Raw genomic sequence first — 576,716 nt, forward strand, 5'->3', positions numbered from 1 at the left:
AATCATGGAATAGGCATGGGCCCAATTCTAGAAAAATCAAGAACAAGTGGAGGTTTATAGCTAAGGAGAGGAATGGAGTGGGAGTCATTGAATGGAAATGCACTAAGAGAAGATATGAAAGGTAGGAGGAGTTCTTGCCAAACTGTCCTAACACCATTTTTGCTAATGTCAGGCCAGGTTATTCAATTCAAGTGTGAGGGATGAGGAACTCCATAAAATATTGGGGAGATCTGATATCAAGAAAAGGGGATTCTCTCTAAACTGACTTTGCAGATTTCCTGTTCAAATATGTAGGCCTAGCGAGAAAGGGAACCATAGTGGAGATCTCATTGAGGAAAGGTTTCAGAGTAGCTTGACTAAGTTGTTTTTAAGGAGAAAATCTTTGTTAATTTGGATATTATCATTGCTATTATTATTATGCAGTTGAGCTCATGGGACCGGGCCTTCATGGTCTCTAATGAACTTTTGGGGTTGGGCCTTCATAGTCTGCAATGACCATAAGTGATTATAAGCTTTACCTGGGGAGAGCCGTGTCCTAGGTAACAAAGTTGCCTTTGGCAAAGGGCACAGATGCAGTCAGTTGAGAGTCAAGAGCGGTCATTCAGCTATGAGCAGTTGTTAAAATCAATGTTTTGTTATAAATAGGCAAACAATGCAGCATGAACTCTCTCTCTACATGTGTGTGTGTGTGTGTGTGTGTGTGTGTGTGTGTCCACACACATATATATCTCCACATTTGATTATGAATTGTATATATTTCACAAAGGAACATCTCATGTAGGCTGTGTTAAGATGTTAGAACTAAGCTATTTATGATCATAAACATTTCTCATTTAGTGAATTTTATATCATTTTTTACAATAAGAGCAAACAAGAATATAAAATAAAATCTTTGCTAGATAGCTAAACATCATGTTTTTAATACTCAATGCATAAATTTATAAAGCACTTTGATTCTTCAGACACTGGAGAAAATTATACCACTTGCGGCACAGAAAATAAGCCACACTGAAGTCTCCAACAATCAGATATTCAGACAGATTTCAACAAAACCGCACACACTTCTATAAACTATTTGACAGGTTCTTTGAGAAGGCTTTGCTTATCTTTCAGTTTGAAATTCACACCAATTCAAATACATATCAAGATCATGATAAGCATTTCCTCTAAAGCCAAAGAATGGTAGAACAAATATCAGATAGTGAAATTCATCCCCAAGACATTGAGTAAAGAAACTCATAAACTATTAAATTTTATTTTCCTTTGAAGAAAAAGTAGTTTGGAAGGCAAAGAAATAGTCCAGGTAGACTTATTACTGTATGAAGCACAAATTTTAGGTATTTTGAAAGTAGCCTGAATTTCTGAAGAATTTTCTAATTTTTATTTTGGACAAGCAAATAGTGTAGAGTTTATTTTCAAAGCTTTTCTAATTTCTATTAGAGGTGATTTAGAAGTTCTTTCTCTCAAAGCCACCTTGTCTAGAAATAGCTTCCTTATAATTTCATATGTGGTGAATCTCAGATGGTTTCTTAAAAGCGTGTAAAAAGTATTTTCCATGAAGAATGTCACTGGAACTTTAATGAGAATTACATTGAATCTGTATAGCAATTTTGATAGCAAATCCATTTTGACAATATTAATGCTGCCTATCCAAGAACATGGGAAGTCTTCCCATCTTCTAAGGTCTTCCACTATTCCTTTCTTTAGTCTTCTGTAGTTTCTATTGTAGAGCTCCTTCACCTCTTTTGTTGGATCCCTCAGTAATTTTTTTTCCTTTTTGAGGCTCTTGTGAATGGGATGGTTTTCATGTTTTGTTTCAACTGATTCGTCCTTGGAGTATAGGAATGCAATTGATTTCTGGATGTTAATTTTGTTTCCTGCTACTTTGTTGTATTCATTTAAAGTTCTGGAAGTGGAGTCTTTTGGGTCTTCTAAGAAGAGGATCATGTCCTCAGCAGAGATAGTTTGAGCTCTTCTTTTCCTATTTGTATCCTTTTAATATCCTTTCTTGCCTAATTGCTCTGGCTAGAACTTAAGGACTATGTTGAATAGAAGTGGTGAAAGTGGACCTCCCTGCCTTGTTCCAGTTTTTAAAGGGAATGCTTTCATTTTTTTCTCCTTTTAAAATGACTTGACCTTGTGTTTGTTTTCTATAGCCTTTGCAATGTTGAGGTATATTCCATCTATCCCTAGTTTTTACAACCAACATTTCCAACTGGGGATGAGGTGTCCATTGCAACAGAAGCTGAAGAAAAATGTGACATAAAAACACTATCTACCTATTCTATAACAAACAAATCAGCCAGTTATAAATAGGTCCAGCAAAGTATACTGTGAAAGAGTTAATCTATGTAGAGCCAGTTTTTATGCTTTATAATTATTTTTCCCCTTTGTATCTATGGGAAACTGATTCCAGGACCCTCCAGGATACTAAAATCTACAGATACTCAAGTCCCTTATCTAAGTGGTGCAGCACATACATCAGAACTGCACATGCCCTCCCATATTATATAAACCATCTCTGTTTTACTTATAATACCTAATACAAATGAATGCCATGTAAATGGCTGTTATACACTATCATTTATGGAATCATGACAGGTAAAGTTTACAGGGGTTCTATATAGCTGCATTTTTTTTCTGTAAATATTTGGATATATCCATGGGTATAGAACCTCTGCATAAAGAGGGCTGATTGTGGAGTTTTATCTTGCTTTGGAGATCCTAATCCTTTATTTCTGCATGAGAAAATATGAACATAGCCAAAGCAGGAGAGAGAGTAGGGAGGTGGAAGGAAGGAGACAAAGAAAGAAAAAGGAAAAATACAACAGTTGCAATCTCTAAGAAGTTGTATATGATTAAGTCCTGTAAATATATATGTATGCAATTCCATGTTTATGTAATACATATGCTATACAAACACACACTCACAATTTCATATATTTGGATTCTCAAACATGTTCCATGGCTACTTAGTTGTCTTGAAGATTATTGATATTGCTCACTTTTTCTCGTGTAATTGGGAATAAACATTTTATGTACCTTAAGTTGCTCCATCAAAGAGCTATATAAGATTTTTTCCTTCTTTTATGTGCCTGCCTCTTAAGATAACAAGTGCTCAGTAATTTCTTGGATTTGGAGATTTACCTAATACTGTGTATGTATTGCTAATATGTCTACAAAGAAATTTACCTTTATTGTGTTCTGTGCTTCATACCCCGATACCAGCCACATGTTAATTGAATTACTACATTAGAATTTAAAGTTAAGGCCAATTTAAAGTTAGGGATTCCTGGACAGTTGAAGCTACGGTGGTAGTAGGAATGGTAATGCAGTTTGACAGGGGTGTAAGCTACAAGGATTAGAAGGAGCACAAAATTGAGAATGAATAATTCTATGAGCTGGTCAAAACACTAAGAAGAAAATCCAAGTAAGATATGAAAATTCAATCAAAACTGAAAAGAAACTGAGTCATTCACTAAATGAAACTGAATAAGTTTTCTTGATTTACTCTGGTATTATAGCAGTAGATGTTAAAAATGGTATTGTTTCTGTGAAATAAACATGTTTAAGCCTTAATCATATTTCTTACTTTTTAAGTTTTTTAAGTTTCACTTAAATATGATATTACTAATAAAATATAAAATAATATTAACTGAAAGAAGCACATAAAATTACTTCTCCAAGGATATATTTTTTTATTTCCAAGGATGCAAATTATGTTAAAACTTGCAGATTCAATTGTACTCCTGATCCAAAGATAAATATATTGCTCTTTTAAGTACATAGAAAGACTGAATTTGGCATAGAAATAATTTTAAAAATGCAATGCTTATTGATGTCCAAAAGAGATTGTAATACCTATCAATCATTGAATCATAAATTCTTAGTATCAAATCTAAAGCAAAAAATAATGATAATGCTTTTAAGCAAAATATATTCCATTTGACTTTCCATCTCTTATATCCCAGAGCATTTATTAATTTACTTCTTCAAGAAATACTTAATAGATACATTCTCTGGCTAAATATTATTATATAGCTGGGACACTGAATGTGTATAAGACATGATCTTTTCCCTCATAGAGTTTAAAATCCAGGTGGTTGAAATATAAAAAGAAATTAAAGTATTATACTTTATATTTATTTATTCTTTCATTCCTTTACTTATTCCCTACATATCTATTGAAGTTCTATTTTCTGCCATACACTCTGTTGATTTTGAATTTGTAAACACATTTGTCCTTTCATGGAATTTTCATTCCTACAGAAGGGTTAGGAGCTAGACCTAAATCAAGTAGTGTATGTGCGTATATTAAATGAGGCATGTATGTAATTATATATTTGATATGTTATTCATGTACAATACAAATGCACACAATTACCTACTACGAAAAACTATGCTTTTTGGAGATTCAGGAAGGCATCACAGAGATCAAATGTAAAATGTCTCTTCTTGGCATCAAATAATTGGTTGATCAAATGCAAACAGAAGGAATTTCCAGAAGAAAATATGTGAAAGAACATGTTGTGAAGTCATTCTAAATACACCACGAGAGAACCTTGAGACACGTTAGGTCTGTGGTATATAAGGATGGAGCCCAGGGAGTTAGAAGTGGCTCAGTAGTTTTTTTGGGGGACAGTCTCATTGCTTGCTGGGGCAGTCTCATTGTGAGAGTCAGGTTATCTGTCACTACTTACTTATTTGAGCCTCTGGCAAGTAAACTTATGGTGAATAAAAAAATAATTTCTAGTATTAAATGTCTACTATACACCAGGCATTATTCTATGACTTCAATCTCATTTGATTTCTCATTTAGCCCTAATAAAAACTTTATGAAATATTATTTTTCACTAATTTATATGTGGGGAAATTGGTGCATAAAAAGTTTAAATAACTGTCCAAAGCACACAAATTTATAAGATTTTAAATCAACGTCCTTCGGTTTTGTTACCCAATGTAATAATTGAGAAGAGAGGCAAAATGCCCATATAGCAAAAATGAAAAGAAATGCACAAGCCAGGTGTGGTGGTGGAAGACTGTAATGCCAGTTCCGCAGGAGGCTGAGGCAGGAAGATGGCAATTTTGAGGGCAATTCAAGCAATTTAGTGAGACCCTGCCTCAAAATAGAAGATGCAAAGACCTGGGGTTGTAACTCAGAGCAGAGGTTCAGGTTCAATCCCAGTGCTGGAATAGAAGAAAGAAGAAGAAGAAAAAAAAGAGGAGGAAGGAGAAAGAAGAGGAGAAGGGGCAGGAAGAGGAGGAGGAGGAATAGGAAGAGGAGGAGGAGGAGGAGGAAGAGGAGGAGGAGGAGAAGGAGGTGGAGGAGGAGGAGGGAAGAAAGCACGCAAGCAAAATCCTTTCAGGTTACTTGTCTGCTTAGGTGAAAAGGGCAATTTAATTGACAATATTTTTATGGGAATCATTTATTATGCATAAGAAAGTATTAAAGAAATGTTTGTATTGGATAATTAAATACTTGAAGTAAAATTAAAAAGAAATAGAATAATAAATTGCAACAATAGAAAGTTTTTTTTTCACTTAGCATGATATTCTACAATTCCATCCATTTATCTGCAAATGCAATAATATTATTCTTCTTTATAGCTGGATAATATTCCAATGTGTATATATACAACAGTTTCTTTATCCTTTCATCTGTTGAAGGGCATCTAGGTTGGTTCCACAATCTAGCTATTGTGAACTGAGCTGTATAAACATTGATGTGGCTGTGTTACTGTAGTATGCTGATTTTAAGTTCTTTGGGTATAAACTGAGAAGTGGGATAACTGGGTCAAAAGGTGAGTCCACTGTAAGTTTTCTGAGGATTCTCCACACTGCTTTTCAGAGTGGCTGCACCAATTTTCAACTCCACCAGCAATGTACAAGTGTGCCTTTTTCCCCACATCCACATCAACATCTATTATTGTTTGTGTTCTTGATAATAGCCATTTTAATTGGAGTATCCCAGAAAACAAAGGTCAAATGTTTTCCCTGATAAGTGGATAATGATATATAATGGAGGTTAGGAGTTGGGACTGAGAGAAGAATGGGGGAAATTTAGATTGCATAGAGGGAAATGAGAGGGAGGCGGGGTATGAAAAATGGTGGAATGAGGCAGACAGCATTACCCTATGTATATGTATGATTACAGGAATGGTATGAATCTACATCGTATACAACCATAGAAATTAAAATGATGTACCCCATTTGTGTACAATGAATCAAAATGCAGTCTGTAAAAAATTTTTAAAAATAAAATTTTGTTTTTTTCTCCCCTAAAGACATAAAGTTTTATTTAGGAAAGCAGAGAAATTTTTAAGAAGGAATGCAAGTCAACTCCACAGGGAGAGACAACAAAAAGTTTTAAATGAAAAAGTATCTGAAGAAAAATAATAGGATTCATAATTATGAAAAATATCAGTAGCTATTTTATATAAAACAATGTGTTCTAGTGGAAAGTATTTTTCAGTACATTAGGGTTTGCCCATGACATTGTACATTCTATGGGCTTTCACAAACCTATCATGACAAATGATCCACTATTATGGTATCGCTGTCATAAAAATCCTCTGGGCTATGCCTATTAATCATATCATCTCCTTTAATGCCTGGCAGTTCAAATATGTAAGAAAATATAATTATAATTAATGAACAATAAGAATCTCATCAGAAAAAGACCAAATGGATTGAGAATATTTCTGATTTTAAAAACCTTTTGCATATTCATAACAGAAAAGGGATGATATAAATCTGATAAACACTGTAAAACACCTCTTTCTTAAGAAAACTATCCACTGATAGCAGGAGTGGGGTCAAGATTCCTAGTCTTACCTTGTCTATTAAACATTGAAGTGAATCTGTAGCCCTCAGTTAAATAACATTTGTCAAGAAAATATTAAATTGGTTATTTTTTTAAATGACCTAATTATCTACCTAAGCAAGTTAGAGAGTTTCTAAATGTATTTTGATCATTAGGCAAAAGATAAGTTTAGTGCACACAATCATATTTTACTAACAAGTAAAGGTTTACTAACAAGGTTTGAAATAGAAATTTAGAGGTGAAATTACTTACAATTAAATGCAAACACAACTAAAAATAAATCTAAATAAAGTACATATGAGACTTGCACAAATAAAATATAACGTTTATTATTGAGTGGAGATAAAGTTTATAAAAATATGAGATTTTACAATGTTTATAAATTTGACTAACACTGACATAATTTTTCCCTAAATTCCCCAATATATTCAAAGTGAATCAATATTACAAATGACACTTTTGGAATTTGAAAAGTTACTTTTATTTAAAATTTATATAAACATATGAGGAACCAAGAATAGCAAATAAAATATTCAATAGCTGGATGATTGGAATTATGTGATAATCAAGATTTACTATAAAGTTACAATGAATTAAGAAACTTTGGTTTGGGCAAGAATTAGAAAATGAGATCATTGAAACAGAACACTGTCCAGAAACAGATATACACACATGTAGATACTTGATCTATGACAAATCAATGTGAAGCCAAGAAACAGTGTTTTCAATCATTGATTCTGGATCAACTATATGTTTATTTGAAGAAAACATGTGTCCTAATCTAATCCTTATAAATATCAAACTCTGATGGATTGCAGTACTGTTATGAAATGAAGAACAATGGACTTTTTGAACAATGACACTAGGGATTCTCTTTGTGACACTGTGATAGGCAAACAATTTATAAACAAATTTCTCAATGTTGCAAATATGAGGAAAGAAATTGATACCCTTATCTCTATTAAAGTTTAGTACTTCCATTCAAAAGAGAGTTAACGGGCCGAAGAGCCATGAAACACATTTAAAACATAAATCATGTGGTCAAGTCTATGCCCCAATTGCTCAACACAGACCTGGATCCATATACCTTCTTTTCCACAGTAAGTGTTAATGGTTCTACATATTTTTCCTAAATATGTGCTATTTTGGAACAGTAATTATATTGTCAAATTACAAATATTTTAACCTTCAAACTGTTGGGAACTCCAGAAATTAATGTGAAAAAGACAAATAACTGAATAAAATCATGGATTAAAAAACACATAAACTGGAACTGGGATATAGCTCAGTGGATAGAGCCCTTGTCTAGCATGTAGGAGTTCCTGGGTTCAATTCCTAGCACAATTAAATATATAAACCATAAAGCAATACCTTCCAAAGAGCATATCCAAATGGTGGCCAAACATATGAAAATATGCTCAAATTATTAGGCAACTTATAAGTAGACATTCATGAAAAGACTGATTATATCAAGTTTTGAAGTTCTGCTAAAAATGTGAATCCAAAAACACTTATACAAAATTAGTAGTAGACCAAGTTGGTTCCACCTCTTTGAATAAATGGCACTAGTTCCTCCAAAGTAAGTTGAGCAGCTGATTATGAAGATGTGCTGTGAAGCTGTAATAAACACACATATACACAATACACATATACATACTATATATATACATACATATATACATACAATATATACACATACTATATATATACAAATTTATTATATATAATGTCTATATTTTTGAAACAAGTTAAGAATGGAGGTGTGTATGCTTATTTGTCTGTATACATATAGAAATATATTTAAAACATGGAGGTTGTGTATACATATGTATATACCTTGTGTGTATATGTATACATATATGTGTGTGTGTGAGTGTATATATACACATATACACTTCAGTGTTACCTAAAACACATCCATAAATATTTGATTAAAAAATAAATGTTTTAAGCCAGGTGCAGTGGTGTATGCTGGTAATTCCAGCAACTTGTGAGGCTCAGGCAAAAGGATCACAATTTGAAGGCCAGCCTCAAGGATTTAGCAAGACCCTAAGCAACTAGCTGAGACTCTGTCTCAAAATAAAAAAAAAAAAAAAAGTGAAAAGGGTTTGGAATGTTGCTCAGTGGTTAATCACCTCTAGGTTCAATCCCCAGAACCAAAACAAGCCAAGCAAACAAACAAAAACATGTCAAATCTATACAATGGTGTACTAAGCATGATCACATTCCTACTTAATTGACAGTGGCTATGGACTGAAGTAGCAGGTTGAGTTCCCTTCTATTGTTTCTTTTCCAAAATTCAGGTCTAGTTTTGTTTTGACTTCTTTGAATCTTGACTTTAAGAATCAAAATGTGGAAGCTATCACTATGTGCATTACTACGTGCCACCCCACTTTTTTCCCTCGCTACAGATGATGTGTAACGATCCCCAAAGGCCCAAGTGCTAAAGACTTCGTCCTCAGCTTGCAACTTCTGGAAAGCAGTAGAAACCTTAAGGGGTGGGGCCTACCAAAGAGTTTTAGGTCTTTGGGGTCGTGCCCTCAAGGGGAACTGCGGAACACTCATCTCAGCATCTTTTCATTTCCCAGATGTTGAGTTATAGCTTCCTTTGCCACACATTCCCTATCATGATGTGCTTCATCAGAGACCCAGAAGCAGTGGACCAATTGATCACAGACTGAAACCTCCAAAACTATGAGCCAAAGTAAACCTATCTTCTCCTTATTATCTTAGGTAATTTATTATAGTAACAAAAAGCTAACACATCCTTTTAGCCAGAATTTTCATGCTTAGTTATTAACACAAATATGGAAATAATGTATCACTAGCATCCCTTACAGATATGAGGAAACTGGGAATGATAGATGCTAAGTAATGTACCTAATGTGCATAGTTAGAATGAGCCATATTTAGGATCTACAAATAATTTGGTCCACTTGAATCATTTGGATCTAAGAACTAGCAGCTTTATGTGATGGGACAAATAACAAAAATATTATCGCTGGCTTTCAAAATTAAATCTACTTAACATATTTCAGAACAATATAACTATATCTATTTTGACAATATTCTCAATTCAAAATTTCAGGATCTTGTTTACTTGGTAAAATCGACACAAAAACAAAAGTTTAAAATTTGCATGTATATTTTAGTTTAGGAGGTAATTATATGTTTTAAAGCAGTATGAGACAATGAATTGCTTTTTAGTATTCATACTTTTTGTGGTTGAATATGCAATATTTGATTCAATTAGGAGTATGCTCTTTGAAAATGGCTTTCAATCTTTGTGGTATGGTCTATTTCTGGTACATCTGCAGTCCATGTGTGTGTTGGGAAAGCTTGAAAATATTATGCCATTTTTAGGACACCTACTGGTGGCTCTGAAGTCCAATTTTGGATCTTCCAATTTATGAGACTGATTGAAACTTTGTCTAAGGATGGGGTCTCTCAGCTTCTACTTCTAGCTTATCTTCTCTGTCACTTGAGTATATGGAATATTGGTAGGACAGAAAAATGTATTAGGTTTATGTCTCTGAGACTGTATTCTTTCCTGGATTTTGAATCCTCTGATTCTGCCATCTATGGTACTTTTCTGAAGACAAAATAGGTGCATTTTCACATGTGTTTATCAATATTTCTAGCCCCTAACTTTGGGGCTAGTCTCTAATCACTAGAAACCAATCTACTATTGCCAATGCATTGGCATTTTTAATAAAATTGAAACTATAAAAACAATAAAATAGCTTGAGAATAGAGTATTTACAAAGTGATATCAAGATGTCCTTAAAAAAGAAACCTTAATGTGAGAAAAGAAAAATGAAACTTTATATGGAGATAAAGGTTCATAATTTAATTCTTATCCTACTTTAAAAATATTAGCATCTTAGAAATTATGTCATACTTATATTTGAAGTTATTTTTAATGAGAATGAAAAAAGTCTCATACATTTGCATTTTCAATGCACAATGACAACACTTTGCTTCTATTTGACCAATTGAAGATACAATTTTTTTTTTTTTTTTCCTGAGATTCATGTTGCTTTTCAGTTGCATTTCAGGGCTAAACAAAAAAAATCTGGAAAGGAAAAAAAAAACTAATACATGAGTTTTTACAGGCAATGTAGTCCTAGTGGAAATTGCTTTAGCCTGAGGAAACACTGCAGAATTAAAGAGAAACCTAAGAACTCATGCTGTCTTTTAAGTAGGTATTTCCCACTTGAACTTGGTTATGAAAAACAACCATGGAGGGTTTTGGGGTTTTGACTGGAGTTAGCTATGAGTGAGGGAGACAGGTGGGGAGAGATTAAGGAAAGCTCAGACATGTTTACTAGCTATCTTTTTCAGAAACACTCTGTCTAAATTGTGCAACAATTTCCTTATACAGGGAGGTATTATTTTAGAGTACTTCAGACGGGGATTCCATACTGGAATTTAAGAACAGACACACATTTATAGTGTTTCTGTAATCATTCTGTGCCATTCACTGCACTAAGCATTTTAAATGCCATACATCATACAGACCTCCATAAGGAAGCATCTGTACATACTTATATTAGCCCCATAGTGAAGAAGAGACAAGTATGACAAAGAAAAATACCTTTAGCAGGTATACAAATACAGTCAAATCTGAATATAGACCAATGTTTAAAATCAGAAATTCCTTGTCTCTAAAATGCACACTGCTCATAGCTATATTTTTTGCCTTTTAAATTACATTATTCCATAAAATAAGTTAAAAATAAGGAAATCAATAAGTTCCTTATCAATTTAAAAGTATCACTTTTATTACCTTAAAGTACAAATTACTTTGGTTGGTAAAATAAAAGGATAACGTATTCTGTGGAAGCAGCACACTATAAGAGTTCAGGGAGGATTGTAGTTCTAAGCTATTCCATTGGAGGGAGTTTGATTTATTCAAATCCTGCTATAATTGTTTCAAAACCTAAATGAAAATGGAATCATCTATTATCATATAGAAGGATTAAGTACTAAATTGGATTTCTGAGTTTAAGATGACAAAAGTAAGCTAACCTCCAAAATGGCTTAAAATTGAACTTTATCTTTTGGTATGGAACAATAGCTTTAAGAGATTTAGAGAAGAATGAGACCTATAAAAGAGTATTTTAAATGGTATAGTAATAAAAATGATGGTTTTATAAGAAAATTAGGCCAAATATTCTGTTTTGCTTTTTGACCTAATATTACCATGAACTATGAGGCATTGCAAAATCATTCAGTAAAACGTCCTTTTCCACATGATAATTTCTTATAGTTAAATAGAGTTCTAGTACAAATGCTAAAATCAAATGCACACATACAACACACATAACTTATGACTCTCTTACTTCCTAAAAGCAAAAAGATGATCATAGAATTCTTTGTTTTAAAAAACAGGTATATTTCCACTAATTCATGGAACCAAAAGCAAACTTATTATTCTAAAAGTAACATCACAAACAATTTTGCCTGCCCTATGACAGGGACACGTTTTGGGGGGTTCTGGTTTTTGCAGTCACTTGACAATGGTAATCAATAAAATTTAAAAAGATTTCAAAAAAATCCATGAAAGTTGGGCTGCCTATATGGGTATGAAAAACGGGTAAGGTCAAAGGCAATTTCCCAGGCCCCAACCCCTGAGTACATGTGAAATGGAGACATTTTTTTAGTTGGCAAAAGTGTGAAGAAACACTGCTGAAATCTAGTGGATAAGAGGACAGGGATGGTGCTGAACATCCTACAATGCACAGGGCAGCTCCTCACAACAAATAACTACATGTATCTACAGATTTTTTGCCTCTGTGGTTTACACTGGTTAATATTTGTGAATTCTGACTTTTGATACAGGGTTCCAAAACAGGCAGACTACAGCAGTATTGGTGTCAAAACTTCTGTACCTGAGCATTTACATAAGGTAAATGCTTTTTACTTCAGTAGGAAAATGAAAGTAGCACCTGACTCCATGTACATTTGCATTAGAAAATAAATAATCTTTTAAATTTATATTTCTATTTCATGATTAGGGAGGAATTTACAATGTAAATTAAGTCAATCCTTCCTAGAATAAAATGTTTGAAAAATGCAATGTGTCTTCAAAATATCTTTGTATAAGAATCACCTGGTATGCTTTGGGAAAATGCAGGTGTTCAAACCCTACACAAGAGGTTTTTGATTTATTAAATGTGGTGGGGCCAAAAAATCTGTATTTAAACAAGAATCCCACAAGATTCTGATGTAGTTGGTTCATTTGGAGGAAATGGAATGAAATCTCTTTGGAACAGCTCTAGTTGCAAATTAAACAGTAATTTATAAGTTTGTACCTGAATATCTTTGATACAGTAATTCAATGTAAATGAAGGAGTATGAGTTAGGGCCTGAAATGCACAAATAAATCATGTTAAAATGAATCCTGTAGCTATAGATCAACATTTATGCAAATATTGCCACCTCAAGCATATCAAAACTTAACCTCATATTTGACATATAGTAAAGTCTCAAAAATATTTTTTGAATGAAGGAGCAAATAAGTGAATGATAGATAGATAAAATAGAGTACATATAAAAGGTTATATTTTCTTGCATTTAGACAAAATGCAATCAACCAAGTATAAGGCAAACATATCAATAGAAGGATTTAATTAACAAACCAAAAAGCCTAGAAATGCAAATACCTCTGGTCTTTAGTGATAGCTTTAGTCATTGCCTAGTTTTCTAGTCAAACTCAAATAAAGAAAGTCTTGATTTGAAATATTTGTTATTATTTACAGAAGCTCTTATGAGAGCATACACTTCTCAACAACAGATTGAGAAACAAAATAATGAGCAAACATCCATGAATCTCCATGTTTGGAGAACTGTTGAAAAGAATTGATATAGAAAGGTGAAAACAAGAGCCAAAAATTCTGGAGGATCCTAGAAAATGTACCAGAACGTGGTTTTCTGTGTTTTTCATGCCCTTTGCCTAGTTCCATAATCACTTCTGGTTAAGATACAATGTGTCTGAGATCCAAGTTATGTTATGAGAGAGAATTAATATTAGTAAGCTAAATTTTGCTTCATAAATTATCTACAATATAGAATCTGAAAATCCAAGGAAAATGAGATTTTTTTTTTGAAAAACAAAAATAATAAAAGCAAATATAGTAAAGGTGGTTGCAATAACTGGCACTATCAATAGTAAAGAAATAGTGGTAGCATTCTTTGAAAACTGTTCTGAATTAGCTGCAAATATTACTGATTTCTTTCTAATCATGCACTAAGGCTATCAGGGTCACTCCATTTACAAATTATAATGAAAACTAAAATAAAATATGTGTGGGACACACATGTGCACACATATGCACATAAGAAGCATGCACTTATGCACTTGCTGAAATTGATGTGTATGTCAACATGTGAATACCTCTTTGCATATGGCCTTATCATATTATGAACATTCATTGACCCTTTCTCCATGGTTAGATGTCTTTGTTGTCCTCTTCCCTTATGTCTGCCTCAGCTCAGGGACTGCCTAACCAAAATAATATAACGGAAATGATATTGTGACTGTTTCTAGGCATTGACTTTAAGAAATTTGCAGCTTCCATTCCTGTTTCTTGGAACACTCATTTCTGGAATTAATGAGCCACAGTGTAACAAGTACAACTATATCCAGAGACTGCATGCTGAGAAAGTCCTTACAGCCATGCCTTCTGGTCACTTCTACGAACTAACAGATGAAAGTGAACCCCCTGTTTCCATGTTGGACATGCAGATATGCAGATTCATCTTGTCTGCTAGTTGAATACCACCACAAAACAAAATAGAAACATCTATTCCCACAAGTTGCACAAAGGCAGCTCCCAGCTGGAGCAAAATATTTCCCTAAATTAACAACACACAAATAGAGTAAGATAGAATAAATTAGTTGTTTTAAGCTTTCATGTATTCCATTAATCTGTTACACAGAATTAGGTAACTGGAATAGAAGTGTTTCTTCACTATCTGTTCCTGTTGCCCAGTTACTCACTATCCACTTAGTGTGATACTTTTTTTTGTATAACATTTATCAGTATATAACATTTCATTAGTCATTTATTTTCTCTTTTGCCTTACAGAATATAAACTTAATTTAAAAAATCTGAAACTCAAAATGATATGTTTTCTCTTTGGATACCAGCTCCTAGAATAGTGTTTGATACACTATTCTAAAATATTTATCACAGTATTGAAATAAGTAAATGATATCATATTTTGGCAAATATCATCAGATACCACATATGGATTCAGTGAAATATTCCCAAAAATTAACTAATGAATATCTCTTACATATGTTCTTAAAAGCATTAAGATCAACTAAAAATGAACATGCTAACCTGTGCATTGCATTTATTTGTAATTTTCTATAGCTAGAAAACTTAGGGATACAACAAATGAGGTGTGAGGCAAAATGGCTTTGAATGGTGTTATAAAATGTACTCCTATCATCAACAATAAATGTTGCAAAGTTGACATCAATGTGATGTAAGATATTCTTTTAAAGAAACTTTTGCATATAGCTGAAACGACATTTTTTTTTGGTTTGTTCAGAAAGGCAATAATATCTATTATTTTGCTAGTAAATGCTTCAAAGAAATCCAAATTTAGGAAAAATGACTAATAACACAAACAGAAAAATAATAGGAAATATGATTCATGCTTTCTTTGAAAATCAGACAGGATTTCTTTCAATATAAAAATACCTATGATTAACTACCTGAAACTCTTAGAACTTAGTAATCTTACAGAGAATCTTCAAACTGAACTCCATCCTCATAAAAATAAGTTTTACTGGTATGTTGATTCTGTAAAATATATAGTGAAAATATTTCCTTAATTGTTATCTAAATCCTCAAGGGAATTATTGTAAAATATGCACTTTAAGAAGCTCTTCAGATTTAATACAGAAAAATAAAATAATCTTTGTCAAAATAACAAAAGGAACACAAAAAAATCTGAATGTACATACCAGAATTAAATTTCAGTAGGAAAGTGATTTAAAGCTAATCCTTTGGATAAAATAACAGTTAAAATTCTTGCCACATGAGATGCAATTAGAAATGTTGGTTAACACAATTATTATAAAGGCCAAAAATAAGAAAGATATATGAAATTACTTCACATTTATGCACTTGCTATTTGATAATTCAAAACCAATTCCAAATGAGGGATGGGGATGTGGCTCAGTGGTGGAGAACTTGCCTAGCATGTGTGAGGCCAGGGCTTAGATTCCCAGCACCTCCAAACGAAAACAAAACAAACTCAAACCAAAAACATTAAAAAAAAAAAAAAAAATTCAGTAATGAAAACAAAGAGTAAAACATATTTATTGATGGTTTTAAGATATACCAATTAAGCTGCTAACCAGTTGTTAGGCTACATACTGAACTGAAAACAAATTAGCATTCAAGTTTATGTCTACCTAAATTCAAATTTCTTATTAGTCAAATAATATGTGTTTTTTTCAAACAGTAATATTAACATTTGTTTTAATACATAGCTTTTGATTTAGAAAATCAGAGGTCATGACATTTACTTATGACATGTATACATGATAATATTTTGTTTCTTTTAAAAATATTTATTACATCATGTACAACTAGAAGAATGGGAAGTTATACTTCATATATGTATAATATGTCAAAATACATTCCACTGTCATGTATAACAAATAAGAACATATAAAAATATTTATTAGTTTTAATTCCCTAGTTTTAACAGATATTTCATAAAATTTTATAAAAGAAATTTAGAAGATCATTCTTCAACTGTCCTTTATATTTTCAGCTAATTTTCATGAGTCTGATTGGTTAGGGTCTATTTGCTGTTGCTAATCAGTGATTTCATACTGAGTTTTGCCAACCAGATCTTCATGGCAGGCTTAGTGATCTCAATTATTATACTGATTATTATGTGTGACATCTCACTATGAACCTGCAGTTTTGGATGTCCATATATTCTAACTTTTCTTTATTAGGAAATGTCATTCATGGCATATTTATTAAGGTTAAAGATGATAATATTGCTGTTAAATATATATCTCTATCTGTAAGTATATATAAATCTGTCAAACCTAAAATCTAAGTTGTAATTGTAAGATAGTATGTGCATTTATTCCTGATTTAGTTTCATGGTCATTTTAGTGAATGCTGCTAAAATAAATGATTCCAGAAATTAACTAATACTTTTTCTAAAGAATCATGACAATGGAAATAAGAATACTATCTGACATGCACTAAGGTTGTACATTAAGTATTGACACTATTTTTATGTGTACCTTTTACATAAACCACCTGCCCAAGAGTACACAGCTCTTTGTACAGAGTTGAAAATTTCCTTAAATATATAGATTGCATCTCAGCAAACAGGCAATTAACTAATAGTTCTTCAGTATAATCACTATTCTTCATGCACCTTCAGCATATTTATTCCTTTCTTTTCCCTAATTATCTGGTCAATGCTCTTCTACATAAAATTGGCACACAAGAACTGATAGTTAATGGAGGAAAAAAACACAACTATATTGTTCATTCTTGGCTTGAATTTTGACTCTGAATCAGAAGTGAGCCCACAGCATACTGTCTCTACCATTAAATTTATTTTTTTCTCTCAGACCGTATTGCACTCTCTTCTTTCTTGAAAGCTCCAACACTCCTCTTCTGCTCACGCTCAGATGTTTAATACCATTTGTCTACTAAATGACAAAAATATCAAACCACTTTCTCTTGTGCCTATTACTGTACCTTCCTCCTTTGTTTCTAAAATTTGATATTTTATATCCTGTTTATGCTCCTCTCTGAGGATAACTAGTAACTTTTGCTCTGGATGCTTTTTAGTCTTCCTAAACAAAGAGAGTAATTAGTATGTTTTATTCCTTCCATTCAGCACCAATATCTTCTACTTTATTAGATTATTCAATTTATTATAAAAACATAGTATCTCATTTATAAGAAGAAAAATCCTTTTGATTTCCCATTCTCCTATATAAGTAGTTTTCTTATTTTCTTTAAAACAGATTTACCTGTTTTTGCTCCTATTCTGATGTTGCTTCACATTACCACCATTTTTTTTTCCTTTTCTTTTTTAGTCTACTTCAATTCTCTGAAACTAATGGTCAAGGTGACGAAAACCTCCAGCTCTATTAATGCAACAGTCAATTCTCAGGCCTCTCATGGTAATTCTGCATAATTCACACAAATTATTTTTTACTTTTGCTCAAAACATTTCCTGATTTGGATTTGGAGAAACTATGCTGTCCAGTTTTCTTCCCACTTCCTCTTCCTTTCCATGTTCATTGCAGGCTCTGCAATTCCTAAATGAAATTGTTGAAATGCCTTGAATCACAGCAACCTCTCTCATTATCATTGCTTTTCTGTGTATCTAAAATCATCATGAAATTCCATAGGTTTCAATATCCTTTATGAAGATTCCACTCACAGGTTCATACCCAAGCATTAACACCTTCACTGAGGTCATGATTTGTAATTAAGAACCTCCTTGGTGTCTCCATTAGGATGTCCAGAAGAACTCTTAGAATTCACACATTGTAAAGAGAAAGGCCTCTTGTTTTCCAGTTATAATTACTTCACTATCCATCCAAATGTACATGGAAAGCCTTGAGTCCTTTCCTCCTGTCTATTGTTCATCAGTCTCTACAATTTTTTGCCTGCAGTAGAACAAACTCTCATTCCCTCAGCCACTGCCGCTCTGAAACTTAGTAACTGTAATCTTTAGTCTCACGACTATATCAACTTACTACCCAATCTCCTAACAGGTGTCATTGATTCCTCTCTTTTCTCTGTCCCCATCATACACAGAATATATTCGTAATTTCGGCTGTAAGGCGTATTTTAGTCTGGTATTCATCTAAGTCTTCCATGTCTTCTACTACATCTTTTCTCCATACCCCACACTTGTGGTCCTAGCCAACCAATACTTCCTGCTGCTTCTGAAATATTCTGATAGTTCTGAGGCAGTTCTGCCTGTAGTACTGCCTCTGCCTTGAAGTACCTTGCTTCAAACATCACATAACTTGCACCTTCCCATCGTTCTGGTGTCTGTTCAAATGTTACTTGCTTAGAGTGATTTTGCCTTGCCACCCCCTTCCTATTCTCTGCTCCACTTTATAGTTGCTTCACTTATTACATCATGTCCTTATTTGTTTGCTGCTATCTACCACCACGCAAAGTATGTTCCACAAAATCGGGGATTTTGTCTTGTTCAATATTTTATTGTTAGTAGCTGAAATAGCCTCTGAAAAACAGTAATGCTAATAAAGGTATGGTAAATGAATTCATTAAAGTTAATCATCATTCCAGCATTCTTTAATGGTGAAATGAAATAGCAGAATAAACCTGTATGAAGTTCAGATATCTGTCAAAAATGTCATTATAAAACAGAATCATAGAAACGGGATTCAGACTCTCATTAGCAAACATATATCTAAAGGTAAATAGGTGTATGTATACTAAAATTGACTACTGGATAACCCTAAATAGAGTATTTGAAACATAAGTTAATGAAGCCAAATTAAAAAAATTAGAATACATGAATTTTTCTATGTCAAGACCTTTTTAGAGTATTTAAAATGAAGATGAAATTAATTCAAAATATGTGCTTTCTAATTACTAGATGGCATATATACTCATCCCATTTTCAAACTACATTCATCCCGCATTATAGATTTTTCTTATATAAGCTGTTCCAAAGTCTATTTTATTAATCTTTAATGTTCAATGAGACATTTCTCTTCTGAGCTTACCTTACACTCTGAAATATGAGATTTTTAAACTAATACATATTCTTTTACTCCTGCAAGTTAACCTCTTAGATAATAAAAAGATGGTAGGTTGTAGAGAAACAACTCTTCAACCTGAACTGTATCATTTACTTTGTTTGCTGATGAGATATGTCAACACTTACACGGTGAAGTGTGCCTAAATGTGTATTTCTATTTAAATCAAATTCATCTTCTTCAGAGCTTATGTGTATATTCAAGGAACAAAATTGGATTCTCTTAGAGAACTAAAATCAGTTACCATTTATTTCAGGCAAAGAGGTAATCAACATGCTTGACTGGAGAAACTATTCAAGACTTGAGATTTCCTAAACCGTTTTTGCACAAACATTCTAAAACATAAAATATCAGGACATCTACTAAAGTAATTTTGGAGGCAATGTATATCATGCACAATTTACGACTGTGGGTCTCGCATGCTCTATGAAAGCCTATTAAGAAAAGGACCCTAGAGCACCATAAAGAATGGGATGTAGATAAAACTCAGAGAAGAGTGAGTTCATCAACCCATAAATTTAATCTTTTTAATTTTCCAGCATTCTCACCTTAGAAAATGGAGAGTGACTGCACTACTCTAGAGAAACGTAGTCAAAATTACATTGCTACATGCTCTTTAATTGGCCAACCTCTGCAAAACCAGAATTTTTTCCTTACCCACAAGCACATGTTGTGTTAGCAGTCTCTCTAGAGAAATACTTTGTTCCAGGGAAATAAAAATGCTAAAACAAAATCAGACTTACACTACTCTCCACTCTAATTCCTAGTAGAGTGTATCTTCAATTGATTGCTGATGTTACTTGAACATTTCTCAAAATCCCTAATGCATTGTATGAACTTCTATGCCAAGTTCCTTCAGGACTTTATATATAAATTCCTGGCTCAATATAACCTTATTCTAAAATGCATATGATAGTGTTTTGCCAAAATTCTTAATTCCCAACTTGACCATATATAAAGAAAAATTATATGCAAAATCAGTTGTATAATTTGACTAGGGATATCTAGTTTAGTTCTTGGAAAAGATTCCTAAGAACATAAGATGGTTCTCTTCTTTCCAAGTTCTTAACTACATTTTTATCTCTTAATGCATCCAACATATAGTCTGCAAGTACCCAGTAACTTCTTATCTCTCTGTGATTTCTCAGAATCCCACACTGTACATTTACCCTGATGACTTCAGCTTACAGATTAACATCTACATCTGCCTACTATGTATTGAACATCTGCCATTTACAGAAACTGCTAGGCATTCACACATTTATTTACTATTGACAGGAATGATAGATATTCCACCTTAAATTTACAGATGAAGAAATTAAAACTCAATAAGGTTTGTATAAGCAAAATCAAGGTTTTCTTCATCAAAAGGAAAAGTAATATTCAATCAATACGTTATTATTTAATGTAGTATGTCCCTAGTGTTTGGGAAGAGTATCTACTTTATATAGCAGAGACTCTATATGACATAAATAAGCATGAAGAAAATTATAAAATAATGTCTGTATTACCACCAGATAATACTCTCAAATTTTTAATAGTCCAATCAAATCTTTATGCACACATACATGCATGTGATGTAGTTCCACTTTAAGAGTTTAGACATTATCTCTATAAATTAAACATCTAGGCATATTTTAATAAGTTTTCTTAATAGTTCCATTCTAAAAATTTCCAACTACCTACCAAATACCTCTTTACGATTGTTGGATTGATAGACAAGTTAAACATGTCTATAACTGGTTTCATGATCTAATCATCCTCTAAATTTATTCTTTTTACTGACTTCCTTAGAGCATACTCTGAAACATCAGGGCTCTGAACTTTGTCATCAACTCTGGATTCTCTAGTTCTTCATCAAAATCTGTTTTCATTTGCCATTTGACACCTCTCCACATTATCCTATTGGTTTTGTTATTTGCAAAGTTGCAGTAAATCAAAATGATCTTGTTCTTTTTTCACCCAGGAGTCCATCATGAATCAAGAGCTTCCAAGAATTGCATATGCATGTGAAATAAAACCAAAGACCTCTGTTGAAATGAATGACTTTACAAATCACAATGCTCTGATTAGTTTATTTTAAATAACATTAGCAAAATAACAACTTCTCCAGACACTTTACAAAGCATTTAGGTTATGGTGGTGAACAAGAAAACCGGATTCCCATTTCAATGGTGATTGACCAAGTGAGGCATACTGAAGAGTAAACGTGTATCCATGAAAGTAAGAAGTGAGTTCTCATGGAACAATAAAAAAGAAAAATTATTCAGGGAATAAGAGAATACTTCTAGTGAATGATTCTATTTAAATTTTATATCAGTAAAAGTTGTGTTTATATTTACATATGTATATCCGCCTCTAGTTTATCACTGTCTATCTAGAATGAGAAAAGAGGAGGGAAACACCTTATCCTACACAATTTAGGAAACAGGTGAAACATTCTCTAAAGTTCTGACTTCGTGTCTAATTCTGATTTGGATGATGGAACCTGAGGTCCACAGAGTAGATAACTATGGAGGAAAACAACATATGAAGTATGAAAGAGCAAAAAAATTCAGGAATTCACCAGCATGAGCCCCTGGGGAAGCACTGGGAAATGTGCCAGTTCTCTTTGCCTCTGGCTTGATGATATGGGCATTCTGCAGAATGGTGCAGCCACATAATACATGACAATCTACAAAAAATAAAAAACAATGAGGCAGTATGCATTTACCCAGAAGATAGTTTATGACATATAATGTAAAACTTAAATTTTGAGTGCATTAGTAGAGCTATTATTTTTAATGGAAAAATAAGTAATACAAAGTAGAAAAATTATTTTTTAAAAAAGTTAGAAATAGATAAGTAAAAAGAAGGAAGAAAGAAAGAAAGAAAAATATACCACATAAAACTAAAATAGTCTTTGGTTATCTTTGAAGAGTACATGGAGTGGGAAAATGATATTATATATTATATATGAATATATATAAATATAGTACATAATATAACATATAATATGTATAGTATGTATATATACATGTGATATCACATATATGCATTTTATAGCATCATCTTGCTTTTCTTATAAAGTTATGATAACAAATACTTTAAAATTTGCTAAAACGATTAGATTGTGTTACAGACTTCAAACCAGCACAAGGTAACTTATCACTATATCAAAACTCTAAAAATATCCTGCTAAAAACAGGATAAAAAGTCAAAACAAAAATAGAAGGATTCAAAATACAAGTCCTCTAAAATACACAAAAGAAATTTATATGTGTGAAGAACATGTAAAATTAGTACATTTGTTGAGCTGGAAAATATTATTCCGATATCAGTTTCACAGTTAATTTAGATTTAGGTTTTTGAGTCATTTTGTTTGAAATTCATTTTATTTTGGTCTCAAACTTAAACTAAAAGAGTTTATTTTACTATGTTGAGCTAAAAACTCTTTAAGTCTTTAAAAATTTATCAAATTTTCATGTTAACATCCCCATTTATTTCGATGATAAATTTGATAGGCTACATAATTTCCTCAGAAAATCATGAAAAAAGTCCATGAACAAAACTCATATATTTTAAGTCAATGAATTAACATTTTTTAAAACAAATTCAAACATTAGAAATTTCTTCATTACTTTTTTTCACAAAAATGGACTTTCTATTTATCTTAAGAAATTTAAGAACTTGTTCCTGAAAAGCCTTTTTTTTTTTTTTTTTTTTTTTGTACTACAGATAGAACTCAGGGGCACTCAACCACTGAGCCACATCCCCAGCTTTATGTTGTATTTTATTTAGAGACAGGGTCTCACTGAGTTGCTTAGCACTTCACCATTGCTGAGGCTGGCTTTGAGAACTTGAGATCCTCCTGCCTCAACCTCCCCAGCTGCTAGGGTTACAGGTGTGTACCACTGCACCTGGCCTGAAAAGCCTTTCTTCTTTTTGAATATGAGGCATTACAATTTAAGTGGAGTTTTCCAGTTTTTCAAATGAAGAAGTTAAAATAAAATTACACAAATGTTTGAGAGCTTCCATTGTTATAAATTTCATAGTTAAAACCACTGGGCATAAATTGAATGAATTCAATTATTTATACCAATTTTGTCAAAGAATGAAAAGTAGAAGTAAAAGTCTACTACAGGAAATTACAAATTAGATGATACCTGATAGGCTGTAAGTCAGCAGGTGGTGTGATAATTCTAAGCAAAGGCAAAGCTTGTTAGAAGATTTTAATGAGGGAAGGACACGACATTTTGAAAAATTGGCAAAATAAATATATCAAGGATCAGAGTGTCCTGGAGTGAGGGTGAAGAGTAATAAGAAACCTGATCATATAGTCTTAAAAGTCACATTAACTAGTTTAGACTTCAGAAGCTTTTAACAAATGGCAACAGTTAAAAACTTAGGGGCAAGATGTGATTTTCATTTCAAATAATTTCTCCTGCTATTGGAAAGAATAATATTCTACAGAAAGGAAGTGTGGCTGCAGGTGTATGATATGGAAGGTTATTATAACATTGCTGTCGGGGGAGAATGAAGGCTTGGATTTGGATGGAGGTATTGGAATAGTAGAGAAATAAAAAGAATTTTAAAATATATTGGAGTCTGAAATTCCTAGAAGGTAGTGGACTAGGTTTGAGTACTAGGTTTGAATGTTGAAAATAGTTCTTGGTCACTTGATATGTTTCACTTACTGGACACAATACTAAACAGATTAGGAATAACATTCAATACTATGAGAGTAGTCTATTTCTCAAATAAAATCATGGTACTCTCTGTACCTATTAAAACAACATTTACTGGTTACCTAAAATCAGTCATTTCAGAAGATGTGCAAGACATTTCTGTATAAAATTATTCCAGTATGGAAGCAAGTAATATAAATAAACCATAATCCCATTTATTAAATGTATAGCACATTTATTAAATGTAAACAATATACTTTTGGAAGAGTGAAAAGCCATACATATTATTATTAGCTGGACTAGAAATATACTTAATATTTAATGATGCAACACATGAAAGATATTAGGATATGAGCATCAAAATCTTCCAAAAAATCATATCCCTAAAATGTATGTATATAAGATGAAAATTCTGTGTTAACAATAATACCACTCTCATTACTCTGATTTTATGGGTAAATGTACTTATTATTTAGCAACTTTAAAGGAGAGGAACAACTGAAGACTTGCCTCTATTCTAATTGAAATGAATTGGCATTATGAGATGGTAAATGTTCTATTTTATAGTCTGATGTTGGTATAGTTACATCACCCTGTCTGAAATTCAGATATCATCTGATGGGCTTTTGGATTTCATTTAGAGTAGAGAAAGCCGGAAGGAATAGCACTCACATCCTAACAAGAAAATTAGGTAATATGTATAAGCAAGCATCTTTTAAAACCATCAAGAAGCAGAGGTCACAGTGCCAATGACCAAGATGAGAACTGAGGAAAGATATCCCCAGGCCGAGAAGTGATGGGAAATGGGTGCTGAGTCACCAAAGGCAGAACATGGAAGAAAAGGGTAAGAGCTTCAGCTAAAATGCTCATCTAAAGGCAAGTGGCCAAGTATTAGTTGGCACCAGAGTAGAAAACTCATAGAAAACTTCTCATGCGAGAAGCTTTTGCACTTAATCCATTCTCTTTTCCCAGAGATTTGTTCCAGCAGTTGACTAGAAAAATTGGAGGTACATCAGGAGACTAGAGAAAGCTTGTTGGTAAATGGAAGGATGGATAGCCAGTTTTGCCAGAAATACAAGAGTATTTGCCTTGATAATTCTTTCCTGCATAAATTAAACATTAAATTGATGAGGAAGTATAGCAAAGTATATCACCATCCAACCATGATTAAAGACCCACTAAGGCTGGGCCTTTATTATGAAAAATCAAGAACAAAAACAAAAACTTGCACTTATAAGGGAAGGGCAGGAAATTATCCTGGGCCAAGATTATTAGAGGTCTCTTACCATTAGGATCAGTGAGAAAGTCCCTGTCCTTGGATACAAGGGCACAGGACATGTCTAAGACTGAGAAGAGATCAAAATATTAGTGAATAAACTCAGCCCTCCATCATTAGTTTTGTAACCTGTATGAATCAGGGTTCCCCAAAGAAAAGGAACAAATCAAAGATCTATATGTAGATACATGATGAGGGAGTGGGAGAGATTTTGGCTCATGGGTTTATGTGAAGTAAGAACTGCATGAGAATCCGGAGACCCAGTGGAATAAGTTCTCCTCTGAGTCTGGAGGTTGAGGAAGGCTGAAGTCCCAGCTTAAGCCCATTAACCAGAGACAGCAATTTTTTTTCTTGGTCGGTTTTTTGTTCTCTTTAGGTCCTCAATGGATTAGATGAGGTCAGTCAACACTAAGGAGAGTGACCTGTTGGCTTCTGTCTACTGATGCTAATGTTAATCTTATCCACAAAACCTCTCACAGGCACACCCAGAATAATGGTTACACCCATATCTGAGCACCCATGACCCACTCAAGTTGAAAGAAAACATTAACCATTACACAAGCCCAGAGCAACAGTCAATGTTACCACTGAAGAAGAAGCAAAAGTAAGGAGAGAGACAAGATGAAGAGAAGGTGTGATATTGAGAATAAAGCAGAAGTTCTGAGAAAACCTTTTAGAAAATCAACCCCGCTTTCAGAGTAAAGTAAAACTAGAGGAACTTGTCCCTGGTTATATTAAAAGTGTAACTGATATTACTACCAACTTTATGTTCATTAAAGTAACAATCCAAATAAAATGGATATTATTTTCAAAGTATACTTTTCTCAAGTGTTTCTGCATTTGTGGATTCAACCAATTACAGATCAAATTATTCAGAAACAAAAAATTGCCTCTGGTACTAGATGTGTAGGTTAGTGGCAAGCACCTGTCTAGCATGAACAAGGCTTTGGGTACAATCCCCAGTACTGATAAACAAATGACATTTGTACTAAACATTTACAAACTTTTGTTCTTGCCACTATTCCCTAAAAAATACAGTATATATAACAACTATGTGCATATCATTTACATTGTATTAGGTATTATAAGAAATGTAGAATTGATTTAAAATGTACAGGAGGATGTGCATAGGTTATATGCAAATGCTATGCCATTTTGTACAAGTGACATGGACATTCCCAGATTTTGATATACAAGTGGGTTCCTGCAACCAATTCACATGCATCTTAAGGGCTGACAATGGTTCTGTATAGATTGAAGACAGTACAAATTAATACTTCTGGAAAATATTAAATGAAAAATAATAACAATTTCAAAAAGCTTTTAGAATATATCTATATATTACATAGATAAAGGAATATTTTTAAGCTTAATTTATATGTGAATGGTCTTTTCTAGAAATGATGGTAGAACTTGGATATCCTAATGGGAAATAATTTTCATTTCATACTTTGAATCCTAAAAACATTAATTTAAAAGTGATAAATTTGAGTTCATATACATGGAAACTTACTGTTATTTGAAAAAGATAGCATAAATTAAGAGAAAATATTAATCTGGTACAAATTCTGTATATAGAATATCAATATATCCTCAAAATTAGATAATAAGGGAATTGAAAACTCAAGCAAAAACTGGTTAAAATTTTTGATAAATACTTTACCAAAGAAAGCATATAGATGGAAAATAAGATTATGATAATAACTGCAAATGCATTATTCAATAGGAAATTTCAAATGAAACTACAAGGAGATATTACTACTTATTTAGAGAAACTGAAAGCAAACACATACATAAAATAGACAAAACAAAACAAAAGCACACAGAACTGATGATAATCCAAACACAGGATTTTCCTTCAATACTGTTGTAATGCAAATTTGTACAATCACTTTGGGAAACAGTGTGCTGTTTTCCAAGTCAAATATACATAAGCCATGTTAACTAGTAATTCCACTCCTCTGAGTGTTTATTTATGGCAAAGAGAGAAAACTTTATGTTCATATGAAAAATTTAATGAGTGTTTATTGTTGATTCATAACCAACAAGGAATTAATCCAAATAATCATCAGTGATGAACACTAAATGAACCATCATAAGTTGATACAGTGGAATATTATATATTGATATATATGATAACATGGAATAATCAAAAGTGCAACATGTTAAGTGAGAGAAAGCCTCCCTTTATTGCTACATGATCATATTTATATAACAGTCTTGAAAATGAAAACTACAAATTTGAAATAATGTCAGTTCTTGCCAGAGATCAATAGTGTTAGCGAGTTTGAGTTTAAAAGAGCATTAAGGAATTTTCCATGGAGATAAAACCATTTTATATTTTAATATGGTACTGGAATTATTAATATATTAATTTGGAAATATTTTACATATTAATGTTACATGACATTGAATTCATAGAACAACATGGTGAAATAAGAAAAATTTTACTCTATTTTGAAATTATATCTCAAAAAATCAGACTAGCTGGTCTCAGTGGTGCAGGCCTGTAATCCCAGTGGATTAGGAGGCTAAGGCAGGAGGATTGGAAGTTCAAAGCCCGCCTCAAATAGTGAGGTCTTAATCCCTTAGCAAGACACTGTCTCAAAATAAAAAATAAAAAGCCTGGGGCTGCGGCTCAGTGGCTACATGCCCTTGGGTTCAATCCCCAGTACAAAAAAGAAAAAGAGTTAATTCATTAGTGGAATACATACTTGTATTAATTTGTTTTTATTATGTAGTCCCTTTACTTTCTTCTAATTCTATTAATTTATAACAATATATTTCTTTATTTAATTTCCTTTTCAAATTTTATCAGCTTCATCTGTTTTCATGTCCTTCTGAATGATAGACATAGAAATCAATCATTTTATATTCTGGAGTTCTGAAAGGCTATTTTGCTCTGAAATATAGAGCATAGTGGCTAAGAAGAAGTCACTCCTGTCTTCATAGAAGTGATTTTTAAATAGACTTTTTGATAACTCAAGATTTTTGAATTACATTTTTTGGGTTAATATGGTTTCCCTGTCCTTCAACCAAGTGTTCCCAACAGACAATAACATGAGATATGAAGCTAATTTTGAGTAACTTTTCACTTGCTGACATACAGTAGATAATTTTGACATCTCTTTCTGATTCACTTGCCATAGTCACTTAGGCAGTCAGAGTTATTTATTTCTATTTTTTTAAATCAGTGTTTCATGTGGGATGGTCACAGTCCTGACTATGAAGTGCCTGATTTTTAAACAAAGGGGGATAACTAGACAGAAACTTCATTTTCCAGACATAGGAAAAAAATACTTTTTTATCATGTAGAGTACATTTCTGTTCTTTTTCATGGTATTTTGGAACCACATTTATAATCAATGTGCACACATACACAACAAGAGCCAGGGTTGTGTATTCTTCTATTATAATGCACTTTCATTTTAACCTACTTCACTTGTCACCAACATAATGAAATCTGACGATGATGAACATGCTTAACAAGAAAACAAAAATTCAGTGAACAGAATCTAGCAAGCAACAATATGTTTAAGCCTATAGCAACACAATTTATCCACTACCTCTTTGACATTTGATTGGAGCTATTCACAGAAGCACACTTCATTCCCTTTATCAAGACCTCCAGGTTTGGATTTATTCTCTGAGAGGATAATCCTGCTGTATGTTCAGTAATTCTGCAGTTGAAGTATTTAGTCACTGATCTGTTGCAATAAAATGATAGGAATAAAACAGGTACTCCTTGAAGGAATGAATTTTGCATTATAAATATATAGTCATAGGCAAATAAAGGAGACACTGAGTAAACATTTCAACATCCTAGAATTAAATATGTGTTTTATATTGAAGATTTGAAGTGCATTTAACATGCCCTTTAGGTGAAATGCCCATAAGAGTGGAAGGATGCCAATGTAAGACATATTTCTGAGAAAATTCAAGGAAAGAACTAGTTTTAGACTAAGAATCCAGAAAATTAAATCATTCTAATTATGGAAAATGCTTTCATAAAGCTATGATAGCCTTCTATTTTTATATTTTATTTTTTACCTTATCTGGATTTCATTGCTATCATCTTCCCTAATCACTTTCTCAGGTGGTATTCTACATTGCTTGACATATTTTATGTATGACACTCTGCTGTCATAATAATTCCCTTTATTAGTTTGACCACACACCCACCTGTGACTCTTTGGTGCATGATATCCATACTCAAAATGCTTAGAGGTGATTTGAATGGTTTTAAGAACTGCATTATGCCCCCTTCCCAAATTCCTAAGTCAAGGTCATAAGCCCTAATGGGACTGTATGTGAAGATAGTGCTTTAAAGAGATGATAGGCAAAAATGAGGTCCTAAGGATAGGATCAGAATTTAATAGGACTGGTGTCTTCCTAAGATGTGGGAGAAACACAGGATCTCCATGCACAAAAGACCATGTAAGGACTCAGCAAGAAGGCTGACAACTCTAAGCCAAGGAGAGACCCCAGAAGACAGCAACCCTGGTGCATTTTGATATGGAACTTCCAGACTTCAGAACTGTGAGTTAACAAGTTTTCGTGGCCGAAGCTCAATGACAGTTTGTGTGTTTTGTTGTGTCAGCCCTCGTAAGCAAATATAAATGGGATCTATTGTCCTATGTGTCCCTGGCATGCTATGGGGATTATGTAAGTTAATGGCAGTTTCTATGTCTCTGTACTTTTCATGTATTTTGTAAGAGCAATTCCCTCATAGTCTTAAAAGTTCTTGAGTCTCAAAATGCTTGCCTGAGGATACATGCTGGAAAGATCTGAGCTGCTGACAGAACTGGTGATGTAATAGAAACAGTGGCTGCTGCTTCTGTGATTCATGCTGTCATCTGCTCTCACACTCAGTCTCTGGCTCTCTTTTTCAGTTTGTTTGCTTGAGCTCTGAAATTCTATACCTGACTCCACCCTTTACGGCTCAGAACTTTAAAAAGTCAGGCCCTCTAGCATTTATAAAGACATTTCTTGATAGAATTTTTGGAAAATTTTACCAACAGAGATTCCTGCTCTTTAACTTTGGAATACTCCTTCTCCTGTTTGGAGCTACATAGCAAATTTCAAAGGTGGGAGGATTACAAGGACAGCATTAGGAAGGAAGAAAAAAATGCAGTCTGTAAAAATTTTAAAATATGTATATATATACATATGTATACATGTATACACATATGTATGGATATATATATATGCATACATATATGAAATAAAAAACATTTGTGGATACACAAAGAAAATATGCACTGAATTATCTTTAGATGTTTTCAAATATGTGGGTAAACTGTCCACAGTTCATTTGTTCAGCAATGATTGATATATGTGCAATTATATACATTATGTACCAGGAGGGCAGTACAAGAGGAGATGGAAAATGATTACTACATATGGAGCATTTATATCGTGCCAAAGAATATGTTAACTGCTTCACAGATATTAATGTATTTTATCTGCACCACAACTTTATGGACTCTGCAACTATGGTTATTTAATAGATGAGAAAACTGATATAATAAGATATCCACAAGGTCATAAGGCAAGACTATGCTCTGATTCTTAAAACCATACTAATTTTATGAACTGAAAATAAATATTTCCTCCAATGTCTTATTGATAAGAAGTACTTTGGTCTTTGCGCCAACATAGGACAAAGAGTGAAGAAAATTTGGGAAATGAAGAGATGAAGAAATCATTTCCAATGCTTTTAATTACCCAGATTCCAGACATATTTTGGTCTTAGGTGAGAAAAGTAACTCTCAAATTTTTTCTTTCTTTTATAATCAAGAAGTCCAGTTCATTTAAAATTCTTGTTTTAAATTCCTATCATGGGGTAGGAAAAAGAAGAGAACTAGTTACTGAATATGTAAGAATAGAAAAATCCCCTTTCATAGGGAGATACTAGTATAAAGTTTGGGCTTTATATTCTGAGATCCTTTAATCATTTTTTATTGTAACAGTAAGTAAAAATAAGTGATGATAACAAGATTCCTAATATATAGTTTTACTATAGCCTTTCAAATTATTTTATGTGGATAAATGTGAATTTTGACCCCTACAGTTATTGCTACTTAATTCAAGAAAGTAGAACTGTTCAAATATATTTTAAAAAACATTCAAATTCTAAGCACTTGAAACAAGTTTGTGTTCACTGTATATAATAAATACGATTGAACTTGTGTGGGGAGCAGCTTTCTTTCAAAAGTGCATAGCATTCAAATTTACGCTGCCCTTTGAATGTTAAAAAAAACAAGGAATTACATCGATACTATATCATATAGCAGAAATTTTACAAGCAATTTTTATTTATTGAAATCTCCTTTTATTTTGCACAGTATTCTACCAAAATATGCAAATTTTTTAAAAAATTTTCAACGATTCAGATACTGAATTTATATGTGATATCTTTTGCTAAAACAGATGTGAAGGCTGAAAAATCCTATCATACTATTTAACTCTAGATTCATTTGTCTACTCAGAATAGTAGCCAAATGAATATTTTATATTGCCTTAATTGCATTTCTGTAAAATTTACACACTTTGTCATATTCCCTAGAGTCTAAACTTCTTCATCTGGTGCTCAAATACTTCTTCATAGTTTTTTCCATTTATTTAACCAACATATTATCCTGTTTACTCTAGACATTACTCTTTTATTAGCCTCATAATCCATATATGAACTTGGTGTTGCAGTTTGCATATTTAAGGAATTTTTTTCATTGGTATTCAATTATGCATTCATTCAACAGCTGTTTATTCATTCTACAAACATCTATTGTTCATCAGCTTTGACTAGGATTACATTCCTTCATGAATGGAACTGATATTTATAATCACCAAACCTTAATTAAAATTCTTAATTTTCACTCTGTATGAAGCTGTATATGGAAACCATGAACAGAAAGACCAGCTACTTGAACAATCTCATGCTATATTGTTATAGTGTAGGAAGGATAAACAGACTTATAATGTCAATATGGTGACACACTGTATTTTATGGCAGAGAGAGGTATAATTATCTGTGTAAGGAGCACTAGATAATGTAGATAAAACAGCACATGAACCAGAATACAAAGTAAAGACATAGGCACTGAAGGGTATTGGTGAGGTGCTCTTAAACTTTTATTTAGATTCTGAACTTTAGATAACTGGGCAGACCATTCTGTTCTTCATCAGAGTTTAAACAATAGCTATTTTGGAGGTGAAAGTGGTCTTTTCACTTTTGAACATTCAGAATTCAATGTCATTGTCTCCTGTAGCCAGTAACTAGCTGTGTGACTTTAGTCACGCTGCTTCCTCCTAGAATCCCTCATTGCCTTCTCCAAGGAGGACACAATAATAGGATCAATTTCTAAGGGCTGCGTGGAGGTAAATGGAGAAAATTTATGTCAAGCCCTTAATTAGCACAGTACCTGAAATCCATTTGTCTGTGACCTCACACATAACTCCTCAAATGACCATTTCTTTATCAACTAAAATCCTTTCAAAGTCTTGTTTCATCTCTCAAAAATCTATTTATTCCTTTTAAAACAGCGTTTGAGACTTTTACTCAAATTATATGTATCAATTACGTTCCATTACTCTACAAATAATTATACTGTAGATATTTGATGGATCAGGATACCCAACCCTCTAATGATTTCAATTCTTTGATTTTCAATTTCATTTTATTATGCATAAGACCCATATCTTTGTAGTGTTACACTAGAAAATATTGAAAATATGTTGATGGATTTTACAACTTCACATGTCACTCAAAATCACAGATATATGACTTTCCCAGAAAAATAAAACCAAAAAAATTCTTAAAATTATTTAACCACAAGACCTCTTTATTATTAGTATGCCTCTTTTACACTAAATTATCTTTTTCCCCTTTTTTACGAGGTAATGAAGATTGCTCTTTTTCTTTGTTTCAATTTCTTTAATCAAATTGAAAGAAATAAAGCATACATGGTTTTCAGAATCTCCATTGGCCAAGTTTATTAGGATTTATACTTACCTACTCAAATCGTTATTAACCAATTTGTCTTCTGCCTTTGTGCACTCAGAAATATCATTATTGAAAGTACAACCACTGGGGGGAGCCATCCTTATCTAGCAGAATCAGATGAGGTGGAGCCATAGGACTCAGAGGCCTGAATTCTAGGAACTGGCAACCTCTAAGGACTGTCCCAGATCACGGAGGAGTATGTGGCCATGTGTGGGAGTGGTTCCCTGTCTGGTTCTAGGATATTTTCCCTGAGAAAATGTCTCCCTTAACTCCACCCTATCCTGTTTATCACAGAAGCAGCCCCTCCCAGTCAGGGCCCCCTTTACCTGTGAGACTATTAATAAAAGGGTGGTGGGCTACTCCATGTTGTTAGAAGCCAGAGCTGGTATGGCCAGACCTGTCACTCCCCCTCTCATTTAAAAAGCATATTGGCTCTTGTGTGTTTATTGGTTAGATAAGTGTATTGGGTAATTTACTGGTTGATAGCCAACACTGTCCTCCAGCAGTTAACCCTTTTCTCATTCATGCAGGACAAGGCTGAGAAACTCCCACAAACCACTTTGCTTGCTTTTCATTCATTGTTTTATATTACATCCTAGTTTTAGGCTTGTTTTGCCTTTTCATGGACTCCTCTGGTCCTCGCTACTATTTGCATTTTTTTTTTCACTTTGCTTCATAAAATCCACTTGTAACCCCATATTGCAGTAATTTTTTTTAAATTGCTTGGCATTCACATCTTAACATATTGTCTCTTACATACAATTTCATCTGGCTTTCCTATGCTTGAAGCCTGAATAAATAGCAAGTCTTTGGCTCACTGGACAACTTGTTTTCTTCTACCCAAGATGATGAATGATTACTAAATCTCCACATTTTTTTTTTTTTTTTTGTAAATTGTCTTCTCTTTTGAAAATAATGTCTATTAAAAACTGAAAACCAGATATCAACTATTGTATTCACCTACTTAATGGCATTTTTATTGAATTTCAAGGCTGATGCATCGTCAAATGCCATCTGCTAGCAATGTCAAATGTTAGTTTTATATTAAATATAAACTTATTGAATGAAAGAACATTTTTTAAATAAAATGCATGTGCCACAAATCATCCATTATTATTATCATACATAATAATAGCAGCTAACAGTGAAATAATGATCATGAAGGAAATACAGCTTAACTATGTGTTGCTGAATATTTGATCTACTTTGGTTGCTCTGGATTAACTAGGAAGTCACTATTTTTCTTTACCAATTAAAAAAATATTATAGAAGCTTCATGGATTCCAAAAAAGACTGAAATTTCCAGAGGTAAGTAGACTACTCTTAGTATTTCCAATGAATCAACATTTTTTAGAACTCAAAAAGAACATTTTTCAATTTCTTAATTCATTTTCCTACTCTAAAGACAAATAATAATCATTTCATTAATCAATAAAATGGAAAGAGACCTTTTCTTAGGCATTTCCTTGGAGGCATTGCATCAAAATTTTTACACCAACTTTTAGATTATAGATAAGTATTTGTACTGATTAAACCCATTCTCTGGTTTTTACAATGTGGAGATATGGCAGAAACCTCTAGATACATAAATATACTTTTACAATTAGTTCAGAATTATCTCTCAAGAAAGAAACAGGAAACTGTCATGGGGTTTAGCTTATTGTCTCTGGAGATAAGAATTCATTGTTCGTTCTGCTTTGCTGTAAAAAGTGTGTGAGGGTTAATCTTAACTTCATAGTCATTGCTCTAATTTACATGCCTGTAAATCTGCTCCTGTTACTCAATAACAAATTTTATTCTGTTTCTCCTAAATATTAGGGAAATGTCTATTGTGGACTGGTCATTCTATTTCTTCAACACTACTTCTTTGTAATACCATGGGCATGCCATCAATTTGTAATTTTAGTATAGAAACAAAATTACCTTTGAGGTCATAAAAGAATATTATTTGAAAAAGAAAGTCACATCATATTCTTTTTTTATTATTATTATTTTATTTAGCTTTTAATTTTTTACAGACTGCATTTTGATTCATTGTACACAAATGGGGTACATAATTTCATTTCTATGGTTGTACACAATGTAGATTCATACCATTCATGTAATCATACATGTACATAGGGTAATGATGTCTGTCTCAGTCCACCATTTTTCATACCCCCCTTCCTCTCATTTTCTTGTACATATTCTATTATTGAACAGTTTTAGCATCATAAAGACAACAATTTTAGCTAAGTTCCTTAGAACAAGCCTGCAATCCCAGCAAACCTGGAAACTGAGGCAGGAGAACAGCAAGTCTGAGGCCAGGCTCAGCAAATTAGTGAGATCCTGTCTCAAAATAAAGATTTAAAAATGGGGTGGAAGTATAACTCAGTTGTAAAGCACCCCTGAGCTCGATCCCCAGTACCACATGAACATATACACACAAAACGAAGAAGAAAAAGAAAATAAAAAAAGTAAAAAACAAAAGAACAATTTTATGTAAATCTATATAGTCATATAGTTAACATGTTCTCAATGACAAACCTATGTTATGCTTTGATTTGCTTTTATATAATTACAGAAGTTAAAGTTTATGTGGAAAATAAAACACCCATGGATATAAAGATAAATTCTAGGTATAAAAAGAGTAATTAAGATAGTAGGTCACCATATATTAGAAGACATTATAATTTCTTAATGAAGTGTGCACTTGGCCCAGGAATAAACAGCGCAAACAAAAAGGCTACAAAATTTACAAATGACCCAGATACATCAGATAATTTAATATATAAATGTAGTAGGTGAAAAATGAATTATACATTACATGGTTTTGACAACTGAAGTGTCTATGAAACAAAACAAAGTTGAATTCATATCTCACAATTTATACGAAGAGTTATCAGTATAGAAGCATAAGGAATTTAAATAGTAACAAAAACAAATAAATAGGAGACATCCACAAAAGCCTCTTTAAATTTTCTGGTATACATCTAATTGTTGACATAAAGCTCAGAAGCTATAATATAAAAAAAATCATAATTGTGATTTCATAAAAATATGAAAATATTTCTCCCTTTGTAACCCCATAACCATTTTTCAGGAAATCTAAACCCTAAAGTTTCAGATGTCAAAAGAAACTTCAAATTAGCTATATTCCTTATTTCAACTCATTCTTAAAAACCTGGCTTAGTTTTTAAACAAAATACTTTTAACATGTTTGTCAAATTAATACCACAATCTGTTTTTAAGGAAAAGGTGCCCTTATTCTATTCCCATGTAGAATCTCTGAAGTAACTTGCTCTAATAGCATTGTTATTTTTTTGTCTCTGGTACACATACTGCATCTATATATGATTCTTAAAATAGCATTTTCACTATTTATAGAGTTAATTGTAGAAAGATATACATATATTTGTTATTATATTTTTACATTACAAAGCCATGCAGAACATACCCTAAAGCTTAACAAAAAATTTTTAATTACTTCCAATATGTTACATAGGCCTAATTATACAAAACAACAAGACTTGAAATATTACTATAAATTTGATGAGTTTTCCTTTTCATTGTTGCTAAACTCTAATAAAACTAACATTCAAAACTCTTGAAAGGGAAAAACAATGTATTTAACAAACTGTTACTTCTGCAGAAGCAATTCATTGATTAGGAAAAAAAACTGCTCATCAATTATTGTACCCACAGGAAACAAAGAATTGAGAAATGAACTCACTTATGAAATGTAAGCAGATATTCAGGACCTTATTAAACATCTGTCAGTATTAACTAGGAATAGCTAATAAACTTTAGTGCCTGGGTCTGATTCTATTCCTTGAAGAGATTCTGGGTTAGCTGTCAATTAAATCATGCACTGTACAGCTACATTGACGTGTAATTTTCACTATCCCACACTTAAACTCAATTAAAGTGTTTCAGGGAAGGCTGGGATTTTTTTTTTAATTTTATATCCACAAGACAGGAGAAAACAAAGTATTCTAAATCTGTGTTACCTGTAGAGATAAAATAAAATTTAGGAGAATTTTATTTTGTAGTATGTTGCTGGATTTGCTCATGGATTGATAAGTGTGATATAAAGGTATTCATGATTTAAAGTCAATCCAGCATAAAAATATGTACCAAATTATTTTTATTCACAGAATCTATACAAAATAGAAGTGAATTGAAAGCAGTAGATGAACTTTATGTGAAGTATGAAAAATGTACATGAATATTACTTGGATAAGTTCAATTTATTGCAGAGAACATTCCTGTTAAGGTATATGTTCCAGACTGCGCTTGGGTGATTTTTGACTAAATAGGCCAAATCCATTGTTTTTCCAGTTTGGAAGTTCTTAGTATAAAATTGAAACCAAAGTTATGTGACCTATAATTGTATTTCCAGGTTGGTTCATCTACCCATCAACAATTCATGCTTTTTCATTTACCTACTAGTTATCCATAATACTAATTTTCTGTTAATTTATTTTGACTTTCAAATGCAGATGTTGGAAAAAAAAACTCTAGAGCATATGATGAAGGAAGAAAAATTCCTACTACTCCAACATCTCTCCTTCTTTCAAGTTAAAACTCCCCACAAGGAAAAATAAATTTAAATCATATTATTCAATGCCATACTGCCAATCAGTTCAATTTTGGTAACGTATCCCTGTTGAAGTTTCTGTACTTGTGTCCCCCTTTTTTCTACTTCCCTCCTTATAGTGCTAAGCTCACATTTGTAAAATGTACAGTTATAATGCAAAAACAATAACTAACATTCATGTACCAGTCATTATTCTAAATTCTTAGAAGTACTATTTACATCTCACAATACATTTATAACATAGTTGCTTATATTATTCCATTTTGTAGATGAAGGGAACAAGACACACAAAGTTCATGTAAATATCATAAAATCACACAAATCATGAAGCAAACAACAAATAATGTTAGCATGAATATTATTTGTGATTACTACTTATTTTTGAGGCATCATAACACAATACATTAGTAATGTTTCAGAGTTCAGTGTTATACTAAAGAGAAACAGAATTTGAATTGTTAGAACACATTTAATAGATTCAGAGATGATAAGTCTCAGGCAGAAATGTGATGGTGATTAATAGACAGTATCCTTGGATTCTTACAGCATTAAACCATTTCAGAGTCATTAATGTTTTTCTGCCCTAAGCCATGAAATCACCTATCTTCCAAAGAACGTGGTGCCTTTTATTGGAGAAGAATGATATTAGGATTTAAAATCCTAATAGCAGCAGGAGTGCACATAGTACTGTTCCACTTGACTACAATCAAGAAAAGTTGTTCAGGCTATACAATCAGCAAAGAAAACGAATCTTCTTTGTATCTCACATGATAATCTATTAATCTACTTTCTCCCATATAATGAGCTACATATTTTAATCTCTGTCACTGAATTTAACATAGCAAGTTATATTTATGGTATATGTCAAAATCTTGACTCCAGATTTATATGCTTTCCTATGGTTTCCTTCTTCTGGAGTCTAGTATACTGCCATCAAGGAAATTACTCAAAATTGCCCACTAATATATTACAGTATAATAGCAACATTAGAAGAAACTTAAAAAAAATAAAGAAATTGGAGATCACACTTTATCAATATAAATGGAAAAGAAGGATGTGAAAAGATACTCAATTTCATTAGCCATTAGGGAAGTGAAATTGAAACCTTATTTGATACCTCCTGCTACCAACTACAAAGCTTAACATTAAAAAAAACTTATCATATAGTATGGACAAGAATATGAATCAGTGTTGGGATTGTGGCTCAGTGCCTAGCATGTCTGAGGTTCTGGGTTCGTCCTCAGCAACACATAAAAATATTTTGTGTCCACCAACAACTAAAACAAAATATTAAAAAAAAAATGTGAAACAGCTGAAAATGTTGTATACTGCTAGTGTAAAAAACAGTTTGCTAGTGTCTTTAAAAAATTGAACATATACTTTACATATGACCCAGCCATTCCTTAATAATTACCCTAAAATACATAAATGAATAAAACTAGTGTCCACATAAAGACTTATACATAGATGTTTATAACAAGTTTATTTGTAGTACCTTAGGTGTGGAAACCTAAGTGTCCATCAACACATGAATAAATAAACAATTGTGATATATGTACATGTACATAATGGATTATTTTTGTTATTACAAACAATTAAATTATACACATAGCAACATGAAAGAATATTGCAAGTGACAAAGGCCAAGCAAAAGAATACATTCTAATTATTCCACTTATATAAAACCTGGAAAATGAAACTAATTTATAGTAAGAGAAAGAAGATTGGCGGTTGCCTTAAGAAGGTAAGAGAGATGGATCACAAATGGTTGTGAGAAAAACCTATCTGTGGGGTTAAAGACATGTTTACTCGCTTTTCTGCACTTACCCAGTCCTTCACTAAAGACTAAAAGTTGCGCAAAATATAATAATTCCATAGCTACAGTTAGAAATTGAATGTTATAAAACACAAATTACTATTCAGAGGATTTATAATGACTAATGTTTAGAATCTATTTCAACGTATTGAATGTTGTCCTCAGTGAGATAGAATTAATAAAAATTAAAACAGAATATTTCAATTAAGAATTCATATTTACACTGCAAATAATTTCAAGAGCTGTTTAATTTTTTTTCTATCATACCATGTTGAAGGTGTTTCTGAAAATATGACCTAACATGCATATCAACATGAAAAAATTAATATGATTATACAATAAAAATATGCAATATGAAACAAGTTTATCACTAACAACCTTCATGCCATTAAAGTAAATGGAATTATAGATTGTAAATTAATATAAATCCTATATAATGGATCTTAGATTAAGGAGACATGCATTGTTAATCTAATAGTCAAATATTAGTGAATCATAAAAAATAAATTTTAGGAATTGTTTTAGAAAAAAACATTGAAGCTGATATGTAATTGATATTTGAAAAAAAGTAAAATCAATTCTTGATTTGAAAACTAAAGGTAAGAGAAGTTGGAAGGGAGGGTGGGCATGATCAATGCATTGATATATGCATGCATGGAAAATGTCACAATGAAGCCCATTGTTTTGTACAATCATATGTGTCAATAAAACACCAACATAACAGTAGAATATTTTTAAATATTTAATGCAAGACCATTTTTTGAGAATGACCTCAATCAAAAGTATAACATTTCAGTGTATGTTTCACATAGTGATCACCTACTTTCCTAATATTCAGATCAAGAGACAGCAACCGGATCCCTGTAACTGTGTAACTGTTTAACTGTGTCCCTTGAATTGCTCTCCACCCCATGAAGAATGATGATGCTCCTGTTTACTTGGCATAGACTAAAATGTAAGCTTCACATAAATAGTCATAACAGATGTATTTGTTGTGTGTTGCTTTTTTGTGAATATGATTTTAGGAACTCCATTTATAATGATGCATATAGTTGTACATTGTGTTCATTCCCATTGATACAGAATATTTTGCTGTATGTGTGTACCACATTGTATATTTCCTGTTTTTGCTCAATTGTACTGTATGTGAACAATGAAACATTTTCAGTTTTACATTTAAATTAGTCATACTGCTGTGAAGATACTAGTTCATTTTTGTTATATAGACTTAGGAGTAAAATTGATAGATCACCAAGGTATTGGACTTAGCTGGAGTAAGTGTTCACAGTTTTCAAGGTACTCATAATGATGTCAGATTCTGTCAGCAGTATTTATGATAGTCCCATTTGTTTCACATCATACCCAGTACATTGTATTCTAGCTTTGTTGGGTGTACCCCTTCAGGTAGCTGTGAAATATAATTGCTCACGATATTATCTGGTATTTTCCTGAAATCTAATGTGTTTTATGGGCTAAATTGTGCCTGCCCCCTTTTTTACTTGAAGTCTTAGCCTTTAGTACATAAGAATGTGACTTTATTTTGATGTAGGATATTTAAAGAGGTAAAATGAGTCATTAGAGTTGGTCCTAATCCAATGAGTGGTGTCCTTTTAAGAAGAGTAGAATAAGAAACAAGAAAAGACATGCAAAGATAGGGTGAAGAAGGTCATCTGCAAGCCAAAGACAGAGCCCTTAGGAGAAAACAGCCCTTCCCTGCTGACATCTTGATCTTGAATTTCTAGCCTTCTGAACCATGAGGAAATAAATTTCTCTTGTTCAAGTCACTCACTTGAACTCCCATGTTCAAGTCACTGTGTACTTTGTTATGACAGTCATAACAAACTAATACAATATATTTATTGGCAATTCACCTATTTCATTGAAGTGATGTCTAGTATTTGTACATTAAAAGAAATAGCTTATGTCCCTTTTATGAATTTATGGAAATTCTTAATATACATTGGATATATTTGTCTACAAATACATGTATTGTAAAAATCTTCCCAAATCTCTGAACTATTTATTCATTCTCCTATTTAGGTATATTTTAAAGTTGAACAGATAATATGTTTAATGATTTTCTATATGGTTAGCATAAATGGGTAAACATTTTAAAATTATTAACATTTAATGTTCTTAATACACTGTCTTAGTGTAATAGATTTTTTGCTTAATTCTTCGGTTTTCCTTTGTTAACACTTCATGATTTTCAATGTATGAGTTTTACAAACTTTCAACTTATATCTAGAGACTACAATAACCATGAATGGAATTATCACATGCTTTATTTTTACTCTTTTCTATAGAAAACGAGTCGAGATTTTAGGGATTTGATTGACTTAGTATCTGCTTGATAGCAAATCCTGTATTACAGGTGGACTTCCTTGTTATTCATTTTTTCTTTGAATAAACATTCTTTCAGTGAACATAAGAAATTCATTTCCTAACAATTCTCCTCATAATCTTTTTTAAAAAAAATTATAATAAAGTTTCAGAATTTTTGAAAACATTTTTATGAAAAATCAAATAACTTATAAAATAATTGAAATGCTAAATAATATCATAAGAATTGTTAAATATCCTAATCTTATTATTTAACTTAAAGGAAGAAAATAACAATAAACTAGAAGCTCAGGAAGTCTGTCTTTAAATTCAGACTTACTGAGGAAAATTATTTAGCATTTTATTTGAATGATGCCTTTCCTCTCAAAATGAGCATTTTTACAACCCCTCCTCCCTTTTTGGCTTGAAACTCTCACTTATCTTTAACATTCCATCCTAGTTTGAAGAGTGACATAAGATATTTTCACAATGTGCAACAAAAGAAATACAATACTTTATGATTTTCCAGCTAAGGAAGCAGAAGTGAAGTACAAAATCATGCTTTAAGGCATATTTTGTCAGATCTGTTGTGAAGAATTGAAGGTTTTGGATGTTAATCCATAATGTAGATTGGCACCTTAGAGTACAGATAAACAAGCATATAGTGTGTTCTGAAAAGAACTTGTATCACTGCAGCTCATGATAACTGAGTTAGAGAGGGAAAGAAATACCTTCTGCTTTATCCTCAATAATTCATCATGATTTTATAGTGGAAAGGGGTATGGACATTGCAAGGCGGGACCCAAGCCATGTGCTTACTGGATCACAGGAAAAGGGAATATGTTTTCAAACTCCTTTCTATATCTAAATTTTCAACTATTTAATGTTCAGATCTAACACAGGTGGACAAAAATATTAATTAATTTTCCAAATATTGTAATGGGCACCTACTGTGTAGCAGGTCTTTTGTAAATCTATAATTATTTCAAAGTAGACAGTTTTATAAACAAATCATTCTAAATGTGGTGTAAATATTAAAGGGATATTTTTACATAGGTTAAATATACATTGGAGAACACTAAATATATAGTAGACTCACCAAATATTCTATCTAGGATCTAGAAAGATTATAGGAATCACATACATACTTAGAATTTCTCTCTCTTTCTCTCTTTCTTTCTCTCTCTCTCTCTCTCTCTCTCTCTCTCTCTCTCTCTCTCTCTCTTTTCCGGCCTCTCTCTCATTATTTGTCCTGTTTCATTGTCTTTGTCCTACTTCAATCTTGCCCATTCATGTCTACTCGATCCTAAATATACATGATCTTACAAGTGAACATCTCCCATTTGTGATTGATGGACTTATCTACTCCCAAAAGCCCTACTTCTTAACACTGCTACACTGAAGACCAACTCTTCTACATGTGAACATTTTGGGAACATTCAGGAACATTACAGATCTTATAGGCCTCATGGGCAGTCTCTGGGTCACTGGGGACATGCCCTTGAAGAGGATATGGGAAGTCAATCCCTTTTTTCTTCCTGCCTGTGTTAATCACATCCTGACCACGAAGGGTACAGTTTTGCATTATCATACACAACCTCCATCAAAGGCTGTCTTCCAACCCCTGTACCGAGGCCTAAAAGCATGATGTTGATCATGAATTGGAACCTCTACAACTATGAACCAAAATAAATCCTAGCCAAAAATGCCATAGATGCCTTGGCCTCAGGATTCAACAGTCACTGAGCACATACCAGTAAATAGCCCTACCCTCATCATCAATGGCAGCCCTTACTGATGCACATGTCTTTGCTTATGGCTTCCAACTGTCACTGTGTATACACTTGCAGCTGAACATATCACCCTGGCTATACAAACATACTTCTTCATGAGTCCAGAGGTACTACCAGGCATGCCAACACCATTCCAAACTTCTGCAGGAGTCCCCCCACCTTTTGCTGCCAGGTTCCCAATATTGCAGACTCTTTCTGCCTGAGTTGCCAAGACAACTGATCTCAAATCTCCTGCATACCACTGAAGTCGGTGCACCACATATCACTATAGCAGATACCACAGTGTACTCCTTCAACCATAAGGTCGGTGCCACTTCAATGCCCCTTATTGAACTCAGCCCAAAAAGCTGGGAAGGGGTAACGTACTCCTTCAAATGTGTAGACACAAATGTACAAATAAAATGAACATAAAACAAAGAATACCACCAAAATAAGAGGGTAAACTTCTAGTAATTGATCCCTAAGAAATGGAGTTCCATGCATTGCCAAACAAAAAATTCAAAATAATTATTCTAAAGAAGCACAGTGCACCATAAGAGAATAAAAGATAAGTAATTTAATAAAATTGTTAAAACAAGAACAAATGAGTTCAATAAAGAACTGAAACCATAAAAAATAAATAAACTCTAGCATGGAGGAATAAAATGATTGATCTAAAGAATGCAAAGAAAGCTTCAACAGCAGACTTGTCTGAAGAGGAAGAATCAGCAAAATGGAAGACCCATAATTTAAAATTATACAGTGTAAGGGAAAAAATAGAATAAGATAATGCAAATGTGTGAAGAAGTCCTATAGGATTTTAAACCAATGTTTGCAAGATGGGAGTTTCAGAAGAAGAGCAATATGCCAGAATATAAATGACAAAAAGAAGCCGTGGTCACCAGTGGGTAAATTAAGCCAAAGGACTGCTGAAGTCAAGAAATATGGGAGAGAAAGAAAGAAAGCAAAACAGTGAGACAGAAACAAGGGGAAGTTATTGGTAAATATATGCTCAGTTGTTCCTACATGTCCTTGTTATGCTTTTGTTCTCTAAAAGACAGTTCCAAAATGTGTCCCTGATTTCCATGATTCTCTTGTGATTTCTAATATAGTTACATGTTTTACCTAAGTTAATTTGAAGGCAATTTTTCTTGCAATAAAATTATATTATCCAAGTAAATTGGTAAAACCAAAGGTCAATACTAATAGAATGATTTATATAAAATGATCAGAATTTGAAAATTAACTTAGGGTATTGTTTCTTAAACACTCTATATAAGTCAGCATTAATTCAGATAAACAGAGTAGGGTATATATGAGTATATTATACTCATAGATTAGTAAGCTCCATATATATATTTTGCATATATATGTGAGTATTGATAATTACAAAGGAAGGAAAGAAAGCAGGTAGGGAGAGAGGGTAGGAGGAAGGCAGAAAGAGATGGATTTTTAAAATAACTAATAGAGTTACCCAATTATGCAGATTGTCCTAAGATCTTCAAGGGGCAAGCTAGAAACCTAGGCTAGAAGATGGCATAAGTTTTAGTGATGGTCCTAGTTCAAAGTTAAAAAAACCATTCGTTTCTCAGATCCCAGACTGTCCAAAAGGGAAAGTGAATTCTAGTGCTCAGTCTTTGATTCTATTTAGTCCTTCAATGGATGGGGTCCACTCACACTAGGGAGAGCAGTATACTTTACTTGGTCTACTGATTTGAATGATAATCCAGAAATATCCACACTTACATATCCAAAATAATGTTTGACCAAATATATGGGCCTACAAATCAGTTAAGATAACACATAAGATTGATCTTATTCTAACTGTAAGTTTTTAACCTTTTTAGTTCCCTGTATGAGTGTGAATGTTAAATGTTTTCTCTCATTAGAGGAAAGAGCTGACAACAATATATGATAAATTTGCTTATCTAACAGTTATGCTTACCTATCTTTAGTGCACCTTGCTTTGCAATTCTAAGATTGATAAACATCACCCACTAGTTCATGGTCCTAATTGTCTCTTTCAAATCTACAACTGACCATAATATTCCCTCTCTTATTCTCCAAAGTAGGTGCCTAGTATTTCAATCCTATTTGGACACAACCCAGAGTTAGAATCAGATGCCAGAGATTTAAAGTCTCATCCTCAAATGAAAGCCTCATGTTAGATACCACTTACAAATCCAGGATCACCAGGCTACCCACATTCCAGTTCAACTTGAATATACATTCAGGATTGAACCCACTCTTAGTTTTGAAAATTTACTAAAACAACTCACAAAATCAGGAAATGATATATTTATTGTCAGCTTATTTTGCTGCTGTGACCAAAAGAACTGATATGAACAGTTAGAAGAGGAAAAGTTTATTTTGGGAGGCTCATCATGTCAAAGGTCTCAATCTATGAAAGGCCAGCTCTATTCCTTTGGGCTCTAGGTAAGACAGAAATTCTGGCAAAAGTGTGTGGCAGGGAAAGAGGCTCAGACATCACATCAGGAAGCAGGAAGGGTGAGAACTCTGCCCCAAAAGTACAAAATACATAAGCCCCCCCAACACATGCCCCCAGGGACTCACCTCCTCTAGTCACACCCTATCTGCCTATAGTTACCACCAAGTTAATTCCTATCAGGGGATTAATGCGCTGATCAGGTTAAACCTGTTGTAACGCAATCATTTCATCTTTAAATTTTATTGCATTTTCACACGTGAGCTTTTGGGGGACTCCTAATATCTAAACAGTAACACTTTCTAATACATTTTTAATAGAAAATACAAATGAACAGTGAGATAAAGAAGTATATATACGGTGAGTTCCTACAGAATTCTGAATGTAGGTGCCTCTTTCACTTAGGGTTGAAGTGTGCTCCCCCTCCTGGCGCAGGGATGCATCCAGCAATTCAGAACTCTCTCAAAACTACCACTTAGGGTTTGCTTTTGTTTTTGTTTTTGTTTTGTTTTGTTTTGTATTTATGGAAGTTTCATTACTTAGGCATGATAAATTAAATCATTGGCCATAGGTAATTAAACTCAATCTTCAGACCCTTTAGTTTCCATGGAAGTTGGGGAGGGTCTAAAAATTTCAGTCCTGTAATCACACAGATGATTCCTCTGTGGCCAGCAAACATCCTAAATCTAAAGGCTCACCAACAGTCATCTGTTTGGCATAAATTTAGGTATGGTGAAAATGGAATTCTTGTAAATATTGAAAGAAGGTCCTAGCATCACTGCTACTCAGAAAATACCAAGGATTTTATCAACTTTTTCCATGTACTAAGGATAAAAATTCATATTTTTATGCCACATTCCTTCCTTCTAAATTCCTCTCTATTTGAGGATGTTTTCTAATAATTGTAAGAGAGTTAGTTTGCTCTTAAATTGCTACGTTCCCAATGTATTCCTTAAAGTGGTATAAAATATACACCCTATAGAATTATGAATAATTTAGTAGTATGTTTTAGGGATAATAGGGATTGGCGGTGGAATGGAGGACAGGTCTCTTGAAGGACAGGACATTTCTGCATAGCAAGTGTGAATGGGAGTGAGAAGAACCAGAGGAAAGATCAGGTGAGAATGATTTTGCATTTCAGTTTTGGTGACAAAAATTTGGACAGATGAACATCATGTTCAAAAGTGAATGGAAAAACAGAGTTTGGGCTTATCAAGAAAGAAAATGACACTATGTTTTTTTTTTTTCCTCTACATTTCCATCATTCAGCAGAAAAAGATGTATGTGACAATGTACATATCTTTATGAAATCAGGATATGTCTGCCATAATTAAAATTTGCACATTTATCCATTAGATTTTAAGTTATAATAAGCCATCTAAACTATATATTTAGTCTGTGATTTACAAACCAGCTAGATCTGCTATTCTGATAGTCTAAGCCAATGGAGTTAGCTATCTTTAGTCAGCTGGTGTCTTCTACCTGTTCCTGTCTGGTGATGAAGGATTTTGCTTGACTACCTGTAAATGAAGACTTCCCCATATATGCAATTTCTCATCCTCCAGGAAACTGACAAGGTCTATGCATATGGTGGTACAATTTCAAGAACAGGAAGAGAGGACCATCCCAGACAAACAAGCTCTTTTCAAAGTTCTCCTTTTATTATACTTACTACTATTTATTAGCCAAACGAGGCAGGTGACCTGCCTGAATTCAAAGACAGGAAAGACTGTACCCCTTAGCAGGTGGAATGTCAAATTAATAGTGAGCTACAGGGAAGAAAAGTTTTTGTGGCCAGTTTTGCAGTCTACCACAACATAATACAGAGATATCTGTTTAAAAGTGGGTGAGGAATTAAATTTGACCTGATTTCTTTCTTTAAATACAGTGTATAAATCTAAACTTACTTATCTCAAAGATCAGCTTTATTTGAATATATCTTTAGGAACATGAAAAGTTAGTTCAATCCTAGAAAATTTTCCATCACTGCTTATTTCTTTATTGAAAGTAAAATCATCTCAATCCATAATTAGATAAAATGATGAACATAAAATAGAAGTAAATGGAAGTTGGAAAAGTCAATATCTTAATGTCATTCCAAATTAATTAATGCTTTTAGTGCAGTTCAAGCAAAATTGTAATGGCTTGGCAAAGTTTTTAAGAGAATCATCACAAAGGAAACTTGCAGGAAATCATAAAGACAATTTTGAAAACAGAAAATGTTAGTTTCCAGACTGATTTTCCACTTGGTAGAGGCACATAAAAAAAAATAAGAAAAATAATATAACAGGTAAAAAGAAAGAAAGGAAAAAAAGAAAAAAAGCTCACACAAAAAGTTCTCTTGAACTATACCCTTATTTTACTGGAAATGTTAAGCTAACTGACCTGCTAAGCTAATAAATTCACTGCTTTTACCTTTCTGTTCACAGTCTCAGAACTCAGGAGGCAAAGAGTTCACATTTTGGCTTTTTTAACAAGTTCAAAATAAGAGCACTCTTCCATTCTGATTCTGTAAATCTCCTGATCTTGTAATCAAAGCAGAAGTAGAAATAGTTTTAAAACTGGAATATCATCAATATATAATAAATATTTTGTGTACATCGATCAGTAACCTGTAAGACTAAATAGAATCAAAGTCATGTAATTTGACTAATTATTGGCCATAAGTTTAAGTACTCTAATTGCTTGAAAGGAGTATATTATTCATCCCAAATACTGTTGGTTTAAGTTTTGATGTTATCAACTGCAGATGGTCTATATGAACTAAACTTTGGAAAATTCAACTGAGAGTTGACATATAAATATTCTGTTTTCTATAGACATTATCCTCTGAGCACTGGGTTTGATGGGACTTCATTTAGAGCTTTTTGGACAATTTTCTTTCAGACAGAATATTAGGAGAAAGACCTGACTACTTTGCATCTCAAGGAAAATTTTAAAGTAAGGGGAAATACTTCTTTTAAGGAATAAATAAGAGATTCTAGAAGATGTTTATATTTTACTGATTGTAACTAAGTTGTTTTATAACTTAGTCTATGTCTTTAGAAGTTGGCCATATTAAATGTATCTCTGCGCATTGTACATTGTCACATCATTAAAGTAAGAATTTGAGAACCAGATGGCAAACTACACAATTTTCACTGGCACAGGTAATGCCTTCTGTACTGTTCTGAAAAACACCCAGGAATTAGGGAGACAAAGAGCCCCACAGATTTCCCAACAGACTGATAAATACAGTACTCTCTCATCCTCCATATACATCTATGTGAAAAAATGTAAACATTGGGTCTGGTGCTATTTTACTCCTTTTTACAATCTCATTAGAAAAGCCTTCCAGAGTCTTGTGAAACTAGTGTTTCCAAAAGCATTAGATATGATATCCTGAGGTTATGAGGGTATTATATTGAAAAATAAACTTATTTTTCTCGAATATATTTGAGGAAGTTTTTTTATTACAAAATTTCTCAGTAAAATAATTTAATATATGCATATATATATATATTTCTTCAGTCTAAATAGCGCTTTTACACATTCTCTTTCTTTTTTAGTTTCAATTTAGTTTTCTTCCTTTTCTATTAAGGTAAAATATACATAAAATTTGTTATTTTAACCATTGAATTAAAACTTATGTGAAGTAACTTCATACTACTCTGTAACCATCGATATTCATCTCCATAACTTTTTATCTAACAAAACTGAAATTATATATACATTAAACAATAGCTTGTGCAACTTCATTCTTTTGCATTTGGATATATGGTTTTCCTAACACCGTTGGGTGAAAAGGCTATTTTTTCTTTGTTGAGTGGTCTTAGTATGCTTGATGAAAATAATTTGACCATATAATTCAGGGCTTGCTTCTTGACTTCTTATGCTACTTTATTGGCCTGTAAGATGGTTTCTATGCCACAACCACACTGTTTTGATTTCTATAACTTTCTAGTAGGTTTGAAATTAGGGAGTGTGACTCTTCTTGCCTTGTTCTTCTTTTTCAGTCTTGACTAGTCTTGGCTAGTCAGATTCACTTCAGATTCCTGAAGAATTTTAGGGAAGTTTTTATATATTACTATTATTAGCAGTACTACTGTAAATAAAAATGTTTTCTTAATTTCCTTTTCATATTGTATATTTTTACTGTGAATATATGTAACTAATTGCTGTGTGTTGACTTTGTATTCTGCCAGTTTGTGAAATTCTAACAGCTTTTGGTATAGTCTTTAAATTTCTGTAAAGTTATATCATCTCCAAACACAGATATTTTTTACATCTTCACTTCAAATTTGGATAAAGGAAAATATTTCAGTTTTTCACCATTAAGTATGAAATTGACTGTAGGTTCTTCATATGCAGCTTTTATTATAGGAGTTTCCTTCTATTCCTGGTTTGTTGAGTATTTGAACCAATGTTTAAATTTGTTGAATACTTTTCTCGATCATTTGAGGGGATCATGTGATTTTCTCCCTTCATTTTGTTAATGTGATGTATTTGAAAGATTGATTTACGCAGGGTTAGCCATCCTTATATTCCAGAAATATCATACTTGGTCATGGGTCATGCAGTTCTTGCATGTATAATACTTTTAATATGATGCTGAATTGAAGTAGGTGATAATTTATTGAGGAACTTTACATTTTTGTTCATAAGATATATTACTTTGTAGATTTCTCTTGTTGTGTCTCTGATTATAGTATCAGGGTAATACAGCCTCATGGAATAAATTAAAGAATATTACCTTCTCTAAAATGATTTTGGAAAAGTTTGAGAGGAATACTTTTTTAAATGTTTAGAACTAGTCACTTGTAAAAGCCATCAGGTACAGCACTATTCTTTAATGGGATATTACTGATTCATTCTTTTTGATAATTATAACTCTATTAAGATTTTCTATTTATTTTTTATTTAGTCTTGACAGGTTTTGTGTTTCTAGGAATTAGACCATTGCATCAAGTTTATTGATTTTATTAGTATACATTTTTTCCATACAAATGTCAGGTGCTTCTTATTCATGTAAGAAAGGTAGTAACGCTTCCACTTTTATTTTTTATTTGATTTGTCTTATTTCTTTCTTTCTTTTTTGGGTGGTACCATGATTGAACTCAGGGGCACTTGACCACTAAACTACATCCCCAGCCCTATTTCATATTTTATATAGAGAATTGCTTAGTGCTTTGCTTTTGCTGAGGTTGGCTTTGAATTCACTGTCCTCCTGCCTCAGCTGCTGGGGATTACAAGTGTGTGCTACCAGGCCCAGCTCTCTTCTTTCTTTCTTAATGCATCCAGTTAAAGCCTTGTGAAATTTGCTGAACTTTATAAAAAATTCACTTTTGGTTTTCTTCATTTTATCTATATTTTTCTATTTTTATTTTATTTATTTCTTCTCTGGTCTTCATTGTTTCATTTCTTCTGGTAGGTTTAGAATTATTTTTTTTTTCAATTTCTTAATTTGTAAAGTTTTTTTTAAATTTTGAGTTAATTATTTTTAGTGTCAGCATGTGTAGTATATTTTTCCCATAGTGCTACTTCTGCTGTATCTCATAAGTTTGTTGTGCCTGTTTTTTTCATTCATCTTGAAGTATTCTCCATTTTTCCTTGTGCATTCTTTTTAATCCATTGATTATTGAAGAGTATGTCATTTGATTTCTATCAATTTGTGATAATAGTTTTACTTTTTTATTAATATCTAATATCATCCTATTGTCATAGAATATACTTTCCAAGTTATATCTTTTTTATATCTACTGAGATTTAATTTGTATATTAATATGTGCTCTATCCTTGAAAATGTCTGAGCACATTTGGGAAGAATGTGTGTGCTACTGCTTTTGGGTAGTTTGTTCTGTCTGTGTCTGTCAGATCCAGTTGTTCTGTTGTGCTCTTCAAGTCATATGTATCCTTACTTGTATTCTCTATTTTTCCTACCCGTTATTAAAAGTGAAATATTTAAGTAGAATTCTGTCAGTTTTGCTTTATATATTTGGTGGTCTTCATAGATACACAAATGTTTATGATATATTTCTAGCTGTATTAAACCTTTCATTAATGTATAAAGTTTATTATTTCTCTTGTAAACTTTTTGGCATGAAGTCTGATATTAGTACCTATCTCTTTGTTTATATTTGCATAGAATGTTCCTGCCCTTTACCTTTACCAAATTATGTCTTCAGATCTAAAGTTGATTTCTGGCTTGTAATGTGTTAACATGTTTTCAATCCATTTGGCCAATTTCAGTTTTTGATTGGAAACTTTAACCTATATGTATTAAAAGTAATTCCTGACAAGAAGAGCTCACTTCTTTTATTTTGCTATTTGTTTTCTGTGTGTCTGACAGCTTTTTTGTTTCTCATTTCCTGTATTAATGTCTTCCTTTGTGTTAATTTTGAAATATTTATATTCATTTCTAATTTCCATTTTTGTATACTCTATTTTCTTTGTGGTTACTCTGTGATTATATTTAATATCTTAAAATTATAAAACTAATTTGAATTTATGCCAGTTTAGTTTTAATAACGTAAACAATTCTCTGCTTCTTTATGGATCTGTCTCCCTTTTAGTTTTTGATTCTCAAAATTACCTTTATAAGCTGTCCAAAAATTTAAAATTATTTTTAAATCATTAGTTTATATATATGTATAAAAAGTGAAATCATAAAATAATAGTTTATTTTATACCAATAATTTTTACATTGTTGGTCTCTTAAATTGTGTAGCAAATTAAAAGTGGGTTTACACATTACTGCTACACTAATACTAGCTTTTGAAACTGCCCATTTAGTTATCTTTACTGATATCTCCATTTCTTTCTTTTCTTTAGATTTTCATTAATGCATTATAGCTATACATAATATTGGGGATTATTTTGACACAGTCACATATTCATGGTATATAACTTGTTACATTTCAGTTCCAATTTCTTTAAGCTATTTTAAGTTACTCTCTAGGACCCTTTCATTTCTTTCTGCAAGTTATTCTTTAGTATTTCTTGTATATTATGTCTGTGGCAATGAACTCCCTCAGTTTTTATTTACCTTAAAATGTGTTAACCTCTCTCTTGGTTTTGCAAGATATGGTATTTTGTTGTAGTTTTTGTTGATATCTGAATTTCCTTTCAGCCCTTTGCTGACTGGCTTCTAGTGTTTCTGATGAACAGTCTGCTTATAGATTCATGAACAGTCACTTGCATGTGACAGGTTGACTCTCCTGATGCTTTCAATATTCTGTCTTTTAAAAGATTGATTATAATATGCTCAGTATTGATCTTCTTGAATTTGCATTGATTTGTGTTGAAACTTTCTCAATGTTTATATTCATATTTTCATCAAATTTAGGAAGACTTCAGTCACTATTTTTTCAAATATTCTCTCTTTTCTCTCTGAGATTTCTATAATGCATACATTGATCCACCTGATGGCGTCCCACAATTTCACAGTGTCTTAAAGTCATGCTCACTTTTCCTTTTTTCTTTTTTCTGTTTTTCCTTGCTTAGGATCAAACCCAGGGCCTTGGTACATGCTATGTAAGAGTTCTATTGTAGATCTACACCAAAGCTCAATGCTCATACTTTTTTCAGTCTAACTTCTTTCTGTTTTTTAGATTTGATAACTTCCACTGTCCTATTTTGAGGTTTGCTGATTCTTTCTTCTACCAGTGCAAATCTATCTTTGAATTCATCTAGCAAACTTTTGTTTTGATTATTTTAATTTTCATCTCCAGAATTTTGGTTTCTTTATAGGTTTTCTGTTCATTCATATTTTCTTTATGTTCATGCATCAGTTTCTGACTTTTTCACATCTTCCTTTAGGATTTTTAAACATCTTTATATTTTAAAGCATTTGTCCAGTACATATGCCATCAGTTCTCTCACATGGACAGTTTCTGTTGGTTTATTTTCTTCCTTTGACTGTACCATATTTTTCTGTTTCTTTGTGAAATTTTTGATTTTTAATGGAAACTAGACATTTGGGTCTATTAAACCCTTCCCCTGTGTTTGCCTTTCTTGTTTATATTTATTGTTATAGACTTTCTCCTTGACATGAATCAGGCTGTGGTATAACACTGATGTATTTTCAGGTCTATCCTGAACCTAGGCATTTCCCTGGACAGTGATTTGTTAAGTTTCTTTTATATGCAATTGCTTTGGAATGTTCAAGTCTTCAACAAATTGATTCCAAAAGGGAGGAAAGAGAAAAATAAAAGGGAAAAAAAAAAAGGAATTGGTCCTTTAAGTCCCCTTAAATCTACTTATTTGGTGTTTTTATTTCATTTTCTTATGCATCATTAAAAATATGTGCATAACTTATATATTAATATATTTTGTGGAGGTAAATTTACACTATTATCCAAAAATACTTTATTTTATAAATGTAATCAATGATTTTCAACACTTGGAAGATTTTTTATTTAAGCCTTAGAACAATATTTTCTACTGATAAAACAATAAATTTACAAACCTGTTAGAGGGCCAGGGTTTGCAATAATGGACATAGGTACAAAAATCAGGTGAACTGATAGTAATTTAACTATATATATATATTCATCAAATATTTACAATGACTCTGTAGGACCTAACGCTCAATCTGCCTTTAAAAATCATATTTGATTATCCTTCTTAAAATTTGATCTTTATTTATGTTTACATGATAAACTATTATCATATAAATTTATACTTACATAAACAATTTAAAATATCAGCCTTTTGAACCTGTCTACATGTTTAGCTCTTTTAAGGAAGCTACATTTTATGAACATACTATTTCTGCACACCAGGATGGAGTTTTATATTTAGGTAGTATTCTATGAAGATTTTCCTCTTTATCTAATGTCCATTAAGACATAAGTTTTCGTAGAATATCTATATTGTCATTTTGGCAGTGATTTCTGAATGGATAAGGAGAGAGATAGAAATTATTAATTATACCAGATAAACAACAGCTGGTACTGTTTACCCACATTTCCAACTGCAAGATTAGGGATCTCCACAGTTGTTAGATAAACTCAGTTTCAGTCTATTAAATGTACACTAACATTGCAACAACCTCAATTAATATCTAAGCAAAAAATTGGAATAATTTTTTCTCAGTATTTTTATCTATGAAATTGATACATAATAGGTTGTTATACAAAAATTCACTAGTAAGTGATATCATTGCCTCTAATAATCCTGATTAATTCATGAAGATTATTTGGTGGTGTCATTTCTTTTTATTGTATGTCATCAAGATATGTGCATATCATGTAATATTTGTCAATATTTTTGTAGGAGAATAATTTCATTATCCTAAATGATTTTATTTTGTAAAAGTAATCGATTATTTTAAACATTTGGAAGATTTTTAATTTAAGCCTTAGAACAATATTTTCTACTGATATAAAATAAATTTACAAACCTTAACCAATAATATCCTAAACATATTAGCATAGATTTATAAGGATATATTTCAGTAAAATTGATGCTATTGACATTGTGTATTAAAAAACAGCAAATTATTGTGCTAAAATAAAAACATAAACTATACATGTATAACAAATTATTAATTCCTCAATGTGATATAATAAATAAAACCTATTGTTTCTTAACTACATATATGCCTTAATCCTTATTTATAATACTAAAATTTAAAATATGAATGGAAAATGTGGGAGTTTTAACAGAAGGAATGCTTCAATCTCTAAGGCATTGGAAACTATACCCATTTAGTGATTCAATATGATCTAAATCTGATCATTAGATTTGTAAGCAATAGCACTAAATTTTTCAATAAAACAATCCATTTGTATCCTTATTACTTGTAGACAATGTAGAGTTAAATGTGCCTGGGGAGAATACAAATAGTATATTTTTTAAAAAAATTAAAGGCCATCACTTCTCACTACCACCTTGGCCACTTTCTTGGTGCATCTTCTCTCATTTGGCTCAGAAAAAAGTCCCCTTTGTGTCCTAGTCTCGTCTGTCATCAACCAAATCTAAAAGTCATGACCAGAATATTTCTTTTAAAATGTAAGTCAGATCATGATGTCTGTTGTGGTTTAGATATTAGATGTCCCCCAAAGCTCATGTGTAAGACAATGCAAGAAGGTTACAGATGGAATGATTGGATTATGAGGGCCTTAGCCTAAACGGTGTTTTAATTCTCTAATAGGAATTAACTGAGTGGCAACTGCAGGCATGTAGGATGTGGTTGCAGGAAATGTGCCATTGGGGATGTGCCTTTGGGTTTATATTTTGTCTCTGCAGAGTGGAGTCATCTGTTTCTACTTCTTGGTGGCCATGTTCTGTTTTCCTCTTCCACCATGACTTTCTGTCTCATCTTAGGCTCAGAGCAATCAAGTCAGCTGTCTGTGAACTGAGATATCTGAAACCCTGAGTGCCAAATAAACTTTACCTCCTGTAAATTGTTCTTGTCAGATATTTTGGTACCAATGGCAAAAAAAAACAAAACAAAACAAACAAAAAAAAAAAACAAAAAAAAAAAAACTGACTAAAACACTGTCTTTCTATTAAATGCAGGCTTCTGGTCATTAGAAATATGCAGGAGAAGCAAACTTTGAATGGAAAGCTTATTCAACTCAGTTTGGAGGCTGAAAGTCCAAACTGCTTGACACAGGCTTTGGTAAATGCTCCTCCTTGGCTACATCACTTCAAGACAGACTGGCATGAGGGAGCATGTGCAGGAACAAGCGGACTCATCACGAGAGAGAAAGTTAGAGAGCTGCATGGGGCTGGGATAATATTTTTAAAACAACACACTCTCCTGAGAAGGACCTTAATTCCTTCTGAGGTCAGGGTTCATAACCTATGGGTCTCCCACCAGGCCTTGTGCATTAAAAGTTCTGCTACCTCCTAATATCACTGCTCTGAAGACTAAGCCTCCAAAGTTGACTCTTGGGGGACTCTTAAACCATCTCATCTTCATAGCAATATTATGGCAAAATCCTGTTTTCCAACTCACTCAAAATCAGAATTATCACAGAGACCAATAATACTCAGAATAAATTGGTTCTTTGTTATCTGTTACCTTTTATCTTGTTATTCCTGTTTTCTCCATATTTGTTTTGTCATCTATGGCTTCTCTGCTTTTTCTATAACATATCAAAAGTGCTTTCACCCACCTCAAGGGCATTTCTCCCACTTCAGGAGTGCGTTTGTTCATTTGTGATTCTTCTCTGTTTATGTCTATCTTGGCACATCTCACTTCCTTCAAGTCTTTCATAGGTCAGATATTCTCACTGAGCTTTCCTGTACTCCTCTCTAAAATACAACCTCCCTCCCTTGTAAGTCAATATTCCTTCCCCAGTGCAGTTCTCCAAAACAGTCACTGCAGTTTAATTTAATCTAAACTTATTTGTTTATATATTGTCTATCTTCTTCAACTAAAATGCAAACCTTAGAAAAGCAGATATTTTATTTTTCTTTTACTCATAAGTGAACTCTTTGTATCTAGAACAATGCCTGGTACGTAGTAGGAACTCAAAACTGTATGTCAAAGGACTGAATACTTTATTAATTTACATCTTGAAAATATCTCCAGTTAAAATTTAAAATATACCAAAGAGTTTATTAATCTTAAATAGATCTTACCATTTAAATTTTCTGAAATAGGATAAGTACCTTTAATCTCTGTGATCTACTTCAGATATATCCTATGTATCCTAAAATAGGAGCTCCCCTGGAATCTTTAATTATTGGCCAGGGACATAATATGTCAATCTCTACTCTTTTCAAAACTAACCAGGAATAGACTCCTCATACCCTTCTTTCAATGTACTTTCTTATTTTCAGTTTCAGATGACAAACTAGACATGGAAATATTATACTTGGCTATTGTTTCTAGGTATGTGCTCCAGGCCAGACTAAGACATATTGGTTGTGAAGGTAATACTACTTTAGCTACAGTGGTATTTGTTTTAGAGATAATTAGTTTTCCATCTGGCATTTGAGGGAGTGTATTACATTTGCTTTAGGGGTAAAACAGAGAAATGATCACAATTGTGTAACCAAGCAAATTCTTCCAATGTGCACAGTGTAGAAATGACATATAGCACTGTATAGTGCCTCAGCAGTTAAAGTGATAAATTGGTAAACTAACTCTGTTTATATGTGCAAAGATCTGTGCAGAAAAATATCAGTAAACAACTAGTACTATAATTGACAACCTGCTTCATTGTGCATTAATTTACCATGCTTATCAATTGAGTGATTTCTGAATTCCGTTTGAAAACTAATTTAGCACATGTGAATTTATAATGAACAGCTTAAAAAGTGATAAGATGCTTACCTATTTAGGCAGAAGTAAGAGCTCTAGAAAATTAAAGGCATAAATTCCCATCACATCTTTCAAATATAAAATGCAGTATGCCTTGCAAAGTCATTAAGCTACACATATGTAAATTCCCAACAAATGTATGCAAGAAGGCTGTGACACTCGTGATGTTCTTGTTAAAAAATAAAGCTGTTAATAATTATGTATGAAAAATGCATCTAGGGTAGAATAGTAATAATGTTATAAAGTTATTGAGAATCCCTTGTGTGAGGAAAAGGCCAGATAACAAAGGCTGTCAGTGTTGGCACATGCAACATTATTATATGCTGTAATAAGTTTATCTTTCTTCCCCGTTCCATCATGTGGCATTTCAATAACTCAAGATTAAGAGTAAGCTTTACTATGTATTTCTTCAGTGAGACATTCTCATAATGACTGGAGCAATAAGCAGGCAGTCTAATATAGAATCGAGTTTGTTATAGCTGAATTTGGAAAACAGGTTCTTAGACATCCACACAGAGACAAACAAGAAAAGGTAACACATCAACAAGTATTGTTTCTGTTTGCAAATTCATGGTAATTTTTTTAGAACCATTTTTTCAGGAATACAAGACAGAAAAGTTTCAATCTAACAACTTTGTTTTTTTTTTTTAAATAGGCATATCTTTTTAATGGAAATATTTTCATTGCATAATCTATAATGGTTTACACTTAGAGTTAATTTTTTCTTTACTGCCTTTACTTTTCATAGACATTAAAAATATTTAGTCCTTTAGTCTTATTTCCAGTTACCTATGAAATGAACCTTGCAAACATATTTGTATTTATCGATTATAAAATTCCTTGGAGTTAATTTGTCCACAGTATTTAAATGGAATTATTTAAATTTTACCAATTAGAAGTGGAGAGCTAGACAGAAAAATTCATGTAATTTTTAGCTAAACTAGAGAAATTCACATATCCTCAAATCCTTTTTTTAATTATTTATTTGTTTTCTAATTTTTTACAGACTGCATTTTGATTCATTTTACACAAATGGGGTACATCATTTCGTTTCTATGGTTTTACACGTTGTATATTCATACCATTCGTGTAATCATACAGGTACATACGGTGATGATGTCTGTCTCATTCCACCATTTTTCATATCCTCCTCCATCTCATCTCCTGCTACATAATCTAAAGTTCTTCCATTCTTCTCTCACTCCCCATGCCCCACCCCCATTATATATCATCATCCACTTATCGGGAAAACATTCGACCTTTGGTTTTCTTGGGATTGACTTATTTCACTTAGCGTGATATTCTCCAATTCCATCCATTTATCTGCAAATACCATAATATTATTCTTCTTTATGACTGAATAATATTCTATTATGTATATATACCAAAGTTTCTTTACCCATTCATCTGTTGAAGGGCATCTAGGTTGGTTCCACAATTTAGCTATTGTGAATTGTTGTGAAATGAACCTCTATCTCTCACCCTGCACAAAACTCAACTCAAAATGGATCAAGGACTTAGGAATTAGATCAGAGACCCTGCACCAAATAGAAGACAAAGTAGGCCCGAATCTTCATCACCTTGGTTTAGGATCAGACTTCCTTAACAAGACTCCCAAAGCACAAGAAATTAAAGTAAGAATCACTAAATAGGATGGATTCAACTAAAAAGCTTTTACTCAGCAAAGGCTACAATCAAGAATGTGAAGAGAGAGCCTACAGAGTGGAAGAAAATCTTTTCCCACATGCACTTCAGATAGAGCACTAATCTCCAAAATTTACAAAGAACTTACAAAATTTTATACCAAAAATACAAAGAACTCAATCAATAAATGGGCCAAGGAACTGGACAGACACTTTACAGAAGAAGACATACAGGTGATTAATAAATATATGAAAAAGTGTTCAATATCTCTAGCAATTGAGAAATGCAAATTAAAACAACTCTAAGATTTCGTCTTACTTCAATTAGAATGGCTATTATCAAACAATAATAGATGTTGGCATGGATGAGGGGAAAAAGGCACATTCATACATTGCTGGTGGAGTTGCCAATTGGTGGGACCACTCTGGAAAGCAGTGTGGAGGAACCTCAGAAAACTTGGAATGGATCCACCTTTTGACCCAGTTATGCCACTCCTCATTTTATACATGACTTTGTTTTCAATGATGATACAAATTTAGTTTTCTGTTCTGAATTAGAGTCAATCATACTTCAAAGTATTGTTCGGCAAGCCCTAAGGTTGTGAAATGAAAAACAGGTAAAAATGAGTACAGGACAACAGCAGAGTAATACAAAAAGACGATGACTGTGTTCCATTGCTCATTCATTTGGAGGTAATACTGAACTCTTCCACAGCTGTAAAATTTCATAAACTTTCTTTGCAAAAGATAGGTCTCAGTCTCACTAAAACACTAATGTAATGGCAAAAACATCAATTAATATGACAGCTCCAAAAAATATTTTAGTCTAATAAGTATTGAAGTTTTGGTGCTTTCATATAAATATATTAATGCAATGTTTCCAGGGCTATACTTTTATTGTCATGTATTTCAAACAATAATTAACCTTGTGATTCAGAATTTAATAAATACCTTCAAATTTAAAGAGGTCAATGAGGGAATATCAAGGGGTGGGTGCAAATTAAGGCTTTCATATATTTGATGAGCACTATTAAAATATATTACCATTCACTCCACTACATGGTTAGTAGTTTTCATGTTTCTAAACTCTTTTGAACTAGAAACTGTGGCCTTGCAAAGTGAAAAGAGCAAATCAGAGAATCAATGACATGTGTTTCCCTCTGGTTCAATTATTAAGGGCAAATGAGGACAAGATCAGCATCTTGCATAATGTCAGATTACTGGAGAGCTATTAAGGAGAAAAACACATTTAAAACTTCAACACAAATTATTACATTATTTTAATAAGAAAGATATTCCATAATCATAATACATTTTCTTAAATTACCTGAATTTCATTTAAAAACATCCTATTCATTCAGTAACACAAGAGGATTTGGGTTTGTCTGATTTTGCTCAATTTTGCCCCTTGACACTTTTTTTGAAGTTGAGAGACTATTCTCTCCTATCAGTTAACACTAAGTTCGGGAGATGGGAAGATTTTTGTCCTGATTTAACAAATCTAATCATGAGCTATTGCAAGCTGTATCGACTCTGTGGAATGCAGCAGCAGCAGCATATGTTACGTGCAGGAGAAAGGACACTACACATCCATGTATTTAAGAAGTGGTGAGGTTTAGATGATTGCATAGTCTATCTTAAACTCAATATGCCCAAAAAGGAATTCACCATTACCCTCCCTCATTGTCAATGCAATGAAATATTTCCCTCATCATTTTTTGCTACCCCAAATCACTCACTTGTCAAAATCAGGAGTCCTACTTCAACCTCTTATACATGCTGAAATCACCTGTTGCACTTCGATTTGCCTATTGTCCACTTTTCATCATTGATACTCTTCCTACTTTAGTTCAGACAATTGACTCATCATTTCTTCCATAGAACGTTCTGACAGCCTACTAATTGTCTGCTTTCAGTTAGCAAAAAAGTTGCATTCCTACACTAATTAAAAATCTTTAATGGCTTTCTACCCAACATCAGAATAATATCAGACATTCTGAGGGTCACACACAACCAAAACCTATTGTCTTTTAGATCTCTATCCTTATCTGTTAGTGCCTCTGTCTAACACTCCATCTTCTAGTGAGGCTGAATTATTTGCAGTTGCCCAAGTAGTTAGCCTCTTTTTATTCTGGGGTGGTACCTCTGTGGCTCTGTCTTCCAGGAAGATTCATATTTTCATTTACTTAACACTTATTCTTTGTGCTTCAGCAGGTTTTCCAGGTTGTAGTTCTGTTGTCCCTTTCCTCAAAATGATTAAATTACCTTTATAAAATTTAAATGCCTTATCTTGTACATAACTTATCATATTGTTCTTGTCTTTTCAGATTGTACTTTTGTCTTTTCCTATATGATTTTTCTCTTAAATTCTTAACTCAATAAATGAGTTAGTTCTGTGCCATTCCATTATCTAGTATGCTCCAGTTTCTTAATGCCTATTTACTGACAAATATGGTGTAGTTTCATCTACTAATATTGGCCAGCATGTGTTTATGTTTATTATGTATACTGTATCTAGCATTTTTATTGGTGCATTATAGTAACACATAATAGTGGATTCATTTTGACATTTTCATAAGTGAATGTAACACAACTTCATTTCAATCTCTAATACTTCCTCTTTCCTTCCCTTCCTCCCAACATTTTAAAACTGGTATTAAAGTTTGCATTATAATTTGGCATCCTTTATTTTTTGTTAATTATGACTCTTAAATATTAAAGTTCTTCCCTTTGTTATCCTGACAGGTGCATGAAATAGTTTAGAAAGTTTTAGAGTGTGTAATATGTTGAAAGTAGAAAACAGTGCAAAATTAAAAGCTCCACGGGTCATTTTAAACAGTAAGAAATTTTTCATGTTCTCTCTCTCATCTTCTTCATAGTTTATTACTAATTTTGCCATGTAGAAGGTTTAGATTGTTAAATAATTGAATATTTTGAGTATGGTAAAACATGTAATTGGGGGAATGAATGAGAAAAGTCAAAGCATCTAAGCTGTCATGTTCTGTTATTATGGTTTTGACATGAGGTGTACCTCAAGAGGCTCATGTTAGGCAATGAAGCAATGTTCGAGGGTGAAATGATTAGCTTATGGGAGCTGTAACCTCATTGGTGGACTAATGCAGTTGATGAATTAATAACTTGAGATGATTAGTGTATTGAGTGATAAAACATAGGAAGGTAGGGTGTGGCTGGAGGAAGCAGGTCACAGGGGGTTATGCCCTTGGAAATTATATTTTTCCCCTTGCTCCTCTGTGTGTCTCTCTGTCTTTGCTTCCTGGTTGTTTTCCTCCTCTACATCTTTCTGCCTTGATATTCTACCTCACCTCAAGCCCAGAACAATGGAAATGGCCAACCATGGACTGAACTTCCGAAGTTGTGAATCAAAATAAACTTGATCTCCTTTCAATTGTTCTTTTAAGGTATTTTGGTCACATTGAAGAAAAACTGACTAAATCAACTGCTCATTTATTTTATCATTTTATCACCTTTAAGTGAGATGATTCTAAACATAGTTTCAGAATTTCTTTATCTTACCATCTAAAACAGTAACTACTACTAGAATAAAAATGATTACCAACATCAACCAAGGATTTCCATGTCAAGATATTAACAAATTACAAATTCTCATGGGAAAATCAAATGTTTTATTTTGTTACAATTGTAAGTTAAATGCAGAAGTTGTTTAGAAAAAAGGTAATGATATTTTTGAAAATAGAAAACTAGATTAAATATAAGCATGTGTATGTTTACTATATTTCCACATTGCTATAAAATATATTCATAGCTATATTTTATGTGTTCATATCTGCTTAAATATAATGTCTAATTTCACTTTTAACTTTTCCATATAAATGTTAAATTTAATGTAATTCAAGTGTGCAATTGCATAATGTAACTAAACAAATGATACTGAACTAAAACAGTTCACATGAAATGCACTTCATGTGAAATCACTGCAGAGTAAAATCACCACCTTATAGTCAAAAGGTTCCTAAAAATAAGGCTTACCTGTTTAAGGCATCTGAGTGATATTCTTTCTTCCAATTCTAAGTATGCTCGTAAAATTGAAAATGCTGCATAATTGTCAAAAAGCACAGAGCCTGAAAATTAATTTAAACAAGTAAATGGATAAGTGATAAAAATCTAACACAGAGGTAGTTTGTTAAGGAGTAAGAAACTAAACACACACAGAAAAGTAGAACTATACTGAAGTTATGTGTTAGCTGTGTTAACCTCTAAGAAATTGTATTCCTTTGTATATCTCTACCATAAAGCACAAAAGCACATTATAAAATATTCCCTTATTTGAATAAATAATACAAAGAGGTTAGGGACCATGTCTTCTGAGTCACCTTAAACTATTGTAGATGTTCTGATATGCATTGCAAAGTTTTCAATAAGATTTTCAAAGAATGATTGAGAATTCAATAATACTTCAAAATGTCTTAGACTGAGGCAATCTTAATAGAATAAAAGTACTAGAAAAATTAGGTCCTTTAGAGATTTATATATTCATGTTTGTTCAATAAAGATTTAAGTGGTGATTTACTTTGGAAAAGACACTGTATTTGCTGATTTCTGCAGGTCTCTGCTGGGTCTCATGAATCTTTTTTTAGATAAGCACCCTGTCACACATTTTTAAAAATACATTTGAATATGCACATCAAATTATTCTGATTTTATTTTTTAAAAGGGTCACATTATTTTACTACATCAAATAGAGCCAACTAGACTCACAAATAAGGGAGAAATAAATGTATGTGAATTCGAAAGGATATGTAGGAATCAGAAAATGAAGTGTCAACAAAGCAAGAAGAGAGTATTCCTTTAATTTCATAGTTATGATATATATATGTACATATGTGTGTATATATACATATAATTGTCATATGTTTAATTTTTGATTTAGTGTTTCAGTAAATATGTTGAAGGGTAGGGTCACCTACTGAATGTAAAAGCAGTAAAAATAACAAAAATATTTAACTTACCATTTCTTACTGATAGGAATACCAGTGCAAATAAGGAGTTGATGGGGGGTGGGACTGTATACGGTGTAATTTTTTTTGGCCATGTTTTCTCTTTTTTTTTTTTTTTTTTTTTTTTATAAAAAGGGCTGGAATGTCTCTCAGTGGTTAAGTGCCCCTGGGTTCAATCCCCAGTAAAAAAACCAAACAAACAAAAACAAAACAGTTTCATAAATAAGGATAAGCTTTTAGGAACTTCCATAGCATTAGTATTTGGGCATGGCCTGGCACCTAGCACAGGAAACTTTTTGTTGTGGTTTTCATTTCATTTTTTTATTTTAATTTATTGTTATTGTAAATGAACGGGATATATGCTGTTTCTGTTTGTACATGGAGTAACAGCATACCATTTGCATATTCATATATTTACATAGAGAAATGATGTTTGATTCATTCCGTTATTTTTTCCTTCCCCCCCACCCCTCCCACCTCTCTTTTCCCTCTATACAGTACCTCCTTCATCCATTCTTGTCCCCCTCCCACCTCCCATTATGTGTCATCATCCGCTTATCAGTGAGATCTTTCGTCGTTTGGTTTTTTGAGATTGGCTTATCTCACTTAGCATGATATTCTTCAATTTCATCCATTTGCCTGCAAATGCCATAATTTTAATTTATTATTCTTTATGGTGGAGTAATGTTCCATTGTGTGTGTGTGTGTGTGTGTAGATATATATATATATATATATATATCTCACAGTTTCTTTATCCATTCATCAATTGAAGGACCTCTATGTTGGTTCCACAGTATGGCTATTGTGAATTGAGCAGCTATGAACATTGATGTGGCTGTATCTCTGTAGTGTACTGATTTTAAGACCTTTGGGTATAGGCCAAGGAGTGGGATAGCTGGGTCAAATGGTGGGTCCATTCCAAGTTTTCTAAGAAATCTCCACACTGCTTTCCAGAGTGGCTGCACTAATTTGCAGCCCCACCAGCAATGTATGAGTGTACCTTTTTCCCCACATCCTCTCCAACACCTATTGTTGCTTGTGTTCTTGAAAATCACCATTCTAATTAGGGTGAGATGGAATCTAAGTGTAGTTTTGATTTACATTTCTCTTATAACTAAAGATGTTGAACATTTTTTCATATGTTTGTTGATTGCTTGTAGATCTTCTTCTGTGAAGTGTCTGTTCATATCCTTATCCCATTTGTTGATTGGGTTATTTGCATTCTTTGTGTAGAGTTTTTTGAGTTCTTTATATATTCTGGAAATTAGTGCTTTATCTGAAGTATGAGTGGCAAAGATATTCTCCCACTCTGTAGGCTCTTTCTTCACTTTGCTGATAGTTTCCTTTGCTGAGAGAAAATCTATCTTTGAATCTATCACAGTTATTGATTCTTGCTTTAGTTTCTTGTGATATGGGAGTCCTGTTAAGGAAGTCTGATCCTAAGTTGACGTGTTGAAGGTTTGGACCTACTTTTTCTTCTATAAGATGCAGGATCTCTGGTCTGATTCCGAGGTCCTTGATCCATTTTGAGTTGAGTTTTGTGCAGGGTGAGAGATAGGGGTTTAATTTCATTCTGTTGTATATGGATTTCCAGTTTTCCCAGCACCATTTGTTGAAGAGACTATCTTTTCTCCATTGCTTATTTTGGTACCTTTGTCTAGTATGAGAAAATTGTTTTTATTTGGGTTTGCGTCCATGTCCTCTATTCTGTGCCATTGACCTACCTGTCTATTTTGGTGCTAATACCATGCTGTTTTGTTACTATTGTTTTGTAGTAGAGTTGAAGTTCTGATATTGCAACTGCTTCACTCTTCCTGCTAAGGATTGCTTTAGCTATTCTGGGTTTCTTATTTTTCCAGATGAATTTCATGATTGCTTGTTCTATTTCTGTAAGGTACATCATTGGGATTTTAATTGGAATTACATTGAATCTGTATAGCACTTTTGGTAGTATGGCCATTTTGACAATATTAATTCTGCCTATCCAAGAACATGGGAGATCTTTCCATCTTCTAAGATCTTCCTCAATTTCTTTCTTCAATGTTTTGAAGTTTTCATTGTAGAGATCTTTTACCTCTTTGGTTAGATTGATTCCCTAGTATTTTATTTTATTTTCTTGAGGCTATTGCAAATGGAGTTGTTTTCCTCATTTCCCTTACAGATGTTTCCTAGCTTGCATATAAAAATGCTTTAGATTTATGCGTGTTGATTTTATAGCCTGCTATTTTGCTGAATTCATTGATGGAGTCTAGAAGTTTTGTGGAGGAGTTTTTTGGATCCTCTAAATATAGAATCATGTCTTCAGCAAATACTGATACCTTAAGTTCCTCTTTTCCTATTCGTATCCCTTTCATTTCTTTGGTCTGTCTAATTGCTCTGGCTAGAGTTTCGAGGACAATGTTGAATAAAAGTGGTGAAAGAGGACAACCCTGTCTTGTTCCCATTTCTAAAGGGAATGGTTTCAGTTTTTCTCCATTAAGAATGATGTTGGCCATGGGCTTAGCATAAATAGCCTTTACAATGTTCAGGTATGTTCCTACTATCTCTATTTATTCTAGTGTTTTGAGCATGAAGGGGTGTTGTATTTTGTCAAACGCTTTTTCTGCGTCAATTGAAATAACCATATGATTCTTATCCTTAAGTCAATTGACATGATGAATTACATTTATTGATTTACGGATGTTAAACCATCCTTGCATTCCAGGGATGAACCCCACTTGATCGTGGTGCATGATTTTCTTAATATGTTTTTGGATACGGTTTGCCAATATTTTGTTAAGAATCTTTGCATCTATATTCATCAAGATATTGGTCTAAAATTTTCTTTCCTTGATGTGTCTTTTCCTGGTTTGGGTATGAGGGTGATATTAGCTTCATAGAATGAGTTTGGTAGGGTACCCTCCTTTTCTAATTCCTGTAATACTTTGAGAAGTATTGGAATGAGTTCTTCTTTGAAGGTCTTGTAGAACTCAGCTGAGAATTCATCTGGTCCTGGGCTTTTCTTGGATGGTAAGTTTTTAATGGTGTCTTCTCTTTCATTGCTTGATATTGATCTGTTTAAATTGTGTATTTCCTCCTGGTTCAGTTTGGGAGGAACATATATCTCTAGAAATTTTTCAATGTCTTCGGTAGATTCTATTTTGTTGGAATACAGATTTTCAAAGTAGCTTCTCATTATGTTATGTATCTCAGTGGTGTCTGTCATGATATTCCCTTTTTCATCATGAATTTTAGTAATTTGAGTTTTCTCTCTCCTTCTCTTTGTTCGTGTGGCTAAGGGTTTGTCTATTTTGTTTACTTTCTCAAAGAACCAACTTTTTGTTTTGTCAATTTTTTGAATTGTTTCTTTTGTTTCAATTTCATTGATTTCAGCTCTGATTTTAATTATTTCCTGTCTTCTACTACTTTCGCTGTTATTCTGTTCTTCTTTTTCAAGGGCTTTGAGCTGTAATGTTAGGTCATTTAGATGTTGACTTTTCATTCTATTCTGGAATGCACTCCATACAATGAATTTTCCTCTTAGTACCGCTTTCATAGTGTCCCAGAGATTTTGATATGTTGTATTGTCGTTCTCATTGACCCCTAAGAATTTTTTTTAACTCCTCCCTGATGTTTTCTGTTATCCATGTTTCATTCAAGAGCATGTTATTTAGTCTCCAGGTGTTGGATAATTTCTGTTTTTTATTTTGTCACTGATTTCTATTCTCAGTCCATTATGACCTGATAGAACACAAGACAGTATCTCTATGTTTTTGCATTTCCTAAGGGCTGCTTTGTGGCATAACATATGGTCTATTTTCGAGAAGGTCCCATGTGCTGCTGAGAAGAAAGTGAATCCGCTTGTTGATGGATGGAATATTCTATATATGTCTATTAAGTCTAGGTTATTGATTGTGTTATTGAGTTCTATGGTTTCTTTGGTTGGTTTTTGTTTGGAAGGTCTATCTAGGGTGACAGTGGTGTGTTAAAGTCACCCAGAATTATTGTATTGTGGTCTATTTGATTCCTGAAATTGAGAAGCATTTGTTTGATGTACAGAGATGCACCATTGTTTGGGGCTTAAATATTTACTATTGTTATGTTTTCCTGATTGATGATTCCCTTAAGCAGTATGAAATATTCTTCTTTACCCCTTCTGACTAACTTTGGCTTGAAGTCCACTTTATCTGATATAAGGATGGAAACCCCTGCTTTTTTACTGAGTCCATGTGCATGGTAGTTTTTTTCTGATCCTTTCACCTTTGGTCTGTGGATGTCTTTTTCTATGAGATGAGTCTCTTGCAGTCAGCATATTGTTGGGTATTTCTTTTTAATCCATTCTGCCAGTCTATGTCTTTTGATTGATGAGTTTAGGCCATTAACATTCAGGGTTATTATTGAAATATGATTTGTATTCCCAGTCAATTGGGCTTATTTTTGATTTTTAGTTTGGCTTGGTTTCTCCTTTAAGTGGTTTTTCTCTAAAGTACTTCCTCCTTTTGCTGACCTACATTTTTGTTTCCATTTCCTCCTCATTGAATATTTTGTTGAGAACATTCTATAGTGCAGGCTTTCTATTTGTAAATTCTTTTAACTTTTGATTATCATGGAAAGATTTTATTTCGTCTTCAAATCTGAAGGTTAGTTTACCTGGGTATAGGATTCTTGGTTGGCAACGATGTTCTTTCAGAGCTTGAAATATGTTGTCCCAGGTCCTTCTAGCTTTTAGAGTCTGGGTCGAGAAGTCGGATGTTATTCGTATTGGTCTCCCCCTATATGTAATCTGATGCTTTTCTCTTGTGGCCTTCAAAATTCTATCTTTATTTTGAATGTTAGACATTTTCATTATACTGTGCTTTGGTGTGGATCTGTTGTGATTTTGTGCATTTGGTGTTCTGTAAGCCTCTTGTATTTGATTATCCATTTCATTCTTCAGGTTTGGGAAATTTTCTGATATTATTTCATTGAATAGGATGTTCATTCCTTTGGTTTGTATCTCTGTGCCTTCCTCAATCTCAATAATTCTTAAATTTGGTCTTGTCATGATGTCCCATAGTTTTTGGAGATTCTGTTCATGATTTCTTACCATCTTCTCTGTTTGGGCAACTTTATTTTCAGGATTAAATATTTTGTCTTCATTGTCTGAGGTTCTGTCTTCCAAGTGGTCTAGTCTTTTGGTGATGCTTTCCATTGAGTTTTTTATTGGTTTATTTTTTTCCTTCATTTCAAGGATTTCCTTTTTTATTTATTTATTTATTTATTTATTTATTTAGAATCTCTATCTCTTTGTTGAAGTGATCTTTTCTTCCTGCAGTTGCTCTTTCAGCTTATTGGTATTGTCATTCATTGCCTGCATTTGCTCTCTGATCTCATCCTTTGCTTCGGGAATCATCTTAATCATGTATAATCTGAAGTCCTTTTCTGACATTTCTTCTAACATACTGTTATTGGATTCTATTAATATAGAATCTGGATTTTTTTGGATCATTTTCTTCCCTTGTTTTTTCATGTTGTTCATGTATCTTCCCCTCCAGCAGTGCAGATCTGGGGTATTGCAGATTTCCCCCTCTAGGCTTATAGTGGCCCTATAAGTTTCAAAACCTTTCTTTAATGGGTGATCAATATTAGCAGTGCCCAATTCATACACTATGCAATCCTAGAGCAAATAGCCCCTATGAAGACAATAACAAAATTGTCATAATGAACAGAATGAGTTAAAATATTATTTTCAATAAAACAAACAGATTTGCAATAAGGTCTGCAATTTCTAATGGAGGACAAAGAGGATGCAAAGGGATGTAGAATGTGGCTGTTAATGGGATTAGAAAAGAATATACAGAAGTTCTAGATAATAGAATGGGTGAGAGTGTAATCAAAAGAAATTGATGTTAGCATGCAAAAAAGGAAGAAAGAGTCTCTGAGGGAACAGGTAAACAAAAGGAAAAGAGAGCAAGAAAAGTAAAGAAATAAAAACTTAATTTTATTCAATAAGGAGAAAAAAGAAAATCTACAGTATAACAGTCTTATAGTAATGAAACCTCCCAGTCTTCAGTAGCCTGATGCATGAGAGGTACCTGACAATCCATGTTTACTCTTTAGTAGTCTATTTAGCTGATTGGTTAGCATGGGGAAACCATGGCATGTTTACGTAGAGAAGAAAAAGGAGCATGTTGAAAAAGCCTGAATATGCAAGGAAAAAGAAAAGAATTTGATGAAATGGAGTGTATCCAATGACTCAAGGAGAATTTAGTCTGAAGAATGAGTTGAAAATACAGGAAACTTTATTTTTTTGAGGAAACTTTAATAATAGTCAATGTTATTGTTCAATATTGTTAAATAGTCTCAATGCTATGAGTAAAAAGGAAAGTCATTTCAATTAGGAGTGACGCTATTTGGGTCACATGAAAGATGTTTAGAAAAGTTACCAGAGAGAACATGAAAAGAAGTAAATTAACAAAAAGCTTGAACTAAACTTTCTGCCATTGTGAAAGCCTACGTAAGACCAGATGACAGATATTTTTTTGTAGCATGTTTTATAAGCTGTGCTGTGAATGCCTGTTTACGACAGCATTATTTTCAATAGTCACCAAGTAGAAAAACACTAAAGTGTCCCTGGATAGATGTAAGGATAAACAAATCATGGTGAGTATAAACAGTGCAATATTATTTGACCTTCAAAAGGAAGGAGATTTGGCACATGCTACCACATGAATGAACATTATGTTAAGTGAAACAAGGCAGACAAAGAAAGATGAATATTGTATATCTTACATATGAAGCTCCTGAATAGTCACATTCATATAGATAGATTGTACAATGGAAGTTGCTAGCAGATGGAAAGAGGAGGGAGTTGGGTGTTCCGGTTTAATGCAGATAGACTTTCTGTTTGGGTTGATGGAAAAGTTCTGGAATTGATAGCAGTGATGATCACATAGCTCTGTGAATGTCCTCAATTCTAGTGAATGGTGCAGTTAACATGAATTAAATATCGTGTTTACATATATTTTACTGGTAGAAAGTGTCTTTGGAATAATATTAGTTTATTTTAATATAATTTCAGACCACATTTTCTGCAAAATATGAGATGATTCCTTAGAGAAAGTGATTATGTCTACAATACTAGATACAATACAGCTCCTGATAGCATGACTTTTACAAAAGTCTAGGTTATAAATTCCTGGTCTTATTCCAATAACATATGTGAAAAGGGGAAGTTTCAAGATGGCAGAATAGAAAAGGTCATCTTCCTGGCTGTTCTGTGATTTGAAACCAAGAAAGCAGATAGCTTCTCAGCAAGGTGGGTGAATTAAAAAAAAAGAGTAGCGGTAATTTACTGGAATTTAATACTGCACATTCCAAAGCAGATCTGGGACACAGGAGGTTGGATATACTAAAATAAGGAAGAAATCCTCAGAGCCATAGCCAGTTCTGCAGCCAGAGGCACCAACGATAGCAGTCCCTCTGCAAGCACAGTGGAGGGATAAGGGAATTAAAGGAACCTGCATTTTTAGGAAGCCTAAGGCTTGTCTGGGTATGGAAAGTTTAGAGATCAAAGACATGACCTGACTAAGGTGAAGGGCTGCACACAGTATCCTAGAGCAAGAAAGAAGCCCCATCTCTCCCAGCTGTGAGTGGAGAACAGAGGAAGGAATCATTCTGCAGCTGTGGACTGGGTGAACCAATTCCTGGAAAACTCAAGATTAACCCAAAATACTGGCCTGGCAAACCCACCCTGCACAACATAAAGCTTGCCTAAATGGCCAGGATAAAATCAAACTTGGAAAGAGGTTTGCACAGAAGGCTACTGGTCGTGGAAACCCACCAGACTCCCCCCTCTCCCTCCAATCCAGCTGCTTGCAGAACCTTCTGGGTGAGATGTGCCTGGCCTGGAACTTCAAAGGGTGGAGGTGGGAGAAATTGAGTTTGGAGACTGAACCTGAGAACAGGAAACATGGGGTCTCCAGGAGACGCAGAAGACAAAGCATTGTCTCCTCCACCATATGAGTGGAACCCAGGGAAGATTCCCAGGGTTCAGTCTTGCAGTTTGAATCTTGTTGGACCTTGGAGTTGCACGGACTTAAAATCTCCAGACCAACTGATATTCAGCAAAGAACCTGGAGCATATCCAAGCCTCCATATTGCCTCTAGGAGTTTTACCTACAGAATTACCTCTCTTACTCCAGCTATCCCACCCTGAGGATGGAGAAAATATCATGCCCCAGAAGAACCCACCTAAAACAGTTGAGAAGGAAGCTGAGAATCTTTAAAATTCCAGTGGAAATGATTCTTTAACTTTTCATCAAGATCTTTTATTTACTACATTTAATTATATTTAATTTACTATGTTTTATTTGCTATGTTTAACTTAATGGTTCATGTACATTTACACATATTCATATTTGTTTTTTTCTCATTTCTAGTGTTTTCTAAGTCAGTTATTTTTCATGGATCAGTATTTTGAGGACTAGGAGCTTTGATTAGTATTTTTGAGATTCATTTTGTATTCTTTGATTTTTTAATTTTTAATTGTGTGTGTGTGTGTGTGTGTGTGTGTGTGTGTGTGTGGTGCTGGGGATCGAACCCAGGGCCTCGTGCTTGCAAGGCAAGCACTCTACCAACTGAGCTATCTCCGTAGCCCCTTAATTTTTAATTTTTAAAAATTTACTTTATATTTTTTTCTCTCACTCACCTGTTTCCCTTGATTCTCTTTTGATTTTCTTCTGCTAACAGCTAATCTCTATTGTCCACTCTTTCAGACTTCCTTTAAATTCTTACTTTGATCTTCTCTCCTCCTCCCTCAAAATACTCACATCTTATGTCAATTTTGTTCTCCCTGTTCATAATTCAAAATTGTAAATGCTAATCCAAACTTATTGTTTTTTATTATAGACAATAACTGATTGGATCATTTATGTTTATTGGAACAATTAATTCTGTAGACATCATAGCAGTATTTATTTGGTTTGATGCTGCATATTGCTTGTTATTATTTGACTCCGCCTAAACAGTGAGGTAGTGAAAACCATCAGGGACATGATAAGTCCACAAGGTAGAATCTCTACTGCCTCAGATCCATATTGTTAGATGGATAGTCACACAAACAACATGGTATAACAAGGGAACAAAGTCACACCAAACAAACCAAGATACTTCAATAACAGTATCTAATGACACCATTGTGGAAAAGATGTCAAAGAAGGAATTTAGAATGTACATAAACTAATCTGTGAGGTAAAGGATGATGTAAGGAATGATATCAGAGAGAAGATACAGGAAGTGAAAGATCACTTCAATAAAGAGAGATTCTGAAAAAAAAAAAAAAACAAGTAGAAATCCTGAATATGAAGGAATCAGTAAATAAAATTAAAAGTTCAGTGAAAAGCATCACCAACACACTAGACCACTTAGAATACAGAGTTTCAGGTCATGAAAATGAAATGTATAAACTCAAAAATAAAGTCGACCTTGGAAAAAGGGTGTTAAGAGAACATGAACAAAACTTCCATGAAATATCGGATAACCTGAAAAGATCAAATTTAAAATTTATCAGGATAAATGAAGATGGGGACATAAAAACCAAAGGAATGTGCAATCCTTTCAATGAGGTACTGTAAAAAAAAAAAAATATCATATGTAAATAATGAAATGGAAAATAAAATATGGGAGTTTTGTTTTGTTTTTTGGTATTGAGGATTGAATTCAGGGGCACTTAACCAATAAGCCACATCCCTAGTCCTATTTTATATTTTATTTAGAGACAGTGTCTCACTGAGTCGCTTAGTGCCTCACATTTGCTGAGGCTAGCTTTGAATTTGAGATCCTCCTGCCTCAGCCTCCCCAGTCACTGGGATTACAAAAGTGCACCACCACACCTGGCCTTTACAGGACACCAAATATACATAATTACAACAGATCCGTCATCAAGGCACATTATTATGTAGATGCTTAACCTATAAAATGAGGATAGAATTACAAAGACTGACAGAGACAAAGGACAGGTTACATTTAGAGGAAAACCAATCTGGACCTCAGGTGATTTCTCAACCCTTATCCTCAAAACTAGGTGGTCCTGGCTTAATGTATACCAAATTATGAGAGAAAATGGATTCCAGCCAAGAATACCATACCCAGCAAAATTAAGTTTCAGATTTGACAGTGAAATAAAAACCTTCCATGATGAACAAATATTAAATGATCCACAACTAGAAAGCCTGTAATACAGAATACAGAATTTTTCATTCATCAATGACCGAACATACTTTCTTCTCAGCAGCACATGGATCATTCTCTAAAATAGACCACAAAACAACACTTAACAAACACAAAAAATAGCGGTAATACCCTGCATCAGAAGATAACTGAATGAAGTTAATCAATGATAAAATTAATTAAAAAAATAGAAGCTACTATAACAGTTGGAGACTAAATAATATACAACTGAATGATCAATAGATAGCAGAAGAAATCAGAGATAAAAAATTTCTTAGAGGCAAATGAGAGTAGTGATACAACATGTCAAAATCACTGGGACACTATGAAGTAATTTCTAAGGAAAATTCATTGCATCGAGCTAATTCTTGAAAATAATAGAAAGTCACCAAATAAATAACCTAAATTTACATCTAAATGTCTTAGAAAAAGAAGAAAAAAAAAAAAACACCAAAAGCAATGGAAATCAGGAAAAAATTAAAATTAGAGCTGAAATTAATAAATCAAAAGAAAAAAATTCAAAAATTGATGGAAGAAAAAGTAATTGTTTTGAAAAAATAAAAAGAAATTGATAAACCCTTTGCCAAGCTAATGAAGAGAAAGAAAGAAAAATCAAATTATTAAACTTCCTGATGGAAAAGGAAACATCACAATGGAAACTACTGAAATACAAATGATAGAAGCTATTCTGAAAATTTATACTCTAAAAAAATAAAAAATCTTGAAGATGTTGACAAATTTTTAGATACATATGATCTATTCAAATTGAATCAGGAGAGAATAGAAAATTTAAACAGATCAAATTCAAGCTATGTGATTAAAGATACCATCAAAAAACTACCAAAAAAGAAAAGCCCAGAACCAGACAGATGTGCAGTCAAGTTCTACTGCACCTTCAGAGAAGAACTAACACCAATTCTCCTCAAATTATTCCATTAAATAGAAAAGGAGGGACCCTTCCAAGTGATTCTATGAAGCAAGTATCACCTGATAAAAACAAACAAACAAAAAACAAAACAGACAGGGCTGGAGATATAGCTCAGTTTGTGGAGTGCTTGCCTTTCAAGCACAAGGTGCAGAGTTCAATACTTAGCACTGCAAACACACACACACACACACACATACACACACATAACAACAACAACAGCAACAAAAAAGAACAGACAGACATATCAAGTAGAGAAAACTTCAGACCCATATCTCTCATGAACATAGAATAAAAATTCTTAACGCAAACACTGGCAAATTGCATACAAAAACATATTAAAAAGATAGTGCACCATAAACAAGAAGGAATAATCCCAGGAATCCAAGCATAGATCAGTATATGGAAATAATAAATGTAATTTATTGCATCAATAAAGACATGAATCACATGATTTTCTCAACAGATGTAGAAAAAACATTCAACAAAATATAGCATCCATTCTTGTTCAAAACACTAGAAAAACAAGGGATAGTAAGAACATACTTCAACATTGTAAGAGCTATATATGTTAAACACAAGGCCAAGTAATTCATAATAGAGAAAAATTAGAAGCATTTCCTCTAAAACCTGAAACAAGACAGGGAGGGGCCTCTTTTACCACTTCTATTCAACATAGTCCTTAAAACTCTAGATAGAAAAAGTAGAAGAAATTAAAAGGTATGAGTAGGAAAAGAAGAACTCAAATTATCCCTATTTGCCAATATGATTCTATGTTTAGAAGACCCAAAAATATCATTAGAAAGCTCCTAGAACTCATAAATGCATTCAGCAAAGTAATAGGATATAAAATTAACACACATAAATTAATAGCATTTCTATACATCAATGATGAGTCAACTGAAGAAGAAATTAGAAAATCTATCCCATTCACAATAGTCTCAAAAAAATAAAATGTTTGTGATTCAAGCTAACAAAAGAGGTGAAAGACCTCTACAATGAAAACTACTGAACACTAAATAAAGAAATTGAAGAAGGCCTTAGAATACGGAAAGATCTCCCATGCTCTTGAATAGGCAGAATTAATACTGTTAAAATGACCATAGTACCAAAAGTGCTATACAGATTTAGTACAATTCCTATTAAAATTCTAATAAATTTCTTCAGAAAAATAGAAAAAACAGTCATGAAATTCCTTTGGAAATAAAAGAGACCCAGAATAGCCAAAGACATCATTAGCTTGAGGAATGAAGCTGAGGCATCACAATACCTGATCTTTAACTACATTACAGAGCCATGGTAACAAAAATGGCATGGTATTGGCAGCAAAGCAGATATGTAGACCAATGGTACAGAATAGAAGACACTGAGACAAACCCACATAAATACAGTTATCTCATACTAAATTAAGATGCCAAAAACATACATTGGAGAATGACCTTTTCAACAAATGGTGCTGGGAAAACTGGAACTCCATATATAGTAGAATGAAATTGAACCTCTATATCTCACCCTGCAAAAAACTCAAAGTGGATGAGGACCTAGACATTAGACCAGAGACCCTGTGCATAATAGAAGAAAAATTAGGCCCAAGTCTCCATCATGTTGACTTAGAAACCAAATTCCTCAATAAGACTCTTAAAGTGCAAGAAGTAAAATCAAGAATCAGTAAATGGATGGTATCAAACTGAAAATCTTCTTCACAGCAAGCAAATAATCAGTAATGTGATGAGAGAGCCTACAGAATGGGAGAAAAATCTATGCCACCTGCATCTCAGATAGAGCATTGATTTCCAGGATATATAAAGATATCAAAATTTTAGCACCAAAAAAACAAACAACCCAATCAATAAATGGGCAAAGGAACGGAAGAGACACTTCACAGAAAAAATATGATCAGTCAACAAATATATGAAAAAGTGTTGAACTCACAATTAGATAAATGCAAATTAAGGTTACACTAGGATTCCATATCACTGCAGTCAGAATGGCAATTATCAAGAATACAAGTAACAATAAATGTTGTCAAGGAAGCAGGGAAAAAGGTCCACTCATACATTGCTGATGGGACTGCAAATTGGTGCAACCACTATAGAAAGCAGTATGGAGAATCCTCAGAAACCTCGGAATAGAATCATCATTTGACCCACTTATTTCACTCCTTGGCATATACCCAAATGACTCAAAATCAGCATACTATGGTGACATGGCCATATCAATATTTATAGCAGCTCAATTTACAATACCTAAACTATGGAACCAACCTAGATGGCCTTCAACAGACGAATGGATAAAGAAAATGTTGTATATATACACAATATTACTCAACCATAAAGAAGAATAACTTGTGACATTTGCCAGTAAATGGATGGAACTGGAATCTATCATTCTAAGTGAAATGAGCCAATCCCAGCAAACCAAAGGTTGAAAGTTCTCTAATATGTGGATGCTGACACACAATGAGGGGTTGGGGAGGGAAAAATAGAAGTTCTTTGGATTAGACAAAGGGGAATGAAGGGAAAAGAGGGGCAAATTGGAATAAAAAAGACGATAGAATGAATCAGATATAACTTTCCTATGTTCTTACATGAATACATAACCAGTATAACTCCAAATCATGTACAACCATAAGAAAAGGAAGGTACCATGTATGTATATGTCAAAATACACTCTACTGTCACGTATAATTAAAAAGAACAAATAAAAAATCAAAAAAAGAAAGAAAAAGAAAGAGCTCAGAACATACAAAGGCTCACTTTTGCCAACTCCAGACAGAGAAAAGAATTGTAGAGAACAATACTTCTCTACTTTGACTCTCTACCTTGATGGCAGAATTACCTTGGGTGCTTTTAAATAATATCATACCTGAACTCCATTCCATATTAAATTAGAATTTCTAAGAGTGAGACCCAAGTATACAAATTAAAATAGTTTTCCAGGTGATTGTAATGGGTTGTCATAATTGTGATCCACTGAGTACGTAGTCTTGTATGTTATTTGTGATGCTCCCCGTGAAAAGAGTCAGGCAGGAAGTGCACATCAAGTCATAAAATGCCTCAAGACTAAATACATGCTATTGTGAGCTCAGCTGCATAACATATCAACCCCAGATGCAGCATTAAGTCAGCCCATGTATGAAATGATTTCTTTTGATGTTTATGGAACTTATAGGTCCCACGATGCTATTTTCTGATGAGGTTGTGCTTAATGACCTGAATCCATCTATGAGCCAGGATAATATCCTGATTATACTTCTCTCTTTTCAAGTTTATCAGCTGAGGAGCACATTAATATTTTTTTGCCATTTAACAAATGGCATGCAAGTTGGACTTCATAAGGAAGTGTAAGTTCCATACCATTTCAGGGATGACCCTTTCATCCAGAGCTGACACCTAAGTTCTATAGAGAAGAAAACACTGAATTTATATGTTACACCAGAAATTCTGAACTCTGCAACCAACTGGATCACATTAAGAATCGAAGCGGGAGACATATTTGTAGTCAATGTCACCACATAAGGAATTTTTTGTTACATAACTTTTCTCTTGAGGATGATAGAATGAGGTCCACTTTAATTAAATGCACAGGGAACACTAATCTCCTTTGAAAGGCACTGCTAATTCACTTACTGCTAGTCATGTTATGTAGTACTAGTAGATATTTCAAGGGAAACAGCATAAGACAGAGACCATTTCCTGGACATATCCAAAGGAACAGGCCCTTTCTTGTATATATCCCTCAGGACCAGTGGCTACCAACATCTCTGAACTATTCCATCATTACCCAACTCATGACTATACTTCATCAGGAGTTATGAACATAATATAATCAGCATGTGCCAAGCAAAAGAAAGTAAGAAATTATGGATATATTTACAATTTGGCCCTATAATCAATTGTACATTAGTTTGATCTCCTATTAATAATTTTTTTGTGTGTTAAAAAAAATAGAAGTGTATGTAAAAGAGGCTGAGTAGGTTGAGGCAGCTGAGAGGCAATGTGAGATGGATACCACCTGAGTGCTATGCTGTAGTTCTCAAAGGCTGGTGTGCAGACCAGCAGCCTCAGCAACACTGAGCACAACTTAAAAAGCATTACAAATGCTCAGGTCCCATATTGAACCTCCTTAAGAAGAAAGTCCTAGAGTGGGACTCAGGGATCAGGGATTTGTGATTCAGATGCACACCAGTGGGTGAAAACCACTGTTCCACATCCCACAATACTGAAGCCATATGGAGACTGATAAAGATCACCTGGACCAGATAAGTTGTGCTTACGTTTACCTATGATCCAGATCTACAGGGTAAGAGAGTTGCAGAATTCTTGATGCTCTGATGAGTCATTCAAAGGTCATCATTTGCTACTGCTCATCTACTGGTGAGGCATGGGAGAAGCACTCTTTTATGTGCATCTCCAGCCAGGAAGTGAACCAGCAATTTGGTAGGCCCCACTCACTTCTTCATCCTTTCAACTGTGAATACAATCCAGTTTACTATAGTGTATTTTTATTCGTCCAACTAAACTTATTGTATTTTTTCTAGGACTGCAAGTATACTAAATAGTATTAGTTACTGGTTCTTGACACACAATAATTTTTTGGTTCATGTTTGATTCTTGGTCATTGTATTCATTCATTTATTGTTTTTATTATTTTTTTTATTTTTACAGAACTGTATTTTGATTCATTGTACACAAATGGGGTATGATTTTCTTTTCTACGGTTGTGCACAATGTACATTCATACCACATGTGTAGTCATACATGTAAATAGGGTAATGATGTCTGCCTCATTTCATCATCTTTCATACTCCAGCTCCTCCTTCCTTTCATTTCCCTCTATGTAACCTAAAGTTTCTCTATTTTTCTCTAAACCCCAACACCATTATGTATCATCAGTCACTTATCAAAGAAAACATTCAGTCTTTGGTTTTTTGGTTGTTTGGGATTGGTTTATTTCACTTAGCATGATATTCTGCAATTCCATCCATTTATCAGTAAATGCCACAATATTATTTTTCTTTATGGCTGAATAATATTCCATTGTGTATATATACCACAGTTTCTTTATCCATTCATCTGTTGAAGGGCATCTAGGTTGGTTCCACAATTGAGCTATTGTGAATCTAGTTGCTATAAACATTGATGTGGCTGTGTTACTGTAGCATGCTAATTTTAAATCCTTTGGGTATAAACCAAGGAGTGGGATAAATGGGTCAAAAGGTGGGTCCATTCCAAGTTTTTTGAAGAATCTCCACATTGCTTTCCAGAGTGACTGCACCAATTTGCAACTCCACCAGCAATGTAAAGGTGTGCTTTTTTCCCCATATTCTCTCCAACACTATTATTACTTGTGTTCTTGATAATAGCCATTCTAATTAGAGTCAGACAGACCAAAGAAATTAAAGGGATATGAACAGGAAAAGAAGAACTAAAGCTGTCACTATTTGCCAATGACATGATTCTATATTTAGAGGATCCAAAAAACTCCAGCAGAAAATTTCTAGAACTAATAAATGAATTCAGAAAAGTGGCAGGGTTCAAAATCAATATGCATAAATCTAATGCATTTCTATTCATAAGTGATGAATCCTCTGAAACAGAAATTAGGAAATTCACAATATCCTAATTCACAATATCCTCAAAAAATAAAATAAAATACTTGGAAATCAATCTAACAAAAGAGGTGAAAGACCTCTACAATGAAAACTACAGAATACTAAAGAGAGAAATTATAGAAAACCTTAGAGGACGGAAAGATCTCCCATGCTCTCATATAGGCAGAATTAATATTGTCAAAATGGTCATTCTACTAAAGGTTCTATACAGATTCAATGCAATTCCAATTAAAATCCCAATGACGTTCCTCATAGAAATAGAGAAAGCCATCATAAACTTCATCTGGAAGAATAAGAGACCTGGAAGAGCCAAAACAATCCTGCGCAGGAAAACAGAAGCAGTAGGTATCACAATACCAGACATTAAACTATACTACAGAGCAATAGTAACAAAAATGTCATGGTATTGGCACCAAAATAGACAGGCAGACCAATGGTACAGAGTAGAAGACACAGAGATGAACCCACATAAATACAGTCACCTCATACTAGACAAAGGAGCCAAAAACATACAATGGAGAAAAGATAGTCTGTTCAACAAATGGTTCTGGGAAAACTGGAAATTCATATGCAGTAAAATGAAATTAAATCTCTATCTCTCACTCTGCACAAAACTCAACTCAAAATGGATCAAGGACTTAGGAATTAGACTAGAGACCCTGCACAAAATAGAAAAAAAAAGGCAGGCCAGAATTTTCATCACCAGAATTCCTTAAAAGACTTCCAAAGCACAAGAAATCAAAGCAAGAATCAATAAATGAGATGGATTCAAATTAAAAGCTTTTTTTCAGCAAAGGATTACAATCAATAAATGTGAAAAGAGAGCCTACAGAGTGTGAGAAAACCTTTTGTACATGCACTTCAGATAGAGCGCTAATCTCCAAGAACTTACAAAATGTTACACCAAAAATACACAGAACCCAATCAATAAATGGATCAAGGAACTGGACATACACTTTACAGCGAAAGATATACAGGTGATTAGTAAATACATGAAAAAGCATTCAAAATCTCTAGTAATTAAAGAAATGCAAATTAAAACAACTCTAAGATTTCATCTTACTTCAATTAGAATGGCTATTATGAAGAACACATTGTATTCATTTATTTGCATTTTATTTAGTAATATTTGAACTGCTTGCACAATTAACAACCCACACAAGAACTTCAAGTAAGTAAATAAGTAATTGCTTCTTTGTGTTTTATCTCTCTGACATGTCCCTCCAGAAGTATACTGAACTGGATGTTGATTTCCAGTAACATATGGTAGCAGATGGTACTTGTGTATGAGAGCCGATTGGGTGTGTCTGTTACTATTCATTGGTTCTGCCTTATCATTTGGTAGGTTGAGATCACCAATGTATGAGATTTATATCACAGAAATTTATACATTTTAAGAATCAGTAAGAGGTAGTTAAATTTGGCACGTACACCAGCGATCATGTTAGGTTATTTTTGACGATTATTTAAATGTATAGATTGATATTTAAAACAATTTATGCTATTTTATAAACCACAGTTTGTATTCAGTATTCTTTAATATTCCATTATGTGAATAACCACAATTAATTTCTGTTATCTAATCTATAATGTTTGTTTTCAGTTTTCCTCTGCAGTTTTCAGTTTACCAGTACTGTTGTAGATTTTTGTGCCTATATCTTTGGATGGAAAACATTTTCTCTTATATTTTTAGAGGTAAATGACTCTAATAGTTCCCTTTTTTGTGTAATGCCTATTTCTATCAAAAACATTCTAAAAATTTACATACCACCAGGAAAAAAAGACACATAATTCTTCATTGTTGACTTTCTATCCTTTAATTAGTCATAGTTCTTATTATTTCCAGTCACATGGGTAGAAAGTCTCATTTTGATAGTTCTTTGTATTTTTATGACTAATGATCAGAGCTTATTGTGTGCATGTGTGTGCGTGTGTGTGTGTGTGTGTGTGTGTGTATGTACGTTATTTTCGTGAACATCAAACCCAAGTCATTTACCATCTTTTTATAAATAGTCTCATTTTCTTGACAGTTGGTAGGGGTTTTATACACATTCTTGATACTGATCCTTTGTTGGTTTCATGCAGGCCAATATTCAGCTGTAGAGAAATATATACACATGGATTATTTACAAATGGCTTCCACATTTATCGATTTGTGTCAGTCCTTTAATGGTTCCTAAACATGTAAATGTTATTTTTAGTGTGTGTATTGAAATATCCTTTTCCAGGTTATAACATTGTTATTTCTCTTAAAATTGCTTTTTGATCACAGAATTCATAAATGTTAATTCATTCAAATTCACATACATATATATCCATGCTTACACATATTGATTAAATTACATTGACTTTTAGGATAAGCAGGTTAAGAAATATCCCCAGGATCAAGACTGTAAAATGTTTACAGATATTTTTCCAAGACATTTGGAAATATTCTCTTCTTCCCCTTCTCTCTCCTTCTCCCTCATTTCCTTTTTTCCTTTTTCCTTCTCTCAAAAGAATAAACGTTGTCTAACTATGTAATTAACCCCCATGTTTTATTCCAGTGACCTGTGTTATCATTTCTGTCAGATATCAAAGTTTCTTCTATGTCTGTTTAAAAATTTTGTTACTTATTGCTTTTAGTCAACTACCCTTCCCTATACCATAACAACTGAATTTATAATAAATCTTGACACATTTTAGAGCAATTCTTCTCCTTTTCTTCAGTCTTTAATATTCTTTAAATTTTTCTCTCCTATGTACAGTTTAGAATCAAAAGAACTAGATTATAAACCTCTATTTTGAATTTTATTAAAATAGCATTACATTTTGAGAACAATTTTAGGAGAGTGATATCATTAAGGTATTATTATGTTCTTTGATGTACGAAGTCTATCAGACTAATTACCTAGGCTTTAACGATCTTCAGTATAGTATTCTAAGATTCAGTGTTTACTTTTTCACAAAAGTTTTATTAGATTTTTTTCTCAATTAATTTGCAGTTTGGTTTACAATTTGAATAGTGTTTCAAATTATTTCTTGATATATACAGAAGCCAAGATATCCTACTTATATTGATCTTTTTACAACCCTTTTTATGAAACTTTCAAAGTAATTTTATTAATTTATCAATATTTTAATTAGATATTCTGTAGAGACAATTCTATCATCTAATAAGAGTTTAATTTCCTCTTTCCCAATGTTTATATAACCTCCTGTTAAGATTTGTTTAGTGGATGTCTCAGCAATTTCAAAAATCTTGAGTGGAGAGTCGTGGAATTCCTTAAAAATATAGATTTTACAGTTTATTTTTTTAAAACATTAGTGTGCATTAGCACCACCTGAGAGCTTGTAAGAAATAACAATTGATCAACAAATATAAGAAAAAATGTTCAACATCTTTAGTAATTAGAGAAATGTAAATCAAAACTACTCAAAGATTCCATTCCACTCCAGTCAAAAAGGCAATTATCAAGAATATAAAGAACAATAAATGTTGGCAAGGAAGCAGGGGAAAAGGTCCACTCATACATTACTGATGGGACTGCAAATTGATGCAATCACTATGGAAAGTTGTATGGAGATTCCTCAAACAACTTAGACCATTTGACCTAGCTATCCAACCTCTCAGTTTATACTCAAAGGACTTAAAATCATCATATTACAGTGATGCAGTACATCTGTGTTTATAGCAGTTCAACTCATGATAGCTAAACTATGGATCCACCCTTTAACAGGTGAATGGATTAAGAAAATGTGAGATTATATATATATCCTTAAACCTTAAAGAGGAATGAAATTATGACATTTGCAGGTAAATTGATGCAGCTAGAGAATATCATGCTAGGTGAAATAAGACAATCCCAAAAAACCAAAAGTTGAATGTTTTCTCTGTTCACAATAAATGGGGGAGGGTTGGGAGCTGGGAAGATTAGAGTTACTTTAGATAGGTAAAAGGGAATGAAGGGAGGAGAGGAGATAAGCTGGGAAGAAGGAGAGTAGAATGAATCAAACATTATTATCCCATGTACACATATAGCTATATAACTGGTGAAACTCTACATCAATATAACCAGGAGAACTGAAATTATATTCATTATATATGATGTATCATAGTGCATTCTACTGTCAGGTATGACTAATTAAAACAAATTTTAAAAAGTTTTAAAAAATAAATAAATAAATACATTGCATAGGGCAATGATTTTTTTTGAAAATACAGATGTGTGTATTCTGCTACCCTTAATGTTTCTGAGTCTGATATGTTAGACCTGCAGTGGTTCCTGAGACTTTGCATTTCCTGTTAACAAATGCTAACACTTCTGACAAATTTCCAGGTGAGGCTAATTATTGTGACCTAGAAAACTTGAGAAACACTGATTTAAATATCTCTGATTGAAATAAAAAATACAATAATATTTAGTTGTATAGTTTGTTGGATTAATTTCACATACTGGACAGTTGCCCATGCTATAAAATAAGGACAATATTCTCTATCTTATGGAAGCTCATAAATATTAAATATTGGAGTATTACAAAATACTTAACTTAGCATTTTAATACAAAATGTATCAAAATCTTGTTGCTGGGCTGAGGTTGTGGCTCAGTGGTAAAGTGCTTGCCTCACATGTATGAGGCACTGGGTTTGAACCTCAGCACCACAGAAAAATAAAGAAAAAAAAAAAAGGAATTGTGTCCATCTACAACTAAATATATATATATATATATATATATATATATAAATATATATATATATTTCTTGCTTTTGTCTATTTTGTGTCTACAAGGACCACCAAATAGATTAAATGAATGACCAAAATGTTCTTGCAGAGCACCAAGAGATTCTAGATCAGGCTCAGGGCTGTGACAGTTGGCATAACAATGCAATACAACATTTTATCAGTAAAAGCAAAGTTCTTCAATAACATTTTGAGCATGAGTAAAAGCAAAGTTCTTCAATAACATTTTGAGCATGGATGAAAATAAGATTTAATCTGATCTTTCATATGCAATATTAGTAATAATACAAGCATGTAGAGTAATTCTAAATAATATTAATTTGAAAACTGAGTCACAGTTACCTGTTTAAAAAAAATAGGATCATAGAATCTTAAATGGACCAATTTAAGAACATGGTTTACAAATGGTCTTGCCACAATTCATTTTATTGTGTTTCATCAACCCTGAAATTCATTAAAAACACATTGAATACAGCCTATAGGTTGCACTCAGGCTGCTACAAGTTTTCCAATAAGAATCGCCAGGTTTAAAATGATGTAAAGCATGAGTTTTGCCTAATTTTCCCCTTGTGATTGGATAGTGTAATTGGCAATTTATCACAAACATCAAGAGGCTCAATTGACTAAAACAAATATATCTGGCACCCTATTTCTTTCTAAAAGAGATGGAAAGGGATTCATTTTTATGTCATCAAAGTCTGTGTGTGTGTAGATAGACAGACTAGAATCACTTTGTTCTTTTATAAAACTGGTCTAATAAATTTTTAGTCCTCTCACTTGAGGATAGAAGTTAATTTGTGGGTTGCTCATTCTGCCTACATATGTAGTAAATCATCAAGTGAGCAGAATAGCAAACCATTGGAAAAAAGCAATTCTAGTCTATTTACAGGATTAGAGAGAATGTGCTGTAAACTTAATTAAATTGCTGTATGTTTCAGGAACTATTAATTATAAAGATAATAAAAATAATGCCACTATCATGGTATTTCATGTGTATATAGTGATTTATTTCTTGAGAAAATATTATGCTTTTATTGGGGTGGATCAACAGGATCAGTGACCTGAGAATATTCACTGACTAAATGAAACAAACTCTTGTCTGTAGGAACACCAGTATGAGTTTCTTCAGTCTCCTTCGAAACCCATCTCACACTTCCTTATATATTACAGTTATTGTATGCATATACACATTCAATGGTAAGACATAATAGCATGTAACAAAGTATCATTCAGCATGCCTTCAGGACCTAGTTCTCTCCTTAGTTCCAAATTGAGCAAGTAGAAATGTGTAGTAACTTCTCCAACTATAGGTTATTGTAGCACACCTCTCTCAATCATAGTGTGGGGAGTCTATAATCATTTGCTTCCCCATTCATAAAATCATATGCTATTATATTAAAATGAAAAGAAATACATTTCTCAAAATTTCCAGTGTATCAAACACAACTATTCACAAACCAAAATCTGATGAATTAGTCTACAGATTTTGCATTAAATGTGTATTTAACAATTTAGGACTGAATTACAATTTTAAAAGTTCTCACATAAAGGTGCAAAAAGTTAAAGCACCTAGAATTGAAACTCAATGCTGGTAGTGAAATTCATCTGATCTTACACATAGAATAATAATTGATTAGAAAACTACTACAGGAGCCGGAGTGGTGGTGCATGCCTGTAATCCCAGTGACTCAGGAGGCTGAGGCAGAAGGATGGCGAGTTCAAAGCCAGCCCCAGCAACAGCAAGGGTCTAAGCAACTCAGTAAGACCCTGTCTCTAAATAAATTACAAAATAGGACTGGGGATGTGGCTCAGTGTTTGAGTGCCTCTGAGTTCAATCCCCAGTACCCTACCCCCCATCAAAAAAGAAAGTTACTATGGGTTTGTAGTCACAGACTTTTCAAACATTATTTATAAGATCTGGAAAGCTTCAATTAGAAAATAAGAAGCTGGATGATTTCTTTGACTATTTCTTTTTAAACTTTGAATCTTTGATCTACTTATACTAAAAGCAGCTGAGTATTACATCTTTGTTTACTATTTCACTTGAAAAATAATCAATGAATTTAGAAAAAGAAATATATCTTATTAGATATTAAAAACACAGGAAAATGATTTTGCATACACAAAATATAGATTTAAATCTAAGGTCCTTAGATTAGATTGCTTGGTCAACAGTGTTATCTAACAATCTAATTAGAAACAAATATGATATGAATGTCTACCAATGACTTTGATTTGGTAAAAATAAGTACCTATTTGCTATTTTTTATTATGTTCACTTTCAAAATAAAGATGCATGTCATTATTGATGATAATATTTTCTGTTCTTTAAGAAAATCAAGTGATTTTTATAGTACTAGTCTTATAGTATGCTTAATGTACAAACCAATTTTCTAAGGTGTATTATATTTAAATATTTTAGAAGAATGGTTATTTAGACAAATACTAAGGTGATTCTGTTTTCTGAGATATGTTGGTCTTACATGAGTAAATTATTTTAAAAATTTGAATGCATAGATTTTATATTTTAAAAAATAGCTGCTAAATATTTTAATAATGTTTATATACTCTTAGCTATGATATGGTGATAACTTTCTGTGAGGCAAACTCCCAAAAGATGATGTATTCAGGCATCATCTAATTTTGGTTACCTTTTAGGCATCAGTTCTGTATCTGTTGTTAGAGTAAAAAGTTGATGCTTATACCCAAAGAACTGGAACATTATAAGAAACAATTTAGACAACTTAGTTCTTTAAGGGATACATAAGGAATGCATTTTTCTTCTTTTTATGGGGGACAAGGTGGGTAAGGGGGATTGATGCCAGAGGTACTTAACTACTGAGCCTCAAGGGATCCATTCACTTTTAAACAACCTATTTTACATAAAATTAATGAGAACAAGAACATCCTGAGGTTCAATAAGATTTATAAAATAGACATGTCAGTATGATTTTCTTTCTGACACAAGTACAAAGATGTCAGCAGAAGCAATAGATGCCTGAGCTAATACACTTGCCCAAATTTGATAATGTCACTGCTTTTTTTTGACATAAGAGGTGAGAGAGGGACTCTAATGACTAGAGTCTGGCCTAGAGCCATCCATCGGATGGGTGCTCCCTTTCTGAGATCCAGGTATCATGAGGAAACTAGGCCAGAATGTTGAGTGCACATTCTTTTCTGGGGGTGGTGGAGAATAGGGGCAGGGAATTTCAATACACATAAAGGATATGAGTTAATCGGTCATATGCTCATCTCAGAGTGGCCTAATCAGAAGAAATGATCAGCTCAAAAGCCCTAAAGAGGAAGCCTGCTACTCTTTTAAGAATGCTAGGAAAGCAAGAAAGCCAAAATGGCAGAGGTGGTGAAGGTCTAAGGAAAGGAAGCCAGACAGGAAATAATGTTAGGAAAGTGAAGGATGAGGTAGATCACCTTCAAACTTGCAGACCATGATAAGCACTTCAATTTTTACTATGGAATGAATTGAGGGTCATTGGAGATGAGGTGTGTGTGTGTGTGTGTGTGTGTGTGTGTGTGTGTGTGTGTGTGTGTGTGAGTTCTTAGGCCTCTTTGATAGAAAACTGGAAAGAATACCTGCAAAAGCACATCCTCTTCATTCCCCCCGTTCCACAACTCAGAGGCTTAAATCCTATCTTCAGATCATCACTGAGATTGAGTATAGGACAGTGAACCCCACAGCTGAATAAAGCTACCTGGAAATAGCTAAAATTGTGCACATTTCCCCAGAAAACTTGCTTTTCTTTCACTATCCTTTGACCATTTATGTTACAAGAATATTGCTAAGGCAATGAGCCTGAAAAGAGTAGAGGAAACATGGAAGAATGCAGTGTTCAGAAAACATTATGTAGATTCATTTTAAATGGGGTGAAATTAGAAACCATAGGTTGTCATTTTGTCTGATGTGTTTCCTCTGCCATATTTCCAAAATTCTTTCCACTGAAGTGCTTCTAATTTTAGGACAAGCTATGCCTACAAATGAGGAGAAGTACAAATTGGCTGTTGTCAAATTTTTATTTGACTGTCAATTCTTTCTATCTACAGATCACTTTCCCACAAATTTGTTCCCCACTTGGGAAGTCAACTCAGGTGGAAAAATTAGGCAGGGAGTTGGTTCATTCCTTTTACTTTCCTATGTAGGCTTTTGTTGGTCTTATATTTTCCAAAGTATATTAAATATAAATTACAATGACTAAATTAGTTTGAGATCAATGAGACAATGGGGCTCAATAAAACCCACAGTAAAGCTGTGGTCATCCAGGTCAATATGTGCAAAGTCTTAATTGAGCTCTGCACCATCCCTTGAGAATAAGTAATTCAAGTGTTCTTCCTGGGTTTTAGGCTATTTGAAATGCTCCATATGTGAGATTGCCTTGACTGAAAGGGAAAAGTGATCCTTTCAATTAGTTCTTTTAAAAGTTCTCTAATTTAAACTGAAAGTTAATTAATACTACATTATTCAATGTTCTAATTTTTTAGTACACTGACTATAGGTGATGGAAATAAAAATCTTTTCTTATTTTTTGTAAAAAGAACTGTCCCTTTTTGTAAAAAAGAATTTAATACATAATTTAGTATGCTTCTTACCCATGGTATGTCTTAATATTTTCATGAGAATTTACCTATAATATGAATAGATGGAAAATGTGATATCTTCTATTTCATTTTCTTAAGTTTAAATCACTGCTTTTATTGAATGTTTAACAGCATTTACTATTTTTCTAACATAAATATCTCTGAAAAGTTTTTCTAACTTTTTAAAAATTTTCTGTACTGAGGATTGAACCAGGAGTCTCTACCACTGAGCTGTATTTCCAGACATTTTATTTTGAGACAGATTCTTATTAAATTGATTAGATTGTCTTGGATCTTCAGTTATTATTTCCACTGAATAAGCAGTTCTTGTTTCCATTGATTAAAATTTAAAATTTAAAAAATTGTATATCATATTTAGTCATATGTGTCATGTCTCCATCTCTACCTGGTTCTGAAGAATTATTACAACATATTGATCTGAGACAACCATAACATATAACATTGTTAATATAGGCAATGCACAGAATACAAACATGTTAGCTCCTTAGAATTTGCTAATTATTCAACTTAATTCTGAGTTGTATTTATGGATCATTGGGTGTTCTCTGGTGGAAAATAATGTGTAGCCCATTAGAAAACACTTCACCTGATCTCATTAATATTACTCTGATACAATTTCCCTGAATCCCCCACTCAATGGACAGGGTCTCTCTAAGTTGCCAGGTTTGCCTCAAACTTATGAACCTCCTGCCTCAACCTCCAGATAGCTGCCCCTTTTAGCACTGTGAATTTCTTTACTGGAAAATCTCTCTTGGTTTAATTTTCTGTGATAATGTTCTTCCCTTCTACTTCTCTTACTCCCCTCCCAGTCATTTCTGCTGGATTGATCATTTATCTCTGGCATTTGTCTTATATTAATTTTTTTTTACTTTATAGACTTACTGGCATTGCTCAGATCTTTCTGAATATAACAATTCTATTGCTAGCCATTTCTCTAAGGTGTGCCTTGGTATTTCTAAGATTAAAATTCAGTGTCATTGGTTAACTCTCTAATTTATTTTATTCTCCATTTCCATTTTATTTTTATTTCTCTGATACCTTCATCTATACTATTATGTTTAACCTTTGTATCGCTGAGATATTATTTCTAAAAGACTCTTCAGCATTGTGAAACTCTACCTACTTACCTTTTTTGTTGACTTGCCTACAAAGCCCTCAAATGCAAATGCCTTATGCTGATGCTCCAGTTGTATATACTGTTATTCTGACCTAACTCTCTCTGCTTCCCAGTCAGACCCCAGTTTTGACTCATCCTTTTATGCTGGACGCTTTCAGCCTTTCATTTGTCTGGAATGTATCTGTAACTCATCTACCCTGGGAAGCATCCTTTTCAATGTGAAATGAATGAGTTAAATCATTACTGTGCATTTCTAAAAGCACCTGGTACGTCACATGTGCTTATTAATGCCAGTGCTGATTGCCCTTCTTGCTCATCGTGGTGGTGATCATAGTCATCACAGTTACAATATTCAGTGTTCACTTTGCTGAGGATCGCTTCAGTCAGAGCTTACTTATCTTCTTTCTTCTGCTTTCTTCTTCCCTCCGAATAGAATCATTTGGTTTGTTTAGACACAGCCACATCATTGCTATTTTCACTGAGATTTGTCTATATTACTATGACTTTTCTAAATATTATATATGTGAATGTGGATATATATCATATATATGACCAGATATATATGCGCATGTTTTATTTTGAAATTATTTCTTTTTAGATGATGTCTGTTTATTTTTTCTTAGATGATGCATAACACTTTTGAAAAGGAAGAAGGAAAGTAAATAAATACTCTTCTTCCTGAGGTTCTCTGATCCTGGGTCAGTCTTAAATAATATTAATTTAAACATGAAGAAATACTGGGCTATGTGTGCCTATGGTTGTATAAATTTGTAAGCGTAATAAAATAACCTGGTTCCTAATCACATAGACACAGAAGTCCTTTAGACCAAAATATACTCATTTTTTGAAAAATCTTCTCGTGATCTGACTTACATAAAATAAAGGACTTCTGATAGTTAAATAAAATAAAGGTGTAAAAATTCCATGTTTGGTATTTCAAGTCAAGTGGAGGTTGAGAAAATAAGTTACATCTGAGTTTATTCCACATTTTGAGTTAGAACAGAGAGTCCTTTTGGAGTTATCACAGGAAGGACTAGGGGCTAAAATTTCTCCTCACTCAGTTCTGAGTGAATAAAACCAGACCACATGTACAAACACCAATGAGTCAAGGATGAAGAGGCAAGATTACAGAAAACCTCCTTCTCCCATCTGAAAGGACCAAAATTACACTCCAGAAGTGGGTTCAGTTCCTGGCAAGTCTTAACGTCTTCCAGAAAGACAAAATTGGCAGCAACATAAAAAAATACAGTTCAACTTTGCATGATTATGGATAGATACTATGATTAGCAGGGAATGTTTCACTTAAAATTAGTGGTAAAAGCAATGGTGAGATATAGATTTGCCAACAAGAAAATTTTCATAAAATCAAAGAAACCGAAGAGCATGGGTCCTAACTGAAATAAAAGATCAGAGTGCATAGAAAGTAGTTTCTCTCATGCAAGATAATGTTCTTAAAAATACATGCTAATATTAATGATTAATAATTAATTCACAATAATATTAATAATGAACACTTCTTATAATAGGCACTATCAGGCCTGATTAATGAACACTTCTTATAATGGGCACTATCGGGCCTGATGGTAACTCACTTAACTATGTCATAATCAGTAAGTATTATTATGATGTGAGTATTGTTCAAATCTACACAAGTAGTTCATCTAGTAAATTTGGCTCCACATTCACTCCAGGGCCAACATCACTGGTAAACACCCAGATGGGTGAAAATAGGTTAAAAAAAAAAAAAAGGATGTTGTGTTCAACAATATTATAATTAAAATTTTCTCAGTTATGTTGATTTCCATCCCTCTGCCCTGTAAAACTATTTCCTGAATTTAATTTGTTACATTTATTATCCAAAAATTGTATATCTTTAAAAAGACACTTGGGAATTTAGAAGAATTGAAAGTTGGAACACCACTGAACAAACTGAGTTCTCCTTTATCCCCAAAATCATTTTTGATGATCCCATAACTAATAAGAAATGAATGTGTATCACTTAAAATTTTCATCACACTTCTTTGCATATTTAACTGTCAATCTGCATATGCAGATACAGTTACAGATATGTTTATATCCACTATATTCATTTTTTGAATGCATCATAAGAACTCATCATACTTTTGATGTCTTAAAAGAACACAAATTTCTTATCTTACAGTTCTTTCTGTGAGAAACAAGGCATGAGTCTCATTGGGCTAATGCCAATATGTCTTCAGGTCCCTTCCTTTTTAGAAGTTCTAAAGGAGAATTCAATTTCTAACCTTTCCAGTCTGCCCTCATTCCATTACAAAACCAGCAACACTCCATCTGTCTGACAATTCTCCAGTAGTCATATTTGACTGGTTGAAAAAAATTCTCCATTTTCAAGGACAAACATAATGGATTGGGCCTACCTGCATAATCCAGGATAACATCTCTGTTACAAATTGCTTAGCTGACTTTTTTCTGCAAAGTCCATTTTGCCATATAATGTAATGTGTTCCAAGCTTCCAGGGATTTGTAAGTGTACATCTCATTGAAATCGTTTTCCTACCTCTGCATACTCAAACATATCACAGTTGGTTAATTAGGTGACAGGAAGTCTTATTGTACTTCTCATAGCTTTTATTTTATATTTTTCTGTGAAGTAGAAGTACATGTCATCTGCTCAGTGTCCAAGGTAGAGCAATAATAGGGGCTAATGGAGTGTTAAGTGTGTGTGTACCCAGAAGATGGGAGATCTGCCAGGAGGTATAAATATGCAGGGCTTAGGAAAATGGGTTAAGATGGGGAGGAGGAGGATGTTTGGAAAGACAGTTTAGTATTCTTCTGAAAAATAGGAATATGAGGGTGAATAATTCAGATAATGTTTGAAGACAGGCAAAATTCTTTTGGTGAACTAAGGTTATTGTGATTTTAATAAGCAGGGTGTTCTTCAAACATTACTGTTTTAAAAAATCATTTAATTGACAGACATGAATCAGACATATTGTTAGACTGCTGATAGCTGCTACTCAGGCATTTTATAGATGGCATTAGAACCAAGATTAAGTCTTTCTTCCAAAATCATGTACAAATTGCTTTTCTTTCAATCATCTTTTTTGAACAAAAAAAAAAAAATTAGTTAGAAAAGATGAAGAAAGTCCTATGCTTAATTACAACAGGGAAAAATCCTTTGAGAGCCTACAAAATTATCTTCTATATATAACTTTTAATAGACTTTTTCAGATTAAATCATATTATTAATTTTGTAAAGACAGAAATTCCTAGGATTTTATTTTCTTATGTGTGATTAGGAAAAATGATAATATTGGAACACTTTGATCACTTGTGTCATAAAGCATAAGCTCTGTCTTTTCCAATGATTGTGCTTACCATGATGTTGACTCATTTTTGAAAGTTATGACTTACAGTATATTGGAATCAGTAGCACTGAAAATATTAATGATTATACAATGTAACTAAATATCTAACCAAGGATACAGGCAGCTTCTTTAATAGATATGGATTATAGCTAATTTCAAGAAATGTGTTTCAAGATTGCAAGACCTAAGAAATATGACTAAATTGGCTGTCAATGAATTTTATCTGTGTGGTTAGTGCTTAATTTGATTTTATAAACCAGAAGTGATGGGCTGTGTTACTTTGTAAGACATTTTTCAAATAATACCCATTTTTTTAACCTTTAGAATTGTTTACTTATAATGTTTTGCCTCATATTCTCTGTTATCATATTAGACTGCATTTTATTTTTGCAAAGTAAATAAGTTTGTCGCTAATCTGTCAGAGCATCTTAAGACACAGTTTTTATAAGATAAATAGAAATAATTGATTTCTAAGTTGTCTCAGCTTTATTAAGCTACTTTATAAGAAGCTTATGCCAGTGAAAGACAATAAACAATTATAATAGATCATTTAGTATCACACCCGTTCCACTTTTTGAGGCCAAGTCATCTTTACTGTGTGATTACACTGTTACACTCTGTGGTTAAAGTTGGGTGCCCTATCTAACAGAATGTGGCACCACATACTACAGAGAGATATGCAGAGTAGTGACAGGAAAATTAGTAAGACAAGATAATTTTCCTCTCTGGATTTTTGGGTACAAAACAGTCTTGCACATTTTACATTTGCTTCTTTTGGTTTATGACTCTTTCCATTTTCTTTTGTTCCCATGCCATCTTTATCAAACTACTGAAATACATTTTACTGAATAATCCAGATGGAGCAGTGGCAGACTTTCCTGGATAGAAACCAGAAAAATTGCCAAGCTTCTATTCTCTTTATAGCTCCACATTTTGAACATATTGTATAATTCTAGTACTGAGCATAACTGTCTTGTTTTTACTAATTGTTTATGTGTTCACGTCTGAAATTCCCAATCCCTTAATTGAGTTATGTCCCATGCATGGTAGAACAGTAGATAAATACAAAAGAAAAGCTCAATGATAAATATTTTATCATGGCTACTTTTAATGTATCCAAAAAAGATACTTTGTTTCAATCTGGAAAATACAAAAAATACACACTATGTGTATTTGATATATTCAGAGGGAAAATAAACTCAAAAGGAGCATTTTGCTTTCAGCATTCTATTAGTTAATCAAACAATATAGAATTTCAATAAATATTTAAAGAATAAAAGGATGTGTGCCAGCTGTTTAACTAGTTGCATTATTTTAGGACTGAGGGAAGCTGACTATAGGGCAATTCTTAACATCTCAGTTTTAATTTGTTGTAAAATTGTTAGAGATAGGATGCACAGACTCTCTACCCAGAACATCTAGAATATACTGAAAAAGTATCAATGTAAATCACTACCCAACAAAAATCTAGAATATAAAAACGATAAGATAATTCAAGAGAGAACACTTAATAGAAAAGAGGGTAAATAATACTTGAGACAGTTTTGCAGAGTATGGAGTTTAAAGGGGTGAGTATACAGGTGAAAGGGGTGAGGAGGGGAAGGATTTACTGATAAAGCGTGTACATTTTAGTCGGGACATGTGAAATGCTACAATGAAAAATGAAGTGAATTAGGAGAAAATTTCACTTATCTTCTTAGGTGGAAGATAAAAAGATATAAAAATTGCACTCTGGTATCATGGATTAGTTTCTGAATCAGAAATATTAATGGAAAAAATTAAAGTAATCTTTAATATATAATTAAATAAATAGTGGTATACTAATTTAAATTCTTCATTGATAACTGTGTCATAATTATATAAAATATTATTTTGGGAACCTGACTAAATGGTATGAACTAAACTACCATTGGAATCATTAAACAAGATGTAGTGTATATACATATGTATGTTCACACTATACACAGAAAATCTACATGAAAATGTAATACTCTAACTAAAGAATAGTATTTCATAATGACCAATGATTCAGTTCTCCAGAAGTTCATAACGATTCTCAATTTGAATCCACATACTAATATTGTCTGAGGGTTATGGAAAATAATATTCCTATAGACAGCTCCCCAGGAAAATGGAGACTGTGTGACTTGGAAGGTAGGAGGGGAAATTGACCAAACATTAAACCTCTCCCAGTGCATTCCTGGTAACAATGGGCCCTAAAGGAAAGGGACGGATATGGAATGCCAGTCCTAAACCATGACATTCCCCATGTCACATTAGTCCTGAATGACAATGGGCAAGATTTGAGTACGCATCCCTGTGGTGTGGTTTTAAGGTGTACAACTAGCCCCTGAAGGTCAAAACTGCAAGTGACTGGTTTCCAATGATTACACCATCCTCCTTGTACCCTATAAAACCAGAACCCCATTTGTAACTGATGGCCTTTTTCTCCCATCCAGAAAATGGGCCCCAACAGCATCCCAACAGTCCACAAAGGAATAAAGGCTTCTCTGAATTCATGGAGGTCTACTTCTGGTCCTTTTACATTTACATTGTCTAGTGATATCTTACAAAGAAAAACATGGGAGATCTACAAGGAAAACTGGAAAAACAAGTTATGTCTACTGATGTTGAAAAGAACCACAAAGACAAGAAGACCTGGGAGCTATAAAACTAAATACAATACAGAGGATCAACAAAAAAAATGTTTATTTGAATAATGTAATGCAATTTATAAACACTCAAGGTTTGCCCAGAAGACAGTACCAGGTTGCCAAGCATATAAGTGAGTTAATTTGAAAGTAGATCATGTAGTTTGGCAAAAAACTGAGCCCAGGGGAGAGAGGACAGTCAGTGTAGGTAATGAATGATGAGGTTGTGGAGATAGAAGCTGATTCAAAGAGAATGGAATGTTAATACCTTCCAGACACCTCCCCCTCCTTCTCCACCTGTTGCCAAGGTTACCTGCCTCCAGGAGATTGTTCTTCCCTGCAAGCAATTGTTAATGACGACCCCATGGGCTGCTTCCTTCTGCTTGTACCCCTGGATGGCTTCATTCTAGCCCTTGGATCACTTGTCTTTTGGTCACTAGTCAAGTAGGCAGGATGGGGGAAGGAGAGAGCATGAGAACCCAGGAAAGCTAAAATGTATAAAAGGGGCAGGCAGGACACCCCACTTCCTCAGACTCCCCAGCTCTGGGGCCCCTCTCTTCAGAGAAGTCTATCTCTGTCCTATCCTTTAAATAAAACTTGCTATTTATGCTTGTCTTGAAGTTTCTCAGGTGTTCAATCTTCAACACGGGGGAAATGGGACTTGGCCCTGATTCTCATCACCAGTATCAAAACTACCCAAGAAAGATGAACATCCACTGAGCTCTGCTCAGGGTGAAGATTTCTGGGCCAAAGAAACATCCAGAAAGTAAAAGGCTAAGCCTAAAATGACAATGCCAGAAACTGATAAGGGATATCAGTACAGAATATAGAGATAATGAAATAAAAGAAGATATAATTAATATCCTCAAAATGTTCCCATTTACTTGACAACAAATGATTGACAAAATTTAAGGACAGATTCCTAAAACTGAAAATAACTTGCCAGAATTTACACAGGGTAAAGGAGAAAAGTTGGAATATTGTATAATTATTAAATGAATCTAACCTACAATAACACTACTTACAATTAAATCCATGCCCAAATGATTTCACAATGTGTTTTTTAGTTAAAATATTTTTTTACCAAAAAATTATAGAGAATAGAAAAGAAGGAGGGTTCATATCATGAATTATTTTATGAGAGAATCATTTGATACCATTGAATGAAAATGATATCTTAAGAAAGGGGAATTATAATCTATATCATAGATTCATAGCTCAACATTCAGTGCCTAAAAGCAATAAAATCTTTTAGTGATGAAAATTTGGTGACAGAATTTCTGGATCCGCAAGAGTTGCAATAAATAGTCATAGAATATAATATTATACTTAGAGGTAAAATAGTAAGTTTTCCTTTTGAATTAGAAAATAAGGAACATATGCTTACTTCCCATATTTCTATTTCACAGGTATTAGTCACCATATCATAATAGAGCAGAAGGTGTTTATCAAAGAGGGCTGATTTTCTCGTGGTCTGGGGATCTTTAACCCTTTATGATGTGGGTCTTTGTTCCCTCTCTTCAAACTAATGGGACTTTTAGGTACCATAGTCAATAGAATATGGTGAAAGTGAAGTTCGGATATCGCAAGCTTCATTCTCAAAAATGCCATGTATTTTTTTTATTTTCACTGTTTTTTGTATGTTTTTTGGATCCCAGTCACTATGCTGCGAGTAAATTCAAATAATCCATGAAGATTACATAAGGCCGCCAATCTTTAGCTTCCCCAGAGACCTTGCCCAAAAGCCATCATCAAGTTGCAAAGTATACAAATGAGCTAATCTGAAAGAGGTGTAGCCTGGCCTCAAATTACATTAGCCTAGTATACATGGACAAAAGAAAAGCCACATTGACCTAACTCAGCTCACACTGAAGATTTCTGGGCCAAAACACAATGTTGTTTTAATCTATCAGCGTTTGTTTGTCGGTTTATGCAGTAATAGATAAATAGTATAATATAAATGGAAAGTCATAAATTTTGGAGAAGGAAATAATTGCTATTAATTACAAATGAATTGATTGTATTTGTAGAAAATTCAAAAGAATCATTAGAATTGTTACTAGAAGTAATAATACCCAGTAATGAGATTGCCAGATATAAGTTCAATAAAAATACCAATATTCTTTCCATTTGTTAACTACAAAGAGTTAGACAATGAAGTAAGAGTTACCATTCAAGTTATAACATATAAAAGAACTACATATATATAAGTGTAAGGAAAATAACTGTCTCAATTTTTAAAAAGATGAGTATGATTTCTATTCAGGAAATCAGAACATTTTGAGAGAAATTAAAAAAGAAATGAAGTTAAAAAAAAACTACATACACAATATTTATGCATAGTTGGGCTCCGTGGTTTTCTGCATACTGGTGCAGAATTTCATGAAATATCAACCATAATCCAATAAGCTATGTGTGCATATAAATTTGTTAGCTTACTGTAAATTCCATGGAAATTTTCTACTTGAAAAAAGAAAAGGTAGGAGGATGCATGAAGCATATCTTAGGTGCCTTCTATTTATGATACTTATTCACTGCCATGAAAAATTCAGTTCTTCCTTTCCCCAGGCACCATCTCAGAGATGGACTTATACATGTAAAATCCTACGGTGCCAACCTTGTGACAAATGTTGTACTTGTCATCTTTTGCCAAGAGATTAATTTTTCTCTTGAAGTCTGAGAAACTGGGATACATTTTGTGTCAGTACAATTGCAAACTAGAACAGGGGAAATGAAAATTACCTTCTTATGGAACAATGTTATGTCCAGTGGTAATAGACACTAGCAGACAAATGCCTCTCTTCTAGTCCTCCACACCCTGATATGAGATGTAGTAGTTTATTTGGTTTCTTTCAAGATAGGGTCTGTCTGGTCAAGCTTTTCCACTAATAGCCTGGAATAAATTAAATCTAAATTTCATAACAAATCTCCATAATTAATCTCTTTACTGCACTGAAAATTCTCAACATTTTGTCTATGAATCAGTGAACTTTGTGATTACCAGTTTTTAGGACATATTAAAGTACTAGTATGTGATGCACTGAAAATACTTAGTCTTCATATAGTTAATGTGGATTTTTTTTTAATTTTTACTTTTTCATGATTAAGTTAAACTTGCTTTAGAGCATTGTGAAAGAGTATAATAAGCACCAATTCTGATGTCAAACAAGTTTAAAATCAAATTCCTGATCTTCAAAGTATACTAATTTTTCATTTATTCATTCAGACAAGAACAACATTTGAGTTAATTATACTTCTTCCTTCACTGAGCATTTTTAGCAGTTGTGCAAACACCTCTTACACCTTCCTTACTGATTTATTTCCTTGCCTTCCTATTCTTCACTGTTACTCTCCCCCATTCTTTGTAGACAACAACTATAGGCTGCTTCATGTGGATTCTTGAGTTTGCACTTAGTTTTTAAAAATAAGTTATTTTGCATATGCATTTACTGTGAATTTATCTAAATTAAAAATGACAAAAATGGCAATTCTATAGATCTATTTTTCTCTAATGTTTTTACTCATCACTACGTTTTAGTACCTATGTGACCTATTGTGAATATCTAGGTTTCTGTCTCCAAGTTTTTTCATTGTATATATCTACCACATCATATTTGTCCCTGAGAAATTGAAATTGCTTCTAATAACACAATACTATGCTATTCAATCAATACCCATGATGAATGTATTTTTTTTGCTTTCTTTATTTTTTTCTTTCTTTTTTTTATTGTAAACAAATGGGATACATCTTTGATTCTCTGTTTGTACATGGAGTAAAGGCATACCATTTGTGTAATCATAAATTTACATAGGGTAATGTTGTTTGATTCATTCTGTTATTTTTTCCCTTTCCCCCACCCCTCCCACCCGTCTTTTTCCTCTATTCAGTCCTTCCTTCCTCCATTCTTGCCACCCTCCCTAGCCCTAACCCTAAACTTAACCCTAACCCTAACACTAACCCCTCCCACCCCCCATTATGTGTCATCATCTGCTTATCAGCGAGACCATACGTCCTTTGGTTTTTTGAGATTGGCTTATCTCACTTAGCATGATATTCTCCAATTTCATCCATTTGCCTGCAAATGCCATAATTTTATCATTGTTTATGGCTGAGTAATATTTCAGTGTGTGTGTGTGTGTGTGTGTGTGTGTGTGTGTGTGTATCACAATTTCTTTATCCATTCATCAATTGAAGGACATCTAGGTTGGTTCCACAATCTGGCTATTGTGAATTGGGCAGCTATGAACATTGATGGGGCTGTATCTCTGTAGTATGCTGATTTTAAGTCCTTTGGGAATAGGCCAAGGAGTGGGATAGCTGGGTCAAATGGTGGGTCTATTCCAAGCTTTCTGAGGAATCTCCACACTGCTTTCCAGAGTGGCTGAACTAATTTGCAACCCCACCAGCAATGTATGAGTGTATCTTTTTCCCCACATCCTCGCCAACACCTATTGTTGCTTGTGTTCTTGATAATCACCATTCTAATTGGGGTGAGATGGAATCTTGGGGTAGTTTTGATTTGCATTTCTCTTATTACTAGAGATGTTGAACATTTTTTCATATATCTGTTGATTGCTTGTACATCTTCTTCTGTGAAGTGTCTGCTCATTTCCTTAGCCCATTTGTTGATTGGGTTATTTGTATTTTTGGTGTAGAGATTTTTGAGTTCTTTATAGATTCTGGAAATTAGGCTCTATCTGAAGTATGAGTGGCAAAGATATTTTCCCACTCTGTAGGCTCTCTGTTCACATTACTGATAGTTTCCTTTGCTGAGAGAAAGCTTTTTAGTTTGAATCTATCCCAGTTGTTGATTCTTGTTTTTATTTCTTGTGCTATGGGAGTCCTGTTAAGGATGTCTGATCCTAAGCCGACATGTTGAAGATTTGGACCTACTTTTTCTTCTATAAGATGCAGGGTCTCTGGTCTGACTCCGAGGTCCTTGATCCATTTTGAGTTGAGTTTTGTGCAGGGTGAGAGTTAGGGGTTTAATTTCATGAATGTATCTGCAAGTGTCGTTGATTCTTATGAGAATTCCTATATAGATATCCTCAAGAATTTAAATTCAGAAATTGCTATTGGTTTAAATGATATATGCAAATTTAATTCAATGTATTGATAAATCGACCTCAGAAATAAATGTAGGTACTGAATTTTTCCTATAATGCATGGAGAACTTGATTTCTTCTCCTTCCCATCAATTTGACATTATGGTAGCAAATGCTGTAATTTGGTATTTGTAATAAAATATATACAAATTGGCTGTTGTACTCAAATGTTCAATATTTGGCTATAATCAAGGGAGCAATCAATATGATCCAAAATTCTATATTTTTCATACCTAAATTCTAAGCTATAGCAGTAGAAGCTAAATACTATGAATAAATTACCACCAAACAGTTAAAAGTTTTTTCTATTAATGAAATTAAAGAAATATTTCCAGTCTCTCAATAAGAAATATATTCTTCAGTCAACCAAGCCCATAATTTAAGATTAATCCCTATTACAAATCTTTCACTTGTAAATGTAAGAATACATGATGGATACTGGTTTTACAAAATGGAGAATTATTTCTTCATTTAACTGAAAAGGCCACAGATAGAATGAAGTTCAGTGAACTTCATCTAATAATTCGTAATATCAGCAAAGACCCAATTTCTATGTGTCTTCCTCTACCTACAGTGGAGTATAATTTTTCTGAAACTCATATGTTCTATGTATCTCATTTGCTCTGGTTGGGTACGTTCCACCACCCCAAACCAAAGAAATTAAGGCCGAATCCTAAAGTTAACACTGTGGCTCACTTCTCTGAAGCTACCTATGCTGAGTAAAGGTGGTGAACATAGAACTGATAACAAAGTAGGGAAGTGGATGTTGGACAACAAAAAGAACAAATACCTTCATAAACCAGAATAACTGTTCTCTAGTCCAATAAAATCCTACTTCATTTTAAAATAATTCTAATTGCTAAAAAAAAAAACTTTTCAAAATATTGAATAATTATATCAATGTTTTCACTTTTAAGATGACTTTTAAAAGAAAAATGTGTGCTTTATTATGTTAAATCATTTTGAGATGACTATAGGTTATCCTTATACCAATATGCCATCTTATTACCAGATCTGTATTTATATAAATATGTTTCATTACATACATAGATTTTATGCAAATGAAGTTTATTCAAACAGAATTTTGTAGTTTCACAAAGTAAAACATTTATCACTCTCTAAAATGTTTTCATTTTCATGGAATGATATTTTATGATCTCTTCTCCATATTAATTTAGAATATGAATTTAGAATATTAATTTAAAAAGATGCATGACTATATTTCAATAACAAGGGACTTGAAATATATATTTTAGAAGGAACAATTTGGCAAAGTAAATTAAATGTTTAAAAAGTACAGTATGAGATTGTGCAAAGAAGAATGAAGACCTCTTTGCCTTTCCAGAAACCAATACATTCCCTAATCACAGTTTACTCCCATCACTTTGCTTAATCCCAAATTATCTATGAGTCTTGAACCGAAAGCTGCTTTACACTTCACAACTGTGTGCTTGTGTTTTCCAGTGGAGAATAATGACTTCTTCTTCTCTTTTGTCTGTAAAATTTAAAGAAATGCCTATCATTGTGGAATTCAAATGAGAACTCTGGTTCTAAGAGCATAGGGGAAATACTGTTCATTCCTGGAGACACAGTTAAAAGTTGACAAAAATGGAGGCAGAAATGAGTACTGATATATAGTAACCAGTTTAATAAAGCCCCCGAGTAATGTAGTATGATAATTTTGCCACCCATTCATCCACTAAAGGACATTCAAATTATGGTTTTCTCCTACTAACACTATATTCATAGTAGGCATTAATTTAAATGTCATTAATTGTATTGGTTCAAATAATATTAGTTTTCTTCTCTAATCTGTATTTCTTATAACATAGAGATATAGAATAAGAAAATCATTATGTAAATAACCCTATATAATTATTTTCTAATTTAAAATTACTTCTCTCAATGAATTTCAATAAAATAGCATCTTTAAAAACTGTTACAGGAATACCACATTTATTTGACATCATGTTATATTTTTCCTATCAAGGAACATTTAATTTAAAAAAGTATAGAGTGCTGGGCACAGTAACATATGCCTGTAATCCCAGCGGCTCTGGAGGCTAAGGTAGGAGGATTGTGAATTCAAAGCCAGCCTCAACAAGTTAGCAAGGCCCTAAAAAACTTAGTGAGACCCTGTCTCAAAATAAAATACAACAAAGGCTGGAGATGTGGCTCAGTGGGTGAATGTCCCTGGGTTCCTCCTCAGCACCAAAAAAAAAAAAAAAAAATGTATAGAAATATTTTAAGGATGAGTGCATAAACCTTTACTTTCCTTATTAGGTAATGTTGGACTAATTTAATATCATTTTACATAAAATATATATATATAAATATATAAAAGAATATAAAAATATAGAAAATATATCTTATTAGCATTCATTTTTATAACTGCTTGAAAATCTGTCCATATTTTCTTTGCTCTTTATAAATTGTCACAATTATTCTTTTCATTGAGTCTATCTCTAATAATCTATATTCTTTATTTGACATATTACTTGTTTATTTCCTACCACACGTTTGCTAGAAAACCACATCAAAACCAAATGAACAGTAGAATACAAAGAAGCAAAAAAAAAAAAAAAAAAAAAAAAAAAAACCTAAATTCTAAAAAAGTAAATAGCATTCCAATTGCAAACAAGAAGAAGTTCAATGTCAAAATTTAGAGACATAATTTTTCCTCTTGGGGTTCAGAGGACTGATAAAACTATTAAATATACAGTTTTCCATTGTTTACTCATTTATTTTTGTTGTTGCTGTTTTGTTTTTGCAGTGCTGAGTATTGAACCAGGGGCACTTTGCCAATTGTAACATTGAGCCACATCCCCAAATTAAAAAAAAAAAAAATTCTTTTTAGTTTTATATAAATTTTGACATAATCTCAAAAGCATGGGATATAATTTGCTCTAATTTAGTCCCCAACATTTCTGCCCTCTTCCTCTTCCTCCCTCCCCCTATTTCCTCTTCTATTCTACTGGTATTTCTGCAATTTACTCATAATTTGTATTAAATTAGTGTCTTGTGGATATACTTGAGATGTGAGATTCACTGTGGTATATTCATGTCAAAGTTCAGTCAGATTCATTCCACTGTTCTTCCCTTATCCTGTCCCCACTTCCTTCCTTCAATCCCTGTGTGTACTCTACTAATCTTGTCTCTATTTTGATGCAATTCTCTCTCCCCTTTTTCCCTCCCTCCCTCCCTTCCTTCCTTCCTTCATTCTTCCTTCCTTTCTTCCTTCCCACTCTCCTTCCTTCCTTCCTTCCCTGCATCCTTCCTTCTTTCTTCCTTGCATCCTTCCTTCTTTCTTCCTACTGCCCATAATTTGGAATCAGCTTCCACATATCACAGAAAACATTTGACCCTTTGACTTTTGGGGGCTTGCTTATTTCACTTGCATGATAGTCTCCATTTCCATCCATTTACCAGTAAATGCTGGTATGTGTGGGTTGGATGTGTGTGCGTGGAGGGTGTATCACATTTTCTTTATCTATTTATCTGTTGAATGGGACACAGGTTGGTTCCATAGCTTGACTATTGTGAATTGTGCTGCTATAAACATTGATGTGGCTATGTTACCATAGTATGTTGATTTTAAGTTCTTTGAGTATACAATGAGGTGTAGGGTAGCTAGATCATATGGTGGTTCCATTCCTCGGTTTTTAAGGAATATCCATAATGCTTTCGAGAGTTTTCGCACAAATTTGTAGTCCTACCAACAATGAATGAGTGTATCTTTTTTCCCACATTCTCACCAACACTTATTATTTGTATTCCTGATAAATGTCATTCTGACTAAAGTGAGATTAAATCTGTATATAGTTTTGATTTGCATTTCCCTGATTGCAGAGATATTGAACATTTTTTTTCAAATGTTTGTTGATTATTTGTATTTCTTTAAAGTGGGTCTGCTGTGTTCCTTTGCCCATTTATTGATTGGATTATTTTTGTTAGTTTTGGTGTGCTTGCCTTCTTTATATATTCTGGATATTCATACCTGCTCGTGAATGTGTGAATGAGCAGGAGTTGGCAAAGATCTCCCATTCTTTTTTTTTTTTTTTTTTTTTTTTACTCTTTTCTTTTTATTATTCGAATGTCAAATGTTATTTTTAAATTGTCCATCCTCAATTTTGATTTAATGTACTTCTCCCATTCTTTAGGCTCTCTCTTCATACTCCTAAATGTTTCTCTTGCTAGACAATAGGTTTTCAATTTGATGCCATCAGACTTACTGATTTTTGTACCTTGCACTTTAAAAGTTATGTTAAGGAATTCAGTCTTCAATCCACTTTGATTTGACTTTAGAACAGGGTGTGAGAAAGGGTTAAATTTTATTTTACATATGGATTCCTGGTTGTCCCAGCATCGTCTGTTAAAAATGCTATAGTTTCTTCAACATGTTTTCATAAATTATTATATGGGTTTGTCTTTGTGTCTTCTATTTCATTCTATTAGTCTTCATGTCTGTTTTGGTGCCAGTACCAAGCTGTTTTTTTACTACAGCTCTGTAGGATTATTTGAGACCTGGTACTTGCCTCCAGCATGATTATTATTATTATTATTTTTTTTTTTTTGCTAAGGATTCCATTGGCTATTCTAGGGTTTTTATTTTTCCAAATGAATTTCAGAACTGCTTTATTTAGTTCTGTGAAGAATTTCATTGACATATTGATGGGGAATGCATTGAATCTGTACAGTGCAGTGGTAATACAGCCATTTTGACAATATTTAGTCCTCCCGAGAACATGGGAGGTTTTGCCAATTTCTAAGGTGTTCTATAATTTCTTTATTTAATATTCTATAGTTTTCATTATAGAGGTCCTTCTGCTCTTTTATTAGATCAATTCCCAAGTATTTTATTTTATTTTGTGTGAGGTTATCATGAATGGGGTAGATTTCCTTATTTCTTTGTCAGCAGATTCATCATAGGAGTAGGAGTACAATTGTTCTATGTGCTGATCGTGTATCCTGCTACTTTTCTGAATTCCTTTATCAGAAGGAATTCAGATAATTCCTTCTGATGAATTCTTCTGATGAGGTCTTCTGGTGAAATATTTAGGGTCTTCAAAATAAAGGATCATGTCACCAGCAAAAGAGAGATTTTGAATCTTCTTTGCCTATTTGTCTTCCTTTGATTTCCTTCTCTTGCCTGATTGCTGTGGCTAGATTTTCAAGGACTATATTGAATGGGAATGGTGAAATTGAGCATCCCTCTTTTGTTCCCGTTTGTTTAGGAAATGCTTTCTTTTTTTCCCATTCCATGTAACATTGACCTTGGGTTTGTCATATATAGTCATTACAATGTTGACATAAGTTACTTATTTCCCTAAATCTTATACTGCTTTAAACATGAATGAATACTGTACTTGATGAAATGCTGATTTTGCTTCTATTGAGAAAATCATGTGATTCTTGTACTTAAGTTTATTTATGTGGTGAATTACATTTATTGACTTCCATATGTTGAACCAACCTTGCATACCGGGAATGAAACCCACTAATCATGGTGTACTATCATTTTATTATGTGTTTGTATGTGGTTTGCCAATGTCTTATTAAGAATTTTTGCATCTATGTTCATAAAGCACATTGACCTGAAGTTTTCTTTTCTTAATATGTCTTTGGTTTTTGAAGTGATACCAGCTTCATGGAATGAATTTGACTGTCTCTGCTTTCCTATTTCATGGAATAATCTGAGAAGGAATGTTGTTAATTCTCCTTTAAAGGTATGGTAGAACTCAGTTGAAAATCCATCTGTTTCTGAGATTTTCTTTGTTGGAAGGTTTTTGATAACTTCTTTAATTTCATTACTTGAAATTGATCTGTTTAAGTATCCTATGTACTCATGATTCAACTTAGATCAGTCATAGGTTTCTAGGAATTTGCCAGTATCTTGAAGGTTTTCCAGCTTATTGGAGTGTAATTTTCAAAATAGTTTCTGATGATCCTCTGGATTTCTATAATGTCTGTGGTGATATTTTCTTTTTCACCTCTAATTTTGTTAATTTTAATGTTCACTTTCTTTTGGTTACTTTGACTAGAGGTTTACAACCTTATTTATCCTTTCAAAAAAACCAACTTTTTTTTCCCCTTGATCTTTTATAGTTTTTTTTTTTTTTTTTAATTCTCAATTTCATTGATTTGGTCTCTCATTTTAACTAATTACTCTCCTCTGATTATTTTGGTGTTCATTTGTTCTTCTTTTCTAGGGCCTTGAGGTGTAATGTTGGGTTATTTATTTGGTTTCTTTTTTCTTTTCTTTTTTTTTTTTTTTTTTTGTGTGTGTAAACTCAGTGCTATAAACTTTCCTCTTAGAAATGCCTTCACACCGTCCCAGAGATTTTGATGTTTTGTCACTATTCTCATTCATTAATCAGAATATTTTTTTTTCTCCCCTGATTTCTTCTGTTATTCATCATTCAAAAGTGTATTATTTGCTGGTGCACACCTGTAATCTCAGCAGCTCAGGAAGCTGAAGTAGGAGACATGAGCTCAAAATCAGCCTCAATCACTTGGTGAGGCTCTAAGAAACAACAAGACCCTGTCTCTAATGAAAAATAATAATAAAAAAAAAGACTGAGGATTGACTGATTTCACTTAGCATGATAGTCTCCAGATCCATTCATTTGCTGCCAAATGTTATAAAGTCATCATTTTTAATGGCTGAGTAATATTCCATTGTCTGTATGTATGTGTGATAATTTCTTTATCCATTCATCTCTTTAAGAGCACCTATGGCCAGACACAGTGGCACACCCCTGTAATCCCAGTAGCTGGAGAAGACAACACAGAAGGTTTGTGAGTTCAAAGCCAACCTCAGTAAAAGCAAGCCTCTATCCAACTTAGTGAGACCCTGTCTCTAAATAAAAAGTGCAAATTAGGACTGGGGGTGTGGCTCAGTGATCAAGTACCTCTGAGTTCAATACCCAGAACCCTCCAACAATAACAACAAAAGCACCTATGTTGGCTTCATAACTTAGCTATTGTGAATTGCACTGATATAAACATTGAGGTGGCTGGGTCACTCTAGTATGCTTACTTAAAATCCTTTGGGTTTATGCTGAGGAATGGGATAACTGGGTCAAATGGTGCTTACATTTCTTGTTTTTTAAGGATTCTTTATATTACTTTCCAGAGTGGTCACACCAATTTTGCAGTTGCACCATGAATGTATGAGTGTACCCTTTGCCTTATATCCTTGCCAACATTTATTGTTACCTATATTCTTGGTAGTTGCCATTCTCACTAGAGTAAGAGGAAATCTCATTGTAGTTTTAATTTCCATTTCTCTAATTGCTACAGATGTTGAACATTTTAAAAATGTATTTGTAGACTATTTGTATTTCTTTGAACTTGTATTTCCATGGAACTTTTTTTTTGAGAATGAACTGTTCAGTTCCTTTGCCCATTTATTGAGTTATTTGTTGTTCTGGTTTTAAGTGTCTTGAGTTCTTTGTATATCCTGGGAATTATCTGAGATACAGGTAGCAAAGATTTTCTTATCATGGGAGGCTTTTACTTCATCTTCAATTCTGAATTTTAATTTTGCTGGGCATAGTATTCTTGATTGACATCCATTTTCATTCAGAGCTTGGTGTATATGATTCTACACTATCCAGGCTTTTAGGGTGTGGGTTGAGGAATCAATCAAAATTTGAACTGGCTTACCTCTAAATGCAGCTAGTCATTTTTCTCTTGCAGCTTTTAAAATTCTATCCTTATTCATTATGCTAGGCATTTTCATTATCATGTGTGTTAGAGTGGATCTAATTGTAATTTTGTAAATTCCAAGTCCTATATCCTTCTTGTATTTGAATTTCCATCTCATTCCTTAGATTCAGAAATTTTTCTAATATTATTTCATTGAAGTTTGCGCATTCCTTCAGTTTTTTATTTCAAATCCTTTATCTACCCCAACGATTGATTTGTTCTTTTGATGTTATCCTAGATTTCTTGAATACTCTGGTTGTGATCTTTAAATATTTTTCTTTATGGTCAACTTTATTTTAGGATCATATACTTTGTCTACATGGTCTGAAAATCTATCCTCAAAGTGGTCCAATTTATTGGTGATATTTTCCATTGAACTTTTAACTTGATCTATTGATTCTTTCATTTCTAGGATTTTGTTTTGTTCTTCAGAATCAATCTCTCTCTCTCTCTCTCTCTCTCTCTCTCTCTCTCTCTCTCTCTCTCTCTCTCTCTTTCTGTATCTTTTTACTTTTAAAATTTTTAGAGGTTTATAATTATACATAGTAGATTCATCTCAACATATTCATACATTCATAGAATTCAGTTTCAGTTCATATAGGTTCTCTTTAATTTTGCTCCTTACATCTTTTAGTCCACTGAACATATTAACTATGAACTTTCCAAATTCTCCCTTTGATATTTATTTTACTGTAGTGTCAATGGAGTCAGTTTTTGAGGCATTATTGACTGTTTGAGTGGTTTGTTCACTTGCTTTTTCATTTTTTTTATGCCTAGCCATCTGTTTTCTATGTCTACCATCTATATGAACTGGAATTGAACTCTATGCATGTATAAGTATGTTGAGATGAATCTACTATGGAATTGCTTCTTCTTTGCAGCAAGAGACTATTTTGTGAACTTCTTTCTCTTAAAAACCCTGTGTCAGGAAAATATCCAGATATTGATATTTCAACTCAATGTGTGACCTCTGCTGATTTCAGTATTAGCATCACTTTAAGTGATGCTACTGAATTCCTTTTACTACAATCATTTCAGAGCCAAGCCTCATACTATTCAACATTATGAAAAATAAAAAAACCTGTTATTCTTCTGCAAAGTTCCTGAAATACAGGTATAAACTTGTTGTAAGGTTCTGGAAGAGATTGAAAATTGGTTTTAATTAATTTAGTAAAATTGTTGTAACATTAAATAAGGGCCAAAGGAGGATAAGAAGAAATATTGGCAAAAAGAGAGAGAAAAAGGAAGAAATAATAGAAAATGATAATATACACCAAGGTAGAAATAAGAAAAAGATGGATGGTAAGTATATGACATAGTAGCAGATAATGTAAGAGGGAGAATAGGGAGTATGAGGAGCAAGTATAAATTAGAGCCAGAAAAACAAAGACAGAATTATTCTAATTAATGCTTTAAATCATTGGAAGAAATACATTCAAATGGGTTGAAGATACAATGTTGTCTATTAGAGTAGCAACTGTCAATCAGGTTAAACCATGACATATATGATCAAAGTTGACGTTATAGATATTTATATTAAACCTTGCCAAGTGAGGAAAATTTTTGTTGAATCTTGGTTTGGATTTTATTTAGCATTTGAGACATTTAGCAGATGTCCATCATTCTTTGGCTGCAGACCCTCCAGAGTTTTGGGGGCACGAGAGACACTTCTTTTTCTGCTCTGGACCTCTTGACAGCTGGTCCTGATTTGTCAGCTCAGAGGCCTGCAGCTAGTAGCTCAGCAGGTTCCGTGTTGTGCTTGGTTGTTTATATTGTGTGGAGGAGTTCTGAAGTGATGCAGGGCTCTGGAGTGTCCCCGTGATTGCTGTGGGTCACTGTATACCTGTTACCCTCTACAGAATTTTTTTCATGGTGTTCCCTTAGAGACTGGCTGTCTATTAGCACAGGTCCTCTTGTTGTGGATTTTCTGTGGCTGTTCTATGTTGCAGAAGCATTCCCCCAAGCAATGCCATTCTCTGGGGTACTGTAGTAAACGGGCTTAGGTGGTTCACTTGGGTTATAATTTTCACTGCCTCAGGTTGTGAAAGACAGGCGCTGATTCCCTCTGCTGACTAGAACTGATGCAGAGTCCAGTCAGTATAAAAAAAATTCTCTTTCACTTGTCAATTATAACCATGGACCTGGCTGGGAGCCAGGTTGGGCTTGGAGCCACCACTGCCTTGAACCAGGCAATTTCCACCTTGGCCCATCTCCCTCTGGCTATGGTAGTAATCTGGGTGTCTCTTCATTAAGCTTTCTGGGGTGCTCAGACAACTTCTGGCAGGTTTCTGCCTGCTTCTGCCACTGTCCAGAAATAGGACCTCTATGTCACTTGATATTTAGTCAGGCTCCCTCTTGTAGGGACCCCACTCAGACTGTGGGTGTGGTCAAGGGGTCAGTCCCTCTAGGCTTCTAGGCAACTTCCCATGGTGCTGCCCCAGAATGTCAGTAGTCAGGACCAGTGCAGTCCTGATGGATCAGCTTTCTTCTCCTTGGGGATAAAGCTACCTTATCAGTTATCTCTGCCTGGGCCCCATAGAGGATGTGAAGCACTTTCCACCTCTGCCTGGGTCACAAAGAGGCTAAGCTGAGATCTGCATTTGATGCACTTCCCCACACAGGTCTGTTTCACCCCCTCCCCTTGTTCCTAGTGGGTGGGAAGGGCTTTCAGCTTCCAGCTAGTAGCAATCCCTGTAGAAGTCCTTCCTAGCCAAATTCTTAAGAGATTTCACTGCAGAGGACTTCCTTCTGGTTTAATCTCCAGCTCTCTGGACATGGAAGGATGCCCTGCTGATTTAAGGGGATGACTAGTTTGCCCAGGGCTCCACAAAAGGGTTGAGGAGCCCAGAACAGCTTTCTATTCACAATTTGGTTTTAAACTGTTTTTATCTGTTTTAAGGACACTTCTGCTTGTGTCATGTTTTAATCTTGTTTACTTTTCCAAATGTTTTTAAATGGGTGAGCCTAAGAGATTTTCTTAGGCTCCCTCTCTTACTCTCTGTTGCCCTCCTCACTATGCCTAAGCTCGTTCGGATTCTAGGTTGGGAAACTCCGTGCTTATTTTCTACTCTGGTATCCTATCTTTAAGTGTCTCCAGATTTCAAACTTTGTAGTATTGAGTCTTGGAGTATTTGTTTGGTCACCCATATTTTATTTATGCATTTTCTTCACTGCCTCCTTTCTAGGTTGTGATGAGATCTGGAATTGCTTGTCAACTCCCTTCCACCATCTTCTTAAACTCTCCCTCAAGCCCCAGCCTATTTTATCTGGAGACAGGTCTGAGTTATGGAGGCTGGCCTCAAATTTACAATCTTTCTGCCTCAGTCTCTGAACTGCTGGGATTATAGACATATACTGCCACCTTTGCAGTTGGCAATTATTTCTTAGTTGCCTGTAGAGTAACAGCAGAGGCTCATACTACAGTTATATACAGAGACCCTGGAAAGAGCCATTCTATGTTATTAATATAGGTAGAATCGACTATAATATACTGATGCTCATGAGACATGGGGACCCTGAAAACACAAATTTTCAGATGGATACATTTTTTTTTCAAACAATTGAAAATTACCATGAATCAGAAAAAAAAATCTGGAATTTTAATTTGTGTTTCTAATTTTATTTAATATGAACATTTTGACATGTGTCTAATTTTAAAATTATATCAACAAGCAAAAGAAATGAGAGAATACCTCCTGTCATATTTGCTTTTATTGTGCAAATGGTGCAAACGCATTTAGTTCCTTATGTGAAAATAACAATGACAACTTGGTAATAAACATGAAATAGTTGTGAAAATGCTACAGATTCTGTAATTTGCATGTTTTACGTTCACAGGTTATTCAAATAACCAGATGCTCAAGTCACACACTTCATGTTCTCGTGTTACTCAAATCACCAGAATGATTTTGCAGTGTTTTTTTGTTTGTTTTTTTCCATTCAGGTTTGGAATTTAATCCCTTTGATCTTTCAACTTTTGGTATCTGTGAAATTTGAATCATAGTATTTACACAAAATCCTGTGGGAGTACAAATGACATATAATTAGTGAAAAGTAGTCATGGACTGTAGTAGACAGTGTCAGGCATTCATCATATCATAAGTATATTTTGTAAAATTCATGCTATAGTTTTTGTCATGGTTTGGATATGAGATGTCCTCTGAAAGCTTCTGTGCTACTGTGGGAATATTCAGAGTGAAATGATTGGATTATTAGACCTGTGACCTAATCCGTCCATCCAGGTTTGAATGGAGTAACTATGTGCTAACTATGGGCAGGTGGGACCCGGCTGAAGGAGATGGGGTGGTGGGGGCTGAAATGGTTCATCTTTCCCAAGGCCCCTTCTCCTTTCCTTTCTCCGCTCTCCTGTCACCGTGAGTTAACCTGTGTTTCTCCACCGACTTTCCACCAGGAAGGCCATGAATCTGTGAGCCCCCAAATAAACTTTTTCTCCTCTAAGTTGTTCTTCTCAGGTATTTTGGTCACAGTGACAAAAGCTGACTAACACAGTTCTTGACAATCTTCTAAATTCAGAGCAACTTTTATAAGAAATGATGTGATTTTAAAGTACATTAAAATATAATTTAATGGAAAATGACAAAGTAAGACATACCAGGGGATTCAGTCCCTCTGAATAATAGCTAGAAAAATAACAATGATAATAAGCTACTTTACAATTTGGAAACTAATCATTTACTTAAAACCACCAAGGCTAGTGCTAGTTGCTGACCTTTGATAAGAGATGGGCTTGCATAACATCTACTTTCTTCCATTCCTCACCACTACTGAGACTGTTGGGGCTGGGGAGTCTGCATAAGTCTAAGGCACATGATTGATGCTACTTAAGACAATAAAGGTTTTGTACTGCACTAGTTTGGGTTTGTGTTTATTTACTCATTCCTGTGGTTCCTGAGGAAATAACACTGATGCTCACCTTTGATTTGTCTCCCTAACGATGCAGCAGCTTCCCCAGAAACATCTTTTGGAAGCACACCTTTGTTCATTTTAAATCAAGACATTAAAAAAAAAAAAATCTATTTTGTATCACAGGCTGACCATGGGAATAACAGAACAAAAACTTTAGTGACTACTCAACAGGGAACATGGACTTTGGAAAAGTGGATTGCAAAAGTGGCTATAAAACTAGGTGAGAGCAGAACTCAATAAGTGAGAGAAGAAATATTTCAGGAGGAAAATCAGATTGTCACAATTGCATTTTAATACACAAAATTTTCCCTTTCAACCAAATATTGCAATGCATGCAAAGAAACAAGAAAATGTGACTCATTTACACTTAAAAAATTGGAGAAAAAAAAAAAAAAAAAAAACTACTAGCTTGGGGAACTCAAACATAAGGACTACCAGTAAAGAACTTTAAACAGTCTTAAATATGCTTAGCTAGTTAAGGGAAACCATATGCAAACAATGAAAAGAAATCAGAAAAATCAATTAGTAAATGGGGAAAGTTGATAAAGAGAGAAATTGTAAAAAAAAATCAGATAGAAATTCTGGAGCTGCAAAGTATAATAGTTTAGATTTTAAAAGATACAGGATCAACAGCAAATTTGAGCAGTCATATGAAAAAAAAAATAGCAAAGTTAAAGAGAAGGTAATTAAAATTATTCCAACTGCGAAACAAAAAATAAAAAAAAAAAATAATGAATGAAAAAAAAAAAGTGAAGAGAAACTGAAGAACAATACTAACCACCCAGCAAAGAACATGGGAATGCCAGGAGGAAATTAAAGAGAAAGAAAAGTATTCCAAGGTGTAATGGCAAAAATCTCCCCAACTTTTATTAGATTCATGAATTTAAATATCCAAGAAGTTTAACAAACTCCAAGAAGATAAAATTGAAGAGATCTGTATTGAGATACATTACAAATCATTGAAAGAAAAAAAAGTAGCCCCAAATGAAATCTTGAAAGTAGCAACCTAGAAGGCATGCATTATCTAAAATGGATTTTTAATATGATTAACAGCTGTATCCTAATCAGAAACCATGAGATCAGTATGAAGTGATATGATCTGTTTAAAATGATGGGGGTGGGGAATATCTGTCACCCAAGAATATTCTCAATGGCAAAACTGTCCTTCAAAATGAAGAAGGAGGAATAAGGTATTTGGACCTGCGTAAAAACTCATGGAGTTTGATATTGGTAGGTCTGTCTTGCAAGAAATACTAAAAGGTAGCCAGGTGCAGTGGAGCATGCTTGAATGTGGGAGGCTGAGGCAAGAGAATTGCAAGTTTGAGACCAGCCTCAGCAGGTCAACAAGTCTCTGTCTCAGAATGAAACAAAGAAACAAACAAATAAAATGGACTGGGGATGTAGTTCAGTAGTAAAGCACCCAGGGTTCAGGTTCAATACCCATTACTGAAAAAAAAAAAGCAAATGCTAAAAGGTATCTTTTAGAGAGAAACAAAAGGACACCACACAGTAACTCAAGTGAAAAACACTAGTGAGAATAACTACATAGGTAAGTATAAAGAGACTGTATCACTCTTCTTTTGGTTTGTAATTCCTCTCTTTACTCCAAAATTATTTTAAACACAAATGCACAAATAGTAATAAATCTTTATTGTTATATTGTATAAAGATATAATCTTTGAGAATAGCAATTCAAAGAGGGAAAGAGATTGAAGTATAGGAGAAAAGGGTCTGTATGGTATTGAAAATAAGTTGATATTATTCAACCTAGATTTTTATAAGTTTAATACCTTCATTGTTTTTCTCCAGGAAATAGAAAAGCAAATAACTAAAAGAATACAGGAAAAGAAAGTAAATAGTATGCTTCAAAAAAAAAAAAAAAAAAAAGTGAATATGAAAAAGGAATTGATATGGAGAATCAAAAAGCTACAACCTATAACATTTAGAAAATAAGCAGTTAAATGGCACAAAAAAGGTTCACAACATTAATTACTTCAAGTATAAGTGGATTAAAATAGCCAATTAAAACACAGAGTTTGACACAATGCATTAAAGAACACAATCTCTATATGTCCTGATTATAAATACCTACTCTAGACAGAAGTACACAGAACTGTTGATTGTAAAGGGTGAACATATATACACCATGCAAATAGTAATTATAATACAGGTGAAGTGGTTTTATTACTCTGAAAGAGTATTTTGACAAATAATAACAACAGACATAGGATATTCTATATGGATAGAAAATTTACTCTGTAGAATATATAGCAATTATAAATATATACATACCCAACAAAAAGACCTCAAAATATATGAAGAAAAAATGGTAGAACTGAAATGAGAAACAGTTCTATGAAAGTAGTTTGTGTTATTAGTCAGCTCTCCATTGCTCAGACAAAATACCTGAGAAAAGTAAATTCAAAGAAGGAAAGGTTTATTTATCTCATTGTTTCATAAGTTTCATTCCATGGTTTGTTGGATCTTTGGTTTGGGGGCCCTGTGGTAAAGGAGGACATCATGGAGAGTGGGAGGAAAGTTGCTAACCTCATGGTGGATGAGAAACGAAGAGAGAGAACTTGGAAGGGGCTGGATCCCAAAATCCCTTTCAAGGGCACATTCCCAGTGATCTAACTTAATTCTAGTAGGCCCCACCTCCTAAAGTTTCCACCACCTTGCAGGAGTGCCGCAGACTAAAGAACAGATGAGCCTTTAGGGGTCAATTAAGGTGTAGACCATAACAGCTGAAGCCAGGAATACTTCATTTTCAATATAGGCTATAACAACCAGACAGAAGACTTGAATAATATACAAACCATTTATACCTAAGTGACAAATATTAAGAACATTTTGTCCAACAGTGCAGAGTGAGTATTATTCTAAGGTGTGCATAGAACATTCTCTAGGGTGGGCCATATCTTAAGTCACAAAATAAGTCTTAACAAATTTGAATAGATGATTTTATGCAAGGTATCTTTTCTGACCATAATGGAAAGACTAAAAATCAGAACACAAAGAAAACTAGAAAATCTTCAAATATGTCTAAACAATACAATTTTAACAATAAACATGTTACAGAAGGAATCATGCAGAAAATGTAAAATACCTTGAGGCAAATGAAAATTAAAACATAATCTACAATTATGGTGTGCAGTGAAAATAGTGATCAGAATGGAATTTATAGCTAGCTATAACTGCATTAAAGAATACTGATCTAAGGTCAAGAACATACCTGTATAATTTAACTATTTAGAAAAATAATAGCACACAATACTCAAAGTAAAAGACAGAAAATCATAAAGAAAATGGCATCCTAATTAAATACTGGAGTATAAATATGAAAAATAAAGATAGACAAATGGCAGAGAAAAATCAAAGAAATCAAAAGTCAACTATTAAAAGATTGACTAATAAAATGGCAAAAATACTCAAGTGAAGTCAGACATGAGAAGGGGAATATTTTACTGACATTTCAGAAAGGAAGGATCATAAGAGAATGCTATGTATGTGCAACTGTATGCAAATAAATTGTAGACCCCAGATGAACTGGTTAAATTCTGATGAACACACAGACTCTAGAATGTCACAAGAAGCAGAAAATCTGATCAGAATTCTAAAACATCAGTAAATGGAATCAGTTAAAACAAGTCACCTCCCAAAAAAGTCCAGGATCACTGGTGACTTTTTGCTAGATTTATACCAATCTTCTTTGTCAGGGTCTTAAGCCCCCCGGCTCTTCTCCACCTGTGGCAAGAGAAGGGAACACTCCCCAACAAGGCCAGACCAGGAAAGGTGGAGCCAACTGACTGCCCGCACCCAGCCCTCCAGTCTTAAATGTGTTAAGACTTATTTTGTGACTTAAGATATGGCCCACCCTAGAGAATGTTCTATGCACACCTTAGAATAATATGCACTCTGCACTGTTGGACAAAATGTTCTTAATATTTGTCACTTAGGTATAAATGGTTTGTATATTATTCAAGTCTTCTGTCTGGTTGTTATAGCCTATATTGAAAATGAAGTATTCCTGGCTTCAGCTGTTATGGTCTACACCTTAATTGACCCCTAAAGGCTCATCTGTTCTTTAGTCTGCGGCACTCCTGCAAGGTGGTGGAGACTGGCGGGGAGACCAGTCACAGCAGGAACTCCTTTATTGAGGAAATCACACAGCTTTTATGTAGGGTGAAGGTTGGGCGGGAACCAATCAGCTTAAAGATCAGCAAGGCACAGGGGGTTCACGCAGGCGAGAGTCCCATAGGACTACATGGTAAGCAGGAGCTGATCACGTTCGCAGAACTGTTGTCAACCAATCCCTGACAGTGGCCTGATTTATCATCATTAACTTTGAAACTGCCTTTGAGGTCTTGATCTTGCTCACTAGCCAGGGAGTAAGGAGTCAGCCTGAGTTAGTTAACGTGTCATTAGTCCCAGAACTTCTTAAACACTTGTAAAAAGTATTTGAGAAGATAAACACTTCCTAACTCACTGTATGATGTCAAAATTCTCTTGAAATTGGAGCCAGGTTGAAGACATTGCAATAAAGAAAACTACACCAGTATTTATCAATATAGATGTAAAAACTGTCAACAAAATACTAGTAGATTAAATTTGGACACCCACTGCATGAACCATAATCCAGGATCATGTGAAATTAATGCCATGAAGTCAGGAAAAATACAGCATATTATAAACTGCATTAACATAGTGTTGGAAAAAACCCATGATCATCTTAATGGATGTGGGAAAAATCATTTGAATACATACACCATGCTTTCATGATAAAAGCACTTATAACCCTAGAATCAGAGGGACACATTCTCAACATAATAAACACCATATATGGAAAAACTCGAATTTATCCTCAGTCTCAATATTGCATGCCTGCAAACTTTTCTATTATAATAAAGAAGAAGACAAGAATACTGTGCTTACCTTTAGTATTTAACATAGTGTTGAATGCTCTTGCCAGAGTGACAAGTCAAGAGGTATAAACAAATCTCATTCCAATTGAAAAGAAATAAAATTTCCTTTATTCATGATGATGTGATTATATTTTTAGGTAGAAAATCCTGGAGAAATTCAAAGTATTGTTAGAGCTATTAAATTCAGAAAATATGAAAGATGAAAAATCAGCTTGAATCATCAGCTATATTTCTACATACTAGCCATGTACTGTATGAAAAGACTACTAGAAAACAATTCCATTATCAATAATATTTAAAAACACAACTGAATTTAATGAAGGAGGCACAAACCCTTAATAGTATTAATGTGGTAGTGCTATTCAAGTACAGATTCCATGGCTATCTGAAATTTTAATTACCATCAAAATCCCAGTGATACCATCAACAGAAAAGAAAAAAAAAAGCATGCTAAATTTTATATGAAATTTTAAATCTGAATAATCAAAAATGTCTTGCAAAAGAAATATAAACTTAACGAACATGTCACAATATAAAATTTACTGCAAAGCTAAAGTAATCAAAATAAAATCCTACTGACCTAAGGACCAACCAACAAAAGATCAGTGGAATGGACTTAAAAGCCCAGAAATAAGCCCTCATATATGGGGTCAATTGACATTCAAAAAAAGTGCAAGACCTGCTGGTGGGAGCATTTGCTAGGAAAGCTAGAAATGTGCATGCAAAGAATGAAGTTGGCCCTTGACTTCACCCCACATTAAAAAAAATTAATCAAAATGAATTTTTAAAAATTTTGATAGCTCAATTTTTTCAATAACTAAATTTAATTACCAATTCTATTAAACTCAAAGAAAACAGAAATAAATCTTCATGGTTTTAAACTTAGCAATGACTTCTTAAATATGAAACAAAAAAGCTGAGGCAAACAGAAAAAGTGAATAAATTTGACTTTATTTAAATTAACATTTGCATATTAAAATATACCATCAGGAGAATGGAAAGACACAGAATAGGAAAATTATGTGATATCATATGTAGGGGTTTGGCATCCAGAATATATGAAGAACTGCTACTCAATAATAAAAAAAAACCCACATTTATAAAAATACACATTTATCAAATACACATTTATCTAAATATATGCAAATGGCCAGTAAATTGCTCAGTTTTATTAAACATTAGATATATGCAAATAATACCCCAACAAGATGTCACTTTACACATACTAGGATGGCTGTCATTAAAAATAAATGGAAAGTAGGAAGTAATGATCAGGAGCAGAGAAATTAGAACCCTAGTAATTCCTGCAGAGAAGGTGGGATGACACAATCACTATGGAAAAGAGTGTCAGCTCCTCAGATGGACATAGGATTGCAAAATGACTGAAAAATTTTACTCCTAGGCATATAACGAACATTGAAGTTAGGGCCTCAAACAGATACTTACATACAAATGATGATGGCAGCATTATTTGTAATAGCCAAAATGTGAGCCATAAAAATGAAACAAATTCTCACACATGCTACCACTTGGAGAGATCTTAAAAAATAGTACGATAAGTGAAATAAGCCCAACCCCAAAAGAGAGATAGTATATCATCCCAGTTATGAAAAATTTAAAATAGAAAAACTCAGAGGTAGAAAGTAGATGAGATAGTACCTGTGGAGGAAAAAAGAGTTCTTGCTTCCTGGGTACAGAGTTTCTGTTTGGAGTAGGGAACACGTTTTGGAAAGTGGTAATGGTGTTGATTGTACAGCATGGTAAATGCAATGCCTGTCACTCTGTTTTACAAATAAAATGGTTAATATTGCAAAAGTGATCTATTTCAGAGCAAAACATATAAAATACATAACTATACTTTCTTTTTTTAAAACTTGGTAACAGAATTGAACCCCAGGGGGCTTAACCATTAAACCACATCTCCAAGAGTTTAAACAAAAAATTTCTTTTATTTATTTGTTTGTTTGTTTATTTATTTATTTATTTATGTGGTGCTACAGATCAAATCCAGTGCCTCATACATGGTAGGTAAGTGCTATGCCAATGAGCTACAGCCCCAGTCTCTTTTATTAATACTTTATTTAAAGAGAGGGTCTCGCTAATTTGCTTCAGGCCTCACTGAATTGCTGAGGCTGGCTTTGAACTTGTGATTCTTCTGCCTTAGCCTTCCAAGCCCTTGGGATTACAGGTATGTTGCCATCAGCACTCAACATATCTATATTTTCTTTAAGTGTAAAAAGTTAGTTTTCTCAAGTTTTTTAAATGTAGGCATGGTAATTGTTTTTTTTACCTTTGCTTTGTATTCCCAGTGGTATAAAAATCATTATTATGTTTAGCAATTCATTTATAAAACCTATCTTAAGATTACTTTAACTTTTTATAATTACCTTTACTTCTAAGGTCTTGTTTAAGTTTTAACACACCAATGTGTGGTAGAATATGAAGGGCTGTTTTAGAAACACTTTTAAAGACACAACTTTACTGCTGCCCTTGAAGTAGGAAATGTGATGCATTGAGTTCTATAATAACCAAGATAAGTTTTCAATTTCAAAACCAATAGCATCTAAAGGGTCACTTTTTCCATTCAGTTTCATACCCTCATATTGTTGATTTGAAAAGGGAGTTTCCATTGATTTCAAAAGGGCTCTTTATAGAGATAGACCGTAAAAGGGCCTGGAGCTCCAAATGAAACCAGAATAGAGATTTGGGACAATCTGAAGTCTGGTGGACTCACTCAATTGGAATATGGTTATGACAATACATAAAATCCAGTTTATATTTCTCAAATAAAAATTGTACCAATGATTTCCTGCAAAATAGTAAAACTGTTTAAAATATATTTTCTTAAGAGAAAGCTGGTTACACCTAGCAGTCATTATATTATTCAGCTGCTTTGACCAAAATCTATTAATTAAAATTAATTTCAGTATATGTACTTGGTTTGTACAGTATGCCTTTACTTCATTCACTAAGACACCTAATGAAGTAAATACTATATGAACAGCATATTTGCATATTATTTTTATCTGTTAAAATACTATTAATAAAAGTTACTATAATTCACTTTACACTTTCTATTCACCTTAAGCTTTTAATAGTAGTTACTTTGATTTAAATTTCATCATCATTTCTCATTATTTTTGTCAGATAGTTGCTTAAAAGAATAAAGATTCAAATGCATGTGTGGTTCATTCTGTACTTACAACAGAAATCTTCAATATGCAAATATATTATTGAAATACAATGAGACGTGCATTACAAATATGGCACTAAAATATTGGTTGTGTGTTTTCTTACTCTGTTTTGAGAGTTCTATATACATTCTGGCTAGAAATTATGACAAGAAATACAACTTGGAAATATTTTTCCCAGGTCATGTTTTTAACATTTTTTTTTCATTTTCTTAAAGTGTTTTTTAAAGGAGTAGAAACTTTTAAGAGTGGTGAAATTCATTTTATTGATTTGTCCTTTTTTATGTTTGGTGTTAAATCAGAAATCTTTACCTAACCTATGATCACAAATATTTTCTCTTTGTTTTTTTATAAAACTTTTACATTTTTGATATTACATTTATTATTAATTTTTATTTACTTTTATATGTTATGAGGCTTAGAAAATATTTTCTTTTGTGTATAAATATACAATTATTATATCAACATTGGTTGAAAAGATTGTCCTCTTTCCCCAATATTGTTAAATATTACTTGAAAAGCAATTGACCATTTATTTATGGTCTGTTTTTGAAATCTCTACTCTGTTCCATTAAACTAATTGTCTATCATCATGCCAGTAGCATATCATTTTGATAACTGTAACGTTCAAATAAATTTTGAAATGAACTACTTTTAGTCTTCTTTCTTATTTTTGTGTAGTTTTATATAGATTGTGCCCCATGTGTTTGCATTTGAGTTTGGTTCTGGGTTGGAAATTTCTACCATGATACCACTTGTGATTTTATTAACCGTGTGATATTTTTAACCCATATGTCTGTTTGGGGAACATTGACATCCTAACAGTGTTGACCATTTCAACCTATGAAAGCAGTAGACTTTCTAATTTATTTAGAACTTTAATTAGCTCTTTAGTTATTCTCAACAATGTTTTGAAAAATTGTTTGTACAAATCTTCAACGTATTTGTTAAAGAGACCCATCTCATAATTCTGATGCTCTTAAAAATGGCATGTTGTTTTTACTATGCATTTCTTGGTGTTCAGTGATATTATATTAAAAATAATATTTTGAGATCAATAATACTGACAAAACGCTAACCATAATAATAAAAATAAATGAAAGAATATTCAAATGACCATGATAAAGGAAATGATAGTAGGCATTTCTGCTGAATCTATAGTTATCATTTAGATAACACAGTGATATTATAAGTAAATGTAAACCAATCAATTGGGAAACTTAGATAAAATAGACAAATTCCTTGAAGGACATAAATAATTAAAACTCAACCATAAAATTTATATGACTGTTTATATCTTAAATTTAATTTGATCATTAAGAGTTTTCAAATTTAAATATATCATTTTTCCAGTTACTACCTCATGTATTCTTTTTATGTTTCCTTTTTTGGTCTTCCTTTATATCACTCCACTTTATATCATTTGTTGGCTCTTACGCAAAAAATGATTTCTGATTGTTATGTTTGAAGGTTCACTCTTGCTATTCAGGGAAGATGGTTATGGGGGAAAAGTTGAAGAAATTGTTCAGTTAATCTTGTGAGCAGGTTTAGGCGGGCAGGTGACCTATTTTGTTTTGTTTTTGTTTTTGGCTTCTTTTTCAGGAACAGAAGAATTGTATTCTGTCCATTGAGATATGAGATAACGGCCATGTAGTCAAAAGATAATATCAATTGATAATCCTATCTAATAATGGAGGTCAATAAGCCAGTCAGTACTGGAGTCTTAAATTTTGTAATCAATGCAATAAGGATAGCAATGAGTCCATTTTAAAACCTCAGCCTGATTAATTAATCTAGGTATGAATAAACAAACAAGAGAGGGCCTCTGGCCTAATCCAAGGAATTATAGAATTTATGTTGAAATAAAGAGATTAAGGAGGAGTAACTAGTGAGTAAAAGAACAAGCAGGTATATGATGTCATCAGGTCAAGGAGAAACTATTTTTAAAAGGGGGAGGATATGTTCAAAGGTGAAAATTTCTGTCTACAGGTCAAGTAAGGTGAAGACAGAAAAGTTTATGGGGAATGGACATGAAAACATTGGAGACCTTGATAAAATTATGTGATTTGATCAAAATCAATTTGTGATGGAATGAGTACATTGAAAATTGAAGTCTTATAAGAATTTTTCTGTGAAGAGTTTAAGGGAAATAGAATGTTGGTTGGAGAAGAAGGTAGAATCAATTAAAGTTTTATTCTCAGTGCTTGCTTAGTTTACACAGGGATTCATTCCATCACACTTTGTCCTCTCCATCCCCTAGTGGATACAAAACCTGAGGATGTTCAAGTCCCTTATAAAAGTGGCATAGTATCATAAAGTCTACCTACCTCATTCCTAATGATTACTTGTAATACCTAATACAATTTCTATACATAATTTTATTTGTGTGGATTTGGCATAGTACTCACTGTGAGTCAAATTCAAGTTTTATTTTTCTCACCTTTCTGGAGATTTTTTCCCATGAATATTTTCAATCCACAGATGCAGAACAAAACCTACAAACTTGGAGGGCCAAGTGTATTTGTTTTTAATGAGTGAAGAATAAAGCATGGTTGCATTCATAGTAGAGAGGAATAAATTAATAATAATGAGAAAAGAATGCTACCAGAAGCAGATGCTTGAGAAGCTACAAGAGAATGGGATTCAGGGCCCTAGTAGAAAAGCTGATTTTAATAGGAAGTGATCCACCTTGATTTCCCTCTTTGGAGAAAATGCAGAAAGAATGGTGTTGAGTTAGACAGAGAGGGGATGTATTGGGAAGAAAATGAAGGAGTTACTGATTGTTTTGACTCATACAACAAAGTTTGAGCCAAAGTTGTAGATTCTTGCAAGTGAAGAGTCCCCAAATATAGATCTGGACATTTGAGGTACCAGGAAAAGATATGAACAAGATTCTGTATAGATGTATAGAAAAATCATATTAGGAAAGTAAGGGAAAACTTCCAAGCAGTGTTGAGGGTTGAATAAAAAAAAAAAAAAAAAAAAAGACAAGTCAGGAAATATGTTTGATTTTTCTAGACAACGTTTAATTGTCTATGTTTAATTAGGTACAGGCAACAAATAGTAAACAACTTAAATGGAAACAGATTGGTTATATTGTTATTATTACATACCCTTAAAAGAACAAGGCTTTAAGGGAAATTGTGATAGAGTAGTTATCCTAATGGACCAAAGTATTTGCAGTCCCTATTATGCACAGAAAGAATTACTAGACATACTATCTGTCTAGTGACACTCTTTGATTTATGTTTTGATGATGGGTATTTATATGTACATAGTGATTGGGGAGCCACTACTTGACATCTGAGTTTAACAATCAAGTCTAGTGGAAAATGTACTATATCAGGAACCATAATATTAATAGAAGAAAATACAATGAAATAATACATAATATTTATTAAACATTTATCTATGTGAAGAATTACATTAAATTTTTAATTTGTAAATGTGTTAATCTTACCAAATTTTTATTAATGAGATACATTAATAATAATGTATCTTATGAAACATTATTATTATCACTCTTGGTTTTCTATTTTCTTGCTGTTTTTCTTTTTCTTTCCTTTTTAGTGCGAAAATCAAGGCTAGGGGAGAGTAAATGATTTGATAAAGGTTAAAAAATTCATATAATATGGATTAAGATTAGAAAAGGCTGTTGTGTCTATGATCCACTAGTAGTTTGTTGGGCTGCCAGAGAAGTAAATTAAAACCTGAGTTCTCTGTTTAACTGGTTTTGTGATTGAGAAAATCACTTATTCCCACAAATTTGCCTTTCTTCATCTGTTATAATTAATGTTGCCATATCACTTTGTCTCTAGTTTTTTCTTTAATTTCCCAGTAAGTGTTCCTAAAATTTTTGCAATTAAGATTGTGGGAAAAAATCCATGAAACTACGTTGAAGTGTATAGATGGCATGTTAGTTAATGTTCTGAGATTGCACATGAATGTTCAACATTAGATTTTATTTTCCACTATAATTCTTGATAGTACAAATTTGGTAACTGTCTTAAGCTGTTTTGTTATAAATGTAATTTTCTAATTTTCACAATGTGCTATATGTAGTTCTTTGACATGAAAGTAATTTGTAATCATTACAAATAATGAGCTATTTAAGCTTCAGTGGCTAAACTTGCACTCAAATTTTTAGTAATTCCAATACATACAATTCCTCTAATATTAGTCAAAATAATGTTTTCAAAATACAAGAGGTTTGTGCCAAAAGGTCTTGTATTAAATATGCAAGATGATATCTAATTGGTTGCATGAAATATCAAAATACTAGATTCTAGACTGAGAATTCAATTACAAATGACAAACAATTATTGAGGCAGGGGAATTATTTATCCTTGAAAAAGTATCACATATAAAACAAATCACATACATTCCCAGTTTTCTTATAACATTTTAGTTGTGAATTTTAGGGACAGTTCTAATATACATAAATAAATGTACAATATATTAATAAAAATATAGTAAACATATTTTATATTCAATAGTTTTATATAGAAACAAATATTCTAAGATTGTTATTGTATACTAATATGGCAAATTTGTGTGTATATATATGTATAGACATATATATACATACACACACTACATGTATTTTTTTTTCTATTCTGTTTAGATTTTACTAAACATTCTCAGCTCATATTGCCTTTTGACTTTGTAAAGTAATAATAGAATGTACATAAACTTAAATTATTGTATTTATTCCCAGTGTGGTTACCCAGAAATTGCCATAATACCATGTGTGAAGGAATAAATGTCTTTCCTCTCAATTGCAATATTTCCTGATTTGAGGTTATAAATTACTAGCTTGGTATATCTAGTAGCTTATAAAATGGAGTCATGAAGACCAGAGTCTCTACAAATTATGTGGTACTAGTGTCCTTCAAACGATAATGTGCTTGGAAGGATAAATATGTTTACCTTGGTTGGAAATTTCCAATAAATATTGTTTGTAGTATATCAGGGCAACATATCCAAGTAAAATGCTTGTGTCAAGTGGAACATAGGTGAGTGAAGCAGAGCTTGGGTTCTACAAAGTCCTCCATTTCTACTTACATCGTTTGATTAAATGTGCTTGTATACAAATCATATGAAGTATTCAGATGGACAAATGATAGGTACAGACTAAACAAATATTTGGAAAGGCATGGTTATTCCAAATTGATCTGAGTAAATGTTAAGACATTACATTCTTAACCATCTTATTAACATCTGAATAACCCTCAGAATCATTTTCTCAGTTACAAAATATATATTACTGCCATGAAAGTGCCCAAGAAAACCTAGTATGCTCATTTAAATACAAAAATATAAACTATTAATGAACACAGTTGTATGTAATATTTTATGATAAAAAGACTGTGAATGATCCCAGAATCATAATGGTGTCTCATATAATGATATGTTATACTAGAAAACAAAACTTTGAGAAAAATATGATTTATAATTTTCTGACTATTCTAATTAAGAGGAAAATTTTTCAAAATGATTTATGAGTATGCTTCATGATAGACCAAGTCTATACATTTATGTACGTCTAGATTTCAAAAAGGTAACTTGTGTTAAATAGCAATGGAAAATTCTACTAGAAGGAAAAGATCAAATGTTTGATCTTTTTTTCTTCTTTCTTAAACCTCTGTAACTAAGTGATATTATAATTTTACTCATTGAAGTAAAGTTAAAACAGTATTTGTAAATTAAAAGTCTATCAATAGTGAATGCAGCAGTATAAATATAACATTGGGAATATAATTTTGAAAATTATAGAAAAGATATCTTGAGAAATTGTTTTGTTCCAACTTTTGAAAATTATTTATCATTAAAACACTCCTAATTTACCTGTACCTACTTTTTTTAGAATTGTTCCCAAGATATTCTAAAATTTACTGAATGTAATACTTCTCACATTTCCTATACCATATCTGTAATATTATAATCATTTTAAACAACCATATAAAGAATTTTAAAAGGAAATATATCTAATGTATTTCATTAATGAATATAAAAGAAACTTTGGTACTAAAAATTGTACTATTTATATACAAACTAAGTTGTGGCATAAAATCTCCCTGTAGTCCATCAGTACATTCTTTAAAAAATTTTAATGGAAAATTACAAAGTATGAAAAGTTCAATTTAGTCACAGACACCGTGAGCTATTATTTATTTAGTTTTACATTTCTTCAAATGTAAAAAGCAAAACAAACAAAATGAAATTAGAACTGTGATCAGTTTGAGAAAATACGGTGACTAAAGACGTTTTAATTTCTAGGAGACAACATATTTAGCAAAGAATGTATATTTCAAAAAATGCCCATCTCTGATATACAGTAAAACAAAAATAAGGAATAAACAATATTGATTAGACCTCATTGCAGCTTAGGAAAAAAAATAATCCACATCAAAACCTAGGAAATATTGACCAAATATATTACAATCTGCGTAAATCTAAGCGAGTATGCTGTTCTTACACTGGGACTAGGGGAAAATGCTGCCAGGTGATCTCAGCTTGGAGAAGGCCACTGAGAGTCACTCTACCACTGAAGCTGAAGAATAAGGCAGCCATGGAAATAATGAGCCACAGCAAGGGAAGTAGAGCAAAGGAAAATGGTCTAGCCACAGTGAACTCTAGTTTTTTTCTTCCTTGCTTTCTTTCATGGGAAAGTCGATAATTTAATAAATCTAATAATTTATATAATAAATTTAATAAATTTACTTGATAACTACATCCACCCTCCCTTAATAATTCAAATTCTTCCTGTACTTGCACAGGACACTCTCCCATCATAATGAAATTCTTCCAGATTTAGAAGCTTCAGACATTATACAGAAGACACTAGCAGAGGAAAACTGCAGGATAATGTCTTCACTGATTCCATTTCCTCTTCTAGTTCCTTTTTTTTTTTTTTTCCTCCTGCAGAGAACTGAATATGTAAAGCATTAACTATTCCTATAACTAATGCAAATTAGGCTCACACAAGGTGACTAGGATAGGTAGTGCAGGAGATCATGAGACTATTTCCACATGATTTCTTTGAAAATGAGCTGCACTGGGTGGGAGGCAGGAAAAATATCATTACATTTTAATTTTAAAAATCTATAGCAAAAAAAGCAAGGCAATTAAAACAGCAGACAAATATCAGAAAAAGAAAATATAATGAAGGCTTAGTATTAGGGTGGGGGAAAAAGGAAATTTATCAACAACCTATACACATTTGTTGGAAATTAGGAAAATTGAGGATTATTTTTTGGGGACTGGGGTACTGAAAATTGAACTCAGGGGCACTCAGCCACTGAGTCACATTCTGGGCTCTATTTTTGTATTTTATTTAGAGACAGTGTCTCACTGAGTTGATTAGTGCCTCACTTTTGCTGAAGCTGGCTTTGAACTCTGTATTCTCCTGCTTCAGCCTCCAGAGTCACAGGGATTACAGGCATGTGCCACTGTGCCCAGCAAATTGAGGACTTTTTAAAAAATTTTTTTATAATTTTTTTATTTTATTAAAATATTATTTTTACAGACACATTTCAATTTATTAAAAAATTGAGGATTTTTTAAAGTGACACTAAAATAAAATAAATAAGCTTACAGAATTAAGAAAATAAAATTAGAACAATGAAGTTAAAGACAAAATAATAAGATTTGGAAGCAGAATTTATAATACTACAATGTAAGCAATAACTTGGAATAAAGTAAAGATTCTAAAAGCTTCCAGAGAAATAGAGAAAAATATTTCCCTAAAAAAAATTAAAAGCAGAATACAGTATCTGAATTCCAATATCTGTACTATTAACAAACAAAGGAAAAGACCCTCAAATTATGAGGGGAATTATCAAATAGTCATTCTTTTTTTAAATATGTTTTTTAGCTGTTGGTGGACACAATATCTTTATTTATTTTTATGTAGTACAGAGAATTGAACCCAGTGCCCTGCATGTCGGAGGAAAGCGCTCTACCACTGAGCCACAGCCCCAGCCCCCAAATATTCATTCTTATCTTTAAAATTTGTCTCTCATATGACAAATTTCTTTGACAGAGTTCTTAACTTTCCAGTTTTACTTGTTGTTACATAGTCTTGTTTTCAGATTTAGGAAGTCCAATCCAATCTAAAATCAAGATCTCAGTTTCTCATTGCTATGGTTTGGATTTGGAATGTCCCCAAAAGCTCATGTGTTGACAGCATGGTCCCCAATATGGCAATGGTTAGGTGTCTTGTTTTTATGAGGTGATTGGATTGTGAGGACTGTAATCTAATCAGAGGGTTAATCCATTTATTAATAATTTATTAATAATTATTAATTTATTAATAATTTGAATGAAGTACTGGGTGGTAACTCCAGGCAGGTGGGCAGCTAGAGGAAATCACTAGGATATGGTCTTGGGGGCTGTATTTGTCCCTGGTTCCTTCTTCTTCCCCCAACCCCTTCTGTTTCCCAGCTGCAATAAGCCGAGCAGCTTTATTTCTGCCATGAGAGTTCTGCTGTGAAGATGGTTGACCATGAACTCAATCTTTTGAAACCATGAGCCAAAATAAATCTTTCTTCCTCTCAGTTGTTCTTGTCAGATATTATGGTCACAATGATGAAAAGCTGACAATCAACTTAGCGTGCTCCTCAGTTTGTTAAGTTCCCACCCAGCCCTCAACTACCTCCCAGCCCAGGCCTGATGTAGGCTCTGAAATTTGCAGGAAGAAATGTGTCCACTGATGCTTTCAGTTCTCTTCTTCATTCTACCTCCTCATCTACTTACTAGGTACTATTGCAGTCCCGTAGGATCAGGCTTAGAGGGGACAGGCAATAGGTAGAATAGGATAAACTGTTATGTGGCTGGTGCTGTAATAATTGTGCATCAAGATCCTGGCAATACAACCTCTAGCTACCTTCTTAAATCTCCCCCAAGCATTCCTTGGACACCACAAACAGTCTTCCTAATGGGAAAGGAAATCTGACATTTATTCCCTTTGGCAGGCAGAAGTCCTTTAAATTTCTTGAAATGCCTGGTGAATGGCACCTGGTTTGGGTGTCCACATTGCCCTTCCGAAAAAGTTTATATCTTTGGCTAACCAGAAACTTGACAGTGCAAGCTGCATCTTCTTCAGAACCTGATTTCTTTTATTCAGACACAGTGGGTCTTCCTAACTACCTCTTATTTTTCATTGTAATATCAGGCAAGAAAACTAGCAGTCTGTGTGGCAAGGCCAGGGCATAGGAAGCCAGAAGTGTGCTCAGCTTCACTTAGATGAAGGTTAGGAGAGGGATAGGTGTGGGAGTCTCCAGCTCACAGTCTTCAAAGAAACTTTCACTCATTCATCATCTCTATTTAATGTTAGTATATTTATATTTAAGATAAAACTTAGAGTTGGGCTGAAGGGGTTTCCAACTCTCTTTTGAGCTACTCCTTTGAATTTTGTAGCAAAGATAATATAATATCATTCTTTCAAACTTTTTAATTTCAATTTTAAATCCTACTCAGGTAGAAAAAGTCAATATTTTCGTATTTTAGTAACCATTTAGCATTGATTAATTTACTAATGGACATTTTATTTTCCTTTGACTTAATTACAAATTGGCTCAACATTATTAAAGTCTAGTTTGGCTTAATTATAAGTAGATTTAGTTTTATTAAGAATAGTTTGGTAATGTGTATGAAAATGTTACATGATAATTTTCTCTGTATATGTGTGTATTTGGAAATATTCATTATAATATATTTAGGAGAGAAGGAGAAAAACGTTAAAATTTAAATTGAATAAAGGGATGGTTGAATACAGTATGAAATGTAACAAAGTGGAACACAATTCAACTATTCAAAATAATTATATTTACTTGCTTATTTGAATATTTATGTATATTTAAATATCTGGGCCTTCATCCAAAATAAATAATGATGACATTTTTATGTTCTCAGATTGTTTCCTTTATACTTTGTTTCCATTTCTTATAGTATATTTGTAAATATATGCTTTTAAAAATAAATGACTCATTGATATTTTATTTAAAAATTAAAGAAATATACCTAAAAAAATTTGACTTATCCAGATGTTAATAATTATAACACTGTGCCATTAGTTATAATGATACTATGAATCATGCTAATAATAGTAACTCAATGGTATTGGAGTACTTTATATGTCAAGTCTAACAGTTAAGTAATGTGAAAACTTCAAATAAAATTATCTATTCTTAGATTATCAAGTGGCTCTATTACACTGCCCTGTATGTTCTGCTTCCTTTTTTGTGTGTGAGTGAAACTAAAATTCATTGCAACCATGATATCCTACTAAGGTTCTCAAGCCAAGCAGGAACTCTGTAAATGCACAATTCCAGGCAATATTATTCACATGGATTATAATCGAAACAGGGTTCCAAGATTTCTGCAGCATGGCAGTCTTACTGAAAAGTAACAAGTCTGAAAATTGATCTAACACATACTGGAAATCTGTAAGAATTCTAAGTGAAGATGTAAAACCACTGCTTGATAAAAACAGGACACCTACTTGCAACTCCAAGAGAGAATGCAACAGAATCATCATTAAGAAATCCCCAAATTCAAAGGGCAAGTTTGCCCCTTTGAAGGGAAATGGGAGCAACTCTTATATGACTCCTGTCAGGTTACTTTTCCATTCTGGTCTCTGAATTTTGGGTGAGTCAAAAATAAATACGTAGATTAATTACTAAAGTAGTTTCAAGAAGAGAGTAGTTCTACCATACCTGGTTCATAGGAACCAGAGATTAAGGATCCCAAGCCTGCTTTTCAGGTTATTGTTTCCTTCTTCATGGAATATGCAGGGGATTTTCACCCTATAAAAATTCCAAAAATGAGAAAAATGATCTCAAATTCCTTTATGATAAGAATAGACTTTAAATCATAAGACATAATAAAACATTATAGAGGTGCTGCATGTGGGTTAGTGCCACATCCTGAGGCTGTGGTGGGTGCTGCTTTTCTCTGCCAGGTCCTTGTGCCCTGCTGCCTCCTGCTCTGCGGACTTGGAGGCAATGAGCTCTGCTCTACTGTGTTGCCTGCCAGACTTTGCCAAGCTACTTTTCCAGGATGCAGACTGTGAGGGGGCAGGTGGTGTTGAGATTGCCTTTTGATGAAGGCATAAGCAAAAGAGAATTATCAATGCCATGGTGCTGATTTAGCAGCATCTAAGAGTATTATACTCATTTTCAAGTCTGTGCTTTAAACAACCCCATTTGTTCATGTAGGGAGAGTAATAATTAAAAGCAGAGCCCACTGCCTTGTCCAGATTTTGGCTTCACCATTATCAATGTACATAACTGGGTATATTATCCAATGTCTCTCATGAATGAGTTATTCGACCTTTCTCATCTGTAATGAAGAAGACACAAAATAACAATTATCAAGAAGAAGACCAATGATAACAATAACCAGCATTTATTGAACATTTATTCAGCACAGTTCTATGCTAAACACTTTTTATTTATCTCACAAATAGCTGTCTTGAGTAGGTGTTGTATTCCTCCTATTTTTCAGGTGGATACACTTACATCATTATTTATTACTCTTCCAAACCTCAAGATAAATAAATATGGAGTCAGAATTCATTTTTAATCATCAACAAACACAGAGCGACTCTGTTTTTTAAATTTTTAATGTTTGAGCATTGGTGGGCAACATAACTTAGAACAGCCTTGGTTAGAACACAAAAATTCTATAGGCTTAGATAGAAATAAAATCCACATATTTTAAACACCTCTACCTGCAAATTGGCATTTGACATTTTAGTTGTAGATAAGTAGATACATGAGTATTAACAGTACCCATAATTTTGTAATGGGTAAAAACTATAGATTGCCAATTTATACCTAGCATTACCTCAAAATTATATTAGTTGCTAAATCTACATTTCAGCACTGTTACTTGAGGTATTAGTAAAGAAAGTTATGTATTTAATATCACACATTTTATTGGGTATATATATTTAAATAGTATTTTTTAATATAATTATTGCTTTCCTTGTAACTTTGTGTATTTTAAAACATTGTCTTGATAAGGAATACCTATTTCTCATGAAATTAGTCCAAGGCACTAAAAAGTATAGGATCTTTGCTATAGCAACAATATTCTATTTTGCATCATATAGAAATGCCAGAAGGTTCAGAAATTTCATGTGTTGGCATCACTGTGTCTTCTGCTTTGTTCACAATTGTTTCAGCATGTTCCTTAGCACATTCAACAGTTTATACTTAAGCATAGAGACTCATCCATATACATATCTTAGAAAACACATATGCTCTCACGCCCACGTACACATCTACACATTTCCTTCTTCTTGTCAGTGAATACGTGGTATGTTTAGCTGAAGAAACTCTGAGGGTGATAAATGTGATTTTAAATATCTTAATTGATTTCCTACTATTAAGATGAGAAAATTTTTTCATTGTTAAAAAATCTGATATGATGTGTTAGATTTGGTTGTCAACTGAACCATGTCCCCCAACAATGTATATATTGATGTGCTAAACCCCAGTAACACATAGTGTGAATGTAGTTGGTGATAAGATGATTAAGTTAAAAGGAAGATTTATAGTGAGCCCTAATCCAGCATGATTGGTATATGTGTGATAGTTAATTGCAAGTACCTATTTGGGCCACAGGATGTGCAGACACTTGGTCAGACATTATTTTGGGTATATCTGTGATGCCATTTCTGGGAAATATTAATATTTGAATGCATAGACTAAATAAAGGAAATTTTTCTTCCTAGTGTGGTTAGGACTTAGCTGATAAACTGAAGCTCTGAATAGAAGAAAATCTGTTCTCTCTGCCTTACAGTTTGGAGTGGAGACATCTCTCCTCCAGACTTGATTCAGACTTGAACTTGCACTATTAGCTCTCTGTGTTCTCTTCATTTGGACTCATACTACAGCTACATCATTGGCTTTCGTGGGCACCAGCTTGCCAAATGTAGGTTTTGGCATTTACCAATATCCATACTCTTGTAAAATTATTTCATATAATACCCCCCCCCCCCCCGTCTGTCTCTCTCTCCTTGTAGATCTGTCTGAAAAACCCTGACTAATGCACCATATAAGAAGAGAAATTTTGGACACATAAAGAAGAATCAGGGATCATCTTCTCACAGGAAAGACCATGTAAAGATACAAATCAGCCATCTCCAACACAAGGAGAGAAGCCTCAAAGGATATCTAACCTGCTGATGGCTTCACCTGGGATTTCTGGTCTCCAGTACTTTGAGAAATACATTTTTGTTGTGTAAGCCATCTAGTCAGTGGCACTTTGTTATGGTAGTCCTAGAAAATGAATATGTTTTCTAATTATTAACAAATTATATACTCAATGTGAAAAGAATAACCACAAAGAATTAAAGGTCTAAAGAATTGCTGAAGCACAGCACTTCCAAAGTAAAAGCTAAAGTTCTAAACTCTCACATTCTGGGAGAAAAATTAAGACCAAAAGTTGGTATCTAAGAGTGGTCTGATAAAGCAGAAGAACTTTCCCAACATATTCTTCATTTTTTTCTTGTGGGGTGGACATGTGAGGAGAAGAAAAATCTGTGTGTTGAAATTCTAAAGTCCACTGGGACAGTATTTGTAGGTGGGCACTCTGGGAGATAATTGGATCACCAGAATGAGGTCTTCATGAGTAAGATTAGGGCCCCAGGAGAAAGAGCAGACTTGCTTCCCCTCCTGTGTTCTCACCAGCAAAACTGAGAATACAAATTAGTGGCAATGGGATATGCACCATTACTAACTTCCCTGTGAGAAGAGTTATTTCTCACAGCTCAAGAAAAAGTCCTGAGAAGAAAATGCCCCCACCTAATGAAGATGATGTTGGTTCAAATCTGAGACTGAATTTGAGCTTTTAAGAAACTGTATGCCACACCCCAAGTGAAATCAGAGAGGATCTGTGGGATATATCAGGTGGTACAAAACAATAATGTGTATGTGTGCTTGTGCACATGCGCAGTACTGAAAATTGAAGCCAGGGGTGCTCTATCTCTGAGCTACATCACCAACCCTTTTTATTTTTAAATTTTAGAAAAAGTCTTGCTAAGTTACCAAAACTGGCCTGAACCTTTCAATCCTCCTGCCTCAGCCTGCAAAACAATATCTGTAAGCACTATGTTGTAGACCTTGAATCTTTGGAAAGGGGAGTGCTCTTTGGAAACATGTGAGCCTAATAGGTGGACCCCCTTCATCAAAGAAAAAAGTCTTTGGTGTCTTTGCACATGGGTCATGATAGATTTGTTGGAGACATCAAAACTACTGCATGAGCATTTGCACTTTTAAGAAGATTTAAAAAAATATTTTTTTTAGTAAATGTAACTGTCTCACTAATGGCAAGTAGGATTACCCTTTCTTCCTTTATTCTATTTACATTCAGAAATACATAATTAGTTGTGTACAACATTATATTTCAATAATAGGTGTAAAAGACTTTGGATTTAAGACTATCAAAAATAAGCATTTTAGGCAGATGCCGGGTTCTACTGTTCCTTAGTTTTACTTTTGTTTGAAAAAAAAATACAATGAAAAACAAATTTGAGTGTAATTTGAACTCTGAACACAGCACTGTTGCCCAATTAGACCATCATAATTTTGACTTCAGAAGCTCAGATGGTTGATATGGGATAAAATTTATAATAGCACAGTTTATAGAGAAAACTATTTAAGAGCGAATCATATTTTTGGATGAATTAAAATTTGACCCAGTTTTTAAACTTAAAGTCTTGCATTTATATACTTTGAATTTGAACATTAGATAACAAAGGGAAATGGCATTACAAACTCAAATAAACCCAAACAATGCAAAAATATACTCAAATGGGTTTTGACTTTAACTCAATGAAAGAAAGAGAAGGAAAAGAAAAATAAAGATTTTAGTGATCAAGCTAAACAGAAAAGAAATGAAAATGGAAGTATTAACATATCTAAGTTTTCTAATGGTTAAATTAGGAAAGAAAGTGAATTACTTTTGTAATTACAGGAACATAAAAGTTGACTAGGGATCAAGTAAATCTAAAGCAAAAAGAAAGGAATGCACTATGAATCTCTGAGGGAGCTTGGATTAAAACAATCGAGTAAAACATCCCCACAGCAGCCAATGCAAAAATTAAAAAAAATATTCTTGCACTCTTGATGATTGAGAAATGACATACGGTGGTTGGTTACACAGTAATTTAGACAGAAGAGAGAAGAGGTTACTTTAAATCAAATAAAACACTCTAGGCAGTGTTGGATGACTTTCAAGATGACAACGGTACTGTTGGAAGAACATGGCATATTCCCTCAGGAAACATGTCGAAGAAATTTAGTGACTGTACAGGAAGTTATAGCTGAGACAACCTAAAGAGGGGATAGGCAAGGTAACAGTAAATACAGTCCAGGAGGCCTGCGTTTGTTCTTGGAGTTATAGAATGCAATCTACTCTGTTTAAGGATACCATTCAGATAGGTGAAGAGGGAGAGGAATCATAGATTATTTCTAAACAACCTATTATTAACTGAATTATAGAGTTTTAGAAAATGATCTATTATTTAATTAGATAATGTTTAAGTATGTTATTTTTTCAGAACCAGAAATTACTGTCTTCTTATTGCACACTCTGATCATTTATTACCCACATAGATCCAATGTAATCATATGAACTCTTGGAAGGAAAGCTTTCTCTTGACTATAAGCAGAGAGAAAGATAAAGAGATATGTGGAGAATGGAAGTCAAAAACTCACCACACACTCCTGGCTTCAAAGTTGGACAGGGTCATATGCCAATGGATATGGAAGATCTCAAGAAGCTGAGAATGACCCTTAATAACTGCTCATTTCCTAAAGAAGGACTTCAATCCTATAACCTCATGGTATTAAATTCTGCTGAAAAGTGAGCCCAGAAGAAAAATTTCCCCCAAACCTCCAACTAAGAGACCTGTTCAGCCAATATTTTGATTCTAGCTTCCTGAGACTTTTAGCAGGGTACCCAGCTGAGCCTTTCTGGACTTCTGGCCTAAAAAAATCAGTGAAATGGATACTGTTTTATCCATGGTAATGCGCTTTGGCAACAATAGCAATTGAAAACACAATTTAATATAATTTTACTAAAATAAAAAGTAATAGGGAAATTAATTTTATGTTTTAATATGGTAGTATAGAGAAAAAGAAAACTTTTCTTCCGGAATGAACTTGGCTCTTACTTTAGAGATTTGGATAATTTTTGACCTGAGTCCATACATTAAATTAAAGCATAAATTTTAGGTTAACACCTTTGTTTAATTGTATTTGCAATAATTGATATTTTCATTGTGTGTGAGAAAAATAACATCCTCCTACTTTGTACATTACAATGACATGGTTAATATATAATGATGAATATGATAATACCCTGCAGAGATCACAAATATGTCTATTGAAAAGCATTTTACAAATTTGATATTCAATAGTCACTCAATATATTTTTCCCTGTGAAAAATAATGCCCATGAAATGTTCATCAGGAAGTAAAAATGTTTCAGACAAATAAAACAAATGAGATATTAAATAAGATATTATGTAATATATTTTGAAACTTATGTTAACTAGTATGGTACACACTAGATGAACCAAATGTTTGTGAACAATGAATGGTCATAATATTGCTATTGAAAGATTAAAAATAGTCCTTCCAAAGCAGTTGCCTTGAGATGCTATTCAAGGAAGACAAAGAAAGAGAGAGAGTGATTGTGACTTTTCTCCTGCCCTGTCATTTGGAGCTCGTTGTGTTCTGCTGGAAGTCAGTTGACAGTACAACTTGGAAACTACAGACAGCAGGAACCAGTCAACTCATCTCCTGATAGAAAGCAGAGCCTGCATAGGCAAGAAAGGTATGTCAGAGGATATAGGCCATGCTGGGAACAACTGAAAATCAGTCATTTTAGGAAATCAGTTAATTCATATTTTAAGCAAAATATTAACCATAAAATAGCAACAGATATATTTCCTGAGCAATAGTATATGCACAGTTTGAAACATAAAACTATATCTTGCAATTTTTAAATGTTATAATTATTTAATTAAATTACACATTACCTTAGAATTTTAGATGTTTTTTAAAGATCACCCAATGTGCCATTTAATAGATAAGAAATTTGAAAATTAAAAAATTTGAGATACCAGACCCTCATCTTCTAACCTCCAGTCTTACCCCATTTTGTTATTCTGCATACTGCCTTTCAAAAGTTCTGAGAAAATTCTTGCTTACTTTATAACAAATGAAACACACATATATTACACATAAGATTATAGCAATGACTGTGACAAACTTACACACAATTGCAACTTAAGAGAATCACAATGAAGACCTAATCTATGTGCTTTCTTCAAAATTTTTAAACTACGCAGTACTCCTTCATTAAATTATTTTTTCCTCTTTTAATTGCCTAAGATTTCTTTTGATTTCAGCTAAGTGCCCTGAGTATATAATACATATCAAGAAAATATGTAGAAAATGACAGTTACACATCTTAAATGGTATGCCATTGTTAGCTCTGCTAACCCCTTATCCTTATAATTATCAATCTTAAGAAAACCTGGGGTTTTAGCTCAATGGTAGAGTTCTTGCCTAGCACATGTGAGGCACTGGGTTTGAATCCCAGCACTACAAAAAAAAAAAAAAAAAAAAAAAAAAAAAAACCATAAAAAAAAGGTATTATGTAAAAAAAGAAGGAAAACCTATCAATTATTTTTATTAACAATATTTTATCAATTATAAAGAGTAAAAATTACTAGATTTATAATATTTAGTCACTAAATTCATAATATTTAGTCCCTTTTTCAAAAGGAAAGAGGAAATTAAAAGAGAAAAAAATAATTAAGTGAAGGAGCACTATGTAGAATTTTGACAAAAACTCCAGAACTATTTTTGAAAAATGAAAGAATCACAAAAGGAATTAAAAAAAGAAAAGAAAAGAAAAAAGAGGTAGAAAAGCTGGCATCATGGCAACTCATGCTTAAGTAGGCATGTACTCTTAGATCGGCAAGAACTCTACTGGCTCTGAAGCTGCAGATGAACCCAAAGACTTGCTTTGGGACTCTCAGCTCTGCATCTCCACTTGACCAGAAGTGTGGAGCTTAAAAGAGAATTTTAAAAGTGTGTTGCTACTGCTCCACCCAGAAAAGTCTCCGTTAACCTGATAGTTCTGATAATTTGTGTCACTTGATTATGCCTACAGGGCACTTGGTGCAATCTGATTGACTGCACCTACGTTAGTAACCAGGGTGTAAAAACACCTACCCACTAAACTACCTCTGGCAGGATATTTTGAATTAAAGGAACTGGAAAGCTAAAAGTACATTTCTGATATCTCCTTTGTAGAAATGGACAATGAGATTCATTTCTGCAAGAATTAGATTCACACTCAAGTTGCTTGGAATGTGAAGAATTCTCTGTGCTGTCATACATCTTGTGTCAATGGGGTTTGGGAAAGAAGAACTTGATTCAGCAGTCTTCTGACAGTGTAAGGTGGGAGCTCTCCTTATCTCTGGTGTGGTTTGTGAAATCATTCCTAGAAGTTTAGCCTAGAAACACCGTCTATACTCATGGTGATACTTTGAGCCACATATGCCTCAATAAATTTCTTCATTCTTAAATCTGGTAGATATAATTGTGTGTCCTATATAACAATAATGCTTACTAATTCAATGATGTAATCTGCACTGATTCTTTATTACAGACCTCAGGAAAACAAACATTTGCAAAAGATTATTTTTTTCTGGTTTATTTGAAGAGTGTGAAAATCCATTAAACTTAGTACAAAGGACCCTCTACATGTAAGACACTCAGCAACAAAAGAGTTAAATTAACTCCTATGGCTTCATACATGGATTATATTGAAAATAAGATTTGACAGATAAAGTGGTTAGTGTCATAAAGCATTATGGGTCATCAAAGAATATAAGAACTGAGGAGTGGGATGTTTACTTAAGAAGCAAAAAATGTTATGCTCAGAATGTTAAATTTCAGCTAAATTGAATCATAAAACTATGGAATTTCTAATGGTGTGTACCTTTATCCTTGTTTCTCCAGGGTTTATATACCTGAAACTTGATACATCAAGATTTCATATGATTCCAAAATTTGTATTGATGATTTTGCTTTCATATTCAAAATTTGATATCTCATTTTATAGTGAGAGCAAATCATATCTCATTGATTAAAAGTGAAAACATTCTCTAACATTAATTTTCTGGAAAAATGTGTGTATAATGTTGTATTGAATTGTACCATTGCTTCCTTAAAATTTTGGTAGGATTTATCAATGAACCCATCTGGACATGAAATTTTATTCATAGATATGCCCTAATAATCTAATTTTTCAATGGATATATAGATATAAAGTTACCTATTTCTTTTAAAGATCATTTTATTAATAATAACTATACAAAAAAATGAAGGCTGCAATTGAATAACTTGGTGATACACTTATGTATACATTTTTGAAACAGTTAACACAGTAGTGAAAATATTATCACTCTGAAAAGTTTCTTCATGCTGACTTTGTGCCTTTTGACCTTGTTCCTCTGCTAGTAAGTTACATAAATCTTACCTAAAGTGTTTCACACCTTGCTGTTCTTACCTTTATTATATTATATAGATCTTTTGTTATCATTTCCACTAGAAATAAAGAAATACTGAAAGACACCTTTATAGAATCCTGGAGGTTGCATGAATTTTCTTCCCTATTCCCTATCCCTGTACAACAACCTTATTTTCTCTTGATATTCCACTTTCACCAACCCAATGAACTGACTCTTTGGCCTATTGGTGCAGAGTTCAGTGGACAATATTGTCAAATGCCAGTCTCAAATCCCAGTTCAGTGTAACTCTTTTCTTGCTCTCTTGAGGCAAGCATTGGAGTTGAGAAATTGATACATAAACACAACAATATGGGCAATTTATTATACTTCCACCTATTGATTCCTCTTACTACAGAAGAAACAATATGATATTCCGTCCATTGATTCAGAGCCTATGTCTCATGATGTTAGAAAAGAACCCAATCTCTCAAGGTGTTTTCTCCTAGTTGGTACTAAGTTCTCAGTAAATTACAACTTTCAATATGAACAGTTCTTTCTCTGTTTATATAGGGCACACCTTTTGTTATAAAATGAGTTCCTGACTTAGAAACAATGTTATATGAAATGGCATTACAGTAGCATTACCTCACTATTGTGTATTTTTCAAAATTAATGAACTAATATTGATATATCATTATCAACTTAAGTTCACACTTCATAAGATTTCCTTAGTTTTTACCTAGGTTTTTTTGTTTTTGTTTTTGTTTTTTTTTTCTGTTCCAACATCCATCAAATACACTACATTCTATTTAGTTGTCATCAATCCTTATTCTCTTCTTGGAATTACTTTAGTATTTACAGTAATTTAGGAATTACTAAAGTAGTTCCAAGGATATTGACACTACTCAATGTTTATCAATGTCATTATTAAGAGGATTCTTCTGACCACTTTAGTGGCCATAATGAGTGGGTTAATGAATTGCCTCTCCCTAAGTTCTACATAAAGTATGAGTTTATGATTAATCAGCAAATAAAGCAAATAATTTGAATCATTCCCCATTAATCAAGATAAAACACAATACATTGAATTTAATTTATAAGAGATCTCATATTGATAAATGCAATTCCATTTTAAGTTCTTCAGAGTTTCATGTATTATCCACAGAATCGATTCCTACATCTACTCTTCAGGGATTGGTCAATATAAATGTGACATTTTTGACTATTTGGATGCTAACAAAAATTTCCTCTGTGATTGACTGTATATAATCCATGAGAGATAGTGGGGTCTGGACAGATAATGAGGATTTGTCAAGGTGAGACCTGAGGAAAGTTGATATTCTCTTGCAATATATGTCACTGAAGTTTTAGTCAGGGAAGCCAGATCACTATGAGTATTTTAGAGCATGAATTTCTTATAGGAATGAGATCTTGCACTACTGTGGAAGAAGCTGTCCAAAAAAGGAAAAATAAAGGATGAAAGGGAGCTCACTCATCATCCCTCCTATTGCACAAGTATGTCAGACAGGGATTCTGGAAGACCCATGTACATGTCTGGGGAGTTACTTTTGCACAGTAGGCATGAGAGTGAAATAGGAAAATCGAATGTGGAGTGTTAGGACAAAAGTCAATTTACGCAATTGTCCAAATCTGTCTCCAGGTAAATAACAAAGACAAACTGGAGTCTGCTACTGTTTCCACTTCTGTCCCATATCATCTCTATTTATGACCTGAGAGTAATGACTTCTGTTACTCGCTTTGCTTTCCAAACTGCTTATTAATTTATTTTGTGACCAACTCTAACATGGAACCATACTATAAAAAAGATGTTTTAGTCCATTTTCTGCTTCTATAATGGAATACATCTGACTGAATAATGTATAAAGACTAGGAATAGACTGTTCACTGTTCAAGTGGCTGAGAAGTCCAAGACCAAGAAACTGGCAGGATGAATGTATGGAAAAAGGCCTTGTGTCCTCTTCCAGGATGGTTCTTCGGGCACTGCATCTTCCAGAGGGAAGCAGCTCTATTCCTCCAAGGCAGAACATCAGAAGAGAGCAAATGTGCAAGCCTATTCTGTAGTGTCCTTAATCCATTCATGAGAGTGGAGCCCACGTTGCCTAAATACTTTCCCTCGGGTTTTAGCTTCTAATATGGTCACATTGTGAATTAATCTCAACATAAATCTTGGAGGAAATAAAACATTTCAAACCCTAGCAATGGGATGTTGGCTCAATTTCATCAAATGTCTTCCAAATTTAAATATTATATATATATATATAAAACATATGTATACATATACACATATATGTTCACATATATACATATATCAATATATAAGTATATATATACATGTACATATGTATATATATCTGTATATATACACATATACATAAATATATATGTATATATATGCTTTCTTTTCTTCAGTCAATGAATGTTATTACAATGATTAGTTTTAAAATGTCAAAAATTTCTCTGCATTTCTAGCATAAATTTCCAATGAAAATTCTCAATAATTAGAAGGAATATTCCTTGATCTGATTAAGAGCATTTACAAAGAACTTAATAATTGTCATCATATTCAAATAAGAAAGATGTAATGCTTCTTCCAAATCAGGAACAAGCCAAGGTTTATAGTTCTCAGTACTTATCATCAGCGGTGTACTAAAGATCTAATCAGTTGAATGAAGAATAAATGAACAAAATTTTAAAATTAATAAAACAAAAATTTGAAATGTCATCCAGATTTCTAAGAAAGAGTTAAACTTTTTGTTTCTATTGTGAGTTTTTTAGGATCACCCAGTAGTCCTTAAAGAATAGTCTGCGGAGTCTATAAAAACTCAATTTGAAATAATAAGTGAATGTATCAAGTTAGTAGATTATAAAACCAATAGATAAAAATCAATTGTGTGAATAAAATTATCTTATGTTGAAATTCTTTTTAAACACTATCATTTTTTAAAATTTAAAACATTGTCTTTTTTGTTCTACCCTTTAATTTTCACATATTAAAATAGAACAAATAAATGCATTTTAACAGAAGAAAGAGATTTCACTATCAAAGACAGATATAGGAAATAAAAGGAAGAGTACTTGAATGAATCCTGGGGTCATGCAGTAGTCAGTTATATTTGTGTAGTTAGTATTGATTTAAGAACACACACAAAAGAATAGCTACAGAAATGAATATTGATTTTTATGTATACATAGCTAGTGTTAATGTATTTATTCCCAGTCATAACTTCTGGAAAGACTTAGAGACAGTCGAATCTTTGTCACAGTAAGCATGCTGACACCTGTGTCTTGTTTTTAAAATATAGTTCTTCACAAGAGAGAATTGGGACTCCTTGAAGAAATGCCTGGCTTCAAGGCAGGCACAAAAAACACAAGATAAACCTGGATAGCAAGGCAGTGAAACAAAAGGAGGACATGCCAGAAGGACACAGGAGGCAATTTAAGTGACCTTCCCATGTCCTGATCTATAACCAAGTTAGTGGCAATAGTACTGGAGTATATTACAAAAATAACAAAAGTGAGTATTTGGGAGTCCCTTCTGATGTAAATAAGTGATAGGATAATGGGTTAGGAAGTGGGTAAGAAGTAATGAGTTTGACTCTTACAACATAACAATAAACTGCTTATGTAAACTGAGCATATGTGCCATACTATTATTAATGTTTAATGTCTACAGACTAATCATATTCCATGTATATCTGGATACATTCATATTACATTATATATACATACATACATATCTGTATTATATATGCATACACATATATACATATATAATTCATACATATACTATTACAATTATAAACTAAGGAAGAAGAAAAATAATAAAATAGGAGAGTACCTTTAAAAGCACTATGATTAAAATGGGTCATGAATTGAGATGTGTCAAACACTCATGAAATAAAACATGAAGAATTAAATAAACAGAAATTTGACCTGGAAAGATAGTAGAATAAATTGGACATCACTATCCCATGTGCATATTTACACAGCCAATGTATTTCTACATCACGTACAACCAGAAGAATGAGAAGTTATACTCCATGTATGTGTAATACTATCATTTATAACTAGTAAGAATAAATTTAAGAATTTAGAAAATTTATAAAAAAGATATAAAAAAGATTTACCTTATTGCTCAAGCAATTAACAACTTTGCAATCTATCTCATTTGATTATGAGTTTAAATATTTTCTTAATAAAAGCCAAATTCCAATGATTTATTAAGAATTTTTAAAATTTTTTAAAAATAATTCATTTCAAATTGTAACCCAGGTAAACAAAAGGCTAGGAGAAATACTACTTCCTACAGGACCTCTAATGTACATAGTATCTAGTTGAATTCTTACAATACTGTGGAGGAAGGTAACATATTTTCATTTTATAGTTGAGGTAATAGAGTTTCAGGGATGTTGTGTAATTGGCCTAAAGTTACACAACTAGTTTGTAAAAGAGCAAACATAGCAATTAGTGTCGGTCGAATTTTAAAAATAACCCTTCACTCAATTTTTGTGAATATTCTTTACGTGATGATCAAATGTGGAAAGTAAACATAATGTTCAAAAGAAAAAATAATTCCTTTATATACCACAAGAGCAGCTACATGTAGTTTTCCAAGTAAGGACTGGAATTCTGTGTTCAAGTAATTAAATTTTCTATTTCCACATATTCAGTCAGGGTGATCTACAGTATCTGTGCACAATACTCATCAGATGCTGCTGACATTGGGTGACCTGAGTATTGGCTGCCTGCTGACTTTTAGATTAAAGACATTCACAGGAGTGTGTCCTTAAGAGAGTATTTGTGCTGTTCATGTTTTCCTAGCCAGAAAATAAAGTATTTCTTTTTTATTGCTACCAATTTCATTATTCTATGAAATGTTCTATTAAATTCAAAACATTGAAAGTGACTATATGCATTTATATGTCATTAACAATTTTCCATTTTTAGTTACCTGGAACTACATTAAAAAAGTTTTATTTACTATACATATTTATGTTTGTTTCATAAAAAAACAGAAACTATAATTTGACATAAAACTGCACTTAATGATTTCTTCCCTCAAAAGACTAGTATATTACATTGTATAATAGATGATAATCTAAAATCCCTACTATCAAATATCAAAAGGTTTTAAAAAACAAGTATTATTTAAGAAACTTCAATTATTCCTCAAATAATTTTGGCAGTGGTATATACTGATTCCATTTTGCTAACAGTATGAAATTTCAGGTTATTCTGAGTCCCCAGAGATTTAGACTATGAGGCAGAAGAAACATCCACCAACCAATTCATTTGTATCCCCATTATTTTCAGTATATTTAATGGTAGACTAAAGCACATTTCAGTAATACTGAATAACAGGAAAATGAGAAGAAAATCTGTATGCTCGTTGTTAGGCAAGGAGATACAAACAACTCACAGAAAAGTGTATGTTTACTGTTTTACATGACTTTAAGTAGCTTATAAATTTTCTGTTCAAAGTTGTTTTTTTTTTTTTTTTTTGTCTTACCTCAGGCTAAATAAAGTCATTTTATTTTTAGTTTATGTTTTATAACTTTGTTTTGGAAATCATTACATATAAATTATTCATAACATAATTCTATTACTCAGTCCTACTGTAAAGCTATCTATAATATGTTATGAATGCAATGTCTGTTCACAAGCAGTTTAAAAGCAGAGCTTTTATAAATTAAAAAGTGAGGAATGGAATCTATAAGATACTTTTTGGAAGAATTTTACAGTGAACACTAGAAGATTAAAATGAAATGGTAACTATATTAATGACATACACAGATTCTTTTGTTATTTTTAATGTTTTCTATTATTAAGCTCTGACTGTATAAATTACATTAATAAATCACACTAAGTTCTCAAAATAATTTTGTGTGTTTAACAAAAAAATGTGGATAACTCAAAATACATGTTAGAAAACTTGGAAGAAATTTGTACTAATTACATGACATTTCACTTTTCTTCAGTTAATCAGAGAGAGAGAGTGAGAGAGAGAGAAAGAGAGAGAAATTTTACTTAGATAATTTTTAAAAAATCAGTAATCAAAGACCTGTAACTGAATTCCAAATGCCAAATAAGTTTCTACATTCTGATTAAGTTGGTTCTCTTGTATACATTTATATTTTTCTCTCATATTCTTAAATTATTTTTGAGAATTTTTATTCCTTCTCTTAAAATATGTATGGTTTATCCTTAAGTCCACCTTTACCTTGAACTAGAATAAAAAATGTATTTCTTCAAGGTAGTCATTGTCTAGCATTACAAGCTATAGATAGGTAGATTCTTCTTTTTCCCATGCATATAGCAAGAGTGTATTTAAGATTTGAGGTCGCTTATGAAATAAACTCATAATTTTGGAGTTGCCTTTGCCAGTAGTATACGCCTCCTACCTCTCCCTCCTTCTTCTGACATCTAAAGAGTTGTCCTTATTGACTTCAGTCTCCATTTCATTGTGGATCTCTCTGTTACACAATTTCCTAGTGGATTTTTTCAAAATACTGAATCAAAGACTTCTCTAAATATCTTTTCCCCCAACTCACTATACCACTTCCTCCAACCATCTTTGACCCACCAATAAACTTAGAATCCCTTAAAAACCTAAACACCACACACCCTTGTATCATTTTTTAAAGTCATTTACCTTCTAGCTACCTCCATCAACCTAACTGTTGATATTTTTCAACACCAACTGGATTTTCCAGGAGCACCAATTATTCGCTCTGTCTGATGACTCACCCCTTCCCTCTTTATTTAGGATATATTCTACTGTTCATGATTATAATTAGGTATTCCCATTAAAAGTAAAATGTAAGATAATGTTAACAGTTTGGATAATATAATATATACTTAATAAAATCAATGTTAGAACAAATGGATAAATGATAATTTTAGTTCTGAAACTCCTTTAGTTTTATGTATTTGTATTCCATCTTCCTGATGTTTTTATATATATATATATATATATATATATTTAATTTGTCCATTTATTTATTTATTTACCTATTTATTTTGCAGTACTGGAGGTCCAACCTAAGGCCTTGTGGGTACAAGGCAAGTATCAGACCACTGATGTACACCCCCAGCCCCTGATCCTCCTGATATTTTAAAACATATTTTTTTCTTATTTAGATCTGACTTGACTGCCCTCACAGTGGTCTTATAATTTCCGGTGCAGAAATCATGTCATACCACTGTGTATGAAGAATCTCAACCTGAATCAAGTCTCATAGCCATTATCTAGCCAGGTCACCCTAAGCCTTTGCAAGGTGCAACTAGTTTAAAATACAGTCACATCTTTAATATTTTTAATCTCAGATGGTGATATTACATAAAGGGAGTGACTTACTTTTGTTTTAAATTGAATTTATTTGTCAATTGCTCCATCAAGGGCTCATTCCACATATTTTTTCGGATGGATTTGGTTTAAAAGTTTGTGAATATCAAAGTTTTCTGTGTCTTAGTCCAAATGAAGTCTGACCCCTAATCTATATGAAAAAATATCATGACAATAAAACCACCATTGCTAAATGTACATATTATAAAATTTAGTGCTAGCATTTTAATATTATTTAAAATTTAATAACTTTTGTGTAAAGTTCCTGAAATATTCATAATTTTTTTAAAATTCTGAAAAAAAATCCAAATTTAAAAACAGGTATGTTTACATTTTTGGCATATAATCATATGTGATTTCTATACAACCTTGAAAAAGGACAATTAAAATAGAATGATGCTAATATGTCACAAATAACATGCTTATAGGCAGCATTTCAATTCAGATGAATAGGATTCATTCATAAGTGATACTGAATTGATCTTCTGTTTAGAATGCCTAAAGATTTAATTTTTGAATTCAGAACATAAATTATCAGAAAATGTTCTTACAACCTATGGACAGGTATTCTAGATTTCTTAAAGATTTAAATATAGAACCATAAGAATGTGATAAAAATTAAGATTGAAAATTCTATCACACATCTATATTTATTAACAAAGTAGCTCAAATTATGGTGTCTTTAAAAAAATTATTACCATTCATGATTCAGTTGCCATCTGATAGATCTGCTTGTCTCAGCCAGGCTTAATTGATTTTGAGCAAACTTGCTTCTGTGTCTTTCGTCAAATACTGGATGTCCTGGACCTGCCTCAACTTACTAACCCCATTCAAGTATTGACTGAAGCAACAGTGTTATCTGGGCTGCTGATTTTCTTCATTCCTTAGGGTGGTTGCGGCTTGCTCACATAATAGTAGCAGGTTGCTAGAAGAATAAGCAGTAGTGTGGCACACCATTCTTCCTAAGGAAATGCGTTGGTCAAAAGAAGGTACCAAGTGAACCCAGATGTAAGCATGGGGAAATATACTTCCCATTAATGGAAAAAGTGCAAGCCAGATTGCAAGGAGTATGGCTAGAAAATGGGTGAAGAATCAGGGACATTTTTGCAGGCAATTTGCCACAACAATTTGTGCAGTTTATATAACATATAAAACTTTAATATCCCCAATATATATGAAATTCTTAAGTTAGAAAAAGAAAAATGTTTTAATTAGAGAATACTAATTTTCTAGAATATTTGTAGAAAAAGAAATACAGGTGAGAACAAATGGAAATATTTTTCACCTTTATTAGAAGTTGCTGAAATTCAAATTGAGGAAATGGTATGTCAAATTTCAAATAAAAAACTAAATAATATCCTAATGAATGTAGGGATATTGTAAAAATAGAGATCTAATACACATTCTTACTATATTAATGGAAATATAAATTCCTAAAAAAAAAAAAAAAACTCTTCTAAAAGAAGTTCTATACATTTTAAAATTCGAACTAGGATTTTTATCTAAGAATCTTATTCTATAAATTTATCGTATAGACAGACATCATCTCATAGGTTACTACATATTTACAAAACATTAGTTTTGATGGTGTATTCAAAATATACTATTCAAATCATTGCCAAGAAGTGAATGAGGTAATAAATAATGATACTAAAATAAAATGTAAAATTTTGTGACCCTTTAAAAATAATGAGACATTTACATACATCAAGATATAAAGATAACAAAGTTGGATCTGAAGGAGAGTGGAAAAATGAGTGAATAATTGAGAATAAGCTAATTCCCAACTAAAGAAAGGGAATACATGTATCCTTTAGCTCATACCACATAAAAATCAAGTCCAGGTGAACTGTACTTCTAAATATAAAAAAATTAAAATTGTACTTTTAGAAATAATAGAGAAAAATATCTCATGTCTGTGCACCAAAATCTTTTAAAGAAGTTAAAAAAATTGTTCTTGAAGGAGGATAGCAAAAATGAACACAATTGTAGAGAGTGGTGACAAAGGATGGGAGAGCAGTGACTGAGACTGAGGGAGGTCTCCGATGATCTCCTGGCTGTGGCACCCCTGGTGCCTGGGAACGTTCCTGTGCAAGGACACAGGATTCTTATCTGCTATCAGCTCTGACCTTGATTTCAGGCATATAATTCTGGTTCTTATGCTACACAACCACAATGTTTCACCAGTTTAGCTGTTCCTGAGTCTGCCTACTTAACAGTAATTTTAAACAGTGGATTTTCTTGAGAGCTACACAAAGCTCACACTTGGCAACTGTGAATTGCAACTGTGGAAAAGTTACATAGATGTTTCTACTTTCTTCAACTTTTCTGAATATAAAGAATAATATTTGCTTAGTCTTTAACCTGATAATGAGACATATATAAATAAAGATTGCTAGCATAACTTTTTTACAATGTTTTTTTAAATATTTTTTTAGTCATCAATGGATTTATCTATCTATTTATTTATTTATTTATTTATTTATTTATTTATTTATTTATTTATATGGCGTGCTGAGGATTGAACCCAGGGCCTCATACATGTCAAGCAAGTGCTCTACCACTGAACCACAACTTAATTCTTTAGATCTGCATCTCCATCAGAGAGCAGCACTCCACCTGAACCCAGCTGTTTATCTCCAAAATCTGTGTTTGAGAGTCTTTATTTTCTAATCTTCCATCACACCTCCCAGGAACCAGCAAGTTTGGCCGTGCGGGACACGGCAGCATTACTTATAATCAATTCCAGGTCATTGTACAGTGAGCTCATTTATCTCTGAAGTTACAATTACAAAAACAAAAAAGGGAAAATAGAACACCCAAAATTGTTTAAATCATGCTCTTTTCTTATTAAATTTTTTGAACTGGTATGCTGAAGGTCGCACTGCAACTGAGCAACATATGGCTCACGCAACAGTAGGCTGGACAGGTGGTCTGGTGGAAAGACTTAAAAACAGGACAATGGAATGAACCAGATCCAATGATTATGTGGAATAGAGGTCATGCTTGGATCTTTCCAGAAAATGCAGGTCATCCTGTTTGGGTACTTGAATGTGCTATTTGCCATCATCATGGAAGATCTTGAACCACATTTCAAATGATTGAAGTTCACACGGGAAGTGTTGATCCCCACACCCACCAAGAACAAGATGTTGGGAAAAAGATGAAGAGAACTGGAGAACCCAGAAGGCTGGTCTGTCGACATGTGAACAATTGAAGAATCTGATGCACCAGATTGAACAGATGGTAAATCAACAGGGAAATATTGAATCTCCTGCCACAATGCTTGTGGCCATGCTGGCTTTATTAAGCTATCAGGTAAGCTGTGTTCATTGGAAAATTTACTGGACTTACTTTCCGGATACACCTGTAACACCCAGTTATGTGGACTGGAGAATCTATTCCAATATTTATTAATGATACACACATGATGGAAGACTTTTCAGACAAACATATGACACCTGTCAGTTCAGGTGGATTTAATTATACTGGATACAGTGGGAGTCTAACCTGTATGTTGTTCCCACAATGACAACACCAGGTGTTTAAAAGTGACCCCAGAAAATAAGACAGCTTATGGGGAGCCAAGGTAGCCAAACTCACAGCCCCTTGGGATGCAACTAAATATATTCAGACAGTTATAAAAATGGGACTGCCCAATGACATAACCATGTTTCCCATGGAACATCCACCAATACCTTACTGTCCTAATCATACTACTCAGAATTATGTGCCTTTCCTAAATGGTTAGAGTGAGCCAACACTTGTACTAGTATATAATATCGATAAATATATTTTGAATTGGTCTCACAAAGTTGATGAGAGGCACATATGTCAAAAATCTATGACCCTGGCAGATTCATAAGTAATATTCTGACCTTCAGTGGTGGTGGTATGCAAAGAGATCTTTGGCATTTGATAACCACTCTAGATTTCATTAACTTTACTAGCACTCCCCTACCTGAACTTGTGAATAAGGATTGTAAAGTGGCTCCTTGTTATGCTTTGTAAGCCTGTGTACAATCCCTTTATGTTTTAATTACTGAAAATAGAAAAGTAAACAGAATAAGAGGAAAGTATCATGTAACTTGTTATAACTGTAATTTGACTAATTGCATTACTAAATATAATAGAGAACAAGGAACGCTTGTGTTAAGACAATCTTCTTTTATTATGACTCCAGTTACTATTTCAGAGCCCTGGTATTCCAACACTGGAGTTCAAGTTCTACAACAGATTCATACCCAGTTGGATAGACACCATCATGCTCTTGGTCTTGTTATAATTGGAGTAGTTGCCTTGATAATCTGCTTTAGTTTCTATCAAGACTGCTGCTATAGCTTTATCCAAAGGTATACAAAATGCTTAATTTGTAAATCACTTGGCCCAGAATACTTCTAAAGCTTGCACAACCAGGCAAATATTAATGATAAGTTAGAGGCAAAATTAAGTACTTTAGAAGCTACAGTTATTAATATTGGGAATGAACTTGTCACCCTTAACTTAGACAAAAGCTTCAGTGCCATACTATCTACAGATACATACATGTCACAGCAGCAAAGTATAATGATTCTCATTGGGATTGGGAGAAAGTTAAAAATCATTTAATGGGCATTTGACAGAGATTTAATGATAGCCTGGATCTTATGGAGTTACATCATCATTGACATTCAAGAAGGTCAAATTAACTTTGTGGATTCCACATAGCTTCCTAAACAAATACTTAAAGAGTTAAATGTCTTTAATCCATGGAATATATTAAAACATACAGTATGATATATTTTTGGAATTATATCTTTGCTACTAATTCTCTCTTGTGTTGTAACAATAGGATACCAAATCTTCTGAGGAGAAATCCAATCCAGGTCTTAACTGATCACTTGCATTTAAAAAATAAAAAAGGGAGACACAATAAAAGGAAGAATTTCTGTTCATCAAATAATGTTATTGAAAGGGTATATACTGAAAAGTAAAAGAGCATATAGTGAGAAAATATTTGTCACAAAAATAATAGAAAACCTTATATTTAAGATTTTTTAAAAATTCTACAAATCTATAATAAGATGGACACAAAAATAGAAAAGAAATATTTGAAAACCTTAAATAGGCATGTTGAAAAATAAGATATCTGAAGATAATCCACAATAAAGGGGGAAAGGAGGAAGAATAGATAGTAAATTGGGCAAATGAGAAGGGAGAGCAGGGGTTAGGTAAAGGAAAGACAGTAGAATGAATGCAAAAAAATTTTCCTGTGTACCTGTGTGAATACACAATAGTGAATCCCACCATCAGGTACATCCATAAGAATGTGGTCCCAACTAGAATAAGATATATTCCATGCTTGTATAATTATATCAAAATGAATTCTACCGTCATGTATAACAAAAAAAGGAAAATAAAAAATATAATATCTGTTTTAGTCAGCTCTTTCACTGCTGTGACTATAAGGACCCAGTCAGCACAATTATAAAGGACAAAGAGTTTCTTTGAGGGCTCATGGTTTCAGAGGTCTCAGTTCATAGAAGTGGCCTCCACTCCTCAGAGCTCAAGGTGAGGCTGAACACCATGGTGGAAGAGTGAGGCAGAGGGAAGTAGTTCACATCATAAGGAAGCAGAAAGAGAGACTCCACTCTCCAGATACAAAATATATAGTCCATAGACATGCCTCCAATGAACCTCTCCCTCTAGCAACTCTCCACCAGCCTCCAGTCACCACTCAGTTAATCCCATTAAGGATTAGTTCACCGATTAGTTTAATACTCTTGCAACACGATCATTTCTCCTCTGAACCTTCTTGTACTGTCTCACACATGAGCTTTTGCGGGACACCTCACATCCAAGCCATAACAATATCTGAGTAGATACTTATCATTATTTATTAGAAAAATAAAAATTAAATGCTGTGGTTTGATACCAATCCCCATTTCCATTCCTCAGTATTGAAAAAAGAAAAGAAGGAAATGATGAAGCAGGGAAGGAAAGGAGTAGTGAAAGAAGAAAGAAAAGAATAGAAAGAATGAATGAAAGAGGAAGCAAGAGGAGAAAATGTGAGGGAGTTTTCGAGTAGTTAGTAATGTTCCTTGGTTTAATTAATGCTAACCCAGGTGTTTGCATTGTGATAAAACATAAATCTCTTTTGCTCCACTCTTATGAATATAAACTACTTTCCACATTACAAAGGATATAAAGTTCAGCTTGACTTTTTATTCTCATAATCTGATTTACAGAAAAGGCAAGCAGTAACACTCTAGGATTAAATAAATCACAACCTAAAACAATTAATAATATTATCTTTATTAAATAATAGCTTACTAATTCACCTTTTTAAAAAAAAATCTTTGTTATCATAGTTTCATCTACACAAACACTATGACAAGGAATAAGTTGGCATACGATGTTGAAGGGAGATGTGCTGGATTCTGCATTTATAAAAGAGAAAATTGAACTTTAGTTTTATTAAGTGAGATGTCTCAGGATATAGAGGTAAGAAGCAGTAGAGGCAGCAAAGGATTAAAATTCCAAAGTCAGTCCTCTTACTAACAAACAAGGTTTCTGTAATATAGCCATATAGTTTAGACATGAGTCATCCCGCAAAAGCTCATGTGTGAGACAATGCAAGAAAGTTTAGAAGTGAAATGACTGATTTATGAACCTAACAGTTCATTAATTCACTACTGAATTAAATGGGTGGTAAATGTAGGCAAGTAGGGTGTGGTTAGAGGAGGTGAGTCATTGGTTTGCCTTTGGGGTATATATTTTGGTCTTGGTGAGTGAAGCTTTCTCCCTGCTTCCTGATGCTTTCCTCTGCCTGCTCTTCCACCATGATATTCCTCTTCATTTTATTGCTCCCAGAACAATAGTTGGTCATCTATGAACTGAGACCTCTGAAACTGTGAGCACCAAACAGACTTTTCCTCTCGTAAAATTGTTCTTGTCAAATCTTTTGGTCATAGTAGTGAAAAGTTGACCAAAATATGAATATATATCCAAATATGTAAGCCCTACATTTTTACTTTCTGCCTTTATAAAATCATGAATTGCAGTGAAATTCTTCTTGGTTTTTAGGGATTTCCTTATCTAACAAGATTTGAGTGGGAAAGAAAAATATAGTCTCTAACTGGTTCATTTGCCCTCTCCCACCTCCCTAGCAGTCTTCAGAAGATTAATTGCTATTTGCAATTCATTTTGATATAGTTCAAAGAAATACAACTACAGACTATATAAATACTAAGGTGAAATACTGAATTCCTATAATTCAAGAAAAATTATGTTTCTTAAATACAGTGATCATTTAATTTATCACCAAAATCTGAACAATTTTGAGAATAAAAAGGAGGCACTGAACATAAAAAAAGAAAAGAAAAAGTATAGATTCTAAAGGTTTGGAAATATCTAGAAGATTAATATCTGAGGCAATAAGAACAGCTTTGATGAATAATAAAAAGAAAATTCTGGCTGCTCCCAGAGCCATCTGAAGCTATGAAGATTCTAGAAGGAATTAATTTTCTTGGCCAGAACACTAATTAGTGTGAATATGAAGGACCTGCTTGACTCAGCCATGGAATTGTCTTTGGGTTTGCACATTTTCCTTCTGTAGGGAGGAAACTTTGTAATTCCAGAATATCTGGCAATCTGAGTTTCCTATATGATTTGCCACAAGACGGGTCATTGAAAATAAAGGATAGACAATATTGAAAAACACACACACTCTTGCATGTGATAGAATTAACAATATATTCAAATTTGTATTAGTAATGATTGATACAGTGGAATATTGAAAATTTTAAATAAAATTCACTTCCTACTATTCTTAAAAATAATTTATTTGATGTGTACTTCTTTGTAAATATTACCCTCCTGTGTATTTCACATCTCACCCAAGATTTTTTAAAACATACCCTAGTATTTTCATCTCTAATCCCTCAGCTTTCATTCTCTAATTCCTTTCATTCAAAGAGCTGCTTCAAAGTAAAGGTGCTAATTAATATCATCATTTTTCTTTCCAGTTTCTAATTCCAATGGAATATTTCAGTCATCATATTCAACTTCCTGGACAATTATTTTTCTAATTCATGTAAAGTAATAATAAAGCATTAGGTGCGAAATTTTTATATACTAAAAATTTTCTAAATATGCAGAACAATTGGAATACTTAAATATTTTTAGATTTTTTATTATAGTAAAAACAATTAGTTTAAAATGTACTATTTTAAGAAATGTGTAAGTGTACAATATTGCCAAAAGAAAGGCATGATGTCGTACAACAGATCTCTAGAACTTGCAAAACTGAAACTTTATACCCCTAGAATAGAACTTCTCTGCCTCCTTCTTTCGGTCCCTGGTGGCCAAGAGTCTATACTCTACTTTTATGAATTTTACTATTTAGATACTTCATATTAGTGTAAACATATAGTATTTGATACTCTGTGACTGGCATATCTTACCTAGCATAATGTCCTCAGAGTTCATCCATGTGGTTTTGTTTTACAGAATTTTCTTAGTTGTAACAACTGAGTAATATTTGGTTTTATGCACATGCCACATGCTTTTATCCATCATTTATCTATATAATTTAAATTTTCGTACCATGTCTTGGCAATTGCAAATTAAGTTGCAATGAAAATGAAAGAGCAAAATATTTTTTTGAGATCCTGATTTTAATTCTTTTAAATACCCAGAAGTGTAACTGCTGGATCCTATGGTGATTCTATATTTTAATTTTTTGAGGATACTTTATATTGTTTTCCATATAGGCAGCATTGTTTTTCATTCTCATCAAAATAAGAGTTGGCTATTTTTCCACAGCTTGAGAAACACTTTTCTTATTTTCCTTCTCCTGCTTTTCCTCTTCCTTCCTCTCTTCATTCTCTTCCTCTTCTTCCTTGTCTCCTTTATTTTTTTCTTCTTCTTGTTTTTTTTTTTTTTTTTTTGTTTTGTTTTTTTGAAACTATCTATCAGGTATGAAGGATATCTCATTGTGAGTTTGGTTTGCATTGTCCCCATATTTAGTGATTATGAACATCTTTTCATGCTGGCTCTTTTTGTGTCATCTTTAGAGAAATATCTGTTCAAGTCTTGGGTCCATTTCTAATTGGGTTACTTATAGTTGTGGTGGTGGTAGTTGTTTTGATTTCCCAATTGAGTTGTATTTCCTTCTGTATTTTGGGTATTAAACCCTGACCAGTTATTGACTTGCAAATATTTTCTCCCATTCTGCAAATTGCCTTTTCACACTACTAATTGTTTTCTTTGCTGTGCAGAAGCTTTTTAATTGGTGCAATCTCACTGGTAAAGCTTTGCTTTTGTTGCCTCTGCTTTTGGTGTCACAGCCAGGAAACCATTGCCAAAAACAGTGTCACAAAGCTTTTCCTTTGTTTCTTATAGAAAGTGTATAGTTTCAGATCTTGTATTTAAGTCTTTAATACGTTTTTACTTGATTTTTGTGTATGGAGTAAGAAAATAGATAAATCACAAGTAAAGAAACTATAGGGCAGTATCCCTAATTGACATAGTGCAAAAATCCTCCACAAAATACTAGTCAGTTGAACTCAACAGCACATTTAAAAGATCACACAGGAATCGTACATTAATGAAAACCAATTAATGTGATAGACCACATAAACAGAATGAATAATAAGAAAAAACATCCTTTCAATATGTTCAGAAAAAGTATTTGACAAATTTAATACATTTTCATGATAAAAACTACCCCAAAAACTAGGCATGGAAAGAAATTATGCCAACATAATAAAGGTCATACATGAAACTTTCATAGTACCATCACACTCAGCTGTGGAAAACTGAAATTGCCCCTCTAAGACAGGGAACAAGGAAAGGCTGCTGACTCCCACCACTTTTGCTCACATGGTACTGAAAGCTTTAGATACACCAATTGCAAGAGAAAGACATTAAAGGCACCCAAACTGGAAAGGAAAACTAACTTATCTCTGGTTACAAAAAACAAAACCTTACATGAGCAAAGACATACATAAACACATATGTGGAAAAGTAATATCTGATGCAATAAGAGCTTTGATGAACAATAAAAAGACAATCCTGGCTGCTCCCGGATTATATGAATACATAAAGCTGTCAGAACTAGTAAATGAATTCAGTTACAGGATACAAAACCAACATACAAAAATCTGTTTTGTTTTCAGTTTTGTTTTCATCCTCTAATAAGTAACTATAAAGGCAATTATTAAAATATATAACTCATAAAAATAAAAGGGTAAAAAACTTACCAAACCATAATAAAAAATTAGAAATAAATTAAAAAAAATAAATGACATAAAATAAAATTGTAAAATATGATTGGAAGAAATGAAAGGATACACAAATACATAGAAAAACATCCAAAATTCATGGATTGGAAGACTTAAAACCATTAAGGTATTCATACTACCCAGAGCAACCTGCAGATTGAATAAAATCTCAAACAAAACTATCCCAATAATATTTTTTATAGATATAGAAAACAGGAATCCTAAAATTCATATGGATTCACAAAGGACCCAAAATAGCTAAATCATTCTTGAGAAAGAAAAAAATAAAACAAAACAAAACTGGAGACATCACATTTCCTAATTTAAAACTATGCAAAACTAACATAAATCAAACAGTATGGTATTGGTATAAAGAAAGACATATTAACCATCAGAAGAGATTAGACAGCCCAAAAATATGGTCAGAAATGATCATGTGATCTTTGACAAGGGTGCCAAGTATACACAATAAGAAAAGATAGTCTCTTCAAAAAATACTATTGGGAAAACTGAATATCTACATGCAAATTAATCAATCATTAAATTATTCTTAATATAAGTACCATACTGAGTTCTATGTTTTCCTATACATCCTGTAGTTTTCCTGTTGCTAGGCTCTATTGATTGTTCTGGAATATGTAGTACTTATCTTACTGTCTTCTCACCATCTTCACTGATCTGGTTTGGCCACATTTTTTTTCTGATCAATGATTTTACAGTGGTATTTCTTCTTTTATTCCTCTTGCCTGTTCTTTTCCACAGGGTCCTCCTCCCTTCCTATCTTTTCTGGAAGAAATTGCAGATAGTATGAATAGTTTTTTGTTTTTTTTTTTTTTTAATCAGGACCATTACCAAATGAAATATTTTTTGAAGGTGTTCCTTCTTTTAATTCTGCATATGATGAGAATCATTAACTGCTGCTAAATTCAAAGGAGATTGGTGACCTGGGCTCTAATTTTATTTCTCTCAACTGTTAACAATTCTTATTTTTCTTTTATTTGTTATACTTAGTTATACTTGACAATAGAATGCATTTTTTACACATCATACATAAGTGGAGTATAACTTCTCATCCTCCTGGTTGTACATGATGTAGGATCACACCAGTCATGTAGTCATATACGCACTTGGGATGTTATAATTCTTACATATATATATATTTTTTTCCAATACCAGGGATTGAACTCAGGGGCACTCAACCACTGAGTCATTTCCCCAGCCCTATTTTGTATTTTATTTAGAGACAGGGACTCACTGAGTTTCTTAGTGCCTTGCTTTTGCTGAGGCTGGCTTTGAACTAGTGATCCTCCTGCCTCAGCCTCCCTAGGTGCTGGGATTACAGCCAAGTGCCACCATGCCTGGCAGGTCTTATTTCTTTATGGGATTAATCTTTTAGTCAAAACATAATTCTCAAGTTTCAGGAACTTTTCAATGATTACATATTCCTTTGCTTGTTTGTATAAAGTTGACTCTATCTTGAAATCTTCCCCTCAACATCTTTTGTCATTATAGAGTCCTATTTATAGTTCTAGTTTTAGCCCATAGGTTATAAATTTTGGAACCTTTAAGTTTTACCCTCATGGAAACAGACTTTTACTATTTTGTATCTTATGTAGTAATTAATAACTTTATGATAACTTAATTTTATTTTATATACAAGAATAATTAATTCATTTTTCTTATCATCCACAAAATAAATATCTCTGAAAATATAATTTGTCTAGGTATTGAAGTACATATTTTATTTTTGAATCCTCACAGTTAGGTTAATTATGTTTTCCAAAAACTACTTGTTATGTGGGTGACAGAAAATCAATTAATTAATCTAATATATTTAATCCTGACCAGCATCTTGTGAATTATTTCTTTTGTCACCACTTGGAATTAATACTTAAGAAAAATTGCAAATTACTTTACAATAACCTTAATTTGACCCACATCTATATATCATCTGATATTTTCAGTAGTTAACGGTTTCCAGATAATTTTACTGCTTGTTACAGAAAGAAAAATTATATATTTTACTTTCAAATTTCTAAATATAAGTTTAAGAAACAGCTAAGTAAATTCTACTAATACTTGTCATGATTCAGTGAATATGTAAATGTAAAAAATACTAAGAAAAAATGTTTAATTAGGAAAATGTAATCAGTCTTCATGTACCAAAAATAATTAGCACAGCATGCTTCTATTCAGTTGTTGATTAAAAGTATATATTAATATATTTGTAATAATTATATTTTCTACCAAGCTTCAATGTGCAATGGAACCAGGAGATATTTTTGTGTGCTTTCACACCACTGTTTGATGGTGAAGGCTAAAATACAGCATTCAAAGTCATCTATTAGAGCAAATCAGTAAGAGTAGTAAAACGGAACAAAATCATTGTTTTATTGAATAATTTTTTAGTGAGGGAAACACAAATATAAAAGTTTATTGTTGGATGTGATATTTTTAATGACACAAAAATATTTAGGGAAAAATTAGTAGAACCATAAAAAAATCAAAATGCTGGTATAATGGACAATACTTCCAGAATTCAAAAGGAAGTAATGAATGTCCATTAATTATAACATAATTGGTATTATATCAGAGTAAATCATGTCTAGAAATTCACTACAGAAGATTATTTTATAGAAAACATTTGCAAAATTGTATCTTATTATTCCCTGATCTCTATCTGAAAGTCATAATTCCTACAAAATAATGATATTAGTATGTGCATCTTTTCTATGCCCCAGATATTATTTGAATAGTTTTTCCTAGCATCTGTTATGTCCACTAAAAACAAAAATGGGTTATTTCAGAGATTTTGGAGGAAAGGTACTAAGAATTACTACTCTATATGTTAAATAATAGGAATAGAGAAAATATGGAATTCAAGATTCAAAAGAGGAAAAATAAACCATAGTAGGAGAATTAGTTGGATGTTAGGAAAATAGAAAAAAAAAAGCTGTAAAAGAAATGATTCTAAAACTTTGAAATAAGCTGGTTTGTATTATAAGTACTTTCAGTTATAGATTTGAGAAATTTATTTCAAACTATAACAGAGAAATATCCCAAGTACAGTGTACAGAGTTACATGTATGTGCACACACACTTGCATGACAACTGGCAAAAACAGAGATAGTATGATGTGTTTTGTGGAAAGATATTTAAATTAGAAAAAGTAACAAAGAAATAGTATTCTATCAAATAGCCAGAGGACTGGATTAAGAGAATGTTAAGGTCTTGAAGATTCTTCAAATTCACGTGCACTGAATTCTTTGCCCATTTTTAAATTGAGATTTTCTTTTGCTGTGTTTTACTATTTTGTTGTTGTTGTTGCTCTTGTTGTAGGTGTTCTTGTTATATTTTAGGAATCAGTCCCTTGTCAGATACATGTTTTACATTTATATGCTTCTCATTCCATAGGCTGCCTTTTCATTCTGTTGATTGTCTCCGATGTGTGAAAGCTTCTTACTTTCATGCAGTTCACTTGCCTTTTTGTGCCAGTGTATAGGATTTCACAGTCAAGAAACCTTTGCCAAGATGAATGTCAAGAAGCTTTTCCTTTTGTTTTCTAAAATAAAAACTAATTATAAAAACACTCATAGAAGCAGAGAATCAGAGAATATACTAGTAAATGTCAGGGGTTGGGAGTGGGTTAATACAAATGAGGAGTTGAATAACTCCATGAGGAGTTAAATAACTCCTCATGGGTAGAAAATCTTAATTAAAGAAGATAAATAAATTCTAGAGATTTGTTGTACAACAATACTGGATTGTGCACTTCAAAATTTGTTAAGAGAGTACAACATGTGTTAAGGATTCTTACCACACATAAGCACTCATATGTATGTATGCGCACGTGCGCATACACACACACACACACACACACATATTCACAGACACAAGAAAACTTTGGGAAGAGTTTAATATGTGTATTACCTTGACCATGGTGATGGTATCACAGGTGCAAGCTCATGTTCAAATTTATTCATTATAAATATTAACTATATGCAGTTCTTTTTTTTTCTTTATAGATCAATAATAGTTTAATGAAGCTGTTGGAAAATTATATTGAAAAATGTATCTAACTCTAAGGATCAAAAGAACAGTGTTAGAAACTCAAGTGGTACCTCAGTACAATATCAAAAACTAAATGCTATCAGACAACAATCTGGATCTGGAATAAAAACATCCAGAAAAGGATATGTACGAAGAGAAGTAAAATAAATAAATTTTCAAAGAAAATATCAAAAGAGTTAAAAATAAAATATACAGGAAGCTGTAAGTGGTAAAAAAAGGCAGTACTATAAATCAAGAAAATGATTACGAAACCAAAATTTGGATAAAAAACACAAGACCAAAGGAAAATTATATGTAAATTAAAGTGTCAAGGAAGAAATGTGTATATGTGGAGAAAGAAAATAGAGATAAAAACTGTATTATATTTTCCTTAAATAATTGTCTAGAAGTCACCACAATAAGTAGTTGTCAAAAGAAATGGGAGAAAAATGGAAAAATGAGAAAAAAAATTGGAAAATATAATTGAAGTTCAAGAGTAGAGGAGACCTGGGTAGTTCAATTGGTAGAGCACTTGTCCAGCATGTCCTAAGCCCTGTTTCTAATCCATAGTTCAAAAAAGTAAGGAAGAATCCCAAGGACACAGTTCCAACAGGGATATATCCCTTAAAGGTCTGGGGTGACAGAGATTTCATTAAAAAATAAAGTTAAAAAATTATTGATTTAAACAATATACAAATGAAAAACTTGTCAAAAATTTCACATAAGCACATCATGTACAGAGAAAGCCTAACCTATTGATTTAAAAGAAAGAAATGCTCTGAATAGCTTTTCATATCAATGCCAGGTAGCTAGAGAGATAATAAAATCGAGAGGTTATTTTCTAAAATTTACAAAAAGAAAATACCTGTAAGAAATTAATGGAACCAGAATGTACAAAAGAGATTTCAAGTGATGACAATGAGCATCATATGGTCAGCAGAGAAAAGCTGATAAATTGATAGAACTTGCGGTCTGGAATCACGTACAGGATATTTGTGTCTCAAATGTCCATAAACACTTAAGAGGGAGCTTTCCTACAACCAATTTACAATGAAAAACAAAAACAAAAACAATAAAAAACAAGTACTGAGTATACAAGTTTAATCAGAATAAATCAGTACCTGTCAAGCTACTCACTACATTAAAGAGCAATCAGCTAGTGAAAGATAAAATAATTGTATCAATAATAGGCCTATCAATAAAATATTCAAACAATTTTGAACATACTTTAAAAAAATTGTCTAAAATTTTGACTAAATATGCAAATATCCATATTTTAAATTATATGCAAATACCCATGTTTTAAATTAATGTACCTTATGGAGTTAACTAGCTGCACAGGGAGCAAGAATGCAGATAAAAGATATGGCATGCTAGAATTAAATATGGTCAACATAATATAAGGAAACATGGGCTTAACCATGATGGAGGATCACTATGCCTCTGGTAAACCTCAAAGAGCAGATGAAGAATCCAGATGGTTGCTTGTGGGCAAGTTTCAAGGTAACAGAGAAAGAAAAGGAAGGTTCTGACTGAAAATTGACAATTAGGAGAACAAGATGCTCAGTGGTACATTGGGGAGATATTTTTAAATGTCCTCTGTTTAGAGACATTTCAGCTGGACCTTGAAAATAGTGTATTAGCCTCATGTTTTCAGGAAGATTCATGAAAGGGATAATAGATGGAGAGGATTAGAAGGAGAGTTTTGGGAAAGAAGGGTTCATTATAATTAGGACCAGAGAAGGTGACAGGGAAGAGAGATGGATCAGGGGAAGGTGGTAGAGGGAGGCCACAGGGGACAGGAGGGACTGGCAGTCAGCCAGTGGTGAGTGCAGGATGTGCTGTGCAGCAAAGCCCCGTCCCTAACCATCTGGCTGGTTCTTGAGTTCTCACTCACTGATCTCTGATCAACCAGGCTTGGCAGTTCAGAAAACCCAAGAACAACTTCCAATACTCTTATGATGAATTGTGGCCTCCCCAGGCTGGGATTAACTTCCTCCAGGCTCTGTGGGCATAAAAGAGTCAAGAATTGCTAGGGCAAACCCCATGCCACCTTGATCACATAAGTGATAATCCCCTGCACATACACACAAGCTCAATTCTACTCAGGACTGGAGTGGGGCAGAGATTAATAGATGCCACAGCTCAGCTGAGGTGGAAGCTCTGAGACAGCAGACAGATGAAGCACCTGAACTTTAAAAACAGAAAGTGGGCATTCTTGTTTCTCTTTTTATAGGAAATGATTTCAGTTTTTCTCCATTCAGCATCATGTTGGCCTTGGGTTTGTCATTCACAGCCTTTGCAATGTCGAGGCAAGTTCTTTCTATTCCTAAATTTTGCTAGTATTTTCAACATGAATGGATACTAGAATTTGTCAAATACTTTTTCTACATCTATTGAAATAATCATGTGATTCTTCCCCTTAAGTTTATTTATGTGATGAATTACATTTATTGATTCTGTATGTTGAACCAATCTTGCATTCCTAGGATGAAATCCACTTAATCATGGTACACTGTCTTTTTAATCTGTTTGTATGCATTTGCCAGTATTTTGTTAAGAATTTTTGCATCTATGTTCATCAAGGATATCAGTCTGAAGTTATTTTTTTCCCCTAATGTGTCTTTGGTTTTGGTGTCAGGGTGACACTGACTTCATAGAATGAGTTTGGCAGAGTTCCCTCCTTTTCTATTTCATGGGCTGTTTGAAGATGATTGGTAAAATGTTTACTCTAAAAATAGAAAAAAGACAAGGATGCTCACTTTCACCATTCCTATTCAATATAGGCTTTGAAACTCTATTAAGAGCAATCAGGCAAGAGAAGGAAATTAAAGGGATACAAATAGGAAGAGTTCAGATTAACTTTATTTGCTGGTCACATGTTTCTACATTTTGAAGACCCTAAAAACTCCACCAGAAGACATCTAGAGTTCATAAATAAACTCAACAAAGTATCAGGATATGGAATCAACACTCAAATTATTGCATTCCTATACTTCAATGATTAATCTACTATAAAATAAATTAGGAAAACTATCCCATTTTCAGTAAACTAAAAACACCAAAAACTTGAGAATTAATCTAAGAAAAGGGAAGAAGGATGTCTACAAAACTATAGGACATTAAAGAAGGAAATTGCAGAAGACCTCAGAAGATGGAAGACTTCCCATGTTCTTGGATAAGTGGAATAAATATTGTCAAAATGGCCATACTACCAGAAGCACTACACAGATTCAATGCAATTCCCATCAAAATCCCAGTAATGTTCTTCACAGAACTTGAAGAGGCAATTATGAAATCCATTTGGAAAAATAAAAGGCCCAGAACAGACAAACCAAATATTATAAGCTAAGCAAAGCAAAGTGCATTACAATACAGGACCTCAATTATACCATAGAGCTATAGTAACAAAAACAGCATAATACTGGCACCAAAAAAGGCATAAAGACTAATGGAACAGAATAGAAGACACAGAGATGAACTCACACAAATACAGTTATCTAATACTAGAAAAAGGTGCCAAAAACTTTCATTGGAGAAAAGATAGTACTTTTAAGAAATGGTGTTGGGAAAATTGCAAATCCATATGCAGCCGAATGAAATTTAATCACTATCACCCTGGAAAAAAACTCAGAGTGCATCAGAGATCTAAGTATTAAACCAGAAACTCTGCAATTTCTAGAAGAAAATGTAGGCCCCAAACATGTGTCAGCTTAGGAACCAACTTTCTCAACAAGATTTCTAAAATACGAGAAGTAAAATAAAAACTAATGGAGGTCTGACCCTTGCACCCAGGACAGGCACCATTACTGGTCGTTGGCAGTTGTGCAGCAAACTGGCGGATGAGTCAGGCCACCTGCATCGCAGAGATAACCAGTGGGCACCCAACCCACCTGCCTTGAGGAGCTAGGCGGTGGGCAGCCAACCTGTCCAACCACCAGGCTGAAGACAGACACCATCACTGAGTGACCTCGCCTGACCCCTGCACTGAGGACAGGCGCCATCACTGGTCGGCCACAGTCACGGAGCGAAGTGGCAGATGAGTCAGGCCACCTGCGTGGGGAGGTAACCAATGGGCACCCAACCCGCCTGCCTTGCAAAACTAGGCGGCAGGCAGCCAACCCGCCCAACCACCAGGCCAAAGACAGACACCATCACTGAGCGACCCCACCCCACCACCACGCCAAGGTCTGTCGCCATTGTGGAGCAAGCCAGAAGACAAGCCAGCACACCTGCATCGCAGAGCTAGCCAGAGGCTTCTTTATAGGCTGGTGCAGGCATTTTGAATTATTCCTGCGGGTGTGGCCATCATCATTGGTAGGGCAGATCCCTTCCTGAGACATGTACAGGAGGCTAGAGGACTTAGACAAGACCCAGGAGTCAAGAAGCGGAGGTATTGAGAGACTCGGGACCAACTCAGAGCCACCGGGTGAGTCTCTCCCACTGGTCTGGCTCCTCAGATGGGGCAGTAGTCCCCAAATGCAGGGAACTTCCTGGAGTACAGTGGCCCAGTGAGACTCCCTTGCTGGAGCCGAGAACCCAGTCAACCAGGAGCATTGTAGAGGAGGGCTGCACAGCGAGAGGCTTCCACACAAAGCGAGGGTCCGAGGCCCAGGCGGTAGCTCCAGTCCCCAGGGAGCATAGCAGAGGAGGGCTGCTGAGAGGGAGTACTTTGCAAGGACAGGCTCCTCAGCCCAGGCGGTAGGTCAAGACCCCTAGGAACATCGCAGAGGAGGGCCTCCCAGTCCAGGTGGTAGTTCTGGACCAAAGGGAACTTCTTGGAGGAGAGCTGCCCAGCAAAACCCCACCAGGCAAGTCTTCACTGCTGGGCGAGGCTTTCCCACCAGGGCAGCAGAACCGTACACAGGCCCAGATCAGACATAACCCAGTCTTCAGTCCAGTCCCCCATTGGCTGACCATCAGTCAACTAGTGGAGGCACCTCTGACTACTGACAGGGAATATACCCCACCTGAAGGCCACCACTCCGAGAGGGGCAGGTTCCTAGTGGAGCACTGCATTATCAAGTTTCTCCAAGACTTCAGGCTACTGAAGGCTAAGAGGTGAGTTATTGGAAATCTAAAGAGATAATATTATTAATAGAAGAAATCTGCAATATCCCATAGTTTCACTACTACAGGGGTAGACACCTGAGCAATATGAGAAAACAAGGGAAGAAAATGCCCCAAACAAAACTAGATGGTATAGCAATAATATCCAATGACAGCATGGCAGAAGAAATGTCAGAAAGGGAGTTCAGAATGTACATAATCAAAATGATCAGGCAAGCAAACGAGGAGATGAAAGAGCAAATGCAGGCATTGAATGATTGCACCAATCGACAGTGAAAAGAGCAAATACAGGAAGCAAAAGATCATTTCAATAAAGAGTTAGATATTGAAAAAAAAAAAAAAACAAACAGAAATCCTTGAAATGAAGGAAACAATAAACCAAGTTAAAAACTCCATAGAAAGCATAACCAATAGGATAGAACACCTGGAAGACAGAACCTCAGATGTCAAACACAAAATATTTAATCTTGAAAACAAAGTTGACCAAACAGAGAAAATAGTAAGAAATCATGAACAGAATCTACAAGAATTATGGGATATCATGAAAGGGCCAAATTTAAGAATTATTAGGATTGAGGAAGGCTTAGAGAAACAAACCAAAGGAATGAACAATCTATCCAATGAAATAATATCAGAAAATTTCCCAAATCTGAAGAATGAAATGGAAAATCAAGTACAAGAGGCTTATAGGACTTCAAATACACAAAATTACAATAGACCCACACCAAGACACATTATAATGAAAAATAGCTAACATACAAAATAAAGACAGAATTTTAAAGACTGCTAGAGAAAAGAATCAAATTATATTCAAGGGAAAACCCATAAGGATATCAGCAGATTTTTCAATCCAGACCCTAAAAGCTAGAAGGGCCTGGAACAACATTTATCAAGCCCTGAAAGAAAATGGATGCCAACCAAGTTTTACCCAGCAAAACTTACCTTCAGATTTGACGAAAAAATAAAATCCTTCCATGATAAACAAAAGCTACAAAATTTACAAAAAGAAAGCAAGCATTACAGAATATTCTCAGCAAAACATTCCATGAGAAAGAGATGAAAAACAATGATGTAAATCAACAATGTCCCTAAAGGAATAGCCCAATAAAGGACAAACCAAGTCATGTCAAAAAACAAAAATGAGCCAAATGACCAGGGAATACAAATCATATCTCAATAAAACCCTGAATGTTAATGGCCTGAACTCATTAATCAAAAGACATAGACTGGCAGATTGGATTAAAACGAAAGATCAAACAATTTGCTTCCTGTAAGAGACTCATCTCATAGAAAGAGATACACATAGACTAAAGGTGAAAAGATGGGAAAAAACATACCATGCACATGGACACAGCAAAAAAGCCACAGTATCCATCCTCATTTCAGATAATGTGGACTTCAAGCCAAAGTAGTCAGAAGGGATAAAGAAGGACATTTCATACTGCTTAAGGGAAGCATAAATCTGCAAAAAATAACAATCATAAATCTCTATGCCCCAAACATTGGCTCATCCATATATGCCAAACAAAATCTTCTCAATTCCAGAAATCAAATACACCACAACACAATAATACTAGGTGATTTTAACACCCCTCTCTCACCACTGGACAGATCCTCCAAACAAAAATTGAACAAAGAAACCATAGATCTCAATAACACAATCAATAATTTAGACTTAAAGGACATTTATAGAATATAGCATCCAACAAAGAGGGAATACACTTTCTTCTCATCAGCACATGGATCCTTCTCTAAAATAGACCATATTTTACACCACAAAACTAATGTTAGCAAGTACAAGAAGAAAGAGATACTGCCTTGTATTCTATCAGATCATAATGGATTGAAATTAGAAATAAATGACAGAATAAAAAACAGAAACTACTACAGCACCTGGAGATTAAATAATACACTATTGTATGATGAATGGATATAACAGAAGACATCAGGAAGGAAATTTAAAAATTCTTAGAGGTAAATGAGAACAAAGAAACATCATATCAAAATCTCTCGGACACTATGAAGGCAGTACTTAGAGGAAAATTTATTTCAAGGAGTACATTCAATACAAAAGAAGAAAAAATCAACAAATTAATGACCTAACACTACAGTTCAAAGCCCTAGGAAAAGAAGAACAGAGCAACACCAAAAGTAGTAGAAGAGAGGAAATAGTTAAAATCAGAGCTGAAGTAAATGAAATTGAAACAAAAGACACAATCAAAAAAATTGACAAAATAAATAGTTGGTTCTTCGAAAAAATTAGCAAAATGGATAAACCCTTAGCCACACTAACAAAGAGAAGGAGAGAGAAAACTCAATTACAAAATAGAAAATCTTGAAGACATCAACAGGTTTTTAGAGACATATGAATTACCTAAACTGAACCAGGAGGACATACACAATTTAAATAAATCAATTTCAAGTAATGAAATAGAAGAAGTCATCAAAAACCTACCAACAAAGAAAAGTCTGGGACCAGATGGGTTCTCAGCCGAGTTCTACAAAACCTTTAAAGAAGAGCTCATTCCAATACTTCTCAAAATATTTCATGAAATAGAAGAGGAGGGAACCCTCCCAAACTCATTCTATGAAGTAATATCATTCTGATACCTAAACCAGACAAAGACACATTGAGGAAAGAAAATTTAAGACCAATATCCTTAATGAACATTGATGCAAAAATTCTCAACAAAATTTTAGGAAATCACATACAAAAATATATTAAAAAGATAGGGCACCACGATCAAGTAGGTTTTATCCCAGGGATGCAAGGTTGGTTCAACATCTAGAAACCAATAAATGTAATTCACCATATCAATAGAATTAAAGACAAGAATCACATGATTATTTCAATAGATGCAGAAAAAGCATTTGATGAAAACAGCATCCCTTCATGCTCAAAACACTGGAAAAAAATAGGGATAGTGGGAACATTCCTTAACATTGTAAAGGCCATCTATGCTAAGCCCACGGCCAATATCATTCTAAATGGTGAAAAATTGAAAGCATTCTTCTAAAAACTGGGACAAGGCAGGGATGCCCTCTTCCACCACTTCTATTTAACATTGTCCTTGAAACTCTAGCCAGAGCAATTAGATAGACCAAGGAAATTAAAGGGATACAAATAGGAAAAGAAGAACTCAAACTATCCCTATTTGCAGATTTTCTGATTATATATTTAGAGGAACCAGGAAATTCCACCAGTAAACTCTTAGAACTCATAAGTGAATTCAGTAAAGTAGCAGGATATAAGATCAATGCTCATAAATCCAATGAATTTTTTACATAAGTTATGAATCTTCAGAAAGAGAAGTTAGGAAAACTACCCCATTCATAATAGCTTTGAAAAAAATAAAATACTTGGGAGTCAATCTAACAAAAGAGGTAAAAGACCTCTACAATGAGAACTACAGAACACTAAAGAAAGAAATTATAGAAAACCTTAGAATATGGAAAGATTTCTCATGTTCTTGGATATGCAGAATTAATATTGTCAAAATGGACATACTACCAAAAGTGCTATACAGATTGAATGCAATTCCAATTAAACTCCCAATGAGGTACCTTACAGAAATAGAGCAAGCAATTATGAAATTCATCTGGAAGAATAAGAAAACCAGAATAGCTAAAGCAATCCTTAGCAGGAAGGGTGAAGCAGTTGCAATATCAGACCTTCAACTATACTGCAAAGCAATAGTAACAAAAATGGCATGGTATTGGCACCAAAATAGACAGGTAGATCAATGGTACAGAATAGAGGACATGGACACAAACCCAAATAAATACAATTTTCTCACACTAGACAGAGGTGCCAAAAACATGCAATGGAGAGAACATAACCTCTTCAACAAATGGTGCTGGGAAAACTAAAAATCCATAAGCAACAGAATGAAACTAAACCCCTATCTCTCACCCTGCCCAAAACTCAACTCAAAATGGATCAAGGACCTTGGAATCAGACCAGAGACCCTTCATCTTATACAAGAAAAAGCAGGTCCAAATTTTCAACATGTCAGCTTAGGATCAGACTTCCTTAACAGGACTCCATAGCACAAGAAATAAAAGCAAGAATCAATAAGTGGGATAGATTCAGACTAAAAAGTTTTCTCTCAGCAAAGGAACCAATCAACAATGTGAAAAGAGAACCTACATAGTGGGAGAAAATCTTTGCCATTCATACTTCAGATAGAGCACTAATTTCCAGAATATATAAAGAACTCAAAAAACTCTACACCAAGAATACAAATAACCCAATCAACAAATGGGTTAAGGAAATGAACATACACTTCACAGAAGATCTACGAGCAATCAACAGATAATGAAAAAATGTTCAACATCTCTAGTAATAAGAGAAATGTAAATCAAAACTACACTAAGATTCCATCTCACACCAATTAGAATGGCGATTATCAAGAATACAAGCAACAATAGGTGTTGGCGAGGATGTGGGGAAAAAGGTACACTCATACATTGTTGGTGGGGCTGCAAATTATTGCAACCACTCTGGAAAGCAGTATGGAGACTCCTCAGAAATCTTGGAATGGAACCACCATTTGACCCAGCTATCCCACTCCTTGGCCTATACCCAAAGGACTTAAAATGAGCATACTACAGAGATACAGCCCCATCAATGTTCATAGCTGCTCAATTCACTATAGCCAGATTGTGGAACCAACCTAGATGCCTTTCAGTTGATGAATGGATAAAGAAACTTTGGTATATATATATATATATATATATATATATATATATATATATATATATATACAATGGAATATTACTCAGCCATAAAGAATGATAAAATTATGGCATTTGCAAGCAAATGGATGAAATTGGAGAATATCATGCTAAGTGAGATAAGTCAATCTCAAGAAACCAAAGGACGAACGATCTCCCTGATAAGTGGATGATGACACATAATGAGGAGTGGGAGGGGGCCAAGAATGGAGGAAGGAGGGACTGTATAGAGGGAAAAGAGGGGTGGGAGGGGTGGGGGCAAGGAAAAAAAGTACAGAATATATCAAAAACTATTATCCTAGGTAAATGTATGATTACACAAATGGTATGCCTCTACTTCATGTGCAAACAGAGAAACAAAATGCATCCCATTTGTTTACAATAAAATAAATTTAAAAAAAACTAATTGAACGGAATGGCATCAAATTAAAAACTTTTTCTCAGCAAAGGAAACATGAAAGGAAAAATAAAACCCACAGAATGGGAGAAAATCTTTGTCAACTGTTCCTCAAACAGAACATTAATAACTAAGATATAGAAACAACTCAAAAAACCTAACACCAAAAACAAATAAATAATCCAATCAATAAATGATAAAGGAACTAAAAGCACATTTCTTAAAAGAAGAAATACAAACTTTAAAAATAAATGTGAAAAAATGATCAATATCTCTAGTAATAGAGAAATGCAAATTAAAGCTACATTGGGATTTCCTCCTTTTCCAGTAAGAATAACAATTATCAATATAAGTAGCAATAAATATTGTCAAGGATATGGTGAAAGGTTACACTCATACTTTGTTGATGGTACTGTAAATTAGTGTAACCACACTCTGCAACCTAGGATAGTGATTCCTTAGAAACCTAGGAATAAATGACCATATGACCCTACTCCCTAATCCTCAGTGTATATCCACAGGATTTAAAATCAGCATGCTACTGTGATGCCACCATATCAACATTTATATAAGCACAATTCACAATAGCCAAGCTATGGAACCAAACTAAATGCTTTTCACAGATGAAGAGATTAAAAAAATGTTGTATATATACATAATGGAGTATTACTCAATCATAAAGAAGAAGTACTTTATGGCATTTGCTGATAAATAGATGGAATCGGTTATCATGGTAAGAGAAATGAGCTGGTCCCCAAAAGACAAAGGTTGAATGTTTTCTCCCATGTGCAGAAACTGCTCCAAAATGGTGGGGGATAATAAATGGAATAAAGATTAGTGGTGTAGACAAAGAGGAAGGAAGAGAAGGGAAGGGAGAAGGAATGGGAGAAGGAAGAACAGTGGAATTAACCTGACCTAGCTTTCCTGTGTATATGTACGAAACTACACAGTCAATCTCACCATCGTGTACATCCACAAGACACTAACTAAAAAAATTTTTTAAAAAAGAAACTATTACTAAATAGCAGAAAGATCAACAGAGTAGAGGGAAGGGAACAGGGGACGAGGTTGGAGAGGGAAAGGGGAAGTAGTAGATACTGAATTAGACAAATTATATTCCATGCTTTTTTAAATAGGTCAAAATGAATCCTAATGTTTTATGTAACTAAAAAGAACCAATAAAAAGTATTAAAAAGTCACCCAGAAAAGAGAGGGGAGAGAGAGAATAGAGGCGAGAAAGAAAGAGAGAATAGATATGAAATGTTTTACTTTTAGATTTATAGGTGTCATAAATCTAACACCTACAAATGTTAGATTCATACCATTTATTTGTTTTCAGTGATCATCTTTCTAGGGACCTCTTCAGTAGATCATAATACAATAGACCATTTTTTTCTCTAAGAGCCATATTTTGGAATCCAGGTTTTTAAATTTATTTAGAAATTCTCATATTGTACCTACCTTCCTCCTTAAAATTTTACTTTTCCCTAAGATTGCTTATTCCTTACCCATCCCTCCTCAACAGGAATTTTTGAACACAAGCTAGATATTTTCATCAGTACCAGTGACTTAATTCTACTAACCTGTATGCTCCACTAGCTAATTTATGTGCATTTTCTCATTTAATTCTAACAAATGAGAGGTTTCTATTGCAATTTCACTTTTAAAAATAAGAAGTCTAAGTCTCAAATAGTTTTGATAGTGATCTTTGTAGTAGGTAATTAGCAGAAACTGAATTTGAATGCAGTACTTATGAACATAAGGACCGTCAATCTTGTAGTCAATTAAATATAAGATACTTAAATTTGTCTAAATAGTTACTACTTTATATTTGTGTCAGCATTTGGGACAATTCTGCTGAGTAAAAATGGTGGTGAATTAGAAGACTCTTTGGCCTTTGGCAATTACAAGTTTCTGATACATGATATTATTTATATAGTATAAAATTATATTTGATGAAATATTTTTGTTTGTTTTTTGGTGTAGGGATCAAACCCAAGTCCTAAGCTTACCAGGTAACTGCTCTACCACTGAGCTATACTCTCATCCCCAAATGCATGTTTCTCTATGAATTTGCTCCCTGGTTTTTTTTGTTTGGTTATTTATTTTTAGTATTATTTACAATTTGCTTTATTTCCACCTCCTGACCTAGGAGGAAATACAACACACTTATTAGCAAAAAGTTTAGTTAATACTTAGTTTAGTTTTAGCTAATGTTTAATAGTTATTTCTGATCAAATATTAGCATTTGTAATATTTACTCTTTCCAGATATCTATTATTCTATTGTTTAGAAACTAAAATGTGAATTTATTTATACAAATGTCTTATGACAAACACTTTTATTTTTTATAATATGCAAAATTTCTGGAATTATATGTGAAATCCATCCTACCTCAGTCAGTTTCATTAAGTATCAGTATCAGTGTTGCTATATCAGTGCACGGAACTATTATCAATATGGAAAAAAAGTTCATTCTAAAAAAAATGTGTGAAATCAGCTTATGACCCCAAATAATGCTGAATTATCTTAGAGTAAAAATGTCATTTTTATGAGTTTGATTCACTTTGTCTTTACTGTAACTTTCTACAACTTCTAATTTTTTATTTTTTTTTTTATTTTGCCTTCACAAAAGAATAGGAAAAATATATATTTCATTTCAGATATAAAATATTCACTCGAGTTGTCAAAATGGTCTGTTGTTTATTAGGCTGTTGCAACTATGCTTGGTTATTTTAAATTTTTTGCTCTTAAGCACTAAAACCACCTTCCTCATCAAGAATAGATAGATTCTTCCATATTAATAATGCATAAGATAAATTTCATTACATTTTTGGACAAATGATAAAACTAATATTAAAGAACATTATAGAACATTACAGAGGCAACAGAGAGTTAAGAATGAATAAGTGCAAGTACTAGTGCATGTCCAGATAAAAAATACAAGCACAGCATCATGAAGGTGTGGTGCTCATGAAAGAAGAAACACTTGATCAATGGCACAGAATAAAGAGCCCTGAAAAGAACCCACATAAATAGCGTCAACGTGTCTGTGACAGAGGAGCAAACTGCATGCCACAGAGAGAAAAGTGGCCTTTTCAACAAATGAAACAATTAGACATGTACATGCAAAAAATGAATCTAGACACAGATCTTAAATTCTTTTTTTTTCTATGCAAAAATACTGGTGAAAAAGTTTGATTTATTAATTAGGCCCAGTAAGAGATTAACAATTACTTATAATAAAACAGCACAATTGCAACAATATACTATACAAAAATAAACTAACTGTAGAATTGTGAAATGCAAAGCCACACAATGTTTAAAGATAAGCCAGGAGAACACATAGATCATTATGGGTTTTGCAGTGACTTTTTAGGATTTACACCAAAAATACAATCCATGAAAGGCAAAACTGGTAAACTGAATTTCATTAAAATGGAATATTTTTGCTCTGTGCAAAACACTGGCAAAGGAATGAAAAGCCACAGGTTGAGAGAAAATATTTGTAGGCATAGCAGATAGAAGACCATTCTCCAAAATACATGAAGAAATCATATATATATGATTGAAAATATGCATGAGAATTCTTCATGTCATATGTCATCATATGTCATAAAATAAGACACCTCTATATAACTATTAAAATGTCCCAAATATCACAAACCCAGAATGCTAGGGACACCAAGTACTTTAAAGGACTTGGAGCAGCAAGAACTCCCATTCATTATTCATGGAATTTAAAATGATATAGCCACTTTGGAACATGGTTAATTTGGCAGTTTCTTAAAAAAAAAAAAAGAAAGGAAAAACAAATTTAATTGCTAAAGCTAAAACCTAATATGAAGATGTAACAGTTGTTAGTAGTTACAAACAAACACAGCAACCAACTTTATAAAACTAAAGGAGATTTAAGCAGATAATGACCTAAGCACACTGTTAAAAAAAAAGTCTTTAACATATCATTATCAGCACAAGACAGACAAATGAACAAAAAATAATTGAGAAGATAAAGGATTTAATCAATATAATACATAGGGTGGGTCTTACAAAATACATCAAATTCCAAGTCTTTTTAGTAGGAAAAAAAAAATGTCAATCTAAAGGGTCAACAGAATTTTCACAGTAAATGGATTGCGGAACTCAAAATAAGTTGACCATGTATGTCACAAAAAATCAGTAATCTTCATAAAGTTATAAAAAATGCTCAGTGAATACAGTACAATAAATGTAGTATTTGCAAGCAGAAACAAAGAAGAAAGCCCTATTCTCTTAGAGTTTAAAAGACATAGCAAATGATAAGAATGCTTTTATTAAACTACTTTTTTATGAAAAGATAGAAACAACATAAAATTAAACAACTTTTTGTAAATAATGACAGCAAAATCCCTATATATCAGCATCAATGAGATTAATTTAAAGCAGTTCTCAGAGGAAAATTTATAGCATTAAGTAATTTTATAATGAAAGATGAAAAAATATATCAGTAAAATTTCTAGTAAAATAATAAAAGTAGCTTTAATATAGAAATAATATAAATAAATAAAATAACAAATATTAGTAATAGATCTAATTAAAAATCAAAATCATAATTTTGGAAAAAGTTAACATAAATAAAACTACAAAGTTACTTGCCTGGAGATGAGAAGAAAGCTTGATGATACAAAATAAGGAATGACAAAGAAGAGTAATCATTGAAACAGAAGAAATGTGTACTAAAGCACAAGAGAAGACTGTGCAGACCTCTGTTAAATAAGTTTGAAAACTTCAATAAAATGACTGATTTTTTAAGGAAAAGAAAAAGATTACCAAAACTTATCCAAATGGTAAGGAAGGATAAACAAGAACTGAATAAGATTAGTTACCCACCGGGAGCAAGTGAGACAAAGGTGGGAAAAAGAGTGGACAAAGTTAGTGTGTCAGGAATATAAAGAGACTGAACATCTCTAGGTACATCTTTTCTTATATAGTCATGACTCTTCCAATATGATAATGTTTCATTTACTCTTCACATATCAACCAAATAAACAAAGTTCAACAATAATGACCATACCCAGCAATCAATCTTAATTTTTAAAAACTAAAGATATTCAATAAAAGGAACATGGGTACCTGGAAGAGTTAGTGAATCTGAGAGAAAGGACATGATTCTGACATGTTTTGTCACAAGGAAGTATCTGACAAATGCAAGTCGATGGTCATCCTAAAATCAGTATTCTTCTGACATGTCAGGATCATAAAAGACAAGGAAAGAATGAAAAAAAGTGCTCTAATCTAGAAGAGGTTAGGTAGAATAGAATTCTAGAACAAATAAAAACTAAAAAAAAAAAAATCAAATTTAAACAATCTACCAATGTTAATATCCTATTCTTAATAATACAGTATTATCAAATAGGTTGTTAGTATTAGGGAAGGTGGTGAGGAATATATGAAAACTGTTATTGCAAATTTTAATGAAAATTGGTTTAAAATAAAATGTTTTGGAAAAATAAGATCAATTTACTATTATTAATTAACAACACATTAATATTACTATTATTAGATTTCCACTTAGGGACTCATAATTTTACAATTTGCTCTTGTTTTTAATGTTGAATATGATTTGAGCCCTCAAAATTTCCTTATCACTTTTAATACCTCTTTTCTGCATAGAAAAATGACTCCATTTATAAAATAATCTATTTCAGACTTATTTATAAATACTAACTTTTCATATTAAAGTCAATGATACATTCAGAACAGGTGAAAGAAAAATTTAGAAAACATTTTTGTAAAATATTTTATTCCCAAATAACCAATTAAGCTAACAATTTCAATTGTGATTTTATAACCTAACTTTAATTAATTTTGACTTGGAGCTCTGGGTATTCTGGAGATCTGAGAACTACACATAAAATAAATTTGCTGAAGATGTCAATGAAAATGCCTAATTAAAAAGTTTAAATTATGATCACTCAATTAGCTTATTTGTCTCAAAATATGCATGATCAATGTCTTGTGAGAATTATAAATGTTTGAACCATTTTTCATTTAAATACCTTTAGAATTTATGTAACTTCCCACAGATGCACTTAAAATAGATACTTTCTGATATAAATACTGCTATACTCATGAATATATTCAACAAGGTATGAGAAAAAAAATTATTGTATTTCATTCATGTTCATAACCACTTGAAAAAAGCATCCAGTTAAGAGTCTTGTATCTTAATAGATGTAAGCTATTATTTATTTTTAAATACCTCTTGAGTATACATAACACCAGTGGTCCAGCTTTTTACAATAGATATTTTAAAACAATGTCATTTTCATTTATTTTACACGAATTATTGGATTTATTATATAACTGGCAAGGCTGACTTCAATTTTCTTTATGTTTAATTGTTTGATACTTAATACTATACCTACAGATTGATATTCAACAAAAATAAAAAGGAGAAATTATTAAAACTCATTTCAGAATTTCTAAAATGAGTTCATTTCTACAACTCATTAGAAGTTTTCTTTTTCAATTTGAATTTGCATTAGTGATTCAAGAACTCATTTAGTGCATTAAAGATCATTTAATGCATTTTAATCACCACAGGATTAATCAGAATCAATAGGTTAGCAGTGATTGAGCTTCACTACTTAATGCAAGATTTAAACACTCTGATAGCAACATATCTTTCCCTAAAATTTTAGAAAATTAATCAAATGAATCAGACTAACAGCAAGGGAAAATTCTATGTTCTATAATTTGCTTAGTAAAATAATGCCTTTAAAAGCCATTTTCAACTGAGAAATGTTCTGTGATGAGCTTTAATACCTAACATTTTATACTTATTTTTAAATCTACTATCTACTGATAAGACTAGTTATTTAAATTTTATATATTGTTGTGGGGCACAACTTAAGAACAGACAGATCACCACTGAGAAATCCAAATTTGAGAGTCTTTATTAGCCAGCCAGCTGACTGTCTCAAACAACGCCCCAAAAAATGGCTAAGGGAGAACAGCCCCGAGCATAAGGTTGCAGGGGGTTTTATACCATAAATCAGTACATCAATCATAAGTGTCTGTTGCTGTGATTTAAAATTACAAACTAACATTATGAGATCTAAAATCATTAGCAGAGGGTGAAGTGGGTCCAAAAGGCTTTACTTAAGTACAAATTGATAAAGGCTACTAACATCTAGACAATCACTGTTGACATCACTGTTGACATGGTGCATTGCTTAGGAAAAATAAGAATAAAAAAGAGAACAATTTTTCATTACATAAGAATTGTCATTTTGTGTTGCCAAATGTCATGCTAAGCAATCGTTGACGGGTACAGAGGCAGGGTGTTCCCATGGGAAAAGCATTTCCTACATAACATGGAGTCTCAGAGGAAAATGGAGTCTGTTTAGCCCATATATCCTGGCCTATAATATTTCCATGGAGTCAAACCTGTCAGTCAATCACAATATTCTGAAAATTATACAAAGATTCTTAAATATTACTTTGTGACTATTTCCCTGTCCTGCTGTGCTGTTATTTCTGCTACATTTTCTTTTCCTGCTTATAGCCAACACAGAATTAAGCAAAGTGATCCCAGGTTTTTTCTTTATTTGTTTGTTTTGTTTCTTTGCTGTTACCAGTTGCTTTTGGTTTAGCCCTTTTAAGTACAATTATCTAATTAAATCCCTTTCCATGGAAAGGAAATAGGAAGGTCCACTTATGAGGCTTAGAAATTACCACTTAAGAAAAATAAGAAGAAAACTGATGCTTCAAAAATGCTTATCCTTGGAAAGTGTTCAACATAATGCTGGCTTTCTCCCCATACCTATGTTGTCTTTGCTCCAGGATCCTCATCTCTCTGTATACAAAGTGAATTCACAAACAAAACAGATTGTTTCTTGTGGAATTTTCTCTCTCACTTCATTCACTGCTGAAATGCCACCAGTTTAATATGCCTACAATGGCCTCCTTATTTTAAGTTGAAAATCTTTCCACAGTTGCTGACACTTTGGTACACACACACACACACACACAAACACACTTTTTCCAGTTCATCATACACACATGTTCAAATGTTCATTGTTCATCATTCATCAATGTAGTCCTTGAGTCTTTACATCAATAACAACGTCAGGTTTCAGGTATTTTGCTTTACTACTTTTAAGTAGTAAAATTCTATTCTACTAGCACAGTTGTTCTTCTCCATCCCTATTCGCATAAAAAAAAAAAAAAAAGTAATCTTCCTCAATATCTAATGATTTGAGGCCACAGGCTATCTGTTCAATACCTGACATTGCAGCTCACCATTTACTACTTTGGCATCATATTATATAATTAGGGTCCTGGCTGTGGCTCTTAATTTAATCCAATCCATAAGGCAACTTCAGCATTTATATAACATTTGAATTGATGGGAGAGAAGACTACATACTTATTTTCAGGTACACTTACATCAAAGTCACAACATTAATAGGAGTACCATTAACAGAACTACTATTTCTAGCACTGGTAGATTATGTGCAACGTATTTTGGTAATACTTTTTCTTGTCTTACCTTATATCTCTAATGCAGTGCTCATGGGTTGGTGACACTTCTTAAATTGATAGAATCTTGTAAGAACTTTAAAATGAATAAGGTTTGACTATGATATTGCCCTCTTACCATATAGACTACACTCTCAAGTTCATAAGACATTAAACTTCCATTCTTGCTGCGTCTATTTCCTGCCACTCCAACACTTGACATGGTCTGTTGGAATAAAGGACTCAACACTTGACAGGGTTCTGTTGATCGTCCTCCCTCTTGGGGGCCATAGGCATGGCATGTCTTCATGTGTAGTTGTTTTTTTTAATATTGATAATCAATATACCATTAGAAACTTATTGGAAAGACATTGGGAAGGTTTTACTGTATTGGGACACAAAATAGTGCACTATAAAAATTTGGCAGTAGAACATAGATAAAATATATGAAAATAAACAATTGTAGCTGTGCTCAAGTTAAAAGGAGGCTGTGATTGCTTTAGTATAATAATAGATAAAGAGGCATTCCTCTGAGCTTGCATGTGGTGTTTAGTCTTTGTTGCTCTCTTAGTTTCAATAGTTGATTCTAGAGATACTTTACATAATAAAAACATTTAGGTTAGTCATAAATATAATTTGTGCTTTTCCTATGTTTAGTCTAATTCTTTAAGAATCAGAATAATATTGTAGTCTGCCATTATATGAAATTAGAATAGACTGAATATTAAGGATAAGTTGATTTCTTTGCCCTTTAATAATAGTAAAAGTTTCTCACTGTTAAACACTGGAGTTCTTGGTGGGGATAGTTTCTCAGAAAATCTAGTGATGTGTTTGTTCTGAAGGTTGAAGGCTAGCAGATCATGGTGCCCTCAGTTTAGCTGGGAGACAAGGTTATTTCAGTTTAGCTGGGAGACAAGGTTGTTTTAATAATCTAGCTGGGAAATAAGGTTGTTTGGGTCTGGACTGTCATACAGAGAGAATGTGTACTTTGAGAAGAAGCATAGATTGTACTTGTGAAGGTTTTTCTTGTTTTAAACTAACCATAAAATGATATGATCATTAGTAAAAATATCTATAAAAAGGCTGGCAGAAAAAATAAAGACAGAGTCAGCCTCAGAACGTTTGGTGTCTCTGTGTGCTGTTTCTCCACTGTGTCCATGCATCCCATCCACCTAGGACCTCCAACCATGCTAGGGCTGGACCCTGGCACATTCTATGATGTTTATATGAATATTTTTAAAGTACATATTTAAAATGCTTACATTTTTATTGCTTAGTTAAATTTAGTACCCCAAATTACATATCATCAACAAACTAGAAAGAAGAGTCAATAATATCCAAAACCCTTTGAGTAAGAATGTTTGACTTCAGAAGACATAACACTTACTTAGGGTTAAAACAAGGCAGAGGTTATTAAAATAATTTGGTACTATAATACAAAATATAGGCCCTACAGTAGGATGTACCTTTGCTTTCAAATATCATAGTTTATAAACAAATTGCCAAGTGGGTGGGTTCTTCTCTAACTAAGCTGAATTTCTGATAGGTTTTGGGGATTTTCTATGTAATACTAAGATCACCTGCATGGAATAGTCAGGCCTTTGGTATTTGTTGAAGCCCAGTGGTAAACCAGAAGGTGTTTACAAAGGAATAGATATCTGAAGAAGGGGGCATAGATTTGCTCCAAAATTACAGAAGTCTGTGATTCTTGAGTTAGTGCTTGCTAGTGTCCAGACAGAGCACCAATATTTGTAACAGGTCTTTCAAGTATCATGAGACCTACCAAATCATAAATTCCAAGTGGTCATGCAGTAGTCTGAAATTGCTACAGAATCTTTTCTTGTTTTCACACCTACCTGAAAGTGGGAAATTCTGCAAATGGTTTCAAAGAGCACACTCAAGTGTTGTCTGCTGCCTCTGAAATTGCAAAGGACTCAACAAATTGTTACCTTTTAGTGATAGTGCAAATTGCAGCAACTCAATTTTCTCCTTGAGCTGTCACTGATATTATGGCCTCTGATTTTTTTTGGGGGGGTGGTATTTGTCTTCTACCTCCTCATTTCCAAATGTCTTAGTAAGGAACATATCCATTTTTCTAGCTTATCTGCTCTAGTCATTATAATGTCAATATAGTGGACAGATATGAAATTTTATGGAATGATAAAATGATTAAATATTTGGAGGACTACATTGTAGCAGAGAACAGGAGAAATTATATAGTGTTTAGGTAACAATATGAGTTCGTACAGTGACCCTTGAATGTGAAACAAATTGCTTCAGGTACTGTGTGAAAATTGGTATTTAAAAAAGACATTAGGTAAATAGCAGGATACCAAATATCAAGGGTTATAGCAAAAACACTACATAAGACACAGAACTGCAATTGGAGTCAACACCTGATGATGTTCATAGTAGTCTACACTTATTTTCCAACATCCACCTGTCTTTAGCATCCATCCGGATTTTAGGATGGGTTAAGTGGAAATATGATGGACTGATGCCATCAACACACTTTTTCTTTTAAATGTTCCATGCCTAATTAATCTCTGTGGTATTCCTTCTGATTTACTTCCATGGTAGAGTGGGAAAATTTTAGGAGATTTCAGTTAGCTCTTACTTTTAGAATGAGTAATGAAGCTAATGTGAGAAATCCTACAGTTACTAAATATGGCTAATCAAAGCATAGATTCAGAAACTGGAGTGGAGGGACACAGGATGAAACTACAAATTCCTGAACCCACTGGCAATTTGATCTTAGAACTCATCTATCTATCACCTGATCACTGTGAGTCCCCACTCTGGTGGATCACTGTGAAGTTTTGAGTCCCCAAGAATTAGGTAAATTTGAAGCCAGGGTCTTATAATAATCTCCAAGAGGATTTGGTATTTTATTTTCCCCTGTGCAGTCACTCTTGTAAATGGTCTTAGCCCTTTGGGGAAGGCTAGATGGAAGATTTATTGTGTGTACATATGGCAGTGGTCCATTATTGCAGAACAGGTAGTAAAGAGTAAATTCAGAGCTGAGAGGCAATAAATTGATAACTGGCACAAAGTGTGAAGAGAATACAGAGCATTTCCAAATGAAGAGCTTAGACAATTACAATAAAATGTGGCAATTTTATATCAAAGACAATTTCATCTCTAAGGAGAATAAATGTCAAATAAGAGGAACGTTTCTTCTGAGGAGCAGAGATTTGACACTGTATTGTAAAACATAAGAAGAAGGTATTCACCCCTACTTGACTATATAATAAGGTTAATAATATCAAGGAATGTGTCCTAGGAATATTATCCATCCCACCAGATCTGAGAATATACTTGACACATAATAAGATTGTGCTGAATGCTTTCTCATTTCAATGCACTTAGAATATATAAATATTTTTAATGACTAAACTGTCTGAAAGCACTTGTTCGGTAATGGAATAAAAGTTTCAGCAATGGATGTATCATACAAAATACATTAGTATTACATTTTAAGCACTTCAATCCTGACTTTCATCTGCCATCTTAACAAGTCTTTCTACCAGCATCAAATTCTATATATTTATCAATTGTCCTCAAACACATAAAACTTAAGGACTATATTGACATAGCTGACATTGTCATCTTAATGACAAATTGAAATATTGATGAATCTTAAGTTGTAATCTTTATATTGATGGAGGACAGATGAAAATAAAGGAATAAGGATGAGAAAAAACTAATTACACTGGTTCTATTTAAAAATGTATGTCAAAGACAATATAAATATTTGTTATGAATGACAGCATGAGTTATTTATATCAATATGAACACAAAACTATCATAAATATTTTTTCTTTGATTATAACTAAGTTATTGGGTATTATTAGAAAGGTATGAGAATTGTATGAGTTCTTTTAGTTGATTTAATGCAGCTGTCTTTTATTAGATAAATTAAGCAATTTTTCAACTCCATGACAAGATGTTTCATTGCATAAAATCTATTACACTTAATAAGTAGGGATAATACAAATGCTAGACCTTGTGTTTTACCAGAGATGGTTGATAAATTCAACTTTTTATGAATAGCACACATGTGAGCTATTCCAGAAAGTCATGTAGGCATATATCCATAATAAACAGAAGGGGTCAGTTGTAGGGAACACTCCTCAAGCTTATCTGACAGTAGTCACTGACACCATGGTCTAAGTAAGCCAAACAGTCTGGACAGAGAAACTGAGGAAATGGTAAAGACTCGCCATGGACTGAAGGTCTTTGCAGTTGCTGGGGCTGAGCTAGGAGTTAAGGGGAAGCTATGTTCCTCATGCATCCCAGCAAGCTGTGATGTGAGCTCACCCATGCTGCCCTTCCTCATGCTGCGTGCTGGTGTTTACTATCCCCCCAGTCCTTTGTCTCAGACTAGTTGCTGGGCAGAATCACTTAGGCATACTTGGTTTGTTTACATTATCTTGACGTGTAACTCACCTATAGGTTGATTCTGTTATGCTTTAACAAGTGTGTTAACCTGATTGGATAATGTACTTATGTATGTTTTGTACAATCCTAAGTAAAATTAGATCTGTGCCTTCCAAGCCCAGTCTCTGGTGTCTAAATGAACTGACTTAGACACCGACATCCTCACTCTCAGGGGGACCCCTTGTCTCCAAACATCTACAGTCAGTGAGCATAGATTCCTGATAGAGAACACATGAAATTAAACACATGAAAACCCTGTGAACCTTTTATCACTGAACTTACAAAAATATGGCAAATTTTCTGTATGCTAATCATCATTAATAAATTTTAATTGATTATAGTTATTAAAATCACTTGATATTTTGGGTTATTCTATATGCTTATAGTGAAATTAAATAATATGCAGAGTAGGTAACAGTAATTTTAATAGGCTTTTCATAAGTTTGTATTTTAAGGCTATGTTACATAGCATGATTTATCTTATAGATTTATCATGGCAAATTAGATATAACTGAATATTTTAGTCCAGGTATGCTCATACATATCTTTATCCTGTAGATAAAAGCAGCTCTGAAATGTTGATATAGATAACTAACTTTATTTAAAGAAGCCATACAACTGGGAATTAGCAGGAAATCTTGAGGGAATTATGTTATTTCCTCCAAACCTTTTAAATTTAGTTCTTTGTTACAGGATTCAAATAAAGTCTTTGAGAGGAAGACCTCAGAAGAAAACTTTTTTTATGTTTAATTTGTTCAAAATAGTCTACATGACATGGAATTTCTAGAAAATTGGAATATTCACTACCAAAATTGTCTCACCATTTTTGCAAATGTTATCAAATGCTGATACTTTCTATTGCCTCAATTTTCATCTTCTGTGTCACCTGCAATATAGAATGCAGACCATTTTTCACTAACTCTATTAATTTACCAGGTTTCCTGAGTTAAAATAAGAGACTATGAATTCACGTGACTTCAGCATCTCACTGCACAGAGATAACTCTTATATTTATGAGAAGAAATATTCCACTTTCTGCACAGCTTCCTCTAACAAAATCTTTGCTGACTAAACTATTTAAATGGTATTTCTTTAAAATCTGTTTAGCAATGCATTATTCAAGAAACTTAAAGTCTTTACTGGCCTTATTGTGGGGAGACTAATAATGTTAAAATGGTAATTAATCTTCTTGGAAAAAATAAAGTTTCATGCATTTTTGTTAAATCTAAAAATGATTTTAAATTCACACAAGTATAATTGTATCATGGATGTCCTGAAATAAAATCACAATAAATAGGAATAATAAGTCAGTAGTTTTAGGATGTAATAAAATGTCATGAAAACACATTTTGAAAGTCTATTATTGCACCACTATATTCTTATCCTAGATTTTTTTTTTTTTTTTTTTTTTTTGCTGCAATTTGTATTTTTACTTTGAAAAAAATGTTTTAAAGTTAAGGTAACATTGTTTCATTATATACACTATTTTTATATTTTCTAATTTATTACATGGTAACTAGGGTCAACTAATATGGCAAAATGTAACATGAATTTTATGGAGGAAAATTCTAAATTGGAAGATAAAATATTATCAATGTTAATTGATATATTATTACAATGTTTCAGAAATTTGAGCAAAATATTTTAATAATGCATGTTAATTTTTATATAAAAAATTACAAATCTTAACCCATGAAAGGGATAATATAATTTTAGTTTATAGTAAAAAGAGTGGAAATTAGAAATAATTCTTTAGAAATAATTACTTCTTGCAAATACCTTCTTGAAATATCAGGTACTCTCACCACACGGTATGACCTCATCTAGTAAGTACTACAATAAGGAAAGCTAAGATTCTGTCTGTGTGTTGCAATTGGCACACAGAAAACATAAAACATCAATTTCTGACGGAGCCTAATGGGAAAACTAGTAGTCTCTGATAAAAATTGAAAGGGAAATAAGATATTTACCAGGTAAACAAAGTAAAAATTAACAGTAAATGCTTATTTTTAATCAATATTTGAGGCTTCCATTTTGTCAATTTAATTCTCAAAAAAATATTTTGTAAATCAATGATGACTTTATGAATATTGTCTGTCTGCATAGTATCAGATTTTAAAGAAATATACTAAACTAAATTACTCCAAGAACTCATGTGATTAATGTCCATTATCCCTCTCCTAGGTAAATTAAATCTCGAAAGACCCAAAATGTACAAGCATAGTTAGATAAGAATCATTCAAAAAATGGAGATGCTAAATTATCTACATATTGAATGATGATACATCCCTCTCACCTCTCCGGTTTTCAAATGAAGCTAACAGGAATGTTTGTTAGATCTGATATTCATGAATCTCCAGATTGAGAATGCCATACTCACATAGCAAAATGAATTAAAAAAAAAAAGAACTAATGACTAATGCTCATAATTATCTGATTTTATAATGTTTCACATAATAAGATTCTAACATGTCTCAGAAACAAAGCCAGTCACATTACAAGAGTGAAAAAAATAAAAATAAAAGATAACCAACTTTTCATTCCCTGGGATTCTGAAGACAATAGTTGTAGTTAATTTTACGTGTTAACTTTACTGGATCATGGAATATCCAGATATCTGGTTAAACATAATTTGTGGGTATGTCTTTGAGGGAGTTTCTGGAAGAGATCAACATTTACATCGGTAGACTACATTACCTTCCCTAATGTAGGTGTGTTGCATCCAGTTCAATCAGGAACTAAACAGAACAGAAAGGTGAAGGAAGGGATTAATTACTGGCTCTCTGCCTTACAGATTGAGAGAAGCATTGATCTTCTCTTGTCCTAGAACTCTTAGTTCTCAAGCATTTAGGGCTGGAATGGAATCTGTACTATTAGTTCTTAGTCTGGGGCCCTTCTAAATGTATTCAATGACCCTCCTCAGTCTCAAGTTTGCAGGTGGCAGATTGTGGAAATTCCTAACTTTCATAATTTTCTGAGCCAATGCCCTATCACATGCACACATATAAAATTTCCTGTTGCTTGTTTCTGTGGGGTTTCCCTAGAGAACTCTGATTAATGTAATGATCATTCTGAGTAGAAACGGTTTTCAAACAACACTCATAGAGCTGGCCAGATCATTAACTAAACAGGATAGTATCTGTAAAAATGTGTCATTTCAAATAGGAGTAACTAAAGAAAGAGAGAAGGGGGAACATGAAATCTCAAATACATAGAATTCGTATCAAATGTTAGGAAAGGAAATTCCTAGAAGGATGACAAGTTCTTGGAGGACAGAGAGTGAAACATTGGAATTGAAGCAGAACATCAGAGGGTTCAAGTGGAGGCTACATAATAAAGGTATTTTTTCCTACTTTGAAGCTTATGGGACATCAGTTCACAAATATTTCATAGAGCTGGGATGAATTCAAAAGTTAGCATAAAATATAAAAGACACAAAAGGAAAAAATAATGTCTAACTCCAGCAAAAATAAAAGTTATCCAAGAAAGAGAATATAATCATACTGAGCACTCAGACATATACTGAGTAATATTTATATAGTTGCAAAAACCAAAACACTAAAGGTAAATTAATTACAACTGAAGATGTAATTTTATATGGAGAATGGATAAAGGAAAAGCAAAGGTTTGAAAGCAAGCTAAAATATTCACCCCCATAAGCAAAGTTACTTAAAACTTGAAGAATAAGAATCTGTACAAATATTAATTTTTCAATACATAGAGATATATATCAAACATACTCACACAAACACACATACACAACGCACATACACACTTCTAATTTTCTCTTTATTTGTTATTTCATTATTATGCCATATTTTGTCTAGTATTTTAAAATAATATGAAAAGGCTATATGTCATAATTACACAAAAATAAAAATTAACATTTACGAAATTTAATGAATTATTTAATATTTCCCCCAAATCATAAAAGCAATAACTCAAGAACAGTTAATCCTGATTCCTTATGCTGCCTGGAAATAACAGCAGTGAGTTTAATATTATCCATTAATTTATAAGATACCCTCAACTCTTGATTTTTCATTAATTATTCTCAGCAAATTATTGTCCCAGTTTCAAATTCCTTAGGCACTACCATGCTTAAGGCCTCTTCTTTCCACTACTAGTTGGTAAATTCTCTTGGAATGTAAATTGATTTTAATATTAATATTACAAAAATATAATTAGGAAGTTGACCCTGGAGCACTACCATCAACCTTTGCATAAAATCCCATAATTTTATAGGTGTCTTACACTCTGTAATGAGAATTTCTAAAAAGATGTATTTTTACTCATTTCATCTCTACTGGAGTTATTTTTAATGATTTATTGGGTTTTTAATGACATTATTAATATTACATGATGCTCATCCCTGGTAAAGCCCTGAAAAATTTGTATTAAAATGCTTAAAAATATTACATTAGAAATAAAGTTAAACACAAGGCATGAATATGTCACAAAATGCAATTAAACATGCAATGAATTATTTACCTTTGAATTCATCTGTAGGAAAATAATATACTTCAGTGCCAAAAACTTTTTTCAAAAGAGCATTTAATAACTGATGGATATAAATAATGAAAGAATTTTGGTTGTCAAATTTACAGAATATAGAAATTATAACCATGCTGTAATGTCCATGAGTGTATTATGTACTCACAAACCTAAAAAACAATATTTGGTGAACAAACATAAGATACAAAGAAAACTATATGAAATATGTCAAATGGATGACTATTCATTTAAATAATATTTTTTATTATCTTCTCTCTACCTCTTTCTTCTTTCTCTTCCTCCTTCTTTTCCTCCCTCCCTCCTTCATACTTTCCTTCTATCTTTTCTTTCTTTGAAAAATAAAAAGACTAGCATTTAATAAGCATTATGCTATATACTTTGGAATACAAATAATGGGCATGCTTTCTACCCCAATCTAGCTCTCATACTATTTAAGCCTTCATTCAAGAAAATAATGATTTTATAAAAAATTATATAGGCGCTACAGAAGATGATCATTTTCTCTTTGAGATTGGAAACTTATTCTTGTTTCCAAGTGGTATGTTTCAGATATGAGTTGTTCCTTAAAAACTTAGGCGACACAATGCAGAAATGTTCATAGGTAAAGTTATTAGATTATAAAAACTATATACCAGTCTGCAAATTAATCCATTTATTGGATTAATAATTTGAAAAAAGCTACCTTAGTGGGTGGTAACAGATTCCAGGTACAGCACGGATGGAGGAAGTAGGTCATTGAGGAATGTGCCCTTAAGGATTGTTTTGTCCCTAGATCCTTCAGTGGGTGTATGCCCTCTCTCTCTCTCTCTTTCTCTCTCTCTCTCTCTCTCTCTCTCTGGTTCCCAACTGGCATGAGCTGAACAGTTTGAACAGTTTTTCTCCCCCATGTCCTTCCACTATGATTTCTCACCCATGTTCCAGAGCAATGGACTCAGCTGAACATGGAAGAAGATCTCTGAAACCAAACTAAATTTTCCTCCTTTAATTTGTTCTGGTCAGGTATTTTGATCCAACCATGGTAGCCTGTTTAACAAAACACGTATATGTTAATGTGTAAAACAAGGATTTCCAATGTTTTCTTAAAGGGTCAGGTAGCAAATTAATTAAGCTTTCCTTGTTGTGCAGTCTCTATGGCAACTGCACATGCATCAGGATATGAAAACACAGGGACTCAAATGTTTTGTAGCTAGGCTGTTGATTCACTCCTGGTATAGAAAAATGCCTGGCTCATTTTAGTTTCTGAGTAGAAGCAAGTTATCGACACATATCTATTCAGCATATACCATCCTGGAACATCTTACTATGCTATGTGTGTATAACATTGCTTTATACATAAAGAAAAATTTTAAGTAAAAACAAATGCAGACTTTAAAAGGTAATTTATTCAGGAAGAATATTGCAATAGAATATTCTGGTCTCATAAATCTGTTAGTGTCTCAAAATCAAATAGTTAGGTTTTTATTTTATAGGGAAGGATGCCCAATTCCTAGCAGAAACTTTTACAGGGAAGTTAGATACCCATAAGGGAGAATGATCATGATTTGATAGGAAATCTGTCTCCTATCCTTAGCAGATACATGACAGAAACTGACAAGGGAATGTGTCCCCTGTTCAGTCTTAGAGTTTAGTGAACTGTGGGGCAGAGAGATGCTTGACTAAAGTATGATCAAGATAAAGAAGAGGGTAAAAAGTGTGCAACTGTGAGAGCTTGCTGACAGGCTATAATTATTATTCAAACTCTTCTAGATTCTTCAATTCCATACTCACCTGAATTTTATGTTTTATCATTGGCTGCTCTTTCCCATCTCCTTTCTAATATGCTCTACTTTAGTGAATATAACACTGGAGAAATTTCTGAATCATGTAACACTCTTCCATAGAGGCTGAAAGAATTGGATAAGAGTTGTGCATGTCCTTATTTAAGGTCACTGCTACATCTGCCTCCTTGATGCTACATATAATTTGTTTGTCAGTAACTTGGGAGTAAAGAGTGGAATCTCTCCCAAAATATAGATCATTTGTGAAATACCTGTTAATAAATATCTCTAGTGTGGTTTGATTTTGGTTTGAAGCTTACTTGTATAGTAACAGGTTATTTGGTTACTGGAACTGTTGAGGTAGGCATTTATAACATAAATTTGCCTTTATTCATAGAAAGTGAACACAGTTTATAAAAAAGAAGTTGTTACTCTATGAAGCCAGTACCACACTCATAACAAAATCATATTAGGATTTTGGTATGAAAGGAAAAGAAAGAAAAGTATAGATGAATATCCCTGAGGAACTTAGATACAAAAATATTTAATAAAATATTAGCAAACTACGCTCAACAACATATTAAGAAGATTGTACATCATGACAAGTTCATTTTATGCCAGAGATGCAAGGATGTTTTGATATACACAAATAAATAACCAATTCATCACGTAAGTAGAATTAAGAACAAAAATAAATCAGTTATCGACATAGCCAGAGAAGGCCTTTGACATTCAGCACCTGATCAAGATAAAAACACCTATTCAAGATAAAATTTTGACATTTAGCACCTATTCAAGACAGAAACACTGAAGAAACTAGGAATAGAAGTAACCTACCTCAACATCATAAAGTCTATAAAGGAAAAACCCGAAACCAACATCATTGTAAATGGGGAAAATTTGAAAGCATTTTCTTTAAATTCTGGGACAAAACAAGGATGTCCATTTTCACCACTTCTAATTATAGTGCTAGAAATTCTAGCTGGAGCAATGAGGCAAGATAAGGAAATAAAATGGATAAAAACAAGAAAGGAAGAAGTCAAATTGTCACTGTTTAGAGATGATATGATCCTATATCTAGAATATCCAAAAAGCTCCACCAGAAGACTACTAGGGCTAATAAACAAATTTAGCAAAATAGCAGGTTACAAAATCAACATACAAAAATAAACAACTTTCCTATATGCCAACAATGAGTCTGCTGAGAAAGAAATCAGAAAAATAATAGGTTTGGTGATGCGTGCCTATAATTCCAGCAGGAGATTCGTGAGTTCAAAGTCAGCTTCAGCAATTTAGCGAGGCCCTAACCAACTTAATGAAAACCTGCCTCAAAAAAAAAAAAAAAAAAAAAAAAAAAAAAAAGTCAAGAAAACAACTCCATTTATAATAGTCTCAAAAATAAATAAATACATACATGCATACCTAGGAATAAATCTAATCAAGGAGTTGAAAGACCTCTATGATGAAAACTATAACATTGAAAAAAGAAACTGAAGAACTCTAAAAATGAAAAGACCTCCCAAGATCTCGACTAGATAGAATTAAAATTGTTAAAATTGTCATACTACCAAAACCAATATTCAGATTCAATGAAATCCCCTGCAAAATACCAATAACATTCTTCACAGTACTATTAAAAAAAAAAAAAAAAAAACCCTAGAATTCATTTGGAAGAATAAAAGACCTGAATAGCCAAAGAACTTCTAAGTCAAAAAAGCAGTGCTGGAGGAATCACAATACCTGACTTTAAATTATACTATAGAGCTATAAAAAAAAAAAAAAAAAAAAAAAAACAACAACTCCATGGTACTGGCATAAAAACCAGACAAGTAGACTGATGGTACAGAATAAAAGACACAGAGACAAACCCATATGCCTACAGTCATCAGATCCTTGACAAAGGTGCCAACAACATACATTTTCAACAAATGGGGTTGGGAAAACTTGATATCCATATGTAGAAGAATAAAACCAGACCTTTATCTCTCGCCCTGCACAAAAATCAACCCAAAAGACCTAGGAGTTAGACCAGAAGCTATGCAACTCCCAGAAGCAAACATAGCATCAACACTCCAGCTTAAGACCCAGGCAATGACTTTCTCAATAGGACCCCTAAAGCTTGGGAAATAATGACAAGAGTAAATAAAGGTGATGACATCAAATTAAAAAGTTTCTAGACAGCAAAGGAAACATTTAGGAATGTGAAGAGAGAACCTATATAATGGGAGAAAATCTTTACCAGTTATTCTTCTGACAGATGATTAATATCTAGAATATATAAGGAACTCAAAAACAAACACTCAAAAAATAAAAAATTAAATAACCCAGTTAATAAATGGGCAAATGAATTAAACAGGTACTTCTCAAAAGAAGAAATACAAATGGTCAACAAATATGTAAAAGAATGTTCAACATCTCTAGCAATGAGGGAAATGGCAAATCAAAACTTCACTCAGATTTCATCTCACACCAGTCAGAATGGCAGTTATCAAGAATACAAATGGCAATTCATGGTGGAGAGGATATGGAGAAAAAGCAACACTTTTACATTGTTGATGGAATTGTATATTAGTACAAATACAATAAAAATCTGTATGGCATTTTGTCATAAGACTAGGCATGGATCCACCATATGATCCAGCACTACCACTCCTTGGTATCTATCCTAAAGAATCAAAGTCATACTACAGAGATCCATACCTATTCATGCTTATAGCAGCATAATTCACAGATGCCAAATCTTAGAACCAGCCTAAGTATCCAACAATGGATGAATGGATAAAGAAATTGTGGTATATGTACACAATGGATTTTTACTCAGCCATATATAAAAATTAAATTATGTCATTGCAGGAAAATGGATGGAACTAGAGACCATCACATTAAATGAAATAAATCAAACTCAGAAAGTTAAGGATCCTACATTTTCTCTCATATGTGGAAGCTAGAGAGGAAAAAGGAAAAGAAAGATGGGGGTCTTAGGAAAACCAAAAGGAGATCAGTAGAGGAAAGGGACCAAGGGGTGAGAAGTGGGGATGGAGGGGAAAAGTACTAGGGAATGACATTGGCCAAATTATATTGTTATATTGTGTATTGTGCACAAGTACAAATATGTAACAACAAATTCTATTAGTATGTAGAACTCTAAGGCAACAAAAAAATGTGGGCGAAACAGAAAATGGAAAGACAAGCTATTAAAAATATGTTATTTTAGAATGACTTTAGAATGTCCTAGTTTTAAACAATGTATTCCTATATAAATAAACAATTTAACCATTAGAGTTGGTAGTAGGTATAGAAAAATAAAGAATTTCAGTTTTTATAGAAATGAAATTTTTAAAAATGAATGTAATTCTACTTACAACTATGGTGAAACAATAGGAACTAGACTAATCTTAGAAATTAAACAACTAGGAAAAAAGAAAAAGTGTTGCACACTGGAAAATAGTACAGGAGTATAAATCAAAGAAGCAGAGGAATAAATAACAGGAACCCTGTGAATACCCCAGCTTCCTGAACATGGCTAATTTCTGGACAGCAGTGTGGGTATGAGAGGAGTTTAAGCAGATCAGGATGTTTTCTTGAGTCTAGAAAATAGAGGCCAAAACAGAATACATGGAGAAAATTAACCAGAGAAAGAGAGAGAAATAATACTCTGGAAATATGTACATGGTTCTACCTCAGTATTTAGTGGAGTATTGATCAGCAGATGTGTGTGAGAAATGTTTTAAGAGAAGGGAAACCATCTCTAGAATCAGTCCTAACATTTCCAGGAAGAATTTGCAATCCCAACATCTACAGTAGAAAAAGGTGAGTCACAGTAAATTTCTGAAAGACAGTGATGGAGGCAAGCAGAGAAAAAGAGCTCAGTATGTAATGAGAAAGTAAATTAGAATAACAGCCAACCTATCAGCAGAAGCCATTCAAAGAGGAACAGTGAAGCTCGCTCTCAAAAGTTATAATTCAAAATGAAGAGTAAATTTGCCACAAAGATTGACTTAAAAAGTGAAATAAAACATTCTCATGCATAGAAAAGTTGAATGAATATATGGTAACTGAACAGCACTACAAAGAAAAAGAGAGGAAGAAATAAAATAGGAAAGGAAGGAAGGAAGGAATAACTTCAGGTAGATGAAAAGTTGATATGAGTAGAATTAACATCTACATTTTTAAAAAGAAAAAGCAAAGAAAAAGGACAATACTTGGGTTAATGCTTTAAAAGCTTTTAAAACTTAAAAACCTTTAAAAAGTTGCACTATGTGCAGTTAAGAAATCATCTGAAGTATGAGTTACAAATTCTCACTTATTGCTCTTTACCAACATCTTTCCTTACTTTATTTTTCTAACAAAAAAGTAAATACATTTCAAAACAAACAGGGATGGCTACAGATGATATTCCTCGGTGGTCTAAATTGGAGAAATGGTTACTTTTTTCTTACTTCTCTTTAAAGAGAATATAATTTAGTAATTAAAAGTGTAGGGGTTAATTGAGAGATGCAAATATAAAATAAAGAAGGTAATAGAAAAAATAATAAATAAATAGGAAAGGTATGAAGATATGTCATGTTTTCATGCTGTACACCTGAAGAGATATAAATTTGACAAAATCAGTTACTCTTCAGATACATATACTGTGAGTAGGTTGAAATTAAGAACCCTACCACTACTTGGACCAGGCTATACAGAAAGGAAGGTTTTTTGTTATTGTTGTTGTTTCTTTTTTTTGTTTTGTTTTGTTTCATTTTAAAATTTTTCTTCTAGGCTTTCTTTTATCTTTTCTGTCCATTGCTTATGTTGCATGCCAAATAGAAACTATCTCCTTTGTTCATTTGTGAATAATGCTCATGAAGTTAGAGCCCCAAAATTGCACTGTTTTGTTACAGAGGGCCAGAATATGAAAGGACAGAATATAAAACCTGCATATATTAGGTGCAAGTCAAGATACAATTTTTTTTTTTAAAGTGATGCATTGGAAGAGACTGGGAATATGAGCAAGGTTTGCCTATTATGTATTTTTGAATTTACCATAAGTTCTGTTTTGCCCTTTTTTCCAAAACGCCATGTCTGAGGCTATTTTAAGGAAAGGGGATTCATTACATGTAATGCTATATATAGCAACAAAGTCATCTTTTTGAAACAATTGTACTTAAATTGCTCTCAGTCTTCACAACAGCTTCTTATATCCACAAAAGAAAGATGAAGAGTGTTTCAATCAGCTACCTCACCGCTGTGACTAAAAGATCCTAACAGCACATTTGTAGAGGAAGAAACATTTATTTAAGGGCTCACTGCTTCAGAGGTCTCAAACAATAGACAGCAAACTACCTTCCTTGGGACTTGAGGTAAGGTAGAAGAGTGTGGCAGAAGGAAGCAGCTCACATGATGATCAGAAGCAGAGAGAGAGACTTCACTCTACAGATACAATGAACCACCCCCAATGAACTACTTCCTCCAGCCACACCCCAGCTGCCTCCAGTTACCACTCAGTTAATCCCATCAGGGATTAATTCACTGATTGGGTTAAGGCTAAAACCCAATCATTTCTCCTCCAAATCTTCTTGCATTGTCTCACACATGAGTTTTTTGGGGTCACCCCATCTAAACCATAACAGAGTAAGCCAAATGGAGTAAGTGAAATCAATATTGTATGTAGGAGTGGTAAAGAGGCATAGAACCAGTACTTCAGGAGGCTGAGATAGGAGGTTCTCTATTTCAAAGCCAGCCTCAGTAATGTTGAGGCTCTAAGCAACTCAGTGAGACCCTGTCAAAAATAAAATACAAAAATACAAAATAGGCCTAGGTCCCTGAGCTCAATCCCTGGTACCAAAAAAAAAAAAAAAAAAAAGTATAAGTTTAAATTTTATTTCATTTGTTCATTTGAAGAAGTTGGGTTTTGATTTTTGTCATCTGTTCAATATGAGTAAATCACTGTTTTCCTTTAGTTAGTAGTACTTTTTAATTAGGGAAAAGTTTGAATCTTTTCTAAAAATGAATTATTTTTCTTCTAAGCAAATAACAGTTACTTGATATTCTATTACATTGAGAGATTTATATGGTAGCATATTTCTTTGGATAAACATGTAGTGATCATAAAGAATGTTAAGTGGAATACTAGTGTTGGACAAGACATCTAATTTCTCCTCTATGTGTAAAAATTTTCATGTTGGCTGAGTTTCTGCATAAGAATTTGAAAGACGAAATAAATATGTCTTTTCAACTTCTGGCCAAAAATGTCAAAAGGATGGCATTTCTCTTTATTTATCTTCTTGGTTTTAAGGGCAATAACCTAAAATTTATGATAAATCTAAAGAGGAAGATCAAGCATTTTGTACATTCTGAATGTTCGGAATACAAGCACATGTAAAGTAAAATAAGAGGAGACATTCAATATGGAGTGTATGTGTTTACATTAATTATGTAATATGAAAAATTCCCTATATGAGCTCTTAAACATTACACATAAAATTTGTATTCAATAAGTAATTGAAGACATATAAAAAGGATGTGAGGCCAATAATTAAACCTGATAAAATTAAAAACAATATTAAACTGTACATGTATTATCTCAATATTTTCATCTATTTTATGTGACTTTGATGTTATTAGGGGCTTAAATATGAAATGATTGAGTGAATATTTTCACATTCCAAGGCTTTTTTCAAGGATTGATTATTCTGATTTCCTATTCGAAATAGTGTTAAAATGGTTTATAAAATCCTTATATAATTCAAAGAATCTTTGATACTCATCAATGTAAAGTTTTAAATATTTAATAATATCTAAACTGCCAAAACACTTGGCCCATTTCTAAAAGTTGCAAATGAATATGCCATTCATAATCTACCAATCTCAATTTCTTGATCATATTTTTACTAAGATAGCAAAATTCTCAAATCTCTCAAGGTTTTTCATAAAGTTATGTATCAAGTTTTACAAGAAGAAAATAACATACATAAAAGGAAATATAAAATAGCATGAAGCTTTACACTTCAGTGTATGCTTGGGTTCTCACAGAGAGCAAGTAAATGTTTTAAAAAATCACATCAAGATAAATGTAATAAACTTCCTCATGGATACATAGTTGGTGTGTTCCAGTTCTAAGAAACAAAACTAATTGGAGAGACAGAGAAATGGAGACAGAGACAGAGGGTAAAGACTAGGCTTGTGCAATTAAAGAGGCTGAAAAACTTCAAGATGTGCAGTCAGGAAACTGGATACTCAGGAGAACTGGTAGTCCAGAGGCAGAAAACCATGTTCCAGCTGGAAGACTACAAGGAAAAGAGTGGATTCTCGCATACTCCCTTGTTTTGTTCAGGCTTTCTGTGCATAGGATGAACCCCACACATCGGGGAGAACATCTGCTTTACCACTCTACCAAGGAAATGTGAATCTCATCCCAAACACTTTTACAAACATTCCCAGAATAATATTTAACCAATTACTGAATATGTGGTACTGATTAGAAAAATTAAGAGCAGAGCAAACATATGAGTAAAATGGAATTGAGAGAAACACAGAATGAAAGGGCAATAAAAGTACCTTTTTAAAACATTTTACAAAGGTAGAGCTAGGTAATTAAGATTCAATAAAAAGTACTTAAAATAACTCAGTGAATATTCAAACAATTCCAATAATCAAAAATAATGCAAGTATTTTTTTCTAATTTTAGAAGTGAACTGAAATAACTTGCTGAATGCTACAGTGAAAATGTTGGTTTTTTAAATTCTTACATATATACATACATATATATTTTTCAATCTGTCTAATATTAATATCCAAATCATTTTCAAAGTATTCACTTGTTAGTTGAAAAAATGGAGCCCCAATTTCTAAAAAAAACAACAACAAAGTAATATAAAATCATAGATTCATTAGATTGAAAGATTCACTCTGCCAGTTACCAATTAATAGCAAATAGCTTTAAACTTCACCAAGAAGACAGACTATCGTGCTTCATAGCTCTATGCTTAGATAGAAAAGGAACACTATTCAGATAAATGAGCAGACAGAGACAATGACCTAAGTTTTGGAATGGTGGAAATGATATACTTCAGAGAGGATTATTTGTGTACTGATGGCAATAGATGATGCAGAAATAATTACAATCCTCAAAATGTAACTGTGTAAGAATCAATTATGGAAGTCTCGGATTCACCAAATTATTATTTCTAAAATAATAAATCTTTTCAAAGCAATTTTTGGTTACAGAATATTAAGCACATAATATGGAGAATTTCCAAGTATTTCCTTTTTCCCTCTTACACTGTTTTCTTTTTGCATTAGTATGATATATTGGCTACAATTGATGAACTGATATTGGCACGTTATTAATAAAGGACATAGTTCACCTTAGGTTTCACTTTTTGTTTAGTACACTTCCATGAATTTTGGCAAATACATAATATCTTATGTGTGACATTATATTATCATGTAGAATATTTTCACTGTTCTAAAAATCCCACTATTTCTCTCTCCACTATTAATTCTTCCCTCCTTTCTAATTCCCGGTAACCAATGAACCTTTTACTGTCTCTTTAATTTTGCCTTTTGGGGGTGTTATGGAGTTGGGATTCAGCAGCAAGAAGCCTTTCAGATTGGTCTCTTTCACAGAGCGGTATGTATTTAAAGTCCCTTCCTGTCTTCTTGTGGCATGACAGCTCCTTAATTTAATGTGTGATCAAATTAAGTATAAAATCTCAGGTTTTTATGTGTCTTTTCTTTAATCATATTTCTTCATTCATGAATACCAAAATGTTGTAAGTTAAATGTGATTTAACTGACAATTACAGAAATAAAATGATTCACTTATAACTTATTTCTGTAACCTTATCTGAGAGAAACCACTATATGGCAGTGTATCATTTGGGTGGTTCCTGTCTTGTAACAGAATCAGATTCTTAGAGAGCAAGTTTTGGGGACATTCTTGTTACTTTTCTCTTAGTCTAGCACACTTCAGTGATCTTTCAGGTGTCAGCTCAAAGACTTCTTTTGCCTGTCAATACATGATTATTTACTTTGTTTCAGCAGTATCAAAGAAACTCTGTGTTTCTTTTCCTGTTTGCCTGTGTTCTCCTGAAGAGGCTATAGTAAGGGTTACTTGTTTGTAAGAGACTAAAGGAGTCTCTTGAAATGTAAGAAGAAAATACAAGAACTCGTATGCCTATTTTCATCTTCTGAAATTCAACCTATATTTCTTACACTCAATTTGTTTATTAGTGAAGTATACATACAGCAAGTGTCATAGGCATTAATATCCATAGATTTCCAGTTCACCACTTGGAAGAGTGCGTTCCTTATTGTGTCACAGCTGGGAAGGACTATCTGACTCCTTCTGACCCAAATATTGAAGTAGAAATTATACATCACTTGCTTCTAAGCTAACATTTGGTTAAATCAATGAATAATTGCCTGCTTGCTACATTCCTGTGAATCTGCAATCATTAAGAACTTGCATTGAAATGAGGGAACCAAAAAGTTAAAAAATGTCTACAGGTTATATGGAGTTTCAAGAGTCAATGAACTGTATCAACCTAACTAGTTTATTCTAATTTAATACATACTTAAGAGCTATTATAATCTACATATGTGCCAAATTAATGATTTATAGATTATATGCCTTATTGAACAAATATTTGTGATAATTTATAATGAGAAATTACCATAATAGTCTATTTTTTTTTAACTCTACACAAAATTTTAGCATTTATCCTATGGCATATCATGATAAAAGGTTTCAATAAGACTCCTGATTTCCACTCAAAGATAAGGAAGAGTTTTATTTCCATTATTACAAAACAAAAAAAAATACAACAAACTTTAAGTTGACAAGTTTACTTGAATTCATTGGACAGCTGATATTAAAGGGAAAAATTAAATTCCTATTTAAGGACAGGAAGACCAAGATGGAACATAAAGAAGAACACTTGGTTATTAAAGCAGACACATCTAGACTCTAATAAAGAAAAAAATCATCCAGTATTGTTAATGACTTGCTAGCAACCAAATGTGTGTTGCTAGGAATGGAGAGTGGGAAGACAGGGTATTGATAAGAGAGTGGGGTAAACACCCTCTTGCTTGTTTGTTATTTAAATAAATAAAGCCATAATCTGTAAAAGAGGAGCAAAATAAGACTAACGCCCCTTGGCTATTTTCTTTTTTTTTTGTTTTTTTTTTGTGGTGCTGGGGATCAAATCCAGGGCCTCCTGCTTTCAAGGCAAGCACTCTACCGACTGAGCTATCTCCCCAGCCCTCCCTTGGCCATTTTTGACAACCTAATTGTAATTAGGAGAAAGGGATATTTTAAGAAAACTAAACAAACTTCAACTCTGAGAAGCAGGAATATACCATTTAAAGCCCAGAACTACTCCTAACAGAACAAGATCACGGAGTTACATAATCCACAGGAAGAGATGAAATACTTTCCACAGGTTTATCAGTAGATTCAGCACACGTTCAGCTGAGCAAAACATCAGTATGTTCAAAATGGGTGAACAGAAATATCCTACACAAAAAATGATAGTAAACATGCCTTTCTTTATTCTTCCTATTAACTATTTAACTAAAAATTCTGTATGTTGCATATGGAATAAATTTAAGAAAAACAAGAAGCTGGGCATGGTGGTATATGTCTATAATCCCAGCAACTGGAAAGACTAAGGCAGGAGGCTTACATGTTCAAAGCCAGCATCAGCAATTTTGTGAGACCCTGTCTCAAAATATGTGTCTCAGTGGTAAAGTGCCCCTGGGATTAATCCCTAGTACAAACAAAATAAAACAACAACAAAATACATGAAAAGTATAAAATAGGGATATTACACAATAAAAATAATTAATCCTCCCAAAGATATAGCAATATTAAATGCCAATACACAAAACAAAAGATTTTCAAAATGCTTAAAACAGTGTATTGATCTTAATGGAGAAATAAGAAAATCCACAAAATTAGTCAGAAATATCTAAGCACAATTTCAATTAGTAGTTATAAAAAGTAGAGATAAAATCAAGAAGGATATAGAATATCTGAATAACACTGTACAAAACACTTTACCTGCCTGATATTTATAGGACACTATTAAAGAACAGTTGACTATGTGTATTATTTTCAATATATTCAATGAATTGAATATTTTAGGGGGATATTTATTAATACAGACTATATTCTGCTTTCTCTGAAAAATGTTATTGCACCAAATAGAAGTCACACAAAGTCCTGAAGACAGCTAAGACAAAAATCCCCAAATATCTGAAAATTAAGTAGCAGTTATAAATAACCCAAAATGAAAAGCAATTCATAAATAAGCCAAAATGAAAAGCTATTCATAAACCTAATTCTATTATAAATGAGTAATGTAACTACATGACAGAGAGTAAGAAAAATAATAACCAACTCAAGCCACATTGAAAAGCAGTATTCAAAAATAATATTCAGTTAGTTTTAATCCCTTCTAAGTAAGAAAAAATAATTATTCACAGATATTATATTATAGTTGAAAATTTGTGAGAAATCGCAAAACTACATTTATGTATATACAAATTAATTTGTATCTTAATTCAATCATCAATAAATTATAAATAATGAAAGGCAAAGTTCTTACATATGGAAAATGATTTTACAAATGTGCAGAAGAGAACAGTGGAATGAAATATGTGGTATTGCAATGGAATTGGAAATATTAGTATTAATTCATGGTTTTTAAGATAGAGTCAATGCTAAGGATGAGGAAGAAAATTGTGACCAAGGCAGAGATTGAGAGATGGAGATATTACGGGTTGGGTTTTTTATTTATTTGTTTTTGGTACCAGGGATTAAACTCAGGGGCACTGGATCACTAAGCCACATCCCCAGCCCTATTTTGCATTTTACTTAAAGACAGGGTCTCACTGAGTTGCTTAGAGCCTCGCTGTTTCTAAGGCTGGCTTTGAATTCACCAACCTCCTGTCTCAGCCTCCTGAGTCACTGGGATTACAAGCTTGTGCCACTGCACCCAGCATTTTGTGTTGATAGTATATATAATATTTGTATGTCATAGAATTTAACAACTGTGACACCCTAGTAGCAAAGAGCACATCTGTTGTTGTGGATCCTGGTTTCTAATTACCATTTCTCAGGAAAAGGAAACAAGATTCCTTGATAAACTGGTTGATCCCAATATTGTGAATCCAAAAATCCAAAAATACAAAGTTAGCTTGAAATTTCCTATTGTTGAAAAAGACAAGAAGTTTGGGAGCATATATTGAAAGGGCATATGTGCTGACCAGAAAGAGCTTCCAAAAGTCAAAACTAAAGCAATTTAAACAAAAAATTAAATTATGATTGCATTTAATATAACCCAGCCATAAAATAAACATGTTGAAAAAAATAATTGGATAAATTATATAAATAGAAAAGACAGTTGATCCATATAGAACATTTCAATTAAAGAAAGTATATTAGAATAAGGAATAAAATAAGGAGAATAAAATCATGATCAAATATCAGCTATAACTTTTTATAGACAACATGCACCTGAAGGAAGTTAACATTATTATGCAGATATTTGAAGGACAATCTCAAAATATATCTTGCTGTTTGTTAATTAAAAATTTTTAAATAGTGAATTGAAATTCAGAAACCAGCAGACATCACCTTAAGAAAATGATCAAAGTAATAATCTGTAAGATGTATTTATATTATATGATCACTATCACATCCTTTTTGTGACTCTCTTGCCAAAATCAGAGGACTTCAACCCAAATCATGGGAAAACATTAGACAAATCCAATTGAGGAGCACTGTGCACAATAACTGCTATGACTTCTTAAAAATGTCAAGGTCATAAAAGACAAAGACTGAAAATGTCACAAAAGGGTGTTGGGAAGATAGACAACCAATTGCAATGTGGGTTTGTGGACTTATCCTGGATTTTAAAACAGACTAAGTGGAAAAACTGGTGAAATCTAAATAAAACTTATCATTTCACTAATAGTATTTGTACTAGTGACAATTTCTTAGTTTTATAATTTGCAATGGTTATATAAGATGCTAACATTGGGGAGATTAAGGGTATTAAGGAACTCTGCTATTTTGAACAGTTTTTTTAAGTCTAATATTGCATCAAAATAAGCATTCTAATTTGAAATTGTTTTGAATTCTATGACAGATTATTCATGTGTATGTGTACTGAAAAAGAAATATTTCAAATTATCTACTTATCCGTAATGACAAATAGCTGCCAATATTGTGTTACATAAAAAGTCCAAAATATATCCTTTCCAGCCAAGTGTAGTTTGAACAGACATTTTAAAAAGTAATTGCATTGGGGGAATAAAAAAAATGATAACACTTGGGGAAAAGTGATATTTGCAAATGTTTTTGTTATTGTGTGATTTAGTTCCCCAAAATGATACAAGGGTGCCATCTGTGACAAACTATCACACTGGCATATTAAAAAAGTAAACTGGGAAATTGTGTGTGATTGCATAGAAAGAAATGTTAAAGTAAGATAATTCAAACAAAAGGAGGTACAGAGATTGATTTCTTTTAATTCTTCATATTGTGTCTTTATAAATGGGGCTAAGAATTTACAATCATTGTGAGAAAGAATACTTGGGCACTTTCTTTTGGTGCACAATGGATGGAATATGAAGAAATTCATTTATATGAAACCCAGCTGCTACTATAATAAAATATCTAAAGCTGAGTTGACATTAAGAACAGGCATAATGTGCTATTATCTGAGCATTAGCAAAATTCCATCAACAATTTCAATAGCTTCCTATCAAGGTGAAGATATAGTAGTTACATTTTGTAGATATACATAAATCATAATAATATATTATGAAATTATACGTAAATTCATTTTTGGACTCTCATGTTTTTCAGAAGTTTACAGATTTTAATATTTGTCAATTACAGCCTTTTTCATATACTTTTTTGATCATTAAAATGTGATTACTAAATTAATTATCCAGTGTCTCATAAACAGTACATTTAGAGAAAATATGAGGCCTCTGAAATTTGCCTTATATAATTTCAATGGTCCAGATCATCAATCCTTTAACCTAGCAAAATACTCACTCTTTTGTGCATGTCTGTTAGTAAGTCTCAAAGTAACATGTAGGAGAAAGATTGAATAAACCTTGATGAATAAAGTTAGGATGAAGGAATATGTCAAAGCATATCAGGTAACTTATAAACTATCTCAAAAGCAGCATACCATAAGCTTGATTTTAAATAAACTGCTGTTATTAGTAATCCTTTGATGTGGCTGGATTCCTTTCTCTATGAATAAATTGACACCTATTGGTAAAAAACAATGTTCTTTCCCATTTTTAACTCTTTTAATTGGATTGAAGATATGCATGACATCAAGTCAATATAAACTTCCAGGTCATTTTATAAAGAATAAAAAAGGGTAATATATCATAGACACCCAAGTTTGTTTTGTTACATTAATCCTATGGAAAACAATTTGTCTGAGAACACAAGAGTTCACTAGCGAACAGTGATTTTAGTTTTCTTTAGGGGTTCCAGTCAATGCCTAAGAAGCAATTTACTAAGTTGTACCTTGGGGCATTGTAATTCACCACACATGGGTGAACATTTTGCTTTGGGAAGGTAGTTACTCATGGCAAGATCAAATCTATTCAGTTCTATTTTGCACTGGCAAAACAGTAACTCATGAGAGTAACAATTATATGTACAGTCTACCTCTCTTTTGTAGCAATTTTTCAGTCCCTTAAAATTTTATTCAGCATTCTATAATCTTCTTAATTGATTTGCTTTGTGTAATCTTATAATCTTAACAATGTGACATAAGGTTAAAACAAAAAAATCACTAAAGGATCACTATGCATTTTGTGTAAATGTGTATGTGATATCTACCTTTTCAATACAAGCTTTGTCTCAATTCCAGATGAATACACTGATTTCCCTTTTTTACTGTAAGCAAAAATAGTGTCTTTTATTAAGTGTACATTTAATCAAGTAGTGATTCTCTATTTTATGCATATATGTACCTTTGCATATATGTACCTTAGTCTTCTAAAGAACAAGAAAAGACAACTATTATTTTTTCACATCAAGATATTAAGGTTAGTGCTCTATCTGAAGTATGAGTGGCAAAGATTTTCTCCCACTCTGTAATTTCCAGAATCTATAAAGAGCTCAAAAAATCTACACCAAGAACACAAATAATCCAATCAACAAATGGGCTAAGGAAATGAACAGACACTTCACAGAAGAACATGTACAAGCAATCAACAGATATATGAAAAAATGTTCAACATCTCTAGTAATAAGAGAAATGCAAATCAAAACTACACTAAGATTCCATCTCACCCCAATTAGATAATTGGCGATTATCAAGAATACAAGCAACAATAGGTGTTGGTGAGGATGTGGGGGAAAAGGTACACTCATACATTGCTGGTGAGGCTGCAAATGAGTGCAGCCACTCTGGAAAGCAGTATGGAGATTCCTCAGAAAGCTTTGAATGGACCCACCATTTGACCCAGCTATCCCACTCCTTGGCCTATACCCCAAGGACTTAAAATCAGCTACAGAGATGCAGCCACATCAATGTCCATAACTACTCAATTCACAAGAGATTGTGGAACCAACCTAGATGTCCTTCAATTGATGTATGGAAAAAGAAACTGTGATGTGTATATACATATATATATATATATATATATATATATACATATATATATATAATGGAATATTACTCAGTCATAAAGAATAATAAAATTATGGCTATAAAAAATAAAATGGATGAAATTGGAGAATATCTTGCTAAGTGAGATAAGCCAATCTCAAAAAACCAAAGGACGAATGATCTCACTGATAAGCGGATGATGACACATAATGGGGGTTGGGAGGGGGCAAGAATGGAGGAAGGAGGGACTGTATAGAGGGGAAAAAGGGGTGGGAGGGGTGGGGGGGAAGGAAAAAATAACAGAATGAATCAAACACCATTACCCCATGTAAATGTATGATTACACAAATGGTATGCTTCTACTTCATGTACAGAGAAACAACATGTATCCCATTTGTTTACAATAAAAATAAATTAAAAAAAGAAATTAAGGTTATTAATGATTAATATTTCCATGATCATATTGCTAATAAGTGACATAATATGGGTTCAAAACATTTCCATCCATTTTGAACGTCAATTCTTAATTCCATTTATCATGTTAATCAGAACTGAACTAATGTATCCTAATGCACTTGGTTTTTATCCACACTGGGCATTCAACAAAGTCAACACTGAATGGTATACACTTCAATTTTAGACTTCTTTAAATCTCAAGAGCCACTCAACTACATTATCATAAAAGAGATGTGTCATTTGTTAGAATAGGCTGCTATGAAGACAAATAATTAGCTAGTAGGTATCCTTAAATTACATCTTCAAGTAATAAACCATTTCCAGAGTTTCTGAGTTCATTGTCGATGAAGTTACACGTGGTTGCTCTCTCAAAGCTCAAGTATTCAGAAAGTGATATGAATTCCTGTCAAACACTCTAGTGCCTGTAATTGAAGACTCTTATTTGGATTCTTCCTCCCACAGGACCATTGTGTACTTACATTCTGATATGTTATTGTAACTATGAATTACCAGATACCATTTCACTCTTGACTGCATCATTGCTTTGAAGCCTCTCTATGAGGCAAAAGCAAAAAGCAAAGCATGTTTAATGCGACTAAAACTGCCTTATCTTTTGAAAGCTGATTATTACATGGAGAAGATGAGGGGTGCATGAGGAGTCAATTCCCTCCCACTATTTTTCTTTTCTTTTATAGTTCTTTTTTGTCTTTGATTTCGTATGATGAGTTTGTTCTGTGAATGGTTCTGTTCCTTCAGAATCAAATCCAAACCCCTTAGTGTGACATGCCAGCCCCTTTATAGTCTGCTTGGTGATTAGTTCTCCAGTCTCATAATTTGGCAGTGTCCCCTCACACCTGTGCTCCAGGCACACTGAACAATTTGCTGTACCTTGGCAGTGCTGTGTTCTTTCATGCCTCAGTGCCTCCCCACATTCGGCCCAATGAGTGCTTCCGCTCATTTTCCTACTTAGCTAAATCCTACTCATCTCTCAAAGCTCAGTTCACATACTGCCTGGGAATATTTCCCACTTGATTGTAGCTTGGATAAGATAAATACACAGATACAAATTCAGATATAGATATAGATAGAAAGAGTGTCACATGCACATCCAAATGTATTCAAGTTTCAGAATTTACCTTAAAAGGAAATATCATCAATTTATGTTGTCCATATGAAAACAAAAGTATTTAGTTATGTAAAGTTTAATATGATTTAATATTAAAATCGAATGTGTTAATTGCTTAAGACTAGGATTGGATTTAGAATATCCACCGATTTTTCATAGCTTTCTAAGAGTTCTGCAGTTGTTCAAAATGGAAATGAGATGAATATCTAGAATATGCTATGACACATTTCTCTTGTTCCTTCCTTTGTTCTATCTCAAACACTATTGAGTGTACACTGATATTCACACAAAACCATGTATAAAGTGTTCTGTGAAGTGTTTAGGAAATTTTTAATGGTAAAGTTGACATTACCCATCTTAAAGATAGCTATTCACTTTGGAACTCAGGCCTGATTTAAAATGTGATTCAATTATTTTACAAATTTACATAATCCCTGAACACCTATGATTTTTTATTCTGTTGGAACTTTTATCAAGTTGAATTAAATTATAAATATGTGTGCATATATATGTTTATATATGCAGGTATATAATATGTATGTATATATCATTCTTCTAGTCAAAGGTAAGATCTTTAGAATTAGGATTTATATTTACATATAGATTATATATAGAATTTTTCAAAGCAGTACCTCAATTTGGATATAGAGGCTATATCCAAGTTATAATAACTTGGATAATTGAGTGATTAAATGAATGTATACATATCTTATTAGGTACATTTTCTTAGCTCAGAAGCAAACTTCTTTACTCCATCATTAAAAAAAGAAAAGTTGCTTACATGATTTGATACTTCAATTGTTTCTCTCACCACCTATTTCTATTGTCTTAACTTCATCAAAGGAGATGTTTAAATAAGAACCATAAGAACAAAAATCCTTTACATTTTAAAGAAGATATTCCTACAAGCTTATCAGAGACAACATTCCGAGGATTAAAATATACTAGTCAGCATAAAATGAAGTAATGAATAATAATCACCAGTTTAAAATAGTGCTTTGAAAAATGTAGTAGGCCCAAATATGATTTTAATATTCTGATGACGAGCACCAATCCTGCTCTGGCACCATTGCTGAACACTGTCAGGCAGCAAAAGCTGCTTGGAGATTTAAATGATTACCCGTTCTGACATAAGACACTGTCCATTACCTTGAATCAAAGATGGAGATGTAAGATATGACTTTGATTCATCTTTTCACTAGCAGGGAAAGATGCTATTTATCTTTATCAACCTGATTACATCTAATATAGCCACCAGAGACCAGTCAGTTTGATTTGAATTATTTTGAAGATATAGACACTTCAAAGACTTTGAAGTTTTTTTTCTTTTTTCCAGAGGACATTGAAGCAGATTATTCTTTTCCAATTAGAAATGTGTTTTATGCCATCAACTCTTTTAATTTATAAATTTCTTATTATTTTTGTGGAATCAATGTTTGCTCCCCAGTTTCAATGGATCTACTTTGATAGGATAAATCTGTAAAATACTGCTAGTTTGTGCTGTTAGGAGGTTTTTCAAGGCAATAAGATACTTGACATACAAATGCCAATGAAGAGAAAATCTTGCTGAACATATTGGCAATTCTGTATTTTTTTTTTTTTTTTTAGTGTTCAAAAAGAATTCAATTTAATACATTGAGTTTTACATGATCTAAATATCAAATTTGGTTTTAAAAATATGTTCAATCTTCCCAGCTAAACGTTTTGTTTCTCCTTACTGACCTTCCAACAACAGAATTGTACCCTCTTTTAAAAATCACTCTTTAAATGCTGTCCTCTAAGTTATCTGGTATTTTGTTTTGTTTTGTTTGGGTTTGGTTTGGTTTGGTTTGTTTGTGTGTGTCTGTGTCTGTAATAAATTCAGTTACAATTTAGGGGCTTAAAACAACAAATGACTAACGCACTTCATGATTTTGTTTTTGGGAATCTGAGCAGTACTCATCTTTGGGATCTTTCAGTTTCAGCTGGCAGAAGCCCTGTGATGGAAGTTCCAAATGGTTTCATTCACATGCTGGTAATTTTAGCAGGATGGCAGGAAGGCTGATCTCTGAGGAGACTGTGTAGCAAAGCACCTAGGTAGGTCTTTCCATTCGCAACCTCAGGGTCCTTAGAATCCCTACATAGTATTTGGTTTCTCAATTAAAATGAATATTCCAAGAAGTTGAAGCAGAAAGGAGAGACTTCTTTTAACCCAGCCTTGGAAGTTCTCAAAGATTATCTGTACTGCATTCTGTCAACAAATTGGTGAACGAGAGCAGAGGAAATTAGGTTTGTCCTCTTTGTGGCCATTTTTAAGTTTAACTAATTCCTCCCTTCTGTCACATATTACCTATTATCCCCACATTTGAAATGTGTGACTTTCTCCCAGAAATCCTTAGGTTTTACCTCATTGTGTTGTTATAACTTGCTCTGGAGTCTCATTATTAGATCAGGTTTGGGTGTAGTCAAGGAGCCAAGAGTGCAGTTCCTCTTAAGTGTTGTTATTAATAGGAAGACATCTAAACCAAAGAGTTGAGTTTTAGGTTCTATACAAATAAATGCATGATTCCATGATGATGCAGGGAAGTTAATGCACTAAATTGTTTCCAAAGGCCATTTTGTATAGAGAAGGGTTAGAAGCGTGTAAGAGTCAATGGAACATAGCATTTCTTAAATCCAGTCAGGCACATATTACCACTTTCTTGATTAGGGTTTATTTTTCCTGCCAAGAAATATTTCTCTATTGCATTTGACTCTGCAGCCTTGGATGTTAATTCTGCTGCTGAGTCGTTCTACATTTTCCATGTAAGAAGTCTTATATTTATAGTGAAGCAGTATTTCTCATTCTGATACCGTCCATAAAAATTTGGTATCCCAAGGCTTTTGACATCTTGTATTATATCCAATCTGGCAAATTATTTGCTGACAACATCTCTAAAAACTCTATGAGTGTGCTACAAACTTTACTGAGGTTTTTCCACTATGGAAAATCCAAATACCTTATTCTTCATTCTAAGTAGAAAAGGATCATTGTATGCTAAAAATGGCTACAACTTATTTGTGATGCTATCCCTTGAGAGATGAGATCTGCTTCCCTTTCTCTTGTATGTAGGTGGGTTTTAAGGACATCTTAATGAATACCAAGCACTATTCATTGCAGCTGCTGTTGGGGCCTCTTGGTATGCACACTCTGGTAAAACCTAGTAACCTCAGAAGTCTGAAAAGTCTCAGACTGTCATGGAAGGCAAGCCACATGTCGGTGCCCTGATGGCCAAATTTAGCTGAGCCCAGCTTCCCAGCCTTTCCATCCTGGTGTTTCATAGACCCATAGGTGAGTGAGCTCCTTTGCCCTTGGAATACCATCAATTCAAATCAACTGACCCCATGTGGACTAAAGGAATCCTCTGTCTGAAATCTGCCAAATTCCTGCCCCACAGAACTGTGAAGTATCATATAACTATGGTTGATGTTTAAAATGCTAAGTTTTGAGGGGTAGGAGGGGTGGAGGGAAGGAAAAATAACAGAATGAGTCAAACATCATTGCCCTATGTAAATGTATGATTACACAAATAGTAGGCTCTACTTCATGTACAACCAGAGAAACAAGTTGTACCCACTTGTTTACAATGAATCAAAATAAATATTTTTTTTTAAAAATCCAGAAACACATCCTTAAAAAAAATACTGTTTTGGGCTATAATTTGTTATGAAATGATTGAAATTGATATAGGAGTCTTTATTTATCAATTAGTTTTAACATGGTAACTAAAAGTGCTGCTGTTTTATGATAACAGAAATGTTAGCAGAGGGCATTAGCTTTGGCAAAAAATATTGAGTGAAAACTATAAATGCCTTGAGGGGTCTATTAGTGAATGTGAAAGGACCTTGAGACTGTTTGGTGAGGATTTGAAGAACAAGACATCACAGGAGAGGGGAGAGAGGGTGTTTTGGCCACACTACTTTGTGAAGTAATTTTAGAGGCCAAAAAAACGTTTGAAACTGATTGGGGAGATTTCCAGGCAGAATATAGAAAGTATGAACTGCCTTTGTCTGATTGTCTGTGATAAAACTTGAATTCTGAATGATGAATTATAGAAGAAACTATTGTTTCTTTAGAATTGAGGAGACCACACTGGGAATAAAAACTGAAAAATTTGTTTTTGAGGTAAAGATCTTACTCTAACTTAGGTTGTAAATCCTGTTATAAATTATTAGAAGTATCTTTTTTAGTGTATTCTTGAATCTTTCAGAAGGGATTCTAAAGGTCAAGAGGATAGTGCTTCTAGTTACACATAGTTAAAGAATTATGATTTCAAGAAACTTAGAGCTATGGCTCCATAGATTTCTCATGGTATAAGGTATATATCATATATATGGTATATATCATAATCACATAGGATATATATGATTCATATATCAATCATTGAGTAACAAATTATAGCTCAAAAATTAGCATTTTAAACATCAACCATAGTTATATGATACTTCACAGTTCTGTGGGGCAGGAATTTGGCAGATTTCAGACAGAGGATTCCTTTAGTCCACATGGGGTCAGTTGATTTGAATTGATGGTATTCCAAGGGCAAAGGAGTTCACTCACCTATGGGTCTATGAAACACCAGGATGGAAAGGCTGGGAAGCTGGGCTCAGCTAAATTTGGCCATCAGGGCACCGACATGTGGCTTGCCTTACATGACAGTCTGAGACTCTTCAGACTTCTGAGGTTACTAGGTTTTACCAGAGTGTGCATACCAAGAGGCCCCAACAGCAGCTGCAATGAATAGTGCTTGGTATTCATTAAGATGTCCTTAAAACCCACCTACATACAAGAGAAAGGGAAGCAGATCTCATCTCTCAAGGGATAGCATCACAAATAAGTTGTAGCCATTTTTATATACAATGATGATTAATGACTATACATTTTTCTCACAATTTTTCTTTTCTGGTCCCTCAATACATTGTTGATTTTATACATAGATATACAGGTTAAACTTAGTAGTCCATAGATTTGACCATTTGTCAACATTTAATGGCTCCATTTTTCTTAATAAAATTAGACTTAATTTCTAAGTCCTTCATTATCGTGTTTCAAACTATTATGATTTGGATATGAGGTGTCCCCAAAAAACTCACGTGTGAGACAATGAAAGAATGTTCAGAGGTGGAATGATTAGATTATGACCTAATCTAATTTACCTAAGGGGTAGATTAATGCACATAAATGAATTAACTGGGTGGTTACTATAGGTAGGTAGCATGTGGTTGGAGAAAGTATGTCACTGGCAGCTCTCTTCCTCTCCTTTCTGATTTCCAGTTGCCATGTCCTGAGAGGTTTTTTGCTGTCCCATCTTTCTGCCATAATGTTCTTCTGCTTCACTTTGGGACCAGAGATGTGGGGTGAGCCAATCATGAAAATATGAGTCAAAATAAACCTTTCCTCCTCTAATTTGTTCTTGTCAGGTCTTCTAGTCACAGTAAGCAAATGGTGACTAAAACATCAGTCTTTACATTCTTGCTTCCCTTTACATTCACTCTATATTCTCTTATCTCCTACTTTCATATCATCTGCATTGTTCTCTTTTCCTATACTATTATCTTTTTAATCTTTCCCTGACTTACAAGCCAAGTATTTGCCTTAAGTCTCAAACCAGACTTATTTTTCATATTACTAAATATCTATCATCTTCTCTAGATCTTATTTGATAGTTAATTATGTATTAATATCATCTGCTGCCTACTAAATTGAAATATGATTACAGATAAAGTCCCTGTCTTTATTACTGGTTACATACAATTAAAGAAACTTTATTGCACCTTGTAACTCAAATTATTTTTGTAAACAAACAACTTAATATCTACATGAGTATGAATAGCTTTGGATTAATATTAATTTGGTATTTATACATGATGTTTTAGGTATATAAATCATGCGAAATGCAAATTCTAAAAAATACTGTGATTTTTTTTACAACAATTTTCTGAATGTAATAAACTCTAGATAAAGTAAATATTTCTCAGACTATGTACAATATATATTTAGAAATAAATAAGCTTGTGATTGTTTCAGAATAGCACTTTGATACACATCAGTTTTTAAGGTGCTTATTGGATCTCAGTAGCCAAAGTTTAGGTGTTTTTCAATAATCTCACATGATGAAGATATATTAAATATTTGCAATCATTTGTAATAAGTTTAGTTCCATTTTTTCAGTTGAACTCAATATGCTTCTCTACTTCGAAGCTCTTTATTTCTGTTATAGTATTTCTGTTATATGTATTTATGTTGTGAACTAAAAACATTCTAAAATATGTGTCAAAAATTTGTATGTAGACCAGAAATCCACATTTAAAAATATGAGAGCATGTTTTGACAATATTTCTTCATATACTTAAAACTGTGGTTTTTGGGGAGTTTTTAAGAAAATTATGATAATGAATATTTAATAGGTCAAGAGAAATTTACTAATAGTCCAAGCTCTATAAATAATTATGTGTATGCTTTTCTTATAAGAATATCATTTTCATACCTTCAATTTCCTTATCTACAAAATGAATGAGTTTTAATAGTTTACATCTTAAATATTATAACACAATTTTCTTAATTGTCAAAATGAACCTGAATCTGGAATTTTATCTCTATTATTCATACTTATTCTTCACTGTAGCATCTCTTGTACAATGTCAAGGTAGTTTGACAAGACCAAAGACCAGCATGGAATAGTTACATATCATCTCTGCCTCATCATTACAGTTTGCATATCAATTATAAAAGAAATAAAATATTCCTTCAGAGTTGAAAAAATATACACAGAATAATAAGGAGAAAAGAATGCGGAGTAAATAACTGATGTTTAAAGTTAAAAATGTGGTCACACATATAAGGAGTATAATATGTAGTTAAAAGAAAAGCTTTTATGCATATCTGTTTTCCTATACTATTCATTCAATTCATTATTCTCTCAGCAAATAGTTTCTAAATGTCTTATACTTTCTGTGTTTAATGGAGATTTTTGAGAAGGCATATAAAACCATACTAGCATAAATTTCAATAAGGCAAATAGCAGTACAACAAAAATAAAAAACTTTAATGAAACCAAATGTTTTCAAGCCGCTCACTTTAGAGTGGAGAGGATTGTCCTTGATCATCTGGATAAGCCAGTCTCATAAGTCCTTAAAAGTGCAAGATAAATATGCAGAAGAGGAGGACCAGGGTTGTGGAAGGGGCTCAGATGGAGTAGGTACCACATGCCAAGGATTGTGTCAGCCTTTAGAAAATGAAAAATACCAGGAAATGGATTTTTTCCAGTGCTTCACTTGTCACTGGTGAGGCCTTTATCTTAGTCCAGTGAGACTCTCTTAGACCTGTGTTATGTTCACAACCCTTAACGTGTTGATAATTTGTTAAAGCAGTAATAGAAATCAAAGGCAAGAATTATGCATTCAGATCTTCATGGCTCTGGTCAATATGCGGGGGAGAAAGAAATTTTTTTCTGAGTTAATGCAATGCCTTATAAATAAGATTGAGAATAGGTGATAGAAATACTACAGCCAGTTCGATTTCTTAATATTTATTATTTTTCGTGAATACAGGAGTACTTTAACAGTAAGCTACATCCTCACCCCTTCTGATTTTTTATTTTGAGACACGGTCTTGCTAAGTCACTGATGTTCTTGCTAAATTCCCGGGCCTGGCCTTGAATTTGCAATCCGAGTGCTTCAGTTTCCTGAGTCTCTGGATTCTGGGCTTGCACCACCAAGCCAGCAGGTTTTTATCTGGATATTATTACTGACCATCATTCTGTTCCAGACCTTATATGAATTTGTTTCCATTTCTGATGTTTCTTTGGATTATGGTCACATCAACTTGTCTGTTCATATGTCTGATTATTTTAAGGTACTGTAAGTTAAATGTTAAAAATGATTGAGGTAATCTGAGGATCATGTCGTTGTTACTTTATTCCACATTTTTCTTATCTATTTCAACCACTGCAAACTGGTAATTCCTTTGCTTTTGACAAGCATCTGGCATGTGGGGTGCAGTAATCCATTTTTTAATTTTAATCTAATCAGAACTTTATCAGATTCAAATCTGAGTTTTAATTTGTGAGGCCTGGCTTCCGTATAACTCTTCTTGGATATAGACTAATTTGGGAAGTGTTCCAGATACCTTCAATTCTTGGTGGATACTGTACTGAGCTTTGAATTTCCTTCTCCTTGAGGGACCGCAGTAAACTCTGCTCATTTTCTTTCACCTCAGAGGCCATCAGTGTGCATCTCTTGGAAGTAAAAGAGATTTTGGAGGCTGGATTTCTTCTATCTATGTCCTATAATCCTATACTGACTTCCTGTCCTCATGTTTTCAGTTAGAGCTTTTGGTTGTTGTTTTTCTACTTTCTGGCTGTGTTCAGGGGCATTGTCCCTCCAAATCATCAATATATATTAATGGATGCTTGATTATTCTAGATCTTTATAGTCAATAGAAGGGAAAATTTGACATCTGTGTTTTCTGGTCCAAGGTAATGAATTGCCTTTGGATAGCTATGTAGAGAAACATAGAGACTATGTTTTACAGTTATATCCTGTTCTCACTTAAAACATTTATTATAAAAATCCAAATACAATGCTTTTCTATTTTCATTTGGAAACAAATTCCTTCATTTTTTAAATGAGCCAAGATTGCTTTTGTGAATACAAAACATGTTTTTTACTTCAGTTTTAGATTTATTGTTATGTTTTCAATAAAATTTAGTGGGGAAAGATATTCAATTGCACTAAGGACATAGATTCAAACATGGATTTGAGAACATCCTTCAAAATAGAACCACTACAACACAATTGTTCTTTATCTCCAGAGTTATAACAAGATTACATTATTTTTTATAATAAGAGAGGTGATCCAGAGCAACTTGGTAGAAAATGGGAATAAAATTCTCTAAAATTAAAAATAAAATAACAAAGAAAACTAAGTCAAGGACAGTTGCAAGGATGATTAGAGTTTGCATTTGCTTTTTTTCTTTTTTTTTTTTTTTTCTGAAAAGGCATCTACATTTACACAGATGGTCTTTTCCTTTAGAAAGAATTTAGTTGTCCCTGGGTGGGGTGGTGCATACCTGTTAACCCAGTGGCTCCAGAGGCTGAAGCAGGAAGATTACAAGTTCAAAGCCAGCCTCAGCAAAAGTGAGGCACTCAGCAACCCAGTAAGACCCTGTCTCTAAATAAAATACAAAATAGGACTGAGGATGTGACTCAGTGGTAGAGTGCCCTTCAGTTCAATCCCCAGTACTCAAAAAAAGCAAACAAACAAAAAACCCAAGAATTTAGTTGTCAGTCATAATACATTTAATAGATTTTGGAATGGATCAAATATGATTTTTCTTCCTATGTCTAGGGGATCAAGTCTTATAAACATTGGCCATACCCACTGTAACCTGTTTTCACCAAAATAAGTGCACCGGATGTATTTTAGTCATGTTTTCCTTGGAAAATAGTATGATATTCTTTGCTGGTCCTTCTGTGTTACAGACAATGTTAGAGTATACATTTGAAGCATTTTATTTTATCCTTTGGCTTTCGTTAAGAAACAATTGTTTCATTATTTGAAACACACAGATTTCAATAACTTTGTATTTCTTAGTAATATTTGGAAAGACAGGAAGAAAAAAATTAAATGATATTTTTTTCTTTAGAATATGTCTTAATCTAAGAGTTTGAAAGACAACAGAAGTCATTATTTCAACCACATAGACTAAGCAATAGTTTGCACTCTAACCCAGACAAGTTGTCTGAACATACCTGAATGCTTTCCCATTCTGAGATATCACCTCCTTATGTAGAGTCACTGGGGATTTCTTCTCCTCCACGTTTATTTCACCCATTGTAAACTAGTGCATGGTTTGTTCTGTGGATATGATAGAAGCAAACATTTATTGAGATAATTAGGGTTTCTGACTTTTAACATTGTACCACTCCATCACAAATAATAGTTCAATGTATGTTATTTAATCACAACTACAAGGTATTTTATTTGTGTTTGTTTTTGCCTTTATACATACTTTTTAATTCATCTCGAAGATTATTGAAAATCTTACTCTCTTCTCCCTTGAGGTTGTAGTCCTCTTGGCACTGCTCCTTATAAATTCATATCAATCTATGCTGTGTGCCCTCCTCTTTAATATAAATCCATTTTCAAATTAAAGCTGATTAAAGATTTCCCTGTGCAACCGAAGATGATTTAGTGGGCATGTACCATTTTTACCTAACTCATAAGAAGCACTTGTTATTATAAAGTCATAATCATTGTTTGAGAGCTCTTTGAATCGTTGAGTACTTTTTACTGCAGAATGTTATTCATAATTGATTCGACAACTACAAGTAGGACAATAGTTCCCATCCACTGTCTTCTCACTCACTTGGTTTTCCATTTTTCCTCATTCTGATGCAGTGGAAGGATACTTTTAAACACTCTTTTTTCTCCTCTGTTTATAGGTTTTGCTCATACATATGAGTGCTCAAGAAAGGCAGCAAGTAAAGGAAAGAAGTGTGGGGTCGGTGGAATGACATCTTCATACTCGATGTGATCTATTCCTCCAAGGAAGCACAAAGTCCTTTCACCACCACTAAAGATTCTTTAGGAAACTGATCTGTGATGCACAAAGTAAACATGGCACTAAAATTAAGGGGTGTTACTCAGGGTAGAATTCACAAAGAATATTGGAGATTTTTGTCCCTTGAACTCTGATCCCAGTATAATAGGAGTACAACAGACACTTGATATAATATGCAGATTAAGAAAATGGGTTTCACAGCACATTCATGAGTAATGTTTTAGGGAAAAGATATGTTTTACATACTTCCTGAAACCTAGAATGTCTAAGTGCCTTCCTACCTGAATGTTTTCAGAACTCAGCTGAGCGTACAGTTCCTTAATCTCAGTTCTGTCTGTTTCCGAAGTTTCATAGCAATGCTATGACATAGACTAAAGTACTATAGATTAGATATTTCATAGCTTGTTCACTCACTCTCTCTGTCTCTGTCTCTGTCTCTTTCCCTCTCATGATGATTTCTTACTGGCTTTCTTGCTGAGTGTGCTTTAGCCTGTAAGGGAAGCCATGCTTTCAAGCTCACTTGATCTGGGTCTGCCTGATTCGATTGCAGGTAGAGGCACAGATTATGCAAAGAACAAGTTTCACTCTAAGTGTCTGGCACACTCTTGACACCAGCTGTTGAAAACATAAAATAGGATAATCTTACCCTGTATCTTATTTCTGCTGACACACCTTTGAGCTGCCAGAAGACCAGCTTCTGAACAAAGAAATCTTGTTGTTATTCTGAACAAAGAAATCTTGATATTTGCATCTTAAGAAACAGTCTCTGTCCATGTATGCAGAGTTTTCTCTTGAGTTTCTGAGTTCCCCATGTAGACAGAAGGGTGGTCGTAACTTTCAGAAAAGGAACATTCCATGGAACATTGAACCATGAGGAAAGTTTGTTGAAGGACTTTGCTCAACTTCTCTCTCCAACCATGGGTGCTTCTTGCTTGAGAAAATGTTTGATCCAATTGGTTAAAACTGAGTAGCTCTTGACCTCTTTTTCATATTCCTACCAATGAAACTTATGACTGGAGTCACTGATTTTCTTCTCAAGCAGTTGTCCTCATTTGTCTTCTTTAAAGATTTGATTAATTCTGTCTTATATTCAGAAGTTTATATTCAGTGATAGGTCTTACAAGGAAGAATAATTTGAGAAAAATTTCAATCACCTATTTCTGTTTACCTATAATATAAACAAAAGCAAAGATTCTGATTTTTCATCTTTCTGTTTCCTATATGTATTTCACAGTTATTAAACAGTGTATGAAGGATAGAAATTCTTACTGAATCTCCAAAGTATGGTATATTCAATAGAATTCAGAAAATGTAGCATTCTTTATCTAAAACATGTGGTTTTGTTGGAGCATGAAAATATATAAAATGGATTAAGATTTTTGGATTCTTGATTCTTTATTTCTGATGTATATATGGTTTTATTTGGTATCCTAACAAATGAGATTCCAATGACTGAAAGGATCAAGGGGGAGCAAGTAAGAAAAAGGGAATTGATTCAGTCCTGTAATTTTGTATAGATTCTGTTCCTATCTGAATAGTAACCTTTAAAAAGCATTCATGTATAACTTCCGTACATTAAAATATACCATTTCAGATAAGCTGTTGAATAAGATTCAGCAGATATATTTGTCTATGTTACCTCTTTAAAGCAGATTCTCTGTGCACAGTCTATCAACTCATCTGAGTCAACTGAGAACACATTCAAATTCAACAATTTCCATGAAGAGAATCTATTACTTACAGATTTGTAGCAGAAGACAAAAAAACCAGGGATTCATTATGAACTCATTTCTCAAGGCTCAAGAACATTTCCCAAGATTAATGGAATCCACACGACACCTGAGGCACCCTTCCTAGCCTGCCCCGGACTATACTCCTCACAGGCAATGTGGGCCTTTGGCAAAAAGATTTGGAGGACATCCTGATTCTAGGGAAGAGAGGAACACAGCCTAGCCTGCTTGGGTTGCTTCCTCAGTAACTCTAGAGGTTATATTCCAAAGGAATGGAAGGACAAAGGACTGGGCTATTTTAGGCAATTGAACTATCTCAGAATATTGCATCCTATTATATTCTGCAGTTAATCTTGAGAATTGCAATCAAGAAGGGGAGGGGGAATCAAGTACATCCAGGGCCATTCACTGAACTGTCCTGCAAACACCAGCTGTCAACATACAGAATAATGACTTTCCTTGATTCTCCTCCAACTCAATTCTTGCACCCAGGGAACCACTGCACTGCTTTCTGACACCCTGTCTTGTTGAACTTTTCCAGAATGTCATATTGAACAAATCTCATCATGAGGACTCTGGTATTTGACTTATTTTGTCCTACATAACGTTTTTCACAATCATCCATGTTTGTGCATGTATAGTAATTCATTCCTTTTTATTACTGAGTAGTATTCTACCATGTAGATGTACCACATTTGTTTTGTCATTTTCTTTTCTCTATTATAGAAATTTGTTGAAATATCACCTCCAATTAGTATAATAGGATACAGAATTTTGTAATTCTAGAAAACAAATGAAGGAGCATTTTCTTCTGTTCTTTCATCACAATTTATCTTATAGACATTATTTCCAAATTATAGACTTGTAGTTTTCCAAGAATTCTGAATATAGACACAGAGTTTATCACATGCAAACCAGCAGGAACAAAAATGATCTCTGGTGAAAACACTCCATTCCTTATAGTGCCAGAAATGTTGTTTTGAAACTGCTGTGCATGAAACTGTAATACTGGAATAATAGAACCCTAATGAATGTAAGTCACTATTTAAAATAGAAGCTAATCAGTGGGATAGTGCTGCAAATGTTTAAAGATGGCTATTACTGCTGTGTAATAACATCAGTTATATTTTTAAAGCACTTTATGCATATGTTTGTCTTAAATATATTTCCATCATTTGATTCCAAGAGATTGTCATTTAGACTGCAATAACTCCAAAATAACCAATAAAAGGAAGAGCAATTTCAAAAGTTTCCTGGTGTTTTCTAACTCCTGCTTTGTTCCTCTCTGTTGCAAGTTCTCCTCACTTCAGTATCATCTTTAGACACAGGTAAAAGGGAGCCAAGCACAGGAACCTGCTTTTGATGCATCTTGAACTTTAAGGGAATTTGTCTTAAAAGGCCGTGAGCCTGCTTCTCATTTCTATGCTGGCCTCTATCCTAGCACCTTCTTTTCAAAAGCAGACCATTCTGAGGAGTAGTCAGAGTGTCTATTTGAAAGGGATGGGGCATGGGCAGAGTGAATGCTTTGAGTCTGGGTTGTTCACATGCACATTAGGGATGGCTAAAGAAGTGTGGCCCATGTACTATTGACTAGGAGGCAGCAGACAGTTCTGCTTTTGCTCTCATCTATGATTGCATATAGGAGGAACAGAGACCTCTCAATGTGAGCTTAGTCTTCTAAGTCAACGTGAAGATAATTTGTCATGATAGGAAAACTGGCTATATATGGTGTAAAAGTCAGAAAACTTCATTTAATTTTGAGACTATTTCTATATATGCTATGTGAGTTTCCATTGGTATTCCTGCCTTGCTTCTGAAAATTTTAGACATAGACCTTAAAGTAATTCATTTAATCTTGAAAAAGTATTGAAGGATTATAAGCAAAAGTGACAATTCAGGCAAAACCAGGGAATTTATAGAAAAGTACAAAATGTAAACTGTAGAAATGAAAAATGCTATTTATGGCATAGGAGTTCAATTCAACTGATGAGTTCAATAGGAGATGTTAAGCAGCTAAAGAGATAATAGTAAATGAAAATAGATCATAAACAAATATCCATACTAGAACAGAGAGAGTGAAGCTGAAATATCTAAAATGACATGCAATTAAATGGTTGTGCCAAATGCCTCTAATATACTTGTGGTTTAAATTTCAGAAAAATGGAAAAAATAAAATGGAGCAGAAGAACAATATTCAAAGAGATAATGATGGATGACTGACATTTTTCTATGATCGACCAAATATGTCAAGCTATAGATCTAAGAATCACTCAAACTCCAAAACAATAAATATAAAATAAAGTGTACCTACACATCAATATCTGAGAATCAAGACCAAGAGACAAATCTTGTAAGAATTCAGAGAAAAACATAAAACTGACATTTTAGCAAAAATGATAGAAATCAGAAGACATTTCCTTTGAAACATCTGCAGAAATATTTAGGAGTCTGAGATAAAATTGGATTTCTCTCAGGAAATACAGGTATTTGTTTCTATGAAATATCTGTGTACTATGGCGTACATGGAAACTTAAATTACATTCTTAATTTGAGTTTTTAGGGCCATTCAGAAAATGTGAATACGAAAAAATGAATGTATTCCTGAAAGCCAGCTATACTTAAAATGATAAAAAAATGTGTTTCTATGATTTATTTGTTTTTCAAACCAGCCATGATTATCAGTACTACTTTATAGGTAACTCAGATTTACCAGTTTTTAAACATGTTAAACATGTATATATAATATTAATCTAATTTATCTCATAATTTTATTTTGGCAAACCTCACACCTACACATTAGTTGTGGTTCTTCCTTATAGGGGTATGAAGCTTTGTTGACTTGTTTTAAATTTTGGAGTGTGCCCTTCTGTTTAAATGCAATTGGTCTAAGCAGTGCTTGAAACACTTATTCAAATTTTTATAGAGAGAATGTGGATTGTTTTTCTTGCTACATATGAGCCACATTATTTTTTTAGCTTCACCTGTGGGCTTTTGGATTATGTTGCTATTAATTCTTCTTCACAATGCTAGGTAAGAACAAAACTAGAATTACTAGAATTATATTTCTTAGCCTATAATTTTTTCAAAGTAAATTTTCTTCATTTTCCTTGATTTTTTAAAATACCTATCTTCATCTTTCTACCTCATTTGGAATCAAGTTTTATCTCTGATCCCTCAATGTATCTCTCACATCTTAAAAGTGAATGCATGTTTTTTTCCAAAGTTATCCAAGTCCCTTTATATCATAATTGTTAGAGCTTCAGTGCAAAAGTCTGATTTTCCATTTCATATTTTCTTCTGGCTTCTGGATGTTCTCTTTATTCCTTACTTTATTGTTTTGCTTTGTTTTATTTTGTTTTGTTTTCTTTTTCAGTACTAGAAATGAGGAAATAATGAAACTCAGGGTCTCACACATGCTAAGCAAGCGCTCTATCACTAAGCCACCAGCCCAACTCTATCCTTATTTTCTTATTTGTTTACTTAATATTTAAAACATTTAAAGTTTGTTTTGCATTTATCCAATACTTTTTAATATTTTTCTTTTAGATAACACAAAGTTTTTCGGGGATTGAACTCAGGGGCACTAGGCCACTGAGCCACATCCCCAACCCTATTTTATATTTTATTTAGAGACAGGGTCTCACTGAGTTGCTTAACACCTCACCATTGCTGAGACTGGCTTTGAACTCCAGATCCTCCTGCCTCAGCCTCTTGAGCTCCTGGAATTACAGGTATGTGCCATTGCCCACAGCTGGATGACAAAACTAGGTAAGAACAAAACTAGAATTATATTTCTTAGTCTTTAATTTTTGTCAAGGTGGATTTACAGGGCATCTTATCTATTATGTCTAAGAACATACACACATTTGTCTCTTATAGAAAATTTCAAATTTAAACTTCATTTTATGAAAAGGGAACTTTTATCAATAGAAAAAAAGCATACATAAATATTCCTCTACTCTGCTAAATATAACATTTAGTAACTTAATATTGGATATATAAATATTGCTATTTAGTATAAAATTAATAGTATAAAAGAAACAACTTGTAGAGTTGTCTTGAAAAATATAGTACACATTGAATTGTTTTGTGGAAATCAGTGACAGTTTCTAAAAGTACTCATATCTTAATACTTAGGAATGAAGTATTTCGTATGAAATAGAAGGTTGTTCTGAATTTAATATCAGAAACTTTGAATATTATATCACTTTTTATTTATATGTCGGTTTTGTTTAATAATAGCACTTTCATCTTGTCTATAGTAAAGGAATTATTTTCAGAAAAATTTAAGAGAGACTCATTTGTACAAAAGATATATACTTCAATTAAAAGAGGGATCCTTGAAGTATATAGTAAGTAAAGATTGATTAATTTTTCAGAAGTGGACAAAATTGAATTTGGAAATAAAAAGCATTTGAGAGAATTAAAGAAAGAGAACAACACCAGCAGCATCTTCTTTTATAAAGGCTTTATTCTATAAATGGTAGCAACATTTTTCAAATTTAGATTGTTTCACTCCTCTCTCCATTTTCTTGATTTCTCAATTGCACCTTGTGCTGTGCTGTTTGCAGTGATATGATTTTTATGTGTTCAGTGTTACTTTTAACTTCTGCAGCACAAATAAACAATTTAAGAAGTGAACAAAAAGACCAAAGGTGCACTGATTCAGAAAATGATTTACTTACCAATAACAAACACAGCATGCTATGAGCTTGAGAAGTAGACTGAGTCATTCAAAACTTCAATTTTAAATTTGGAAGGAATATACAAGCAATAAGGATATATAGACTGCTAATTGTATATTCAACTACTGGAGGAAAAAAAATATTGAAGAACTTAATATTGAAGAAAGAAATGGTTATCATCCAGGATTAGGTAATCAAAAAGCTGATGGGTTGTAAGTCTGGGACACATTGAACAAAGGACTGTTGGCTTCCAATGAGTCATCCTAGTCATGAACTTGGGAATTCAGGACAAATTTCACTAAATAAGGGTAAACTCTTCCCTATAAGGCATATTCTGGGGTCTAAGAAATTCAAATATAGAGGCAAAAATAGCAGTTATTGTAACTGTGTTCAATACTGTGTTCAAAACTGTGTTTGGGATTCTGTTGAGGTCTTAAACACACCAAGACAAAAGAGGTAGAAAAATAAATGAAAACCAAAACTATTCAATTTAATTTTGATGAATTACCTATTTTAAATATTGACAGACTTGTTCAAAAGAAGTATCCATTCTGTATTATAATTGAAAGGCATACCAAAGGCAGCATTGGAGGGCCAAGAATATTTGCAGAAAAAAAAAATAGAGAAGCTTTTAAATGTAAGAATGGCAACAATTGAGAATATAAGCAACAAAAAATGTAGGTGAGGATGTAGAGAATAGAGTATACTCATTCAGGTGTGAGACTGTAAATTGATTCAACCACACTGGAAAGCAGTATGGAGATTCCTTTAAAAACTGGAATGGAACAACCATTTGACCAGGTTACACCACTTTTTTGTGTATATCCCAAGGAATTAAAATCAGCATACTACAGTGACACAGACACATCAATGTTTATAGCAGCTCAACCCACAATAACTAAATTATGGAACCAACCTAGGTGTCCTTCAATAGATAAATGGATAAAGAAAATGTAATATATATACATATATTTGTGTGTGTGTATGTGTGTGTGTGTGTATACATTCATACCCAATGAAATATTATTCATCCATTAAAAAGAATAGCCCTATAAGTTTTGCTGGTAAATGGATGGCTCTGGAGATTATCATGCTAAGTGAAGTAAGTCAATCCCTGAAAAACAAAGGTCAAATGTTCTCCCTGATATGCAGATGTTAACATACTGTAAGGGTGGGGGGGAGGGAAGAATAGAAGAGAAGTTCAGTGGATTAGACAAAGGGGAAGGAAGAGAAGGGAGGGTTATAGAAATAGGAAAGATGATGGAATGAATCTGACATAACTTTCCTATGTTCACATATGAATACAACACCAGTATAACTCTACATCATGGACAACCATAAGAATGGTATCCTAATTAGAATAAGTTATATGCCATGTATGTATGATTTGCCAAAATACACTTTACTGATATGTATATCTATAAAGAACAAATAAATAAATATATAGGATAATCATGGAAGGAAGAAACAAATGGAGATTCTGACAGGTTTCCATCATACATTCCAAGTGTTTCCAGATGTTAGGCACATGGGGAATATCACAACCTAACCTCACATGGACACAAGCTCATATGCATGTAGGTGTTGTTGTTTCAGAATGTAAGAGGCATAATGACACATTAAACTCTCCAGGCATGTATTCCAATTGTATTTGAAGTCGCAGGTGAAGTAAAGTCAACAAGACATCCTGGTTGGCTTGTAAAACTGAATCCATGAAGATTTCTTCTGTTTTTCTTTTCACTTTCTCTTCTTATGCCTATTCTCCAGATAGTAACTTGTGACATAATTGTCAGAACTCCACTTTTATTGGATTTATCATTCAGTGTATAATCAGCAGAGGTGGGAGGTAGGAGAAAAACAAACGTCTAACAATGTGTGTAAATAAGAGGGTTGTGTTGTGCTAGTTTATATGACCCCACTGTTTTGTAGGTTGGAAAATAAAATATGAAAGAGATCTGGGAGGCTTAGGATTGGACTAAAACATATTTTGAGAACGAGAACAAGTCTATAAAGGGTAGCATTGATGGAATTGCTGAATAAAAATATACAGTTTTAAGGCATGGAGTCTGATACTGTACATATAATTAAAAGTGAGAAAAATAAAAATAAATGAATGAATAAATTAGAGAACAGTTTTGGAATTTAATCCCTCAAGATGAATAAGTTTGATACACTTGGTAATGGAAAGGGGCTTATATTGGTGAAACTGTCTTTCAATGCTGCATTGTATTAACCGGACTATGGTACCTAATTTTATATCTACACTGAAATTCTCTACATTATATTACATGAATTGTAAAAGGTTAAATACATTAAAATGAATCATTTTTTTAATTGAACTATTTCTCTCTTTTGCCAATGTTTGTTCAAGCTGCTACTTTTTATGAATCTAGTAGTCTCTGTTACTTTTAAAACATCTGTATTTATTAATCAAATTTATATATCTATTTCAAAAATTAAAATGTTCTCAGACTCTTGAAAGTGATTTTGATATGCTCAGAACTATACTATAGTTTTCCAAAATTATAGTAAATTTAGAGTTGTGGCTAAGAACACAGATCACGGTGTGACCTTTTATGGCTGTATTATTTAACTTAGTTTCTGATTTCTTAAATGAGTAAGTACCAACCAACCCAGTGAAGAAACCTAAATCTTTCTTTCATAAATACTTGAAAATATATGAAAAGCAACCACAAAACCATTGGTTACATTTTTTATTAAGTGGAAAGAATGACAGAAAATAGCATTTTATCTATTTTTTCAAGTTAACTTATTTATAAATAGCAATGCTGATATTGAATTAGGCATCTAGATTTTTGAGTTAATGCATCATTTCCTTGATGACCCCTTTTATGTGCATTCTGTGGGACTGAAAGATAACAATAGCAAAGAACAACAGCCCGTACTTAACACTGTGGTGTAGTAGTACAGGAAGAAAGTCAGCCCTCTTTTGGCTCTATTTTAAACTATCTACAAAAATACCACAGTGATTTTATAATATGCAAGTTTTAATTTTTTTAATCTCTGTTTTCTTTCTTACTGGACAAATTGGAAACCCTATATTCAACCACAGTCATGGTTGGGGGTGGGGAGGAGGTTTAGAGAAAATAAGAAATGAAGATACTGATAAAGGAAATGAAAAACATTCTAATTATATCATGCAGTATGCAGAGAATTTTTCCGAAACTGCTTCACTTCTAAGGAGAAGAATTTTTGTGTTAATGAGGAGTTTCCTTCATTATATATGCTGTAACTTACTTAAATTCCTTCCAACTCAATACTCAGCAGGCATGGTGGTGCATGCCTACAATCCCAGGGACTTGGGAGAAAAAGGCAGGAGGATCGCAAGTTTGAGGACAGCCTGAGCAACTTAGTGAGACCCTGTCTCATAATTTAAAAATAAATAAAAAGGGTTGGCAAACTCAGTAGTTAAATGACACCAAGTTCAATCCCCATTACCACACACACACACAAAATATCATGATACAGATGAACCAAAGTTATTGGAAATATGGTTTCAAATCTTTTATGAAATTTGTAAAAAAAAAAAATGTTTATTTGGTTTGGGGAAAATACTTGTGTAGAGCATTTTTATCCTTTAGAGTCATTTATGAATCGACTTTGAGAAAGTGAAGATAAGATTTTTGAAAATAGTATTTTTGAAAAAATTATTTGCTGCATTATTTGGGAGCAGCAAATAGAAAGATGACTCTTAAATCATTTAAATGCAAAAAGATATGTTTGATCCCAAAATTCAAGAGCACATAATCATGGTACTCAGTTTATCAAAAAGGCTATGAGTGAAACAGACATTATTACCTCATGTACATATGTTACTATACGACTGATGTGATCCTACAATATGTGTAATCGGAAAAAATGAGAAATTACACTCCATTTGTGTATGATTTATCAAAATGAATAAATGTGTCCTACTGTCACGTATAACTAATTAGAACAAATAAAAAAAAATAAAAGGGTACATTTGGAATTTATTTATTTACTTATTTTGCAGTGCTGGGGATTGAACCCAGGGCCTTGTGCTTGTGAGGCAAGTACTCTACCAACTGAGCCATGTCCCCAACCCTATTTAGTTATGTAAGTAGAAATATAATTCTAATAGAAAACTTAAGCACTCTTCAAAAGTATGCCAAAACAAATTTTCACATTTTCCTTTAAAGAACCAAGAAACACTATTTAAATTCACCAGGCAAAATTCTCCATTTAACTCTAATAAATTTCAAGATTATTGGACTGAAAATTTCCTTAGGTATTATTAAAAATATCAACTTTTTTAGTGATTAAACTTGGTGTCACTGAACAAATCTTTAAAGATGGTTTTATTGATGTTAAATTATTTAAAAGGAGTATTCTATATATAGCTGTATGGAAAAATAAAGCTATAGAGAGGCAGATATTGAAGGAGAATGAAAGAAAAGACTTTCATATATAATCATTTTAAAGTCCTAGTGAAGTTTTTAAAGATTAATAAGTATGTGCAAGGAAAAGAATAGACACCTAAAGTATTGGAAATAAGTCCTAAGAAATTTATAATTCTAATATTTAAAATGTTTAACTTAAATATACTTGCATATTTTTTCATGAATGTATGCATTCAGTTATATTGGGTATAAATGTCGGAATCTAGTTTTAGTTAACATTGCCAAAAAAGTTTCCAGAGTAGTTAAAACAATCATTTAATAAGAATGAGTAAATATATTGTGATATTTTCACCGAGTACTTCACTGGAAGTACTCTAAAGCAATAAAAAGTAACAAATTCTGATAAGTACAACTATGTGAATGAATCCCAAGAAGATAATGTACAATGAAAGAAGACAGACATAAAACCATTCACAATGTATGATTTCATTTATATGAAGCTCAAGTTCAGTCAAATCTAGGCTAGAATGATAGAAGTCCCAATTATCATGCTGGGAAGGGCAGATATTAACTGCTCAGTAGAAACTAGAATAATGCTGGAAGAATGTTGGAATAATGGCAATGTTTTCATGTTGACCTGGATAGTGATTACACATGAGTGTAGAAATAAAAGCAATTTATCATGTTGCAAAAAAATAATGTTTATCTTATTATCAATACACCAGAAAATGCTCATAATAGTGAAGCAGAAGGTGAAGACATCACAAACAGAAAACACCATTAAGGTAATAAATAAAACACATGAACTGTGAGCACTTGATGTATGCCAAAGACATTAAGTTAATCATGTGTTCCTACCAGCCATCTAAAGTGAGGTGTGGACCTGATACAGCCCATGAACTGCTACTTATTAATCATTTCAGATTAGTCTTATAAGAGTAACATTGTTACTAGCAACATTGGCAGCTTTTTAAATTAATAGACTATTTCTTACAGCACCTCTAGGATTACAGAAAAAAGAAATGAAAGTACAAAGAATTCTCATATACTCACCTCTCCCCACCCCATAGCTTTCTCTACTATTAAAATTTTGTGCTGGCATATATGTTGGTTACAATTAATGAACTGATTTGATGCATTCATTTTAACGGAAGTCCATAGTTTGTATTAAGGTTCTCTATTAATGTTGTAATATTTTATTGATTTTGACAAATCCAGAATACCATGTGTCATCATTACAGGATCATACAGAATAGTTTCATCAGAGTTCTAAAAACATCAGTCTCCTTTTTTCTTTAACACCTAAACCCAGGCCAACTCATCATTTTACTATATCCATAATTTTATCCTTTTACAGAATGTCTTATAGTTGGAATCATATAGAAGCCTTTCAGATTCTGCTTCTTTCACTTCGCAGTATGCACATAAATTTCCTTCTTGTCTTTTATTGTTGATAGCTCATTACTTTTTATTGCTGAATAATATTCTAATGGATGGATATACCCTTATTTGTTTATTCATTCACCTATTGAAAGATATCTTAGATGTTTCAGTTTTAGAAACTGTAGATAAAGCTGCTATAGACATCGTGCAGATTTTTATATAGACATAATTTTTGATCAATTTGAATGAATAAGGAGGAGCATAATTGCTGGACTGAATATGTTTAACTTTGTTAGGAACTACCGAACAGTTATGCAAAGGGACTCTATGATTTTGCATCCTCACCGGCATTGAACGAGAGTTCTTTTTGCTCCACATTTTCACAAGCACTTGGTATTCTCAGTGTTCTGGATTTTGGCCATTCTCATGGGTTATAGTGATATTTCACAGTTTTATTTACAATTCTCAGTGTCATTGGATGTTGGGTGACTTTTTGTATGCTTATTCACCATCTGTATATTTGCTCTGGTGAACTGTCTATTCAGGTCTTTTTCTTACTTTTTAGCTGAGTTGTCTGTGTTCTTAATATTTTTTTTTTTTAGAATTAGCTTTAATATTCTTATTAACAATCTTTTATGTGAAAGGTGGGGTTTTTTTGCAATATCTTCTCTCCCTTTGTGGTTTGTGTTTGATTAGCTTAACAATGTTTTTCAGAGAAGAGAGTGAGAGAGAGAGAGAGAGAGAGAGAGACAGAGACAGAGACAGAGACAGAGAGACAGAGAGAGAGAGAGATCTGTTGAACATATTGACCAGCTTTTTCATGAATGGTGCTTTTGGTATTATATCAAAAAAGTCATCACATGCAACTAATTAGGACAAATAAAAAAATTCATTAAAAAAAATCATCACTGGGTATGGTGGTGTACGCCTGTAATCCCAGCTCCTCTGAAGACTGAAGCGGGAAGATCTCAAGTTTAATGCCAGTCTTGTCAATTTAGCTAGGCCGTAAGCAACTTAGTAACACCCTGTCTTGAAGTACAGTATTTAAAAAAAAAAAAAAAAAAAAAACATAGGCTGGAGATGTGGCTCAGTGGTTACACCTCTGGGTTCAATCCCTAACACTAAAATTAAAAAAGTAAAAAAGGTCATTACTAACCTAAATTAACATAATTTATTATTTCCTAGGTGTTTTATAGCTTTGCATTTTACATTTAGGTCTGCCATTCACTTCAAGTTAATTTTTGAGAATGCTGTGATTATCTACATGGTTTCTTACTATGCCTTATTTTATTTGTTTTGTTTTGAATGTAGATGTCCAGTTGTTCCAGTATCATTTGTTGACAAGACAATTTTTTCTTAAATAATCTTAGCACCTTTTTAAAAAAATCAGTTCAAAAGTCTATTTTTGATCTCTTTTTTATTCTACCGATTTATTCACTCATTCTTTTGAGTGGACCACTCCATCTCGATTTCTATAGCATCATAGAAAGTCTTGAACAGGGCACTGTTAGCTCTCCTACTTTGTTCACCTTCAATATTACATCAGATCTTCTGGGGGTTTTTACACCTTTCAAAATAAGCTTAAAAATATGTATTTCAGTGTTCACAATTTAAGGGATTTTAATTGGAGTTGCATTGGCTTTATGGATTATGTTGGAAAGAACTGACATTTTAGCAAAATTGAATCTTTCTATTCATGAAAATGTAATCTCTTTCCATTTGCTTAGATATTATTTGATTTCTTTCAGCACAGTTGTGTAGATTTCATCATGTGGAAATATTTATATGTGCATATATTACTGTATTTATACCTGAGCAGTCTTTATGTATGTTTGTGTATGTGTGTGTATATGTGTGTTAATATCATGGTAGTGTGTGTCAATTTCAAATTTCAACTGCTCATTATTACTATATATAGGAAAGCAATTTACTTTATATATTAACCATGAATTCAGCAATATTGATATATTTACTTATATTTCCAGACATTTATGTAGGTTTTTTCTTTTTTTCTTTGATTATCTTCTACATAGAAAAAGTATGATCAAAGATAAGCCATTCCTTTTTTAATCCTTCCTCCCCAATCTCTATACTTCTCCTCACTACCGGTTCCTACCTGTTTTGTTTTCCTGTTACATTAGCTAGGATTTCTAGTGCAATGTTGAGTAGGAACAGTAGGGAGAACATCCTTAATTGTTCCAAGTCAGAGGTGGAAATTATTTAGTTTCTCAGCATTAAGCATGATATTAGCTGTAGATATTTTGCACATATACTTTATAAAATTGTAGATGCTTTTCTCTATTACTAATTACTATATTTTTAAAAAATCATAAATGACTGATGAACTGTCAACTGATTTTTTTGCATTAACTTGTAAGATTATACAATGTTTGCAGTTTGTATTAAAGTCCCTTTATGCATATTGCAATGACCGAAGTGAAAAAAATAATATGCAAATGAAGATGACAGTCTGATCTCTGTCCCTGACTTTAAACTTTGACCCATGGAAACTGTACTATATATGTAGTCTATGTTCTTAGGCATACAGAAACTACAAAAGTAAGAAGTATCCTTGAGAATATATTTTGAATTATGAAACAAATTTGTTTAATGAAAATAAGTTGACATGTCAGTTCATGAATCCAAAAACTTCTCAAACTAGTATTAAATAGCATTTAAACACATATTTCTTCCAACTGATGCATTCATTTAGCAATCAAATTAAGCTAAGTCAATAATTATTTCACAGAGACAGTAAGTAGTCACTATGGTAAGCAAAATGTAGATACATAGAAACATAAAATGTGGCCATTATCTTCAAGAACCTTGCACTCCATTTAGAGAAGTAAAATGCAAATCAATCCATTACTGTTTAAATAATAAGTGATTTTAATATCAGTAAACTAAAAATGTAGAATAAATTATATGTCCTATGGCAAAAACTAAAATAAATCAGAAAGGCAATAATTATTTTAACTTTTCAATGGAAAAAAAGATCACTCGTATTGAAATTGATATTACTTGCATCAATTAGTTTCAAACAACGGATTTAACTATTTCATTCTCTGATGTTTATTTGCCATTCTCTCTCTACCCCCAATAAATTATGTATTACCTAATGCTAACTGAAGATTCTTCATATGTGACATTAAGACAACCTTTTAATCTTCACCATTCAGTTTATTCCCTGACCTGCTGCTTCTACAGAATATCCTAACTGGACTAGTGATTTTTACCTAAAAATTTTAGACAACTTCACATATTAGTCGCTACTGTGAGGATGACATAGCCCAAACTGCCAACAATAATTTTAAGAATTTACTTGAGAACAAAGTTAATATTCACACCCACAAATAATATAGAATGTTTAAAAAATGAGTTAAAATTGGCTAGAAAATACTTTATGAAAATCATGACTTGACACCTGAATTTAACCATGCCTAAAACCCAACACTCCATAATTTCAGATTTCTGATTTTTCTTGAGAAAAATTTAAGAATGGGAGGACATTTTTGTACTTTAATTTCCTGAATGCCATCAGGTGGATTAGAGTGAATTATGATTCGAAAGTATACTAGACCAGTGTCAATATTCAGTCTGTCTTTTAAAATGAGATGCCTATTGTTTTATATCCTTGTTTTCTCTGAATTCATCTTCTCTTTATTACTACTGCTCAAGATCATTTGACAAAGTATTACTTCTAAATACTTGAGAGACTAAAACACATTAGAATAGTAATCTTTGCAAATCATTGTATTTATTTTTCAATTTTCATTCAGTTCTTAAACTATTTTGCTTATATACCACATTTGTGCAGCTGTTGTCTCCTTGGTCTGTTAGGTAGGAAGAATAGTTATGACAGAATTTTCTTGTAGATTTTCTTTTAGAGGTTCTAGGAAATTCTTTAAAAGCTTTAAAATGGTATATCGTGAATATTGTATTTTCTGTGAAGAAAAAATTAAGCAATGGAACCAAAATCTGACTCAAAATAATAAAGACATAAAATAGCAGTGGACTCTCAATCATTTTTCTTTGCTTTGCTCATGCACAACCTAAATATGAATTCTTAAATAGAAGTTAAAAAATCAATTTAATGCCAGCAAATGAAATAAATTCAGTATCACTATCAGGTATAAATAAGAAAAAAAAATCAAATGAGAATTTATTTTAAGGTAGTCCTTAGATTTGCTGACCAAAGTTAGTCAATTTCAGGGCAAAAGATTCTAATAGTCTCTCCCTATAACAGAGATAATTAATCGAGAATTAGGAAAAGTCTTATATTTTCAACTCCATGATTTGTGGTATTAGATTTCCTTCTTTCTTACTGATGCATGTTCTCTTACAGAAGTGTATCATGTGGTTGGATTTTTTTAATATTTTAAAAATATTCACATTAGTTTACGTATCATAAACCAAGTTTCCTCAAAAGATATGTTATTCCTCATTATACGCAGTTTTGCTATTGTAGTCTGGTGAACCTACCTCTTAATCTCCAAGATTTCTAGCTGGATTGTAGTACATATTCAGGTGAAATGTCAAGTCAGGATATAAATTATGAGAAAATTGATCGTCTAATATTAACTTTTAAAGAAATATTGTCCATCATTTCATTATTTTGACCTTCAAATTTGTTGATAACGGCCATTATTCCTTCAAATAACACAAAATGACATAGTATGTTATATATAATTGAAGAGATAATAAAAATAACTGTAAAACTATAGCCAAATTTTATCCTTATTTAAACAAATAGTATTTATAATATGGTTATTCCATTTTCAACTTCCCTGCTGGAAATCATTACCACCCTTTTGGATTATGAACAATATCTCTGAGTACAAATACTTTTGCCTTCTCTAATTAAGCCTGTCCTACAATTCTTTAAATTCCCAATCATTTCTTACCCTATTATAAATGGTGCTAGTTTTGTAAATCCTGCAAAATCTGAACTCCTTTACATGTGACATTCTGCTATTTGCTTACTTAACTCCAAGTGTGTTTGGCTTGTGTCTAACTCCAGAGATTAAGTGGTACTATTGAATACATGGTAATCTGATTCCAAGCCAGTCCTGAAAACAGTATTTCCCTTTGGAAGAAAATAATTTAGGGGTGAAAAGTCTATTTCATTGTAGTTGATAAAGCTTCAGGAGAAATCTGCTGAAGAAAATAGTGAAAAGAAATACATTTATTATATGCCAGTCGTTGTTCCAATCATTTAACATATATTAACATACCAATTCTAACAGCTCTGTGAGTTAAGATTATCATCTCCACTAAACAGATCAGAAATATGAGGCATAGAAATTTTATATAACTTTCCCAGCATGACCCAGCTACAAAGTAGGGAACCTCTGACTTTTAGCTCCAGAGTTAATCTTCTCAAAGGCTGCAACAAAGTAGCCCTTGGTCACAAATGAGGAACAGACCACCACCCACTTTGGGCTTGTGACCCTTCTGTAAGCATGTGCTGTCTGGACAAACACAGACTCTCCCAACCATGAGCAGAGACTTCATCAACACATTCAAGATGACTACTGGGCAAAGGGGTCCTGGATTACACTGTCGAGACACTGAGCCAATTCCAGAATACACTGTGATAGACATTTTATTTATTGAGATAAAGTTTTTTTGTTGCAGTTCAAAGCACCAAATTAATATAATCTCCATTGCAAGCTGACCTTACTATCCTAACATTCCACTTTCTCTTGCCATGTATTCCAGCCACAATCTTCTTGCCACCTAAATTACCCCATATTACAGCAAACAATTACTTCACTGGGGCATCTAGTTAAAATGACACTTGTTCTTTGAAAGCTTCCCTAATGAGGAAGTCACTCTTTCCTCTATGTTTTCATACATCTGTATGACTATTTCAGCTCTTATCAAAATAAATTGTTAATACCTCATTATAGATTAGGTATAACATAATGGCCAGGTCTTTGAGTTATTAATTATTATACTTCCAAACATCAGGACCAGAGCTTAGAGTATAGTAAATGTTCAATAACTGCATGCAGAATAAATTAAATTTAAATAGATAAAAATTCAATTAAAGTTATTTAAAACTCTGAGTTTCTTTGGAATTTAAACTCTAATACAGCTAGGAAAACATCTACCAAATAGTCTACTGGTCGATTTTAACAGTTTTAAACAATGGTTGTTCTGCCTTTCAGGAAAATTCAATGAACTACATTTATTCCTTTGAAAATTATTTTAAAGTAACAATTAGGAATACAAAAAGAAAGTTTTATATTCTTGCAAAAAGCCTAATTGACACTGGTTAGTTTATATAGTCGCAATCATGTTAAATTAAGATTAAAATAATATTAAATATTAAACATGAATAATGTATTTGGAAGAAGTGTGGAAACTGGAACTGGTATTTTTGTCTAATTAAGATGATATGCATGAATAACAGTAAAGAACAAATTAAGAAACAAAAGGAGACTAATTTAGAGTAGTGGGTAACATTTTTAAAAGCCCACTATTTTCCCTGAAACAGTTTGAAATATAGTTTGTCTAATTTTTTAAGGAATCTCCATACTGGTTTCAATAGTTGCTGCACCAATTTACATTCCAATTTCTCCTTGAACTCTCTGAAAATTATGTTTTTTTAATCATAGGCATCTTTAGAGATATAAGGTGATAATTAATTGCAGTTTTGATGTGCATTTTCTTGATAGTAATGATGAGCTTCTTTTCATAAGCTCTGGGCCTTTTTTTTTTTTTTTTTTTTTTTTTTTACATCTTCTTCAGATAAATATCTACTGAATAGTTTACTCGGGTTGCTTGTTTGTTTTGGCAATGTTTGAGATAAAACTCCGGCCTCACAGCCTCACATGTTTGTCTAGCAATGACTTTACCACTAAGCTAAACCTCCACTTCTATTTGCTAATTTTTCATCAAGTTATTTGTTGTGGTAGTTTGCCATTGAATTGTTGGAGTTCCTTAAATATTTCAAAAATTAACCTATTATCAGGTCCATGGTCTGCAGATATTTTCACCTATTCTTTAGTTTTATTTTTTGTTCTGTTTCTCTTCTTTTCTTATAGAAAATACAGTGGAATTCACACTTTTAAATAACTTTGAATTCTTATCTATGTAAATTTAATTTGTCCCTAGAGAAACCAGCAATCCCACTTCTTATCAAGAACTGAAATCAGGATCTCCAAGATACATCTGCACAACCCACATTCATCACAAGACTATTCAAAATAGCCAAGATATGAAATCAGCTTAAGTTCAATAACCAAATGAATAAAGAAAATGTGGTATAAAAATATAAAACGGAATATCACTTACTCTTAAAAAAGAAAGAAATTCCGTTATGTGGGTCTACATGGATGGACCAGGAGTATATTATACTAGGGGAAATAAGCAAACCACAGAAGAATAAATATTACATGTTTCTACTAATATGAAGTTTTTATAATAGTCAGATTCATAGGACCAGGGAATAAATAGAGGTCTCCTGGGCTGAAGAAAGGTGGACATGGGGAGTTGCTTTATAACTGGTGTTTTCAGTCAAACAAGATGAATGTTTTCTTGAAATCTTTTGCACAATATGATGCCTGTGGTTAACAACACAGTATTTTACACTTCAAAATTCGTTAAGAGCAGTTTCATGTTTAGTGATCTTATCACAAAACAAACAAGCAAGCCAAAAAGCAAAACACAACAAAGGAATCCAAGGAAACACCTCTGGAGGAATTGCCTGTGTCCCTTTTGATTGTGGTGATGGTATCACAGGTGCTTGGATGTGTCTAAACTCACCAGATTGTGCACATTAATATGTACAGTCCTTTGCGTATTGATTATACCTCAATAAAGTTTAAAGGCATAAAAGAAATAAGCTTATCTGCTGACATCTGAAAACTGGCTGCGGTTACAAAAAAAAAAAAAAGGCAGACTTTTGGTGGATCAGTGGGAATTTGTTTTAACTGGTTTATGTAAAGAGAAGAAATTGTCTTTAGAAGATCCAAATATAGTAGAGAAATGGTTTGACTATTGAAGCTTTTATATGAATGGGTAAAAGAGATTCTGCATTGAGAATGCACAAAAGGTGAATGAACAGAGAAGATAATCTGAAATCCAAATGAATTGATTGGGTGTACTTTCATGAGATCTTGAATATCCCCCAAATGTCCATGTGTTGAAGGCTTGGTCTCCAGCTAGTGACATTAATCGGAGGTGTTGGCACCTTAAGGGGCTTAGTGGAAGTATACTAATCCATCAGCAGTGTGACCTTGAAAGGGATATTGGGCTCCAGCTCCTTTGTCTCCTTCTCTTCTCTTTGCTTCCTGGTTGAGAATGTGAGGTGAACAAAAGTTCTCTGTCACACACTTCTGCCATGTTGTACCGTGCCACCAAATGCCAAAAGTGACCATTGAATTAAATCTTTGAAACTATGAGCCAAAATAAATCTTTTCTCCTTTTAAAATGATTATCTCCAGTATTTCATCAAAGCAATATAAAGTTGATTTACACATGGGAGATAGATTGTCAGGTCACATCAAGAGGCCTATGACTTAGGTTTGTGAAAATATAAGAAGAAATGAGCTTCAAATTTGTTTTTATCTACCTCATAGTCACTAATTACTGAGTTCCTTTTTTTCTTTTTTTAATGTTTTTATTAGTGCTTTATAGTTTGTATAACTATAATAGTGGGGTCTATTGTGACATATTCATAAATGCAAATAACAATTTGTTCCATTACATTCCCCAGTACTTTCCCATTCTCTCTCCTCTTCACTTCTCCTAACCCTTTACCTCTTCTCTGCTGATCTTCCTTCTATTGGTTTAATGTTTATAGTTTTACATAAGTGGAATCCATTGTGATATGTTTATACATGCACATAGCATAATTTATTAATTTTCATTCCAGAGCTCCTTCCTTTTCCCATACCTCTCCTTCCCCCTCAATCATTTTCCTCTACCCCATTGTTTTCCATTCTATTTTCATTAGATATCCCTTCATTTTAGCCCTTATTTCCCTCTAGATTTCACATACAAGAACAAACATTTGAACCTTGACTTTCTCAGTCTGGCTTACTTCACTTAGGGTGATGTTCTCCAGTTCTGTCCATTCATCAGCAGATGAAATTTCATTCTTTGTGACTGAGTAAAACTCCTTCCTCTTTAGTATCTCTTTTCCTTCTTGCATTACCTGCTCCTGTGTCAAACAACCTTTTATTTCTTTATATCTTAGTTTGTATATTTTATTTTTTCTGTCTTTCCTTTCCTTTTCTTTATTCATTCATTCTTTTCTAGTCCTATAGAGTTTAATAGCAATTTTATTATCTATAGTACCTAATTTCTGAGCCTTTTCATGAACAGTTACTCCCATTTTATACTTTAGAGGAAGTATGGAAAACATTTCCAACAAGTTGTTTTTTAAGGTTTGTTAGTACATGGTTTCATTCTGAAGTGATTACCATTAATGGGGCATTAGCATCTTTTCTCAAACTGGTCCTGGATCCTGGGGATAGCAGCCTGTGTACATTAAATGGAACTCATTGATGGCAATCATCAAAAATACAAATAATAATAAATGCTGGTGGGATGTGGAGAGCAAGGTACCCTCATGCATTGTTGGTGGGACTGCAAATTAGCACAAGCACTCTGGAAAGGAGTACAGAAATTTATCAAAAGACTATTAAGGTGAACATGGTAAACAGAAAGCAGGCCACAAAAATCTTCCCTTGTGTAAGAATAGAAGACATAATCATCTCAGTGCATGGGTCAAAATACAAGCAATATGGAAAACCAAGAGAATGTGTCTCCCCAACTAACTTACAACACTCAACAACTGACCCCACCGACACCACAATGGAGAAATACCAGATAAATAGTTTAGAAAGTTGACAGTTCAAAGATCTAAGAATGAACTAATAAGGAAAAACAGGAAGTGAGAGAAGATGTCAATAAAGAGTCTAAAAAAGAGCTAAACAGAAATCCTGCAAATGACTCAACAAATGAAATTAAAAATTCAGTTGAAAGATAAGTAGAAATATACTACATAGAAGACAGATTTCCAGGCCTCAAAGACAAGGTATAAAATCTTGAAAACAGAGACAGAAATAAAGAAAAGATGATAAGAATTGTGTCTGGAATATTCAAGAAATTTTGACAAACCTTAAGAAATCAAATGTAGGCATCATTGACATAGAGAACAGCTATGAAACACAAACTAGGATAATGCACAACTTTCCAGTGAAATAATTACTGAATTCTATTTACATGTTATTCATCATTTCTTTGCTTCTTCGGATTTCATTTTCCTTCCTTGATTTGTCTTTAAGAAAATAGTCCTCGTTATCACAATATTAATTCTTGGTTAAGAATTACGCTTAATTCTTAATTCTGCTTTTAAGCCTCTTTAGATGGGATACTTTGGTAAAATAAATAGAGGCAGTAGGGTTGTATATCTTTTGAAATAAAACTTAAGAAAGATAAATAAGATAAGATGTAAATTAATTAAAATTAGATTAATTGGAATTAGTTCATCTCTTCTAGGTCTGCAATGCATTATCATGCAGAATAGGTAAAGCTTATAACATTTTTACATCAATATTATAATTTGATTTTCTTTCTTTCTGAAAAAAAAAAAAAAAAAAAAAAACAGAATGTTCCCATTGAACGAGAACATTTAGCATACTGTAATCCTGAATGTCCATCCCCTCTAATCTTAGCAGCTGAACTCTTCAGGAATATTTTCTGTCCAAATGCTTTTCCTTACAGTTAGGGTAGATATAAAATTCTAAAACCTAGTGAGAATCGGTTACACTCATTGTGCAATACTCAAAGACAATTTGATTCATGGTTTTAATGAATGATGCTTTAATTAAGTCTCAAAAAAAATTGGTTGCTCTAGTTGTCTTTTACTCTTCAGGGATTCCACTCATTTTCAAGATTGTATCTTGAATGCTGATGCAAGAGTTCGGTTAACAAGACTGTTTCATTGTTTGAGATAGGAAATTTATAGTAACTTTTTTTCCAATTATATTTTCACTAAATTTATTTGTGAGTCTTTTTTCTGTCATTTCAAGTGTAGAGTAACAATATTTTTTCACTCATTATTTTAATTACCTTTCCTGATTTTCTAAAGGATGAGTTGAAAATGAATTTTTATCTCATCCTGCCTAAAACTAATGCTCTATCTCAAATTGATAATCCCAGCTCTTTCCAAGCTTGAAGTGGCTTTGCAAAGCATTATAGCAATTGGGATTCAATTCAATTCAGCAAATAGGGGACTAAAGTCTCTCAGCTGCTGGGACACACAATGAAATGCTCTGGAGAATGTATTAGTCTGCTCTCAGCACTTCTTTTTTTTTTTTCCACTTTTAAGACCATTCCATTTTCATGTGACTTGAGAGGCTTCTAAGATCAGGACAAAAGTCACTTGTGTGTTAAGAAACAGTACATTTACACCTCTCTCCACAGACCAACAAAATTACTCGTCCACAGAAAAGGATGCTTGGTGGTACAAATGCTATTATAATCCAAGAATTCTTGTCTTTATAGACTTTATCATCAATTTGAGCAGAACACTGATAATATAATGATATTATCAATAACAATACTCTTCTAAAAAATGTGCTAAGCCAACTCTGTTTTTCCAAGGGCAGAAAATTGTTGCTGATTGACAACGTATTGCACACTACCCACCATAGAGCCCGACTCTAAATTTATACTTAACTCATTTTGTCCCATAGATTCAGATATGAAACACCTATATGAAAAAACTTAAATATAATATGAAGCATGATAGCATTATAATCATATGAATATAATTATAAATTAATAATATTAATTAATGCCAATTCATATAATCATACATAAGATAATACATACATTCTCAATAATAATAGCCAGGCTATTTTAATGCACCAGTGTCAATTTTGTTGAATAATTGCAGAATCAAAATCTTGGGGTTGAATGGGTTAATATCTTCAGGTGGATAAAGAAAAGAAGGGAACAAATGAATGAAGGAAAAGTCCTTGTGAAAGATGCTCCTCTGTAGAACCCTATGAATACGTTCTGCAAAGTTAATAAAATGCAGTCTTACCACAGTCTTGAAAACACTTGACACTCTCTCCTGTATTGCCCCTCCAGGATCACATTCCTCTGCCTCACCATGTATTTTATGTTAGTCACACTGCCTTGCAAATGTACAAACTATTCACTCTTTCCCAAGAACTTCAAATGATTCACTCCGTCCCCTGGAATTAATTTCCTCATGTTCCTCAGCCTCTCTATCCCTTGTCTGAAATCCCTATTTTTCATGCCTCATATGAGTATCAAAATCTCAGAATGGCCTTCCCTGGACATTAAAACTTCAGTTGCTTCCTGCTTCCAACTTAATTATTCACATAGCGCTCTTATTTTTGGTAATAATACTTATCACAATCTGCAATATTTTGTATATTTTCTTGATTTGGCTCTGCCTTCCTCCCTTGCCTATAGCTCTCTGGGAGCATTCTCTGTTTCTTTCATCAGTGTCCAGCAGTTATCTAGCACATAGTCTCAGACATGGTATGTATTTAAATATTTTTTGCCTGAATAGACTAATGCATTAAAAATCAATAGTCTAATTTAAATATATTAAAATTTACAGGCTTAGGAATAATTTATCAAGTGGTGACTATAGAGGAGAGTTGGAGTGCATAATGAGTCAATTTCCAATAACTCTCTCATCACTGAACATAGACTCTGGGCAGACATATGCTTTCAGATGAAGCCAACATCAAGAGAGATGGATGATCTAAGGTCAAATGACACCTCAGACAAAAGAGAAAATGATGAACAAAGCTGCCTTAAACAAACAACAGCTGAGACAAGGTATTGTATTAGAGAAGAAACAAGAAGAGAGCAGGTAATTAAGACTCTAAGTGATAAGATACCACTCTGGTTTTGAACCTAAGAATCATCAAATATCAAGATTATAAAATATTTTGGAATTACCCATTTAGTCCTCAAAGTTAAAATATACCAAATTACCCTAAGCACTTTGTATAACTTATACAAATGATGACTAGAAAAAGTAGTTTGAGCATAGATAGTAAATACCAAAGGACCCCATTTACAAAATAAAAATAATAGAAAACACCACTATGATTTATAAACTAAAAGAGAAAAAGAAAGATAATTGATAGAATTGTGACCTACTTTAATATTCCTTTTTTTAAATCTTTGTTTCTCAAATATCTCAAACATAAGTTATTTGTCATTTAAAAAACAATTGTGAGGAATTTTGTCACTTTTGATTGCAGTGTGTCACTTATTAAATAATACACTAAGTCATAACATAAGAGTACACAAACAGTATAAACTGAAAGTGAAAATCAAGGTACTTGTTTATAAAATCTATTCAAATGACAGTGACAATATGACTCTATCACCTTTATATAGTCCTAATGCCATGGATTCTCAAAATAATGTGTGGATTTTCCAATTTGCTTTACTGAGTACTCGCTGCTATAGTAAATTTTTTTGAGCTTTAAAACAGTGCTTAGTACATAGTAGTCATGCCATACAGATTGCTTTCATGAATGAAAATGAAAAATGGGCTTGGAAAATAATAAATGTAAAAAAATAGGAAAGCTAGAATGTGATAAGAAGTATGCATGACGAAAGGTCTGTATAAACAAATTTAAAGCTGGAAATTGAGTATATTCAGCTGCCCACTTGTGACACCAACATTTAATTAAATACAGTTGTCTCATAATACACTCAGTGGTTGAGCTTCCTTACAGCTGAACTAAAACTGTTTAAGTAAAATGAGACTCATTAACTTTTCTAATTGTTGCTCAAGTGAAGACTTGAACTTTGCTTTTAAAAAGAAACTGCTCCATCTGCAGCTAGTATAAAGTATCAGCTGGCAATGTTTAACCCTCATGAATCATCCATTTATTTTTTTTCCCAAGCCAGTGAGCATTAGACAGAGGAGATGCTGGAAGAAAAATTCAAAGAGTGTTTCAGAAACTTTATTTTGTGTCTGTCTCCTGAGCTTATGCATACTAAAAGGAATGGTTAGCTTGGTTTCTATAAAGGTAAAAGTACATGCATCATGGGAATGGAACAGCTGCACAACTTTAGCCTTTCTTAGTTGTCAATAGAGAGGAAACAGATCATCAAAACGTGAATGCTTCATTTTATAATACTGCTGTATATTGTGCAGCTCTAAAATGGCAAGTGTCTCTTGACAAAGAAAATGTTCCATTGCCACTAGCTGATAACAAATATATGTTTTCCTTAACAGAAGTAAAGTACGTGAAGTTCCAACTTGATTTCCAGCATTTTAAGGTTAATACAACCTATAATAAAAGCATAGAGGAAATATTTCCTTTTTGCTGAAATTCTACAGAAAAGAGTTCAATGTGTCCCAATTATTTTGCATATAATGCTACTTTTATGTATTAAAACAGTTTTATAATTATTTTTGAAAATAGATGTCTGCCAATTTTTATTTGATAATGACCTTTTCTTAATTTAGCATAAAATAAAAACTATGGTTCATTTGTTTCCAACTCTACTTATAAAGAGTTTCATTTAATGAGTTCAGATACTATTTACAAAAAAATTCATTGATGTAAAGTTGAAGACATAAATAAAAAATAGGGATTCTGAAAACACCCATCAGGCCTGATGAACATCCCCCTGCAGTCATATCCCCATGGATTCCCATTCTCATGATTGGGTTATCTCACCTTTAACCACTTCTTTTTGGTTATTGGTAGATGTACTGATGCCGTTAGAGTAATAAATAACTTGGAGAGAATTTGATTCTCCTTATCATAATTCTATCTTGGAGTGTATAGCATAAGTGACCAACAACAAATCATCCTGTTACACCTATTGACCAATGCAATTGCCAACAACTGGTTTGCTGTAATCTCCTTCCTGTTCTTTATTATTTTTTGATTTATGAAACCAGACCCCTTAGATGCCATTTTGGAAGCACTTATTCTGGGCAAATAGAATTTGTGCTATTTCCCCAGGAGGCCTTGCACATTTTGGCTCAGATAGACTCTATTCTTACACATGAAGTGTCTCAATTTACCTTTTTGCATGCCAGACACATAGAACATTGAAACATGGTCAAGGATTTATTGTAACACTCAAAAGAAGACTGGAGTAGCTGGGCAGGCTGGTGGAGCAGCTCTAGCATCATCTGAGGTCCAGGCTCCATCTATTTTCGTTTGTTTTTGTGTGTTTGTGTGTTTTGTTTTGTTTTTGTTTTTTGTTTAGCTCCACCATTCTCATTGGGAAGCTTCTATCCAAAATTACTTTATAGTTCAGTATCTGATGAGGATCTGGACATCATATTCAAAGTTCAGGAAGGAATAAGGAAAGGTAGATGAAAGGCTAACCCTTTTTAATAGGGAACTTCTTGGAATTTCTGTATCATATTTCTACTAATTACTTATTAGTAACTATAGAACTTTTCATTCAGAGAAAACACAAAAACACAGGACTTTTGTTTTCTGGTTGTTTTAAAGCACTAGGCTTAGTGTTTGGGTATAAACGAAAATGCAATGAAATATTGGGGAGGCAACTAAGTCACAAACACACAGAAAAATATCGATTGTATTTTTATATCTCAACAACGAAACAGTTAAAACTTACTATGAAATTTAAATTTAAAGTAGAAAGAGAAAATGAGCTGCTTAGGAACAACTTGTATTAAATTGTAAAAAAACTTATTTTCTTTCCAAAGAGAGGATTTAGGAAATATCATTAAAGGCACTAAAATATAGAGAAATATACCATGTTCATTATATGTTATGTCTTAAAAGATCCATTATCAATAAACTCATTTTATATTAATATAGTTCTAACAAGTTCTTGGAGGGTTGCTGAGGAATATCACAAGTTAACTCATGTTTCATATGAAAATTAAAAAGGCCAAGAACAATCAAGATATTATTTTTAGGAATATAAACATAGAATCATAGCTTATAATAAGAATGATTACAGTTACAGCAATAGTGTGCTCCTGACACAAACATAAACATGTAGCAAATGTAATGCGAAAAAAGTAAGGCCTAAATTTTGAAAAATTGGAATAGAGTAGCTCTTACATTGGGAAATAATGAATAAAAGGACTATCTAATATGTGGTGCTGGATAACTGTACCATATGGGGGAATAAAAAAAGCCTGGAATGTCTACTCCAACACAATGTACACAAGTCCACTAAGAGATTATAAGCTTAAATGTGAAAAGCAATAGCATAAAAACTTTCAGAAAGCCATAGAAGATAATATTCTTAAAATTTGAAGAAAAGTTTCCTTTTTACCTAAAACAGCAATAATGAAAATATTGGTAAGTTAAACCAAAACTCATAAACAGTACTTTATTCAATGGTGCCCGATAGAATCTAAAAAGACAAACTATATTCTTGGAAAAGGTATTTTCAGCACATAATCACAAAGTATTAGTATTTACATTTCATTAAATACTTTGAAAGTCACACAAAAAGACAACTTATAGAAAATTAGGCAAAAGATACAAATATGCATTTTAAAGAAAGGGAAACAAATTTTCAATAAATAGAAGAAAACATATTCAGCTTCATATTTTCAGATGAAATTAAATTAAAATCATTCTTAAATAATCTTCCACTCCCATCAGTCTGGCAAAAATAAAATGACATTATTAAAGCTTAGGAATGAAATGCAACCTCAGGACTTTCTATATTTCATGTGTTGGGGTATAAATTGATGTGAGCAGCATAGAAAACATTTTGACTCTATTTATTTGCCTTGAAGATACACATACTATATGTCCCAAAATTTCTACTCCACTTTAATATTCCCGAGGTACTGGTGTATGTTTATGCAAGGAAATATGTTCAAGAACATTCACAGCAACATTTTAATACTGAAAAACAAGAATAAGTCCAAAGTCTTCATCAGATGTCACATAGATGAATAAAGTCCTTATGTATCTGAAAACTAGGATGCTAAAAACTTTGTGAAATATCAAACTAAGTTGCATGAATGAATCTCAAAAATGCCCCCAAAGTAGAATTTTCATGCTGTGATAAAAATCATTATAGGTAACAATAAACAATATATACAATTTACATATGCGTGTGATAAAACTGTAAAAATAGGTAGAGTGTTTCTCTAAGGACTGAAGAGTAGGTTTGAAGGACTTTATTAAAGAAAGGCACAGAGGAAGGTTCAAAAAGTTAAATTTTATTTCTTAGCATGTGGGGTAGGAGTGTGGGTGTTCATTTTATTTGGAAATAATAAGCATTTATTATTTCACCATGTAAATGATGTGTTTTATAATAAAATAACACTTTTAGTTATTTTGTTATACTAAACTTATCTGATGGAGCTTTCAGGAAAGCAATATAAGTAGGTGTAAAAGGTTATTTCTACAATATAGTCATACTGATACCAGAATAATTCTCAATGGCATGAGGAACTAAGGAATGCCGATATGCTATTTATAGTCTAGATCCAAAGAACTTGATTACATTGTTTTGTAGAATTCACCACTTGCCAACACCTGGAGGAATTTCTTCAAATTCACACTATATATTATTCAGGAGTCTTTCATTGCAAGTGATAGAAATCCAGTTGAACTTAGGCAAAAAGGAAAATGTATAGGCTAACATAATTTTGCCAAAACAAGAAGAGTAGTATCACAACTTACAGGTGTTTTAATGTTTTTAACTTCTGCATCTCTGTTTCCTTCTTGCAACTGGCCTTTGAAACTAGCAGACTAGACATTGATTGCTAGCAACTTGGTCCTTATATTTTCTCAGCTTTGCTACAGAAATGTACATTCAACTGGCCTTTTTTTTAAAGTTTTTAATTTTTAATTTTTTTCTTTTAGATATACATGACAGTAGAGTATATTTTGACATATTAAACATACATGGAGTATAATCAATTGGCATTTTTTAATGGGCAAAAATAGTGTGTGTCTTTCTGGTATCACTTTCTTAAACCCGTTAGCATTTCAGTTATTTAATTCCTTTAAGAAACAATGCATCCTGAATGCCATATTTTGTGAACAGAGATGAAACTCTTTTAATAAGTTTTATTACTAAAAGAAAACATAAAAAGTACACTTTAATAGCTATAAAATTGAGAATCGTAAATAGCACTGATATTGTAGAAAACTGAAGATTTTTTAATTTCAGAAGAAAGTGTAATATTCAACTCAGGGATATTTAGCTATAAAGGGTTATACTTGGGTATTTGGAGGCTAAAGAAAAGACTGGGTAAAGAAATAATCCATTTATTTCATTTAATCATACTAACTGCCCATACCATATTGTAAAATAATCATCTTTATAAAGAGATCTTATAGTAAAAATAAAACTATTAATAGTTTAAAAATTCATGCCTACATGTATATCCATAGGAAGCATAAAAATCAGTTGTGGTTATATGATAAATGACAGAAAAAAATTGTATTCAGTTTGCTTTTCCATATGACATTTAATATTAGAACAGTCTTATTGGAGAGTAAACTTGCACTTGCACCATTCATTTTGTTATGTCTTTTTAAAGAATGTACTTTAAAAGTTATTTACATCTATTTGCAACTCCTCATGCAATAGTTTCATCTCTACCCTGCCACTTGCTTTGTACTTTCTGCTTTATAACTAGAAAAGCAGATCTCTAACATCCCAGTAACATCTGTGGAGCCCCTCCTTCTGGTCCCCCTAAAGACACTAAAACTCATTTCATTATTTTAACTACTGTCCTGTTAGCATACTGTAGCCCCCTTGTGTCTTTAGCACTATTTATACTGGGTAATATTTTAAATCTTTATACTGGGTAATATTTATACTGGGTAATATTTTAAATCTTTATCACACATATTTTCATAGAAAATTTCCAACTTTTATCCTTAGCATTTTATTCTCATTTCTGAGGCAGTTTCTTTTATTCTTTTCTTTTCTTTCTTTCTACCGCCCCCGGCCCCCCAGGCTATGAACTTTTCCTTAACATTCCAATCCAGCTTTCCTTTTCACTGTTCATTGGAGGCTCTGATTGCCTCACCTATATCCACATAATCCTCCTTCCAACTTGCAATCCCTCAGCTTTTTACCCATCCTGTATACCCTTTAGGTTATCGGCCTTGGAGATACTTTATTCTTCAAATGCTCCAGTCATTGTGTCAGAGAAGTAGGTATTTTATGAGATGAATAAACTTATTCAGAAATTGATCAATTTTTAGGTCAAAGATTATTTAAGCAATGTTAAATACTATTTGGATTACATTTGAATTAACTCTATGTCTCAAACCCTGACACAAAGGAAACCCTTGATTCTAATTGGGATCAGTCCTTTGTTCCTTACACAGCACCCTTTCTGGCCTCACAGTGATGATTGACACATAATCTTAGGTTATGATAATACGGTAAAAATGCTTTAAAAATTCTAATGCTCCCTGAATGTCAACAGAGTCCACCTTTTGTGGACTGATGAGACATGAAGAACTCTGAACATCCTTACTGTTTTGAAAAAAATCATTACCTAACAACTCAAGTCATGTTAGGTTTCTGTAACAAGTTCATGAAAGTAAAAGGGAGATAAAGTGGATTTCTTCAAGCATGGCTGAACTTATTTGTTAGTTTGACCATCGTGCCAGAGACAGGATCACAGTTTTACAAAGCAAATTATATTGTTGCATTATACCTTATCTATTCCTTAGAAATTCCTATAGAGTGTGTTCTGACTGAAGTATACAAATTCATTACCTCAATCAAATATTCACATATTACAATATGAATTTTCCTGTATTCTGAAGACCAATCATGATCCATTTACAATTTTTCAAACATGTTTTAATTATTTATGTTTTGCTTGTTCATTATTCATGCGTGAGATGGGTAATTTGCTTTGGGAGAAAAAACAACCAACCATGTGAGTTCTGTTTGCTGAATTGTTAGGGTGGGTTATGAAGAAATTTATAATGGACTGGATAGACACTCTTTCACTCTATACTGAAGAAATTAAGGCTATTGGTAAAAATAATTTCTAAGTAAGTCCTTACCTTTTATGGAATTAGAATATAATTTACCTCAAGGAATCCACAGAGAACTTTAAAATCATTATTGCAATAGAAAAGCATGTATTCCCCACACATTAAATATCATACACTACCAACATAGTATATTGTAAAATGAAAGTACAGTAATAAACAATCCTAGAAACTGAATAGATATAATCTGAGCTATGAGACTGGATCAGGCACTGTATCAGAGGAAAATAAAATGTTGATAGAAAAACTTTTCTTCTTTTTCAAAATTTAAGCATGTAGAGTTAACAACCTTAAATGACTCTTCCACAAATGACTCATAATTTCTGTATCTTAAGTACTCACAGTCTAGTATTATCTGCTATTCCCATTAAAACTACAGAAATATGAAATATTTATTTACAATGATAATAAAATTATATTTTCTTTACTCATTATTTTCCTAAATAACAATTATGTCACAGTGTATTTCCTCTTTCTTTAAAACAATTATGTCAAGGTGTATTTCCCTTTCTTTAAAAACAGCAATGATTCAACAGTCTCTTTCAGAGAAAATATTCCCTCCTATTGCATTAATTCTCTTTATTCTTCCCCATACACTTGTTCTTTTCCTCTAATTTAGCAAGATGAGAAGACGAAAACAAAAATAAACTGAAAAAGAATATATGACTCCAGGAAAGAGAAAAGTAGAAAAATATAAAGTAAGTAACATATATAAAAATTAAGTATTTAAAACCAATTTGGTAAAAAATTAGGACAGATATTTAAATTTTACAAAATAAGTCAGCAAATAGTCACAAGTTTCAAATATGAACATTTTCTCTGTCAAAGTTAAATTATGCATTAGAAAATGTAAATTAATTACACAACCTGTGTCCAGAGACTAATTGCAACACTGTTACTTAATAGTCAACATCACAATCACTTGAAGAGAAAAAGACAGGAAATATGCTGAGGATATTTACTATAAAGTTACAAACTTACCTATAGTCCCTATCTCCTTTAAAAGAGGATGTATTTGATATTGAAGACCTTTTCATTGTAACACCAGAAAATATCAATGTAAGACTGGAAATAATTATGTTGTGACAAAAGTGAATGAAGACAAGGCTTAACTAAGTTAAATTTTCATATACTACTTCAAGGAGATAATATAAAATATGCAAAGATGATAAACCAAGAATAAAATAGATTATTGGAAACTGTTGAGCCATCTATGTGACACTTGGAAATAAAATCAATAGTTGAAAATTGTGTGGGAAGTTAAATTTAGGTAAGTAAAGATGACAAAAGAAAAATCTTCCATATTATAGATCTATTGAGTCCTTTTGACTTTATGGATGTTTTGCTAAGATAAAACACAAAATAATTTAAAATTAACACAATATATTAACAATTGTTTTCTTTTTTTAATTAAAGCATTATAATTATACATAGTATCTGGGTTCATCCTGATAAATTTATATATGCATGGAAACTGGCTGACTTCATCAGCCCATGCCCCCCACCCCAGCACTCCACTGATCCTCCCCTTGGTCATTCTTTCAGCCATCCTTGATTGGTAGATTGGTGTTTTTCATATACAGCCACAGGCAAAATTCCCTGTGGTATATTTATGTATGCAGTTAATGTGATTTTGTTAAATTAATTCCATATTTCCTCCCATTTGCTGTCCCTTCTTCCTTTCTCTTGAACTTCTTCTGCTCTACTGATCTTTGCTATAGTTCTGTGATGTCCAATCCTCCCCATACCCACCTTCTTTCCCTTATGTTGCTCTAGCTTCCACAAATGAGGGAAAATGTTCAACCCTTGATTTTCTGAGCCTGGCTTATATAACTTAGCATCATTTTCTCAATTTCTACCAATTTACTGACAAATGCCATAATTTCATTCTTCTTTTTGACTGAGTGAAACCCCCTTGTTAACACTTATTTTCTTAAAAGATGGTTAAATGGATCTAAAGATAATATTTACTAACATTATAACAAAATTTAGAATTTTGAAAGATAAAGCATTACATGTTCTTCACATGCAAATATGTTTAAGCTACCAAAGAGTATTTGAATCTTATCTAAAAGATCCTGTAACCAAGTTGAAATGGTATCCATTGCCTCTTTCAATGAAAAGAATAATTATAAATATGCATGAATCCATAAGTTTGAGGTACCAATGAAATTCATTTGCCACATATGTGTGACATCATAGGATCCCTTCATTTTTCTCATTTATAAACACACAAAAAAGAATTATAAACATTTACCCTGCCTAGTGTTTAATCATAGGATGGCCAAGTATTTCATTCGGGAAAGTTCTTATTTCCAGACAAATTTCATGTAACAAATGAAGAAATTTGATAAAATTAAACCATTAAAAATTTTGCAGCATTTATTCCAGTGATGAATCTAACCAATCTAGAAAAATTCAGTGATAATTAGATGGAAATTTTCGAGTGAATATATAAAAATGACAGCACTGGAACACATTACCCTCAATATCACAAAAAAGAAAATTGTATCTCTTTCACTTTAATTACTACATGTAAGGTGTAAAATGTATAGGAATTGCTAGCTCCCTGATTTCAGCAATCTATATAGAAAAGCTTCATTCAATCAGAGAAATTGAACACTAAAGTGATTTTGGTGGTATTGAGATGTTTATTTTATTGTAAGTATTAATATATTTAAATAAAATTCCCCTCATTTTTTAGAAAAAGAATATTAATATTTTTAGAAAATTAGTGATTTCTACAGTTGACTCCAAAATGATTTGTTGATCTGAGTCAACAATTGTGGCAGGGAAGGGATGGGATAGTGGAGGGTAAAGGATACACATAGGGAAAACAAGATGGGACAAGGCTCAAGGCTGAAATAAATGAAGGGCATGTGGGGTTTGCTATATTTACCTTCCTAATATTCATTGAAATATTTTCAAAAGAATATCATCACTGCTGAAAATGTAAACAACAGAAGGAAAAGGGGAAATCAAATAAAATCTCATAATTTTGAGCATGAAACTATGTTTTTTCACAATGAGATTATTATACTTTGTCTTGATTTTTTAAAATTGACACCAGTGAACATTATTCTATTACTCCAGTGTATCAACAACATATTTAAATTATTTTGTACAAAATAAGGATAAAGCAAACCTAATAGAGATACACCAAAATAATAAATACTAGAAACAAAATAATTCTATATGACTATATAAAGTAATTAAGTATAAATACAAAAATAAATTATAAGTTTAGTCATACCAAAAGATCATCATACTTGATTTAAGGATACTTATAAAGCAATAATGAATTTGAAAAATTTCAATTTATTTGTATCTGGGTCTTGTATTTAATTTTTAAATATGGTTTAATTATGAAAAACATTTAAAATAATAGCACATTATTTATTAAAGAATATTCTCTTAATATTAAGGAATGAGACTTCTGATCTCTTGTGAGTGATTATAACACTAAATTAATATTTATATTTGAAGTGTTATAGAGTAAAAATATTATTTTAAAAATCAATAAAATCACATTTGTCTTTTCTTTAATGCTTAATTTTTGAAATTTCAGTATGAGAAAGTAGAGTACTGAGTAGAGAATGTTGTAATTCTGACAACATATAAACCCGTTACCAGCCTGCACAATAGAGAAAATAAACTATAATAGGAATTGTGGGTCAACAGTAAATATATATTGGTGTTGAAACTGTGAAGGTGTCAGAGCAGAGCCAAAGAGGTCCTTCCCTATTGAACTTTTTGAATGCAGAAGAAATTTATACTCAGACAAATCCATAAAGGTTATCTGATTCAGCTTCTGAACTTTTCCAGAAAAGCCATGCTTAACTTACACTCAGTCACAACAATGCACTGTGATCAATGTCAATTCTGTGATCCTTTCTTATTTTGATCTTTCAAGGAGAAACTTACGAATTTGAAAACCTGGGCTACTTAGTGTGTCACCTGTAGAGTTAACTCAAAAAGGAAATGCATGTTCAGTTAGGAAATAATCATTTAGTTCCCAAAGAACGGTAGGACTGTGAAAATTAGCTAGCAAGAAAATTTACTGAGCCCCATAGAATTACAATTATTCCAATAAGATTCAAATGGGTATGGGTAATGATTGGTTTTTATGAAATAGATACCTCTAAGAAGTGACATTGGAAGCTTCTCTATGGAATTTTAAGAATAACTTAATTGTCAAAAAGTGCATCCTTTACAAAGATGTTACAGATATGAAGTGCTTCTAATTCACCCTTTGAACAAGATGAAAGATGTTCATAGAAAATGGGAGGTTTTAGGTATCAGAGAGATCTGTATACAAAATCTGACTTTCTCCCTTCGTAAGTTTGGTACTGTAGCCAATCTCCTAGAACCTTGGTACCTCTCCTATTAAGTTGGAGGGATGTTTTTGGGTTGTTTGTGCTGTTTCATTTATTTCTTTGGAAGAATCCTTTCCCTTACCTGAAATAATTTCCTCACATGATCAGTACTCTGCAGAATACTGGGGGTGCACCACGCATATCTCTGAAGTTCACTCTGTGTACATATTTCTCTGCTTTGACACTCTGCTCTGTGAACTGTAACTGTCTTTCTTTCCCTAGACCCTAAGTTCCAATTTTTTTTTTTTTTTTTTCCAGCTCAGGGCTTCCACTGGAATTTGTCTGGGTTTTCTTTCACTGGGATACAGCCCAGAAAGTCTCTCCAGAGTGTGAGCTGCAATATCACAGGGCCAATCTCATTTGATTCCCATCTCAGGGACCTGTTTTCTGAAGCCTAATATCCAGTGTTTTAAATTTGCTACATCATATATTGTGTGCTGTTTTTGTTTGTCCATGCAGAAAGGCAAATTTGATCTCCATTATTCCACACCTTGATTGTTTTCTGAATCCTTTGAGCAAGGTAGAGGGAAATGTTTTCCTGGAAAATCCTCCACATAAGTGAACCTCATTTTTCCCACTGGTAAAGCACATTGCTATTTATAGGGTACTCTATTTGAAGGATTATTGTCATCCTCATTCCAACATCTCCATCAAAAGAAGTCTTTTACAATTGCCATGTAGATTCTTGATGAAGGTGGGTGGAGAGGTAGCATTTGCCTGAAAGATAGATTCCTAGACCCAACCAGCTCACCACTATAAGAATGGAGGGTTGGAAGTTCAATAAAAACTTTGGTAAAATATATAAAACATAAAATTTCTCATCTTAACCATTTTGTGTTCTGTTTATGAGTATTAAATGCAATCACACCATTATGCCATGAATTGCTACAACCCTTTTCATATTATAAACCTGAACTCTATACCCATTAAACAATATTCCATTCATCCTCCATCAGCCATTTTACTACTTTCTGGCACCAAGAATCTGTAGACATTAGGTACCACATATAAGTGGATTTGAACATTATTTGCCTTGACTTGTCTGACGTTTCACTGAGCATAATAATATCAAGGTTCATCCACATTGTAACTTGTGTGTATACACTTTGTTTTTCCATTTAGCCATACCTGGACACTAGCATTTACACATTTTAACTATTGTGAATACAACTACTATGCACTTGCATACACCTTTGAGAATCTTCTTTTGTCTGTATGTGTAGGGGTGCCTAAATATGGAATTGCTAAATCATATGCCAGTTTTATTTTGAACTTTTTAAAGAACTGCCTTACTATTTTCCATAGAGGCTGCACCACTTTGTTACCACCAAAAAAAGAACACGAGGTTGTGATTTCTCCAAATCTTTGCCAATAGTTGTTGGGCATCAAACATAGGGATTCTCCCAGACTAGTGAGTAATCTATCACTGAACTATACTTCTATTCCTATATTATGGTTTTAATTGGTATTTCTCAAATTATTAGATATGTTGACCACCTTTTTATGTATGTGTTGGCCATGTACATATCTTCTTCAGAGAAATGCCACTCCTGTCCTTTACCCAATACTAATTGGGTTGTTTGTTTTTTGGTTGTCAAGTTGTAAAAGTTTACATATTTTAGATATTAAACTCTTATCAGATACGTGTGTGTGTGTGTGTGTGTGTAATTTACAAATATTTTTTCCCATTCCATGAATTTCCAATCTGTTGATTATATCCAATATTTTCAACTGAAAATACAAACTGATTTTGATAAAATGAGAGGAATTAATCTTAACCTGATTAAATCCAGCATAAGTTACAGAAAGGTGAATTGTAGCATCTAATGCAAAGGATGATAGAATTGGACTGGGAGGTTACTTTCTCTTCTCACATCTCATTTACTCATCTCATTATTGTCTCATTTCCTTTGATTAAAGGGCATGCACTTCATGAGAGGGAAATCTCTGATTCCATGCCCAAGTGCCTTCATTATTGACGTTCTTCAGGAAATACAGTTTAAAACTTAACCAATCAAGTAATTTATCCAAAATAAGCTTTCCCACCATCACCCAGATTTTACTAAATGGAGGAATTCAATGGGGAAAATGGAGCCACATAAAGAATTTTCGTACGGAAATTGGTCACAAGTCTTGAAGTAAAGTAGGAAAGAGCACTTAACTATCAAACATATGACACTTTATGCCTTCCTCTTATACACATGCACACACAAACAAGCACACACATTTCCAGTGACCCTGTAAAATAGGGCAGGATTTTAATCTCTTACAATGATACACAAATGTCCCCAAGTAACTTTCCAAACTCTTGTGTATTATTCACCATGGAAGAAAACTTTCTCAAAAATGAAGCCCTTTCCTGCACTAGTATAAGGCAGAGAGATAAAAGAACACTGCTGCTTGACATAGTTGAACTCCATACCTGAGAGCATTATAGGAGGAAGGCTGGACCTTATGCATGTCTCTGAGCTTCATGGAAATTAAGCTAAAATTGACTCTTAAGGTTCCTATTTGTTTTTCTCAGATTCATCTTGAAAGACCTCTGTTGCCCCAGGATATTAATACCTGCCACTTATCTAATGTAATCCATTGGTCAGATTTTTAAATAATTATTTAAATCTCAACAGTACTGCAAGATGTAATTAACATGCCATTATAAAAGACAAGGAAATTAAGTTGATTTCCTAATCACTGTTCTGTGAGTTAAACATGTTTTTGCTTCATTCTAAAACTCTATTTTTTTCGTTTCTCTGTAATATAAACAGAGAGAATGCAGGTATAGCTCAGTGTTAGAGCACTGGCCTTACATGGACAAGGCTCTGGGTTTGATCCCTAGTACAGAAAAAAGAAATAAGTAGATACAGGAATGAATAGAGAAATATAAACAGACATTCACCACTTAGAATAAAATCTGTGAAAAAGCAAATATACATAGGGGTTAGGATCTGCCTGACAAAAATGAGAGCTTTTTTTAAGCTCTTACTGACCATGAGAAGTTAGGTTGCCTGTGACTTTGGACATTCTTTTCAAAGTTTGCTATAGATGAAACGGTTTTCTTTGTTGTGTTACTATATATATCCCCCATCACAGACACAGTTCAAATCCCCCTGCTTGCTTACTATTTTTTTAATGACAGGACTTGATTCTCACTTTAATTAAATGATTTAATAAGCCATATTTTTTGTTTGTCATATGTGAATCATTTTATGGGACATATTAAGAGAAAGAGAGAGAGAGAGAGAAAGAGAGAGAGAATTAGTGCTTTGGAAGTGATAGAATAGTAGTCCAACACTCCTCTTCCTATTCCAAATTATAACAAGTCCATGAATTCATCTCTGATGATGTGAATGGAGATGTAACTTAAAACAGATTAGTACATGAAATCAGCTACATAGAATAAAAGACATTGAATGGATACATGATTTTGTAGTTACAAATTTGTTCAAAAGGCATGGAGAATAGAGGGATTTCATCATGGATTCATAGCATCTGTCAAAATGTAAAATTATGTTTTGAGAAGAATGAGGCTACAACAGAATATCTTGGATATCTGAGTTACTTCAGTTGGTGATAAGAATGATCAAATGGTTGGGAATAATGTCATGGCAGTCTGCAAGATGTTTAAATTTTAACTTGAAGGTGACAAATAGCAAATAAAAAACAAGAACTGGCTTTTATTTTCTATTTTTAAAAATTGTTACTACAAATTACATGGCTCGAATCTGATGGGAAGGAGAATGGAAAGCAATGAGTCTAGTTTGAATGGGAGGCAAGGTAAAGAATGCAGGTAAACAAGAGGACATGAATACATGATAACGTGGTTGGGTAAACTATGTAAATCATGTTAATTAGTCATTCTATCACTCTACATTTTCCAGTTGAAAAACATTGCTGAGGAGAGACATTTTAGAAAAGAGTATGAAGTGTTTAGTCTGTTGAAATGAAGAATAATATTAACAATAATTCACATAGAATCAGAATTTCAGTCTGTAGATAAAAGAATCAAGACCCTGAGGAAACCTAGGGTTTTTGATTTTAAGTTCAAACTCTTCTTAATTTGTATTATTGAGCAACTATTTAGAGGAGGCAGGCACTGTGCTGGGCAGTGATATCTACAGGTGAGTAAAATAGACTTAGCCCTGGACTTCATACAGCTTCCATTCTTGTTGAGAACTGAGAATTTTGAAAAAGTAAATAAATCTATTATTATGAAATGAAAAGTTTTGAAAGAAACAGAATGAAAGTTATTCCAGAGAATGAGTTACAGAAAATTACTTAGAATGATCACCAAACTCTTCAATAAGGACAATAACTGGGAGGGAAGGCTGAAGGATGAGAAGTGAAAAACCTAAGAAAAACAGTGCGATAATTATTCCATGTGGAAGACAGAGAGTGAACTATAGCCCCGATATTGAAAACATCTTGGAAATTGCTTTAAAAACATAAAGAAAGAATCCATATGTATAGCACACAACAGGCCATTTCAAATTTAGGCTGAGTCTTTATAAGACAGACCAGGACTGGATATATTTTAGGATAAAAAGGAATAGAAATGATCAAAGCACAAGGGAATATTAAATTGCATATATGGGACAAGTTGTATAAAATGTGAAAGAAGGGTTTCAGAAATTTGAGGGAGGCTTTTCTTTTATAAAATTATGGAGTGATAGAAATAATTATAGTTATATAAGTTTGATGACTGAAGGCATAAAGGCACACACATAAACAGAAAACAAAGTAGAAGTTTCAGAAAGTAGAGAATAAACCAGGTAAATGTCATTCACCGAAACATAAAATTAGGATGGAGATGGTCATTGTGTTTTCCACGGGAAATCTTCAGAAAATAGTTTAAAATATCTGGGCAGGGGATGTTTAGGGACTCAGGTGTCATATACATCATTTTCATTTGATGGCAAGTTAAGATCCAAGAATAAAATCTTGGTAAAAATTAACTTCGTTGGAACTCTAGAAATTAATTGAATGAGTCCAAAAAATATGAGGTTTTTCTTTAAAGAAAGGTGATTGATTCCTAGTAAAAACAGCAAGGTTTGTGGAGTTTTGATTTGTCTTGTTCCCCTTTTCTTCTCCTGGCTCTACAGGAACTTTAAAAACTAGCAGTCTAGCAACCATGGAGACTTCAAAAACCAGCAGTCTAGCAGACAAAGAAAGAAGTACATGAATTTGTAGTTTTCACAAAAGCCTGATCCCAAAGAATTGTCACTAGATGTCTTACAGTTTTTTGGAAAATTCCTATTCATAAGGCTTGCCTCCATTTAACCTGATAGATTGTCCACTGAGAAACTTTCTCCCTTAGACATTTTTCAAAAAAGTCAGCCAGGGTTGTTCATCATTGTGGCTGCCTGAGACAGACTCAGCAGTTGGAGCAAACAAGAGGCTGGCCAAGTATCTTAAAAGGATGTCTATATGACATCCATAAAGAACTTTGAAAGGCTCCAACATATTCCTCTGGAGTTAGAAAGAAGACACTCACATGTACAAGGTTATGATAGCCCAGAAAAGACACAGAAGTTTTAATTGACCATTTCTGAATAAACTTAAACTTCCAAAAAATCATAATAGGATGAATAAGTCAGAGGAATAAATTATGTGAGTGTCAAAGGAATGCACCAACACATGCACGCGCGCACACACACGCACACCCTTGTTAAAACTATGAGACATTATTTCAAAGCATTTAAAGAAATCGTTTTCTAATTGTTGAGTGGGAACTAAACTAATCAAGTACAGACTTCAGTAACCTCAAACAACAGAGAACATACATGTTTTAGTCAACTTTTTTCACTGCCATGACTAAAGGATCTGACAAGCACAATTATAGAGGAAGAAAAGTTTATTTGAAGGCTCACGGTTTCAGACGTCTTAGTCTATAGAAGGCCGGCTCCATTCCTTGGGGCTTGAGGTGAAACTGAACATCATGGTGGAGTGCACAGCAGAGGGAAGCAGCTCACATGAGATCAGGAAGCAGAGAAAGAATCCACTCTCCAGATACAAAATATATACCCCACAACCACGTCCCAATTCCCTCCTCCTCCAGCCACACCCTACCACTTCAATTAATCCCATCAGGGATTAATTCACTGATTGGGTTAAGACTCTTACAACCCAATTATTTCTCCTCTGAACCTTCCTGCATTATCTTACATGTGAGCTTTTTGGGGACATGTCACATCCAAACCATAGCAATACACTTCATAGAATGAGTCCAAGAAACATCAAATAGCAACAAGAGACAAAAATACCAACAATACCTAATCTTAGCGAGGAAGCTATTTTCCAGTATTTCTATAACAAATTGATTAAAATGTCAAGTTCTCTTAAAAAAAAAAAATAACAGATAAGTATGCCCAGTATATAAAAAGGAAGCAAATGAATAAGTAGTCAGTAGATATTGCTTCTGAGGAAACCCAATAGTTAGACTTAATAGACAAAGACTTTATATCAGTTATTTTTATGTATATATATAGATATATATAATATATATTAAAAAATTAAATAATGGCCAAAGGATGAAAATAATGTCTAACCAAAGAAAAAATACTAATAAAATATATAAATCATATTTTAAAATAAATTAAAATTATAAATTTCCAAAGTTGCAATCATGGGGTGTGTTATAATTTAAAAATAACTAGAGTAGCTAAACAATTAAGATTTAACAAACAGCAAATTTGAAGGTAAGATTAACTGAGATTGTCTAGTCAGAGAAATAGAAAAAAAATCAGATATCATTAGACAAATGAGACATCATGAGTCACCAGCATTAACAAAATTTGATTTCTAGGAGAAAATGAGAGAAAGAATAGGGAGAAGAACCATGTTTGAAGAAATAATGTTCACAAAATTCAAGAACTTGATGAAAAAGTTTAATCTGTGCATCACCAAAACTTAATGGACTTCAACTCTGATAAACTAAAAGACACTCACATCTAGACAAAACAAACTACTGACAAAGAAGGACAGAAAGAATCATGAAAGCAGCAAGAGAATGTGATTAATCACATACAAGGATTTCTGAACAAGATCAATTGCTGACTTTTCATTAGAAACAATGAAGACCAGCAGAATTATATTCAAAATATTGAAATAAAAAGGCTATCATCAAACAATCTATACGTAGGAAAACCATCCTCCAAAATGAAGAAGTGATGATATTCCAGTAAAATTAAAATCAAGAGAATTTATTCTTACCAGACTCCCAATAGAAGAAATACTAAATAGTCAATAAAATTGAAATAAAAAGAAAACAGCACTTACTAGAATCCACACATAGATATGAGGTGAGCTAGTAGGTATAAAACATAGTGTTAAAAGTATTACAAGTTTGATTTGTAATTCCTTCTTTCTTCTATCTGGTTTAAAGGACAATTGCATAGAGTAATGATTATAAAATGTGTTTACCACCTTACAACACAAAAAGAAGGTGAGAGAGAAGAAATCTACATGGGAAGAAAGATTGTTAAACTATGAAAATTAAGTTGGCATTATTTAATCCAACTTGTTTTAATTTGTTTACTTTCAGTGTTCACAGCATTTACTAAGACAGTAGTTCAACAGATAAAGAAATTGTGGTATATATACACAATGAAATATTATTCAACCTTAAAGAAGAATTAAATTATGGCATTTGCAAGTAAATGGATGGAACTAGAGAATATCATGCTAAGGGAAATCAGCGAATCCCAAAGAACCAAAGACTAAATGTTTTCTCTGCTAATTCATAATAAAGAGGCGGGGACTAGGGAAGAATAGAGTCACCTTGGATTAGACAGAGGACAGTGAAGATGAGGAGGGGGTAGGAATCAAAGTAGAATGGATCAGAATTATTACCCTATGTGAATATATGACTACATGGCCTACATAACTCTACATCATGTACAACTAAAAGAAAAAGAAGTTATACTCCATTTATGTATGATGTGGAAATGCATTCTACTGTCATGTATAACTAATTAGAACAAATTTTAAAAGTAATAAAAAAGAAAGTAATTAAAAATATAATACAGAAATCAAAATGGGAAGCAAACTAGAGCTCTAGAAAATACCAATTTCAAGCAAAAAAGCAACAATGGAGGAAAGGGGAAACAAAAATATGTGATATATATAGAAATAAGGCAGAAAGCAACATACAATTCTTACGTATTAGTTATTGCAGTAAATATAAGTGAATTAAGTTCACCATTCAAAGGCAGAGGCAACAGTTATCTTTAAAAATATACATATAAGTTGAAAGTAAAAGTATGCCACTTAAATGACAAAAGAGAGATGGAGTGGATATACTTCACCAAACGAACTAGACATTAAGGCAAAAAACTTACTCGAGGCAAAGAACATTTTATACTGATAAAAATTTCAATCTATCAGGAAAAAATAACAATTACAAACACATACTCACTTGACAACATAGCACCAAAAATATGTTAAAACAAACAGAAAGGGATTAAAAATTTAAGTATTAATTATAGATAATGAACCCAATTTTCAATAATGAAAATAACAAGTAGATTTAATATCAGTAAGGAAATAGAAGACTTTTATAGCAGTATAAATCAACTAAAGTTAAAAACTATCTATAAAACAGTCCACCGCAAAATGGATACACATTATTCTGAAGTATACATACAACATTTTTATTTTCATCGATAAACCGTATATGTCAAGGCATCAAAATGCCTCAAAGTTTAAAAACATGGACACAGAGAAAGTATCTTTTCCTACTACAATAGAAATTAAAAATCAATTATGAATGAAATTTAAAAAATATACAAATATATGGAAATTGTACAAGATATGTCTAAATAACAAAAGAACCCAAAAGAAATAAAAGGGAAAATATTAACATGCTTCAAGTTAAAAAGGACAATACAACATATCAAATATATATAGAATGTAATTAAGCAGTGTCTAGGGAAAAATTTAACCTGCTAACAATTATTTAAAAACACAAATTTCTAAAATCCAAAAATTCATTTTGTATCTTAAGTCGGAAAAAGATGAAATTACAAAACTAGAGGCAACAGAAGAAAGGAATGTAGATTAGAATATAAACATATGAAACAAAAATGGTAATAAAGAAAATCAATTAAGCCAAAAGTTTTTTCTTCAAAAAGATCAACTTAATGAGCACAGAAAAAAATATCAGAGGAAAATCCACCACCTCTTGATAACAACACTGGATCAACTAGGAACAGAAAACTTTTTAACATGATAAAGGACATCTATGAAAAATCCAGGATAATATGATGCTTAATGGGGAAAACTTAATGCTTTTTCTATAACCTAACATGATAAAAATATCTGATTTTCTATTGCATATTATACTCTACTCTAGGTTTTATCCAGTGAAATTGGGAAAACAGCAATAACAACAAAACTGAAAGTTTTACCTAGATTGGAAATGAAGAAATAAATCTATTTCCTTTTGTATAAAACACGGTCTGGTCTTGTAATTAGCAATTCTTCAGAAATTCTCTCTCTCTCTCTCTCTCTCTCTCTCTCTCTCTCTCTCTCTCTCTCACACACACACACACACACACACACACACAGTGTAAAACCAGACACATTTTATGAGACAGAAAAATTCTTGGTGGTTCCAAGAACTGAGAGGAGAAGGAAATAGAAAATGATTGTTAATGATTGACGTTTCCTTTGAGGAGGATGAAATATTCTGAAATTAGAGAGTGTTGATGTTTGCACAACATTTTGAATATACTAAAACACATTGAGTGGTATAGTGTGTGAAGGTAAATTTTATAATTTAATCATACCTGAACAGACTTGCTATTTGAAAATAGAAACAGTCCGAATTAATAACAATAGTTGTGATTCAGAAATATCTGGAGAAAAATTGGGTTATTTTTATCATATGAGGTTAGTGTGGTGAAAGTGCTGTTCTTATTAATGTGACACTGTGCTTTGAACACATACTGGTTCCTGAAGGGAAGACGCTGAGGTAGAGTTAAAATGAGAGCTTCCTGCTCTCAAACAAATGCTGTCTACATCCCTAAGTGCCTACGCAGAATAAACTAAGAGACCAGAATCTGACTTTGTATCAGGTAATATTCTACATAGAACACTCAGTTTCCGAGTATATTACAAAAAGAATGCAGGCTAAGTTTTGTTCCCAAAGCTGTTAGACATTAGTGCTAATGTTCTGACAAAATTAAATTTGACTTCTTTTCTTTTATGCTTTATAGCAATGTTTTACTTATTTTCTCTTCTATAATTTATCTACTTGACATTTATATACCAAACACATAATATATGCCAGGAGTTGTTTTGGGCACTTGCTAAAAATAAAGTATTTTGCTTCTGTTTTCTTTTCATCAAGTATTTTTAGAAGCCAGTTAGTACTTATGAACCCTGCAAGTTTTTCATAATTGAAAGCACTAGAGTTGTCTTCCTATTGTTAAGAAAATTTACATATTTTCAGTGTTTTGTCCATCCATGAATACAATGTGGAAAAATGCAAAAAATTAAAACCATGAGAGATTTCCGTATTCATTTTGAAAAGATTTTAAATATAAGTGAATAAAATTAGCATACATATACGTGGTGTACATACACAAAAGTACACACACATGAATAAAACCTAAAATCAATTGTAAAACATTTATTTCATCAAATGCAGTTCTCAAATCTGGCACCATCACTTTGTTGATAAATTATTGAGGAAGGAAACCATACTCTCCTGGTTTCTTCATTACTCAATCTTGATTCAGCTTCATTTCCATTTAAGGTTCATTGGGATTAATGATGCACTCCATTTAGCACAACAAAAGAATTCTAACTCTTTGTAGAGTTTGTTCTCTTGTGAATTTGCACTTCTCTGGTAACTAAGGAACCTGGAAATATGCTAGCTTTGTTTGAGGGCATAAGGGCCAGAAGGAAAGGTCATAGTAGGACCACTTTAATGAATTATTAAATTAATACATTTTTAGGTAGTTTAATCTCATCATTATATTTCAGACGGCTTTAAGAAAAGTCTTCAAATATTTGTGTCTGTTCTCAATTTTCTATGTTAATGAAGAGGTGCAGCACTGTGCATAATGCAAAATGGACAAAAATACACACATATTTGACTTTCAAGACACTGATGTCATATGCTTTTAGGATGTGTAAAATTTAAATCAAGCATATTCCACAGTTCAGCTAAACTCTCCCCATATTCTCCATTGTATTCTAATGCTGAACATGATTATTTTTTCAGATCTAAATAAAAGTACTAGCACAAATAAAGAACTATGTATTTTTTTGAGTTTTTATCCAAAGAGCTTATGCTTTTTCTTTGAGTAGAATGTGAGTAATATTGTGTTCTAAGAGGCCTTGCATTGTGTTTTCTGGGCAGATTATAAGGAGTAAAGACATTCAGAAAATCAAGATAGATAAAAGTTAAGTATTTAACATTATATTAAGGATCGACTTACCCTAACTTATGGTAATGAATAATTAATTCTAAAAACTGGATTAGATTCTCACTACATGCAAGTTAAAGTGCTAAGAGCTGTAGAGTCTAAGATGAATTTGATGTGTCATAGGAAACATCCATATTTTAAAAAAGCAACCATAAGTACATTACAGAAAGGCAGGTGTGTTAGACATGTGTTCTTGACTGTGACAAAAATATCTGACAAGGAGGAAGAGTTTATTTTGAGCTCATAGTTTTAGAAGTTCATTTCATACTGAGGCTTCTCCATTGTTCTGGGCCTACTACGAGGCAGAATCATGGCAAAAAGGCAAGGCAGAGGAGAACTTAGTTCATGGCAGTCAGGAAGCAATGAGGGAGAGCAAGTGAGGCACTAGGGACAAAATATAAACCCCATAGGCAAGTGCTCAGTGCCCCACTTCTTCCAGCTGTTAAGGGGCGCAACCAAAGAACAGACTGATCACCACTGAGAAGTCCAACTTTCAGAGTCTTTATTAAGCCAGCCAGCTGACTATCTCACACAATGCCCCAAAAAATAGCTCTTGGGAGAAGAGCCCCAACCATAGGGTTGTAGGGGTTCTTACACTAAAAATCACATCAATCATAAGTGTCTGTTGCTATGATTCAAAATTACAAACGAGCATCATGAGATCATCAACAAAGGGGGAAGTGGGTCAAAAAGACCTTTACCAAGGTACAAACTAAAGAATCGTTTCTAACATCCACACAATCACTGTTCACATGGTACATTGTTTAGGAGCAATAGGAATCAAAAGAGAGCAATTTTTCATTACATAAGAATTGTCATTTTGTATTACTAAACATGTCATACTAAGTAATTGTTGATGGATACAGAAGTGGGGTGTTCCCATGGGAGAAGCTTATTTCCTACATAACATGGAGTCTCAGAGCAAAATGGAGTCTGTTTAGTCATTTCCCTTATAGTCATGAAGTCTCATGGAGCCAGATCTGTCAGCCCATCACACAGCCACTTCCTACCTGTCCACAGACACCACTCAGTACAGTAGTCTTTCGAATTATTAATCCATCAAATGAATGAATCAACTGACAGGTTATAGTTCTTATAATTTAATCATCACTTGTGGGCATGCCTGCATTGCCTCACACATGAACTTTCAGGAGACACCTCATATCAAAATCATAATAGCAGGGTCCAGAGTTATGGAAATAAATGGAAAGAATGTTTACCTAGTATAAAAAGGAAGGTCAGAGATCATCTCTGATTAAATAATACTTTACTTGTGAACAGAAAAACCTGACAAAATCAAAACAAAATAGAACACAGGACCAACCAGGTGTGGTGGAGCACGCTTGTAATACAAGCAGCTCAGGAGGCTGAGGAGGAGGAGCTCAGATTCGAAGGAGCCTCAGCAACTTAGCAAGGCTGCAAGGAATCTAGTGAGATCCTGTCTCAAAATAAAATGAATAAATAAATTAAAAAGGGCTGGGGATGTTGTTCAGTGGTTAAGTACCCCTGGATTGAATCCCTGGGACAAAAAGTAAAACAAATAAACAAAAACTTAAGACCATATTAAAAAAGTGACAACCTAGAGCCAAGATTGTGGAAAAAAAAGGAAACCAGTGATGTCAAGGTTCCTGTAATTTGCTATTATATCTTTTTCCAACTGATACTTATTTTCTTTAGCAGCTGTTATGGTTTAGATATAAGGTATCCCCCAAAAGCTCATGTGGGAGACGATGCAAGGATATTCGGAGGTGAAATGATTGGGTTATAAGAGCCTTAACCTAATCAGTGAATTAATCCATTGATGGAATTAACTGAGTGGTGACTAAAGGCTAGTAGAGTATGGCTGGGGGAGGTGGGTCATTGGAAGCATGCTTTGGGGGTATATATTTTGTATGTGGTAAGTGAAATCTTTCCGCCTGCTTTCTGATTATCATGTGAGCTGCTTCCCTCCGCCACACTCTTCCACCATGATGTCCTGACTCACCTTGAGACCCCAAGAATGGAGCCAGTCTTGTTGGTTTTCTATGAACTGAGACCTTTGAAATCCGGAGCCCTAAATAAACTTTTCTCCCCTAAAATTGTTCTTGTCAGGTCTTTTAGTCACAGAAGTGAAAAGGCTGGCTAAAACAGCAGTCATAATTAGCATTTATGTAGCTTTTATTACAGAGAATTTCTGAAATTAGTCACCACAAGCCCTGGCTATTAGTAGGCAAATGAATGTTGAGCACAAGTTGGGGTGAGAATCAGTGTGGTGCCTCCATTTCAGTATTTCCAAATTTTAAGATTACTAAAGACGAGCACTTTTAGCTTTTCTCTACAGTATGAATTATTGTAATCTGTGTTGATATCTCAAAGATGAACAGACATCACTAATAATAATCACAATTTAAAGATAAATGTGGTTCCATTTACTTGAAGAGAACATCAGGATTCAAAAATGGACTTCTCTCTTTGGGAAGACTATTTATTATGCAAAATGCTTCGGAATCCTGCGAATTCAGGTGCATAAAGAGATTATTCATAAATGATCATTGGGCTCTCAAATGGCAATTAAACAATAGTGAGTATTACACAAAAGAAACAGGAAGCTTGACTCTATTTTGGGATTTCTTTGTTTTATCTTGTGAAAAACTGAACAGAAAAAAGATGAAATATTATAGCTATGGATGTAAGCAAAGCATCCTTGAGCAGTCTTTTCTTCCTCAAATCTCTTTCAATGTTTTTCTTCTTGTCTTTTTCAAGATAACTTTATGCTGCACATATCAATAAGAAAAGCACGAGAATCAAACAGAAGTATGGAAAATGGACCTTTGGAGTAGAGGAAAACCATGGAATGTAATGGCTAGTAGCATAGACTTCGGTGCTGGGTCCAGCTGTGCAACCTGGAACAATTTACCTGATCCAGTTTACAAGTATCTAAAATAGGGTTAATAACAGTGGCTGCCCAAAACAACTGTTGAGAGAACTGAGAGAATTTTGTGAAATTTATACACTTAGTAAGTAATAAATATCCCATGAAAGCAGAAGCTGTTTGCAGAACAGCTTCATTATTAATGATCAATGAAATGTAAGTTAAAATAACGGAAAGGTAACATTTTTTTCCATCATTTAACAATTTTACATTGTTTACATTTTTTTTACATTGTTTACAATTTTTCCATTAGCCTGATCATAAATTGGTGTGTTATTTTTAAAGAACGATTTTATAATAACTAGTTAAATTAAATTTATATTTTTACCCTAACTCAATACTTTCTAAAAAGAAATAATTTAAATGAAAAGAGTATACTGTGTACACTTGTACCAATTTTTAAAAAGAAAAATTAGACATAATTTAATAAGATATTCATTAAATGTGTATTAAATCAAATTATTCATATGCAACTTTAAAATATTTAGCAATTTGGGCATTTATAAAAATACAATGACTAGTCACATTTATTATATGAAGTTCATGTAATATCAAAGTCATATTTGTATAGCTCTATAAATTTTTTAAGAGTCATTTAGATAAATCATTTAAGCAGAGGTAAAAGAACATAGAAACGGTATGTGTGCATATACATTTTCAACTTACAAAACAAGACATTGTCCATTTAGAATATAATTGCAAGTATTGAATGATCGAACATACTGGATTAGTTAAATGAAAATAAAATTAATTAATTTAGACTACTTTTCTTCAATTTGAGTTATCACCAATATTGAATTTCCTATAGAATAATAACACATGCCCAAAACATTAGTAATCTGTATAGCACAAAAAAAATCTTGTATTAGGAAAAATAAATGTCTGTCTATTGGTACACTGATGTCAGTGTTATTTTCATTAATTTATTTATCAAAACCGGGGTACTATGTTCCACATTCTACTATCACTCAAAGCAATCTGGACAATGATTTTTCTCTATGTAGCCTTGCTAGAGACAAAAGAATGGAATTAAACAGAGTACATTAATAAATGTTTACTGGGTGGAGTGAGACAGATAGAGATGTCACTTTTGGGTTCCCTTGGAAACAGAGTCTGAGATAAGGATCTGGGGGTATAGTTTATTTATGAGGATATGTAAGGAATGAAGGACAATAAAGTAGACAAAATTTGAAATGGGAGGAAAAGCCAAAAAAGGGTAGATTATTGAGATTATTTGCATAGACAAAAGATGCTTGACTCTATAAGTACCTCTCCAAAGTCAGGCTCCCAGAAATACCCACTGAAAAGCAGAAGCTGGGTCATTTATTCATTCTCTTCCCCATTGTTTGAGGAGTTTCGGGAAGACACATGAGACAGATTTATCATGGAAGTGGGTCGAGGAAGGATACCAGAGTATGAACGCAATAGCCAATTGATTTGAGCACCATTTCCTTGCTCAGCTTAGCAGAGATTCAACTTACTACAGAGCTGGCATGTCTGGATTAGCTCAAGGAAGAACACGACAGAGAAGTACCCCATTACTTACCACATTGTGGCCATTGCTAACCTGGTAAGAGCAAGTTGAATGTTATGGGTGAAGTCATGATTAGGGGAGTTCAATATGAATGTGAGAAGGAAAAGAGACAGTTGTCATTGGCAATCTGATTTAGGAGTTTTCCTGAAAAGGGAAAATAAAAATAGGGCATTTAAAAGAGGAGCTTTTTATTTGTGTTTCTTAAAGTCTCAGGGATAGCTCTCCCTCCATGTTGATGGAAACCATCTACATGAAGAAGAGACACAGCAGATACAGAGATCAAAGTGAGGTTGATAAAGCATATTTCCCACACTGGTAACACTCATTTGTTGCTAAGTGAAGGTCATGAAATTTAATGATTTACCAGATAGACATCACAACATTATAAGAAGAGGTTTCATAGAAGAGGCTTATATTGTATTGATGTAGCACACATACCATCTTCCATAATTTTCCATGGTGCCTGGTAAAAAAAATGTAGACAATTTTTTCCATAGACTATAACTTCACTGAATAGAAAATTAGTTTTGAAGACACATCTTTACTCTAAATCACCAGAAATATTAATTTTCTAATTCTATTAGTCAATAACATCTAAAGATATACCAAATTGAATTCTTTTCTGGATGTGTTATGAATTGAAATTTAGATGTCTCCCAAAAGCTCATATGTGAAACAATGCAAGAAAGTTCAGAAGTGAAAATGATTGGTTTTTACATGAGAGATTTAATCTAATTGGTGCATTAATCCACTGATAGGGATTAACTGGGTTGTAACTATAGGCAGGTAGGGTGTGTCTGCCCAACGTGGGTAGCTGGAGCATAGGTTGGGGGTACATATTTTGTGAGTTGAGCTTAGTCTCTCTCTCTCTGCTTCCTGGTATCCTGTCCTGAACTGCCTTCCTCCACCACACTCATTCACCATGATGTCCTGCCTAACCTCTGGTCCTGAGAAATGGAGACAGCCATCTATGGACTGAGACCTCTGTCACCATGAGCACTGAATAAACTTTTCCTCCTTTAAAATTGTTCTTGTCAGGTGTCTGGTCCCAGCACTGAAAAAGCTGACTAAAACATGATGTGCACAAACTTAAGGTTTTCTACTTTATGATAGTATATGCTGTTTAATGAAACATACACTGTTTAGTACGGGAAAGAGTAACTATGAAACTACATGGATAATATATCTGCATCTTCTTATGAGATAGGTGATTTGCATTTTTATAAAATAACTTTCTTGTTAAACCAAATAAAAGACAGTCATCTTAAGAGAAAGATACTTTAGGTGAATTCATTTTCATTTCTTCTTAATTATCTTCATTTCAGCTCCTTTTTCACATTTTTATTTTAGCACAATCATTAAAACTTAATAACAAATGTTTTTAAAAGTCAGGTTTTTAAAAAATCACAATAAAGAAATACGGAAATGTTCACAACACTCCCTGGCTCACAGTACATCATGAAACAGTTATTAAAAATATGAGTCTGCTTATTCGCATCTGACATAACCGTATATTCCACAAACATATTTTTAGAGCACGGTGTGTGACAGATATTGCAGTTAGTCCCAAAATTCCAAGATTCAGTCTTATATCTTAATAACTTTAAAATCTAAATGTGTGTTGAAAACGTCTAGATTTAGACAATTTGAAGCGTTTAAATTCAAGTCGAAGAATCTAGAAAAGAAAGTAAAATGGAATTCTGTGTCTACTGACCTATGATCTGTTAGTTTGATTATATTTTAAATAGAGTTTTGGTATCTACTTAATGTTTTCACCTGTTTCTTTATCCTCATAGAAATATTAAGCTATAACAACAATACAGAAAAGAATGCAGAGAAAAGTTTGTATAAGTCAGATACTACTGATATATCAGAGAACTTGCAGAACTGATATAATAATGAATGTGGCAAACTTCAATATGCTATCTTTCTTTAAAAAACAAACCCATATTTATCACTATACCACTATCTAATCATATACATATTTTTAGTTGGCAACAGAGATGAATGTAGAGCTTAAACTGATAAAATGCCACAGGTAACTAGATATATTATAGGACCATAAAATTTATTTCTGCTTATAAGCATCTATGTGGAATAATATTAAAATTTATTTACATAAGTTCACTATAAAAATTTCTCCTATGATATTATCTACTGCTTTAGATTGTCACATAGATTATATTTGAAAATGTATTTTAATAACAAAATTTTGTTCTTATTTTTAAATTAATATGAAAAATATTTTCCAATCTTATTTTAAAATTATAATAATTTGCATATTACTTTAGGTTATTCTTCCAATTCTTAACTGTTTGACCCTACCTGATTCCACTGTAATGAGCGCAAAAATAACCGTTTCTCTTTCCTAAGAGACACAATTGCCAAAAAAGGTCAATATGACCAAGGCTTGTTTTTTCTTAAGATTAAATTCTACTCATAAAGATATGAGTGAATACAATGCAGAAAAAGGTATTACATGTCAAGGAGTAGGGAGGAACCCATTGTTTTAGGAAACATTAACCAACAATGCTTTAAAATTTGAAGCAGGGAAAAATGCACCAAACCAGGCACTATTGTTCTTCCAAGACTTGGAAGAAACAACACAGTACATGAATAGTTATGTGTTTTTGAGGTTTAATTATTTAAAAAGTGGCAGCTAAGATGTTTAAAAATCTAGATTGACCCTTCTTTTCCTCTGTATTCTAATTTTGTCTATCAAGGAAACTTAGTAACCCAAAGTGGTCATCGTATGCATCATGATTCTAGCATGTTTCTAGTTGGTTTCTCTTGAATCTCAAAGGCTGTGTGTTGTCTACACATTTACAAAGTTACCTAAAACCCAGTACACACTTGTTATAGACCACAAGTTCCCTACCTCAACCCTTGTCTTTTAAATGGAATAGTAAGAGCCCTCAGCTAGATGTATGCCTCATGATTAAAACTGATTTCTGGTGCATAGTTTATGTCCAAACCGTGCAGACTGAAATACTGTTCTGGGTTTGAAACTGGATCAAGAGTTAGTGTTAGCATCCAAATTATTACATCTCTCTTTGGGTCCTTTGGATTAACATTTTCCAGCTTAATAGTAAAATATATCCACCTAAATAAAAAAGAATAAATGTACATGAAAAAGACTCATGCCCATGTAATATTTGGAACACTTCAAGGCAGAATTAATCATCTACAGCTTTTTGTTCCTAGCTTTCCAGAGTTCTCTCTCTCTCTCTCTTTAGGAAAACAATTGATATATTATGGTACCATTTTTCTTTGGAAGAGAATCAGCAAGATGAAACTCACATACTATCATCTTAAGGTAAATTCCCAATTTAATAAGGCAAGGATAAAGAAATTTAGCAGAGTGAGGTGACCATACAGGGAAAGAACCTGATTAATACTGATTGGCTTTTATGTTTCTGTTATCGTCAGAATTAAGGTGCTTATTTTTTCTCCTGGTGCTTTGGTGGACTCATTAGGGTTTATGTAACACATAGTTTTCCAAATCAAGTGATATGTACGTTGGCTTTGAAATTTACTGAGCCTTGGTTTCCAGCAACCAACTGCCTCTTATAAGCCTTCATTAAGAAATCATCAACCAGGCTCCTATTTGTGTAAAACACTGGGAACTCAAGCCTTCTGCTCATGACAAAAGTGTGATGTCCAGGCTCCGAGTGACAAATACTGAGTTCTCACAAAAATCCTCATTATACTCTGCTGTATTATATCAGGCAAAAATCTAAACATTTTTAACTTAATTTTTCTTCTTTTTAGTCACATTGATCTCTATATATTTTTCACCACAGATTTCTCACTTCGTTTGCGGTGGGTGGAGGTATTAGAGGAAACTCTCTAAGCTAGTAACAGAGTTGGAAAAGCCCTTATTTCATTTCTTTTGAGGATCTTCTTGTATTTAATTTTTATATGTATACTGGGTAGGGAATAAGTTATGTTTTAGTTATGAAGTCTTTATTGCCTATTGTCTTTAACTATGAATTCCTACTGTATTTCTCAAACAATGAACATAACATTTAAAATCCTGTTATAAACACAATCCCAATTTTTGTGTGGTTGTTCAGTTCATTTTCAGTCTTGCTCTCAGTCTGTAATTCCATAACCATCAACAAGTAGGCCTTTACCTAGTGATCTTGTGATTCATTCCACTGGCTTCCTCCTCCTCTGATTATTTCTGGTATTAGGAAAGTTTGTAGGACAGGCAAAACTCATCTATCTCATTGATTACATCTTCCTTAATATTGGCATCAGATCTGCTATTTTGCTGCTGCCATTATTCTCCCTCCCCCACACCACTTTACAACCCAGATTGTTGTTAGCCAGTAATTGGTCCAGATTGTTGACCCACGAACCTCCCGGCCAGCCATCGGTCCATTGTTATTAGCGGCAAAATTCTACTACTTCAGAATAGCTCCCCCACCATTCTCTCTCTCTCTCTTGCTCTCGCTTTTGTGTGTGCTCTCCCGATCTCTCTCTCACTTTTTCTCTCTCTCTCTCTATCCTCCTCACTCTCTCTCCCTCTCTCTCTCTTTCTCTCACCCTGCGGGCAGACATTCCGCCTGTCCGCTTAATAAAATCTCTTGCGTGAGTTTCAGCGTCTGGAGTGGTTTCTGGGTGCTTTCACTTAGCATTCCTTTTCTGCTACCTTGCAAACTCTAGGACAAATGCATGTATTTCTATTGATATTAATATTTTTCAGACCGATAGCTATAGGAATGATCCCTTTGTCACAGCCTCTGAAGAAGAATGAAGTCAAGATCTTGGTAATGTTTCTCTACCATCACTAACTTTAATTATCAAGAATCATCGGACACACTTCATAGCCCCAGCCCACCAGTTATCTTTTGTCTAGACCTTCCTAACACTTAAGTCATCACTGCATGTATGCTAATTTTCCTCTTTCATTCCTTCATAGCATAAGGGATTCATGATTTCCTGTAGAATGTGGATGTGGTGCCTCTACCTATATTTATACTGTATTTAAACTCCCTCATTCTACTTGTGTACCACCCAACAATAATTCTTCTTACCCGTTCCTGTTCAACTTATCTTTTTTACTGCTTTATTCACCAACCTTTAAATATTCTGGAATTGGAGAGCAAGAAGAAAGTTTTCAACCTAGAACAACCAATTTCAAACTTAAGGCAATCTCTGGAAACCACAAAACTTCTACTGTTTTTAAAAAGAGAGTTTCTTCTATTGCAGTGCCGTAGCACAATGTCAAATCTCAGATCTAGGACCTAGTTATGAAATTTAAATGAATTTAAAGGAGAATAGGTTCTTAGTCTTAAAAATAATTATCAGGACAAAACTAGGGTCCTGAAAAGGAAACTGTCAGTTTCAGAGACTTGGGGTAAAATTCATATATTCAAAATTATCTTAAAACTACCTTGACTATCAATACAGTTCCTTCTTCCAGGAAAGTGCAGAATCTCCCCAGCTTAAGAGGCATGTAATGACTTCATCCAAAGCAAGTGTTTCACCTGGTATGTCTTATCTATCTCAAGATTCAGCTTCTACACTTCTTCTTGCCTCTAAGCTAATCACCGGAGTCAGATATCATAGTCAGATCTCAGTGTTGTTTGAGTGGAAAAGTACAGTCCCTAATCTATGAAGATACAGTCTTCACTTCAAAGAAAGCACAGGAATTGGTGGCTAATATCTACTGGTAGTAATGAAGTAAACAGACTAGGGAATGAATTTTGTGCACGTTCGACTAGAAGTTGTAGAACGTAAAGGTAGATATGTAAAAATCAATTGACAAATGAGAATAACTTATGGCATGTGATTTAATTAATTATAATAGAATAACACTTGGTCTCACTCACATTGATTCTTTAATATTAGATATAGTAAAGGCCTATCATAAATTTGGTAGTAATATCACAACATATTTTGCATAGTTTTGAAGAAAAGTTCAGGAGGATCAGGGAGGTGGAGCTGTTATTATAGATTTATCTGTAGGACCTGAAACACATTATTTGGTTTTTCTCTAGGAAAACTTGGAACACAATCATTTCCCTAGATTATTAAAGAGTGTAGTGGTGAAGGGGCATTGACACCTTTGTAAAGCCCGTTGATGTCTGTCCTGAGTGAGCTGGAGAAAATGGAAGTGGCTGCTATAAAATTGTACATGGCATACCACAGTGAAGGAAGCTACATGACATTAGTTAAGTAGAAGGTAGATATGCTGACATCAAGGAAGAGTGGAAATTTTAGCAATTTAGCATGATAGCAAATAGATCAGTGTTAGTAGGGGCGAGATAACATGTCAGTCTGTCAGTTACTCAGTTTACATCACCATCATCGTCATCATCATTATTATCATCATTATCAAATTTCTGGTAAACACAAAGAGATGAGTTATAAATTCTAGAGAAGTATTATTTTCTAATTTCAAAGAGATCTTGTATTTTTGGGATCCAGTAGACACAATTTGTGAGTCATAGAAACCAATGGAGATTCTCACCATGTTTTAGGACTGTGTAAGTATAGAAAACAATATATGTTTTCTTGTAAAGGATGTATTCAGGATTAACCTCTAGCTGATCTAAAAGGCAAGAATAAAAACTTTGAGAGGAATAGAGATATACATGTCATCTCTCTATATTGCTCTGAAATGTGCGATTCATTTTAAGTAAATGTTGGAGAAGGAAAGAACTTGAGTTCAATTCAGAGATATACCATTACACTGTATTCATAATAGCTGGAAGGAGACTGCTACCCTATTACACTACTTGGCCTGACCCTAATACTAATACTTCAATTACAGAGTGATTATTGAAGTTATAGAAGTGATTTAAATATTTCCTAATTCCCTGAAAATTAGTGTTGAAGATATATCTCTCATTGATATTACAAGAAGTTATCACGATCATCCAAAAGTCTGGTTTGATGTATGAATATGTGCTGCTTTCTGGGCAGTGCCAAATGGTTTGACCAATTTGATTAGGGCTCTGAGAAAAACAAACAAAAAACAAAAACAAAAAAACAAAAATCCTGGAAGAATAAGAACAAGCAAGAGAAATGAGATGGGTGTAAGAAAATGGGCCTAAGAAGCTGGGCCACTGGAGGACATTCTTAATAACCAGGTGGGTAGTGTGATTCATAGTACATATGTCATCCATCCTCTCTCCTTGGGTGATTCAGTGGTCATAAGAAAGATACATGAAAAATTTGCATGGTACAGGAATGACAAGAAAGGATACTATTTTCAAGATGGTTTCATAGGAAAGGTTTGGAATAAAATTTGCACCTTAGTTTTAGGTTGAGATTGAGGGGGTCATGCAGGTTCCCATGCAGCACTTGGGAGAAGAGGACAGCTATGAATTGTCATCAGATACAAATATATCTGATTAGAGCAAAGTGCAAAGATAAAATAATAAGTTTATGTCAAACTATTATCATGACTTTTCATTTTGATACCTATCACAATCAAAAAGGAAGTTAAAAAAATCAAAACAATTATACAGGTCAAAGAAAACCCCATAAGTATGAAAGACAATAAACTTTTAAACTACTCTCCTACAAAGGAGACTTTTCAATCATCCTTTGGTTGTTCCTGTTGCTTTGTTTGTCTTTTTTGACCAGAATACATTTTTTTTAAAGAACAATTATCAATCTTACATTGTATGTTTACTTTGTTAAAATTTTAAAATTCACTATGGAGTTATGAAAATTCATTTTACATTGAAATTTTATTTTATATTAAACAGAATTAAATGAAAATAGTATGAACTTGGAGTTGATTCATGGAAATGATGTTTATTAGTAAAATTGTATTTATTTTCTTATAATGAACTAATTGTCTACTCTTGTCATATGACAAATCTGTTTTCTCCAGAATACATCTTAGATATTTGCTTTGCTCACTGAAGGTTATAGAACCAATTCCTCTTCACTCTGCAGTAAATGCAGTTATATGGTGAACTCTGAAATTCACATTATTTGTGGGGACCTCCAACTACTTGCTAAAAATCATTTAATATGAACACAGTAGTCAAAATATATGCTTTGACTACTTCAGATAATAAATTTCAAACAAACTTTCTGACTCTCACATGACAATGTACACATTTGCAGCAACCAGAGAGGTAGGTGAGCAATGGGAGTGGGGGATGAGTTACAAGCTTGTAGTCTGTCATGCAGATGTAACTTGGCCTATGGTCACTATCACAAGGCCCAACACTGTGGCATCCTGCCTAATATGATGTGATCGACACTAAAGACAACATGGTGGCTCTCAGAATTCTACAACAATTTTCAAGGACCCACCCCAAACTTTTCATTCATGGAAATCTTCCTTTCTTAAAAAAATTTTTAAATTCCTGTATTTGTAATTACTGTATATAAAAGTGAATACAATAACCTAGATTCAATATTGAATATTTTTTACTATTCATTAACTAATTTTTCTTATGCATTTAAAAATTAAAATCATAATATTTTCATGGGTTCTTAGAACTATATTGGGCCCTTGTTATTGTATTCAGCGGGCCTAATAGATAAGTTGATCCTGGTGAAACCACTACACCAACAAATATAAATCATTTTCTCTTTTTTATGTAATCCTGTTTTACTATAATGTACAGCATTGAAAATGCCTGTTGGCGATATCCTCAAAAAATTTTCATCTTAATGGAAGAAAATTTGTAATGCAAAAATACATAATGTATTGAAAAATTGCACGGGACGGGGGAGAAACTGAGATTAAGTTCTCATCGGGAAGAAATTTTTTAAAAATACTAGAGAAACCTTTTATATATGTGACACTATCTTGTTTTATTTTAAACTCATGTCCAGGACATGAAGATGCTCTTTGATGCTAAATCAATTGGATTTTAAGACCAACTGGCTGCCTTATGAAAAGACGTTTTTGATACATTTGGAAGGTGATAACTTATCTCTTACTTTTCCCAATCACCTTAAACAAAATTTCAAGGTAATATCTTTCATTGTGGACTTGTCATGACAGCAGTACTTGGCCACAGGGCTGATAATTTGAGCAAACTTTTGTTCCTCCTGCCTCAGCCTCCTGAGTTGCTAGCATACAGGTGAGTCTCACTGTGCCTGGCAGCTAAGCCTATTTCTTATTCCATCACATTTCTCTATTACTAGCTGAGTTTTCCTATTCAGACACCAAATCTCTGGCATCTAGTTCATTTTAGTATCCCTTAGACATTTGAAATGCCCTCAAGAGTATCCTGCGTATATTTGGTACCACACCACACTACCATGTCACAAATCAAAATGATCTCAGATGGGCTTCATTCTTATTCTTCATATTTATGGTGGGCAGTATTATCCCCTACTGAGCTAAGTTTTAATTAAATGAACTCTAGTATATATCCTGGCTCTATCTCAGGTAGAAATCAATGGTACCACATCAGTACATGCAAAAACATGGAAGCTCCAGTAGTTCTTTCTCAACTCCTACTGAATCGTCTTTTCTTCAACAAAGCTGACTTTGAGTCCATGCTTCTTAGTAACTTATGTATATAAAGCCATAGATAGGAAATTTGGCACAACTACTGCTAAGGTGCATGGAGTTTCTCACACTTAGAATTATGACTTTAGATATATGTGTGTGTGTGTGTGTGTGTGTGTGTGTGTGTGTGTATGAACTTCTTAGACCTCATATCCAATGTTCTGCACATAAGCAGCACAGCATTCCAAGATTGGCTCTTTAGGAAGGGCCTTTAATTATATTCCCATTGATTTGAGATTATTTAAATAAACTTTTCATATACTCATTATAGATAACTTTACCTTTGAAAAGAGAAATTAGTGTTAAAACAATACTAGTAAGTTTCAGCTCCTCAGAGGAAATGATACATATAAATTGAAGGTATTCTTATGAACATTATATGTCCAATATAAATGCATAGAGTTAAGCAGTGAAATCCTGGAAAATCCCTGCTTTTAGCTTAGATTGAGCAACAAACAATCAATAATTATATGCAAATGAGCCTTTTATTCAATATAACCAACCTGCATAACATTTGCAGTGCAAATAAGCAAGTACTATAGAATTAAAAACCCTTAGGGTAGCTAGTGGCCAGAACATTTCTTGTATGCATGATGTCTCAAGAAAGTGTATTTAGCCTGGTTACACCAACAATTGCTTTTTTCTATCAACTGCCAAAAGAAAAAAAAAAAAAAAAAAAAACACAACCAATTGCAGTTCACTTAATTTTGCTTAATTTTAATCACAGTATACTTGCATGGACAGGTTTCTTTTAAATACTGATTTATTCTCTAAATCGAGAGGCATGGTTGTTATTTAAGATCTAATGTTCCCCGCTGGTCACATTTGGGAGGCTTTCCAACAGCCGGGCAGGATTGTTATTTAAGAACTAACGTGCCTCACCGGTCACATTTGGGAGCTGTTTCTGGCTGTATTGATGCTCTCACCTAACTGGCAAATTATATGCCAGCACTAGAAAGTTGCATAAATCCTTTGATCTCTCTGTGGACTCTTCCAGAATTAACCTACACTCTTTTGTTCATTCCTGTTACTAATTAAAATGCTGAAAGAACATACATGCATATGTACATATATGTATGTATACAAATGTATGTTTATATGCATATGTGTGTGTTCTATAAGCCCTTTTTAGCTACTTAGGCATAACTGAAAAATTAATAGAATACTGAACAGAAAAATCAAACAAACCATGGATGTGGATTAACTGAGTAAAGTTGTACTTGAGCTCTAATTTTGCCTATGAATGAAAAAAGAAAACAAGCAGTTTTCAGGGTGCTCTTGAGTGGATGATGTGCATCTGGGCAAGCGCATAGTGCCAATATTTATCATGCTTTATCTGTTTTGATAAAGTTACCCCTTTGCAGCAAAGTGTCCAAGGATATAATTATTTTTACCTCTCTTCTAGGACTATTAAATCATGCTCTGGACTCCTGTATAGCATTAATACAAAAACATGAAAGAAGGATTTTGCTCTTCCAATTGATTTTTTTAAACTGAATTACAATTTTAGGCAATAAAAGGCACAGATTTTAAGTCGTGCAACTTGATGGTCTTTCTCAATTCCATAAGCGCGTGTAACTAGCATCCAATAAAAGATGCATATACAATTTTCATCACCTAGAAAGTTCCCTTGTGCATCTTTTTCGTCACTGATATACTTCTAACCCAAGAGACAACCACTTCATGATTTCTACCACATGGAATAATTGTTGTTGTTGGTTTTAGTATTGAAATGGAGTTGGACAGGATACATTTTTTTCTGACTTCTTTCACCCAATATACTTTTGAAATTAATTCATGTTGCTGCCCTATAGCAGTATTTCATTCTCTGATAATATTATCATTTGAATTTGCCAAAATAGGCGTTTATTTAATTTTCCCTGGATGGCTGGTTGTTTTTTGTACCATTATAAAAAAAAATAAGGCTTCTACAAACATTTTTATTGGAATAGTTTCATTTCTCCTGGCAAAATATTTAAAATAGAACTGCTGATTATTGGCCAGATGTATGTTTGGCTTTTTAATAAATGCCAAAAATTTCTCTAAGGTGACTTTATTATTTTATGTACCCATGAGCAATATATAAGCATTGTTGCTTCAATCTTGGCCAACATTTTTAATTTTAAATATTCTAGAGTATATCAAATAATATCCATCCTACTTTTGTTTTTTATTTCACTAATGAACAATGGTATTGAACACATCTGCATGTGCTTATTGACCATTTCTGTATCTGCTTTTATGAATGTGTAATGAAGTTTGTAACCCTTTGGAAAATAAAATGTAAAGAACTATGTTCAACATAACATTTTCAATTGAATATGCATACTCTCATACACATTTGACGAGAATGGAGCAATTGAGAATTTGAAATTATTAATGTTTGAAAAAGACATAGATTAGTGCCACATAAAAGGTCAATTTATATAAACACTTTAGAATCTCAAGAGGGAATAATCCTGAATTAGTTTTAGTAAAAAGCTAGAATTATTGTTTTGAAGTGTTTTTGTTCAGTTAATTGTTATTTTCATTTTTGGAATATGTGTCAAAAATTCAATTTGAACATTTCTAAGCTACAAGGACATAACAGTGGAAATGAATTATTTTAATAATGTATTTTCAGGGTAGAATGCAAAGCAAGGTAAAAATGAAGATCAATCTTGCCCTTGAACCATACATAATTGATAAGTGCAAATGAATCAGAAGATGATTTGGGGGGAATAATTAGCCAGTCATGGTAAAACTGCTTTCCTAAAATGCAAGAGGCTAAGCATGGAATCATGGGTTCTTTAAATCTAGAAAAAAGACAAATCTAAAATATTAAGTATTTAAAGTTTTTGTTTAGGTTTTAATAGAGCATAATTCATACTTTGGCATTTGTACTTTGATCTCAATGAAGATGATGAATTCAAGAACAATTGCATTGGGAAGTTCTGAGTCATATTGTTTGAAACAAAAATCTGCACTGGTTAGCACAAGTGTTGCATAGACAGTGACCACGTGCATATGCTGAAGTGTGGAAGGCCATCTGCTACTTCTCCTTCAACCACATGCTGCTTTTAGGTGTCATGGCAGGATTCTTTCATGGGTATCTGGTTTCTATCCATAGGTACACTATTGTTAAGTATTGTAAAATTTGCCAGAATATTATCAGGAGATAGAAGTGTTTTCAAACACAAAGGTGTATGCTGGGACATATGCTGAAGATCAAGAGCAGCAAATGGGAGCACATGTTCTCTAGTCTAAAGCCTTTGCATATGATTGCAAGGTTACATTTACCAATGATTCTAACACATTTAATAAGTGAACTGCTAGCTCTACTTAGTCTTACCGAGTAAGATTTTTAGACTAGTTTTATAGTTTTGAAGAGGAGCAGACACTATGCAACTATTTTGATATGATAAATTCTCCATCAGAACCCAAAGATATTAAATAGAATTCCAAAGTATACAACTGTTTTCAACAAGTTGACTGTCAATCCATTCTAGATCCCCTAACATGCTTTAGTCCTTGGCTCTCTGTGGAAAGCTGTCAGTTACCATGATAAACAAGCTAACTTCACCCCTGAGGTGAAGGTAGGGGCTGTGCATCTGCATCTTTTTCTTCCAAGTTTTGTTAAAGGGAAAAGAGAGGGTCTGGCCTCCCTAGCAGCCACACAACCACTGAGAAAGTAGATAGATGTTAGAAAACTGGTCCCTGGGCTCATTCCCATCTCTCTCCAGGTGAGCTGGAAGAGAGCCAGTGATGGCAGGAGGGCACTGAAACAGTGAGCAATGACTTGTGACACAGGTCTACAAACACTGCCTGTTGACAAGCTGTCAAGACACATTATGTATCCTCCTTTAGAACGGTTCCCATACATTCTGTACAATCTGTCCAATTTTCTTTAGGTCTATGTGCTAGATCATAATGGAAGCTACCGTGAGAGAAAGACTACCAGGATTGCTGGAATTTCATGGGGAAAAGTGTCCCAGATTATCCATGAACAGCATAACAATCTTTCAAGTCACTATAGGGAAAACATTGTAGGCACCGAACACCATTCTTCCACAGGGCTTTGGGCCAATCATCAAAGAACCCCATGGTCCATTCTCTCCTCCAGTGGCCTCCTAGCTTTCAGAAAAAATCTAAGTGATGGATAGTATGAGGTTGAGTATCACACAGCCTATCACACAGTAAACAGTGGTCACTAGTCACCTAACAGTTCTGTTTTCCTGCAAACTTCATTGGCCATCTCCAGGAGACCTATGGCTCCAGTCTGAGCGCCTAGGTACCAGCAGATGGGTAGATCAGGTAGGACCTGATTAGTTCTATACAATTTTTAATTTTTTGTTGTTTTTTGTGTTATTAGAATTAAGAATTCCACTGTGTATTCAGGATCTGAGTCAGTCAGATATGCAATGCAAAAAGTCTTATTACATTTCTGGACTAGTCTATTCATTTGCTAAAGTGACATCAGCAGATAATTTAAGTTTGATGTTTTCCAGTTTATCAGGTTTCAGTTTGTGAGACTTTTGTGAGGCTAAGAAAGCTGTGTTGACTTAAAGGCCACAAGCATGTTTTCTTGTAGAAGTTCTACAGTTTTATTCTTAATTTCGAGGTTCATGGTTCACCATAAATTAATTTTTGCCTTTGAAGTGATTTAGAGTATAACATTCTTTTTCTTTGTATTTAGATACCCAGGTGTTCCAAAACTTTTTCTTTAAAATATGCTTCTTTTACTGGTGAATTACGTTCACAAATTTTATGAAAATTTCTTGTGTGTTTGAGCCTATTATTACATTTCCATATTCAATTCTATTGATCTGTTTCTTTCTTTATCCCAAGACACAATATTTTTACTACTCCAGCTTTATAGGAAGTCTTGAAAGTAAGTAGTTTGAGTTGCTCAACTTTGTTTAAGATTATTTTGGCTCCAAGGTCATTTGCATTTTTAGACAACTTTCAAAATCAACAGGCCAAAGAAGTTTATTAGGTTTTTAATGAGATTATCTTGAATCATTTTGAGGAAATAGAAAACAATATTATAAATTTCAGGCAATGATAATTGTATGCATTTACATTCTTCATTATTTTATCTTAATACTTTTTATTTTTTGCCTTGTTGCACTTGTTAGTGCAATAGTAGTACAATGTGGTAGGAGGGGGGCTTATTGCTTATTTCAAATTTTATAAGAAAAAAATATTCAGTTTTATACTACAGAATAGAAAGCATTGTTATAGAGTTCACCTTGGCCCAAAATAAGAAATGTAGGACAATTCTATTTCCATGACAAACCCTGTCAGATATCTCCTTTCTCTGTGTCAAAGTTCACCAAGAGTTGCTTGCAGTCAATTATACATACATAAATAAATAAGTAAATAAATAAATAAGCAATTTATAGTTTAAAAGTTTGAATCATGCCAATAGCAGGACCAACAATTGTGCCATATTTACAACAAAGTCTGGCTGGGCAGAGTTCTGTGCTAGGAACTGAGTATAAATATAAAAAGAAAACAAGCTATCTTTTATCTGGAAAAGTTCTTAACATTTCTAATTAAAATTGTATGTAGGTATACCTAAAAAGAGTTCAGCAAAAATATCCAAAACCGAAAGTTTATTTCTTAAACTAAATTGTGTATTTATCTTCTGGACAACATCAGAATAAGTACAGGTTTTTAAAAAGCCTCAAAGCCTTTATCTAGACCTTTGCTCATATTTAAATTAGCCTACCTCTTGGAAGGTTACTCTTATCCATTCTTTATCACATTTTTCTTCCCTTGTTTCTTGCACATCAGGATGTATGTTGGTTTTCTGTGATTGGCAAAAAAAAAAAAAAAAAAGTACTGTGAACTTGATTGGAACAGAAATTCATTATGTCACTGTTATAGATTCCAGGACTATACTTGCCAGGGCATTTCTTGCTTCTGGTATTTTCTGTAAATCCTTACTTACATGTGGGTGCACTGCTCCATCTTCTACCTCAGCTGCCAATGGCTGTTCTCTCCCTGTGTGTTTCTGTGTCTGTGCTGCTGCTTCTTTTCTTACTAAGGACTAATTGGATTAAAGGCCCCCCACTCCACTGCAACTCTGGGATTTCAGCATGTATTTTCAGGAAACTTAATTCTACCCATAAAAATAACATCCAAAAATATTCAGATATAAAAGAACATCATAACTGAGATCTTTTAAGAATAAATTATGTGGTAGCACACAGCAGACTCCAGCCTCGATTCTGGGACTGGGATTGTGTCTCAGTGGTAGAGTCCTGGCCTTGGGTGTGAGGCAATGGATTCTATTCTCAGCACCACATAAAAATAAATACAATAAAGGTTTAGTGTCTACCTACAACTAAAAAGAATGATTTTAAAAATGCTTCAGTTCATACAAAACTGTCAAGTAATTGCTACATTCCTTTGAAAGGTCACTTTTAAGGTCTCTCACTTGTTCATCTCCCCATTTATGAGAGGTGATAGTAACATTATCAACTAGGTCACAGGACTGTTGCGAAGAAAAAAATTAGTTAATGTATGTAAAACCTTACAGAGCGATGCCTGCCATATAATAAATGCTAGAGTATTATCTATGTATTAATTGTTATTATTATCAGTGCATATTATTTACACAGACTGTTGGGTTTCATTTTAGCATATTCATATGTACATAAAAATGTAATTTGATCAATTTTATTTAAATTTGTAGAATTCGTTTTCTTGTTTCTTATCTCTGCCTTCCAAACTTGCTCCTGAGTATTTCTTAACAATGAAGATTAAAATAAGTTAAAATAAACACTTATTAACAAATTAAAACTAAAAATATAGACTTGCGCTGACTATACAAATATTTTATTTATTAAATCCAATGCATTTTTCATGTAGAGATTGTATCTTTGTTAGCAAAATTCAAGATGCTATGTATTCAAGGCTAATGAAATGTTTTATTTGCTACATATGTCACAATGTTTTTATTTTCCCATTTTTTTATGAATTCACTAGTTTAAATATGTTCAATTGAATATAGATTTGTTTTCACAATGTCAAGAAAATGACAAACTATACATGATTTTCTAAGGTCAATACAAGAAATATCTGTGGAATTATGGATTTAAAATAATACCTTCTATTTCTCATAAAGTGACAACTTGTCAGATGGTAACACAATTGTTACTATTCTACCACTTCTATCTCAAAGAATGAGTTGCTATTGAGAATTTAGAATTGGCAGTCACAGAAAACGTTGCCTAATATCTATGCTCTTTAACTTCCCACACTGAAATTTTGTCTTTACATGACTCTAAGTGTTGGTAAATTTCAGTAAAATTGAAACAGGATAAAATGGAAGGAATTGGGATAATCTATTGCTAGTCACATTGCTGTATTTTATCAGTGATGATAGATGACTCCAAATTTTGAAAGCTAGAGGAAAGTGAGTATCTATTTTTGTTTTGTTTTGTTTTCCTCTTAAGCTTTAAAATCTTTGAGAAAACTTTTCTAGGTAACATGAAGACCACTCATATATTTCTGCCTTCACACCAAACTCAGTTCTACATTTTTCAACACAGAAGAATAAAGGGAATTCCCTATCTTATACATTTGCGAAGTCACTTTTAACTCTTAAATCTAAAATACCTGAGGATTTGTTAGTGATCATATTTATATGTAATTCGGAAATCCATTTAGAGGTTTTGAAAAATGTGGTATTAGGATTTTAACTATAACAATATGCAGTTGAATACATATCTAAGTTAGGACCTGAAAATTCCAGTGAACTTACCATAACAATGCCTTAATTCAGTAGTATTCACAAATCTCAAAGAAGAACCTGAAGAAAGAAGTAGCTGGCTCATGCAAACAAAACTGTAAGGTGTGAGTTATCATGAATATGGTATAGGCAAATGCTCAGGAAAATCTGAAGACAAAATATAAACTGCAAATCAAGAAACTCTGATAGACCTCAAAACATTAAGAAGCTCTAAAGTGTTCTCAGAACCATGACAACTCTCAGAAATGCAGTAAACTCCCACGAAATTAAGCAACATAGTCATAGGAGGAGCATCCAACAAAATCAACTCTGAGAATTGGGGAATATCCATTCTGCTTTGCTATTACCTGTTATGGGTTCTTGGGGTAGCCCATCTGTTTGAAACAGATGCCTAATCCCATCACAGATAATGGTATGTTCTACAGTCATCTGCAATGGGATCAAGGGAACCAAACAGTGACCTGGCTCTTTGGAAGTGGATTATTGTTCAAATAAAATGTTGGAATGGGAAGACAACCCTATCTTGTCTTTTAAAGAGTATTTTAGAGCATGACTAAGACCACTTTCCCCATCTTCCCTGAAATTACATGGACCCAGCATTCAGGTAGCATCTTTATAAGGTACATACTAACCAATTTTATCTTCATTCAATAGGTATGGGGAATAGTGAGGTAATTTTGGGTGTGCCAGATCTGAAATTACTGGTGAAACACTCCAGCTGTGTTTGACATGAAGAATCAATATTCTACATAAGCTCATTCTGTTCATGGTAAAAATGCTTTCGTGACTCTCTTGACTGTGTAAGGTGCTTTTATGAAAATTACTAATATTGACTCAGTAGAAAAGGATACGAAAAGCTATTTACTTAAGTATTTTGGCAATATGCCCATGAAACATTTTGAAGAATACCATTAAATCCTTCTATTCTACTTCTTAGTGCATTACAATTCAAAAATATATACATATGCTCCCTGCTGGTTTATCAAGAATATGTGTTTATAACCATTTTACAGATGGTTGTTTAAAAGTCTAAATAGAACACCTAGGGAGGGATTACCATTCAAAATATTTCAAACTTTTTCATTAAATTATCTTGTACTTTAAAATTGTCCTCAAAAGAGACAGGATAAATAGGCCAAAGTTAACTGTGTCTGGAAACATGAGGATGGCTTGTGTTTGAATTGAAAATATAGCTGACAAATAACAAGATTAAATACTAAGAGAATAAGAAGCTTTGAAAGTTTAAAGATCTACACTAAAATGCTATTTCTTCAACAACAACAACAAATATCTTATACCCCTACTATGTGTGTAAATGACCTGGAAACTTGGTAAAAACACACACAGGTTTATTTGTCCTGCATTCCTACAGCTTCCAGTCTAGCTAATCATGTATGAAGTAAGGCTGTGAGTGTAACTTATTATGCATTATAGCTGAGGAAACAAAAATTAATTTCAAATTTTATAAAAGAAATTTTATTGACTATGGAGCTATTTTTGAAAACTTTGATTTCATTTAACATTTCTTAAATACATGGATATGGTAGAAATATATCAGAATTACATATATCCATGGGAATTTTAACCCTTTATTGAAAAGGGTTAAAATTAAAAACATAATTATTTTTAATTCAAATTCCCAGCATGACTCTTTTTTATTGTTTTATTTCCCTTTCTGTACTGCAACTATGACTGGTGCTCAGTACATACCACAGGTAATTTCCAATGAATTTATAATTTTCATATTCTACTAAATAAAAATAGTGGTACAATAAAATTATCAAACTGACCCATCTTACCATAAAACATCAAAATAGCATTATTCCCCCATTGCATTGCAATCTCACTTTGTTTTCATATTTGAATTAGTTTTTTTCTATAATCCTCTTTGTTGACTTTGTAGCAGTAACATTCTGTTTTAGTTATATTCATATATATCTTGTAAACTATTTCTGATATCTAGTGTAATTCATAACTTTTGTTCTTTTTCAAATTTATTTTGACATTTTTGCTTCTTTTGCATAAACATGTTTATAACTATTGGAAATTTTCTTCTAAAAATTATAGAAATTTTAATGAGAATTAAATTTATCAAGGCTCTAATTATTTTCTTGCTATTTATATACCCTAGTAGATTATATAAACTGACTTAAAATGACTATAAATACATGTCTTCTAACTAGGAAGTGAAAAATAAATTTTCCCAGAATATGCATTCTAATAAAAGAGCCTTACCATCTTATATAAGATTCTGTGTCACAAGTAGTAGTTGAAATGTAAGAGAAAATCATATTTTTTCAGTGTGTTTGTTTGTGTGATATAAATGAAAGTACACTCTTGAATATTTTGTTTATATATTCAATAAGTGAATATCTTAATATTTAATTATAAATTATATTCTTAATCTACTAACTTAAATTATTAGCAGTCTTTACCTGGTCACTTACCTTAGTTGATGACTGATATAATTACTAATTTGAAGAAACAAACAATAAATAAATTTGTAATTGATTGCCTTTTTAATTTTTGAGAGAGTATTATTTCCTGTTTAAGTAAGAGAGTAATTGTTAGCTGAATAAATAGTCAAAAAAATAGTACATATTATGCAGGATCATCAGAATATTAAATGAAAGTGGTTAGTTGAAGCTCAGACCCTAACATAATATTGCTACCAAATAAACCTCTTTGAAAAATTGATCAGGTGTTTGATGGATATACATAGACTATGTATGAGTCAGCATTATTATTATACTAAAATAATGTATTTAATTTGGATTATACAAATGTATTACCAGGCATGGTGGCATATGCCTATAGTCCTAGAATGATGAGGTAGGAGTATCACAAGTTCAAGGCCAGCCTGGAGAGATTAGCAAGATCCTGTCTCAAAATAAAAATTTAAGTGAGGCTTTAGCTTAGTAGTATAGCATCCTAGGTTCAATATCTAATGACAAATGCACACAAATGCACACATGAACAAGTACACACACGACAGAAAAAGGAAAAGAAAAATTAAATCTATGACTATTAATTCTAATAGAGGAATAAAATAATCTTGAATAGTTGTATAATTAAATCTATAGGTTTGTCCTTAAGTAGATTTGCTTTGCTATTTTTACGAGGGCCAAATAGCTGTATAATTGGAAAGAAAAAAACTTGAAGATAGAATGAAAAACACAAAATCAAGACAAACAAGAAACTTGTCAAAAGTGACATGTATGTTGCAATAGTAATTTACTCTTTAAAGTCCAATATAATGATCCACAGGGCTTACCACACATAAAATGCAAAACAGTTTTAAATAGAGGAAGATTCTTAATATGTAGATTTTATACTGTTGCTAGGAGTTCATGTGCATGAAAAGAGAACCCCAAATCTTCTTTTATACTCGTGTTGAAGTTTGAACCTAAAGTTCTGTTAAACCTTTGCAGTTTTAGGTACTCGTAATTTCTTTCTTAATCATTTCATTTAAAGAATATAAAATCAAGAAAACTGGTTTTAGTTACCAATAAATACATCAATTTTCCTTCCCTCCTTCCCTCCTTCCTTCCCTCCTTCCTTCCTTCCTTCCTTCCTTCCTTCCTTCCTTCCTTCCTTCCTTCCTTCCTTCCTTCCTTCCTTCCTTCTCTCCTTCCCTCCTTCCTTCCCTCCCTGCCTCTCTCTCTCTCTCTCTCTCTCTCTCTCTTTCTTCCCTATTGGATAAGTCAGAACTGGTGGGAAAAGGACAATAGTGTATTAATTCATGTATCTATGCCAACCACAGAGAAGCCAGAATTGAAACAGACTTTAATACATTAAAGCATTTTTGCATTCTTGGTGTGACTGAGCCCACATCACTGCTGGTAAGCAGTCAAATGATCATCTTTTGAAAACTTTACTCTATTATTTGGGAAAGAAAATACCACAGGTTTTGAAATTTGCCTTAGGTGACCATAAATATCAATTTTGTTGCTTACTAACTGAAAAATATAGGGTAAATTTCTTTACCTTTATATCTCTTATCTATTTTCTCAATGAAGTAGGAATTACACTCCTTATGATCAAGAGTATTGAGAAGACCAAATAATTAAAGTGTAGAATGTAGTGTGACAGCATTTTGGCAAAATAGAAATTTCACAAAATAGAAATTTCACAAAATAGAAATTTCACAAATTAGATGTGTTATATAATCCATTTATTTATAATTGAATAAAAAAATCTTCTAAACTGGAAGCTCATTAATAGACATAATTTTATTGTGAACTACCTTAATATTTCTTGAATTAAGAATATTAATAGTGATGAAATTATTATAGAAATATTGAAAAAATGTTATGAATATACTCTTGCATTCATCTTGTACTAACTTTGAGTTTGCATATTTGTTATAATAATTTGCTATTTAGTAGAAAAATAATTTGCTTTCATAATATATTGTTCTGACAATATATGAGGACTTAATGCTCATTTTAATCTACTAACATTTTTTCCTAAGCATTGTTACAATCCCCAAATGGTTATATCTTTAAAAATTATCATTCCAATAGCCCATGGATATACTATGAATATTTAATAAATTTCTGAATCAATTTTATTTTTCAATTTTAATTAGATAAGTTGATTGGTGAAAAACAAAGTCTTGAACAAACAAAGACTTCTTAAGATATTTAAATAATGGGAAATATTGGGACAAATCTATTTCAATGTAAAGTTTTTCCACAGAATCATTTATTCTGCCCCTCATTGAACCTGAATCATATACTGAGATTCAAACAAATTTGCATATTCTTACAGAATTGGCAGTTTTGACTGCTTTATGATTTCTTCCTTGTGTGATAATGAAAGGGACATTAAGACAAAGTATTGTGAAAAGGATAGTGTTGGTACCACTGAGTTTTTTTAAGGAGAAGCAAGATCTCTGACATTATTACTGGTTCTTATACATATTGAGAAACAGTTCTGCTGTTGTCTGCCTTGAATAGTTCACTAAATGTGCAGTAGGATATCAGCTGTAATACTCTACCTAAAAGGTATCATGAAAGGTTTTCAGCACTCAGGAATACAGCAGAAGATTCAAGTTCATTACTGGTAAACTGATGTTTATAAACCTGAGTGTCATGGTTCTAGACTGTCTTGATGTAGAATCTAAGAATTTTTAGATTGTAAATTTGGAATCGCATTATGAACTAAAGAAAGTAAAATAATACTAGTAAAGGAGGGGATTAAAATGTATGATCTATCAAAATATGTAAATGCATTCTATGGTTGTATACAACAAATTAGAACAAAAAAAACTAGCATTTATTAAAAAAAAGAAAGAAGAATAATTTGAGTGCTCAAATTTTTTTCTGAAATTTATCTTCTTTATAGATATGGCAGATATGACTTTCGTAGGTCTTAATATGAATTAGTTGATATGTTGCAAGAAACTTAGAGATGTAAGTAACCATTTCAAAACATGACAAAAAATAGTTTTAAAAGTATGAATTGCAGTCAAGGCCATCTTTCTTTTGTATTTTCTTGCTTTTCACTTGTGTTCTGAATATGAGTCCTTTGTCACATGTAAGCATTCCAGGTGATTTCTCCAACTTAAAAATCTTCTTTCAATATCTTAATGGTCTGTTTGGATGAAAAAAATATTCTTAGTTTTAATGTAATCTAATTTATCTAAGTTTTCTCTACATGGAAAACATTTTATGCCCTGTTTATGAAATCATTGCTTACTACAAGTTGTGAAAATACTCACCAATGTTTTATTATAAAAGTTTTATTATTTTAAACTTCATGTTTATATCTACATTGATTTGGAACAAATTTTTTTCCATATGTTATAGTTCAGAGGTTAAAATTCATCTTTAAATATGGATATAATTACTAGTACAATTTACTAAAATGATCATTCTCTCCTAACTGAATATAAAAATACAGGAAAGAATGTACATATATATGTGTACATATTTTGAATGCAATGCATATATTTATTTATATATATAATAACATAACTGTTATGGGGCACAACTTAAGAACAGACCAATCACCACTGAGAAGTCCAAATTTGAGAGTCTTTATTAAGCTGGCCAGCTGTCTCACACAATGCCCCAAACAGCCCCGAACACAGGGTTGTAGGGGTTCTGATACTAAAAATCACATCAATCATAAGTGTCTGTTGCTATGATCCAAAATTACACATTAACATCATGAGATCATCGACAGAGGGGGAAGTGGGTCAGAATGACCCTTACCTAGGTACAAACTAAAGAATGGTTGCTAACATCCACACAATCACTGTTCACATGGTACATTGTTTAGGAGCAATAGGAATCAAAAGAGAGCAATTCTCACTACAATATAGGAGTTGCCATTGTATATTATTAAACATGTCACACCAAGTAACTGATGATGGGCACAGGGCGGGGTGTTCCCATGGGAGAAGCTTATTTCCTACATAACATGGAGTCTCAGAGCAAAATGGAGTCTGTTTAGTCATTTCCCTTAGAGTCTGGCCGGTAACATTCTCATGGAGTCAGATCTGTCAGTCCATCACAATAACATTTGTTCACTGAATTATATTGAATTATAATCAAAAATAGGTCCTGAATAAAAATTTGAGCATGAGTGATTTGTTTGAGACATGATCCCAAGAAGCCCTTGAGAGAAGTAGGAAAATGAGAAAAAAAAAAAAATGGAAGGTAAACCTATACTGGTATGATGTTAATAAAGTTATCATTGTGGGCCTTTAGGCACCTCTGAGAGACAGTATGTAATATGTTTTAGTTATATTTGAAGGTCAGAGAAATGGGGGCTTATGTAGTTTCACTCCCTTCACTATCATTGAGAGAACTGAGGGTTCTTGAGGGTGTTAGCTGGACCTAGTGCAGGACTGGCAAAGAAAGTGCTGTCAGTAGGCGCCATCTGCAGGTATTAGGATCTGGGAGGGACACTGACAGTATCAGAAGAAATGTCATAGTGTGGGAGGCAGTATTCTAAATTGGCCACGGCCTGATATGATCCCCTCTCTACAGTGCAACCAGACACTTGTGAAGGTAATGGATTTAATTTGATGGTTGTGTTATGTTATATGGCAAAAGGGGATTTTGTATGTCATCGAGATGACAAATCAGTTAACATGGATTTAATCAAAAGAGACGTCATCTGGATGCACCTGACTAACCCAGGTGGCATCGCTTATCAATGAAGGAATTCAATACTGAGATTTTTCTCTTGATAATTTTGAAGGAAATGAAGGCTTCCATGATTTCTATAGTGGCATGACACTGAGTTCTGCTAACTGCCTGATGAGATCACTAAGACTGTAGTCTTGGCCAACCTTCATTCAAGGCTTTTGAGAGCTCGAGCAGAAAACCTGAGCTGAGCATGGTATCCAGAACAACAAAGAGTATGAGAAAAAAATGTGTGCCCCTTTAGGTTCCTAAGTTTGTGGTAATTTGTTATGCGTTACATTTATCCATGTAGGTGTATAACACATACACTAAAAAAAAAATTGAGGTTATTTAGTTTAAAATCCACACTTGTCATTTACTTCTCTTTTCACTGAATCAGACAGTTAATCACCCCATTCACTGATTCTTAAAATATTCATTTCACCTGTAATGTCTTTTTACTGAACACATGCACATACCTCACCCAACCTTGATGTTTGCCCAAGCTCTACTTTTACGCACTCAATCCTTTATTTATGGTGACTCACTAGTCTTGCCATTTTGCTTTGTGTATTACTCTGTTTTGACTGCCAGAATAAGGTTTCACATGTGTCTGTCTTATGCAAAAGAAATTATTTTCTCACAGTCTGGAGATCACAAGTTCAAGGTCAAGGTGCTGGGAAGTTTGGTTTCTAATAAGACCTCTCTTCCTAGTTTGCAGAGAGCAGCCACTCACTGTGTCCTCATGTAGCTTTTCCTCCATGCACAGGCAGAGGGAATGCTGGATTCTCTTCTTCTTATAAGATGGATTAGGATGCCCCCTTTTATGACTACATTTAATTATTTCCTTAAAACCCTTTTCTCCAAAAGCAGTCACACTGGTGTTTAGGACCTAAGATGTCAATTTTGGGGAACGGCAATTCAGTCTACACCATTTTGATTGCTAGTATCTTGTAAACTTCTTTATACATCACTGAAGTTTCAGACACCATCCTTTCTTCTTCATGATTTAGTATCCTCCTTCACTTCTTAATAGCCATGTTCACTTTCTTTATTCTTTTCCACATTTACCCAGTACTCCAGATGTATAATTACCCTCTTTATATCTGTTGCCAAGTGGCCTTTTGTGTCTAAACTGCATGCTACATGTGACACAGACATATACTCCTAAACACATACTACCCAGAAGACAATTTATTGATTTATTTAATTAATGACTCCACTTATTAACATATTGATTTATGAATATATAAAGGAATGATTTCCTAAGAAGAAAATAACCTATCTAAGCACACAAAGTAGTAATCCCAGCTACTTGGGAGGTTGAGACAGGAGAATTGCAAATTTACCACCAGCCTGGGCAACTTAGTGAAACCATGTCTCAACATAAATACAAAAAACACTAGAATGTAGATCAGTGGTAGAGTATCCCTGAGTTCAATTCCCAGTACTGGAAAACAGAAACATAAAGGAAAGAAAGAAGAAAGGAGGGGAAGGAACAAGGGAGGGGAGAAAGAAAGAAAAGAAAGAAGAAACACAAGAAAGTAAGCCAGCAGGCAGGCAAGAAAGAAAGAGGAAGAAGTAAAAGAAAACCAACTCACTTATCTCAGCATTCCATTCATCTACTTGGACCTCCAAATTCAGCCCAAAGAGGTTAATGTTCTGTTTCTGGTCCTTTGAAGAATTACTAGAGAGAATTCTCTCAGATTAGAAAGTGATAGAGGGAAGTAATTGGAACATGACACAGAAGCTTTCTTTAAAATAGAGTTTTTCAAGGAGACAGCAAAAACTTGGAATCATTCACAAAACTTCTGGTAGCTTTTGAACTTACAACCTAGGGCTCTAGTTTTCAGAAAAAAAAAAAAATATTCTCAATTCTCTGAACTCAATGGATTGGGTTGTTTGCCTTTTACAATCATGTAGGCTCTGAAAGCATATCAATGGTGAGTGCTTAAAACAAGATAAAGAGAGCCCTATGCGAATATTTCCCAGTGACATATACCTCAAGGAAGTTCCCATGGCTATAAGATCAGCTCCATAATGAATGAAACAGGCCTTTATCATTATAACATGATCCAAAAAATAAATTCTATAATATGTTTTGCTTATATTTTCATGATTGAGTGAAATACACACCAAAATGCCTATACCTAGAAAGAGAGTTTGGTAGATGAATCACTTACAATTTAAAGTGGTAAACATATCAGTGGATAGAAAAGAGGTTAACTTAACAGGAAATTTAGGTAGATGGGTAGAGTGATAAATTGATAAGCAGATATAGAAAAAGCAGTTAGATAAGTTTCCTAATTACAGTCATAAAAATCTATGTAATGACTACAAGAATAAAGATATCAGCTCTGTGGATCAATTCACCTATCGTTGAGTAGTGATTACAGAAATGCCTATTTAATAGACCTTAAGGGAAAGTCAGAAAGCACATTTAATCAACCAAAGCTTAAGGCTATATTTGGGCAGTGAGTTTATAATTACATGAATTAAAAGAAGTCATGTGATGAAGTTAATGTTTCTTCCAAGTGGAAAAAATAAAGTTAGTAAACTACCATGAAACTAGAAAATAGTTAAGCTGATAATTAACAATAGTCCTCAAATGCCTTTAATGTTGAAGATTTTAATTAAATATACTGTTACTGAGTAATTCTTAAGTATGTCAAGTCATTTTTACAGATGCAGGGGAAAAGTTACCATTAAGACATGATTTCTACCCTCATCAACTGCACAGTCTAAAAGAATAGAAAGTGCATGTCTACATACAGTTTGATTATAAGACACAGTATAATCAAGAATTATTCCTCCCTTATATTCACTTCTATTCCAGATGTAGAAAAGCAGTAGTATTGGGAGAACTATGTCTGAGAAGACATAGTTGCAACAATGTTTTTAGACTGATGCCATAATTTAGAGAATATCCCAATATAGGAATATTTACACAAGACTTCAGTTTGTATTCCTACCAGACTTGGGTTCATGGAAATGAATACAAAGGTTATGATTCAAAATTAAGGGAATATGATGGATGACAGAAACACAATGCCAAAATAACTGCAGTCTGCATAAATCATTCAATCTATCTAGATATGGTACAATACGGACAAATGAGAATTTGTATTACTAAGGCATTTATATGCAGAAAAGCAGTATGAGTATAAAATATTATGATTTTTCAGTTGAACTTATAATTACATGTGAGTCAGTGATATTAAAGCATCTGAATCCTTTAAACAGCTGTTCTCACTTAGCATGATATTCTCCAATTTCATCCATTTGCCTGCAAATGCCATAATTTTATCATTCTTTATGGCTGAGTAATATTCCATTGTATATATATATGCCACAGTTTCTTTATCCATTCATCAATTGAAGGGCATCTAGGTTGGTTCCACAGTCTGGCTATTGTGAATTGAGCAGCTATGAACATTGATGTGGCTGTATCTTTGTAGTATGCTGATTTTAAGTCCTTTGGGTATAGGCCAAGGAGTGGGATAGCTGGGTCAAATGGTGGTTCCATTCCAAGCTTTCTGAGGAATCTCCATACTGCTTTCCAGAGTGGCTGCACTCATTTGCAACCCCACCAGCAATGTATGAGTGTACCTTTTTCCCCACATCCTCTCCAACACCTATTGTTGCTTGTGTTCTTGATAATAGCCATTCTAATTAGGGTGAGATGGAATCTTAGGGTAGTTTGATTTGCATTTCTCTTATTACTAGAGGTGATGAACATTTTTTCATATATCTGTTGATTGCTTGTACATCTTCTTCTGTGAAGTGTCTGTTCATTTCCTTAGCCCATTTGTTGATTGGGTTATTTGTATTTTTGGTGTAGAGTTTTTTGAGTTCTTTATAGATCCTGGAAATTAGCGCTCTATCTGAAGTATGAGTGGCAAAGATATTCTCCCACTCTGTAGGCTCTCTGTTCACATTACTGATAGTTTCCTTTGCTGAGAGAAAGCTTTTTAGTTTGAATCTATCCTAGTGGTTGATTCTAGCTTTTATTTCTTGTGCTATGGGAGTCCTGTTAAGGAAGTCTGATCCTAAGCCAACAAGTTGAAGGTTTGGACCTACTTTTTCTTCTATAAGATGCAGGATCTCTGGTCTGATTCCGAGGTCCTTGATCCATTTTGAGTTGAGTTTTGTGCAGGTGAGAGATAGGGGTTTAATTTCATTCTGTTGCATATGATTTTCCAGTTTTCCCAGCACCATTTGTTGAAGAGGCTATCTTTTCTCCATTGCATATTTTTGGCACCTTTGTCTAGTATGAGAAAATTGTATTTATTTGGGTTTGTGTCCGTGTCCTCTATTTTGTACCATTGATCTACCTGTCTATTTTGGTACCAATACCATGCCGTTTTTGTTACTATTGCTTTGTAATAGAGTTGAAGATCTGGTATGTGATACCCCCTGCTTTGCTTTTTCTACTGAGGATTGCTTTAGCTATTCTGGGTTTCTGATTCTTCCACATGAATTTCATAATTGCTTGCTCTATTTCTGTAAGGTACATCATTGGGATTTTAATTGGAATTGCATTGAATCTGTATAGCACTTTAGGTAGTATAGCCATTTTGACAATATTAATTCTGCCTATCCAAGAACTTGGGAGACCTTTCCATCTTCTAAGGTTTTCTTCAATTTCTTTCTTTAGTGTTCTGTAGTTCTCATTGTAGAGACAAATTTTTAAGGAACAATAACACTTGAACAAGCAGAAGTTGAGAGATAAAACCATTGACTTAAAATATTTAATGCCATGTTCCAAATATAATTTTAGGCAATGTACCAAAGAGGGAAACAATTAAAAGAACTAAACTTTACATATTTTGTAAGTTTTCTGATTTTTGTGTTTTTGCATCTCCTTGAGAAAGGCTTATATTTCCTTTCCCATTTACTTCACTATTAGACACTTGGCTCTGAAAGTGACCTGTGCAAATGCAAGTGCTAACCTCAACAGAGACTTTTTCAGTTCATGTGACTCCAATATTTTTTTCTTTTAGCCATGCTGTGCTTAGTCAGTTCTTTCCATGAACACTCGTCCATCTGAGCCACTACCATCCTGCAGTCAAGCTAACAGATACCATTTGGGAGAGATAAATATTTATGGTTGCAAACAATGAGATTTGGGAGCAGAGGTGTTGGCAATGGCAATGTATCCTAGTTCATTTTTTACTAATATTTTAAGATTGCTTATCTAGAAAACATGATATTAGAGAAATAATTGTTACCAATTATCTGAATGGGCCTGTCATGTTTATTGCCCAGTTGTGCTAAGGCAGTTGACAGGTTGCCAGAAGAAAAGGAAGACGACTGGAGATTTGATATGAAGGATAGGGTTAATTGAGAATGCTTAGTGGGGCGGTCCAGTGGCAACCAGCTCACGATGTGCTTCACAGAATGTCCAGTGGTGAACAGGCATTTGTTTCGCCAGTTGGTTCAGAAAGCAACAGGCTGGACAGGTACACTTCTGCTCCATGAAATACCTTTGGTATTTCCCCAGAAAGTAGCATCTCCTATTCCTTCCCACCTAATATCCAGGGACTGCTGCCTGGATGAATACTTTCTCTCCACGGTACCCAAATCCACTCCAGTTACTATAGGGAATGGGATTTTATAGATTAGGATGCAGAGCAGCACCAGTTCAGCTTGCATTGTCCTACTCAATAAATCAGTATTCCAAAGAACTGGCATACATGTAAGAATGAAACTCAACAGATATCACTAAATTGCCCTAATGCCCAGCATGCCTGAGAGAAAGTCAGTATTCTTCAGAATAACATATCTCTGGACTGACCCAGACTGGCTCTCTTTGCTCCCTTGACTTGGCAAAGTATTTGGGAACAATAAAGGGCATCCATGGTATGTTATTATCCTCTTTTTCTTTAAGGATAACACAGGATATGACATGGAAAAATTGTTAGACTTCCTTTGGGGATTTTTTAGTAAATGCCCAACAAGAAGTTCATTTGATAGGCTAGCACATACTCCAGTAACAAAAAGTCTTAAAAATCTCATTAGCTTAATTGAATAGCACAATTATGCAAAGCTCAAAATACATGTCCATGTGTACCTGTGAAAGCTCTGTTAACATGACATCATTGAGATCATTCAGAGACTCCTGCTGATGGTGGCTCCTCTATCATTTGTAAATGCCCCATTTGAAACACTGACATCTTGGTCATTAGAAGAGGAAGAGACAGTTGTAGGGAATTTTGAGCTTCTATGCATTAGCCAAAATATGCCATGCTTCACTTCTGTCTACAGCTCATTAGCTCTAGTAGTTCTATGGCCACATCAAGTTATCAGTAGGATAGAAAGTATTAATCAGGGAGTGCAGCACTGGGTAAGCACTATGTTTCCATTACAGGTGTGAATGGAATTAAAATTGTTGATATAAGTGTGTGTATAGCATACGTACACTTTATCATAATTATATGCAACAATGAAGTAGAGATTACCTTATTGATATAAATTCCCCACAGGGGTAACAAATAGAGGTTTTAAGCCATAACCCTCTATTATGGCTTAAAATTTCTTGCAAATTTAAGATTATGTAACTCTAAATGTTAGAATTTTGTACATTTAAATGAGATTATCACAATATAAACAACCTGAGTTGATTTTTAAGTGAGAATTTAGCTGTGTAGAAAAAATTTTCACAGGATTCTATATAATTATAATTACATCTTACCTCATTTTTTTCAATTCTTGGGACTCTTTCTCATCTCCATTTTTTTATTTTACATGTAAGCATTATTCTAGTCTTATATTTCCACATGGATTCTGTTATAAACAAATATTATCTGGATTTCTTATCTTCAGGGAGGATGATTTTTAGAATCAAACATCTTCAAGGTATTTTTATGAGGTGAATTCTGTTTGTATCATTGGGTCTTGAATGCTGTTGCTTGATATTAGATATAAGAGTTAAAATTTCCTAACCAATTAAATACTGAAATAGAAAGACTATTTTGAGGCAGAATATATACTCCTTATAAATCCAAAAGGATTTAAATTAATTTAAAATGTCAGAGAAATATTTAGTGAAGTAGATATATTTTTATTTTAAATAAAGAGTTATTCTGGAGTTTTAGATAACAAAATATATTTTTCTTAGGTAACAGTGAGACTATTTATCTCAAGAGCAACAAGACTAAACTTAAAATATTTACTTTATTCCATTCTTCATGGAGTATACATATCAGTGTAATAAAAAGAAACATTATCACCTTTACATGAAATATTTATTTAAATTTCAATTAACCTCAAATGTTTAAATATAAATTATGATTACAGAGAAGGACCAAAATTATTAAGACAGGTAATGTATAAAATATGAATTTGGAAATTTTGCACATACTAATAATGTTTCCAATAATATTGAGTATGTAATACCATTTAAAAATTAGTTATTGCAAAATGTTATTAAAAATTGCTTTCATATTTAAAGAAGGCTTACATTAGAAGCCCTAAATGATAATAAGCCTAGATTTACTGTACCAAATTAAACTGGAAGGTGAGGCAAATACTAGATGAAAATTTGAATTATTATCATCAAGTTTGTTAAAATTCTGTTTTATTTAGCTGTCCAGAGTACACATATTAGACGGTATTCTAATTTACTTACTTTTGTGCCGGCAGTTGAACCTAGATGGTTTTGACCTGAGATAAATCCCCAGTCCTTTTTATTTATTTATTTATTTATTTTTTATTTTGAGAAAGGGTCTTGTTAAACTGCTGATGCTGGCCTTGAACTTGCAATTCTTTTGTCTCAGCCTCCCTAATCACTGGTACTGCGCTCCCACACCCAGCTAAAACGATTCTAATTTACCTATAGTCACTGCAGTGTTAGAAAATACCTAGAACTCTAATTTGCTTCCTCACTTGTCACAGATCAATGTTTTGTAATAATGGCATAAGAGAGAATCTTTTCTCACTAGGAATCACACAGTTTATCAAGGAAAACCTTAATTGATAGTATTTAAAAATACTGTTTTACAAAGAATATTCATATAGTCTGTATGAAATTATTTGTAAAATAAGTCATTAAATGGTTGAGCAATATTCTGAGAATCATGGCCTGTCAGAAATTTATGAGACTTCAATGGACTTTCTATGGTCACTGTAAAACAAAAGCAAATGAGTCTCACTTTAGCTAATCGTTAACATTTTATTCATCAATGTGACAGAAAAGCTTAAGGTTTTATGGACTTTGTTTTCAGACTTCTAACCTCTGAAAAACCTCTGCAGCTACAGAGACAAAGATCAACTACACATTCATTTGCTTATTAACATTGTTGAATTAATTTATTATTAAACATCCAAACTATGGTGATCACTGCATTAAACATACAGATTTAAAAAAAAAATTACAATGATGAGAAAAACAAAAAAGTATATGAAAAGGATTTTAAGTAAAAAAAATGAATTAATTATGCAAAATTATGGCAATTAATTTTAAAAAAATTTTTACCAAACAAGAAACCCAAACTTTCCATCAATTTAATCTATTTTATTCTCTTGTGTTATCATGAAAAATGGTGAGTTTATTTGAATTTGAGAAAAATGTAAGGTAGTATTTGAAGAGAATATTTTCTTCATGTGTTATCACATTGAGTAAAATTCTATTTTAATTATAGCCAAGACACAAAAACATATTGAGAAAAACGTGTTGAACTGAGACACTTTTTAAAAATATATTTTATATTTCTAGGACATATAATGAAATAATCTGATTTCTTATACTCTTGGAATTAAAACATAGAAATCTATAACTGCAAAGTGTTGAAAATATCTTCACAACTAGATTACTGCTTAGTTGCAAAATTATTTCTAGTTCAAATATTTGTGTGCTTGGAAGCACAAGTGACAGGCTATGTTTTTTTAACACCATCTAGAATGCTGATAAAATTCACAAAGTAGAAAACAAAAGTGGAAATATTAGATCATAGGTATCGAAGCCAAACTTGCTCTAGACAGAGTTATAGGGAAGGAAGAGTTTACTCCAGGTCACTACCACAGAGGAGGAGGGACCAGGCAGTCTGAAATGAATTCTGATGAAACAAAAGACTGGAGAGATTTTAAACTCTGGAACAGGACACAGATCATAGACCATCTCTTTTTGCTAATTGGCTTGACCCAAAGGAAAAGTGAACATCCTCCTATTGTGATGTCAGGAGATAGTTTTACAACTTGGAGCAAGTTGATTCCTATCCCCACACAGAAACTTGGAAATAGGAACATTATTTTCCTTGGTGATTACATTTCAAAAGGATAGCTCCCAAGTCCTTGAGGAAGACATCCGGGGTTATAAAACTGGCAAGAGGCTTTTAGAAAGATTTACATTTCGAAGTTGCAGAGAAAGCATTGACAAGATTCCTGAGATAAATGTTCTAAGAAAAGACAGATCAGGGTCCTAGAATTAGGTAGAAACTTGTCAGAGGTTTAGTAACTCTGAGAGGAACTTTAAGGTACTCTTGGGCAAAAGACAGATTAAAATCTGAATAGCATTGATAATTAAATGTCTTCTCACAGTGAGAAGACAATGATCATCACAATTCCAATATTTATTCTCCATATAATTACTATTGCATCCTGTTAAGATTATCACTCCTGCTTTGAATTTATTATTCATCAATACATCTACAGTTTGCCAATAATTTGGTTGCTTTAAAGGAATAAATATTTTCCCAAACTGTCTTTGTAGATTTACTCTTCATTTTAAATTATTTTACTTGATCATTTCTTTATAACGTTTTAAAAAGTTACTGATGCTTCACTGAATTCTATTTTATATGGTATTATTTTTACAGGAAATCAATTCAGTGCCAAAATGAAAATTAGAAAATAATGTACTTAAAAAATAGAATTTTTAAATTGTAGGATTACTAATGCAGGTCTATTAAATCATATCAATAAAATGGATCTAAGTGGCATCTACACAATTGTGTACCTAATGTAACCATAATTTAAAATAGTTTCTACAAAATGTGTATTCATGTAGTGCTGAGGAATCAGTGATTCTGCTTACCAGTCTGTTTTTCTTACTTCAGGATGCAATATATGATTGAGTTCTCTACACCTTTAAAAGTCGGCATGTCCATTTGACTTGCTTTGACCCATGAAATGTGTAAAACATGAGTATATGTAAAATTAGTCAGTTCTGAAGGGAGGCTTGTAAGAGATGCACGTTCCATCTTATTCCTTTGCTGAGGATATCCTTGCAGTTTGTGTTGATGTACAGCATTTTACTCCCTAATTCTTAAGCAGTAAATACAAGTACATTTCCCTGCCAAGTTGCATTGGCCATGTAGATACACACAAAGGTGTTTTCAGCTACTGAGATGCTACCATTATTTGTTTCTGCATGATCAATTAGTTTCATAAAAGTCATTTGCAAGATTTCTGAGACGAGTGTTGTAGGGAAAGGGGGATTAGGGTCTTATCACAAGTTAGTTTTATACATTTTGCTTAAGTTTGCTTTCTCCCAAACCAGATATAATGTCACAGTGTCTGTGTTCTGTGTCCTGTGTGGAATAAGCTACTAAAATCCTCCAGTTACTACCCGATTAATCCTATCAGGATTAACTCACCAATTGGATTAAGGCTCCTGTAACCCAATCATTTACTCTCTGAACCTCCTGCATTGTCTCATATGTGAGTTTTTGTGGAACATCTCACATCCAAACCATAACGTATAACTAGGATAAAACATTCCTCTAGCTACAGATATTATCAACTTTGTTTTAGAAGAACTTTGACACTATACTACCCAGAAATATTCCAGAAAATAATCACCGTGACATGACAATTGGTAACAAATAGAATGCAACTGCACTAATTTTTTATTTTAAATTCTTCCCTAAAATCTTATAATTGAGTGATCTCATGGCATAAATCTTACTTCTGCAGAAGACTTTAACAAAAAAAAATTTAGCTTTATGGTTTTTGTTTTTGTTTTGTTATTGTTGTTAAGGAGACTCCCCATATAGCACCTGATTCTGTACATGCATAGTCCTACTCATTGTTAAGATCTCTCATCAGAATGCTACATGTATTATGGTTGATGGACCTACCTTGACTTTTCATAATCACCCAAAATTCATAGATTGCATTAGGGTTCACTCTTGTCGTTTTATACCCTGTGGGTTTGGACACATGTATGCTCCATGATACAGCATACAAAATAGTTTTCACTGACTCAAAAATTCTGTCCTGTGCCTGTTCATCCTGCCCCTTCTCCTAACCCCTGGTAACCACAACCTTTTTACTCTCTGTAGTTTTGCCTTTCCTAGAATATTAAGTAGTTAGAATTATACAGTATGTAGCCCTTTCAAATAGGTTTCTTTCACTTACTAACACATATCTTGAATTTTCTCTGTGTCTTTTCATGGCTACTTAGCTGATTTTACTTTAGTAGTAAATAATATTTCATTGTCTGGAAGTATAACAGTTTATTTATCCATTCATTCATGAAGGAATATTATGGTTGCTTCCAAGTTCTTGCAACTAGGAATAAAGCTACTGTAAACATTTATGTAAAGGGTTTTGTATGGATATAAGTTTCAAATCCTCTGAGCAAATACCAAGTAGTGCAATTGTGAGATCAAATTGTAACACTATGCCTAGTTTTGTAAGAAACTGCACATTGATGCCCCAAATAGCAATAACATTTATATTCCCTTATATTCAGCAAGGAATGAGTTTCTGTTGCTCCACATCATCACTAGCATTGGGTATAGTCAGTGTTCTTGATTTGGGTCATTCTAATAGGTGTTTAGTGATATCTCAGTATTGTTTAAATTGCATTTTCCTCATGACCCATGATATGGCGCATCTGTTCCAATGTTGCATTTTCGTCTGTGTATCTCCTTTGGTTATATGTCAGTTAAGAACTTTGGTTCAGCTTTTAATGAACTCTTTTGATTTCTTATTTTTCACCTTAAATTTTTCTTTGTACATTTGTATAACATTTATCTGATATGCATTTTGCAAATATCTCCTCCTTTATTCGTGGTTTGTCTTTTCATTCTTTTGACAGTATCTTTCACAGAGTTACAAAACACTTAATTTTAATGAAGTCTAGGTTATTAATTCCTTCACAGATCATGCCTTTGATGTTATATCTAGAAAGTCATTGTCAAATTCAATATCGTGTAGGTTTTCTTTTGTATTACCTTTTAAAAGTTTTGTAGTATTGTGTTTTACATAAAGGTTTGAAATTATGTGAGTTAATTACTGTGAATGGTGTAAAGTTTGTGGCTAGATTTAATTTGTGAGTGCAGATGAGCAAAGTTGCACCCCACTGTTGTTAAGACTGTCTTTGCTGGAGTCCTATGATTAAAACTCATTTTTTCAGTTGGCCTATACCTGTACTGAGAGCTTCAGTTGGGCTTCTCCATCCTCCCTGCACACACTCCCCTGCCTAGGGTAAGAACAGGATGGTTATTGTGGGCTGGGGTTGGATATTTCCTTTCCTTACATGGAAGACTAGACCTACTTAGTGTTGGATATTCCCCTTTCCCCACATCAGGTTCTCATAAAATCCAAGTATTAGGCTTTAGCTAACTAATCTCTTTTTGAGAGTCAACCTTGTTAAGAAGAACAGAGTGTCTGCGAGCATGTCAAAATGGTTTCTTTTCCACTCTCCCTGTTAGAAGTACAAATGGATTTTTCTGACACTTTTTATGGAAATCCATTGAGGTCCAGGAGGTAAAACTCATAAACATGTGAGGACATTCCAAAACTGTCTGTTTCTGGAATTTAAAATTCTCAGACTTCCACAGTGAGTTCAAGAAATCCACCAAATACAGTTCACATTTTCCTACCCAGACACCATTCTTTTAAAGGTTTCTGCGAGTGGGTAACTGCTTTGGCAAGCTATTATTCTCTGTATCCACTTGTCTTTCCAATTTACTGGGCAGTGATTTGTCCTGTGACTTAAATTCTCTGAAGGATCTTAAAAAGAGTTGATTGTCATATTTGTTCAGCTTTCTATTTGTTGTTAAGATTGAGTGATGACTTCCAAGTTTCTAGGAAATCACAAATCAATCCAATTTTTTTTGATTTTAAAGCTTTATTTTTAAACACTTCAGATGGTTTAGTTAGAATAACACTAATCAATAAACAATAAAGAACAACAGAAGCAGGAATTCTCATTGTTAACACACTATACACAACTGTCAGTTCTAAAAAATACCATATATGGACATTTATATAGACTTGAAAGTCTAGTATTGCTTGGTAAACTCAAAAAGAATTGCAGACTATTCAAATATATTTGAATAAGGAAAAAATGTGATCATTCCCTATAATCATGCAATGTTTATAGATCATGCATTGAAAGGTATTCCAAATGGATTGATCAAATATGTGAATTGTATTCTTGCATTCAATATAGGAATTTAAAATGAAAAAGACTGAAAACAAATTCTCCTCTTGAATAATCTTACACAATTTGTCTCCTGCAGACACTCAAAAAACATGCAAATTTCTTCAGAAAAGCAGAATTTGAAGCTCATCAGGGAAAAGGGATCCATAACGTTTCATCAGTTTCAGAAGTAATAATACAATTGCACTGAAAACAGAAATATTTCCAAGAATATTTATAACATATAAGCCAGATAAGGTGGAGCAAAAGTCAACTTAATTATGCAGTCATGACTTAAAATGAAGATGAAAGGACGTTAGCATAAACTCAGAGAGATCTTAGAAGACAGAATAAAGGGGGAAATATTAGCAAAAGTATTTGTAAGACAAATGAAACATGAAAAGTAATAACACATAAAAAATATGGATATTAGCAACTCAACACATGAACAAAATGTTCCAATTATGTTGTACATTATTCCTTTCCATTTTTTGACCAAACTTTTCCAATAATGCTAGTGACAATTTTAGAAATGATTGAGTCAAAAGAAAAAATAGGGAAAGAAGAAAAATGTGAGAATATTTAAAATGAGCAAATTTCTCATTTGCTTATGTGAAAAGACAAAATAAAAGAAGAAACTTCTGCTATAGTGAGACTTAAATATTGAATATGTTAATTATGAGAAAAGCACAACCATGAAAATGACATTGTAGAAGCTAAATAGTCAAGATAATAAGAACTATGTGAAAAAATACTAAATAAGTATCTTTCTAAGTTATATTTTAAAAATTGGAATTGATTCACTAGAGAAGGAAGATATCAAAGTCATTTTAATGTTACTAAATACTAGAATCAAACTATAAACTATTTAAAAAAAATGACTAAATCTTAAGGTCAAATATTTGTTGCCTATACAAGAAAAGTGTATAGAGATGAAGAGAAAAATAACAATGTCTGAGATTTGAAATTACAGAACTTTTTTGAAAAGGAGTCTAAAAGAAAAGATAGTAAAGAGCAGTTTAAAAATATTGAGCTGTGTGTGGCACCAACACCTGTAATCATAGCTATCCAGGAGGCTGAGACAGGAAAATCAAGGCCACTCTGAGTAACTTAGGTGTGGGCTGGCAGGGAGCCAAAGGGCATGCTTGGTATGCCTGGAGAAAAACAGGAAGCTGTTACAATTGGCTACATGTATGCTTGAGCTCATGATTGCTTGACCTTTAACAGGATTGGGTGGACATATCTGATCGAAATTGCTTATGCATGAGACTGCTTATATACTGAGGGTGAGACTGCTTTTTGGGTTGTTGTTGGGATCCGAATAAAGAAGAAGCTGCTTCATGACAATCTGAGGTGTATGTGTCTTTATGTCCCGCTGGACGCCAACACTTAGGGACACTGTCTAAAAATAATAAAAAGGTGTGGGGATCTACTTCAGTGGTAGAACAGACCTAGGTTTAATCCCTTTCACTGATAAGAAAAGAGAAAGGAAAGAAGGGAGGGAGGGAGGGAAGGAAGGAAGGAAACTGATTCTAAAGTTATCAAAAGATAAGAAGGAAGAAAAAAAAAAAAAAACCTAAACACAATGTTTTCCTAAAAAACCAAAACTGTTGAAGTACTGATATGTAGTTTTAAAAGTTCAGAAAACTAGTCTACATGTTAATATAAATTTTTAAAATGAGAGAAATGAAAAAATGGAATTGAAAGTTAGTGACTATTGAAGACTCTTGTATTAGAATTGAGTTGAGGAAGAAACATTATAAAACAAAATATTTCATTATAAAGATGTGAAGATACAATATTTAATAGATATGGAAATGCTTTCAAAGTTATAAAATCCTGTTAAAATGTATTTATTTTTATTGTCACAAGAGGATTTCTTTTAAATTATAGTTATAACTCTTTAGATGTCAAATATTTGGGGGAATAAAAATGAGCAATAAATCAAGCTGAAATTTTTAAGGAATGAATAACATTACAAACAAGATTTGTTTGATATTAGTTGGCATATAACAAACTAAAAAATTGTTGAAATATTAAACTACCCAAATATATTGCCAAAAAATAATAAATGAATGGAATCTTACATATTTGTGGAAATGTTTTAGTGACAGAGTAATTCTCATATTATAAGCAAGCCCCTTGAAAATGAAAATGTATTGACATTTTCCACATGTAAACATATTTACCCTCTTCTGATTCTGTACTACTTTCACCATTAATTTAAAAAAAATCTTAATATCCTTCAACCCTCATATTACTAGGGAGGGAGGGGGGAGAGAGGAAGGGAAGGAAGGAAGGAAGGAAATTGATTCTAAAGTTATCAAAAGATAAGAAGGAAGAAAAAAAAAAAAAAAGCCCTAAACACAAAGTTTTCCTAAAAAACCAAAACTTTTGAAGTACTGATATGTAGTGTATGGAGGACTTTTGTAAATCACAAGACTAACATTCTAGGTTAGTTCACTTTCAAGATACAAATAAATTGACTTCATTGGATCCAGAAAAATATGATAATAACATTATTTCATGACACAGGCTATTTTTGGCTTTCTGAATTTATATCTATGGCAAGTTATAATTATGAGAGGTTAATCTAAGACTGTGATAATACCTAAGACAGACTCAAGATTTTAACTCAGGTTTGGTATTCCCCCTTCATTGTTCTGTCCTTCTCATTCATGTCTTGGTTTCCAGTGATAACCACCTACAGATTTAATAACTTCTGAGTAAGCCAAAATATTTGTAAGTGGATTTGAGAATGAGATATCATAATATACCAACTGGTAAAATAAGCTTGAGTGACCTACATATTACCCTTGTATAGAAAAAGAAGAAGCATTTAAATCAAAGGTATTCCATACTTTGATGTACTCACTGATAGATTAATTTACTGAATTCTTTTTTATATAATTTTTTAGTTGTTGATGGATCTTTATTTTGTTTATTTATTTATAAGCCATACTGAGAATTGAATCCAGTGCCTCACACAATCTAGGCAGGTGCTCTTACTGTTGAGCCACAACCCAAGCCCCTCAATTCTTAATAATGTTGTCATTTATTAAAATCAAACTGTATTCCTTTAGCACTACCACTGCAAAATTGGGTAAATTATAAAATGCACAAATAACATATTTTACTTCATAGATTCTTAAGCTAACACAACACACATAATTTTTAAAGAAAGGAGAGTGAAATACACATAGTCCTTCAAATCTTGAATGAAGAATTGTAGCAGCAGGCTGAGTACACTAATAAGACATTGCTTTGATAAGGCAGCTGTGTTAGTTGGTTTTACATCTCTGTGACCAAAATACCTGAGAACAACTTAGATAAGGAAAAGCCTATTTTGGGTTCAAGATTTTAAAGGCTTGGTCCATGATCAGCTAACTCCTTTGCCCTGGGCCTGAGGGGAGGCCAACCATCAGGGCAGAATGGTATTGTGGCCAAAAGCTGCTCAGTTCTTGGCATCCAGGAAGCAGAGAGAGTGAAAGAGGAGCCAGGGATAAGATATAGTCCAAGGTCACCAACCTCAGTGACATACTTCCTTAAGCCACACCCCAATTATCACCAAGTAATCTATTCAAGTTATTTATCAAATGGATTAATCCACTGATGAGGTTACAGCTATCATAATCTAATAATCTCACCTCTGATCACGCTTGTATTTCCTAACACATGAGTTTTGGGGGAGACATTACAGAACCAAACTACAACATCAGCCTTTGTACACAGCTGTCTTTGAATGTGAGTTCTCATTATTGTGTTATCTCTTTGCCTAATCTGAATAGCAGAGGGTTGATAGCTTTCTATTGCTACAATATTACTTCTTTTGGATTACCTCCATTTTACCTAAACTTGTATAAATCATACTTTTATTAAATCCTTCTGAAAATAACCATTTTGTTCATACATCAGCCAGGACCCTGCTATACAGTAGAAGAAAGAAGAAAACTATTCTAGGCACTTCAGTAGTCTATAAATTCCTTAAGAGTAGTTAAGAATGCACATTTTATCTTTAAGGTCTAGTTTTCAGTAAAGTATGTAATATGCAATAAAAATCAACATAATTTTCTTTTTATTTCATGTCACACCTTTAATTGGTATCTGATTTTAAAATAGATGGGATGCTTATAAGCTCAATTGCTAAAGTAAACCCACTGAAGGAACTCCTTTAAGCACAGGGCAACATTATAAATATTATACAAATACAAAATGGACATGTTACACATATAGATATCAAGATTCAAAAGAACTTATTTAAACATCTTAACATTACAGTTGAATCATAGCAAATGTATTCTCTAATTTTTAGTTAGATAACTAAAAAACATTGTAAGATATTTAAAAAAAATTAATTGGGAGACTACCAAACTGAGGCAGCTCCAATGTTCTAGGACTCTATTGTAAGAAAATCACAACTTGCTTTCCTGGTGCAGTTACCCTGATTAAGGCCCCTCTCCTGAGTTTTACCATTATATTTCCCATTTGGTTTTGAGAGCAAGTGGCCAAGCCTGATTGTTAGGACCCCAAGATCAGGTCTTTTGACCTAGGACTCCAGTAACACTATTCACCTTCTATCTTTTTCTGTATCCTCATCTGCCTAATTACTCTGGATTATTTAATCTTTTTTTTTTTTTAATCATCCATATTCTTGCTCCAAATATAAAATGAAAATTATACAAATGCCTTATAAAGTTAGGCCATAGAATCAATCAGTCCTACCTTTTTTTGGCTTTTATGCCTTGGTCAATATCTGATCCCAAAGCAACAGTGAAAGTTTCCATGTGCCCAAGGAAATGTCCCAGAATTTTGCTGAGGAATTTAGAATTTTCAATGGAACATGGTGATCTAGGACTCATGGATATTTGCCAGCTCATTGACCAGTCTGTTACCAAGCAAGAATTAGCTGCCCAGGGTACACAAAAGGAAATACTATAGCATTGGTGTGTGCAAAAACAAAAACAAAGCAAAACAAAAAAAAGGATTTATTATGACATCAATCAACAACAAGTACAGGGTCACAGCTCAAATTTGACTCCCTTAACTGTTGGTACTGAGGGAATTTAAAGGAAGAAAGGGAGAAGCTTTTCGGTTATTGGATGGTGAGAAGTAGAAATTTTGGGGTTCTTTTGCATAGGTCTGTATGATTATCATGCTTCTTTCCAGGTTGCATGTATCTTTCAGGGAGTAGTTATCATCCTCTGAATGGAAGATTCTGAGATTGTGGTCTTAAAATATTATTGAACAGATAAGATGTCTTCCTTTGTGCATGTTAGTTATGGTTTGGATATGAGGTGGTCCCCAAAAGTTCATGTATAAGACAATGTAGGAATGTTCAGAGGTGAAATAATTAGACCATAAGAACAATAATATAATCAGTGGCTTAATCTGTTTGATGGATTAATAATTTGAAAGAACTACTGTACTGTGTTGTAATTGCAGGCAGGTAGGGTGTTACTGGAGGAAGTAGGTAACCGGCAGTTTGTCCTTGGGAATTCTCTCTCTCTCTCCATCCTCCTTGGCTGTCATGAGTTGAGCAGCTTTTCTCCACTACTTAATTCTTTGTGATTTTCCACCATCACCTTAGGCCCAGAGCAATAGAGTCTGCTGATCATGAACTGAGCCTCTGAAACCATAAGCCAAAATAAACTTTTCCTTCTCTAGGATGTTCTTGTCAGGTATTTTGGTCACAGTGATGAAAAACGTACTTACACAATGTCTATTCTTGAGAAACCAATTTCAAACTGTCCTTGAGTGGATCTGGCTGCACTTTCTGAAAAACAACCTAAGCACTTCGTTATTTAAAGAATTTACACCCTGATGTTTTCGGGCCTTAGGCAGTTTAAATACTGGATCCTTGAAAAACCCATAAATGGATGTCTGAAACTAGATGTGGAAAACTTGAGAAAGATGATCAAGGATCTAACAGTCTTCCAGGGATAGACCAAAGACGGATAAGAAAATAGCAAACAATCTTGTTAAAATATCCCCCCAAAGTATTTTCTCAACATTACTGATTATTTTGTTATTTTATCTTTAAACAGAATAAAGATGAGCCAGCCTCTAACTAAAATCAAGATTAGAAATGCCCATGCTGAGTCCAGGTATAGCTTATGCTTGCCTTCTTCTTCATTGGGCTTTTCCTGATACTAGTTTATAAACATTTGCTGACTTGGGAAGCCACCTATCTAGATAAATTAGTCTCCAAAATATACCTGTCAGACATTAGGATGTTTCTTTGGAATATTTTGACACCCTTTCAAATGGGAAAGTTATAAAATTTGTGTCTTTAAAATAATCTCAATTTGTAAGGATGTCTTTTTTGTATGAGAAAAACAAGGAGGATCGGGTCTCTAGAGAATGGAGAAGGCACTGATGTAAATCTACATTGAAATCTTACCTTTGTTTAATGAGCCATTTTGGCTTACTTCTTGACTATTGGTTATAACTTAGTTTTACCTACTGGTTCTTTCTTTGTTTTAGCCAATGATAGTATTTAGGACTGATCTTTAAGCCCTTTGTCTTTCTGATGAAAATTTTCTACCTGTCTTCCCTAATAGGATCGAACAGCCACTTCTAAAAAAACACAAATTTAGTGGAAACAACTTATCCAAAGAAAAAAAATTTAAAAAGGTATTTTTAAATTTGACAAACATGAATCAACATATTTAATCAATGTAATCTGAAATTTTCAAGAAAGAATGTCAAAACTGACATAAGTCACCATTGGTTGTACCTAAGAGTTATCTATACTGTTAAAAAGAAATAACAGACAAGTGCTGCTTCCTAAGATGTGTTAATAATGATCAGATCTAGCCATCTGTCTGAAACAACCAAAGCCCAAGATATATGAAATAATACATTGCAAGACATTGAATTTAAGTCAGTGAAAATTAGTGATCCCTGGAATATGAGAAAAAAAAATGATGTAATCCTTATAATTGTCCCAGCTTACTAGCCTTCAGGGAGTTTCTAGGTCAGGAATTAGGACAAACTAAGCAGAGCCTTCCAGACTTCCTGAGTTGAAGAAACAGATTAGAAAGTCTGGGGAGACATCTGGGACTCAGACAAACAAACCCCAAAGTGTGATGCTTCGATATGCTGAGTATTTTTATTTATTTATTTTTAGATACTGAGGATTGAACCCAGGGCTTTATGGATGCTAAGCATGCATTCTACCATTGAGCAATAAGCCCCAGACTCTGAGAATTTTGAATAAAATGAAATTGCAAGACTTAAAAACTGCCTTAGAATCAGGTTTCCCCTAATCTTTGATTTCTCTATCCCTGTTTCAAGCACAGGAAGGTCACTGTCTTAATTTCCCTTACCTGGACTGAAGGACATCCTTTCAAAAGAAATGCAATTGTTTTGGTCTTTATTTCTAAACATTTCATATATCAGAGAAAATTGTTCACTAGAGAAGAGATGAATAGTTTTCACCATGGCTAGACAAAATTTGTTCTTCTGAGAGCAATAAGGAGGGGCTACAGGAAAGAGTATATACATAAGACAATCATTGTTCATAGTACAATTCACCCCTCATCTTTCTTTAACTTGATTCCACTGACACCTTGATTCCATATATTGATGAATGGGAAGAAATAATGATGTGCATTGCAGGTTCCTGAGAGAGGCAATGAGGCTGTGCAGTCCTAGAGACCAGACACTTGTGGGCATCAAATTGTGTTGAACTACTTGTTTAGAACAAGAGTCATGTCCCCCATTTTCTCATAAGCACTAGCTCCTCTTTTATACTGCCAAACAGTTGCAATTCTGTCCCAGAAGAACTTGTCTTAAGTTGTCACTTCTTCACTGCCCATTAATTTCTTCTAAAAACCCTTTACCACCCTTCTAAATTGCTTATGCCCTCATTCATCTCTCCCCTTTGTGAAAGAATATAAAAGTTTCTGAATCCCATTGAGTTATTGGGTAATCTCCTTCGATTCCCCATGTACATACTAAACTTCCTTTTGGTCCTGTTAATCTGTTGACAGTTCATTTTAGCCTACTTGAGCCTTTAGAGTGAGGAAAACCTATTGTCATCCCTATGGGACAAAACTGGCAAGAGTATACAGATTATATTATGTGTTGACAAAGAAGTGAACAGAAAGAAAACTCTGAAGCTTCTGCAAAGCTTCTCGAGTTTCCATAGTGTAGCTGGTTATTAATGATGGGAGGAAACTATATAGAAGACTGGTACAATCTATCTGGTGTTACATAGTGCTCACTCAGGTCTGTGAAATATGCCTGTTCCTATCATCTGTAACCAGACCCAAGTATGCCTACTCACCACTTGAAAGCCAATACTCAGAAAACAAGATTTGGTGGAAAGAAAATTAGACTTATTCAAGGGCTGACACCTTGAGATGATGTGTTACTATTGTCCACCAATCAAAGATCACTGGAGAAAATTCATGTACAGAAAAGAACTTTCATGAGGAGAAAGGGAGGTGTGGAGGTAATGGGTATGAGACTGTGAAACATGTGTTTTCTTTTTTATTTTCTCTGCCCAGAACATTGAAATTGACCTTGACCTCTTGAGGCCAGACCATAATGCTCGTTAGACAAACATGCGACTTTCTTGCAAGTTAAACGTCACAACAGTTTGTGTTAGTTGATGTCAAGAACCAAAAAATAAGATGGGACAATACACATTGTGATAATATCTGAGGGTCCCTGGGTGTTCTGCATTCCATAAACCTAAAGAAAGACTACTAAGCAGTTAACTTATTAATCACTTAGGTGTGGCTATTCATTAGAATGTGGAATGCTTGGCAAAGAGCCTGGAAACAGCTCTGTAAGGGATTACTCCCAAATAAGCAGCCACCGTTAACCATTCAGACTTGAGAATTTCATGATCCACAGGGCATTCCTTGAACACACAGAAAGAAAATGGGCCCTCAGTTGCGCACAGCACTAGTCCTGCCTCAGATTCCCAAACCCACCCCTGCCCAAGAAATTTAAAAGCACAACATAAAAAGATTTCCTAGTAACTTAAAAGAATTCTAGAACAAAGCTCAAGACTATTGGAATAAAATAGATTTAGTACCAAGAAAGGTACAACTCAGAAACTTTATAATCAAGTAAAAACTTATTATATGTGCAAACAAATAAAAAAAAACAAGGCTTAAAATGAAGAGGAAAATGCTTATCAATCAAAAACAAATGAAGAATTGATGCAGAATTTAGAATTAACAGGAAAAAACACAAAAATAAATGTTATAATTGTATTCTATATGTTCAAAAATTGTACTTGAGGCAGGGAATATACATGGTCCAATGAAATATGAGAGATGAAAATTGCTGTGTGTATGATAAAGCATACAATGGATGCCATTATCAGTAGGTTACACATTTTAAATATAAGTACACCTTGGGAATGAAGAGAATCATGTAGAATACTTAAATGTCATGAATCATTGACCTTTGAGAAACTCTAATTGTCTTTGTTTTGATAAGACCATGTTTGTCCAGGAAAGGGCAATCCTCTAGAAAAAATGTCTGTTGTGATGTCCTGATTCCACACGTGGATTACTGGGAGGAAATAATGATGCCATCGTAGATCCACGCAGGAGGCCACTCTGCTGTGTAGGTGTAAGAGTCCAGACACTTGTAGGTCCCAAATTGTTTTTAAATATTTGTTAAAATAAGAATCATGTCTCCCATTAGTTCTTAAGCACTAGCTTCTGTTTCATACAGCCAAATATTTGCAACTTTGTTCTATGTTGGGCTTTCTGCTGCAAAACAATAGAACAGTATATGGAAAAAAATGTCAGTGACCTTGAATACATTTCTAAACAATTCACAGATCAAAAAAGAGAAATCAAAGCAGGAATTAGAAACATTTGAACTAGAGGAAAATGAAACACATAAAATTTATAATATCAACTCAAATATGTATTAGGAAGGAAAATATTTAAAAATCTTCCAATAGATATATTAGAAAAGAAAAAAGGTCTCAAATCAACAATCAAAGTTTCACCCATCAAAACGTATTAAGACAAAAGTAGACTCAAAGCAAACAAACCAAAGTAAAAAATAAAAATCAGGGGAAAAGATTCTAGTGGACTGAAAACAGAAAAATGATCTAAAGAAGATAACCACAAAAATTAAACTAAAACTTGATTCTTAGAAGGAATCAATGGTTAAGGAAAAACAAAAGGAATGAATAACATATATTAACAATGTGAGGAATGAAAGGGAGAATATCTCCACCTACTCTAAAGTAATCAAAATTATTATGAGGACTTATTATGAACAATTTTATAGCAAAATATTAGAATATCTAACCAAAAATTTAAAAAATGACTATCAAGACACAAATTATTAAAATAATTCAAAATAGAAAATGTAATAAGGTTTATGGAAAGAAATAAAATTAAATTGATATTTAGAACCTTCACGAAATAAAAGATTGGGTTCAGTAACTTCACTGTGAATTTATTAAATAAATATTATGATAGTACAGAAATTCATTCAGAAAATGCAGGAACTGTAAACACTTTGTATCTTATTTTATAAAGCTAGTATTACTCTGATAGCAAAGCTGGATCAAGACATTTTAAAGAAATTGTGTCAATAACACAAAGATAATAAAATAATAATAATAATCCTTAACAAAATGATAATCCTTAACAAAATGTTTGTAAATTGAATATATAAACATATAGAAATATCACATACTTCTTACAGAAGAATTTCCAATATGTACGTTGATATACTCTAATCCCAATTGGGGAGCTAGACTTAATTCCACACTCCTCCTCATTTGGGGATTAGGAAGACCTTGATTTTGAGACTCCCTTTCAAAGAACAGAATAGGAAAAAATTATAAGTTTACAGTGGAACAATCTGGTAAACATTACACTTATTACATAATGAAGATTCAGATTAGTGACTTCACATGTATAACGTGGACCTTCTGATATGATGTGACAGGAAGAGCACTTTACATTGCATAGGAAAATGGATTCTCATCAACTTTTAAATTATTTTATCTGGCTTATTACTTTAGTGATAAGTGACTTATTAGTCACTACAAATTAACTTCTGCTGCCATAACAACTCCAAAACTTGGAGGATGTTAATTTACACTCAAGAAAAGTCTGATATAATTAAAAAGTACTCTCCATAACTATCATCTATGTAGGAACCCAATTTTCATTGATCTTGTGATTCTGCCATCCATTCTGACTCCTTTCTGAGTTTTGCAGAAGTGAAGGTAAAAATAAGAATAATGATAGCAAGTAAGAATTTAGTAAAAAGCAAAAAAAATTTAAAAAGAAAGAAAGAAAAGAAAAGACAAACTTCTCCTCACAACCTATTGGCTCCAGATATTGTCAGAAATATCCATAAAAGGATAATACCTTATCAGGTGTGGTAGCATGTATATTAAATCCCAGGCCCTTAGAGGGTAAGGCAGGTGGTTAGCAAGTTTGAGGCCAGTCTGGCCAATTTAACAAGAATTTTGTCTCAAAACAAAATTTACTATACTACAGAGCAATCATAACAAAAACAGCATGGTATTGGCACCAAAATAGACAGGCAGACCAATGATACAGAATAGAAGACACAGAGACAAAAACCACATAAATATAGTCACCTCATACTAGACAAAGGAGCCAAAAATATACAATGGAGAAAAGATAGCCAGTTCAACAAGTGGTGCTGGCAAAACTGGAAATTCATATGCAGTAAAATGAAATTAAACTTCTATCTCTCACCCTGCACAAAACTCAACTCAAAATGGATCAAAGACATAGGAATTAGACCAGAGACCCTGCACCTAATAGAAGACAAAGTGGGCCCAAATCTTCATCATGTTGGTTTAGGATCAGACTTCCTCAATAAGACTCCCGAAGCACAAGAAATCAAAGCAAGAATCAATAAATGGGATGAACTCAAACTAAAAAGCTTTTTCTCAACAAAGGATACAATCAAGAATGTGAAGAGAAAGCCTACAGTGTGGAGAAAATCTTTTCCACATGCATCAGATAGAGCACTTATCTCCAAAATTTATAAAGAACTTACAAAACTTTACAACAAAAATACAAAGAACCCAATCAATAAATGGGCCAAGGTCCTGGACAGACACTTTACAGAAGAAGACACACAGGCAATTAATAAATATATGAAAAAGTGTTCAACATCTCCAGTAATTAGAGAAATGCAAATTGAAGCAACTTTAAGATTTCATCTTACTCCAATTAGAATGGCTTTTATCGAGAACGCAAACAATAATAGATGTTGGCAGATGTGGGGAAAAAGGCACACTTTTACATTGCTGATGGAGTTGCAAATTGTTGCAGCCACAATGGAAAGCAGTATGGAGAATCCTAAGAAAACTTGGAATGGACCCACCTTCTGACCCAGTTATCCCACTCCTTGGTTTATACCCAAAGGACCTAAAATCAGAAAACTACAGTAACACAGCCATATCAATGTTTATACCAGCTCAGTTCACAATAGCTAGATTGTGGAACCAACCTAGATGCCCTTCGAAAGATGAATGGATAAAGAAACTCTGGTATATATACACAATGGAATATTTTCAGCCATAAAGAAGAATAATATTATGGCATTTGCAAATAAATGGATGGAATTGGAGAATATCATACTAAGTAAAATAAGCCAAGCCCAAAAACCAAAGGCCGAATGTTTTCCCTAATAAGTGGAGGATGATATATAATGGGGGAGGGGGTGGGGAATGAGAGAATAATGGGGGAACTTTAGAATATACAGAAGGAAATGAGAGGGAGGGGGGTATGAAAAATGGTGGAATGAGACAGACATCATTGCCCTATGTACATGAATGTTTACATGGATAGTATGACTCTATATCACACACAACCATAGAAACGAAAAGATGTACCCTATTTGTGTACAACGAATCAAAGTGCAGTCTGTAAAAAATTAAAAGCTAAATAAAAATTTTTTTAAAAAGGCAAGGGATTCAGCTCAGTGTAGTGTGCTTGGCTGGCATACTTGAGACACTGGGTTCAATCCCAGCACTGCAATAAAAAAAAAAAAAAAAAAAAAAAAAAAAAAAAAGGACACCTCTTTATGTGGGTGAGCATGACAAGTCTCCTCTGCAAGTATTCTTTTAAATTTTGTAAGGATTAAAACAAATGTATAAATAAAATGTTTGTTAACTCTTTTTCACAGAAACTTTTTCTTTCCAATATTCCAAAGGCTTCTTCTCCACAGTTTAAGCACTACCCATTGGTTAGTTAGTCCCTAGGGTTATTCTGGTACTTATATGGAATTACTTGGCACCTTGACCCAATGTCCTTGGGATTCTATATCAAATCCATTTGCTTGTTTATATAAACCTGACTTCATCTTGTCATTACACCCACTGTGGGAGAATTACATTAATAGCCTAAGTTTTGCATTTATCATTATCATTGTATCTATACTCTTGGGTAATAGTCTTCCACATTTATACTGCAATAGAATGTGTGATTTGATAAATGGAAGTGTAACACAATAGACAAAAGATGGAGGGTTTTAAGAAGCACTTGTGAGTGTCTGCTTCCTTTTTGAACCTCTCATCAACAGGAAAATGACCTGGGATACTTGTTGAAAGGATCTGAGAAAATTTCACACAAAAAATTTAAATTATCCTGGCTAGGCCATTCCTGAACAATTAACCCTAGCCTGTCTGCCAATTGCGCACATATATGAGAGAACCTAGTTAAAATCATTTGAGACAGATCAGATCAGTAGAATTCACTTTCAACAAATTAATATGGCAATAATAATAAATTGTTATTGTTTTCAGCTCCTAAGTTTTAGGCCTGGCTTATTATATACAAAGTAGCTTATTAGTACATTTAGTTACTACTTGTATCTCAGTGTTAACACATTAAGTTCCATATTTTCAATTCTTTGAATATTTCAACAAAATTGACCCAAGGGCATTAAAATAGGCTAGAAATAATAATTTAGAGCTTAAATATTTTTATATTAATATTATATTATAATCATGTTATAATTATATTCTAATATACTTATATAATTTATCATTATATATTATATACTATATTTATGTTTTTATATATCTGAGACAATGGGAAAAATATGTTAATAATAGAGACTGTCCCTGGATTGCTAAGTTTTGGTATACAGGTTTCTCCGTATAGAAAGTTTCAGTATGATTTTGCTCTGTCTCTGTTCTCCTTGACCTTTCTTAGGAGCTTGTCTTCTTTTACCTTAAATTAAATGACTACAAATTGCACTTTATTATAATTTCCTGATATCTGTTATTACCATTTGGAAGAGTCCCCCAAAAGACCGTGTGTTAAAGTCTTGGTCACCAGCTTATGTTGTCATTTAGAAGTAGTACAATGTTTAAGAGGTGGAGTGTAGTTGGAGAAAGTTAAGCCACTGAGGGGCATGCTCCTGAGGAGTATCCTGGGACCCAAGCCCCTTTCTGTCCTTTTTGCTTCCCAGCTGTGATGAGGTGAACAGGCCTCCTCCAACAAGTGCTCCCACCATGATGTACTATGTTTCCATAGGCCCAAAGCAACAGGGCTAATTGGCTATGATGCTCTGAAACTGTGAGCTAAAATAAACCTTTCCTTGTTTTAAGTAAATTTTCTCAGCTATTTTGCAACAGTGACAGAAAGCTAACAACTGTCTAACCAAATTTCTCTGTATTTAGGTTACTTTTTCATCTATCAGTTTTGGGGATATCTAATTACTCCCACATTCTTAGTATTATGATCTCTGTCACAATCCTCCTTAGACATACCTACAATGAATGAACTTCTACAGGATAATTTTAGTAATGGTCTAACTCATTTTCTTAAAGTAGTCTCATTCTATAAATATTTGGACCATATCAATTATACTTACATATTCAGTAGAAAATGAACTTGATAAAATATAGCACAAAGGAAAACCAACTGGTGACTCAGTCTCAACACAGTGTCAATTCAAAGAAATACCATTCCATAACCTAAACTAACATAATCTAAATTCTTGCAAAATACTTCCTAAAAATCAAAGTATGATATTATATCATAACACAAAAAGCAATTGATTAATATATTTTCTCTCATGTTTTACCCTTATTATAAATAGCCCCATGAGAAGATAAATCAAGATTTTTCATTAATTCAATGATTATGAATATAAGTCCTAAGTGAACTATGACCCTTATTGTATGGAAGCATCTTATTACATTGAATATAATTCTGGTGGTGAAAAAAGTGGTATTATTCACGCAATTTAGCATTACAGAAATCTTGTACACATATGAAGAATCATTTTTTCTTCTACTACTGGAGAAAAAAATCAGTGTGCACTGCATGTGAGAAATAACCCATTATCTTCTTATATTACATTTTAACAAAATATTTAGGGTTTGACTATGCATAATGCAGCATTGTGACCTGGTTTCTGCCATGTAAGAGGTAATGCTTTATGTGGATGCATATGTATGACAATTGTTATAAAATACAGTTTTCCCCCTACTTAAATAGTCCTAAACTCTAAAACATTTTTCTCATCTATCATTTGTTTTAAAAATAAAACTGTGATCTAGTTAGTTTCTGATTGTCTTATTTTTTTTTTCTGCACAAGAGTGCTATTTTCCTTTATAAAAATTGAAGGGTTTTATTTTCAGAACCAGAATTCCATGTATTTACAGAAACAGAGAAAAGAACATTACCAGTTATTTGTAGCATATTACTAATTTAGAAATTGAAGTTTCTTAGCCAGGCATGGTGGCACATACCTATAATCCCAGTTACTGTAATTCCAGGAGGATTACAAGTTTGAGGCTAGCCTAGACAATTCAGAAAGATCTTATTTCAAAATTAAATTAAAAAGGAGTTGGGGGATATTGCTCAGTGGGAGCATGCTTGCCTAGCATGAATGAAGTCCTGAGTTTAATCCCTAGTTCTGAAGAAAGAAAGAAAGAAAGAAAGAAAGAAAGAGAGAGAGAGAGAGAGAGAGGGAGAGAGGGAGGGAGGGAGGGAGGGAGGGAGGGAGGGAGGAAGGAAGGAAGGAAGGAAGGAAGGAAGGAAGGAAGGAAGGAAGGAAGGAAGGAAGGAAGGAAGGAAGGAAGAAAGGGAAGAAAGATTCTTCTCTCTTTTTTCCCCCCAAATCTTTGGTTCTTTTTAGTTAGTTATATAAAACATTAGGATACATTTTGACAAAAAGCATGGAATATAATTTGTTCTAGTTCAGTCCCAAACACTTCTCCAGCCCCTTTCCTGTTCCCTGCCCTGTACTCTACTGATCTTTCTGCAAGTGATTTATGATTTTTTCTTTTTTAAATTTGTTTCTCCTAGATATACCTGATGTTGGGATTCACTGTGATATATTCTTAATTGACCTGATTTGCAACTTTAGAATCAGGCAACAGGCTAGACCCAAAATGATTGTTCAGAATCCTCTACCCTAACACATGAATGTAGAAAGGCAAGTGACATTGAGAAAATGTTGTAGAAAAATAATCCAATCAGTTGCAACTTGAGTTGCCTTCTACAATCCTGGTTTGGACAGCTGGCTGCCTGTGATTTGCTGAGAAAAAGTTCAAAGCTTTTGGTGACCTTTATTCTGCGCTTATCCAGCCTAACCAAATCACCAGTTTCCATTTTTTTTTAAAGTCTGATCATGTGTTCACCAATAGTTTTAGTGTATAATTTTTTTAAGAATTGACTATTTTCTCATAGTGTGTAGTTCATCAAATTAAGTATATAACTTAAAAGACATTAAGAAAATTTTGATAGTCAATATTGAAGACATACATCACATATAACTATCTCATTTTTACTTCTATTATTCGATCTATTATGTTCTATTTTTATTTCATTTGAGTAAACAAATACTCTGAAACTAAAATCTACATTCTTCAAGGATTTCACAAACAGAACTACATTCTGTGAATAAAATGACATATTTATCTTGTTTTTATTTCTTATGTAAGAGGTTGTGAACAGTTTGTCAAACCAGGTTGATGTTTTCAGTAATTATAGGTAATGGGTGAACTGAATTGATCACTGAAGACAATAATGACAAAATTTTGATGGCCTAAATGATAATCAACATCACTGAATGGATGAAGGCATGTCATCATAATCATAGGTTCAAAGGATTCTCACTTCTTACTGAGGCAGGAAAAAGTAAGGATGGTAGGGAAGGTTTGTTGGTAATGATATTAGAAAAATAACACTGCTCATCTTTTAGTGTTCCTTTGTGTATATATTTATGCTGTATGAATTAATATACATACATGTGTATGCACACATACAAGTGTGTATAAATATATATAAAACATTTATGTAATATACCCATTTATAAATTATATATTTATACATATAGGAAGTACATGTATAAGTAAAATATAGTCATATATTTTTATATATATGTATAGATAATACTGTTACATATGTTCATAAAAATGTTTCAAAGTAACAGAAGCAACCATAGACAGCATTAGTAAATTCTAAATCACCTTTGTGCAGCTTCACAGATTCTGTTATTCAGACAGAATGTATTTATTTTCCAGATGATGAATCTCTTCCATAAGCACATGGGACCTCAAACTCATAGAAAACAAAGCTCAAAGTACTGAGGGATCACTTATCCCTCAAACCAGGCTTGGGACCAAATATAATTACCCTAAATGGGTCAAACCATCAATCTCAATATTGTTAATAAGCTGGTGCAGGACACCTCCTGGGAAGTTTCCATTTAAATGAAATATTGTTAATCACTAACTAGTACTTCACTTTTTCTCTGCTGAAGTTTCTGTCTCATGGCTACAGTCATTGCTGAAGACTTAAACTGATCTCCCACAAAGCAAGGAACCACATCCTTAACCACAAGCTGACTTTTTTGAAGGTAATCATCACCTCTACTCTTTACTCTCTCTCAGAGAGTGAGAGAGAAGGAGAGAGAGAAAGAGATTAGAAAGTCTGTTTAAGCTGTATTACAAGAACCCAATGAGCCATGCTAAGACTTGAATTTATTTTGCAGTAAAGAGGCAAATATTAAAATATTTAAAAACTAAAATAATATGAATAAAATATACTTTAGAAACTAATTCCAAAACCAATGTGAATAATAGATACAAATAATGAGACAGAACACAAAAGAGAAACCCTCAAAAATGTAGATATCTGTTTTTAGTTTTGAGCACTTTCTACTTGCACAAAAATCAATAATAAAAATAGCCATGGATATGAGAATTATATATGCTAAAAACACAAGGTGTTTAAATATTCTACACAATTATTCTAAAGTTAGTATAAAAAGATTCAGGATCTTATATATTGGTATTTAAATATTATACCAAATTTGATTCTGAAAACACAACAATAGACCTTATGTTTTATGTTTTAAATCTAAAAAAGTGAACCAAATAACTTGATATAAAATGCTGCATATACAAAAACATGGGCAAGCAGGAATTTGGGGCAGATGCAGAGATAGAATTCTTTTTGGAGTAAGAATAGCTTAACTTATATTTGGAAGTCTTCACTTTGTTTAGTGTGTGGTCTTGCACAGTTTGTTTTACCTCTTTACATCTCACATTCTGCAAGTAAAATTTTGGGATGATAATTTTATCTAAGAGAATTAGAAGAGATAATCCATGTAAAGCTAATAGATCCAGAAAAAAGAAATTCTTGATAAATATGAAGACTGCATCAGTTAGGATCTTTGGTAATAGGTTACTTAAATTTTGATTAAAAACAGCCTGAAAAGTTTTATTTAATTTATTCCATTAATGATAAGAAATTAAAAATCCAGAAGTAATGTTGATGAAATATGGTTAGTATTGTGGCAGGAAAGAACTATTAATATCCCACCCTTACCAGTTTTCTGTGTTGTCACCTTGTCACCTTTAGGGGATTTTTTCTTGTCCTGAAATAACTGCAATATCTCTAACTAACTTATCCTCCTCAGACTATAAAAAAAAAAAAAAAAAAGCAAAGCCCCTACATTTTTCCATCCTCAAAGTGTATAAGAAAAAGAAAGCTTAGTGGACTTTTCCTAACAAATTTTAACTAGAATAGAGACAAATCCATGCCTAGAGAAATCATTAACGAAAGTAGTGGATATATCATGAATGAGATATTGCAACTAGTTTATGCTCACCAATATTCAACCATTAGGGGGAGGGCAGAACTATCTTCCATGAGTATCAACAAGTGAGCCCTGATCAAAACTGAGTTTCCATAGACAAGAGAAGGGAGGTGGTCAAGCAGTAGATCTGTGGTATGGTTAACCATCAATTAACTGTTTTTGATGATAACAATTATGATAATGAGGATGCTGACATCCATATCAGTATTAAGTCTCCAGAAGTATTGCCAAGGAATCTTAGTCGGTTAAGAAGGTACACAGAGCCAGGGGTGGTGGTGCACACCTGCATTCCCAATGAGGCAGGGAGATCACAAGATCAAAGTCAGCTTCAACAAATTAGTAAGGCCTTAAGCAATTTAGTGAGAACTTGTCTCAAAATTAAAAATAAAAAAAAGTATGGGGGATTGTCTCAGTACTTAACCTACCCTGGGTTGGTTCAATTCTGGGTATCACTACAAAAAGGTGTACAGATATGTAGCAGTATCTCATAGTATCCTTTAAGATCTTTATTGAATGCATTTTGTAATTTTCTTTATTAAAGTTATAGTTGTATCTGTCCTTCCATGTTAGATTATAGGGCTAGTTTAATATCAGAATGCACATATTATATACATTCATTTACTTGTAATAAGCATTGATATTACAAGATTAAGGTTGCTAGTTTGCTTTAGTGTTACAAAATCCTGAAATAGCTTTAATTTCTAATCTCACACAATGATCCTATACTTACCTGATGGTTACAGTTTTAGCTATATGGCAAGTGTCTAATGACTATAATAATTATGCATGAGTAATTATAGTTTTAATAGTAAGACAAATAAAACCCATTATTTGACATTGTGCTTACTTTTGAAATAATGAGATAAAAATTGATTCTAGGATAATATAATAAAAATTCATATTTTAATCTCAGGCATGCTGTCTCCCTCCCATTTAACACTTACTGCACTCTTGTAATGATTTTTGCAATACTAATCACATGTTAATTGAATATTTTCCATCAGTCCTACGCCATGAGGGGGAAGACCAATTTTAACTTATTCAGTGTTCTCTCCTCAGTAACAAACAGGAAGGCATGATAGAAGGAAAATTGGTGAGAAAAAAAATTCTGATTAATAAAAGAATAATCACAACATAACTGTGTCCTCAAAAATTCTATGGAAAACCAATATAATCTTCAGATTTTATTCCTGGAAATAATATGCCAGTGGAAAATTCAAACTTGAAAGAGGCTCACTGGCAAAACAATCAATTTACAAAGAGTTTAGCCATAGCTCAAAGTCATTTGACTACTCAAAGATGTACTCATCAGAATATGTAGACTTGAACGCACTACAAAAGGATAGTATTCATCTTAAGATTCATTGAATATCATTTTTTTTTTTTTTTTTTTTTGTATTTGCTATAGTTTGAATCTAGAATCTTCTCCAGAGGCTCATGTGTCAAGGGCTTGGTCTCCAATGCAGCAGTATTCAGAGGTGGGACTCTTGGGAAATGATTGAATTATAAGGGTTCTAACCTTATCAGTGGATTAATCCATTGCTGAATTGATAATATGTTGGCATTATTGGGAGTTGCTAGAAACTGGAGGACTTGGAACAACTTGGAGGAAGTAGGTCACTGGGCCGGCCCTGGAAGTGTACATCTTATCCAAGTTCCTGATCCCTTTCTCTGTTTTCTGGCTGCCAAAAGGTGAGCAGCTTTTCTCTGCCATGCCTCTCCACCATGATGTTCTGCCTCATCTGGGGTCCAAATCAACGGAACCATCTGACCATAAACTCAAACCTCCAAAATTGTGGGCCACAATAAGTCTTTCTTCCTCCTAAGTTATTTTTCTCAGATATTCATCACAGTAACTAAAAGCTGACTTAACACTGTAGAAAAAATTTATCCTGTATGTGGTAGGGACCCCTTTCCTTTAGTTTCTAGTCCCCACTTTAAACATTTAGTTTAAACCATAAGGACTATGATTCAGTGTTCTACTCTCCTCCCTATGGTCAAATTAATCTGTCTGGGGATTGATAAATGACACAAGCTGGTCTAGAGACTTCTTTTGTGATTTCAGAAATCAGAACTAAAGTAAGAAGGATAGTGTTTCTCTGCTGGTGGAGGTGCAAGATGTGAAACTGTGGATGTATTGACTCCCTGCAGGATGAAGGAATTTGGCCTGAGAGAATGATGCTGACGTGCAGAGAAAAACATAAAAGAAAGATGAAGAGTGATGGAAGGTGTTAAGCTTATTTGGTTCTAGTTGGTGGGACTTTAGTCTTCTTGTTAGAGGAGGCACTCCAGCATCCTTCCAGTAATTTATTTTTAGACATAAGAAAACTTATGCTAAATCTGTCACTTGAATCAATAGTCCATAAATCATAATATTGTTTCCAAAAATATCTTTCAATTTTCTGACTATTAATACAAGCTGGAATTTGCTATTTCCTATACATGCAAGACATGGTTCTGCTCCAGGGCTTTGTACCTGCTAGCTCTTTCTGTCTTATCGTTTTTTTATTCTGTACTGTACTATTAGAAATCACAAAATCATTAGCTGGAGAAAAGAAAAGGATACCATCATAAATAACAGAACAATTCTTATAGGAGACTAATTATTAAATTCTAACAAACTATATTACTATATTTCAAAAAGCTAAGTGAAAAGGAATTTGTATATTTTCATAATAAAGAATGATAAATGTTTGACAAGATAGGTATGTTGATCATAATTTAAACATTACATAGTGCATACATAAATTGAAACATCATAGGGTACTCCATAAATATCTACTATTTTTATGTTTTGTGTGTCAGTTAAAAATAAATTCAAATTATGTATGTATATAAATGTATATATTTGTCCATACACACATATATAGACACACCTACAATATCAACTGGAGGAACATTATTAGATAAAATATTCAAAATAAATATTTTCAAAAGCATGAAGAACAAAGGGTAAAATTGATTATGGAGCATGAAATAATTTGGAGAATGGGAAGCTTTAAATCTCTAATGAAGAAAATTAAATAAAACGTGAATAAATACAAAACACATCAAGTTCTTTAATCTTTTGGATAAACAGTACAAAATAATAACTTCTTACATTTATTAATATATTTCTGACAAGGTTTTTCTGTCAATATAGTGGTTTACACTCTGGGGTGGTGACACATACCATTAATCCCAGAAAATCAGGAGGTTAAAGGAGAAGCATTGCAAGTTCAAAGCCAGTTTGGGCAAGATATTATTTCAAAATAAAATTTGGGAAAAGGGTTGGGGTTGAAGCTTAGTGTTAGAGGTCTTGTGTAACACATGTAAGGCTCTGGGTCATGTTTAATCTCCAGGATTGAAAAAAAATAAAAGATGCTGATTTATCATTCACTGATGTCTCTCTTCTCCAAATCCAAGTCAAGGGAAATAATGGAAAAATGGAAACAAAAGGATTGTTGGAAATCAGAAAATTACTTTGGTTATGGTTTGGATGTGAGGTGTCCCCCAAAAGTTCACATGTGAGACAATGCAGGAAGGTTCAGAGAATGATAGGGTTGTAATAGCCTTAAACCAATCAGTGAATCGATTAATCCCTGATGGGATTAATTGAAGTGGTAGGGTGTGACTGGAGGAGGCAGGAATTGTGTCATGGATACGAGGTATATATTTTGTATCTGGAGAGTAGAGTCTCACTCTGCTTTCTAATGATTCAACTGCTTCCCCCTGCTACACTCTTTCACCATGATGTTCTACCTCACCTCGATCCCTAAGGAATGGAGCCAGCCTTCTATGAACTAATACAGTTTCTATGAAACCGTGAGCCCACAAATAAACTTTTCCTCTTCTATAATTGTGCTGGTCAGATCATTTAGTCACAGCAGCAAAATAGCTGACTAAAACAACTTTGAAACTATGAAAAACACTAAAGAGACAGAAATGGTTGATTTCCAATGTGATAGAGGAATAACAATCTAGATCAGAAGAGGAATGGGTACTTTTGAATGAACAGGTTTTGTTTGCCTCTGGGTAAAGAAAATGGAAGAGCTGTGTCAGAGAGAAAGGTTTTCTGCTTTGTTGTACTGTGTGTGTCCTGGTCAATTATTGTTAAAAACTATGTGTGTATTGCTTTTTCCACAGCAAATAAAATATAGGTTAAAATTCCAAAAGAGTTTTGTGATCCTTATTATTTTGCAGAAATCTAGCTATTTCTTGTATTTTGGTGACAGATTCCAGTCACTCCTTACATTTTAATCTCTGCTAACCATCTTTCCTCCAACTTTTGAACATTCCATTAAAAATTAGAAGTTTCTCAGTGTGTGATATTCTTTTGCTTAAGAGAGAATATATTTTCTTTCTCATTGTATATATCTAAAAAACTAGATTTTAAATTTTCTTATCTGTCTTCAGGCAACCAACTAATAAGCAATATAACTTGTCTAAAATCAAAATCAGAAGTCTGATATTAATTTTCTTCATCTAAGGAACTTAGTCTGTTTTACACCTCAGAAGATAGTAAACCAGACAAGAGCTTTACCTAGATTATCTAGAAGTTCCTTAAGGAAAGAAGAAGACATTCTGCAGAGTAGCTCTAATTACAGATATTTTCATGAAAATAGTGTTTTCCTCTAAGAAATAGCCTTAGGAAAGAGTCTTAGGGACATTCATAAATTAACTTGTAAAGAAAATGGCATCATCTATGACAAGTGGTTGAACAGAATGGCAAGCCACAGTCTAACCTTGAGACATCCGACTGCACTGGTCTGAGGCTATTTTGCTTATACTCCAAGTTCTTACAGGTCCTGCATTATTTAAAAAAAAAATGTTGGGTGCATTGTCTTTCAAGTTCTGCAAAAAGTCTTTGTTAACATAGTGACACAGTTCATTGTTACTGTCAAGTTTGTATTATTAAGCCAAAAATTTGAAATTGCAGCTGTCAGAAACACTACTAATGACAGCAAAAGAGAAGCTACGACTTCATATAGTACATTGTTTTCTATGTAGCCAGTTGTAAAAGATTAAAGCAAAGCTTTTTCTTTTTTTTAAAATTCAGCTTTTGTCTTTCTGTACAACTAGCTAGAGCCTTGATATTTCTTAACATGAAATAAATGACAATCGTTACTACAGGGCAACTCTTTTTCTTTTTCTTCCTAATATTAATCAGTCATGCTGTTGGATTGGGGTGTAGCTCAGTCATAGATAATTTGCCTCACATGCATGAGGCCCGAGTTTGATTCCAACTAGGGCAACAAATATAAATAAATAAACGAGAAACGAATAAAATGTAGTTATACTGTAAACTTTCAATGACACATATTCAGATCAGATCAAATAATTACAGATCAAATATTAGCCACTTTATTCTAATTAAAATATTTCATAGCTTATTACTTACCATATCACTAGTGCACTCTCATATTTACATATAAGATCACTTGTATATGCTAGCTGTATATATCTACATATCTGTGAAGCAATTTTGAATTATATTCTTTCTGAGGCATTATTTCTTTATATATATTCAATTATGTTAGCACATTTAAGGAGTTTTCTATTCCGACGTAAGAGAAAATGAATAATGGAAAAGAGAAGTAGATTCATATTTGTTGTCATCATTTGATTTACATTCAGGGAAAGGATATATTCTCTTTCAGTTTTTGCTTTCTAAAAACTGTAATGGAGATGGACTAAACACATAATACTCAAAGATAATTTATAAACTGTCTAAATTTGTATACAAATGGAACAATTTAAAAGATGTTCTTCACAACTTAGGCCCAATTATTGTTATTTTAATCATATTTAAAACACTTAACAGGAGATCTACCTTCTCAAAATTTTTAAGTGCACAAAACAGAGTTGTTCACTGTAGGTCCAATGCACAGATTATCTCTAGAATTTACACCATTACATAGCAACATCCCATTTTCCTCTTCCACAGCTCATGGCATCCCTCCTTATGTGTCTCTGGGTATTTTAGATGCTTCATGTAAGTGAAATCATGCATTGTTGTTCTTTGATGCCATCTCACATACATAATTTCTTTTGCTTTGGTCCATATGACCGCCTTCCCTTCTTTTTTAGATTGAATAATATTCCATCCTATGTAAATATCTTATTTTCTTTATTTCTTTATGTTTTGATGAACACTTAGGTTGTTTCCATGTGATGACTATAATGAATAATGCTATAATGTCCATGGAAACGTAGATATCTCTGAGGTATTTTATTCTATATCTAAGAAATGAAGTCATTAAAATAAACATCAGCTAAATGCTTGTTTTACTTTTGTACGACATGTTTCTGGGTTATAAAGCCAAATAATAGCATATTGATTGCCCTGTTATGAGTTTATCAATTTTAATATTTTAATTTACTCCTGTTTTAAGTGACTCTATTCAACTAAAATAGAAACCACGTTGTGTTCCACTTAACAAGAAGAGTCTTATCCATTTGCAATTTTATTGTTCAGGTTCCTATTTCATGATCAAAGCCCTGATCAAATTTCAAAATTCATGCTACTGGGAATAATCTAAAAATTTGGAAGAGTCTTTAGAAAAGTTAGAAGATAAACCAATTTCTGAAATTTATGATCAGGAGAAATTGGGATTACCCAATTTTCCATAATGCTTTTGAAATTGAGATGTTATTTGAGTGCACTTATCCTAAGTAAAGTCATGATTTCATGAATGCTAGAGATGGAGGAGCATGTTCTTTTACTCTCACTACCAACAAAATGGATGAAAAGATTAAAAATCTCAACTAAATTCTAGGTAATTCAATAACATAGAAGTTCTGACTAGTATCTCAGATATTAGATTATTGAATTTAAATTTATGCATTATGCCATGAATAAAGCATAAGTGTAACCACTATATTGTGTGATATATAGATTCAAAGATTTAGCAAGAAATTGACTATAGAAGTATAGAAAGTAAAAGTTACCTCATGTGATGAGTCTCTAAGTGCAAATGTGACCCCCCATGACCCGGTGTTATGGAAGATGATGCACCCACAATCGTGGCCACCATGGCCTTGAGGTCATCTCACTCCACATTGACCCTACTGTTTCCTAGTCTGTGGCTGGCTATGGATCATTAAAACAGTATCCGTATTAAAATTGGCTTTTGCTCACATGCTTACTTTTTCTCTTGAGTATGTGCTTTATGTAGCTTATTTCTTCATGATTTACAGGTAAGAAAAAGTAAAAAAAACAATCAATTTTGAGTCAACACTCCAAGTCAATTCTAATTCAGACTTGTGGTTTTGGTATGGCCAATCTGACAGATGAATTCTTTTTTCTTCTTTTCATATTTCTCAATTTTTCTTCACTTTGTGTTTCCTTTAAAATGAGATAAAATTTTATTTTTATAACATGTAATTAAGCAATAGTTATTTCAATGTTCATAAACCTAAATTGTAGAGTAAAAATAGAAAGGGGGCCATGATTTTTTTCACTTCTATAAAGAAATGGATAATGTCAAGAAGTTATATAACACTTTGTGTATGCTATTTATGTTTCTGTGCATGCTCTCTCTCTCGTTACAAACTTTCTATGATTCAGCTACACTATTACAATATTCTTTTCACAGATGACAAAATTGAAGCACAGAGAGGTTGAATAAATTGCAACAGCTAAAAAGTGATAGAGGTGGGAGCTAGAGCCAGTCACCGCCATCCAGGGTTCATATTCTTAAATTCTATCATTTGTGCCTAATCAAAGGGACTGAGGGCTAGGGAATATTGATGGCTATTATTATAGAACAGTTGCAGAATTATTCAGAAATAGAAAGATTTGTCCCTTTGTATTTTCTTCCTTCATTCTTTGAAACAATTAATCACCTTTCCCACCAATCTCAGTTTCTACTTTGACCTCACCACCTTAAAACGGAGGCCAGATCACTGATCTCTCTTCCCAGTAATGTATTTCTCCCCGTGATTACCAATTAGATGCTGAGGGTCATACTGACCAATTTCCAGACTAAGACCTTAGTACTATGGCCTGAATAGCACTTATCCATTTGGTTTTATTCCCTGAGTCAATGGCTACTTTATGTCCTGATGTATGGCTCCTGGTATCATATACTCCCCCCAAACTGGCACCCCACATGCCATAAAACCTACAGTTAAGAGAGTCACATTATATACTGGCACTGTTTTCAAGATGGGGTCTTTGGGATCTAGTGCATAGAATTCACCAATACCTTACAATCTTTTGCCTTGTTAACATGGTCCACATAATGCTACATACTAACATACAATAGTTAAATAGTCTTAATTTTGATTTTAAATATTTGTATGTGGTCAGAACATGTATCTGTCCATATGTTTAATTTTGAAAATGTCATATATTAAATATGGTCCTATAAATAGTCATGATTAAGGATAAGTTTGCTCATAGAACATCTTTTAAGGCTTTCATTTTATGTGTATGTTATTTGGTATTAAAAGAACAACTGTGAACTTTCAGCTTTATTATGCTTTTAAATTGGTCTGGGTACTTATTCTTTGGTTTGCATCCTTTCTTTCTTATACATATTGTGAAGTAGAAAAAACCTTGTTATTTCTACAAAATGCATGATTAAAGTTCATTTTTGATACACAGAAAGCAGCTCACACACACACTGAAAATGCTTTGTGAAGCACATTGGAATATTTTATCATAATTATATTAAGTGATGAAAAAGAGAATTGTGAGATTCACTAGATTGATTTATTTTGTTTGTTGATAATGACATCAATTATCAGTTCCAGATTACTTTATTAGAATAGGAATTATTAGAAAGCATTGACTCACTCAGCATGCACACTGCATGTGAAAATGAAAATTCTATTAGGAACATGTAAAAGCTTAATATTCTGAACATGCACATCAATCACTGAAAGAAGATTAAAATTCACTGTACATTTTGTAAATCTGAATCTTTAAATTACTAATTGAACTTTAATTGGATTTCATTTCTAATTTAATTGTTAACACAAATCAAAAAACTGTTTACTTAAATATAAGTATTTGAGAGATTTGATGGTCAAGTAATAGAGTCTACTTAAGTCTATTAATTAGGCATAAGTCCCTGGTTTCCAGGGACTACAGTTCCTCTCAGAATACAATACCATTGAATAAATTTGGAAAATGTTTCCTTGGTCTGATGGTTGTAATAATTTTGTTCATTAAAATAGAGCTTGTTCAATAAAAAATAACCACAGGAAAATTTAAATTTGCACTACTATGCTTTATGCAACTATTTCCAGACAATTAGGATTTGAAACAAAATAATTTAGTCATTTAATTCCTAACTCCATTATATTTTTGGAAAAGAATATTTGATTTTGTTCAAGTGACTATAAATTTTTTTTCTAGCTTTTCCCTTTTAGCCTGAGATTATATTTATGCAATCTGAATAAAACAAGTTCTTAGTAGCTAATAGGCAAATGTATGTTCTGTCTAATCAAGTCAATTTATTTAAAAACAATATATAATGATAACATATATTTAGAGCTCATCCCTTAACCATTTCCTTATTTTCCAGAATTTATTCAGCTTCATTTATGGTTGAGAAATTTATTCAAGAGGTTCATAGTATAAGTTATTTCATTTGTAAAAACATATTCCTCTAAGCATACTTCTTTGGAAAAATTAAAACTTCACTGGAAATGTTCACCTCAAATTTCATGCATGATACATGTTTACTAGGAAACAATAATAATATAATTAAGGGCAATTATAATTTCAATATTATAATTCTGAAGTAGCATTTTCTTAGTTTAAACAAGAGAAATCTAAGGCTAAAAATTGTTAAATAAAATGTCTAAGATTATGAACCTAATACAAACAACTCCTCCATAGGTTTCTGGCCTTATGGTCTAGTGTAAGTTTTTTTTTTTTTTTTTATTGTATGGAACAAGTAAGCAAGAATGTTCCTTATGAATTATGAACTATCCCACATAAGTAACAGAAACTACCAATAAACTCTATCATAAACTGACACTCTGTAATGGTAGGCAGTATTGCTGTTTCAGCAGTTTGGATTTTTTCTTTCCTTTTAGTAACTTCCAGTCTCCTGATGCATTATTCAGGTATGTACTGCTGACAGTTTTTATGATCTGTGCCATTTGGGAAGAAAGTGTCTAAGCACAGCAGAAAGGTAGTGGAAGAGTGCAGAATGCACTTGGCATTTCACTCCTGGGTTTGTTGTGACATCAAGGTTATCTGGTCCTCTCCTAACTGTGAGTCCTATCAATCTGCATTATTCTCCCACTAACAAGTAGGAGCATATATATTCCTAGTCCCCACATGTTATCTGTTCACTGAAAACATGATACATGAAATGTTTTTCTGCTTCCTCAGATAGTATTTTTACATCTTTCATCATTGTTTGTTTAACAAAGTCTAGATGTTCAGAAACTATAAAAATGGTAGATATTTCCTGCAAAGTAGGGAGTTTGAAACTTTTCCTATTTTAAGTTTTATTGCCATGGTAGTAATTCAATTCCCCTATTGTAGAAAAAAACAGAAACTATTATGATTAATAAAGTACAACCCCACTACAGATAACACACATATTCTAATTAGTGGTTTTAAAAATTTTTTTTGTAGCAGATCAAAATTTATAGTCATACAATTTATGCCTATATGAACCATAGCATATTTTTTAAGTCTATTTTTTATCTGTTTTTTGGTTCAATCTTTCTTGAAGTTCCAGTTCTGTTTAATGGTGAATTGCTTGATCCAGTGTCTTGAAAGGAAAATGCATCCATGAATTTTTAGTCATTTTCCTCATGTGAAGATTTCCTGCTACTGTTCACTGGAAAAGCATGTGCTCCATAGTCATCTCCTGCTGCCGACATTGAATCTTATGCTCCACTGGCTGCAAGGTCTTCCTTTTACAATCATGGTTCACCCTTCATTGCTAAGTTCCTTGCCTTTATTTGTGGCATAGAGAAAATAGCTGACCAATGGCTTCAGAGAAGAAATTGTGAGGAGCTCTCAAGCTTCTCTAACTTCATACCTTTTCCGGGTATGTGAGTGCCCAAACCATGGGTTCCTCAGTGGGGCTTGTGTTCCCTGGATCTCCATTAAGAAAATAGGCCCAAATTCTCCCCAGTCTAAATTTTCCTCAGAGTGACTGGGAGTTTTAATCCCATCCGTGGAGCAACTGAAAGACTCCCTTCTCAGACTTGATAAATCATGAGTTCTTCTAGAGACTTTTTGGTCTCCCTCTCTGGACCACAGAAAACCAGGAATGGAGTATTATTTATTTTCCACTTTTCTTGTTTAGACTAAGTCTTCCCTCATGGATATTCACAAAGTACTTTCCCTCATCACTAGTTGTTATGGATCGAACTGTGTTCCCTCAAAATTGATATGTTGTAGACTTAACCCCAGCACCTCAGTATTTGAAGATATGGCCCTCAAAGCAGTAACAGAAATTAAATGAGGTCATATGAGTGGGTCCTATTCTGATCTAACTAGTGTACCCTTAAGGAAAGACTGTGTGAAGACACAGAGAGGAGGTCATCTGCAATCAACAAGCCAGCCTCAGGAGAAATAAAACCCGAAGACAGTTTGACCCTGGACTTTCAACCTTCAGGAAGGTGAGAAAATAAGTTCATGTTGTTTAAATCTGTGCTGCTTTTTATGTTCTGCTGTATCATTTCTAATCCTCCAGGTATCAGTGACTTCTTTAAAATAAAGAGGGGCTAGATCACGTACCAGGAAGCAGGGAAATAAGCAAAGCTCTCATTTATTATTCTGATAATAGAGTTGTTATAAGTAAGGATTTGCAATTGAATTAAATATCACTCTGTAACTAAAAGGAGTATTCATTTTACATGGTTAAATGTCTAATTCAATCAGAAATTCAACAGGATTTAAATTAACAGTAAAAAGGTTTAGCTCCTGAAAAAATTACTAATAATCTAACCAACTCTGCTTCATTCGTATAAAAAAACATAATATACAGAGAAAGAAATGATTTTCTCAGGTGAAAAGAACTGGTTTATGGAATAAAGATGCATGTTGGATGTAGGTCACTTTATACTTACCTTCCTACTTTTATTGAACCCCAACCAACATATAAACTACGCTAAGGAATGAGAAAGAGCATTCCTATGTAGTAGAATAAAAGAGAAAGATGCATCTGTGAAGACCAAATTTTAGGGAAACAGACCATGAAGAGAGATATCCAGAAGATTTTAGAAGGAGGCTTCATACATTATAATATTTTCCCAGAATTTTTCTGTATTTCCCTGCTTTCTGACTTTAGTTCTTCTGTCCCATGGCATGAACCTCATCTCAGCAAGCTGTATCTAGCAGCTTCAGCAAACTATATCTGGTCTGTCTCTCTCGTTCATGGTCTAATGATCGTCAAATGTGCATGCTGATTCACGTGACCTGGCATTATGCACTGAATAATGGCTTTGGCATTCAAACTAGGTTTTTGATTTTTTAACTTGGAGGCATGGGATAATGTACTCTTATAAGGCAAGTTAAGTATAAAATAGGCCTTTTAACTTGAAAAGGAATCCCAGCCATTAAGTAATGACAGATATTAGCTTTATAGTTAAGTGTATTGAAAAGCAGACTTTAAAATTTCATGTATCATTCACATGGAGGCAAAGTCTATTGTGTCAAAGAGAAGCATTTATAGAGAACACAGAACCATTGATCAAAACCAAGAAAAATATTTCAAATGAAAGATTTTATTTTTAAATGTTTTCCAGAGAGAAATGCTTTTCTTTTATCTCATGTTTGATTTAATTATACTCTGAAATGCAGTTATCTCAAAGGAAAATGCACCAGCAAATCACTGTCAGTCTAACTGGGTAACAATGACTAATACAGAGAGACAGTAGTTGTGTGTGTGTGAGAGAGTGTGTGTGTGTAATAGGGACAAGAGGTACTTAGTTTCAAATTGAAGAATAAAAGGGATGGATTTTAATGATCAAATTGTCTAAGAAATTTGAATAATTTTGTATTACTAAAAGTAAAACAATTTAGAAATTGATCACTATTTGGCATACTATTTTACTCCAGAAAGAGTATTTGATATAGGAATAATGTGATGACATTTTAGGTAAAGTCTTGATTTGTAGCTATTATGAGAGAACTATAAGTACAAAAAATCATGTGTATGATAATATAGCTTCATTGTTATAATTTAAAGAATATTAAAACAGTCAAAATTTTTCTACGAATGTAAAATTTAAAAAAAAAGTTTACTATGAAAGAGCCTTTACATTTTTAGTAGCTAACTGTTTACTGATTTTGAAGTTTATCGAAACCTTAGGAAAAAAAAATAAGAAAAAGATAGAGGCCCCTGGAGAAAAATTCTAGAAAGAACTCGACTGAATAGGCCTAGCTCTTTTTCATAAACTCAGAAATCAAGGACGTTAATGTGGTATAAAAAGACAATTCTCTTCAGTCCTTAGGATGTGTAATTTCACCTCATATGCCAAAGTAGGAAAGATATTAAAAAAAAAAAAAAAAAAAAAAAAATGATGCTCCCTACTAATGAAACAAATCAAACTGGCATGGCCAACTCCAACAAGAGAAATGAGACGTCTACTCCATTTGTGTACAATGAATCAAAATGCATTCTGCTGTCAAGTATAACTAATTAGAAAAAATTAAGAAAAAATGTGATTCCAACTCTTTGAAAGGCTGAGTCAGGAGGATCTCAAGTTCCAGGTCAACCTCAGCAACATATTGGGAAACTGTACCCCCCACACACAATTATTTTTTAAATGAGTTGAAGAGTAGCTTAGAATTAGAGCACATGCCAGCACATATGAGGCCCTGAGGATCTGACCATCAGGGGAAAAAAAGAAAAAAAAAAAAAAGGTCTTTGACTTTTGGGAATAAAATGTGAATTCACATACACATACACATACAGACACACATAAAATGAAATCTAGCTTTGATTGAGGTTTTTGGGTTTTTTTTGTTTTTGTTTTTGTTTTTGGTACCAGGCATTAAACCCAGAGGTGATACATCCCCAGTCCTTGTTGTATTTTATTTAGAGAGAGCGAGTCTCTCTAAGTTGCTTAGGGCCTCACCAAGTTACTGAGGCTAGTCTCCTGCCTCAGCCTCCTGAGTTACTGGGATTACAGGCATGTGCTACCACACCCGGCTGATGGAGTTGTTTTTAATTAGGGTTGTTCAACGGAGAATACAAAAACATATACCTCGTACATTTGGAGATCAGTGAACAGCAAATAAATTTGTAAGAATAAATATAGGGTACAATACTTGGGAAATATATTTATGATAGTTAATCTTGGTTGTCAACTTGCCCAGACATATCACTTCTGGCTGTGTCTGTGGGGGTGTTTCCAGAGATGATTGGCACATGGATCAGTGAGGGGAAAAAAACCTGAATTTGGGTGTCATCATCCAATAGGCTGTGGACCTAATGAAACAAATAGCTGAAGAACAGGATAGCATGTGTGACAGGTTGACATGTTTGACTCCATGGAAAAGATTTAGGCCAGGCTGTATGGGCAATGACCAAACAGACTCCATTTTACCCTGAGACTCTCCGTTATGTCAGAAATGCTTCTCCTGTGGGAACACGCTGCCTCTGTACCCATCAACAGTTGCTTAGCATAACATGTTTGGCAACACAAAATAGCAATTCTTATATAAAGTACAATTGTTCTCTTTTTGGTTCTTATTGTTCTTGTACAATGTACCATGTCAGCTAAGATCGTCTAGATGTTAGTAACCATTATTTAACTTGTACCCAACTAAGGTCGTTTGACCCATTTCCCCTTCTGCTTATGAATTTAGATTTCATGATGTTAGTTTTAAATCATAGCAACAGACACTTATGATTGATGTACTGACCTATGGTATAAAAAAACCCTACAACCCTATGGTGGGGGCCGTTCTCCCAATAGCCATCTTGTCCATTGTGTGAGACAGTCAGTTGGCCGATAATAAAGACTCCCAAATTTGGACATGTCATTGGTGATCAGTCTATTCTTAAGTTGCTCCCCACAAGAGCATGCATATGCTTGAGCTTGATTCTTCTTGAGAGGAATGTGTTTCCTGTGCTGCCATTGCCTGTGGACATCAGACTTCAGATTCTTGAGCCTCCAAATATTGAATTTATACCAGTGACTCTCCATGGAGCTTCCAGGTCTTCAGCCTCAAATTGGAGCAGCGTCATTGGTCTGTCTTACTGAGACTTCCGATTTCTAAGATTTAGCAGTTAAAGATTTTCTCAGCTCTCCCTTTGGCAGACAGCCATTATGGAACTATCCTGCCTCTTATCCTGGAAACAGATCTAACCTATTCCTCAAAAATTTATATATACATTCTATTGGTTCTGTTCCTCCAGAGAATCCTGATATAATAGTTTTAAAGAATGTTTAGCCTAAAATTCATATTTAACAGGGTGGTCCATATTTTACCTGGAAAACCTAGATCAAGGTATAGATGATCATAAAGAAATGCGGTATTTGATAGGCATCAAATATAACATGCAGTTGCAATCAAGTTTGAGACTTACTTTGACTTGATACTTTCTGCAGTTGGGTAGGTTTTCTGTCTCAGAACATTCTTAAGGATGGCATTTATGTTCTCCAGGACAGGATCTGTTAAGGGGCCCTGGACAAAAAAGAAAACCTCAGTAAACTGACCCTCTAGGGAGTCACCTGTATTTATAAAAATAAATACTAGAATCCCCCAAGAAATTGACAAGGTGATGGTTAATGGTAGTATTTCCACTATGGTATGAAAGGGAATTCATACAGCTGTTTTGCAAGGGTGTTATGAATGTTGGAGTATAAAATCTCTAATATTCTTTCTAAATCTCAACAATCTATGATGCAAACACGGGAGGCAATGCCACTGTTTCACTTTAAAATAGGTACTTTTGTTAAGAATAGGTTATCTCGACAAATTACTTTTAAAAAGCAGACCTAGGGACATTAAAACTTTCTGGTCCTCATTCTGTGAGTGTGTAATGAATGCTCTTTTCCTCAAGTACTTTTTCCTCAGGATATTGTCAGTATGTGTTCTGTTTCTCTTTTTAAATTATGACCCATAATTCAATTTTATTCATTATGTCCTATTCTCATCCCCTTAATTTGGGGGTTTCCCATTTTTTATTCCTAGAATTGTTGGTTCTCTCATTTTAATGTTTTCTTCTTTAGAAACATGCATGATCTGTTTCTATTTTTAAAATTCATTTCATAAAAATGTTTATTATAATATAATTTAGCTTGGTACATCAGTACTTATAAAAGGAACATAATGGAATTAAATTTTTAGTATAAGCCCTCTAGAAGATTAGGAAAAGTGAGACACTGTCAGGATACCTATGGAATTTTGAAGAGATTTGCAGAGAGAGGCAGCTGAGAGTTACAAGGAACATATTAATAAAGAGGTAGTATATATTGATTATAAAATATGGTCAATTAGAGTTAACTATTTTACAGGAATATGTAGCCAAAATAAATGCATTAAACCAAAATAATTGAATCATATGTTCTCATAATTAAATTATTATATCCATACCAAACATTTACAGTAGTTAGGTCTTAAAAATAAATAGATCAGTGTGAGCTATGCTTCTGCTTCAGTCATAACAATGTGGAGGAACAGGGCCTATAAAATCCAGGGACCGCTCTGATGCACGTGAACCTGACATGGGAAGAGGAATAAACCACGCTGCAGTAAGCACGTCACATTCATCCTCGTTTTAAGATGCACTGAGTCTCAAAACTACTACTTCAACTCTGGCAGGGAAGGAACATTGGAGCATTTGCAGTGATACACAACAGTCGTGAACTCCATTTGGGCCAGCATTGGCTAGAAAGATGCTGTGACTTCTGTGTTGAAAGGGGTGGGTTGATCTGGGTAGCTGGTGTCACTTTCCATTTCTGTCTGCACACCTTCAAAATTGCCTTCTTTCTTTCTTTTTTCTTTATGTGTGCTTGGTAATACATGCTTAGTTTTATCTCATATATCATGTTTGCATTGATGAACATCAAAATTTCCCCTTTTCTTAAATATTAGACTTTTAAAATCAAAAGGTATTTTGAACATGCTTGCAGTCATTTGATCCAAGTATTTTATTTCCAGATGCATTGAGTGTTTTCCCAGGTATCCACTATGCCATACGCAAACTGTCCTATTTCATTCTTGAAGGGGAAAAAAAAAAATCACTCCAGTCTTTGCCAATTATTACCCCCTGCACGCTAAAATTCTAATCAATTCTTCAAGTCTCCCCAATGCCATTTTTTCAGGTAACCTAGTTTTGAAGACCCCAGTGTGAAGTGAGCTTTTCTTTCTCAGAAAGTCAATAATGATATGGCAGATAAATTTATGAGATACTTAATCATAAACTGAAATGTGATAGCTATTTGGAAAATTTCCTTTAGAAGTGTTATGTTGACTTGTGCTCTGTAAAAAGAGAATGAAAGTTTTGCTGAATATGGATTATGGTGGAAATATTTTATACCAACCTTTCATATAATCTATTTTGTTTTTAGTGGTGGTTAAAGTATTCTCCAGAGATGTTTGGATTTTTGCTTCAGTGGTTTCTGCCTCCCTCAGAGATGATAGCATTTGAGCCAGTAATGAGGGAGCCTCTGTGGCTCTGCTGCCACCTTTCAGTTTTCTCACATGCTGTACCACACTCAATTCCTTTCTGTCCCTTAAATATCTCAAGCTTGTTTATCTTTCTGGGTCTTATTCCTTCCCTCTCCCTTCTCTTACTCCTTTCTTTCTTCTGTGTTTTTCTGTTTTATTTTTAATGTACTAAAAATTATTAGAAAAAGGGAATCTGTCCTAGTTAACCATTTTATACTTTGTGTCTAGAACAGTGCCTAGTATGTGATAAATATATAAAATATTTTCTGGTGAACTAATGGAGTGAATAATGTCAACCAAAGGAGCCAGTAATAAGAAAGACCCATTTCTGATAGGCTTTGGGGAGACCATGCCACTCTTTTCTTATAGACTTACGGTTTAAGCCATTAGGTTGGCATCTGGGAACTCTATACTAGGACTGAGGTAGGGGAATTAGAAAAAGAAATACATCAATGAATTTATTACATGTAGAGATGATATGCTGAAACTTCATTCAACTTCTTTGATTTCCCTTAGAGCAGAATTGTAAGGCTGCTATGAGCCATGACAAAAAATGGGCAGAATATAACTGATTTTGTTAGTAATTTATAGCTATTCTTTATTGAGTAGTCTGTTATTTACATGTCTAAATGATAAAATAAATGTTTTTAATATCTCTAGATAAACCTTATGGCATTTGATATGAAGTTTTGTTTACTTAGTGTTTAGTTGCAACTTTGTCTTTGTCTTATAGTCAAGTATCTAATTTATCTAACTCAAGGATTAGCAGGTAAAAGTCCAAGTAGTAAATAGCAGACATGATAAATAATCAAAACCTCTTTTGCATATTGCTTTTTGGTGTGCATATGTGTGCTAATATACATGAGTTATGCATGTGTGTATGTATGTGTTTGTGTGAATAGGATCTTTCACAAAATTTTTAAAGTCACTCTAATATTGGGAAAATACAAAAACCAGTTAAAAACCAGATTTGATCCAAAAGCAATACTATACCTACTTCTGTTATCGCTTATCCTTTATTTGTTGAAATATGATTGATTACTCTCTGGGAGGATTTGGGGGGGGTTATTGAATCTTAAATCTTTTATATCTTACTTCTTGAATTTATATCCTCTATAGAGCACCAATACTTCTTTAATTGCTTATCTGCATTACTCTTATTGTAGACTCTCTTTATTTCCCAACAAATTTCTCATTCTTTATTTTCTTCTCTTCACATCCTCTGTTCTCTAGCAAATAAATTTCTAAAGTTAAAGTAGTAAGCAATGCCTCTCAAAACTCAAGGCCTTTTCTACAGTTGATGGTCTCTTCCAGAGTTCTGTTGCCTATTGAAATCGCTTTATATAATTAGCTTCTAAATTCCAATCACCAATTTTTAATTATCTGGGAGAACATGCTGATTATTCATATTGAACCTATCAGATGCCTATGGCTGTGGAAGACTTGCTCACTGTTTTCACATTGTTTTGCTGTCAAGGGTTCCCCATTTGACTTCTTCTAAATAAATGCAAACAAGCCTGTTACTTCGTTAACTGACGTCTCTTCTCACTGTTGGTGACTTTAGTTCCAGAGAATTTTCTCTTTCTGACTTGCCATCTCATTTTATTCTTCTGTGTTTTTCCAGTATGTGTCAAGACATTTGATCTTCACCTTTCCATATTTAATACTGATCTATTCTTGATATCCTGTTATTTCCCTAATAATAACATTTTCTTGTGTCTTCATCTTCATTATTATGACTGATGCTTTCATGTCTATTATAGAAATATATTCAGGTCTTTTTTATAGAAAAACAATTAACCATACATTGTTTGCTGGTCAGTTTTCTATTGCTATAGGAATATCTGAGGTAATCCACTTATAAAGATAAAAGGTACATTTTGAATCTTGAATTTAGAGCATCCAGGCCATGCTATTTTGACCCTGTTGCCTTTGGGTGTGTGGAGAGGCAGCACATAATGATAGGAACATGTGGTCAAGCTGAACTGCTCACCTCCTGCTAGGAAGCGGAAGAAAGGAAGAGGAAAGGTCATGGTCCCACAGTCCCCTTCAAGGGCACAATCCCAATGAACTAAAGATCTCCCACTAGGCTATAAACCTAAACATTTCCACAATCTCTCAATAGTACAGCCCTGGGGACCAGACTTTCACACACATGCCTTTAGGAGACTGTCAACTGCCAAACTATATTGCAATGTAGCTTTCCTGTACAAAGCAATACTCTGAAGTTCCCAGTTTCTTCCAATTCTAGCCAAAGTTCCCAAAAATATCAAATTCAAGTTAATTAATTTATTTTTATCATTCCATCCCACCCACCAATACATTAACTTCATGAAGATTACAATTACATTCTCTTTCCCATCCTACTCTTCACTCTAAAAACTAATGTTTTCCCTCTAAACTTTGAAATATTAGACAAAGGTGCATGTATGTAAATGTGTGTATGTATATACACATATATACATCCTTTAAATTATTTTGAATATTTAAAATATATTTTCTAAAATTTTCAAACAAAAACCAAGTTTTGTTACCAGAAACATTTGCAGTGCAGAATAGAATATTTTATTTTAATTTATTAAAATGGATACATTAAAAATTATCTCCTGTAAGAACCGTGTTAAGTAGTCTCAAAATCTTTATTTAAATCTCATGCAGCCTATGGTTTCATTCAATTAGCAAATACTAACCAATGCCTATCAAATTATAAATTTATATAACAGCACTCTTGAACTCTCTTTCACATGCCAAATTCAAACATACATCAAAAAATCTGGTCAACATATTGAGATGTCAGAAGGTAATAATAATTTCCAAATAATATTTGAATTCATTTTATTTATTTTGGATTTTATAAGCTATTTACATGTTATTTCATGTTTTGACTTATTCATTTTATGATAACAAAATTTAAAAAGGAAAGACATAAGTTGCATCAACTTCATTATATTATAAAAATTAAGGCAGCAGTTGCTAATCATCATATGTGCCAAAAATTAGTGAGATTTTAGCCAAAAGCAGATGGCCATTTGGCCTTAAGCAAATTTGCCTGGCATCCTATTTTGCAGTAAAATAAAAAATACTGAATATCATGTCAAAATACTAGAGCCACATACTGAATATTAAATCTAAAGGTGAAGCACAACATAGAATAATAGTTTTAGATTTTTGAGACTAGATTAAAATTTCCTCTTAAAATACATGTTATAAGAAAACATATAATTTTCCTTTCAGTTTTATATGCAAAAATCAAGAAGTTTTTAAATAAATTTAATATCATTATGTGAAAATATTGCATAGTATAATCATCAACATTATGAATATAATGGTTGCTACTAAAAAAAATTCTACTTATGGTGAAATAAATGGTTTGATTTTATTTTATATTTCAAGATTTAATACACAGAAAATTTAACTTATTAATAACTACTTTGTTTTGATGCGTAAAGGCACCAAGTTAGTTATATGTAATGCCCTGATTCTTAAAACCATGCATATTTTAGGAAGGGTAAGAAATAATTCGTTTATCTTAATTTTTTTTCAAATTATATTGTGGATTATCTCAAAATACCATCTGAAGCAGATCAGGTTTTTGAAATTTTTTCAACCAAATCCCTAAAATGGGAAAAGGGCTGTACAAAGATCTTCCATTAATCTTTCCTTTTGTTTGCAAAAGGATCAGTTCCACAATACCAATATAACTCAAATTTAATCAGATTATCATAGAGTTGGAAGAATAGTATGGTAATGAAATTACTAAATATTACATTTGATTACATATTTTCAGATATCAAACTTATTAACAATTGAAACTCATAGAACTGAAATGCAATTTCATATTCTCACAGGCTTTTTGAAAAGCATAAATGAAGTAATGCTTGAGCAGTTGCTTTGTAAACCATAAAATGCTGTAATAATAAAAAAACATAATTAGTAGTCACTGGAAATGAATAACTACAACTGAACTGCTAGAATGGTTTTGAAAGTTTTGCATTTGACTTGAATTACAGACAACTATTATTATTTAATTTGTCTTGGGAGATTTTTAATACATTAGAATTAAAAGGTGTATATTTTCTATGTAATTTGATATTCTGCCATACGGTAGTAGAACACTGCAAATACAAAACCACACATACACAGTTTGGAAAACATATATGATGAACTGTTTTCACAGAACGTTGTATAGACAGCAAAGTAACCATATGATTTAAAATTGTAATAAATAATTTTTCTCATATATACTAATAATTTGCCTATACAAACTGTACATGCATCTATCGAGTGTATATAAAATACTTTTTCAGGGCTGGGGATATAGCTCAGTTAGAGTGTTTGCCTCACAAGCACAAGGCCCTGGATTCAATCCCCAGTACCAAAAAAAAAAAAAAAAAAAAACTTTTTCATCACAATTAGCTGAAGTTTAGGTAAAATTAACTATTTATACCTTTATTATTAAGGTTAAGTCCCTAATTGTACTACTATCCTAGCCAAAGTTTATGGTTCCAATATGTTCACCTATTAATGTTTAAGAAATTTAATCCCCAATACAATGATGTTGCAAAGTGGGAAATTTAAGAAGTAATTATGTCATAAGGGTTCTGCCCTCATGACTGGATTAACTTTCACTGGGATTATGTTAATTATCATTAGAATGGTTTGTTATAAAAGAAAGATTGAGCTGGGTGCAGTGGCATATGCCTGTAATCCAGATGCTCAGGAGGCTGAGGCAGGAGGATTGTGAGTTCAAAGTCAGTCTCCACAACTTAGTGAGACCTGAAGCAATTTAGCAAGACTGAGTCTCTCAATAAATCATAAAAAGGGCTGGAGATGTGGTTCACTGGTTAAGTTCCCCTGGGTTCAATCCCCAGTATAAATATAAAAATAATAAATAAATAAATTTAAAAATAATAAAGCAAGATTGGCATGGTCTGGTGCTCATCCTCTGCACTCCTACTCTTTCTCTCCTGCACTCTTGCCTATGTGATACTTTCCTCGAAGTTATAGTGAAGCAAGAAGGCCCTAACCAGATGTGGCTCCTTGATCTTGAACTTTCCAGTTTTCAGAACATTAAGAAATAAACCTCGGTTTTTTCTTATTTTATCCAGTTTCAGGTGTTTTGTTATAGTGGTACAAAACCAACTAAGATACCAAATAAGCCATGAATATCTACACAGTTGAGTATAATTACAGTTAATGCGTTTATGATAAATTTAGCTGATAATATTATTAATAAACAGATGATCATGAAGCATATATAATCAGTTCATCATGAATTAGATAGAGTTAGTGGTAATTTAAATAAATGCTCTAGAAACTCGTACATTATTATTTCTTATTTATAATGCTTCTCTCAGATCTAGCTCCAGGCTATTTACCATATTTTAACTAACAGTCATAAATTCCAAAGCTTATTCCCCAAAGACAGCCTGCACTAAAGCAGACAATAATAGCAACTTTGTGTCATGACAACCAAATTACTTTTGGGTTCCCTTAATCCCTATGCTTTCTCATAAAACATTTTACACTCATACACACACACACACACACACACACACACACACACACACGATTAGTTGGGCATTCAAAGTAAAGTTGATTTAAATGCAACACAGATTTAAATTGCCTGTGTACAATTACAAAAATGTTTTTCTTTGAGATTTGTTACAACTTGGAAAAACAGATGAACTGTGTAGCCTAGGACTATCAAGAAAATTAAGAAAAATAATGCCATGAATACATAAGATATATGTAGATAATAGTCTGTTTTATCATATACTACAATAAAACATACACAGATCTATTATAAAAACTTAAAATTCATCAAGACTTATGCATACATTACAGACCTTATATGAATACATTCACTGTGGAGATGAATGCAATCAAATGTCAAGATATAATATTAAATCATTACCACATAAAATTAACTATACTATAGTCTGTACTATTGTAATAATTTTTTAACCCTTCTTGTTGCTATTGTAGTGAGCTCAGATGTTACCAGAATCCCTTAAAATGTCATGTACCTCAACCTGAACAAGTCTTTCTTGAATATCATAGTAAAAAATTAAACTCTTCTGGTTCTTATAATATTTTTACTGTACATAATACATAAAATTTACAAAAAATGTGTTAACAAACTATTCATGTTATCTATTCCACTACTTATTTTTAGTTACACATTTTGGGAGAGAAAAGTTATAGGCAGATTTTGGACTGTTCTGGTAGGGTGTCTTCAAACTCTGCTTAAATCATTCCCTGGGATAAGATATTTTTGGTAATTTGATTTCCTGGTTACTAACTATGCAAATACAAAATCTATTTATTCAAGTTCTATTTTCTTACAACACATATAAAATGTATAATTAATGAATGATAATTATCTCCATTTTCAAGAAAAAATTTAGGATGTCGAAAAAGCTTCTTTATAGGCATTGAATCTTTGATTCTTTAATCCCGCTTTGGGCAACTTAGTTTAAAAATGCAGTTCTCAGCATATGAGAAACATATATACAGATTAATAATTGTCAAATTATTTGAAAGAAGTGAAATATTGAAAACTCATGAATGTCTTATTCACAGGGACTGATTAACAACCAAACCAAATGAATGACATGCCTACTAAACAATGTTCCATGTAATAGTCAAATTTAGGAAGACATGAATGGCCTGATAAGTGGATTTACAGAACATGCAAATGGTTAAGGAAAAATGAAATGTAATATTGATAGGTAGCTATATGGCTAACTTTGCAGAAGGCAATACCAAAGGGATTAAAGTGGAAACACGAGTGGAGTTATCTAAAGTTATCATTTTACAATGGGGTATGAAAGTCAGATGTTGCTCTAGTGCTTGTCTGTTTATACCATATATATTTTTTTCACAGTTGCTTCTTAGTATATCCTAAGGGCAAAAGATCTGCTGCATGGGAATCTTGACATATCCTTAGTAGACTTTTTTATTGTAGTGTTGTTTTACAATTTCCAGTGTTGCATACATTTGTTATTGAATGGTCCTAGAGGCAAGAGACAATATAGCATTAGGGTTTTTGTTTTTGAATGCCAGTTGTTCCTAAAAGGAAGCTAGAATCTTTAGACAAAGAATCAACCCCAGGTCTGGGAAAAGAAAGTGAAAAGAATATTTTAATGTGCCAAACAGCGAAAAAGTCGTTAAGAACAAGAGAAATAGAGACAAAGAAGAAGTACAGGAGACAGAAGGAATGAAAAAAGGAGGGAAGGAAAGGAGGGAGGGAATAAAGAAAAAAGAAGTGACGTTTTTGAAAGACCCACAGGACAACTTGAATGTGTTTCCAGTCAACAAATTGGAGAAATCTGAGAATCTAAATGAATCATGGGAGTACATTACACCACATTCTATCATTGGGATACAATATTCCATGAGTCACTCATATTTTTGCACATCCTCTGAATAAAGGCATTGGCAATTTTGTTCAGGACTATCTATTTAAGGATATTTGTATACAAAATTGCTTTGTCAGAGATAGATAATTGGTCAAGTCTTCCCACCCAGCCACCAAGTCCCTGGAATAAGAGATTTATTTCCTGACCAGAGTAAAAACAAAACAAAAACAAAACAAAACAAAAAAAAACTATGTTGTTTTATACTACATAGGCTTGCCAGCAGCCCCCTTATATATTGGGCTTGACTTTTTTCCTTTCTTAAAAAAGTAAAACATGATACAACATGAATGATAAACTGCACCGATTTTAAATATAATATTAGATAACTTTTGATTTATACTCCTGCCCAAATATCATGAAGTCATCACAACCTAGATAATGAATATTTGATCTCCTGCAAACGTTACCTTTTTCTTCACCTTATTAATTCTTCATGAATCTTCCAATTCCTGGGTTACAATTGATCTTCTCTCTGCCTCTTTATATTTGTTTGCCTTTTCTAGAATCTTATAGACATGAACCATGTAGTATGTGTTCATTTTTACCTGACTTCGTTCTCTAATCATAATTATTTTCAGAATCATCTGGTATCTGGTAGGTTTTATACACTGTCATCCACTTATCAGAGAAACACTCAGCCTTTGGGTTTTGGGCTTGACCTATTTCATTTAGCATGATATTATCCAGTTTCATCCATTTACCAGCAAATGCCATAATCATATTCTTTTTTATGGCTAATATTCCATTGTGTTTATATACTACAGTTTCTTTGTCCATTCATCAGTTGAATGTCATCTCGGTTGGTTCCACAATCTAGATACTATGAATTGAGCTGCTATTAACATTGATGTGGCCACATCACTGTAGTATGCTGATTTTAAGTCCTTTGGGTATAAACGGAGGAGTGGGATAGCTGGATCCATTCCAAGTTTTCTGAGGAATCTCCATACTGCTTTCCAGAGTGGTTCTACCAATTTGCAACTCCACCAGCAATGTATGAGTGTGCCTTTTTCCCCACATCCACGAAAACACTTATTATTGCTTTTGTTCTTGATAATAGCCATTCTAATTGGAGTTAGATGAAATCTTAGGGTGGTTTTAATTTGCATTTAATTACTAGGGATGATGAGCACTTTTTCATATATTTGTTGATCACCTACATATCTTCTGTGAAGGGGCTGCCCAGTTCCTTAGTTTATTTTTTATTACTGAATGTTTTCCACTGAATAGGTTATAACAATTTGCCTGTTTATCTGTTAATGGGCATTGGAGTTGTTTCCAGATTTTAGTTATTACAATTAAAGCTGTGTCAATATTCATAAAAAAAGCTTTGTGTGGACATATATTTTCATTCATCTTTTTTTCTTTTTTTTTATTGTAAACAAATGGGATAGATGCTGTTTCTCTGTTTGCACATGGTGTAAAGGCATACCATTTGTGTAATCATAAATTTACATAGAGTAATGTTGTTTGATTCATTCTGTTATTTTTTCCCTTTCCCCACCCCCACCACCCCTCTTTTCCCTCTATACAGTCCTTCCTTCCTCCATTCTTGCCCCCCCCCTAACCCTAACTCTAACCCTAATCCCTCTCTCCCCCCATTATGTGTCATCATCCACTTATTAGCGATATCATTCGTCCTTTGGTTTTTTGAGATTGGCTTATCTCACTTAGCATGATATTCTCAATTTCATTCATTTGCCTGCAAATGCCATAATTTTGTCATTCTTTTTACTGAGTAATATTCCATTGTATATATATACCACAGTTTCTTTATCCATTCATCAATTGAAGGACATCTAGGTGGGTTCCACAATCTGGCTATGGTGAATTGAGCAGCTATGAACATTGATGTGGCTGTATCTCTGTAGTGTGCTGATTTTAAGTCCTTTGGGTATGGGCCAAGGAGTGGGATAGCTAGGACAAATGGTGGTTCCATTCCAAGTTTTCTAAGGAATCTCCACACTGCTTTCCAGAGTGGCTCCACTAATTTGCAGCCCCACCAGCAATGTATGAGTGTACCTTTCTCCCCACATCCTCGCCAACACCTGTTGTTGCTTGTATTCTTGATAATCGCCATTCTAATTGGGGTGAGATGGAATCTTAAGGTGGTTTTGATTTGCATTTCTCTTATTACTAGAGATGTTGAACATTTTTCCATGTTTGTTGATTGCTTGTAGATCTTCTTCTGTGAAGTGTCTATTCATTTCCTTAGCCCACTTGTCGATTGGATTATTTGCATTCTTGGTGTAGAGTTTTTTGAGTTCTTTATAGATTCTGGAGATTAGTGCTCTATCTGAAGTATGATTGGCAAAGATTTTCTCCCACTCTGTAGGCTCTTTCTTCGCATTGCTGATAGTTTCCTTTGCTGAGAGAAAGCTTTGAGTTTGAATCTATCCCAGTTATTGATTCTTGTTTTTATTTCTTGTGCTATGGGAGTCCTGTTGAGGAAGTCTGGTCCTAAGCCAACATGTTGAAGATCTGGACCTACTTTTTCTTCTATAATCTGCAGGGTTTCTGGTCTGATTCCGAGGTCCTTAATCATTTTGAGTTTAGTTTCGTGCATGGTGAGAGATATGGGTTTAGTTTCATTCTGTTGCATATGGATTTCCAATTCTCCCAGCACCATTTGTTGAAGAGGCTATCTTTTCTCCATTGCATATTCTTGGCCTCTTTGTCTAGTATGAGAAAATTGTATTTATTTGGGTTTGTGTCCGTGTCCTCTGTTCTGTACCATTGATCTACCTTTCTGTTTTGGTACCAATACCATGCCGTTTTTGTTACTATTTCTTTGTAGTAGAGTTGAAGATCTGGTATTGCAATACCCCCTGCTTCATTTTTCCTGCTAGGATTGCTTTAGCTATTCTGGGTTTCTTATTCTTCCAGATGTATTTCATAATTGCTTGCTCTATTTCTGTAAGGTACGTCATTGGGATTTTAATTGGGATTGCATTGAATCTGTATAGCACTTTAGGTAGTATGGCCATTTTGACACTGAGCTATCTTCCCAGCTCATTCATCTTGAGTAAATGCCTGGGGGTTGAATGGCTAGGTTACATAGTAAACACACATTTAACTTATAAAGAAAACAGTTTTGAAGAATTCTCAACAGGATTTCAAAGAAATAATAAATACATAATGATATTCAAAATGTGAGAGACTGGTACTACCTTGCTTAAGAAAGTTTGTATAATAAATCTAAAAATAATGATCTAACCATAAAATCAGTATTTTGCAACAACTAAAGTGATCATTGTTTCTGGCAAGGGTAGTCAATGGATGTTATCTGTATTCTTTGAGTTAAAATTTGTGAGGTAAAAGATATTCACATGCTCCTTAAACCCAAGGAGAAATCACAAAAAAAAAAAAAAAATTTCCTCATCTTTTAAATACAATTAAAAAGGGGGAAATTTCAAATAGAGAAATAGTGCAGATGCTACTTTATCCAAGTGATCAAACTTAGACTCACTGATAATGGAATGAAGTCATGAATCTTCTGATGAGATAATAGAAAGTTCACAAATCACCTACTTTGTATTGTTTCTGAAAATGTTTAACCTGAATCATATTATGATCTAGCTCACAATCAGAGAAATAAAAATTTGACAACTGTCAACTGACTCAGGTCCTTTAAAACTGTCAATGTGATAAAAACCAAACCAAAATAAAAATTGTGACGATTCTTCCACATTATAGGAGATTAATAGTATACAGCTAACGAATGTCATTGGTGAACTTTTTGCATCCTCAGTCAAAACACTCCTGAAAACACCTTTGGAGATGTTTCAGTAAGTTAAAATTATGACATTTAAAGTAGAGTATCATCATTTATTAATGCTGAATTTCTGAGTTGCAATAATAATATTGTGGTTAAAGAGATAAAGCAAATGAGACACACTATTAGCCATTTGTCAATCAATGTTAAAAGTATGTGGATATTCCTAGTGCTAGTCTTACTTGTAATAATTTCATTATAGAACACAGGGTACCTTTTCTTGTTTTAGTGCTTTCATAATATTTTTATAACTTTTCAACTATTAAATTAAGTATTTTCCTGGATCAATTTACATATATACTGTGAAATGAATTCTGATATGTATAAGATATATAAAAACAAATAATAAACCTTAATCATAACAATTTGTTCAACATACAAATGCAACATAAAAATTCTCTGTTGCCATGGAAACTATTCAGCCAAAGGGTAGGGCATCACCAGACAACCAGAACCAGTTTCAGACCCTGTAATACAAAGACATACGTTCTACTTCAGATGTCCCTGGCTGGATTGATCCCTAAGTGAGATCAATCATGAGAAACCTGCTCATTAAATACAAAACACAAGTTCTTTAATCTTTTGGATAAACAGTACAAAATAATAACTTCTTACATTTATTAATATATTTCTGACAAGGTTTTTCTGTCAATATAGTGGTTTACACTCTGGGGTGGTGACACATACCATTAATCCCAGAAAATCAGGAGGTTAAAGGAGAAGCATTGCAAGTTCAAAGCCAGTTTGGGCAAGATATTATTTCAAAATAAAATTTGGGAAAAGGGTTGGGGTTGAAGCTTAGTGTTAGAGGTCTTGTGTAACACATGTAAGGCTCTGTCATGTTTAATCTCCAGGATTGAAAAAAAATAAAAGATGCTGATTTATCATTCACTGATGTCTCTCTTCTCCAAATCCAAGTCAAGGGAAATAATGGAAAAATGGAAACAAAAGGATTGTTGGAAATCAGAAAATTACTTTGGTTATGGTTTGGATGTGAGGTGTCCCCCAAAAGTTCACATGTGAGACAATGCAGGAAGGTTCAGAGAATGATAGGGTTGTAATAGCCTTAAACCAATCAGTGAATCGATTAATTCCTGATGGGATTAATTGAAGTGGTAGGGTGTGACTGGAGGAGGCAGGAATTGTGTCATGGATACGAGGTATATTTTGTATCTGGAGAGTAGAGTCTCACTCTGCTTTCTAATGATTCAACTGCTTCCCCCTGCCACACTCTTTCACCATGATGTTCTACCTCACCTCGATCCCTAAGGAATGGAGCCAGCCTTCTATGAACTAATACAGTTTCTATGAAACCGTGAGCCCACAAATAAACTTTTCCTCTTCTATAATTGTGCTGGTCAGATCATTTAGTCACAGCAGCAAAATAGCTGACTAAAACAACTTTGAAACTATGAAAAACACTAAAGAGACAGAAATGGTTGATTTCCAATGTGATAGAGGAATAACAATCTAGATCAGAAGAGGAATGGGTACTTTTGAATGAACAGGTTTGTTTGCCTCTGGGTAAAGAAAATGGAAGAGCTGTGTCAGAGAGAAAGGTTTTCTGCTTTGTTGTACTGTGTGTGTCCTGGTCAATTATTGTTAAAAACTATGTGTGTATTGCTTTTTCCACAGCAAATAAAATATAGGTTAAAATTCCAAAAGAGTTTTGTGATCCTTATTATTTTGCAGAAATCTAGCTATTTCTTGTATTTTGGTGACAGATTCCAGTCACTCCTTACATTTTAATCTCTGCTAACCATCTTTCCTCCAACTTTTGAACATTTCATTAAAAATTAGAAGTTTCTCAGTGTGTGATATTTTGCTTAAGAGAGAATATATTTTTTTTCTCATTGTATATATCTAAAAAACTAGATTTTAAATTTTCTTATCTGTCTTCAGGCAACCAACTAATAAGCAATAAACTTGTCTAAAATCAAAATCAGAAGTCTGATATTAATTTTCTTCATCTAAGGAACTTAGTCTGTTTTACACCTCAGAAGATAGTAAACCAGACAAGAGCTTTACCTAGATTATCTAGAAGTTCCTTAAGGAAAGAAGAAGACATTCTGCAGAGTAGCTCTAATTACAGATATTTTCATGAAAATAGTGTTTTCCTCTAAGAAATAGCCTTAGGAAAGAGTCTTAGGGACATTCATAAATTAACTTGTAAAGAAAATGGCATCATCTATGACAAGTGGTTGAACAGAATGGCAAGCCACAGTCTAACCTTGAGACATCCGACTGCACTGGTCTGAGGCTATTTTGCTTATACTCCAAGTTCTTACAGGTCCTGCATTATTAAAAAAAAAATGTTGGGTGCATTGTCTTTCAAGTTCTGCAAAAAGTCTTTGTTAACATAGTGACACAGTTCATTGTTACTGTCAAGTTTGTATTATTAAGCCAAAAATTTGAAATTGCAGCTGTCAGAAACACTACTAATGACAGCAAAAGAGAAGCTACGACTTCATATAGTACATTGTTTTCTATGTAGCCAGTTGTAAAAGATTAAAGCAAAGCTTTTTCTTTTTTTTAAAATTCAGCTTTTGTCTTTCTGTACAACTAGCTAGAGCCTTGATATTTCTTAACATGAAATAAATGACAATCGTTACTACAGGGCAACTCTTTTTCTTTTTCTTCCTAATATTAATCAGTCATGCTGTTGGATTGGGGTGTAGCTCAGTCATAGATAATTTGCCTCACATGCATGAGGCCCGAGTTTGATTCCAACTAGGGCAACAAATATAAATAAATAAACGAGAACGAATAAAATGTAGTTATACTGTAAACTTTCAATGACACATATTCAGATCAGATCAAATAATTACAGATCAAATATTAGCCACTTTATTCTAATTAAAATATTTCATAGCTTATTACTTACCATATCACTAGTGCACTCTCATATTTACATATAAGATCACTTGTATATGCTAGCTGTATATATCTACATATCTGTGAAGCAATTTTGAATTATATTCTTTCTGAGGCATTATTTCTTTATATATTCAACTATGTTAGCACATTTAAGGAGTTTTCTATTCCGACGTAAGAGAAAATGAATAATGGAAAAGAGAAGTAGATTCATATTTGTTGTCATCATTTGATTTACATTCAGGGAAAGGATATATTCTCTTTCAGTTTTTGCTTTCTAAAAACTGTAATGGAGATGGACTAAACACATAATACTCAAAGATAATTTATAAACTGTCTAAATTTGTATACAAATGGAACAATTTAAAAGATGTTCTTCACAACTTAGGCCCAATTATTGTTATTTTAATCATATTTAAAACACTTAACAGGAGATCTACCTTCTCAAAATTTTTAAGTGCACAAAACAGAGTTGTTCACTGTAGGTCCAATGCACAGATTATCTCTAGAATTTACACCATTACATAGCAACATCCCATTTTCCTCTTCCACAGCTCATGGCATCCCTCCTTATGTGTCTCTGGGTATTTTAGATGCTTCATGTAAGTGAAATCATGCATTGTTGTTCTTTGATGCCATCTCACATACATAATTTCTTTTGCTTTGGTCCATATGACCGCCTTCCCTTCTTTTTTAGATTGAATAATATTCCATCCTATGTAAATATCTTATTTTCTTTATTTCTTTATGTTTTGATGAACACTTAGGTTGTTTCCATGTGATGACTATAATGAATAATGCTATAATGTCCATGGAAACGTAGATATCTCTGAGGTATTTTATTCTATATCTAAGAAATGAAGTCATTAAAATAAACATCAGCTAAATGCTTGTTTTACTTTTGTACGACATGTTTCTGGGTTATAAAGCCAAATAATAGCATATTGATTGCCCTGTTATGAGTTTATCAATTTTAATATTTTAATTTACTCCTGTTTTAAGTGACTCTATTCAACTAAAATAGAAACCACGTTGTGTTCCACTTAACAAGAAGAGTCTTATCCATTTGCAATTTTATTGTTCAGGTTCCTATTTCATGATCAAAGCCCTGATCAAATTTCAAAATTCATGCTACTGGGAATAATCTAAAAATTTGGAAGAGTCTTTAGAAAAGTTAGAAGATAAACCAATTTCTGAAATTTATGATCAGGAGAAATTGGGATTACCCAATTTTCCATAATGCTTTTGAAATTGAGATGTTATTTGAGTGCACTTATCCTAAGTAAAGTCATGATTTCATGAATGCTAGAGATGGAGGAGCATGTTCTTTTACTCTCACTACCAAAAAATGGATGAAAAGATTAAAAATCTCAACTAAATTCTAGGTAATTCAATAACATAGAAGTTCTGACTAGTATCTCAGATATTAGATTATTGAATTTAAATTTATGCATTATGCCATGAATAAAGCATAAGTGTAACCACTATATTGTGTGATATATAGATTCAAAGATTTAGCAAGAAATTGACTATAGAAGTATAGAAAGTAAAAGTTACCTCATGTGATGAGTCTCTAAGTGCAAATGTGACCCCCATGACCCGGTGTTATGGAAGATGATGCACCCACAATCGTGGCCACATGGCCTTGAGGTCATCTCACTCCACATTGACCCTACTGTTTCCTAGTCTGTGGCTGGCTATGGATCATTAAAACAGTATCCGTATTAAAATTGGCTTTTGCTCACATGCTTACTTTTTCTCTTGAGTATGTGCTTTATGTAGCTTATTTCTTCATGATTTACAGGTAAGAAAAAGTAAAAAAAACAATCAATTTTGAGTCAACACTCCAAGTCAATTCTAATTCAGACTTGTGGTTTTGGTATGGCCAATCTGACAGATGAATTCTTTTTTCTTCTTTTCATATTTCTCAATTTTTCTTCACTTTGTGTTTCCTTTAAAATGAGATAAAATTTTATTTTTATAACATGTAATTAAGCAATAGTTATTTCAATGTTCATAAACCTAAATTGTAGAGTAAAAATAGAAAGGGGGCCATGATTTTTTTCACTTCTATAAAGAAATGGATAATGTCAAGAAGTTATATAACACTTTGTGTATGCTATTTATGTTTCTGTGCATGCTCTCTCTCTCGTTACAATCTTTCTATGATTCAGCTACACTATTACAATATTCTTTTCACAGATGACAAAATTGAAGCACAGAGAGGTTGAATAAATTGCAACAGCTAAAAAGTGATAGAGGTGGGAGCTAGAGCCAGTCACCGCCATCCAGGGTTCATATTCTTAAATTCTATCATTTGTGCCTAATCAAAGGGACTGAGGGCTAGGGAATATTGATGGCTATTATTATAGAACAGTTGCAGAATTATTCAGAAATAGAAAGATTTGTCCCTTTGTATTTCTTCCTTCATTCTTTGAAACAATTAATCACCTTTCCCACCAATCTCAGTTTCTAGTTTTACCTCACCACCTTAAAACGGAGGCCAGATCACTGATCTCTCTTCCCAGTAATGTATTTCTCCCCGTGATTACCAATTAGATGCTGAGGGTCATACTGACCAATTTCCAGACTAAGACCTTAGTACTATGGCCTGAATAGCACTTATCCATTTGGTTTTATTCCCTGAGTCAATGGCTACTTTATGTCCTGATGTATGGCTCCTGGTATCATATACTCCCCCCAAACTGGCACCCCACATGCCATAAAACCTACAGTTAAGAGAGTCACATTATATACTGGCACTGTTTTCAAGATGGGGTCTTTGGGATCTAGTGCATAGAATTCACCAATACCTTACAATCTTTTGCCTTGTTAACATGGTCCACATAATGCTACATACTAACATACAATAGTTAAATAGTCTTAATTTTGATTTTAAATATTTGTATGTGGTCAGAACATGTATCTGTCCATATGTTTTTTTGAAAATGTCATATATTAAATATGGTCCTATAAATAGTCATGATTAAGGATAAGTTTGCTCATAGAACATCTTTTAAGGCTTTCATTTTATGTGTATGTTATTTGGTATTAAAAGAACAACTGTGAACTTTCAGCTTTATTATGCTTTTAAATTGGTCTGGGTACTTATTCTTTGGTTTGCATCCTTTCTTTCTTATACATATTGTGAAGTAGAAAAAACCTTGTTATTTCTACAAAATGCATGATTAAAGTTCATTTTTGATACACAGAAAGCAGCTCACACACACACTGAAAATGCTTTGTGAAGCACATTGGAATATTTTATCATAATTATATTAAGTGATGAAAAAGAGAATTGTGAGATTCACTAGATTGATTTATTTTGTTTGTTGATAATGACATCAATTATCAGTTCCAGATTACTTTATTAGAATAGGAATTATTAGAAAGCATTGATTCACTCAGCATGCACACTGCATGTGAAAATGAAAATTCTATTAGGAACATGTAAAAGCTTAATATTCTGAACATGCACATCAATCACTGAAAGAAGATTAAAATTCACTGTACATTTTGTAAATCTGAATCTTTAAATTACTAATTGAACTTTAATTGGATTTCATTTCTAATTTAATTGTTAACACAAATCAAAAAACTGTTTACTTAAATATAAGTATTTGAGAGATTTGATGGTCAAGTAATAGAGTCTACTTAAGTCTATTAATTAGGCATAAGTCCCTGGTTTCCAGGGACTACAGTTCCTCTCAGAATACAATACCATTGAATAAATTTGGAAAATGTTTCCTTGGTCTGATGGTTGTAATAATTTTGTTCATTAAAATAGAGCTTGTTCAATAAAAAATAACCACAGGAAAATTTAAATTTGCACTACTATGCTTTATGCAACTATTTCCAGACAATTAGGATTTGAAACAAAATAATTTAGTCATTTAATTCCTAACTCCATTATATTTTTGGAAAAGAATATTTGATTTTGTTCAAGTGACTATAAATTTTTTTTCTAGCTTTTCCCTTTTAGCCTGAGATTATATTTATGCAATCTGAATAAAACAAGTTCTTAGTAGCTAATAGGCAAATGTATGTTCTGTCTAATCAAGTCAATTTATTTAAAAACAATAATAATGATAACATATATTTAGAGCTCATCCCTTAACCATTTCCTTATTTTCCAGAATTTATTCAGCTTCATTTATGGTTGAGAAATTTATTCAAGAGGTTCATAGTATAAGTTATTTCATTTGTAAAAACATATTCCTCTAAGCATACTTCTTTGGAAAAATTAAAACTTCACTGGAAATGTTCACCTCAAATTTCATGCATGATACATGTTTACTAGGAAACAATAATAATATAATTAAGGGCAATTATAATTTCAATATTATAATTCTGAAGTAGCATTTTCTTAGTTTAAACAAGAGAAATCTAAGGCTAAAAATTGTTAAATAAAATGTCTAAGATTATGAACCTAATACAAACAACTCCTCCATAGGTTTCTGGCCTTATGGTCTAGTGTAAGTTTTTTTTTTTTTTTTTTATTGTATGGAACAAGTAAGCAAGAATGTTTCCTTATGAATTATGAACTATCCCACATAAGTAACAGAAACTACCAATAAACTCTATCATAAACTGACACTCTGTAATGGTAGGCAGTATTGCTGTTTCAGCAGTTTGGATTTTTTCTTTCCTTTTAGTAACTTCCAGTCTCCTGATGCATTATTCAGGTATGTACTGCTGACAGTTTTTATGATCTGTGCCATTTGGGAAGAAAGTGTCTAAGCACAGCAGAAAGGTAGTGGAAGAGTGCAGAATGCACTTGGCATTTCACTCCTGGGTTTGTTGTGACATCAAGGTTATCTGGTCCTCTCCTAACTGTGAGTCCTATCAATCTGCATTATTCTCCCACTAACAAGTAGGAGCATATATATTCCTAGTCCCCACATGTTATCTGTTCACTGAAAACATGATACATGAAATGTTTTTCTGCTTCCTCAGATAGTATTTTTACATCTTTCATCATTGTTTGTTTAACAAAGTCTAGATGTTCAGAAACTATAAAAATGGTAGATATTTCCTGCAAAGTAGGGAGTTTGAAACTTTTCCTATTTTAAGTTTTATTACCATGGTAGTAATTCAATTCCCCTATTGTAGAAAAAAACAGAAACTATTATGATTAATAAAGTACAACCCCACTACAGATAACACACATATTCTAATTAGTGGTTTTAAAAATTTTTTTTGTAGCAGATCAAAATTTATAGTCATACAATTTATGCCTATATGAACCATAGCATATTTTTTAAGTATTTTTTATCTGTTTTTTGGTTCAATCTTTCTTGAAGTTCCAGTTCTGTTTAATGGTGAATTGCTTGATCTAGTGTCTTGAAAGGAAAATGCATCCATGAATTTTTAGTCATTTTCCTCATGTGAAGATTTCCTGCTACTGTTCACTGGAAAAGCGTGCTCCATAGTCATCTCCTGCTGCCGACATTGAATCTTATGCTCCATTGGCTGCAAGGTCTTCCTTTTACAATCATGGTTCACCCTTCATTGCTAAGTTCCTTGCCTTTATTTGTGGCATAGAGAAAATAGCTGACCAATGGCTTCAGAGAAGAAATTGTGAGGAGCTCTCAAGCTTCTCTAACTTCATACCTTTTCCGGGTATGTGAGTGCCCAAACCATGGTTTCCTCAGTGGGGCTTGTGTTCCCTGGATCTCCATTAAGAAAATAGGCCCAAATTCTCCCCAGTCTAAATTTTCCTCAGAGTGACTGGGAGTTTTAATCCCATCCGTGGAGCAACTGAAAGACTCCCTTCTCAGACTTGATAAATCATGAGTTCTTCTAGAGACTTTTTGGTCTCCCTCTCTGGACCACAGAAAACCAGGAATGGAGTATTATTTATTTTCCACTTTTCTTGTTTAGACTAAGTCTTCCCTCATGGATATTCACAAAGTACTTTCCCTCATCACTAGTTGTTATGGATCGAACTGTGTTCCCTCAAAATTGATATGTTGTAGACTTAACCCCAGCACCTCAGTATTTGAAGATATGGCCCTCAAAGCAGTAACAGAAATTAAATGAGGTCATATGAGTGGGTCCTATTCTGATCTAACTAGTGTACCCTTAAGGAAAGACTGTGTGAAGACACAGAGAGGAGGTCATCTGCAATCAACAAGCCAGCCTCAGGAGAAATAAAACCCGAAGACAGTTTGACCCTGGACTTTCAACCTTCAGGAAGGTGAGAAAATAAGTTCATGTTGTTTAAATCTGTGCTTTTTATGTTCTGCTGTATCATTTCTAATCCTCCAGGTACCAGTGACTTCTTTAAAATAAAGAGGGGCTAGATCACGTACCAGGAAGCAGGGAAATAAGCAAAGCTCTCATTTATTATTCTGATAATAGAGTTGTTATAAGTAAGGATTTGCAATTGAATTAAATATCACTCTGTAACTAAAAGGAGTATTCATTTTACATGGTTAAATGTCTAATTCAATCAGAAATTCAACAGGATTTAAATTAACAGTAAAAAGGTTTAGCTCCTGAAAAAATTACTAATAATCTAACCAACTCTGCTTCATTCGTATAAAAAAACATAATATACAGAGAAAGAAATGATTTTCTCAGGTGAAAAGAACTGGTTTATGGAATAAAGATGCATGTTGGATGTAGGTCACTTTATACTTACCTTCCTACTTTTATTGAACCCCAACCAACATATAAACTACGCTAAGGAATGAGAAAGAGCATTCCTATGTAGTAGAATAAAAGAGAAAGATGCATCTGTGAAGACCAAATTTTAGGGAAACAGACCATGAAGAGAGATATCCAGAAGATTTTAGAAGGAGGCTTCATACATTATAATATTTCCCAGAATTTTTCTGTATTTCCCTGCTTTCTGACTTTAGTTCTTCTGTCCCATGGCATGAACCTCATCTCAGCAAGCTGTATCTAGCAGCTTCAGCAAACTATATCTGGTCTGTCTCTCTCGTCATGGTCTAATGATCGTCAAATGTGCATGCTGATTCACGTGACCTGGCATTATGCACTGAATAATGGCTTTGGCATTCAAACTAGGTTTTTGATTTTTTAACTTGGAGGCATGGATAATGTACTCTTATAAGGCAAGTTAAGTATAAAATTGGCCTTTTAACTTGAAAAGGAATCCCAGCCATTAAGTAATGACAGATATTAGCTTTATAGTTAAGTGTATTGAAAAGCAGACTTTAAAATTTCATGTATCATTCACATGGAGGCAAAGTCTATTGTGTCAAAGAGAAGCATTTATAGAGAACACAGAACCATTGATCAAAACCAAGAAAAATATTTCAAATGAAAGATTTTATTTTTAAATGTTTTCCAGAGAGAAATGCTTTTCTTTTATCTCATGTTTGATTTAATTATACTCTGAAATGCAGCTATCTCAAAGGAAAATGCACCAGCAAATCACTGTCAGTCTAACTGGGTAACAATGACTAATACAGAGAGACAGTAGTTGTGTGTGTGTGAGAGAGTGTGTGTGTAATAGGGACAAGAGGTACTTAGTTTCAAATTGAAGAATAAAAGGGATGGATTTTAATGATCAAATTGTCTAAGAAATTTGAATAATTTTGTATTACTAAAAGTAAAACAATTTAGAAATTGATCACTATTTGGCATACTATTTTACTCCAGAAAGAGTATTTGATATAGGAATAATGTGATGACATTTTAGGTAAAGTCTTGATTTGTAGCTATTATGAGAGAACTATAAGTACAAAAAATCATGTGTATGATAATATAGCTTCATTGTTATAATTTAAAGAATATTAAAACAGTCAAAATTTTTCTATGAATGTAAAATTTAAAAAAAGTTTACTATGAAAGAGCCTTTACATTTTAGTAGCTAACTGTTTACTGATTTTGAAGTTTATCGAAACCTTAGGAAAAAAAAATAAGAAAAAGATAGAGGCCCCTGGAGAAAAATTCTAGAAAGAACTCGACTGAATAGGCCTAGCTCTTTTCATAAACTCAGAAATCAAGGACGTTAATGTGGTATAAAAAGACAATTCTCTTCAGTCCTTAGGATGTGTAATTTCACCTCATATGCCAAGTAGGAAAGATATTAAAAAAAAAAAAAAAAAAAAAATGATGCTCCCTACTAGAGCTACCATACTAATGAAACAAATCAAACTGGCATGGCCAACTCCAACAGAGAAATGAGACGTCTACTCCATTTGTGTACAATGAATCAAAATGCATTCTGCTGTCAAGTATAACTAATTAGAAAAAATGAAGAAAAAATGTGATTCCAACTCTTTGAAAGCTGAGTCAGGAGGATCTCAAGTTCCAGGTCAACCTCAGCAACATATTGGGAAACTGTACCCCCACACACAATTTTTTAAATGAGTTGAAGAGTAGCTTAGAATTAGAGCACATGCCAGCACATATGAGGCCCTGAGATCTGACCATCAGGGGAAAAAAAGAAAAAAAAAAAAGGTCTTTGACTTTTGGGAATAAAATGTGAATTCACATACACATACACATACAGACACACATAAAATGAAATCTAGCTTTGATTGAGGTTTTTGGGTTTTTTTTTGTTTTTGTTTTTGTTTTTGGTACCAGGCATTAAACCCAGAGGTGATACATCCCCAGTCCTTGTTGTATTTTATTTAGAGAGAGCGAGTCTCTCTAAGTTGCTTAGGGCCTCACCAAGTTACTGAGGCTAGTCTCCTGCATCAGCCTCCTGAGTTACGGGATTACAGGCATGTGCTACCACACCCGGCTATGGAGTTGTTTTTTAATTAGGGTGTTCAACGGAGAGAATACAAAAACCTATACCTCGTACATTTGGAGATCAGTGAACAGCAAATAAATTTGTAAGAATAATATAGGGTACAATACTTGGGAATATATTTATGATAGTTAATCTTGGTTGTCAACTGCCCAGGACATATCACTTCTGGCTGTGTATGTGGGGGTGTGTTCCAGAGATGATTGGCACATGGATCAGTGAGGGGAAAAAAACCTGAATTTGGGTGTCATCATCCCAATAGGCTGTGGACCTAATGAAACAAATAGCTGAAGAACGGATAGCATGTGTGACAGGTTGACATGTTTGACTCCATGGAAAAGATTTAGGCCAGGCTGTATGGGCAATGACAAAACAGGACTCCATTTTACCCTGAGACTCTCCGTTATGTCAGAAATGCTTCTCCTGTGGAACACCGCTGCCTCTGTACCCATCACACAGTTGCTTAGCATAACATGTTTGGCAACACAAAATAGCAATTCTTTATATAAAGTACAATTGTTCTCTTTTGGTTCTTATTGTTCTTGTACAATGTACCATGTCAGCTAAGATCGTCTAGATGTTAGTAACCATTATTTAACTTGTACCCAACTAAGGTCGTTGACCCATTTCCCCTTTGCTTATGAATTTAGATTTCATGATGTTAGTTTTTAAATCATAGCAACAGACACTTATGATTGATGTACTGACCTATGGTATAAAAAACCTCCAACCCTATGGTGGGGGCCGTTCTCCCAATAGCCATCTTGTCCATTGTGTGAGACAGTCAGTTGGCCGATAATAAAGACTCCCAAATTTGGACATGTCATTGGTGATCAGTCTATTCTTAAGTTGCTCCCCACAAGAGCATGCATATGCTTGAGCTTGATTCTTCTTGAGAGGAATGTGTTTCCTGTGCTGCCATTGCCTGTGGACATCAGACTTCAGATTCTTGAGCCTCCAAATATGAATTTTATACCAGGACTCTCCATGGAGCTTCCAGGTCTTCAGCCCTCAAATTGGAGCAGCGTCATTGGTCTGTCTTACTGAGACTTCCGATTTCTAAGATTTAGCAGTTAAAGATTTTCTCAGCTCTCCCTTTGGCAGACAGCCATTATGGAAATATCCTGCCTCTTATCCTGGAAACAGATCTAACCTATTCCTCAAAATTTATATATACATTCTATTGGTTCTGTTCCTCCAGAGAATCCTGATATAATAGTTTTAAAGAATGTTTAGCCTAAAATTTCATATTTAACAGGGTGGTCCATATTTTACCTGGAAAACCTAGATCAAGGTATAGATGATCATAAAGAAATGCGGTATTTGATAGGCATCAAATATAACATGCAGTTGCAATCAAGTTTGAGACTTACTTTGACTTGATACTTTCTGCAGTTGGGTAGGTTTTCTGTCTCAGAACATTCTTAAGGATGGCATTTATGTTCTCCAGGACAGGATCTGTTAAGGGGCCCTGGACAAAAAGAAAACCTCAGTAAACTGACCCTCTAGGGAGTCACCTGTATTTATAAAAATAAATACTAGAATCCCCCAAGAAATTGACAAGGTGATGGTTAATGGTAGTATTTCCACTATGGTATGAAAGGGAATTCATACAGCTGTTTTGCAAGGGTGTTATGAATGTTGGAGTATAAATCTCTAATATTCTTCTAAATCTCAACAATCTATGATGCAAACACGGGAGGCAATGCCACTGTTTCACTTTAAAATAGGTACTTTTGTTAAGAATAGGTTATCTCGACAAATTACTTTTAAAAAGCAGACCTAGGGACATTAAAAACTTTCTGGTCCTCATTCTGTGAGTGTGTAATGAATGCTCTTTTCCTCAAGTACTTTTTCCTCAGGATATTGTCAGTATGTGTTCTGTTTCTCTTTTTAAATTATGACCCATAATTCAATTTTATTCATTATGTCCTATTCTCATCCCCTTAATTTGGGGGTTTCCCATTTTTTATTCCTAGAATTGTTGGTTCTCTCATTTTAATGTTTTCTTCTTTAGAAACATGCATGATCTGTTTCTATTTTTAAAATTCATTTCATAAAAATGTTTATTATAATATAATTTAGCTTGGTACATCAGTACTTATAAAAGGAACATAATGGAATTAAATTTTTAGTATAAGCCCTCTAGAAGATTAGGAAAAGTGAGACACTGTCAGGATACCTATGGAATTTTGAAGAGATTTGCAGAGAGAGGCAGCTGAGAGTTACAAGGAACATATTAATAAAGAGGTAGTATATATTGATTATAAAATATGGTCAATTAGAGTTAACTATTTTACAGGAATATGTAGCCAAAATAAATGCATTAAACCAAAATAATTGAATCATATGTTCTCATAATTAAATTATTATATCCATACCAAACATTTACAGTAGTTAGGTCTTAAAAATAAATAGATCAGTGTGAGCTATGCTTCTGCTTCAGTCATAACAATGTGGAGGAACAGGGCCTATAAAATCCAGGGACCGCTCTGATGCACGTGAACCTGACATGGGAAGAGGAATAAACCACGCTGCAGTAAGCACGTCACATTCATCCTCGTTTTAAGATGCACTGAGTCTCAAACTACTACTTCAACTCTGGCAGGGAAGGAACATTGGAGCATTTGCAGTGATACACAACAGTCGTGAACTCCATTTGGGCCAGCATTGGCTAGAAAGATGCTGTGACTTCTGTGTTGAAAGGGGTGGGTTGATCTGGGTAGCTGGTTGTCACTTTCCATTTCTGTCTGCACACCTTCAAAATTGCCTTCTTTCTTCTTTTTTCTTTATGTGTGCTTGGTAATACATGCTTAGTTTTATCTCATATATCATGTTTGCATTGATGAACATCAAAATTTCCCCTTTTCTTAAATATTAGACTTTTAAAATCAAAAGGTATTTTGAACATGCTTGCAGTCATTTGATCCAAGTATTTTATTTCCAGATGCATTGAGTGTTTTCCCAGGTATCCACTATGCCATACGCAAACTGTCCTATTTCATTCTTGAAGGGGAAAAAAAAAATCACTCCAGTCTTTGCCAATTATTACCCCCTGCACGCTAAAATTCTAATCAATTCTTCAAGTCTCCCCAATGCCATTTTTTCAGGTAACCTAGTTTTGAAGACCCCAGTGTGAAGTGAGCTTTTCTTTCTCAGAAAGTCAATAATGATATGGCAGATAAATTTATGAGATACTTAATCATAAACTGAAATGTGATAGCTATTTGGAAAATTTCCTTTAGAAGTGTTATGTTGACTTGTGCTCTGTAAAAAGAGAATGAAAGTTTTGCTGAATATGGATTATGGTGGAAATATTTTATACCAACCTTTCATATAATCTATTTTGTTTTTAGTGGTGGTTAAAGTATTCTCCAGAGATGTTTGGATTTTTGCTTCAGTGGGTTTCTGCCTCCCTCAGAGATGATAGCATTTGAGCCAGTAATGAGGGAGCCTCTGTGGCTCTGCTGCCACTTTCAGTTTTCTCACATGCTGTACCACACTCAATTCCTTTCTGTCCCTTAAATATCTCAAGCTTGTTTATCTTTCTGGGTCTTATTCCTTCCCTCTCCCTTCTCTTACTCCTTTCTTTCTTCTGTGTTTTTCTGTTTTATTTTTAATGTACTAAAAATTATTAGAAAAAGGGAATCTGTCCTAGTTAACCATTTTATACTTTGTGTCTAGAACAGTGCCTAGTATGTGATAAATATATAAAATATTTTCTGGTGAACTAATGGAGTGAATAATGTCAACCAAAGGAGCCAGTAATAAGAAAGACCCATTTCTGATAGGCTTTGGGGAGACCATGCCACTCTTTTCTTATAGACTTACGGTTTTAAGCCATTAGGTTGGCATCTGGGAACTCTATACTAGGACTGAGGTAGGGGAATTAGAAAAAGAAATACATCAATGAATTATTACATGTAGAGATGATATGCTGAAACTTCATTCAACTTCTTTTGATTTCCCTTAGAGCAGAATTGTCAGGCTGCTATGAGCCATGACAAAAATGGGCAGAATATAACTGATTTTGTTAGTAATTTATAGCTATTCTTTATTGAGTAGTCTGTTATTTTACATGTCTAAATGATAAAATAAATGTTTTTAATATCTCTAGATAAACCTTATGGCATTTGATATGAAGTTTTGTTTACTTAGTGTTTAGTTGCAACTTTGTCTTTGTCTTATAGTCAAGTATCTAATTTATCTAACTCAAGGATTAGCAGGTAAAAGTCCAAGTAGTAAATAGCAGACATGATAAATAATCAAAACCTCTTTTGCATATTGCTTTTTGGTGTGCATATGTGTGCTAATATACATGAGTTATGCATGTGTGTATGTATGTGTTTGTGTGAATAGGATCTTTCACAAAATTTTTAAAGTCACTCTAATATTGGGAAAATACAAAAACCAGTTAAAAACCAGATTTGATCCAAAAGCAATACTATACCTACTTCTGTTATCGCTTATCCTTTATTTGTTGAAATATGATTGATTACTCTCTGGGAGGATTTGGGGGGGTTATTGAATCTTAAATCTTTTATATCTTACTTCTTGAATTTATATCCTCTATAGAGCACCAATACTTCTTTAATTGCTTATCTGCATTACTCTTATTGTAGACTCTCTTTATTTCCCAACAAATTTCTCATTCTTTATTTTCTTCTCTTCACATCCTCTGTTCTCTAGCAAATAAATTTCTAAAGTTAAAGTAGTAAGCAATGCCTCTCAAAACTCAAGGCCTTTTCTACAGTTGATGGTCTCTTCCAGAGTTCTGTTGCCTATTGAAATCGCTTTATATAATTAGCTTCTAAATTCCAATCACCAATTTTTAATTATCTGGGAGAACATGCTGATTATTCATATTGAACCTATCAGATGCCTATGGCTGTGGAAGACTTGCTCACTGTTTTCACATTGTTTTGCTGTCAAGGGTTCCCCCATTTGACTTCTTCTAAATAAATGCAAACAAGCCTGTTACTTCGTTAACTGACGTCTCTTCTCACTGTTGGTGACTTTAGTTCCAGAGAATTTTCTCTTTCTGACTTGCCATCTCATTTTATTCTTCTGTGTTTTTCCAGTATGTGTCAAGACATTTGATCTTCACCTTTCCATATTTAATACTGATCTATTCTTGATATCCTGTTATTTCCCTAATAATAACATTTTCTTGTGTCTTCATCTTCATTATTATGACTGATGCTTTCATGTCTATTATAGAAATATATTCAGGTCTTTTTTATAGAAAAACAATTAACCATACATTGTTTGCTGGTCAGTTTTTCTATTGCTATAGGAATATCTGAGGTAATCCACTTATAAAGATAAAAGGTACATTTTGAATCTTGAATTTAGAGCATCCAGGCCATGCTATTTTGACCCTGTTGCCTTTGGGTGTGTGGAGAGGCAGCACATAATGATAGGAACATGTGGTCAAGCTGAACTGCTCACCTCCTGCTAGGAAGCGGAAGAAAGGAAGAGGAAAGGTCATGGTCCCACAGTCCCCTTCAAGGGCACAATCCCAATGAACTAAAGATCTCCCACTAGGCTATAAACCTAAACATTTCCACAATCTCTCAATAGTACAGCCCTGGGGACCAGACTTTCACACACATGCCTTTAGGAGACTGTCAACTGCCAAACTATATTGCAATGTAGCTTTCCTGTACAAAGCAATACTCTGAAGTTCCCAGTTTCTTCCAATTCTAGCCAAAGTTCCCAAAAATATCAAATTCAAGTTAATTAATTTATTTTTATCATTCCATCCCACCCACCAATACATTAACTTCATGAAGATTACAATTACATTCTCTTTCCCATCCTACTCTTCACTCTAAAAACTAATGTTTTCCCTCTAAACTTTGAAATATTAGACAAAGGTGCATGTATGTAAATGTGTGTATGTATATACACATATATACATCCTTTAAATTATTTTGAATATTTAAAATATATTTTCTAAAATTTTCAAACAAAAACCAAGTTTTGTTACCAGAAACATTTGCAGTGCAGAATAGAATATTTTATTTTAATTTATTAAAATGGATACATTAAAAATTATCTCCTGTAAGAACCGTGTTAAGTAGTCTCAAAATCTTTATTTAAATCTCATGCAGCCTATGGTTTCATTCAATTAGCAAATACTAACCAATGCCTATCAAATTATAAATTTATATAACAGCACTCTTGAACTCTCTTTCACATGCCAAATTCAAACATACATCAAAAAATCTGGTCAACATATTGAGATGTCAGAAGGTAATAATAATTTCCAAATAATATTTGAATTCATTTTATTTATTTTGGATTTTATAAGCTATTTACATGTTATTTCATGTTTTGACTTATTCATTTATGATAACAAAATTTAAAAAGGAAAGACATAAGTTGCATCAACTTCATTATATTATAAAAATTAAGGCAGCAGTTGCTAATCATCATATGTGCCAAAAATTAGTGAGATTTTAGCCAAAAGCAGATGGCCATTTGGCCTTAAGCAAATTTGCCTGGCATCCTATTTTGCAGTAAAATAAAAAATACTGAATATCATGTCAAAATACTAGAGCCACATACTGAATATTAAATCTAAAGGTGAAGCACAACATAGAATAATAGTTTTAGATTTTTGAGACTAGATTAAAATTTCCTCTTAAAATACATGTTATAAGAAAACATATAATTTTCCTTTCAGTTTTATATGCAAAAATCAAGAAGTTTTTAAATAAATTTAATATCATTATGTGAAAATATTGCATAGTATAATCATCAACATTATGAATATAATGGTTGCTACTAAAAAAATTCTACTTATGGTGAAATAAATGGTTTGATTTTATTTATATTTCAAGATTTAATACACAGAAAATTTAACTTATTAATAACTACTTTGTTTTGATGCGTAAAGGCACCAAGTTAGTTATATGTAATGCCCTGATTCTTAAAACCATGCCATATTTTAGGAAGGGTAAGAAATAATTCGTTTATCTTAATTTTTTTTCAAATTATATTGTGGATTATCTCAAAATACCATCTGAAGCAGATCAGGTTTTTGAAATTTTTTCAACCAAATCCCTAAAATGGGAAAAGGGCTGTACAAAGATCTTCCATTAATCTTTCCTTTTGTTTGCAAAAGGATCAGTTCCACAATACCAATATAACTCAAATTTAATCAGATTATCATAGAGTTGGAAGAATAGTATGGTAATGAAATTACTAAATATTACATTTTGATTACATATTTTCAGATATCAAACTTATTAACAATTGAAACTCATAGAACTGAAATGCAATTTCATATTCTCACAGGCTTTTTGAAAAGCATAAATGAAGTAATGCTTGAGCAGTTGCTTTGTAAACCATAAAATGCTGTAATAATAAAAAAACATAATTAGTAGTCACTGGAAATGAATAACTACAACTGAACTGCTAGAATGGTTTTGAAAGTTTTGCATTTGACTTGAATTACAGACAACTATTATTATTTAATTTGTCTTGGGAGATTTTTAATACATTAGAATTAAAAGGTGTATATTTTCTATGTAATTTGATATTCTGCCATACGGTAGTAGAACACTGCAAATACAAAACCACACATACACAGTTTGGAAAAACATATATGATGAACTGTTTTCACAGAACGTTGTATAGACAGCAAAGTAACCATATGATTTAAAATTGTAATAAATAATTTTTCTCATATATACTAATAATTTGCCTATACAAACTGTACATGCATCTATCGAGTGTATATAAAATACTTTTTCAGGGCTGGGGATATAGCTCAGTTAGAGTGTTTGCCTCACAAGCACAAGGCCCTGGATTCAATCCCCAGTACCAAAAAAAAAAAAAAAAAAAACTTTTTCATCACAATTAGCTGAAGTTTAGGTAAAATTAACTATTTATACCTTTATTATTAAGGTTAAGTCCCTAATTGTACTACTATCCTAGCCAAAGTTTATGGTTCCAATATGTTCACCTATTAATGTTTAAGAAATTTAATCCCCAATACAATGATGTTGCAAAGTGGGAAATTTAAGAAGTAATTATGTCATAAGGGTTCTGCCCTCATGACTGGATTAACTTTCACTGGGATTATGTAATTATCATTAGAATGGTTTGTTATAAAGAAAGATTGAGCTGGGTGCAGTGGCATATGCCTGTAATCCAGATGCTCAGGAGGCTGAGGCAGGAGGATTGTGAGTTCAAAGTCAGTCTCCACAACTTAGTGAGACCTGAAGCAATTTAGCAAGACTGAGTCTCTAAATAAATCATAAAAAAGGGCTGGAGATGTGGTTCACTGGTTAAGTTCCCCTGGGTTCAATCCCCAGTATAAATATAAAAAATAAATAAATAAATAAATTTAAAAATAAATAAAAGCAAGATTGGCATGGTCTGGTGCTCATCCTCTGCACTCCTACTCTTTCTCTCCTGCACTCTTGCCTATGTGATACTTTCCTCGAAGTTATAGTGAAGCAAGAAGGCCCTAACCAGATGTGGCTCCTTGATCTTGAACTTTCCAGTTTTCAGAACATTAAGAAATAAACCTCGGTTTTTCTTATTTTATCCAGTTTCAGGTGTTTTGTTATAGTGGTACAAAACCAACTAAGATACCAAATAAGCCATGAATATCTACACAGTTGAGTATAATTACAGTTAATGCGTTTATGATAAATTTAGCTGATAATATTATTAATAAACAGATGATCATGAAGCATATATAATCAGTTCATCATGAATTAGATAGAGTTTAGTGGTAATTTAAATAAATGCTCTAGAAACTCGTACATTATTATTTCTTATTTATAATGCATTCTCTCAGATCTAGCTCCAGGCTATTTACCATATTTTAACTAACAGTCATAAATTCCAAAGCTTAATTCCCCAAAGACAGCCTGCACTAAAGCAGACAATAATAGCAACTTTGTGTCATGACAACCAAATTACTTTTGGGTTCCCTTAATCCCTATGCTTTCTCATAAAACATTTTACACTCATACACACACACACACACACACACACACACACACACACACGATTAGTTGGGCATTCAAAGTAAAGTTGATTTAAATGCAACACAGATTTAAATTGCATGTGTACAATTACAAAAAATGTTTTTCTTTGAGATTTGTTACAACTTGGAAAAACAGATGAACTGTGTAGCCTAGGACTATCAAGAAAATTAAGAAAAATAATGCCATGAATACATAAGATATATGTAGATAATAGTCTGTTTTATCATATACTACAATAAAACATACACAGATCTATTATAAAAACTTAAAATTCATCAAGACTTATGCATACATTTACAGACCTTATATGAATACATTCACTGTGGAGATGAATGCAATCAAATGTCAAGATATAATATTAAATCATTACCACATAAAATTAACTATACTATATTCTGTACTATTGTAATAATTTTTTAACCCTTCTTGTTGCTATTGTAGTGAGCTCAGATGTTACCAGAATCCCCTTAAAATGTCATGTACCTCAACCTGAACAAGTCTTCTCTTGAATATCATAGTAAAAATTAAACTCTTCTGGTTCTTATAATATTTTTACTGTACATAATACATAAAATTTACAAAAAATGTGTTAACAAACTATTCATGTTATCTATTCCACTACTTATTTTTAGTTACACATTTTTGGGAGAGAAAAGTTATAGGCAGATTTTGGACTGTTCTGGTAGGGTGTCTTCAAACTCTGCTTAATCATTCCCTGGGATAAGATATTTTTGGTAATTTGATTTCCTGGTTACTAACTATGCAAATACAAAATCTATTTATTCAAGTTCTATTTTCTTACAACACATATAAAATGTATAATTAATGAATGATAATTATCTCCATTTTCAAGAAAAAATTTAGGATGTCTGAAAAAGCTTCTTTATAGGCATTGAATCTTTGATTCTTTAATCCCGCTTTGGGCAACTTAGTTTAAAAATGCAGTTCTCAGCATATGAGAAAACATATATACAGATTAATAATTGTCAAATTATTTGAAAGAGTGAAATATTGAAAACTCATGAATGTCTTATTCACAGGGACTGATTAACAAACCAAACCAAATGAATGACATGCCTACTAAACAATGTTCCATGTAATAGTCAAAATTTAGGAAGACATGAATGGCCTGATAAGTGGATTTACAGAACATGCAAATGGTTAAGGAAAAATGAAATGTAATATTGATAGGTAGCTATATGGCTAACTTTGCAGAAGGCAATACCAAAGGGATTAAAGTGGAAACACGAGTGAGTTATCTAAAGTTATCATTTTACAATGGGGTATGAAAGTCAGATGTTGCTCTAGTGCTTGTCTGTTTATACCATATATATTTTTTTCACAGTTGCTTCTTAGTATATCCTAAGGGCAAAAGATCTGCTGCATGGGAATCTTGACATATCCTTAGTAGACTTTTTTATTGTAGTGTTGTTTTACAATTTCCAGTGTTGCATACATTTGTTATTGAATGGTCCTAGAGGCAAGAGACAATATAGCATTAGGGTTTTTGTTTTTGAATGCCAGTTGTTCCTAAAAGGAAGCTAGAATCTTTAGACAAAGAATCAACCCCAGGTCTGGGAAAAGAAAGTGAAAAGAATATTTTAATGTGCCAAACAGCGAAAAGTCGTTAAGAACAAGAGAAATAGAGACAAAGAAAGAAGTACAGGAGACAGAAGGAATGAAAAAAGGAGGGAAGGAAAGGAGGGAGGGAATAAAGAAAAAGAAAGTGACGTTTTTGAAAGACCCACAGGACAACTTGAATGTGTTTCCAGTCAACAAATTGGAGAAATCTGAGAATCTAAATGAATCATGGGAGTACATTACACCACATTCTATCATTGGGATACAATATTCCATGAGTCACTCATATTTTTGCACATCCTCTGAATAAAGGCATTGGCAATTTTGTTCAGGACTATCTATTTAAGGATATTTGTATACAAAATTGCTTTGTCAGAGATAGATAATTGGTCAAGTCTTCCCACCCAGCCACCAAGTCCCTGGAATAAGAGATTTATTTCCTGACCAGAGTAAAAACAAAACAAAACAAAACAAAACAAAAAAAAACTATGTTGTTTTATACTACATAGGCTTGCCAGCAGCCCCCTTATAATATTTGGGCTTGACTTTTTTCCTTTCTTAAAAAAGTAAAACATGATACAACATGAATGATAAACTGCACAGATTTTAAATATAATATTAGATAACTTTTGATTTATACTCCTGCCCAAATATCATGAAGTCATCACAACCTAGATAATGAATATTTGATCTCCTGCAAACGTTACCTTTTTCTTCACCTTATTAATTCTTCATGAATCTTCCAATTCCTGGGTTACAATTGATCTTCTCTCTGCCTCTTTATATTTGTTTGCCTTTTCTAGAATCTTATAGACATGAACCATGTAGTATGTGTTCATTTTTACCTGACTTCGTTCTCTAATCATAATTATTTTCAGAATCATCTGGTATCTGGTAGGTTTTATACACTGTCATCCACTTATCAGAGAAAACACTCAGCCTTTGGGTTTTGGGCTTGACCTATTTCATTTAGCATGATATTATCCAGTTTCATCCATTTACCAGCAAATGCCATAATCATATTCTTTTTTATGGCTAATATTCCATTGTGTTTATATACTACAGTTTCTTTGTCCATTCATCAGTTGAATGTCATCTCGGTTGGTTCCACAATCTAGATACTATGAATTGAGCTGCTATTAACATTGATGTGGCCACATCACTGTAGTATGCTGATTTTAAGTCCTTTGGGTATAAACGGAGGAGTGGGATAGCTGGATCCATTCCAAGTTTTCTGAGGAATCTCCATACTGCTTTCCAGAGTGGTTCTACCAATTTGCAACTCCACCAGCAATGTATGAGTGTGCCTTTTTCCCCACATCCACGAAAACACTTATTATTGCTTTTGTTCTTGATAATAGCCATTCTAATTGGAGTTAGATGAAATCTTAGGGTGGTTTTAATTTGCATTTAATTACTAGGGATGATGAGCACTTTTTCATATATTTGTTGATCACCTACATATCTTCTGTGAAGGGGCTGCCCAGTTCCTTAGTTTATTTTTTATTACTGAATGTTTTCCACTGAATAGGTTATATAACAATTTGCCTGTTTATCTGTTAATGGGCATTGGAGTTGTTTCCAGATTTTAGTTATTACAATTAAAGCTGTGTCGAATATTCATAAAAAAAGCTTTGTGTGGACATATATTTTCATTCATCTTTTTTTCTTTTTTTTTATTGTAAACAAATGGGATAGATGCTGTTTCTCTGTTTGCACATGGTGTAAAGGCATACCATTTGTGTAATCATAAATTTACATAGAGTAATGTTGTTTGATTCATTCTGTTATTTTTTCCCTTTTCCCCACCCCTACCACCCCTCTTTTCCCTCTATACAGTCCTTTCTTCCTCCATTCTTGCCCCCCTCCCTAACCCTAACTCTAACCCTAATCCCTCTCTCCCCCCATTATGTGTCATCATCTACTTATTAGCGATATCATTCGTCCTTTGGTTTTTTGAGATTGGCTTATCTCACTTAGCATGATATTCTCCAATTTCATTCATTTGCCTGCAAATGCCATAATTTTGTCATTCTTTTTAACTGAGTAATATTCCATTGTATATATATACCACAGTTTCTTTATCCATTCATCAATTGAAGGACATCTAGGTGGGTTCCACAATCTGGCTATGGTGAATTGAGCAGCTATGAACATTGATGTGGCTGTATCTCTGTAGTGTGCTGATTTTAAGTCCTTTGGGTATGGGCCAAGGAGTGGGATAGCTAGGACAAATGGTGGTTCCATTCCAAGTTTTCTAAGGAATCTCCACACTGCTTTCCAGAGTGGCTCCACTAATTTGCAGCCCCACCAGCAATGTATGAGTGTACCTTTCTCCCCACATCCTCGCCAACACCTGTTGTTGCTTGTATTCTTGATAATCGCCATTCTAATTGGGGTGAGATGGAATCTTAAGGTGGTTTTGATTTGCATTTCTCTTATTACTAGAGATGTTGAACATTTTTCCATGTTTGTTGATTGCTTGTAGATCTTCTTCTGTGAAGTGTCTATTCATTTCCTTAGCCCACTTGTCGATTGGATTATTTGCATTCTTGGTGTAGAGTTTTTTGAGTTCTTTATAGATTCTGGAGATTAGTGCTCTATCTGAAGTATGATTGGCAAAGATTTTCTCCCACTCTGTAGGCTCTTTCTTCGCATTGCTGATAGTTTCCTTTGCTGAGAGAAAGCTTTTTAGTTTGAATCTATCCCAGTTATTGATTCTTGTTTTTATTTCTTGTGCTATGGGAGTCCTGTTGAGGAAGTCTGGTCCTAAGCCAACATGTTGAAGATCTGGACCTACTTTTTCTTCTATAATCTGCAGGGTTTCTGGTCTGATTCCGAGGTCCTTAATCATTTTGAGTTTAGTTTCGTGCATGGTGAGAGATATGGGTTTAGTTTCATTCTGTTGCATATGGATTTCCAATTCTCCCAGCACCATTTGTTGAAGAGGCTATCTTTTCTCCATTGCATATTCTTGGCCTCTTTGTCTAGTATGAGAAAATTGTATTTATTTGGGTTTGTGTCCGTGTCCTCTGTTCTGTACCATTGATCTACCTTTCTGTTTTGGTACCAATACCATGCCGTTTTTGTTACTATTTCTTTGTAGTAGAGTTGAAGATCTGGTATTGCAATACCCCCTGCTTCATTTTTCCTGCTAGGATTGCTTTAGCTATTCTGGGTTTCTTATTCTTCCAGATGTATTTCATAATTGCTTGCTCTATTTCTGTAAGGTACGTCATTGGGATTTTAATTGGGATTGCATTGAATCTGTATAGCACTTTAGGTAGTATGGCCATTTTGACACTGAGCTATCTTCCCAGCTCATTCATCTTGAGTAAATGCCTGGGGGTTGAATGGCTAGGTTACATAGTAAACACACATTTAACTTATAAAGAAAACAGTTTTGAAGAATTCTCAACAGGATTTCAAAGAAATAATAAATACATAATGATATTCAAAATGTGAGAGACTGGTACTACCTTGCTTAAGAAAGTTTGTATAATAAATCTAAAAATAATGATCTAACCATAAAATCAGTATTTTGCAACAACTAAAGTGATCATTGTTTCTGGCAAGGGTAGTCAATGGATGTTATCTGTATTCTTTGAGTTAAAATTTGTGAGGTAAAAGATATTCACATGCTCCTTAAACCCAAGGAGAAATCACAAAAAAAAAAAAAAATTTCCTCATCTTTTAAATACAATTAAAAAGGGGGAAATTTCAAATAGAGAAATAGTGCAGATGCTACTTTATCCAAGTGATCAAACTTAGACTCACTGATAATGGAATGAAGTCATGAATCTTCTGATGAGATAATAGAAAGTTCACAAATCACCTACTTTGTATTGTTTCTGAAAATGTTTAACCTGAATCATATTATGATCTAGCTCACAATCAGAGAAATAAAAATTTGACAACTGTCAACTGACTCAGGTCCTTTAAAACTGTCAATGTGATAAAAACCAAACCAAAATAAAAATTGTGACGATTCTTCCACATTATAGGAGATTAATAGTATACAGCTAACGAATGTCATTGGTGAACTTTTATTGCATCCTCAGTCAAAACACTCCTGAAAACACCTTTGGAGATGTTTCAGTAAGTTAAAATTATGACATTTAAAGTAGAGTATCATCACTTTTATTAATGCTGAATTTCTGAGTTGCAATAATAATATTGTGGTTAAAGAGATAAAGCAAATGAGACACACTATTAGCCATTTGTCAATCAATGTTAAAAGTATGTGGATATTCCTAGTGCTAGTCTTACTTGTAATAATTTCATTATAGAACACAGGGTACCTTTTCTTGTTTTAGTGCTTTCATAATATTTTTATAACTTTTCAACTATTAAATTAAGTATTTTCCTGGATCAATTTACATATATACTGTGAAATGAATTCTGATATGTATAAGATATATAAAAACAAATAATAAACCTTAATCATAACAATTTGTTCAACATACAAATGCAACATAAAAATTCTCTGTTGCCATGGAAACTATTCAGCCAAAGGGTAGGGCATCACCAGACAACCAGAACCAGTTTCAGACCCTGTAATACAAAGACATACGTTCTACTTCAGATGTCCCTGGCTGGATTGATCCCTAAGTGAGATCAATCATGAGAAACCTGCTCATGAATGTTCATTGTTGGTCCTTCCCCATTTCCAGTCTCCTTTGTCCTTTTTCCTCACTGGTGATTGCTGGGATCAGCTCCTTGATAAATTACTGACACCTGGTTCTTGCATCGTCATCTGCTTTTAGGGCTATTCAAGCCAAGACCAACTGATAAAACACCAGGAAATTTTAATGGTTTGTATTGTGTTGCTATTTTAATTCAATAATACGGATAATGTGCTGTTATAAATGAAATGATGATGTGACAAACTTTGCCTTAGCCCAAGTCAAATCCTATACAGGTACAAGTTCTTATGGAATTCCTGAGTGTAAATTAAAGTACTCCTTTGTGCATGTTTACCAGGAAGTCAGTGACAAGGTTGCACTCATGTTAACGGAGGTGAAATAGTGATTAACACTTGAAAGAAATTTGATTTTAACTTTTATAATTCTCAACAATTATCTTATTTTTCCTTTTAAATTATCCACTTCAATTCTCCACTTTTTCTGAAATATAGTTTACATATTAACCCTACATTTTCTATAGCACAAAGTCAGGAAGATATTTCTAAGCAAGCACTTTATCAAAACACACTTTACTTAGTAAGAAAAGTAATTTGTATTTTAAAGTCAATTATTTGCCACTGATAAAGGATACTTGTCTTTTTTGAACACATTGACCCTTATTATTTTCAGATATTTACTTTTATTAATGTATGCATGTCGAATAACAAAAAAATTAACACAGAATGTACTGGTGGGTAAGTTTTAATCAAAAGGGCAGAGTAAGAACTACAGTAAATATGATAATAGTTTCTTCAGTTTAGTATGGAAAATGTGGGTGAATTTCTAAGGACTTCTTAGTCCGTGTTCCCTCAGACCCATGAAAGATTGGCTCAAAGATCTCCTAAGGATACTAAAATCTGCAGATACTCAAGTCCCTTATGTAAAATAACTTAAAATTATTTACAACAACTATACATCTTGTTATTACTTCAAATCATCTCTAGATCACTTGTAATACTTAATACAGTACAAATGCTATGTAAATACTATATTGTATTGCTTAGAGAATAATGTCAAGGGGAAAATTCTGTACATTTTAAGTATACAAAATTTTTTAAAAATATTTTTTATCTTAATTTTCAAATATGGAATCTTCAGATACAGAAGGCCATCTGTATAAGAATCATGGAAGGATGAATAAACTGAAGTCTCGTTTAATTCAAAGTTAAGCATGTACTTTCAACATTATTTATTCTAATGCAATTCCAAATTCATTATAATAGTTCTTAAGCGCTAAAATAGTAAATATCTAAATGCTTAAAATTTATTACTGTCGGTTAAGGATAATAAATATGAATGTAGAAATGGGAAAAGTTTTTTTTTTCTTTTGCCAGACATTAATGTGCTTAAAATCTATGAAATTTTAAACTCTTCTTTCAAAGGAAGTGAGGGAGGAGAAAAGGTTCAAGTCAGTAATAATCTTTTCCACCAATCCTGGTGATCTTTGTCAGAAATACTTGTGAAGAACTAGAGTTGGACAATATAAAAACTGTTGCCTATCCAGGGAAAAGGAAATGTTGATATTATAGTAATCAAAATTTTCACTTCTATGGACCAAAATATTAGCACTTCACAAGTTTCCTTTTTTATTGTCCTTCATAGATCAAGTAAAGAAATAGAGAATGTGAGAGTATTAAAACTTAATGTACCAGTTAATTCATGTAAATAACCTTTAGTGCAAAATATTGTTGTTTCCACTGCCATGGATCCTCCACTCATTTTCTTTGATAGAATTTCAATTTTAATGCCAGCTTTGAAGTAAATTATAATTATACATGAATGAAAACATTTTTAGTTCCACTATAAATACAACAAAAGATTTTACAATGCATTTTGGCTATCTAGAGAGAAACTGAAAATGTGTTTTCTCAGAGTTACATATTTTACAAAAAATTCAACTTTCATAGTTTTTTTAAAAAATATTTCTCCAGATGAATGAAATTGAAATTTTCTACGTATTACAGAATAAGTAATATTAATCAATTTTTTTAAAAAAATAATGACTACACAACATGCCAATATTAGAAGAATGTTATGGTTTAGATATGAGGTGTCTCCCCAAAAGCTCATGATTGAAGTAATGCAAGTAGGTTCATAGTTAATTAAGTCAGTGAATTTATCCCATGATGGGATTAACTGAGTGAAAACTGAAGGCACTCAAAGGCTTGGCTAAAGGAAGTGGGTCCCTGGGGGGCACCTATTTGGGAAATATATTTTGTATCCAGTGAGTGGAGTTTCCCTCTCTGATTCTTGATCATGGCGTGAGCCACTTCCCCCTGCCTTACTCATCTGCCATGTTTTTCTGCCAGGAGGAACGGCACTGTCTATCTATGGACTGGGACCTCTGAAAACCATGAGTCCCCAAATAAACTTTTCCTCCCACACTACAATTGTTCTTGTGAGGTCTTTTAGTCATAGCAGCAAAAACTGACGGAAACAAAGAATTTTTTTTCCAAAACAAATTTTCCATCTTCAGTCGATACTTGCTTATTCACCTTTTATCATACTAAAGTTAAGATAAACCTAAAGAATTATACCTCTATAAAAATAGAACAAAATATACAGATATAAATTTTATATATGCATCAGACTTCACTATTACCATTCCAAGCCTTCATTCTTTAGATTCCCTGGTCAATTAAAATCTCATACTTGAGAAATGGAATAGCTAAAGTTTTGAAATGTCACCTAAACAGACAACTACTTTAAAAAAATATTTTTGAAATATTTTGAAAAGCTGCTAAAATTTCCACTTTTCTATATAATTGTAGATTTTCTCCCAAATTTAGGAAAGGCTACCATAACCCTTGAAGGTTATGCTACAAAAGATTGGAAGCATTGGTAGGATTTCAGCTAATGATTCACCTTCTTGGTACAATCTGAATCCTGTCTGCTGCTCTCTTATAAAATGATTTGACAGTGTAGAAAGAAGCACTGGAAAATTAAGGGGAAAACCTACTGCCATTCTTCAACTCCTGACACCTAGGTGGAAAAGGAAAATAGTGGTTTTAGCCACCAGTGAGTTTGAAAAATACACTTAGCCATGACTGAGAACTGATGTTATTGTGATAAAGAGTAAATAATGGAGAGATAAAATGGGATTTGGTAGAAAGGCTACTAAAAGATACTCAGTCACTAAAAGGAAAAGTCATTTCTTAGAATCTGATGTCAACAGAAATTGCACTGAAGCTAGCAAAGTGAAAAATACAAGCTAATTTGTAGTAATTTAATTTCTCATGGGTCATACAAAATCTAATCATAAACACTATTATTTCTAATTTTTGTCTGAAGCTTAAAACATTTCTTTTTTTCAATTTAAAATTTGTTCTAAATAGGTATGCATGACAATAAAATGCATTTTAACACATCATACATAAAGTAGATATTCTCGTACTATCTTTAAAATTTCTTATAATGGGATTAAAAATTCACATCATCTTGCTACATCTAACTAATTTGTAACACTTGACAAAATTGTTTTCACTTCATTGAATTTCTCATGGGTCATACAAAATTTTATTAAAATTTTAATAAATATTTTCTCTTTATACCTCATAACTTTTATCACAGTTGCTTACACCCACTCCCAAATCTTTTTCATCCTGCACTGCCTATATTGAAACTTATTCACCAATTCCTATAATACATGATGCACAGTGATAAGCATTATGTAATTGTATTTGCTAGTAGGAAAACTTACATTGTGTCTTAAAGATATTCCACTAATGGGAACAACTATCAATAGTGAAGTTACTCCTCACCCACAGTGTGGTCTCCTGGTCTCTAGGTCTCTGTCAAAGAATCGTTTTTTTCCCACCTCTTTTTTTCTTATGTCTTTTATATTAGAACTCAGACTCAATAAAAGCAGGTATAGCACATTTCTTTTTTTTTCAAATCTGAATAGCAGATGTTTTTGAAATTCTTTGTCAAATCAAACCTGATGTTTGGTACATAGACAGCAGAATAATTAGTTGTCATTATATCAAGTCTATGAGTTATATACTTACCAGAAAAAGTACAAATTGCAGAAAAATACAAATCAGTTAGTAATATTGTAAATGGAAGGAATCTAGTCAATATATATCTAACAGGAGGATGTATAAATGTCTTCAGCCTAAAGAAACATGAAATCAAATCATGTGCCATAGCCACCTTTATGGGGATAAATGCTGGTAATCTGCCATGAAAATCTACTATCTTTAATTACGTGTATATATACAAATACATATATGTACTAAAGTACAGTAAGTGAAAAGCAATGTGTGTGTGTTTCTTCCTTTTGGCACCTTTGGCACAATAAGGCAATCTAAATGTCAGCTCTCCTCCCCAAGTTCCTTTACCAAAGTTACTCATGAAAGTGCTGCAGTGCTTATCCTACGGGAAACCTCACCTTTCAGGGTTGGCAGTTTTTAAAAACCCAGAGAGTTCCCTGAAACAATTTGAAATATAGTTTGTCCAATTTTCTGAGGAATCTCCATACTGGTTTACATAGTTGCTGTACCAATTTACCTTCCATTTTCTCCTTGACCTCTCTGAAGGTTATGTTTTCTAATCACAGTCATCTCAAGAGATGTGAGGTGATACTTAAGTGTAGTTTTGATTCACATTTTCCTGATAATAATGATGAGTTTCTTCTCATAATCTCTTGGCTGTTCTTACACCTTCTTCAGAGAAATGCCTTCTAAATGGTTTAATCATTTTTTGTTGTTGTTTTGGTTTTTTTGGTTTTGGTTTTTGTTTTGGGTTTTCATTAAACTGCTGAGATTTCAGTTTTCTCTCTATCTCTTGGTCTTTCAAGCTTCCTTCATTTTCACTCTTTGTTTTTCTTTGGTTTTGCTTGGTGTCTCACAATGTATACAGCAGTGTATTTGAATAGATTTAAGTGTCTAATAATAGAACAGTGGAACACAATATTTAGAATGTTTAGAATATTTAGTCCCCACAAAAGATTTGTTGAAGTTCTACTTCCAGTACTATGAATTTTTTACTTTATTTGGAAATATGAGGGCCCCTAATTCAGTATGTCTGATGCCCTTAGAAGAGACATAGGGACACAGAACATGTAAAGGTGGAGGCAAGAATGCCAATGATTTCTGGCAACACCAGAAGCTAAAAGAAAGATGTGGAAAATATTCTGTCATAGGGTCTTCAGTGAGATCATGGTAGTCATCATCAAGAAATTTTGATATTTTAGTCTTTTGGTCTCTAGGAATATAAAAGAATAAATGCTGTTTAAGACATCCAAATTGTTGTACTTTTTTTTTCACAGACCTAAAAAACATACAATTGGTCTCCTATATCTAAGTGACAACATAAAAATTGGGAAATCCAGGTGTCTCTCCACTCATGTATACCAAGTTTTCAATTCTGCAAATACTTCAACAAAATTGACACAAGTACATGAGAATAGATTGTAATACAAATTTGGAGCTTATATGCTATATTAATATTAACATTATATTTATTATATTATAATACATTTTTATGAGCACATTATTATATTTCATAGTTATACTATGTAAGTTTTTATAGGTGGTCCATATCTGGGATGATGGGACAAATTGGGTTAGTCTAAAATTTGTGGGAATACAAAAAGGAGTTAACCTATGAGGTCTGAGGCTACTATCAAGATAAGAGTTTGCTTCCACAATTGGACGTAGATTTGGGAACTTGGCTAAGGGTTACCAAGAAACATTTAACTGGAAAGGTTGACTCACTATTTCTAGATTGTTTGTAAAACAATGATGAACACAGGGAGCATGCCAAATACCTGCTTTCCCTGTGGGAGTCAAATTTTGGTAGGTACTAGGCAAAAAGTGTTTATGTGAATAGGTCCAAATAAAACCTTTGAGAACGAATCACTAATTGGATCCCTATGGAAATGAAGCACATGCCCTGTTGAATTTCTCCTCCTGGAAGAAAATGTTTCATTTGACTTACCATGGGAGGGACAGAGCATAAGAAAGCCTTCAAATAGATTTCCCCAGACTTCACTGGTATCCTTTTTTCTTAGGATGAGGATACATATCCTTACAACATTATTGGACTAAAACTTAAATGTACATACATTTATATTTCAAAACCCTTGAGTTCTTGTAGCAAATCTCTGAACACAGAGATAGTTATGTGGATCCTGGAAACAATGGAACATGAAAAACCTATAAGATTCACTTTATCTCCGGAAGAAGTCATTAGTTTCTATCACTACTTCTCAAAATACATAGTAAATGGCTGTAAGTTTGAATGAACACTTAGTTTTCTTGAAACTAAGCTTGCTTTTGATGAACTTCTTCTCAGTCTCTGAGCTGTCTGCACAATATACTTTTCCACTTTCAATACAACCCGAATAAAGCTCAAGTACAAGCAAAACAATTGTTAATACTAACTGCTAATGAATGCATTAAAAATTCTGGTAATATGTAATTAAACAAGAATAGAAATATAGGCATAAAGTAATAAATTATATTCAATAATAAAGTTACTTTTCAAAGAAAATTGTTTAAAAACTAGTAGAAAAATATATACCCTTTCAAGTCCCACAAGTAAGAGACACTTAAAACCTATCGCACTGAGAATCTGTTAGATAACAAAGTCACCCATCACTCATTTAATTCATGACCATCAGATTTAGATACGATACCAGCTATGCTTCGGCAGGATGAAGGCTTTCAGTGCATTAAATCTCCTTGTTATTTGCTAAAATCAAAACCCTGCATATTCCTTTGCTCTCTGTTGTCTTCTTTCCCATTCTATCTTCTGTTCTATAAACAACATATACTATACTGTATCCTGACTACTTTAAAACTGGATTCATTCATCCATTACTCACTTCAAAAATGATAATGATAATTTTATGGTTTACTCAGCCAGCAGTTAATTTTCACTTCCAAGATATCAGATGTTTTTAATCAATGTAGGGCAACATTACTTCTTTGGTTATCAATTGTTGGGGATGGAAGAAAACAATCAACTTCAAATCATAAAACATAATTTTTGTTCTGTGCATAATTAAAGTCTGGTGTGATCTCTCAAGAGCAATATTACACATACTGTTCCCTTAATGATTGAGAAGTACAGGGAAAATCTACCATAGCTATGAGTAGACCTTATACTCCATGGCTATTTACTTTTCAAACATTTGAGGAAAGGTAAAATGAATGTAACAGGACTACAAAACTCACTGAAGGCAGACATTGTTTCACAGATTTTCATGGGTTATATAATTAAACTCTGTTACCTCAATCAAAAGTGCACTCTTAACACTTATTTTGTAGGTATTGTCTGTAGGTAAATAAATGTAATAATTTCTGTGCATAACATAGCAGAGATGAATTAGCAGAAACTATATAAGATAAATTTCAATTTTTTTCATCTCCATTTTTATTTTATAGGAAGTTATATTTAAAAATGTAACAGATGGTAAATATATCTGATTTAAGTTTTTTAAAAACATAACTACATTTATGATTTATAATTTTAAACAAACGAACTTATTTTATCTCCAAATGATTTTTACTTCATCTCTAGAAACCTATGTATAGTTATGTAATATCAGTTTTGAGTGATAAAAAAGAACTTTTCAAAAAATATTCTGTCTATATTTCCTCATCATATTTATGTACTTCAATATGTATTTTTTCAATGTTTTACATCTTAGCAATCTGTCTAAATTTTGGGGATCTGATTTCTTTTTCAAGGTAGATAATCTAGAAGTGATATACAGAACAAGCCTCTTAATTTGAATAATTGATCAATTGCCATTTTATTTTGCACAATATGTACATTATAAAATATTTCCAAATAGAATATTGTGTTTTAAAAAAGTTAATATATTGACAGTTAATATATTAATACTTTGCCTGACTGAATCTAGGTTGTGAGAATATAATATTAGGATATACAATCTGTTTTCTATATTCATCAACATTATTTTTTGAAGTGCTGTTTGATGAATGCAGTTGCATTCAGAGCCTATAAAAGGACTTTGAAAGTAGACAAAACCACTGAATAGATTTCAGCACATAGTTTTAGAATCCAGTGATTCATTGCCTTGTATTATGCTATCACATATTTAGAATTTTTTGCAAGGCCATAGATGTGAGTAATGGATTTTTTTATTGATCTGTTCCATTGAAAAATCATGGTGATGACATCTTGAATTTTATAAAGAGCAATCAAACAAAAGTGCTTCTGTGGATTGAATAGTTCGATTTAAATTTTAAACTTATTGATGCATACTATGCATTATACAAAAGAGGCTGAGTAATATATGCATAAATATATAAATGTGGTAAGATATTGAAATGATGAAGAGATAGTTCTCTGAGATTTAAAGAATCTTGGGGTCATTGACTACACACACAATTAATTGCCAAATAAAATTTGTCTTTAAGGAAGTGGAAATTTAATAAAGAATATGGTAGTAATGAACTGCTAACTTTGTAAATAAAAATGACTATTTTAAATATTACCAATGTGTTGAGAGTATGCTACATTAGGATCCTTAAACTATTTCTTGTATAAGGTAATATGGAATATAACCCAATTTGGTCAATGCAATATAAAAACAAAAGTAGTAATAAACATCATTTAGGACCTTTGATTGTTTTAACCTTGTAAAATTCTCCTTTGAGGTTCAAAAAGCAACATTCTCCTTATTGTCTTGAGCTTGAATTGACATTGTAAACCACATACTGAGAGTACATTTTGTCTGTTATTTTCTAACTCATATTTAATATGTAAATTGGCTCATGGCTATTGAATTAACATACAATTTTATATATTTTGCTAAATTGTGTTATAATTAAACAACATAAACAATAACTCTAAAATCCTGGTTAAATTACTAATTCTGCTTCAATCTAATATAAGGAATTTGAATAATTTTCCATGTTTTTGAATACCTTCAAAATATCAGTGATTTTTCTCAAACCTATTTTTAGATTTGATATTATATAAAATTCTTAAAATGGTTGATACCCACAAATTTTTATAACTTTATATCCTATTGCACTCACCCTTTAAGAAAGTTTGCCTTTGTTTCTAAATGTCATTCCTTTAACTAGATAGTAAACTAATGTAGCTGGGAGCTCATTTTTATCTTTGTTTACCTATCTCCTACTCAAATGCAAATCTTATAATAAGCAACTAAGATTTTTTGAATGAGGTACTAGGCTTAGTACTTTTTAATGCTTCTATTTTGTTAATTTACTCATGTTTTTCCAAATGAACATTGTTTGAACGCTTCTGATCCTTATACTATTTTATGTGCTATCTTACATACTTTAAAAAGCATAACTTTTTTTTTGAGCTGTGTCTCCTGTATGCTCAAGTATACACCCATGAGCTACAACACCCATCCACATGTTATGAAGCTTTGTGTTTTAAAATGAATATTTTATGTTTTAATGAAACCAAATTTTAAAAAGTTTTTTTTTTTAATTTAAAAATATTGGGGGAAAAAATGAAGATAGAGGAGAAGAGTGGCTAAAGGACACTATTATTACCCCAATGATTTTTCAAAGATTTTTAGAGAGTTATGAGTTGTAAAATTCATTTTTACACTGAATTTTGTCAATCTTAACTATCAAAGTGCACCCAAATGAGAGAGGGTCTGTAAAACAATGTTCAAGAATTTAACTTCTAAGTTTTATGATTACTTTTCTTAGAACAATCTTTTTTGGGGGAATACAGTAATTATCAACAGTGAGTGAAAGACAAGTCAAATATCTGAGAGATGTGGTGAAAAGAATGTTCTCTGTGACTCTCTGTGACCTGGAAAAAACCACTCAGCCTCTTTGAATTTCATTTCCCATGTAAATAAGACAAAATAATAGTCTTTGTTAAGGCTAAAAAAGGTGTTATTTGTGATAATGCTGTTAACAAAAAAGGAATGCACACACACATACATGTGCATACTTACACGCGTGATTTTAAAAATATCATGACCCTATTATATTCTATCTGCATTCTGTAGTTTTAGAGAAGGGAGATGAATGTCTTCAGTTGTCTTGATGGTTTTAAGTCACCATTTAAGGAAATTGGTAGGGATCTATTATTTGTCTTCTTCTTCTTTGTCTTCTGCTCTATAATCCTTATAGAGACAAGAAGGTTTCCTTTCTCTTGTTGGCAAAGAACATTCCTAGTGGTGAATTAAGACATCATGCACCAGGTCTAGTGTAGAATAAATACCCAACTTGCCTGAGCTTAGTGCCTTACTCTATCCACTTTCCTTTCTCATAGAGTACTGTACTCTACCTGACTGATACACCTGCTTCTACAGTTATTATTAATATTGATAGTTCATGATATTATTGATGGAACTTGTGGTCCCCAGAAGCTGTCATGAACCATGAACTCTCAATCTCTCTCTCTCTCTTCCTCTCTCTCTCTGAGAGAGATATTTTTTCCTTCCTGAGATGTATATATACACATCTCAGGAAGGAGTGTAGATATATATATATATATATCTACACTATAGTGTAGATATATATATATCTCAGGAAGAAAAAAAGTTTACTGTCTTAAAATTTCATATTCTGAGACCTAAATTCTAAAAACAGAAAAAGAAAACAGAACTGTTAACATATACATAGTTCCTTCCACTTTAAACAGGAATCCAATTATAGCTATTTAGAAATGGATAAAACTGCTATAGGGTCAGAAGTATTACATTCAGTTTTAGCAAAGCTGAAGTTATTTACTATAAATAGTAAATACTCTTAAAGGGGTTTGATGTTTAAAAACAAACCCATATTTATTGCTAACGGGTAGCACACTTTGGAAGAATCAAGTAATCTGACTCATCCTGAATACCAATATTGTCACCTCAATGCAGGAAAACTTCTTTTGACAGCTTATGACAACAAAATTCCTTTATCATTACTTTTCACCTAAAATTGTCTTTCAAAAGATTGATAACAGAGAAGAATGGAGGAACTTTATATTATATAGAAGGAAATGAGAAGGAGGGGGTATGAAAAATCATGGAATGAGATAGATATCGTTACCCTAGGTACACATATGATTGCACGAATGGTATGAATCTACATCATGCACAACCATAGAAACAAAATGATGTACCCCATTTGTGTACACTGAATCAAAATGCAGTCTGTAAAAAATAAGAAATAAATAATTTAAAAAAGAGTAATAACAATATAACATGTACACCTTATAAATGTGCATAGTATTAATAACTGTCAAACATAAAATAGAAAAGAGATGTAAGAATGTTTATTAAATAAGAGAAAAAAGGAATAATAAAATTTTCTGGGTTTTTGAGAATGTAAATACCAACTTTGATATTTAGACTTTAGAATTTAAATACCAACTTTTTTTATTTAGAATGTAAATACCAACTTTGATATATATATGCTCCATATGTGTTAAACCTTTCAGGATACCAACAATAATTCCTTGTCACCTAAAATAATTATTGATTCAGTAGCCATGGACTTTTCTAATATTAAACAATTTAGTTTTATGGTACATAATTCAACTTCAAAATACTTCCTGTTTTCTAGAATTAATCTTTCTTAAAATTTGGTTGGTGTATTTCTGCTAATTGAATGACAATGCATGTGTTGTCCAGTCCTGCATAAACTTGTACCTTACTGAAGTGATACACAAAAGTCAGTAAGATTTAACCTTTTAGTAATTTGGAGCACAGTATAAAATCTATTTTTTCAGTTCAAAAGACCAAAAATTGGTGCATTTTTTAACAGTGGTGTTTCATTGCTGTTTAGAGTTTTACTTGTTTTGCACTATTTCAAAAATGTTTATACTCCCAGAGACTTAATCGCCTGCAATGCAATCTGTACAAGTCCTTAGAGGTAATTTTTTGAAGAAAATCTTAAAGGAATTGCTGCCAGTAAAAGGAAAAATTTTCCATACAGAGAAAAACACCAAGAGTAATATATATTCTTTACATATCCAATAACATTTTATGGGACAGTTTTGTGAAAGCAGCTAGAGTATGATTTTGTTTTTAATAGCCATTGAAATAGACAGAATGTCCTGAGTGAAATGTAAATTTATAATTGGAGTTCCATGTATAGTGACAATACTGACTTCTTATTTATTAGTTTGAGCACAGGGAATAAATATTCATTTAGTGAACACACTTAGGAATCTTTTTCAAGTCAGTGGATTAGATATCTTTATGACACATTACAGTTATGTTTTTGGTTACATGGCTCTTGTGACACCCAAGGACCTCAATGGGCATTTCCTGGGAGCTACACAGAGTCAAAAGACCAAACACAACTTAACATTTTCACAGGATGGCTAGTGGCTGATTTTCTATAGTCTATAAAAAGAGGGAGAGTGTACTGTTGCACAGGTTAAAAGTGACATTGCCCTGTGCTATATACTAAGATGATGATTAGCTTTACTATTCAGGGCTCAGTACAAAGAAGGGAGAACTCCCTGAATTCCATGTCTAAACAATGTGCTTCTCAAGGATTTAGAAAACATGTATTTTAAGGGCTGGTGATGTGGTTTAGTGGTAGAACACTTGGCCAGAATGCACAAGGCTATAAATTCAATCCCTAACACTGCAAATACATAAATAAAGGAATATGTTTCAATCATTGGGAGCTTCCTGTTAATAAATGCTTTCTCAGCAAGGGTCACACCAGTTTTCTTTGGTACTCTTTTAAGTTATATACACATACACCATTTTATATAAATAATGTATATTAGATATATATTTATAAATGTATAAATATATACATATATACATATTTGAATAGATAATCATAGCCATGTCTTTTAAGTTATCATACTTGATAAGACTATATTTGATATTTAACATAGTGCCTACTAATTAATATGCCTACTGTCTTGGAGAATAAAAACCATGGCTTGACAACAGTAATCTTTGTTTTGTATCTGGTATTTTGAGTGTTTTGTGTTCAGGGCCTGGTGTATACACATTTACTGAATCTTTGACCCAGGAACAAACTTCCTTAATAAGACTCCTAAAGCACAAGAAGTAGAATCAAGAATCAGTGAATGGGATGACATTAAACTAAAAGGCTTCTTCATATTAAAGGAAACAATCAAGAACATGAACAGAGAGCCTACAGAATGGGAGAAAATCTTTACCATCTGCACCTCAGATACGCCATTAATCTCCAAGATATACAAAGAGCTAAAAACAAAAAACCAAAAAATCTTAACAATAAAAAAACGAATAACTCAATCAATAAATGGGCAAAGGAAGTGAACAGATACTTCACAGAAGAAGAAATAGGAATGGTCAACAAATATATGAAAAAATGTTCAATATCTCTAGCAATTAGTGAAATGCCAATCAAAACTACACTGAGCTTTCATCTCACTCTAGACCGAATGGCAATATCAAGAATATAAGTAACAATAAATGTTGGTGAGTATGTGAGGTAAAATGTTCACTCATGCATTGTGGGACTGGAAATTGGTGTAACCACTTGGAAACTCAGTATGAAGATTCCTTAGAAAATTTGTAATGGAACCACCATTTGACCCAGTTATCCCACTCTTCAGCTTATACCCAAAGAACTTAAAGTTAGTGAACTATAGTGAATGGCACATAAATGTTTAGAGCAGCTCAATTCACAATAACCAACCTATGCAATCAACATAGTTGCACTTCAATGGATGAATGCATAAAGAAAATATGGTATATATACACAATGAAATATTACTTATCCTTAAAGAAGAATGAAATTGTGGCATTTGCCAGTAAATGGATGGTACCTGAGACTATCATGCTAAGTGAAATAAGTCAGTTCCAAAAAACCAAAGACCAAAAGTTCTCTCTGATATGTGAATACTAACTCATAAACAAGAAAGGGTAGGGAGAAGAAGTATAAAAGTTCATTGGATTAAATAAAAGGGAATGGAGGCAAGGAAGGGGGATGTAAATAGGAAAGACAGTGGAATATATGAGATATAACTTGCCTATGCTCATATATGAATACATAACCAGTGTAACTCTACTTCATGTTAAACCTCACAAATGGGATCAAAACTTTAATGTGTTGCATTTGAAGTATATATAATATGTCAAAATGCATCCTATTTTCATGTATATCTAAAAACAATGAATTAAAAAATTAAACAAACATAATAGAAGGAAGACATTATTACTATTTAAGTATCTCAATATCAACAAACCAATTTTACAAAAGGTTAAAGAAATTTATTCAACTAGGAGTGGTTTGAGCCAAGATTTGAGCTCAGATCCTTGTAACCAGAAAGAAAACCTTCTTTTCATTAGACAAAGTTTTAAAAATAGTTCTCAGAGAGCAAAGCCAATAGAAAGTCAGCGTTGATTTACAACTAGATTCAGCAATTATACTCTTTATATGAACAATCATGTAGTTGTTGCTCAACTTTTTAAAAGCAGTTACTTCATGTATAGCTGAAGTATTACTAACTTCCCATGGTGCCTACATAATAATTATTGAAGAATAATTAAAGGGACTCAATGTTTGTCATTAATTTTCAACAAATATAATGTTTCACATTAAGATTTTTCTCCTGTAAACTTATGTCAAAATACATTATGGAATGAATAATGATTCACACCATGAGAGAATAAGGAAAAGAAAATTGTTCTAATGAATGTGAGAAAAATGGTTGAAACTGTGCTTTCAATCTAAATAGTGAAGAAAATATATAATAACTGGAATTTTAACTTCACTGAAGTTGTTTAATTTTTTCTTATTATCATTCTTCTGTTAAAGAATAAGAATGGATTTCAAAGGGATAACAACTGCAATAATACAATCTTTGGTACTCAAACATCTTTTCAAGTACATTATGTACTGAGTACCAAATCTCCACTTTCCTTTGCTATAATTTCTTATTAGCCTGTTTCGATTAATGCATCTTCATAGTTTTGAAGGTAGCTGTCAGAACAGTACTAAAAGTTACTCAATTTGTTCTAGCCATGCCTTCTTCTACATAACAAGACATGGAAGAGGGAAAGTTCTGAAGAATAAGTTTTTCAGGCTCATTTAATTGCTATCATTTTGTAAAGCATAACTGTCAGTGACTACTTTGGAGGGTATTTCTTTTAACATTTAGCTAAGGTCTGTTAAATTTTGATTTTCCCCTGTAGTATGTAAGACATCGGTTACTTTATAAGGTTTACCTGTTATTTCCTTAATATATAGTTCATGATGAAACATCCATGTACATATTTTGCATTGATTATAAAAATAAACACATAGTGTGATGAAGAAAAGAAAAAATTGTCCAAAGAAATTTTCAGCATTAGCTAACATGTTTTTATTAAGTGAAAATTAATGACTTTTAAAACCAAAATCTTTTATTTCTAACATAAACACACATTTTTTTTCCAAAACAAATAAGGAAACATAATAAATAAATAAATAATTTTATATATGTTATCTCATACTCATCAAAATATGGGAAGAGTAACAAAATAACAGTTTAAATGATTTAATTTTCTTTGATGATTTATTGTCATCATTCAAGTCATAGTAAATTAAAATTTAATAAAAATTCCTTTATGGATTAAAGAAGCATCTGCAGAATATGTGGAGGAAATTTCTATAGACTAGTATAGGATTTTCTATAAAAGCTGTATTTGCTGTTCAAGAATATCCCTGCTTGCTGTCCATGCCTGGATGATCTATTAAGGGAAGAGAATGGGGACACCAGAATCTTTGCCTTGGTGACTAGAGGGTGAAAAGGATGGTTAAGAGAATGTCAAATTGAAGAACAGATGTGTATTTGTTTTTTTCTCAATTTCTATGTAGTATCATATTTTTAAAAATTGACAATTTCAAAGTAAGAAGGGGTGTATATATGTATATATATATATATATATATATATATATATACACACACACACACACACACATGCATATATATTCTTTATATTTTCTTATTGAAATATATAGAAGTATGATTTTTAACTTGGAATAGGGAGGCAATATTACATAAACATGCACCTTTAATTGAAGATTCTGTCCTTTCTCCAATGTCTGTTATTGGCATCTTTGTTGAGAATCAGTTTGCTATAGATGTGTGAATTTATTTCTAGGATGTCTGTTCTGTTCCAGTTGTCTATATATCTGTTGTTGTTCTTCTTGTTGTCACATCTGTGATGTTTTGGTTACATGGCCCTGTAATGTGTTTTGGAATTGTTTGAAATAGGTATTATGATGCTCCTACTTTATTGGGGTTTTTTGTTGTTGTTGTTGTTTGGTTTGGTGCTATTGATTCAACGTAAAGGTTCTGTACCTTTTGTGATTCCACATGAATGTAATAATATGAATTTAATAGTGTTTTTCTAATTCTGTGAAGAAAGTCATTGGTATTTTTATGGGGATCACTTTTAATTTGTCAATCAATCATTTTAGATAATATGGACATTTTAACAACCTTTATTTCCAGTGCTATTCATCCTTGAGTTGCAGCTTCTAATTCTTCTCTCAGAAAGAGGAGGAAAGTCCTGTATATTCCTATTTTAGCATCATAACCTACTTCCACATTTTTCCTCTACGATATTCCTTATAACTTAGAAGAAAAGATGACGGAAAAGTTAAGAACACAGAATGATTTGTTAAAATTTGTAACTTTTATTAACAACTCAATCTAAAACAATAAAATTCATACTAGGGCTTAAAAGTACATTTATTGTCTTTGTATCTTATAACATAGTTCATTTTAGTTTTTAGAAACTTATATTCAGTTTGTACCATTTTCTGTAGATCAGAATTGACAAGGATTTTATTTCTATTTTTGTTTTGTTTTCCTTCTTTTAAAGCTATAATCTTTACTGTGGTATTTGGAGGAGTGGTACCATAAAGAGAGAGTATTGGACTCATCAGTCTCCACACAATGTCCTGGCAACCCAAACAGACAGTAGAAAGAAACATACACAGTGTTCTTAGGTATCACATACACATTTTCTTGAGAATCCAAGCCCCCAGTGGTGATAGGTACTTAGGGTGTAGGTTGAATAGGAAGAGAAAAGACAATGTTTATCTTCAGAATTGCTTTCCTCACTTCTAGTCCCTTGGTCCAATAACCCTCACCTCTGGCACAAGGTCAGAAACTAGGAGGGAAACTGTGCTAGTCAGTTTATGATTGCTATAACGAATGCCTGAAACAATTAACTTATGAAGAGAAAAGAGGTTTTTTGGCTTATAGTTTTAGGCTTTCCAATCTATGATTAAGTGAACCAATTACCTTTAGACTTCTGGTGGGGTGTCAGGAGGCAATGGAGAATGGATGTAAAGGGAATACTGCTTACTTCCTGGCCAGAAAGCAAAGGAGAGGAAGAGGAAATAACTATCCACTGTTGCTTTTGATGCCACTTCTCCTACATGCAGTGTCCTAATTCACAGATGATGAGAAACCTTTATAATCTTTCTGCTGCCAGTGTCTGAATGCCTCTGGCTCCACACAAATATCCATCAATTTAATATAAATGTACCCCCAATATTGGGAACCACCTCCTGCACAAAGAGGCCATGGACAAGGCAGAGATTGACCATTTAACTCAAATGCCAGTAGAACCTCAGTTTTTGGAGACCATGCCTGAGCCAGAAGAATGGGTACTCTCTAAGCAGTCCTAGTTGGGTCTGAGTCCAGTCCCTCAAAGACGATATGGACTTAGTTTCACAGAGTCAGTGACTGCACCCCCCAGGAATGACACATCACAGAGCTATATAACCGATCCAGTGTGCAATACTGATGTCTTCACTCCAGATCTTTCATTTCTTTGAGGTGGGACAAATCAGAGTGCTGGTTAACCTCACACTGAAGAATGGCCATGATCTCATGCTTGCAGAACATAAACAAGTCATCCAAGTATAAGAACAGGAACGGTAACTGACCTCCAGTTTTCCCTACTACATGCAGATAGACGTCTGGATCCAGGTTAGGAACAGGAAGGTGGTTTCAGGTGAAGAAATAGGGTTAGGTGTGATGCAGTTTACCTTTAACAGCTTAGTGAGGAGCTCTACATGAAAGGGGTGTTGGCTATTGACTTTCAGGGATGGATGCTACATAGGATTATCAGCATAGACATCAGAGGTTTCCAGGGTGGGGTTTGCCTATCTTCAGGGTTCAGCTCCCCAGTCTTATATTAAGCCAATAACTGGTGCACAGCGCTAGTTGTGAATAGCAGAGAGGGCCGAGAAGACCTCTAGGGGACACCCAGTTGTGACTAGCTGCAACTTAGATGGTGCTCCTGGGTGTGGATCTATATAATCTTTGGAGTCAAAGACCTCACAGCCCAGACTCACCCAGATATGAGTCTCAGCACTCACTTCTTCCTTTTTGTATCTGCATGTAACACCTGAACAGCCATACACCAATGAACAAGATAGGTCTACAATGTACCAATGCCCAGAAGTGGGCATCATGGCTTCATCTCTCAGGCCAAAAATTACCACTAGAGAAGAGGAGGCTCAGATACTGGGGCATATATGAATCATTTGTTGAGCAAGCTGGAACACAGATGTTTGAGAGTTTGAAGGAGACCCAAGACTTCAATTCTATGCAGGATAAGTATTATGGCCTGATCACTTCAGTGTCTGCTAGGCAAGGCCTTGTGAAGGGCAAGACTAAAAGCTCACTGTAACACCTCAGGTCATCTTCCAGTCATTGGCTGGTCATGGGTCACCTCCAAGCTTCTGTGCCTATCTCCCTACAATTTGAGGCAGGAGGGAAGTCACAGGGCTTGGAGTTGAGGCTATCTTAAGTTTTACTTCCACCCTTGCTAACAGCCCATAATTTGGCCAGTCAGTTACAGGCCAGTGGAAGGTGATAAGTACTCCAAATTTGGGCTAATAGGTGGAAGAATTTGAGACACCTCACCTTAGCCCTGCCCCATAATGGAAAGGTTGTCACTAACAAGACAGAAAAATTTTTAGTATTCTTCCTCCCCAACTCTCCCAACCTGTCCTTTATATTTTGTATTTTTCTTGGAAGATAGAATTGGATCTTTGTCTTGTTATTTTTCTATTGTAATGGCTTATTAAATGTCCAGTTTCTTTAATTGTTTGTTGGTTTCATCTACTGATTTTTCCAGCTACACAGGATGATTCTGTTGCAACCCACCCTGGGATATTTGGTGCACTGATGTGGAAGACTGCATTTACATTTAAGCTTCTAGGATTTGAATATCAATTAGGTACACACACACACACACACACACACACACACAGAGAGAGAGAGAGAGAGAAGCTCCAAACAAGATACATTTATCTTCATTACCTCTAACTTTGAACTCTTCAGAAATTGAAGAAGGCATTTGTGAGTTAGCCACAGTGATGCTGTGAGACGCTTCAGTCAGAGTCCACTTCATCATTCTTGGTCAAATTTCCTTATGTTGTCATGTTGTTCAGTGATGATCATGGTTTTACTGTTCCTTTCTTTCCTTTTTCCTTTTTTTTTTTTTTTGTGTTGGGAATTGAAACGATGGGCATTTAACCACTGGGCCACATCCCTGATACTTTTAATACTTTATTTAGAGATAGGGTCTCTCTGAGTTGCTAAGGGCTTTGACAAATTGCTGAGGCTGGCTTTGAACTCGCATCCTCCTGCCTCAGCCTCCCAAACTGCTGGAATCACGGGTGTGCGCCACCACTCCCAGCAGTATTCCTACTTCCTTATTTGATCTTCATATTTTTCCCATTTCTAGAAAATAATTAGGTATTTTATTATTATTGTTTGATTCTCATTTAATCTTTGGAAGGATTGTGTGCATAATATCTCTGGCATTCTAATATTTCTGTGTGTTAGGCATTAGAAAATCATTGATTCCTGTAAAGTAATCTTATTGTGAAAGCAACACAAATATTTAGGTAAGGGTAATATCAATGTTAATATGCATTAACATGTCATTTACTTTATTTCTACCAGAAGCTAGCCCTGCTTTGGTTAAACTCTTAGTTGCAGGATGTCTAGGGCTGAAAATAGTAAGGGACATAAACTTGTCTTATGTCAACTTTTATTTATAGTTATTTTGCACAAAGAGGAGTTGCAAAATAAAACCGTTCTTTATATTGCCAATACTGGATCTTTATTTTAAATCAGGAATGCAAATTATTATTAGAGACCTGAGAGATTATCATAATTAAATATTAATAATTTCAGAAAACTATGTGCTATATATGTATCTAGCTCAAAAAACAATTTTCCAATTTCACATTGATGCTTACTTTATTGATTTAATACTAATAAAATTTATATGATTTATTATTATTTGCAGGTATTTATTAAATTTATATTTGTTGATGTTTTTTATGCATGTTCCTTCTTGCTAATTCAAGTCTTCAATTCTTCTGACTCTAGGAACTAGAAAGATTGTTTCTCCTATGGGTTTCAGATAAAGTCATGATTTTCCCAGTCCCCCTATTATTGGTCAATGAACTCCTTTGACAGTTGTTTACAATGTCAACTGGTTAGTGGTCAAAACTGAGCTCATCATTGTAGACATTACTCTCATTATTGGGCTTCAGGGACTTGTCTCACCTAAATTTTCACCCATTCCAAGTGATGGTCTGCAAGTAAGAACTTACCAATGACAGATGAAAAGGTCCTAACCTCATTGCCTCAATTGTAAATAATTTTGGCACAAAGAAAATAAATGACATGTTAATTCATATTAGCATTCCAGCTTCAGTGCTCCTGAGTGATAAATTTGAACAACAGTATGGGTCAGCTTTCTCCTCTGTCCAGATCTGCAAAAGTACTCCCCCCAAAAGCATTTGCATGTATACCTCTGTTGCCAAGGAGCCCAATCTTAAGATGGAAGCAAAAGTGAACCTGGGTAGCAGAAGAGAAAAGAGGAATTTTGGAGATAGAGATCTTGCTGGTGGGCAATAATGATCCTATAACTAATACAGACAGTCCTTGTACCAGGGCAATTGTTAAATTCTCTTTGGTGAAAGCAAAAATACTGAATGATGCCTCAAAGATATTACAGAAATGGTAAGTGGAAGGACAATGAAAGAGGGTGATTATTGCTGAGTGCCATTGATTCATTAATGAGAGATAAAGAGAGGCTGAGCACAATCAATAACAAATTCAAGGCAAAATGTTAAAACTGGAAGCCTTGCTTGGCAGCTATTAGAAATGTTAATCTATAGTAGCCAAAGGACAGATGGAATAAAAAGGACCAGACTCAGGAATGTAACAAGAAAAGCAGCAATCCTTCAGGAAAAGTTGAACTGTTGACCCCTTCTGGGTTTCTGTGCCACAGTAAGTGTACCAAAAGGGAATAAGAGATTGAGTATTTTGATGAAAACGTATGAGTAGCTGCCATTGAGAAATTGAACTTGTAGTTTCTGCTGAACATACTGAGCCAGATGTAGAAAACTCATGCTTCAGGACACTTGATACCTAGCCAACAGAAAAGCTTAAATTCTAACACAATGAGAAAGTTCTACATTTTATAAGAAAGGAGAGTGATTATATGTCAAGGAAACTGCAGAATCTAGCTAACGGAAATTAGTAGATGGAAGAATATATACAAAACTGAATTCAGTGAACTTAAAGGGTAGGAAAACATTTGAATAGGGCATGGCTAAAAGACATGGGAACACATTCTTGTGATATAGGACTTAACATCCCAGAAAGGACTCCAAGAGATAGTGCTAACATTTCTAGAATGGTTACTGACAAAAGTTATCGTCTATGTTAACCAAAATAACAATTCCAGAACCATTATGGAAAAGAAGTAGACATACAATAGTAGATGTGCTATATGAGATTAGAGTTTGACTATATTCCACAGGAGGACGTGGAGGATTCTGCATTTACCAGAACAACTGGAAGTACTCATAAAAAAGGCATCAGTTCTGCTGACATGCAGATGTTCAATGCTAACGCTCCTGCTTAGACCAGGACTTATAATAGATATAGCTATAGAGAACTTGATAGTGATAGTAAGAGTTTAGTAGGGAGCAAGATAGTGTTCAAACAGAAAAAGAAATATGAGTACCATCATTGCAATAAATATTAAGATCAAATTGATTATCAGAAGGGATGCAATCTTCAGACAGCAGTGAGGTGGGTTAAAAGAACATGGTGTTTCTAGAGTTAAGATATATTGGCCCCAGTGATTACTTTGCTTAATTTAAAATAATTCAGGAATTGGTGATCAAAGAAATGAGGACATCATATAGATATGTTTTCCTTCATCTCTCACCTATTTTTTTGGAACTGAGCTTGTATATTCTGAATCAGAAACCACTGACCAAAAAGGAAGGCAAATTCCTATGTGGAAGGAACCTAAAAACACCATAAAAAGCTAATTCAATATTAATCAACCTGGTCCTGCCCCAAAGGGACTCATGAGTTTTTATTTTGATTACCTTGCTTCGAAGGAATGCCTGAACCTTTCTTGCATTATTTACTACAAGACTAGAATTGATGTCGAACCCATAAACAAAAAGCACTATCATTGTTCCCCTGCTTGTGTTGGTCGAATGGGAATAATTTGATTTTGTATTTATATAAGGAATGGAAAGAAGAAAGATTGCAGGATTGGGGACAAGGAAGTCTATGGTAGAGGAATGTGGATTGGCTTGTGAGAGGGAACAGAAATTTGAAGATTTCTCATCACCTATTAATGCAATCCAGAAAGCAGCATATGTGAGGTAGCAGCAGACGGAAGGACTCCATCAGTTAATGTTGCAAAGCCTGTCTTCAGCAACTATAGTGCTGGCACAAAACATGCATGGATATGGAGTAGCAATGCTGAAAGGATTGGAAGCTTGGCAAGGAACCAAAATACATTGCTGTTTTAATGTCCAAACTTCTACTAACGGAGAGCAAAGTTCCACCATAATGGTTCCATCCTTCTAAGATGCAAGTACTTGATATCAAGTTGATTAGGTTGGATTCCTTTTATTGTGAAAAAAAATTGTCAACTTAAATTTTGACTGTGACACTTATTTCAAATAGGGTATTGCCTCCCATATCTCGTGTGTCCAAATAAGCTCCACCATCCACATGTTTTCATTGGCCATCCTCTCTCCTTCCTCCCATGTCTGTGTAACCACCAGATGATCACCAGACTATCAGACTATTCACAACTTCTTTGAGACCATTTTGTTTTGTTTTGTTCTTCTTTTTAGGTTGCGCATATGAGTTAGATCATTCGGTATTTGTCTTTCTGAGGCTGACTTAATTTCACTTAATGTAATAGCCTCCAGGTCTATCCGTGCTTTCACACTTGAGAGAATTTCATGATTTTTTTTTTTTTATTGTTGGGTAGTATTCCATTATGTACATAATCTACATTTTCTTGTAAGTTTGTTTCAATAGGTAATCACTTCTCTAGGATTTGGGGTATACTTTTTTGTGTGAACTCATCAAAGTGAATGTTCAAAAACTTTAGTTTATGTCCAGATAATAACAATATTCATCATCCACCTAACGTTCAGTTGGTACATCTGTTTGTCTACACAATTTGCCTAGTAAGTTGAAACATCCACTTTTTATGATGTGACTGCTGTACTTGGACAAAATATTAAATGGGGCATGGGAAAGTACATTGTGGATCACTAAATACCAAAAATAATCTTCCCTTACCTAATTTGTAGAAATAGTTTCACTCCTCTCTACAGGAAAGTCAGTTATCCAGATATTACCATGATTTTCTCTTACCTGTTGACATGAGGAGCTTACAGTAACTATATTATGGTCAAGGCCTATGTTTCTATAATAATCTAGATTTCCTCTCTGAAAACCAATATCTCTACAGTAACATCTATGAATTTTGGGTATGAGATGTAAAATTTCTCCCTATGAGTTATGTGGAATGACTGTAAGTGAAAAGGGAAGTCACTTGTACTAAATTTTCTTAATTGCCAGATTTCTCCCTTTCTCTCTCTATAGATAGATAGATAGATAGATAGATAGATAGATAGATAGATAGATAGATAGATAGATAGATATAGATCCATGTATCTGCATCTACACTTCTCACCCACTTTATATAGGTTATGTTTGTTGTTTAGACACTAGGTGTCCCTCCTAAGCTTATATGTCAGACAAAGCAAGAAAGTTTAGAGGTGAAATGATTGTGTTACAAGAGCTTTAACATAATCAGGACATTAATCCACTGACAAGAATTAATAGGGTGTTATCTATAGGCAGGTTGGGCTGGAGGAAGTAGGTCACTGGAAGTATCCCTTGAGGTTTATATTTTGTCCCTGTTGTGCCATACTCTCTCTGCTTCCTGGTTTCCATGTCCTAAACTGCTTTCTTCTTCCTTGCCCTTCCACCATGATGTGTTTCTGCCTCACCTCAGACCAAGAGCTACAGAGTTGGCCATCTACAGACTGAGGCCTCCAAAACCATGAGTCAAACTCTTCCTACTCTAATTTCTCTTGTCAGGTATTTTTTGGTCACAGTGATGAAAAAGCTGACTAAAACAGCTATTATTTTTTATCTGGTGCTTCAGCTGTTGTTTCTAATGGCTGCTCCATCATCCATTGCCTAGCTTAAAACAGGCTAGCAAATTTTGATTGGTGTAGCATGTGATTTTAACTATGGATGCCATTGCCAAAGGTCAGCTTCCACACCTCCTTTTTGATAATAAAAGTTTCATGATCAGAGGACTCATGGTCAAAATTATTTATGGAGATATTAGGTACTATGTAATATTACATCTACTTCTTTTCCTAGAAATTATCCTCAGTTATAGGTATCTATCTTATAAAAATTAAATCCCCCTTCAGGGAGAGACCTATGGCAATGATTGTACAAAAATGAACTTAGAGACAAATTTAAGAAGCCATTCAATTCAAGCACTCTGCATAGGAGTGGCTGAAACCTTGGTTTTATTTGCACTGGGAGCCAGCTTCTCTCTCTTCCCAATCTTGCCTTCCTCATTTTTTTATAGGACTATATATCAGCAGCATTCTTCAGTAAAAATTCAGGGTTTATTTAGAGACAGTCTGCCTCTGAGTTGTTTCTGGGGAGTTCAAACTAAGACAATATGCATGAAAGATTCTTTCCTGTAAAAATTGCTTACTCTCATTCCTTAAAAACCAAATAAACCATTACTTTTCTTACCACACCTTGATATCTCAATTTAGAAGGTGCCCCTTCTAAAATTGATGCATTCTTTTGTTTTATGTGCACTTTCTTCTCTGGTAGCTCTTTTTAATTAGCAATGCTCTCACTTGTTTATAAAGTTGTATCTTTTATTAGAATAATTTAGTTCTTAAAAATCAAAGATAGTGTTCTATAGAAAATGTCTAGTACTTAGCCTAAGTCTTTGAACATAGGAGACTGTTAATTTTTTTTCTTAATTGAATGAAGAATTAACTATTTTTTTATTATTTACTGGAAAGGACCAGCAGGTTTAATAAATTCCTTCTTAAAACGTTCAGATAAAAATATTAGGAAAAATTTGTAAAGCTCATTTTAGCTTTGTTTATTACTCAGTCATAAAAATATACCTAAACCTCTGAAGTTAAGAGACAGAAAAATGAAAAGATCTATACAGCAGAGGGATAAGAAACAAAGTGTATATGTAATACAGCCTCAACAATGTGTATATGTAATACAGCTTCTTTTAAGATTCTCAAAGTATATTTCAATATTTTGATAGATTATGAATTCTTCATACATGAGTCCTTCATATTCTTTAAGTACAAAAATGTATTTCACATCATTAGTAGTAAATTATTTTAAATCATCCACAAAGTCCATTTGCATAAATAATTGAGTTTTCACTGGATGTATGACAAGATATATGGATGGCATAAGTCCAAAATCACAACAGGAGTCAGTTTCACTTCCTCTTACTAGTTGTTAAAAAGCTTTTCTTAAAACTATCAGCTTTTCTCAAAACACTAGAAAAAATAGGGATAGTGGGAACATTCCTTAACATTGTAAAGGCCATCTATGCTAAGCCCATGGCTAATATCATTCTAAACGGTGAAAAACTGAAAGCATTCCCCCTAAAAAATGGAACAAGACAGGGATGCCCTCTTTCACCACTCCTATTCAATATCGTTCTTGAGACTCTAGCCAGAGCAATTAGACAGACCAAGGAAATTAAAGGAATACGAATAGGAAAAGAAGAACTCAAACTATCCCTATTTGTGGATGATATGATTATATACTTAGAGGAACCAGGAAATTCCACCAGAAAACTGTTAGAACTCATAAGTGAATTCAGTAAAGTAGCAGGTTACAAGATCAATGCTCATAAATCCAATGCATTTTTATACATAAGTGAGGAATCCTCAGAAAGAGAAATTATGAAAACTACCCCATTCACCATAGCATCGAAAAAAATAAAATACTTGGGAATCAATCTCACAAAAGAGGTGAAAGACCTCTACAATGAGAACTACAGAACACTAAAGAAAGAAATCAAAGAAAACCTTAGAAGATGGAAAGATCTCCCATGTTCTTGGATAGGCCGAATTAATATTGTCAAAATGGCCATACTACCAAAAGTGCTATACAGATTCAATGCAATCCCAATTAAAATCCCAATGACGTACCTTACAGAAATAGAGCAAGCAATCATGAAATTCATCTGGAAGAATAAGAAACCCAGAATAGCTAAAGCAATCCTTCGCAGGAAAAATGAAGCAGGGGGTATCGCAATACCCGAACTTCAACTTTATTACAAAGCAATAGTAACAAAGACGGCATGGTACTGGTACCAAAATAGACAGGTAGATCAATGGTACAGAATAGAGGACACGGACACAAACCCAAATAAATACAACTTTCTAATACTAGACAAAGGCGCCAAAAATATGCAATGGAAAAAAGATAGCCTCTTCAACAAATTGTGCTGGGAGAATTGGAAATCCATATGCAACAGAATGAAACTAAACTCATATCTCTCACCCAGCACAAAACTCAACTCAAAATGGATTAAGGACCTTGGAATCAGACCAGAGACTCTGCAGATTATAGAAGAAAAAGTAGGTCCCGATCTTCAACATGTCAGCCTAGGACCAGACTTCCTCAACAGGACTCCCATAGCACAAGAAATAAAAGCAAGAATCAATAACTGGGATAGATTCAAACTAAAAAGCTTTCTCTCAGCAAAGGAAACTATCAGTAATGTGAAGAAAGAGCCTACAGAGTGGGAGAATATCTTTGCCAATCATATTTCAGATAGAGCACTAATCTCCAGAATCTATAAATAACTCAAAAAACTCTACACCAACAATACAAATAATCCAATCGACAAATGGGCTAAGGAAATGAACAGACACTTCACAGAAGAAGATGTACAAGCAATCAATAAACACATGAAAAAATGTTCAACATCTCTAGTAATAAGAGAAATGCAAATCAAAACCACCCTAAGATTCCATCTCACCCCAATTAGAATGGCGATTATCAAAAATACAAGCAACAGGTGTTGGCGAGGATGTGGGGAGAAAGGTACACTCATACATTGCTGGTGGGGCTGCAAATTAGTGCAGCCACTGTGGAAAGCAGTGTGGAGATTCCTTAGAAAACTTGGAATGGACCCTCCATATGACCCAGCTATCCCACTCCTTGGCCTATACCCAAAGGACCTAAAATCAGCATACTACAGAGATACAGCCACATCAATGTTCATAGCTGCTCAATTCACCATAGCCAGACTATGGAACCAACCTAGATGCCCTTCAATTGTTGAGTGGATAAAGAAACTGTGGTATATATACACAATGGAATATTACTCAGCCATAAAGAATGACAAAATTATGGCATTTGCAGGCAAATGGATGAAATTGGAGAATATCATGCTAAGTGAGATAAGCCAATCTCAAAAAGCCAAGGGACGAATGATATCGCTAATAAGTGGAGGATGGCACATAAAGGGGGGGAGGGAAGGGTTAATGTTAGGGTTAGAGTTAGGGTTAGGGAGGGGGGCAAGTATGGAGGAAGAAAGTACTGTATAGAGGGTAAAGAGGGGTGGGAGGGGTGGGGGGAAGGGAAAAAATAACAGAATGAATCAAACAACATTACTGTATGTGGATTTATGATTACACAAATGGTATGCCTTTGCGCCATGTACAGAGAGGCAACATGTATCCCATTTGTTTACAATAAAAAAAAAAAAACTATCAGCTTTTATCAATACAGATTTCCAACACTCTTTGCAAATCAAAGCTCAGTCTTTCACTTACTTATTCAACATTTATTTTTAGCCAGCTACAATAGCCTCAGAAATGCTTTGATATTGGGACCATAATAAATAAATGCTATGTAGCATACAATTTTTAATAATTGGACATAATCAAAATTATTAACAGAAATTTGAGAAAAATATGGTAATAACATAGAAGAAGAATCAGCTTTTAGTTTTGCTATGGAAATATTTATTATAGACATATTGCTGTTAATATATAAAGAAGGTAGTCATTCATCAGTGGGGGAATAATGCAATTAGAAACATGTATTTCATTTTATTGTTTTATTTTATATTTGTGGGAAATATTTAAATAACCACTAATTGAGGAAGTAATATTGAAGTTTTTAGTGAATCTCAGACTAATTTGAATTTATGAGTAAGAGAGTCCTCTCCCACCTTGCAGTTGCAGTTCCCAACATTTTCATACCTGAAATGATTTTTTTTTTGAGCATCTTCCCAGGCTGTAAGATGCTATGACACAACATCTCACACACTGCAAATTTGAATTATTGAATGAACTATAAAATTATGTTTAAAAGAATGGAAACAATATTCCTAAGTGTATTCACGAGTCTTCTTAATTCTCAAAGAAAGTAAATGAATACTTGTGTAAATAGAGCAAACAGAATTTTTGGCATTCAAAATACAAATATTTTTACTCTTTTTTTGAGAACAAATGTATTCTACCTCAATTTTTATCAGATAAAATCAATTTGTTATATCAGCAAGTTTATTTACATTTTTAAGATTGTTAGATATTAACAAGTTTATTTTAAAGATATTTTATTAATTCATTAGAAGCAATATTTAGCCATAATTAAACTAAAAGCAATGAGAATGTTTCCTATGATCCAAATATTTTACAGCATTACTATATTTACATCTACACATTTAATTACCCTCGTAGGAAATATTTTGGCATTGAATTATATTTCTGTTATTTGGGCTCTTTTTATGTTGCTGGTTTATGGTATTTGGAAAGTGATCTGACTTATGTTTTTTTTTTTTTTTAATTTCTTCTTCCTCTCTGTTACAGTTTGAATGTGTTCTCTCTGAAATTTAATCATTCCTAATGAGAGAGTATTAAGAGGGAGTGCCTTGAAAAGAGGCGAATAGGCCCTGAGCACAGCTTCTTCCAGCCCCCTACTAGCTTGTCCTTATGCCATGTGAGAACAAAGCAAGAAGACTCTTACCAAAACCAATTCCAGAGACTTCCCCTTGGACTTCCCAGCCATTATAACTTTGAGAGATAAATTTCTGATAGATTACACATTCTCAGGTACTTTGTTGTAGCAGCACAAATGGATTAAAATGCTCTTTCAAAATATATATCTAATATTAATCTATTATTTGTCATGGATAAATGTAGTAGATACTGTTGACTGTGTACCTAATTCCTTCCTTCTCTGTTCTTGGAGCAGTAATATTCTCTGTTCTACCCCATAATTTGAGGTAACTATGGAACAGTAGTTGGTAGTTGTGAACCATCAGATGTAATTTGGGTTGCCTGGTAGTGGCTCTCCGAAAGCTTTTAAGAGAGGGAAGAACCAGGAATTTTCCATGAAAGCAACTGTAACTGGTTCACAAAAGGAAACTTTGGGCATCTTCTTACGGCTCCATGTCTAGTGACATCATGTTGATAGCCTGCATTCAGCTGTAATAGGATTATTTATTCAGAAATTAGAAAATTTTACAAGTCAGGGATTGTCCCTGCCTCATCTGTGCCCCACTCTCTAGAGACAACTCACAAACATACCCCAGGCAGACTCTTGCCAGTTGCTTCTTCCTGATTCATTAATTTTCTTTCACTGTTCAAGCAATGATACAGGACATGTTGAAACCACATTGTGTGCCTACTGGAACATAGAACTGCCATCTCAGTTCTACAATGCCTACATTATATAAGCCAAGGTTAGTATATTTGGTGCTGTAATTAGATACAGCTCTAACAAATACCACAGACAAAGATGTCTTTTATATAAATCATGCATGCTCTTCATAAAATAGCAAATCAGTTGTTAATTATAGTTTTGTAAAGAATTATTGCTCAATCTATAAATTGATGGGCAAAAGCCTAACCAACTGAGAATTGGTGATTTTTGATTGATGGAATAGCCTTCATGGACAAACTGAATGACCTGCACGTAATTTGATGGCACTCCTAAGAGTACAGATTTTGCATGCAGGTGTCATTGAAGATTTGAGGATCTGGGGGTCACTTTGATTACCTCATGGCAGAAAGAACCTTACTAATGAAAATATTAAATAGAACTGATATTTCATTATAGAATGTTAGCTAATCCTCATATCCTGATACATCTACTCCCAACATCACATGTAAATTTGGAAGCCATATAAAAAACAGACAATAGATGTAAAAGCACAATGTCCCAAAATTTGAGACAGTCAACCCATGCAGAAATCCAGAGGAGACTTCCATATTCACAAAAACAAAGAATAGGCTGAAATATGAAGCAAATCATTTCCTTATGTACTAAATATGGAGCAAAATGATTTATCTGAATGACAGCATAAAGAATCTACATCTTTCTCACGTTTGGTGCCTTAGAAACACAAGTTTTTGCTATTTGGAAAACCTGTGTGATGAAAAGAGAAACAAAATAATAACTTATGATTTAGAAAATTGGCAGCTATTTGGTAACTAATAAAGTAATTTCATGTTTAGTTTCAGAAAATTTTGCATAATAGTTTAATCCACTCTGTTATTTACTTTATAAATATCACATTGTGTATTTGTGTTTTCACCACTTTATTATACTATTTTAGGAGATAATAAAGCAAAATCAGCAAACCATTTCTAACTATTTTACTTCTAGATGGTTAATACATTTAAAAAGTAAAGCCAAACAAATGAGTTAGAACAAGAAAAAACTCTTAAGAGACTAAATGATAAATATGCCTTTTAAAACGTTTATCGTTGTTGAAAGGAAAAAGAGGTAGAAATAGGAGCAAGGTGTACAACATAAAGTAATTTATACAAATTAATCATTCATTTATGAAAATATGCTATGATTTCCTAGAATATCAACAAATAATAAAAAAGCATACTCAAACTACTGTATGGTTGTTTATGATAAAGATTTGAAAGGAAAGTAGGGAATAGCATTAGAGAATGAAAGAGTAAAATTAAAAATTTAGAGACTGGCTGAACTGATAGTGATAGTGTGCCATCATCTGAAGTATGGGATTAATTTGATTAATTCATCTGCACCTGAGAAGCAATTAAAAAATGGCATGAGCATTTAATTTACTTTGTAAAACCAATTGCTAAAAAACATGCAAAAACATTCTGTACTTCTTTAATCAATTATTTGAGCTATTTTTTCTGGAGAACTCAAAAATATAGTCAATGCTGAAAAAAATATAAACCAATATGAACTTAATTATTATACTTCCAAATTAATGTTTGCCATATATGTTGAAAATTGTACTGAACTTCATTACAAATAATTCTTATACTAAGCAGTATAAACTAATAAAGCAGAAATCTTGAAAATATAAATGTAAAACATCCACTTCCAAAATTCAATTTTAATTTAAAGAAAAATAGGAAAGCATGCTAAAAGATTAGCAAGGGTAAAATAAGTCATGGTATTTAGGCACTGGAATTTTATTCTGTTATTAAAAGAGTGAATTGGTGAATTGTGATAATAATTAGTGATGTAGAAAACTATTCCTATAAGTAAGTGAGAAATGTGAGGAAAAAATGAAAATTTTTGTAAAATTCTGGAACCCAGTTTTACTTTGTAAATACAAACTAAGGAACTAAGAAAAGAGATTGAAGTGAGTAGATGTTGGGATCAGAGTTTCTAAATATTTTATAGTTTGTGTACATTACTTTTATAATCACATTCTGTTTAAGACTGTAGAATAGATCTTGTAGTCTTAAAATTGAATGAAGTGCATTAATTTTGAGAAAGGAAAAATCTGAAAAATTTAAGTGTTTTGTTTTTTTCCTGCATACTGAGAATCATAAATGTCAAAATTTTCATACTAGAAAAAGTCTGTGGAATGTTGTAATAAAACTAAAAAATTAAAATTAAATTCTGAAATAACAATTCATGAAACAGATATATTGAGAAAGGTGATTGCAAAAGGTTTAAAACGCTGTAATAAAATTTTGATTTTGTATTACAACAAAAATTAAAGCATTATTTTAAGTGCTAGATCTTGGTCTGTGGGATTGAGCTCTCATATCATGAAATAACACTGGGTACTAAATGTGATCTTAACTGTCCTTTTGTAGGTATGATTCAGATGTATTTAGGACAGGAGCATTTACTAATATTGAGACAAAGGAGGTGGCAAGAAGAAGCAGTTGGTGCCGAACTTTACAAAGACAGGTTGTGGAAAAAATGCTACATATTATTGCTACACTCTCCACCTTAATAATTTAATATAGCATATTGTTATTAGAACTTTTTTCTTTCTTTCTCTCTTTCTCTTTCTTTCTCTCTCTCTCTCTCTCTCTCTTCCTTTTTTCCTTCCTTCCTTTCTTTCTTTCTTTTTGTTTTTGTTTTTTTTTTTTTTTTTGGACCAGGGATTGAATCCAGGTATGTTTAACCACAGAGCCACATCCTTAACCCATTTATTTATTTATTTACTTATTTATTTATTTTGTATTTTCATGCAGAGATAGGATCTTGCTGAGCTTTTTAGAGGTGCCTGGCTAAAGTGCTGAGGCTGGCTTTGAATTTACAATCCTCCTACCTCAGCCTCCCCAGCCACTGGGATTACAGGCATGCACCACCATACTTAGCTTATTAGGACTTTCTAATGTTGTTTTTATAAATCTCTTTGAATGTTGAACAAAGTCTCACTTGAATATCTAGTCACTTTCCATTTCATTATTTTCTAAACATTATAAAGGATTTAGGTTTAAAGCAAAAAAGGTCACATTATTAATGTGTGTTATAAAAATAAATTTAAAAATAACTTATTAATGAATTTGGACATATTTTAGAATATATTTCACAAGACTTAGTGTACAGCATTAATATTCTTTCTGCATAAGTATGTTCTATCTTGCTCTTTGCAGTTGCTTAGAAAAATCAGATAGCTAAAGGGGTAATAGAAATAAATTGCCAATACATAAAAGGTTTCTTTTCATTTTAATTGCTGCATGACATTTCAGTTTACAGGTAATATGTATCTTTAATCTGAGTAGCACAGCCTTTAACTTGCTAGAGTTAAATACAGGAGAAATGAACAGCCTTATATTTACTAAAATCTAAACTGGGAAAAGAAGCACAAGGCGGAAGCATTCATCTTGATAATAGCCAAGAAGTCAATTGAATTTCTTTTCCAAAGAAAAACAGAGTCACAGAAAGCTATTTTTGGTGAATTTTGTGTTTATTTTTTACATATTGAAAACAACAAAAATACTTGAATAGAATATCCAAAATATTCCATATTTTTACATGGTTTAGTGCCATGAAGGACAATATATAATGCTTTTGCTCTGAAAAAAATAATTGAGCATGAATCTTGTGTCCCAATATATCACAATAAAAGTTGTCTCCATCTTGTTTTTGTTTGTAATTTTAGAGTTAAATAATGTTCACAATTTGCTGTTCTCTTTGGTCCTATTGTCTACACATTAGAAGGTCTATTTTGAAAATGAGTGATTGGAGGCTTTTACTGGGTTGTTACTCATGCAAAGGGTAATGTTAAAATGAGGATAGTGAATATGGAATGTAATGATTGCTAAGAGGCCATCTTAAAAATTGTTATGAAACAGATGAAGCAGACTCAGACAAGCAGCAGAATCTTCGATTGGCTTCATTTGTAAGGTTTCAGCCCCTAATCATTCTGCTTATTTCTTTTAAACAGTTAGTTGTTTAACAAATACTATAGGCCTATGAGACAAAGTAAGAGTAGTAAAGGAACATATAAAGAAACTGTTGGATTATTGCACATTGTTTTACTCAGCACACAGCTATTTGAGAGTAACTTCTGTTTTCTGGAAACTTAGATATAGACATTATGTTATCTTCATAGGGGTATGTGCAATATACCCCTATATATTCATTCAATATATATATAGAATGAAATGTGTGTCATTCAGAGAGAAAAGAATAGTAGAAACCTAACTTTCGAGTACCTAAAAGGTGATGGTCTTTTCGAAACTACTTTTACAATATTACCCAATTATTTTTATTTTAGTGCTTATTTGATTTTACTGATTATGAAATGTATGTTTAGAGACGTTTAAATTGTCACAAATCTGTTTTGGGAGTCGGGTTGAGATTGGAAGCTACGTTTCCTAATTCTGCAATAGCATACTGTACACAGGTTCAATAGGCTTAATCAAACAAGGAACTTTTATGGTTTTAGAATTCCACCTCTCATAGGGTTGAGTCAGAGGATATCATTTTTTAAGGAGTGAGCCTTTGATAAATGCCAAGCTGAGGGACAAGAACCTTCATGGTACAGACAGGTTGCCCAGATCTGGATTCCAGCAGGTATGCAGGGAAATAATGGAGACTCAGTTCCACCTGTCCGCTAATGCATCTTGTATTATATGATGCCCATCAATTGCTCTCACATTCCTTTAAATATGATCAGGTCCTTGGACACTCAAACTGCAACAAGGTCAGGAAATGCAATCTCAACTAGGAAGCCTCAAGCAACTTCAAATTTATTAGTACCGAAAACAATCAACTTCTAATCTACACTAAACTACCCCTTACTGGGAAATTACTTCCTGTTATTATTTTTTATCTTAACTTTTTATTTTCTTTTATGTAGTATATTCCCTTTTGATGTGGTTTTTATGTAGACTAAAAGAAAAGCAAATACTAGGTCCTGCCATATCCTTCTAGCTAGTTCATAGGGCAATGCACTGTGCACTCAAGTAAGTGCAGCTATGAAGACAAATGTGAGAATAAATATGTAGAGCAAGAATTAAACATCTGTTGAAGAATTTCTGAAAACTCAAGAGAATTTTAAGGTTTAGATCCCCTGATAAAAGAAACTTTTGTAGAATGGAGAAACTTAGTTTTGTGCAAATATTAGAAGAAATGGAAATTTGGTGCAATATGTGCAAAATGAAGATCATAAGGCTTTGCTTCAATGACATGTATGGCAAATATGTGTGGCCAGATCATTAAGTAATGCTTCTGAGATGAGCCATGTGGTTGTGTGCATTGACAATTTGCTTTCTCTTATTGTTAAGTTGTATTTCCTTAAGTGCATATGATCTAATTTTTAGAATATCTATTCTGCCGTTGATGTACTTTTAGATTTTTCCCTGTTGGGGTATAACTCCTATGAACACTCGTGTGTAAAGACAATTTATTATGCTTAGTTAAGTAAATGGGAGCAGAATTACTGAGTCATAGAGTTGAGTATGTTGAACTTTACAGTGAACTGCCACCATGATACCATTATCTTAATTATCTTATTATATTTATTATATATCCTCTAGCAATGTGTGACAGTTCTAGCTGCGCCAGTTTTGCACTATTTGATACTGTGTTTGTGCATGCGTGTGTGAGAGAGAACAGTCTAAAGGGAGCAAACAATAGTTGATTGTTTTAAAATCATGAGGGACTGGGGAGATAGCTCAGTCAGTAGAGTGCTTTCCTTGTAAGCACAAAGCCCTGGGTTTGATCCCCAGCACCCAAAAATAAAATAAAATAATAAAATAAAATAAAATAAAATAAAATAAAATGATGACAGGCAATTTCACATGCTTATCAGACATTCATGCATTTTCTTCTTTTGCTTTTTTCTCTTACTTGTATTTAAATTGATTGCTTTCTTTTAATTGTTGAGGGCGTCCTTGTATATCCTGAATAGGTGTATGTATTGTGCTTATTTACCAGTCTATGCCTTTTCTACTAATTTTTAAATGTGTACTGTGAATAGGAAAACTTTTAGTTGGAATGAGGTTTAATTTTTCATTTGTTTCTTTTTATGATGAGTGCTTTATATGTCCTGATTAAGAAAACTTGTCCATTCCAAAGGTGAAAATACTTGTGTATTTCATTCTAGAAGGTTCATAGTTCTGCCTTTTAGGTTGAGGTCCATCTCAAAGTAATATTTATATATACAGAAGTGGAAATCCACACAAATAAAATTCTTGAAGCTATTCAAATGATTTAACAGCAATTTTTTAGAAAGACTTTCCATTTTCCATTGAATTAAATTATTGTTGTGGTTGAAATATTTACTTGACTTTACATCAGTGCAGTTTTTTTTTTTTAGCTTTCTCTGTTCCTTTGACTTTTATGTATGTCCATGTATTGGTAATGCACTGCCTGGATAATTATAGCATTATAACCATTATTAAGATATTTAAATTCCCTAATTTCAATTTACTTATTCATTATTGTTTTTACTATTAGTTTTACTTTATATTTCTATATTTGTTTTAGAATTCATTTCTATAAATCTGTTGAAGTACATATCTCTACATGCATTTTGTTATTCTTTCACTAGATTAATATAGTTATGTTTCTATTTACTCTTAAATTTTTTAACCATGTTTATGCTTTTCCTACAGGTAAATTTTTTGGTTGTGTGTTGGACATTTTGTGTAAAAGAACATTAAAAATTAAATAATATTTATTCTCCCAAATGACAAGTAGCTTTTTTGGTCTGATTACTTGTATATCTTTATTAGAGACATTTATTGAATTTAGTTAGATTCAATTCAATACTGGCTTTAAGAATTGGAAGACAGAATTGCCCCTTCAAAAAGTTTTAGAGTATGAATATGGAGAAGATTCTAGAGTACTTTAGAAACTTAAAAGATAAAGTTTTATTGTAAGTTGACATTTCATAATTGTATGTAATTACAGAGTAAAGCATTATGCTACAAATCATGAATACAATATGGAATAATTAAAACAAGTTAATGTTTCTATCATCTTGAATACTTTTTTTTAAGATAGCATCTTTTATAGGTTTATTGGTCCATTACTTTATGTTAATTGAGGTAAAGAAACTTTATTTAAATTTATAAGCTAATAGTTTATCAAGCAATACAAATTCTTTGTTTATCTCAAAATGTAAAATACTAATTCTGTAGTAAACAACAAAAATATATCTTAATACACAGATACATGAAACGAAAAAAACTGAGCAAAAACATCATGCCAGCATCAAAAATGCAACAAAACAATTTTTTCCCCATTTCATAGCAAAGGAAAAAAGGTGACATTCTTTTTAACATGTGGTAGCTTAATGAAATAAAGGCTTCTGGTCTGTAAATAAACCGCTTTCCTATCAACACAAATTCTTCTGCAGCACTTTTTAATTTCACAGCTTTCATTTCGGCTTAATGGCAGCATGAAGAGAAGACAATGCATTTACAATGAGGACTTCATCAATACCTCAGAAGGATTTTTCTTTTTCTCTTAAAATTTTAATCATAAATAATGATTTCTAAATTTAAACAACACAGCCCTTAATTTGGAAATGTCCTAAGTAAAATTTTAATCTCTTCTTTAACAGTATACAAGTTAGAAAGTTTGTTGGCAGTTGATTTCATGGGAGTATATCGGGGTAGATCGCCTCTCAACGCATCCCCAACTCACAGAGATGATGGGAATAGGTACAGGGAAGTACTATGAACAGGGGATCGCTAGGACAGGACCTCAGCCTTAGGGGTGTCCGGTGGACAGTGCTGACCATTAAGAGATACTGGTTTGTCCCCGATGAAGGCCCAGCTGACACAGTCACTGCTTTATTATTATGGATTCACATTTCAGTCTCTAATCTTCATTTCCCACTCCTCACTTTCACGTGGAGGAAAAAGTGATTCCCTTTCTTCCTCCTAGTACCATTTCTGAAAGAAATGTTGATCTAAGAACCATGAATGAGCCTGTCCAACAGGAGTGTGGACAGAGTTAGCTGCTCTGGCCCAGTCTAGAGAGAGCCCAGAATCATTTGGTGGCACGGAGGTCCTCCTGGGAGAGCCACATACACAACACTCTTCATCTCTGGTTCAATAAAAACTCTGCTGAAGTGGACTCAATTATGTGAGTCAACAGAATATGTTTTTGGCATTTCAACCTGTGGAGATTTTCCATCTAAAACATGCCCCTCCTAGGTCCCACAGTATCTTCAAAAGTGGTTCTACAGAATCAGGGTAAACCCTCAATACTGTCATAAACCATAGAGTTCTTTATATCTATGATTTGTCAATGCTGATAACATATCCTCTATAATCACAAGTATGCCAAAAGGCACTGAATTAATCTTTCACACTTCAAAACAACAATAGGTGTCATCCCTGTGTTTCCGTACATTATTAAAAAATCATCATATACTTTTTATTGTAAGAACAATTTGAAATTTACTCTCAGCAATTTTGAAATTACATGCTCTGTAATAGATCTCAAAAAAAAAAAAAAAGAGGGAAAGAAATCTTCCTTCTTCCTGTCTTACTGGGAATTTTTTTTTTTTTTCCATCATCTCCCCATTGCCTCCATCTTCTAGTCTCTGGAACCACCACTCATTAGAACTTGTTTTCAATTCTACACATTAAGTGAGAACATGTACTATTTGTCATTCTGTGTCTGGCTTATTTACTACTTTAATGTTCTCCAGTTCCATCTATGTTGTCACAGATGATAGAATTTCCTTCTTTTTAAGACTGAGCAGTATTCCATTGTTTGTGTGTGTGTGTGTGTGTGTGTGTCCAATCACATTCCCTTTATTCATCTGTTAATGGACACATAGGTTGTTTCTTACATTGGCTATACTGAGGTGTACTAGCATAAACACTGTGGTACAGACAAGTCTTTGATAAACAGATTTCAAAACTTTGATTGAATAGCGAGAAATAGATTTGCTGAACAACATAGTAAATTTGGTTCTTAAGGAAACTCCATACAGTTTTCCACAATGACAATACTAATTTACATTCCCACCAACACTATGAAAGAGTTCCCGTTTCTGTGTGTCCTTATCAACACTGGTTATCTTTCATTTTTTCTTAATAATACCTGTTCTGTAATTACGAAATAATAATTCATTGTGATTTATTTTTCATTTTTTAATGGTTAGTCACATTAGGTTTTTTTTTTTTTCATATATCTGTTATCCATTTGTGTGTCTTCTTTGGAGAAATGTTTATTTAGGACTGTTGTGCTTTTCTTTCTGTTGTACATTTTTAAATTAGGTTTTTGTTTACTTGCTGTGGAGTTAGAGTTCCTTCAATATTTTGGATATTAACCTCTTATCAGGTGTACAATTTGAAAATGTTTTCTTCCAATCTTTAAGATGTCTCTTCACACTGTTATTTGTTTTCTTTGCTCTGGTGATGCTATTTAGTTTGAACTAATCTAATTTATCTTCTTGGTTTTGCAGCCTGTGTTTTTTAGGCTCAAATTAAAAAAAAAAAAAAATCATTGAACGAATGCCTTTTAAGATTTCCCTTGTTGTCTACTAAACTATTTATGATATGTCTGTGATCTTACATGTAAGTCTTCAACCCATTTTGAGTTGATTTTTTTTAATAAGCATGAAATAAGGATCTAATTTAATCATTCTGGCTATGAATACCCAATTTTCTCTCTATTGTTTGTTAAAGAGATTATCTTTTTCCCATTGTGTATTCATGATAAGTTTGTATAAAATAACTGACCATAAATGTAGGAGTTCATTCTTCTGCACTGATCAATGTAACTATTTTTAGACCACTACCATGATATTTTACTTATTATCCCTTTTTATTATAATTTAATGTGAGGTGTTGTTATACTTCAAGTTTTGTTATATTGATCATTGCTTTCCTCCCTATTTGGAGTTTTATTTTGTTGTTGTATATGAATTTTATAATTTTTTTTTCTTTCTGTGAATATTTACATTGGAATTTTGATAGTAATTGCAGTGAATATGTACATTGCTTTGGGTATTATGGACATTATAACTATACAAATTCTTCAAATCCTTGAACTTGGATCTTTCTGTGTATTGGTATCTTCTTTAATTTCTTTCATCAGAATTTTCAGTGTATAGGTCATTGACTTCCTCGATAAAATTTATTATTTAGTATTTTTACTTTAGTTATTGTAAATAAAATTGTTCTCTTGGCTTGTTTTTCCAATAACTCATTAGTAATGTACAGAAATACTACAAATTTTTGTGTGTTGATTTTGTTTTCTGCAACTTCAATGTATTTATTTATAAGTTTTCATAGGTTTGGGGTGAAAATTTTATAGGGCTTTTTTGTATAATATAATGCCATTAGCAAACAGTGGCAATTTCACTTCTTCCTTTCCTATTTGGATGGCTTTTATTTATTTTTCTTGTGTAATTGCTCTGACTAGGACCTACAGGACTATGTTGAGTAGAAGTGGTGAGAGTGAACATCTTTGTCTTGTTCCTCATCTTAGAGGAAAAAGTTTTAAATTTTTAGCATTGAATATAATATTGCATATGAATGTCTCATACTTGACCTTTATTTTATTGAGGTCCATTTCTTCTATGAATAATTTCATGAGCCTTTTTCTCATGAAAGTTTGTTCAATTTTGCTGAATGCCTTCTCTGCATCTAGTAAGATGCTCATGTCTTTTTCTTTCGGTTGAAGTGTTATGTCCCATGAATTGATTTGCATATGTTGAAATAACCTTCAATTCATGGAATAAATCCCATTTGATCGTTGTGGATGATCCTTTTAAATGTTGAATTTGCTGGGCTTTTTTTTCATTTCTTTTTTAAAGAATTTTGCATCTATCTTTATCAAGCATGTTGTTTTATAATCTTCTCCTCCTTCTCTGCTCCTCCTCTTCTTTTGCAGTACTCTGGGTTGTACAGGTGGACAATTGCTCTACAACTGAGTTACATTTCCAGCTTCCAGCCCTTGGTTTTTTTAAATTTCCTTCCTTTCTTTTTTTTTTTTTTTTTTTTTTTTTTTTGAAACAAGGTCTTGCTATGTTTGTTGCCCAGACTGACTTCCAACTTGTGATCTTCCTGCCTCAGCCTCCTGTGTAGCTAGGATCACAGGTGTGCACCATGGTCTTTGCCATAATTTCAAGTCTCTTTTATCCGATACATGTTTAGGTAAACCTCGTGGTACCAACCGTTTTTTGGTTTCCATTTGCATAGAATATACTTCACTGTCATTCACTTTCTGACTAGATGTGTTCTTAAAACTGAGTGAATCTCTTAGTGGCAACTTTCAGTGGGCCAATTTTTTTAGTTGTCTATTTCTTTCTGTGTTTTTTGTTTTGTTTTGTTTTTTAACATTCAGCATTCAGTCACTTTTTTCTCCTGGAAAATTTAATCTATTTACATTCAAAGAAATAACTGATAGATAAATACAAACAAACACATTTTGTTAATTGTTTTTGATTGCTTTGGGGTTCTTCAGTTCTTCCTCTCTTGCTGTTTCCATTGTGGTTTGATAGTTTTGTGTAGTGACAGGTTTTGAATCCTTTCTATTTTTGTTTTGTACTTCTATCCAAAATTTTTCCTCTGTGGCTACCAAAGACTTATATGGAATATAAGTCTTATATTCCATATAAAGACTTATATGGAATATTTTATACTTGCAACAGCCCATTTCAAGCTGATAAAAAATTAATATTGACTGTTTACATGAGTCCACATTTTACTTCCTCATACATTTTGTGTATTTGAAGTGGTTATATGTAGGTAAACTTAGAATGCATCATTTAAGAAGAAGATGGTAAATTTAGTTGGAATATTACAAGCATGACTATATTGAAGTGCTTGACTGACCTATGGGAAAAGCATGATGCTGAAAGTTTCTTTATTTTTCATCCTTGGCTTTGTGTTCTGCAGTTAAACTCAAATTTGTGTTAGGCTTTATTTTGTAGTGCAGTTCACCATAAAATATTTAAGAAATTATTCCCAGTCGTCAGAAAGACTGCCATCTTTTCTTCATTTTGTAAATGTTTCTTACAATTATAGAAACTACTTTCAAAATCCATTTAATATTCATGTTGGAATAAAGCATCTGTTGTAGCAGATGGGGCAAATGACATCAAGTTCAGCTGTTTAAATAACCCTTAAGGATCAATGTGTAATTTACAAAAATAATTTGTAATTCATTTTGGATTAATTAATTTGAATTTATGGTGTTTTATAAAGGCATATTGCAGCTGTTCCCAGTGCTGAATTGATCACATTCAACTGGTTAGTCCTCTTAAAACAGAGAGAAGACAATGCTCCTCATTATTCAGTGTTCTTTTTTTTTTTTAACCAATAAACACAATCCTCAAAATATTCTGAAAAGATAAAATACCTGAGCACAACACCTAATTTGAATAATTATCTGGAGATTTAAATTTCTATATTGTGAAATTTCATCAATTCCAGTCAGCTTAGGTAGACACAAATTAATTTATTCAAATACCTTTGAATATATTTTGTTTTTCTTTTCCTGTTGACCTGTACTACTTTGCAAGGTATAGCGAAAAATAATGCATATTTTGTACTCCCATAAAAGAAGCAAGGAAGTTTAATGGTAATTTTGGATGAGTTTTAAGGGAAATAATAGCTATAATTTAGTACAGGATTTATGAGATACAAATTCAACCATATGTTAAAAAGATACTTTGTTGGCTTTTGTGAGAATTCATTAGCTACTGGAGTTATCTTTCAATCTTCATTGCTAGAGGTTAAATCTTTAGAAAATTCTCTGACAAATATGCTCAGGTAGCAATTTAACATTTTCTTTAAGATAGAGGGTACGATATGCAGAATGACTAATTGCACATCACAGTTTTCACCTTTTGTCCTGATATCCCAATTGTTTTGCATTTCACCTGAGTTTTCTTTCATAACCAGGTATTACTTGTAATACTTAAAATAAAATAGCCCCAAATGGTTTAGGTTGATTTCCTCTTTGTACTTTCTCTTCTGCCCTGGATTTAACTAGGGATGTATGACACGTATCTTTTTCAAAAATACTTCTCACTGTAAAATTGAGGGTGATGGATGGAATCTACTTATCTTATATGAACCCTAACCAGACATAATATCCCCAGCATCTTGCTTTGAAAAAACAGGAAGACACTCATTGATCACAATGATACACGGACAGAACAGGAGAGGCAGCACCAGCTGACTCTTCATTCTGGTGGGGAGGGGGATATTTAGCTCTGCTGCCCTCGGTTTTCTAGTGTTGAAGTGAGGTTTTCCATGTCTCTTACTGTACCCACGAGGTACATGAAGTTACAAGACTGCCAGTGGTGGGGTCTGAGACAAAAGTGGAAAGTTGCAGGCATGAGGACTTAATGTAAACAGAGCTGTGCAGTATCTTTTTCAGTTCTGAGAAAACTGCTGCTGATATTTTGATGAAAATTGTACTGAATGTGTAAATTACTTTGAGTAGTCTGGACATTTTAACAAATTTTTTTTCTTCTAACTTATGAACATGGGATTTCTTTCCAATTTTTCTCTTTTGTGCAGTTTTGATATTGGGTCAGTGCTGGTCTCATAGAATGAGTTTATAAGAGTTCCCGCCCTTTCAAATTTTTGGAATAGTTTGAGAATTTCCATTGGTTCTTTCTCAACGGCTTGGTAAAATTTACCTCTAAAGCCAAATGGTTCTGGACTGTTATTTATTTGGAGATATTTTATTACCAATTACATCTCATTACTCTTTATTGTTTTGTTCAGGTTCTCTATATCATCATGATTTAATTTTGGTGGGTTTTATAAACCTAGAAATTTTTCCATTTCTTGTAGGTTTTCTAATGTGGTGTTGTGTATAATTGTTCATAATGATCTCAAATGGTTCTTTGTATTTTATGATATCAGCTATAAAAACTTCTCAACAATTAGGTACAGAAGTAATGCATATCAACATAATAAAGGACCATATATTTAAGATTGAAGACTTAAAAGGAATACTTGAAACCACACAATCACTAGAGGAGAACAGAGGGAAAACAGTTTTACATCAGAATAAACAATGATTTTTTTAATTTTTTTTTTTTTTGGATAAGACCTTAAAAAAAAACAGGCAAAAATAAACAAATGGGATCAAATTAAACTGAGAAGTTTCTCTACATCAAAGAGAATAATCAACAGTGAAACGACAACATGTGTAAGAGGAAGCATTTACTAACTGTTTATCCAGCAGGAGATTAAATTTTGGAGTGTATGGAAGTCAAAAACTCAAAAACAAAAACAGGAGACAAATAATCTGAATAAAAATGGGTAAGTAAACTGGGAATAGACATTTCTCAAAAGAAGACATAGGAAAGGCTAAAAAGTATATGAAAAAATTTTCAACATCACTACTCTTCAGAGAAATTCAGACTAATGCCCCAATGAGATTGTCTCATGAAGAATGGGTATTATCTGACAGGGAAAAGATCACAGTGCTGGCAAAGGTCCAGGGAAATGGGGATTCTTTTACACAGTTGTTGTCAATTAGTACAAAATTATAGAAAACAGTATATTTTCAATTAGTACAGCCATTATAGAAAACAGTATGGAGGGTCCTAGAAAAATTAAAAATAGAACAACCACAGCTAGCAATTCCTCACCTAGGTATATGTGTAAAGAAAATGAAAATGATATATCAAAGAAATGTCTGCACAATGGGCAATGCATGACTTCAACTAAGGTGTTCATCAGTGGGTGAACAGAAAAAGAAAATGTGGCATATGTACACAATTTACACCTACTGATCCATTAAAAATAATAAAATCTTATCATTTGTGGGGCAATATGGATGAGTTGGTAGACATTCTATTAAGTAAAATAAGCTAGACACAGAACAGCAAACTCCACATTTTCTCACTTGTGTACATGGAAGCTAAAAATTTGGGTATTATAAAAGAGATTAGAACAACAATCATTAGAGGACCAGAAGGGGAGGTACAACAAATGGTGAGTGGTAGATTAATAGGTATGAAAATTGTGTTAGTCAGGAGGAATATGTTCTAGTCTTTTACCACATAATAAGATGACTATAGTTTTTAATAACTTATTTTACATTATATAAAGACAAGAGAGTTGAAGTGTTCCAATATACAGAAATAATTTTTAAGAAGATACAAATGCTAATTACCCTGATTTGATCAATTTGATCACATTGTATACATGTATTCAACTATCACACCACATTCTATAACTATGTACAGTTTTTATATGTCAATTTAAAAAAAAAAAAGAAAGAGATGTCTACTTTTTAAACGCCTACTAGTTGGAATGGTTGAATTTTGCTTTTGACAGGCTTACTAACAAATAAAAATTAAAAAATAAAAATAAAAATCCCTACTCAGTTTGAAGAAGAGGATCAAAAATCAATCCTTGACCCATGAAAATCAGAAATTATAAAGGAAGTTCTTGCTGCTGAGGTTTTTCCTATCATTCCTGAACTATGTATATTTCTTTAACTCTTAATCATATTTATGATAAGGGACACTTGCATTTTTTAGTAAGAAAAAAATAATCTAAAAACATTGTTTCAAAAGATCAGATATAACAAAGAATACATATTCTCCCAAAGGATACTCACCGCTCTAATCTTCACCCAACAAACATGGCTGAAGTTGAAGGATTTAAGGATGATTCTTTCAATCTGAAATTCCTCAATTATATCAATTACAAAACATTTCTACATTTCGGGACTCTGCCCCTCAACAAACCAGTGCTCCTGTGTGAAGTGCTGTCTAAGTCACCATAAGTCACCATAAGTCTGGTGACTACTAACTGATACACCTGCTAGCATCCCCATGTTTCAAAATACCTTGAACGTTATCACTTATGAGTGAGGATTTGACACTAGTGGTACCTTTGAGGAAATAATCATCATTTAAATTGAATTTTGTTTATCTGATCTTGAATATGCTGAGACAAAGCCGAAGTATCTACTTTTCAACCCTTTTGGAGAATAAATCTTTTTAAAACTGCATTTTCCAGTCTAAACTTTTCCACATATTTTTCCACTGTATTTTTATATGTGTGTCCTTCATCCAGACACTTTAATCAGCTTTTTAAATCTTAAATACAAATCTCTCAAAGGAAAGTAATTTATTGGACACTTTCCACTCTCTTTGGAACAAATAAGCAAAAAACATAAATATCTTACTTTTGTATTCTTGTATGGATGTGGATAATATAATACTATTTGCAAGTACTGACCTCCTTAGAAGATCCAATGATTAGGCACAAGTAATTTCCATGTCTTATCAGTAACTTTTTAGGATTTTAAATATAATTCAAAGCATATTTTTGTTTCCAGTTTCAGAAATAGATTTCTTTTCACATATATATGAGATTTTCCCCTTACATATTCACAATTAAATACAAATTCTTGAATGTGTATTAAGATGAAACGTTAAATTTCATCGTATTCTCAATTTGGTTATTTCCTCAGGACTTAACGATCTATCCACTTTCAACATAATACCTACACTGGAATTTTTAACCAAGTTAATTTTCTGTAATAATTGTGAAGAAATTAAATACAACCCAAAATCGTATTATTAAAACAGGTGTGAAGAGGAAGTTTTTCAACATTTTTGTGAATTTATTACATATCAGTTCAAAATCTTAAAATTGATTATCTCAATAGCTTATTGGTTACATCATAGAAAATACTGTCCCATATCCAGTATGTTTTTTATGTGTTCTTTTCATCAAAAGAACTCCATTTGCCTCTGTTTATTTTAATCATGTAAAATCTTATCCAAATTTCTAGTACTAATTTTATGTAATAAAATTTGATTATTAGGGAAGAAGTGAATATGATTAGCATTCTGTTGTCAGATATAATTTAATTCATTATGACTCATGTATATGAAAGTAATATTTATTTTTTTATCAATATCAACTTTTTTAATTTGGGAAGAGGAAATTATTTTTAGTATAAACTTTCTTTGACATATTTTCGCTTGATCACCAATTTGTACGAAGTAAATTGGGACAGCTTTCCTTTCCATTTACGTTGTCTCTTATGGTTTCTTACTTGGTCTTAAGCTTCTTTTAGTTTTCCACCATCAATAATCTCTAACATGCTGACAGAGGAAGCTATCAAGAGGTATTTTTATCTATCCTTATATGATTTCATTTATCGTATGCTGTTATATAGCTGCAGTAATTTGTTCATGTATCATGGCAACTTTGTACTAACGGGATAAAAAGATTCAAAACCTGTAGAAATATTTCTATATTCCATTTCATTACCTAGCAAAGACATTAAATGTAAAGTTCTACATTGCTTAAGTTATTAATGTACCACATTACGCAGGTGCAGCAGAATGCAGTTTCACCCTAATAAGATCTTCATGTGAGTAATGTCTCTCAACACATTTAAATTACACTTCATCAATTGAATTTTAATAAATATGTAAGAAGAAATTTCCAGACCTATACAAACAGACTTTAATGAAGTGATAATAGTAGATTTTGTAATTATGAATATTAGTTTTACAAATATTCATTATAATATTCTTGTTAATACATAAAAAAATGCAATGCCTGTGATCACTAGCTTTGGGTATCAGAAGCTGACATGTTTACAAGAAATCTAAAGTAAAAGTGGTTGTTAACTTGTTTATAATCTATTAATTATTTATTGAATAGTCATGTATTTGAGACCTGCACTATATATGGCCTCTGCATATGTAGACTAAATTCTCTTCCTTATTTCTTATTTTTCTAACTTGAACTGAGATTCAGCAAATTCAGGAAAAGAAGACAGTAGCAAATGTGGAAGTAAGCAGGGAACCCAGAGATTATGAAGAGTTGTTTTGTTGTATTTTGTTTCTAAGTATGTAATGACCTCTTAAGAGCTAGTATGTGTATACATCATTGAAGAACTATGTGTTTAATCTGACCCTCAAGAAGCATAATTCCTTTTTCCTGCGAAGGATTGCTTTAGCTATTCTGGGTTTCTTATTCTTCCAGATGAATTTCATGATTGCTTGCTCTATTTCTGTAAGGTACGTCATTGGGATTTTAATTGGGATTGCATTGAATCTGTATAGCACTTTTGGTAGTATGGCCATTTTGACAATATTAATTCGGCCTATCCAAGAACATGGGAGATCTTTAATCCCAGATTCGAGACTCTCTGCTGGTTACTAAGCTTCTAATTTACAGAGAAGAATGAGAATTAAAATGGTCAGGCAACTAAGAATGGCTTAGGGAGGAAGGGGAAATGATTGAAAGTATTTTCCTTGATTATGCCTTTTCTTTTTTCTGTTTACATGCAGTTTCAGAAAGGGATATACAGAGGGACCACATTGTTTAATAATAAATTCTTCTGATAGTAAAAAAAAAAAAAAAAAAAAAAAAAAAAAGAAGCATAATTCCTCAAATGTAAAGCTTAGTGCACATGTGCACATTATTTTGCCAGATGCGTAGTTACTGATTTGATATACTCAGCTGTTTTAACAGAGACATATCCAGCCATAAGTTTCCACTGAAGTACTGCTCTTTGTTGTATCCTGTTTTCCTTTTTCTTGTATGTTGTGTTTTCGTTTTCATTAATATCAAATATATACCTTTCTTTGTGATTTCATTTTGAGATAATATTATTTTTGTATATTTTTAAATATCCAGATATTTGAGTTTCCCAAATTTATTTTTATTATTTATTTCTAAAAGAGGATCATCATGAATGGTGAACCCAGCTTTTACATTTTAAACCCTCTTAAATTAATTCAGACTTGTTTTATAAACTAATAATAAATGCTATATCTTGGAGAGTATTTATTCACCTGAGTGTTGTTGTTTTTTTGTTTTGTTTTGTTTTGTTTTGTTTGTTTGTTTTGTTTTGTTTTTTCTCTTCTGTCTCTTCTGGCAATTGAACTCAGAAGTGTTCTGAGTTACATCCCCAGTCCTTCTTTTATATTATATTTTGAGAGAGGGTCTTGCTAATATGCCCAGAATGTCCTAGAATGTGTACTGCTCCTGTCTGAGCCTCTGGCATTTCTAGAATTATGGGCACTACCACTTCTGCTTTATTCAACTGTTTAATATTGTGATATAACTATCTTTTGGGTCTAGTAAGTTTATACTGACCTGTCATGTCCGTTTTTATCTCCTGCTAGTTGTTTCATTTATGATTGAAAATAGTTCTTTGAAAACTTCAACTAATAGTATTGAATTATAATTTTCTCTGAATTTTTATTCTTTTTGATGGTGTTCGTTTTTTGCTAAGTGGTTTCATCAGTCTAGGTATGGATATTTTCTATTTGACGAGGCCTTCTTATTGTTAAACTTTCCTTTCATCATTGAGACATGGTCTCCTTAATTATTTGACTGTATTTGTAATAGACTAGTTAAGTCTTTTTCTAGTCAGTCTAACATCTGACTTCTCAAGAACAGTTTCTATTGTGATGCGTGGCCTGTATATGGCCTATGTCTCTTGCTCTTTTGTTGTTGAAAGGATCTAGACAGATTATTCTAAGATGACAACCTGAGCAATTAAATTCCCCCTTCCTTATGGCTTGCATTTGCTCATGGTTGCTCTTGCTATTTATTTTTAGAGGATTTAACTGGAAAAGCCATGTAGAGAGTTTGCATTATTTCTCATGGATCACTGAGGTCTCTGTGCAGTTAGCAGTCAGCACTGATTAGACAGAAATTTCCTGGACCAAAGTTGCATAGCTGTAATTTTTCAAACTGCGGACTGGGATATTTAACAATGCAAGTTAACCCCACAAATCTCAGTGTTCTTACAGAAATTCAGTTATTTTCGTAATAAATCTTTGGACTGTGGCAAGGCTGATTAGTTTCTAGAGCTCTTAAGAAACTGATTTTTGAAAATTTTTAGCAGAATTTTCTTGTTTTTATGTAAGAACAATTTCCCAGAAGTGTTTCTGCTCAGTTAATTTTTGAGTAGTTTGCAAAAAATATCAGTAGACAAAATAGCTTTAAAAATAATGCTGGAACAATAGGTCGATCAAAGGCATGAAAATGAATCTCCAATTAAACAGCACACCAGCTAAAGTTATTTCACCCAACTTACAGATTCACTCAGTGCATAAATATTTTTGATACTTGTGATGATGATAAATGTAATTCACCCACTGGAATGTAAGGACTGTGAACTCCCTTCTTTCAATCTTTCCTTATATTTTTCAAAAGTCCGAATTTCAGATGTTTTGACAAAAGTGAATGACTGTAACAATTGTCATTGAATGTCTCCCACCTAAGAAGCACTATATGATGCACTTTACATAAACTTTTTAGTACTAATATATTCCAGTTAAACAGATAGCATCAGTTTCCCTAGTTTATGTAGTAAGTTTAGAAAAATTAAGTAAATAACCAAAGGTCAAAAAGCTAATCAGTTATTATTTAAAACCAACAATATTTGTCTTGGTCCAAAGTTAAAGCTCTTAAAAACTATCATGTATAGTGCCTCAGAAAGTTTAATATTATAATACATATTCTCAAAAACATGCCCTTCTCTTACTTCCTGTTCCTTTGCCAAGTAAGGTTTGGTCAAGCAATCATCTTTATCTATAGAGTATATAGCCTTATAAATTGTGTAAATTCTTCAGAACCCTATATTTAAACTATTTTTCTGCATAACAGACTGAATGGAACAAACTTATATCTAGAGGACAGTGTTAGAAATATTATGTTTTTATTAAAATAATTTGTTGTGTTACCAGAGGAGTTCATGATTTCCTTGTGAAACATATGAACTTTAACAGATACATTTTAAAAAATCATTTTTAATATCTCACTGGAATTTCTAAGACAGACATATAAGAATGTTGCCTGAGTTTTGAATAGAATTTGCTAATTGAACTTGCTGAATTGGGAGTGAAATAGAGAAAGATATTAGAAATAGGAAGACAAGAGATTTCCCTAGGTTTGATTAAGAGCATGCAATGGGCAGATCAACTTATTCACACTCCTCATTTTATAGGAGAAAATAAATGCCAACATTAATTGACTAGCTCAATATCATTTTTATTCTTCAGGATCTTATAGTAATGATGTTTCTAAAGTGTTCATTTTCCTTAAGAAATAAGTTTAGTCTTTTAACCTCTTTCAGCTGTGCTTTTGTCATCATGATAGCAAGAAAATCAATAGATGACATCTAATGAGAGATTATAATTTTGGGCTTCATTTAAAGATCATTAAATTGGCTAGAAAGTTTGCTATATTTTTATATAAGGGTCAGTTTTAAGGTCATTTTATCTCTTTTACCATGATGATCAAATGGAATGTTCCTTATTTAAGTGAGCAACCAGCATAGATAAGCACATTTAATTATAGATTTAATTTGTGTCTCTTTTATAGTTATAGTTCTTTTTATGTTTTTGCAGTCAATTTCAATTTCATGGAGCTTTTCTTTCATTTTAAAATTCTTTAATGTGGGACATTTTGTGACATTTTATTCTTGTATTATATACAATGCTTTACATCCTTTGATATATGATTTTGTTTATCTAATCAAATCGATTTTGCCCTTAAGTTCTATTCCTTTGAATTTTTTGATGTCCCCAGTTCTGATTTGCTCTTTGACCTAATTTGGTCTTGAAAAGCATATACAAAACTTAAAAGGGCTTACTACACACACACACACATATATATATGTATACATATACCCACACACATATATCAAGCCAAGGAAAATCTAGTCTCTTTGGCTTACACACATCTGAGACAATAATGTACCAGAAAAAGAATATTAATTTAAAAAATTAAAGTGATTTTGGTAAACTAACCAAGCATTTAATAAAATTATAGAAGTCTAATTTTTAAACTTTTTTTATTAGGGTTTTATAAAAAATTTAAACAATGAAATTTTCACATATAATTCAGAAATTAACAAAGTGAAAATATATGGCTGGTTCTTTTAATGAAAATTTTATCTAAATAAATGATTCTGAAAGTTGTTTTTGGTTCAGGAATAACCACATTAAGGTCTAATGAGACATGGTCTATCATTTCTTGAACTTTTGCTATTAAGCTGCTTAATTTGACAATATAACAGTAGAAAGTTTCCTTTTTGACTGTACAGTCTACACTGCTGAGGAAGCTTCTAATGTTCTTTCCTGGCTATACTGGGACACAGAAGTCAAAGGCATTTCATGTGTCACATATTTAGGAGCACATTGTCAGGTGAATCCTATCATAGAACACCACTAGACAACACCCTCACATAAACAAATGACTTTCAAGAAGTTCACATAAGAGCAATGACAGTCTCTTGCCTATTTGACAGTCCCTATGAGATATCACATAGACACTTTGCTGTGCTTGAAATTAGGTAAGGTCACTGGACTGAAAATCAGTCTGTCAAATAATGTATTCCTTTTTCCCCCTTGGGAGAAAATCATGTTTAAACTGCAAAGGTGTAATCCAATTTTCTTTTTTATAATTAATGGAGTACATGACAATAGAATACTTTTTAACACCTAGGTTAAAAGAAGCAGTGTTCAGCATAAAAATGCCCCAGTGTGTCTTTCAGACTAACTTGAGTGTAAAATCACATCACCTACCCCTGGATAAATGAACAGTATCATATGACACCCAAACCCAAAACTATCATTCTAAAAGGGAAGCATCCACCATGCCCTGGTTCATTACCAGAATGTGCAGTCTGTTGTACATGTAACTCACTCAGCAAGACTCTTATTGGATTCAAAATATTCTGGATGTCAACTTCCAGATGGAGTCCAGTATTAGTGCTACAGCTTTTCATTGACTTCCATTATAAAAATCCATCCATGAAGAGAATGTAACCTAGAAGAAAAAAATAAAAATAAATGTTAAGTCCTATTCAAAGTTTTCAATTTAAAACATTCAGATGATATAATTTAGTCTTGCTGTTAGCTTTTACTTGCCTTATTCTTAACAAAATAAAGAACAAAGTTTGCAAGATGAAAGATTCCCTGGTCATATAAAATCTTTTTGTTAATTTTTTTGTTCTAATTATTTGCATATGAAAGTAGAATGCATTTTTACATGTTGACAGATCATACATAAATGGAGTATAATTTCTCATTTTTTGATTATACATATTGTAGTCATGTATACATACATGCAGTCATACATGTACATGAGGTAATAACGTCTATTTCACTCTACTATCTTGATTGTTGCTTTTCATCAAATTCTCTTTCAGAAAAATGTATCAAAGAATAAAAATGTAAATAAATAAGAAGATATTCTCTATGAGGACTACCATGTGCCAAATCAGCAAATATATTATTTGCTCCAAAAATGTAAACAAGCAAGACAGCCAAGGTATTCTGGTTTTTATTCATTTAAACTATTTTCTTTTTATCTTTTTATGGCACAGGTGCTGTTTTATACCAGCCCTTCATTTATTTTGTATTGGTTTATAAGCTCTGGGGTACAGAAAACCTTGATGTAGGAAGCTTGTGAAAGCTAACTTTTCAAGGGAATAGAGATGGAAGGTTAGAGGTAAGGAAGGAAACAATATCACAAAACCAGTGAATCAGATACACTTGTATATGAACTCCATGACAAAATGACTTTCTGAGATGTTTAAAATAAGATGGGAAATGCAGAAAATATCACAATAAAGATGTATTTTAAAATTAATATGTACATATGTTTTATGCAATTCAAAATATTTCTTGTATATATATATATATATGCATTTTTTTGCCCCTATACTATGTATTTGAATCATTTATTCATTTCTTAGAAGTACACAAATGGTAATAATCGTTTCAAATCGATTCAGCACTGTTCATATGCAGTTACTGAAATGAACCTCCTGATTGTGTTAATCTTAATTTAACTGATTATGTCATCAAGTATAAAACAATGACTGAGTTAACCTATTTACATGAGTTCAGTTTTATTATTGTAAAATAACTTGTGTGCAATATATAAAATAGAATTAATATTAAATCACCTAATGTATGGGTTTTAATGTTGGCACACTGAGCAATGTTCATAAATGTGACTCACTGTATCCATTTCCTAACTTCTCCTTTTGCCTGTACAATTTGCTAAAGTTACTAGTTTTAAAAAATAAATTGATCATACTACTTAATTTCTGAAAGTTAACTTAGGTGTTCATGTTTTCTAATACATTAATTTAAAGGTATTTATATATTATTTTTACATAATTTGTGACATCATCATATCTCCTATATTCCTATAGAGATTATACTCTCTACACCCCCATCCTCATTCCCATTTATTTTACACAATTTAGGCAAAGCAGTTCATCTGAATATGATTTACTTTATGTTGCTCAAAACTCTTCATTGCTCTCATGGTAATATCCATGATTGTAATATAACCTGTAAAACCTATGGTAATTTTGAGTTCTTTAAATTTTCCAGTTTCAATCTACCTGCATTTTTTTTTTTTTTTACACTCTAACGAAGAGAGTGATTCTCATAATTAACATAACAGTATGAGGGCATTTCATAATTAACATAACAAATAAATTCTATCAAAATAGTCCATTCTACGTCCTGCAAATCAGGTTTCCATATCCTCTGATCCAATATGTTAGAACCATAACATCCTCCTCTGAAACCTTTTGATCACTATTGATTCGCAATTGTAAGTAGAAAACTAAAGACAAATAAAGGAAATGTTAACATTCTTCCGAAAAATATTTGTGACTAAGGAAGTGTCTCTCAGAATAAGCAAACTTGAAGAATGATGTAGAGTGGAAGAGAAAGCTGAAAATCCAATACCATCACTCGTCAATAGTACTTGTTGATGTGGTGACCTAAGAAAGTGTGAGGCTACTGTGCAAATGTTATTAGCAGTATTAGTTACTGTCTTTTAAATTTTGGCAGGAAACTCCAGAAAGTATCCTGATTAGCAAAGTGATTCAAAGGAATCAGCACACTTTATTAATGTTTTATATCTGAAATATGAAAAAAAATTCAGGATTAGATCAGGCTGGAAATCTCACCTTTTTTCTTTCTAAATAGTTCCTGGAAGTCTGTTTAAAGTATTTCTTTATCTTTACTGACTTGAAAATTCAGAATATATCATTACTATTTTTAATATAATAGTCATATATACAAAAGAATGTCCACTTTTAGAGGTAAGAATTATAATAAATAAAGCATTCACACAATGACCGCTTCCTAAATCTGAATCTCACCACACATTCTGCAATAAAAAACTTGCTGAATTAAGTGCCTTCATTTATGAATTCACTAACTCAAATATTCAAAAATACTAATTATAGGTGTTATCCTTAAAACAGTAAAAAATAAAAGTCCTTGCTCAAAATAAACTTTGATTATAAGAGCCAAAATAGAATAAAATTAATTCTAGCAATGGAAAATGCTTGCAGAAACCTAAAATATTGTTTTCTAATGTGAAATGTATAATTCAGGAAGGCTAGGAAAAAAAAGTTTCTAGAATTAGGTGATATTTGAGGCAGACTGGCATAAGGAGGACAAAAGAAAGAAATCCAATCATATATAAAAGATTGAGTGGGGTCCCAAGAAGATAGAACAGCAAGTACAAACTCGGGACCAGCACAAATTAAAATATTTGAAGAATGGAGCAATTTTTTAATGATTTTTGGATGGATTATGGATGATAAAAGAAACATTCAAAGCTAGGAGAATCCTGAGGAGGATGTTGCAATTACCCAAGTTTTTAAAATTCTGCATTACTATGGATGGTTCTTGAGTAAATGGTGAAAATCAATAAAGTTTGGTATACTTTTAAAAGAATATTCAAACACAGCCAGCTGAGAGATTAAACATGAAAATAAGCAAAGATTAAGAATACAGTATGAATCCAAGATTTTGGTGGCTTGTTTGTTTTGGTGCTGGAATCCAGGTCCTTAGCATGCTAAGCTAGTGCTCTACCACTGAGATATACCCACAGCCCATTTTCCAAGATTTTTAATATCAGCAATTAGTGGAGATAAAGTTGGGAACCATAAGGTATACATCACTGATTTTTTTCTTTTCTGACATTCACTGAGAATATGGATGGAAACAAACTGTATTATAGAATATTGTTTAGAGAACAGTCTTCTAAACTAAATGAAGTCATGGTTTGTAAGGACTCTGTAGATGTATCTTTTAAAATTGTTTGCAATAGTATTGAACTTTTGAAGTAGACATTGAATATTTCTCACTACATTTGTGTATTCTATAGTAACCACTGTATTTCTGTGTAAATGGTAAAAGTTCACAGGCACTTTGTATAAGCCAGGAATTTAAAATCCACTTCTTGTGAAACAAATATACAGTATTTTGGCTTTACATTAAAATGTGTCTTATTTATTTGATGCCACTGTTGTTGAAAGTATTAAAAATGTTCATAATCAATAGAATAAAATATGTATAGTTACTAAAAGGAATGATTGTTTTATACCCAACCATAAATTTTTGCCACTCAAGTTATATTTTACAGACAACAAAATCGTGCTAAATAACAAGAAGATACAATATTACTCACATTTTGACACAATAATGAGACACAGAATATTATAAATTTCAAATTATCTGTGAGTAGGAAAGTGAACCCAAATCCAGCAGACCCATCTCAAAGAACTTGGGAATGGGATAGGACAGAACTCTCTTTAGTAAAGAGAAGGCTAAAATCCCCAGAGACAGTGCTGGAAGAAAATGAGTTAAGTGTGGATAACATGGGGGAAGCTTCTGATGGAGACTGTGTAGCAAAGTGTTCAAAAAAAGGAAAAAAAAAAAAAAAAACATTAAGAGACCTATACTGCATACCACCACCAAATAAGGACACTGATAATAGCAAAGAAAGAGAAAAGCTTTCAGCCAAGACTTGCAGTTAAGCAACCTCAAAAATTGTTATTGAAAGTTCAGGAAAATATATTTAAAAAAAAATAAAAATACATATAAGGCTTACAAATGGATGAAGCAGGAAGAAAACTTGAAGTACTTTGCATGATAAAAAATTCTTTCTCCAAACTAAATAAGAAACAAAATTGTTACACATGTCTTCACGTGATTGAATATTATTAAAAAAACATTTGCAAGTATACCAAAAAAAGTCCCTTCAAATTAGTAATGCAAACAATGGCAGCTTTGCATTAGATGTGGCCTTAACCAAGTTATTCTGGCTAATGTCAGCCGTAATAAGCCATGTCGATATTATATAACCTTTCATGTAATGATGAAAAGGGTACTGCAGCTCTCTGATATTATGCTAAAAAATCCATAACACCAGCCTAATCATGAGAAAATATTAGGCAAAATCAAATTGAGAGATGGTTTTATAAAATACCTGACTAATAGGCTTCAAAATGTTAAGGTCATGAAAAACGAGGAAAGACTAAATAACTGATAGAGATTAAAGGAGTCATCCTGGGTTGGATACTGAAACAGAAATACAAAGATATTAGTGGAAAAAATGGGAAAATTCAATAAAATATGCAGTTTAGTTACTAATATTACCAATGTTAATTTTTAAATGAATTATTTTTTTAAAATGGAAATATAAAAATAAATATGTAAAATATTTCAAATATAAATCATTTCAAAATGAAAAGGTAAAAAAAATCAATAAACTTCAGGAGAGAAATCAAAATTATAAATAGTTATCTTAGAAATGCAGTTGAAATTACCAAGTCCCTACGACAGAATAAATTAAACTTAAAAATTGAATAAAACATACTGAATAAAAGCACTGAAAGACCCAAGAGGATAAAAATAGAAGAAAGAAACCTTAAATATCAGAGAAGAAGTGGGTAATACGGAAAATAGAAAGTCCACAGAACCAAATCACAGTCATTGGAGGTGAATAACTGATTTTTAAGTTATAAATTTTAAAATGTTCTGTAACCGAAAGAAGACCTGAATCTACTTATTTAATCAGCCCATATCCAATATTTTTTAAAGGAGATGTTAACCTTAAAAGTAAAGGAAAATACTCCACAGAATCTCCAGTTCAAGTGACCAAATCTGTTGCAATTGAGAAAAATCAGATTAGAAAGAGATTTCTCAAAAGCAAAATGTGAAGTAAATAACATTAATTCGACATTTTTATGAAAATTAAGGAAAGAAAACTTGAACTGTTTGTTTTTGTTTATCCAGGATTCACTCATATGTCAAGATTATATGAAAGCAATCTGAAAAGTAACAGAGCAATTCTGTGCTTAAAAATGTCTTTTGAGGAATCCAACGGAGGACAAAATTCATCTATAAGTGCTTGGGAAAACTCAATAATTAGGTTGTGGTCTTTTAATAAAAAGATTAAAGTAAGCTAAATTTTGGAACAATAACAAAAGTGCATAATTTTATGTTTTCCCTGAAATTGCTGATTAGAATGTAAAATGGCACAACCACTTTGTAAACTAGCTTGGCAATTATTTAAAATATGGAATCTCAATTACCATCATTTAATCATTTCATTTCTATTTATTTGCCCAAGATAAATGAAAGCTTATGTCCACACAAATATTGGCCCATGAGTGGACACATCGATTTTACTTGCAATACCCAAACTCAAAACCATCCAAATGTACATCAAACAGATTAATGAATAAACCTTAGAGTTGCAAAATGGAATACAACTCAACAGTATAAATGGATTAACTGTTGATGCATGCAACAACATTGAAGATTCCCCCAAAATAATTACGTTCAATTTAAAAATCTAGACCAGAGACCGCATAACTATATGATTCTATATATAGTACAATCTTCAAACAAACTAGACTGAGAAAAATCAGTTAGGGGTTCACCTAAGGATAGAAGGCATTAGCAAAGGGCACTTGGAAACTTCTGGAAACTTATCTGGAGAAGATAAGCACACTAGTGTTGTGTTTTCTTTTCTTTTGTTAATTTGTTCTTTTTAGATATATATAATAGTAGAGTATATTTTGACATACTGTACATACATTGAATATAACTTATTCTAATTCGGATCCTATTCTTGCAGTGGAACATGATGCGGAGTTTCACTGGCTGTGTATTCATATATGAACACAGGAAAGTCATGTTAGATTCATTCTACTGTCTTTCCTATTCCCTTCTCCTCCCTTCCCTTAATAATCCTTTGTCTAATTCAATGGACTTTTCTATTCTTCACTCCCCCTCCATTATTGTGTCAGCATCCACATATCAGAGAGAAGATTTGACCTTTGGATTTGGGGACTGGCTTATTCAATTTAGCACGATAGTTTCCACTATCATCCATTTACCAGCAAAAAGCACAATTTCATTCTTCTTTATGGCCTAGTAATGTCACCACATTGTCTTTGTCCATTTATCTGTTGAAGGGCACGAAGGTTGGTTCAATAGCTTTGCTCTTGTGAATTGAGCTGCTATACACATTGATGTGGCTGTGTCACTGCTGTTCACTGATTTTAAGTCCTTTGATATATGCCAAGGAGTGAGATAACTGGTCAAAAGTTTGTTCCATTCCAAGATTTTGAGGAATCTCCATACTGGTTTCCAGAATGGTTTCCATACTAGTTTCCCTACTGGTTCCCACATCCCAACCAGCATTTATTATTACTTGTATTTTTGATAATTGCCATTATGACTGCTGTGAGATACAATTTCAATGTTGTTTTAACATATATTTCTCTAATTGCTAGAGATGTCAAATAGGTTTTCATATATATGTTGAACACTCATAATTCTTCTGTTAAGAACCTGTTCAGTTCCTTTGCACATTTATGGGTTCGGTTATTTATTTTTGTGTGTTAAGTTTTTGAGTTCTTTGGGTATCCAGGAGATTAGTGGTATCTCTGAGATGCAGGTAGCAACGATTTTTCTCTCATTCTGTAGGCTCTCTCTTCATTTCCTTTGCTATGAAGAAGCTTTATAGTTTGATACTATCCCATTTATTGATCTTGATTTTATATCTTGTTCTTTAGGAGACTTGTTGAAGAAGCTGATTCCTAAGCCAACACAATGGACAGTTGGGTCTACATTTTTTCCAGTAGGCACAGAGTATCTGGTTTAATGCCTATGTCCTTGATCCACTTTGAGTTGGGTTTTGTGCAGGTTGTGAGATACAGGTTAAATTTCATTCTACTACGGATGGACTTCCAGTTTTCCCAGCACTATTTGTTGGAGAGGCTGTCTTTTCTCCACTGTATGTATATGACATCTTTGTTTAGTATGAGACAACTGTATTTATGTGGGTTTGTCTCTGTGTCTTTTATTCTGTACCATTGTTCTACCTGTCTATTTTGGTGCTAATACCATGCCATTTTTGTTACTATAGCCCTGTGGTAAAATTTAAGTTCCAGCATTGTGGCGTTTCCTACTTCACTTTTCTCACTGAGAACTGCTTTGTCTATTATGGACCTCTGATTTTTCCAAATGAATTTCATGACTGCTTTTTCTATTCCTGTGAAGAATGTCATTGAGATTTCAGTAGGAATTACATTAAATCTGTATGCTGTATGTGGAAGTATGGTCATTTTGACTATATTAATTCTGCCTATCTAAGAACATAGGAGATCTTTCTATCTTTTAAGGTCTTCTTCAATTTCTTTCTTTAGTTCTGTAGTTTTCATTGTAGAGGTCTTTCATTTATTTCATTAGATTGATTCTCAAGTATTTTATTTTTGTCGAGGCTATTTTGAATGGGATAGTTACCCTAACTTCTCTTTCATTTGATTCATCATAGGCTTATAGGAATGCAATTGATTTATGACTGTTAATTTTATACCCTGCAATTTTGGTGAATTTGTTTATGAGTTCTAATAGCTTCCTGGTGGAGTTTTTTGGGTTGTCAGCAAATAGAAATAGTGTGAGGTGCTTTTCTTATTTGTATCCCTTTTTTCTTTCTTTTGTTTAATTGCTCTCACTAGGATTTCAAGGACTATGTTGAATAGAAGTAGTGAAAGAGGGCATTCCTGTCTTTTCCCCCTACTTTTTCCAGTTTTTAGAGGGAATATTTTCAGTTTTTCTCCATTTATTATGATGTTGGCCTTGTATTAAGCATATATAGCTTGTACAATGTTGAGGTATGTTCTTACTATGCCTAGTTTTTCTAGAGTTTTGAGCATGTATGCTGTACTTTGTCAAATGATCTATTAATACATCTATTGAGATAATCTTGTGATCCTTGTCTTTATGTCTATTGATGTGATGAATTATGTTTATGGATTTCTATATGCTGACCTTGCATTCCTGGGATGAACCCAACTTGAACATGATTTACTATGTTTTTTATAAGATTTTGTCTGAGGTGTGCCTGTATTTTATGAATAATTTTTGCACCTAAGTTCATCACAGTTATTGGTCTGAAATGTTCTCTCCCTGACATGTCTTTGTTTGGTTTTGGTTTCAGGGTAATACTAGCTTCATAGAATAAGTTTGGAAGGGTTCCCTCCTTTTCTTTTTCATGGAATTTGAGGAGTATTGGTATAAATTCTTCTTTGAAGGTCTGGTAGAATTTGACTCAAAATCCATCTGTTTCTGCACTTTTCTTTGTTTATAGGCTTTTGACAGTGTCTTCAATTTTGTTGCTTGAAATTGATGTATTTAAATTGTCTATGTCCTCCCAATTCAATTTGGGAATGTCATATGTCTCCAGAAATTTGTCGATGTCTTCATGATTTTCTGTTTTTTGATGGCGTATAGATTTTCACAGTAGTTTCTGATTATTGTTCGTATTTCAGTAGTGTCCTTGGTGATTTCTTTTTTCATCATGGACTTTAGAAATTGAGTTTTCCTTTCCTTCTTTTTTCATAAACTTGTCTAAGGGTTTATCAATTTTATTTATTTTTTTCAAACACCCAACTTTTTGTTTCATTGATTTTTTAAATTTTGTTCATTCGTTTGTTTTGTTTCAGTTTCATTGATTTTGGCTCTGATTTTAATTATTTCCTGTTTCCTGCTGCTTTTGGTAATGATTTGTTCTTCTTTTCTAGGGCTTTGGGGTGTAAAGTTAGGTAATTTATTTGTTGACACTCTATTACTTTGAAAGAATGAGCTCCGAGCTATGAACATCCCTCCTAGAACTACTTTCGTAATGTCCCAGAGTTTTTGATATATTGTGTCACTATTCTCATTTACTTCTAAGTATTTTTTTTTCAATTTCTTCCCTGATTTTTTCCACTATCCATTGGTCACTCAATAACATATTATTTAGTCTCCATGTTTCAGAGTAGCTCCTATTTCTTATTCTATCATTGGTTTCTAACTACATTCAATTATGATATTATAAACTATAAGGTATTGTCTCTATTTTTTTGTATTCTCTAAGAGATGATTTGTGGCCTAACATATGATCTATATTAGAAAAGATCTATGTGCTGCTGAGAAGAAAGCATATTCAATCATTGATGGATGAAATATTCTATGTATGTCTGTTAAGTCTAAATTATTATGAGTAATGTTTAGTTCTATGCCTTCTTTATTTAGTTTTTGTTTGTAGGATTTATCCAGTGATGAGAAAGGAATGTTAAAGTCACCCAGTATTATTGTGTTCTGGTCTCCTCAGTTCTTGAAATTGAGAAGGGTTTGTTTGACATATGTAGATACTCCATTGCTATGGGGCATAAATATTTTTTGATTGTTATATCTTGTTGATAGCTAGTACCTTTAAGCAGTATGGAATGACTTTATTTGTTCCTTCTGATGAACTTTGGCTTAAAGTCCAGTTTATCTGATATGATGATTGAAACCCCTGCTTGTTCAGAGATCCATGTAAATTATGATTTTTTTTTTCCATCCTTTTACCATCAGTCTGTGTATGTCTTTGCCTACGCATTGAGTCTCTGGGAGAGAGCATGTTTTTGGGTCTTATTTTTAATACAATCTGCCAATCAATGTCTCTCTCTTTTTGGAGTGTGGGAGGTCCCAGGGATTGAACTTAGGGGCACTCAACCACTGAGTCACATCCCCAGCCCTATTTTACATTTTATTTAGAGATAGAGTCTCACTGAGTTTCTTAGTGCTTGGCTTTTGCTGAGGCCAACTTTGAACTTGAGAGTCTCCTGCCTCAGTCTTCCAAGATGCTGGGATCATAGATGTGTGCCACAGCACCTAGCTCTATGTCTCTTGATTGGTGAGTTTAGGCCATTTACCTTCAGTTACTATTAAAATATGATTTTTATTCCCAAGAATTTTGGTTTATTCCTGGGTTTTAATTTGAATTGCTTTCTCTTTTGATTGATTTTGTTAGTGTAGTTTATCCCTTTGCTGGTTTTCACCTTTATTTTTCATTTCTTCTTTGTGAAATACTTTATTGAGTATGTTTTGTAGGGCAGAATTTCTAGGTTTGAATTCTTTTAACTTTTCTTTATCATGGAATGTTTTTATTTCATCCTCAATTCTGAAGCTTTATTTTGCTGGGTATAGTTTTCTTGGTTGGTATCCATTTTCTTTCAGAGTTTAGTGTATATTATTCTAAGACCTCCTAGCTTTGAGGGACAGGATTGAGAAATCAACTGAAATCCAGATTGGTTTCCTCTAAATTTAATCTGTCATTTTTCTCTGACAGCCTTTAAAATTCTATCAATCTGTATGTTAGGGATTTTCATAGTAAAGTGCTTTGGTGTGGGTCTGTTGTAATTTTGTTTATTTGGGGTGCTGTATACATCCTGTATTTGAGTTTCCATTTCATTCTTAACATTTGAAAAACTTTTAGATATTATTTCATTGAAAAGATTGTGCATTCCTTTGGTTTGCATCTAGCCCAATAAATCTTAAATTTGGTCTTTTCATGTTATCCCATATTTCTTAGAAGTTCTGTTCATGGTCTCTTAACATTTTTCTCATGGTGAACTTTATCTTCAAGATTACATATTTTGTATTCATGGCCTGAAACTATGTCTTCCAAGTAGTCTTGGCTGCTGGTGTTTCTTTCCATTGATTTTTTTTATTTGGTATTGATTCCTTCATTTGTTCTGATTGATTCTTCTTCATGATCTCTATCTCCTTATTGAATTTTTATTTCATTTCTTGTATTTCCTTTCCGATTTCATTTATTATGTCATCTTTTACCTTATATATCAGTTTAACCATAAACTTTCTGAATTCCATTCTCTGACATTTACTTGGTGTCAAAGGAATCTGTGTTGTGGTATTCTGTGTTGTTTGCGATGGTTTGTTCCCTTGCTTTTTAATATTGTTTGTGTGTCTACCCTTCTGTCAGGATGGATCTGAAGCTGTGAAGTTTCTACTTTATGAATTTTTAGTGTCCCTCTATGTTACTGGTACCTCACAGATTGAATAAGGGGCACCTAATGATAGCAACAATTTATGCAAACACCATACAGCAGTCGACTAGATATTTAGTCCATATTTTGATATCTATAGTGTTAATTGGTACAATGAACAGAAATAGTAGGATCAGCAATTTCCAACAGTAAAAATAGTAAGTAATCATGAATTATGTCTGGCTTAAAATAAAACAACAGGTGTTGTTTATGATTTCTGCCATATTAATTATTGCTGAGACTTTGATGGTAGAGGCAGAAGTTATTGACCTCAATTAGTATTTAGAGGTTGAGTGTGAAGGAAAGTCCACTGGGCAGGGTTCCTGGAGACAGGATTTAGTCATAGGTAGGCTACAGGTTTTTTTTGTTTTTGTTTTTGTTTTTGTTTTTTGTTTTTTTTAATGTGATTGGTCTGAAGATTTTAAAAAAGTGCACTTCTTAGGCCAAGATGTTGCCAGACCTCGCTGGGAGACTGCCCCACTGAGTTTCACTATTGTGGTGGAGGGGCCAATCCTTGTTCACATCAGTCACTTATGAACACCCTGGTTTCTGGGGTTCAGTCCCTGAACTCAATCAATTCCTACCTTGCTCTTTCAAATTCCCAGATTTGTGCATCTCTGCTTCAATCCCAGCTGAACTTTTAAGTGACTGGTCTGCAGGGGAAGGGGAGATGAAGGAGGATTCTTCTGACCAGAATTCCTCTGTATAAACCACTCTGCACGTTTGATTTTTTTTCCTGGTCACTTAGGCACACTCTACACTGTGCAGCGTGGGTTTTCCAGGTCTGTATTTCAGGCCAGGCATAGATGGCAAGAATCGGTACCCCTAACTGCCAGCTCCTACACTACCACTACAAAATGTTTCCTTTCTCCGTTCTCATTGGCAGTCAGGACGGTGTGGTTTTTTTCCCCTCACAGGGATATTGTTCAGGACACCTTTCAGGTTAGTGTCTTGATCTTTGTACCCAGACAGCCTCAGGCCTCCTTTAATTGATGTATCCCTCCAGTATTACGTAAGCAGGCATCATTGCCAGTCGCATCAATGCTGGGAAATTCTTCTCTATTTTGTTACATCCAACCTCCTGAGTTCTGAATCTGCTTTCAGTGTCCACAATTAATTCCCTGTAAAGTCCCCTCTTCTCACCTTCCTAGCGGTGTGTTTGACTTCTTACCATGGAACAAACAGGAAAGACACCTAAGTAATCCATCATTTTCCCTATCCAACACCTAGATATTTTTATTCCTTAGTATTTTTGGTCATGGACCATTTTCAGAGTCTTATTGAAAATTTTAGGTCCTCTTTGCAAAAAAAAAAAAAAAAAAAAAAAAAAAAAAAAAAAAAAAAAAAAATCCTGCATATAATTTCAAAAGCTGGAAGATTATTGGCAAAAGTTACACTAATAAAAAACTTGTTCAAAGAAATAGTTTTCAGTTGGGTGTAAAGAAGTTCTTGTTAATATTAACCTTCAGGAGAGATGCTTCTAAACACAATGAACTCCCAGGCACTGAAGTGGAATGTGGCTTATCAGTCAACATTGCCCACACATTGCCAGGACAGCTGCATGGTCATTGCAGATGTACACCCATGCTAGTGTTCTTGATTATAGTCTTAGTTTTATGCAAACTTTCAAATTCATACTTTTAAATATATGCATATTATTGTATGCCAGTTAAAAAGAAAGTTGTTTTGAAATATTGAGAGTTGATAGGTTTCTGTATTTACCAAGAAAAATCATATGAATTTTTGTGATTTGTGTACTTAGAAATAAAAAGACACTTTTGGGAATTCCCCATGATGATTGTAATCAAGTCATTGTCAGAAGTTTACACAAGTTTAAATAAATCTTTTTGATCTTGAAATAACATTGCTTATACAGTATATTGACAATAACTATGAAAATAATTGGGAGCCAGAATATCACAGTGCAATTTCTTTATGCAACTGACTTTTTTTTCATTAAACTTTATATTAATGGGGCCCAGACACTTGCTATTTTGGTCACTCAATTAAAATTTTTCCATACTTATTTCCTCATATTATAATGATGTCATGTTTTAAGAATTGACATATGACATGTGTGAGGAATCAAAGAATATGAGAAATACAATTACCACTTAGAGGCATCTTGATGAAGATGTTTGAAAAGAATATGGTGTTGATGGGGATTAATATGATAATCAGTTATCAGAATTTAGATTTCCTGACAAAGTGATGGAATGGAAAGGAATCAAGATGGAAAACTATTTTTATGTATATTTTAGGTAGTAAAAGGTACTGTAAAGCTACTGTATATAATAAAGATTAATTTCTTAACATTTTTCCAGTCCAATAAAAGCAAACATAGTCTCAAAATAAAAGATAAATCCCTTATTGTTAATAGTGACCTATGTAGATCTAAGACATAGCAGTTATCACACATAAACTTAAATCTGTTTGGGGGAATGTCTGATTATTGGGTATCTCTTCAAGAAATTATAGTCTTAATAAAGGTAAGAATTATTTGTTTTCTTGCTTCATTTCTGACTTTATTACTAGCAGTTAGTATAGTGTGAAAAGGGAGACCAGCAATTTACTATTGATGTAAAAATAACAATAACAAACTGGATAATAAATTTAAAAATAAAGTGGTATAATTGGCTATTTTAACTTATCAGTTACATTTTAAAATTAGAGTTTAAATTGTCCATGAAAAAAAATCAGTTTATAAGTAAAAACTTTATCTAATAGAAAAAGGAGAGGTAAAGAGAGATGTTTAAGAATGAAAGTTATCAAAATAATCTTGGAATCTCTGTACTTAGTTTACATAAGAAAAAACTACATTTTCAAAATTTAGTATGTTATGACACATTTATTTAATAATTAGCAATTTCCTAAAGTCAATTTATTTAAGCAAGTTAAAGTAGTAGTAGTGGTAAATAGAAATGAATGAACTCTGGCTTGTTCATGGGAATCATTACATACTGAAACACATTTCCCTCACCACAAATGGATATAAATTGGGCATTTTTGCTGTTAGATTTGAGTGTTCTAATCTCCACTAAATCATTTTCTCCAGGTGTCACCTCCAAGGCAGTGATTAATGACATACTAATAAAACTCACTTTGGCAGTCTGAAACTAAAATGTCATTTCTATGGATAAGAATAATTTTCTACTAAGTAGAATTTTCTGTCAAATGAGATGCTTGCTTATTGGAGTATTTTAATTTTTAACACTTAAAAACTTAAATTAGTATATATTATAATTACTTAGATAATATAAAGTGATATTTAAAATTTTTATTTACTTTAAATTTTATTATTATTATTAATGTTCATATTTGTTTAAGCTTTAAAGTAGTTATCGTTTCAAGGTGTTAAGAAATATCACTGATATCAATCATCACTATCAACTATAAGTATATTTTATATTACCAAAAGTCTGTCAAAAAATTTTTGACCAAATATGCCATTTCTTTCTTTCTTTTTTTTCTTTTCTTTTTTATTTATTTTTTTCTTTCTTTTAGCACTAGGAATTGAACCTGGAGGCTATTAACCACTAAGGCACTGCCACAGCCTTTTTAAAATTTTGAGACAGAATCTTGCTAAATTGCTTAGGTCCTTTTGAAATTGATGAGGCTGGCTTTGAACTTGTGATCCTTCTGCCTCAGTCTTGGAAGCTGCTAGGATTACAGGCATACACAACCACTCCCAGGCCATGTACAGATTTTGAGGATCTATCTCTCTACTTCTATTTTCCTATTATTACTTAAGAAGTCTCACTTTATATAAATGAAAATCACCATGATTAATTATTCTCACTAGATATTATCAATGGTATGGGCTTACTTATGTGTTTACTCACATTAACAATACCTTCTTGAATTGAAATCATCTTATTTTTTCATAGTTTTTAATTTTTTAAAACAAAAATACTGTAATGTCTTAAATTTTGAAATATGCTTTCCATTAAAAGTCAATAGGCTTTCATTACTTATTACATTGGAAAGCTACATGTTGTATCATGTTAACTATTTTACATACCTTAAAAACTAATACTGAAAAATACAAATTTATTTCTTTATCTTATTTTAACTATTTTTAAAAATATTGTTTCTCTATCATTTATGCCAGTTTTTTTTCTCTTTATTGTTTTTTACACGTGTGAATTGCTACTATACAGACTACATTGGCCCAGCACAAGTTTAATGACAAACTCAGTATATATTTTAACAATATCAGCTTCAATTTTTACTGTCAGTTATACTCACACTGCTTCCAGTATGGAGAATTAACTAGCAAAGTGTAATTCGTTGAATTATGCATCCTTGTCAATGACTGGGTTCTTTAAATATATCTTTCATTTTAAAATATAACTTAGTTTAAACATGTAGCTAGTAATTAGTGACAGGATCCCTTTTATCAATTACAAAAAAATTCTGTAAATATTTTTAAAAACATAAACATAACAACATTGGAAGTTAAGATATTCATTTAGCTTATTTTAAAAATTTATGTGTGATATGCATAACCACAGGAACTTACGGTTTTACATTGAAAAATACAATGGCTGACCTAATTGTCTTAACCTCTAAATAGAGCAGTTTTACTATCAGGAAGCAGGTATTTTGGCTTTTTCTCTGTGGGTCTCTTGTTTAAATAAAAAAGATCTGAACCAAATCAAATTCATGCTGCAATCTTTTCATTGCTGAGGTACTACATATTATTGGAAAGTATTGTGAGCTCCTTCAGTTTTCTTTCAACACTTTTTAAAATCAGAAGATTTAGTGTCTAGGAGTGATATGTTATTTGTGGAATAATCTATTTCTTTAATATGTTTCTTATTTGTTCTAATTAGTTATACAGACAGTAGAATGCATTTTGGCACATCATGCATAAATGGAGTATAATTTCTCATTCCCCTAGTTATACATGATGTAGAGTTACACAGGTCATGTAGTCATATATGCACATAAGATAATTATGTCTGATTCGTTCTACTATCATTTCTACCCTCATGCCTCCTCACCTCCCTTCACTCCCCTCTGTCTAGTCTAAAATACCTCTTCTTCCCCGCCTCAATGTGCATTAGCATCTGCATATCAGAAAAAACATTCAGCCTTTGATTCTTTGGGATTGGCTTACTTTGCTAAGCATGGTATTCTCCAGCTCAGTCCATTAACCTGCAAAGACTATAATTTCATTCATCTGTAAGTTGAGTAATATTCCATATGTATGTATACACATTTTCTTTATTCATTCTTCTGTTGAAGGGCATCTAGATTGGGTCCATAGTTTAGCCATTTTGAATCGAGTTTCTACAAACATTGGTGTAACTGTGTCACTGTACCACGCTGATTTTAAGTCCTGTGGGTATAAACCTGGGAACAAGAAGACTGGGTCAAGTGATGGTTCCATTCCAAGTTTTCTGAGAAATCTCCATACTGCTTTCCATAGTGGTCTCACCAATTTGCAGTCCCACCAGCAATGTATGAGTGTACCTTTTTCCCCACATGCTCACCAGCATTTATTATTGCTTGTATTGTTGATGATTGCCATTCTGACTGGAGTGAGATGGAATCTCAGTGCAGTTTTGATTTGCATTTCTCTAATTGCTAGAAATGCTGAACATTTTTTCATATATTTGTTGTTCAATTGTATTTCTTCTGTGAATTATCTGTTCAGTTCCTATGCCCATTTATTGATTGGGTTATTTGCTTTATTGGTTTTAAGTTTTTTGAGTTCTTTATACATCCTGGAGATTACTACTCTATCTGAGGTGCATGTGGTAAAGATTTTTTTCCCATTCTATATGCACTCCCTTCACATATTTCTTCCTTTGCTAAGAAGAAACTCTTTAGTTTTAACCCATTCCATTTATTGATTCTTGATTTTACTTCTTGCACTTTAAGGGTCTAGTTAAGGAATTCAGGTGCTAAGCCAACAAGGTGGAAATGTAGGCCTACATTTTCTTCTCCTAGTCTTGGGGTCTCTGTTCTGGTGTCCAAGTCTTTGATTCACTTTTAGTTGATTTTTTGTGCAGAGTGAGAGATAGGGGTTCAATTTCATTTTGTTACATAAGAATTTCCAGTTTTCCCAGCACCATTTTCTCCAATGTATGTTTTTGGTGCCTTTGTCTAGTATGAGATAACTGTATTTATGTGGGTTTGTCTCTGTGTCTTCTACTCTGTACCATTGCTCTATGTATCTGTTTTGGTGCCAATACCATACCATTTTGGTTACTATGACTCTGTATTATAATTTAAAGTCTGGTATTATGATATCTTCTGCTTCATTTTTCTTGCTAAGGATTGTTTTGGCTATTCTGGGTCTCTCATTTTTCCAAATGAATTTTATTATTGCTTTTCTATTTCTATGAGGTACATCATGGGGGTTTTAATAAGAATTGCATTAAATCTATACAACACTTTTGGTAGTATGGCCATTTTGACAATGTTAATTCTGCCTAACCATGAACATGGGAGATCTTTCCATTTTCTAAGGTCTTCTTCAATTTATTTCTTTAGTGTTCTGTAGTTTCCATTGTAGAGGTCTTTCATCTCTTTTGTTAGATTGATTCCCAAGTATTTTATTTTGTTTTATTTTGAGGTTATTGTGAATATGATAGCTTCCTAATTTATCTTTCAGTGGTTCATCCCTTAGGCATAGGCATGCCTTTGATTTATGGGTGTTAATTTTATATCCTGCCACTTTGCTGAACTCATTAATTAATTCTAGAAGTTTTCTGGTGGAATTCTTTGGATCTTCTAAACATAGAATCATGTCATTGGCAAATAATGGTTGTTTGAGTTCTTCTTTTCCTATTTGTATTCCTAATTTCTTTCTTTTGTGTAATTGCTCTGACCAGAGTTTCAAGGACAATGATGAATAAAAGTGGTGAAAGAAGATGTCTTTGTCTTGTTTCTGTTCTTAGAGGGAATGCTTTCAACTTTTCTCCATTTAGAATGATGTTGGCCTTGGGCTTAGCATAGATAGCTTTTACAATGTTGAAGTATGGTCCTACTTTCCTAGCTTTTCTAGTGTTTTGAATATGAAAGGGTGCTCTATTTTGTCAAATTCTTTCTCTCCATCTATGGATATGGTCACAAAATTTCTGTCTTTAAGTCTATTGATGTGATGAATTATGTTTCTTGATTCCATATGCTCAACCAACCTTGCATTCCTGGGGTGAACCTCATTTGATCATGGTGCAGTATCATTTTAATATGTTTTTCTATGCAATTTGCCAGAATTTTACTGAGAATTTTTTCATCTGTTCATCAGGGATATTGATCTGAAGTTTTCTTTCCTTGATGTGCCTTTGTTTGGTTTTGGTATCACAGTGATACTAACTTCATAGAATGAATTTGGAAGTTTCCTTCCTTTTCTAATTTATGGAATAATTTGAGAGGTAATGGTGCTACTTTAAAGGTCTTACATAACTCAGTTGAGAATCTATCTGGTCCTGGGCTTTTCTTAGGTGGTAGGCTTTTGATGATGTCTTCTATTTCTTTGCTTGAGATTGATCTGTTCAAATTGTGAATGTCCTCTTGCTTCAGTTTCAGTATATCATATATTTCTAGAAATTTGTTGATGACTTCAAGAGTTTCTATTTTATTGGAGTATAAATTTTGAAAATAGTTTCTAATTATCTTCTGTATTTTAGTAGTATCTATTGTGATATTTTCTTTTTCCTCACAAATTTTAGTTATTTGCATATTCTATTTCTCTTCATTAGTATGGCTAAGGGTTTATGAATTTTATTTATTTTTTTCAAAGAATCAACTTTGTGTTTTGTCAGGTTTTTGAATTGTTTCTTTTGTTTCAACTTCATTGATTTCAGCTCTGATTTCAATTATTTCTGTCTTCTACTGCTTATGGTGTTGATTTGTTCTTCATTTTCTAGGGCTTTGAGATGTAATATTAGGTCTTTTATTCATTGGCTTTATATTTGTTTAATAAAGAACTCAGTGCAATGAGTTTTCCTCTTTTCCTTGCCTTCATGTTCTCCCATGGATTTTGATATGTTGTATCATTGTTGTCATTTACTTCTAAGTATTTTTTAATTTCATCCCTATTTCTTCTGTTATCCATTCATCATTCAATAGCATGCTATTTATTCTACAGGTGTTAGAGTAATTTCTATTTTTTAATTTTCTCATTGATGTCTAGTTTCATTCTTTTATGATATAGTAGAATTAAGAGTTTTATCTCTATTTTTTTGTGTTTGCTAAGAATTTATTTATGGTATAAGGTATGGTCTATTGTATAGAAGGATTCATGTGTTGCTGAGAAAAAAAGTGTATTTGCTCATTGATGAATGAAATATTCTATATATGTCAAGTCTAAATTATTGATTGTATTATTTAGTTCTGTAATTTCTTTGTTTGGAAGACTTATCCAGTAGTGAGAGAGGTGTGTTAATGTCATCCAGTATCATTGTGTTTTGGTCTCTTTGATTCCTGAAATTGAGATGGTTTGTTTGACGTACACAGATGCACCATGTTGGGGCATAAATATTTGTGATTTTTACGTCTTGTTGTTATATAATTCCCTTAAGCAGTATGAAGTGTCTTTCTTTGTTCCTTCCAATTAACTTTTGTTGAAATTATATATTATGTTATGTGAAGATGGAACCCCTTGTTTGTTTATGCCATGCATATGAATGATATATTTTTCCCATCCTTTTACCTTCAGTCTATGGATGTCTTTGCCTATGATGTGATTCTCTTGGAGACAGCATATTGTTGGGTCTTATTTTTTGTTTTAATCCAATCTGCCAGTCTGTGCCTTTTGATTGATGAGTTTAGGTCATTAATATTCAAGGTTACTATTGAGATGTGATTTGTGTTCCCAGTCATTGGGGTTCATTTCTAATTTTTAATTTGAATTAGTTTCCCCTTTGTTCAAATATTCCTTTAGAATAGTTCTTTCCATCACTGGTTTTTATTTATTTTTTCTTCATTTCACTTTCATGAAATATTTTGTTGAGAATATTCTGAAGTGCAGGCTTTCTGGTTGTGGATTCTTTTAATTTTTTTTATAATGGAAGACTTTTATTTCATCTTCAAATCTGAAGTTTAATTTTGCTCGATATAGGTTTCTTTCAGACTTGGTATATGTAATGGTTGATTCGATTTGTCAACTTGATTGTATTAAGAGATGAAAATGACTAAGAGGCTTCTGGGTATGTCAATGAGAGTGTATCTAGGAATGCTTGGCACATGAGATAGCGAACTAAAGTGGAGACCCTCCTTAAGCATGGGCAGCATGGTCAATAGGATGGTGACTTGGATGGAAAACAAGTTAGAAGAATAAGAAAGCAGCAGAAGATGGAAACATGATTCTTTTTTAATGGGTTATTGATTGCTGCTTCAATCAGCTGAGGATATTGAACTCTCACTTCTTCACTCTTCCAAATCTAATTCTGCCGGTGATTCTCCAGGGAGTTTCCAGAAGCCTTCAGTCTCAAACTAGGGTAGCACCATTGATCCCTCTTGTTCTAAGATTTTAGCCTCTTGGACTATGCAACTACTGGGTTCCCTGAGCTCTCCAGTCTGCAGATGGGCATTGTGGACTATCCGTTTCTGGTTGCATAAGACAATCTAATAAATACCCTTTTATACTTCTTGTTGATTCCATTCCTCTAGAGAACGCTGATTAACACAGAATACAGTCCAGGATCTCCCAGATTTGAGGGTCTGGGTTGAGAAAATAGCTGATATTCATATTGGTTTACCCCAGTATGTAATCTTTTTCTCACTTAGCCTTTAAAATTCTATTATTTTCCTGTATGCTAGGCCTTTTCATTATAATGTGCCTTGATGTGCATTTGTTATAATTTGAAAATTTGAGGTCCTCTACTTTTGTATTTGATTTTTCATTTCATTCTTTAGATTTGGGAAATTTTATGGTGTTATTCCATTAAAAGATTGTGCTTTCCTTTGGTTTGTAACTCTGTGCCTTCGTCTATCCTGATAAATCTTAAATTTGTTCAAATCTTGATGAAAATTGAAGAATTCTTTCCATTGGAGTTCAAAATATTCTCATCATCTCATCTCAGCAGTTTTAGGTGGAATCTTCTGGAGTGCGATGTTTCAACCTCTAGATTGCAGGAGTGATAGAGGTAATCCCATAGGTAGCGTTCCTGGAGGCAAGGTTTAGGCTTAGTAGGGCTCCAGGCTCTTAGCTGAATGTTAATTTGTCTGGAGATTTTAAAAAAGCGCACCTCCAGGGCCAAGTATCTGCTGGTTCACACTGGAGGATTTGACCCCAGAGGTCTCCCCTGGGTTCCACTTATGTGGCAGGGGACTTAATTCTTAGTTCCATTCATCAACTGCAGACTCCATATTTCCTAGTCTGTCACCTACAGACACCATGTTTCCTAGTCTCAGGTTCAGTCTCCAAACAATTTCTCCCATCCCTACCCTTCAGAGTTCCAGGCCAGATGCATCTTTCTCAGCCAGTCCTGCAGGCAGTTGGATTGTAGGGGGAGGAGTTGAGCTGGGTGAGTTTCCAAGACCAGTTGTCCCCCGTGTAAACCTCTCTTCACATTTTTTCTCCTCGTCATTTAAGCACACTTTATGTCATGCAGCATGTGTTTACTAGGCCTGTAATTTGGGTCCAACCGGGGTTTGCCAGGAATTGGCTTTCTCTGTTGCTGGTCCCCACTCTGCAACTGCAAAATGGTTTCTTCTTTTGTCCTGCACTTGCTGCCTGGAGAGTTGGCGGCTTCTTTCCTCACATGCTGATATTGTGCAGCTAGTCCTTCAGGTTTGTTGGGTAATGTACTCGATCTCTAAACTCTCCATACCCAGACATGCCTTGGGCCTCCCAAAACGTGGGTTCCTTTAATTCCCTTATTCCTCTGCTATGCTCAAGGAGAGACCACACTAGCTGGAGCTTCCGGTTTGGCCATGGCAGTGACTATGCTGCTGGGGATTTCTTCCTTATTTTATTTTATCCAACCTATTATGTCCCCAGTCTGCTTTGAAGGTCCAGTTTTAATTTCCAGTAAAGACCCCTCCACTTTATTTAGTTCACTTACTTTGCAGAGAGACTGCCTGTCTCTTTTCTTGGTTTCATGCCATGGAGCAGTTAGAAATGTGACCGCCTCTATTCTGCCATTTTGGATCTCTTTGGAGAATCATCTTTATCTAGAAATATTGGATAAGAGAAAAGCAGTTTTAAAAAATTAATGTCTGATATGTTTCTAATTTAAAACTAGAGAACTTAGACTTGGAAAAGTGCTGAAGAGGAAATGTACATTCTAAAGCATCATGACAAAATTTTAATTTATCAAGGGCAATTCTTAAAATTGCTGCAATAAAACACATAAAGTAAAAGACATATGAAGCAGATCTTTCATTAAAAATAACAGGAAAATGACACAGTGGAATGATAAGTTCAAACTATTAATAGAATAAAGAAGAAAAGAATTGCATTTTATGCCTACCTAAAATATAATTCAAAACCTGATACATCTTAAGGTACCTACGTTTTAATATTTTCCCAGTCTCTACCTGTAAGAACTTTATTAAGGAGTCCCTTAAAAACAAGATAAATTGGACAAAATGGAAAATATGAGACCAATGGTACAAACCTGAATATGTACATTGATAAATATGCCAGCTAATTAATTAATCACTGTTTTTAAAAATAACCTCTGTATGTTTAAAATAACTCCTATCCTTTCACCTCTAAAAAATAATTGCCCTGAGTAGAAAGTGATAAGGGAGGAAATTGGATCCTGGCTTAGATGTAATTAAAAAGTACTAGATTTCTTCTCATGCTTGAGAAAATATAAATATTAAAAATAACTTGAAGATTTTGTTGGCTAAATTCACAGTTTTATATAAATTATTAATTTAAGTAAAACCACTAAAAGACTAACCATGTGATGTGTAGCTTCAAAAGAAGCAATAGCAACCACAAAGTGTTTCTCAAGCCAAATTATCTCAGGAAAAGTAAATTAAAAAAAGGGAAAGTGTGATATACAGAAATGCAAAATATGTTTGTAGAAAATAGTCAAATGTTTGATCATCAATACAGTAATTATCTAGATCTTTTTTAATACATTTAAAAACCAACTATATGTTCTTTATATGATGCAAGCAAAACACATCTTTCAGAATATTAGAAAATAATGGAGTTGAATGCACTGTGTAAACATAGCTTAAACGAAGCAGAAGAAACTATATTAATATTGGGAAAAAAACAGACTATACTGCAAAGCACAGTGACAAAAATTAAAATTAAAATGAAAATCTAGATCACATTAAAGACATCTTGCTGAAGAGCCTATCTCTAGCCTTTATATGTTAAGTTTTTGCTATGTTATCACAAATTGATAATGTGACAATTTCTTATGTATTAAAGCTCCATAAAACTTTATATTTTATTCTGTCCATGTGATACATCCATTGTAAGATGATATACCACATTTCATTTCATAATAAACTAATTTGCTCATGATATGTTATTCTTACATGGGTGATGGTTTGGTCTATTTGTTTTAAAATCCTTTTCCAAATATATTAATGAGAAATGAAGATCTGTAATTTTTTCTTGTAATATCTTTGTCAGATTTTATGATAATTAGTCTATCATCCCAAAGCATCAGCTTGCTACCATGGGAAATACGTTCTGTCTTAAAATGTGTACTGTAATTCTCTTGGACTTAGATATTTTTAAAGAAATGTTTATAATTAGGCATTTGATCGCTTGAAAATTATTTTGTCATTCTGCTTCTACCACTTTTAAGTTGCAGTTTCTAACATTTGTCTATTTCAACTGAATCTTCAAATTTGTAACATAGATTATGTGACATGCTAATTATCATTTCAATGCATGAAAGGACTAAGAATGATACTATTGGTTTCTGATGGTGATGATTTGTCCCTTGTCCCTTTTTTTTAATTTCATCAATCTTCATATAGACAAATTTTGCCTTTGCTTAATTTTATGTGTGTAGTTTAATCTTTTATGTGTTTCTACTCTTATAATTCCATCAATTTTATTTTCATTGATTTGTTGTTGGTAAATATATAGATCAATGACAAACATTTTAGGTATTTTTCAGTTTTGTTGACTTCAAGTTTTATGTTGGCTATTTCTGTTGTATATTCCAGTTTCCCTAAATCTCTTACCTGATATGTTTACTTTGCTCTTTTAAATATTTATTGAATTCTTAATTTCAGGGTTTTTTCCATTTAGAATTTTATTCAAAATTTTATATTTGTTTTTCTCAAATATTTTTTGAGGTAGGTGTAGAAATAATATAAGTAATGTAATGAATAGAGTTTATGTGCCTTCGCTAAGTTTGCCTACCAAGTTTGCATAGTTTGTAAATCTATAGTACATTACCATGAAGACATACACACTAATAGAAACTTCTGAATTTATTTATGTCTCACCTTTTTAAATATGCAATTCCTTCACCACACAGATCCCTCATTTTTCCTACTTCTAACAATACCTAATTCTCACCTACTCTCCCATCCCCAACCTAAGGGCTTAGAATGTCATTTTATGTTTTGCCACAACCAGTGTCTCAAAGGGGATTTTGCCATGGGACTTACCATTCTCTTGGCTTTGATTTCCTGTCTTGCTTGGCTAAGTTCCATTTATGGATCATCTTACTTTCGCCTTGCTCATTTTCCTGCACTTTTTCCTCTCATGTTAGGAAATGAAATTTTCCTTCCTATTTCAAAAGGTGTCTACAGATAGTATTTATTGAAAGGTTTACACAACTGAATTGAAATGAATAAATGCGTGATACATACTTGAATAAATAAAATCTCTTTGACTGCATCTTGATGGCTCATCTGCTTCCCACTGTGAGGGATTTTTCAGTAATCTCTTTCCATTTCATTCATGTTTCAGTTTCTCAGCATGTTGCTTAGTCCATTCTCTCTCCTTCCTTTACTAAAATTCTTATTCAAAGTAATGTAACTGCCTTTCTTTTAAGGCTTCCCTTCAGATCATTTCATCAATGGTTGTATTTACCTGCATCTGAATTTCTTTTAAAACAAAAACATCAACACTCTGCATGTTGTTCTTGTTGTTTTGTGTTGTATTGTTGTTTTTGAGATGGGGGTCTCTCTGTGTTACACAGGTTGGACTCAAACTCCTGGTCTTATGTGATGCTCCTTCCTCAGCCCACCAATTAGCTGGGAATATAGGTTGACACTATTTTTCTTCCCCCTTAGTTTGAACTCTAGTATAAGTAATGAAAAAGACTGTCTTTATTTCATCCTGTTATACTATTTTATTATTTTCAGGATTAATCTAAAAAGAGACATTCTGATGAAATGATATTATCCTATGTCAAGATCTAGAATTATAATATACAATTATTTTAAGAATTTCTAGTGACTTCAATGCAAAACTATAAACTAAAAAATATGAATTGCATTTTGACATATCTTTTCACAAATATAATAATAATGTAATGAAGAATACAAATTGGCATTACAGTGTGAAAAATATAATTGATTTCATGGCATTGTTCAAATTTCACTGTTAACCATTTTGTAAAAACTCCAATAAAAATTTATATTTTGAAGTGATTCCATTTTATGTAGGATTATTTGGTCTTTATAAAAAGTGTATATTAAGGAAGCAAAAATTCATAAAATGTTAATTTCATTGAGACCAAAATAATAGGTAAAGTAAGTTATAATTAAAATGTTCTCTTTATTATTCATATAAATGACTTGAAATAATTGAATAAAAAGTGTTACAAGAATTTCCATGGCTCTTATCTTAAAATGATTCTCATTTAATTTCACTCTGAAATTTAGGCATTATCTAATCATGACAACTGTGACTTTGAACCTATCTGGAGTTTTTACGAACAAATTTTGAGGTCTAATACCCCCAAATTTATATGCATTGTATCTGAGGTGGGGCATGGTATTAGCACATCATTATCAATATGAATATAACTATCAATCAATTTGTAGATAAACAGAAATTTTGTGAAGCTCTCAGTGAATCAGGGTGCATAGTCTTGTTTCAGTCACAGGTCTAATACACTTTTCTGGTTCTTCTGCCTGTTTGAGGGCGTCTCATCTGTATTGTTAGCTCCATTTCTTATTCATCTTCAAACCTGTACTTAGCTCTCGTACCTCTCTGCCTCTCCCCTAATCCTAATAGTGACAATGACAATAGTCATAATGATGGCAACAATAATTATTTGTGGTTCATATTGTGGTCAATTTCCAAAAGACTCTACTGAACTGTTTGTGTTTCAATTAATACATTAATTAAATAACTAATACATTAATTTATTCAATACAGGAAATGTTCAGCACCCTCAAATTTCAATAACTTTAATAAGTTCAAATCAATATATTTATATATATATATTTGCTATTTTATACTACGTTTTCAAAAGGTATTTGCTATAAGCAGCTGAAAAACTTTGCTCACTTAGATATTGTTATTGTTCCTATATTAATAATTACAAATGTTGCCTTGCCCCTTCTGTCATTGTTTGCTTCCTCATCTCCATGAATTGATGCATTTAATAAATGCATACTAGATTGCCCACCGAGTATCTTAAAATATTTATGTTGCTGTGGTCATAATGTAACCACTTCCCCAGAATCTACAACTGCATAAGATTCAGCAAATAAAGAGTTACTACCTCACACTTCAGGAATCCTCAAAGACCAAATTCCTCAGCCAAACAGCTGTGTCTGTCCTAATAAGTTAATCCATATGCCACTCTAAGCCTGTGATTGATTACTCTCCAGGATAGCTCTGTAATAAGTTGTGATTTTGTAACACTCCAAACCAGGGTAGTTTGATGTGTGTGCTATTGGGGACAGTTCTGGCATTTGCTAGCCACCTGTCTGTGATGCCTACATGACAATTCTGGTTATCAAAAGTATGCTAGACGTGATGTCGGACATGAGAACTTTGACTTGGTGACAGTAGAAAAGAAAACAAGTTAGGGGAGAGAACATGTAGGCAAGGTTTTATTAGGGCTGCCCCTAAGAGAAGGGAAAGCAGCGCTGACCTGAGTGTCAGCCTGGCTTCCCTGAACAAAAGGAAAGAGTTTATTCCTGTGAAAGGGCTGCCTCCAAGCTACAGGACTAAGATCTGGAATGTTAATTGCTGATAGGGGTGGGGGGTTCTCCTGCCCTGTCCCTCATGGATGAGGGAAGAGTTGCTGTCCGAGGATGGTGCCAGCTATTCATTAGTCACTAAAAAACTTATCTAATCAAATAAACATAAGAGCGAATAATCTTTTCAAATGGGAGGGGGTGTGATGGATTGAGCCATGCCAGATCTGGCCTCCAACAAGATGGAGAAGCCCACCTTCTCTTTATTTATAGTCTCTTAGGTAAAAGGAGACCACGAGGGGGTTCTTTTGTGAGGAACAGGATGGGGTGGAGTTAGGGAAGCCATTGTCTTAGAGAATTAGCATTTCCTCCGACAGTGAGCCAACTCTGTACAGGGCCACCTATCCCTGGCTATCTGAAACAGTCTCTCATGACTGCCAGTCCTGAGGAGTCAGACCTCTGTATCCCATGGCTCAGCCAAGCCTGATTCTGCTAACCATGGATGGCTTCCCACACATAGGTACTTTTCAAAGGTGTGCTTTTCTATTCCTATGAGGTCACTTTAACTCTGAGGAAAACATGGTCAGTCAGTCATTCTGGATCCTAACGCTAATTTTTCATATTAGGACCCTGACATTCTCTGTAAACATCTGTCTTGTGATAAGGATGACTTGCTATCGCTGCCCCTTCTACCATTGTTTGCTTCCTCATCTCCATGAATTGATGCACTTAATAAATGCATACTAGATTGCCCACCAAGCATCTTAAAATATTTATGTTGTTAAGAGAATACACAGGTGAGAAATAGAAGAGCACACAAATCATGGCAAATAACAATTTAAGGGTCTTGGGAATTTGCCCTTTTGATGGCTCCTCAACCACTTTTTTCCTTTATGTTGTTTGTCCTCAGAGATTCATGGCAAGAACATTCTGTCATGAATGTTGCTCCTGGTCTCTGAAGTTGATGAGGTTGTGTAAGAGGGATAGGAAGGCATATACTGAGTTTTTAATGTCTAACAGGGTATGAGTTAACATGAGCAAACACAGAAAAAAATACTTTCAGTGACTGTTAGACCATGAGTTAAGGCTCAGGAGTGCATTGCCCTTTGTCCCTATGGTCGTCTCTAATTGTCTCAGACCCAAGCGGGAAATCTGGTTTAGGAACTTGAATCATGGTACAAATTAGTCCTTTAGACAAACAGCTATATAGACATATGCATTATTTAACACAGTATTTAACCTTAATGTGGTGTTCCAGAACACTATATTTTTTTAGAATATACAAAGCATTTTAGACTTTTTTACTTACATCAATTATCATCTATGGTTTCATGGTCAACATGACAAGAGCAATATTTTGTGAATTTTTTATTGCCAGTACCTAGAAAAATATACTATGCACACAATAAATAAATAAACACCACCACTAAAAGTGGATTTACCTCACCCTTGCCCTACTCTGTTATTTTTCTGCTTTTAGTATTCCCCTGTCTGTATCCAATGCAACCCCAGAAGTGGGCATAATAAACATTAACAGAAAACTTAAGGAAGAATGCTCTAATTCTGAGCCAGAAGACAAAAAAGGAAATTGTAACACTGCAAAACAAGACAGAAACTCTCTTTTGTTTCCCTGTTCTTCCTTCTCTCATATATTTTTGTAGGCAAGTTTGTAGCAGTGTCAAGGAAAGCCTTTAGAAGTCCTGTAAGAGCCAAACTCTTAGTCTCCAAATATTTCCCAAGAGTGTAAAGTCAACCAAGATCATTGAAGTGGTTATAAGGGCTTTGCATCTCTAATCTAATCTGTTTCTTTCTTTCTTTTCTTTTATATATATGTATATATATAAATTTATTTATATATATACATATATATATATATATATATTTTTTTTTTTTTTTTTTTTGTACTGGGATTGAACTCAGGGGCACTCAACTACTGAGCCACATCCCCAGCCCTATTTCGTATTTTTTATTTAGAGACAGGTTCTCACTGAGTTGCTTAGTGCCTTGCTGTTGCTGAGGCTGGCTTTGAACTTGAGAGCCTCCTGCCTCAGCCTCCCAAGCTGCTGGGATTACAGGCGTGCACCACCACACCTGGCTCTAATCTACTCCTTATGAGTGTAGAGTTCTTAATATTCTCTTGTTTTGTTATAGTGTGAGGCAGTCGTTTCCAGTTTGTACATTTCTAATTTGAGATTTTATTGCTTTGTATTTTTTTTTCAGGCAAGGGTAGAGACTGGTGATTAATTTATCACTTTTACCCTAAAAGCATCATATTATCTTGAAGTGTTATAGGTGGTGTGCTGAACTCCTGAGATAAAAGTTAGTCCTTAGCTCCCAGTTCCTCCAGTCACAACTGTTTTAGATTCAGTGACCATGAGATTGTTTGTATCAAATGCTAATTGATTCATAAAGAAACTATACCAGAATAAAGAAGAAAACACATTTTTATGGAACAAATACATTGAATTCACTGCTGTGAAATAGTTAGTATTTTGAAATATCTTTGAAATATTTCTTTTGTCTTGGGTTTTTTATTTGCAAACGAAGTCATATTTATGTAAAAGTTACTTTATATATATTATCTATGATGCTGCTGTAGTTTGGCCAATATTTTTCAGGAAATTGTTTTGAATACGTTAATTTTTATAAGCATAAATTTGATTTTAAGGAGCATAGGATTAAAATTGATATCTAGCTTCTTATTCCCAAGTGTCTATTATTGTCTTTCAATAGGACCTAAACATTATTGTATTGCTTATTCTAAAAATAAAGTGATACATTATTTAACACATTAGCTTTGTTGAAAATATGATTTTTGTGAATTCTTCCCATTATTCTCTATCAATAATGATACCCCTTGAATTCTGTCCTAGATCTCAATTATTAGCATCATTTGTTTTAGTATCCATATTTTACACATGACTAATAATATTCAGTATCATGACTTCAGGCATTATTATTATGGAGTATATGCTCAAATTTATTGTTCTATTTTTCTGTTATACTCTATACAATATAGTCTAGTTGACAGAAATTACATTATTGATGCTTTAAAAAATCTGTCTCAACTCATTTCTGATAAGATTGAAAATTTCTGGCTTCCGAACATTAGTTTAATATACTTACCATGTCTATGATTTTTCTGAGAAGGAAATAAAATTGTTCTTTCAACTCTACTATAAAATGTTTGAGGTCATTCTTGACTCTTCATCCTTGGAAGAACTATAAACACTCTACATAAAACATTTATGAAGATTTTATTCAGAGAAGGCTTAAGAGAGTGCTTAGGACATTGTAGAAAACATCTTTATGAATTTTAACCCTCTGATTTTTGAATGAATATTTAATAAATTATTGCCCCTCATTGAAATGCTTATATTCATAGTTTATTTTATTTACTTGTATCACTATAAACTTTATTCAATACACCCTAAATTAAGTAGTTATTGTTAGTTAATGCTTGATGACTAATCTACCATTCAAGTTTTTTCCAATTTATAATCTACCTAACCACAGAGGGTTTTAAAAAATCCGATCTCAGTATTTATGTATCTGTTTCACATTATTCTTCATCTTTCTTGATCTATGCACAGGTCAGACATAATTGACCACTCTTTAATGGACCACTTTAATAATTTTTTTCACTTGACTGACAAAGAATCAGAATTTCCTTATGCCCTACTATGTGCTCCTGTCAGTCTCCTTCTTATCTTAAATCCTTTCCATCCTGCTAACTTTTTATCATTGGCATTTCCCAGGGATTTGGTTTTCATCTTTCCTTCCTTTTGCTGTCTAGGTCCACTTCCTTGGTGATCTCATTCAGAGTCTTACATTTTAAATGTCTAACTGTGCACAGGTCCAAATTTAGTACCACTGTTATAGGGCATAAGGCCTGTGGTGAAACTGAGGCAATGGCAAAGGCCTTCCTTCATCCTGAATCAAGCAATCAGGCCAGATTTCAGACATGTCACTCAGAGTAACAGGCAAGAGTCTGTTAGAAGGGACAGAAAGGAGAAAATGGAACACTCTCAAGAGAATGTGTGGGTCCTCCCAGAGAGAAGAGGGATGGCCTACTTTTTCCTGTCCTCAAGTGTTATTTGGGGTCCTAGTGAAGTTTCCAGAGATTCCCACCAGGTCCACCTCTTAAATTTTGACTGACAGCAGAATGACATCAGACTTTCAAGTCCCCTCTGTGATGGCAACTCCATGTCACTTTGACCTATGCTCAACTGTTCCAACTGGGACCTGTTCCTATGGACCTGTCCTTACAGGAGACAAGGATAATTCTTGAGTTCTGGCATCTGGTCTGTGTAAGGGTCACAAAAATCCTTCCCTGCAGGGTAATTTGTGTTCTTCTTATTGGCATGTTGGGCCTGCATTTTCCCAGCAGATAAAAGGTTGTAACTTATCCTATCAAGTTAAGCCTATAGGCAAATTGCCTTTTTTTTTTTTTTTTTAAATGAGGATTAAACCATGGAGTCCTCTTTAACTTAATTTAATTTTTTAATTTTTTTGATTTTTGAAACAGGGTCTTGCTAAGTTATTGAAGGACTCCCTAAGTTGCCAAGGCTGGCCTTTTTTTTTTTTTTTTTTTTTTAATGTTTTATTTTGAAATAGGTCTCACTAAGTTGTTTAGGGCACTAAGTTACTAAAGCTGGCCTCAAACTTGAGATCGTCCTGCTGAGGCTGGCTTTGAATTTACAATCCTCTTACTTCAGCTTCCTGAGTCACTGGGATTATAGGCATGTTTTTGTTGTTGTTGTTCTTTTTAGTTATACATGACAGTAGAGTACATTTCAACATATCTATATAAACCTGAAGTACATCTTATTCTAATTAGAATCCCAGTCTTGTGGTAGTACATGATGGGGAGATTCACTGTGGTGTATTCATATATGTACCTAGGAAAGTTAAGCCAGATTCATTCCGCTGTCTTTCCTATTCCTATCCCCCTCCCTTCCCTTCATTCCACTTTGTCTAATCTACTGAATTTCTATCCTTCCTCTGTGCTCCCTGCCCCCTTGTTTTGTGTTAGCATCCACATATCAGGGAAATCATTAGACCTTGGGCTTTTTGAGATTGGCTTATTTCACTTAGCAAAATAGTCTCCAAATCCATCCATTCACCACAAAAGTCATAGGACCAGACAGATTCTTATCCAAGCCCAGGACCAGACAGATTCTCATCCAAGCTCATATATGCTTTTACTTTAGGTCAGATTTAGTACTAACAAGTATCATTATAATCCTCTATATAAAGAGGTTTTATATATATATGTGTGTGTGTGTGTGTGTGTGTGTGTGTGTGTGTGTGTAATATAAATTGAATAGTTTGTCTACTTCATTGTTTTAGTCAACTTTTGCATTGCTGTGACAAAAATAGCCAAAAACAACTTGGAGGACAAAAACTTATTTGGAGGTCATAGATTAAGAAGTCGCGGTTCACAGATGCTCACTCCATTGCTCTTGGCCAAAGGTGAGGCAGTGCATCATGAGGGAAGGCCCCAGTGAAGGAACATTGCTCAGCATATGGTCACTTTAGGAAACAGAGAGAGAGAGGTGGGGGAAGTACCACAGAGAAGAATAATCCTTCTGGGGCATGCCCCAGTGACCCATCTTCCCTAGCAACCCCCTACCTGCCTACAGGTACTATCAAATCATTCCATTTAAGTTGGGATGAACTTTGTAGGTTACAGCTCTCATAATGCAATCATTTTACCTCTGAATATTTCTGCATTAGTAGGACCATTTGGGGGACACCTGATATTCAGACCACAACACACATATTTCAATCCTATTTCCCATGGAACTTCCCAATGGCTCATTGTTTATATATTCAATATCCCAAAAAATATTTTATATAAATATATGTATGGTAATCTATATGGTCATTATACATATATGAGGGAATGTGTGTGCATATCATGTAATCAGTGTTTATAGAAAAAAAGAATGTACTACATAAATTCTCTACTTTGATTTTTTTCATTTAAGATATAATAATTTAGAGATCTTTTAGCATAAGCACATACAAAGTAAAATCCTAGAATTTATTAGTTGTACTATTTCATTGTGTTGCGTACCATAATTCATGTGCACAGTTTCCTACTAATGGACATATTGTTTGTTTTCAATTCTTATTTTAATATATTATGAATGATACCTCTGAAGTTATATTTTATTTACTGGAATGTATGATAAATTAAATTCTGTAGCCTAGATATCACAAATTTTAGAAACAGTTTTTCCATTATATGTTTCTTTTATATAATGTAGTTGCTTGTATTTTATTTAATAAAATGTAAATTTTTAATGTGGTTTCAATTTTCCCACAAGTGGTATTTTTCTTTCCATTCTAGGGTCTAGAATAATGAAATCTAGGAGATCCCTTTTCATCAACTATCACGGATCACTCAGAATTCCATTTTATTAGCCTGAAAAATTTTCCTACATGCAACAACTCAGTGCACATGTAGGAAAAATTCAAAGCATATTCATTGGCCCTGAAATATACAGATGATTCTGCCAAACAAATATGTATGCTAAATAATTGAAAAAAAACTACCTACAAAGAAATCAGTTAAGTTAGTAAATTTAAACTTTTTAAACAGTATGTAATCGACCTCTCTTCAAGGCAGTGTGCAAATATTTGTTCAACAATTTGACTTTATTGAGAATTCATCTCCTCTTTTATGGTTATTAAAAAAGACTGTTCTAATAAATATGATAAAATTTATATCAAGTGCATCTAAGAAATATCAATAGATAAGTTATGTAGGATGAAATGAGCTTGATTTGGACATATTTTTCTTGAACCTACAATGGCCCTGGGTGACCACTCTCTTTTTCAAATGTTTCTGAAACACCTTTTCTCCCCAGTTTGTGATTTCCAAGAGCACTGTGTTTCTTGTCCAAAAATGTTGCTAATTCAGTTTCTTATTTTGGAAATCAAGGTGTCCTTTTCTTGAATCCATAGTTTGTTTTTGATTTTTCACTTTCAACCTTTTTATATATATTTAACTATGAGAATGCCAAATTTGTTTCCACCAGCCTATCTTCAAGTTATTTCATGGTCTTACAATGTTGTTTTTCTGAGATTGAAAAACACTGAATTCAAAATAGAAACATGTTGTGTTATTTGCCTTTTAATCATTCCATGCCTTAGTTTACACTTGATTATATTTCTATTATAGACAGAAGCAAACTAAGTTATTTGTTCTTTCTTTTCCACATCATTCATTAATACTTCAAATTTTTCAAAATAGGCACTTCAGGTTTGTTTATTCTTCTACTTGTAATAGGTCATATGCTTGTTTGACTTTTTTTTTAAATTGTAAACAAATTGGATACATGTTTCTCTGTACATGGAGTAAAGGCATACCATTTGTGTAATCATAAATTTACATAGGGTAATGTTGTTTGATTCATTCTGTTATTTTTTCCCTCCCCCATCCCTCACACCCCTCTTTTCCCTCTATACAGTCCTTCCTTCCTCCATTCTTGCCCCCCTCCTACCCCCCAATATGTGTCACCATCCGCTTACCAGTGAGATCATTTGTCCTTTGGTTTTTTGAGATTGGCTTATCTCACTTAGCATGATATTCTCCAATTTCATCCATTTGCCTGAAAATGCCATAATTTTATCATTCTTTATGGCCGAGTAATATTCCATTGTATACATATACCACAATTTCTTTATCCGTTCATCAAATGAAGGGCATCTAGGTTGGTTCCACAGTCTGGCTATTGTGAATTGAGCAGCTATGAACATTGATGTGGCTGTATCTCTGTAGTATGCTGATTTTAAGTCCTTTGAGTATAGGCTGAGGAGTGGGATAGCTGGGTCAAATGGTGGTTCCATTCCAAGCTTTCTGAGGAATCTCCATATTGCTTTCCAGATTGACTGCAATAATTTACAACCCCACCAGCAATGTATGAGTGTACATTTTTCCCCACATCCTCGCCAACAACTGTTGTTGCTTGTGTTCTTGATAATCGCCATTCTAATTGGGGTGGGATGGAATCTTAGGGTAGTTTTGATTTGCATTTCTCTTATTACTAGAGATGTTGAACATTTTTTCATATATCTGTTGATTGCTTGTAGATCTTCTGTGAAGTGTCTGTTCATTTTCTTAGGCCATTTCTTGATTGGATTATTTGTATTCTTGGTGTAGAGCTTTTTGAGTTCTTTATATATTCTGGAAATTAGTGCTCTATCTGAAGTATGAGTGGCAAAGATTTTCTCCCACTCTGTAGACTCTCTCTTCACATTGCTGATAGTTTGCTTGTTTGACTTTAATGTACATTTTTTAAACCACATAATTGCAATTAAATCATTTTAACAAGCATTGCAAGATTTTGCTTACAAAGTTAATAATCTTCCCAATATTCCCAGTCTCCCCAGTCATTCCCAAACATTATCATTTTCAATTAAGACATATTAAGATTTTCTCATTCCAAATTTTATGCAGATACAAAAATGTAAAAAAAAACCAGATATATAAAGTTACTCTTTTTCAGAGAATAGAATCACAATATATACATCGTCTGCAACTGCACACACACACACACACACACACACACACACACACTCATATACATGCACACATCTAATTTTACCATTTCAGGACAGATTTTGCTGCCAAATGAGTTTTTATTACAACTATTTATTTTAAACCTAACTTTATACAATAGATTTTCAGAAGTAAGTTATATACAATCCTTACTCATTCTTTCTATAGATATATAATAATTTCTAAGCTGGGTATGCCATTAATAATTCAATAATTTTCAATTTGATTTTTTATCTGACCCTTCATATAGTACTACAATAAATGTCATTGTATGTATAACACTGAATGCCTCATTTATAGGAATATATTTCTTAAAATGGTATTCAAGGGTCAATGGACTTAGATATTTAAAATTTGGGGAAGGATTTAGACATTATAAAATTCCTTAACAAATTCACATTTCTATGAAAAATATACACAAAGATTCCTACTTAGGCATGTTGAGCATTCATATATTTATAACATTAAAAAATTTAACTTTGCTTTCTCTATTTCTTTTTACAAATTTTATTTATACTACTTGACTTTACTTCATCACAGTTATGCTTTGTTTTCAATTTCTTTTCCAGTTTATTAAAATTAATAGTTATTCAATGATTTTCGATATTTCTTTATAATATTAATTTCACTGAAAAAAAAGAAAGGTTGAATGAATTAATAAATGAGTATTATCTATTATATTCTAATTACATTTTTAAGTTGTGTTTACCAGTTTTTTAGTCAACATTATCATTGGATATAAGAGTTTGCAATTTCTATTGACAGTTTTTGATGCAGTGGTTACATAAGACACTATCAAGAATTGTCTAAAAATACTGAAGTTTTTGTCAGTCTTTTATTCTTTTAAATTACTGTCAATTATTATCACAAAAATAATCTTCAGATTTGTTTTAACTTATTTCCTGTGAATGTGTGTGTGTTTAAGATCTTTATTGTTACTGTTTCATGAACATTATAAATATACATTATTCTTTGTAGGTGACATGAAGCATCTAGAACTGTCATACACTGTTGGTGGGAGTATAAAATGTTGCAATCCTTTTGGCAGTTTCTCACAAATGTAAACATGTACACTCTCTAGTAATGAGTGATTTCATTGCTAGGTTAAAAAAAGTAATGGAAAAATATATGACTTGTATAGAAATTTTTATATGAGCCTTATTAATTACAGCTTCAAACAAGAAACAACTCAAATTTCCATCCACAGGAGCATGCTGTATTTAAGTAATAGACTCATACAATACTAAGTAAGCATAAAAAGCAAACTATAAACAAGGAGATACACACAGAAACAGTGATTTATTTCAAAAGCACATTTAAGGAAGGAAGACAGACACAAGATTGTACCCAGTATGCACTGTATTATTCCACATAATATGAAATTTCAGAGCAGGCAAATCTAATGCAGTGTACATGCAATGGAATCTGAGAAGGTAAGTGACAGAGAAATAAACTTGCAAGAAAACCACCTATCTCTCATTATAGACTGTGAAGAATGGAGTGAATTATACCTATGATACAGCCATTTTTAATGTGTTTCACAATAAATATTCAGAATGATCCTACATAACAAGAGCATCTTATTAATGTCCGGTAAGAAAATGCTAAAAACCACAGTCATAAATAATGCATTTAAATAGAGCATATAAATTATTAATGAGGAAACCATTTAATTTATCGTAGATGTCTTCATATACACAGTGCTGCAAGTGTGAAGTAGTAATTGGGACTGCCTAACAGCAGTGAGGTTGAAGCTTTCCTCTAGAAAGTTATGGTTTTTTGGCTTGCATGGAAGAACTGCATCATGATCAGTTACTAAATGTACCTCTTAAATATGTAGGCCTTAAGGGGCTCATAAACTATGGCAAAAGTAGTCCCTCGTACACTCAAAACTTGATTGGAACAGGAAAAAGTAGTTTAAAGAATGTTTTGTGAAATTAAATGACATAGAAGAATCAAGAAATACCACTGTAACTCACAGGCTGAGATTTTACAATGAGTTTCTGTTAAGGCCACAGGCTCACCAGAAAGAAAGAAGCCACAGGAAAACTGGATAATTCAAACAACTGTTTATTTGCTACTGAATAACCATAAAGAACACTCTCCAAAATCATGCTTAACATGTAATAATGTATATTTAGCTTACATAAAACACAAAGGATATATACTCATATGACATTGGGCAAATTGCACATTTTGATGTTTCATTTTTCTCATTAGGTAATCTCTAATTTCCATTTCAACTGCACTTTCAAGGTTTTATGAGTTTAATCATTGCTGATCATGTCTAATATATATTAATAAAGATAATAAAGCGAAAATTAATTTATTAGCAACAAGAACACTAGGTAGGTGAGAGGAAATCACAAGTTGATTTTAAGTCTACTTGTAATTAAATTTTTAAAAATCTGTTTTTCCCAACTCTTATAGTAGAATTTAAAATTGAATTAGGGCTATATTTCCTAAGCAAAAACTTGATTTTAAAATATTTTGTAACCAAGAATAAAATCATCTAAGTTCCAAATACACATTATCCTCTGGGTGATTATTCTTTAATTTACTAAGATGGACGTTATCAGGTTAAAACATTAGGTATTCAAGGTAACTTTAGAAATGTTACTTCCAAAAATAACTCTCATTCACCAGTTGTTCCAAGATAACAATAATTTCACTCACTGCTAGAAAATGTAATGTTTTAAAACTTGAAAATGTTAAATGACTTAAAATTTGTATTCTCTGAACATGTTCTGGAAAATAATCTTATTTTTAAAATGAATAAATGAATGTAGTAACTGAGTGAAAGTCTAAAACACCTTTTTTTTTTTTTGTATGCGACTGTAGCTTCATTTAAGAGGAAAACTTGCTCTCCAAGAGTTGCAGCAAATGACAGCTGCCTTGTTTCCTATCTTCAGCTGAACATTAACATGCAAAGCACCAAAGGAAAGGCACTCAACTTTCCATGTGTTATCACTCAAGCTAGTTCCCTTGAAATTCTAGTAATCAGTGTGTCAGCTACAACACAGACATATGATATTTAGTCAGGTTTGAACATATCCCTACCTAGTATTTATAAAGGATTTCATAGTGAGAAAAATGTCCAAATTAAGTAGTTTATGAGTCATTATCGCTATCTTGCTGTGTGATATTAAAGTCTCTTTTCATTTGTATATGTAATTGAAAAAGGTTCTTTCCTCTTTTCTTAGCAAAGTGCAGTTTGGGGATGAAAAATTGTGATTTCAGACCTTTTTTTCCCTCTGAAGAGTATTCAAAGTATGCAATTGAAAAAGCAAATAAAAATTTGGTATTGTTTTTAATATTGTATTGTTCTAATATTTCTTCTCAGAGGAATACAGACTAAATTATTTTAAATAGTTGAAAATAGAAGTGAACATGTATTTATATATTTGAAAACCTTTCATTTTTCAAATTGGGTAAATAATTGACAGATTCTAATATTTAACTTACATAAATAGTGACTCACAAGTATTGAGGGTATTAAGTACTGGTTCTATCCTATTTAATGTCCTTATGTCAAGGAATGCATATAGTAATGGAACAAAGTAAAATTTTAACTTTCCCAGAGCTCATAGTCTAGTGGGGAAAATTTAAGTAATCAGTAACTCTAATAGATGTGATAAGTGCTATAACTGAGTAAGCTACCATTCAGTGCTGGTTGTGCTTGGATAATAATAAATAACTGAATTTCCCATCTTCGTCTGTATTTTTCTTCTGCCCTTAGAATTGTTGTACGGATAAGTCATAGGGCATGGAAGCCAGGCATACCAATTATATTGCCTAGGAACAGTATATTCAAATCCCTGTCAGTTCTGTACCTTAGCAAACCTAGACAATGCTTTTTAATCTTTAGCCCTAAAATTTGCAGCCCTGTTCTGGGCAAACTAGACTACCTTCCACATACAATTTGTCTTCCGAAATATATAAATGGAAAATGTGCTCCATGGTTAGTATTAAAATAATCATTTCTGAAGAAGATAATGAAAATCTTTATCTCCTCTTTTTCTAAATCCTGGTATAAAGTCCTTTGCCCCACCAGCACCTCCATTGTAAATTTCATAGCAAAACAAGTTCTGTGTTATCCTTTCTCTCTGGCATCCTAAGAAAAAGAACAGATGAGCTGAGTGTGATGGGGCACCACTGTGCAGGTCTGTAGCCATCTACTTAGAGGCTGAGGCAGAAGGACTGCTTGAGCCCAGGGTTTTGAGACCAGCCTGGGCAACATAGGACACCCTGTCTAAAAAATAACAACAACATCATCACAACCAAAAATAATATAGAGGGTAGTAAAAGTTCACTCATGAGATTTTACTGGCAGAGTTTCTATGCAAAGCTTGTGAACCCATTGTGTTTTCTGTCTGTATTAATGAAGCGAAGATTTCCTGCTTGATAATATAATGAACAATGGAAGAGGGACTGTAGACCTTCTTAGAGCACATACTGGTGTCTGGGAAACCAGAAAAGTGTTCTTTGACCTTGTAGGACTTGTATGTAACTGAGTAGCATTTTTCCCCCTCTGGAAACAACAACAAACATTTATGGATTCATGAGCACATGTCAGTTTATTAAAAGATAAATGGGTTCTAATGTCAAATATTAGGAGGTAAATAAGTTGTAACCAAACTTTGGACTTGGATTCTGATAATAATATGATGGTTTTTGATAATTATTATAAATACAATAATGACAATGACAATTATATTTGAAGTTTCACATAAGTTTGATTAGAAATCATAAAATGTGAAAATTATAATTAAATTATATTTTTCTGATATTTTAATAGATAGTACAATAAGCTCTGATGATCTTTTCTGGGAAAATTTTCTTCCCAAATGAAAGTGTTCAACTACTGGTGGAAGGTAGGCCTCGAAAGGGACAAAGGGACTAAAATAATAGATGTGAAATTGAACTAGAGGACATTTATGCCCTTGGTACTCAAATGTGTGTGTGTGTATGTGTGTATACATGGTGCTGGGGATGAACTCAAGGTCTCACATAATTCTAAGTACACACTCTGCCACCAAGCAACATTTCCAGTCCCAAGTAACATTTCTTGTCAGTATTTTGCAATACTTATAAATCATCATAGATAGTACTGATGAGTTTCCATTACATTTGCAAAATATTAGATTGTTGTCAGTTTTCTTAAGATAGTGTTTTTTGGCTATCTTCACTTATCAGATGGAGAACTGAAATATTAGTCAAGGACTTTCCCTGAGTCTTTAAGATAAATTGATAATATTGGACAGAACTTAATTGCAACAGGGAAAACTAATGGCAAGCACAGGTGAATTTGATTAATACTAAAGCTAAAATTTAGCAATTAGGCTTCGGTTTAAGAACAGTATTCAAGAGTACATAAAATTAGTAATAATTTCTTCAATTATCTCAGACAAAAATCAATAGAAACTAAGTTTGAGGAAAAGGCTAATGAGAAAAAGCTGCACATTTTTAATTACCCTGAAGTGATAAATGGCTTTCATTGTAAATTACCATCTGCAACTTTTTTCTTTCACTCTACAAATTATATTTAATGTTACTAAAAAACCTAGTTTTTAAATGAAAAATTTAGGCAAAACCATTATTTAGCACTACAACATAAAAAAAGAATCAGTTTGCCTTTAACCATAATTATATTACTTAATTTTGATCTCTGCTTTCCTAAAATCTCAACAAATCACTCAGTTAATTGATATTAAGTTTTGACCATTTGTCCTAAGTTTTCAAGAGCCTTTGGAAAATGTAGAAGTCTATGACATTCTTCTTTCCCTTGTGAAAACTCACAAATGATTTAGGTAAAAATTGCCAAACATGAAAAATAACAAAATGGTAGCATATTGTTCACTTCAAATATTGTAAGATACATAAGATACCAACTTGTGATATCACAAATATAAGAAAGTAGAATGTATGCCATGAAACAAGACTTTAAAATCAGGAGTTGGGTTCAGTTTATGACTCTTCCACTTGTGTTGTATCTGTTAGGTAGTATTTTATTGCCTCTGAGCTTAAATTTCTCACTCAAAAATATTGCTGCTAATTCCAATCTCAATTGCTGTGAGATGGCCTGGAATTAAAAAAAAAATCTGTATCACACAAATGTGTTTAAATGTTATTTATGTCAACAAACAAAATTTTTTTCTCTTTGAAAAGAAGGAAAGAAGGAACTTCATGTTCAAGGATCAGTTAAAAATGAAATTAATTTGCTTTTTTTTTCTAAAGAGAGCTAAAACTACTTGAATAATTAAAAAGTAGCTGCATGTGGTCAATGCATTTTCTCCTTTTAGAAGAGAATTGTGGACAATAAGCTGTAATCAGAAAGTTTATTATATAGCATCAAAGCAGGACAAAGGAATGGAATTGAACTCTCCTTATATTAAATTATAGTAGCCTGATGCAGCATTGTTGTTTATAGGCCTAGAGTGAGAAGAGGACAGTTTCTTAAATTCTTTTTAGATACTTTCTGCCTTCAGTAATGCTGGAGAAAGGAAGAATTAAATCTGCATCATTATTATTTCTTATAAAACATTCCTCTCTAGAAATGTGTTTCTCTTATTGAGAAAGTTGTAGTCAACTTAATTCCTTCCTTGTGACTCTCCAGCATCTTTAATAGGTTTGGAACGTCCTCCAACTTATTGGTCACCATGTCTTGTTTAGGACAGGTTGTGTTTATGAAGTGTCTATAAAACAAGCTCTTCAAATCTCATTACTTTTAGCTTCAGTAAACAAAATTAAACTCTTTATTTTGGCAAATTTCACAGTGGAACTTTTATTTATGATGATCATTTGTGAAATAAGTGAAAAAATAGCAATATTTATGTAGGGTCGATAAAGTCCCTATATAACTTACTTTATATTAGGCATGATAATTGATGTCCTTGCTTAATAGAAGTTCCAAATGAGCGTGACTTTTCAAAAGCATCTTGTTTCCTCCTGAAATAAAGGGCCTAAATGAGAAAACTTTGGCAATCCAAATGCTGATGACAAAATTTTCCTTAGTTTGTCTTCCTTGTTCTCTCCTCCTCTTCCTGATTTTTTTTCTTCCTCTTCCTTTTTCATCTTTTTGACTTTATTGAATTTTCTTTTTATTTTCTTAATGGTTTGGCCTAATAAAAAGGAAATTTAGCAATTGTAGTACATACACCCTAGTTTTTTAGAAATATTTTCAAATAAAAATTCTGAAAGCAATTATCATTAGGCAACAGATTTCCCACTATTATACTGTGACACAGCAGATGAAATGTGAGGATAAAGTAAATTAATATGTGATTCAATTTGTCAAATGTTTTATTATGTATCTTCATAGTATCTTTTAAACAACACAGAGTATTTTCTTCACATAAATATATAGTGTTTTTCCTGTTATCTATTATTACTTAAGTTCATACATGGGAATACTTTGGCAGTAATACCTTCCTACCATATTTAAAATATGCTCTTTGCAATATGTAAAAAATATATAAAACATGTGTAATGGAGCAAACAATGAAGCTTTAACCCTCAAAAATAATGAAGGCAATTTCAATCCATTTTCCCTTTCTGGAGAGAAAAATATCACAGATAAAAGGTCATCAAATAAAATGCATTATCTCAATTTCTCTCTGAATAAAACAGAGCTGCCATTAAATACTGCTTCTTCTACCAAATTCTTCACATAATGAAGATTAATTATTTTCCTCAGCATCTCTCTCATCTGGCTAGAGTGCTTAGGTAATTGGATGTGCTCCATCACTTTAATTTTTAAAGTTAACTCTAATTTAACTAATTTAAACATTAAAATTATTATGTTGGACATTTTAAAGAGGCATGTTTGCTTCATTTACGTAGCTTCTAATGCCATAAAATCCTAATTAACTGTTTTCATTTATGCCATATGAATATATGTCATTTTCAACACAAAAAAATCTTTGTATTTAATTGTATTTGTGTGTATCTGGGTTAAACTTTTGTTATGAGCCATTATACATAGCTCCAGAAAGTAAGGCTATACCAAAATTTCACATAACAATAATAATAACAATAATAATGTTTTGTGTAAGACAAGAACTGGATCACATTTCGAGTGGAACAAACAAACTAAAAGCAAGTCTCATTAATATTCACTGGATTTGTAAAACATGGAGATCAAAATACTTCTAAATATAGAATTACCATGCATCCTCTATAGCAACCAGGTGAATCTTAAGCATTTCTAGGTAGTCTCCATAACTCATACAATGTGAACAACCCATTATACAAAGGTAACTTTCTACTTGACTTTTTTCTTTAAGGTTTATCATTCATGCAAGGTATGATCAAGGTAAGAAAAATGTTTCATGAGAGAGTCCAAAAAATTTAATGAAATTATTTTATGCACCAGAAGATTTTTAGTGGGCAATGCCATGACCAATCAGTGTGTCATGATATCAAATGTGGTGTACATCACTTTACAAGAGAAATTTTTATCCACATTTAATGAAAAATTGTTTATATATTAGAGCTTGTATATCAAACATACACTAACATTATGAAAAACTTAGACATTTTATGCTGAAAATTTATTCTAAAGGTATTAATTCAATCATTTAGAAACCATAAAAATGTATATGTCAGACACTGTCAAGATGCCTGACAGAAAGAACACTGATGTCCATGAGAAACTCCCAATCTAGCATAAAAAAAAGTGTGATTCTAGAGTAACAATTACACCGAAGCTTTGTGCAGCACATAATCAAAGTAAGGATAATGTGCTGTGAAAAATATCATACATGAGAGAAAGAAAATTAATCCATTCTATAATAATCAAGGAAAACATAGAAAAATGTGCACTTAGATAGTGAAATGATTTTAGTTACTAAGCCAAGAGACTAAGAAATGAAAACAGGAGTATGTGCATTCAAAGAATAGTTTGTAATATAGATACTAGTAGTTACCTTTCCATTTCGTTGTTAAAAAAAAAAAACCTCAATCTTGTTCAGATAAGTAATACCAGCTTTTGATGAAATTAATTATGGTAGAATATACATATTAATATCCAGAATATACATACATATAGTATAATAGAAAATAATGGAATCTCTCAAATACTTCACTTGGATTAAAGTAGTATATTTCTTCATAAAATTCGTGATGAAAAATACATTTTCTTCTGAAGTTCGTGATAAAAATATTCACAAAGCTCTAGTTAAGTATGTTTCAATAATGCTGATCTTTATATCATTGATCTACATTTGGGTTTATAATGAGTCATAAGAAAGAAACACATGTCCTCTAGGAAAGATTACTTTCCTGAAAAAAATTAGGGAAGGCCCATATTTTGACTTCTCTGTTTTCTTCCAACATGAGATATTTTCAGAGAGTTGTGCTGGTTCTCTTTCTTACATATGATGCAAGGTGAAGAACAAAAAGTCAGAGTAATAAAGCAGGATATCAGTACCTTGGTCACTGTTGATATTCGAACTGCTCTGCTAAACTAAGTATTAGCTATCTCCAAATTCTCATTATGAAAGATAATTAAATGTCTAGCTTTTAAACTGCATTTGGCTGTCATTCTATTTCTTGCAGCCAAATATATCTTAGCTGATACACACATGACAGTGCATACTGTTCTCTGACAAAACACAAGTGATTTTGTGAGATGAAGAGTTAAGAGTCAATGTGGGTTTTAAGCAGGAGAATAATCAAAGTCAACTTGCCTATTGAAACGTTTGCATATGCAGAGAAAGAATTAGTAAAGATTCAAATTGGAGATCTAGGGAAGAATGTAGAAGTGTTTCATCAATGAAAATTAAATAGCAAGCAGTGGTAGAGAAATAACTATGGGATTGGAGACAATTTAGGAACAATTTGAAAAGGTAATTGATATAAATAAATATGTTCCTGGATAGCCACCTGTTTTCTAGGTAGTGTATTATTAAAATAAAAGAAGTAGAAAGGAGAGACACATCCACGAAGTTGATCGTGGATGATAATTTATACAAATAACTTAGAGAATGTTTGTTAAATTTCTAAATGAATATTTTGTGTGTTTTTGCATATGGGTTTAAGCATCAGGAAAGAGGTTTCAACTAGCAATACAAGAATATAAGAGCCATAGCACATGACAATAAATTCAAGCCAGGTGCATTCATTTCTTTTTCCAGTACTTCTGTGTAATATCTGGCAGGATGCCTTTCTAAGTGCTTAAAATAGAGTAGTAGTGTATAAAAAGCACTCAAATATCCTTTGTTGGCTGAGCATATGTTTTTTGTTATTGTTGTTGTTGTTTGTTTTTTGTTTTGTTTTTGCAGTGCTGGGGATTGAACCCAGGGCCTTGTGCTTGCGAGGCAAGCACTCTACCAACTGAGCTATACCCCCATTCCATGAGCATATGTTTTTGAAGTAGAGACAAAAATCTAAAATAAATTTGACAGATATGCAAAATGTGCTGTTTACTAAAATTTGGTAAATGTTATGAAAATACGGGGAGAAAACATAAAAAGAGAGTTAGGAGTTCTTACTTATCGTGTAGGTGAGTCTGTGTGCATGTCTAGGGTGGCCAGGTAGACCTTATTAAGAATTTTAGCTTTTTTTCCTGACTTTTTATTACTATTTTATGGTTACATGAAATATCGGAGTTCATTTTGGAATAAAACAAGAAAGGAATACATGGAAACTTCGGTCCCCAGTACTTCCTCCTCTACCACACCCCATTCACCTTCATCTGCTCTACTGGTCTACTGGTCTTCCTTCTATTTGTTTATAGTTGTTTTTTTTTTTTTTAATTGGAGATTAATAGATGAAGGTGAAGTTCACTCCTGTTATACTCATACATGTCCATAGTATAGTGTGGTCAACTTCATTCTACTGTTCTCTTTTTCCCATTCCTCCTTGAGCAAAATCAGAAGGAGATTAAGTGTCCAGTGCTACTAGAAGAAAAGTATTCTCAAAGATACTGAAGACATAGACTGTGTATAAGGTGGAATATCCCTGTCTTGTTTATAGAAAGACCATGGGGAAGGACAGTGAGTTGGAGCCAACTGAACACTAGGAGACACAGTAGGCCAGAGAATAAATGTGGCAGCAAGTGGGTGAAGGGTTTTTCCACAGATCGAAGTCCCCGGGAAGTTGACAGTAAGATGAGAAATTAGAGGTAAATGTTTATGAGGACATGTTCTCAGTATAAACACCTGTATGATTTAAGTGACAAAATCAAGATTAGGCAGAAGTTGGGTTGTAGTAAATTTTTGAAATAGTAACAGCCAGCAATGTGGAGAGCTATTTCAGTGAAGGTGGGTGTTTGGAGTAGTATTTCTTGCAGGAAAGACTCACCTTATGTTCTTCCACCAGTCAGTTGTCAGCAACTCAGAGAATATGTCCTCTCCTGACAGGTAAACCTCGGCCACGCAACTCAGTATCGCCAATATGGCAGATATTTGCACTTCTCAAATCTTCTTGCTTCAAGGAATACTAGGAACACGTCCTTTCATACTCTGGTAGAAACTTTCTCCTGGAGAAAATTGTAAGAAGGTTAGAAAGATGAGCTTTAGGCCTTGCCTCTCCAACTAGACCTGAGGTCAAGGAGGCAGGCCCTGGTTGCTGGGCCATCGACTTTTGTGGTTATTAATGACATATAGTATACTTTCTTGAAAGGATTCTCATTTGCTATATTCCTTTAGGACAATTTCAAAAGACTATAAATGATTTTTAATCCCACACATAAATTAATTTAATTATTCTATCATTCCAGTGGAACCAACCAAACTTCATTTAGAAATACTTCCTTTTAACAATCCCTTTATCAAGCTTTCAGAAATGTTGAATTCTGTTATCTGCCAGCATGAACTCCTGGTATGTTAGGATCCCTCGCAGTCACTCTAACTTTTCTGATCTTTACTCCAGTGGCACCCACCTAAAAGCGAAGGCTCCAACTTCAGAATGAAATAATTGTCATTGCTATCCATTCACCCAATCCTGTAATGTCTACTCTATTTCCAATCCTGACCCATCAAATAGATTCTTAAGTATATGGAGCTTCCATCTCTAGTATATCCTTCTGTGGTTTATCAAAAGTATCCTCCAGGCCCTCCAAAAACAGGCAGAATCTGAGATGTTTATCCTTGCATATTATCAAGGCCAGTCTCAGTAGCTTAAACCCTCAGCAGAACTTTATGATTCTCTGTCAAAAATATTAAAAAAAAAAAAAAGTGCTGGGGATATGGTTCGATGGTAAAGTCTCCCTCGGTTCAACCCCCAGTACCAAAATAAAGAAATTAAAAAACAAAAAAAGGGAAGGTGGTAAAAATTGAGATAAAAGGCTTAGAGATGGTATCACAGTATGGTAGAGATAATATGGAACCACTGAGTCACATCCCAGCCCCATTTTTTACTTTTTTATTTTGAGATAGGATCTTGCTAAATTGCTTAGGGCCTCACTAAGTTGTTGAGACTGTCTTTGGACTTGTGATCGTCCTGCCTCAGCCTCCCAAGTCTCTGGGTTTACAGGAGTGCTCCATCACTCCCTGTTCCACTGTCTTCTATAACAACTCTAGATTTTCTTCTTTACTTGACGAGAGTTATCACTTTTTTTAAAAAATTTCTAGTTATTTATACATGATAATAGAATGCACTTTGGACACATGATACATAAATGGAGTATAATTTCTCATTCTTCTGGTTGTACATAATGTAGAATCACACCAGTCATGCAGTCATATATGTACATAGGGTAATAATGTCTGATCATTCTACTATCCTTCCTTACCCCTATACCTCCTCCCCTCTCTTCATTCTTCTCTACCTAATCCAAAGTAACTCTATTCTTCACTAGTATTCCCTGCCCATTGTGAATTAGCATCCACATATCAGTGAAAACTTTGAGTCTTTGGTTTTGGGGGGGATTGGCTTATTTTGTTTAGCATGATATTTTCCAGATCCATCCATTTGCTGGCAATGCCATAATTTCATTCTTCTTTAAGGCTGAGTAATATTCCATTGTGTATATATATACCACATTTTCTTTATCTACTCATCTGTTAAAGGATACCTAGGTTGGTTCCACAGTGTAGCTATTGTGAATTGAGCTGTTATAAACAGTGATGTGACTGTGTCATTTGAATAGTTATTATAGAAGGTTTTTCCTCTTTTTTAGCATCATTTCTTTTAATTCTCCTCATAACATAAAATTTTGTGTTGAAGAATATTACTCCTATATTGATGAATTTTGTGATCTATTTGATTTTGTGAGCTATCCCCATTATCTAGCAGCCTGAGCATTTGGCCCTTATATAGAATTCCCTCACCCGCTGCTCCAATAGCTCCTTGTTGATAGAGTCGCTTTCCTCCTATAGCAACACTACCAGTAATGCTACTTGTCTCAGATATGGATTAGTAGATAGAAGATTAATGAGAAGAGTATCCTGACAGGGCGTGTGTTGTCTAGCAGGAGAGAGACTTCTGACCATCTTCAAGTAAATTAGATGTGGTAGCTATCTAACAGGAAAAAAGTAGATCATTTCTGTAATCTTAGTATATCAACCCAGTCATGCCTGTACCGTAACCTAAGTTCCAATATTTTTCTAAGTTGAGGACCTGAACATGCCATAACATATATTTCTATATTAGTAATTATCTCTGGAACTCTGCTCTTCTTGTGGTTAACTCTGGTGTCTAGTGCTCAGTCTCTTTGCTCTGTAGGTCAAGGATGTTAGGAAACTTCTACAGGACCTCTAGGTTTCACACTTACCTTTTAATTAATTATTAATAATCTTTAGCCTTTAAAGTATCAATTTGCCCCCAAAAAAGAATTACTTAATTCTTTTCATGATGTATATTTCTCTTATATTTAGTATTACCTGATATATCCTACTGGTACATTTCCACCTCCTTCTACAAATCCTAGTTTACATTAGTAAATGCATTAAGAGTTACAGTACTACCTTACTCCAGAGGCAATATGCACTGCTTACACTGTTAATAACAGGAGTTCTCACTGTACATGATTCAACTATAAAATACCAATTAAGTGTCTTTTTCTTAGGAGAATCCCGTTACCAATATAACAGGTGAGGTTTCCTAGGATCCAGACTATGATATGTATGTCAGCCTGCAGAAAGTTTAGTAGGAGTTGTTCTCTGGGTAACAACTGTAGGGGGAAGGTGCAGAGCAGAATAAGGCATAGAATTGGGGAGGGGATGTCTGAAGATGGTATGGCCACTCAGAGCTGTTCTTCTTCAGGAAGGGGCCAGGTTGTTACATCCCAGCCATCAGCTCAGCTCTGTTTGGTTGGGGCATTTCTAGGAGACAAGGTAGTTGAAAGCAGCAGTGGGTGGGGTGAGTCTTTAGACTTGAAGGATCAGGATCACAGTATCCATGGCAGCCTCATAGAACACTGAAAGACTTTGCCTTTTACTCTTTTTTTTTTTTTTTTCTTTTTTTATTGTATGCCTTTTACTCTTAATGAAATGCTGAGTGTTAAGCAGAAGGGTATAAAAAAAAAAAGAAAAAGAAGAGGACTCAGAACAGAACTTCAGGAACAGTTAAGATTCAAATGTTGTGGCAAAGTAAGCAAGTCATCAAAATTACCTAAAAAGGAATGGGCAAGATAATCAATCTGTAGCTCAGTGGCAGAGTGCTTGCCTAGCATGTGTGAGGCCCTGGGTTCAATCCTTAGTACCACATAAAAATAAACAAATAAAGGCAAAAAAAAGTATTATAGGGATATGTGTGTGTGTGTGTGTGTGTGTGTGTGTGTGTGTCTACTGAAGAGTAAAGGAGAGGCAAGAACGGTTTCCTAGTTAAATAATATTCTCAAAATATTTGAAAATAAAGGGAGGTAAGGAGATAGAGTGGGTTATAAAATGAAATTTAAAATTTGTTTTGGAATTATGAAAGAGGCTTAAGAACATGTATGTACTGCCAAAATTAGGTGATTAAAGAGTGAAAAGTTGAAAATAGTAGAGAGAGTAATGACTGAATGCCCTGAAGAAAGTGAGATTCAAATTTGCCTTTAACCCAACTCTACTGGAAGAAGTAGAGAGAAGGGGAAGGAAGAAAGTGAGCAATAAAATAGTAAGTAGAGCAATAAAATAGAAGGCAAAATGAAAGGGTGTGTGGGCTTGATATTCTCAGTGAAAGTAAATACAACAGAGGGAGAAGACAAATGCTCATTGGATCAGTAGGAAAGGTGTTTAGTTCAGAGAGGATGTTTCTGAGTGAAAAAGTATCATGTATGGACTTTGGGAATAATTTTGTAATACTTGAGTGAAGAAAACAAGGATGCCACTGGATGACAGACATTTCTGGCTAGGCTTTTAATGTGTTATCTAAACCAAAGTCAGCCTGTCAGCAAGAATGGGGCCAGCCTTGGAGCTGTCTTTCAAAAAACTACAGAAGAAGTCACAGTGTCAGTTGCTAATAAGGCCAAGGGAAGGTAGAACAATGCTACAGATTTAGATGTAACCACAGTCTCCAAACAAGGATATTTACAAAAATAATGGCTCAGTCTGACAGTGGCAATGCAGAGTCAAAAGAATGTCAATTCTCTTCTCTATGTTTGCACTGTGTTTCCTTTGAGGACAGTGACAGAAAAAAAAAAAAAATGCCTTTCCTCAAGTGGGAGTTGGGCTTCAGTGAAACAAAAGAAGTGTTAGGAACATCTTGTTAAGACTTGGAGAATTCAGTTAACCTTTTCTAAAGTGAAAAAAGTGGCAGAAAGGCTTATAGTGTGAGTGATTATGCAATTGATCATTCAAACTTCTGTGTTGGACATTGTTGCAAGTATAAGCAGTCAATATTGGTAACTGAGTACTAACAGCAGGTTCAGTTGCATGACCCTGGGGTTTAGTAAAGTCATTCTGGATATGAAGGAAGAAATTAAAATATAATGGATAGATGTTTATGCTAAAAGATGAGTGCAAGATGACAGAATATGAATTTGCAAGGAGGCTTGAGGAAAGAGGAAAGAGACTGCTGAGCAGTTAGAGAAAGAGGGAGAGGGAGAGAGAGAGAGAGAGAGAGAGAGAGAAATGACAGAGAAGATTTTTACATGAGTCTTCCAAAAACTGAGAAAGCAAACATTGTTAACAGGAAAGTAAGTTCCCACAAATATCAAAAGTCATACATGAATTCAGACAATTATATTTCTGTGAAAGTGAACTTTTATGTTATTAGCCAGAAAGATATTGGAGATCATTTTACCCAAACCTGCCATTTCCAACATCAGGGAAGAAGACAAAAGAATTAAAATCCTGTGGACTATTTTTTTTTCCAATGTGGACTATTTCATAGCCTGCTGGAGAAGGAAAGTAAAACCACCTAAAAATGTGTTATACCTGGTTTTGTAAAAATTTGATACTCAGATATACAGCTTATAGCAAAATAATTCATAAATTATATAAAGTGTTTCTATCTTACATATTTAACAGAAAAATAGAGACATGTATTTTAGGAGGTAATTCGCAAAGTAAGTGATTTTGAACACATTCATGGGATTATGCCAGGAGTGCCTTCGAATAATGGATACCTAAAGATATTACAGACATTTGTGAATAATGGATGGAGCTTGTTAATATTTTACTCATGAACATGTATCTTTCTATAGATCTATATTCACATCTTTGTCCGTATTTTATCTATTTGCAGATCTGTTGCTATTGCAGTGCTATCCCTCTCTCTCTCTATCTCTATCCCTTCATCGTTGTCTATACCGAGCTATACACATCATTATCTATACCAAGAGAATATTATGATACTAATATTTGTCTGCATGTCTAGAGTACTGAGAATACTCGCAATACTAGATTTATTGCTTTGGCACAAACTTTCCAAACTTCCCGCCCCTGTCCCTTCAGAAGTCTTGCTCCAGCTTTCTTTCTAATACATTATTTTAAAATAATGTTGATGAAATATATGAAAGAATAAACATCTTTTGCAAAAAGAGCAGTCTTAATAGGATTAATTTATTTTAAATATTAAAGCTTAAGTTTAAATCAGAAAAGAACAAGTATAAGATAATACTTCATTAGTTACTAATGTCATTCATAAATATTGGAGTAACTGAATTTTGTCAGGTGGACTTCTACTGAGCTTGAAAGTACAGTAAGCACCTCAGATGCAATAACGCAAAGGGAATGTTTGTGTTTGGCTTTAGATCCTATACAGAGGTATTGCTCAAAGCTTGTTTTACAGGACCTTACTTTGCAAACAGATGAGACAATTTTGTTTGTGTATGTGCTCATGCACATGTACATGTGTTTTGAGAGAGAATATTATGATTTCTGTTCATCTCCTTCACAATGTAACAGATGAAACAGTTAATTATTCAAGCCACTATATAATGCAAGGACAATTTAGGTACTTCAGCATGCATATGTAGATTCAAGCCCTTTGTCCACTCTCTGCTTTGTGGTCCTAGACATTAACAAAGAGTTAGAGGATTAACCATATCTTTCTGTGTATTGAGCTATAAATTACTCTATGAATACATACTTAGTTGTAAGCAGAGGTAAATGGCTGATGTTGATCCCTTCTTTTCTCTAGTCTCATTACAGACAGGTGATGGAGTAATTTGAAATGTTCCCATGCTTTTAAAATCATAATAATTTGAAGCTGTGAGTTGAATTTTCTGCACTGATTTTTGTTGATAAATTAGTATTACTCTCTTTCCCTGGATACTATGTTTAATTACTACTAATGTAATTATTGCTTTTTCTTTCTAAGGACTTCAAAACAAATTGCCTTAAAATATTTTACAGTCATTCTTCTAAGTATATATTTCATTTGAATTTCTAATAGACAATTCATATTTCTTCATATAGTGAGCTGTGACTGCACTTTCCTCAGCAAAATGTGCTCCTGGAATTTATAGTGGATTTTGGCAGTAGGACTCAGGGCTCACTGTTCTCCTTTTGTGATCCTCTGCTGTATCATAATACATGTATATATGCATGCAATCTAGGCATGGATAACTTGCTGGAAGAATAAATATACAATGAGAGGCTACTATCCCAATGGATTATTAGATCAATTTTATCCCATTGAATCATTTATACACAGAAATTATGTCAATGTGCTAACTGCTAGGAATACAAATAAATGTATCTTCACATTGCTATTCCAAAGAATTTATAGTTTAATATGGGGGGATGGATATAAATAAATAACTACTATTAAATATTATGGATATTTAGTAGAGGCCCTAAGATGTAAAAACAGTCCTACAGACTGGTACCATTTCTGTATTTTACACAATCATACACACAACTCCATCCATACACTATAAATAGTGGTACATTTAGAATATTTGTTGGGTAACCTGTAAGTGAATGAATGAGTGAAAGAGGTTAGTTTTGTACTAAGTGTAACAATTAGGAGGTAGTGATGACAGCACTTGAACAAATCAGCAAAGACTTCACAGTACAAGAAATGATTAAGATCAATATTTCAAGACACTTAGAAGCTGGCTGTTTTGGTTTATATTCCAAGTAGAATGAAGAACCTGAGCAGGAGCTCAGAGATAAGAGATGGAGTGTTCATTCAAGATCTGTGAGTATGTTCACATGGCTATGGGACAGAGGGAGAAGTAAGAAGAGCTGAGAAGGGGGAAGTGTGCAACAGACATATTAACCACACATTTATGTAGTGCCATAATAGTAATACTATTAATAATAGTATTGCTCCTAACAGTATTGCTCTATTCTGTATGACAGATACCATAAAACAAAAATGGCAATTTTCCTTCTGTTTTGCCTGAGTCTTCAGAATCCTTCTCATCACACCACTCCAAGCAGCGACTAACAATAATTTTGAACAGTCATACGAGATAATGTCTAATTGTCCACTGTATTATAGTGAATAATTAAAGACTATTAATGACACATATAAAATGATGATTTGGACATTTTGAAAAGATTCCCTTGGGGCAGCCTGCAGGATGAACTACAGGGTGCTGATAATAGATAATAGGTCTTTTTATGTATTAGAACTCGCCAGCCCTATATTTATCTACTTAGTCATAAAGTGTACTGAAAAGATTGCATTTTTTTTCAAGAGAGATTTAAGTAGCAGAGAAAATATAATTAGGTGCACTTAGTTCTTACAACTGCTAAATTGCCAAAGGGTACATTTTGAATATCTTTAAATTAGATTTCTATGTATTCTTTCCAAGGAAAAATTTGCATTTTAAACTGTGGGAGTGAAGGATAAAAAAAAATTCAACATCTCCCCAGTTTACCTTCATCTGCTCCTTTACCCCTGACAGACAGGTTGCTTGTTATAATGCAAACATACTAGAGGAATGTAAGTGTGTATATATATCATAGTACTCCTAAAATTATTTTTAAAGAATCCTAATATGCATAAGGAAATAAGACCTTAAATCTCAACAGTCTTAGTAAAATAAACTCATACTCCCTTCTACATCCACTACGTGTTTACTTTGCCTGCAATTCTTCCTGAAAGGAATTTTGAGTATCAGGATATCAGTGCTTTATTTCCTTGTCATGAGGAAGAGTCACCAGGTCACATGCATGGGGAAGAGAGGGCTTGTGGTGTGAGTTGTGACTGAGGATCAGATAAAATGATAAATGCCCAATGTGTACCATCTCTGAGAATATAGTAACAAATTTTACATGAGTTCAACATGGGACCTACTAATTAAGAACAGCTCATTGGTAGCTGTAATCCTATTAGGATCAATTTCATATATTGACTAAAATATTTTCTGTAAGAGTGCAGGGATGTGGCTCTGTAGTAGAGCATGCACAAGGCTGTAGGTTCCATCCCCACCAATGCAAAAAGGCATATATACATATGTCTATATACATATACACACACACACAAAGTATACTGCATCTAGAGCACAGTTACTACATGATTATCTACTCATATATATTATATGAGTATGTAATATGTATTTCACAAATAATATGTATTTCAGTTATAACACACTTACATAAACTTAAATTAGCATATGCACACTATTGATTATAAGTTAAGTTCACATAAATTTTTCTTAAAATACTAGAAAGTTAAAGAGATGGCAAAAAAAAAAAAAAGAGGGATAGAATTCCAAGCCAAGAGAATAGAATTTGGAGTCAGTTTCTAGTAGCACATTGTTCAAGATATAATATCTTAGGGGAAGACAGTTAACTGTAAGCTATAGTTTTCTCTGTCTTAAAACTGCAATTGTAGGGTTGTTGTTATAGTCAAATAAGAAATGCTAGTGGTATGACTTCCTAATATCTATATGTAACTATAAATATTAACAGTACTATTGTCATTGGCTGCAATACAGTTCAATTAAAAATCAATTAATTGAAAGTTTCTCATTTGCATGTCTTTCACAAATTTAGATAAACCTTATGTATTTGAGTCTTCTGTTGAATAGAACCTTAGTATTAATGTCATAAATATGTGCCATTTTAAGTTTTCATGAACAACTACAAGGATCCATGGCATATAAGTATGCTCAAAGTATACACTGTAGTTTTGTTGGTGCTCACATTTGAATTATGGGGTTTTCATACTGATCTCATTCGTAACTATGGTGAGGAACACTAGTTTTTTTAAAGGACACATCACTAATTTTTGGTCTAGATTCTCCAGAAAGAAGAACCTATGATAATGGCATGCCTGCAAAAATATATTGTCAAAGTGATCCCAGATATCATGGGACAAGATGAGGGACAGGGTGAAATAAATCAGGAGAAGTATAATGCACAAGAAAGTATGCTGTTACAGGCATCTGATACATAGACCTGCTAGATCTTTGAAATCTTTGGAGAACCCCTTGAAATCTGTTTTCAGAATTTCTACCTGGTACAAAAAAATTTGTTTTTAAATGTGGGGGATTTTGTTTTTAAATATGGGCATCTATTGGTTAAGAGTAATTTGGTAGATATTAACCCTGCTGAAATTACAGGTCATGCATGTATGAAGGACATGCATTTATGAGTACAAATCTCATGATTTAGGGCATCTTTTGTTGCAATGTCACAAAAACACAGAGCAAGTAGAATGCAGCATGGGTCAGGGATGAGCTACTGTAAGATTACACCTGCATGGAGTTGATAGAAACCTTTACTGAACAGGTTGTTACAGGCTTGAGTGAAGTAGAGGGAGGCTCAGAAGATTTTGAAGTGATATGTAAGAAATGTCCAATATGTTGAACACTACTGTATACAGTCGACATTTCCTACTCATGACACATCGTTTAAGATCTTGAGTATTTACTGTATTTAGCAGCTTCTATTTTGAATGAAGGAAACCCTACACAATACTTTTATAGTTAGTCTTCAATGCTATGATTTGAATGTCACGTAAAATTCAGATGTTGCCAACACGATAATATGAAGAGGTGGAGCTTCAAGAGGTGGTTAGGTCATAAAGTCTTCTTCCCCATTAATTAGATTGAGTCCCCTATAAAAGAGATGTCATGCAGTTTTTTGTCATATTTTTTAAATTTATAAAACTTTTTTCTAATTAGTTGTACATGGCAGTAAGTGCATTTATACATTTTGATAAATCATGCTTAAATGGAGAGTAATTTCTCATTTTTCTGATTGTACATATTTTAGGATCACATTGGTTATGCAGGCATATATGTACACGAGGTAATAATATCTGTTTCACTGTACTATCCTTCCTACCCCCATTCCCCTTGCCCTCCCATTACACCCCTCAACCCAATATAAAGTAACTCTGTTCTTCCTTACTACCCCTACTACCTTATTGTGCATCTGCATATCAGAGAAAAGATTCAGCCTTTGGTTATTTGGGCTTGGCTTATTTCATGTAGCATGACATTCTCTAGTTCCATCCATTTACCAGCAAATGCCATAATTTCATTCTTCTTTAAATTTGAGTAATATTCCATCATATACATCTACCACATTTTCTTTATCCATTCATTTGTTGAAGGGCACCTAGGTTGGTTCCATAGTTTAGCTATTGTGAGTTGAGCTGCTATAAATATTGATGTGACTGTATCACTGCAGTATGCTGATTTTAAGTCCTTTGGGTATAAACCAAGGAGTAGGCTAGGTGGGTCAAATGGTGGTTCCATTCCAAATTTTCTGAGAAAAGTCATACAGTTTTTAGCTAGCCTGCTCTCTTATCCAAATGCTTACACCTCATCGTGAACTTTCTAACCTCTAGAACTATGGGAAAATAAATTTCTACTCTTTATAAATTACCCCATCAGGTGTTTTGTTAAAGCAGCAAGAAACATACTAAGACATTCGATTAAATTTAATTTAAGTCATTTATACAAATATTCATTGAATGAATAGCATTATGTTTAGAGCCTTCTAGGAGGTACATAAGTAAAATGTAAAATGGTGAAAATGAGGAATTTCATGTTAGACTTGCTTTTTGTGTGCATGTACTATTTATGTCCTTAAGAAATGAACTTGTATTTTAGAGGATTTAGTTTTATCACCTTTAAATGGAAGATTGGATCAAATAGACTCTCATACTGTTTTTAGTTATATAATTCTGTGAATCTTGGGGCATGGAGTCTTCTGTAAACATGTTATCTTGTGCTCATCCCAATATGGACCAAACATAATAATGTATAAGGCTTTCCCTGTATCCCACAGGGCATATACTTTAGATCCATATTCCCAAGTACATGTCACCTGATTCCTCATGGGTTCATATGCATGTGTGTTGCTGTAGCATTCCCTTGCCCTTCTACCTGACATTTCACTGTTCAAAAAGTCTGTTTGAATCAGAATCATAAATGTGTTCAAAGTATTTCACAGTCTTCCTTAAAAGCATATGTAAATGACACTGAGTTTCATGAGCTTATCATATAAATGTTGACCACATAATAATGCTTTATAGGTTTTCATTTTATATTCGGCCAAAAGCAATTAAAACTTCTGGTTTATATCATTTATTTGACTCCGGAAAATTCTTTGTCATTTAAAAAATGTTCCATTTAAATTGTGGAAGTAAAACATTATGCAGCTTCTTATTGCTTGCTGTCATTTTGAGAGACATAGTTTTGTAAAATATTGAATTAAGTTCAAGAATAGCGTTAGCAATGCAGTTTTTCAGTGCCTGGATGACAGTTAGTAGGGAATTTACTTGTGCCTAAAGATTGCTCTATGTACTGTCAAGTTTATTGGTTAATTTTAACTGTTCCCATTGCTTGCAACTGAACTATTACAATGTCATTCTATTAGAAATTCAGTGCTTGAAAAATTGCAGGATTTTATGCTTTTTTTTTTTTTTTTCTTTCTTTCTTTTTTTTTTTTTTTTCTTACTTAAAGCTGAAATCTTTAAAGGATGAGGCAAGGATGACCCTGACAAAGAAGAAACAAGAAAACTGTCAGGAGATGATTAAACCCACCACATGTTCCCAGTGGTACAGCTCTGTGATCACAGCGTTTTGTGCCTAACTTCCAAAGCACAACAAAACTATTGAGTACTTGGGTACCCATATTGTCACAGTTGTGTTTTCTTTTGGCAGCTGTTATCATTATTAGCTTGTCATGATGACAGTTGATTCTCTGGAAGCTCCTTTTGGCTCATCTGTACTTGACTAATCCTTCTCCAAGACTAGTGAGAACCAGAGTAGTGACCTGGGAGCTAGCCAGGGGGAGTTTTATCTGGAACTTCTGTGGAATGAATGCTTCATAAAAACTACATTTTAAAGGCACATAAATAAAAATGAAAAGGTAAGAAAATCAGAAGATAAAATTTGCAAACCTGATACTCTTTTTGCTATTGCTAAATTTTAATAGAAGAAAATACACTGGTGCTAGCATGTAAAATAAAATTACGTGGGTAAAATCCCAATTCTCCAGTTGACTTTGTATCCTGCATTCTCTGATTTAGTTTGTTCATCTAAGAAAAGGAATGACAATACCTGACTTTTCAAGCTCTTTATAAAGATCAAAAATTGAATAGAATTTTATGATATGAATGTGTGTAATCCACAACTTAAAAACTGTAAAACTTTTTTCTCACTATGAAAATCTTTTTCTCAACAAGAAATAAGAAATAAGTTGAATTTTTCAAGTCACGGAGTGATCTCTTAGTGAGTTAAAACATTCTTCAATATTTTTCAACAGTTTATAGCCTCAATATAAAGTGCATATAAACAAAATATCTAAGATGAAACCAATAAGGTGTTTAATGTCAATTCAGTTTGTAATTTTATAAATCGACTTATACTGCACAGGCATGAAATTAAGTACCAGCTACTATCCTATGTGAAATACATAATTTTGACACTAAGTCACCTGGAGTCAAATCTTCCAGCTGTAGGATCCTTTCCTCCCCACCCCCAAAATTGAACGTGGCTAATGATAAGTTTCTTTGAGTAAGCTCATTAATTGGTGACCCAATGTGGAATATACTTACATTTTTCATGCCCTGTGTAAAATTGTGAAAGTGATCTTTGCTTCATAACTATTCATTAGAAGAAATGGTGAATGAGTATAAATCTATGTAAATGACACCAAGGTGTTCATAGTGTTGGTTAGTATATTCTGTTGGAGTTAAATCACTTTCCAAGAGGAATGATGAAATACAAAGCAATGACAATGTTCTGTAATTAATGAAGACTTTTATGTCCTTGCTTATGTAGGTATTTTTAAGCATATTGTTTATTTTATTTCCTTTTGTATTTTACTCTGGCAGAACATTGTACTGTGTATAACATGATGTTATGAAGTATATACATTGTTGGATGATTAAATATGGCTAATTAACTTAGATATTCCTCATATATTTATCATGTAGGTAGTGAGAACACTTTAAATCCATGCTCTGCATTTTGCAAGGCTATAACTCCTTAGTAATGAGAATCACCGTATTGTATGATAGATCTCTTGAACTTACTTCTCCAGTTCAATTGAAATTTTCTTTTACCTAAGCACATAACCAATCCTCTGGTAGACACCATTTTCCTCCACACTTTTATAAAATTGGCTTATTTTTTAGATGACACATGACTGATCATGACATATTTGTCTTTCTATGCCTGGCTTATTACACAACCTAATGCCCTCCAGCTTCATTCATGTCATTCATGACAAGATTTCATTCTTTTTGTATGTATAAAATAATTCCATTATGTGTATATAACCTATTTTATTTATGTATCCATCCATTGATGGACAGTTAGGTTGATTCCATACCTTGACTATTGTGAATAATACTGCAATTAACACAAGATAGATATCTCTTCAATATACTGATTTCATTTTCTTTGGATATATAACCAGAAGTGATATTGCTACATCATATGATAGTTCAAGTCATGATTTTGAGGAAATCTCCATACTGTTTTCCATAATGTCTATATTAATTTACAGTTCTGCCAACTGCACAATAGTCTATTTTCCTATTCATCCTCTCTAGAATTTGTTTTTTTTTTTTTTAAGTCTTTTAGACGATAACCTTTGTAAAAGGTGTATGGTGATATCTCATTATAGTTTTGATTTGTATTTCTCTGATGATTAGTGATGTTGATCATTTTTTGTTATATCTTTAGCCACTTGTATATTTTTCTTTTGAAAAATGTCTATCTAAATCACTAGCCTGTTTTTTAATGGGGTAGTTTGTTTACTTGCTATTGAGCTATTTGAATTCTTTATGTATTTTGAATATTAACCTCTTAGCAAATGTATTTTTTATTGTTTATTTTTAGTTATACATGACAGCAGAATCCATTTTGATATAATTACATAAGCATAGAATATATCTTATTCTAGTTAGCAGATGTATTGTTTGCAAATAATGTTTCCCGTTCTATTGGTTGTCTTTTCATAATTTTACTGTTTTCTTTGCTCAGAGCTTTTTATTTTGATGTAATCTCATTTATCTTTACTTTTGCTACCTGTGCTTTGGGGGATCAGATACAAAAAGTCATTTCAGACTAATATCATGGAGTTTTCCCCCATATTTTCTTCTAATAGTTTCATAGTCCAGGGCTTATATTTAAGTCTTTATCCATTTGGATTTTTTTTTAATACAGGTTAAGAAGAGAATTTTTTTAAATAGTGGTTTATTCTTCTGCATGTGAATATTCAGTATTCCCAATATCATGTATTAAAGAATATCCTCTTTACTCTTTCTTTATTCATGGTTGTGTTTCCAAAAATCAGTTAGCTATGAACAAAAGACTTTATTTCCAGGCTCTTTATTCTGTTCCATTGGTTTATGCATCATTTTAATGTTAATAAAATTTAGCTGGTTACAACAGCTTTGTAGTGTACTTGGAAGTCAGGTAGTTTGATGCCCCATGCCCTGTGCTTCTTGTTCAAGATTGCTTTGGCTATTTGGTTTGCATTTATGTGAATGTTGATGGGAAGGAGGGAGTTCTGTATGAATTTTAATATTATCCTTTTTATTTTGTAAAGAATGTCATCAGTATTTTAATATGAATTATACCTAATCTGTTGATTTCTTTGAATAATATGAACATTTTAATAATATTGCTCCGGTCCATGCATATCTTTCCATTCATTTGTGTCTTCCTCAATTTCTTTAATCAATGTTTTATAGTTTTAAATAAAGATATCTTTCACTTCCTTGGTCAAATTTATTTTTAAATATTTTAATTTTTGTAGGTATTATAAATTGGATTATTTCTTGATTTCCTTTTCAAATAGTTTACTGTTAATGTTTAGAAATGCTATAGGCTTTTATATGTTGATTTTGTAAAAGGTATGACTTTTATAGAAACACTTGTAACATGGGTATAGATGTTCCAATCATTTTTAAATGTTTTATTCTATAGCATGATAGAGGATTGAATTTATAATTTAAATTTACTCTTTTCCAAGATGTATTATAAAATGTATGTATGTATGTATGTATACATGCATGTGTGTGTGTGTGTGTGTATGGGTGTGTGTGAGAGAGAGAGAAAGGGAGAGAGAGCAAGAGAGATTCAATAGTTTTCTTACACTTTTAAAATACAGAAGGGAAAATAAGCTTATTAGTCACATGAATTCTCTGTCCTTCTGTATGTGTACATTGGAGAGTTGAATAACAACTCTTTGTTAGGACTTTAAAATGTATAGTAAAACTATTATGTTTTCAGGATTCTCAGATATCTAGACTCCAGAAGAGGAAAGTAACAGACTCCAGGCAAAGAAGCGTCCTAGAAGTACCTAGATTCCTATAAATGAAAGGAACCCTAATATGTTCCTAGGAGAAATAGCTACTGTAGGGTGGAACTTCCATGTTCCATTCTGCCTAAGCAGCCAATAGGCAAGTCTGAGTCCTACCCAATGTAAGTACTGTGTTGAGATTTAAAACTGTATTCATGATATCTTTATCCGACTTGTCACCTTGAGGAAATGGCACCCCTTGTCAGAATTTAAGTTTGTAGGGCATGAAATAAGAGTGGGTAATTAAAAAAGAATCCGATGTTTGAGAACCACTGCTTTTGGATCACATTCTTTCCACATAAGTGTTCAGAAGAATAATATACAGATTTTATTTGCTATAAATTATTTGATAACCATGTTTTAAAGTATTCATTGTATTTTGTTCCATTCGATCAAATGCATCTGTGACAAACTTTCCTATTTATCTGGGAAAAATACGTAAGTATGGAAAAGATATATATAGCCAGGTGTGGTATTGCACACCTAGAATACCAGCAGCTTGGGAGGCTGAGACAGGAGGATCCAGAGTTCAAAGCCAGACTCAGCAACTTAGCCAGGTGCTAAGCAACTCCATGGGACCTTGTCTCTAAATAAAATACAAAAAATGTCTGGGGTTGTGGCTCAGTGGTTAAGTGCCCCTGAGTTCAATCCCCAGTACAAAAAAAAAAAAGAAAGAAAGAAAGATATAGATAGATAGATAGACAGATAGATAGGAAAGAGAAAGAACAAAACACAACTATAATCAAAACTTAAGCAGCAGGTAATATTAAAAACTAAGCTAGTCTTATACATAAGTTTTTGGAGTTAAATAGATGTTCAAAATGTGTATATGGAGTAAGGACATATCTACAATTGTCCCATGATGCTGTCTAAAATTTGACAATAAGTAAGAGCTTTTCTAATATTACACTGGAGAATCCATGGGGTTCTCAGTGATTAAACTCTTAGTTGTAATTGAGAAGGAAGGAAAGACAAGTGAGCTGGCTGCAAAGTCGCCCCCCGTACATACACACAAACACATCCCAAAAGCAACAATAATAGCTCCATTTTCAGTCTATTTAATGAAAGGGTTCCAACTGCTAAACATGCTTGAAAAACACCTGGTTTAGTTCTAAAACACAATGATACTTAGAGGTCAACCGATGAATCTTTTAAAGTTGTAGCTGGCTATTACTTGGAACACTTTACTTTCTGATTGACATATTTGCATGCAAGAAGTTCACTTACGAGGAGCAAAACTGCCTACTATGTAGTCAGAAATGAAGGTGATGTGTTAAAATTATACCTTTTGCACACTTTGCTCAAGAAAAGTGAGCATTAGGGTGTTAGAGTCTGAATGTTTCCTTTCAATGCATGATGACCTTGTCAAGATATTGACAAAAAATCAGCAGGTAAGTATATTGTGCATGGGTCACCAAGCTTTAGGCTTGTCAAAAACATGATCCACTGCTGTGTCTACCATCATTTCTCAGCAGGAACCTGTCTGAAGTTGTAGTACAAGAAAATGCACAAAAAAAAGTGGAAAAATAAAGGTAGTAGGCACAGCAAAATCTCTATGTGCTATCTTTTTGTTTTGTATTTATATATTTATTTTTTAATTTGTTCTAATTAGCTGTATATGACAGTAGAATGCATTTATATGTGCTATCTTAATGCTTAATTAACTCATACTAAGTATCATAATACACTTTTAAATGCAGATCTTAGCTAGAGGTGATACTGAATCACAATAAGACATTTCAGTTTCCCCATCAATCATCATAAATGTATCCGTTTTATTTCTAGTTAGGTTTTTGTGGGTTTTTTCCTTGGTATCAAAGTAATCTAAATCACTCCTACACATATTACAAGTGTCAACAGATAGACTTTTTTGCATTATCTTTACTAAAGTTACATAAGACATTTCCACATTTGCTAAAATAAACTCCTTACAGTGTCAACTTTAAAATATAATATTAACTTGTCTCATCACTAGAAAATAATTGCCCTGGCTGTCTCACAGATTTATCAAGAATACATGAGAATTTTACATGGGAAAATCTAACAGTGGCTGCTGTGATGTGCTACCCAGATACTCCAAAAACCTATTTCTTCTGCTGCTGAGGTAGATGCCAGCAGAGGAACATCACTGTCATCTTTGTACCTGATTTGACTGAAGGTTCCTCAGGTATATGACTCCAGTCCATTCTGAGGGTAATATGCATCAAATTACCAATTACAACAGATATATAAAGGCCTGATCCCTCTGCCTGACGTGGGACATTTTCAACAGCCTCTATGGAATCTGCTTAGGCATTTGTTGCAGTTGTGTTTACAACCCAACTTCTCCTGTCCATTAGTAGGTATTGATTCCAAGAGCAGTCCCTGATAAACTACGTGCACATTCATATCTCTCAGAGTTTGCCTGTCTGGAAAATCAATTTCCCACAAAATCCATGAAATCATGTATTATTCTTACTATTCTAGGAAGTATTTGTGAACAAAGTTTGCCAAATTCTAAGAATACATGTTCACATTAGAGGTACTATTGAAAGAATAACATAAACTCCCACTTATCATTTTAATTGAGGAAATAAAATTGGATTGGAAAAGCTTTAAATTCTTCACATTTCATGTTATTATTATACTTTTATTATATTTTTCCTACCTATCATATCACTGTGTTGAAGGTTAAGATTAAGATAGAATGTTTAACACTTTTGCAAACTACAAAGAGCTAACACAGTAGAAACCATGCTTATTGCCTTAGCAATATTATCTACTAACAATAACAAAGATACTTGGAGAAAATTTGCTCCCATCATTCTTTTGTACATAGGAATATTTATTTTTCTTGATGAAAATTGAAAGTGTTTTATCATAATTTAAAATATGAATGCTGAATTAATCAGATCAAAAGGGAATAAAATATGTCAGTGTCTATTTGGTATCATGATACTCAAGAAGATTAAGTTATTTTGGATTTGTTTACTATTTTATTATTGAATTTTTTCAAAACTAAAATGTACTGTAATTAGTTTTAATACTAAAGAAAATGCTTCACATGTGAAACTTGAAATATCAATAGTTCCCCTTTAACTAATCCTCCAAAATTCTTTTCTTCCCTCCCCCCTTATTATGGTTAGCTTCCAGTATGAGAGGAAACATTTGCTCTTTGGTTTCTTGGGAATGACTTATTTGACTTAGCATGATAATCTCCAGTTTCATCAATTTACTGACAAATATCATATAGTCGTCCTTCTTTATGGCTGAGTAATATGCCACTGTGTATATATACCACAGGAGAATGAAGTGAAGGGAGCAGGGAAAGGAATAGGAAAGACAGTGGAAAGAATCTTACAAAACTTTCCTATGTACCTATGTGAATATATTGCAGTGAACCCCACCATCATGTACATCCAGATTGGGGCCCGAATTAGAATAAGATATATTCCATGCATGTATAATTTTATCAAAATGGACTCTCTTGTACAACTTAAAAAAACAATAAAAATAAATATCAATAATTCCTACAAATATAAAGTATGTAGATGTGTATATCACGTTATGTGTGTATATCATGATAGAAGAAAGAAGTAAAGATTATTGACATAAAGATGAATTGCATGGATACCTAAATCTTAGTAAGCTAATAGTTTTATTTTGAGAGATTTTTATTTATTGTTTTAAAGTTTAAAAAGTACATTAACTGAACTTCTAGAGCCCATCCTATGAAGCCTAATATGTACCTAAAATATATGAAATTAAAGCATTATCTTTTAATAATAGAGCTTTTAAATTATGGTAAAATATATATAATATAGAATTTACCATTTTATCCATTTTAAGCATATGTAATAGTGAAATTAGGTGCATTCATATTGTTGTACAACAACCAACAATGTCCATTTGCAGATCTTTTTCATCAACTCAAATTGAAACTTTATATCCATTAGATAATAATGCTCCCAACTCCATCTCCAGATGCTGTATGTATTTGACTTTCCTAGGCACATTATATTAAATATAATGATATATAATTGCCTTTATGCCATGTACAAACAGAGAAACAACATGTATCCCATTTGTTTACAATAAAAATAAATAAATTTTTAAAAAATCATATATAATATTTGTCATTTTTTGGTCTGGCTTTTTTCATTTAGTATGCCATCAAGCTTGTCCATATTGTCAAATTTTCCCTTTTTAGGCTGAATAATAGTCCATTCTTTGTATGTACCACATTTCGTTGATTCATTTGTCTGTTCATGAACATTTAAGTTGTCATCACTTTTTGGTTATTGTGAATAATGGTGCTATGAATATTTGTGTACCAACCAGATGCTCTCTACTTCTTCACAACTAATTCTCTTCAATGTAAATATAGGTTCTCTCTTATTAGAATCTTTCTACACTGCATCTATGTGAAGCTGATTTTATTATGACCATAGAATGGATATTCATTTATAAGATGGCAATCATGGCTAACCTCCAACTGGAAAAACCGAGTAATAGCATGTTCTTTCTCTGCAAGTCTGAATCTCCTTTCCTTGGCTATGTAGCTTTAGAAGTGGGTTAGATTCTCTGAGACTCAGTAGATGCATCTGAGTAATGGACAATATCTACCTTATAAGACTATAGTAAAAGTTAAATGAAATGACTCATTTTCTAAAAAATAACAGTGGACTGGGGGCCACTACAGCAGTTGCCTAGTATGCATGAGGCCCTAGGTGCCAACCTCAGCATATCAAGAAAGAAGAAGAAGAACAACAACAACAACAAAAATTCTATAGCACTTCGGTCAATTAAATGTTGTTTCAGAGTTATTTAATATCTAGACTACTACTGTGGGGAATACATTTTTTTCTTCCAGTGTTGAGATGAGGAACCAAAGGTCTAAGTAGGTACATAACAATTTCAATCTACCAAAACTCTGAGATCTGGGAATCTAATTCAAATTTATTCCTAAAATACAATGCTTTCACCATAGTGGCCAGGATGTAACCATTACTTATAATATCTACCACAGACAAAGTTGGTCCAGATTTCTGTAGTTTTGGTGGAATAACAGCACAATGAGGGGAAGAAAAAGTGATGAGCAATACATTGGAATTTGGATATTAGAAAAACACAAATTAAAAGAACAGATATTTTATTATGTTGTATTTTGTGTTCTCAAAAATCTCTCAACAAAGCTCTTTTGAGTCACTGAGGTTTTGAATCTGTCTCTTTTTTTTATCCCCTATTGTTACTTAAAATGTTAATCTTACCCAAAATAATGGTAATAGGCATCTGACACAATGAGAAAATTTAGTACACACCCACACACCCACACATGCACACACACAGTTAGCATCCTATATTTATATACTCACCAATACAAACCTCAGAACTTAATCATGAATGGATCGCTGTAAGTGGAGTCACTGAATGTCACCTTTGCAAGGTCAACTAAATAATCATAAAATTTAAGAAATCCAAGAAAATAAATATCTCATTAAACCCCCATCATGAACTGCTATTGTGTTCTCGTATTACTGTTGCTCTTATTGATTTCTTGATAGTGCACTAGGTTTGGATTAGATGTGTTCTCATTAACATCATTGTTACTTACACTAATGAAATGTCAGACATAGTTTCTCTATCTTTGAAATAATTTCATGGTCATAAGCCTAAGGGTTGATTTTGACTAATGGGGAGATGTATTTAGAATAATTACAGAACACAGATAATGATAATTTTTGTGGTAGAAGATACCAAAAATACTCCAAACCATTGTCTTGTACAGGAATTTCAATCTGAAAATCATCTTAATTAACTAAATTAGATCTACCACACAGTATAATTACAACAATGTAGTTGATCTTTGATTATCTTTGGGAAATATTAAAACAAACAGTAATTCAATCAATCCTTAAGTCATCTCATACTTGAATTATCATATAGCATACTAACAAAGAGCTTAAACTACATTCTGAATTGTGTCATTAAACAGTTGTAATTTGTTTAGTAAGATCTAAATAAAATCATAACCATAGAGTAGTTAAAATCAAAGTCTTGATATTCTACATAATTTTTCAAGATTTCTTTGCATTTCACCAGTTTTTAGGGCCCCAAATAATTCTTATTCTACAAAGAAGTGAAGAAAAAACTGAATTAGTTTCCTTATTCTATACTTCCCATCTTTCCCTCTATTACATTGGCAAGTTTAACAAATCTAGTCCTAAACATGGGAAGCAGAAACACCATATATAAAGATGGACAGAAAAGTTAGCTTGCTTGTATCCATTAGTCAAAATAAGATCTAAAAAAATTTTTTTGAAGAAATAATACTTTCCATATATCAGCAACAAGAAGATACATAAAAAGAACAACAAAACTGACCACAGACCTGTAATCTACATATTTAGACAGACAATGTGGTTAATTTCATGTATCATTTTGAATGACCATGGAGTTCCCATGTTAAACATTATTCCTGGGTATGTCTGTGAGGGTGTTTCTGGATAAGACTAGCATAGCATTTGGATTGATGAACTCAGTAGATTTCATCTTCATTGTGGATGGGTATCATTCAGTTCATTTAGGGGCTAAATAGGACAAAAAGTGAAAGAAGGAGAAATTGTCCTCTTTGCTTCCTGAATGCCTGCGTGAATGAAACATCTCACCTGTCTCCCCTGGTCCTAGAAATGGGATTCACATTATTAACTCCCTGGTTGCCAGGCCTTTGGACACTGACTGAATTATACCAAAATGGGTTCTGGCTTATTAGCATGCAGACAGCAGATCATGGGACTTCTTCTTTTTGGTGGCGGGGAGCGGGGGGGGTGCTGATGATTGAATCCAGGGCCTTGTACTTGACAGGCAAGCACTTTATGAACTGAGCTATATCTCCAGCCCAAGATCATGGGACTTCTGACTTCCATAATCACATGAGCTATTTCCTCATAATAATCTCCATAGTAATTTCCAATTGTATATTTTCTACTTATTCTATTTCATATCCACATATGTATAAAATCTATATTATACTGGTTTATATCTCTCTGGGGAATCCTCACTAATACAGCAGATAAGACAGAATTGAAATCCTTAATTTTGGTGCACCATTATTGAGATACTGAAAACAGATGTATGGATGGTTGGGACATAGAGATTATCATAGCCAAGGAAGCAGAGATAAAGTCAAAATAAGAAGAAAAGAGAAACATCAAAAAGGGGAAATGAGGTGATGGGAAGGACAGAGCCAAGGAAGTGGGTTTGAAGAGCAGACACAGAGAAAGAGTAAAAGATAAAACAGTATACAAAAATGTAAAAGCACTTAGGAATCATTTTAACCAAGGTGAAAAATATCTACCCTGAAAACTGTAAAATATTGATGAAAGGAATTGAGGAAGACATAAGGAAGTGGAAAGATATCTGTGCTTTGAGTTGAAAGAATTAATAGTAATAAAACATCTGCGCTCCCCAAAGTCATCTACAGATTCAATGAATTCCTCATCAAAATTCCATAGATAGTTTTTAAAGAGATAGAAAAAATTCACGCTAAAGATTGTATGGACCTTGAATAGCCCAGGAAATCTGGAACAACAGAGAAAGAAGCTGGAAACATCACACTACCTGATGTGGAAATCACTACAAAATCATACTAACAAAACAAGCATGGTGTTGGCTTAAAAACAGACATTTAGACTAATGGAACAGAAATAAAACCACACATTCATGGGCAATTTATCTTCCACAAAAGTGCCAAGAACACACAAGAGGTATCAGAGATTCTCTCAATGAATAGTGTTGGGGAAATTGTATATCCACAATATACAATTTTGTATATTGCAGGATGTAATGCAAAATATTAATGTAAAAAATAAGTAATCAGTAATCAGGCAGAAAAATATAATTGAAACTTTATCTTATGTTATACACAAAAATCGACTCAAAATGAGTTAGAGACTTGAGTTCCGGAACTCTAAAACTACTAGAAGACAGCATAGAGAACAAGCCTCATCACATTGATCTTGACAAAGGTTTTTTTTTTTTTTTTTTTTAGATAGGATGCCAGAAACACAGGCAAAAATAGACAAATGGGGTGGCACCAAACTCGAATGCTTCTGCATAACAAACAAAGCAATAAACAGGTTAAAGAGACAATACACACCATAAATATACAAGAATTTTAGCATGACATAGTATACCACATATATGTGTGTGTGTGTGTGTGTATAAATGCAAAATTTTGCCAAATTGTGGAATAGCAAAGTTTGCTATGAAAAAAAGAAAAGAAATGAAGGGAAAGAAAATAAAGGAAAAAGAAAGAATAGAATAGAACATAGAGGGAAAGAAGAAAAATAAGAGGAATAAAAAAGTGAGAAAGGAAGATGGAGATGAAAACATTTAAATACAAGGAGAGAGATCAGAGGATGAAAAGGTTTCAAAAAACACAAGATAAAGATAAAAATTTAGAAGAGGATATAACCTGAAGATAAAGATAAAATGAAGGAAAAGAAAAGACTAGGATCCACGTGCTATAGATGAGGAGAGTCTGCTGATGACTCTTTGAAGATTTCTTTGTAGAGAAACCATATTTTCTTCCAACTTTCCTTCATTCCCAAACAAATAAAAATTTCATTACACATAAGTTTGATTGTAAGGGTGCAGGATGTAATGCAAAAATATTAATGTAAAAAATAAGTAATCAGTCTATGTGAACTACATAGCTAAACAAACATGACAGTTTCATCAGAACTGGAGTGATTTTGGTGATTCTAGAAATTATAGCACATCGGTATGACAAGTTCAAACATCCTTGACTTCTTATAGGTCCTACCTGTGGGTGTTACAGAATATGTTGAGGCATGTTACCTTGGTTTCCCTCAGTCTTCAATTCAAATTGAAAAGGGCATTTAAACTTCACTACATCATTCTTTAAACCTAAAAGAAACATATAACATTGTAAAAGAAATAGATTGTTCTTTAAGAATAGTGCCCTCACCCTTGAGTGAGTGACTCTTCTATAGAAGAGGGTACCATTTCATTTTCTGGAAGCAGTCATTTATCAAATGGTGCCCTCAGCACGCTAATTTACAGCTAATTGATAAGCACTTTACCCTCGGAAACACTTCCCTGCCTTTTCCAGCATTTGCCAAAGTGACATTTCTTTTTGACAATGAAATCTTACTCATATAATAAAATGTCCTCTTCAGGGTCATGCTACACAGATCAGCATGGCATGTCCCTTCCAAGTATTTTGAATTAATTTGTATTAATTTGGCTCATGACAGATACCCACTACTTAGTCTTAATTACAGAGAATGGATCATCTAATTTACATGGACAGGTTTCAATTATAGCTTTAAAATTCCTCCTTTCTATCATATCCAGATGCCTAACTGTCACAGAGTTTACCAAATAAACCCTAGAAAAAGTGTTTGTTCTTTCGCATTCAGGATTTGAATACCATCCATTGCTTTCTGGCTGCTTGTAAATGAGGTTTGCTTCTAATCTGCAAAATCTCAGACAAGCCATCTGCTTCTACTGGAGGGCCCAAGCTCAAGTATATTCACTACTACTTGGATGCAATGACAAAATACTTTTGAAGTTTTTAAATTTGATCATAATTAAAAGATTGAATTAAAATTCTTTAAATCGAATAAAATATTTTAAAATAATTATTGGTAAAGAGCTCTGAAATGCATAATTGAAGGCTATTTTTTGTTTGCATTCAATTTTTCATTGAAAAAGATGTTGTAAGCAACTGTTGTTTTTGGAACTAATTATGGTACATATACTGTTATATAAATTGATCATATGTATTATGTTTAAAAAAGTATGTCTATCCAACAAAATTTAAAAACGACTTTTGCAAGAGAAGAAATATTGTCACAATGTTAATTCTCCTAATGCTCTCTATTTAGAGCTACTGAGGAAATGTTTATTTACATTATTTGTATAAATTATTTTGCAGCTCAGCTTGACTTTTTATTCATTCTGTGAACTTGGGGTAGTTCATTTACACTTTTGTTCAGGGTCTATAAAAATGTAAATATAAATGTTAAATATATATATGAATTGTATAATTTATTACTATTTATATTTCTATATATATAGGCAGGGACATAAAAATGATCTTTTACTACAGTTTTCTTCATCAAATATTTAAAATTTCTTTATTCTGCTTTAGGAAGCAATTTATAAATTTGCCTTCCTGTCAAATTATTTCTATATGTTTTAATAATAGTTTTGCCAGATAAAGGTGAATTTCTCAACTTTAAATTGTTACAAGAAGCCCTTGTTACACTGAAATGTAATAATTTATTTCCTCCTTCTTACTCCAGACATGAAATTCCTACAGGGAATGAACTGTGTTCCAGTCATCTCTGTATGCTCCATACCTCACATAAAGTCCACCAAGTACTAGAACTTACTATAGGCTTTCCAAATAAATGTTAAGCAAACAGACAACTCTTGTTATCCTCTTCTTTATTAGACACAGACACAATTGAATGGCTGTTTTGAAATAAAGAGAATTAGTTTTAATTCTGAATACATCAAAAGTCAAATAAAGGAGGGTTTTCCAAACTTTAATGTGCATTAGAATCACCTGGAGGATCTTCTGCAAATGCCCATTCTTATTGAGTATGTATAAAGAGGAGCCTGATTTTCTATATTTCTAACAAAATTCAAGGTGATACAACAGCTGATCTGTTAACCATGCTTTATGTAGCAAATAACGAGACTAAGCATGCATCTAAATAATATTTACTTAGCTGAAACATTAAGTATATCAAAAAAGATCTGAGTGAGTCATTTTGTATATTGAAGAATTTTTTTTTAATTTTTTTAAACTCTAAGTTATTTTATTAACAAAACTCTCATTATAATCAAGTGCCATGCAGATATGGATGAAGGACAATAAAATAGGATTTGAAGTGTACAATGAGATCCAACAAGCTGTGCTTCGGACTGTGATGTGTCTGTTGTGTTTTTTATATTGAAGGCATAGAGCTGCCCATTTTCCAAATAGTTAGAAATTGAGCCACCTCTTCAACAGTCAAAAATGATACACTGGGTTGTGAACTGTGGTGTGTTTTTGAAAACCATAAATATAATTCAGTGCAGGTTAGGGTAATTACTTGTGTGTTTATTCCAAACAAAGCAATGGCACAAAAATGTAAATGGTTTTGTTTCTGTTGATAATATATTTTAGCTTGAGCAATTCTCTCTTTTAAATGTGAACAGTGATTTGATTTAGAGCATAATCAATCTGCTTTGGAGACATCTTTTCGTCTTAATCACAATAAACCCCACACTCATGTCAATACTGCATTTAATAATGCCACAATATAATTAGATGTTCATCTTGTGACCTGACATGTAAATACCATAAAATCTATTTTCATGAAATAAGGTAATCTAAAGTCTTAAGGAAATTGAGATGATTAAAAATTGTCATTTAATAAAGACTAACTGGCTTATTTATTTTTAGTACAGAAGAGGTGCTGTGCAAGAAAAGTCTCATTTGAGCTGTCACCTCATGTGATGTATAAGTCATTTGGAAGGAATTCACTACATTTACTGAAAGGTGTAATCTCTATATTTCTAGAATTTCCTGCACATTCTACTTTTACATTAATAATTGAATACAATGAAATGTTAGATACAATAAGCATCTCATTAAGGCTTAACTGTCAGTACTTTGAACATGACTATTGATTTTGATATTTATGTGAATTGTGGCATCACAAATATAAACATTTTTCAATTTGCATATTTGCTAAAAGATAAGAATAGTAAATTACAATGTTTAAGTACTTGTTTTAAAAATTTGTGCTTAGGCCTATGGAGAAACAACACTGGTGATAACTAAGATATAGTTTGGGAGACAGACATGCAGATTATCCATATATTTGCTGATAAAGGAAGCTCAGATGGAGCCCAGGAAGGTGAATTCAGTGATGTCCTCATATGCCATACACATGTTTACACTGTATGGAAGTTGAAATATGAGAGAATCGCTAAGTATCTATAGAAATAAGATCTGGATACATTCTCTACAGGGTTAGACAAATTTGATATGTGATTTTCGAATGGGCTACAAGTAAGGTTCAATTATTTTCATAGAGTGCACCCATGAACTCTTCCAAAATAGGGTATTTTGTGATATATTGCCATACTTAGACAATCATTAACATTTTGTCATTAAACTAATGACAGCTGCTTCAAAATTTGCTGTATTTGAACAAAGCATAATTGGCACATTGGAACTGAACTATAGATTTATTAAAAATAATTTTTCAAAAGTCCATTAATAAGTGCACAGTAGAAAAGGTCTATAATCCAATGGATCAGAAGTATGATTCTTTTCAAATAACAAAACAAATCTAATGCAATCAAAAGACAGGAAAGATGAATTTCTTTAAAAACAAAATCGCTCCAGATGAAGTCACAAGCAACACTGGCTGAAAAGCATGCTGCATGCCCTGAATAGATGGAGGAGGGATTTAAAATGAGAAAAACTTTGAATGACAAAATATTAAGAGACTTCTATTAATATTTTTTCTTCTAAATCCAGGCTAGTAGTTCTCATGTAAACATGTTTAGAGAAAGCTGTTGGCTATGTATTCACATGTGTGCATTTTAACAGCTAATTATATCATCATATGAAACAAAACTTGATAAAACAACTTCTGAACAACTGAGGAGAAAAATGAGGGAATTCTCAGTATTTAAGGCACAAAGAGCCCTAGATTTACCACGCTCTTATAAGAACTCTATTGAATTCTAGTCACTAGAAAATATAGGCTAGTAAAGGTTAATCTGCTAGTGGATTTAAAAACTTGCTGAGTGGTTGGAGGTGGAGAGTCTCCAGGCAGTGTCAGAACACAGGAGACCAGGGAAATGGCTGCCCACAAGAGGACCTGGTAGAGGGCACACAAAGGTGATGAAATCTGCTGAATTTTGGAAAGGAGTAGTGAGTCAGTCACTGCAAAGGAGCTGAACAGTAAAAATGTGAATGACTTGGATAAACCAGGAGCATGGCAGCTAAGTAGCTTTTGAAATTCACTGTAGGGAAATGAAAACTAATGAAGCTGGGGATATAAAAAGAACATGAAAAAGGAAGCCTGTTTCAATGGCAATATTACCCATTTTGCAAAATAGGAGGTATGAAACCAGACCTGAAAGCACAGTGCTATCTCACAGGGTACATTTATTATATTTTTACCCTTTACTATTCATACTTGCTTTTGCTCCAGGCCCCCTTCACTCTCACACTGAGAAGTATCTGAATGTTTGAGGGGATAGATATGTTTGCCTGATTTGATTATACAATGCATGCATATATCAAAATAGGGTACCCTGTAAATATGAGCAGTATCAGTTAAAATAAAAATAAATAACATGGTAAACATTTTAACTCAAATCAAATGAAATAAAAATAATGAAGCAAATTAAAGGGAGACTAGAGTCAGATGTCAGAGATATACACAAGTGTATTGAGAAATGTTTTGCAAACCTGTGTATGCACAGTGTCAAACAAGAAGATAGAGATGTCAGGGTTATGGACACAGAGGCAATTAGAACAATTATTTGACTGAACATTTGGTTCATTTAAGCTGATTAATGCGAACAAATAAATTATTTAAATTTGTTTTGGTTTTGAAACAATTGTTTCAGTATTTGAATTGATAGAATCAAGTAATGTTTTTATACATTTTGAAAACCCAGTCATTGATTCAAATATAATAGTCAAAGAGTAATTTTAGACAAGTGTATGTTAGGTTAAGAAAAGAATTTATGAACTAAATTAGAATCTGTCTAGTTATCTACTGTTAAAAACAAAAACAAAATAGTTGGAAAAATGATATATAGAACCAGTACGTTCTCCGATGTACATTTTTAAGTGCAAAGTACACTGTAAAGGTAGTCACACATGCAGACAGTGTCAATATACTATGTTATCATGTATTAAAATAGCTATTAGGGATCACAATTTAACTCTCCTTTTGATAAATAAAACAGTTTATGTTAAAATATTTAAGATGATACTTATCAAAATTGAGTACAACTGACATCGGAACTCTGAATTTCCTTTTGTCAAAGTTTATAATGAGTCATTTTTTGCATGTACAATTTGAGATAACATCATTTGTTTTTTAGTGAGCTGAAATGATTCTCTCTTCAGGGTTTCACACTGACGCCAACAGTGGACACTACCAATCATGTGCATTTGCGGTACTTACACCCACGTTATGGGGATATGTTAACAAGATAGATGAGCAACCCAAGAGAGCTACCAATGGTCAAAGATGGAACTATTTCAGCAAGAAAACCAGACCATATGGGATTACAACACAAAGTATAAAACAAGTGTTCATGGATATGCACTGATAAAATGATTGAATGAGTAAGTGGGGAACAAGAGTGAGTATGGATAACCAATCTCCCATACAGAATAATTCCAAATCATTTATGGGGACACAGCTCTAAAGCAGGTAGGAGAAAAAAAATTTCATTTCTTAGGTGTATTCTTCACATAGTGAATGTCTTCCAAAGGGCATAAAGCATAACTTTCAGAATCATTTTTTTCAGAGTGTTGTTTTCTTCTTCATTAATTCAATGTATTCAAATCATCTTCAGTACTAGGCTTTATGCTGGGCTTTTCATTTATTTATGTAATAAATAAATAATCTCCTTCCCTTGCTCACTGGACTACCATCTGTTTACCAGTCCTGTCATCTGTTTCTAACATGCAAGTCCTACATGAAAGAGTATAGGACCTTCTTGCTGGACTTTCTGTGTTGTCCTAATTTTGTCACTCTTTACCTTCCTGGCTTGGCATTCCCACATGGCTCTTGATATAGTTTTATGTTCATTTCTACCAAGGAGACTTTGAAAATTGAAAACATTGCTGATGATCCATGGAACCCCCATTCATTAAACATCTACTATTACATGAGCACATTATTCTTTGTGTTTGTTTAATGTATGTGTCTTTAACTAACCATACAGATTTTGAAATATATATGGGATGGGGAATTAGGAATTTTTGTTTCTACCTTGTTTTGTTTTATTTGATTTTGTTTTACTGTGGGAGAACATCCACCATAATTAATTTCCTGAGGATATAAAATGCTTACTAGGAATTAATAAGTTTTTGAATAAATGAAACCACCATAATTGGAATTGATCAGAAACTACCAGGTTTTGGTACATAAGAATAGATATTATTAATACTCACTTTTTGTTGACTTGATATTCCTCAACTGTAGATCCTCAACTGAAGTCATAAAAAAATGATAATTTTTCAAAATAAACACAAAGCAAATACAGTAAAATCTAGTTAAGAATATTCCTTGTTTCCTTATCTTCCAAAAACCTTATCAGGAACAGCAACACACATACCTACAGCTGTCTGCATTAGTTAAAATCTTATTTGTGGTGCCTCTGCATGCAGAGTCATTATGTCCTTTCTGGAGTTCTGTCCAAACATTTACATTGAATGGAATACAAATTAGTTCACTATAAATTGCCCTTGTTTGATTTCTCCTTTATGTCACATTGTTTTGAAAGTATATTTGTAGGCTATGATATTGTGAACTTAAATTCAAAATGGTAAGAAGGAATTTACAAATTATATGCCATTAAAGAAGTGGTATGTTAGCATTACCAGAGTTGAAAATTAACAGGTCAACAAATAAAAATTGATTTTGAATGAAAGAGACCCTGCTTTCAGGCTCTGCTGAACCAAAGTTATGATGCAGCAAAATATTGAGTTTTTATGAATTGACCAATAAAGGTTAAGAAAGTCATACTTAAATAATTTTCAAAGGAAAACGAAATTCTAAGTGGCAAAGGGAATGGTTTAGGCTATTATGCTAAATAGATGAACAAAGCATTTTTACAGAAGAAACCCAAAAGATCTTTAAGAGTTTCTCTGAATGTTGAACAAAAGTAAAAACTAGGTGCAAGGTCACAGCCTTCCATTCATTCGCTGAGATAGGTTAGACTACCCCTCCATGGATAATAATGAAAAGTGCAATCTAGTGAAAAGTCCTTCACAAAAGTTAAAATCCTACATAAAGAACTGTCTAACCAATGTGATCCTGCAATATGTATGATCAGAAATATGAGAAATTGCAGTCTATTTATGTACGATCTTTCAAAAGATATAAATGCATTCTACTGTCATGTACAACTAATTAGAACAAATAAAATTTAAAAATTTTTTTAAAAGCTGTCAAAAAAGCTAAAGAAGCAGAAAATACCTGAAAACATACCAGGAATGTAAATTAAATGAAAGCTAAAATAGCATAGAGCATCAAGCACTGAAATTCTTTTCTTTATATCTATATTGCCTAGACCGAATAAGTATATAAGATACTCAAGATAAAGTAAGAAGCCCAGAAATTATTTCTCAGGATATGCATGTATACACTTTAGAAAGCATTATGTTTCACTTCAAATATATTTTTAACTTTTTGAATATTTTCTTTGATTTTTTAAAGTATGATCCCATTTAAACAATATTTTATATATTTTTTAGCATTTTATCAATATGACTTGATTTAGATCTCACACTTATTATTGGGTTACATTCAAACCTTGTGTTTTATTTCCTTCTTTTCAAAGCATGTATTAATACTCGTTTTACTTGAAATTCCAATTCATTAACACAATCCTCATATTGTTAATTATTTATTCATAGCATTATCAAATTATTCTAGGAAGATCTAGAAAGATCTTCTGCTGTGAAAATAGACTTCTGTACGATTGATTTTCCTCTGAATCTTGAGATCAGCAAGCATAATATCTCAGCCTCAGACGGCATACATTATTTTTTTCTAATCATACATTGAGCCCATAGATTTCACCCTTACTAGGGAAGATGTTTATTTTCATAGACCAGGATTTTATTGCAGCAGAATATTCTTGAAACAATATATGCCCATCAAAATCTATTTCTTTTGGAAGTAATTTTAAAAAACTAACAGTAATTTGGACTGCACAGTGCAATTTTAAGGGTTTTGTCCTCAATTTTAATTATTAGAATGGAAGATACATTTGAGAATTGTTATCTGTTCATCTTCCTGTAAAAATTACTTCTGTGATTGTTCACTAGCCATGAGGGAGAGAAAGAAGAGGTAGTTGTTCCACTCTTGACTATGAGTGAGAGAGAGAGAAAAAAAAGAAAGAGACAGAGGTAGGGGTAAACCACCTAATAAAGTCACAAAACTATTACTGTAAAGGAGCCTATATCACCTTTGCCAAAAAGTCACATTACCTTAAAAGATTTCTGTTACTGTAAAACTTGCCACTGGTCTTATTACATGTCTTCTTGAAATGTTTGTCAGGACTCTACAGCAATGAGGTTTATTATTATTATTATTATTATTATTATTATTATTATTATCATTGCAACTACAATACTACTATTATTACTATTACTTTATCATGGCTTTGTTCAATATATTTTATCTCTAAGAGTGATAATTAATCATGTTTCAGTAAAATTACATGACTACTCAATTTGTTATGAAGGGAACTTTTAATAAAAGAAAATCTTATCTTAGATTTCATCAGAGTAAATGTTTGTTTGAGCATGTTAACCATAGTTGCATGTTGCCCTGAAAATGATTTTTTGATGAACAGCAGACAATAGAACAAATGCTACAAGTTTAGTTGTTCATATTTTTAGTCTTTTAATACATTAAGATGTATTTGTTGATATCCTTCCATGCACTAATTTAATCTCATCTCTTTACAAAATATTAGTAAGCTGAGTTTACAGAAATTAATTTTAAAATGAAATTGTATAACATTTGAAATAAAATAAAATTGATAAATATGTAAATATACAGAATAAGTGTAACTATTTTCAACAATATTAATCTATGGAAATAAAAGATGCATAGTGAGCTAACCAATACTATCAATATTCACCTTACTGTTAACACTTGGGAAACATTATTATTTAAAAGAATAATCATAAAAAATGGTGGAATGAGGCAGACATCATTACCCTATGTACATGTATGATTACACGAATGGTATGAATCTACATTGTGCACAACCATAGAAATGAAATTATGTACCCCATTTGTGTACAATGAATCAAAATGCAGTCTGTAAAAAGTTAAAAGCTAAATAAAAATAATAAAAAAGAATAATCATAGATATATTATTTAATTTTAAATTCCTGACATTCTGAAATTTCTAATTTATTTTCAATAGAATATTTAAGTGCTATATTCATTCAAAGCATCTGTTCTCTAAATAATGAGGTGAAGTTAAAGCTCACTCATTAAAGCTCACTCTACACTAGGTGAAATATTTTAAATTAGATTTGATTAAGATTTGAAGTATTCTGAAAACAGCCCTGATTGAATTACTAATTAGTTGATCTCTTGAATTCATTGATTAACCTAGAATATGAATGTGGATATCTCCAAAAGAGCTTTTAAAGATAACTTCTCATCCTTCTCCCAATTTTAAATATAATCACTGCTATCTGGATTTTATTTGATTTTACACCATATCTCCAATCCTTCAAACAAAAATCCAGACTTATTTGTTGTCTTTGTCTCACAACAAAGGAGTAGTGATAATCAGAATGAAGAACTATAGACCCGATAGGTCCTGCTTTGGAAATTTATAAGAAATATATCATCATAAAATCTTTTTCCTATTCCATTATTCCATATTCTTTCTTCAGGAAACTATATGTAAGGTGTTTGCCTGGTAGTTCAGAATGTTAATTTGCTCTCATCTTCCCAAATTCCAGTTTCATTTTTCTTTTTTAAAACTTTTTAAATATTTTAAGCAACGTATATTTGTTTTTGCTTGTACGGTTGCTATTTTAAATACACATAGTAATGTTTTCTTTCCACTTCTTTCGTAAACTTTGCCAGTGCTTATTTTAAATATCCTGGTCTAAAAATCTCTCTTTGTTTTCCTGTTATATAATTTGTGTCTCGGGCTTCTATTTTCTATAAGTAATGATTTGGATATACTAACCATGATATTTGATTTATGAAGGAATATTTGTTCACAGTTACTAAATGGTATTTGATAAGGGTAAGCAAACTGATCTGCAAGATAGCTCTTGCTCAATGCCTATATGTGTACATTTATAAGCTGAGGGTATAGTTCATTTATATTTATGTTTAAAGAGATTAAAAAATTCAAATAGAAGGGTATATAGTTAGTTGGTACAGCACTCACCTAGCATTCAGAAGACTCTGAGTTCAACCTCCTGTACTAAAATAAAAAAAGAGAGAGAACCTCATATCTGAAAATAAAATTAACTTTCCATAAATATAACTGAAGTAGCCATGATCATTCATGAAAATATAATTTATGACAACTTTTGTATAGTTTCAAAAGAGACAACATGACTTCCAAAGTTAAATTATTTACTATCTGGCCCATTAGAGAAAATTCATAAACTCCTAAGTTGGTATTTCCTTTTTATTTCCATCCTTCCTTTTTTAAAAATCTTTCTTTCACACATTTTATTAAACATTCACTTTTTCCTACTGCTGAAATTAGTTTTCAAGTATTGATTCATTTATAATGCATTTTTTGTATTATATACTTTGCCTTTTATTTATTTATTTGTACATTTTTTATTTGTTCTTTGGAGTTACACTTGACAGTAGAATGATTTTGACATATTATACATATGTGGAGTATAACTTCCTATTCTTGTGGTTGCACATGATGCGGAGTCACACTAGTGGTACATTCATATCTGAACATAGGAAAGTTATGTCTGTTTCATTCTACTGTCTTTCCTATTCCCATTCCCCTTCCCTTCCCTTCATTCTCCTTTGTCTAACACAATGAACTTCTATTCTTCCCACCCTGTACGGTGTGTTAGCATCCTCAGAGAAAACATTTGACCTTTGGGTTTTGGGGATTAGTTTATTGCATTGAGAATGAAATAAGTGAGTGTCTCCAGTTCCATCCATTTGCTGGCAAACGCCATATTTTCATGCTTCTTTATGACTGATTAGTATTCCATTGTGTATATATACCATATTTTCTTTATCCATTCATCTCTTGAAGGGCACCCAGGTTACTTCCATAGCTTTGCTATTGTGAATTGAGCTACTATAAACATTAATGTGTTGCATCACTATTGTGTGCTGATTTTCAGTCCTTTGGGTATAAGCCAAAGAATAGGATAACTGGGTCAAATGACTGTTCCGTTCCAAATTTTCTGAGAAATCTCCATACTGCTTTCCAGAGTGGTGGCACCAATTTGCAGTCCCACTAGCAGTGTTTGAGTGTACCTTTTCCTCCACATCCTTGCCAACTCGTATTCTTGATAATTGCCATTCTGACTAGAGTAAGATAAAATCTCAGTGTAGTTTTAATTTACATTTCTCTAATTGACAAGAGACCCTGCACCTACTAAACGAAAAAAGTGGGCCCAACTCTCCATCTTGTGGGCTTAGGAACTGAATTCCTCAATGCGACTCCTAACTTGCAAGAAGTAAAATCAAGAATCAATAAATGGGATAGTATCAAACTAAAAAGTTTCTTCACAGCAAAGAAACAATCAAGAACATGATGAGAGAGCCTACAGAATGGGAGAAAATCTTTGTCACCTGCACTTCAGATAAAGCATTGATCTCCAGGATATATAAAGAACTCGAAAATCTGCACCAAAAAAAAAAAAAAAAAAAATCAATATAAAGCAAAGAAACTGAACAGACACTTCATGGAAGAAGAAATATAATTGGTCAATAAATATATGAAAAAATGTTCAACATCTATAACATACTATTTTTGTAGAATAATATAATTATCAATGAAGAGAGAATATTAGGTGAATGTTCACGTTGCCCTTTATCTTCTCTCCTCACTGCTACATAGTGATAGTTACACTACTTTATAAAAATACAGAATATCTGCCTACATTTTCAGTAGGAACTCTGCATTATAGACCCAGAATCTGTCCTGGGGACCTGGGGTAAATAATAAATGTCCCACTGCACTGCAGTATTGTTTCTGTTCCTTCTACTCAATTTTTCAACTGTGAAATAAATATTATCTTGGAACCTTATGAAATCATGATCCATGGGCATTTTCCTTCCTGTTCTTTGGCATTAATTTTCACACTTTTTTTTCTATATTGTGATTTGGGTTTTCAATTCATATTTCTCTGGATTTGGGATTCTTTCTTGCTCTTTGGGGAGTTTTGAGAGGCTAAGTAAGAAAAATCAACATCATAGTACCATCTTCACGTTAGAAGTCACATGCAGAATATTCCATCTGAATATTTGCATTTCACTGACAGTGTGCCAGGATTCCTTTTTTCTCCAGAGTTTCATAAATATTTATTAACAGCCATTCTTATTGGAGAGAGGTGTGGAATGCACATATTTTTTCTGAAGTGCATATGGAACATTCTCTGGAATAAATCAGGATAGACCACAAAAGAAATCCTAAATAATTAAGAAGATTGAAATAATGTCAAGAATTTTCTGACCACAATGAAAAGAAACTAGGAATTAATAATAGGATAAATTTCAGAAAATTTACAAATATGTAGGCATTAAACAACATATTATGAAATAAAAATGTTTGAAAGAAAATACTTAAATTAAAATTAAAAGATATATCTTGACAAACAAAAATAGAAACAGACATACCAAACTTATGGAATGTAGCAAAGGGGGTTCTAAGAAGGAAGTTTAGAGCAAAAAAGAAACACATCAAAATAAAAACGTAGATAAGGACTTGAAACTATAAAACTATCAGAAAATTAGGCAAAAATTTCTATTACATTTGTTTGGGCAAAGTTTTTGTTTTTGTTTTTGTTTTTTGTTTTTGTTTTTAAATATGACACAAAAAGCACAGGTGACTATACCAAAGTTGAAAATGGGATTATATCACACTACAAAACTTCATAGAAAAGGCAATAATCAACAGAGCAAAGAGAAAATCTTCGAAGGGAGGATACATTTGCAAACCATACACCTGATAAGGGGATAATGTTCATAAAATAGAAGGAACTTAAATTTGATTGCCAGGTTACAAAATGTCTAATTAAGAAAGAGGCAAAGCGCTGTGCATGGTGATGCATACCTGTAATACCAGAGACTCAGGAAACTGAGGCAGGAGAATCAGGAGTTCAAATCCAGCCTCAGCAATTTAGTGAGGCCCTAAGCAGTTTAGCGAAAACTTGTCTCAAAATAAAATGTTAGAAAAACTGGGAATGTGGCTCAGTAGTTAAGCGCCCCTGAGTTCAATCTCCGGTAACAAAAAAAAAAAAAAAAAAGAAAAGAAAAAAAGAGAAAAAAGAAAGAAAAGAAAAGAAGGGGAACAGAGTACTATTTGTCTCAAAATATCTTAAAATACAGGACACACAAGTTGCCAACAGATATATATATACATATATATATATATATATATATATATTTAAAAAATGTTAAACATCACTAATCATCAGGAAATGCAAAGGGAAAACCACAATGAGAAATCACCTCTCTAAGGAATCCTGGCACACTGTTAGTGGAATGCAAATTAATATTGCCTCACAGGAAAGGCTATGGAGGCTCCTTAAAACAAAAAAAATCAAAACAAGAATTACCAAATTATCCAACAATTCCATTACTGCTTATATTTCTAAAGAATATGGAATCACTGTGTCTACAAGGTATCAGAAATCCAATGGTTTTCACAGCATTATTTTCAAAAACCAAGAGAGAAACCCCCTAAGTATCCATCAGCAGAGGAATGGATGAAAAAGTGGTATGTATATGCAGTGAAATGTTATTCAACCTTAAAAAATAAGGCAGTCCTACCATTCATAACCATATGGATGAGGCTGGAGACATTGTATTAAGTAATACCTGGCATGAAAAGACAAATAATATTGATCTAACTTACATATAAAACATAAAAATGTCAAGATAGAAACAGAGGAAAATGGTAGTTATCAAAAGCTAGGGGTTGCAGGAGTTGGGGTGATACTGATTAAAGGACACAAAATTTGGGGAACAATTTTGAGAAGACTACTGTACATCATTATGATTACAATTAATAACACTCCATTATCTGGGTTTGGTGGGGCACACATGTAATCCCAGTGGCTTGGGAGGCTGAGCCCTGAGGATCACAAGTTCAAGGCCAGACTCAACACCTTAGCAAGACCCTAAGCAATTTAGCAAGACCCTGTCTCAAAATAAAAAATAAAAAACAGAAAGCATCTGGGGACATGGCTCAGTGGTGAGCACCCTGGTTTTAATCCCTAGTACTCCCCAAATAAATTAATATTAAATATCAATTATAAATTTGAAATTTGTAATCAGAGTAAATTTTAAGTATTCTCACCACAAAAAAGAATAAATATGTGAGGTAATGTATATACTAAATAGCATTGATTTATACATTTTCCAATGTAGACGTATATCAAAACTTATGTTGTATAATATATATACATTTTTATTTTGCAATAAAAGTAAAACTATAAAACACTGTCCTCATAATATCTGCTCATAGTTTTTGGAAACTACAACTCTTCAAATAACAAGTATTTAATTATAAACTTAATAAATGTAATAAAATAAACATAAATATATCCCTAACATTTCCCATCTTATTTTTATTATACTACTCAATTCAGGCTCTGGATGTAATTACAGATGTATAAAAAGTTACAAAAATGAAGCAATTTTGTGATAAAATGTTGAATTCTTAATTCCTTATCAAAATTGTTAAATTTTACACTTATTTAAATAAACAACAAAAACTTTCTCAAATTCCCTATCCTGAAGTAATTATTTAGTCATCATCATCTATTGTTCTTAAATCACCAAATGCTGCAGGGAAGCACTAAAACAAGAATGAAGATTACCTTCAGAAATTACAGGTATGTACTAAGTTCAGCAGTTATTACTACACAAGGTCACTTGCCGATGAAGTCTGGAGAAAGTGAAGCTTGATAAACATAGGTTGAAGAAATCCATGTACCCCCTCATTTTAAGCTTTTACAATAAAATGTAGCCCCAGGTTAGAAATCTACTTTCATCATTCCAGTAAATTCCTTCAAGGCTGTTTTCTAAAGAAAATCATTCTTCCTGCTAGTACATATCTATATTGGCTAAAATGATTTAAGGATTTTCTTGCTGTTATTTTTCATCAAAATCTTGCTTAGCATTTTAGTCTTCTTTTTTTTTTTAGTGAAATCTAAATGTCTAATAATTTAATGAGAGGAGGAGGGGTTCGTATTTATAGTGATGTTCTGTGTGGCTAACTTCCTCCCAATCATTTTGATACTAGTACTTGTATAACAATTGACTTCTGATATAAAAATGTATAGAAGGTATCTTGAAGAGGATCACATTTGCCAAATATTGAGAAACTGTGCATTAAAATAAATAGTTATAGAAATGGATTTTAACAGCTGAACAAAATGTATATTCATGAGCCCATATTGGCATATTTGAATTAAATAAACAACCAGAGTTATCAAAGAGAAGCAAAGTTCTTCACTGAGTGTAATTCAAACTTGGTTGGCATTCTTTCTTATCACATATAGCATGTATATATAATAGAATAGTATTCAACTTAAAAAAAAGTTTAGAATCTGTAATCCAAAACTTGAGACCTACAGTAGTGGATCCTGGAAATCTGTTCTTCTCTAACTTCTCTATTTCTAGCCTACCTGCTTATAAGACTATTCCTGATAGAACTGCCAAAATATTTTATCAATAATATCTCATCAGTTTAAATAAATTAAACTATCACTTCATTAATTGATGTGAGTGTGTATTATAAATCATGACTCTTTTACTTATTGGATCTTCCCACTTAAATTGCATTAGTATAATATTGGAATGCTGGAAGATAACTTTTGAAGTATTAAGAAGTGGACCATTATCAGTCCCACTTCACGGAACCCTGTGTAGCAAATGTGGTGGTGAAGTATGAGACAAAACATGAAAGCATCTAGCTCATGCTGCTAGGGGTTGAAATAAATGATTCTATAATTATTCTATTATATTCTAATATATTCTACTCTATTCTGAGAATAGAGTAGATCCTCTAGTGATGTTTCTCTCCTCATCCATTACGTGGGCAAAATACAGGGACCAGCGTGTTTAAGTTTGAGATTACTAACAATTCTAACTAGTGTACTTTCAACACTAAGCAGTCTGCTGATGTCAAATTTAGGGATTGCCTATAAGAATAAGTCAGGCAACACGGAAGCTGATATTCTTTCAAAAAACTTATGTCTTTGATTTTATTTGGTATATTGTGGTAAATTCTAGAAAAAACAAATGCCATTAGTATGGTCTGAATTATATTATTGACTGAATCTTCTGAACCTTTGAGATGGATCATATGAGTCAGTTCTCACAGAGGAGTAGGAGATAAGTACAAAGAAGGTATATTTTAGAATCTTTAAAAGATTTCCACCTCTCTCCATGATCTTGTTCAGGATACTTGTTCACTCTAAGATTGTAGCCTTATTGATAAAAAAAAAAAAAAAAAAAAAAAAAAGAGAGAGAGAAGTTTGATAATACTTATTTCAGAGTATTGCTAAGGAAAGTAAAAGGCAGTACAGTGAACAGATTGAATAATTTGAAGCACATACAAATGTTATATTTTATTGCATGCTATGATCAAACTCTAGAATTGAGTTGAGAATTAGAATTATACTATCTCTCTCAAAACTAGTAAAAGTCATGGAAATATCATACAAACCAAAGAGCAGACAGATCAGAAATCACAGAGAGTCTCTGAGCTTTTAAAGGACCTAAAAGAACACACCAAGCTTTAGTGAGAAGTGTGTCAGTCACTGAGGTGCACACTTGCTGAAGAGTCAGGTCCACATCCTGGTATGACACTGTTAATCTTTTTCCTCTTCTTTCTTTTCTTTTCTTTTCATTTCATTTCTTTTGAGAAGGAACCAAATAATGAAAGCATTGGCAGCAAAGTATATAGGCTAGATTGTAATTCTATATTCTGGACAGTTAGATAAAAAAGGAATTATAGAGGAAGGGAGGGAGAGGAGGGGAGGAAAGGGGAAAAAAAGGAGGTGCTTGTTGGATAAACACAGGTTGAGCTAACCCAGAGGAAAAAATCTATCCACACAAAAAAGAAGTTAGTTTCTGTAGAGAAAGAATTCTGGAAACACAGTCAAACTTATGAATTACCCAGTGTATTAGTCAGGGTTCTCTAAAGGAATAGAATTAACAGGAAGTATGATTATAAAAAGGGGATTTATTAGATTGGCTTACATGACCAGAAGCGGGATAGTCCACAATGGCCGTCTGCAGTTGGAGAGCTGGAAGAACCAGTAGCTGCGCAGTCCAAAATGCAGACACCTCAGAACAAGAAAGATCAACAGTGCTACCCTAGTCTGAGACCAAGGCTTCTGGAAACTACCTGGAGAATCACTGTCAGAGTCCACTTTGGAAGAGTGAAGAAGCAAGAGTCCAAAACCCTCAGATGATCAAAGCAGCAATCAAGAACCTGATCAAGAAGAGTCAAGCTTGCATCTGCTTCTGCTTCCTTGTTCTTCCAACTTTTATTTCGTCCTATTGGGTGGTGCCGCCCACACCTAGGGAGGGTTCACTATCCCACTTTCTAATCATTCCTAGACAGATCCTCATTGACACACCTAGAAGTCTCTTAATCCTGTGATTTTTACTCGTTCTCTCAAACCATGAAGAAATGAAGATAGGAAGATCAGAGAAGACCAAAATCGCCAGGAGCCTTCTGCACATTCTAATTGGTTTATTACTGAGCTCAATTCTCATGTTGAAGGACATCTAGATTGGTTCCACAATCTAGCTATTGTGAACTGAGCTGCTATAAACATTGATGTGACTGTGTTACTGTAGTATGCTGATTTTAAGTCCTTTGGGTATAGACCCAGGAGTGGGATAACTGAGTGAAAAGGTGGGTCCATTCCAAGTTTTCTGAGGATTCTCCACACTGCTTTCCAGAGTGGCTGCACCAATTTGCAACTCCACCAGCAATGTAAAAGTGTGCCTTTATCCCCATATCCACACCGACATCTATTTTTGTTTGTGTTCTTGATAATAGCCATTCTAAATGGAGTAAGATGAAATCTTAGAATTGTTTTAATTTGCATTTCTCTAATTACTAGAGATATTGAACACTTTTTCATATATTTATTAATCACCTGTATGTCTTCTTCTGTAGTGTATCTTGAAACTAGATATTATGATGACTCTAGTATTTTATTTTCTCAGACTTACTCAGATAATTCAGTCTTCTATGCTTCTTTATAAATTTTAGAATTTTTTTCCAGTCCTGTAAAAAATGTCATTGGTATTTTGATGGATATTGTATGAAACATGTAGATTGCTTTTAACAAGCTCAATTTTTACTTAGATTTGTAATTAAGTTTATTTAAAAGTCATTAAATTAATTCTTGCAAATGTGACCTACAAAAGGAAACAAAATATTTGAGACCAAAAAAAAAAGAATGTAAGAAACATTTTTAACTGAACAATTGCAATATGTAAGGTAAAAAGCTTAAGGTAAAAGAGCCCAACGACATCACCAATTCAAAAACAAGGAAAATTTTAGTTTCACTGCTAATAGGGAAAGTTCTGCTGATATTGGAATTAGGTTATTTTACTCAGCATGCTTTCCAGCCAACATTTGGAAATTAAAATACCCAAAGTTATTGAGGAATATAATCCCTAGTGTAATATAATCTTGATTTAATTTTAATAGGTACATAAACTTCTAAAATCCTTTAAGGATTTTCATCAATCAGTTTTGTGCTTAGAGAAATAAGGATAAAAATATATAGCTTTATGTTTTCCAATGTTCTTTTAAAAAGAATATTATGTGGTAAGGCTTATTTTCCTAATTTAGAAGCAAATTACACAATTACCTCTGCAATCTCAAAAATAATCATGGGATAACTGGTCCATCTAGCTTAGTCATTTACATAGGGCAGACAGAAATTCATTACTTTAAAAAATTAGTTGCAATGAATAAGCAAGCAAGGTACAAGACCTCTATTGAATAGATGTTAACAAGATCTTTGAAACTGCTAAATGAAGATGTGATAATCTGATATGTTTCAGGAAATGCTATTAAATACCATTTAGGGTTTCAGATGTCCTAAATTATATACCTATTACTTTTCACATTGATTTTTATCTTTTAATTTCCTACTCTTCTTTGTGAAATGTTCTTTAACATCTCATAAATGGGGGAAAAAGCCCAAAGAATACTTCTAATGCTGGCTGATGCTGCGATCTCTATTGGAATCAAAGAAGCACCATCACATGCTATAAACATAAACAAATACAGTCTTTTTTGTTATGAACTAAAATTAACTGAACAAAATTAAAAAAGCAAAGGGCAGGCCTCTCAAAGCAAAAGTAATATTTCTATATAATAAGTGTGATTTTCATTACAACACAGTTTGCCATTTTGGGTAACACTAGAAGTAGAGTAAATGACATTTTAAGGTCAGTCTTTGAAAATGCTAACCATAGTTATTTCATTTCAGAATATATTCTTTTTTGAAAAGTATATAGCACATTTAATTAGATTTAAACTATCCTTTTTAACCATTACTACTTGAATGCAATAGAAATTATAGCAATTTAGCGACCACTTTCCAATATCCTAAAAAGGAGTAATGCATTTCTCTTCATTATATTTAGCCAATCTTAAGCTAATTTTGGAATTTTTTTTTTTTTTGGTTAGTCTTCATTTCTTCCTGATTTTAGTTTATTTTTTCTTAAAAAATTTTTTACCTACACATTATAATAATACTACATATTTGCTAACATTTAAAATGGAAGCCACTCAGAATGTATTATGCAGTCTGATAAACCCTCTGTGACTGACTCTCCTTGGTAATTTTCATGACCTGGACTATATTAAGACTTTTAAACAAATTACACAAAATAAAGATTTTTTTTTTTTTATTAATATGAATACTCCCATGTTAACTAAACCAAAAATCAGACTGGAAGGGACTTTCCTATGTTTAATTTCCAATATGAAATACAAAGCTAAATGGCAAATAATCAAAAGAAAAATGCAACTAGCAAGTACACATAAAGTAATATCTCTTGTTACTTGAAATTCTATATATCTACACATTAAAAAATTAATATATAAGCCATGATAGAGCTGCAGATCCAAATATCAAATTATTTTCAGGAATTTCCCTAGTCATAGCATTTGCCACTAAAAATTCCTACATGGTCTTCTGACTAGAGAACTTGTAGCCCTGAGGGTACCTGAAGAATTTCCAAGGGATTTTTAGGCACCCGATATCTTTAAAGTAATCAGTGCCCATATCATTAACTTCTGCATGAACTCTTCCGATAATTGATCTGCTTGAGATTGTGCCTTTGAGGCATTCCACAAATTCTTCTTTCCCATTTTTCATTTTCTCTTTCCTACTTCAAAAACAAAATCATGACTCACCAACCCTGAAACTTGGAATCATGCATTGCCCCAGAGTATAAACACCTCTGAGGGCTCTAAGGAGACGATTTTAAAGTCTGTTCTTGGGGACCAAATACAGCAGAATGTACACTTAACACTGCATACTCTGGAGCCAGGTTACCTGGCAAGAAATCCCTGCCCTGACAGAACATGTGTGGGGCAGGTGAATCATTTCACTTTACTGTGCTTTAACTTGACCATCTGTAAAATGGGGATATTCATAGTATTTACTTCATAGGGCTAATATAGATATTAAATATTAGTATAATGTTAAAATTCTTAGTATAATGTTCAGTCTAATGAATGCTATAAAAATATTTATTAAAATAATCAAGACACATTCCTAGCTCCAAAAGGTATTGTGGATTTCTGCAAGGCAGAGGGAGCACCAGCACTGAACATAGGTGGATTGACGGTTAAACTCAGTGTTTCCAAACTTAACTGTTTACAAGGAATGGAGTCTTTTATGGGAAAGTCTCAGGGAAGGAAAGACAGCATCAAATACTCAGTAAAAACAAACAAATACCACTTTGAATATTAAAGCTGCCATCCCCCACCTACATTTTTATTTAGATATAAACATTATTGTATGCATTCTCAGATCCTATCTCAAGGATATGTGGTTTTCTGGAGTAGAAATATCACTTCAACAAAACATCTAAGCTATTTGAGTAAAGGAAGCTGCTGCTTTCAATTAAAGCTTTAATTTATTTTTGGACTTATCAAACTTCATTAACTACAACCAATGGACAGAGTTCCCTATGGTTTCCTTCAAACTCCATTAAATACACACACACACACACACACACACACACACACACACACACATACATATATCACTTTCCATCTTTCAAATTATTTTGTCTTAAATTTTTGTTGGCAATAAACAGACTAAATAAATAACATTATATACTTGGATGTACTGATTGATTAGTAAAACTATATAATTTCTTTAAGTGTTTAGGAAACATTTATTTGCAATGTCTTATAAAGTTTTCAAATTCTGTCTAATTTTCATTAATAATACTTATTCAGAATTACCAAGAGTTTCAAATCAGTTTGGAACCTACAATCATGCTTTATTAATGAGCAAAACTATCCCTTTTTCTTATAATTCACACTTGATATATGACAATTTTAGGTAAGTATTACATTGCATTGTTTTAAATGAAGCAATTCAAATCAACATATTCACTTTTTTGTTCTTTTTTATTTTGTCACAAAAATAAGTATCATGATATGGATGAGTTTAATATGAACAATTCTGTCTTATATAAGTTTTCTGGCATAATTATTAGAAATGCCTCTAAGATTTTTCTAGGTCGTGTGATTATATGGTCAATTTAACTTTTTATCATCTCATCTTGGCTTGAATTATTTTAGAAATATATCTCAAAAAATTCTCAGTAATTTGTTCTTCATTTGCATTTTATAATATTCTTAAAATAAATATTAATACATCTACTTAAACTGAAAAAAACATTCAGAGTTTTTTAACATAGTAAAAGTAGATTGAATGCTAGCACTGTGTTTACAAGTTAATTTGTATAGTGGACATTCTTTTCATAAGAAAAATGAGCTGACTATACTTTCTAAGTATTTGATTTAAATGTTTTAATAAAATGCATTCATGTAAAAAAATTGTATTAGCACATTTTTGCTGATTTATTATTTCAATGTCGCAAATTACTTCTGAAGTTGTTGGGGTAGCCAACTTTATTCTTAGGAAAATAGTATCAGGTAGATAATTATAGTCATTATAAGAGGTATAGTGAGACCAGTGATAAACTTTCCAAGAACTGAGACAGTAAAGTGACTCTGTTAATAAATCCTTTGGCAATTATCCAGTCTTTAGCATTCAAACAAAATTGGCTTGAGACAATTTAGAGATGAGTATTTGAAAAAGATATTCCCTTTTCCTGTGTATATTTCCATGCTCCTAGTCTCTCTGTGACTCTTCTGACCAACTATTAAGTAATAACACCAAGAAGGTTGTTTAGAGATATTGTTCTAAGAGAAGAAAGTCAACCCATAGGTTTGACATGAGCTCATACACACAAAAGAGCATTTGAGGTTTATACACATGGTATCTCAGTTAACCAAGGTGAATCTGCAAATACGTCACAAAGTTCATTCCATCAATTTCAACCGACATCTGTAGTATAAAAATGGTCAGAGTACAAAACTAAAATTTCAAATTTTGGCATGCCACTGTTCTAAAGGTTTTAGTTTCAATCATATTGACAGCTACCTGAAGTTGAAGGGCAATAAGCACCTTCTAAATTAAGATTGATAACTGAAATCAATTTTGAAGAATATTGCAATAAACAATGATAAAAGATTATAGGACATATGTAAATTAGCCAAAATAAAAGACATTTAAACAAAACCCAAACATTTCTGTGATACTGAAATATAAAACTAAATGAAAATAATGAATATTACTTATCCATAAAGAAGAATACCTTAGTGATATTTGCTGGTAAATGGATGGATCTGGAGACTATCACACTTAAGTGACATACATCAGTCCCCAAAACCAAAGGTCAAATGTTCTTTTTGATATGTGGATGCTAACACACAGCAACGGGGGGAGGGAAGAACAGAAATTCAGTGGATTAGACCAAGGGGTATGAAGGGAAGTGTGGGGGAATGGAAATAGGAAAGACAGTGGAATGAATCTGACATAACTCTCCATGTACATATATGAATATGTGACAGTGAATCTCACCATCGTGCACAACCAGAAGACTAGGATCCTAATGAGAATGAGATATATTCCATGCTTGTATAAAAATAGCAAAATAGATTCTACTGTAATGTATAACTAAAAAGAATCAATAATAATAAATAAATATAGAAATATTTATGTTTCATTAACTATAAAATATGAGTATAGTAAGTAAAATACACTATATATTTTCACTTAAAATACATTTGAACTTAATATTAAAAGGTTCTAGATTTGGTTGTAATAACTGCCAGGTTTCCACATTCATAAGGAGTCAAGTCTTTCACAGAAGTTTATATTTAATCTATATGAGAGTTACAATTCTACTTTAAGAAAACAAAAAAGAATGACCCACTTTAAATGTCTTTCAACAAGATACCCAGTGAATTTTCCTGAAAGAGATGGTGTGTCTTCATGTCCAAGCCCCTCATCTGAGCTGGTTAAGCCTAGGCATGCCATGCCTTCCCTCTCAGTGTCAAATCCAATGGGAAACTGAACCTGCTTTTTTTTTTTAATTTTAACTTTCCTCACTACCTAGATGGTTTTTGTTTTGATAATTTACATCGGATAGGTTATTCCCATTGGTGGCAGCAATGATTGGAATCTGATTTCTCCTCAGAATAGCTGTTAAATGGATTAATGATATATAAAGATATGTTCTCTGTTGGATGAGAGTCAGTGAAATATCTGCTCTGTACATTGTGTTGCTGCTCGTTTCTTCACTTAAGCCTAAAATCAGTTAAGAATTCTGTGCCCACAGGGAAGGAGAATCACTCTCTGATACTAGGAAGAAGAATCACTCTATTTGTAACTTTATATTTACTCTTGATCCATCATGGAATAACACAACCTCTCTCTGTTTCTTTTTGTCTGTGTGACTTTTACTCTGAAAGGCAGTTATCTTTCACTGCATAATTGTGCACTACCTTCTTTCTTCCAAAAGGCCATTCATAATTTAGATTACAAAGATTTTTATATTTAAAAGGTTATGTTCGGATTAACTTATTGAAGAAATAAATGCTTACAGAAATTGAATAACCTTGAAATTCTCAGAAATTTAATGTTTAATACTTTAAATGTATGTAAAATTTTGTAATAACAGATTCAAAATATCTCATGAATCTCAGTTCTCAGAAATTAGGTAAATCTTTGTTAAATAAGAATAATTTAATTTTATTTTAGTAAGAACAGCTATGCCTGTTGGGGGCTATGCCATGCAGACTAGGCCAAGATGGCGCCTGGTAGCCAGCCAGAGGTTGTTTTGATCACATCAGTGGTGAGGAGGTTGATTAACATAAGCACACCCAGGTGATTTATCATTGCACAGGTGTTCCCGAGTGCTCCTGATCCTGCCTGTCGTTTTTTTTTTTACCTTTACTGTGATTGGACAGATAGCCCCTGCCTAATCTTCGCATAATTAGCGTCAGCCCTACCCTTCACCTCCTGGAGGGGATAGAAGCCGCCTCTCCTCGAGCACCGGTGTTCCTGGGTTTCCTGAATCATCAGTAAACCACCATCCGAATTCAAGAGCCTCGCTCTTGTCTCCCGTGCCAAATTGACTCCAAATTGACTCCGCTGTACGGCGTCAATGCCTACACTGATTTATCAACGTTAATACAAATGCACATTTGTAGTCCACTGAAATATACTTACTTGTCCTGATTGTACTTAAGTTTATAGTTAACATTTGTCATGTTTAAAATACAAAGTTAAGAAGAATGCGACTTGCAAAGAATAATAATTATTCTAACAGGATTTTTAAATTTTAGCAGTATATTGTGAGGCATATCCGTTGGAGGAACGTTTCCAAGTTAGGTAACTTAAAATCTTAGGCTGACATTGAGTTAATAAATAATTATTGAGTAGTAAAATCTTTTTTTCTATAAGACAGTATTTAAAAATTGAATATCAAACAATTCTAAGTTTTGATATTCTATATTTTTCATGCTTTAAAAAGGTTGTCTTTGGGCCATGTTAATGAAGGAGTTAATTTTCACAATTTTGAGGAGTTGTGCAAGAAACATTCGTAGCTGTAGAAAGTTGTGTTATGTATTGTCACAGATAGGGACTGAAAACCTGCTAATGTGCTGGTCTTTGACAAGCAATTGATTCCTTACCCCTCTTCTGGGTTTGCCTGGGACTAAGAGATTTCCTTGTAATTCAAGACTTTCCATGATAACAACCCCCACTAAATGTTGAGTTTATTGCCCTACTAATCATGAGTTAAATTGATTAAAAGTTATAATCAATGTAAGTGATCGAGTCTATACTTAGGAGCAATAGTGATACAGAAATGTAGCTGTGCATCCTAGATTCTTGATTTTCAAGGAAAAAAGGTATATGTGTCTATATGTATCTCTCTGTTCATGCACATGTTTTGTATCCAAATCTCTGTATAAGCAAAACTTTTTGAGACTGAAAAGTTGTGATGTGTTAAATTCTTCATAAAGCTTACCTAATTTTCTTGGACTTGTGTTCAACAAATTCATCATTATAACAAAGTATGGGACACAAGATACTTGCAAAGAAGAAATTTAGTTCACAGTTGTGGAGGTTAAAGGGAAAGGTGCAGGCATCAGATCAGTCCATAGTTGCATCACATCATGGCGGGTAGTAACAGCCCGAGGAATGCAAAAGCAAGCAAGTGATTACATCTTGAACTAAGAGAAAAGGGAAAGAGGACAGGAGGGGCCAGGCTTCTCCCTTTAACAACAACCTTCTCTCGGGTGGTAACAAAAGTGTTGCAGGAGAAATATTTCATGACCCCAAAGATCTAAGGACCTTACACTAAACCACATTTCCCAAAAGTTCCACTACCTCCCAACAGTACTACCCTGGGACCCAAAATTTTGATCATGTTGGACCCTTGAGGGACACTAAACCATTCCTAAAACAGCAACTTGGTTCCATATTTTATTGCTTGTTGCCTTTGCATACAAAGGAATATTCTTTTTTTCTGCATGATCTTAGTAGCTTCTGTGTTTTCCCAGAGTAATGTTCTTAAGCTAAATTTATCAAGTCCTTAATTATTTAAGAAAACCAATACAAGTTTCCCACTTGTGAAAAAACTAAGGTTCTTTACAATTCTATTATTTTGTATGTTTATTATTAAATGTTTTTGGTTCCTTGAATAAAATGTGTATATTGTATCTAAGGCACACATGATTCCTCAATAAAAAATTATGTGCTTCCATTTTTATAAATCAGATTTAATAATCACTGTGTCTTTGAAATGAGACTATCATTACAGACTTCTTTTTTCTAAAAAGTGCTTTTTGAAATGGCTACAATATCTTATGTAGCATGCCATAGAAACTACTAAGATTTTTTTCATTTATATATTTATGAATTCTCATCAGAATTTTACATTTGAACAGTACTGATAATAAATTTCAAGTCTTTGTCACCAACAGGTACATCTTATTTAACTCTAAAATTACCATGAAGGTTCTGGAATATCCTAAATATGTTTCTTGAATAAAGTAGGACTATCTTAGAGACTCCTGGAAAAGTATGTACTACGTTATTTCAAGATATTGATAATTCAGATAATAAATTTTGGGGATAGGTTACTATCCTAAGTAAACTTTCAGATTGTTCCAGTGGACTGAACTATAATTTTTTTAAAATATTTATTAAGAAGCAGAAAACTTCATTAGACTACTCACTCAAGAAACAGCTAAATGACAATTTTGTAAGACTGAAGGAACAGATAAGGTATGATTATATTTACCTTTTTGAAATATATTGAAGGTGCTTTAATGTTCTGTTTTTTAATATATAAGGATGTCTGTTGCTTCTTAGTAATTAGTACATTCAGGTTTTATGAAGTGAAATGAAACATTTTAAAATAATATCTTATTCTAGCCACCTCCTCTTTTTCAAATCATAAATTCTCCTGACTCTCTGCTTTCGAAAACAATATTTGCATGGACTCCCTAAGACTCCTTTTCTTTTATTGGAGTGTAATGGGAAAAATTCATTAGACAATCAAGGCCTCGCCTGAAATATCACATTTGAGAATGATGCTCATTTAATGAGATAAGCAAACTACTTTCATGAACTAAGGTCTTATGGATTTAAAACTTATAAATCACTCTCAGAAAATATGATCTGCATTGTGGGGTCTCTGGTATAAATGTGTTAAGGACAATAACTTTCTAACTGGGAATAAAGCTGAGAATATTTGGAGGAGCTGGAGTGTTAGTTATATGTTATATGTGTTAGTTGACTATCCTTCACTATAACAAATATCTGGGTTAATCAACTTAAAAAGAGAAAAGTTTTTTTTGGCTCACAGTTTTGGAGCATACAGTCTATGGATCAATTAGCCCTGTCACTTTTAGGTCGTGGGCAGTGCATCATGGTGGAAATGCATGATAAAGTAAATAGCTTAAGCTTAGCTCATACTTGATAAGTGAAAGAGAGAAAGTGGTAGGGACTGAGGTTCCCTTCAAAGGCATGCACCCAGTGACCCAAAGACTTCACACAAGGCTTCACCTCCTGAAAGATTCAAAAGCCCCCAACAATGCCAGTCCAGGAGCAAGCCTTTAATGTATCAGCCTGGAGGGCACAAGAGATGTAAGCTATATCAGTTTCACAAATAAATCTGATGGAAGGATTTTCTTGGTTTTGGTTTTCCAGAATCAGGATAACAAATAGAAGCTTTTATAAATCTAATGTATTTCTTTATAAAACTTCTAGTGAAGTAATTTTAAAGAGACTCATCTGATAAACAATCTGACTAACCAAAGCCAAACCTAATTAAGCCAGCCTTAATTTGTGCTCAAAAATAATTATTTATTGAGATTTATTTTTTTAATCACAAAACTAAGACCATACCAAATTGAAATAAACAAAATAAAAAAAAATAAGGAAAAGATTATATGACATTACTCACAGAAAAACTACATTGTTCAGAACAGACCCTTAGTTATTCAGTTTTTCTCTATGATTGGGTTATTTTACAACTCTTCATGGTACTGATAATTCACAGCAATGCAAAATAATTCTCATATGGACTTGCAAATAAATTCTGATTGAGAATTGAAAAAAAATTCTGATTGAAGTTCAAATGACTTTCCCACTCAGCATAAAGGAAACCAATTTCATGTCGCTTTTTTCAACTTTTCTTTATTACACAAAACTCTGTACTTCCTGACTTATTTCTTTGAAATGACTGTGTCATCTGGTTCCCCCATTAAAATTGAATTAAATAAAACCTTTGACACATGAAAAAATATCCATGAAGTAATTTTTATAAGTTTCCCTGTACAAATTAAAGACTAAAAGTGGTAATTTTTCAAATGATAAAGACTTATCATCTTGCATTCTTCTTAGTACAGCAGGTACTCACAATTCAATGAGTTTAATATTACCATAAAGTTGTCCTTTGTTTGCAGTAATACCGAATTAGGTCTGATAGCTCCCCAAGTTTATGTACATATTCTAAAGTCTGTGTTACCGAATGCTTACATTTTCACTTGCTTTCCTTGGGACTATTGGCTGCATACCCAATTCTCAAGTGAAAGTTTGAACCTCTGAAGGCAAGGGTATTGGTGCTAGTGATACAGGGATTTATTCTTTTAGGTTTAGTCCCAACTCAAACTCTGAGGCATTCTTTATCAAATTCCAAGTCCAAAGAGTTATAGAACTTCATGTAGGTAAGAAAACACCACTAATAAGATCATGAAGTCTGATAGCACTTGCATTACTGAGGACTTGGAGGTAGATGAAGAGATAAGAAATTAGTTCAAATGAGATTATGAAATGCATGTAGCTTTTTCTTCTTGGAATCAATATGTATCTTCTTATTTTTACTAGTAGTTCACACTATTCACCCTTTATTATATTTTAGCGTACTAGAATCTTCTAGTAAAAGAGTACATTCAGCAATAGGAAGCTTGTTCTGAAATTTGTGGGCATAATAATCCTGCAAGGTTTTCTTTTCTTATTTTAGTAATTTAAAACATAATCTTCAATTTTTTTGCAATGTAAATTTTTCTCTATTTGTAATAAAATAGTTCTTTATTTCCCATATACATGAGTTAAATATGCCTATTTAGTGTCCTTTCCTGATGAATTTTACATTTCTAAATATAGTTTGTTCTTGAAATGTTTTTCAAGTTTCAATTTAACCTAAAAACATTGAGTACAATTTCACAAGATCTTCTGAATAACTTCTGTACCTCAGCTGGACCTTATGCTGCTTTACTGTTTTGCACTGTTTGTAAAGCATATTTTAAATGACTCATTGCTTGAACTTCTGCTTAATGATTTCCTGAAGCACTCAATCAAATTATGCACAGTTAAGTTCTTGGTGTTCCAATAATTTTTCCCGTATAGTTTTAAATTTTTTAACATTTATAGATAAAAGTTAGATTGCATTGATCTGCGTTATTTTACACAGAGAAGTTGAAGCTTCTGTCTTTATTTTGCCAGCATAGCTTGTTTAATTCTATTTTTGGCCAAGAAGCACTTTTATGTCATCAGAAAATAACAACCGTCCAAGAAAGCATCTATCAATTTGCAAATTGTCAAAAGATTCTAGTCACTGGAGTGTGAAGGTGGACAGAAGGAGAAAACATGATGGCTGGTTACAAGTGTGTTCAAACACTATGTTAATACTGAGAATCACAGATAAAATACAAGTCAGTTAGCTTACTGAACTGAACTAGCCTCTGGGGCCAGTAGTGAAGATATTGCTAAATGTTTGCATTGATTGTGTTGTTTTAATTACACTGAGAAACATTTTTCAGATTCCCTGATTTAAAAAAAAAAGGGGGGGGGGGGTAGTCTGAGTCAAAGCTATTCTTGGTGAACAATGCAATAACAGTTCCTTGTTTTAGAATGCATGATGCTGGATTTCACTTAAAAATAAGCATCTGTGAACTAAAACTTAGCAGTTCAGTTTTCATTGAAAATATTGTTTGTTTGGTGATGGGCAGGCCAGAAAAATGTAGCAATGACAAAATTTATACTTCATAAAAATAGATCTATGATAAAGTTTTTTAAAAGACACTTATAGATATTTCTGACAGTAAGCACACAGACATATGCAAAACCTCACTGGTAAAGGTCAAAAGTCTGTCCTCACTTTGGACACCAGCCACAAGTTTGGGGGGCTCCAGAGCCATCCTTACTTCTAATCAACTGTTACCAAACTGGGACATTCCCACTTCCCACTCGGGTTTGATAGTTCACTAGGCTGAGTCACACAGCAAAAGGAGTACTATACTTATTATTGAAATTTTACTTTAGTGAAAGGATAGAAATTAGATCAAGGCAGAAACAGAACTGCATAGGGCAAAATCTGGGAGTGTCCCAAACCAAAAGATCCCTTTGCTCTTTCTCTGTAGAGTTAGAATATGTACTGACATGTGAAAATATACAATGTGTCAATCAGGAAAGCTCTTCACAGTCTCAATATTCAGAGAGTTTATTAGTATTTGATTTTCTAGATATAATTTATTGAATCACTGACTAGAGAAGATTGATTTATACTCTAGCACCAGTCCCCTTTCTGTAGCAGTGTGATGGGCTGACAGATCTGGCTCCATGAGAATGTCATAGGCCAGACTCTAAGGGAAATGAGTAAACAGACTCCATTTTGCTCTGAGACTCCATATTATGTAGGAAATAAGTTTCTTCCATGGGAACACCCCGCCTCTGTACCCATCATCAGTTACTAACCGTGACATGTTCAATAATATACAACGGCAACTCCTATGTAGTAAAGAATTGCTCTCTTTTGATTCCTATTGCTCCTAAACAATGTACCATGTGAACGGTGATTGTGTGGATATTAGTAACCATTCTTTAGTTTGTACCTAAGTACCCTTACCTAAGTAAGGGTCATTCCGCCTCTGCCGATGATCTCATGATGTTAATGTGTAATTTTGAATCATAGCAACAGACACTTATGATTGATGTGATTTTTGGTATAAGAACCCCTACAACCCTGTGGTTGGGGCTGTTCTCCCAATAGCTGTTTTTTGGGGCATTGTGTGAGACAGTCAGCTGGCCAGCTTAATAAAGACTCTCAAATTTGGACTTCTCAGTGGTGATCGGTCTGTTCTTAAGTTGCGCCCCATAACAGCAGTTAAACTGATATGAAATGTCACAAAGTTCCAACCCTTTTACCATATAGTTGCACTTCCTGGAATGGTCAGCCCTCATCCTGAGTCATTTTGTTAACATAAACTACCAAGGAGCTCGCTGAGATTCACCTCTCTAGCATAAACCACTATGAATAGCAAAGAGAATCTTTTCACTCTCTAAGAATCAAGAGGCTACTTCCCAGAACAAAATACAAAAGCTGAGTGTTAAGGTTTGGATGTGAGGTGTCTTCCAAAAGTTCACATGTAAGACAATACAAGAAGGTTCAGAGGAGAAATGATTGTGTTGTAAGAGTCTTAACCTAATCAGTGAATTAATCCCTCATTGGCTTAACTGAGGGGAAACTAGAGGCAGGTGGGATGTGGCTGGAGGGAGTGGGTCATTGGGGACTTGGCTTTGGGGTGTATCTTTTGTATCCGGAAAGTGGAAACTCTCTCTCTCTCTCTCTCCTTCCTTATGATGCAAGCTTCTTCCCTCTGCCACGCTCTTCCACCATGATGTTCTACCTCACCTCGAGCCCTGAGAAATGGAACCTGCCTTCTGTGGATTAAGACCTCTGAAATCATGAGCCTTCAAATAAACCTTTCCTCCTCTATAATTGTGCTGGTCAGATCATTTAGTCACAGCTGTGAAAAAGCTGACTAAACACTGACCAAATTCTTTATTATATGAGAATACTCCTTTGGAATAAGCAGGGAAATTTGTTGTGATTTCTTCCATATTCCACTGTTTGTAATATCAATAAAATCCTCAAGTATTTATGGCATATCAGCATCTGTTTCATTATGTAATTTTAACACTGCAAGAGGCTACATACACTAAATAGAAGTTTTGATATGAGAATAAGTCTTTTATTTTTCTTTTGTTTATATTACTCAGTCATTACATCCAAATACACAGAAGAATAATTATATGATAAGCAGCAGCCCAGTGTATATTTTCTAGCAATGTATTCACTCTACATGTCATCCATACATCTTCCTTTGGCCATACTGAGAGCTATTATTCAAAAGATGGAAAAATTGTGGCTCTAAGTTAATCAAAACTTCTCCCCAGAAACAACTTTGGACTGGGATTTTGTTGTTTTTAGGGATGTGTTTAAATACTCTCCTACAAAAGCAGTATCATGACATTTTGTCATGATGAATATTTTCATTGTATTTTGTGTATGTGTGCACAATAGATAATCACTTTATTATATGTAAAAGTTTCTTTTCTTTTTTTTTCTGTAAACACTTTTCTTGCCCATTTTTTTTTTTTTTTTTTTTTTTCAAATCTGAAGTGTTCTCCATGCTCCTCTTTACTAAGTTGGGATCCTCTCTTTATCTTCTCACCTACAGAACTCTTAGGCTACCTCAATAGAAATACATCTCATCCTTCTTAACTTCCATAAAATCAATTTAATGAAGATTGCAACAGACTATATTACACACTGCTGTGTGTGAGGTTCTGTCCTCCAATGAAAGTATTCATTACTTAAGGAATTCAGTTATTTTAATTTACTATTATCCATGAAAGAATAAAGAAGAAAAAAGCACATAGAAATAACTATATATATATATGTATTTGCATCTCCAGATTATCATTGTTTTTTTTTTTTTAACTATTTCTCTCAGGTTAAATTCTTCTTATGAATTTTAGTACAATAGGAAATGTTTATAAAATATTTTGTGGGCCTTAAGATTCATGTTTATAATATTACATGGATCATATGCATGGTTCACTTGGCAATTCTTTCGGTGGATATAAAATAAAGTTACAATCTGCTTCTATTCAGAGCTGAATGAATCAGGGGAGATCTATAGACACCATCTGTATATTGCAATGGCTTTTTTAGGAATCACTAAAATGAGTTCTTTCAAATGATTCTATAGATTCTGATACATAAAGTGTGTGTTACTGTTGGCCATATAAGGAAGCATTCAGAGACTGAATTGGACGAAGGAATGTCTTTGGTTAGACTTTTCTGCAATTTGTTTCTTGACAATTCACTCTGCAACTTTTCTGGCTTATCATACCAGAGTAGGTAACTTCCCAACTCCAAATCCATTTTGCTTTCCCTCTTATCTGCCAGATAAAATATATTATGAACATTAAATCCTTCTTAAGCTAGGCATGGTGGAGCACACCTGTAATCCCAGCAACCCAAGAGGCTGAGTCAGGAGGATTTCAAGTTTGAGCTCAGCTTCAGCAACTTAGATCCTGTCTCAAAAAAAAAAAAAAAAAAAAAACAATTGAAAAGGGCTGGGAATGTGACTCAGTGGTTAAGTGTCCCTGAGTTCAATCCTCAGTAATCCCTCTTCCCCTTCCCCCACAAAAACCTTTAGAAATTAACTAAAAAACAATTTTGTGTTTTAAGTACTCTTTGAGCACTAAAGAGTTTGGGAAATTTTTCTAGTATTTTTTCCAGGATAAATATGCATGATTTTGCTAATTTAATGATCTGTGCCTACAGTTCTCCTATTACCATGTTTCATATCTGTCTGCTAAAATATCAGCTTTCTTGAAAATCCAACTCAGAAACCACTTTCATGCAGTCCCCCATGACTCTCCTGTCTTCCTCTTTCAAAACGTGAAGGGGCTCCTAGAATGATTGCAGTGATCTGTTTCCTGATCTAGATGCTAAGTTACAAAATTTCACTTTGTAAAATTTCACCAAAGAATTTGTAATATATGTAAGATGTTTATCTTTTTTATTTATTTAGTTATTTATTTTTACAGACTGCATTTTTGATTCATTGTACACAAATGGGGTCCATCTTTTTGTTTCTATGGTTGTGCATGATGTGGATTCATAACATTCTTGTAATCATACATATACATAAGTTAATGATGTTGGTCTCATTCCATCAGTTTTCATACCCCCTCCCCTCCCTCTCATTTCCCTCTACATAATCTAAAGTTCCTCCATTCTTCTCTCACTCTCCATCCTGCCACCCCCATTATATATCATCATCCACTTATCAGGGAAAATATTTGGCCTTTGGTTTATCTTTTCCTTTACTCCCTTCGGAGTCTCAGACATTACTAACTTAAACCAAAGCAACTCATATTTCACTTCTCAAAATACATACATCTGCACTCTTGAAAGACATGAAAAGAAAACTTTCCTCTTCCTCATAGGTCTTAAGCAGTTCATTTTATTGAGAGTCTGAAAAACTCTTCATTAAATAGGAATCTATCCTGTCCCATCTATCTTGTTTTATCTCAAGACCACCTGACACACAAACTTTTAAAATGCTTGTCATTTCCCTGTCCTGTATTCAAAGGGGATGTTTCTCACCTCATTCATCATATATTCCCTCTTATCTTCATATGTTTTTTATCTTGCTCCCTCCCATAAGGACTGGGGCCAGATCTAGGGCACATGCCCGCTGGAACCTGCTAACCATAGGTTGTCTCATGTGTCAGGCACTTGCTCATTTGATATGGGATTCATTTGAACCTAAACATCCATTACACAAAAAAGCCTTCCTCGCTATTTGGGATATAAGTAGTGGATGATTAATCTGGTCTTTCTCTCTAATGCTCGCTGGGACATTGAACTTATTTTTCTATTTTTTTTTTTAATAGAGAGTGGTACAACTAAAAAAGAAGATAAGTAACAACATAGTAAATTAAAACCATATTTGGAGATAATAATGGGAATAAAATAACATCCCATAATAAGAAATCCTAAAATTCATTCTGCAGTAACATCATGTGCATAGAAAATTCATTAGCAGGCAACAAAAGCTTGTTAAATGCAGCTGCACACCATTGTGTTGACTGTTTGTCATGGTTGTTTATTGTTCTGGGTATTTTCACTCAGAGGGGCAAACCTTTCAAGGAAGCCATTGTTTCAATCAAACATGGCAAGCACTGAAGCCCACAGGGCATTGAGTTTGGATAATGCAAGTCCTATGTCCCAAAGACCTTGTTGACTTGCCAGTCACCAATAGACACCTGAGGTTGAGAGCTCATGGTGATTATCTAAATTAGAGGACCTGACTCTAGGGTAGTACTTATGGTCCCATCTCAGTCATAGGTATATTTAATTGGCAAACAATTTGGTATGCTATAACAATACACACCCAATTTAGGTGATATGTCTTAAATCCTATTTGTAACAGAAACTCTCTGATCCCCATAAGAGTACAATCTTGAACTAATGGAAATTTAGATTTGGTAATTGTTAATTTAATTGTCCCAATTGGACTCCAGTGCTTTGGCCCAGTTACAACAACAGATGCCAACATCACCTTTGGTAGCTGTAAACCCTCCAAATCCCTGGAATAAAAGACATTTCCAAGTCTAGTATCATATATTTGTGTGTGTGTGTGTGTGTGTGTGTGTGTTCTCTACCTGAACCTGACCAAAAATAGATTTTGTACCGGAAAAGAACTGAAATGTTTCTTCAAGTAATTTGGAGCAGGACAGTCAGTAAAGGCTGGAACAATTTTGATGGAAATAGTAAAGCCTATCTAAATTGACCTGGATGGAGAGATAATAGAAATCTGGATTTGGAGAATGCTGCTGATATGGATGCATAAGTAAGTGAGGAAGAAACATGTTATTGAAAATTGGAAGAAGGGACATCCTTGTTATGCAGTGGCAGAAAGCTTAGCAAAATTATCTCTTCAAGTTATGTGAAAAGTAAAAATTGCAAGTAATAAGACTGCTTATATGTATCACTAAGGAAAGTGTTGAAGGTGCCATCTGGTTTCATCTTGCTTCCTATAGTAAAATGTAAAAGATAATTGGAGGAGAAACTTGGAAAAAAGCAACAATGACTGGATAATTTTGAAAGAGTTTAGACTGTATACATGGAAAAAACATTAAAATTCAAAAACGTCACAAATGTGACATAGAGGAAGCTGTGTGTAGAAATGTGCATTTTCTTTTTTTTTTTTTTAAATTTTGGTGGAACCAAATTTTGTTAAAAAAAAAATGTTATCTATCACATAAAAGATATTTTCTGTAGGTTGTTATTCTTATATTTTTTACCAAATCAGAGAGTCAGGAGTTTAAGGACTTTCTCCACACCCATCTATGTAGGAGACAACATTGAGAAGAGGTTAATTGGAAAATATTTGTGAATATGACTTTGCTTTGTTGGAATTAATCCCAATGGAATCTGGGCAATATTTATAAAGTTCTTGAGAAATTATTTTCAGCATAACCACTTCTAACTTGGACTGAAAGGGACAAAGATGAGAAAAGGAAAATTAAAAGAGTGTAAAATGAAATAAAATTCTACTTTCAAGAAGTAGACTGGTACAACTACTCAACTGTAAATGTGTTACTTTCATGAAAAATAAAATACTCAGAAAGTAGAACTAAGAACACACAAAGGAAGGAAATCAGAGCAACAGATCATTATTCCTACACATAAAAACTGATAAAGAGATCTCAATATTATCTCACCTGGATTTCAGGACTTCAGTGGACAAGCACCTATTGTCTAACTTTAATTTCACACCTGTTTGAACCAGAATGCCTTGTTTATCACCTATGCCTAGTCTCTGACTACCTTCATGTTGTATTTATTGAATGTGTTCAATGCAGATAATGATAACTTGTCTCTAGTTTTGTAAGTATGCAGGTGGAGAGAGCTGGTGCTTAAGGGGTATCCTTACAAAAGAGACACATATACACACATGTACATGACTGAGATGACAAGATTTTAGAATTTGATAGGATGATAAAATGAAATACAGATTTAAATGATGAGATTTTGATCTTTGAACTGATGCTGTAACTTTGGAATCTCCAAAGTCTATAAGGATAAGACTTTTAAAGGACCATGCGATGGGATGGGAAGAATATATTTTGCATGCAGTCAGAAGGGGACCAGAGGATGTTGTGGAAGCAGAGTTTTAATATGATGCCTCAGTGAGTCACAGGTTGAATCTACTACTTATCCCTAACCAATTTGGTATAATAAAAATGAAAGGACTTCACTCCCTTGATTAGTTCATATTTTATTAAGTTCTGTCTTATCAGAATGGAGTGAAAGATTTTTCAGCTGGCTCTGAGAAAAATAAGTTGCTGTGTTGTGAGAGGCCCTGTGTTAGGGTCAGGAGACAGGAACTATGAGCGTCCTTTAAAAGCTGAGTGCATCCTCTGACTGACAGCCAGCATGAAAACAGGGACCTCAGCCCTAGGATTGCACAAACCCAAGTCTTCCAATATCCTGTGAGCTTGAAAGTGATCTAGAAGGGAACTCAGTTCTGCTACCACCTTGATTTTAGCCTGCTTGAACAGAGAATACTGCAAACATATGCCAGATTTCTGACCCATGGAAATTATGAAAAAATGTATGCTGTTTCAGTATGTGAAATTAGTGCTAATTTCTTACTTAGCAAAAACAAACCACAAAAAAATATTACTATCCTTATAGTCAATGAATCTGTTATTTTGTGTAGGAAAAGCATGTATTTGATTTTTAAGTCAAAATTAGACCTCATAGCATGTATTTGATTTCAATGTACAACTAACTTTAAGCCTCATTTTTCTCATCTATGCAATGGAGGCAGTGTTGCACATTTTATATAGTTTTTCATTGATAGAATGAAATATATTGCTCTAAATCACCCAATATTGTACTTACTCTATATAAAATGCCAGTTAATATTATTTTCTTTCTTTCCATGAGAAACATAGACATGAGAAAAAATACAGTTAAAGTACAAAATAAGAGACCATATACACAGATTATTGCCAGTAAAAAATTATATTTTCCTTAGCTGTTTGTAGGCATTAATAAGGAAAGACTATTTTGTTAGTTATTATTAATTTCTCTGTCAAGTTGTTCACCATCAAAAATCAGTGCTTGATTTCTATTCTGAAATACCACAAGAAAATAAGAAGAATATATCTTTCTGTTTTAATATGTCTCATGCTACAGGTGGCTGGCAGGATTGTAAAATTAGATACAAGGCATGTTTAAATTACTTTCTTGGGCCATTTCCCCATTTGACTGCTTTCACTTTCTGTAGCTGTCCTTGCTTTCAGTAGAGAGTAGGGGTCTTAGAGAATTTTCTAGAGAATGCCACACAGGTACTACATCTCAATTTTGACTGACAGTAGGACTGCATCAGATTTTTAAGTCCCTACTTTGCATGGTCTTGCCCACTGATACGCAAGCGTTTTAGTCAGTTTTTGCATCACTGTGACCCAAATACCCAACAAAAATAACAAAGAGGAGGAAAAGTCCTTTGAGGGCTCATAATTTCAGAGGACTTAATCCATAGGCTGCCAACTGCATCCTCCAGGCCCAAGTGAGGGAACCCATCATGAGGGAAAAAAGGCCCAGCAAAGCAAAACTGCTCAACTCCTGGAGGAAAGTGAGGAAGCAGGGAGAGAGATAGGGGCTGTGGGAAGAGCAACTCTTCCAGAGCATTTCCCCAGGGACCAACCTCCTCCAGTCATTCACAGTTATCACTCAGTCAGTGCATTCAGGATGAATTGGACTGAGTAGGTTGCATCTCTTATAATGTAATAATTTTACCTCTGAATATTGCTGCATTAACATGAACTTTTCGGGGACCTCTCATATCCAAACAATAACAATAAAATAAAATCCAAGGTCAGGGGCTGGACACAGAATTTTAGTATTATAATGACATACTGAAGATCTGAAGTTATCTCTTGGTCACCTTGGCCCACCCTGACTGGATCTAATTGGAACTTGATCTTACAGATTTTATTGATAGTGTGCTTGCTTTTAATTATCCTATTTTTCTCTGTATTAGAATATTTGGTCTGTAGAGGGGTCATAAAATTCTCTTTTCAAAGTGACTCTTTTTTATTTTTTAAACTGGCAGAGAGGCATCTAACCATCAAGAGCCTTCAGAGAACAGCTTTAGAGATAACAGGTTGTTTGCTTAGGAATGTAACATATCCTATTGACTTATGTTAAAGCAGGGCCAGAATGATCTTAGGTAAATTCCATTTTGGGTAATTTTTTTTTTTTTAAAGAAAACACATGGAATTCTAGCACATAGTTCTAGTCTATAGAATTATCTCCTTAACTTCATGTTCCTATCTCTCTTTTCTACTACCTACCAAATTGGAAAGAAAATATGATTCAAAATTTTCTCAAATTTATTGTGTTTGTGTTCCACTAACAAAAAGGCATTATTTTGAATATTGTTGAATTTACTAGATAAAGTTAATTAATGTCCTCAGAGGACACATAATTGCTTGAAGGTTATATGTTATATAAGTTAAAGTGGTGCATTTTAATAGAAATTGCAAAAATTTCCTGCCATATAGTCACAGTCTTTAAAAAGTATTTTATTAAATCTTTGTTGCATCGGTCTCTGGTTTTGTTACCAAACAAAAGGCACAGTCCACTTGCCATTAAATGGAAACCATTAGTTGAGTGGCAAGGTGGCGATAGAAAAAAAAGAACAGTATAATGGTCTGCTAGCTAATTAGAAGATAGCAGATGTCAACCCAGAAGAGGAGCCAAAACTCCAAGCCTTCGTTCTTGCATCCCAATGAGAGAAAATTGTGTATCAGACATGAAAAAGTCCAGGAAGAGAAATTTATTATAAGTAAAAGTAAAGCCTAAGTACACTCCCAAGAAAGAAAGAGAGCAGGTCATCTCTTAGCAGAGAATGTGATGAGAACTTAATGTTACTCCCAAATTTATTACCATTTTTGTGTTTGCAAGAGAATTGGGGTCCACCTTCTGTGGTCTTCACCAAACTGATGTTTACTCCTCATAGTTGGATGGGGGACATTTTTATCTTAGTTGATCCTTTCTGGAACTATCAGAGAGACCCTCCCATAGGGAACTTCATCTACTAGTCAATGTTATGTTAATATGGGTGCTGGGTTCAACAATTGGGCAAACATCATCATGACCCAACTGTGCTACTGAAGAAATTTCCCTTCTCCTATACATTAACAAATCTATAGTCATAGATCCTAAATGTATAATGACCCCAGTGGACCCTATGAGTTAGCTCCATGGACCTCCTTTCTTCATATGCTTCTTAATTGGTTCCCTTTTTTTAACCTGTTTATTCTTCATGTTAGCACACACATTTTCCTTCATCCCTTGACCCACAATTTACTAAATTTTATATTAGTCTTAAAGCCAATTTAAAGAAATCCTGTAATGCTATGTTATTCCACTGCTCCTTACTAACTCCTAACTAATCCCAGACTTTTTCTTAAAGGACCATCTTGTGTGGAGGGTGATTCAAGGGTAGTTTATACCGCTCTGGTTATCAAGGATTAGTATACACCTTCTCAGGTGGAGATTTGTGATTAAATCATGCAAATCTGATCCTAATCACATAATCATGAGATGTTTTGTAGTCCTGAAAAACTCAAGAACAAAGACCATCGTTATTCTGGCTATTCTTGCCACTCTGATTAGTTTGCTCACACACACTTCCTGATATAGGATACAGAGGAAAGTCTACAGGGCAAGCTGTGCCAAGGCTTTCTTGCTGACCACCAAACCAAGGAAAGAAAGTATACTTCACTTGATTATCATGGAAGACAAGAGGGCCAGGCAATAATCTGGTCTAAATGCTCATCTTTAGTTTGAAGATTACTTTTATTGACTGTATAAATTAATCAATACTATGATTTTTAAAATATCATGATAAATACTATGTGAATAATAAATATCCCTTTATTACTAGACAAATAATGGATAAATATCACTTTATTTTCTTTAATAACATTCAACAAAATTCAATATTATCTTTTTAAGGAACCTGTACTAACACAGTGAAAGAACTAGAAAATCATATAACCAAAGTGGAACATGCGGACCACAGTGAAACATCAAAGCCATTAGATATTTTATTAATTCGCTCCATTGTTCTATTAGGATAAGGTATTTTTTCAGAAATAGATTTATTTTCTCATCATAGCCATTAGGTCATAATTTTTAATTATCTTTATTTTAAATAATATGTTAGTACATGTTTGATATAAACATTTGTGAAAAAATTGTATCACTCATGCACATAAATACATCAGAGATAGCAGTAATGGGTGGTGTTTAGGATTCTGCACTCAAGCTCAAAAATCTCTGAAGGTTCACTTGGGATTCACAAGAGTGCAGACAAAGTTAAAATTGGTATATTTTGAGATAGAATAACAACACAACCTGATTTATTTGACAAATTCTCAAATGGGCATCTCTTCAGGTTTAGGTTTTATTCTGCCAGATTACCCTGATGAACTTTTATTCTTGTATTGTTATCTATTAGCATCACATTTTCTTTACAACATTTCAATTCTTTCCCCTGGAGAGGAATATACATTTTCAAATAAGAGCTAGAAATTTACCTCCAATGATATTCTACATAGCTGTAGGAATAACTCTGGCCAACAATTGGCACCATAAGCCGAAAGTTAAATTGTAACTGATCTTACCTCTGAAAGAAAGCCAATGAGGTTTCCTCTGAAGGGAAAATAAGGTTTATTAAATACATTTTTTCCTATGTGTGGTCTAGCGGGCTAGGGAAACTAAATAATGTATGTTGTGTTGACCACCATTTTGAAAAAGCATGTGCTTCCTCCAAGAGAAAGCACCTATTCTGCAAAATTCTATGTGACCTTCACAGTCATCATGCCAGTTTTTACATGTGTAAAAAAATGCCAATATAAGAAACTCAAACTTATTTTAAGAAAGAAGTTCAAAGGAAAAAACTAATAATATAAATTAGTAGAACATAGATGATAAATATAAGTATAGAAGATTTATCACAGAATTTATGGAATAGAGTTTGATAAGAGCAGTACTTTAAAAATACCTTATTCTTTTTAGTAATTTTAAACAAAATATTCATACCTAAGCATTTAATCTGACATTTAAAAGTAATGTATCTTATTATTTTATAAACTTAAAGGAAATTATCCAGTGTTGCTCCTATACCTGACAAACTCTCTTAAATAATACTGTTGACTTAGATTTATTTTACTAATTCAAGTACAGGGGAGTTACTAATACTTGTGCCAAGTGCTGGAATACTGAAAATTATTGGGTTGCTTCTAAAATTAAAGTACAGATCTGTAGAAGTGAAGCAGAGAAATGTAACAGCATGAATTGAAATTTTCTGAAAAATCCTGCCAAATAAGAAGCTTTATAATAGAGCTGCATGAACCTTGACTACTTCCATTCATAAGATATTTGTAGAATGTTTTCCTCTATTCATGAGGAATAAAAGTCTTAAAATTCTGATTTAATTTCAAGCTTCAGTTAGACAAAATAGGAAATTCAACCAACACCATCTTTCTTACTGTGGAGATGCCCTTATTATTAATATCCTAGATATACCTACCTATTACTTAGAACAAAACCCACTTCAACTTGTATTCTAGTCATTGTACTATCTGAGGTTGCGTTCAGGTGCTCGTGTGATTTCTGATGCTGTTCATTATGAGAATTTAGTCCCAGAAATTTTATCATGACATCCTCGCATTCTATCCCCCCATTTAATGGTTTAAAGTAATATCTGACGGATTTTTGTAAACTTTAATGTTCATCTAATACATAGTCAATACATGATTAAAGGAAAATAATATCATAGTCAATACATGATAAATAAATAAATTGTCATGAGAGATTTGGTTCTAAATTGCAATTGATTATAAAACTTTCATGACTGATCCTACAATGTCCATTCAGGTGAAACCTTATATTTCTGTGAGATTCTGTATGAAGCAAGGCCAACAGGTATATGAAAAAAAGTTCTAAATATCACTAATCATCAAGGAAACACCAAGGAAATCAGAACTAACTACAATATAACCTTACTCCATTAAGAATAGAAGAATAAAATTATGTCCTAAGTAGGCAGATAAATGGAACTTCAGAGTTTTAATAATTGAAATATGCCCCAAATTCAGAAAGTCAAGGGGCATGTTTTTTCTCATGTGTAGAAGCTAGAGGAATCTCATGAAAATAGAAGGGAACTCAGCAGAGTAGAGAAGGGAGACAAGGGTAAATAGGAGGGGAAGGAAAGAGGAAGTATTGTTGAATAAAATTGACCAAATTACATTATGTGCATGTGTGACTATGTCATAATGAATCCCACTGTCATATTTAATTGTAATGCACCAACAAAAATAATTTAAACAAATAAAAGGGGGAAAAAAGAATGACTTTCTTCAATTAAAAAAAATAAAAATAACATGTACTGATGAAGATGTGAAGAAAGGGTACCCTTGGACACTGCTGCTGCAGAAGTAGATTAGTACAGACATTTTGGAAACAGCACAGAGATTTCTCAATTAAAAATAGAACTACCATATGACCCAGCAATCCCACCACTGTTTAGCCAAAGAAAATAAAACCAGAATGTCACAGAGACATCTGCACTACCATGTTTATTACAGCACTCTTCACAATAGCTAAGAAATGGAAACAACCTGAGTGTCGATCAGCTGATGAATGGATAACCAAATCTATGTACGTCCACAATGGAATACTATGCAGCCATTAAAATAATGTAACCCTATCATTTTCAAGAACATGAATGGAACTGAAGATCATTATGTTAAGTGAAATAAGCCAGAAACAGACAAGTAAACATTATTTCGCTTTTACATAAAAATCTAAAAATCTTGATTTCATAAAAGCTGAGAGTAGAATGGCAGTTACAGGAGTCTGGGGCAAGAAGCAAGGAAGGAAGAATCAGGAAAGTTGATCAATGGGTCCTAAGTTACATTTAGATAGGAACAAGACATTTTGGTATATTACTGCACAGTACAGTGACACTAGATAAAATATGCTCTACATTTTTAAAATCTAAAGAAAATATTTTGAAAGTTTTTGCCATAAAGAAATAATATTTCGGTTAGATATTTTCTTTTTAGGGAACCAGATACCAGGGGCACTGGACCACTAAGCCACATCCCTAGCCCTATTTGTATTTTATTTAGAGACAGGGTCTCACTGAGTTGCTTAGCACCTTCCTGTTGCTGAAACTGACTTTGAACTCACTATTCTCCTTCTTAAGCCTCCTGAGCTGCTGGGAATACAGACACCACATCCTGCCTCAGCTAGATATGTTTAACCATTTAAGCATTATACAATGTATATAGGTATCAACAAGTACACAAGTATACATGTATCATATATTTTCACATTAATTAAAAATACTAAATATGCTGGGCACAGTGGTACATGCCTGTAATCCCAGCGATTTGAGAGGCTAAGACCTAAGAATTGAAAGTTCAAGGTCAAACTCAGCAACTTAGAGAGGCACTAAGCAAATTTGTGAGACCCTGTCTTGAAATTAAATTAAAAACAGCTGGTGATGTAGTTCAGTGGTTAAGTGTCCCTAGTTAAATCCCCAGTACACTGCCTCCCCCATTTAAAAGCTAAAATAGAGAAATAACTTCTGGAACCTAAGTGTTCATGCTTTAAGGAAAGCATTAAAAGTTTTGAAAGGATCTAGAAGTTATAACACGGAAATACTATTCAAATGTTATAAATGCATGTAATGTTTATAGGAAGAAAATATGGATTTTATCTGATTCTGAAATGAACTTTAAGAACTCTCTTTTCTTGCTGGGCATGTGGTGGTGCACACCTGTAATCCCAGTGGCTTGGGAGGCTGAGGCAGGAGGATCTAGAGTTCAATGCCAGTCTCAGCAAAAGTGAGATGCTAAGCAACTCAGTGAGAACTGTCTCTGAATAAAATACGAAATACGGCTGAGCATGTGGCTTAGTGGTCAAGTGCCCCTAAATTCAAGGTTCCTACCCCACCCCCCAAAAAAAGAACTCTCACTTCTTCACTGCATATTGGGTTTTTTTATAAGCATTAATTAAGGATTTTGATTTTTAATTGAAGAATGTATGTAATTGAGCACAGAACATAAAATAATAGAAGTAGAAAATAAAATTGATATTTTCCTCAAACCTTAATTCTTTTCTTTTGTAACCCAAGTTAATTTTCAAAATGACTAGGTTTACAAAGCATAAATTTATTTATTTGAAACTTTTTAGTTTCATATGTTAGAATCTGAATATTGGCAATTGTTGAACAGGAAATGTAAAAGCAAAAGGAACTTATGGAGTCAAATTACTTTTAAGGGTTTTTATAGTGCATTCACATGACATTTGAAAATATCCTGTGACAGTCCTCAAAAGTGAAATAACCATAGTGATTAAAGTTGACCTACATATGTTGGCCTTCTGTTTATTTCTGGGTATATACATTGTATTTACTATAAAACTAGCCTCAAAACATCAGAAGAAAAAGAGTGATAACATAGACAAGTTATTTTAATGCTATGGACTGAAGTTAAATCATAATACAAGACAAAACAAAACTGCAATCAACACAGGGGTACTTAAAAATAATCTTATTTCAGAAATGAACTAAATAAGAAAAAATCATACTATATGTTTATTTTTGGTAACATTTTCTGCATTATATACACAAGGTAAATATTCTATATGATTTCCAAAGGATATACTGAAAACTCAGAATCATGCACATTTTTAACATTATTTCCCAAGATTTTGAATCCTTTGTTCCCTTTGGATAGATTTTTCTGGTGTTAAATCTATCAATGTATTTTATTATTTCAAAAACTATGATCTGTGCAGGAAAGGTATTATTTTCCCTTCCAATCCCCTTTCCCATTTTATTGGTAAGGTGATGAAGACTCAGAAAATATGTGATGTGCTTTCTATCAACAGGGTTTAAGCTAGTGCCAAACTTAAGATGTTTAAGTTAAACAATAAAGGAAATTAGTTTATGTTCTGATAGTTATTTTAAAATATTTTTAACCGGGATATGACGATCATACCAATAAACCTATTCTCAATATTAGGGAAATGAATCACCAAGTTTTGCTCAGTCTTATTTCCCTTCCTTAGTAACTGGACCAAAGGATGCCTGTTAATAATGCTAAAACTACAAAAATGGGTCCTATTTTTTGTGTTTCCTGAAAAGATTTTCTATCCCTGATTTAGAAGGGATAGTCTTCTGGTATGGACGGAACTTCATTCTGCATTGTTTTGCTATTTCCACTTTTTCCTGGCTGGAATGCAAATGTGACACTTGAAATGAAGCCCTATTTGAAAGACCATGAGCATGGTTAGTTATCAAGGACATGAATTAAATATTAAGTGCTTGTACAAAAAGATTATGGCCTACCTCCACCCTAATTATTTTATACTTACCATTCAGTGATTTTTTTCCTTGTTCTTTTTTTTTTTCATTATAGCCAGAATCCATCATAACTGATGTTCAAGTACAAACAAGTTTTTTTTCTTGTTTGTTTTTCTTTTGTTTTGAATTGACAACATTCCCAAAAGCTTGTATTCAGAGATTAAAGCATTTGTAACAAACATTGCACAACGATCTCTCTAGCCTGCAAACATTTTTCCAGATTTCAGTGAGTACCTCCTTTATACCAGAAAATTCCCAAGAAGATGAGGAAATCTGAAATCTAACAATGGAGATTTTTAAGTTCTTATTTTGTGCCAGGCCAAGCTCTATATAACCAGTCATATAATCTAGCAATTTTGTTTCACTGCAGCATATTTACCTATATTTTAGTTCAGGAAAGTTAAAGAACATAATTCATAAATAAAGTGTATAAATTAAAACCAAGAGTTAGTATCCATTAAAGTACCCAATTTATCAGGGTTTGGAAGCAAAAGTCAGAATCTGCTATAATCTCACAGTTTCACAGAATGTCAACATTGTACATGAGAATCACTTCCAACTTCAATTTATCTAATTCTATCTATTATAGCAATAATCATTATCATAGAACATCATATTATTGATTTATATAATTTTGTAAACACAGTCAATACTATTCTAACTTTCATATACAACACCTAATGGATCCAGTTTAACCACCATGGCTAAATATTCAGGTTTTAAGGTAATCATATAGTATTTTGATTTTCAACAGGCTTTCTAATAGTTTCCAAAAAAGATAGAAAATTGGAAACTCCTAATTTTCTATGGTATATATTTATGTTGATGGATCCTGTGTCACAAATAAATAAGAAAAATTTAAGTTCATTGATTACAGATTCATAGATTTAATGTTTCCTAACTTAAACTTAGGCATCTTCTTATTTGCTTGTGCTACCTCCATAGGTTAAACTGCATGAAATTGCTGTATTTGAAGGTCAGTGAGAGTACCTATTAGAAATTTCATATAATTCAATCAAGTAGGTAATTCACCTACTGTTTTTGAGTATTTATAATTTTATATTTTCTTCTCTTTTTCCCATTTAACAAATATTTATTGAGTGCACACCTAATGCTAGACATGCCCTTCAGAAATTTAGCTGTGATTACAATGAATTCCTGCCTTGATCTTCAATACACTCTGCCTTTTTCATCCAAGTAATGATTCTGAATCTCTTTGATCTTTCATCTGCTGTGTCATTAGCATTTCTCCTGGAGTTAGTCATGTGGTTGTGCAAATATTTCAATACTGTGTTCAAGCCTCATATTACATAAATACTCAACCCTGAAATATATATATATATATATATATATATATATATATATATGGCTGTTTAAGTAGAGGAACCCTCAGAGACACATGCAACTATTATAAAGCTCTTTTGATCTGAATCAAAGTCAAAATAGTTAACATGCTAAATGTTACATATTATAACAATTTTAAGCTCAAACTAACATTTATTAGGAAAAGCACTCAGAAAGGCTACAGTTCTTTCAAAAAGCATTATATTTCTTCTGTTAGGATCCAAATCCATTCTTTAGTAGTGGATATTTTATATCAACCCTCAGATCTTACTCTTTAATTGCCGGAAATGACCACATTAAAATGAACCATACACGTAGATATTATTTGAGTTTATATTTATATATTTACTTACAGTTTTACAGGGTATATTGTAAAGATAATTTTCCTCAAACTAACTTTGCTACCACTCTCCTGTGACTAAACTGTGGATGGAAATAAAAATAAAGGAGTGGTTGCAGGTTCCTCAGCTTTTCACAAGGTTTCAGTTGTGGGGAGATCCAATATGCTAATCCCTGTTTAATTTATAAGACATAATTTTACTCAGATTTTATTATTTTTCAAGCACAAATCATGTAACAGTGTTTGCAAGAATAATCCAATTGCCAAATTCCCAAATCAAGAATTGAGAATACTACTTTCTTCTGACCTAAATGCCTAATTTTAGAACTCCTTCATTTCAGTAGCCCATACCTGATTCTAGCATCTAGCGCACAGAAAGCATTCACTTATTTGCTATTTCCTTTAGAAGAAGCTCAATTTAAGAAAGCAAATTGTTCTATCACAAAGTCCCTATCTTGCTACAGTTGCCTCTAAATTGTTAGTTTTATTCCTGCCATCCTGTCTTCCTTCTACAGCAAAGTCCAAGTCTCAGTAGCACTCATGCACTCTTTCTGATATTTATTGTTATTATATGTGTGCATATACACACACACACACACACACACACACATTGTTTTATATATATATATATCCATATATATATATATATATATATATATATATTCTTCCATTCGAGAGTATACATTTCCTAAGGCAAAAGATCATGAAGCATTTTTATTACTATCTTTACCAGTGACCCTTTCAAAATATCTGAAGACCCTCTCAGAGTGTTGGTTCACATTCTACTATATTTTTTCCTACTGAGACTTATTTTGTGTATTGAGAAGACAAGTAAAAATTAAAGTTTTTCTCCTAGACTTTACTCCTATATTTCAAAATGATGTGCTCAGTCCAGTGAAAGAAATAATTTCTAGACATTAACACCACCTTAAAGTAACAAAAACTGTCAGAATAACAATGTATAGCTGTTGCTAATTAAACTGAAGACACACCAGGAAAGGGATGCAAACTGGTTAAGAAAATGAGGAGTAGTTTTTTAAAGCCTTCATTGAAAAAGAATAGAAATATAAATGACGTAGGAGACAAGAAAGCAGTCTAAAATTGAGCCACAAAGAGAGAAAAAGATTATTGAAGATTATTGGTGATTACAATTGGGAAATGAAAAGTGATATATGATCTACATGCAAATGTAAACATTAAGATGTAAAGCATCTTAGTTAATCCAACACTTATCCAAAAATAAATCAAGGAACAGATGTTTACATAATTCTAACGATTGTTCTAATAGTTTAAAGGCATATGTATTAAATATTTTAAATAATGCTGATCTTTTAATAAAGACAGGAAGGGAGATAAATGAATGGATTAGAATGAGAAATAATTGATAAATAGTTAATGGGCCAATCTACTCTAAATTGCATAATTTAATATCACTTGCATTTTTGTCAGAAGAGAATGTTAATGTTATAAAATTAACATTTAGTTTATATGGATACGCAAACATTTAAAAATATTGTTGAATTTAATTAAACAATTGTCAAATTTGGTTTATATTTTTACTTTAGGTTTGTATTGATAAACACAGCCTGAAAATTTAATTTTCAAATGAGAGACTTTAGAATGTGATGATTAGCAGTAAAAGTTTTATTTAATTGTAATACTTAGATTCAAATTCTAATTCCATATTTACTATCAATCTTGGGAGGCATTGATCTTTTAGTACTAAATTTCTGGAACTTGGGACAATGTGAATAATACAACATTGTTCAATATCTTGTAACTAAGGTCTACTAAGCTTCTGAGAAAATTATAAAGAAAAATAGAGATAAGGCACCATTATCAATATCTGAAATGAAAAGTTATTACTTCAATTTCTACAAACCTTAAAATGTTAATGAACATGTTATGAAGAATTTTGTGCCTATAAATCTAAAATATTACATTAAATGAACATGTTCAATAAACTAAAACAAAATGTATCATAATATTCAATAAAAGCAGCAGAAAATCTGAAAAGAAAAACTTCTCTTTTGAATATTTAAGTTTGGGTATAAATGTTTAAGTTTCATATCAGGGGGTCTTTAAGGACAGATGAATTCATTACTGAGATTTTTTCCAATCAAAAATATTGTGAATTTACACACAATCTTCTAGAGAATAGGAAAAATACAAACTATTACTAATTCATTTATATCATCATAATCATACAAAACCTGAAAAGAACATCATAAGAAAAGAATATTGCAAGCTAGTCTCCCCTTAAATGCACATCCTATGATGCAATTCTCTAAGAAAATATTAGCATGTTATAAGAATGAAAATTTGAGAAACAAGGGAAGCTCAGTAAACCCAAAAAGGGTAAATAGGAAGAAAACTATGCCTAGCACATCTTAGACACAGTGCTGAAATCAAAGTTAAACAGAGCATCTTGAAAGTAGTCACAAAGTGAAAAGATAGTTTACCAGAGGGAACAATGATTTGAATGAGCATGGATTTCTCATCAGAAACTATTGAGGCAGAAGTCAGTGGTACAATACCTACACAGTGATGAAAGAAAACAACTGGCAACTTAGAAACCTAAATCCAGTGAAAACATCCATCAAGCATGAAGGTGAAATAAAACCTTATTTTTCTGATAAAAATCAAACTAAGACAATTTTTCATCCATAGAAGTGCACTCCAAAAAATGATAAAGGAAGTTCTATGGGCTAAAGATAAAGCTTGAGATGGAAATTCATACCCTTAAAAGAAACGAAGAATACCGAATATGAGGACTATTGGGAAAAAAATATTAAAGTATGTTCCACTGAATTGCTTTTAAACTAAATGAATATTTAAAGGAAAAATATATATGTAACATTTCCTTGTAATACTTATAGGTTATACAGTTTTAATACCCATGACATTTCACACATGAAAGTATGTTGTAACTCATGAATAAATGGACCTATATCATATTGAGGTTTCTACATTTTACATAGATTGTTTCAGTATTATTTTTGAGAAGGAAATAAAAAGTTAAGAAACAGTATTTTCTAGGCTCACCATTCTTGATCTAATGTAAGGATATAAAATAAAAACCAGTAGTCAAAAAAAAAAATAGAATTTTTTAAAAGTTTGCAAAATCTAAGTGGGAAGAGAAAAATTTTACAATAGTTTTTGGTTTTCAACTATACAAACATCTTCAAAGATGATGATAATATTCTCCCTGTATTTCTACTAATATTTTTATAATTTTTTCTTGTCCTTTTGCTAAAGTAAACATTTCCAGAAATATCAAAAATAAGCATGGCAATAGTAAACATCTTTAGGTAGACTTGAAGAGCAACTAGAATGTCATCCTTCAAACTTATTTTATATTGATGAATGTTTATATGAAATAATTGTAATTCCTGCTCTTTTGTTCTATTTTATCTTTTATTTTTAAAATCAGAAATAAATGCTGAATTTCCTAAGATCATTCATGTTGAAGTCAACAAAGTTGATCACAAAAGATGTATAATTTCTTCTACTAATAATGTGAATGTTAGAGGAAATTTACTCATTGTATAATAGCATTACATTCCTGAAGTAAAACTCACTTGGACATCCACTATCATCATTTTTATATATTACTGTTGTATTGATTAAATGTATCAGATAGTAATGTTTCTAATTGGTATGTATCATCTTCATGTAAAATAATGACAAATGTGTATTTTATGATATTTTTTGAGTTCCTTGATTATATATATATATATATATATATATAATTTCTTTCACTTCTTGACAAATATTTATTCACGGGTCTATCATCATATACAATTCAATTGGTTTTTGATGCTTTATTTTTATGTGAATTCTTCACCTGTCTGTGCAGTATGTTTTTTTTTTTTTTCTTTTTTTTTTTTTTTTTTTTTTTTGTCTTTGCATTATTTTTGGTGTACTGACATTATGGCAACTATATTATCTTCAGTAATATTTGAATTGTGGTCATGCTGTCTTATATGGCTTTTATACAAGGCTTGGTTAGAGAAGGTACTGGGGAGAGGAGTTTAAAAAGGGAGCCGCTAGACTTAGGCACTTTCTCATTCAATTTGCTCTGAAGATTTGACTCTGCTTCAGACTAGCTGTCTTCTTGTTTCATAACATAGCTCCTCTGTCCAAAGTCCTGGTGACCAACTGCAGAGTGAATTGCCAGTCCATTTCTCCTCTTCTCTTCATACCCTGCCCCAGTTAAACTGAGAAGTTTAGTAAATACAGATATTAAGTGTCCAGTTTATAACCCCATACATAAGAGCAAGAGTTTATTTCTTTTTGTTGTTAGAGTATATTATTTATGGGGAACTCCAAAAACAGTACGTAACCTGCAAAGAAAAGCATTTATAGACAACATTGTCCCTTGATTTTATTAAGTTGGTGCTACTATAAGCTAGTTTAAGTAGTTTGAGAATATGGCTGGTTCTTAATTGTCTTGCATATTAAAATTTTCTTCACATTTAATCTCTCTATTCTCTTTATTTTATTATATGTTTGGTATTAAAGTGTTAAATGCAGTAGATCAAGTTATATTCTGCAAACGTTAGTTACAGATACTTTTTCTCTCTCTCTCCTTGTATGTGTGCATGGTATGCATTAAACTCACATGTTCCATGTGTGTGCATATGCTAAAAATTATGAATGGAAATGTTTGCTGCAGCAGCATAATTCCCTTTTCCTAAAATTTGCTGAAAGCACTTGAAAATCTGCTGGGCATTTTACGTATATAAAATGATTTTGTGTACTTTATCCTTCTTATTGGCTATTTTAAGTTTATAAATCTAGGAATACAGAATTAGAATTGTGCTTGTAACTAAAGTAAATACATCAGCTGACCTGTTTTTTAAAGTGCAGCTGGAGGAAGAGCTATGCAGTTCCATTAGATATCATGTGACTAACTGGGGACAGGGACAATCAATCATGGTACTGTTACTGTCTTTAACCTAAAATCATGATTTTAAATAAAGCTCTGTCAGTAGTGAAGCACTTGGGAACAACTTCCCATATGACAGATTCCCCAAAAAAACTTTTAAACTTATAGACAAATAATTGATAATAGAAATCACTATAGACAGATTATGACAGATAATAAGGGTACACAGAGACAAGTCTATGAAACTCAGATTGACATCCCAAGGAAATGTTTATTGCTAACTATAATACTGTCACTTGGCTTTCTCACTTGTACAGTTTGGAACCCCAGCTGGATACATAGTTTTAGCTTTATTGTTCACATTCAATTCTTACTGTTCATCTGTATTCATTCATTCTTTTAAAATATATTTACATAGTGTTTCTACATAGGAAGTACTTCTCGGCAAAATGAACAGAACAAAGTTCTCGCTTTCAGAACCTGGAAAAACAAAGACAGATAATAAGTAACCAAAAAATACCCAGTGTGTCAGGGAGTGCAGAGTCCTATTTTTTCAAAGGAGTATTCAGTATTCAGGAGGAAAGCACTCTCTGATAAGGTAACATTTGAACAAAGACCTGGAAGAATTGAAGGCCTGAGTCAGGAAGATATACAGGAATGACCTTTAAAGATAAAGACAACAGAAATGAAAAGCCCTTGAGTGTTTAGTGTATTTAGTAATATCAAGAAGTCTGTGTGAGTAAGTGAGCCAATCGGAGTGCAGAAGGCAATAATGTCAATAGTATCATGGAGCCAGAGTGTGTAAGGACCCTAGACTTTGTTTTAGGAGAGATGAAAAAGCATTGGAGATTTTAACAAAGATGTGATATGCTTTTCCAGAAATCCCTTTCATTGCCATGTGGAGAATATGAATGATAGGTATAGTGTAAAATATTCTGTGTGTGTGTGTGTGTGTGTGTGTGTGTGTGTGTGTGTGCAACAGAAGGCCATCACAACAGCTCAGGAAAGAAGAGATGGTAGTTCAGAGTATGGTGGAGTGGTGAGTACCAGATTCTGAACTTCTTTTCAAAGTAGATCCATCTACTGGAGTTTGTTGATGAACTTTTGACAGGAGAAAAGGGGTACTCAAAAAATGACTACATCAAGGCTGGGGTTGTAGCTTGCCTAGCATGTGTGAGGCACTGGGTTTAATTCTCAGCACAACATAAAAATAAATTTAAAAAATAAAGGAATTGTGTCTATCTACAGCTAAAAAATTATTTTAAAAAATGACTACATCATTTTTGAACTGAACAACTAAAATAATAACTTGCTGTGAAAGTGAAAGACAAAGGAAGAGGCACATTTTAAGGATATAAACCAAGCGTCTATGTGGGACAGACAAACATATGAGTTGAGAATGTATGGCAAGTTCTAAAACAAATAAACAAATTGGTATTTATCAATAATTTGTATGGCATTTATGGTTATAAGAACAAATGAAATTACCTAAGAGATTGTACATATATGAGTAAATAGAAGATCTCTTGTGGGTTCTAGGGTTTGCCAAATTTAAAGGCAGGAAGCAAGGAGAGAATATACAAAGGACACTCAAAGTGCAATGGGGTAAGAAAGCAAACCAGAGAGAATGCTGTCCTCCCCTTGGAGTCTGTTCCTAATGCTATGGAAACAGAGACAGTAGAGTGGCTGCTTACTCACTGTGCACTCACTTTTTGACTTGTGAGAAAGGACTTTTACTTTACAAAAAACAGAGGAGTAAGAGAATACCTGAAATATATCATGTGAGTTTTCTTAACTAGTTAGTATTAAAATCTGTTTATATACTAGTAGGGATGATTTAGCACAGGAAGAGAGAAACTGTGATGCAGAAGACACTACATCAATTGCAAGTGCAAAGTCTGCAAATGGTAAGAAAGTGGTAGAGTCTAGATTATGAATGATATGACCCCCCAGACAGACAGCTGCATGGGCTATTCATTCTGGAAGGAAAAGCCAGGAGACAGACAAATACATGTTCACATAACTTGGAGGTAGATAATGTGGAAATTAATTTTCTAATTTCTCAATGTACTTGGAAACAAATCTATCAGCTAAGGGTTAGAACAGAAATGGAGTGCTGTAATTTAAGAGAGAAAAAATATTGTGAGAAAATGCTTCTCTGAAAGAAGGGAAGTTAATTGACTAACAGAAGCATTAAATTGTCCACTCAGACCTGAGGATCCACTTGAGGGTTCTTGGCATGAATTTAAAGACCAGTTAACGTGTTTGTTTTTCTATAGCCACATTCTTCTGCCTAAATGTTGCTTCAAGGATATAAATTATGATTGATGGATGGATAGATGGATAGATGGGTAATCAAAAATCACCTGGTTCTGATACCCAATAGAATAATAATTTTCTCCATCCTTAAATTCATATCCAACTCTACTCCAGATTAAGGTCTTATTTTCAACTCCCTTCTTCTCCAGATATTTTCAAGAAGTTTCTTGCTCAAAGTTTTCTTTTACTCTCAGTTTCATCAATTATCAAAGGGCTTTTGATACCAAAGCCTACTGATTGTAGAATAATTTTAAAATTATCAATTTAAGTCTCATTCATCTTTCAAGATAAAACCTTTTTTTCATCTCAAGCATATTTTTAATTCTGATCATGAAAACAGGTAGATAATAAACATCATAAAGAAAGTAAGTTATGTTTAAGAGATTAGTTCTTCTAGTTGAAATCAACATTACGTATCAGTTGGGCATCTTATTTTTAAACCTAGGTTAAGAGAATTGACTATAGACATTCCATTTTAGGAAGATGGTTTAGACATAAGGTATGAAAGGTACTAATACCGCTTGAAAAAACATTTTCAGTATCCAAAAGAGGTAAAATATTCTATATTAGTGATTATTTTAACTAATAAAACTTCAATTTTTGAGATCTCATTTTTGTAATATGAACAACTATATCTTAATAATTCATGTGCGTAAAGCGAAAATCATCTAGATTTTTAAAAATATTATTAATCATTATCTGAAGCAAATGTGTTTGAATATGTCTTTTCAATTTGGTTAAATTACATATTCAGAAAATAAGAGATTAGCACCATGGCAAATGAAATGAAATGAGTACATTTTCTTCAATGAGATAGATAGCAGTTAAATATGAAATTACAGTTATTAATTCTGCTAATAGAAACTAGGAAGCTGGTGATACTTAACAATTAAATACCTAACACAGAGGCCTCTGTACTTATGGATGTGTTTAATTCAATGTCAGGAATAAACCTAGATCTACATTTATTTTAGAGATCACATGTAATCTCTGAAGCTGTAAGTTGGAGGAACAGAACAAATGATATTTTTATTTTTTTGTATTTATTCTTAGTCCTGTAATGTCCATCAGAACCATCTTGTATTAACAGTCAAGTTTTTTAAATGATTTGGATATTTTCTTTATGACAGAATCCAATTGACTGAAAGATAGCCAATTCTAAATGATTGTAATAGCTGGCAATGGCAATTTAAGACATAGAAGATGAGTAGTTAAGAAGGAGGAAGGCAAAGAGTATATTTCTTAATTATATGTATTTGTTTGACAATAAGAACTGAGGCCAAATTTCAATTTCTCTGAAAGTTAACAGCAAAATAGTAATATAATAGGCGATACACTCATTGCAAACTCTTTAATTGCTGTATAGATATGACTTTCTGCAGAATCCATTATGTCAGCATCTTTACCCTAGCAAATGCATTAGAAAGTGAACTTTGATATGATATAAAATTTTGACTTCCTTGGCAGTCCCAGTAAATATAAATATCTTTCTTTCCATAAGACAATGTGCTGTAATCATATTCTGAATAATAAGAATTTCTAAATAATTGTTCTTTAAAACCTTTAAAAATGATTGCACTTTGAATAAAAACTTCTATTTTTACAATGTATGTGTATATTCAAAACAAAAGGAAGTATTTTCATGTATTTTATTGATTCATTTTAAAGAGACAAAAAAAGGTAATTTTCATATTCTGGCTTTAATTCATTTTAATAATTTCAAATAATTATATAGTACTGTCTCAAGACAGAAATTTTCTTTTTCAGTTTTAGAATGAAATAAAGTTTTTTTCCTTCTCTGTCAATATGTGCCACTTTACAGCAAAGTGAAACATCTGTGGTTGATATGCAAATTTGCATATTCACTGAAAGAATACTTGACCTTAGCTCATATGCCTCACTCCACAGAGAGGGAGCTATATCTGCACATACCTTACCCACCTTCCTCCCAAGAAGCATTCACTATTTAGCCAATCTGTGAAAGAGGACACCTTCTCTGGCCCCTGGGTATACACAAGCTTGAAGCTACACAACCTTGAACGTGTACACTCATGACTCATGCTCTTTGGCTGCAAAGGCCCACCCACACCTCAGATGCCAGATCTATTGCAATGGTTAGCTAAATTCCACTCTGGGCCTGGAGCCAAGTGCTGACTGTTCGTGTCTGCACTCTGGGCACTGGCTCAGCTGCCATAGAGACTTGGGTTCTGTCCCAACCACCTCGACTTCACGAGCATCTGGAACTTGCATAATTTTGCCAACCTAACACTGGAGTGTTGGGGCCCCAAGGCAACTACCTCAGTTGCCATAGAGCACTTGACACTTCTCATTCTGTTACCCATGTGCCTGTACCCAGACCACTATTGTTGTTCTATCTGGAATCTCAGAGTCATTGTTCCTCCAGGAAAGCCCATTCTTAGGACTCAGTTCTGTGGATGCTGTATGGAGACCTTTAATCAGACACTGGTGCTACACCACCAAGACTAGGCTCTTAAGCTGGACTCTGTGCCAAAAGTGATACCTTCAGTCACAACTTCCCTGATAGGAAAAAAGAGTTTGGGAGAAACTTAGCAGTCATTATGGTTGAAGAACCAACAACCTTTGCCGCTGGTATAGACATATACAGTATTGGCAGTTGTTGTCAACACTGACCATAGCTGGCAGATCTGCACATGGACACTCTCACTATTGCAAAACCAAGTATATCCCACACATCACATGTCTTTTCTTCCCCATGGGGGAGAGTCATTCCAGAAGATAACAGCCTGTAGTCTCATATCTCTTAGAATGGATATTATCAAATAATAATAATTAAATAAAAAGATAAGTGTTGGCAAGAAGTTAGAGAAAAGGAAATATTTCTACACTGCTGTTAAATTGGTACCATTACAATGTAAAACAACATGGGGTTCCTTAAAAACTTAAAAACAAAACCAAATGACCAGCAATCCAACTCTAAATGATATGAAATCAGTATATCTAAATGTACTGTGTTAGTTTTCTGTCACTATGACAAAGTACTTGAAAAAATCAACTTAAATTAAGAAAGATTAATTTTGGCTTGTGGTTGCAGAAGTTTTAGGCATATCATTTGGCTTCATTGTTTCTGGGCCTGTAGTGAGGCAGAATTTTATGACAGAAAGAATGGGGGAGAAAAATTGCTTATCTCAAAATAATCTGGAAGCAGAGAGAAAAAGAAACAGGGAGGCAAAGAGATGGAGAAAGGGGCTAGAATTCCAAAGCCCCCAGTGACCTCCTTCCTTCAGATAGGCCCCATATCCTAAAGATTCCACAACCTCCCCATATAGCCACCAGCTGGGGACCAAACCATCAACACATGTGCCTTTGGGGGCATTCAAAACAAAGTTATAACAGATGCTCGCATTACCACATTCATTGCAGCATTATTCATAATAACCAGGAGATGAAAGCAGTTTGAGTGTTCCATAAACAGATGACTGGATAAGGAAAATATGGTATATGTACACAATGCCTCGAAGTCTGTGGTTCAAGAGGTTTGTTATACATGACAACTGCAGTTAATAACAATATATTGTTTATTTGAAAATTGCTAACAGTAGATTGTAATTGTTCTCACCACAACAAAAATAAGAATGTGAGGTAATCCATATGTTACATAGCTTGAATTTTATATTCCACAATGTATATATCTAAAAAGCATGTTATACCTAAAATATATTTTTACTTGACAATCAAAATCAAACACATTTTAAAAATTATGAGGTAAAAGTAAAGTCACTTAAATAACACTACATTGTAAAGAGACTGAAATTTAAAATGTGTATTATTTTTCAAGCGCTTTGTGATTATATTATCTTAAAGAGGTATCATAAATATATGACTTAAAATATTTGGTGATATATTTTAAATATGTTTCTAGATTCCTAAAGACTAATAACTCTTAATAAGCAACACCTTGTTTTTGTAAATCTGGATGGTTTTCATTATGATTTAAACATGAGATATCCCCCAAAAGCTCATGTATGACAATGTAACAATGCTGAGAAATAAAATGATTAGATTAGGAGAGCTACCACACACTCAGTGGGTTAATTCACTAATAAAAATTAACTGGGTGGTAACAATAGGCAGGTAGAGTGTGGCTGGAGGAAATACTTCACAGAGAGATCTGAAACTGTGAGCCCAAATAAACTTGTCTCCTCTAAGTTGTTCTTGTCAGGTATTTTGGTCACCGTGATGAAAAGTTAACAGTTTTAAATTTTTATTTTCAAGAATAAAATTTTTTAAAAAACTCTTTGATTTAATACCATTATGTGATTATTATTTGGGGGGAGGCATGAATTAGAATAAATTCAAATCACTGGGTGCCACTGTTATCCTGGAATTATTTAATAATCATTTAAAGATATACAGGGATGAAATTTTTAAATAAGAACATCTAACAAAACCAGAAAATATACCAAATGTTTTCTCTTAGTAATATATAATTATCTTCTATTTTTAATTGGAGCACATTATTTATACAGAATTATGGGTTTCATTGTGGCATATTCTTATACACATTAAAACATAATTTGGTTAATTTCATTCCCCAATAACTAATTGTATTCTGTAAACAATATATCTCTCTCTGAAAAATTTTTATAATTAAAAAATATTTAATATTAAACATTTATCAATATCATGTTATTTTATATTTGTTATGTTTTGGTTCAAATGTTTACAAAAAGTAAAATTTATAATAGCATGTATTTTTTAAATTTCCTGAAATTTAATAATATGATAATAAAAATAAAAAATAAAAAATTAATAAATAAATATATTTCCATATCCTTTCATATATTTTCACAAATATAAGAGACAAGAGTCAAATTAATATTTTCCATCATAAAAATATATTAAATTAGTATGAATTGCAATGAAATAAATGATATGGAAATAAAAGTTTAAGGTGAGATTATACTTTTGAATATTAATGAAGAAGTTATTTTATTACATTTTAGTGGAATATAGTATTATTGTAAAAAGTAAAATTTAATATTTTATCAGTAAATTTTAAAAGTTTGTACTAATAAAAACTTGTTTTTATTCTTTGCAGTGATGAGGTTCAAACCAGGGCCTCAGGCATACTAAACACTGAACTGTACTTTGAGCCCCACTCTAGTATAAACTATGATATCAATACGCAAGTTTCAAAAAACTTTTTTTGATTATACAAGTAAGGAAATATGGAAAAAATTTAATATTAATTTAATTAGATATCTATTTCAATACTGATAAAAATGTTTGTGTTGACATTTAAAAGCGTGAATGTAAAGTCCTAAGAAGTAAAGAAAGAAATTATTGCACTTTGAAGAAACTGTCTAAAAGGCAAAAAGTAAGTGTTGGCAGGAATGGTTGACAAACATTGATGTCTGTATGCTCTCTAACCTTCCCATGTCTGGCAGGTTTGTTGGGACTACTTATAAAAGAAATAATGCATGTATAATTAAGCAACTTTGATTTTAGGGTGTTAACACAAGGCATTTGCATTGTTCTGAATACACCAATAATGGTGATGTGAAGTGGAAAACTATCATAATAAAAATTCAAACAGGAAACACTGACAATATTTGACAGCAAATAGCAAGGAAAATGTTATAATCTGGAAAGATGAAAATCTATTTTATTGATGTGAAAGTATTTGATAAAGGCTCATTTATCACAATTTTAAAGGTATATATGGAGCATGAGGAAATGAGAAGACTTATTGATAACTGGAGTAATTTAGCCAAACGACAATAACTCTATTTTCTGAAATAGAGAACACTGTGAGAAGAGCAGTTTTGACATTGATGAATATAAAATACTCAGTTTTTGGCACATTACATTTAAGGTGCTATTTAAACATCTGGATAAATAGATTAAATGCTTGGAAATATGAATCCAGATATCAAGGGCATATTTGGCAACAATATAAAATTGAAGCCATCCACAAATTAATAGTATTGAATATATAAAACTCAATAGACTTACCAAAAAGTGATAGTGTGGATAACAAAGGTCAGGGATTGAGTTCTAGAGCTTCCAAACATTTAGAGAGTCAGATATGAAAAAAAAAAAAAAAAAAAAAAAAAAAAACCCAAGTACAGAGGATTAAGACATAGCAGTCAGTATGGCAGCAGAAGAAAAACTACAGAGAGATAGAGACAGAGATAGAATGAGATATGAGATCCTGGATGTTAAGTGATAATTTATAAGAGAGAATGTGAGATCAACTTTGACAAATGCTGCTGATTGGTCAAGAAATGTAAGAATCTTACGAACAATGAATTCCTCATAGTAACATTAAATAGATATTGTATCTTGGTTTAAATGACAGGAGCAAAAGTCTGATGGGACTGTGTCCAAGAAAAAGGAAATAGTGTTATACACTTACATTTTAATGATTTTTGTTGTAAAAATAATGAAAGTAAAAGGTTATATTTGAAGTTGGTAGAGGATTGGGGGACAAAGAGCTGCATGTATATTAGTGTAGGGTAAATAGCAGTATATTAGAAAGCTGGTGGTAATATTCCAGCGCAGAGAAAATTAGAGAAACATATGAGAAGGAAATTTTTCTGTAGTAATTCCTAGCATCACTTGAAGTTGCCAGTGTAAGAATTCACCTTTACTAGGTAACTAGTAAGTCTATAGTAATAGTAGTGGACATAATGGGCAGAAAATGATAGGAAATTATAGAAATGATATGATGGGCTTCACACTTCATTTTAGTTTTGAGTTGAACAAGACTTCAAATTCTTTAATATTTAATTGTGATACTCATAAAATTTCTCACACATATTTTCCCAAGATGGAAGACAATCAAAATAATCTACTGAGGCTACAAAGGGAAAAAAACAGGAGCAAAAAATTAAATTAATTAATTAAAAAATGGAAGTTAAATCAAGAAAAAGTTCACACAGCTGCACAAATAATATAATAATTAAAATTAATATAGAATGCAAATGTTTTGATAATACTTAATATACTTTAAATTGATAAATGCTTTTAAAGATCTCTTTTATTTCTTCCTTTGTAGTAAATTTTTATAAATTTTTCTCCATAGAGTATATCTCAGATTTTAAATGTATAATCCCAGTGGTTTGGTCTGGGTGATCCCTGAGAGATTCACCAAATCTTGTGGGTTCTCTGAACCCTGTCATCACTTTGTAGAAAGCCCCTTTGTGAGGAGCTCACTACTGAAATATTTGGGTGTGCCAAGTGTTGTATCTTAGGACCTGGACAATTACATACTTGACCTTCTAATTTTAAAAAGTCATCAGATCTTTCAATCTTTTAAGAATAGATGCAGGAAGAACAGTAGTGATAACAGTTAAGATTCTGTTCATTTAGTCTTCAGTGCCAGTTCATGGCTTTCCCTTAATGAATTCTAGGGAAAGAATTTGAACCAAAGTTTAGTGATAAAATTTCTTCTATTTATGAAACCAAAAACTACATCCAACTTAGATCCACATCCAATTGAGACACCTACTTTTTGTTCATAAGTTATTTGGAAAGTTTTCCAGAAATTATAAGAAACAGATAGATTGTGTATGTTTTTCTAGACATTGGGAAAGTGGACTATTGAATTCCTAATGATAATGCTTAAAAAATCAGACTTTTAAACCCCCCCAAACTATATAGAGATAGAAAAACAAATACATTATACAGTGAAGAAAAATAAGAATAAATGATCTATAGGAAAAGCAGTAGCCAGAAATTTGAAGAGAGGTTAACATAGAAAAATAGTATCAGAGAGAAAAATACAAAGGAATGCATAATCCAATGGAAATCATCACCCTCAAGGTCCAACCTCCGCAATGAAAGGGATAAAATTAAAAACATGAGTCTCCCAAGCTCAGTAAACAGCTTCCAAAATCTCTAACAACGTAGAGAAACACTTAGGTTAATATCTTATGGTGTTGGTAATAGCAGTCTTAATGTTGCTTTAAGAAAGAATGATTAAACTGACAACAAGACAGGAACCTCACTTCCAGAATGAAATATCTTACCATCCTGATAGCCCTAGAAGACATAATGAAGCAATATTGATATTATATGCTTAATTTAAAACATTAGAAATTGAGTTTATGAATAATTGGCATAGGAAAACGTTGTGGTTTGTCCACATCATATGCTTTACACAATTTTGAAAATGCCATCTTACGTATGTTTCCAGTGGAAAAAGTTTTAACTGGAGAAATGTTAAGTATTAGTTGTTTCAGGAATCTCTGAAAACTGGGTAGATATGTTTTGCCTTCCTGCCTTTGTGCCCAGACCATTTATTACCTAACTGAGGATTCTTATAGAAAACCTTAATTACTTAACAAGTTGAGAGAAAGATAGCCATAAATTACTTAAATTTGGAGTCTTCCTGAATGTAAGAATTTTACTATTTTTACTATTTACTATGTATTTACTAATTGCTATGTATTTCAGTGGGTACTAAATCAAAGGGGAAGTAGATTACACTCATTCATGATAGTATGAAATTCTACTGTGGTATCTTAATATACATGACAGTGAGTTTGGTGTCATTGATAAAGCCCAGTCACTACCCCCAAATTGAACAATATGTGAATGTCTTTCAAATAAAAATAAGAATAA

This window comes from Sciurus vulgaris, assembly GCF_902686455.1.
Source record: "Sciurus vulgaris genome assembly, chromosome: 1".
In the NCBI taxonomy this organism is placed as follows: domain Eukaryota; kingdom Metazoa; phylum Chordata; class Mammalia; order Rodentia; family Sciuridae; genus Sciurus; species Sciurus vulgaris.